We start from the raw sequence: 576,716 nt of genomic DNA, 5'->3' as shown, positions 1-576,716 counted from the left end.
CATATAGTCTGTCTTGGTATTCTAACAACCACCACTCAGAGAGAAAGAAACTTACTGTTTCATGATATATATATATATTTTTTTCATACTTAACACTGTATCTCTTTTCTCAGAGACCATTCTTTTTCTTTTTTTTTTTTTCACTGATGCTTAGAGAATTTTGCAGTCTGAGTAACGAGTATACTCTTGTGACATCTATATATTCCAAGCACTCTCTCTCACTGCTGTCTTGATAAGCCAACCTTCTTCTCTATCCCAGAATAACAGCTTTCAGTTGTGATCCAAACAGGAGGAGGGATGAAAGAATTTCTTTACTTTGAAAGTTTATGACTTGTGAATCCACTGAAGCAACTCCTTTGAATGTCAACAAAGTGCCCTATGATCTATTGCAAATCTAAAATACTATTCAGTCTCTGCATTAGACTGCCAGAAATCCCATTATGCACAGAGTAGATATTCACTATATTGTAGCTTCATTTGCAATACAAAATGAACATTGTTTAAAAATCCTTAAAGACACAATAAAACACATCTATATACTTTCTTACAAATCTGTACTGAAAACTTTGTTTAAAAATAGATATTAATATGTTGAAGTGAGCTTCATCTTATTTCAATTTCATTAATTATCTAGTATTTACCAACAGAAACATACTGAAAAGTAACTGGTTTCTTGATGATGGATATGTTACACAGTCTCTGCTTTTTAAAAGCCGATTGTACTTAGATCCACCGTTTGAAGAGCAAAGAAGGAAACATTAAACAATATAAACCATTTGAGATAGATTGTTAGAATATTGCATTTTTGCTGAGACGTAGGCTAAAGCATAGACACTACTATCATATTTTATCCACAAAATTTATGCATGTGTGGATGACAGCAAAAATGGTTGTGGGAAGAAACATGATTCAGCTTTACAAAATACCACACAAAATTTATAATATGAAAAAGAAGTGAGAAAAAGGAGCTGTAATCTTCATGAAGAAGGGCACAGTTGTCAGATATAACTGAGAGGCTGGGATGAGACGCCAGCTTCTGGAAAGCAGCATGATATATGCATAGAATGAAGAGGTTTATATTTCATGAAAAGCAATGAATGGAAGAATATTCATTCAGTGACTGCTACTAATAAATTAGACTTGTCATCAATGATTCTGTTGTCCTTGAAAAAAAAAATCAACACAATACAATAATTTTTATTGTTCCATATCATGACTGAAACAGGGAACTACTGTAATCAGTCAGGAGACAGCATAGCGAAGTTATGGTTTAGATACCTTCATTTGATGTGGAAGATTGATCACCAAGTTTTCCATTTGAATTAGTACCAGCAAGGCTGGTATGTTGCACATTCATAAAGGATAGCCTAAACACTGAGATATTTTTAACAAAGAATTATATCCAGGAATTTTGACTACGACTCTGAGAAACAAGGTTAATACCCAGATATTTAGTCTGTACTGAATTATCTCTGTGTTTTCTATATTGAAACCTTGTTTAAATGGATGCTTGTGTGAGTTTCAGATCCTAACTGTGAACATGAACCAAAGTGAAGGTCATGGTTAAGTCATATGTCATAGAGAGTCCTTAAGAAGCCATATTATTCCTGGTAGAAAGCATCTTCTCTGATGAAGTAGTTCTTCAGAAAGTTCAGGGATTTTGTGTGCTTTTCCTGGTAAGCCAAATGTAATTTTAACTATAACTGTAGGCCTCTATAGGTCTTCCAATTAAAAAAGGGTGGTACTACATATGCAGCCACAGCAGAACTTCCCTGACCGACAAGGTGTTGTCAAACAGCTGCCTAACAATGCTTTCTTTCATCTCCACTACTGAGGTTTTATAAGTCACATGTTGGCACACGACATGCATCAAAATAGTTCATCACCAGTCATGCTGTACCTTTCCAACAGCTTCAGATGTTGCTCTCCTGTCCTGTACCCATGACAAGGCTCCTCAGGTCTCCACTGCACTGCCATTGGCTACAGCTCAGTCACTCCCTGATCAAGCCAAGGTCATGATGCTTTCATTATAGGTCTCTTGAAGAAAACAATTATTGATGCTTGAGGAATACCAGTAGCATTCAATTGTTAAATGGACTAATAGCAAGGACTGAATGCTTTGCTAAGATTGAAGCACACAACAAAGTAAACAACACTCTCCACTTCTAAACGAGCCACTCATTTAATTGTGGCCTGCAATCAAGTTAGTTAAGTGCAATTAGCCCCTGATGAATCATCTTGGCTGTTCCTAATCACATTCAGCATAACCCAATCAGAAAAGAAAATTATTGGCACTTAGTCCTGAATTTATTCTAGCTTTCAAGCTTCCAAAATTTTGTCAAAACTGAAACTTTATCAAGTGTTAATGTAGGTCAAAATCAATGTCATAGGAGCTAATACAATTGCTTGTCAGAACTAATGAAGTTTATGTACATATTATCTGCCTGAGTAGCATATATTTCACGTAAAATTAATAATTCACAGTAGCATTGTTTGCCAGAAATTAAAGAAAAAATATTTTTAATTATTTTTTTTTACTTTTCCTTGTTTTGTTTCTTTTTTCCCTTTGGCGTTTGGTGAATTTGTGTCAAAAAGAAAAAAAAGTTAACCATCAATGATGCAGTATATAAAAATGAGTTGTTGAAAATAATTTTTTGTGTTCATTTTCCATATCTACTAAATAAGTTTTATTCAAATGATATTTGACATTTAAATAGCTAGCTTGTTATAGTTTGGCTCATGTTTGCCACAACAAAAAGAAGACTATTTAACTTTTTCATTATTTTCCTGACAAATTTTTCTACAATGATGACATTACAAAGAAATTTAAACATAAAAGCATTTTTGTTATTTCATGGAATCAGGTGATTGAAGAGCCAGTGAAGGGGGCGTCTGTTGGACCTGATATTTACAAGCAAGGAAGAACTTGTTGGTGATGTGAAGGCTGTGCTGCAGCAACCATGAGAGGAGGAAACAAAGCATAAAGCATGGTCATGAGCCCTGAATTTCAGCAAAGCTGACTATGGCTTCTCAAGGACCTTCTTGGAAGTATCCCATGGAGTACAATCTTAGGGAAGACAGCTGTTTTGTGTTTCAAGGTGACCTCCTCCAAGATCAGTAACAGTCCATCTGGAGGTGAGGAGGTCTAGCAAACCTGGCACAATGTCTGGATGAATTAATAAGCTTTTGAAAAAAGGAATGGGCATAAAAAGGAAATATACAAGAGACAGAAGCAGTGACAGTCTTGGATACCATCAGATCTTGGCTTGTACAGGTACATCAGTAGCAAAAGGAAGATTAAGGGAAGTGTGGGTCTACTGTTGAATGTGTTAGGGACCCTGATGACTAAGGACATGGGGAAAGCCAAGGTACAGAATGCCTTCTTTGTTCCATCTTAAACAGTAAATCCAAACTTCAGGAATCCTAGACTCTTGAGACTACTGCCATAGTTCAGAGCAAGGAAGACAACACTGATAGAGAAGAATCAGGGTTGGGAATATTTACACAAAGTGGATGCACAGAAGTTGATAGAATCTGATGGTTTACATTCACAAGTGCCAAGGGAACAAGGCTACTCTCAAGTACCTTCAGAAGGTCATAGTGATTGAAGGACAGTCCTGATGATTAGAAGAAGACAAATGTCACTATCATCTTCCAGAAGGTAAAGAAGGAAAATCTGGGAAGGTACAGGCCAATAAGTCTCAAAGGGGAAAGTGACAGAGACATTTACACACATAAAAAGGACAAGAAGATGGCTAAAACTAGTCACTATGGACTTAACAAAGGGAACTTACTGACACTTTGTGGATGAGGGGAGATCAGTGCATACTCCTTATCCCAACTTTACATAAAGCTTTTGACTCTGTTTCACATAATGTCCGCATCTACAAGTTGTGTAAGTTCTGGATAAACATAAGTGAGATAATCTGAAATCTGACTGAGGTGCTGGGCTCAAAGGGTTGTGATCATGATGTTCATTTAGAGGCCAGTCACTAGTGCTGTTCTCCAGTGTCAATATAGGGCTAACACAGGTCAACATCCTCATTAGTAACTAGGATGATGACAAGGTCATAGTGATGAAGACCAAGGTCTGGCTGGCTAGGGAGACAAAAACTATAACTTCTTGAGGGATCTGCAGATCTGGTCATTTCAATGTGCAGGACAGACATATGAATTTGTGGCATTTATGTTACTATATCATTGTTTGCGGATATATTAACAATTTTTTTTCTAGACACCTTTATTCTGTGTAAAATTAATATGTTTATGCATTTTTCCCCTTGTTCTCTCTAATATACTGAGTTGATAATTATCTTTTTGCATATTCTGTAATGAAGAATATACAATAGAACAGTAAGGCGTGTCAGGAGAGTGTTATTAAAATATTCATCTGCTTTAGGCAAAAGGTAAAGTGTTAGGAAAAAAAAATCATTAAAATGAGACATAGAAGTTAATGTGCTATATTGATCACAGTGCTACAAATGAGAAATTTTGGTGAAGAAATTAAAAATAAAGTACTAATCCAAATATTTCTGGTAATAATCATGAGTAAATCCATACCATCCAATATTACTTCGAAAGGATCAATTAAAGCAATTATGCAATCACTCGATTGTAACTTCCCTGCTGGTCAGTTGATAATGTAATGAATGTTTTCAATATGCCTTTTATGCTAAGGGAATTTAAGTGATTGGAATATAAGGTTGATTATACTGTTATAATAAAACCCCATAAAGTTCAATTTTATCACATTTACTTGCACAGAGTTTCTTTTAACTATGTGCTGTAGCCCTAATAATTACTTCTTCTAGTACAGCCTTATGAAACTCCCTGAGATGGGTGTAGACCAGATTTTTTAACAAAAAATGCATTTCCCATAAGTGCCAGGAAAATAAAATGCAATCGACTTTGGGGTTCATTGCTGCTTTTGAGTAACATAAACAGCTATTATTAGCAGTTTGGAATCAGTAGATTCTATCTGTGTGAAATCTGGTTTAGGAAACATATAATGTAATATCTATTTAATCTCAAATAAACTGGTATGAGCATTTACTCTTTATTATTGAGTAAAACACAAAGAAATAAATAAAAACAAATAAAATTTGTATTTTCTCCTGAATTGAGATTCAATGAACCCTCTAAATATAGTACAGAAAAGCTATCTTATTTCCTCTCACTTCTTATATTCTAAAATTGAAAAAAATGCTAATTTTTTAGCAATTATCTCTAGGAAAATAAAAAAAATTGTCAGCTTCATGTTAATTATTCTAAATTTAAATGTGGTCACTGCAATCTGTTGTGTCTAATGTGTTATATTAGATGCAAATAGTTTTGTAAATACTTATGTAATCTACATTTAATAAGGAATGTGTCATATGATTTGCCCTGTTTGGTTTTTGGCATGATAGTGTCTTGTTGTAGACTGAAAATGAATCATAGAATCATAGAATCATAGAATGGTTAGGGTTGGAAAGGACCTTAACATCATCTAGTTTCAACCCCCCTGCCATGGGCAGGCACACCTCACACTAAACCATATCACCCAAGGCTTCATCCAACCTGGCCTTGAACACTGCCAGGGATGAAGCATTCATAGCCTCCCTGGGCAACCCATTCCAGTGCCTCACCACCCCTATAGGACAGAATTTCTTCCTTATATCCAGTCTAAACCTCTGCTGTTTAAGTTTCAACCCGTTACCCCTTGTCCTATCACTACAGTCCCTAATGAAGTGTCCCCCCCCAGCATCCCTATAGGCCCCCTTCAGATACTGGAAGGCTGCTATGAGGTTTCCACGCAGCCTTCTCTTCCCCAGGCTAAACAGCCCCAGCTTTCTCAGCCTGTTTTCATATGGGAGGCACTTCAGCCCCCGATGATGTTTTAAATTTCAATGAAGACTAAAAAACATCTAAAACTGAAATAGGCTTTACAAATTTATGAAGTATAGAAGTGTTTTTCACCACTCCCATTGCATTTTCTTTTTTCAAGTTCAAAGAGTTCTCTTGAAAATTAATACAGCAGGAAAAACAGGAAATTAAGGTGGCAGAAATAGTTTACTGAACTTGATAGAAATTAAACAATCTCTGAAAAATACAGATTATCTCTGATAATTGTCCACCATGAACAGCTTTTCAGTAGTGTGGGTGACAAAGTATATCATACAGGATTCACAACTGAAACCCATATTTCAGTTTAATTTTATGAGAGTTACAAAAGAGCTTTAAACATACAGATTTCTCAGGGAATTCATGGAGAGTAACTGCATAGTTGCAGTTAAAGTGTCTGCCAGATGAATGCCTCACTGCCCAGTCAAATGAACATTATATTAAACAGAAGAATTGTGCATTGTATTATTTGGGAGGAAAGTTAACATCTTTCTCAAGAGATACAAGATCTCATTAAGTCATAGATCATTCATTTCTATAGTTGTCTTTTAAAATATTTATAAGTACTTAAAGCAGAGAGAAATCATGGATGTGGTATCAAAGAATCAAGAAAGATAATGGCCTCAGATGATGGCTTCAGATGACATGGGCATATTTCAGTTTATTGGCTGTCATCTTTATACTCCTTAGGGTCTCATAATTTCTTCTAGAAAAGAGGACATTTATGCAAGATCATTGTTTCTCCTAAAAATTAGAGGAGAAGAAAAAAGTAGTTTTATTCAGTTATCTCAAAGACAAATACAGCAACAGCTAAGTGCTGTTCCTGGGAGCGCAGAACCTCTGTACCAGGAAGCCATGGTGCAGAGGGGCTGGGGAGCAGTTCTGCAGGAAGAGGCCTGGGTTGGTGGTAGACAGCTAACCAAACACAAGCCCATGGTGTGTGCTAGTACTAAAAGTACCCAACAGTTTTGGGGTGCATGGCACAACCTGTAGATCAAAGGCAGGGATTATCCTTGGGTATCTCACAGGTGCCACATGCGAGACCACATCTAGAAACTACAGTGAGTTTTGGGCTCCAACATAGGAAAGACACAGACAAAATGGAGGGACTTCAGGGGAGGACCCCTAAAACACTGGGACTGGAGTATTAGGCCCATGGGAGAGGCTGGGGCAGCTGGCCTGCGTGAGCTTGGAAAACAGATGGATCTGGGGGCACCTAACATCTCCCCAGGACCTACAAGGGGTCATCTAAGAGTTGGATAGGGGCTCCTGACAGTGTGCAGATGCAAGGGTGAGGGTCAGCTGGTGCAAGCTGAAAAAAGACATGTTCAGGCTGTGTATAAGGAAAAGTTTTAACTTTGAGGATAATCAAGCATTAGCGCAGATTGCCCTGATATGTTGTAGAATACCCATATTTCAGACAATGCCTTTTTATTTAAAATGTGCATTTTCCTCTGTAGACAATCAATTCTGTGTACATTATGCCTAGTTTTCCTTTATAGTATGTCAATTTATAAAATCAACATAAATATATTTGCAGTATTTTGTATACCCATTCTGGCAAGATTTGTGAAGAAAAATTTCGTTTGGAACAGCAACTTAATTCCATCCAGTAAAAGTTAAATTTTTTCCTTGTAGGCATTCTCAAATAATTTTGTGGTGGCATGAATTAGTGTTACTGAAACTAAATTAAGGTATGTACAAAAAGTAGTGCTAGTTTAGAGGTACTAGATTTTATTTTATTTGTACTTTGATAAAACACTTTGTGAGGCAATAGAATGCAGCCTTGCCATAGAACAGTATAATCTTCTTTCCAGTTTAATCTTATTATAACTTCTGTTGTGTAAAATTGTTCACTGGTTTACAAGCTTAAGTTGCAAAGTTCTAGTTCATATTCAAATGGAGACAATGCAGCTGAATTTCAGCTGTAAGTGTAAAAGCATGTTTATATTCTGAATTTTATGCATTCTTGTTATTGAGTGGTGCATTTCATTTTACAGCTCTAAGCTTTTTGATGTCCTTATGGCTAATAATATGCCTTACAGGCACATATTTAAATATTCAAAGTGTTTTCAAAATTATGAATTAAGGAGACTGTCTGGTAAGTGCCTTTTTACTGTCGAATTCCATGCATTGAGTTTCTTCTTCTCGTGCCTGGTGTTAACATGAAAACCAATGAAATTCTGGCAGCCATCCTGCATTCTGAAATGGACAGATGCTGCCAGCTGAGGCAGATGTTAACACCTCTTTGATGTGGGGTATTTTTCTTTTCCATACTCTGTGGCATATCATTTTAGTCATGTTAATTTGCATGAAAATGCAACACTACATTTCAACAGACAAAATAAGTGTCCAGCACAAAATGGTAGCAGACAAATATTTGGACATTAAAGAACTGTATCTGAAAGGAAAAGAATCCATTTGATCCATTAATAATGAGAACCTGCTTTTTGATCCTTTCTGCTCCTGTTACATCAGAGAAAATAATGAGATAAAACATCTTGTTGTGAAATGTGTCAGGTGTTTCCAAAAAAAGCAAGTAAAACACTTATAAACATAATCTTAAAACCAAAAATGTTGGCAAGATCTAAAAAAGATTCAGTATCAAAACTCCATAGCTCAGAACAACAGTTCCCAGTGCCTTCTGCCTCCTATCCTTCAAATCCCATAGATGAAAAGCTCATAAAAACTAAAAACACTCACATATTAAAATAAAAAAAAAAACAAACCCAACCAACAAACCCAAACAGACATTGTAGGTCTCTCATATTTATACTAAAAATAATATTTTGTTTATTAGGAAAGGAAAATAATTCAGGATTTACCAAGCAATATAGTATTTTATGAGCTGTAGCAAGTTGTGACTTGTGAGGCATAACTGATAAAAAAGTTTCATAAACATTCACTGAGATAGCAACTGCAGACTTCAAATCTGTTTACATGTTTTGATTCTTCATCAGACCAGGCACACCCATTTGTTCACTGGACTAGTAAAAGCTGACTATTGATCTTGAAACCATGGATCATCAGTACATTGATACAACACACCTGAAGTTCAGATCCAGAAAAGTACAGCTAAGGGCAACAGAACTACAGCTAAGTAATAACTTCACTACTTAACTGGAAATTTTACTGTAGTAGTGTTCATATATCAAAATTTTATATGAAATTTCAAAATCAAACTCTATTGGCTTGTATAATTTTGAAGTTATCAGTTCGTAGAATCATTGGCTGGAAAGGACCTTAAGATCATCTAGCTCCAACTCCCTTGCCATGGACAGGAACACCTCATACTAGATCGTGTCGCCCAAGGTCCTGTACAACTTGGCATCGAACACTGCCAGGGATGGAGCTAGAAAAAAAAGTTATTTTCTCTTTTTTATTTATTTAGTTGGTTGTTGGGTTTTTTTGTTGTTGTTGTTGGTTTTGGTTTGTTGTTTTGTTGGAGTTTTTTTTGTGTGGTTGATTGTTTAGTTTTTTTGGATTTTTGTGGTTTTTTTTGTCTTAATATAAAATAAAGCAAAATATCAGGCTATTGTGATTTTTCCTGGATGGGAAGCCTGGTCATTGACCATATTTGCTCGTATGGTAACATCCCTCTCACTAGTAAGACATATAAAAAAATTATTTTGATTACATCTGTATTGTCTCAGTGACATATACACAAATTTAAAGTTACATGGAACATTTTTGTCTATACTTTACCAGTCTTAAGCTCCTTAAGGATATGGTAATATTTGGTACAATGCAGAATAGCTTAATGAAAAGAGCTTCTGAAAATTATTTTGACATAAGGAGCTATATGACCTCAGCAGCATAACACCGTATGCATCGTATTGACCTGCCCTTTGTCTTATATCTGTATACCAGGCTGATGCGTAAGAAAGATTGGTACCAAAACCCAAGAAGAATAAACAGAAAAAAAATAATGAACTCCATAACAATCTTATGATTGTAAATCAAAGTTAGTGACTACACTGAAGCATCTTAGGTATGCTCACATGGTCTGTTTCATTCGGTTGAATTCTCCATGTCACTGACTTCTAGTTAAGCAATACCAACAAACAGCTATGGACAAAGAGAAAGAGGCTGTCAGCAGCTTAAGATACCAGCACTATAGTCTTTTTCCGTCAATACAAACTGGCATCAGAACTGATTTCTGTTGAACTACAAAAGTAGTGCTTCATGCAAAAAACATGCACGTTTGTGAGATGTCTTCTTTTTCCAGAGAATGTTACACAGTTCTGTTGTGTTTATTTCATTAAAGGTACAGTTTTAAAATGCCCAGTGGGTGTAAGATTAGTGTAAAAATTTCTCTCTGCAACACCAATGTGTCTGTTTTCACGCTCCAATTGTCTGTCAGATTTCCCTTATGACTGGTAGAAAAATGTCTGCCAATACTGGACATTCCTCAAAGGAAATGGTTCATATAAAAAATTGAATAACCAAGAGAATAGGTAGTGTGAATAACAACACTGAAAATGAAAGCAATACATCTATATACCTCAAAAAGAAAATATAAGGAAAGGAAATATAAGGGAGAAAAACGCATTGCATAAAAGTTAGTCCACCTGAAATTGCTAACTAACCTCACAAATCCTATGAGATACTCAGAAGCTGTAAATGCTAGGAAGCTGTAAGTACAAAATGTAAAAAAAAAAAAAAAAAGAAAAAAGAAAAAATTGGAAATTTTCCAGTTAGGGTTATATAAATAATAACATTTCTTTTATATGTCTGTCAAATAATATCTAAAAAATAATTCAACCCATTGCATTGTATGAAGCCTGTAAACAACAGCTGCATGTTATAGAGAGGTAAATTAAGGACAAATATGAACTAAAGGCTTAAGGTGCATTATGCATAAGAGCATAATTAAGCTAGAATTTTTATTAGTTTATTTTTAGGAATTTATCATTATACCTTGAATAGAGATACTTATTTCTTATACTTAATCTTATATGCTAAAAATCAGAGATACCAAGCCATAGAAGGCTAGAAGATGAGCTTTAGATCATGACTGAAAAGTTGCCCTCATGTGGCTGTACATCTGTAATCGACATTTTCATGGTGGCTGCAAAGTTTTCAAATAATAGGTAGCATCTCTTTTGATCAGCTGTTCTTTCTTTAAGTTGGACATGGCTGAATCCTTTGAATGTTTGGTCATGTACCAATACCAAGGAGAAGGCATTTTGGTGTTTGTTTTGTTCTGTTCTGTTTTTCACAGAAATTTTAAATAGGCCCTAGGAATGAAACAACGTTTTTGTCAGTAAAAAGCCTATAATAACTGTTCAATAAAAAAAAAATCATTATTTGAATTGAACTGTAACCAAAATGCTAGTTGATATCTGGTAATGTAGGGCCCTGTCTTGTTTGGATGAATGGTGTTACTTGCCAGAATTAGAAGTTTAAAGTTTCCTTAAGTATGGTGTTAGATCCAGGATTGGGGTAGGATTCAGGAATTAGACTTTAGCAAAAGCAGATTTAAAAGGGTGACTTACAGCTTGGTGACAGAGTAAAATGCTTTAACTCCAACAGGTTTGTATCTAAGAAGGAAGGGAAGATATTCAGAAGAGGTAAAATCACTGCCTTAAAGTTTCAGAAGATGTAGCCTGACAACCATATAGCAAAGATAGTGTCACAGTTTTAGTCTTCCAAATCTAAATAGGAGTGTAGATAGTGACTTGCTGAGCAAAATGCTTAGCTGTTACTCAACTTGTCTGTATTCACAGTTTTAAATAAAATGGGCCAGGCCTCCTTTCTGATTATAAGTCCAACTGATATATTGTAGCCAGTGTTTGTAAAACTAAACTTGCTTCCTCCATAATAGCATGGTCTCATTTATATTGCTGACTGAGAACAGCTGTTGGTGTGTGCAAGAAGTCAGCTAATTTAGACTGTTCTTTTAGCTTACAAATGTTAAACTGAATTAGATAGATTCTCTACCAGAAGTGGATGGTGGGCTTCAAGACAGAATGAAAAAGGTGCAAAATGTGCTTGCAATCTGCAATGAGAAGTTTTCAAATATCTTGACTTCATGATTTTTCCATGAGTCATCTAAACTGGCTGCCTGTTAAGCATAGATCAATATGATGAACTGTATCAAATGGAGTGGCAATTCTGTCACAAAAAAAGCAGCCACTGGTTTCATACTGTATGACACATTCTATGGATGTGTTCATCAAGATCTGGGAATTCATACTGAATAGATTTGGGAAGGGTACAGAAAACAGCTCCAAGAATACATGGAATAAATATTTAAAACTGAAATACTTGACAGCATGAAAGGCAACCCAAGAATGAAGCCAGCCCTAAATTGCTGGAGGTGTCTATTCTGTTCTCTCCACAATAATGGATTTTGTATTCCTGCTGTTATCCTCACACTTCAAATTGCAGCCTTCAAGAGACTGGTGCTCCTCTATTCTTAGACAGTGTCTGAATAGTATCAGAACTTTGCAATTAGATGTGATTCAAGCAAATAGGTTTTCAGAGAGTTGGCAAAGTGCTCCTAATCTGATTTCAGGAAAGCTATGGAGTGACTGCACAGGAAAACTAAAATTTATTCCCTTATCCTTGGAGCTTACTCTGTTAGTATCTTAGAATGAGCAACCGGATTATTTTTTTGGATACTGTTGTTCATATTTTTACTTGTCTTACTGAGAATTATGAGTACCTAAAGCAATGTAAAACATGGTATCCTTTACTAACAAGTTGCATCTAGGGAAAATAAATTAGAAGCCTGCTTGGCAACAATTAAGTAAATAATTTACCATTTGCATTGGACAGTTAACTATCTGTCCAAATTGCTAGTCAAGCCAAAATCTGTGTCTGGCTAGAACTGAAGGCATTGTTTGGCAAGCTGCAACCAGTCTTCTCTTAAACATCTGAGTTTATGACTTATGACTTACTATTTAAGATACAGAAATGACACTGACTAGCAAATGACAGTAATGTACCACACATAAACCCAAAACATTGGAGTCTTTCTCTAGGTAATGTTATTATTTTATAGAGACTAATCAACATGTAAAAAATTAGTTTCAAAAAGTGTGGTACCTATAATAATTAACTCCACACAGGCACCATAATGTCTTTTAAATCTTCTAATTTTTCAATCCAGGAAAATTTCCAGAGACCAAAATATTCTCTTAATTTTCTTAAGTGAAATTAATATAAAAATAATCAGAAAATGTCTTCAATGACAAATCAGCCAACAATTCTGATTGTATACTTGAAAAAAGTACTTGCTCTTTTATACCAACTGTTCTTTGGCTTTAGCCTTAATTTTTTTAAATCTGTTCTCCTTCCACAGACTTTGTGCCTAAACATAACATTACATTTTCTAAATTGTAAATTTGTGCAATTCCTAAATGTCTAAATCCTAATTGTCTAAATCCTAATTGCCAAATTTCCTTTAGACTGTCGGTAAAATACACTCTAGGTTAAAAGTATGGTGTGAGCTATCCTAGAGAGTTTTCTGTCATTTCCATTAGAAATGAGGAACAAGGATTAAACAGATTTTTATCAGTCATTAGGCTATATCTTAAGTTATTTTGTTAACAAGAAACAAACAAGCAACTGTCCAAAGAACAAAAAAACCCTCAAACATCAAGGAAATTATTTTCTTGCACTTAGATGTTCATTAATTTAAACTGTAAAACACTGAAAACATACAGAGTTATCACTTTCAGTCTTGTGCTTATTTACCAGCTTCTATGAATATATGAAGTCTTTAAAGTAATTGTTCATTATGGAATACTGGGATCATGGTATGTTGAACATTCTGGACTCTGGCTAACTATGGCAATCCAGTCCACAAGAGTTTTATATCACTGAAAAATGTTTAAATATATATATATATATATATAAAACCTAATGAAAATTTAGATGCACTATTTGTTTATATTATATTAGCATCCCAGGGTCCCAGTTAAAGACTTGAGCTATAATGTAATAAATTCTATATGAAAAAATCAAGGCAACAGCACCTATCCCAGAGACCTTTCCCACTAGCACACTAGTTGACTGCTGCCTCTGTAAGAAACCTCACAAAAAAAATGAGAATAAAAGAAAATCTTTAGAGATTTTTCTTTACCACAGCAATTAAAACTGCAACACTTATATATATGGTCAATACTATTAATAATAATATTTTTCAACCTGAAAAATCTTATGCATCTTATAATGCTGAGAAGGAACAACTTGTGCACAAATGAAGCTGTGTTTGGATTATGATCCAGTTTTGAAAAGTACAAGGCCTGAAACCATCGTTTACATGGAACCACTGGGCATGTGGAGTTGAGCATCAGTTCACATTATTCTCATTGCAACATCAAGATCTTATTACAGGCATGAGCAGGTATAACTGATTATTTTCTTCTCTCTTCTGTCTACTATTATTTCTCCAGTAAAGGATTGAGCAGAATTCTTATTGGCAAACAGGGGGTGGGTCAAAAATAAGGGCAAACCAGTCATCACAGTCAAAGCTTATTCCTGTAAGAGAAAAAGAAATCAAATTTTCTTAAATAAACCTTATTTGAAATAGCTAAAATTTATATTTAAATGTCCTCATTTTTCAATGTTTGTATGCAATTTAAAATGGCATTATTAAAGCACTGAACCTTTCGTGTTTGTGGTTTTAAGTTTTTAATTTAAATACAAGAATTATAAATTGAACAAGTTTGAAACTGTATCTGGGATTAAAAATCAAAACCAAAAACGATCTTCTAGAAAAATTACTTTAAAAATCCACACCTTTAATCTTCTATAAAAACTAGGAAAAAGCTTAACAGCTATGACTACATAATTAATTATTCTGGGCTATACTTAAAGGTATTGCTAAACTTGTAAACAAATTTTCTTCTAATATCTTAGCAAAAATTCTTCTTGAAAGAAACTCATGCTATGATAGTACACTTCAAATAAAGGTATAAAGAAACGCTTGTCTTTTCAAGTACTAGATATAAACCATGATAGATCAAAAGGAAATATTTCATTACTTTAAGTGAAATTCACAGGCAATAAGGATATTTATTAATGACATGCCTTCTACGGCCTTTTCATGCATTTTTTCTATCTCATACGTAGTACTATCTAAATATTAAAAGTATTAAAAATGTGTGAAAACACATATATTTATTTTAAAATGCATTATAAAAGATAAGAGCATAAAGCTTTTATGTGAATTTCAACTGCAGGTCAAGACCCAAGGTCTGATGAGGGCCACATGTTACAGCATGCATAGTTCTATTTTTTCCATACAGATTACTAACTGATGTTGAGGCATTTGGTGTTGAAAGATATTCTACAATGATTTGTCAATTTAGTTAATAGCAAGTAACTTACTCACTACACATCAGTGTTGTGTAGTGAGTTGCTTAAGACAGCAGGTGGTTGCTTAAGACAGCAACCATCCGAATCACATGACAGAGAAGACATTAGGCTAATCACAGAAGGTAGGCATCTGATACTATAAAATAATAGTTTTCTGATCACTAGAATTCAAAAAAGTAGAAAAAAAAATGCCGAACAAAGAAAGTGAAATGTAAAATAAGTGCTACCAGGCTCTGTGCTTAACCATCATCCTAGCGTAACTCAAAGATGACTATTCTCAACCAAATTCACCTTTCAGACCAGCCGAGTCACAAAAATAAACTATATACACTGCTGGAATAGTGTATTGGTAAAGTCCTGTCAGTTTTCCATGAAAACTTTTATCCTGGTTTCAGCTGTAACAGTTAATTTTCTTCATAGCAGCTGGTGCAGTGCTGTGTTTTTGCTTTAGTCTGAGAATAATGCTAATAACACACCAATGTTTTAGTTGTTGCTCAGTAGTACTTACCCTCATCAAAGACTTTTCAGTCTCTCATGCTCTGTCAGTGAGGAGGAGCACAAGAACTCTGGAGGAAGCAGAGAAAGGACACCTGATCCAAACTAGCCAAAAGGGTATTCCATGCAACAGCACATCATGCCCAGCATAGAAACTGGGAGGAGCTGCCCAAAAGGCCCAGATCACTGCTCAGCCTGGGCTGTGTATTGGTCATCAGGTGGTGAGAAATTGTGTTGTGCATCACTTGGGTTTGTTATTTGTTTTGCCTTTGCCCTTTTAGTTTTATATTCTCTCCCCTTGTTATTTTCCTTATTATTATTGGTAGTAATAGTAGTATTATTGTATTGTATTTTAGTTATTAAACTGTTCTTATCTCAGTTCATGGCATTTACATTCTTCCAGTTCTTCTCCGTATTCCATCCAGAGAGAGGGAAAGGTGGGATGTGAGCAAACGGCTGTGGGGTTCTGAGTTACCGGCTGGGTTTAAACCAAAACAATTTTATACATCAAATCACCCCACAAATGTTTAATGACATCTGGTGCATCTATTAAAACATTAACAGTGATTTTGATTTTCGTAGAATAAAGGAATATGTATATGGTTTTCACAATCAGTATAAGTTATACTGAAGTGTTCTGAATAAGGAGTTCAGTTTTTAAATGACATATACAGTATATTTTCTTAGCTGATTACTTGTTATATCTGAACCACCTTTCAAGATTGTTTCAGGATTGACTGATGATCAAAAAATTACAGTGATCTAGCTGGCAAGATGAATAACTGTAACTGTTATACCAAGCAGAGCTGAAAAAAAAATAACTTTCTACTAAAAAGTATTGAGCAAGTACCATGTGCCTTCATATTTGTGGTGTGGTCAATATATTAAAATACAAAAACACTATCAGATGTCTCCCTTACTGTTTTAACAACTGCTTTACATACCAGTTCAAATTTTCTGGAAACCCATGAAATGACACAATAGATGTGATTTTGTGTATTCTTTTGAGCTAGCGTTTCTCTATAGTGGATTGAAGGGAATAAATTAAACAGTGCTGACTGTTTCCCCACACAACTTTCTCAGCAAACAATGGAACCTCATGACTGATGGTAACAAAAGCTTCTGATGCATCTGCAAATTTACTATGAATTTCGTGGGACTAGGAAACCATTAAATAATTAGCCAATGAAACCAATTAAATCTCCATGTTACATCCATATTTTAAAGCCAATTGGGAACAGAAAAAAGATATCAAAATATACCAGGTAATAAACTATCTTAATATTTGTTTCTTAATAAGGGGAGAAGTGATGGGGGCATTTGGGGGGGAGAGAGGAGAGAGAGGAGTAAGATAAAATGTCATGGCAGTGAAATAACCCATATTGAGATACTTTCTAATGCAAAATCTTGACAGTGCAATAATGTCTTTGTGAGAAGTTGGGTTCTCTGGTCCATTAGTTAGGAAGACATCAATGATCAACCTACAGGCTTAATTGTCCCCTTTTGGTTTTACTTGTCATCCTGGATTTACTTTACAAAGGCTATCACAGATGTAACAGCCTGAAAAGATGAACTCAGCACACCACTCACAATTTAGCTTACGATCCACCCAGAAGCTAATAGAAATAAGTGGATAAAGATTCACTCCTTTAGTACGTAGAACATGCATGTCAAAGGGTAAACTTCAATATTAGTAGATTTAAACTGTTTTAAAGGAAGGCAAAGATCACACACCAAAATTTATTTATCTTAAGACATAGCTGTTTGAATTTACCATACATTGTGGGTCACATTTCCTCTGTATTAAACTCTATCAAAAGAAGTGTTTAAAGCCATTACTTGAAAAAACAGTCTAAATATTTTTGACAGGGTTAAAAAATGTTAAATAACTAAAATGCATTTCACATGATATAGACTTCAAATAATAACGTATAACTTTTACTCTGAGGTCAGGTTATCCAGTGGATAGTTCAAAAGAGGAAAGAGTCTGAGCGAACTGGGACTATTCATCCTAGAGGAGGGAAGGCTCAGGGGAATTTTATCCATTTGTATACCTTTTTTTTTTTGTTGGTTGGTTGTTTGGTGTTTTGTTTTTTTTTTGGTTTTGTTTTTTTTTTAATACTGTCAAAATGTTCAAACACTAGAATAGGTTGCTATCTTTGGAGAGTATAAAAACCTGACTGGATAAGGTGTGGCTGTAGGTAGTCCTGGGCTACCTGTTCTAGCTGACCCCATCCCAGGCATCACAGAAATGCCTTATTGCTCCAGCCATTCTGTGTGACTTTATGAAAGCCACCCATCTACCAGTCCATCACTGCTCCTAATTCTGGAGTGGAAGCCACAGGATGATGTATTGTAAAAGAACAGACTGCTAGATGAAAACAGAGCTTTGTAAAGGTGGGGGTTGTAGGTACTTAGAGGTGTTTAACTACCTTTGTTGGGGATCTTATCACACTCTTGTATCTTTGAGATTTTTGCTCTTTAACGCATTCTTAGCAAAGGCTCCCTAATATGAAATAAAATAAATTATTCAGTTCAAGTGTTTTATACTATAAGGTAATACTGTTTTTAAATGTAATAGAAATATTTTGCATTGACTCTCTTTTTTTTTAAATTTGTAGGAATTGAAAAAAGTTAGGACACAATTTTATTATAGTTTTCTTTCTAATATTAACAGGCAGTTTCTTCAAATACCATTTCTTCCTCTCTTCCTCTTCTTCAAGGGTCAACTAATTTTCCTCGCTTAGTTTCCTTTTATTTTTCACAAGTTAACAAAAAAAAGTTTTGTTTTTCAGACTCTAGAGAAGTCACATCCTTTAAAGGAAGCATTCAAATTAGACAGCTGCTAAATTGGGGCAATTATATGCTTTGTTACTTACTGATTTGAGTAACTAAAGATAGGGTAATATTTTACACTGTGAGTGAAAATACTAAACATTCAACCTATTTCTGCTACTTCATTTAGTAATAATGAATTTTCACAACCAGAATAATTAATTCTATTAATTGATTAACATTATAATTTTCAATGTCAGAACAAAGCAAATACCACAAATTAATCAAAGACTACTGATAAAACTTTCATTGTTGCATAGTGGAAATAATTCACTAATATTGAATGCACGTACACTGAGATAATTTTTATTCGTTAGAGGAGAGCTAAGGACACACTTCACTAAAATTTTCCTTGAGATTTCAAAGAAAATTCCTCTTCTCTCTTTCTTTCTTTCTTTCTTTCTTTCTTTCTTTCTTTCTTTCTTTCTTTCTTTCTTTCTTTCTTTCTTTCTTTCTTTCTTTCTTTCTTTCTTTCTTTCTTTCTTTCTTTCTTTCTTTCTTTCTTTCTTTCTTTCTTTCTTTCTTTCTTTCTTTCTTTTTCTTTCTTTCTTTCTTTCTTTCTTTCTTCCTCCCTTTCTTTCTTTCTTTCTTCCTCCCTTTCTTTCTTCCTCCCTTTCTTTCTTCCTCCCTTTCTTTCTTCCTCCCTTCCTTCCTTCCTTCCTTCCTTCCTTCCTTCCTTCCTTCCTTCCTCCCTCCCCCCCCTCCCTCCCTCCCTCCCTCCTTCCCTCCCTCCCTCCCTCCCTCCCTTCAATTTTTTTTTTTTTTTCCAAGATTAGTGATGCTTCTCATTTCTTTTTTTTAGACTTAAAAGATAGCTGGAGGTTTTCAAGGTTGCAGTGTACTAGACCACAAGGTGTTATGTTCAAATACACTATAGTCTAAATTCTATTTGTTTCATTTTGCACAAATGGCTATGTATCATTAAAAAGAATATATATATATATATAACTCATAAACATACAAGTTCCTTAACTCTGAGAGCAAAATGAATAAAAGCCAAACCTATGTTTGGATGTATGAAAAAAAAATAATTCAAAAGACATATTTTGTCTATTTTCTGTGGCAAATGTTGGACCTGTTCCTGGAATCACTTATGAATGAAATCAATTATATGAGAAAACTCATGGTAAGTCATCTTCTGTAAGTGACATAATTCAAGTTTGTTCTGAGACTGAGTCATACAAGCCTCTCTGACTCTTGAGACTGTTCAAAGGTTTGCTGTACACAGGTTGATATGCAGGAAAAGGACAACAAATTAAACACAAGCTGTGACCCATCTCCCAGCATATGAGCAGCTCCTATCAGAGTACACATCTGTTGTTAAACTGATCTCCTTACCTAAGGGAAATCATGAGCTATTTGTGTTCTGTACTGTCGATGGTTTATATTTTATGATGTTTAAAGGTATAAAAAGTTCCTGATAGCATTTCTTAGTAAATTGCCTTATTAAACTGAGAATGTCAAAAATTGTTTCACTTGCAACTTAAATTTAGTTTCAAGGCAAACAAATATTAATTATATACTAACTAAAGTACTTACAATTTTTAAGTGTCACAGATCTCTGATTTGGCTACAGAACACTTCAGCATGGTCATATTAACTAGAATACAGAGACAAAAAGTTATAAATGGGATTACAAGAGATGAGACTGGTGAAAGTGATGGATTACAGACATTTTCAATCACTGCCCCTGACACCCCAGGGTTGCAAAATGTCATATTTTTTTAATGAAAGGTACTCTTTTACAGACAAAAAAAGCAGATGAAAACCAGTGAAGAAAATGTGGCAATGAGTCATCTGGGATGAGGCAAATGGTTATAAGAAATTGCTATTTAACTTAAAGAGAAAAATCACACTGCTGCCTGTACTTTAGCTGTGTTAAACAGAAGACTTCTTTTTAAACCCAGAATTTGACTAATGCTAAATTTCCAGAGACTTTCTTTCAATGATTCTATCTCATTTGTGTGTCTTTTTTTTAAAGTCTGATGGACACCTGAAGGAATATAAGATCCCAAACTGGCAATACAGGAATAAAGGGAAACTGGATGCTGAACACTAATCTGCAAGTAGTTAATGTTAAGAAATCAGATCAAGAACAGAAGGGGAAGAGCAGTGTCAAATGAGAAACTCTGGCCATAAAATCCTAGGAATGCAAGATCCTTATATTCAGAAGTCGGTTTCACCCAAAGACAGAGAGAATGCATTTCAAGAAAAGTCACATAAGGAAAAAGTTGGATAAATGGGTAATATAAAAATAAACAACTCATTAATATAAAATGCTTGCTTTGAAGGACGTTAGGAGTTTGCTTTCAATTTCAGCATTGCAGTGCAATGTTCCAGTTTTGAAAGAGCTGAAAAGAGAATTCATAGTACACATTGCTTCTTCACTTGAAGAACAGGATGTCATCACTTATTCTCTGTTTATGCTGAAGTTGTTAACATTATGGTGTTCATGATGAATAACATTTATGAACATTGCTGGATAATTACTTGTACTTTATCCCAGGAATGTTTTACTTTTAATAATTAAAATGATTTTTAATGCTTATTGGCATGTTCTAAAAGCAGTGTGAATTATTGTGTCTAAAATAGCAGTAGGCATGCAGTTAAATTGTCTCTCAGTGAACACTTTCTATTAGTAAACAATAGGCTTTGTCAGAACATAAAGATTTACATTTTCGATGTTGATTTTTGACATTATATCTTAGTAATATGACCACAATTTTCATCCTAATTGCCTCTGATGGTATCATTATAAAGACACATTTTAAGTAATAGATATTGGGTTCAGTTCATTTGCCTACATATGGGTACCTGAAGTCACACAAGTTACCTACATGAAATATGTTCAGAGCTGGTGGGAGACCTTTTCTGGAGCAGAAAAGCCTATGTTCATGTTTGGTAGAGAGAGTCTTTTCAATGAAGTCTGAAGAACAGTTGATCTGACCAAATATAGATGTTTATTTCAGGAAGAAACATGGACTTTCATAACTACACCATCATGGAGCTTGTATCCTAATGTATAAACACTTGTTTTATTAAAACTAATATCTGAGTGACTAAATCCAGAGCTGAATATAATCCTTTATTTTTGAACAGAACACAGGAGAATATTTACCAGACAATTCATATGATTCATAGGAGCCACAGGAAGCGCCTTTGCAAGTTTTTGCACAGAAGATGTTGAGACAGGCTTATGTGCACAAATATTTCTTTGTCTGATCCATGAAGGATGGTACACATTGACAGTAATGGTATTTGTTACTTTGGGGAAAAAAAATAAAAATACAAAATGGAGAAGGAGAGAGAGAGAGATAGGGGGGAAAAAACACACACCAAAACAGTAAGAGAAAAAAAAAAAAGTAAACAAAATTAAAAGGGGAAGAGAAAGGAAAGCTCTCCCCAGCAGCCAGCATGGAAGAAATACAACAGGTTTCCTTGTTGGACTACTCTCCTTTCTAGCAAATGGTTGCCCAGAAAGCTCTCTCTTTGATAACTGTAAGGTTTCCATCAGAACCTGCCTAAACTCCCTAATGTTTCTTTCTGCTTATTAGTACAGATTGGAGTATACTATGACAGAGACTGGGAGGGGCAGAGTTTTGGATGCTGACTGATGTATAAGCTTTGTACATGCCTATTATCGCATAAAATGGCAAATTGTGGGGTATTTAAAAATGGAGGGTAAAGATGACATGATTCTCAAGACAGTGGTAATCACTTTATCCAATGCCAACCTAACATAACAATATCAGGGTTTGTGAGTGGAGGGCAATAACAATATTAACAGAAGATGAACAGCATGAGAAAATGGGAAAACTACAGAGGCCTTGGAAAAGTCACACTGGTTTGCATGAAAGATTACAAAGCCTGGAGGAAAAGCAAGCTGCAGAGTTGCACATGGGAAGCCCTGAGCATTATACAGCTTCAGACATTTTCACTTTGGGAAGACAAAAAAAACAAAAACCCAAATAAACAAAAAAAAAAAACAAAAAGAAAGGACTAACTGTCTGAACTCAAAAGACTGACCAAGGAAATCACTCACCTCTTATGAGTGAGATAACTTCCTCTTCTTCCATCCTAAGATGTGATGCTTAGTTTTTCATAAATTGATTCATGAGCTGAAGTTCAGCTGTTACTTTCCGAAGTCTATAGCAAAAGCAGATCTTTCCTGCTCTTTGGTTTGGAACAAAGATGATGAAAGACACCCTATGAAGAGGAATGGTAATTGCCAGGGGTTTTAATTTTTTTTTTTTGTATGCTGACCGCAAGGAGCTTACAAACATAAGAAATTTATTTACTTTTAGGGGTAGGCAGGGGTTGAGTGAGGCTTGTCAATAATTCTATGATATCTAAAGCATGTTAAGTGTATATATCAATATATAACATTTATATATTGATATATAACAATACATCTATGTATTGATATAGACGTCCAGAGGGAGCAGGTTGGTTTTTTTTTTTGTTTGAGGAACACTTCAACAGTCTAAAAAGTTTTGAAACCATCATTCAGAAATATTTTTACATAAAGAAAATAAGAGAAGTAAAATACTTTAATAGACACAGACAGATACACCAGCTATGTGTCAAATCCCTACTATCTGTTGGAGTACAGATAAAAAAAAATCATTATAAGAATTACACTGATGGGCACTGAATTTGTCATTTTTCATAAAAAATGAGGAACAATTTTGATGCATTCTGTTAATCCTGAGCTATTGCTTGGGTTCTTGAGTTTTGTTGTCTGTTTTGTTTTAGTTTTTTTTGTTAAATTTATGGCAGATAAACTTTTGCAAAATCAGGCTCAATAATGAGCACATGCAACAACATAAAAATTGCTAGCTAAAAAAAGTGTCTGACTCTTCCTGTTTTTCATACAGAGATTAATAGGATATTTACTGCATTAGTAGAGTGTGCTAGAAACATACCTTCCACAGTTCTCCTCAGAAGAAAATGAGCAGTCTCACGCAGCTGGTGTGCAATTGAAGTAAAGAATTTCAGCACAAGGAACTGAGAGTGCACTACTAGACTTAGCCCTTGATCCATGTATGGAGGCATAGTAATGGAAGGCTGGTCCATAGTAATGGATGTCCTTCCATAGTAATGGAAGGACCTCTCCAAGCTTCAGGTATGCATGTATGATAAACATATATAATGCTTTTCCAAGCATTTGTGAGTCATATTTTTTCACATTCCACCTAGATCAGCTGGTGATGAGGTTCATATGCCAGTACCTAGGATTAACTGAATAATATAGTCAGGAACTCGAGTGCAAATATGACAGGTGGGAAAGCTAATAGAGAAGGATAAAGTAGAGTTTTATTTCTGAGGATAGTTAGTAACATATTTCAGGGAGATATTGCTTGAACTCAGGAAAATAAAGAGAATTTAACGCCTGTAGAAGAAGAGCCTGTCACCCTATAGAACAACTCAAATTTCCTTTTGCTACATTCCCAGTCCAAGAATCACCCTTACCACAGTTTCCAAAGGACAGATCAATTTCACTATTATGAATCCCCTACAAAGCACTGAGAAAATTAAGGAGCATGGATAAAAGTTGTTTATGTGTAAGTAATGACAGTTTCTTTCAAAACTATCAAAAATTCACAGAGATATAAATCCTTATTATGCATAGCTACAAGACGTATGGGCTTCTTTGTCTCTGATCAGGTTGCAAGGATCATTCTCTTGGAAGGAAAGGAGAATTAAAAATATTTATTTTTAACTGTGCCTTCTGTTCATAGGCAGTGTGCTGATTCTGTCTGTAACATTTCAAATGACTGAATTATTTATCAGGAGTTATAGCCTGCTTATGACCTAAAAGCATAAACTTGATAAAGTTTAAATTTTAAGGACAAAATTGAATAAACTCAGCTGTTTAGAGCACTGTATTTTTTTAAATCAGCTGAGGTGTACTGATTTACACCTCAAATTTGACCTTCTGTCTTTGGAACGGAGCTGACACAAAGTGTAACTCCTGAAAAGGAGAAGCATGATTTTCTGATAAAATAATATTCTGATATCATTAAAGCTGAAAAAGAAATATGCTACAATTTTACCTCTGTTTCAAAGTCAAGTCACTTAATCTCCTTGGTTGAGATTCACTTCCATTCTGCAACAGATTTATGCACCCTCTGAGGCTGAGCTTGAGGAATTAGTGATGCACAGACTGGAGTGAATTTGCTCTCTTACTTAGTTCCTTGTCTGAAAATCCAGAATAACAGCTTCTTTACCTGGAAGAAATGTAGACGTATTTTAATAATCTTGATCCTTCACACATTGTGGATGTGGAGACTGTATTCATAACATTCTTTGCATAAGACCTGTAGCAGATTTGTTCCAAAACCATGTGGATAATTTCATACAACTGATACATTTATTTAAATGCAAAAAAAAGTAGCATAAAAGAACTCTTAATAAAGTTGGTTTATACCGTGCCTGAGCATCTCTAAGCTTTGTCTATGCATATAAGCATGCTTCTTAGAGCATTTTTTAGCACTACAGTTTTCATATCTGAAAACTTCAGCATTTTGCAGCTAGCAGATGCTGCTCTCATGCACACTTTTCAGGCTGAAGTGATACAATTCAGTGCGTTTCTCTGTTCATGCTGAAGCATTGCTTGAACTATTCTGACTCAATGAACTTTAAATATTCCTTGTCTTCTCTGAGAACAATTCAAGGCCATCAGATAATGTGGCAGTCATCCATTTTGCATCAAAGCGTGTAGCTCAGTAGTAGAGATGGAACACTCCTAACACTCTTTAGAAGTACTAGCATCCTACTGCTGATATTTATCTAGAATGAATGCGCTGACTTTATTTATTCATTATTCACTCTTTTTCCTTCTAACTGAAATCAGTCTGGGGTGGGATGTGTGGGGAGAAAAATAAAAAGAAAACAGTCTTTCCTTGGTAAGTCTTATTTAATCACTGACAGACTTTGACACAAGCTGCTGAGGTATGAAGGCTGATATTTTCTATTTGATATTAAAGGCATTTTTCTTTATCCCTGTTAAGAATCCTTCTAAATTCTAAACTCTTGACTTGACACTTCCTATGGAAATTAATTTTGCTATCTCATTTTTCATACAACAAACATATTTGTTCTGTAATTGCTAATTTTTGAGTTACTCCTTTGCTCTCACATTTTGGAAGATTTCCTATCTTCTAAAACTAGAACCCTCATAACCAGTCTTTATTTTATTATTTTTCTGAATTCATTGACTCAGGGCAAAATTTGCTTTGACTGTTCCCTCCATGGGAAGCCTGTTCCTGTGTTTAACTACTCCTACCTCAAAGATTTATTTTTAAGTCCAATCAAAAATTTCCTTTTTGAAAGTTGTGCACTTTGCTTTCTCTTCTGTTGCTGTACATACTTGAGTGGAGTCTGGCACTGTATTTTCTAGAACCAACCATTTGATAAATGAAAAATACAGTTAAATTCCACTTTTCTTTCCCACACTAAGCAAGCTCATTTACCTCAGTTGATCTCATATCAGTAACACTGCTGTGGATAGATGTATATAATTGAGAAGTAGTTACAGAAACAGCCTACTATGCATGTGTACACACATGCACATGCACACACACACAAGCACAAACACTTTTAGTGAATCACAGCTCTGTAGCATGAATTTTCAATGACCATAAAATAAAAATGTATATAAGATCTGGTCATTGAACACGAGTGTATTGAAATACACTGGGGCTACCCAAAAATAACTTCTGTTAAACCCTAACAAGATAAAGTATTTTTAAAAAGTATTAAGACACTTCTGAGTAAAATGAGTTGGGCTATCAAGGAATTATATCTTGATGGATGATAAGGTCATGGAGCCATATAGAAATAGTATCGTAAAACTATATCTTGAAGGGTGTAGAATAAGAGAGGGAATCTAGTTTAGGGAAATCTCTCAACCATTTTATAGAGATTGATTAACGACCAAGTATATAATATTTTGAAGTTTCACACAAATGATAAAACAGATTAAATTGTCTTTAGATTGTTTATATGAGATTGCAGCATAAACCATTGCGTGGGCACTGCTGCTTCAAGACAGGGCAAGCAGAACTGGTAACCATAGTTTCCAGCAATTTGACCTGTGTAAGAGTTATTTCAAAGGAAATACACCCCTGTGACTTGTTTTCCACCCATTATTACACCACTGGCACGTGGTTCTAATCTTTGTGCAACTGTCATGTAGTTCAGTTTCCTCTACTCCATGTTTACGCCCTGCAATGTCTCAAGTCTGTCAATCTTTCTCTTGTCATATAGGGCCAGAAAGTAAACCCAGTATTCAAAAAGTGGTCTAACATCTCCTAGGCAGAGGGAAATATTAGCTTCCCTTGATCTCCTGGCTACACTTCTGCTAATGCAGCCCAGCTAACCTTCACTGTAGCAACAGTGCTATGCTGGATCATGTTGAACTTGTCATTCTCTAGGAAACTAAGTTTCTCTTCAGCAAAGCATTAGTTCTTGTCTGGCTTCATAAAGCTTCTGTTTGTTCATTTCTCCAGCTTCTAGGGGTCCCTCTGAATAGCAGTCCTGGTACCAAGCATATTAAACCTTTGTACCAGTCTGCCCAGTTTAATTAAACGTTATGCTATTCAGTGCAAAGGGGCAACATATAATATTATAGCCATTGCTTCCTAGTCTGTAAGACAATTTAAAAAAAAATAAATGGACTTTTATTTTACCTTGATTATAGCTAGGACTGATGACTAGTTGTAGGTAGTTCATGCTATTTTATTCTTCTAATAATATTTTCTAGATATAAAATTATTTTACAATACTTATTGTGTGTATATTACTAGATCCAAAGGGGAGTAACCTAAATAACAACAGAAAAATACTTTTACAATTAAGGTACTAGTCATCCTTTTTATAAGATTTTTTTTTCAGGGTAATATTATGCATGGGAATAAGGAGTCAAGCTTTACATAGTTTGAACATGAGCAAAAGCAAATGCTCATAATCAGTCATACAATGCTACGTACATTTCCTATATCTCCAGCTCAGTCTTTTGTTGCCTCTCAAAAGGGATCAATTTACATTTCAGATAGTAGGCTTTCCTTGTTTCCCACGTTTCCTGAAAGAGGCAGCAAATTTTCCAACTGAATTAATAAAGTGACAAAGAAACAAATTCCATTCTATCACTTTCTAATCCAGTGAGTCAATGATCATTCCTGCCATGTGAAACATTTGCAGATATCTTTATTGTTAAGGCATGTTCTACTATAAAATAGTTTACTTTGGAAGGATACAGTTAGTTTTGGATACCAAATACTGGAGTCTTCCGTGGTTCCTACAGGTTTTGTACTACAGTTTTAATCCAAAAAGCAAGCAAACAGACAAGAGAAAATGGCTAAGGCTGTGTGTTCACAATTAGCTGGCACCTTCATTTAGATACACACAGAGAGTTCAAAGCCTCACACCAGGCTTAGGACTTGGACAGAATGAATTCCGAAACTGCCAACCTTCCTAACATTTGTTCAGCTTTATTGATATACTTGACCTTGGATGGATTCTTAATTAGGCATTAATTAGATCTAATCTGAGCAGCATAAAATGACACTGTATTGAAATTATAAGCAACAGGCTCCATCTTCTAAGGCTCCAAATTCTGTCAATACAAGTTAAGGGGAACAGATTTTAAGAGCAGAAAAATCTGGGGGTTAAGGGGGTAGGTAAAGCATCCAGTGAAAGTATGCTACAGGTTTGTTGTATTTTTAAAATAATCTTGTCATCTCATGTGTGACTTTAATGTTGCCATTCTAAAAGATCTTTCAAAAACTCCTTTTTGGTTTTGGTATTTTTGTTTGTTTGTTTGTTTTGTTGGTTTTTTTTTGTTTTGTTTTTGTTTTAAGACAGCTACTCACTTTCTTGTGACCCTAATGTATGTTAGAGTTTCAGTATCACGCTGCTTGCTGCAACTGGGACACAGGAGGATGAGGTAACAGTCTTGAGAGATGCTCTTCTTTGGCAACACTGAATTTGAGATCTCTCAACTTCCTTTTCACTGTGCCAGAAAACAGTGTCTGTGTTATACTACTACATTTTTCTCTGATTTTACATGGATGCAGCAACTACTAGATAATACAAAAGTTATTAGGGAAAAGACATGTCATCTTGGAGAAGTGTTCATTTTATGTAGTCAGAATAAACTCTTCTGCCACAGTCCTTTATGAATCCAGATGAGTGATAGAAATATGTGCAAAAGATACAATGTACACTATGCAATATTATGTAGTATACATAATATATTGATATGCAATAAATAACATATAATGTATTATATATAATCTTAAATGTGGAATATAATCTTAAGATATCGTATATAATGTAATTTCATATCAGAACATATTTTTGAGACATGTCTGTTTTTCTCTAAAAAAGGAGAAAGGATATTTTCTTTCGCATTTCAAAGTACTGCTCAGTCTTATTACCAGCCCTGAGCTAAACATCTTGTGCAGTTCACAGAAAAAGAGAATTTTTAGGTTTTTTTTACCTCATGCTTTTATAGGCTTCATTCCCACTTATTCGCCCCTCACACAAACAGGATGTATTCTGTACACTGAAGGCAAAGGAGAAGTGATCACAGTGCTGCTGGCAACCAAAGCTACTTAAAATATTAAGACAGAAGCCAGAGAATAACTGGACTCTGGACTGCACGTATACAGATATATGTATATCTGTATCCACCTTCACAATGTTCTTCTGCAAGGCAAAGGAAATGCCATGTTATTTGATTAGATATCTTTCTAAACCCCTATTTTAAAACCAGACTACTGATTCAATAGTAATCAGTATGATATGAATAATATCAAGGTTAGAAAGCCCCTTGAGAAGTAATTTACCCTCATAAGTACTTTTGTCTTTGACCAGACAAATGGCTGGCTTTTGCATTAAAGAACAGTTTCAGATTTCTTAAAGAACTATATAAAATATTGTTTTATTAAAAAAATCATTAAATCCTAATTTCTTTGCCTCAGTGGTTTCTTCTGGCAATAGAAACTGCTGATTAATTATGCATTTAGGAAAAAAGAAACCACTTCTTTTATCTATTTCTGAGCAAGGCTATCCTCAAGTAAATTGCACTGCAGGAATCAAGATCTGAGTCTCCTTTGCTTTCTAACTTCTTCATATTCTGCACTGGATTTTCACTACACACAAAAGATGCAATGCAGTGGGAAAGTAAGCCCCAGTCCAACAATGACAAAAGCATAAATTACAGCCTCAGTCAGAAATGGAAACAAAGATAAAAGAAGTCTTTGTGGGGTAAAATCCAAAGGCAGCAGCACCATTTATTATTATCTCTAACAATCTAAATGCAGTGGGGAATCTTATGGGCATGTTACACTACTCACCCTACTACAAGAATCCCCTTTGATACCAACCCTGTTTTCCCATTTATTTCCTGTGGCCTAAAAACATTACCTTTACCTTGTGTGAAAATGATACCACTGACCTCATTTTGCTCAGTGAAATCAGTGATCTACCCTCCCAACCTTCTTTCAACATAAAAGAGCATTTTGACAGACATAGCTTCATGTCATAAACACATTATAGCTCCCAAGCCACAGAAGCCACTATTTCTAATCTATCTTCTAGGCATGTCCATGTAGGAAAATAATAATAATAAAATAATAATAATAATAAAAGTCACTACTATACTACACAGGAATATTTCCAGTTCATTTTTTTGGTTGGACATTAGTGTAAGAAAGCCACAAGATATATGGAAAAGAAAGCTTCTGTTTAAATGGTCCAGAAATAAAGCTAGGTTAAACATTAAAGCGTGTGATATATTTTGAAAATGCATGAATAATTTGAATGTCAGAAAGGGTGAGGGGAGAGGAATAAGAAGATTTGACGTAGGCTGAAACAACCTGTCAGCCCATCAAGGCATAGCTGTTTATATTATTTTTTTCTTCTGTTTTCCCAAGCCCAGAAGCATTTAATTAACACCCTGTGTAAAAGACATTGTTTGAAGTCATAGCGCTAATAAAATCAATGGCAAAGCTGTCAGCGACTTTCAGAGATAGGGTTTCACTAATGGCTCCTTTAGAAGTTGTTCTAAATCAGATTTTTCTTCATTTCAAGCAGTAAAGTGATAAGCAGCAGAGAGCGTTGTGCATAAGAAGGTCCGACTGAGTGAAGGATGTGGCTGGTCACCCACTTGTCTGACCCAGACCTGCACCTGTCTTCTCCTTAAATTATGTTTAGGTGACCCTGCACCACTTTGTTTGTTACCCCATACTGGTGTAAGTGCGATAGCAATGAGGTACCAGTTGCTGGGTGTATGAGTGGATCTGAGGACAGAAACAGTCAGGTAGTGGTGCAGGTGCTCTGGGGTGGTGGTGTCATCAGCTTGAGGCTGTGGGGTGTCAGGGCCACCAAGCAGAGTGGGTGAGAGATTCAGTCTCAGCAGCTAGGTAAAAATGGTGTGTGCCCTGAAAATCAGCTACAGTGGGACCAGGTGAGCAGAGTGAGAGGGGGGCTGAGTGCCAGGTGCCTGGTGCTGGCTGCTGGGATGGTAAGTAAACCTAGTAATGAGGTACTCACCTAAATCTAGTACTGAGCAGGGGCACCAGGCAGGCAGTGGGTCTATGCCAGTGTTTGGGAGGACCCATGACCTTGAGGTAGATGTGAGACAAGCATCTATTTGTTGATGTGCACCAGGAGGGGTCTAATTGTGAGTCAGGGAGCTCTGGGGCAGGTATGGGGTCCCAGGATTGAGGCAGAGATATCAGGGCAGCACCAGCACTCAGTGCATATATGAATGTGGATGTGCTTGTGACTTTGGAGAGTTGGAGGTGTTGCAATGTGTGTGTGTGCACCCTTGCTCTTGTGTCCTTCAATCCTGACCAGCTAATTAAGAAGCAGTCGACTGTCTGCACTTGTGTTAACGTGGGTACTGCATCTAGGTGCACTTTTCTGTTGAAATATATTTAACTGGACTGCGTGACTGTGGGAGTATTTGTGTGTCTGTGTACATGTCTTTGGAGTACATGCTCAACTTTGCTACTGGTTAAATCTGCAGACAAGAAAGTAGCAGTCACATGCTCCCAGTTTGGGCAGGAGGAAATCCTGGCTCTGGAGCTGCTTGAGGCTCATCTGCTTACAGTATTCCTTTGCACAGAGAAATGGTGAAAAAGATAATGACTAAAATTATGATTTTACTATTCTTTGAAGAATTTCAACATAAGAAAAACATACAACAAAGCATCTGATAAGCAGAGGAGTTAATAAACACTAAAGTGAGCCTTGTTCCCCTATTGGTGTAATCCCTATTTACCTGTCATTTCATATCTGTCTTGGATATTTCATAGCTGCCTTGAATCCATAAGTTTCCTCTTAAATTTCCCCCAGAATTCCCTAAGCTCTTCCACAGTACTTGCCTTTACCTACCATGGCTTTTGTGGTCTCTGCAGTACTTCAGTTATTTTTACATTCCTTTGTGTGTCTTACTTTATTTTTTTTGTCCTATCTGCAGCACAAAATAACTTTTTTAGAAAGTTAAAGAGTGAAGGTGGACCACCTTACTTTTGCTTTCAAGTTTTATGTATTCATATCTGAATTGTACTCTAATGGATAAAGTCGATAGAACTCAAGAATAAATTCACATTCTGTATCTTAACTAAATGTCATCAGTTAAATTCTGTTTTGTAGACAGTTGGATTATCACTCTGCTGTGTCCTTTCCACAACATGTAGGCAGAATTAAAATATATAGAAATGTAAGTGACTCATCTGGAGGATAGGCTTATAAACAAGTAGAGACAATACATGCAGACAATGGTACAAGATGTACCTTTTACTATTTTCTCTAGGTAATGTTTTAAAAAGCTAGCTATTCACTGGCATGGCCTTGTCTCAATTGTATAGCAGAAAAAAAAATCAGGGATCTAACATTAAGAGTACTTCAATCAAGAAACATGACAGGTTTGACATTTAAAATCTGAGGTGACAGTCACAACAAAATACATCTTACAGCTACATCAGTGGATTTATACATTTGCAAGAAATCTGAATTATGTCTTCATGAGCAGGTGGTGTTTTCAATGCAAAACTCTTCCAAAACTGTCACTCACATGAGAAAAAAATATGTACTTTCATAGATGACAGGTTTTATATCAAGTATTACTTGAAAACAGTCAAAGATCTGATAAAACACCATGCAAGAGGTCATATCTAGGTAAACATACCTCCAGATATTTACGATGGCAGACTGTGAAGACTATATTTTATCAGTAGACAGTGAGGGTCTTTTTATTGTTTTGTTTGTGGTTTGGGTTTTTGTTTTTTTTTTGTTACTGTTATTTTTATGTTAGCAATACACTTTTCATTTAAGGAAACAAGAAAAAAGATATCACTGATTTATGTTTCAGGAGTTTTTTTGATCTGTCCGCTTTGGTATACATACTCCCTGTTCTCATAGAACTTAACCAAATAAAAATTAACATTTTTTCGTAATCAATGAGAAATGAGTAAGATGTAAGGCCAACCAGTATGAGGTGTCTAATTCCGTAATGCATGGAACCTGGACACAAATTAAAAATCTAAATACAATTTTTTTTCCCAAAGCCATGCTTAACCATTTGACTAAATCCAGAAGAACTTACATAAGATGTGCACTGTTCCACCAATGAGTAGTATACCTCAGCATGTTGAATTTGTTCTATCCTACTGCCAGCTTGAAATAGAAACTATTCTTCAGAACAAAAAGAAGTGATTCTAAGGACTTCCCAAACATACAGTAACTGAAATGTTATATATTCTTACTTTCTCTTGTGTGTGTTCTCAATGTAAAACTGAGTGAACTAGAGAATTTCAGGAGCTGAAGTAGAAGAGACTTAGAATTTATTTCAATTAAAAATCTGTTAGAAAATATCCAAAACCATAGAAAAGAAGTGGAAAAAAGGACTGAAAATCTAGCTAAATTAATAGTTACATTGAGGAGGATATTACTTAAGAAGGGAACCAATCACAGAATCACAGAAACCCAAGGGTTGGAAGGGACTTCGAAAGATCATCTAGACTAATTGGAAAATATAAATTAAATACTCTAGAAAGATAGGGAAAACATAAGATATTTAAAACCTGGCAAAATGCTTTAAAATGGAAAAGACAAGACTGAAAGTGTGAATGGGAGATAGTAATTGAAGGTGTAAGGCAGTTACCATACCATAACAGCATCAAAAGAGAGAGTATAGTTCCACTGTGGAAGAACTAATCAGATAATATCTCTGATAAAAGAAGTGCCACAGGACATAGCAGGTCAGTAACAATTAGTTGTATTAAGCCTGTCAAGCTGAAGATGATGCCGCAACAGGAAGATATGACTGAAGGATATTAAAAAATGAGATATCCGAGAATTCATATGGGTTTTGAAAAAAAGATATGAGCAGAGAAGGATGGGTGTATGTGAGAAGAAGTCACTTTAGTGTAAGTCTCTCAGCCCAGATGAAATACTATGAGATACTTTGAAACATATTTTGAAAGAAAGAATGACATAGGCTAAGATAAGTGGAGAACAAACACAATTCTATGTGGGTTTTGAAAAAAAAGTTCATGCTAGACTTTAAAAGTTTTTTTCTAGACAAGAATAAAGTAGCATTAGTCCAACATTTTATGTGGCTTTTAATGGGAAATCATAAGTGAAGGCTGTGAATATGGGGATCGGCACAGGAATGTAGAGTGTATTAAAAGCTATTTAGGTTGAGGAACAAGAACAACTATGATTTGTGTTAGAACAATATCAGACTAGAAGAAAATATCTACTGTAAGTTTTCTGTCATCTATTTTGGGACATAACTTGCTTAATATTCCTGTTACTGAGTTAAGATTTACAGTGAGAAGTTAAATTTTCTTGTTGACATAAGTTTGGGAGATATTGAAACAGAAGATGACAGGCCACAATGAACTTAAAAACCTAACATGAATAAAAAAAATGTTTTCATGCCTAAGGCATCTGTTGATTGATTGGTACTCTAAAGAGTAATATTTCATGTGATTGATGCATACCTATCATATTCACATTTACATCATTTACTTAAATGTCTAAAATGTCTTTGAGCTGTAGTCAACGAAAGTTGGGTTAACTGCTGATGTGAATGCTGCCCTTTGCATCAATATTCTTGACATTCGAAGTTGTGGGGAAAATAGAGAGCAGATGTGTGCACCTGTCTTTCTGTGAGTGTTATATTTGATGGACAGTAACTTATCAGCACACCTCCCTGACACTCAGCATTGCAGTGAATGAATGGGCTTTCTCTATGGCCTGCTCCAAAAGCCTTGATGGAAGATGAGAAATCTCCTAAAATAGTATAGCCTGTAAGCTTTGCTTATTTTCCAAGTACATTTGTTTACTCAGCTTTCTCCCGACCTCAAACTATCTTGTGAATCTACTGATACTGAGAATAATTAAGAAAATACAGATTGATTTCACAGCAGATAGATGTCTCTTCTGGTGGCTTTCCTGACACATTTCTAGGCAATAAGTTAAAGTTTATGAACTCTATCAGTAAGATGTTTTTGTTGATCATGTCAGTCAGTTGGAAGTTACTTTGTACGTTTATGGCTCACCAATTATATACTCCTTAGTAGATATGCAAAGTTACCTCTAGCTTTCCAGAATTAGCAGGCTATGGGTATTATTCTACTTCTCTTTTATAAAATCAGATTTTATAAGAATCATGAGCAGATATATTTATTTTTCTAAAGTATTATATGCATATTATCTGAAATAGGTGATAAAACATTATCTCTGTTCTGTATTTTTCATTATTATAAAGTCATGTCTATTCATTCTGTTATAGTGAAAATGTGATTTTTGGAGTTGTGCTTCTACCTAATTATAGTTCTAAAAGGTATTGTAGATTAAATACATGACTGAATTACTTAAAAGGACGGGGATGGTGGTCATGAGGGAAGTATCTACACAGAGCAGTTTAATACAAAGCCATTGTTGAAGACAGAATACAGGGCTAGGTGAAACTTTTTGCCTCATTCTTATGTTTTTATATTGTCATTTACTATGCTTTCACCTGTTTTTAAACACATTATTTCAGAAAACTTCTGCTACAAAGTGTTGCATGTCTTTGTATACAATAGCAATTTACTAGTGAGTACAGACCAATGTGCTCCCAAAATCCACTGCCTACTAAGAAAGCTGATAATGATCCTTATGAATAAAACCTGTTTATTTTTAAATACATGGGCTGCCATGTTATCCCTTCAAAGACAAGAAAATGAAATAAGTTTGAGTCACTCTCACATTCAATTTTAAATTTTGCATTCAAACTATTTATATTGGGTACTTCAATGAACCTGAATCCTAAAATTTTCCCACACTCACCTCAAGACAAGAATATGGAAAAAAAAATTATAGACATGGTTTGTTTTGGTTTTTTTCTGTTTCAGAGGCAGTAGACCTTTCATATTGTGCTTTTTAAAATCTTCTTGAGAACATGTACGTTAAAAAAAGCGGAAGAATCAAGCAGATATAACTGACACCAAAACTCACAAATAGTTTTGAAATCTTAGTGCAAGTAAATCTCACTCAATATCAATTTTCATTACCAATCCAGAGGTCTGTTGCGTTTTTCAAAATGGTACCTTGAGGTTCATAAACCTTTTAATATCCATGATCCCATCTTAGAGTTTTCTTTTTTCCTAGGAAATGTGTTTACTTTTGAAATATTAAAGAAAGAAGGCCTATCAACCCCTGCTCCCAAATATTTTAATAGGTTTATCTTTATTCTGTCATTTCAGAATAGGACAATACACAGTGTTTAACATCCTCCCAACACTGGCAACTCCTGTAAAGCACTAGAAGGAGACAAGCAGCATTTCAGGACTACATACCATGTTGAGACATAAGCCTAGCTAAAAGTATAGGCACATGTTTCCTGGGTATTTGCTATAACATATGTGTGTATGTGTATACATGAGAAAAATAAGAGCAAAGGTAATTTGTAATCTGAAAATAATTTAATAATTAGAAACTTAGTATTATAAAAATAACTTCATACATAAATGCACTTTTTTCCATGATCCACTTTCTCATATCTTCTAAAAAAAAGTTAATAATAATAATTGATATGATAATGTTTACTTAATTCCTTTATTTCCTAATAATTTTAGAACACCATGTCCACCCTTCCTACTGTTGCATAGTTTTTGACAAAACCAAGATAGCAATAAAACTGTGATTACATAGCTAAATTACTTGTCTCTAGCACCCAGACAACATACTTTATAATGACTGACTGCTTCACTGGTATCTGTTTGTGGAATGCAAGTAGAACTCTGTGGTTCAGAAGAAAATCTTTGCCATAGAAAAATACATAATCTGATTTACTGAAGAAATGTCTTAAAAAAAAAGACATTGTAACTTCTCAAAGGAATATATATATTTATTTGATGCATATGAGGTATCAGATGCTTTCAGTAACAAAAATGGGATTGAGTAGTGTGCACAAAACAGCCTAAAGCTACATTATTGTACTGTTGTCATTAACACCATCTGTTTTAATCCTAGATGTTCATTAATGTGGCAGCAGACCAGCTAGTCTGTTATAGCTGCCATGAAGAGGGTATAGTGTCTGATATAATTAATTACATCTCTTTCATTTTCTCACATATTCACAGCAAAAAGACTAATGATGTCCTGTTTTCCAGAGTTATCATCTACAGTTTTGTCAATGATAGATTGCATCTAAATGCTATTATCAAATAGCACAGGAATGAATAACAACTTAATTGCAGAGATATTATATCCAAAAGTTACACATTTTTTAAAAGGTGGGGGTAGATATGCCTTTTGAGACCTGGCTCATTAATTACAAGAAGACCCTAATAAACAAAGGTGTAAAGTCTGCATCAGTTATTCTGACAGGAATGAAAGTTTGGGAACACAGCAAGCAGAGACTATTTCTCCATACCAATGAGCTAATGTAAGGATCAAAATCTTGTTTAATGGAAAAATTTATATTGTGGGAGTATTAGTCTTTTAATAAAAGCAAGATCTTCAGACTCTTGCTTCTAAGGGATGTACAAATTGCCTGTTTAAAATGTCAAGCTAAAATATATTGTTAAAGGTCTCACCTGAATCTAATTGTTTACATGTTATAGAGCCAATATTAAATCTTAACTTTTTAATTTTTTTTCTATGCTCATATGAATTTCATATTCTTTTCATTTCCCACAGATTCATCTTGAATAGACTTCTCAAATGGAGTTCTGTGTTTTCATAAAGCAGACATAATAACTCTCGCTCTCCTAGTAAAACTATTCTTGGTATCAGATAGGAAGGTAGGACATGAATGAAAGATGATTCTTTGCCTTTCAATAGCTTGTTAATATAACAGTAGATAGAGAATACATCTGATGACAGATTAAAAATACTGGGTTTAGAAGTTTTTCTATACTCTTAAACAGTAGTCATACTAATTTTTAAGTATTACCCGCAGTTTCTGTGTTACTGCAGTAGAATATTGTGATGAAGCTAGGATATGAGAGGTAAGAGCTCCCTAAGAAATATTAACATTTAAATCAGAATTCTTAACCAAATGCTACAGAATCATCATTAGCATAATAAAGAGACAAGATTATGGAATCTGACAACAAAAATATACTTGATTTAATGACCTAATTATTCATTCAAATGCCTTTCATTTATTTATTTTAAATTGCTCTATTTTGGATTAAAATTAGACAAGATTCTGATGAACTGAATTAAATTTTATCCCAGTTTTTAACTGTTTCTATAGTTTAAACTGTAACTCAAGTAGGTATGAGCAGGCAAAAAGAGATCCTATTTTGTGGCATGATAGTTTAAGAATCAAACTGTAGGAAACATGGAATGACAAGAAAAAAAAACCCAACCAAAACCAACAAACCAGCACTTGCAAAAGAATATTACTTAAAGCTCACTTAATTCTAATTTAATTAGAGTCAATGATTTCTTAATTCTTGAGATTCCTTTAAGTGAGAATTGGGTTCAGAGGATTTTGATGTAAGTTTTCTAGTGCATAACAGCTGAATGCTAGACCAGAAATACTGTAGTCAGGCTGAGGGTTTCCTAAATCTGGGCCTTGATGACTGTCCATTTCTTATTTAACGATGACATAAAATTTAAGTTTACCTCTGTCTCTCCCTCCTGCATATCTTCTCTTTAAAAAAAAAATGGCTAAAAGCACTACAGACCCTCAGGTAATGCCATACAGACCATTGGAACCCTGGGACTAACCAACATCTTTTCATTTTTCAGTCACAGCAGTAGGGGCCCACAGACATTGTCTTCTCTTGAGAGTTTAAAACCACTTCTTCACAGCAGTGTTTTCTCCTTATTACACTAATTTCTATGGTAAGATGTCAGTCATCTCTCCCCCAACCACACCCCCCCAAAAAAAAAGCTCAGGCATTGCAAGAGTAAAAGTTTCAGGATGCAAGACGAAGCCCTTTAACTGGTTCAGAGTCAGAAGACTGTGATTCCCAGCACTTCAGCCTCTCTGAATCTTCTCAGGATAACCACAGAACCACACAAGAAAGAGACAAAAGATTTGACCAAAGACTAGCAAAAGACACTTCAGATAACTTTGAACAATCTTTCTGACCCTGTGCAAGCTCAGGCCAGTCTTATTACATGAGATGTTCCTGACTCATGGCTATTAGAACTGTTAGAAATATTAGAACATTATCTGAAACACTTGAAGTATTTCAGATTCTGTAGTCCAGAAGACTTATCCATAATGGCTTCAGCTAGAATAATCTTTTCTCATTACATCATACCTATTTAAAAGATGATTCCGACTGTGTTTTTCTACCTTTCACTAAGAATATCAGGCTCTAGAAAGTGTGCTTTTGTTTTCAGCCATGTACCGTACTTGTGTCCCTGCTAGAGGGTCCTTTCTATTGCAGTTGAACAACTACAATGTTTTTCTGTTCTCCTTCATCCAATGTGAAAAGAGCCTTCTCATGCATCTCACAGCTGGATCAATCCACACTTGATACTTTTTCACATATTTAGTATGTTAAAAATACCACACCTGTTACCTAATCCTCAACATTCCCAAGGCAGTTCCAATATTACTTCTACATATTGTCTGTCTACATAGTATTACAAACTTTCATTTAAAAAAACAAGGAAAACACAAGAAATATGTCTACTGTTTAAATTATTTCAAAAAAGCACCATTCAATAAGGAGAGATAAGTTTATGATTTAACTTACTGATCTGAAATGTTGTGTTTTGTTTTTCTTTTTAAACCTGGCCTTTATTATAGGCTTAAATCATCATAGCAACTACAATATTACCAACATACTGAAAAATGCATTCTGAAGACCTTCAAGCATTAAAAAATTGTTTCACATTTATCAATAAATTGAGTCAAATTCTTCAATATCTATAAGGAAAATGATAGTATGATCTTACCTTGTGTCGTGGTTTAAACCAAGTCCCCCAACTCCCTGAGAGTTAGGAAGGAAAATCCAAAGAATGTAGCCCTTATGGATTGAGATAAGAACGGTTTAATAGCTAAGGCATAACACAATAATAATGAAACAGCCAATAACAAGCAAAAAGAATACAACACCCCACCAGTCACCGATCCATAATTCACTCCACCCTGCCCGGCCGAGCACCGCGTGCTCCCTCCTCCATTTTTCCTCTAGAGCTCCCCCCTCCAGCCCTCTCTTTCCCAGTATCCATCCTGGGCATCACGTGCTATGGTATGGAATACCTCATTGGCTAGCCTGGGTCAGGTATCCTGTCTCTCCTTCCTCCCGGTCTCCCCTCCTCCACCTGGCTGGAAAAAACCTTGAACAAAAACACCCTCAAAACATGCTCAAACCATTACGTTATCCACCCCTTATTCCATACCATTAACGTCATGCTCAGATCCAACATTTTCAATACACCATCACTCTTAAGTCCACCCCCGATCATGAAACATCTCTACGTTGTATCTCTGGAATGATGGCCTGAAGTATCTGGGCCCACCAGGCTCAAAATCATTCACTATCCCCTTCAACAGTTCTAAAGCTTGCTGCTGGGGACTCCATACAGCTGCCTTCCACTTCCAATGCTTCCAAAGCACTGGAGGGGCCCAGTGGATTAGATACCTGGCCATACTGTCCCACATGCCCTGCCACTCATGACTGTCCAGCCTTGGGGACAGTCTACTGGTGCTTCTATGTACTTGTCTAACCTTAGACAAGACCCAAACCTGACTCTGCTTAACTTTTGCGACTGGGGCTGATGTAGCTGCCCTGCTTGCCAGTTCTCTCACCACCAGCTTCTCTTCTCCTGAGTCCGGATCTTCCTTCTCTGCCTTGCTGGGAAATGCTGCGTGGTCTCCTGCCTCCTGCTGGGACTCGGCGGATGACTTCTGGGGAATATTCTCGGCCGTGGCGGCGTTCGGAACAGCGGCAGGACTCGGTTCCTCCACTGCCTTGCTGGGAAGTGCTGCGTGGTCTCCTGCATCCTGCTGGGGGTCGTCGGGAGACTTCCGGGGGACACTCTCGGCCGTCGGAGGGTCGGGAATGGCTGCGGGACTCACGTCCCCCGCTGCCTGATCCCGCTGCTCAGCTACCGCCCTGCTCCGCTCCTCCCCCGCCTGTTCCCGCTGCTCTGCCACAGCCGTTTGGCTCCCCGTGCCGCTCTCCCTGGCAGCCTCAGCTGCCAGCAGCTCCCGGGGCCGCTCCTTCCCGGCTTCACGCAGCCTCACACAGACGACGATGAGGATAAGGACAAGGACAGCGAAGAGCAGCGGGACAGCCTGGTACAAGTCCAAGTCCAGGGCCACGTCCATCCCCTCCTGCTGCCGGAGCCCAACTATATTACAAGCTTCCGACACAAAGTACACTGAAACAAAAGCTTTAGCCCAAGCTCCATGTTCGACAAACACAAACACATCCAACCCATACACAAAGTACCTGGCAAAATCCCGAAACCGCGAGATCCAGAGAAAAACCTCTAAGAGCCAATAAATCAGCATTGTGACAAGAGACCATAAATCTGCTCAGATCTGTTCTTATCTCAAACCCTCGGGCCCCACGTTGGGCGCCAAAAATGTCGTGGTTTAAACCAAGTCCCCCAACTCCCTGAGAGTTAGGAAGGAAAATCCAAAGAATGTAGCCCCCACAGATTGAGATAAGAACGGTTTAATAGCTAAGGCATAACACAATAATAATGATACAGCCAATAACAAGCAAAAAGAATACAACACCCCACCAGTCACCGATCCATAATTCACTCCACCCTGCCCGGCCGAGCACCGCGTGCTCCCTCCTCCATTTTTCCTCTAGAGCTCCCCCCTCCAGCCCTCTCTTTCCCAGTATCCATCCTGGGCATCACGTGCTATGGTATGGAATACCTCATTGGCTAGCCTGGGTCAGGTGTCCTGTCTCTCCTTCCTCCCGGCCTCCCCTCCTCCACCTGGCCGGAAAAAACCTTGAGCAAAAACACCCTCAAAACATGCTCAAACCATGACACCTTGATAACTCTTATTTTTAGAAGGTACTATGGTTGTGTACAAATGTGGTTTAAGAAACTTCAAAGTCAAAGTACATGTATATTTATAGCGATCTCTTATTAGCATATGGTAAGTCCTGAAAACTCAAGTTTAGTTGATACAGCTCTAAAGAACATAAGGAACTAGTCATAATCCCTCACCTGCTATGGTTTGTTGAACCAGTAAGTAGTCATACTAAGACACTGAGAAATCATTCAGCTATTAGTTGGGTACCTTTACTGTTTTGCATCATAAAAACATGTAACAATAAAATGAACCTAGTTTCACAATGAATTGTCCTTAGTAAAATAATGTAACCTTTTCTTTGTTTTTATTGTTTGTTTTTTTTTTTTACAAGGAAGGCCATCTTTTGGTATTTTTTTTTGTTGGAGTTCACTATTTCTTTTTTTTTACTGTAAAATTATCCTTTTTCAAAAAAAATTAACTTCATAAGGGTGTTTTTTTATTGTTTGCTTCTATTGCAGTAGGTAATGGAAATATTTTTGCTATATTTTGTTATCAAGAAAAAAACCAATCCATTAAATTGTTTATAAGTCTTTAAAGAAGGGGGAAAAAAATCTTACTAGAGTGTTACCTGGAAAATTTTTCTTTTTCTCATCAGTTCCTGTGTTACTACATGAGTTCTACAATTTAAATATAATTATAGAAGAGCAGTGTGTGTCTGTTAAACAAGATAAGCTACATTAGTAAAGTCTGTATTAGGCACCACTAAATGCTATAACATGACCAGATAAATCAACATCTAGCTATTTTCACAGTAACTTTAAACAATAGTTGCACAATAAACTTTTTCTGTCCAGACTCTGACAGTTGTTTTAGAGCAGTTATTCAATAAGTCTGACAGCATGTTCAGTCTTTTGGGTCAAGAAATCAAGGTTCTTTTTCAGCAAAGTGAAAACCAAACACATTTGCTGCTTTTGTATTACTATATATCTATTGCATATAAACAGTTATTTACAACAATATGATGTCCAGAATTCAAAATTATGGCTTTTTCTGTCATTCAGTCTTTATCCATTTCTATGGATCTCATGTGGTCTTCTGATTTCAGGTTCTTTGTGGTGCTGATCATGCATTGCTTATCTGTGGCCCCAGGAGAAAATTCTGAATGGTCACAGACCTTCTTTACAGTGTTACGATTGGTTTACATCTTATTCTAGCTTTTAGAAAATGCTAAAGTCACCTATCGTTTCAGACTGACAAATCCTTGTCAGTGTTCAGTGTTTATGCAATGGCTAAATTTTCTAGAAAGTATATTGTCACACCATGTTCTCATGGCTGATGAAATAAATCACAGCCTACAGAAAGCCAGGAGAAAGAACATAAAATTTACAGGATAAATTATCGTCTCTCTCTCTCTGCCTTTTTCTGCATGATAGCCAAACTATAGCTATCAATAATAGCTACATTAGAGTGCTCAGTTAATTACAGACATATTGAAGTCTCATACCAACACTTAAACACTTTAAGATAACAGAAGTGAAAGTCCTGCAATTAGCACTAAGGCAGGTAGAGAGGCAATGATAGCTAAAGTGTAGCTGAGGGAGGCTGACCATTACCTAGTTCAATTTTCTGATGTAATGGTCAGTTTAGGAACATTTATTAATATTAATGAAGTTAGCATAAATGTTAGTAAATACTGTGGTTGAAAACTAAATGATTAAAGACTGCTGGAAGTCTAACATGTAAGTGGTATTTATTTATGCATATCTGTGTATGAGCATGACAGAAGAAATAGAGTACAGAAGCCAAATATATGGTGTCATAGCCATTTTTGAAACAGTTGCAACTAGCTAACTGAAGAAAGTTGTTGAACTGTCATTAGATACAAATCTGGAATACAAAGCAGATAATTACTGCATTATAATTATAGACCAATACCTACAATGTTTCATCCCTTGTTCATCTTGCTTTTGATTTTCTACCATACCCTGAGGTCTATTTATTTCAACAGACGTTTTTCTAATCTGACAGATTTTTTTGTCAACTGCCAAAAAAAAGATAATGAAATTATGCCCTACATAATTTTATTTCTGCAAATGTTACCTTTTTCAAAAAGTTCCTACATTTTTAGTAGGACTATAATGCATACTACCTTGACAGCACGATGTCATTAAACCGCAAATTGTGATCCTGTTGAACTTCGCAGTGAAAAACATCAAAAGTTTTGGGGTTTGTTTTCTTTTGTTTGTTTTCTTTTTTTTCCCCAAGTCTACCAACCATTAACTTTCCACAATGTCTAGTTACATTATTTTAATGAAAACTTTGAAGACAAAGTCCACACAATAGCAGTTTAATTTAAGACTAATTCCTGGCACTAAAATTTATTCAATTTTTTAAGCTTAGCTAAAGTGTAAACAACAAAAATTTTATCTTTTAATAGGAATTTTCAGGAATCATTAGTAACAGATAGTATTACCAACTGAAACAGTTCTGAGTTCCCACACTAGACTACTAGACATCCAGATTGCCACTTGAACACAAATTCACATGCTAGCTTAAATTGATAAATATATTCATCCAAAGATCAGAGGTTTTGTTTCTCAGGAATTTTGTTTTCCAGAGTTCATTTTGGAATTAGTAAATCAAATTTTGCTTCACTTAACCTTTTATACATACTTATGATGATATATTTACTGGGTATCAATTGGTAGAAGCCTGTAATGACTTATTATAACTAAATGTTTTGACTTCTCTCTTCGTGTTTCAATAATAAGGAAAGCATTTGATACCAGGAGCTAAATACCACGTGTTTATGCCCTAAATTAAGTCATATAAAACTGAAAAATGTTATCATGGTTAAGCTGAAGGACTTTGATCTGTGGAGGTGTAACAGAACGTATTGATAAACTCTTGTTTATGTCTTATATTTTTTTCTGATTAAATACGTCCAACATATGTAAGCTGTGAGGCTCTTAATAGCGCAAGGTGTGATTCTCTTCCAGTAAAAAATCACAAAACCTTCGCACTTGTGACAAAATACTCTATCATTTAAAAATCTCCACTGAATTTGAAACAATTGTTTAATCTGAAATTAGTTACTAAAACTGAAATAAAATCTTGAAAATATGTAATAGGACAAATTATCTATGAGTTTACCTGCAACTAGAATACGCATCATAAGACCCACAAGAATATCCATATTTTTTCCAAAATAAATCCCCATACATGTAAAAAAACCCCAAATTTCATTATAAAATTATTCATTAGTGACAAGAAAATAAAATTCAGTTTCATATTTTCATCTTTTGCTGTAAACTATGAGAACAATATGAAGTGAAAGTATCATTATCAGTTTCATTTAATACATGATCATAAAAATATGATTTCTTATGATGTCTTTTTTTCTAACACATTCTAAGATATTCAATAAGGATGAAAATTCCCTTGTTGAAAGTCAGATAAAGAAAATATATTTTCTTTATTTTCTGTTTACAATGAAAGTTAATGATGCATATCCCACCTCCCAGTGTTTGTTGCATAAACACTTCTATAGTAATTTGCAATAAATTTTCAAGCCTCATGCCCCGTTTACACTAAATCTCCCAGTACAGAATAAAAAAAGACATAAACAATGTTTTATTACTGGGAAAGACAATTTCCCATTTAATGTAAACAAAAGTGATGTGTATTTATATATGGAATCATATAAAAGATGTTAATGAAAATAGAAAAAAAAAGAAAATTATTAATATTCTTATCTTCCAAATAAATGTCAATGCAAGTATTTTTCAGAACAACATTCACATTGCTAAAACTAATATTCAAAACAAAAAAAGAAGATGGAAGAGTCTGGTGCTTGTGAGTTATACTCACCACAAGTGAACTTTAGGGCAGACTGTTTTCCCACTATCTTTAGCATGTTGAAGAAGCTCGCACTGATACTTCTCAAGAGACACCATTCTCTGGACCCTGAGAGCTTGTGACAATGTTTGGACAACTCTATACTGATTTTCTAAACCATTAGGTAATAAAAATACTAGATATAGATCAGTACTTTTATTGTGCAGAAACATAACAATGCATATCAAAATGCCCTCTGGAATGGAGGGTCCAAGAGTTCTTACATAACCCAGAGTCAGCTGCATCTGGAAAAAAAAAAAATAAAAAAAATAAAAGAACGAGAAAAACAAACAAATAAACCTCCCTTAGCTGGTAAAGGTTGAGCTTTAATGCTCAAAGTTCTAAAAAAAAAAAAAAAAATGAGAGCTTTTGTATAAAAGAAACATGAAGGTTCTGTGTAAATGCTTTTGCTGCTAATCACTTGAGATGGCCTATGAGCCTGGCTAATTAACCCCTACATGTTTAACAAGTTCTGGAGGGTTTTTTTGTGGGGATCCTTTTGGGGTTTGGGTGTTTTTTTAGTTGTATCTTTTAACTGTAAATTAGACAATGTAATAACATGACTTTCTAGAGTTTATTTAGTGCAGAAAAAAAGCCTTTCTTTGCCATCATATCATCCTTGTCCTGAAGTTCAAGCAATAGAAAATAACACCTGAAATTTAAGAACAACAAAATCTTTGATCATGGAATTAAAGAATATAAATTTTTTAGAAAAGATAACACTATAAGTTAAAACACAGCAATCAACAGTTAAACTTTTCTTTCCTTTTTTTTAATTTGTACAAATAGTTCATTAGCTAGAGCAAAGGGATTCGCCTGGCAAAATGGGTATTTACATTGCAACTATAGATGAAGTCTGTGATAATATCCAGAACAGCCTATTTCAGAAGACACAAGGAAAGGTTGATGTGTTTTATATGTATAAAATGTCATGTATGTACATAAAAACTTTATCACGTACCCTATTTAGTGTATTTATCTGGAAAAAAAACCCACTTGGGTGTGCTAAGAGAAATTGTATCTTGTTTTGCCACTGTTGTCAGAAGTAGAATGAAGTGACAAATAAGTGACACAGAAGACTAACAGTGATGCAATTAGACTTAATACAGAAGATATACGTATATAACATGGAAATCAATGGAAGGAATTATAGATCTCTGTGGTGGGAATAAAATGCATCAGAACTACTGCCTACAGCTTGTCATAGCACAGTCCTTGACTGCAGTAACAGGGGAATGTTTTTCCCTGTGAGTTTATGGCCACTAGCCTGGATTTGTGACAGGATCCTGAGATGGCCTGAGCTTTGAGGAGGCTGTGCCAGGTGTCTCCCCACAGAACACCATAAGGGGTTTAAAATAAGGAAAACTAGGTTTATTAGGGTAAGAATGAGTACCACATAAAAAAATCTCAAAACAAGTAGGTGAAGCAAACCAGAAAATAACAATAATAATAATTAAAAATGCCCTATACACAGCTCTTGCTGTGTCTATAAGGGCAGTTATTTTTCTCACACCCCACTCTGGTCCCAGTGCATTCCCTTAGCCTGGAGCCCTGCCTGTCTGCTGCCACCCTTGCATGGGCCACAATATTTCTCTCTCTGTGGCAGCACCCAAGAAAGCTACATCAAGGAAGGGGAAATCTCCCTTCCTCCACAGTGTCCACCTGAGCTGCCTGGTCCTTAGAGTGAGCATAGAGTTATCAGGAACAAAGAAGCTGATAACAAAATGTGGTTAATTTCTAGGTCTGTTGCCATTACCACGTGAGACTATTAATGCACAAGTAAAGGACAACTAGTTACAAATTCAAGATAAATAATTGATACTAAGGAATTTAATATGATATGCCATCCTTTATAAAAAAGAAACTTTTTAATGCTTTTAGCAACTGACAGCTTTGTGTACTAAAGTAGTAAATTTGACTGTAAATTGTTCAGGATATATAACTTTTGTAATATTTAGCATGTGAAGCTGTTGGGTTTTTTTGCTTGCATGTGTGTTAAAAATTCATATTAGGAAAAGAAATTTCATGATTCATGTAAACAGGTTTATTTGTATAAAAATTCTTCCTGACCCTCTGTATTGATACTGATTTGAAATTGCTGCTTGCAGAGGAAGTAAATTATATAACATAGATAACTTGTCAAATCATATCCTATAAATGTTACCAAGCAGCCTTGTTACAAACTGATAAATCAATAAATAATTTTCAAAGAAAACCTAGGTTCTCTTTACTTATGGTAAAGAAACTAGTGAATAAAACACAAAATAAAATATCAACTCCCAAATGTTTCTTCTTGCAGAAAACAGAAATTTGATTACCTCTGAGATGCAAAAAAAAAAAACCTAAAGTTGCCTTTTAAAAATAATTAAATAATGCATTTAAACTATAACAATTTTTATATTAATAAACAGTAGAAAATATAAAAACCTAAAGATGCCTCATTAAACATTTCACTTCTTAAACCATAAATAATACATTAGTATGAAAGAAAGAGGGGAAAAAAATAGATAAAGCTGTTGGCTGCACTGCACCTGCTGCCTGTAACCTGGGAACATTCTAAATTCTCTAGGACTCATTGTCTTGCACATAATAACAATTCTGATTTATAATGAAAATAACTCATCTAAGATCAGAGAAAGCGTGGAAGGTTAAAGTACCTCTGTATTTATCCAACATAGGTTTGATCAAACCTTCTAATGAAGATCTGAAAGCAAACAAAAATAAGCTTCCCCATGGTATTTTATTTCCCATTATCATGTCAATGGGAACTGAAAGCTGAAAACAAGCCAAAGTGAAGAAATAATATAAAACAATAAATACAGATTTAAATATTTTTCATATTTTGTGTTTTGAGCAAAGTTTTGTTAATGTAAAACTAGATAAGATTGTTGCTTGCCCTTTTAATGCGAATCAGGAGGGTACCTGTAAGAAGTACCCTTCTGTATAAGAACAAAGAATAAGAACAAAGATTTATCTCTGTTAACCAGATCATAAAGTCTATGATTCTATGATTCTATGACTTAGCAATACTGTGTGAACTGGAGCAATTTTTTAGGTAATGTTTCAACTGACTTTTTTCATTGAACTACCTCTCTGGGCAACTGTGTACAGCAGGTAACTTATGGATGTCAGGATTCATTCATGCTCCCTGATATCTCACTGCATGCCAAAATATGTCTGCAACTGTACCCCAACATAGGACTATAGCTATTCCATGCCACCCCTAACCACTTGTGGTGGCATCTTTGCTCTTGACCTATGCGGTCAAGATAAAATGAGAATCCACTGCATTAAACTTGGTGAGATCAAGAGAAGTATTTAAAGAGTAACTTACCTGGTAAGGTGTCCTGGCTCATGGATTTACCGTGCCTTTTGGCATTATCCATCTGTTACTTAGTTACATAAAACCCACGCTTAATTCATACTCAAGCTCTTCATTTTTCTTTTTCTGTGATTTATGTGTGCTTTGTGAAGATAGGTATCTTTTCTGACAGTGGATGTTCTGCATTTGTCTGCATACCCAATATTTTCTGGTAACCTCCAGCTAATTTGCCAGTGCTGGGCTCAGGAGCAAAATTTGTTTATTTATATTTCCTTTATATTTTTGTTTTATCCTAGAGATGCTGTATAACTAAGGAAATCTTTATTTTTTACTAACTTAACAAAATTACTACAGATTCCAACAGCAACATATACCCACAACACCATGTTCAAACAAGTTCTTTCAGCTGTCACGACAGCAGTATTTTGGCATGACCAATCACTAAAAACCTCCAATGGAAGAAGGCTCAGAGAAGATGGACACAATGTGCTTCTGATACTCAGGGAAGAGTATAGGGAGTGACCACAGCTGTTGTAAAAAAGCTGTACTTTACAGAAAAGAGACCAGAGCATAGCCTTTGTTTTAGACAAACAGTTGAGCTGATCAACTATGTAAATGGATTTACCTGCAAGAAGATGTGCATGTCTTTCTGATCCACTCAGACCAGCATGGGGAAAGTGCTCAAACTAATAGAGTATAACAACTGAGCAACCGACAGAATAAACTTTGAAAACATCAATGGGCTTGAGCTGGCCTGGACCCATGTACTCCTTCCCAGTACCTGAGGGTGCCCAGTGTCATGACAGTGAATGTATAGGAACTAATGATGGGAATCATGTTTGTAATGTGATCCAGCTGTATATAGCAATTGATATTTTGTGCTTGTATTGTGACTTCGGTACTTTGCTGCATACTCTGCTAAATAAAAATACCATTTAACATCCAATATCTTAAAATAAGTAAATTTTGTATTAAAACATTAAACCTTCCTCACTAGATTGTTGAAAAGAGCCTAGTGAGAGAGTATTAGATTCTGACACAGGGGTGAAATAGCTGACAGATTTGTTAGTTGCAGAGTAAGAGATCTAATTACAGGAGTGATCTTCTCCTGAGGTTGCTGAGAGTTAGTTTGCTTTGAGAAGATCATAAGATGCACTTGGTTGTCAATAAGTTATATGATATTCTCAATGATCTCCTGGCAAAACTCCCTATATGAGGATCTTAGCTTTAAAATTCTGGATTCTGTTATGTCCCATCAGCTTAAATTAAACTCTATCTTTATTTCCATTTCTCAGTTTCACAGTTTTCTAAAAACTATTGGCCTGATCTTGCTCATCTTCTTTATCTTCTTTTTGCCAGCATTCACAGCTACATATCTGTAACTATGTTAATGTTTGTAAAAAGGTATTTTTTTCTGACTTTTGTTTGGTTTGGGTTTTATTTTTCAGATTTTCTATGTGATTAATTTTTGCATTCTCAGAATAGTGATTCTCCCATCCGAGACTCACTTTTTGAATCAACAACAGTAATAATGATTTTATTGACTTTGATGTTGAAGAGTCTGGCTCAATTTCCTATTCACAAGGAGTATTAATGTCTTGGCAGCAGTGATTAGGCCAGCTTTGCATCTCAGAGCCAGTACATTATTACTCAGCGATAATCACACTAAGCCAGAATTTCTGCCTTGCCAGTTAGAAAGCACAGTACAGGATCTGAGCCGAGGTGGACAGTACCCAAAAATGCCACCTGTTGGATTCACTATTTTTTGGCTTTTCTACAAACTCTACCTAACACAAATTGGAACACACTGGCTGATTCCTCCACTGCCATTGTTCTATCTTTACATATTCCCACCTCAGGGAATAGGACAAGACTATAAGTTTATCTGTGTCAGCTTTGTTCTATCTTTCAATGAGATAAATCCTGCAGGAAAAGGAAAGGAGCAGATTACACATATTACATTATGGAGTTATATGATGTCAAAGATTTTTAGGTTTTTCAATATGTTGGAGGGTTTATTCCCACCCCCACCTCTTAAAATTCCAAAATACTAGAAGCCTATTATTTATAGTGAAAAGGCAATTTATGGTAATAAAGTCTGCTTAGTTAATTTTATTCAAAAGTTTCATTTTATTCCTGAGAAGATTCTTCTTTATTCTTAGAAATTGGTTTGGAACCCACCTAATTGTACATAGCACACAGAGGTATGGCTATTATGACCTGGTTTAGTTCCTTTTCATCTGTTGATGACCACAGATTTTTTGTGGTTGCAATATTTATAACTTAACAAAAAAAAAAAAAAGAGACATGATCAGCACAAGGTCACGTAAAATAATTCAACAGCTAATCTATCTGCAGCTAAGTAGAATGCAAACAATTAATCCTAGTGAAGCTAAGCATGCTATCAGAGCAACCTCATTTAACAAGGATATTTCTATTACCATATTACATCACCTACTCTGAAAGATGTATGAAACAAAAAAATCAGACAGTTCCTCCAAAACTGGATCAACAATAAATCATAACAATGGTTTATAAGAATCAGGCTTCATGGACATATTTTTTTAAATATGGATTTCAGAAACTCTTTTATGTGTCTTCTTAAAGAACTTCTATGTTTTTTATAGGTACTTTTGCGAAGAAGTAACCCCTATGCAGGGTTTGGGGCATCAGACCACATGTGGATAGATAAATAATAAACACACTTCCTATGTTCCAGGATACATGCGCATAACAAAGTAATTTAATTGTCTGGAGACACCTGAAAGTGTGGGTTTCAAAGCAGGTTGAAGCAAACGGAACTGGATTTATAATCCAGGAACTAGAGTCACAAATAAAAAAAAATCTGCCACCACCACCACCATGAATACTTGGGAACTGCTACAGATCCAGACATGCTGTTGGACAGTAATACTGTGTATTATATATTTCTAATGGCTCTCTTGGAAAACAGACAGTTTCTACATCTACTAACTTAATTTGGACAGAACTTGACAATGATGATGCACAGAAAAACAGATAATCCTGAGGTCTTTTTCCCTAAGCGATAATAGATTGTTTCGCATGGACCTTAAAGTCCATGCTTTTCATTCTGCCAGTTTGGATCCCATTTCATATTAACTGTAAGCTGAGGAGGTGATTATTTGGCCCTGGCTCTAGACCTGGTGATGATAATAGGTATTTTCAGCATGCATTCTCTGCTTGGTTTGTGTAGTACTCTGTCCAGTGTCACTTCTCAGAGACCTGTAACTGACTGTGAAAGAACATATGTACACATGTATTCTTCATAATGAGAAGTTTTGGGTTTTGGTTTTTTTTTAATAGTTGTAGTAAAAAAATTGAAGACCCATCTTGATAATCTATTAAATCTTGTTAATATACATAGTCAAAAAATGTAAAAAATGCACGATATTATCTCACAGCAGCGTACAAAAAAATAGATGAGTTCTTGTCTGTGCTTTACAGAAACATGGAGAAGCAGTGCAAAAGGAAAGGAAGTATATTACTTATACACAAAATACTTCTCTGCACTCCAACAAATTACATATGCTCTCACTGTCTCTGAACATGACAGCATGAAAATAAGGCCTTTTGAATAAATGTCATTGAAGTCAGTGTCAATTAGTGTTTGAAGTTAATGAGTAAAACCATCTGATTGATTGTAATTGAGGAGATAGGAGTAACGAAGACATTCTTCTAAAAGGGCATATATTCACCCCTGGCTAGCAAAACTTTAGAATTAACAGAAGTCAGAGGCAGAGAGAGAAAGGACTTGATATGAAATGAGAATGGGGGAATGTAGACTGTGGTCTGCAGTTTGGGGACTAAAGGAAAATAGATACATTAGATAATAAGTAAACAAATATTTTTCTTTCTAACAATGACCTAAGATTGAAACAGAAAATAAATCATTTATTCATGAAGAAGAGGATACTAAATAATTTTAATGTCAAATTTAATTTGTTTGTGAAACAAGTGGCAAATAATCCTGAGGGCTACATCCAAGGAGCATCTAAAGTCTGCAGCAACCAAACTGATGGAAAAAAAAAAAAAAAAAAAAAAAGTGTTATCATGCCTTGGTCACTCCTTGAGGGAATCTGTTCAATGAAAAGATGCTACTAAAATGCTATGCATGTAAAATTCTGCACTTCTTGCAGTGGAAATGACCTTTCACATATATTTCCTGTTGAGGAAAAAACGCTTGATTTAATAGAGGAACACTGTAGTAACAAGACACAATTAGAACTTGGGTTGTATTTGGTATAACTGTGATTTGCTTGCAAAACAAATTTGAAAATAAAGCATGTATTCAGGAACTCTAATGACGATGGCAGTCTTATTATTTAGGTACTGTAAAGTCATCCACCCAGAGAGCAGAATCTATATCAAGTAAATTTGATTATTTTGTTTCCTTCTTCTTTAGAGCAAAGATTTTTCTCTGCTATATAGAATTTTCTTCAGTTTCAAAGTTACTATTCCATAACCAGACAAAATTAGAACATGAACAGTAAGAAGTAATCTTGGTGCTTTGGTCAATAGTATGACAAAAATCCATTGTATCTAAGTCTATCTAATTGCATAATTTGTGCTCTGTATTAGAGATTATGATTGTCATTCATATATTAAAATTTCTTCAATTACCATGTGTCCTATAAGCCAAGATGCTTAGTCTCAGTTAAGAACTTCCATATCCCCTCTCATTCAGTTTTACTGCATCCTGATTTGCATAATAGTCAAGAGACTTATCTCTTAGTTTTATATTCAAAATATTGTTAAGGGCAAAAAAGAAAACATATCTTATAGAGAAAGCCAAATACTTCTTGTCAATAACAGTAACAGTTAAAATCATTATGCAGACAGGTTTATGTATATCCTTTTTTCTGTTATTATTGCAAAGCTATATTACATCTTAACTTACTATGTATTTTTCATGTACATCACAACTTTTTCTTTGCATTCTCTGCCCTTCAGGGATTTTTATCACCCCATGTTTATAGTTCTCTGCAGTGCACATAAAAATATATAAAAATATATCTGGTAAGAAGGCTGAGATACTTTCTTTAAATTCAGGTCACTTGAAGGAGCAATTAGTAGATGAAAACATGACAATATATTTTACATTCTCTCAGGACATTATGAAAAGTTGCACTGCATCTTAAATGCAAAGCTGATATAACCTTTAGAGTGACCTTTCTCTGTTGTTTAATAAAAAGCAACTGTAGCTTGATACAAAACAACATTAGCATACAAGTAATAATAAGCAGTATAATGAGTATTTAGTTACATAAGCTACATTAATATCTTGCAAGAAGATGCAATTTATATTAAAATTTCATGACAGCTCCAAAAAACAATGCCACTACTGCAAAATCCAGGCACAAGGAAGAAGAAACATTTTAGGGTTTATGTTTGTAGTATTGCATACTGACATACATCAAAAATTAATTTTATACAGAACGTGTTAAGGGTGACAGAAAAGTTTACAAAGGCACCACAAGTTTAGCTAATACTTAACCTATTTATACAGATTTACTTTCTGTTGCTTCCATTTCTAATATTCTTTCCAGTCTTCTTTATTCAAATGCATGCTATAGAACAGAGGGGAAAAATATCAACACAAAGCACGACATTTTTTCTCTGACTACTGAAACAGGAAGTCCTATAGCTTTAATTCCCTCTGTTCTGACTCTATAAATCTTAGAAGCAAATTATTACAAGTTTTGTATCCAGATGACAAAAGTCCCCTTTTAAATGATATATGACACCTGGTTTCAGAGCTAATTAAAGCTGACCAGTTGAACAACCTTTCATCTTCAAGTTCATTTGCTAATGTTTTGGACAAAAGACTATCTGTTGATAATAGAATTTATCAGAATAAGAACTAATAATACTTGTTAGAGGTGTTACAATAAAGAAAATTTCTTCCAGCTTTCATTTTCTGAACATATGTTACTATGTGAAGACACTGCTCCTTAAAAGCATTAAAAGCTTTTAATGCGGTTAGCAGCTGTTGATCAACTGACTGCATTATCTGCATTCTAGCAGGACAATGAGTAGAAAAATAGAAACTAGACCTTTTTAAATTTCATTAGAGACAACTTGAACCACTTACACTCCTTGGGCTTACTTCCTCCTGTATTTTTGTGCCACTTGGCTCAGAACATTTTTAGGAGAAGAGGCCATCTTGGTATCAAGACAGAAGTTATTCAAGGTGAAATTGTCACTGAGCAGATGGAAATTCAACCCTTGTGACACAGGGCACAGGAACTGTTTATTTAAGATAATGGGCTTGAAAGAGCTGTTATAAACTGGACAGAAGACAGTAAAAAATTGAAAGTAAAGTGGAAATTATCCTTGAATCCACGTTGCTGTAGATCAGAAGAAAGTGATGGCATTTTGGAGAAAACCTGTGATCAACAAAAGGAAGGGCACAACAGGAAAGTCAGGAGAAAGAATTTAGAAAGAAGACGGAATCTTGTACACACACATGAAGCAAATTTTGATGAAAATGGCATCAGTTGTTTTCAGACTGCAAATGGATCCATCTTTTTCCAACCTAGTTGATTCTATGATTCTATGACCTTTCATCCAAAACAAACCAGGTTTAATTGCACAATTCTTTTCCCACAGATGGCCTCTATTAATTTCATATTCATAGTTCCTCTTGTTTGGTTCAGGGACAAAATCTACTCTGACATATGATCCATAATCTTAAAAAACTATCAGGCATAGTTGTACATTGCTGTATCTCTTCTGGACAAATATACACATTACTTACTTTTAATAGCTTATTCATCATTACTTCTCCCCCAAAAAAATCAGTCTATTCACATATGGTTGAATGTGAAAATTCCCTCTTTGTTTATTTAATTGAGCTGTTATTTGTCTGTCCTTATCTAACTGCTTTTCTGACATGCCTTATTGCTACACCTGGTTTATGCTGAACTCTGATAGTAAGGTTTCACATAGTTATTACTCATTGACAATACTTAAGACCTCCACTTCTGCCTCTAGCTTGATTTTGACTTTAAGCTGCCTACTCAATCTTTTTTGACTTCATCATTTGTAGGGTGGATGAGGTTAACAGAAAAATAGAACAAAACAGAATATTCCAATGAGATTTACAATGATGATCTACTCCAACTGCCTCGCCAATTCATTGCTGATGAAAAGTTAAAGTTTATTATTAAGGGCATTATTCAAATGCCTCTTAAACACTGTCAGGCTTGGGGCATTGACCACATCTATTGAAAGCCTCTTCTAATGTCTGACCATCTTCTCAGTAAAGAATTTTTTCCTAATGTGAAGCTGGAACCTCCACCATGTGCTCTGCTACTGCTGGCTCCCAGGAAGAAGAGAGCAGCACGTCCCTCTCCACTTCCCTCCTTAGGAAGTTGTGGAGAGCACTGACAATTCTACAGATACATTTCCTTATCAACTGGCTGTATGGGTGGAAATTTTCATTTTATGTCAACTTACATGCTGAAAAGTGTTTCTGAGCAACTCTGAGACTGATGCACACAATTTATGAGAGATTCTGACTTGTAAATAAATGCAGTGACAAGCAACTGCTTTGAGTGATAATGGGTCCAGAGACAGAGATGAGAGAACCTTGTTTTCATGGACACTATCATACTATTATTTTTTGCAATTTAAGATTAATTTAATCATAGATTAGCTAACAAAACATTGCTGTGGAAAATTGTTACTAATGCAACTATGTGGCAGAACAGAATGCCATATCAGCTTATCATCAGATTATTTATATCTCATTTATATCCTTAAAGTGGCCTTATTGTCTGTCACAGACTGCATCAGATTACATAAGCTCATACTTATATAACTGGAGATAGAAAATGAATTTTCCTCCATACATAATTGCAGAAGGGTTTGAGAAGTTTCAACATTGCTCTAAATCTCATATACTATCCACTGCCTTTGTAGTGGTAATAGGTGGCTAGAAACCCTATAATAATATACAGCAGTCTGTAATATTCCATGCACACACAAAAAAAAACATGTCAGCAAAAGGTGTTAATGACAAGACTATAGTGTAAACTGCTGGCTCATTTACTGTAACATACATTTACACTGTTTAGAGAGGAAAGTCACAGGTGCATTAATTTAATTACTGATCAGTCATTTTTGCATTGCTTCAGTCAACAATGGCATTGTCCTTTCAAGGAACTTTCAGAATGATTTAAAGCTAGTGTCCCCATGCTGAGAATCAAATTAAAGCTGAAGAAAATGGAAACTTGCATAGAAGAGAAAATTAGTCTATGTGTAGCAACATCCCATATCTTGTCCCATACTCCATCTGTTCCTCCCTTTACTGGACTCCTGAGGTGATTGAAACTAAAAAGTTTTATGTTAAGTCCTTCTTTCATACCTGCTTTTTAGCTTTAATAGTTAACAGAGCTGCACCATATCCTGTTAAGGTGTGACAGGATTACTGAATGTGCAAAATTCCTGTAAAAATACTGCAGAGACATAGCAAAATATAGTCTTTATATAATATCACTAAATTCTGCCTTATGGTCATTGTGTGTGCACTTGTAATGGTAAAATATTCAAAGAAAATAAGCTTGCAAATACATGTGTGAGGTAAAAAAACTGCTGAACTTTTTGTCACTGTGTTGTTGAAATCTAGTTTGTTCTTGAGTGCAAGTCAAAGCAGATTAACCGCCATACAGGAGTAAATTTTTGAGAGTTATATTCATAACTGGCTTTAGAAATTATGTTGAAAACATAAACAGGGTTTTTTTATTCCTAAAATAAAATATGCACTAGGTGTAATTGCTTTATATGTACTACAAGGGTAGAAATATGCTTGGCGTAATTATGGAAATGGAAAAATTGAACAAAGTGTGTGAATGTTTACATGATAGATTTATTTATTTATTTATTTATTTAACTTTTGGGCCCTTTTAAACTCAAAAACAATGAAAAGCCTTGTTATGACCTTGTGTAGATTTTAGAGATCATTTTAAAAAGTGCTTTACATAAGTAAATAATTAATGAATCAAATTTACTGCGCTTTCTCAGAGGAATGCTGAAAATTCACCTCTGAGTAAGTGAAGTGTTTTAAATGCTGCTCTGTTTATAATTTCTTTACAGATTTAAGACCAGTGAATAAGGCACCATGACACATAATAGCCATTTGTCTAACTGCCAATATTTGAGGCTGGAAATGTACAATAATTTTATTAAGGAAAAATACATTTTAAAGATGAGAATCAGCCTTAAAACTTAATACATTTAGAGGCAGAAATTTTTTTTTTTTTTTTTGCAAACTGATGTAATCTAAACTTTCCTAATCTTAAAATTTAATGTGTTTCTTTTAGGTTGGTTTATGCCTCACTGATAGCTGTTAGTAATAACTTAGAAACTGTCCTTAAGCGTTCAGCTTGTATGTTGCTAAATTGACCTATGACTGTCTGAAGAGAAGTTGCAGCTCTAGGGACACCGAACATAAAGTTAACCTACTTTAGGGTTCTAAATGTCTTTTCAGAATGTCTTATTTTCTGTAAATTTTGACAACTTTGTAAACTTTGACAACTAGATATGGAATTTCAAGGCAAATAATTGGGGAGTTTCAGAGGTGTGTAGTTTATTTAAACAGATTTTCCTTTAAAAGGTTTACATAGAAGGGATGCTTTGCTTTTCGTAAAGGAAGCTTTTGTCCAGAACATCACAAGAAGGCCTATGTTAATTATAGATAGTAAAAATGTCAATTAAAGGAAAAATCATTGGAACCAAACCTTTTTGAGAGCAAAAGCTAGTCTGAGTGAAATTAATGCTTTAACAAAGATTAGAAAATTTCTGCAATTCTTAAAATATTTTTGTAAATATTTTAAACTCCTTTAAAAATATTTTCACAATTATGCAATAAGAATGTTCTAGTTTTGTTAAATCTTTTTGTCTAGTTGTCATTGAAAATATTGAAGAGGAAAAAAGTAAATTCAGGCTGAAATTGAAACGGTCATTTTAAAAATCTCAGAATTTAAAATATTTGCCCAGTGAGTTCTAATTTTAATAACAACTTAGCTAGCTATAAGTTGTATAAGGTAAACAATCTTATGGTGACACCAATTTCATCATCTTATCCTTTAAATGTGATCCATCAAGTTGTTGTTTGTTTGCTTGCTTGCTTGTTTCTATCAGATTTTAAGCTTATTTTCACTACATTTCAAATATATTTCCCCTAACTTTACTCTCAGTTCTAATTCCTGGATTTCTACCTATTTTTGCCACATCTACTTTGCAGCAAAATTACTCCTATGAAATGCTTTTAAATGCTTTTTATTATATAGTCTTGTGGGGAAAAATATATATATATACACACACCACAGAATACTGTGATGTATATGTACTGAATATCTATGTGTGTGTGTGTCCATCCCCCAGAATGATTCAACAGCCCTATGGCCTTTTAAACTCATCAGCTCAGACCTGTAACGCTGAGGTAATTTTTTTGAAAGCTAAAAGAGACTTATAGGCAAAAATGTGTAAGTAGTTTACAGTCAAATCTCCTTCTCAAAAGCTATTCAACCACTTGATTTCTCCTTTTCTTTCTTTTATCTATTCCGTGTCAACATTGATTGAAGCTTGTATTTTTTCAAAAGCAAATAATATAACGAGGCTTAAATTTTTTAAATTCACTACTCATTTTATTCGTTATTTTCTCATCAGTAGATCTAGAAAGTAATTTTCAGGCCTGATAATTTATATTGTTTCTATTCATGTGTCCTGGGTTCAGCAGTAGCAGTAATTTTTTTCTCCTTCATGGTAGCTGGTGCAGTGCTGTGTTTTGACTTTCGGGCTGGGAACAGTTGCTGATAGCAAGTATGGTTTGAGTTACTGCTCAAATGTTTGGTTTGTCCAAGGCCTTTTCAGAGACTCGTGCTCTGCCAGGGAAGGAGGGGAAACTGGGAGGAAGCAGAGATAGGTCACCCAGTCCAAGCTGGCCAAGAATGTATTCCATACCAGAGCACGTCATGCTCAGGGAGGTAACTGGGAGCTGGCCGGAAGGGGCTGGAGCTAGCTCTCTTCTGGGTTGGGCTCGTTTCGGCGTGTGGTATCATATTCTATCTCCTTGTTTATTTCCTCTAACATTGTTTTTATTAGTGGTAGCAGTAGTGATTTGTGTTATACCTTAGTTACTGGACTGTTTTTATCTCAACCCATGGTAGTTGCATTCCTTCGGTTCTCCTCCCCATCCCTCCGGAAACGGGGGGGGGGGGGGGGGGGGGAGGGGGGGGAGGAGTGTGGTGTGTGTGTGGTGCTGCGGGAGACTGAGGTGGGGTTTTAAATCACAGCATCATGCCAGTTAGCATTTTTACTTTTAACTTTTTTTATGCAATGTGAGCAGGTAAAAGCAGTACTGTGCACTTTCAAAAATCATACTTTTTCTTAATTTTTCCCATTATGAACATTAACAACATCTAATAGCAATTAATTGTAAATGAATCTCAGAATCTCTTGGTTTAAAATGAATCTGTAGAATACAAATGTGTAACTTTTTGACTTCTGTTTTAAATGAAAAGGTCAGTTGTTTTGTTCTTATTCCCTGCATAGAATTGGAGACGTGCACAAAGCACTGGGTAACTTAACAGAACAAGTGCAGCAGCACAATGTGACATTACAGTGTAGCTTGTTGCAGGCCTTTCATTTCAACAAGAGCCAGCTGTTTGATTATTCATGTTCTTCAGACTCAAAAGCCAGAAGGCATTATATTCTGACTGTTTAGCACTACCTGGAGAGTAATTACAGATAGGTGGATTTTTTCTGAGGATAATATAACAGTTAAGTATTATATCCTGCTTTTATTAAGCATGAACAGAAGGAGTTAATAATGGACTTTAAAGACTGATATGTGAAGCAGAAAATAAAATTTAGAGACACAATGCAAGTGCCAATGCACTTAAAGTTTGGTACATCTAAGGAAACAGATAGTAACAATTGATATGAATTCATAAGCACTCCATTTTCTTCATGTTATTCAAAGTTTTGTCCTATGAGAAGTTGAAGGTCAAGTCATTTATTTGTCACCTCCAGAATTCCTAATATTTTTCACCTATGTGAAATATTTAATTAACTCTCAAGTGCTTTGTTATCTAATTCAGTCTCATGGTATACCTATGATTTAGACAAATCTTATTTTGAAGATGAGCGATCTAAGGAAGGACAGAGCTTGATGTAAGAAAACACATGAGATAATGAGAAGAAAAGTGTGAGAATCACAGAAATTATAGAGTCATATTTCATAACACATTCAGTGAATGCATTATGGTTTTTAATATATTCTCCTGTTCCACCCATTGCCTCCTATCTTACAGTAAGAAGTTGTATAGAAACTATAAATAAACTAACAGAAAGAAAAAAAGGAATAGAGTTATCCTAATTGTGTATTATATTCCCAAGTTTCAACATATAGATATATATAGTATGCATGATATGCCTAGCCACATACATCTACAACAAAAATCGTACATTTACTAAAGATAAACATGTCTTTAAAATGAGAATACAATAAAAAAATACAAAACAGAAGTAACGTTCTCCCATGCAGCTTGCAGACCAAAGCTGCATGAGGATTCAGTGCTCTACTACCCAAAAGCTTAGAGAAGTCACTATAGTTTAAAACAAGAAGAGCAAGGGTGTTAATTGGTCCCAAAGTTTGTGCTCATATGATTTAATCCACAAAATACTTTCTATTTGTGGACATTAATTGTGGAATCACAGAGTTAAAATTTAGATTATTCTTTTTTGTTTGTTTTTATGTCTCCTTCAGGTCAGAGTCCTGTGCTCATATCTATTAGAGGTGTATTTGTATCTGTTTGTAGGATTGGATAAGACTTCGATATAATGAACAAAGAAAACAGAGAAGCCACTCCTGCTGCCTTCCCATAGTTCCTTACAAGTTGCAAAAAGTTATCTGCATCAGGGAATGAAAGCAGGAAGGCAAGCAGACACAACACATTTTCACTTGAAACCTGCAGTGATAATCTGGGATTTCAGTTAGTACATTCTCTCCTGACACCCAGGAAAAAAGGACTAACCATTGCATAGGCACTCCAGGAATAAATATACCTGAGTTGCTCTTACAAGCAAAAAAACAGAAGCAAATATGGACTTTGATCTAAAAAAGAACTCCTCTCAACACAATAAACCTTGACACTGTCTTGCCTCTACAGTATTGATATGCACCTTATGCCATTACAAAGTGTAATGAAATTCACATCTGAGCATTTTTTATTAGGAACTGGTTGTTGAACTTTATCTTAAAAGCTTGTTATTGTAAACATTAGAACCTTGACCTTACAGACTACTAGATATAAAAAAATCTTTCTATTTTGACCCTATGTGTCAGTGATGTTTTCCTGCTTACCATAGTCAGCAAATGAGACAGCTTGCTGTTATCTCTACATTTTTCCTTAAAATAAGCATTAGTACATTGAAGATCAGCTTGGAAAGGGAGATTTTAAAAGTTTAATGGAATGGTGTAAGAAGTCCGTATCTTCCAGGTAGAATCATGTGTACCTGGGAGTTTTTCTGGACACTGGTGCAATATCATCCTTACTAGAAAACAGTGAGAAAATTCCCTGCCACAAGTTTGCCCTGTGCTAGCTAGCAGTTTTCTAAACAATTCTCAAGAATGATTTGGACATTACAGAAAGAACTAAGAGAACAGTTATTTAACAGAGAGCATGCTTGCAGCCATGATGTTCCTGAGACTGAGATAGCTATGCCAAAAGGAGATCGTGCCCAGCAATGTTCCCAAACATATTCAATTTCTTAGAGCAGATGTGGCAGGTAATCCAAATGGAGGATTTGTGATGTCAATATCCCTACAGGCATACGGCTTATGCAGAGCAAAAATCCAGTTTGATAGATTATGCCTCTTTTCATCCAATGACAATTAAGACTTCATGAAATGATCCTGGTCAGCAAGATAGGTGAACTCATGTACCATCACACTAAACTAAATTATGGCACTCTGTACCTACAGGGTTTTCTAAGACTTCTAGACAATCTTGATATGAGCCAAGACTCTGTTACTTACATGCTACTATAAATCTGACATATTTGCCACTCAGTATTCCACATAATTAAAGTGCATGTCAAATACAGGAGTTATAGTTTGGCATGAAGCATAAATTCATAGAAATGAAGCTACTAATATTTGGCAACTCTCAATTGATACTGCCATTCTGAACTTCAGCCACTGAAATCTTTTACTTCCTTTTACTGACAGAAATTAGTAACCTGGAAATTATATGGAAGCCCTTCTTGTCAGCAGGCCAGACCCACTGTAATTGTTCCTGAAGTTCTCTAAACCTTTCTGTCCCAGAGCTTCTGGGTCTTGTTTTCCACAGTCAAGAGAATAAATTTGAACCCTGTTCAAATTGTTCGTTGCCTGCCATACATAAATTTGGCACATCTCTAGCAGCCCTCTCTAAAAAACACTTATAAGACTTCTAATTTAATTCAGATTTCCTCTTTCCTCTTTCAGCTACATAAAACATTACCTCTTTCTGCACAGGTATTTCTTACAATATCTATCAGAAATTACTTGGGACTACTATAGTTTAAGGATTGGTGGATTTCTGAAAGTTTGTAATATATATGGAAAATAAGAAAACCAAGAACATTTTCTGACTGCTGTACAACACTTTATAAGCAAGCATCAGAACATGCCATAAAATTCAATCTATTTTTCCCTATTCAAAAAATTGTATTTTTAGCATTTAACTAATGTCAGTTTATCTGTTTTAAAGACCTAGTAAGGTTTTTGCACAGGATAATATTGATTATTATGGAGTGGCAATATGCACTATCAATTCATAGTTTCTTGCATATTTTCAAAGAAATCGAGTTATCTCTTTTGTTTTATTGTTCTATTCACATCTATTCCTTGTTGTGCACATTATAAGAACCCTTAGCCTAAAACTAAACCACATAAAATTTAGTCACTGTGTGCTGGTTTAATAATAATATGCCATTACAGTGGTGTGCTCACTCTAATGAATACATGGTTCAGAGAATACTACACTGTTGGTATATGTATGTTAGTTCAGAATACAAAAAAATATTACAGCCTAGCTGTGCTTTGCAAACATCTTGGGGGAACTTTTCCACCTCTTCACATGTGTTTTACAACTAGAGATCCTATCATCCTCTAAGAGCCCTTCTCTCAACATTAAGAAGAACTCTGCATTCGGTAGGTTGATTGTGTCCAAAAAAAAGTTCATATTGACACTATTCATTGATTTTAAAGGGAGTGTAGGGTTAACAGTCTGAAGCGCGTTCAGTGTAAATACCTGGAATTATTCAAAAAATCTTATCTACCACATGGACACATTTTTTTGTCTTATATATGCTCTAGTTTGTTCAGACAGTGCAACATTGAATTCTCTTCAGCTATACTCCTGCTCTCTCAGCATTTTTCTTTAATTTTACTCCTGTACATTTGCAACACCATGGCAGTAACAACTGAAGTTTGTAGTCACTGGGAGCTTTTAGGCTTTAAACTAATTGTGAATAGCTGTAAATTTTAAGTTTGAAACTGTGTTGCCAGCATTTCTAAAACAGGGGTATGTAACACAATGAAGAAAACTAAGCAAATGTATGTACTGCATATATTCCATGAAAGCATTAAAAACTAGGCTGACCCATAATCACAAAACCAGAAAGGACAACAAGGTAAAACAAACCTCATAGAAATTTACCTGACTGACCCAGTACTTAACCAGATACTAAATCATGTACTTTCACTCTCTACAACTACCTGAAAGGATGATAGAGAGAGAAGGTGATTGGTCTCTTTCCCCAAATAAGAAGTGATAGGACAAGAGGTAACGCCCTCAAGTTGTGCCAGGGGAAGTTTAGATTGGATATTAGGAAAAATTTCTTCACCAAAGAAGTGACCAGCCATTGGAATAAGCTGCCCGGGGAAGTGGTGGAATCACTATCCCTGGAAATGTTAAAAAAAAATATAGATGAGGCCCTTAGTGACAAAATTTAGTGATGGACTTGGCAGTCATGGTTTAAAGGTTGAACTTGATGATCTTCAAGGTCTTTTCCAACCTAGATGATTCTGTGATTCTATGATTCTACTAGCTAATCATATTTTTCAGTTAAGCATTCTGATTTGAGCAAAACCAAGGTTCACAAAGTATTTTAACTCAACACTTTCTAATAATTTTGCCCCAGCTGAATTCTAGGTCTAAGTTCTAGAAATAAGAGTGAAGTTGGACAGCTTATATGTAGACAAGAATATTACAGATTGAGTCATAATGCCTTGTAAATCATATAAAATTCAAATTCAAAAGATGCTATGAGATTTGCTACATACTCGAAATTATTATTGATCACAGTAAAAATCAACGTGGTGTCAATAAAATGCTTATATATTGACATATTTTTTCAAATGATATTTCATTTATATAAAAAGGTAAGTTTTTCTTAGTTTCTGCTGCATCTAAGGTATCATTTACTGAGGTTGGTGACTAGTTACTAAATCAGAAATACTAGTGTTTATTGGCAACAGGACAAACAAAATGGTCATATTGTCCTGGTTGCATCAAGCACTGTGTAACTAGTCTGTTGAGGGAGGTGATTGTCCCGCTCTACACTGCACTGGTGCAGCCCCACCTCAAGTACTGTGTGCAGTTTTAGGCACCCCAATATAAAGACATCAAATTATTAGTGTGTCCAAGACGGTGAAAGATCTCGAGGGCTAAACTTAAGTGGAGCTTCTGAGGTCACCTGGTTTGATCAGTTTGGAGAAGAGAAAGCTGAGAGGAAACCTCACCACAGTTTACAATTTCCTCAAGAGGGGCAGTAGAGGAGGAAGTGCTGATCTTCTCTGTCTGGTGAGCAGCAAAGGAAACATAATGAAGTTCAGTCAGGGAAAGTTCAGACTGGATATTAGGAAAATGTTCTTCACTAAAATGGTGGTCAATCAATCACTGGAGCAGGCTCTTCAGGGAAATGTCAGAACCTGTCAGAGTTCAAGGAGCACCTAGAAGGTGCTTTTATTCCTATGGTTTACTTTTAAATAGTCCTGCAAATAGCAGGGATTGGACTCAATGGTTTAGTGTGAGGTGTCCCTGCCCATGGCAGGGGGATTGGAACTAGGTGATTGTAAGGTCCTTTCCAACCCTAACTATTCTATGATTCTACAATTCTATAACCCTGATGGTTCCTTTCCAGCTTGAGATATTTTGATTCTATTATTTGCACATGTATTGACTCCAAAAAAGGATATAATAAAAGGATTTTCTAGGGAAAGAGTATGAATCAAAATAATGAAATAGATAATGTAGGAAATAAAGTAAGAGATATTATTTTAAACATAGAAAAAGGGATTTTTGATTTAAAGAACTATCACAAAGGAGATACAAAAAAAACCACAACTTGAAAAAAAACAACAGCAAAAACACCCAAGAAATATTTGGAAAGAATACAAACTGAGCTGAAAAATAAAATGAAGCTCATCAAGGGAGAAAAATATCAAATAGAAATTAAAGTGAAAATGGAAATAGGATAAAAGACAATGAAAACATAAGTCAAAAAAGGCGCTCAAAGACACTAAGCTTTAAGGATAAAACAAGGAAAATTCTTCCATAGTTCATTAGATGTGGTTAATGAATCATAGAATCACAGAATAGTTAGGGTTGGAAAGGACCTTAAGATCATCTAGTTCCAACCCCCCTGCCATGGTCACACTAAACCATGTAACCGAAGACATGATAAGAAATAAAACAAAATTAAATGGCGAAAACAATGGGTGTATTCCACACTGGAATGGGTTTACCCTTGAGATCCCAAAAGGATCTTTGCAGTGACCTATGAAATTTACTGTATTTTTATAAGATAGTGAATAATGTCCTGATGAATTTTACAGATTATAAACATTTTTCCAAGAAACTAAAAAAGAAAGGTGGCTGTCAAATGTTGCAGGAGGAGCTCATTGTATTCAGTGCTAAAAAATGTCAGAGATAATTCAGTGCTCATAAATTTTATGTAAAGCACATATTAAGATATCACACTAACTAAAGATAGGATAGCCTTTGAATTAGCGATTGCCATTCTCAAAACTCAAACTAATTTCCAATAGGCAACTATCATGTCAGAAATTTAGTGAAAGAGTATAGAATAAAACTAAACAAGTAAACAAAAAATATTGTCATATAAATACATGACACTATGCTGAATAACATGCTAATTAGCTATCTTAGAAAATACTAACAGATTTAAATAAAGTACTGAGAAGGATGGAAATATGGAATTATTTCTATATGAAGTGGCATTTAAACAAGTGGATTTCTCAGCTTGAAAAGACAGAACCCACGAAAGATAAGATGGAGATCTGTAAAGTCATGAATGGTTAGAAGTAAATAAATAAAAATGGTTACTTCCTTTTTCTTATAATATGGAAAAGGAGGAAAATACAGAAATTATCTGGGTAACTGTCTAAAATAAATTATTAGAAGAATTGAAGTACTTAACCACAATATTAATGTCATTATCACAATATATGATCACTAAAAAAAGTGGGTTCAAAAAGTGGATGAGCAAATACAGTTTTGTTGGTAATTCTTACACTGGTCTAGACATACCTTCCACCTCAGAAAATTTCTAAATATGAAGCCTGAAGCTGAGAGAATATACATGATGAAATCTCTTAACAACCATATTATATTATTTACTTATTTTCCCTAAATATCTAGTGAAGATTTTACATACCTTTGGTTTGAGCAGAAAAACAATTTTTAAATTCTAAGAAAATGAGAAAATTGCAGGAAATAAAAAAAAAGTGTCGGAAGAAGATGGAGTAAAATGAGGAAAAATAAAATTTGCAATCCTAATAAATTTCATATCACTTCTTAGTGTTTTTGAACAATAGGCAGTAGGCCATGGTAGATTTTTTTTAATAAAATTTGTTTTCATTCTTCAGAAATACTAGTTATATAGATAATGAAAATAAGATCAACATTCTTTAGACTTAGATGTAGACTTCTTATATAAAACAATAAAAACTGAAAAAATAATACAGAGAAATCTCATTTTAGCCAGCTTACATGTCCATGAACATAAGGTTGAGCCACTATTGCAAACAGTTAAGCACATAAAAATTAGGCTTTTAAACACATAATGTAATTTTGCATGCACTGAACCATAAAAGCCAAAGGACTTGTGTCAGTTAAAACATGCATTTACAACAGCTTGACCTTCACATTTTGGCTTATAAAATGGTGAGCTGAACAGTGCATTTGTCATTTAAAGGTTAATTAAAAAAAAAACACCCCCCCAGCAACAAAACAAACAAAAACCCAACAACAAATTATTAAAAACAATCATCCACTAGATTTTTCACTGTCATTTACATAAGCATTTTATTTAATCTGCTTAATTTAGTAGCCATATGTCATATGGGTTTCTGCAGCCGAAGTTGATACAATCAGATAACACCAGCCTCAATGGTAAACATCTCTTGGAAAATAAGATTTTATTGGTACAGTTAATAAACAAGGTGCCATCAATAAACCCCAAATACACTCTAATCTAAGCGAGACATATGCATTTATGATTTTGTTTCCAAAAACTGTGGGTCATGTTCCTCTGGATGAAGCATAAAACCTACCAGATGGTATGGGGCTGCATAAGAAGGAGTAGGTTAATTACTTCTGTTCATAATGACAAAATTTGATCATTATAGTAAGCAAAATAGATTTTTGAGTTTTTCAGACTCACTTGTTAGTTTACAAAGGGAGGCATGCAACACAGCTTGTGAAATGCTGCTCAAAGGATCTGCAATTAGAGCAGAATATTTTACTTGAATACAAATATAAAGTCCCCCTGAATACACATACCTTTCTTTAATTATTCCCCCTTTTCCCCTGCCTCTGCTTCCTGGGTACTTATAAGAAACAGAACATTTACACTCTGGATATTATACCAGGTACACTTTTCTTGAGACTTGCATTCTTTTATATTAATAGTGGTAAAATTAAAATTCCATAGCACAGCAAAGAAAAAAGTAAACCAAGGCAGCACATGAATGTGACAGTGAAACAAAGAAAAAATGGCACTTAAACAATTTATCCATTTCCTTTGATTACAACTGAGAGGAAACTGGCGTCTCTGTCCGAGACATTGCTATAGGAGGAACAGTCAGGATACCTCCAACATTTATATTTAATGGCTACATAGGTGGGAAACTTTGGGCTGATTTACGTTCTCACAGTTAGCAATCTAGGCTCCTCTGAAATGCTCCTGAGTACTTTGCCTTGTCTCTGTTTTGCCACATGCCACATATTTCAGATGGCTTTAAGTGCTTCAGCTGAACAGAAGCCCTTCATGAGGATAAACTGTGTTCACAGTAGATATTCTCTCCTATATAATTCTCTGGAGTCCAGTGTATATACTGACTAGATCCCCATCCAGTGTAACGGGAGTTTAGGTTTGTGTTAGGTTTGTGTTAGGTTGTGTGCATACCTACATACACACATCTTAAAAGATGTATATGGCAGAAGTAGACAGTACGTACATGATATGTACTTCTTGTACCCCAAGAAACTACTGCTGATGTATGTTTGGACAGCTGGTACTTTGATCAGCTCTTCCTAGTACAAAAACTGGCAAATCAGTATTTCCTTAACCATGCTATGGAAAATCCAAGACAATGTCTAGAGTGGATTTTTTCATTTTTAGGTGTTGAAGTGTAGAAGTCTAGACAAGTTCTAGTACTTCGATAATGCTGCTGAGTACTAAGAAAAACTCATGAGCAATTATACTAAAAAAATTTTTAGACCTGACTTGGTGCAATAAGGGACTGGTTCTCTAAGTCTGCTAACTTCTGAAAATAAAAAAAATTGAGTTGTTTTAGGCACAGCTCCTTAGCTTCTACTTTTTCACATCTTTGCTGTTATATCTTCCTTTAATTTATAGTTTTTATAAAACACAAACTAATATTTCTGAAATCCATATGAACTGTAGGGTAAAGCTCATGTGAGCATATGTCCTGGTTTGAGCAGTAGCAGTAATTTTTCTCCTTCTTGGTAGCTGGTGCAGTGCTGTGTTTTGACTTTTGGGCTGAGAACGGTTGCTGATAGCAAGTATGTTTTGAGTTACTGCTCAAATGTTTGGTTTGTCCAAGGCCTTTTCTGAGCTCATGCCCTGCAGGGAGGAGGGGAGGCCGGGAGGAAGCAGAGACAGGACACCTGACCCAGGCTAGCCAATGAGGTATTCCATACCATAGCATGTCATACCCAGGATGTAACCGGGAAAGACCCGGAAGGGCTGGAGCTCTGAGGGGATGGAGGAGGTATTGGTCGGTGCTTGGTCGGGCAGGGTGGGGTGAGTTATGGGTCGGTGGCTGGTGAGATATTGTATTCTCTTCACTTTGTTATTGGCTTTATAATTACTATTTGTAGTAGTAATGGCAGTAATGATTTGTGTTCTGCCTTAGCTATTAAACCATTCTTCTCTCAACCTGTGGGGGCTACATTCTTTGGATTCTCCTTCCTAACTCTCCAGGAGTTGGGGGAGCAAGGGGGGGAGTGAGTGAACGAGCTGTGTGTGCAGTTTGGTTTCAAACCACGACAGCGTAGAAATCAGAAACTTATCAAAATATATCTAAATTATTATTTTTCCACATTGGACTGAAGTCTTTCATCTTTCCACTGGTATTAACTATTGTTTGAGGGTAAATTGAAACTGAACTTATTTCATTAAGACTGTACTTTTGTTTTACTGTAAAAATTGAAAAGATTATTCTTTTTTAGATCCAGTCATCTTAAACAGAACATAGGTAATATTTCGGAAAACCCATAACCCTTAATTCTTTGCAAAAAGAATTGTAAAAATAGTAAAAACTATTTTCTTAACAGTTCTTAACTTCTCACTTAGCATAAACTGAACAGTTACTGAAAAAAAAAAAAAAAATTCTCTTCTTCCTCTTAAAAAAAAAATCCCCCAAAACAAGCAAACAAAGAAAAAAAAACCCACAAAGAAAAATCAAACACCCTGAAAACAGAAGAACTTAAGCTTAAGCTATAAAAAAATTTTTCTTCCTATGAAATTTTCAGGGTTTTTATTTTCTTTTAAAAAATAGCATTCTATTTAACAGTGTGGTTTCAGAATGTTTGAACCAGATAAAATATTTCTGAAAATCAGATCTTTCTGGTCAAAACACAGATTTTTATAGTTTAACTGGAAAAAAAATTTGATTAGCTCTGAGTTTCAAGTTTTCTTAGTAATGGAAAAATGAAGGGTATACCTCACTAAGATCATGCTCTTCAGAAGCAAGGAACCTGAGGAATTAGCAAGAATAGAAAGTAATAAACTCTCCTTTTTTGTTACTATCATAGGCACCTATGACTGGAATAATTGGCTACAGAGCTGGCACTGAAGAATGTGATTTTTACATACCGCTTCAAAAACTGTCTGCTAAGTTACCAACTCCCCCACTCTCCAGTAGAGGTTATAGTAGGGTTACATAACATTATAAAACTTTGTAAGTTACTTTTTATGGCAACATGCTTCACACTTTTGACACCCATGGGAAGACCATCAACACAACTTGAATATGCAGTTTGAATAAACTTGGAGGATGATGCTCTTGATTGTGTGAATGGGTTGTTTTTGTTTGTTTCATAATATGAATTGTCTGTGTCTGCAGTAGATTGTTCTCAGCTAATTCGTCGCAGCTGTTACTAAATTACAGGCTCTGCTTTCCAAAGTCACTTAGGGAAAGGAAAACCAGCACTATTTAATCACTAATCTAACTATGTAATGATCTGAATGAAAAGAGGAAAAACGTTTGCTATTTCTAGTTGTACAACACAGAATCTTTGCCAAGGGTTCATGACTGAATGGTTGTCTATTTACTGATAAAAGTAAAATATAACTTTTTAATTTCTTTTAAAATAATATGGCAAGAAATATAGTTTGTTTAATTAACTGACTTGTCACTAGCCAAATATTATTTAAGAGTAGCCAGTGGTAGATAAAATAGTAGTAGTTGAAGATGTGAAAGTCTGATTTTAATTACTGGATTCAGTGTGGACACTAGTATACAAAGATGAATAAAATTCACCTGAGTGCTTCCAAATGTTTCAAGCCTCATTGGACATGTTGTTTGCAATATCTAATTGTAAACAATAGATTTAATAATCTAATTAATAGTGTAATCTATGTAATAGATGATTTTAAGAAGAGTCTCCAGAATAGACATTATCAGTCTAATACTCCAAAGAGTATATTACTGGTTATATGACCAGTAATATATAATTATATATATAAAATATATAATTATTACAATAATTATATATTATATATTTATGTATAGTATACATATAATTATTATGTATAATTATATGTATTATTATATATAATATATATAATTATAATCCACAGAAATATGACTGCATTCTTATTCCACCTGAATCAGATTATTTTGCATTCAGAAGACATTTGCTCCATGTTATCTACAGATAATACCAAAAATCATCATGTCTACTGGTTTGACAAGTATTTTCTCTGCTAAGAAGATGAGGGATGTTATAAATTACCTATGTGTATTAGGTCAAATTATTTAGAAAAATGTCATTCTGGACTCAGTTCTTACTGAAGTGATATTTAATAATGTTGCTCTATAGTCTTCAACTAGTTATGTTGCGAAACATTCCAAATAGGGGAACTGGGAACAGAAATCTGTAGAGCTTTAAATAGGATCAGAATACATAATTCTAGGTAATTTTAATCTCAGAAAAGTATAAATACATGGTTTTAAAAAAGCGTTATTGAGCAATTTTCAGAGGAAATAAGTTTCCAGTACCTAGTTTTATGACCACATTCCTTATCTTTCTTCCTTTTAATATGTTAATCCCTAATGAACATGGAAATACTTTCTTTTTTGTAAAGACAGAAGTGAGAGAGAAAATGAGAGAAAATTTTTATGTTGTTGTGTTGAATACACTTCTATATGACATTTGTTTTCTTCCTGCAACTTATTATATGACAAAACATACACAAAGATTAAAGCCAGTGTGGATTCAAGGCTACCTGATCACTTTTCTAGTCAAGCAATGCAAATATAAATTTTCAAGATATTGAAAAGTACAAGAAAGAAAGAAAAATATTTCAGAGCTATTTGACTGGCCTGGCCATAATTGAAGTATGCAGTTTCATAAGCTTTCAGACATATTTGTTCTTTGGCTACTTCACACTTTTTTTTAAAAAAAGAATTCTGTTCATGAAGAATGGTTATATTTTTTAATATATATATATACTTCTGAAATACACATACTTCATTTTCAGCCAGGCTAGTTTCTAAAATAACCTTGGATGATTTTTGAGTAAAACTGATGCCAAATTAATTGTTCTTAGAGCTCTGCTTGAGCAAGTAATTATTTCTCCATAAATACAATACATTCTGTTAATATTTCTATGGAAACTGGTTTTTTTTCTTTTTAAATCCTGTTACTGAGCAGATTTTTAGTCTCTTTCAGCTTCATGTCATCTGCAAATTAGCTAAATATACCATCAATCCAAACATTAATGAAAATACATGTATATCAGCCCCAAGATGGATCCCTGCAGAGCCTTTCCTGTTATAGTCTTTCTTTCTGGCAATAAACCACGGATAACATCTAGCAAGTCATGCAACCACCTGCAAGTAGCTTTGCCTGTTCCATGCTTCCCAGATAATTAAAATAAAATATAAAATAAAAATAAAAAATGTGTTTGCATAATTTTAAAGCCTTGTTAAGGTAAAGATACCTTAGATTTTTGTCTTCTTTACAGGATCATAATATTTTTAGATGAAAGTTAGAGTCATTTGACAAAGTAAATTAATGCTCCCTCTTTTATTTTTTGTCAACTTTTTGTCTTCCATGTTATAAATTATATATATATATATTTATTTTCTCATATTTGTCAATATATCTCTAGTTTTTCTCCACTTTTCATTATTCATAAACATCATGATTTTTATAAAGGAATTTTTAAAAGAAATAATGATTTGGGTGTTGCATACAAGTCAATTTTGAAATGGCCTATCAGGAGATCAACATGTATAAATATTTGAAAAATTTATTTTAAGTGAACTTTGCCTTTAGCAGAGGTCCTGAAAACTCTTCTGGAAATTAATTTCGTACAGGAAATATTGAATAAGCATTGCAACATGTATTCTGAAAGGAGTTTAAAAATTAGTTTTGAATTCCTAATATTCTGCGTAACATTCAAAGGTATCACATTATTGCAAAATGTCTTTTGATTCTATTTAATCATTGATGCTAAGCAAAGATTCAGTGTTTCCAATTAGTATTCTCCTTGCAGAAAAAAAAAGACTAGCGAAGCATGGAAAAAAAGTCACTTAGTATTTCAACAGAACTTACACTTGGTCTTACAGTTCCGTCTCATATAATTTTGCATTTAATAAGCATTTCATGTATCAGCATAGTTGTTTTTTTAGAATTAACAAGTATATATTTTAATAATCATTTAAAAGTCATATTGCTTGTATTGTAGATGTTATCATGCCGTTAACTTTTATTTTTCTGGGACATCATCTAACTACCTTGCTGCTTTATTGCTAGTTAAAAGAAAGTTTTATTTGGATTTGGCTCACAATGAATAAGACTATAAAACAGAATTTGACTCACAATGAATAAGACTATAAAAGGTAGATATTTCAGAGACAAGTAAAAATAATTTTAAATTATTTCTGGGTTAAATGTTTTCTTTATATTAGTATGATATACCAGATCTAAATGGTATACTGTTCATCTTGCATCTTGACTTCTAAAGACTGTAAAGTTTGCTAGTCTGCTAATTTCTACAGTATAGTTTCGGAAATTGTTTCCTCCTCATATAGAAAAATATGAAAATTAATAACAAAATTAACAGTAACTAAAGCATTAGTTAATATTCTGTTTTATGAATATGTTCATTACATTTTTGATAATGGGGCATACTACAAAATTATGTCTCATGTATGTACTACCTGAAGGTTGTTAATAGACTAAAATATGTGTAATGAACAGTGTATGGCTAAAAAGACATTCAGAATCTTTTTTTTTATCATTCCAAGAAGTTCATATTTGTACTCAAGTATGAAATGTTTAGTAAAGGTATATATTTTAATTTCCAAATTAAGTTTTTAGCAGCAGCTAATGAGATTTACGTGCACATGGATCAGAAGCATGTTAGTCCTTTCTGCTTTAGGAAAATCAGGCAAATCTTCGCAAGGCAAGGTGTCTCAATGTATGCATAAGGTATATTTGAGGCATATGAGTTTATTAAGTAAAAAGGATAAAGTACAGAAAATGGTTACCACTTAGAGCTGTCTGCCCTATGATTTACTTTTCCAAATAGCTTGGCAAACCATATGTCCTGCCTGAAAGAGCATAGCTTCCAACACAGTTGTAAGAGAAGATTCATATCATTATATCTTCTGAATTAATAGCAAAGACAAACTGTAAACATATGTCAATGTTTTGTGTCAGAACCTTCATTTTGCCCTTTTCCAGTCTGAAAAACTCCCCTAGTTGGTGGATTGGAATACTGAAGAAATCCACTCTGAGTGTAAAAACTACAAGCCAGTGATGCAGTTTCATAACATAAAGGATATTTAACCTATCCACTACTATCCTGTATGCACTAACATTAAAATTATCTTTCTCACAGTCAAAATGCTGATTAACTGAAAATTTAGATGATTTATATCTCCTGTAAATAATTCTGAAATGATTGCTTGGGTTGCACAGAAATATTCAATTTAGACTAATATTACATCTGCCCATGTTTGCTCTTTCATCTTCTGGCACTATTAAGTACTGTTAAGCCTAAACAAATATCTGATCATTTAACTAAAAAGTTGTATTGAAATGCATTTGATACATAAAAGAATAAATTAGGTCTGTACAAACAATTCAAGTTCTGAGAAGTCACATCTGGAACGGCTGATCTCTGACCTTATTCAAGTAGTGATTAAAAATTTAGTGACTATTTGTAGACATTACAAATTTTTAAAAACTTCTAGTTTTTTTGATGCAGTAGCAAATGTTAAATGCCAACAGATGGTTCATTTTAAAAGGTTATACATAAAATGAGCAACTTTCATAATGAAACTGGTTTTACCTTCAAAAATTAATATCATTCAATCTAATTTTCTGATCATCCAGAATTTCTCCATTCTCCTCTCTATTTCTTCAGATTTCAAAATAATAATTAAAAAAATCAACCTTTTCTGAAAGAAAAAAAAACATTTCTAATGGGTCTTAAAATTGTATTTATCAATTGTCTTTTAGGTGATGAAGTAAAAGAGAGATACATGCTAAGGATTATTTTAGGGTTTTTTCTTTCTGAATAATTGATGACATAAAAAGAATGTATTTTTACTCGATTTGATGCTTAACAGAGACATTGGAAGTTAAATTCAATATAGGTAAGTTGGGAGTAAGACAGAACACAGAACCTCAAAATTAATGGTATTACAGTTTTTTTTTTTCAGGAGGTGTTTATAAAAGAATTTGCACACTTTAATTTGTAATAAGTTAAGAAAGGAGTTTTGCCACACTGTTCAAAGAAATAGGCAGAGGAATATTTGCAGGCTATTAATGCATTAACACTTTTTAAGTCTTAGATGCATTTCCTTCAAGAAGAGGTTGCAACAAAACATCATATTGCACGTCGTCACAATTCCAATAAAACATACTGCAACTCATCATAGCTTACAGAGTAGTTTATACACAAGAACATACATTTTCAAATTCTTATTTTTTCTCAACACTACCCATCTCTACTTAGCCTATCCTACACTCTTGTCAGGTAAAGGATAGATTATTACAGTTATGAATAATCTTAAAATAAATTCTAAATTCAAGGTACATGACTCCAATACTTGTTACTTTAAAGTTATGCTTTAAATGAAAATATTTCATGCTGGAAAACACCAGAAGCTGTAAAAAAATATACCTTTCCAGTTAGGATACAATTTAAAAATTACATTTTAAAGGTATGCATTTAGGGAATTTCCATATCCACTAGACGGTGACCCTTTTTTATTTTATTGATGTTTTATTGAAAATTTTATTGTTTTATCTCCCTCAAACCTATCTATGTATTTTTTTAATTAGAGAAAATAAATACTGAAATCATCAAATCAAATCAGCATGGAAGAGAAATGAGAGAGTTATTTCTGTATTTATTTCACCAAGGACTGCAGCAAATTTATTTGGTATGACTAATACTAGTCATTCAAATGTTCCAGTAACAGGAAAATAATAACTGATTAGGACTCCATCTTACTATAGTTATCTCTTAATAAGAAATCAAGAAAAGTTAAAAAAAGAGAGGAATGAAAATAGGATGAGTTGCATAACACATTCATAGTCTCCATTTATGCTTAATGAGACCCATTCACAATTACGCTATGGACAGAGAAAAGTAAAAAGATACATATTTCTCCCCTTTATCTATTTGTCCTCTTACTTTTATCATTGTGAAATAGCTTTTCCTTAAATTATTTTAAAGCAGATTCTGGTCATAGCTAGGGTGGTAACCCATCTTCTCTTGAGCCATGTAAGTGATCAGCTGAAGGAAGACTGAGTAACATCAGTCAACCCTGACAAAATGTGGCAGTAGCTGTAAGCCTTAGTGTATTTTTAAGTGCAAACTGCAGGAATGTGAAAAGAACAAGTTTATGATTGACCATTGCACTTTAAGGGCAAATTAAATCTCTATAAAATATTGATAGTTTATTTGATTATGTTTCAGTGAGACAAATGATTAAGGACAAAATCAACAATAACAGAAAAAATGCTCTGAAACCTGACATGCTGAGTCAGCTAACAGGTTATGAAATGCTGTCAGCCCACTAGCGCATTCCAGCACAGCTGATAAACTCACTTAAATCACAGAACATCTTTTCTCTGTTGGTCACAATAGCAAAAATTCATACGACTCCACACGACCAACAAACTCAATTTTTCAGAAAATATATAGTTGTTATAAAGAGGGCCATGGAAATGCACAGCAATATTTATCTTGGGTTCTGCTGTTTCCCTTTCACAAATATATCTGTGCAGATTTGTTCTAAAATTAAACATGTAGTTTCAGATTCTCATTTTACATTATGCTAAATTCCTAGGGGGTTTTTATTATTATTTTAATTTAACATAGCCACACACTATATCCCTAAAACACAAAATTACACTTATATTATATATATTCTAGATATGCTCCCACAAAATGGCTTACCTCCTGCAAAAGACTGGATGAAATTTGAATTTATGTTCTTCGGCAGTTTTGCACACCAGTTTCCCCAGTATACTTTCCTACTAATTCTTGTACAAATTGTTACTGAATTTCTTGACCACATAAATCTTTTGAAGGATTCTTAATTTTTAAAAGTGAAGAAATATGTTACTTTGTTTTCTTCTGAAAGCCTGGTGCAAGTCCTTCAATAAGGAATGAAAATTATTATTGCACAATAAAAATTAATTAAATTTAAAAAAATCTTTTGACTTTGGATACTGTATTATGGAAAAATGTTTTATAGCACCTTGCATTAATATACCAGGTTTTTAAACACCGCATTTATGTCCCCATTTTTACTTGGCACATTTATTTAAACTGTAATCTTACTTTTCATCTTCTCTCGTTTAAGGTGCTGTCTTCTGTAAAACATGTTCTTTGTTTTCCTGAATACATTAAGATCCATTTCCAGCTTCATTAATACTTGGAAATAGTTTTAAAAAAAAAAGTAGAAAGAAAAAAAATGATAATGATAGAACTTTTGTCACTGAGAAACAAGATTTCTGCCAATCTTCAAATGTAATTTAGCTTCTTTTTAAAGTTTATTTTAAAAATACCTTGGTGTAACACCTTGGCTTTGTCAGCAGATGTACAGGAAGGACTAGATTTACAAGCTTTTAGGCAGTTCATTTGTTGTTTATTTTAGATACTTTGGATTGCAGCCTCTCAGCACTCATGCATGACCTTTCTGCAAAGCTGCTGTTTTTCCCAGAGTTGATTTAATTGCAGAGATGAACTTTAACTTCTGAAGAGTAATAATCCACTCACTTGATGCATATGCAGTTATCTTTTCTTGTACTCTACCAGAAAAGTATCCTATTAAAGTTCAAAACTGGCTGGTTTCTGATCTGAAAGAATGTAAAATGTTGTTTATTACAATGCTGTCTTCCTTTTTACTCCTAAGAAGCATCCAGTTATGGATGTCATCCAGCTCTTTCCTATACATGCACACACAAAACAGAAAATTTAAAAATTAAACAGAGATGCCTTGGTATGTGATAAGGTCACTTTTCCATTATCTTCCACTTTGGTAAATAAACACAAATATCTCAAAACCCAATAAAAAGGATGTTCTTCACCAGGGTGAAGGAAGAGAGAGAGATAGTGTGAGGTTCTTTTTGGATCTCAGTAAGAGAAAACTTACAAACAGTGTTACAGAATAGCTGTTTAAACAAGATGATAGAACAAAAAGAATATAAATACCAAATTTTACATCCCTTCAGATGCTGGACACGCCACTTTCATGCAGCATTGTATAGATCATGGATGGATTTTTGCTCAGCTTTCTGCATAGATTCTGTCTGTGGAGAAGTTCCCCCAGCAGAGAACACAAGACACCTCTTTTAAGTGAGTACATGTGTTTTAAAATACTCAACAGTTAAAATCCATAATACACCAATAAATGGATCAGGAAAACAGAATAATATCTGTGGGATATTTGACAATGTAGACATAATGCCAGCTCCAGACAGTAAGTACAGATGTCTAGAGGACGTTTAATCATACATAGTGGAAACTTTTTAATTTAATTGACTGGCTTGAAGTACAAGAACATAAGTTGCTGAGTATTAGGGGTTTTATCCAATAAGTTGATCCAGTGCTAAGAGTTTGATCAACAGATTCAAGTATTTTAACAGGAAGGAGTACCACTTTAAATAATTGTGTGATTATTCTGTGACTCACATCCATACCATCACTGGTTCTCCTCCAAATGTTGCTATAGCATTTAATTTAAAATAAAGTATGAGTAATTTTGGAAAAGCTATACTTCATTGCATCTCTACAGCACCTTGGAAGTCAGATATTTAGGTATGATGTAGCCACTTAAACACTGGTGTCTTCTGCTGTTCTATGTATGGAGACATCCACATGGGCTGACAGATACAGCTGGCAGATACAGAGGACCTATAGGCAGCCTCTGCTATTCTGTAGAGGGCAGTTGCTGGACTTCCAGGGCACCCCACTAAATATAAAGTGGTATTATGTGATTATGTTTAGAATGCATCTTCATTTTAGAATCCAATTTAAACTTAAGGGGAATCTTCCTGTTTGCCTCCATTATGTTTTGAGGAACCTTAGTGAATGAAGTGATGAAAACAACTCTTGGGAGATACACTTTCTGAGACAACACCTGGCACATAAACAATTTTTAAAAGTATTCTGACAACTTAATATGGAGTTTATTTATGTATTTTAATTATCAACCTTTATTTATTTTGCACATAGAAGTACTATAACTAAAGCTAACAGAATAAAGTTTGAATTCTTGACTGAAAGCATTAAGGTAGACATACGTACTTGGAAAATACTGTTGGTTTTTGTTTCAGTGAATAATTTCTGATTCATGTCACAGGTGAAAAGCATTGTCAAATGCCCATTAATCTACAGAAAGAACATTATTATCATTCTACTAGCATTCAAGTTTTGTCTTAGTCATCTGTTGACTTTGTGTAATAATCTTTCAGCAAGCTAAAAGCAAAATAACAATATATGCTCCTGGAATTCCAGTTACATTATGTATAAAGTATTGCTATGAGCAAAACCCAAATATCTGACTTCTAGTATCATGTAAATCTTAACAATCCAATCAATTAATCTTTGTTAGTCCAGATTTCGATATTACAAAAAAGAAAAAAGTAAAATTACGCAATACTATTACAGAAAACCAAAATATAATAATTACAATAATTATAATAATAATACAGTTAAAATTATTCCATATTATGTTCACTCCTTTCAATATCACTTTGTACTCTAAGACTGACAGCACCAATCTTTCTCAAGCAGGCAGGGGTACTAGAGGGGCCCTACCTGGGTATAGGTAACAGTAGCAGCAGGTCATCTGTGCTCCCAGTTCTTCACTTTCACTGCAAAGAGAGCAATGGTGATATATTTCTTCTTCCTTCCCTCTTTTGTCCTTTTTTTTGGTTTACTGGGTTCTCTTTACTAACAAAATTCCACATAGTGATCTTTCTTTGTTGATCTGCAGCTTCACTGTACACACGAATGTACTGTGTATGGTGCATTTTATGTTAGACACTTACTCTTTGTTGTCTTTATTATGTTCAAGCTTGTTTTGTTCAGCTTATAGACTTTCATTTCTTTAACCCTGACACATCTCCCGTGTCAGCCTGTGTCTCTCCCTATTGCTATGTGATGCACTGCATCCTGTTTCACTCTACACTGTATCATTGTAATAAACATCTCAGTTGCAGAGAAGTACTTGATACCATCTGTATAAAAACTACAGTTATTTCATATAAATATAAAGAAAAAATAAAACAAATGGTAGTCATAGCTACCCATTTTTTTTTACGAAAATATGCTGTTACAGGTAAACCAAATAAAATTAAAGCTCCAGGAACATCAATGAAAGTTCAGGCAAATCAAGCCTGACAAGCATCATTCCTGAGACATTGAAAATTTTGTTACTAGCTTATTAGTAGCAATGGCAATACAGTATTATTTGGCTAAAATTTATACAAGTAAATTGAGAACTCAGGCTCTGAGATCTTGAGTATTTCATCTGTTGACTGTGAACTGTTTTCTAGTGAATTTTTAAATTTATTTTCAATGTAGTATTAATTTCTAGGTCTATATATGCATATATATTCTTGTTAAAAAATTAATTATTTGATTTTAGGTGTTTTGTCTTGGAACATACTGCATTGCGTAGCAAGAGTCACTTCAAAGGAGTTACAGGTGTAATTTCTGCCATAGAAAAATGTAAATATGTAAAATGAAATAGAAATACAATCTGACCTTTTACTTGGAAGGTAATTAATCTTAAAGTACTTTAAAAAAATCTCTAACATTAAAACTCTTTTTCAAGCTTGCAGTATATTTCTTTTGGCCTTCTTACATGGGCAGTTGTCATTTTACATAACTAAACTTTCTCTATGAACAAAGTAAGCATCAGATGGCCTTGAAAAAAGAATTTTGGACCTCTGTGACAAGTCAGCCATAAGAGGGACAGTAAAAGTAAACTGTGAGGAGAAGACTCAGTGTGCCAACTTTAAAATGTGAAAGGCAGCTGTAGCTAGTGGGTCTGAATATGTGTTTTTCACAAAATTGAGGCAGAATATTTTTTATTACTACAACCAAATTTATATTTTGGCAAAGGAATAAGATGGACTGGGATTTAGAAAAAAAAACATTGGTAAGCCTTTTCTTTAAAAATACTTTATGTTTTCTGCACAGTTCTTTCATACATTTTAAAAAATACATATATGTGATGTGGTGTACTTATATATAAATATAAGCTGAGAGGAAGATTCTCTTAAAATGACATTATTATTTGTAGTAAACATTAATGAAATCTTAACCTTTAAATAGCTGATTCATTTTACAATGAGCAGATCATTCACAGGAGTCACAAGAGTATCCTGTGGGACCCAGAGGCAACTTCTGTCCAAGTGTTATGAACCTTGCATATGACAACATGCTCATGAGGAGGCTAGCTTTAAACTAGTTCTGAATGGGGATGGACTCTAGGACTCAGAACACTAGGAATCATGATTCTCTTCCTACGATGATACAGTTAACCATGGAACTAGAACTGCAGTTTATTCTGCAAGGATGAGCAAACCCTCTCTTGTGTAATAATGAATGCAGTCAAATTTCAAAAGATTCTCCCTCCAAGGAAAGTTCCTAAAAATATTCCTTCTCTATTGAAATACATTAATATAAAATATTCCCAAACCTCCTTTTTAGAAGTAATCTAACTTGATATAATTTTATTTCTTTCCTTTGCAGTACCAAAACTATAAAAGGTTTGAATCTACTCATATGGTGCGTGAGGTGGTACAGGAACAAGACAGCAGCTCTGTGCAGTGCAGGGTACAGGAATACCATAATCAAAATCCTTTAGTATTGAAACCGTAAGCCTACAAACAATGAGAGATATCATGTATCATGGCGATCAGTTCCAGTTGTTAATTCTCATATTCAATCTCTATTCACAGTTAAATAATTTATTCTATTAAAAGAGGAAGAAGAGGTGGGTTAAGATTACTTGAATCTAAAAGACTACAAAGAAAAACTGATGGATGGATGGAAGGAAGGGAGGGAGGGAGGAACGGAGGGAGAGAGGGAGGGAGGAAAGGAGAAATGTAGTTTTGAAATATAGCAGCTGTCTGATGAAGAAGATAGTAGCACAAGGAACCTTCAATATATCATTTCATGAGCTTCACCTTATGATCTTAAAGTCCTTTCCAACCCTAACTATTCTATGATTCTATGATTCCAATAGTCTTAAAACTTGCATTAGTCTACGCATCTGCAGTGAAAGGACCAACAGAAGTTATAACCTGTAAACCTAAATACCATCTTGCACAAGGCAGTTCTTTCACTGCCTATGATCAAAGAGAGTTCTCTATGGCTACATATGCAGATGCACAGACACACATGGATTTCTTCACCAGCTCTCCTCACGTGCTTGATCTGTCCAGCAGCTGGTACCCTAAACCCTGGTGTCTGCTGTTGTAGGTGCTCAGATCTCCCATCCCACTCGCTGGGAAGCTCATATTTAAGTTCACAAACATGTCATGCCTGTGCACCTCCACATGCAGAACAGAAATCCAGCTCACAAGGAAAAAGCATTAGGAATAGAGTGTATTATTAAGACAGGACAGTTTGCAGTGACTCATGTGAATGTAGGGCTGTCAGAAAAACATACAGACAGCATTTTACACATGACCAGCCAGTCTACTCTGTCCCCTTAATTTTCCCAGGTTCATTCTTACCCTATTGTCCCCCCCCTCTTTCTCCACTCCTGTGTCTTAGAAAATCACCCCCTTGCCTTCTTACTTCTTTCTCCAGTGTACCAGTCTTTTCCTGAATTTAGCACTTGTACCCTCACCTAGATAATCTCAACCATGTGTTGTATTACTGATATGATTACTCAGGCACTGGTGGCTCTGCAAGACACTGCTTTCCAAAAGATCCTTAATTTTCTCCAAATATCTGTGGAGTTTGGCTTTCTTTCTCATAATTTCCCTTAACTATCTGTGAAATTTACCAGTTCCTAAAAGCATTATCTATAATTTTGTTATCTGCTCTATTATTTGTCATGCACAGCAATTTTGCATGTTCTGCCCAGACACTCATGGCTGTACAGGTAGCCAAACTTCAGGACAGGCTTGAAGTTTGTTCACCTGCAGAACTTCACACAGGAAACAAAATGAGTTCTTAATAATAACTCTTGGAAGATATGTTTTCAGTTTACCCCCATCTCTTACATTCTGGACTAATGATACAGCATGAAAAAGAAACAAAATAAGAATATCCAGTCCCAGTTTGTTCACCAGTTCTGTAGTCCCTTTATTTTCAGATTTCCTGAACTTTTCTTGTAGATGGTACATAAGGACATAATGTGTTGACGCTCAGTGGTTAGATAAATAATTTTGATGTATGTGCAGAGAAATGTTATGTAACGTACAATCAATATTGTGTCTTCTGTATTTCTCTGTTGTCTTTTGAAACTAATGATTAACTATGGATGTGGACACATATTTATATTGATATATATATGAGACTTCTAAGAGTTTATAAGACTTTAAATGAGACTGTTTTCAACAGCTTCTTATCTGATGGGTGTAATATTGAAAAAGAATAATCCATGTTCATGGTGTCTTGCCTTTGAAGTTTCCTGACTGATTGAAAAGAGAGTAATTCTACTGCTGGCTTCTTTGCAGTGACAGCTGGGTGAAGTAATTGTAAACACTGAAGATAGCTTTCCATATGGCAAGAATTCCTAACTGTTCATTTGGTAATCAGCAGTGTATGCTCATTAGGACCCCGAGCTGCATAACCTTATTGAATGTGATTGTCTGCTTAGAAATTCTGTTGTGTTGAATTTATCTGCAATATGTTACCCATAAAAAGGGTCCAAATCCTGGTTCTTGGATTCAGACATAGATTTTGATCATCAAAGGTGGAATATTTATGTATCTGGATCTTCTTCCACACCACATACACTCCTGCTTCCGCATTTGCTTTCAGAGATGGGATGAAAAAAGAATTGTACAGATGCAAGCAAAAATTAATTTGTTTCGGTCAAGCTCATCTGCAGTCAATAATGAAGTAGTCTTTCCACCATTTCCGTTGCTTTCTGCTTCACTGAATCCCTCCAGCATGGGATTACTAGTGGCAAATTTATCAACTGAAACTCCACATTTCCCAGCTTCTTTCAGCCTATCAATCATATACCTGTATTTAGACTGAATCAAGTCGTAGTTTTTAATTTTTTAATATTTCATAACAAATAATTATTGAAGTGATAGGAATATCTATTCTCTAAGGAGATTAAAATATTTCAGCAGAATGAACCTTCATAGCACTGCAATATAATTTGCTACTCTCTTAAACTAGGTTAAAATATTAAATAAAAGTATCCATTTAAAAAATGTAATAATTTTAATAATAAAAAAATAATAATTCAGAAGCAAGATGTTAAAATTTTGGAAATGCAACTGAAAATTACTTACTTGATGTTTTTAAATAACTATAATCTCTTTTAAAATAAATAGAATTATTTATTATGATTGACATCTTAAATTTTCAGAAAAATAGCAGTACACCCATATGAATTGGATTTTTTCCAAAAATTAAATAGAAAATGCTTTCTTAATATATAATATCTAGAATTTTTAATACTACATTATCAAATTAGAAATTTCACCAATCCTACAATCTGCAACCAAATCCTTCCTCTTTTGTCTCCAGTAAAAGAATAAAAAGCTGTATGAAAATTCTACTATCTTTTCATGAAGGCTCACAATAAAGAACAAAGACCAGAAGGTTATTTTTCAAATTACATTCAACACACTGTAGAAGGCTTTCAAACATAACAGACTTAATTAGCATGTATTTAATTGCATTCAATGCCACATTCTATACTTAAAATCATAATTTCATCAGTTCCTTGTTTCATTGGCAGTAGAATGTTTCGGACATTAAGGAGATTGAAGAAAAGCTACTTAAATATTCTGCTTTATGAAGAATAATTATGCAGCAGAAGTCATATCTTCTATTTCAGCCTTTTTGCTCTTTATTAATCAAAGACCCATGGGATCTTTTTACTAGATCTGACATTATTATTCTTAGAACCATAGAAAGACTTTGTTTGGAGGGATCTTTGAAGGTCACCTAATCCAAATTAATGCTCAAACCAGGGTCAATTTCAAAAATCAGATCAAGCTGCTGAAGGCTTTGTGTGTCTGAGTTCTAAAAACCTCCAGGGCCAGAGTATTCACAGCCTAACTGGGAAAACTGTTTTCAACATTCAAAGCTTATTTCATTAATTTTCCTATTTGTTTATTCAAAACTTTAAAGCTAACAGTTAATATTTGTCCTTGTTAGTGAAAATAGTACGAAACTGTGAGAAATTGTAAGCATAAGGCTGACAGGCCACATAAATACCAGACTAAGGAGACTTTAAGCATAATAATCACCTGATATCTGCAATGTTAGTGGAAAAAAAGCAGGTATTTATTTCCAGCATTCAGCTGGTCTCATCTCAGATCAGCCAGGTATCTCTAAAAAGCCCTGGCAGTTCCTATCTTTAACTTTGATTGCAACAAAAAGGCTGAAAATTACTAAATTAGAGATTTGGACACATTGTACTCTCTAAAATAAGACAGCGCAAATCTTAATCTTGGTACTTCAGAGCATTTTATAGAATGTTTCTGTACACCAAGTTTTACCTAATCCTTAAAATTAGTCAGCAGACTGAGCCTCATTTTGAAACTTAAAGCATTCTTGGCACTTAGGTATTGGCTTCCAGTATGATCAGAAAATCTGTTTAAGCTTTGTCATAATTCACAGATGTTTAAATCCTCAAGCCAATTTCTTTTTTAATCCTTTAAATGTGTTTGAATTAGACTAAATACTGTATGTGTAGAGATCTCTGAATGCAATACAAGAAAAAGGGTCAGGTTCATTTCAGTTGTGAGACCTCACTTGGAATATTGTGTGCAGTTCTGGTGTCCTCAACATAAAAAGGACATGGAACTGTTGGAACAAGTCCAGAGGAGGGCCATGAGGATGATCCAGGGCCTGGAGCACCTCCCATATGAAGAGAGGCTGAGAAAGTTGGGGCTGTTCAGCCTGGAGAAGAGAATGCTGCGTGGAGACCTCATAGCAGCCATCCAGTACCTGAAGGGGGCCTACAGGGATGCTGGAGAGGGACTATTCATTAGGGACTGTAGTGATAGGACAAGGGGTAACGGGTTGAAACTTAAACAGCAGAGGTTTAGACTGGATCTAAGGAAGAAATTCTTTCCTGTTAGGGTGGTGAGGTAGTGGAACGGGTTGCCCAGGGAGGTAGTGAATGCTCCATCCCTGGCAGTATTCAAGGGCAGGTTGGATGAAGCCTTGGGTAATATGGTTTAGTGTAAGATGTCCCTGCCCATGGGATGGGGGGTTGGAACTAGATGATCTTAAGGTCCTTTCCAACCCTAACTATTCTATGATTCTATAATTCTAACTTATAGAAGAAAGGATATTGCCACATTTAGTGAAATGTAAATATAGTGTATATAAATACTGTATTGCTTAAAAATTAGAATGCATGGGTTTTTTTTTGCTTAAGTAGGGTTTTATTAATATCTCAGTGAGGTCTATAAAAAATCTCGTCTAGAAACAGATTTTTTTACCTCTACTAATGATCATAACTTACTAAATGAACCTGGCATAAAACACTGAAGGAGAGGTCATGTGCAACTATATCTCACCAATAAAGGCACCTTCTACAAGGACTAATGAGGCACTGCTATGGATCTTGATCTCTGCCCTGAAAGCTGTTTTAATATTCTGCATTAGATGTTCAGAAAGTAATCCATGAACATGCAATTAATTGGGAATTAATTAATCATATACAAACACAGGTATGGTTCACTACATATAAACAGCTGTAAAAGATAAAAGATGTGACCTCAGGTGCCATGAAGACAAGTATCCAGTCAATATCATCTCCAGTACTTATCCATTTGGAAAACCCCCAACCCAGGGTTACAATGTGTCAAATTCTACAAGAATTTCTACAAGAAATATTGTTATGAAACCCAGAACCATTTAATTGTTACCATTTAATTTATTGTACTTTTTAATAACTCCTAAACTTCAATTGTACTGTCTCTATTTCAGCCTACCATCCACTGGGCCTTGTACAACATACCAGCAAAACACAATGTTTCGAATAATTGCAGTTTACCAGTTCCTACCTGCTGGAGTTGCCATTAAGCAAAATGCAGTAGCATTCTCCATAGGCATTTAATTTCTGTGTTGATGTTTTCAGCAAGTATAATGCTGGTGCCAGAACAGGTTCAGAATGGGTTACTTAACAAACAAGCTAACTATTTTTAACCCAAAGCTCTGTGTTAGTCTCTAAAAACCAAACACTCTCCAATCCTCTGCATTGCTCTGACTGATCCATAATGGAAGATATGCAAATTCAGAAGATGGACAGTGTTGTCTGTGTAGGACTATGTCAATGGTTTGTATAATAGTCCTTGATTTCTGATAGGAATCTAGTATCATTGCCAAGAAGGAGTCTTAGAAATATACACTTGAAATTACCTAGATGCAACTGAAAACAAAACTGACTGAAAAAAAAGAGAGGACTATTCCTTTCTTTCTCCTCCTTTTTGAATATTGCTTTAAGATGCTTTAGCTAGAAAGCCTGCTTTCTCTGTTTTCTTTCTGTAATGTCATTATTTACTGGCACAGCTCTTGACTCTGTAGATGATATTGGTGCATTAGCAGGAGTCACCTTAGGGTAAGCAGGGAGAACATCTTTACTTCATATCTTATGAGTTCACCAATTAAAATGACAATTCCATTGAAAAATCAATACACAGCAAGAAACTTCGGAAATTGTCAGGTGAGCTCAGGAAAACAGACCATTCCACAGTCACAGACTTATCAGAAAAAAGCTTCTGTACAGTAAATTTCAATTACATCTCCGAGAGCACACTTATCTGCACATCCAGTTCTCTGTGTTCCTCCTTTACGTGTCCTCATTAATTAAATAGTCAACATGAATGATCACAAGAAAAATTACTCTTTCAGTACTTTTGCCAGTTTTTCCTCTTCATTTGACTTCTAAACTGTGTAATTTGGAGACTAAAAAATACTAATGCTGCATAAATGTACCACTGTTGGCCTTTTTTAGGACCAAATGTATTTTCAGACTGCATGTAAAGAAAGTTCAATGTGTGGCATATAATTAGAACAAATAAATAATTTAAAAAGTTTACTGTGACATATAATAGAGCAATTCATAGGGCAAGTCATGAGTAGTTTGCTTATGAATGAGAATGACTATAACTGCCAGGTTTTAGGACATGAAGATACTGCAGTAGTGTGATTCCACAATATGAAATTAGTATACATAATTTAAAATCATACAGGTAGGAACTGCACCGAAACCAAAACCACATGAGCAACACAAAGGACTTCCTACCACTCCAGCTGATAACCCAGAATCATCAGCGGACCAACTGAAGTGCTTTTATGCCAGTGCACATAGCAGGGGTAACAAGCAAGAGGTGTTGAGGTATGCACATGTCTCCTAGGACTGGATTGTTGTAATGGAAGGATGCAGCTTTTCAGGAAAGACAATTCGGAGAAACAAGGAGGGTGTGTCACCCTCTATATAAGTGACTAGCTGGGTTGCACAGACCTCCACCATGGAAAAGATGAGGAGTCAAAAGAGAACTTATGGGTCAGAATTAAAGGAAGAACAGGGACCAGGGACATTATAGGAGGGATCTGCTACCTGCCACCCAACCAGGAAAACCAATAGGACAAGGCCCGTTACTGACAGGGTTTCAGTCTCCCATTCATGAGGGACCTCAACCATCCTGATGTCTGTTGGAGGGACAACACTGCAGGGCACAAACAATCCAGGAAATTTCTGGAATGCATTTATGATAACTTTCTTCTCCAAGTGCTAAAGGAACCAATGAGGAGGGAGGATATGCTGAACCTTGTCTTCACCAACAGAGAGTGGATGGTGGGGAATGTGAAGCTGGAGGGCAGCAGTGATCACAAAATGGAGGAGGGTTCTCCTGGCTTCAGCAGTAGCAGTAATTTTTCTCCTTCTTAGTAGTGGTGCAGTGCTGTGTTTTTGACTTTCAGCCTGGGAACACCAATGGTTTTAGTTGGTGCTTAGTAATGTTTAGTCTGACCAAGGACTTTTCTGAGCCTCATGCTCTGCCAGGGAGGAGGGGAAGTTGTAAGGAAGCAAAGACAGAACACCTGACCCAAACTAACCAAAGAGGTATTCCATACCACAGCATGTCATGCCCAGGATGTAGAACTGGGGGCAGTTACCCAGAAGGGCTAGATCACTGCTTGGTCGGGCTAGGTATCAGTTGGCTGGTGGTGGGCAGCTGTATTCTCCTTCCGTTGTTATTTCCCTTAACGTTATTGTTATTGGTGGTAGCAGTAGTGGTTTTGTGTTATATCTTAGTTACTGGACTGTTCATATCTCAACCCATGGTAGTTACATTCTTTCAATTCTCCTCCCATCCCTCCTGGAGCAGGGAGAGGAAGGGTGGTGGGAGTGAGTGAATGGCTGCATGGTTTCTGGGTTTAAATCATGACAAGAGCAAAGAGAAGATCTTCTATAGGCACACTGGGGATAAAACGGAGATGAAGGAAATATGGGTCCCCTCGAGAAGGAAATGCTAGGGGATTCAATGTCTTTTATTCCTTGGTCTTCGCTGACAAGAGCTCCAGACACACTGCCCAAGTCACAGAAGGTAAGGGCAGGGACTTGGAGAATGAAGAACTGCCTGCCATAGGAGATGATCAGTTTGAGATCATTGAAGGAACCTGGAGGTGCACAAGTCTATGGTTCCGTAGTTGCCAAGCTGTTATCCATCATATTTGAGATGTTGTTTCAGTCTGGTGAAGTTCCTGATGACATAAAAGGGGAACTATAACCACCATTTTTAAAAAGGGCAAAAAGGGAGAGCCAGGGAGTTACGGGATTATCAGTCTCACCTACATGTCCAGCAGGATCATGGAACAGATTCTCCTAGAAACCATGCAAAGGCATAAGGACAATAATGGGGTGATTAGTGACAGCCAAATGGCTTCATTCAGAGCAAATTGTGACTGATATTTTGGTGACCTTCTACTACGGGGTCACAGTGTTGGTGGACAATGGAAGAGTGACTGATGTCTTCTACCTGGATTTTTGCAAGGCATTGGACACTGTCCCACAGGATATCCTTTCTTCTAAATTGAAGAGACATCAATTTGATGGATGGACCACTCTGTGGATAAGGAATTGGCTGTATGGCTGCATGCAGAGTTGTTGTCAACAGCTTGATGTCCAAGTGGAGACCAGTGATGAGTGGTGTTCTTCAGGGGCCAGTGTTGGGACCAGCACTGTTCACCATCTTTGTTGGTGACATGCACAATGGGATTGAGTGCACCTCAGCAGTCTGCTGATGCCACCAAACTTTGTGGTGCAGTTGATAGTTTGTAGGGAAGGGATGCATTCTGAGGGAATTTGACATGCGGGGAGGTGATCCAATGCCAGCTTTATGAAGTTCAAATGGCCAAGTGCAAGGTCCTATATATGGGTTGGGGCAATCCCAAACACAAATACAGTATGGGTGGAGAATGGGTAGAGAGTAGACCTGAGGAGAAGGACTTGGGGTTTTGGCTGACAAGAAGCCCAGTATGACCCAGCAATGTGTGCCCACAGCCCAGAAAGACAATGGTATGTGGGGCTGCATCAAAAGCAGAGTGGCCAGCAGGTTGAGTGAAGTGATTCTACCCATCTACTCTGCTCTTGTGAGGCTCCACCTGAGTTCTGTGTTCAGCTCTGGGGCTCCACCACAAGAAGAACATGGAACTGCTGGAGTGAATCCAGAGAAGGGCCATAAAGACAGTCAGAGAGTTGGAGCACCTGTCCTCTGCATACAGGCTAAAAGAGTTGGTCTTGTTCATCCTGAAGAAAAGAAGGCTCCAGGGAGACCTTAGAGCAGCCATCCAGCACCTACAGGGGGCCTACAAGAAATCTGGAAAGGGATTTTTTCCAAGGGCATGTAGTGATAGTTCAAGGGGGGATTAATTTAAACAGAAAGAGGGTGGATTTAGATTAGATATAAGGAAGAAATTCTTCCCTGTGAGGGTAATGAGGTGCTGGAAAAGATTGCTCAGAGAAGCTGTGTGGGCCCATCTCTGCAAATGGTCAAGGCCAGGTTGGACAAGGCTTTGAGCAAGCTGATCTAGTGTGAAGTGTCCCTGCTCATGGCAGGGGGACTGGAACTAGATGATCTCTAAGGTTCCTTCCAACCCTAAATATCCTGTGATCTTATTATTCTCTACCCCTCTATATCAAATTACCCTTCAGCAGGGAATACACTGGTGGGATAAACTCCTTTTTATAGTGCTTTTCTCTGACTTCAAATAGCTGACTAGTTTTACTGCTGTGTATTTCTTGATAATGTGTATTTCTTCACATTATTTTCTGTTTTGTTAGTCACCTGGAGGAACATATTTTACAAAATAATGTATATTTTGTATACCCTGTTTAAGTACTTTAGTATGCTACTTACAGAAAAACAAAAAAAAAAGGTTTCAGTATCTTATTGATACTGAAAATACATCATTATGAAAACACAAACAGATTTTCCAGCCAAAAGTATGCCTCCAAAACAGCTGGTTTTGTGCAGGTGATTTGTATCATAATACATTACACCAACAGAAATATTTTTTATATTCACTAATGAAAATAATTAAGGTTATCCTAAATCTTCAAAAGTTCAGTAATTCATAAGTTTTTTAAAAAATAAAAACAGAACAAATAAAATGTGTTTCCTGAGCTTTTTTCATCTTCACTTGTAGTTTGTATATATAGTAGACTTCATTGTGTCTTATTTTATTGACTATAAATATATTAATATATGGTAACATATTTGTAACTATATCTTATATACCTTATATATTAATTTTTTAAACTACTACTTCTACCTTTCTATATCTGTCAGTATGTTCTTCAATATATTGTCTATTTTTTTATTTTCAATCATATTTACAGAATACTTTTATTGCTTTATCAAGTCTAGTCTTTCCTCCATGTGGGTCCTTCACTGGTTTTAGTAGTATTGTGTCATGTTCTAATGTATTCATAGCTAATGTCCTGTCTCCATTTATATTACCTTCATTACAGGCTGTGATCTTAAATCAGTTCTGAATAGTAAAATAATAGTATAATTTGTAGAATTTTATCTAAAGGAAGCAGACAGATGTTTAAATTTAAATGGTATATGCTATATATAAATATATATAGAAATCATTAACACATTATGCAGACTTCCTGTGGCATATCTCCTTTAAAATAAGGTTTGTAAATGGAGGAATAATTCTAATATTATTTAATAACTACCTTTCAAGCAGCATATCATAACACTTCCTATCCTGAATATGTGCAAAACCAGAAAGAGAGTGATAACATGTATTTATAAAAACTAATGAATTTATATCAGTATTTTTGCAATATTTTTTCATGAATACAGTCTCATGCTAATTTCTGTCATAGTATTATGTATCATTTTTAGTTAAAGCTTTATTCATAAAATTGATCATTAAATTAATTTAAATTTCATTATGATAAAATGCTTTTATTATTCTTACAGTTAAGAATATAAATGAACAGTCACAGAGGGCTGACATGATGTCCCAGGTGCTGGGTATGGCATGGGAGGCCTGGGACAGCAACAACAGCCAGGGCTGTTGGTGCCTTTAATAATGAATGAAATAGGACATTTAACATGCAGATTTTCAATGATTTTACCATGCAAAATAGACACTGATCTCTTCAAAACATTCTTTACTAGGGGTCCCCTAGCCTTTGCTAGGTTTATAAACAAAGGTAGGCACAGCCCTATAGCTGGACACTTAAATTCAGGTATCTATAAGCCAGCTTGACATCTAGGCTACCATAACAAGCTCTACTCAACAGAATCAGTGGTATTAGAGAGCCAGCCAGCTTATTTCAAAGTACGCACTTTTCATCTGCCTTTGGATTCTTGGACAAAACTTTTACTGAATGTTATGAGAGATAAAAGATCTCTTCCACTTGTAGATACCTATATTAAGGACTTAAATTAGGTTTCTGAATTTTCAGAAAAGTCTTCTCTTTAGTTAATTTTACTGGTAAAAAAAATTGAGTGCCTGCAGACTTCTAGCTTATAAGTAGTTAAGCAGAACATTTCTATGGCACTTCAGATGCCTCATCTTCCATATGTTGACTTTCAGGCTTCAGTCCTATGGTTCCAAGATCTTGTGCCTTCTATCACTGCGATGGTCAATTCTACTTGTTTACATGTACTACTGGTCTAAATAAGTAGATGTCAAACAATTTGCTGTATGCTGGTAAAAAAATATTAGTTACAATAAATAAATAAATAAATAAATAAATAAATATATTATGCTTTTAAAAAATGCCCATTAAATTTAAAAAACAGGTGGCAGGTCTGATTCCTGTCTCATTCAAACTTCCTAGGAAGATGCTGAATTAGTTTAATTTCTCTCAGTTTTTCCTATGCGTAAATACTTTTTTCCAGGACCAGGAAACATACAAAAGCATAACCCAATAGATCATACTTTATTCTTCTCATTCTTCTAGTGACTTTTTAAAAAAGACTGCTTGACTGACTGAAAGTTAATTCCGTCTTTCACTGTTACAGGTGAGACTACATGTATATAAATATATCTTATCCTCCTTGCATAAGGTACTGCCTTTTAACCTACAAAAGCTATCACATCAAAAACCTTTACTCAACAATCTTGCCTTTAAACATATCATTGCCTTTGAAGTTCACTGAAACTTGCAGCCTATCATGAAATCTTTCTTACTATTTTCAGGTTTGATTAAGTGTGAGTATCAAAGGAAAGCTGGATATGATTCACCATAAGGGGCCTATACAATGTTAATTAATAATTCCTGTCATCTTTCTATTCCTGTAGCTATTGAAGAAAATATGGCCCCCAAAGTATAATACTTGCTATTGTGATTACTGTTAGGCAATTTTAAAAATTTATTTGTGAAAGAGTTTGTTAATAACATTTAGAAAACCCTCAAACAAACAACATATTCCTTATATTTTCATGAGACAACATAAAAAAATTTTGAGCTTCTAACTTTTTAAAGGTTACTAGCAGACTTCTCAGAAAATAGGTGTCTTAACAAGGGCAAGAACTGTTTCATTGAAGATTACAGTATTTATTTGCTCAGAGGTGTACTCTGACTTACAGTCTATGTGCTTTGTGAATTCAGATTGCACAATTACAGCTAGCTGACTGGTACTGTTTGCTCTCTGGAGGAAAAAAAATACATGAGTCCATCACCACGTATTCCTTGCCTGTTCTTTATATATATATATATATATTTATATTTATATATATTTATATATATATATATATATATATAAATAATGTCTGTTGAACTACTTTTTATTAATGTTACTATACAGTGTTACCTGTTACTATGTTGCTTATTGTTATATTATTATTATTCTTGCTTAATCATAAGGTATGATTTAAATTTTGTTATTTTTTTATCAAAACTTTTGCTTACTACTTTCCTTTACAGAAGTTAAAATGTTCTAACTTAAACCAAGTAGAAATTTACTTTATAAGTCATATGCTATTTTTTATTTTCTTCCAGAACTTCCATGATGAATGACAGCCTTATACTAAACACTTTATTGAAAATCAGATAAATTAGGTCTACTCTTTTCCCTTTGTCAATAAAATAACAAGACTCAATTTTTGCTCAATAAAAAAAAAAGATTGCTTAACATTGTACCATCTAACTTAAATTTCATGTTAGCACAATTTCTACTTATTTTTCTTAAATATTAAATAATATGATCAGCTGATTCCCCATTTTTGCCTCCATACCAGACTCTGGAATACTGTGACAATAGTTTTGGGTAAAGTGAATTTCCAACTTGTACTCTGCATTAATCGCAGATTAAATTAACCTGTCTCTTTTTCTTACATGCTATATTCACCATACCCAGATTTGTACAGAAAGCAAACACTAATATATAGGCTGGGCAAGAGCTACTAAAAGCTTTAAACTAATGAACCTACATGCAAGACTTTTCTCTTTAATTTCCTATTGCAACACTTATTTTGTTTCTCCAGTCACACCACAATTCCTGATGACCAGACAGTGATTTCATGAACTGTACTTTTACAAAGCTTTGAATTCTGGAAGGTAGTTTCTCTCCAATTTGAATACTTTTGCATACTTCAATAATTTATGTTCCATCAGTCACTCAGAGCTGATTTTCCTTTTCATAGTGTCCTGGGTTCAGCAGTAGCAGTCATTTTTTCTCCTTCTTAGTAGCTGATGCAGTGCTGTGGTTTTGACTTTCAGCCTGCGAAAAGCGCTGATAACACCAATGTTTTTAATTACTGCTCACATGTTTAGTCTGACCAAGGGCTTTCTGAGTTTCATGGTCTGCCAGAGAGGAAGGGAAGCCAGGAGGAAGCAGAGGCAGAACAGATGACTCAAACTAGCCAAAGAAGTATTCCATACCACAGCACATTATGCCTAGGATGTGAAAGGAGAGTTACCCAGAAGGGCTAGTTCACTGTTCGGGCAGGCTGGGTATCGGTTCGTGGGTGGTGAGTGGTTGTATTCTCTTCCCTTGTTATTTCCTTTATCACTATTATTATTGGTGGTAGCAGTAGTGTTTTCTGTTACAGCTTAATTACTGGACTGTTCTTATCTCAACCCATGAGAGTTACATTCTTTAGATTCTCCTCCCCATTCCTCCGGGAGTGGGGGGTAAAGGAAGGGGGGGAGTGGGTGAGAGGGCTGCCTGGGTCTGAGTTAGTGACTGCACTTAAAACACGACACATAGTTCCCTTTTCACTATTGAATGGGATACAATATTTTGAACAGCTGGGGAATACTTTAATGGATTTTTAGTGTTTAGAAAGGTTGGAGATCAGGCCTGAAATGTATAGATCTGTTTTCATATTATGTTAGACGTATTTTGTACTGTTACTTATTGAATATGCTTTTCTTCTTCAATATGATGTTATAAGACTTCAGTTAATAGCAAATTAACACAGTAAAATCTCAAAAAAAAATCACAATGTGTACTCAGCTCTACATCAGCCTAAAATATTGTTGCAAAACACACTTAGATACAAAACGAAACTCTTGTTCACAACTTTGCCAAAAGCCCTTTGCCAAAAAAGCTTAGTACAGTAGACAGAACAAAGTATGACAGGCACTTAAATTCATTCCTCTCATAATTAATTATAAAGCCCTAAGATGAATCAAAGATTCCTTATAAACAAAATCCCAAAGTCTGAGTAGGAAACAAAAGACACTTTTCTAGGCAAAATATGCTAAACATATATTTGCGTAAATATATATAAATGGTATCATACATGATTCTTTCATAGCAGGCAGACATGAAAGAAAACAATACTGCAATAAAAAACACACACAACTGACGACAGCATAATACATTTGGACAAATATTAGCCCTTAAAGAATATTATCACTGAAACTTGTTGGAAAAAATACAGCTTTCTTTTTTCTTCTATATGCTTATTTTCTATGGACAAAGCTTGAATTGTTTCACAACTCTTTTAACAAGATAGATCAGTGATTTGGTTTTTATTTTCAGTTTAGAAAAGCAAACTGTTGCTAGTCAGCAGTGACTTTGGTACTAATTAATTAACAAGTGTGTAAAATGTTACAGTTTCACCTTTAGAGTAAAGGACCACAGGACAGGCAGGCAGGCAGGCAGGCAGAAAGCAAGGAAGCAAAAAAACTATACAGCAAGCAATCAAAAAAAGAAGGAAAGAAGAGGAGAGGAGAGGAGAGGAGAGGAGAGGAGAGGAGAGGAGAGGAGAGGAGAGGAGAGGAGAGGAGAGGAAGAGGAGAGGAGAGGAGAGGAGAGGAGAGGAGAGGAGAGGAGAGGAGAGGAGAGGGAAAGGAAAGGAAAGGGAAAGGGAAAGGAAAGAAAGGGAAGGGAAAGGAAAGGGAAAGGAAAGGGAAAGGAAAGGGAAAGGAAAGGGAAAGGAAAGGGAAAGGAAAGGGAAAGGAAAGGGAAAGGAAAGGGAAAGGAAATGGAAAGGGAAAGGAAAGGGAAAGGAAAGGGAAAGGAAAGGGAAAGGAAAGGGAAAGGAAAGGGAAAGGAAAGGGAAAGGAAAGGGAAAGGAAAGGGAAAGGAAAGGGAAAGGAAAGGGAAAGGAAAGGGAAAGGAAAGGGAAAGGGAAAGGGAAAGGGAAAGGAAAGGGAAAGGAAAGGGAAAGGAAAGGGAAAGGAAAGGGAAAGGAAAGGGAAAGGAAAGGGAAAGGAAAGGGAAAGGAAAGGGAAAGGAAAGTGAAATGAAAGGGAAAGGAAAGGGAAAGGAAAGTGAATGGAAAGGGAAAGGAAAGGGAAAGGAAAGGGAAAGGAAAGGAAAGGAAAGGAAAGGAAAGGAAAGGAGAAAAGAAAAGAAAAAAGAAAAGGAAAGAAAAGAAAAGAAAAGAAAAGAAAAGAAAAGAAAAGAAAAGAAAAGAAAAGAAAAGAAAAGAAAAGAAAAGAAAAGAAAAGAAAAGAAAAGAAAAGAAAAGAAAAGAAAAGAAAAGAAAAGAAAAGAAAAGAAAAGAAAAGAAAAGAAAAGAGAGAAAAGAAAAGAAAAAAGAAAGTAAAAGAAAAGAAAATAAAGGAGGAGAGGAGAGGAGAGGAGAGGAGAGGAAAGGCAAAGAAAGAAAGGAAAGGGAAAGAAAGAAAGGAAAGAAACAGGGAAAAGAAGAAAAGAAAAAAGAGGGAAAAGAGAAAGAGGGAAAAGACAAAGAGGGAAAGGAAGAAAAGAAAGAAAGAGGGAAAAGAGAAAGAAGGGAAGGAAGGAAGGAAGGAAGGAAGGAAGGAAGGAAGGAAGGAAGGAAGGAAGGAAGGAAGGAAGGAAGGAAGGAAGGAAGGAAGGAAGGAAGGAAGGAAGGAAGGAAGGCAGGAAGGAAGGACGGAAGGAAGGCAGGAAAAGAAAGAAGGAAGGAAGGAAGGAAGGAAGGAAGGAAGGGAAAGAAAGAAGGAAAGTGTCGTGGTTTAAACTAAATCTGCACAGTTCCCCCTTTGTTTCCCCTCCCCCCCTCACCTTCCCACTCCCGGAGGGATGGGAAGGAGAGCCAGAGGAATACAACTCCCACGGATTGAGGTAAAATCAGTCCAGCAATCAAGGTATAACAGAAATCACTAACGGTACCAATAATAAATCAATGTTAGAGGAGACAAACAGGGAGAGAGAATACGATACCACCCGCCACCAGGAGGCCAGCCAGCAAGAGAGAGCGCTCCCCCCCTCCCCTCCTGGCCAGCTTCCAGTTGCCTCCCGGAGCCCAGTCCGGAGTGTTAACCCCTTCCCTTCCAGCCAGCTTCCAGTCCCCTCCCCGAGCAGGACGTGCTGTGGTATGGAATACCTCCCCGACTAGCCCAGACCAGGCGCCCTATCTCTCCCTCCTCCTTGGCAGAGCATGAGCTACTGCTGAACCCATGACAGAAAGAAGAAGAGAAAGAGAGAAAGAGAGAAAATAAATACAGAAATACAGAAATACAGAAAGAGAGAGAGAGAGAGAGAGAGAGAGAGAGAAAGAAAGAAAGAAAGAAAGAAAGAAATAAAGAAAGAAAGTAAGAAAGAAAGAAAGAAAGAAAGAAAGAAAGCAAGAAAGAAAGAAAGAAAGAAAGAAAGAAAGAAAGAAAGAAAGAAAGAAAGAAAGAAAGAAAGAAAGAAAGAAAGAAAGAAAGAAAGAAAGAAAGAAAGAAAGAAAGAAAGAAAGAAAGAAAGCGTCATGCCAGTCAATAATTTCTTTTCAGTACCTATATTTTTTGTCACTACTCTAGCTCAGTAAAGAATGCTGATAGCATGTTTAGCAGAAGCATACTATATGTAAAATATTATACATCAACTCTCTTACAGTAAGTGAATGCTCAGTTAATTCAGTATCAGTATCTGGAGTGAAGGCATATTAAAGATCTACATCTTCACTACATTTTATTCTATCACATCTGAATAACCCCACTAAAGTCTGCAGACTACTCCTTAGATCTCTAGAGACTAATTTACAACGATTTAGTAATATTCAGCATACAGTTGCTGGAATCCTGGTGTGTTAATGCTGCTCATCTTTTCTGACCATGTTTTAGAAGGAAAGAGATGTCCACAGCTGGGGTGATGAGTTAGGTACATGAAAACAGATGGAAAGTTTGAACATTGAGGGTTATTTTTCCAACAATAGCTAACTTCAGTCCCACAGGAGGCATCTGCATCTGCTGTGCTGAGATAGAAGAAGTGAAGAATGCAGTGATGGATAGGGACACTGTCAGGAATATGCTACTGCAAAATAACCTCTTTTTTATTTTTTCTTACTTTTTTTCTCCTTTTTTATTTTATAGGGTGACATATATCTCTCAGTATAACTGCGTCTTCTCTAGTAGCTAGGTCTGCATGATATTCTGTGAATAAAGTATGAGATATACAAGGTAAATATTAATCTTTGATCACATGAACAGTTCCTGTGTCTTGATGTAAATGCTAGAAAGTAGCTTTTATTGCTTGCCTTGATAAAGTGGTAGTATAGTACAAATATTTCATAATCTGCTGAGCTCCCATAAATCAACTTGAAATTAGCTTACTGTCAAGTTGATAAATCTTATTATACCATTATAGATTGAAGGTGATTTAACAGGTATTTTGCAGTGTGTAATTTATAACATATTAGAGAGAGATAAGAAAACAAGTGTTCCAAACCAATAATTATTTTCACATTAATTTATAAATTCTGCTATATGTTAAAGCTTTGAATAGTGTTTTGAATAAAGCTTTTAGGTACAATTTATGAATAATGATAGTTCTAGTGCGTAAACTCTGAAGTCACTTTAGTTAGGTATAACTCCAATGCACCTTATCCTTTCGTGGTTTATATAACCAGTCTTTCCTAAGACTGGAAACAGGTTACTGTTTCCAGTAAGGGTTGCATGTTTAGTTTCCTGTTGGCTTTTACTGTCCCTGATAATCTTAAACAATGGAAGTACATGTGTGGGAAAACATTCAGACTATTTTCTGGAATCATCCATATTGGAGAATATAGATGGTAATTTTCTGCAATTACCATATATCTGGTCTCCTTTAATTGCAAAATAAACTGAATACTATATGATGGGGTAATATATACACATGATTATAATTGGGTTCATGAAATTCAAGAAGCATTAGTGCTAGTGCAGAAGTGATGCATGACTCTTCATTTAGTGGTATCCTGGTTTCAGCTGGAAGAGAGTTAATTTTCTTACTGGTAGCTGGTGCAGTGCTGTGCTTTGGCTTTAGTCTGAGGAAAATGCTGATAACACACCAGTGTTTTAGTTGCTGCTAAGTAATGCTTACTCCTATCAAGGATTTTTCAGTCTCTCATGCTATGTTAGTGAGGAGGGGCACAAGAAATCTGGAGGAAGCAGAGACAGGACACTTGATCCAAACTAGCCAAAGGGGTATTCCATACAGTTATGTTATGGAATAACATGCCCAGTATAGAAACTGGGGGGAATTACCAGGAAGAGAGGGATTGCTGCTGGGTCAGCTGGTGGTAAACAATTGTATTACACATCACTTGCATTTTCTGAATTTTCTTCTTTTTTGTTGTTGTTGCTGTTGCTCCCTATTATTGGTATTCTTTCAATTATCACTATATTTTACTTTATTTTAGTGATTGGATTATTCTTATCTCAACCTGTAGGGTTTATATTCTTCTGATTTTCCTCCCCATCCTGCCTGGGAAGTGGAAGTGGAGTACGAGCAAGTGACTGTGTGGTACTTACTTAGTGTCTGGATGGGTTTAAACCACAAGTGTAAAGGAGGTCACCCAGTGCATCATGGTTACTCAGAAAGTACATTATTACTGTTGCTAGTAACAGGCCACAGTTTTAAATTTTGCTGACTTTGCTGTATGCTAAATGATGTGATGTTTTAGCCTTGGTCAGTCAACTTGCTAAAAAAATGGCTGTGTGACCTAAAATTTGGTATCAGGTATCTCTTGTTATGATACACAGTTGAGGTGTGATATTATAATTCAAGTCTTGAAAATATGGGCACAAGCTGGATAAAACCCTCACTAGTTGTCAGTTTCTGGTCTCTGAAGGCCAGCCTTTAGAGCTAAGACTGGTTTAAAAATTACAGAGAAAGTGAGTAGTAGTCAAGTGAGAAAAAAAATAACAGAGCAACACCATGAGGCATCTGCCAGTTTATTTTTAAATTTAAAATTTAGGCTAAAGAATACATGGATTACTCATGATAATGTGATCCTCTGGAACTACTAAATTGCACATTGCTTAGAATAATGAACATCAGATTCAGGCATTTTCCAACACTTTTCTCCTATCATATTTAAATAAGACATATATGTTCTGTGTTGTATTTTAATAAGGTAAAGTCATCATGATAAAATATTCACTTTCTGTCTTTGTAAGATGTATGATAAATTAGATAAATATAAGGGAAACAGTGGCTACCTTTCAAGTGACTTCCATGTATACTGCTGAAACCTAATGGAAAATTTACGGAACTAGTATTCACTTTAATTAAATATTGCACCACAAATTACATTTCTTGCTTTACTATGATTTCCTGGACTTTTTTTTTTGCTTTAATTTATATCTTCTTCTGTTAGAGGTTAAGAATATTATCATTAATATTGAAATAAATAAATCCAAATACAGCAGAAGAATATTTGAAATATCCCCCTTCATTAAAAACAGCTTCAAATCTGAAAACTCTACAGATAAGACAATGGGAAGAAAAAAGCCTCATAACTTCAGCCAGCTTGCAAAGCTAGAGATATCACAGCTATAACTGATTTATAATGATGAGAAAATAAGTTTATGTGATGTTTATTAAGTGGAAAATATATATATACCTGATTTTTTTTTTCCCATTGATATAATTTTAGAGGCTATGTGACCTAAATTATTACTGAGTATGTAAACATACATCTGTATTTCTAATGTGAGAAATAAAGCTGTTTGGACATATACCAGGTTTGATGAAGAATAAATTGAGTTAATATATAATAAGGTTGCTTGACTTTATTTTAAATTTATTTTGGCAGGGAAAATAAACATTAAGCCTCCTTTAATTTCTTACTAGCAAATGTACTTTACAGTGGCACAGAATCTTGTGGCTGGTTTCTCTTCCCATTATTGCCCGAGCATTTAGCGGAATATGAAGTCAGTTTTTCACTGTAAAAGGTCATAAATGAAATGGAATGCAGCAATGCTGACAAAAAAAGTGTTTTGCAGATCTATCTGAGGCCATTTAAGGGCTGTTTGCTTTTGGATGAAGGATTATCTATTAAATCTGAAAGATGTTGCAAGCTGAATAAATACCATCTCATAAGGTCAGTGCTCCTTATCGCTATGCAATAGAAGGAACAAGAATGTTCTAGGTAGGCTGGCGATGCATCATAAATCTAAATCATACTGAAAAGATTAGAAGGCACTGAGGTGATATGGCACTAACAGGAATGGCATTTTTCACCATTTTTTTTCAGCAAGGATACAGTTAAAAAAATAAAAATAAAAAGGATGCTTAAGTCTTTTATTAAAAAAAATAAAATAAAGGCAACCTGCACTCACCTAGAGAGGGGACAAAAAGGCAATATGTGATAAATATAATCAAAGCAAATCACTGGGTGACAAGGTATAGGGATGAACTTGGCCATCCCAAGGTAAAGGTTGGACGTGATGATCTTAAATGTCTTTTCCAACCTATTTGATTCTACAATTCCATGATTCTATGACTGTATAAGGCTAGTGCATATGATACCCCCAAGTCATTTCAGTGGAGTAAGATTTAAAAAAGCATCAGCGGATCTTGTGTCATAAAGAATTTTTAAAGCCATGTCCCTATGTTATGCATGTAGGGAAAAATAAAATCTAGAATGAAGGATGAAGATATGGGTTTGCAAGTTAATATTAAATAAATATATTTTTATAATCCTGAACAAGAAGGAAGCATTTAAAAGTGTCATGGTTTTAAATGATCTAAATAAGACCTGGAAATTGTAACCTGCAACATGTTTGCATTAGTTATAGGAAGTGTGTCACCATCACACTTCTAAATTAAGTCTGGATTCTGAGTTTCTTTTAAATGATGTTTGAGTTTTTGTACATCTGTTGATTGAAAGTCAGAAATACTCTCCTACCTTCTTTATTTGACTGTGGCGTAGAGTTGCAACACTGTGAGTATACTTGAGCTGTTAAGATTTGTGCATTCATCAGTACTTCATGTGAGGAACTAATATACATGCCATTCTGATTCATAATGATATATGATTTATAATGATAAATTATTTTTTTTAGAGAGAACAAAATTCAGTGCATGATTGCAAGTAATTTGAATCAATATATTCTTAGCTTTGTCTGGTTTGTGACTTCAGAAGAAAATTCTGAGTCGCATTATGGATAGAAAGTATTAATTCTCATTTCACTGATTTATTGTCACTGAAATGAGAGTCATTCTTATCCTATAGCAGATCTTCAACAACTGGTGCACTATACTGTGGAAGAAATTTACTCCTATGTACCAGCCTATACTACTGCTATTGTGGTCAGTGCTATAAATAATACATGATAGCAATGATAAATATTTGAACTGAACTACAGGTAATTTGCATACCTGTAAAAACCTGAGCTTCTAAGGAGCTTTGAAAGTCAAATCTTTGTGGGTGCTGAGGGGCAAAAGTACCCAACTGATAAAGTCAGCAAGAAATAAGGTTTTTCATAATATAACACTTTATTGAAGAAAAATGTATGATTAATTAACCTTCAAAAATAGATCAATAGTGCCAGGTTATTATCCATTTACACTGTTTTTTTGTTTGCTTTCTTTATCAAGAGGCTATGTGCAGTGGGAAAATTAATGGTAAATAGAAAATTTATTTTTCCTCACTTTGTGCCAAGAGGGTTTTAAATTAGATAATTGTGATAGATTAGACAGCTGCCACCAAATCTAACCTCTTCAATTGTGCTCTTTGAATCCATTATGGTGTATGACATCAGTGCCCTTACTAGATTAGTTTTTAAGTGCAAGGCAATAAAACATAACATTCACACATTATTATACAAACTCTTAAACATAGTCAAAAAACTTCTATTGTTTGCACTTCAAATAATATCATGGAAAACATTTCATGTGTTCCACTGAATTTGTGACCATTTGTTTTTACTAAATTAAAACCAGGATATTATAGCTCATGAAGGATTTTCTCCTGAATTCTGTTCTTAAATATTTTAATCTTCTCATCACTGCCAGATTGCAGAATCATAGAAAACCAGAATGCATGGTTATAAGTTTGCTTTCATTTTGCCCGTTACTTACATATTTACTTTTCAAAATTATTTTTACTTTTTATTTCTATTTCAATTTGTAGGTTCGTATGTAAAAATGTCAAATTCAGAATCCTTTTCTGATTATAATTGAATAATTATTCAGTGAGAATGGTGGGATGATTACCAATTTCTTCCAGTGACATCAGAGCTATTAATCTTTCCTTCATGTCTGTCATTGACAGTGCTTTAGGGTACAGTTCAGCTCTCTGTTGAGTGTATTAATATGTATGCTGGTTTTTGTCACCTCACTTATTTCACAGTTTTCAAGATAACAACCTGCTCTTCCTAAAAATATGGAGAACTCCTTTGTTCAGTATGAGATGGTACTGTAGTATTAAGAAGCACAATTTAAGGACTATTCTGTATTTTTTCTTCAATACAATTTCTCTTAAAGTTTCTGTAACACACTTTTTGGGTGCATTGTCCCCTGTTTTTGATATCTTGTTTCCCCTTTGTAAGCATAAATTTAATGATATCCCTTGACAGTAGAGATGCCACTGTCACTTACATGCACAAAAACATTAAATCATGCTTGACACACTGTATGCTACATAATATCTAAACTATATAATAACATTTTTTTTTTCTGATATTGCTACTTCCTGTTACTTTCTGCTTTAAGTTACATGACTTAACCCTAGGCACCAGTAGATACTGGGGATTGGGCAGGAGTGGCTTGAAACACCTATGCAGAAGAAGGATCTTGTGATCCTGGTGTACACCAACTTGACCATGAGCTAGCAATGAACCCTTGCACCAAAAGCAGCTACCAGCCTCCTGGCTGCATTAGGCAGAGTTGGGGGAGAGCAGCTCAAAGGAGGGGGTCCTCCCCCTCTGCTCAGCCCATGAGTGTTGGGTCCAGGAATGGAAGACTTCCCAGTATGAAATAAATGTGGATTTACTGGAGTAAGCCCAGTAAAAGAATATTAACTCACTGCACAAAAGGAGGTTACTGCAAAAGCAGATTATTGTATAATTAAGAACAGTCACCAACTATAAAGCTGTAGCAACCTAAAGCTGTATGTGTCTCAGTGACATTCTTTGGGATAGTCAGAGATATTCTCAGCTGTATCTGTGCTCTTCTTAGAGCCTGCACTTCTCTTGCAGGCTAACAATTTCAGGCCAAGATCAACCTGTGTACTGAAACTGTTTAAAATGGTTCTTTAGCAGATATTACCTTCAATAGGTTCAATAACACACTTCTCAGGACCCCAGTTTTAAACTACAGATGTTAAATGTTCTCAGTGGGTTTCCCATAGAACCACAGAGCTGAGAAAGTAGTCTGTTATCTTATGAATGAAACCAAATGAGCTTTTCGGATTTTAGAAACTGGTGAGTGCATTTCCTGAAGACCTTTATGCTGTAAGGATGCTCTTAGAAAATCTGGTAAATGACTTAAGTGGTGAGCTATTGTACATGTCTTCTGTCAAAATGATGAAAGCCACAAACAAAAAAATAGGTATGTGATGGGGCACAGAAGGAAGGGAAGAGGGGGAAGAAGAGACATACTGCTCTCCTTGTCTCAAACTGTAACTTTGAATAGACAATGTGGTGGCATTTATGGTGGCAGGGAGAGAAAGAGTATACAAAAGTAACATTATGTCAACTAGTAATTAATTTCCAACAAAATACTGGAGATGAGAATAGTCTGACTTGATGTGTGGCCAGCATTTTCAAACTTCTGCATTTAAAGATTCATGAATATATTGAAATTAAGAGAAATTAAGAGAAATTAAGGAAGTGTGCTGATTTCTAAGAGTGAACACCTGCCCATCAAACTGACTGTTGCTCTACTAATAGATACCTCCACTTACTAAATATAGCGATTGTTCTTTTTCTTTTCTTGTTCTTTTTCTTTTCCCCAGGTGCAGTTGTAGGAGATTATATTCTAGATTTATTCCAAAATCACACTTTAATATAAGGACCCTAAGGCAGCTATTTTCACACTTTAATATTCGTACCCTAAGACAGCTATTTCATTTCTTAGTATGAAAGCTAACCTGTTGTAATACAGCGCAATGTCTTAAGCATATCCTCTGTGGGTAAAAATCAGTATCTCAGTAATTAAAGCCAGATCAGTTTTACCTAAATAGCATTTAAATAATTTTCTGACATATTTTTTTCACCAAAGTCTGTGATAACTGTGTCAACTGTGTCCTGGTTTCAGCTATAATTTTTCTCCTTCCTAGTAGCTGGTGCATTGCTGTGTTTTGGCTTTAGTCTGAGAGCAATGCTGATAACACACTGATGTTTTAATTGTTGCTCAATAGCTCTTACCCTTATCAAGGACTTTCCAGTCTCATGCTCTGCAAGTGGAGGAGCACAAGAAGCCAAGAGGGAGCAGAGACAGGACAACTGACCCAAACTAGCCAAAAGGATATTCCATACCACAGCAGATCATGTCCAGTATAGGAACTTAGGGGAATTACCCAGAAGGGGCAGATTGCTGCTTGGGTCAGACTTTGTATCAGTCGGTGGGTGGTGAGCAATTGCATTGTGTATCACCTGTGTTTATTGTTTGGGCTTTGTTTTTTTTTCCCTTACCCTTTTAGTTTTCTATTCTCTCCCCTTTTTATTTCCCTTAGTAGCAGTAGTAGTAGTAGTTTTATATTATACTTTAGTATTGGACTGTTCTTATCTGAGCCCTTGGGGTTTATGTTCTTTCAATTCTCCTCCCCATCCTGCCAAGAATTAGGGACCAGGGGGTGTGAGTAAATGACTGCATGGTTCTGAGTTACTGGCTGGGCTTAAACTATGACAAACTGCTTTTTGCTCTGCTGCATTTAGACTTCTTCAGATAAAAGATGTTTTCTTGGGTCGCCTGAGAGCTCTTCAGAGACCCAAATTTCACATATGATCAAAATCATACAGTTTGAAAAGACCATAGATTTGACTCAATTTGATTGAAGGTTTAAATGTGGTCTTGAACATATAATGAGGAAAATTAAGCATTTGCTAAATATTGCAAAACCTCCTTGCACACAACTTTGTTGCCTCCAGTGTAAATGAGGCATGTTCTTTCTTCCAGTTTCAACACAGAAACAAAAGCAATGCAAAGATGAGAGCTTTGTATTATGTATATGTCATTTGAGATATTTGCAAAACGCAAAGAAAAAAGATCTAGTTCACATACAAAAATGCTTCAAGAGAGGTTCTTTTCTGTACTCATCTTACAAGATCAGTTCATATTCTTAATATTTTTAAAAAATGGCTGTTAGAGATGCCCTAAAAGGATTCAGTCAAAAGAAGCATCCCCCCCACTCCTAGCCCTGCTTCTTTCCATAATGTTAAAGCAGGAAAAACAGTGATGTAAAATTCAGATATTACATACACACAGCTGTAAGTTTTCTTCCTTCTGAGGATTTATGTTCAAAGAATTAAATATTCCTAGTTACTGATTTGGCCCTAGATCTTTGTCATTTGTCTAATTAGAGTCATGCCTTCTCCAGAAACCAACCTCATTTTGCTATTTTGATAGTTTCTAATCTATATTACTAAGTATCTTTGTCTACTCTGTATTTATTATTTGGACTTTTATGATGATTAAAAAAATCTGAAGTCAGAGAAAATATAGAAATATACTTAACTTGGATTGAAAGCTGAGTAGGATAACTCATCTCAGTAAACTAGTATACACTGGTTTCTTTTCTAAAAAGAAATAAATAAGAATGTGGATGCGAAAAAATTCTTGCTTGCATATTATTATATTGTACCTGATACAAGATAACACCATAATATATCCTTTGAGATATAATAATCATTTAAAGAGATTTGCTGGTTTATTTATTAATCACAATAAAATAAAGATCTGCAATTTTTGGGTTATAGGAAAAAACATATTCCATACAATTGACAGCTTGCATTCAAACAAGCGGAAGAATATATTTATAGAACACTTCCTTTGAATACCTCCTTTGAATTAACACTTGGACAGGACTTTGAAAAGAAAAATCAATCCAGTTACATAATTAGTTCTTCCTGGGAGGTCTGTATGGAGAGAATAGATGTCAGCAAGATTTCAGACAAAGTAGGATAACTTTGGTGATTTCAGCCTTAATCTCCTACAAATAAAGTCACAGATGGGAGAAACATATAACAGACACACTTAAAGAGTCCTTGTGGTAACAGAATATTTTAATAGAAATATATTAAAATAGCAGAAGTAATTCATGAAAAAAGACAGAATTGTGAGCACATTCTACTCCTCAGTGCCTGTTTGTGAGACACGCTAGGCTGTCAGGTAGTATTGGGAGTTTTCACAATCCACAGTTACAGTCTTCCCTTGTTTATTCTGTGAAGATTTCACCTCATGATTTGACAGAATTTTCACCAAAAAAAAATAAATGAGTAGTGATTTAAAGCAAATATTTCCGCAGACATTTGCTCACTATGATCACAGTACATTATTTTTTAATTAATTTACAAAGAAGCACAACAGAAGTTCTGTTCCTTTCTCTCTTCATCCTTTGTTTTAGTTTTTCTTTCTTTGTGAATTGAGTAGTTGTTACAGTATTTAGTCTAAACTGGTGTGTACCCAAGATGACCACTTGTTGTCCCAAAGAGAGACTCTTTATTTGAAAAGGGGTTTGTTTATCTATTTGTTTGTTTATACTCAATATGTTTAACCATTACTGGTTTTATATATTATTCTTACTTGAATAACTTCCATGCTAGTTATTTTTAGAGTGCAACATTATAAACATATAATAAGGTGTGTTGGCTTGGAATGAGCGCAATATGATGGAACAGTCATTGAAACTACAGTTGTTAAAGAAAAATACTGCATGTAGAGCTTAATATGATTATGTGCTATAATGAATATGTACATCTACATTTATGCACTGTCAAAAACTTTCTACTGATATCTGAAATCTTTATTTTCCTTCATAAAAAAAAAAAAAACAAACAAAAAAGCCAGTGTAAAGCAGAACCACAACAAACAGAAATCAGAGCTAATATGCAAAAAGTATCAGTGCTATATCAGGAAAATAAAAAATAATGAGAAACATTATCAAAAGAAATTAGATTAAATACAGGTACAAAAAAGCTAGAAAACCTTCATTCCCTTACAATAAAAAGTCAGTCCAAGTAAAACAAATACAAAGCAAAAAGTATTACTGTTCCTCTATATTTGCCTTTAAACTATTCAGTCTTCATTTTGTCCTTCATTCACACTGTTCACATATATCTTTCTCCTTCAAATCACTCAAGAAATTAAAATAACAAGGGAAATAATCCATATGTGCTTGTGTATCTAAACTATGACTAATACTGACAGTACACTGTTTAAGTGTGCCTTGCCACTGCAGACTTAAATGTAGACCAGCTGCACAGATCTTTAAGATGTCTTTTACCAAAATAACTGTTAACTCCCTCATAGTTTTTCTTACTTTAAGAAGACTGACATTGAAAATAATGTTGTAGTATGCAGTAAAAAAATAAGAAATCAGAAGCTGTTCAAAATATTCTCTATTATATGCTATGCTGCTTTAAGGATTTTCACACATGGGTTATATTCTGCTTGTCAAATTGGTCTGGCAATAAATAAAGGTTGTAACAGAAATGGAAGCTACCTAAACCAACATTCCTCAAACTTTTCTTTCTTCTGTTAGATTTTTCCTAGCATATTAGGAGAGGGTCCAGAGAAAGGCCACAAAAATGATCAGAGAGCTGGAGCACGTTTCCAGTGACAAAGGCTGAGAGTTGGGGTTGTTCATTCTGGAGGAGAAAAGGTTTTGGAGAGACTTCATTGTGGACTTTCAGTTCTTTAAAGGGGCCTATAGGAAAGATGGGGAAAGACTCATTAGCCCGACCTCTTGAGATAGAATGGGGGGTAATGGTTTTAAACTAAAAGAGGGCAGATTCAGGCTGGATGTGAGGAAAAAAATTCTTTATAATGAGAGTGGTAAAATACGGGAACAGGTTGCCCAGAGAGATGGTAGATGCACCAGCCCTGGAGACATTTAAGGCTAGGCTGGATGTGGTTCTGGGCAACCTGATCTAGATGAAGGTGTCCCTGCTCATTTCAGGGGGGTTGGGCTAGATGACCTTTGAGGGTCCCTTCACACTGTTCTACAGTGCCATTATTCTATGATTCTATGTATATATTTACACTATTCATACAGCTGCAGAATATTGTATACACATATAATCTATCTTTCCTTAAAATCATTGCATAGTCAGTGCTGAATTTTCAGACTCAAACATTGCTCATCAGTTTCTATTCATTACCCATTCTTCCAGGACCCAGTCAAGACCTTTGCAACACACTTCCCATCTCCACTGGTTAATTCTGCCCATGTTTAGCCAGATGTGTGTTCAACACATCTTCTCCTTTCTTTCCTCATTCCCTCTTCCAAATTTAAAACAAAGGACCAAAATGTTATTATATAGGATATGCAGGATACTATTTTAAACATCCTTTCCTGAATAGGCAAATTTTCAAAGAAACAATCTACTTTGGTGCAAAATTACTGCTGGAAGAATACTATTTATTTTGCTTCAGTTAAAGTTGTTATTCTATGATGAATTGTATGATTTTCTGGAAGTTTTAAGAAACCCAATTTCCTAGGCTTCAAAGGCAGTTTGAGGCATTCAAATTATTCAGAAAAACAGACCTAATGTATATATCGACATGAAAGAATACCGTATTTTGAAATGGAAAACTATTTGGAAGAACAAGTCAATTCCACTGTTTACATGTTGAGAAATTTCTGTGAAAGTGTGAACCCTTAAACACAATTAATATTAAAAGAAAAGGGAAAAAGCAATGCCACTGCCCCACTCTGGCCTCCAAAGAATACCACCTGAAAAATAAGGAACAATATCTGTTGACCAGAGAAAATCCACATGCTTACTAGAGGTGTATTCAATCTCAGCACCTGTTCAGATTTAATGCTGAATGAATTGTAATCATCTAGGGAAAATTATAAAACACAACTAGGGTAAATTATAAATAAGAAAAATGTAAAAAAAAAGCCATGAACAGTGCTCTCTATCTGAGAATAAACATTTTCCCCAAAGGTCTGACAGATATCTGTTGTAGCACAATAATTAGGTCTGCTGGGAATACTTACTCCTGTAGGAAGAGACCTGGTCAGCTGTGCTGTGGGATACTTCTGCTGATTCCAGGCTCAGTAGCTAATTCTTCTGCCTAAATTACTACTACATCTTTGGCAAGAAGCACTCTCTCTTGATGACAATGTTATGATAACTTTCTTTCTTAAGCTATTTATCACATACAGAAGCTTAGTTGAAACCTTCGGTTTATATGCGCTTGGATAACTGAGTAAAAAATCAGTTGTAAACATACCTCCTTCTCACAGAGAGAAGTCATGTCAACCAGCACAGTACATAACTACAGGTTATGCAGATGGAGTCCCTTGAGATCCTTTGGGCGTTAGCACATTAACTCCATTTTTTTCCTCCCAGGGACTCCAGTGCTTCTATTTCTTTGTTAAAAATAACCCTTATATTGCTGATCCTTCCATTCTTGATGGTCCTTGCATTCATGTTGCTCCTGTGTCACATGTCACCTTTCTTGGGCACCTCATTCTCACTCTTCTCATTTGAGCTTCTGTCACTTTGAAAATAACTTCAGAGGTTGTCAGAATAAAAATTATTATGCATATAGTTATGCAATCATAAAGAGAGAAAACAGACTGGGTATTCACCATTTGCTTCAGATTTTGTTTATATGCCTCATTAGTAGGAATATGGTGGCGAGTCAGTCCTATTAGCACATCATCATTTTGTTTTAATCTTATTAATAAAGCCTAGAGTCTTCCTTGTTTTCTATCTGGGTAGAATTCAATACTGTATTCTCTTTAGGAGGCAAGATCTTCCCTGGTAGCTGGATGAATTTTATGAAGAAGGCAAGCACTCATTTCTCTATATTAATTCAGTATCCTGCATGTCTGGAGGCACTCATGGGGATATGTGTGAGGGATAACTGGCCAAATTTATTTGTCTATGGGAAACATGAATGCTTGCCTAATCAAAATTAATTGGCATTTTGAATAAGGAGTATAATGGTTAAGCCCATTTCCATTTATATTTAGTTTTAAATCATTCTGTGTAACATGATCTGAAAGTTTAGTAGTAAAAGAAGTTTGCATAGGCATGCAAAATTCAAAGATCAGCATTTGACAGTTTTCTTAAGTGGTATCCTACCAATACATAATACGTAACTACTGTTAAGTGAGCTTAATCTGATGAGGCATTTATCACTCATATAATTTCATTTAAGTATTTTAAAAGTCATGGCAAGAGACTTTAAATCTATGATTGAGCTACCAGTTTTAACACAATTTTAATGTGCATAAAGGACAGTTAAAATTTACAATTACTTTAAATTCAATTAGCCATAGTTGAGAAAACTGGATTTGGCTACAAAGACAGCATTTCAAATGTTCTGCCAAAGTTAAGAAGTATGTGAAATGAGGTTGATCCTGTCATGCAAGGTTTTTTTTTCTTAAAATTCTCAGTATATTCTGTGTCTACCTTGGATATCATGCACAGCCAAGCTTAATTTTAACAATGCTGTTGATTTATTCAGAATCAAAAAAAATTTACTGTGCTATTATTTGCAGCACAAACACACACTAACTTATCTTTAGACAATCAGAGATTGGTTTTAAGGATTGGATCAGGTCTTTCTCTCTGTATTTTACAATGTGTTCTGTAATTTCAACAATATCAATAAATATCTCTGTAAGAGTTTATAGTATCAGCCAAGTTATTACATTATATCAATGGCATATACCATTTTTTTTAAATTGTAATGTATTTTAAAATATGTAATTAACATTAATTTTAATTTACAGTTGTGGATAAGCTGCTAAAAAATTTGATGGAATACGTGTATTTGGTTTAGTAGATTTTCAAAAGGAAGAACCAATAGCTGCTGTAACCCATCTTGAAATAACACGTTTCCCTATATAGTAATAATAATGTTAACAAATATGAGGGCATAAGCAGCTTTTATGTATGGTGGTTTTGTTTAGTTCTTTATTTGGTTTGGTTTGGGTTTTTTTTTCCTTCCTGCACCGTAGCACATGGCAGAGCTGCTGAAGAGTAAAAATAAATGTTGTCATATTCATATATGAAATAAGACTAATTCTAAAAATAATGTGTTGCTTATGAAAAACACGAAAAGACTAATGAGTTAATTGTGATTATTGTATAACTGATGTATTCTCTCAACTCAGACTGACATAATTTTTCAAAGAAATATTAGTTTTATCTGTCAGTTTCACCATCATGTCAGTTTCACCACCAGTGAGTAGGCGCTGACCTCCTCTATTTTGTCCAAGGCAAACACACACCATGTTGTTTAATTCTTTAAGAAAAACATATTAACTTTATAATACTGCAGTGAAGCCAGAGTGGTTTTGCCTGCAAGAAGCTCTGGATGTGATAACATTTTGATCTGTATTATATAATTGAATATGTTTGTTATGGTAGTGAAACCATTATACTGAAAGATAGTGCTTTAATTAAATCTCAAACTCTTTTCTGCTTGGTTCATTAAGTACATTCTGAACTTTAATAATTAGAATCTAAGAATAAAAGTTTGGCTGTTTGGTTTTATTTTTCTTTTCCTTTTATTTCTTCTTTTTAATCCTTTGATTGTGTCATCCAGGCCTATGTTGGCAGATTCATCTGACATGACATTATATGATGCTGAAGAATCATGCCAGAGAGGCCTTGTTTACATGTATGCATTACTGTACATAACATACATGCAAGAGCAAAAACCTCTAGTGGTGTATAATTTAGATCTCCACTGGAAAGCAAGCCTTTCTTCACCTCAGCTGCTTTTAACAGAAAGTAGATGCTACAGAACAGAAGATGAATAAAAGAAGCAGCTATTTCAGTACAGACAGGTTGTTGAGCAGGGTTCTTGCATCAGGGACTGTGGGATTTGTTGGGGACTGTGACAGAAAGTATTCGTTTTATCTTAATGACTTTCCTATTTTCAGAAAGTTTTATAGTTAGGGATATATTGCATTTATTCAGTAAATTCTCTGTTTCATATGTGTAAAACAGTGAAGAATGTCATGCAGTATAAATGATTTAGTGCATACAATCTCAAAGACATTGCATGAACAGTCCCAGAATAATGGAAAAAAAGAGAAGCAGTTATTGAGTATTCTCTCAAGAGAACTCTCTTCAACATTGTAATGAAGTGTAATGACAAGCTTTTTGCAGAGATTAGACTTTATTATTCTCTCATATACAATAAAATATGTTATGTTAAAATTTAGTCTTAAAAAGGGAATCCAATAGTAGCTTGGTGCTCTTTACGTAATATATTAGAATGCAACATTTAAAACCTGACATTTTAAGAAAGAAAAGACTCTGAATTTAAGGAAAAATAGGGAAAAATGCATTTTTGTCTTATTAATAAAGAAAATTATGTAGTTTTGTGAGATATTTCAGTCTAGATATCTGAAGAAGCTTAGTTGCAGAATAGGAAGCAGATAGAACAATTTGTGGAATACAGGCCTGCCCAATATGTATGAAACAGAAATATTTTTTTATAGACAATAGATCTACTGCAGATAAACTGGCAAAAGCATGTGTCTGATGAACCCTGTGATCTATGTTTCAGAGCAACAATCAGTGTTTTAAGCTATAATTTAGGTAAAGTGACAAGAGAAACTGAACTTGACTTTGAGTGTGATTAGTTGTGCAATACTTTATACTATGATGATTAAAATAACAATGTGTATTTAAATTTATGTTGTCACTTTCATTTCTTTGAAGCTGTCAAGTAAAGTCTTTGATTAAAGAATATGTGGAGACACAGTCTTCAAACAAAAATACATAAGCAAAGCACTCTTGCCCTCCTGTGTATTCTTTCAATTCTTTCTGTGAATATGAATCATATGGACAAGTTTATTCTCTCCTTAGGCAGGGTTTTTGATAATGCATCTCCACTGGGACTATGTATGTGTATAGTAGTTTTCTTAGAGAAGATGGAAGGTGAAAATATCTTGGCAGATTGCTTAATATTTACTCAGAAAACTTGCCCAGATTCAGTCCTCAGTTTTGAAGAATATTCAGTGCATACTCTTTGCTTTAACTGATGTACAATTTTGCAGGGGAGTACATACATATAAATACATTTAATGTCAATGACACATGAATACTGGTTATATTTAATGGAATAATTATACACATCTTAAGAAGCAATGTTTTTCTCCACTTCCCTTATGTGTTTTATTTTCCAGTTTTCTACTATTCATACTTTATAATACAGACTGTAACTTGATAGAATTGAATGAATAAGAAAATTTATCTGAATTTAGAAGGAGGTTTGGGGGATTGATTTTGAAGGGGTTTTTTGGGTGTGGGTGCTTCTTTCTGTGATCTTTCTAATTCACACACACGGTAGATTAGGCCTAAATAATCCACTTCAATAAACCCACATAAATGCAATTAGATTAATATGAATGCTTCTAAATTACATTATTAGATTACAAGTGCAATATAAACCATGGCAGCAGAGGAAGAAAGAAGTAAGAAAAGCAGCACAGGGAGAAAAGAATGGTAATTTCTGTTTTTTCTCCCAGAGACAATGTGCCTTAATGTGTTTGAGAAAACCGGCTGGTAACTCTGACATCTTTAGCTGTATATATAGTTGTATACATAGTTTGATTGCAGTCTGAACTGTTTTATACTTTTCATTCTTACACTATATGCAGAAACTAAATTTGAAAGTCAGATGCAGGTGACACTAGAAAGTAAATCAAAATGTCTAATTAAAATTTCAGGAAAACTCCATGGAATAAAAGCCAGGTCCTTGGCTCAGTTTGGTTTTCACTTTTTTAAAAGTCAGGATAAAAGGTTCTCCAATCATTTCTAGAGGCACAGAAAAAAACTCAATTTTAGCATGTAAAGCATTTTGTGTGTGTGTGTGTTTGTTTGGTTCTTTTTGCTAGAGCCACAAACAAGACCAAAATAGTTAGATATCTCCTCAGTAAAACATTAGAGACACACTCCCCTCTTCAAGGTCTTCTCAAATTAAACAAATAACATCCCTGATCTCCATGTGAATGAATGAATTATTAAAGATGAAACTCATTATGGTTCTATTAATGTGTCCTTAAATTTAGCATGTCATCTATCTACCATCTATGGTTAAACAGGATGCAGACAGAGGTAAGTGAATGTCACTATACTTCATGCTGGTGTCCAGACAAAACCTTTCCCGGGGTTAATGTCTGGAACTGCAAAAACTTTTTCATGCTTCTTCAAACAGATTTCTTGAGGCCCTTAACATTGAAATGCCATAGCTTCCTATTATTAATACTTTCTGGACTTCAAAAGTTATTTAGACATTTAGGAAAGCCAGCAAGAAAAGAATGGCATCAGTCATTTCTTGTCTCAAAATAGAGTTGTAGAAGGAACAACTAACTCCCAGCTTTTATATAACTGTCACAGAGCAATAGCTTACTGTACAAAGCAGACCGAATTTTATCTGCCCTACATTCTTTTCCATATGGGAAGTTTTAGCTATTTCAGGATGAAACAGATACAACCTTCATCCATTTTGTAGAAACTAGGTTATTTTGCCAGAAATAGACTAAGGATAGATTGAGTTTAAGAGATAGCAGAGGCGATGAGCAGAGTCCACCCCTTACAGTGCTGTTTTTGAGAAGGTACACACACCTGATTTCATTTTCATTTTCAATGTTAAACTCATTTCTCTCAAAGAAGTTGAGGCTTTTCATTCTTTTTGAGAAGAGTGTTCTCAATTCTTATAATTCCTTCCCCAGAACAGTGCTATTTTGCTATTTTATGAGTTTCTACAAAACCAGATATTTTTCATAATAAGGGCAGATTTCAGTTATAAAGTACGAAAATCCAAATTTAAATGTCTTAGAAAGAGTTGTAGCCAACATAGTAAGTTGTAGCCAACTGAAAACAGTGAGCAGCATGGAAGAGCTCTTTTTCTTATCCTGAATAAGGTGCTTATGTTTGAGCAAATGAACAGCTCAAGATTAACTATATTAATTAACATTCTAACATTTACAATGGGAGCTGGTGTCTGGACACTTGTATTTACATGCCTACAGCCTGAAGCTTCAAATACAATTGTGGAAGAAATGGAGAAAATGGACTAAAAAGTCTATTTCAGATGTTCCTGAAATATATGTTTTTGAAGCCTGACAAATAGAAAAGGAAACTTGCCTTTGGTCTTCTTTATTTGAGAAGTGATCTGATTATGATTTTTTTGTAAAGGGGCATAAAAATGGAAGATCTTGCTGCTCAGTGCAAATTTTTCTTGACTTACAGAAATACCGATTTTTAATAAGAAAGCTGGGCTGATGTAACATATATTCCTGTCTTCCAATCTTTTCCTTCAGCTCTGAATATAAAGCTAAGTAAACATACCAATTTTCCTCAATGATTTTTTTCTTTAGACTTGTTAATTTTTTGTTTACATTTCTTTCCGAAATCATAAAACCTGAAATCACATTCATGATGTAGTTTAAAAGTAGAATTAAAAAATTTAACTATCTTCTAAATTTCTTTGGCTTGGCTAGATTAGAACTTACTTACTTTCTTTGGTAATCAAGCTTTAAAATAAACTAATTAATTTGTTTGGATTTTGAATTTACATAGTTGTACTCTGCAACTAAGTACTTTATGGGCAAAAATAAATCTTGATCTTAAAGAAATGGGTAAGTTCCATGATTTTCTTTCAGAGGCAATGAAGCAGAAACTCTATCGTAATTTTTCTCTTACTCTTCTGGAAAGTGTTCTATCTGCCGCTCCATCCAGTCTTCAGAGGGCAAATTGAAGACAGAAATAGGGATATTGCAGAATCAGGACTGTGGAGAATGATGTTTGGTGTCTAAAACTGGATTTCATTGAAGTCAGATAATTTTCTGATGGCCTAAATCAGACACTACTTTCATACATTACTTTGCAAAGCTCACTTTTGTAAAATAACTAAGCACAATAAAGCTTTGTCTGCACACCAGCAATGTGATGACCATCCAGTAAAGAAAGATCAAGACTAATGTTTGAACAGTGACTTTATATTCATCATCTTGATATTATAATTACAAAAGAACAGTCCAATATCAATATTCATAATGCATTATGTTCACTTATTAAGGAGTGGTTGATTGAATGAAATACAACTTTAGAATCTCATTTGACTCTCTCTTCTATAAGTCTGAACAGACCACCTGAGTGGAAGTGAAGTTTATTCTGGTTTATAAAATGTAGTATCCTGTTGTCACTTTTCATTTTAGAACATCAGTATTGTGAATTTCAGTGAAATGCAACGCCCCTCCAGCCCTGCTACCCTGTACTGGAGACTTGTGGAAGACACTGTATTCAAGATGCTGGACAGACCATGTCTGCCCTGCTGGTGATTCTACTTAGGTGTTGAGAAACCTGTATGCAATTAATATGAACTGCAACTTGCAACACCTTTGGGAAATGTAACGTGTAGAAAGAAGTGGAACATACTAATCCTGCCTGGGAATCTGTTGCACATTTAAGAGCTATTGACCCAGCTAAGCTGAGCTAGCACAGGCCTGTAGTGCACTGTGCTGCATGTCCAGAGTGGTCTTCAGTCCTGTGCTGTGCTGCTGACATCCCTCAGCTGAAGGATGAGCTCAGCCACCACATAAGGAGCGAAGTCGATGGGCAGTTCCCGTTTGGTACCAGTGATTATGCCACCTGCATGGCCTTGCTTTTGTATAACAGTCCAGTAACAAATTTTCATGAGAACATCCTATAGGACACAGAGTTTCCTTGTAAGTATATTAGAAAGTAGCACAAAGGATCGAAAGGAAGAGGTTCTGTCTGCAGTCAGGATCTGCTCTGCTCTGCCCGGTGTGCTGGGGGAAAATTCAGTCAGGATCTGTCTGATTATGCATGAACATGAGTGGCCAGCATCTGACAGGGTATAGGATTTATTCACTACCTATGATTTCTTTCTTATTTTGACTTAAAGCAGTCATCTTATTTAGCTATTTGATTTTAGGCTTTTCTTATTGAAATCCAGAAAAAGCCCTGCTTTGGCTCACTTCATAACTCCCAAGTGCAGAACACCCTTACCAATATTTCTAGCTCAATTCCACAACAAAAGTCTTGGAACATAATGCAATATAAAAACAGATGTTAGAAACATTAAACTAGATTAAGACAGAAAATAAGTTTTTTTCATGATTGTGCCCTCTATTCTGACCTGGAAGTGTTTCAAGGCAGTTTTAAATCCTTTCCAGAAAGCAAATTACTATAATAACAGGGAGCCTTAAGTTGCTGTAGCATTTTAGTCTGTAAATAAGTGACATTTTCTTTTTATCTTATTTCCCTGAAGTGCATATAATGCCTCTATGAAATTCTGACTGTACAATTTTAGTTATTACCAATTTGCCTTGCCAAGTGTCAGTGTTAGTTGTACTGTCTGGTGACACAGATCTGGTTACAAAAGTAGCACAACTGTAATTATTTTATCCAGAGGCATCTCCTGTTTATAAAAAGTTTATAATCATCATTACTTTTGTCATTCAGCTGTGACACAAAAACGTTGCTGCATAATAAGGTCACAAAGTAAAATTAAGGTACTGCCCCACTTATATGCTGATTGTTAACACTTAATTGTTTGGAACGTATTGTGCATTATATGTGTAGTATCAATGTTAGAGGCAGAATGAGTAATGATCTTGTAATTAAGTCCTAATTTTCATGGATGTTGAGCTATATCCTAGAAGTAAATGACAAAATGACTAGTGCTCAACACTGCTTGATACACGGTAGCTTATAATTATTTATATGTAATGCTCAGCAAGAGTTCTGAAGCTTTTCATACCATATAAACACACCTAGAAATTGTCTGTTTCATGATGGAAATGAACAAAAATTGCTGTTTTGCTACTGATGTGACTTAAAAACTGGATGGTGGATCATAACATTTCCACTGGATGATACCTGTAATTTGGAAACCCAAGAGTGCTTTCAGGCCCTTACAATCCCATGCATACCCCAACTGTGTTTCAGTATAACATCAGGACACAATTATTGTCAGATGACAGCTATTCACTACACTTTCAGTTATCACAGAAGGAGAAGCTAAGCATGTAGACAGGGATAAGACAGTCAGTACTCCATCTTCACATCCTAGAAAATAAGTCTGCATGCAGTCTCTTCCACAAGAGGATTAATTCTTCTTTGGACCTTGTTCGACTCTTGTTGGTATGGCTTGACCTGTTGTCATGCTATTAAAAGCAGCACAAAACAGACAGCAGTTGCTTTGGGCTACCTTTAAAGTACCTTAGAAGGTGAAGAAGAAAGGAGCTGCTCAATTGCAGAGCACAGTAATATTTATTGAAGGATCAGGTAAATATACAATCTTTTATTTGTTCTTAATTTTTTTCTTAACTTTGCTAGATTGTATGGTTCAGTGTTATATTGTTTTATAGATTATATAATTCAAATTGTTTAAAAAATATATATCCAATTTCTTATCTTCCCAACCTTACTTTTCCACTATTTCTTTTTTTTGTGTGTGTGTGTTTTTGCTCTCCTTTTTTTATATTTCCCCAGTGGGAACTGTGTTGAATCTATAGCTGAACTAACCATGACAGTGATAACTGTAAACTAGTGTCAGATTATAGTATTATATAATGAATATGAATCATAAGTTCTGAAGGTCTTTGATTTGATATATATAGATGAAACAGAGTAAAAAAAAAAAACAAAACAAAAACTAAAAAACAAAAAACCACCCCCAAAACCAACCAACAAACAAACAAACAAAAAACAAACGAGAAAACCCATGAAAACAGGATTTTAAGCAGTACTATGCAAGCATCACTTGAAAGAAAGTTTCTGTTTTGAAAATATCAAACTTAAATGATATCTTCTGCTAAAAATAATTAAAATGACATTTTTATAAGAATTGATGTTTCTGTATTTTTTTGTTGTTTGTTTTTTTTTTTTCTAATAAGGGCCTACAATGTATTCTGTGTCAAACAGCAATCTATATATGAGATATATGTTAAAACTACCCACTGTCTCGGTCATCTATGGCTTAAGACTTTCTAGAGTCTGCATCTTTATATTAGATAGCTCTCAGTGGGCTGTTCTTCCATGAATTTGCCTAACAGCTTTTAAAGCCAATTTAAATTATCAGTTTTCATATTATCCTGTAGCAACATGTGCCATAATAAAATTCTACATTGTGTCATGGAGTACTGCAATATGAGAGTAAGGTACTGTTTTGAGACTGCAATATAACAGAATTACCATAGATGTGAGATGGAGGGGGCTGATCCCTGCTATTAAAGCAGAATCTTAGTGCTGAGGCCAAGGCACAGAACAAGCTGCAGAGCTGCAGCCTCCGTTCTGTGAGAGCAAGAGCATCTGTTACGTTACGCACTCAGAGCTCAGTCAGAGAAGTCCTGGACGGTCAAAACTGATGCAGGCATGCACTCCCCTGAGTACAAGAGCTGAAAGTCACAGTCAACTTATCTCCAATAAGTTTGTATATTTGTATTTAGGATTATCTAAAGATAAATTCAAACAAACAAGCAAAACCACCACATCTGGTTATTTCTGGTTATTTCTCAAACCCCATATCTATGATCTGTAGAGCAGATATTTTGTTTCCCAACATTTTAAGTTTAGGGTTTTTTTATTAATCTGAAGGAAAACCTGTGAACAAAGGCTTCTAAATTATTTTCAGCCATAATTAATTACAGGTAAAAAGGAAAATAAAATTGGTCTATCTTGCAACACACAGATCTCCATAGCATGAGGTGTGCTAATTGCCTGTAAGCTTTAGTTTTCATAGTAGGGTGTCCTAGATGTTTGTTTATCCATTCTAGATTTATGTTACTATAGAAATCCAAGTAGGTGTTTCACTAGCTTCTTTTTTTCATCCTTTGTTAGTCATCTATAACTACTGGTATCAAGCAATAGCTCCTTCTTAATTTTGCTGGAAAATCTCACAGGAATGTGCTTTATGAAGAACATTAAAAACAAAATAATTAGCACCTCGATGAATAGAATCCAAATAACAGAATTGGAAAAAATATAGTTCATTGAAGTTGCCTCTACTGGCAGATAAACATACAGATATTTCAAAATTTTTAAGACATTTTTGTAATTTAGAAATCATATGCAAGGGTTAGGTCAGGATTTAGTGTTCAAAGCAAAAAAAAGAAGATTTTATGTGTTGCTACTACTTAAGAACAAAACGTTGGATGTGTCTATTCAAAGTTTTGTGTCAGAAAACACTATTGTTTCAAAGTCTAAGATTATGAATCCCCTTCCCAAGTTTTTGTATTTCAAGATACATCTGCATAATGCTTCATAAACTGACCAGTGCTTGACTCTAAGTCAAATGTTTGCTCATCTGAAAGACATATATCCATATTAACTGTGCTGTGCCTCTGTTTATAACCCATTTGAGTGTTTTAGACTTTTAATTTGAAAAATATGATATGCTAATTCATGGATTTTGGTTTAAAGCTGTTCAAGATTTGGAAAAATTTTGAAGTGGTCGTAATCTATAACAGATAATGTAGATGCAGATATGCGGGCGTGTTTTTGAGTACAGGCGTTACATCAATTTTCCTTCCACCAAAAATCAGGTAAAACCAGAAAATGACTGTACATAAAATGAACTTAATTTATAATGGACTTGCCTAGACATGGGAACTTCAATTTTAAAGTTACCAAAAACATGTTCTTAAAAAATTAATTTAATCAAGAAAAATAACATAAGGATGCAAGAGTCCTATATCCAGACAGCGAATAAACAGAAAAGTTTAGGTGTGACTTCACTGCTGAGGCAAGATGCTAGAGATTCTAAGTATACCTGATAGAAACCTTTAATCATCGTGTTTTCTTTTTGTTCTCAAGTACCAGTATCAGTGAAACAAGATAGGGTTTTAGTCCTCTCTTCAGTTTTGTTGCCTCAGTTCTACTTCTTTGAAGGCTCAGGGCAGGAATGCTCTTTTTCATGTTGCACTAAGTGCTTACATAACAGTTTGTTGTTGCTAGGAGTTACGATTTGCATTTTGTATTTCCTAATGATCTTTGTAATTCAAGTAATACAACGTTTCATTAAATGTAAACATCATGTAAAACACTTTAGACATTCAACTAGAACAAAGTGTTTCACTGCTTTGAGCAACAAGGTGATATAAAAGAACAGAAGGATTGTAAAAGGCTGCTCAGATCATTAGAAGAATTAACTGATATTACATGTATTGAAAGACATGAAGACACTAAGTCCATAAAGCAAAAGTAATCTAAATTCATTCATGGCATGTGAAGAGACTTCCAGAAAATCAGTTGACTTAACAAAATAATTCTTCATGAATAATTGATCCTGTGCTATTTTTTTTTTGTTTGACTAAATAGGCACTATCCTGATTTTGTTGCACAAGATTGACTCTGAACATTACTGTACTGTGCAAAGTACAACACACCTGTAAAACTAATTTTCTTTTCTGGTACTTCATATGGTGAATCAATTGAATATATTGAACTTACTCTTCAAGGAAGAGTCATAGAGGAACTGAATTAAAGAAAATGCCTCTAAATTTTACAGTAATCTAAGCTAATTGTATTCTTAGTGTGTGAAAAGTAATCCATAAATGACATTGTCAGGACCACGATCACCGGAGAAATCAGAGGAGCTGAGAATAAAGAAAGCAACTCCTCACAATTCAGATGTTTTTCATTTCATGAGACAATAGATAACATCCTTATATTATTTGCATGAAGGTTTTTATATATAAAACCGTCTTTCCCTAAGCCTAGCATTTTGCAATTATTTGCTACATCAATTTCATGTAGATGAGCTAAAGAGGAATTTGACCAATACAATTAAGTGAGAAGTTGTATGTTTATGGAAATGAAGTTCTCAGCAGAAGGAACTGGTGGCAGTATGTCTGGGTAACAAGGCCAAGAGGGGTGTTCTTCCAGTCTAGCAGAGAAGGTTTGGAAGGTGGGAAACAGGAAAGGGAGAGATGTTTCCATGAGTGGAACATCAATGGATATGTGCCAGGCACTCCCTGACGTTATATAAGTATGCACTGTTACTTCTGTTACAGAAATTACACTTAAAACAGCAAAGACAGAAATGTGTATTTGAAAGAGAAGAGGGCCTTGCTGTGTTGATAACTATAAACCAGGCTGTAAACGTTAGCCATAGCAGAACATGGATAGATGATATAGAAATTAACTTTTCTAAAGTCATTATTTCACATTTATATATATGCATGCCTACACACAAAATATACAGTCACAACATAGAATAAATTATTATAACTTTCATAATAATAATAATACTCCCACAATTTCTTAGCTATGAGTTAAGTTCAGTGATGGACCAAAGTAAAATAATTTGCTTAAGGCTCTATAAAAAATTTTGATGTGGGGATAGACAGTTCTTTAAATGCTAATTATATCCAAAACAATGTTCATTTGATTTTCCCAAGATTATGACTTTACATGTATACTTTACATTCCCAACTTCATTTTGATTTAAAATAAGAAAGTATAAAACTGACATCAATGTTTTCCAAAAGGGACATGCTGCTTGGAAACTTTTTGTTCTGATATACAACCATAATACTTTAAGAATAAATGTGTAACTTTTAATGCATTTTTGCCTGGATTTCACTAATTTTCAGAATTCCAGGTGTATTTGTTCAAAACTTCTATATGAAATGAAATTGAGCTACATTTTTAGTTCAAAAAGAACAGCCGCTCTTTTGTGACTTTTTTCTGTTGAAAAATTAATTTCTAGAGATTGCATTTTTTATGCTGAGTTATGTGGCTTTTTCTTTTCTTTTTTTTTAAACTTTTCCTCCATCTTTTCTTTTTTTTTCTTTTTTTTTTTTGATAATAAGATAATAATGTTCACTTCAGGCATTCACTGGGTCATAAGAATCAAAGTTACTTGCCAGGGGCTATAGTAGATGCAGATGAGTATTTTTCCTACAGACAGAAAGCAAGAAAGCTTGGGGGGAATTAAAACATCAGGATGTAGCATCTGAAAAGTGTTGTCTATATATAATCTGATTGTGCGCAACTGTCAACATAAAACTAACTTTTATTATATATAACTTTTATTATATATATGGCTTTATTTACAGACTATTTCATATTATGTTCAGTCATTTCCAACTTCTCCTCGCTTTCCATATATATGTATATTCTATTGTGAATGAAACACATCTGAATTCTTGGATAATGTACTTTGCTATTTAGTTTTCAACACTTTCTTTAGTAACAGAAATGTATGAATGATATCAGAAATACTCTTAATAGCTTCATTAATGAAGCAGATATGTCTATACAGTCACTATATAATCCAAGGTATATTGTTCACAGTTTGAATTTATTTTCTTCATGTCAGTGTCTCATCAGCCACTTTTCTTCCTCAAAAAGCTTGTTTGCTTTTCTGTCTGTTTTCTTAATTGCATGTTACAACTCTTATGGAAATATCAAATTAATCTAAAGCAACAGTTTAAATCCAAAATATCTGCATATGGTTACAGTTTAGGAGCAGTTAGAACCTTTGTGTATGCTTCTGAATAAAGGCCACAAATAAGGACTGCATGCTACAGTCCTTTAAATTCATGAATAGCTGCTGCTTCTGATAACATTGTTTTCTTCAGTCTATGTCACAGTTTATATTATTTCCTCTACGGCAAGTGATGCAATTCCTAAGGGAGACAAAAATCTTTCATTTATTAGGTGAGAAGGAAAGAGAGGAAGTAGGATGGATCTTCAACTTCCTTCATTGCTCAGTTGATCAGTAGGATTTGGCTGCCACTCAGCAATTTCAAGACTGTTAGAGCAAGAGCAATAGCAGCTTTCCCTAGCCAGAGAGTATTTCTGATCCATAGCCAGTTTATAACATGGTTTTCTGCAAGCAAACCTCAGTGCAAATACCAGTGTAGACAGAATCATATTTCCATGACATTTCATTTGATATTCTAATAAGGTATTGCCACAGAATGGACTCAGTCAGAGATCAATATGATCAGACCAAAAGCTATTTATTGCAAAGCATTAACTCCTTATATACTATTGCTTACATACACTTAGAGTGATTTGGCATATTATGATTGGATACATGTCTTGAAGACCCTTAGTGACTAACATATAATTGGTTAAGCACAGGTGTGAGAACTTGACCTCAAAAGCTTGCCAGCAGTCCATAATTCTCATAACTTGGTGAATTCCAGCTTCTTCTTATATTGCTTGCTTAAGCTTCCTCGGAACTCTCATGGCCTTGCTGTATCTTTCAGGGTTATTCAGAGTTCATGTACCAAATATCCATTCTCCTGTGAGAACACTGTCTCCACAAGGAATTTTTTTTTTCTCATTTTTTTTTTATAAGAGCAGATATTTATTATGTTTGGGTTTTTTTAATTGCTTATTTTAGTGATTTGGAGAGTTTGACAAAAAATTACCATTTAATCATAGAGAACAAAAAGGAACACTGCTAGAAATAATACCAATAGTTAGCATGGGGTTTTAATTTCTTTTTATTTTCAAGAATAAAATAAAACTTTGTCTGATTTATTGCTATAAAAGCTTTTAAAATAAAAGTAACTTAAATTGGGATCTGAAGAAGCATTTTGAATTTTATCAGCTGAACCAAAATAGTTCAACCAAATTGAATTGGTCAGCTTTTAATAACAATTAGATCATTGGGTGAAAGATGCTGCTAGTAAAAAAAAATATGCTCCAAGAAATTAAATTAGGTAAGAGGGAAACAACTAGTCCAGAATCGTGAAATAGGCATGATTAGCAGAACAGAAATAGGATAGAATATGAACCACATAGTAAAAACCTTGAAGGGTTCTGCTGCTTGGAAATGATAGAAACATTAGGTAACACATCATACAGGGAAGGTTTAAAGAGCAAGAGAAATAGTTGAATGTTAGCCATCAAAGATAACAAAGGTAATATAAATGAAGTTGAAATTGCTTAGGTCAAATAGTAAGGTAAGGTGAGATGCTAAATAATGTATTTTGGAAGTAGGGCTGAAAATCTGATTCCAAAAAGGCTGATTTTGAAATGGATAGCTGTTTACCTAAGGGAATAAAAATAAACTTGTTATTAAAGAGACTTTAATTTACATTCTAGATAAAAAATACTATTGATAATAAGAGGCTTAATATTATTTGTATATATGATAATTAACAAATATTTTCATCAGATAGCCACAGAACTATTAAGAGATGATATAATTTAAGTCTATTTCTGCTTTGATCAATAGTAAGAGCATAGAAAAAATGGAAATTGTAACAAGTTTACTTAATTTAAACTAAATGAAACATACCAAAGCCCTGTTTTTGGAAAAGATTATGCAAATTAAACATTCAAGAAGCTGAATACTGATGTGATTTCTTAAAATCACAGACTAACAGATTAGCTGTAACTTGTAATTCCTCCTAAAAAATATAAATGAAACAAAACCCCCATATGCTTTCTTTCATGGATAGTTTCAATAGAAGTTGGAATAATTGTTTAAACTTCAGAAATTGTGAAGTAAATGGTCTATTAGAAATGAAAATAGACATAGATCATAAAGGAAAATATTTTAGAGTTCAATATAGTGACCTGGATCAAAGTTACCAGAAGCCATACATAGTCAGACCTCTCAAAGACACTAAAACAAAGAGGTTCTTCTGTTACATAGATAAAAGAAGAGCAAGCAAAAAAAAAAAAAAAAAAAAAACAGAACAAGAAAGTAGAATAAAATGCCATTAAAAATAGTCTAAAGGCAATTACAAATCTTAGTGAGTTTTATCTGTTTTCAAAAGAGGATGATAATATTAGGTATAGGAGCAGGGGCATAAGGGCTAAAGGGAATGTTTATTGTCCCATTGAAGTTAAAATCAAAACTTTTCAGTCTGGGAAATGTTCTTGCCATAAGTCTGAAATAACTGTTACATGAAACTGCAGTTGTTAAAAACAAACTAACAAACAAAAATTTATATATGTGTATGGTTTGTATGTGTGTATGTATATGGTTTGTATGTACGTAAATCCATACATATAAAAAGAGAGAATAAGTTGGAAAGACAAACCTCAGCCTGGCAGTCAGAGTCTCAGGAAATAATCTTGGAAAGAAAATTTCCCTTTAAAACTGAAGGTAAAACTGAAATGGTGGAGAATATAGAACTGAGTAACAGAATATCTTAGTTAAACTCTAAGTTCTCAAGATGAAGAAGGGGAAAAAGACAAAAATATTACTCTAATCTAGAACCTGTTGCTTTTTTTCTCTGCCAAGAGAAAAATAAAGATGCAACTTTAAAAGAATTAATATCATCTCAGATTGCAGTCCTTGTAAGATGTTTAACCATTTGATATTATGCTAATATAAACACAGAAACAAAAAAATCAGTGGCTCTAACCATAATCTAATGTACAGTATGCATCTCAACCCTCACTATTTTTCATAGAAATTAAACAGAATTCTCACTGGCTGGTAGGTTTTTGGTTTGTTTGGGGTTTTTTTAGGTTTTTTTTAGTGTTTTTTTTTTCTCTACTAGTAATTCAGCCACAGTACTGTTGAATAAACTGTTGCTTTACATTTTAAAAAGTCATATTTGATTTTGTCCTGGGTTCAGCAGTAGCAGTCATTTTTCTCCTTCTTAGTAGCTGGTGCAGTGTTGTTTTTGACTCAGCCTGAGAACAACGCTGATAACAACGTTTTCAGCTGTTGCTGTTGCTCAGTAATGCTTACTCTGACCAAGGACTTTCTGAGTTTCATGCTTGCCAGGAAGGTGGGGAAGATAGGAGGAAGCAGAGACAGGACAACTGACCCAAACTAGCCAAAGACGTATTCCATACCGCAGCACGTCATGCTCACTATATAAACTGGGGCCAGTTACCTGGAAGGGCTATGTCCTGGGTTCAGCAGTCATTTGGAAGCCAGAAGGAAGTAGAGACAGGACACCTGACCCAAACTAACCAAAGAGGTATTCCATGCCACAGCATGTCCTGCCCAGTATATAAACTGGGGGCAGTTACCCGGAAGGGCTAGATCACAGCTCAGGTTGGGCTGGGTATCAGTCAGTGGGTGATGAGGTGTTGTATTCTCTTCCCTTGTTATTTCCCTTATCATTATTATTATTGGTGGTAGCAGTAGTGGTTTTGTGTTATACCTTAGTTACTGGGCTGTTGTTATGTCAATCCGTGGGAGTTACATTCTTTCAAGTCTCCTCTCCATTCCTCCAGGAGCAGGGGGAGGACAGCTGGGGAGTGAGCGAGTGGGCTGTATGGTTCTGAGTTATTGTCTGGGCTTAAACCACAACATTATTATTATTGTTGTTATTACTATTATTATTACTATTGTTGTTGTTGAATAAAAGAATAGTAAGGAAAAGGAAAATAACAAAGAGAGTGAAATAAAACCCAAAAAAGACAGGAGATGAAATTAAACCAATTCCTCACCACCCACTGATGCTCAGCCAGGCCCCAAGCAATACACACACACCTCCTCCTTCCCAGCAAGCTTCCACGTAGTTTTATTGCTGAGCATGATGCCATATGATATGGAATATCCCTTGGGTCAGTTGGGATCAGCTGTCCTGCCTGTGTCGGCCTCCTAACTCCTTGCATACTCCCACCCTACTTGCTAGTGTAGTAGGGTGAGGATCAGAAAACACCTTGGCTCTGTGTAAGCACTGCTCAGCAGTAACAAAAACATCCCTGTATTATCAGTACTTCTTCCAGCATAAATCCAAAACATAGCCCCATACTAGCTACTATGAATAAAATTAACTCTATCCCAGACAAAATAAGCACACCCCTGCGCTACACTGTGTTCAAAGCAAACTAATATAGATTATACATTGCCTAGTGTACTTGCAATCTACAGGTGTCACAGGCTTGTGGTTTAATTATGTTCAGGTTGGCTGGCCTGTAACCCCCACCACAAAGCCCTCACATTTGGCCCACAAGACTTTAACCAGTCTATGATACACTCCACAAAGGAGATCCAAACATCTGTGCCAGTCCTGGTGCTAAATTCTACCTATTCCTACCTTTCTGAGAAACCTATGTATTTCCATCTGTATATGAAGCTCTGTCTTCTGCTTGTTTTCTACACTGCTGGAATTGTGTGTAAGACTTTGGTTTTAGTTTTTATGATCACATTCATGTTTTATGAGTTTTATTGTCATTACACTGCCCCAAGGACTTGCCACCTGTTCCCTGACTTATCTGCAAGCTGTTATTACCATTCCCTCCTAAACTTAATTTAAAACTTTCTTCACTTGGTTAGAAAATTGCTGGGAAAGGTGCGCTTGCTCTTTTTTTTTTTTTTCCTGTAATAGCTGAGCCTTGTATCTTGTTAGCAGTTCTTTTTCCTCAAAGACAGAAGCATGATAAAAATATCTGAAGTCCTGCCTTTAGCACCAGCAACAGCCAGTTGATAACCTTTAGGATGCACTCTCTTCTAACCAAGCATTGTCTGTTCACCTGTAGGATCAAGACCTTCTGGGCTCTCCTACCCATCATACTTGACTCCAGGAATGTGTCATCATTTTTTACTTCTTCCAGGTCTTCCTTGACAATGTTACTGTTAGTGTGAATGAACAGCAAGGGCTGGCTCTAAAGGCCAGCTAACTTTCAGCAACAACATCCTGAATTTTCCCCTCTGAAAGCATTAAATCTCCCAGGACAGTCTGGCTAGATGAACCATTGGTGTCTCCACCCTTTGCAAAACAGAATCTCCAACTATTGTGGCCTAGTGGTTCCCTTCAGTCCATGCCAAATTGTCTTGGAGGCCTGACTTAATAGGGTTTGCTCCACTTAATCGGATATTAGATCATTGTACTGATGCTGAGGGTGGTGGAGTTTTTTTTGGTTTTGACACAAGCTTTCAGTTTCACCCATCTTCAAAATCTTGATCTGTCATTAAGCATAGCCTTTAGCTGTTCCTCCTTCTTTTCATCATGTGACTTAAAGCTTTTGACTCTACAAAGTGTCTGTGAAAACACTGTTAATCTCATGTTCGGGTTCCTGATATCATATAGACTGCTCAGTTCTTCTTCCTGTACCTCCCACTGCTACCCCAGAGCAGGAGGGGCAACAGGCATCCCTGCAGTCCAAGGCATGTGTGGCAGCACCCACCCTCTGCAGGTCTTCTGAGTCAAAGACTCCAACTTGCAACAGGTACATTCTCCAGCTAGAAGAAAGATGGAGAAATGACCACAGCCCTTCATCACCTTGATCACAGAGTCCTGAACTTCTAGACCTGCTTTACATCCCCTCCCGTGGCAGCAGGTGATGTTTATATTAGCTGCACTCCTGCATATCAGCTAAACAGGTGGTTTCCAATTAGGAAAAAAGATTCTACAATCTTATAGTTTTCCTATATTCTTCAGGTCATCTATGAAACATTTCAAGTAGATTGTGTGTGTCTATCTGTACAACAACAACCTTGGGGTTTGACTTCTGGTGAGATAGAAAGTCAGGTGAACAGAAAGAAAAATATATTTCTGCTGTCCTTTGCCAGGAACACTGGCAGTATCAGGAGATCATGAAACTTTGACTTTTCATACTCCTACAGGTTTTTCAGTCTTTCCAACAGGTAGTTTCAAAACAAGATATTAGTGCTTATGCAAAAAAGAGTTTCTGATAACAACAAAAAAGGAAAAGCAAAATAAAATAAAAAAAAAAAGAATAGCCAGAATCTAGCTGTTAAAGCCTTTAGCAGTTCAGTCCTTAAAGGGTCAGAAGAGTGAAAAGTTGTGAGGTGAAAGACCTGACCACATATATCACAGCAGCAAGAGTCAGCAGAGAAAGCAGGTTAATAGTCAATTCCAATACTCTCATTACTGCAGTTAGTTTCTTTAGACTTCTGATATTTGATCTACACTATATCCAGTTTTGGGTGATCAAACATTTAAACTGTCATTCATAGTTCATTATGTATTAACCCGTACACACACATTCTGATTTCAGAAACTCCCAATGTCCCAAAACAGGAAAAGTGCTATAGTAATTTTAAATTGCTATACTGCATAAGCCCATAATTCTGCTCACTTTCAAACTCAAATACTTATAAAAATTTGTGAACTGCTCCAATAATTTTGCCTCCAAATCATGTGCATCTTGAGCTCCAACCTTTCTGAAGTAAATTACATTTTCAGTGTTGAAGAATATAGTTTGACTTTTTCCAAGTACAGAACTCAGAGGCAGAAGAGCAAGAAAGAAATGTGAAATATGGATTGGTTGTAGGTCAATCAGAAGTCAGAGATATAAGCCAGTGAAGTTTATATTTGTGTCAGGTAGAAAGATGGTTCTCAGCACAGTTCTCTTTGGATAACAGAATTTTGAAATACCATAAATCACAACATGAAAATTAAATGCTTATGACATCATAAGAACTCTGAAATACTCTTCAAGTTCCCACTTACTATATTCTCAATGCACAGTAAGCTAATAAGAATCTATTCTTGTATCCCTAAAGATTAAATAATTCATTTTTACTTAATTTAATTTATGCCCAGCTAGCACAAACTTCTGACTACTAATTCAAAGACTGAGAAAAATAACAATTCAAAAAACATTTAGGTAAATACCTTTCCTTGCTGTGGGTCACACAAAGTCATGAGTGGTACCCGTCTTTTTGTGGCTCACCCTCAGCTACATATCCTCAGGTGTATTTTTTAGCATGAAAATGCCATATAGCTTTCATTCATACCATACACTTTTTGCAGTGCTGTCCCCAAAATTAATAAGCTTTTCTGAATAGACTTTGGGTAAAGGACTACTAAATTGATTTACATTATATGAAACCACAATTTCTACATATGAAAACAAATAAGCTTTTGTGAATAAACTTTGGCTGCAACTGTATTTAATTAAGTAGTTAAAAACAAGCATAGTAACAAAACCTCCCACTGAATACATTTGCATTATATGAAGCCTTAAGTTAAACATATAAATAGATCAAAATATGTTTCCTTTATTTTTAACACAATAGGAATGTATTTCTAAAAAAAGGTCATAAATGTTAATTTATAAGTAATTTTAAAGTTCATTCATTTTAGCTATGCAATTCAGTTATCAAAATAGTGAACAACAACCCAAGAAATGATCCTATTGATGTGGTATGACTCTTTGATCAAAGAACCATAAACCAGGCATGACTTATAAATCTGCAGTTTGTACCCTTATCCAGTAATGGCCTTGCCATCGTTGTGCAGGGCTCAACAGAAGGTCCTAGTAAGACAAGCAGAAATAGTCTCTTTCATGCCTCCCCCTAATGTAATCTGCCATTACCACGAAAAAAAAAAAGCAAACAGATTTTTTCTCATAATTCCAGTCATGTTTTACAAACTGCTGTGAGAAATGAAGTCATTAATTCCATTCCTTCCCTCCTCCTTAATTACTCAGTAGGCAGAAAGCAAAGTGGAAAAAAGGAGAATGAGAAGAAAGATTGGTGTTTGAAACACTTGTATAACTGAATCACAGAAGGAGTTTTATGGAGTCTCTCTTATGTGAAGTAATTTAACACTCCTTACGAACTAGCCTTTTAAATTATTTTACAGTGACGTGACTGGAGCTTTATTCATTACTATCGTCATTGATAAGCACTGAACTGAAAACAACAAGCAGTTGCAAAACAAGATGGCAATTTTAATAGTCATTGAAAATCAGTTTTCTGCTATTTCTCATTTTAGATACGTCATCTGAAAAAGGCAGATCTCATCTGAATTCATGCTTATGTGTTAGAGAAAAAAAGTGTAGGTAAGGAGCAAAGTTTTTAATCATTACTAGATGTTAAGTGGTAATTTGTATTATCTAATGTTAGAATTAGTTCTAATACATGGACTTTTTTTTAAGGATACAATGTTAAACTGACATAGTTAATTATGAACCATTTTTCCCTCTTTTAAAGATAATTTGTTGTTTAAGTAGGATGAAAATTCCAAATCTGAGAGTAGGAGAAGTGGCTTTATTATAGCTAAAACTATTGTTATAAAATAAAATGCTATTCACATGCCTCTCTTCAGGATTTGTTGATCTAGGCCAAAAAATATTTGAGGTCACTTCTAAAATGTCTAGCACTATTGGAGATAGTTGTCCAAACAAAGTATAGGCAAATCTTACAGCTGCTAATCCTGAGAATGCCACCAAATGAAGGCTGACATAAATGTATGATAGCAACAGAAAGGAATCCAGGAGTACTTGACATTCACTGCTCAGGTACATAATTATCTACCAAAGAATTGTTTCAGACATGGTTACTTTTACACAGATTCACATCTGTGTAAATGAAACAAGCAAATAGAAGCTCAGTACTATAGACATAAAGGCTAGCAGCCAAACTAGGGAGATAAACAGAAGGTTTACTCCTCTGTTGCTGCCTACATTTAATTTTAAAACAGTCATACTAATAGATGACCAAGTTTTGTCGATATACCTCATAACATCTGTTCTTTCAAAGCACTTTTTTTAATTGAGTAATTAATAATTAAGTGAATCTTAACTTATTGCTTACTATTCCCTATGAAACCTTTATATTCTTCTCAACATCTTTCCTTATATATTTATGGTTTCAGTTTGATTCAGTAGCAGTAGTAGTTCTCATATTCTAATTGGCCCTTTACACATGAATGGATCATTCTGTCTTCTGTGGTAACATAGTGTAAAATATGCTATTAAATCCAACCTGATGACAATTGGGGTTTTTTAATACAACAGCTTAGAAAAGACCTTTTTTTCTTTTTTTTTTTTTTTATAAATAGGGTACAAAGCAACCATAGCATTTAATAGGTTTAGGAAATTTAATTGCTTGCTCATTGAACAGTGCACATTGTCCACGGACTATTCATGCATCTGTTTTATTCTGGGAAATTAAAAAAAAAACAAAAAACCACCAAAAAAAACAGCACAAACAAAAAAAAAACCAAAAAACAAACAAAAAAGCAACCTCTTTCAAATTATATGAAGACTAAAGGAAAAAGGTGTTTGTTTAGTTTATCAGTAAGAGGGTTCAGTTGAACTTTCATGATCTACAATGTCCTGGGTTCAGCAGTAGCAGTCATTTTTTCTCAATCTTCATAGCTGGTGCAGTGCTGTAATTTTGACTTTTGGCCTGGAAACAGCACTGATAACATTGATGTTTTTAGTTGTTGCTCAGCAGTGTTTACTCTGACCAAGGACTTTGTGAGTCTCATGCTCTGCCAGGGAGGAGGGGAAGATAAGAGGAAGCAGAGACAGGACACCTGACCCAAACTAGCCAAAGAGCTATTCCATACTACAGCATGTCATGCCCAGGATGTAACTTGAGAGTTACCAGGAAGAGCTGGATCACTGCTCATGTTGGGCTGGGTATCAAGGGATGGTATTTTATTCCCTTGTTATTTCCCTTAATGTTATTATTATTGGTGGTACTAGTAGTGGTTTGTGTTACACCTTAGTTACTGGACTGTTCTTATCTCAATCCATGGGAGTTGCATTCTTTCGATTCTCCCCCCCATCCCTCCAGGAACAGGATGAGGGGAGGAAAAAGTTGAGGGAGTGAGTGAGTGGGCTGCATGGGTTACTGGCTACACTTAAACCACGACATACAAGTATGCATCCTTTAATAAAAATGATCCAGCAGACAAATGTTTTGTAAAATCTAGTAGCAGGAAACTAAAAGTATACAGAAGAAATAAGGAAACGTGTTTACCTATAGATATGACTTGTATTTCTTTATCTGAAGTCTTTAAATCTTATGGGGAGATTTATATCAAAGGCATGTTGTTGCTCACAAAGAAGTTATGGACTTGCCACAGGCAGCACTGGATATATTTCTGTGGTTTTTTTGTATTCAAGAAAACAGAAAGACCATTGCAATTGTCTGCTCTGACCTTGAAGCATCAATCTTGTTATTGGAAGGAGATTACAGAAAACTGTCCTTGATATTAGAAGATAAAAAAAAAATGTGTAGACATGTCACTGTGTAACAAAGGGACCTTCTGTGGAAAAAAATAAAACCCCAATGAATCATGTAGTTTTACTTTGTATATGTCTTAGATAGCTGCGTCAGATACCTGATAGGTCTCTCCCTTCTATATTCTGATGATACTTGTCTGTCTTGCTGTTCTTAATAAATCTTTTATAGTTTTCTTTTTTTTTCCTTGGCTCCAGAAATGTTCAGCAGAATGTGTGTCTAGAAGTAATCTTTTCATTTCAACTGTCATTGCTGAAAACATAAATCAGGAAATAAACTGTCAGCATGCAAGTTATAATCTAGTACATATCCTGGTTTTCATATGCTTCTCCTAAATGTGGCAGTACTTGTCAGAGATCAGAAATAAGGCAATGCTAGGCTGACCTTAGAATCATAGAGTCATAGAATAGTTAGGCTTGGAAAGGACCTTAAAATCATCTAGCTCCAACCCCCCTGCCATGGGCAGGGACACCTCACAATAAACCATATCACAAAAAGCTGCATCCAACCTGGCCTTGAACACTGCCAGGGATGGAGCATTCACTACCTCCCTGGGCAACCCACTCCAGTTCCTCACCACCCTAAACAGTAATGAATTTCTTCCTTATACCAAATCTAAACCTCCCCTGTTTAAGTTTTAACCCTTTACTCCTTGTCCTATCACTACAGTCCCTAATGAATAGTCCCTCCCCAGCATCCTTACAGGCCCCCTTCAGATATTAGAAGGCTGCTATGAGGTCTCCACGCAGCATTCTCTTCTCCAGGCTGAACAGCCCCAACTTTCTCAGAATCTCTTCATATGGGAGGTGGTCCAGTCCCCTGATCATCCTCATGGACTTCCTCTGGACTTGTTCTAGCAGTTCCATGTCCTTTTTATGTTGAGGACACCAGAACTGCATACAATGCCCAAAGTGAGGTCTCACGAGAGCAGAGTAGAGGGGCAAGATCACCTCCTTAGACCTGCTGATCACACTTCTTGTGATGCAGCCCAGAATAAGGTTGGCTTTCTTGGCTGCAAGCACACACTGGCGGCTCATGTTCATTTTCTCATCAACCAACATCCCCAAGTCCTTCTACACAGGGCTGCCCTGAATTTCCTTTTTACTCAACCTGTAGCTGTGCCTGGGATTGCTCCGACCCAGGTGTAGGACCTTGCACTTGTCATGCTTAAACTTCATGTGGTTGGCATCAGCCCACCTCATAAGCATGTCGAGATCCCTCTGAATGGCATTCCTTCCCTCCAGCGTATCAACCGAACCACACAGCTTGGTGTCATTGGCAAACTTGCTGACGGTGCACTCAATCCCACTGTCCATGTCACCAGCAAAGATGTTGAACAAGACCAGTCCCAACACCGAACCCTGAGGAACACCACTTGTTAGTGCTTTCCAGCCGAACATTGAGCCGTTGACCACAACTGTTTGCGTGAGGCCATCCAGCCATTTCTTTATTCACTGAGTGGTCCACCTGTCAAATTGATGTCTCTCCAATTTAGAGACAAGGATGTCATGTGGGACAGTGTCAAACGCTTTGCACAAGTCCAAGTAGATGATGTCAACTGCTCCACCCCGTCCATCAGTTCCGTAGCCTTGTCATAAAGGCCACCAAATTGGTCAGTGTTAGTTAGGTTAGTGAAGCCTTGCTGGCTGTCACCAAGCACCTTGTTGTTTTTCATGTGCCTTAGCGTGCCTTCCAGGAGAATCTTCTCCAAGATTTTGCCAGGCACAGAGGTGAGACTGACTGGTCTGTAATTCCCTGGGTCATCCATTTCCCCCTTCTTGAAAATGGGGATTATATTTCCCTTTTTCCAGTTGTCAGGAACTTCACCTGACTGCCATAATTTTTCAAATAGGATGGACAGTGTCTTAGCAACTTCATTCGCCAGCTCCTTCAGGACCCGTGGATGGATTTCATCAGGTCCCATGGACTTGTGTACATTCAGGTTTTTAAGATGGTCTCGAACCAGATCCTCTCCTGCAGTGGGCCCAAGGTCCAGGTTTTCACAGTCTCTGCATCTGCCTTTCAAGACTTGGGTGGTGTGGTCAGAGCATTGCCAGTGAAGACTGAGGCAAAGAAGCCATTCAGAACCCCAGCCTTCTCCAAATCCTGTGTATCCAGTTCTCCCAGAAGCTTCCGGAGGTGGCCTACATTGTCCCTAGTCTGTTTTTTAGCCACTACATACCTATAAAATCCCTTCCTGTTATCTTTAACATCCCTACCCAAGTTTAGCTTCAACCGGGCCCTAGCTTTCCTAACCTGGTCCCTAACTTCCTGGACAACATTGCTGTATTCATCCCAGGCCGCCTATCCTTTCTTCCACCTTTTATAAGCCTCTTTTTTCCTGTGAATTTTTCTCAGCAGACCTCGGGTTACTTGAATCTTTGTGACCTCTTCTATACCAGGAAATAAGGAAGAGTACTGATATTTCAACCCTGAACGGCCATGTCTTCTCCCTTTACATTTGGTCTTACAGTTTGTGAAAAAAAAAGAGAACAGGCAATGCAGTAAGTTCTGGGGTTTATTTATTTGGGTTTTTCTCTATGACAGAATATGAGAATATTCTGTTTGTGTATATAAAAAAAAAATGTATGAGCTTATATGTCAGTGAGGAAGATGAAAGTCTGGAAGACACATAGGGGTAGAGCCCAAGAGGAAGAGAAAATGGGCTGAAAGAAGAATGATTAAAAGAAAAATTTTATTAAAAAACCCATTACTGAGGATTAAAACATAACATTTCTCTTCTCCACTCCTTCATTACAAAGCATGTGGCTGTGACCAAAACAGTCATGTAATATTTAACTGATGTCAATATTTTAGTTATTTATTTTTTATTTATTAACTGGTGACTAGTAATATTGTGAGTTTCCTAGTTTGCCTCATTTTTAAGAAACAAATGGACTTTGTTAAGGCCTGTTATTTCAGACACTGTCTGATTAAGTGACATATTTGCAAGACTATTGAATAAAAACTAATGCATATTTCCATATGATTCTGAAGCTTCTAAGAAATGTTGGCCTTAGACTGGAACTAGCCCTGAGCATTTCTTTACCATTTTATAGGTATTTTCTTTCTTACAGAGTAAGTTTATTTCAAGGAATTGATTGATAATAGAAGCTGTGATACGAGTGTAAGAGTTGCCCTCCAAATATAGTATGGTATGGAAAACTAAAATTTACTCCATAACTTATACAGAAGGTAGTCTGATACAAAAATAATTATAATACTGTAGTGTTACTACTCCATTCAGCTAAATGCAGGTATAGACTCACATAGCTCATCAAATGTAGATATATACTTCAGGATCTATGAATAGGTCTCTGGTATACACCTCCTGTTTTCTAGTGTACTGAGTATAATGAACTCTGAGGTACCTAGTTCATGTATGCACATCTACATTTAGTTGATTAAACTGGAGCTCATTCCTTCTTAATGAGTAACTGAAATATCATCTTCCTCATATTTGCTGGTTTTGCACTTTTTGGAAAGTTTGACATTATGTTTGGATCTAGCTCTGTATGAGCTCTGTATGCATGACTAAATATGTAAACTTGTTTTATGTAAACTATGTAAACTCACTTCTTTAAGTTTCTTCAATATTTACTGCTGCTGGTAGCATGCTGAACCTTCTAGAAATGTCTATCTGTATGTTTCAAGGTAAAAATCTTCATATTGACTTATACTGGTAAAAACAATGCATATAAATACATAGGTACAGACATTTGCTTTAAAACCTGGTTACTTAAGTAACTACTAAACACTGTTGTTACACAAGTCAATGAATGATTCTCTTCACCATTTAGCTGGGGTCGCTTTTCATCATAGTATAGATATACAATTTGTTAGATTTCTGTCACGCATGCAATGGAAAAAAAACAAACCAGCTAAAAGACAGCAAAAGACAGCTACAAAATCCAAAATCTGATTACTAAAGAATAAAAAGTTATTTCAGTAGAAGCACTGCAAAATAAGGCTAGTAATATGGCTGTATTATACACATATGACAAAGCTTATTATGTAAATTGTGTCCAGGATTCTTTTACAAGGGACAGACAAGAAATGCAGATCAAAATGGCTATGAAACTCAATTTTGGCATCAAGACTGTGTCTTTTAAGTGAACCTCCCCCCTGTCTTCAGTTATTGTGCATTGGTCCAGATTGTGAAGGGTTCCCAGAGGACATGAACAGAATTCTTTCCAGTAAACTAGAAGGTACAATTTGGGAGAACTTGAGCTGCAAATGGGCATTCAGTGCATGCAGCAGATTGTATCTTGTCTAAAGTTAAAAACCCCCATATCCTTAAATGTATATACTATTGGCCTCATGTCTTCACCATAGAATCATAGGATCATAGAATAATTAGGGTTGGAAAGAACCTTAAGATTGTCTATTTCCAACCCCCCTGCCATGGGCAGAGACACCTCACACTAAACCATATCGCCCAAGGCTGAACTGCTTTAATCTACACAGCCACTTATATTTGTCCAGTCTCTTTGACAGAAACTGACAAAAGTGTTATGTGCTTTAGATGACACAAATATTCACCCATTCATTCTTTCACCATCTGCATATTTTTGCTACTAATAAATGAATGGATAACATTTTTATTTATATTTAATATGTGTACTTCTACTAAAAAGTACAAAAAATGTTTGAGTAAAAGCACTAATGCCACACTGTAAAGAATGAGGATTTACACAAAGAGCTGCACAAACTTATCAAAAGCATAACATGAGCTGGGAGTGCATATATGTCTCTGCCTGTGTATCAGGATGATTTACTACATATCTCATCTGATTGTCTGATTCAGGAGATATATAAGTGAATTAGCGTGATAATTAGCATGATTACTAGTATGTCAAGCTACTAAGTTCTATACAAAAACATAAAGCATAAGTCTATCAAAAGTTAAAGCATGTTATTAATGCCACTGTCCAGCTGCCTCTGTCCTGGTTTCAGTTGGGATCATAGAATCACAGAATTATAGAATCATGGAATAGTAAGGGTTGGAAAGGACCTTAAGATCATCTAGCTCCAACCTGTCTCCCATGGGCAGGGACACCTCACAATAAACCATGTCACCCAAGGCTTCATCCAACCTGGCCTTGAACACTGCCAGGGTTGGAGCATTCACTACCTCCCTGGGCAACCCATTTCAGTTCCTCACCACCCTAAACAGTAATGAGCTTCCTCCTTACATCTAATTTAAACCTCCCCTGTTTAAGTTTTAACCCTTTACCCCTTGTCCTACCACTAGAGTCCCTAATGAATAGTCACTCACCAGCATCCTTACAGGCCCCCTTCAGATATTAGAAGGCTGCTATGAGGACTCCACACAGCCTTGTGTTCTCCAGGCTGAACAGCCCCAACTTTCTCAGCCTCTCTTCATATAGGAGGTGCTCCAGTCCCCTGATCATCCTCGTGGCCTTCCTCTGGACTTGTTCCAACAGTTCCATGTCCTTTTTATGTTGAGGACACCAGAACTGCACACAATATTCCAGTGAGGTGTGTGTCTGGGATTGCCCTGACCTAGGTGTAGGACCTTGCACTTGGCATGGTTAAACTTCAGGAGGTTGGCATCAGCCCACCTCACAAGTGTGTCAAGGTTCCACTGAATGGCATCCCTTCCCTCCAGTGCATCAACTGAACTATACAGCTTGGTGTCATCAGCAGCCTTGCTGAGGGCAAACTCAATCCCACTAGTCTTATCACTGACAAAGATGTTGAACAAGACCAGTCCCAACACCGATCCCTGAAGGATACCACTCATTACAGGTCTCCAGCTGGACACTGAGCCATTGACCACAACTCTTTGTGTGCAGCCATCCAGCTAGTTCTTTATTCACCAAGTGGTCCAACTAACAAATTGGTGACTCTCTCATTTAGACTCAAGTATGTCATGCAGGATTGCCAGGTAGATGACATCAACTTTTCTTCCCCCATCTATCAGCTCCATTCAGGATAAAGTTCTTTTTCTTCCTAGTAGCTAGTACAGGGCTCTGTTTTGTCTTTAGTCTGTGAACAAAGCTGAGAACATGTGTACATTTTAGTTGCCACCAAGTAGTGCTTACCCTGATCAAAAACTTTTCAGTTTCTCATGCTCTGCCAAGGAGGAGGGGCACAAGAAGCCAAGAGGGAGAAAAGACAGAACACATGACTCAAAGTAGCCGAAGTGGTATTCCGTACTGCAACACAACTGCTCAGTATATAAACCTGGGGGGGGGGGGGGGGGGGGCGGGGGCGGGAGGGGGACAAGAAGAAGGTTAGCCAGAATTGGAATTAGAAGATTTCCCAGACTTTTATCCTATTAGCTTCTCTTAACATTTCTCTTCGAATTAAAGCAACAAGAGGTTCTGTTACCATAACAAGAAGGAGAGGGGATAGGAGACACGCTCCAATCAAAAGGACTTGGTTCAACACCATTAGTAAGTACTGAAAGCAGTGAGTGATTGTATTGTACCTTTGTCCATGAAGTTAATTCCTTGACAAAGCAAAAAGCATGTAATCTGTGAGAAAAAAAGCAGAGACAAGAAAAATGTTTTCTTTCTGTTTTCACTTCAGAGATGGACTTTAAAAAAGCCAGGCCCTTTGCTTTGTGTAAAGCTTAGACTTTTTTCTTGATCCAAGACTGTAAGATTTCTGTTTTACAGATGCTTTTCCTAATTTTTATGAAAAGCATCTATATACTTTTCTTATACTAACATTTACCTATTTCTATTTACTCTACTATTTACTTTTACTATTTGTTTTTCTTATACTAACATCAATGTGAAACAGGCAGAGTCAGAAACTAAGATCCACTTTCTTGAACCCCTCTTCCCTCCAGGGCTTTATACCAGGGTACTCTACCAAGCAGATCCCTGAAGATGCCAAAGTCTGCTCTCCCCAGGTCCTAGGCAGCGAGCTTTCTGTGCCCCTCCTTGCTGCCCTAAGGATCTCAAATGCTACTATTTCACTGTCACTGCAGCTAAGGCTGTCCTCCAGCTTCACATTCTTCACCAGACCCTCCTTCTTAAGGAGAACTTGTTGGTTTCTCTATCACTTAGAGAAGAAATTTATCATCAGCACATTCCAGAAACCTCATGGATTCCTTATGCCCTGCAGGGCTGTGCCTCCAGCAGATATTATGGTGGTTAAAGTCAGCCATGAGGACCTGGATTTGTGAATGTGAGGCTGCTCCTATCCAGCTATAGAAGGCCTTATCTGTTTGGTCTTCTTGGTCAGGTGGCCTGCAGCATATTCCACTGTAATGTCAGATATCCCTGCCTTCCCTTTAATTCTGACCCAAAAGCTCTCAGTCAGCTCCTCATCCATCCCCAGGCAGAGTTCCATACAATCCATCTGGTCACTGACCAAGAGGATGATACCCCCTCTTCATGTACCCTGCTTGTCTTTCCTGAAGGGCACGTATCCTTCTAGTCCAACACTCCAGTCATAGGAGCCCTCCCACCACCTCTCCATGACATCAGTAAGATCATAATTTAATAATAATAAACATTGAAAATACTTTCATTTTTTCAGTCTCTACTTATTTGTAAAAAAAAGGTGTCAAGATATAACAAGACTGTGCTGTACATAATTATAAGGAATACATGTTGTCAGGTACTGAAGCTCTTCTCTATATATTATATTTTATTGCTTAAATCCATTCTTGTATTTCAGATTTTCTGAGGGTTTGATTTCAGATGGTAGTACCTTTACTGACATGATGTTTAAGTTATATGAATGAAAAAAACCCACAAAAAACAACTCAGAAAATATCATTAAGTTTGTGACTTTTTTTCCATAGTCTTAGGTTCCATATTTGTATACATGTAGGTAATAATTAATTTAGATATGTTTCTGGAAAACTCCTCTGAGACAAATGATAAAATCATCTAGAAGATGTCAGCTGGAGGTGCAAGTGATGTGAAGAGGAAACACTGACTCAAATCCCTCAAGAATATAAGCATTTTGATGAAATAGAACTAGATTTTATTAGAAATATTGAAATCCAACAAAGTAGGCATACGATTGTAATATACTGAAGGGTTTCCTGGACAAATTCTTGATATACATTAACAGAAGATACTGATAAATGATTTAATGCAATTTGATACATTGGCTATTACTGCAATTTTTTGTTGAAGAAGTGTTCACAGAAAATGAAATATTGATTGATGTACCCCATACACAAGGGCATACAACTATAGTCAGTATCACTGGTATGTGAGCTAATACCAGAACAAATCATTAGTTTACAGGAATATATTTTATTCAATAAGTAGTTTCTGAACTGGTGCTGCAATGTTTTTTAGTCAGTAGCCATATCTATCTCAAAAGCATTTTAAAGCCTTTTCTAAGCAGAGGGCTATAGATTTTTAAGTGTCTGAAGGAGTAAACTTGCATCTATCTACCAGTCATACAAAAATGCCAGTTTTGGCAAAGCTTGTTTTCAAAATGTTGTTTACAGATGTCAAAAAGAGTAAGAAAATGTGGGTGTAGTTGTGAAAATCCAGGAAATCATATAAAACATACATTTATCTGTATTGTTGTATGTCAAGACATGAGTTTATCTTAGCAATTAAAGGCAAATACACAGTTTATTGTGCTAGAAAGTGAGAATAACATATATACTTAGCCAATACTGAGGAAATAAATATTTTAAAATACCTTTCGAAGAAGATACATGTATTGCAAGACACTAAATCAATAATCGTTGCTAGAGGTGCAAAAATATTCAACTGATGAACATGTTTTTCCCTAAAAGAAGTATGTTTCTCTTGTGATTTACTGTATATTTTTTAGCTGTTGGGCTTTTTAATCAGAAACTTCAAGTAAAAAGGGGAAGAAAAATAGTTTTGATGGTGTCTGTTTCTAGTGAAGGTTTTCACAGAAGATATTTACTATTGCCTACTCATCTCAAGTGTTTTTAAGCACTTGAATAATGAGATCTCAACAGCTTTCACATTTCCTTTAATAGGCTTAAACAGACTCAGATCCACTGTTTTCTTGCTGTCTTTATAAATGAGGTGAAAGCAACAGAAAATGTCCTGTGCCGAAGGGGTACCTGAAGACCTCCCTCTTCACTTTGTAATCAAATCATTATTCTATTTCAGGAATCCTGACTATCAACAGAGCTAAGGTGCTCAATGCCCTCCTTGCAAACATTGTTTTTATACACCAGAAAAAAAAAAGCGAAGTAATTTTGCCACACTAAATGAATTTCAAAAGCAAATAAGTAGACTGCAGATGGCTGTTACTATAAAACCAGTAAATCATAAAATAGCTACAGTTACCTCTACTGTCCCAAGTGACATTACAGTCTTACCTTGGGCTTTCCACTAAGAATAAGGGCATAGTTAATATGAATAAATGTGAAATTTCATAGCAAATAATTGCTTGAGGGAGGGTGTCTGTACAGTGATTGATAGATATGGATAAAATATTTAACCAGAGCTATGCAGTTTTAATAAAAAACAGCTGATACGGGATGTTCCCTCAGTGATGTGATTAATGGAGACGCAGCAGTAAACTTTCCAAGTGGTGCACAGGGACTCAGGCTTTGTGACGCTTATTAATGCTGGTGACAGCTGAGCAGCTAGATCATTGTGTACCATTTTGAAATGTAATTTTGCTTCAGTAATGGTTTACACATTATTTGAAACTGTTTTAAGAATTAAGCACTTGAATGGGAAGATTTTATGCAAATTTGTTGTTTCAGAACAGTAGCTGAAATTTTCAAGCTTGCATAACAGTAATTGTTGTGGTTTAAACCAAAATCTGCACAGCTTGTGCACTCACTCCCCCCCTTGCTCCCCCAAGTCCTGGAGAGTTAGGAAGGAGAATCCAAAGAATGTAGCCCCCATGGATTGAGATAAGAACGGTTTAATTTCTAAGGCACAACCCAAATCACCACTGCCATTACTACTACAAATAATAATGATAAAGCCAATAGCAAGTGAAAAGAATACAACACCCCACCAGCCACTGACCCATAACTCACTCCACCCTGCCCGGCCGAGCACCACGTGCTCCCTCCATTTTCCTACAGAGCTCCACCCCTCCAGCTCTCTCCCCAGTTGCATCCTGGGCATCACATGCTATGGTATGGAATACCTCATTGACTAGCCTGGGTCAGGTGTCCTGTCTCTCCTTCCTCCCGGCCTCCCCTCCTCCCCAGCAGAACACGTGCTCAGAAAAAGCCTTGAATAAAAACACCCTCAAAACATACTTGCTATCAGCAACTGTTCCCAGCCCAGAACTCAAAACACAGCACTGAACCAGCTACAGGAAGGAGAAAAATGACTGCTACGGCTGAACCCATGACAGTAATTATTTTCCTAAATTCATTTTCTGGCCCTAAAAAAAAAAAAGTCAAGACTTCTGAACAACGTTGTCGTAGTTGTCATAAAGTCATTACAAACTGTATTCACAACAGAGTTACAGGCAAATATTTTCCTTCCACCTAACTTCTGGATTTACAGGAAAATGTTCAACCTGAATGAGGATGTGAGAAATATAAAATACACAGAATGAAGATCATCATGAGATATCCTCCCCTGCACCCTCCCCTCCCACGCCCTCTCTTACTCCTTTTCAATATAGTGCTTTGGAGCATTTCTATTTTGAACAGACCACTTGATGAGCATCCAGATGGAAAAAAGACAGTTAATCAGTGAAAAGCTTTTTTAACTTCATGCAGTGTGCGTGGTTGTATCAATACCAACCGGATGCCAACTGTTCATGAAGGGATAGTGGTCCATATAACTCGCAACCTGAGCAGTCACAGCCCTGCTCTCGTGAGACCTCACCTGAAGTAGTGTGTGCAGTTCTGGTGTCCTCAACATAAAAAGGACATGGAACTGTTAGAATAAGTCCAGAGGAGGGCCACGAGGATGATCAGGGGACTGGAGCACCTCCCATATGAAGACAGGCTGAGAAAGTTGGGGCTGTTCAGCCTGGAGAAGACAAGGCTGCGTGGAGACCTCATAGCAGCCTTCCAATATCTGAAGGGGACTACAGGGATGCTGGTGAGGGACTCTTCATTAGGGACTGTAGTTATAGGACAAGGGTAACGTGTTGAAACTTAATCAGCAGAGGTTTAGACTGGATATAAGGAAGAAATTCTTTACTGTTAGGGTGGTGAGGAACTGGAGTGGGTTGCCCAGGGAGGTAGTGAATGCTCCATCCCTGGCGGTATTCAAGGCCAGGTTGGATGCAGCTTTTTGTGATATGGTTTATTGTGAGGTGTCCCTGCCCATGGCAGGGGGGTTGGAACTAGATGATCTTAAGGTTCTTTCCAACCCTAAGTATTCTATGATTCTATGATTCTATGCTGTGCTGCTCACATTCCTTACCTGCAAAACACACTTGGCCATTGCCTTGTAACAGAGATGCCTGCAGGCAAGTTCCACCTGTTATGAGTGATTGCAACACCTGTGTGTCCTTGCCTTTATCTAGCAGTGCAGCAATAAGTTCTTAGGTGAACATCCTTTCTATTTGACAGTCAAAATGATGAGCAGAGCTGTCCATTTCAAGAAGTAACATCTCAAAAGACCAAAATGTCAAGTTACCTTTCCACAAGTCCACTGCACCCTGGCTGGAAGCCCTTAAATACTGCACAAATTGGGGTTGCCAGCATCTGAAGGGATGTGGTTTTATCAATACTATCCTTATTCTTTACGACATTAGCTCTAGTAAGTGACCTTTTATGGAATCGGAGAATCATAGAATCATGGAATCACAGAATCATGGGATCACAGAATCATAAAATGATGATTGGCTTGGGTTAGAAGTACCCTTAAAGGTCATCCAGTGCACACCTCCACCCCCATCCCTTGCTATAAGTAGGGCATCTTCAACTAGATTAGGGTGTTTCAAGCCCTGTCCAACCTGACCTTGATGGTTTCCAGGGATGGGGCATATACCACATCTCTGGCAACCTGTTCCAGTGTTTCACTACCCTCATCGTAAAAAATTACTTCCTTATATCTAGTCTGAAACTACCCTTTTTTTTTGTCCTGTCACAAGAGGCCCTACTAAAAAGTCTGTCCCCCTCTTTCTTATAAGCCCCTTTTAAGAACTGAAAGGCTGCAATATGGTCTCCCTGGAGTCTTCTCCAGGCTGAAAAAAAATAACAATTCTCTCAGCCTTTCCTCATAGGAGAATTGATCTATCACTCTGATGGTTTTTCTGACCTTCTGCTGGACCCGCTCCATCAGGTCCATGTCTTTTACTGAGATGCAGAATCTGAATTCCTTTCTTGCTAGGATCAGGATCATAACAATCCAGAACCTCCACAAAACAATGAACGATGTTTTGTTTGACAAATGCACTTACTACAAGTGAAAGAAAAAGATCAGTTGGCTGGTGGAGTTGTATTTGGGAAATGTCTGGCAGTCAAGCTAGATTTCTTGCTAATAGAACTTCTCCAACAATGGACCTTCAGTTCATTCATGTTGCACACAAAGAAATGAACTGGTTCTTCTTATTTACAAAATTTCAGATCCTTTCTGCAGCTGAGAATGCCAGGAAAGCTAGAACCACTAAAATATTGAGAACAAATATCCTGACAGTATTATTTTTTAAGAAAAATGAGCAAAAATAAACAAATTGGAAACTACTCAAATATATTTGTCAGCTTAAAAAAGTGTTAAAAATATTTCCTCCTTTTTTTTTTTTTAGTTTGCATCTATTTGATGATTTGGTTAATCCATGTTAGAAGGTAATTTAAGATGATGACATCAACATGTTTCAAACAAATACTATGTTATAAATACAGAATGTCATAAAGGATATTTTAAATATTAATAGTCACAGTCACAACTCCTGTTTGATTGGTTTGAAGGTACTGCGTGTGCATGCACGCACACACACAGAGCAAAGTTGTTCTTTTCCTATATAATTATTTTAAAGTTATCATTATTTGATATATTTGTTCAGTTCCAATGCTTTTCCTAGTTACTTAACTGCTACCAAATGTTAACACAAACCGTAGCTGTTTAAATACTAGATAACCTTTTACTAAATTATTTTGTACTGGGGAAAAAAATAATAATCTGTGAAACTGCAGAGCAATATAACTTCCCTTACTGTTCAGGCTGCATATTGAAATTATTTTCAGCTTCTGGTTGTCTACACATGGCCAAGAGGGTGCACTGCAATTTAATACTTTAAACCAAGTATGTTTAATCTGTCTGTTTTTTACATAGTTACCCCTGTTGCTGTGATACAAAGGCTAGTTTCTTCATGCTTAAATTTGCTTTACAGACTTTTGATTATAGAAAAAAAAGGCATTTGTAATCATAGTCTTTCTGTTTCTCTTCATTCCATTCTCTAATTAATTTTCTTTCTTTTTAAATCTTGTTGGCTGCTTTCAAGTGCATCTCATGGAGAGATAAGAACTCAAAGATAATTGAAATCCTCCTCATTTCTCTTCAGTAGAAAAAACTGTATAAATGTTGCACATGTGAGAAAGCTGTGCTCAGTGCTTGCACTTTCTACTATGCAAAACAAGGAGAGAAACCTTGACTTTTGTGGGAAGCATTTAGGACATATGGGGAAGGTTTGGATTTAAAATGCTGAGAGCATGGAAGTTGTAATCTTCTTCCTGCTCCTCAGCTGGATGATCTGCCTAGCACCCAACCTCCTGAGGCTATCAGTCTCCCAGGCAGTCACAGCCTGCTTTCAGATAATGGTGGGTGGTGTTACTATTGCCTCTAAAATGATTCCATCCTTGACTGATCAGTCTGTGTTTTGGATGCAGTTGTAATAATTCATCTCATTTCTTTCTTGACGCTTGCTCATCCCTGATTTCTAGTCCCTGCTCTGGCTTCACTTTCCTACACTTGTTTATTCTCTGCTTGCTCTGCCTTTAGAGGCCTAATTTGCAGTAAATACAACCTCCCTGGTTTCCTCTATGTTGATTAGTTCCTGATCCTGCATGTCTCTTGCAACTTATGTTTTGCTTAATAACCCTGAGCACATATATCATCATATTGCAGGCAGAAAAAAATCAAATAAATTCAAGTTGAAAAAGCCTAGTAACTGCCACTTATGGTACCATACTTAGATATGAAGATGTTATTATGAGCAGTCAGAAAGTTAATACAAATACTCATATAATGTATATGTGTATATACATATATCAATCTTAAATGTATTACTGATAGGTATCTGTCTATATCTATATGCATCTTTCTACCTATCTATCTACTCTTTTAACACCGCAAGGTAAATTGAATGTCAAAAAAACTTGAGAAATGTTGGAAGACGCATATTGTTATGGTTTAACACCAGCCAGCAACTAAGTACCATTCACTCACCCCCTTTCCCCTTCCCCAGGGAGATGGGGATGAGAATCAAAATAACGTAGAACCAGCAGGTTGAGATAAGAACAGTTTAATAAACAAAGTGCAGTATAATACTAGTTCTAATAATAACGATAAGGGAAATAACAAGGAGAGAGATGTAAAACCAAAAGGGGAAACAAAAAAAAATAAACAGCAGTGACGCAAAATAAATTTGTTCACCACCTGCTGGCTGACACCCAACCCAACCCAAGGGTTTGATTTCAGAAAGATCAGACAATTATTAGGAAACACATTAGCAGATCTTCCAAGGTAGTGTTATTAACATAGTGCTGTTACTGCAAACATGAACTCTACCTTATCTTTCACGAGTGACAAGTTGCATGTTTTATTGGGGAAATGTAAAATATTTTTTGAAGGATCGTGTGTTTCAAAATAACAAAAACATTCATTGTATACATATAATGTGAAAGTAAACTCAATTATCTAGTTCATGGACTAGTAAAGACAGCGATGTCTTATTACAACAATTTCCAATCTGAAGCACATAAGTACAACAATTTCCAATCTGAAGCACATAAGTACACATTAACATTTTTACATTTTATTGATCAGTATCTCTGTGAAGCAAAACTCCAAAGACTTTTGTAAACTTGTAATTTTCTGTATGTTTTTAGTATTGTGAAAGAGTAGGTTAAATATTCTCATGGTTATTATGTGGTGTGTTCTTCATAATTTAGCATTTTTTTTCCCACACTTTCTTATTTTCATAGTATTGGAACTAAATGAGCACATAAAAAAATTATTTTGCATTATTTTTGGACTTTTGTGTTCAACCAAGCATACACGTGGTGTCTGCATAATGTAATTCACCAAAACTTGTTTTGGGATGTTCACTGGTGTCTTTTTGGACCAACCCTAAGTAGTTTGTTAAGCCTAGGGAAGGTGTCACCTAAAACACCCAATGCTCATGTTAGGATAGAGGTGGATACCAAAGTTTCTTTAAATGTGGCATCTGATGTTTCATAGTATTCTATGGCCTTGTATGAAACACCAGTAATTCTACTGAACTTTAAGGGGGGAAAAAAAGGGGAAGAAAGCCTTCAGTTCACCATATAGAAATATTTTGTAAATGATATCTATTTCACATAATAGAATGTATGATAAGTCCGGTCATATAATAGATTATACAGTAAGTAAATAGGACAGTTCTTGGTTTTTCTTAATTTTCTTAAAATTGTTTTTTAACTATTCATTCATAAGGATGAAAAAAATCAACTCAACATGAAGCCATCAAAATCAGAAAAAGAGCTCAAAGAAGATGAATTGTAGTATGAAGTATTTCTGCAGATTAATATATATTTCCAATATTGAATGTGTTCAATTCCCTTTAGAGGTGAGAAAAATCTCATGAGCATTTCTGTTTTGTCTGAACTTATGAAATACTGAAAATAAGACAAAAAATTACTTAGCTGTCATATGAAAAACAAATTGGTGATATATCATCCAGTAAGAAATTAATTTAATTTGCAAATCCCCTGAAAGTTTTCTAGATAGTAAGGAGCTTACAATGAACAATAATTTATTTAGATATTGTTGACAGATCATTGTGTCATATGCTGTGATCTGAATGATAGGAAAAGTAACTAACTGTAATGGTAGCCCTACCATCTTTACTGGATCACTGACTTTTTCTGAGACTGATGAAAGCTATTATATTAAGGAGGTTAATATGAATATTATTAAGAGAAGTCATTGCAACTGATTCTGCTCTCCCATTCAGCAGTTTTTTACTGGTTTCAGACTGATATTTTTTAAATATACCTGTTGAAAGCGCTTCAGGCCTATCTTATATATTTAGCTAAAAGTAAAATAAAAATTGAGAAGGTATTATATTTTCAAGACATAAAGACACAAATTTATAGCAAAATACAGAACATTTGAATTGAAAACATTGAAATGACATTGTAGAAAACTGAAACAATAACACTGAATAAGAATTAAAAGGTCAGCAACTGCAATTTCCATACACTTGTTTCATTAAAAGTTAATATTCTCTGTGTTACAGTATCTTTTCCACCACAATAGCCTGCAGTTGCTATTGCAATTTGCTTATAAAATGTAATAGAAAAATAAAGTACGATTTCTTAGTTTTCACACTGAAAGTGAAGAGCATTAAAACTGTATTGGTTCTTATCACTATAAAATATTGAAGCAAAACAAATGCAATGGGTTGAAAGTGAAGAGAATGACATTTCTTGATAACAGAAGAAAGGAATTATGCAGATATTGAGTTTATACAAGTTTTTAATGACAGTGTCTTCTGGAATGTCATTCCTTGTAAAGCTTGTTCAATGACACCTGCAGTACATTCAAGCATGTGGGAATCTTCACAGGTAGACAGAGTATACTTTCTGCTTCAACATGTTTCTTTTTACTTCTTTTTTTTCAATGAACTGTGTTGCTGTATTTTATGCTAGTACATGTTCTGTTTTGTGTAACATGATAGAAAACTTCGGAAGATTTTGCTGATCTTTGTCACAGTCTGTTTGGATGAAATTCCCCTTCTGTGGGATCAGTATTGGGGTTCAAGGTTTATAACAACAAGGTATATTGCCAAGCATGGGTATATTTGTAACACAGCTAAGGAAAGCATAAGAAGATAGTCTGAGCTTAAGGGCTGCTCCCACACAAAACTAGGGGGCCCTTAGCAATTCTCTTTTTAAAGCAATTCTCACAGATTACTTTTCTTTTTTTTTTTTTTTTTTTTTTTGTCCAGAGCTGTCTCATTCAAGGCTACACAACTGCGGAATATCAGACCTATACTTGAACACACGCAGCTAAACCTCAGGACTTGGAAGGGTTAGGAAGGAGCCCTCAGTATCCTGGCATCAATCACATTGGATATTCTAAATACTGATCAAAAAATGGTAAAATTAATCACATAATTAAGAACTCATAAAACTTAAGAAATCCAAGGTTTTACCTGATAAAAGTGGATTATTCTATTTAGTAAAGACAGGTGAGGGATTAAAATATAACAATCTATACAGCTGGTCAGTTTGCTGTGCTTTCTGTCTTTAGACAGCGTAGGCAATGTTAAGGAATTATGTAGGCATAATAATAATGGGTTCAGCTAACTGCATTTTCCAACTAACCACACAGAAGCCCTAATTATTTCTATTTTCTGTTGTTCTTCTATATCTTCAATTACATAGGTATGCCAGACTAAATCCCAGAATCTTCACAAGAGCAACCTCTTAGTAGTTTTGTTTTCTTTCTTTTTTTAACGACTATTAAAAGGGTAAGGAAAAGCACTTTATGAAAAAGCAAGCAAAAGCACCTACTCAAAGAAATGAAAAAAGTTGCCCATTTGTATTCTTGAAAATGCATTGTTCTCTCAGCTGTTTCAGGTATGTTTCATGCAGATGAAAGATATTTATCCACTTGGTTATATGTGTGATTTGTTTTTTTTGAAAGCCTGTAAGGTAGCAATTAAAAACTAAAGTAGAACACACTGTCACAAAATGTGTTGGATTAGACTGTGTGACATATTGCTCTAGGAAACTGGAAACCAAGAATGTACTGCTGCCTATGTTATGCAGCTACGCTCTGAGCTGGAATAGAAGCGATTATAGCAGTAATGTTAAAGACTGCATTCTCTAGCCTTTCCACCCATGCTATTAGTCCAGGCTAAAGTGATGGCAATAGTGATTGCTTCTTTGCTGGATATTGCTCATAAATATTTTCTGTTCTCCTTTCTTTGGACTTCAGCCTGTTCCAGTAAAGTTGCCTAAAGCGCCATCAAGACTTTGCAGAAAGATCTCAGTATTCAGTTTGGTTTTATCATAAGCAAAATCCTTTCCACAAACAATGAACACTGCAGTATTCATTGCCAGTGGCACAAAACAAAGTCTATTTTTGTTTCAGCCTGAGGTGCCTTTCCATGGCAGATCAACCTTCATCATTTTCTTTTCTGTAATGTGTTCTGTCTTGCTGTTTCATTCAGTTATGTGACAAACCCATCTCTTGACATAACTGATGGAACTGGTTGCGACGTCTCACATCACCTGCTATAATACCTGACTGAAAGAGAGTTTGTACTGATATAAACCATCTCAGGCTTACCCAGGAGTAGATTTAAAGAGGAAAGCATATTTCCCCCATTTACAAGCTTTGTAGAATACTTTGTGGTCAGTGCCTGTTAGCAGCAATACTTTAAATAACAAGAATGTTCAGAGGTAGACAGAGAATTTCTCATATTATATTCAGTTCATTAATTAACAAAGAGTGCTAGGTGAGATGCCCTGATGTGAACGCTACATTCAAAAGACAAGATTTTAGAGATATCCCAGCCTTCATGGAAATTAGATAAATTACTGCAGAGCAATTTCTTTTATTGAAGGCTAGTTCTCAGTGGGATTTTGAAATGTCAGCAGTACAGAAACAAATACATATGGCAAACCAATTTTCTTTAGTAGCTAATTTCCTTACACAGCATTGGTATAACTGTGAGCCTGATGAAACTCTGAGGTTAAATGCAACAAAAATATATACAAATTTCTCAGAGAAATAAATATTTTTTTTCCATTTGCTACTGCTGCTTATACAAAATTATTTTATTTAAGAGAAATATGGTACCACTGCTATTAGGATTTTTCTTTCTTCTTGTAATAAACTGCAGTTTTAACACCAATAAATTTTTCTTCCCAGTTTTCCAAGAATAAAGTAATAACTTACTTAAATATTTATATTTTGTTAATCATTGGGTAATAACAACATTTCCCCTGTAAACTAGAGTACAAAAGTGACCTATAATGCCAAGGATAAGCTGTGGAGACTAAGGTGAGAAGACAGTTTATTAATAGCTTTGGTTGTGGAAAGAGATATGATCTGAAAGTTATTGTTCTATTATATGAAAATGTAAAAAATAGAATACAGAAAAAAGCACCATTTTGTACACACAGCATAAACAAGCCCTCAGGTGTATTCATCATGTTTACTTCTATGCATATGCAGAATAATATGCATATCTTAGCCAGACATGACTGCCTAAGAGACCTCATGGACAGGCTGAACGGGGAAAGGAACCTGTTGTATACAATGTTCCTTTAGCAAAACGTTTTGTTAAGACAGGAACAAAATATCCTGGTGATCATAATCTGTGTAAACTCCTAAAAGTCTGCTCAATGCAAATTACATCTAGTCAGGGTGTCCTGTGACAGATTTGGATTATGAAATTGTTACGCTGCATTACACTATAACCTTGATCAGTTGATAGGAAGGAGCATGCCTACATGCTGAGTATTGAAAGCACTCATTCAAATTACCTGCATTGCAGCTGAGCCACTATTAAACTCCTGAAATCCTACAGCATTTACTGTTACCTCCCAGCCATGTAGAAAGCTAGTTGTCACAAGATAATATAATTAATTTCTCCTGCATTATGCTGGAGACAGACAATTACTGTCAGTGCCCTCAGTACTGCAGTTTTTAGTATCTTCCATAACAAAAGATACAGGCTTGGGATTTTTTTTTTCTATCTTTCCACTCTAGGGGAGGAAAACAGTGAGAGCTTCATCAGCCTTTTTGCTTTCTGGCCATGAACCTTGAAGAACTCACTCATTTTAACAGCCTTAATATCTTTGCAGCGCTATAAATAAGGATCTGTTTTCATAAGGTAGGTGGCATTTCAGGAGCAGATACAAAAGAGGGAAGAAAAAAGAGAGAGAAAGTAAACAATGAGAGTTCAAACTGGGCAATTGCCAGCCTAACCTTTTTGACTTGAGGCTGTCAGATTGCTATAAATTATCAATCCATTGAAGAAGAGAATTATTTTTCATATGCACCAAGGTTATTTAGACAAATAAATTCCTAGCAACACAGGTGACCTTATTTTGCCAGTTTATTGTTACTTAAAGGGGCCAGATGTGGACGATCATCCGCTGACAGTTGTTCCTCTGCATTAACTGATGTTTCAGAATTAAATTTGCAGGTTAGGTAGCTGGCTAAGATTTTTGTATTTTTTTCCCCATAGCAAAAGCCTACTTGCTTTGTCTGTAAGCTGAAATCCCTTGCCTTTTGTTCACAAGTAAAATAAATGTCCCTCACAAACACTTCCATTCCTGCATTCCTGTACTACTTTACATTCCTGCACAGTATAAGGATTGATGTGTTATGCTTGCTCATTTTGTGTTCGTGTTTCAACCTTGTTCCCATGGGATTCGCTGCTTGTTTTCCAGTAGTGATGCCCCTTACAGCAGCAGGGCTTCAGTTTTGCTTCAGGCTAACATTACAGCCCTGCAAATGTCAAATGGTGTTTCAGTGAAGCCTGCTGGCTCATTTGCTTGGATTTTCCCCCTCCAGGTTCTTTTTAGCTTTCTCTTCTTCTCCCCTCCTCCCTCAAGAGTCTGATGCTTGGCGTATTTCCCAACTGCATTAGTCATGCTAGAAATGGAACCATGTATCCTCAACTGAGCTGGTTCCACAATCTGCCCAAGAGCTCCTATGAGGCCAACAGACCATGTGGCTTTGATAATTTTTCTAGGAATACACTGTTTATGGATGAGGAAGCAGTAATTGTGTATTTCAAGTGCTCTTTCTGAACTTGCAATAGCAATAACTGCAAAGATTTTTTGGTATAAATGGGAAACTTAAGTTTATTGTTCAAATGTGGTTAATTTTCTGGACTTAAAAAAGCTTTAATAATCCAGAACCTCCTATGTTTAAATTCAAGCTGATTTGTACTTAGGTGTCAACATATTTATTATTCCTCAGGAGAGACCCTCTATCTTAGATATGCTATAGAGATAGCTATCCTATATCTACCTGTATTAAAGCTAGTGAGAAATCTGGAAAACAAACCAACAAAAAAACAAACTCAAAACAATCTTCCAATAATTTTCTATTTGTCATCTCTTCATCAGGAAGAAAAACAAACAAAAAAATCGGGAATTTAATGTTCATAAAAAAAAAAAAAAAACAAACCAACAAAAAAATCTTTTGTCAATAAACCCCTTTTGGTATTTGCAGCAGGAGGGCCAGGAGATGCCCTTGGATGGATAAGGAACTGCTGAGAAAAATTCAAAGGAAAAAAGAGGCTTATAAAAGGTGGAAGAAAGGACAGGCACCCTGGGATTAATATAGGGATGTTGTTCGGGAAGCTAGGGACCGGGTTAGGAAAGCTAAGGCCCAGTTGAAGCTAAACTTGGATAGGGATATTAAAGATAACAGGAAGGGATTTTATAGGTATGTAGTGGCTAAAAAACAGACTAGGGACAATGTAGGCCACCTCCAGAAGCTTCTGGGAGAACTGGATACACAGGATTTGGAGAAGGCTGGGGTTCTGAATGGCTTCTTTGCCTCAGTATTCACAGGCAAAGGCTCTGACCACACCACCCAAGTCTTGAAACGCAGATGTAGGGACTGTGAGAATGAAGACGCTGGGCCCACTGTAGGAGAAGATCAGGTTTGAGACTATCTTAAGAACCTGAATGTACACAAGTCCATGGGACCTGATGAAATCCATCCGCGGGTCCTGAAGGAGCTGGCGAATGAAGTTGCAAAGCCACTGGCCATCATATTTGAAAAATCATGGCAGTCAGGTGAAGTTCCTGACAACTGGAAAAAGGGAAATATAATCCCCATTTTCAAGAAGGGGAAAATGGATGACCCAGGGAATTACAGACCAGTCAGTCTCACCTCTGTGCCTGGCAAAATCTTGGAGCAGATTCTCCTGGAAGGCATGCTAGGGCACATGAAAAACAACAAGGTGCTTGGTGACAGCCAGCATGGCTTCACTAACCTAACTAACACTGACCAATTTGGTGGCCTTTATGACAAGGCTACGGAACTGATGGACGGGGTGGAGCAGTTGACATCATCTACTTGGACTTGTGCAAAGCGTTCGACACTGTCCCACATGACATCCTTGTCTCTAAATTGGAGACATCCGTTTGATAGGTGGATCACTCAATGGATAAAGAACTGGCTGGATGGCCTCAAACAAACAGTTATGATCAACAGCTCAATGTCCAGCTGGAGATCAGTAACGAGTGGTGTCCCTCAGAGATCGGTGTTGGGACTGGTCTTGTTCAACATCTTTGCTGGTGACATGGACAGTGGGATTGAGTGCACCCTCAACAAGTTTGCCAATGACACCAAGCTGTGTGGTTCGGTTGATATGCTGGAGGGAAGGAGTGCCATTCAGAGGGATCTTGACATGCTTGTGAGGGCTGATGCCAACCTCATGAAGTTTAAGCATGACAAGTGCAAGGTCCTACACCTGGGTCAGAGCAATCCCAGGCACAGCTACAGGTTGAGTAAAAAGGAAATTCAGGGCAGCCCTGTGTAGAAGGACTTGGGGATGTTGGTTGATGAGAAAATGAACATGAGCCGCCAGTGTGTGCTTGCAGCCAAGAAAGCCAACCGTATCCTGGGCTGCAGCAAAAGGAGCGTGACCAGCAGGTCAAAGGAGGTGATCCTGCCCCTCTACTCTACTCTTGTGAGACCTCACTTGGAGTATTGTGTGCAGTTCTGGTGTCCTCAACATAAAAAGGACATGGAACTGTTGGAACAAGTCCAGAGGAGGGCCATGAGGATGATCCAGGGCCTGGAGCACCTCCCATATGAAGAGAGGCTGAGAAAGTTGGGGCTGTTCAGCCTGGAGAAGAGAATGCTGCGTGGAGACCTCATAGCAGCCTTCCAGTATCTGAAGGGGGCCTATAGGGATGCTGGGGAGGGACTATTCGTTAGGGACTGTAGTGATAGGACAAGGAGTAAAGGTTTAAAACTTAAACAGGGGAGGTTTAGATTGGGTATAAGGAAGAAATTCTTTACTGTTAGGGTGGTGAGGTACTGGAATGGGTTGCCCAGGCAGTTAGTGAATGCTCCATCCCTGGTGGTGTTCAAGACCAGGTTGGATGAAGCCTTTTGTGATATGGTTTATTTTGAGGTGTCACTGCCCATGGCAGGGGGGTTGGAACTAGATGATCTTAAGGTTCTTTCCAAGCCTAACTATTCTATGATTCTATGATTTCCCCCCATATTTCTCCAACTAAATGCATTAGCTTGTAAAATTCATCAGACACAGATAGCAATATGCAGACATCTGATTTACCAACCTGCATTAAACTTTACTAAACTTCCATAATTTTTGTAAACAAATTAGAAATAATTCCACAAGATTAAAATTCATTTACACAAAACAGTGGTGATAATTGGAAAAATAGATGGAAAAAGAAAACTCCTCCATGAACATGCTTTGATCATATCTATTGTATTCTTAATCCCAGACCAAAACCCTAGTTCATGGGCTGACAACATATTTTCTGTGACACTTCCTACCACACGGCAGTGAGGTGCTTCTGCTTCTGGCTCCACGTCCTGCTCCATCTCCTGCTCGTGACTGGTCAATTAGAGTAAATGTACCAACAGTCAGTAACTCAAAGGCACTAGTACTTTTTTAATCAGGAAATTAGTTTATTTAGATACAAACTGCCCTGTTTACAAATGCTTGGTCAGATACCACATTCGGGTAATTCTCTGTGGTACATAGTTCCTGACTTATCGGGTGCATAGCCCGCTACCCTAGGTATTCACTTGATGTTTTGCTTTAATGTGAAGTTACAAGAATCCATATATCCATTTCAAAAACAGGCGTTTACAGAGGATGCTACCAAAAATCTCAACCTTGAGGCTGACCTGCTGGAGCTGACAGCAACACTAGCAACCATCTGCCATGTGTGTTTACTGTCAGATGCAGCTGTGTTAAACAGCTCAGGGCCTAAGCTTGGGGAGGAGTTGGCAGCTCTGTTGCTGTAGAGTAAGAACGCAGGACCTTATTCTTAGAAGTTTTGAGTTTTACTTCCCAAAATCACTCTCCAGAGTCTCTAGTTTAAAGCCAGAATTTCTAAGCAATAGGCTAAAGAAAAAAATTCTCATATGTTCTAAGAGATCCGAGTTCTCTTCTTGTAATAACTTCTGTGAACTCTTTAATTATGATGCAAAGAGTTTTTCCTTCCATTGTATTAGCTAGAAGCAAGCTAAAAAGTAGGAGTGTTCTGAATGTAAAACTTTAAGATTTCCCATCTCTATTTGCAGCAAAGGACACTGTATGAGTAGCTGTGAGATCACACAGTTTAGAATATGAGACCTGGGTTTTGGGCTGGAACTCTACATGGGGCAAGTCACAGAGATGACAGTCTTTGCTTAGCAAAGATGGAATGCTCAATATCTTTAAATGTTATATAAATTATTATTTACAAATTCTGTACTACCTGGAAAACTCATTTGCAATGAAGAAAAGAAAAAGGAAGAACTGGGTGGAGATATAAAGACAGGGTGCAGCCTTGGCTGCAGTAAACATAATATGGTGGACGTCAGGATCCTGAGAGGAGGCAAAAAAACAAAACACAAGATGAGGGGAGGAGGCTTTGACCTGCTCAGTGACCTTCTTGGATGACTTTCATGAGACAGCACTGGGGAGTAATTTTTCCCAATAATCTTATTGTTTCTTCTCATCAAAAGAAACATTTATATAAGAGCAATAATATGAAAATGGTATTTGGTTTACGTAATTCTTCTCTTTCTCAGTGTATGTTAATGAAATATTTAATATATTATAGCAGAATTCACCTTCAATAGGTTTCTTCCTCAGTAGAAACTACATGCCATGCAAGGGATTAGCTTTTAATTTAGTGCTTTATGAACTGTTCTATCAGGTGCAGAATTTTTATTTCCAGGTCTAAATTTCTTAGGATAATGTGGTTGAAGGCCAGAAGGGAACAAACATTTAGTCTATTATCAGTTCATTTTGGGTAATAAATTTATTGAAATAATTCATGTGTGACATAATTCTGATATGCTCAGTGAAGGCTTTCTACTATACGTCTCCTATACTGAAAGCCTAAGTGGTATCAGAGACTTGATAATTGTTGTTTAATATTTTCCAATAGTCAAAGATGCTTCTGAGCCAGATTACAAAGTCACTGTGTGAAATAGACTACAAAGTCATGGCACAAAATTCTTCCTAATCTATAACAAAGAACTGTAATGCCCTAAAGTGTCAGGTTTGAAAGACTCGTTTGGGTTTTTTTTTTCAGTTTGCTATGTTTGAGGATGTTGTTTTATTTTGCTTTTGACATGAGTTTTGGCTTGTTTCAGTTAAATTCTGATTTTGTTTCATACTTTTTTTTTCATATTTGAGTATAATTTCCTTTACAAGAGAGAACTTCTGGAATATACGAAAGAAGAGTGGGCATAATTTAGCTTGCTCCATGAAATATTTCATAGCTTATGATTAGATAATAGTGCTAAGAGCCACAGTTAAGCTCTGTTCCACTCACCTCCTCACGCCTGATTTCCTGTACTGTCACTCTCTTTTATAATAAGCATTAAAAAAATTATAAACACAGAAGATGAATAATTAATAAACTAAATACCAAGTACTAAAGACTAGATGGAAGTACTTCATGAACTGTGAAAAAAACCTCATAATTTTAGTGACTGCAAATTCATGTATTAATTTTTTTTTCCTCTAAAGAGAATGTTTCTAAGTCACTGAAACTACATCTCAGCTTAAAATATATCACAGGAAAATTATTAAGCAGTTACTTGTTGTCATTTGCATAGCATATACACATTCTCTGTGAAATTCATCACACTGTTAAAGCAGCAGTGGAAAGCCAAAAGGAGTTATCTGTTTGAGATGCTTTTTTTCTGTAAACAGTTAGCCATGCAGAGGTAATCTTTCTGGAAAACAGTTGGTCTTAAACAATTAGCTAAATAGTGATTCCCTGTAAAGTCTTGAGGGATTGGACTTGGATGAATATTTCTGCTAAAGACTTATCAAAAAACCTGTATTTCCTTTTTTTTTGCTTCTGACTTGAGTTTTAGTGTGAAGTAGGAAGAAGAGCTATTTAAGAAAAAATCTTTTAAAACACTGTGTAGAAGAAATGGTGTCATTGGTTTAGAGATATTTTTTTTGAAAAAAAACCCCTCTGATTAATTTTCTTGTTCTCCAAGTAAAATTGAAAGCATGACTACATTCTTGTACATGATTTGTGAAACTAAACTGAGAATCTGAATAAAAACATTCAGAAACATTTAAAAGAGATGTTAGCCATTTATTTCTTTCATATGCTAACAGTTTTTATGTGGCCAAAGGAAAGTTTCAAAATTTAGTCAAAATAAAAACAAATCATCCATCACTGAGGAAAAAGGTGTCCTCTCTACAAGTGTGTGTTTCCTGTCCCTCTCTCAGCATTTATTGATGTTTAAGCCATAAGAAGCAGAAAATGGTAAAGATTTTAAAGAAAAAAGCCTCCTTTTTTTCCCCTGTTTAATAGATCATAAGAGAAATCTGATTAATCAAATCATTCTGAATATACATGTCAGAAATGTCTATCAAACATATCTATATTTACTGTTAATGCAAAAGTATGTGTTAAACAGAAGTATGGAATATTGAAAGCACACCAAAAGAACAAAACCATTTCTTCTATATTCTAGTAAAGCAAAACATCTGAAGAAAGGTGAAGGGTCTTGCCCATGACTGTATGCAAGCTCAAGACTAGAATATGAGAGCACAAAACTACAGAATGATGCCTTCCATCCCGCCTTCAAAGCTAAACCAGTTATTCTTATGCAAACCATGGGAGAACGAGCCTATGCAGTTCATGCTGTGAAATATACAGGACTGATTCGTGTCAGGAATTTAGGCGTCCTTGTCGCCATTGCACTTTGTGTGAAACCAGCCCTCCTTTGTGACCGTGATTATCATAAGTGCTCCTGTCAATAAGGAGAAAAAAAGGGGATAATCTCTCCTAATCAATCGCTTTGTTTTTCAAAGGGGGCTTCCGTTTAACGGTTTGACTGGCCTAAGGAGGTTAGATAACCAAGAGATACATTTTGTTACAGGATGTTGCAAACTTGGGTACTAGGCAAATAACCATATAAGGTATAGAAGGAAATGTTAAGACTACGGTTAAGCTTGTAAGCATTTTTCTGTTAATACATTACTAAGAAAATTCAGCAACGTCTTCACCGGAGAAAGACCCCAGCAAACAAGAAAAGAACAATGGAAAGGAGCCATGTCGACATTCTGGTAAAGAAGACAACAGGATTGGCTAAAACCCAAGACTGAGAAGTATAAGAGACTGTACTCCAAAGATCCCGGTGTGCGTTGCTGGTGGAGCGGAGACTCCCCTGCGCACCCAGCGCTGTTTGCTTATTGCCTCTCTTAAATTTCTAATCAATTGTAAATAAAATCAAGTGGGACAAAACCCGGTTTATGGTAAATTTTTATAACAATGTTCAACTCACATCTGTAGTTTCCAAATATAATCTTTGATTAATTTAAATTTAAACTTTAAGTGTACAGAAGGCTTTAAAAAATAAATCTGTTAAAATTGATAGTAAGTTGCAGCAAGTAAGGTTTCGACAACAAAGAATATGTTCAGCCAAATGGAAGAGACATCAAATTATTCTTTTCTCCCAAGTAAAGTATGTGTAATTTACATTTCTCAGTAGAAATGTCTTTATACTTTTTTAATAAAAGTTTCTTAATAAAAAGTACTTTCTAAAGATTTGCATTTATGAAAATTAGAAAATACTTTTAATGGCAATTATTCTAGAAAAAAATATCTAGTCATAAGCTGAACACTTATTTCGAGTCTTCTAAGACCAAATGGAAATTCTTGATATAATTTGCTATAACATGAAGGGTAGAAGAAGCTTTGATATAATGTAATTATTTTAAATCTATTAACTAAACAATTTAGAAATATCTTTTCTGAATGGTGTTACCCAGATATAACTTTTTTTCTGAGTCAGTAATTAATTTTTAATCCTTTTTTATAATTTTTTAATGTTTCTAAAAAAAATAAGTCTTAAAATATTTCCATTAAGTAGTTATGATGTGATGGAAATGAGACAAAAGAAAATAGCAAACACTGCTATCTTCAATGTCTAAATTTAGCATGTAAAGAAACATTTTTGTTCCAGGCTACTGTCAATTAACTTCAAATTTTAGAAAGAAAATACGGTATGCTGTAATAATATCATGAGGGCCTTATCTATAGTATTTGCACTTTGTTATTTCAAATTATGCTCATAGAGTTATGCATGCAGGAAGAAAGAAGGAATATAAAAAATGCAGTCATAGTTACTTCATGTTCATACGGTGATGAGATTAATTAATACCACAGGGCTGAAGAATTCTCTGGTCAGGCTCAGGTCAGCTCCTGCATAGGCTTCCCCCTTTGATGTTTAAAGAGTCTGCACAAAGGAAACAAAAGGAGTCTCCCAATTTTTGAGTGAAATGTTCAGTCTAGTGACTGCAGATCCCAGCATTGCTGTGTTACTCATGCTCCCACTTCAATCTTTAGTCCTGTCAAATGCCTACAATCTGCTTCCTTTCGATCTCTTATATACTGTCTTAGCTTGCAGCTTCATGCAGCTGTTCATTTGCAGCTTTCACTGCACTCTGGCTTTCCTGTCTACACCCTCTAGTTCAAACCACTCATGCTGCACCTTAAATGCTGCCTTCTGATTCTCCTAGAACCCATTGTAATGGATGGGAACCTAGCTGAGAGTTGATTCTCTCTTATGACTGAGACATATAACAAAGTATGGTTTTTGTCAAAGTGTGTTTATGTTCATCGTATCTGTTTATAGGCAAGAGGCAGGAAAACCTAGGTGTGCAGTTCATACTTGGCTGCACTGAGGTAGTATGTTTTTGTATATACATTATATATATAGATGCCATATTTTTATAATATTATATATTTATATTTTATATAAAATAATACTTCTAAATAAAAATAAATTACTGGTGCTTACATTTATAGAAAATTATATATTCTGAAGAAGAAAGGGGTTTATCATCATTTTTCCCTCCATTTCAGATGTTCTTAATTGTTCACTTATATTTATGCTACCTTCACATACCTTTACATAAAATTATGCTTTGTTTACCAATGAAGAATGGTGGGTTTTGTAGTAGACAAGGCTGGCGGAGCTTTTATTCCAGAAAAATAACTATTAGCTTGTCACAAGTTGTAAACTCCTTAAAATCATTAGGAATTGTAATTTTATTCTGTCTTTCTAAAATCACTTTTCCTGAAATGAAGAAAATATTACTGTAGAATCTGTCCAAAGTGTGCTATTTAGGATTGAAATATATACTATAGAACAAAGTCTATAAAAATTGGATGTATCTATTTGTGAGCTGGTGTTTTTTATGTCTGCATCATTGATATATATGGAAAAACCCCGGCATCACAAAAAAAAAAAAAAAAAAAATCTAATCAGAAGCTTTCATACAATGGAACTTATGAAGAAGAGAATCACATATTACATTTTTTTATTTTGTTAATAAGCTCTTTATTTTTTTTTTTTGTAAAAGCAAAGAATGTATGTTCTAAAATTCTGTGGTATAATACGTCTTTAAAAATAAAGACAGGCATAAACTGCTGATGTAAAACACAAACCTAATATAAAAATATCAACCTGAAGGTTTATAATTTAAGACTTACAAGTAATCAGCTCTAGGCCATATAGATCTTTCTCTTTTTAATACATTAATTTATTTTACATATGAACTGAACATCTCAAGATACTAGTCTTTAAGTCTGTGACTCATTCATGTTTAGTAAATCTAGAATGTTTTATCTTTAAGTTTACTTTTGTATAGTCTTCCACATTATTCTGCTACTGAGTCTTACACACATACTTTCCACATGACTTAACAGATAGATAGAATTTTTCTTTTCCTGTACAAAATATGGAATATACAGGATAAAGGATGATGTGATGCAGAAACTTTATTAGTTTTTATTTAGTATAATCCAGCTTAACAATGGCTTACATGTAAGTAATGAAACAGTCAAAAATACCAGTTTACAATATCATGTCACACCCAACACCTACAGCTATACTTTAAATGTTCATACATGCACCTCATTAAATGAAAGTCAAAACCAAAAAGAATTGTATTTTACAAATCAAGAAGCATAACTATCATTGTCATGTTCTAGGCTGCCAGAAAGTTTAGTTTTAAATGATCAGCCATATACAAAAAGCACAATAAAACTAAGAGAAAAAAAACAATAGTATTTAGACCATTTTATAATTTCTAGACAGCAGCATCCCTGATATCAAACATCATAAAACCGTGGAAGTAGTTTAGCTCTCTCTGTTCTTTCTTTAGATTTATCCTACATTTTATTGTCATTGATACTTCACGAGAATTACAAATAAAGCTTGTTAATACACACACTCAGAGTGGAATAGATTGCTATATAGTAACAGATGCATGCATATTTTGAAATAAAATTATTTCATGTAATCTCACTGGGAGCTGAATTAATAACTTTCAATTTCTATTTCATACAGTATATATAGTATTTCCTTGGATTTTAAAAAACAAGTTTTAACTCTGGATATACTGCAAACAAGAGGTTCCTCTTGGGTGATTCCTCACAGAGCCTTATGCTCCTTCAAAAAGAGTATGTCAATGTGCGTCAAAGGGAAACTCTTCCTCCTTGCAATACTGGTTTTCTGGGCTGCTGTTGCCAGGGTAAAATAGTGTAAAAAAAATACTATATGTGCTAATTTATTACTGTTTTTCCTTTTATATTTATTATTTAACACTTCTTGTCATGTACAGGAGCTTAGAACTGTTGAGGGAAAGTGATTTCAATGGTCAAAACCAAACTGGTCAATTTCTAACCCCTTTTAAAAATGGGTAGAAATTAGATGGCCAGCCACCTATGTGTCTTTCACCTCTTGCAAGCAGTCAATTAATTCTAAAAGTTATTGCATTTATATTACATGATGAGGGACAAAAAATTAATAAAGGACTCAGGAGGGTTTGAGATGAAAACATTATGAGTAGTATTCAGAAAATGAAAAGCTGGTTCATGTCAATATTTTACTTTGACAACAGCTGCGGATTTGTCTTTATTGATTGATATATACAGATATTAATATGGCTGAAATTAAAAGATATTGAAGGAAAAGTGCAATATTTAGTGTCATTCAAATGGAATTCAGTTGCCAATTTCTAAAGAGCAATCTTCACAATCTTCTTTAAATTTTCAGGCTTTAGAAACATTTATTTTTATGACACAGTTTTATTGAATTCTAGGTATTTGGGGAACCAAAGTTCTTCCTGTGTCGGTACTCAGACCTTCACAAGCAAAACATCTGTATTTTCATCAACACCCTGTGGGGTATGGATTTAAACCAGTGACCTACAATGTAAGGATGAACTCAGCATGGATACAGTACCTGTGCTAACGGTGCTGTTGTGAAGACTGCACAAGTACGTATTTGTGTGATCAATGTATTCATGACAGCTTCAAGTGAGATTAGTGGTGTGGCGTTCTTAGTCTTAGACATTTTTCAGTTGATACAAGCTATCTCCAAGGATAGCTTGGGTGTCAGAGCAAAGCCACAACTGAAGGAAGGCCACCTCATGTACATTCCATAAGTACATGATCTTGTACTTATGGAAAGGCAACTTAACAAGGTCTCTAATTTCTTGGACTAATATTCTAACAAGATTGTAAATTCCATTATCTTTCCTCATAATATTTCAAAATAAGAGGCTACTGTTTGAACTCTAAGGGAATATTGAGATATATGTATCTGTGGTTCAAACCATAAATTTCAGTCTCAGGTTGTAAATATTTAGCTACATAATTATCATTGCTGAGAAGTTAGTACTTTTCTCCTTTCATTCTTGTTTAACTCTCAGCAAGCATTGAAGGAGGAATTTATGTGGTATCTACCATCTCAGCCACATGAAATTCCAACAGCAAAACTCTTCAAAGCTCTTTTGGGGTGACATTTACTAGTTATTAGTTTTATTTAGTTATTTCATTATTTAGTTATTAGGTGTCTGTGTATCCAAGGTTCCCATTTCACAGTCTTACTACATTGCAAAGATATTGTTAGTAATAAAGAACAAATAGTTTAATGGTAACAGAGATGCATTAATTTCTTTACAACTGAGAGGAAAAATTACGAATGGTGAAGAAAAATATATTTTAGTTTAATACCAATTTTTATTTTATTTACAACAAAATGTTGAAAATTAATTAATATAGCTTTTAACTGGTCAAGAAACTTTGCAAGAAATAAATAACAATAGAAATAGGGAGAAGGTAACAGATCCAGTTTTAGAACTGCCATTCAGCATTCAATCCTGAAGCAAACCTAAAACATAACAGGAGTATATTCTACTGTATATGAGAGGGAGTTTTACAGAGTGAAAAGGTAGCACATATGATAAATGATCCATGAGAGCAACATGAATCCAAGAAGCTGTGAACCTCATGCCTCTAAAAATTATACAGAAAACAGAAAAAGCTCAAACATTCACAAAACAGGTGTGCCTTCCAGGCTGACAACTGCTCAAATAGCACACCAGTGCTGAGCTACTGTCACATTGAGCAACAAATTCAAACTGATCAGAGACTGCTTTATTTACAGTGAAGTTACTGAGTAGCTGGCAATAGCTACCAGCGCAGCTGTGCAGTCTGGCAAAGTAGCACTCCGCTATGCCCTTGCTTGTCTGGAAGTCAAGGCACATCAGTACTCGCTGAATGTGAAAGGTTCACCCAAAGTGAAGGATTTATAATGTAGCGTAAGTAAGAATAATATCAAATAATATTTTAACAAGTGCAGTGATGCTCATAAATCAATAAACAAAGTAACAAATGGAAATAAGAAACTTTAAAACCAGCTGATCTTTCTTCCCAAACAGCTATTTCATACATAGAAAAGCTAATCTTTTGATCAGTAGTTCCTAACATAACTTACAAAACAGCCAACACCTTCCCCAACACTACACAGGAAAAACAAAAAAAAAAAACCCAAAAAACCAATCCAACCAACCAACAAACCAAACACACCCAAACTTGAAAGTCAAAGGCAGTAATATCTCATATGTTGTGGGAATACAGGTGGCCTGCCGGAAACCTCAGGCAGTCGAAGATGTGAGGGACACAACCAGAACAGCCACAAAACATCACAGATGCGAATAAAAAACATTGGTATGCAACATATCCTGTGTGAAATATACAGGAATGATTCGTGTCAGGAACTTAGGCGTCCTTGTCGCCACTGTACTTTGTGTGAAACCAGCTCTCCTTTGTGACCGTGATTACCATAAGTGCTCCTGTCAATACAAATGATGAAAGGGAAGGAGAAACAAAGGGGAAATCTCTCCTAATCAGTCGCTTTGTTTTTCAGAGGAGCTTCCGTTTAACTGTTTGACCGGCTTAAGGAGATTAGATAACCAAGAGATACATTTTGTTACAGGATGTTGCAAACTTGGGTACTAGGCAAAATAACCATATAAGGTATAGAACAAAATGTTAAGACTGCAGTTAAGCTTGTAAGCATTTTTCTGTTAATACATTATCAAGAAAGTTCTACAACGTCTTCACCGGAGAAAGACCCCAGCAAACAAGAAAAGAACAATGGAAAGGAGCCATGTCGACATTCTGGTAAAGAAGACAACAGGATTGGCTAAAACCCAAGACCGAGAAGTATAAGAGACTATACTCCAAAGATCCCGGTGTGTGTCCTTGGTGGAGTGGAGACTCCCCAGCGCTGCTTGCTTATTGCCTCTCGATATTAATCAATTGTAATAAAATTAATTGAATCAGATCATGGCTAAAACGAAATTTTTATAACATCCTGTATGGGAGGACATAGGCTGATTAGTGGGGATGGTGTGAATTGTAGTGTTGGAACTGATCAAAGCTTAGCTAGTATGAAAACAAGGATAACAGTTGAATATTTAAAATCTAAAAATAGCTTGTCTAAAAATAGCTTGTGTGATTTTGCATAAATATGGCAAGAAACTCAGTAAAAGTGATTCAGTTTGCACATGCACGCTGTCTCTGACTCATACTTATCTGTAAATGGCGCCCTGAACAGGGAAACAGGGACTCTTCACTCACCAAGTACCCCCAGTGAGCCAAACGGGAGAACAACGACGCATCCCACCCTTTCCTGCAGGTATTTTGTATGGGCATAAGAAAGCTGCCGGGGTAGTATAATGGAGCAGACTGCAACTAAATGGCAGCAATTACAACACCAAATGTTGATGCAGATTACAAAGGAGCAAGGGTATTGTGTGGCCCCCCAGAGAGTGACTCTTGGTGCTATGGATAGAACGCACTTGTTCTTGGTACCCTTCCACAGATTCTTATGAAATACGGAATTGAAAGCCTGTGGGACAGCAGTTACAAACTGTACAATCCAATGACCATGATATTAATCCTGATTAATTATCTGCTGCATTCTTTTGGCTGCGTTGTGCTCTCTTCAGCCACGGAGAGTGGATGATAACCTTTCACAAACTGACTCAATTACAGTACTCTCAGGTCACCTGAAACCTGTCGGAGGAAATGTTTTAATTGCACTTGATAACGCTGATATGGCTGATACAGATGAAACTCCAGAACACATTCCTGAGGAGCCTGTGCACGTTCATCAGACTGCTGTTGCTGCTTCTGTGGTTCTGATGCCTGATAATTCTGATGCTGACCTGGATAGTCCTTTTGACCTGGGGCCTATTGATCCAGAAAAGAAGCCTGACTTATATCCCCCAGCTCCTAATGATAAATGGGCAGCTGTAAAATGAGTAGCAAGACAGGCGGGAGATGCAGATACATTGTGTGCTTTCCCTGTGGTGTATGTGCTGGATCAAGACCCGAGGTGGGAAGGTCTCTCATATGCTCTTATCAGGGATATCAGGCGGACCATGACGGACCGTGGACTTGGGACCCCATATACAACTCATTTGATACAGTCTCTCTGTGATACTCATGTATCAGAAGTTGGCAAATACAAACGTGTATGTTTCTATCAACCCTTGGAGATCTTTTGAGATACTGCTGGAGCTGCATTCTCGGTCAGTCTCAGGGTACATTCTGTACCTCTTTTTTTTTTTTTTTCAGCCCTACAAAGACCCATGCTGTGAATCTTTACATGGAAGAAACTGGAATTTATGTAATCATGGTTTCATTTTTGCTGTTTAGACAACCTGCGTCTGAATGAGTGTGCATTTTGGTCAATGTAAAAGCCTGAGCCTCATGCGATGTGGGGAAGGCAGAACCTCATACCACCCAGGTCAATGTTGCCTCTGCAGGGATGCTCACTAAGTTTGAGCCTGCCACCTTGCACTGTGATGATGCTTCTCGGAGCTGGTTTCCTGATTATCTTCACAGTGTCCTTGTGCCACGTTCTGTACATGGGACTGTGTAGTGGGGATAATGATTGCCTGTCTGGGTTTTGTGTTTCAAATATTGTAGCTGTGTGGAGTGTGCTTGTGTGATCGCTTGTGTGTGTGTGTCGAGCACAGATGGTGTTCTGTGTATTTTTTGTTTTCAAGTTCCCGTAAAAGTTCTTAACGGGTAGCAGATTAACATTCCAGGCAAGAAAGGGTTAAAGTGCAGTTGCCGCAGGTATTTATGGCTGCTGCCGAGCAGGCCAGCCTCTGTAGCAGAGCAGAGTAGGGTGATCAACTTGAAAGAGAAACAAAAAAAAAGGCTCTCTTGATCTATTGAAGTATTGAGGCAGTTTGTAGAGACATCACAAACAAAGACTAAAGAGCACCTGCAACATGCTGGGCACATGAGAGGAGCCCTGCTTAGTTTGTTTAAGGTAACCTGGGGATGAATCCAAGGCTTGGAGGAACAGATAGATCGTTTGAAACAAGAGCTGCTAACGGGAAAAGTGAGAGGGGTAGCGCGACCACAAACTTTATCAGCTGCCACCCAAGCAGCATCAGGGTGGCAGAAGGAGAACTAAAAAACAAACCGAGATGAGGCAGATGTGAAAAAGGAAGGAGCCAGAGCAGCTCCTGTGTTTCCAACCTGCCTGGCCCTTTAACCGCTGGTAATGACACAGCAAGCTCCTCGACTGTTAACATTGTGCAGTTTGTTTCTGCAGCTGCTTCGCATTCCTTTTTCATCAGAATGCTTCTGCTTTAAGGAAACACTTTAACCTGTCTTCTTCTCCAGAACTGGTAACCTGGGAGAGGGAGTATATTTGTGTCCTCCTACCTACGGGTCAGTGGCAGCTCCCTGCAAAGTTTGTCAAGCTTTACCAATAGCTGGACAGATAGTGGAAGGACTCGATGCCTCAGCTACAGGAGCTGACCATGAATACCCTGAGCAGAATGACATAGAGGAAGAGAAAAATGAATGACTGCAAAACATCACTTGGGAGCAACTGAAAAGTAACAACTTGAATATGTGTGCTTGTAACGTAGCTATTATTAGAGGCTGTGATTTTGTGTATAAAACCACCTGTATTTACTAGCCAGTTGCTAATAAGAAACTACACCTTGTATTGTATGGATTTGTCACTTGTAAAAGAGATGTTAGAGCATGCAGATTTGCAGCAGCTGCTAGAAAATGGTAAGGCAAAAGCTAGAAAGGTTCTAATAAAATGGTAGTGTTATAAAGCAGGTAATGGAACAAATTAAGAGGGTGGGAGAACTCCACTGGTAGGAAATTTCTTTGGCTGGTCCCCCACTGCCATCAGCATCTTCAACATGCTGCTGCACCCTGTAGTAGTTACCTTGCTAATGTAAATCTCTGTGTGCTTTGTCATAGTAGTGACTTGTTACTGAATGAAGCAGGTGAAACTCTGCATTGACAGTGAGGTGCCAAGGACCAGAGTTGGCCAAATGCCTGCTACCACAGTCAAGGGCAAGACGGGGCTGGCCTCTGTGTTCGTCACCAAGAAAAACCTTTAGCTCCACTGCTGGCTGCAACCCAGCCATGCCAGACCTTGATGTGAGGGGTGGCCTCCCCTGTTATCAGAGAGCCATCCAGGAGAGAAGGGCAGGCCCAGCAGCCTGTGGTTGGCATGAGACATGATCTAGCCCAAATCCCCTGCTCAAGCAGGGTCATCTAAAGGAGTTATCAATAGTAGATATATAAAACAAAAAAAGGGAATGCGAGGATTTTCTCCACATGGTGGATGATTCCTTGCCCAAACCACCTGTTCTATAGAAAGACCTACATGATAATGAGTGGAAGGGACCAGTGCCATTGCTGATGTGGGGTCAAGGATATGGCTGTGTACAGCTATCAACAGAACAATACTGGCTGCCAGCAAAATGTGTAAAGCCCCAGAACTCAACAATATAAAGAAAGGACAATGACAGAAATCTTTGTAATATCTGTTCTATTATGTGTGACCATGGGTAATGGACAAATACACTGGGCACAGTTATTAAATCCCCCATTTTTCTGACCTGTTACGTGGTGGGACAGGGAAACACCAATTTTAAATGAAGAAACGACATGTCTTGGTGGAAAATGGATTCCACTCAGTCCTAGTGATTTAAGTGACAATGTAATGTTGAAAAACACTACATTTTATAGATACTCCTCCGATTTGCATTAACAAATATAGCACAAATCGGACTCTCGAATGGTGTGCAGGATTCACTGGTATGCTACAGGTTATAGAAATTCAGGTGACTTCAAATCAGACTAATTTTACTGAAATAATGCTGCCTGGAGTGGTGGGTGGTTATGTTAATTATACAGGACAGCCCTCCTTGCCTGTTTGTTCCCTGAAAGTATATAAGTCATTATACCAAGTTCAATGGAAACCCTGTCTGGGGGAGAAACCCCAAATGACTAATTGGGCAGTAGGAGAGGTAATTTACTGGGGCCTTAATGGCACTCTTCATAGTTTAATCTGGCATAATGGGGGTCTGTCTGGCTCCATATTACAATTATTTGCCGCTCACAATCGTTCAGACATTAAAACTAACATGTGATGATTGGACTTACCTTTTATTAATATTACAAGAGCTGATTTGTTTAGAATACAGGCCAGTACTAAGATAACACACCATATTCATTCCTGGAATCAATCACACATGTGTACTACACATCCATATGTGCTGGGGATTGCCGTGGGCTTAACTATTAATTCAGGAAACTTAACCTATGAAATAAAAGCAAAAAAAATTATTTTTAAGACATGTATTCCTCCTATTGATGTCACAGAAAATGCTAGTATCATACCTTTTAAGTGAAGAGCTTCTGCATGGCTACCAGTGAATCTCACCCAAGAATGGAAAAGTTAAGGAGGTTTAGATCACTTTGTTTGATTGTTACAAACAGATATTCAAGACAGAAAACATAGAATTAAGCGTTTTACAGGTTGTCTTTTATTTGCTATAATATCAGCTTTTGTAATATTAGCTGCTGCATCTACTGCTATTGCATCATTAACAAAATCAGTACAAATGGCTCACACTGTTAGCCAGGCTTTGCAAAGTGTCACTAATGAACTTAGTATTAGAAACACAATTGATTAACAGACAATGATTCATTTAGATGCTTTAGAATATGCAATATTATGGTTAGGAGATAAACAAGAAGCTTTGCATATACATGTATCTCTACAATGTGATTGGGAATTCCACAAGCAGGATATGTGTGTTACCTCGTTACCTTGGAATCAGTCTATACACGGATGGGATATAGTTAAAAAACATACTCAATGGGCATTTGGTACTAATCTGCATAACAGAATCAATGCTTTCAAACATCAGTTGCAAAAGCAATTGAAAAACCTACAAAGAATGCAAACAACATCAGTTCTAGACACCTTAAGAAATGATCTTTCATGGATAAATCCAAAAAATTGGTTTTCTGGGTTGAACTTATGAACTTGGGTATTTCTAGGTATTGGATTATTGTTTACAATAATTTTCATAGTACTTTTGGGAATAACTATTAAAGTAATACGAGCCATCAAAATTAAGCACAAGCAAATTATGTTTATGATATTAGAAAAAGGGTATTGTGGGAATACAGGTGGCCTGCCAGAAGCCTCAGACAGTCGAATATGTGAGGGACACAACCAGAACAGCCATAAAACATCACAGATGCGAATAAAAAACATTGGTATGCAGCATATCCTGTATGGGAGGACACAAGCTGATTAGTGGGGATGGTGTGAATTGTAGTGTTGGAACTGATCAAAGCTTAGCTAGTATGAAAACAAGGATAACAATTGCATAGTTAAGATCTAAAAATACCTTGTCTAAAAATAGCTTGTGTGATTTTGCATAAATATGGCAAGAAACTCAGTAAAAGTGATTCAGTTTGTATACACATGCTGTCTCCATCTCATACTTCACTACAATATGTTGTGGCTTTATTCATTTATACCACTGATTTAGTCTTTCAACTAAATGCTGTACCAGCACGCTTACTAAAATATATCACAATCCTTTGTTTAGGGTCTATTTTGATCTATTTTGATGGATATTAGCAGCCATGGCCACTATCTACAGAAATTGTTACAACTTCTCCTGATCTTACTATATGGTAATCGGTTCAGATGCAAATTTGAGACCCAGATTGCCTTATGACAGAAACAACCCTTGCTTATTGGATTTAGCAGTACAGAGGTTTTGGGTCCCACCGATAATGAGCAGCAGAACTGTCAATATTGACACAACCAGAAATAGTATTATATATTGGTATTATGCATTCTGTGTCTTGACTTACTTGGCTTGCTTAAATTAACTTCTCTTTACATGCTCAGTATATTACATAAAGAGGACTCTGCATGAATGGTGGTTAATCTCCAATAATATGGCCAGCAAGTCAGTTTGATCTTCACTCAGAAAACAAGATTGAGTACTACTAAAACCCCTACTCTGTCTCTGAAATAGGTAGAAAAGGCAGCATTGGAAAATCTCAGCAAATTGAAAGGTAAGGACACTGTATGAGTCTGAACAAAAAGTTGGTCTGCTTTTCTCCTGATTTTATAACTCTTTGAATTGCCACAATGGCTGCAGTATTCTAGTCTATACGTATTTGCAACAAAAGAAACGTATTCTACTCTGTTATTTCACAGCATGTGTTTCCTACAGGTCTTGTTGCAAGTACTTCAGAGGAAAGATAAAATGAACACTAAAAAAAAAAAAAAAGGCAAAATCAAACCAAACAAACCCCAAACAACTCACAATGTATTATTTTAGTTCTTAGAGAAAGCAGATGAAAAACTGAAGATAGTTTGGTTGCAGATAATCGAATGCTGCTCAGCAGCACTGAAGCTGTGAAATACCAGACATTTAGTTGTACAGCTCTGCACAGAATGAAGAGGCAAAACCAGAGCATCATGAATTTCTTCAACCAAAGGATCTTGCAATATATTAAATTAACATTTAGTAATGTAACTTTCTTGTGGGAGGTGTATGTAGGAAGGCAGATTGAGCACTGTGTGGAGAAAGAACCTCATGGTACACTTACCCCTCTTACTGGCCAGAGAAATTGACCTGCAATTGAAAATAGCAGTTTCCTTCCTGACCAGTAATTCAGGTGACTCTGTCCAGCAGGTATGTACCCATCAATTACATCTCCAGCAAGCATGGGCAGGTACCATAGAGACTTTTAAAGACCTGTAAGGATGCAGTGATATAAATTACCCATTATTTTCTAATCTACATATTTCTGATATTTCACAATGTGTAAATGTTTTTAGGACACTTGATGAGTTTTGCCAATTCACAACTTCTGTAAGAATCACAAAATTTCCATCTCAAAACTGTGCACTCCATAACAACAACACTATATAGGGCCTTATTCAAATAATTTCACAAAGAAACCAGATATATCCTGCTGTATTCCTATTTGTACTTTCCTTTGAAGATTCTTAGCTGGTGTCAGCTGAGGTATGTTGAATTATGAAGTAAAAGAAAGAATGAACCAATAACTGGAGAGATAAAATGGGTTGTGACCTATTTGAATGTATTTCTCCATCATAAACCTAGTATGTAGCAGTGAGCAATTCAGACAAGCTTAGAATCATCATAGCAAAAAAAAAAAAGATGAATTTGTAAAGCAGTTAAAGCTAGATACTAAAAAAAAACAACAAAAAAACCACGATAAACCAAACCAGAAAAAAACCTAAACCTGTAAATTTCCAAGGCTTACTATCTTTTCAGTGGAGATACACTGGTTTCCTCTGTTGCAGATTAAAATTCACCATACTTCAGCTCCTCTCTGATGTAAGTATGTGAAGGTAAACATAATAGCCTGTAAACCATTCAGGTATTCTAATAATAGCAGGAACAGCATCTTAAAAGTACCTGAGATAATCAGGATATTATGTAACTGGAAATTAAAGTGGTAATATGTTCAGTTTCACTGGACCACAGAATCACAGGATGGTTGAGGTTGGAAGGGACTTCTGGAGATAATCTCGTCCTACTTTCCTGCTCAAGCAAGGACATACAGAACCAGTTCCACAGGACCACGTTCACAAGGCTTTTGAATATCTCCAAAGATGGAGGCCCCACAACCTCTGGGAAACGTGTGCCTATGGTCAGTCACCCTCACAGCTCCTGATGTTCAGGGGGAACCTCCAGGGTTTCAGGTTGATCCTATGGTCTTTGTCCTGTTTCTGGACACCACTGAAAAGAATCTGTCTCTGTCACCTTTGCACCTTCCCTTCAGGTATTCATTTGATAAGATTCCCCCTGAACTTTCTCTCCTCCCCTCCAGGCTAAATAGTCCCAGCAACCTGGAGCTTCAATCAACAAAACTAGGACATGGACGTATAATCATTGAAGAAAGTCATATGTATTATTCCTATTATTGATAATAAAGAAGTAAAATCTTCAAAAAAAGAAGCTCACTTTTGCTGGGACAGAGAAAATCCTACCTGTGATGGAATAGACAAATGGAAATATATTTGGTTTTGAGACCTGAGAGGTGAATACCAGTGTCATTTCTCCTCAATACTCTGACACAGACCATATGAAACAACAGTACTCATGGAACCCTATAATGAACGTCCTATGTGAATACTATTATACACAACGTAAAAGTTATTTAAAGCCTGTTGTAAACAATTAAATCTGAGACCTTGAACTAGCTCTTTGTTCAGGTAAGCTAAGGAGAATTTGGTATCAAGCTTCACTTCAAAGTGACAGAAGTAGAAATCTGAAAAGATATGAGTTTATTACAACAGCTGACAACATCCTGTTACAGAAGAGTTGTATTCTGCCCAGTACAATATCATCAATAACACATGGGTCCAATGGTTTCTATTGACAATTTACAGGATATAACAGAGAAGTACCATTTAAGTTGTGTTTCTAAGAACAGTTTGAGTTCATTGACTTTCCTAGTCAACACATGTGTTTCAAAAAGTCTTACCTTCATGTTTTGTCTCTTTAAATGCAAAGGTCTTTAAACGGAAGTAAAATAAAAACCCAAATTCTTTAAAAGTCAGAGTAAACATGCTGCTAGTCCTCATACCTTTCTTTATCAATATCAGTGTTAGATTTCTTTTTTATTTCCTAAGTAATTTGCAGTGGAAAATAACCCTCCACTTTGTCACTCTGTGTGTACATGCGTATTAATGCAGTACCCCCAAAGATATCTAATCACAACAGTGTAGAAAATTGCACTTGATATTTGAGAACTGTTTTCATTCAGATTAAATTATCCCTTCAATTCTCTTGAGGAAAATAATCACAGTGAAGCCTAACCCCTGAGTGATTATTTGAGTTTAAACCACAGGTACACCAAATCTTTTTATTCTGCCTGCTGAGAGATCTTTGAACATTCCCATATCCATTTCTGTAGCAGAAATTAGTTTACAATAGCAGCTTTGGACAAAATATGCATAAAGTCTTCAAAGAAGTAAAAAAAATCTGCATTTTATTTTATAGTGTTGTTTTTTTTTTAAAAAAATCGCTGTCTTATAAACTTACATGATTAGAAATATAAGACATTTATGTAATTTAGCTATAACATTAGAAATTGTCTCCACAGTACAGTTCTAAAGAGATAATACACTGTTATTTTTCCTCTTTCATTGTCCATCTTGAAAAAGTGTGGCTCTTGCATCACTTTAAGGAAGAGTTTGGATTTTGATTTATCCTGAATCTATTGCAGAGAAGACATGCACAGTTAATTTATCCTTAACTTATTTCTGTAATGATAATTACATTTATAGCAGCATTAGATTGTTCCTCCAGTTTCTGTAGACTTGGAAAAAAACTTTAGAAGGAAAGAAAAAAAAACCAACAAAAAAGCCTCTCTAGAAAATTAAGAAACAAGTGAACAACATGCCCACAGTGCAATCTTTGTCTTATATTTCAATATATAAAATATTGCTTAAATGTACAAGATAGATACAAGTTTATTTGGCATTTGTTTCTGGTTCATATGAAAAAGATTACATGAGAACATTTTATCTTTTTTTGCTCCCATCCCTCCCCCCCCCCAGCTTGAAACCTTCAGGTAAAAAAAAAATATTCTTCCCCCTTTCATTATTCTTGAGCTCTAAAAGAAATTGTCAGCCTTTGCCTCCAGGTCTGTAAGGTTCATTTTTCCTTCTTCATCAGCCTACAACTGAAATGATGCATTGCTCCGAGACAGTAAGCAACACCCGTAACCAACTATCTTAGTCCAATTAATTATTATTATATTTTCAGTGGAAATCTATTATTTGTTTTTTACATTAAGAAGAAACAAAAAATGGATTATGTTCTTAAATGAAAATTACACATATGCAGTTAAATAAGGTCAGTATTTCCTACAGTTCTTTAATTCAAATCATCTCCATGCTGCAGAATAAGGTTAAACCTAAGGTAAGTACATTTTTACAATCCACAGACTGAACAGTAGTTCTAATGCATACTCAGAAAAGATGTTTGTAGCAAATAAAATTCCAGCTGCCCATGGCCATTGCTTCTTTCCTTTATACTTCATGTTTATTATTCTGAATATCACAGGTAGAAATTATCTACTGATATTGTCATCACAGTATTTCGTTAAATATAGGAACAGAATATAAATTTATGCTAAAGTACTAGAAGTATAAAGATAAATAAGTAGAAATGTTGACCTACTTGTGGGGCTTCACAGAAAAATTAGGTCATTTTTACCAACAAGGATCATGATCATGCATAAATTAAAGAGGAAGTCTCACGCAGAGCAGCCAGACTATGGTTTGTTTGCCACAAGATTTAATCTTCTAGTTTCAAGACTCCACTGGGCACAACCACATGTCAGGGAAACATGGGCTGATGCTTCTTCTGTCCATTGTCTTCAGCTCTTAGCACAGTGAAAGTCACTGCACATTGCAGAAACATAAATCAGATGGAAAGGGAGAACCAAAAAATACCTGTTGTGCTGATCTGTAATCTGGACTTCTCTGCATTCCTACGTTCATGAATGTGTAAATGTTTCCATATCCAAATGAAGATCTCCACAGTAAGACATTTCTTTCCCAGCATTTGCCTTTTTTTTTTTTTTCCTCACAGGCCAAGGATTTTTCTCTATTGCACTCACAAGTATTGCTGACTTTTAACTTCACCAACTTTAAATCTCTGCAAAAGCTGTTTCTTAAATCTGCGGCAGTAAAGTGAGTATGTGTTATTTGAGAGAGGTTATATACACAGAAAGAAAAAAACAACCAATCTCAGAGTATATAAGTAGCATGCTGGTTTTGGACAAAGTATTAGTTCTTGTAATATGGCCACTAAGACAGAGAAACAGAAGCAGCTGAAACTGCATTGGGATGCAATTATTCTAATAATATTATGCCAAAATATTTCATTGATAACTGTATATTGTAAATACCCTAGGATTTTGATCTTCATAGGAAGCTGGCACAGAGAATATTTGCTTTATATATTAGAGTGTCAATTTCTGTAACCACAGAAATTTGGTGAGTGAAATTAAAAGTATTAGTATTTTTTCTTATTTGTAACAAATGATAGTGTCAATTTATTCATTAACATATGAAAAGTGAAAAAGATCTTTTCACTTTCCCTCTGATGAATGCAATTTACATGATCACTTTTTTTTCCTCTGCAGCATATTCTAAATTCGAATCGAGTAAAAGATAATGTTACCCTTGTTATAAAAACTTCGTCTTAGCCATGATCTGATTCAATTAATTTTATAACAATTGATTAATATCGAGAGGCAATAAGCAAGAAGCACTGGGTGCGCTGGGGAGTCTCCGCTCCACCAAGGACACACACCGGGATCTTTGGAGTATAGTCTCTCATACTTCTCAGTCTTGGGTTTTAGCCAATCCTGTTGTCTTCTTTACCAGAATGTCAACGTGGCTCCTTTCCATTGTTCTTTTCTTGTTACTGGAGTCTTTGTCCGGTGAAGACACTGCTGAACTTTCTTGATAACATATTAACAGAAGAACGCTTACAAGCTTAACCGCAGTCTTAACATTTTGTTCTATAACATTTTGTTCTATACCTTATATAGTTATTTTGTCTGGTACCCAAGTTTTACAACATCCTGTAACAAGATGTATCTCTTGGTTATCTAACCTCCTTAAGGCATTCAAGCAGTTAAACAAAGCACCCTTTGAGAAACAAAGTGGTTGATTTCCTTTGTTTCTCCTTCTCTTTCATCATTGTATTGACAGGAGCACTTATCATAATCATGATCATTCCTATACATCCCACACATGGCACAATGGTCACAAAGAGGGGCTGGTTTCACACAAAATGCAATGGCGACAAGGACTCCTAAGTTCCTGACAGGAATCATTCCTGTATACTTCACACCCTCGAAGCAAAGATCACTATCATTACAGTGCCCTTCTCCTCCATCTCAAAACTAAAACAAAACAAAATCCAACCTTCAACACTACCAGTTTAATTCTGGCCATATTCCATCTTATGGAAGTAGCAGTAGTGCTCTACAACATTGTTTGAACAGAAAAAGGGTCATTTCTAATGCTTTTTCTAAATGTCATGTGTTTAGTTTGATCCTACTGTCTATTCTTGTGATACAGTGAAAAAGAGAAAAACTCTTAAACCCCTTCCAACCCAAACCATTCTATGATTCTGTGATTCTATACTAAGAAAAAAAAAATGTAAACAGCTATGCAGACATGAGATCAATTAATACAGTATTATTCTGAAGTCATTTAAACACAGAGGAAACAGACAAGTTTGTCACTAGCTAACTGTAAATTATTTTTCTACTTGCTTATTTACACTTAAAAAGACACTGAAACCAGCTGGAAATATTTGGCAAGTATTGGTTATTATATTGGTTACCATTCTGGGTGCACAGATTGTGAATGTACTGTGGCTATTTTTATCCTATGCCTGTTTCCTGTATTTTTAATTTTCCCTGAGAGGGGCACAGGTGATGGCAATCTGATGAAGGGTTTTTTTTTTTTTGCTGCAAAGGAACTTAATGAATATCAGCTCTGGTTGCAGAACTTCTGTTTCAGCCAAGCATACCTTGATGTTAATTACAGTATGCAATTTACATTCTGATTGCTTGCTTTTTGTAGGGAAAAAAAATTGTATTAGTTAGACTTACTCTTTCTTTATGATTCTTTTTATAATACAAATGGTAATGAAGAGTTTTGAAAAAAATTGATGTAAACAGATTTCCTAATAATTTTTTTTCTTGTGTCAAACACAGTGATGATGAAATTGTTTACAGCAATCAAATTAGTCTTGATAGAATAAACTAAGACTGTATTTTTCCTAATTAGTCTACAAGTCCATGGAGATCTACCTTTAATTTAATTGACAGAAAGTTACCATCTCAATTCAGATTTCTAATGCCAGGCATTGTCAAATTTTAAAACCCCTATATAGATAAGAAAATCCTAAATTAAAAACTATCCATTCAGTTGCAATGACATCAGTGACATCAACAAAAAGCAAAATGTAAGCTCTATTAAAACTCTGTATGATTTTCTTGTGGGGAAAAAAAAATACCAGAAGACTGTTAAACTCCTTGAGAAAGTAAAGATGATTTACATAATCAAACTGTCTGGGTTAGACAAAACATCGTATTTTATTGTTTTTTTTTTTTAAATTATACTTTTCTCCCTCACCTATCCCTCTTACCCTTCCCTCCCTCCTTTTCCCCCGCCCTCCCCAAGAGGCCTGCAGATAAAAGCAGGAAAAAAAGAAAGAAAACACAAAAATACAAACAAGTATACAAAAATACAAATAGGTGAATGCTAAGGTAGGTTTAATTAAAATCCGTTGTCTTTTGTGAATGACACTAGTGGCTTCCAGAAATATGCAGAAATGAATTAAAATCATTCATAATGGAGGAAAAGTAAACAAAAACCCTAACAAGACTAAAGCAAATGAATCTTTTGCATATATAGTGTAGGTGATCTGCATAAGAATGAGTTGGTAAAATCACATTTAAAGGAATTGGTTTCCTTCTCAGATTAAAAATAAAATAGGAAAACAATATTTAGCTTGTCTTGGACTGCTTTCTAAGCTGTACACAGAGCTACCATACACCTCCAGGATGCAATTTGTTGTCTTTCAGAAACAGAAGTGATTCATTAAAAATGTGCATAATTTAGGAGGCTATACATACAACATGTGAAGTCTTTCTGCTTTGTTGAGTATATTGCAGTTTGCTACAGATACATATTATTCTCTTTTTCACAAGGAATCATAGAAGCAAGTGTCCTGTCTTCAGTGGGTGGGGTTTTGTTGCACACGCATCAGCATGCTGTCATAAGCAGATGGAGCTGAGGACAGATTTTTGGCTTGTTCTCTTCGCTTTTCCATTTTCTGCTGATTTTATACCACAGCTTATGGAAAGGGAAAATCCCCAAATAACTGTTCTGCCTTCATACAGTTTAACTTTGTATTCAAGTCACAGGCAAAGCTGAAGGTATGGTAGACCAAGCTATGGCTCCAGTTTTGAATACAGCACCTTGCAGAGTTTAGAAACACTTGAGTTGTAAAAGAAGCTCTAGATCCTGGGTCTCACTGAGTCCTGAACTCCCATCCCACCCTATGGAAGGAAGACATGACTGATGTAATATCTGGTATAATCCTGTCTTTCTGAGGAGTGACATTGCCTAGATCTTAATGAATTTGATACAGACATTAAATACTCAGTCTAAGACAGAACTATAGTCAAGGACACTAGCTTGCTTTGATGGATTAACCTTTCCCTGATGTGTAGACCTGTACTGAAGATTAGGTGGTTTTTTTTTTTTATTTTTATGATTCTATTGACTGTGGTGAAACACTGGAACAGGTTTCCCAGAGAAGCTGTGGATGCCCCATCCCTGCAAGTGTTCATCAGGTTGGATGGGGCTTTGAGCAATCTGTTTCAGTGAAAGGTGTTCCTGCCTGTGGCAGGGGGTTTGGGCTGAATGATCTTTAAAGGTCCTTTCCAATCCAAATCATTCTATGATTGTGTGATTCTATGAGTTCATTTTAATTTCTCATAAAGGAAAATATTCTGGACAACTCTGAATGTTGCTATATTGAACAGCTTTCAGATGATGTATTTACTTAATGGAAGCTGAACTGAAGCCATTAATGGATTTTAGATACATATCTAGAGTTTATATGGACTTATATAATGTACTTAAAATTACTCAACATCTTTTCTTCTGTAATGTTTGTTTTATTGATTGACACAATCTAAAAGCACAAAATAAAACAACTGGACAACTTGCTACAATATAACTGTTGGCATTTTCCCAGAATAGGAAATAAGTTTAGAGTAAGTTTTGAAATTACACAGGGCTTTGAACAAGTTTCATGCCATGCTCTTTTGCAAGACCAGTGCTTAAGTATCTACCAGACATAGTTCAGGTCTTCTAATTTTTCTCAATGATTACTTGTGGTAATCTCAATACAAAAAGACTTAGAATAAGTAATTTGCTATTTGAAACTGGGATTTTGAATAAATGGCAATGTGTGATAAGGAATAGCATTAATGAAAAAATTGCTCAAATAATAGAGCAAGAAATGAAAAATGTGACATCTGTTTACCTTCACTACTTTTAAATGCAACTAAGATGAGAACTGCAACTTTCCAAAGAATAATTTTTAGTTTAAATTTTATTCTGTACTTACTCAGCTACACAGACAATAAAGCTGCCCTAAATAAACAAATACTTTCAGTGATCCTGAAAAATGGCACATGGACTTGTCATCGAAAAGACAATTTGTGAATTCTCATGTGCAAATCTCTATTATGGATCAAATCCAATTTTATTTCACTCTACCATTAGCATGACTGTTAGACCTGAAAAGTGACAATTTCCTTTCCCAGCCTTTCCCCAAACTTAAGCCTGATCAGCATTTAAAATGTGTAACACAGTATTTCACAGTAAATACTGTGATTTACCTTCCCCGTACAGTAGATAAGAATCCAAAATGTAACATTCGAGCCTTCAAGCTTCCTGTCCGACCTGCCGTCGTTAACAGAAATGAGAATATAACTGCTATTGCCAACACGGCACCAGGCTCTTTTGTTAGTTTACTTTCTGATTCCATTTTAACTGCTATGAAATTACTTCAAAATGTCACCAATTTCTATCATACCAGACTAAGAAATATTTACTATTTAGTAAGAGCAATTTTATTCCTTGAACACTTTTTTTAATTATACTTTTTTAACTCTTTCATTACCAAAAGACTACATGTGCTTTGGCTAGATATTGTAACACTATTTCTTTCAATCATTTTTAAAAGGTTCTGCTATTTGTTTATGATTTATGGTATATATATATATATATATATATATAAATAATCTGTCAAGAACTGTTTTATTCTTTCCAGTTTGCAACTTTTGCACAGCTAGCCCTTCTGAGCTGAAATCTTGCACCCTCTGGGTTTTACAGCTATTCCAGTGAAAAGCTGAAGAATATACTGGTTTAAGTTGCATGTCTGGGCTAGTTTAAAACCTTGCATTTTGATGGGGAACCTGCTCCAAATTATTCCACACAGATTCTGGCAAATTTATCTTTAAAAATAGTTACAAATCTATCACTTAACAAGATGACACAGGCTTCTTGGCATTTCAGCAATTTAATACTTCAGTTTCAATTCCCAGCTTCAGGTGCTCATGCAGTGTTGCAAACTTTATTACTTGATTGTGTCAGAGGTTTTAGTCAGTAATTTTCTCTACTGCTTGTTCTTGAAAATCATTTAAGCTTTTTTTCATTTCTGCTTTCAAAAGACTGCATCTGACAATTTCTTTGTAAGTTATTTCTCTTTATGTATCTGAAAGATTTTCTGTGTATGTTTGACTAAGAAAAGAAATGCAGCCCTTAGGTTTCTTTCTGAAAGAGTTTCAGCTCATAAAAGGTCTGTTAACATAAACTTCAGGTGTGTGAGTGAGTAGTTTAATATAGCAGTGAACAGAATAACTCTGAGATTCCACTAACAGAATGTGGCCAGTTAATTAGCATTTTCAAAAACTCCCCTCCAATTCTGTTTAGTTGGTTTTGATTTTTTTAAACACTCTAGTATTCTTCTAAATAGTACTTTTTAAAAAATAGTACTTTTTTTTCTATGTATCATACATCTCAGTAATTTTCCATTGCTACTGTTACAAAGCCATCAAACTTAACATTACTTAAAAATAATTCTAAAAGGTTTATATATTTCATTTTGTGATTTTGTGCCCCCCTTGTCTCAAATGTCATTTACTTATTAATTTGTATCTTTCTAGATTTGTCAGACTAATGAATTTTAGGTTTTGGACAAGTATTATTCAAGGTCTGCTTAACTGAAATGAAATTAAATGTAGCACAGTACCATGATCCTAAATCATGTATTTTGTAAGTACATCTGTTTTCACTTATGCTGCTGTTTCACAGTTCTTAAACTTTGTTCATAGAATGTAGCATAAAGTCTCACTTCTTATCATTCAGTAGTTGGAAACCAATTGGAAAATTAAAACAACAAGAATCAAATTTTTTTTTATTTTTTTATAAAAGTAAGCTCATTGATAGTTTTGCAGCATTATAACAATCTGTACAAATGCATATGTGTATGCATATGTATGTGTATATGTATATTTATATGTACACGTATATGTACATGCATGTATATATGTAATTATATATAACTATTATAGTTATTTGTAAAATAAATACAACAGAAGGTAATAACATCTCTGCAGCGCACAGATATCTTATGTCTAGCACTATTTTTTAAAACACCTCCCCCACCAATCAAAACAAAGCAAATACACCAGTGTTACCACTGAGCAGGATTCACAGTTCAAGTATGAAATATATATAGCTTCCCAGGCCTTCTGTAGCTTGCAACATAAATTATTTTAGAATTTTCAGCAGAAAGAGTACAGGAAAAGCTAAAATCCTCCATATATTTCTAGAGAAGTCTCACACATCACAATCTTACTGTGTAAAGAAAAGGAGTAGGTTCCTATCTTTATGAAAATCAATACCAGACAACCTACTCATTATGAGTCAAGTAATTCACTTTGGAAGTTTTCATCAGTTGTTCAAGCAACCAGAAGAACAAAAACCCAAAAATTAAAAAACCAACCAAACAAACCAAACCAAATTTAAAAAAAAAAAACAAAAAACAAACAACAAACAAACTCTTTGTTTTGGTTTCAGTTCGAGTGAAGTTAGTTTTCTCCTTAGTAGCTGGTACAGTTCTGTGTTCTGGGTTTAGTGTGGGAACAGTGCTGATAACACACTTGGAAGCATATCAGGGCAGCTAACCTGAACTAGCCAAAGGGATGCTCCATAACAATGAATGTTATATTTAGTATAGAAATTGTGGGGAGTTGGCTGGGAGGGGCTGATAACTGCTTGAGGACAGTTTGGGAATCAGTCAGTGGGTGGTGAGCAATTGTATTGTGCACCACTTTTCCTTCTTGGGTTTTATTACTCCCTCTTATATTTGTTAAAATAATGATGGCATTATTATTACTATTACTATTGATGTTGCTATTACTGTACTTCAATTATTGTTCTTATCTAAACCTTTTTTCTCCTCCCCATTCCACTGTGAGAGTGGTGTTGGTGAGGGAAGTCAGCAAGGGGCTGCATCATACTTAGTTGTCAGCTGGGGCTAAACCACAACACCCCTAGATCTTCCTCTATGATCTAATATAATCCCATGTGACATTTTGTCTCACTAGATTCTTACTAATGAGATAAATCACATTTCAGAGCTTCAAAAGAATCAGTTGAATACTTACTATTAATTTTTAATAAGTCATTGGTCAGTAGGAAACTTCTGCTGAGTTGGTAGACAGCTAATGCTGCAGTATTTGAAAACGCTTAGGGAAAACTTATTATTTGTTCATTATAATAGTAATTTTGGGCAAAATAAGGAATACCTTACAGATGAAAGATGAATGAAAAAATTAAAGAACATCTATGAAATTTTTTCAGTGAACATAGTTCATTAAAAGAATATTCTTTATTTTGGTAATGTTTTTACCAAAATTAGACATTTTTAGGTAATATGGATAGATAATAATTGGTAATAAGGATCTTCCTGGCTTAAAAATATAGATCTTATTTCAGATTCTACAGATTCTGAAAAAAAAATATCTTATGACATTATATATTAAAGTTTAATCACCACAACAAAATAGGACATGGAACTCTTTCTTGCTCTCTGACTATGCTTTTCTGCAGTGGATAACGGATAAAGTCCTTGGTTTCATAGGACGCATACAGACTGACATTTACAAGGCTTCATAGACAGCTTAGCTACTGGAATACCATAGTTGTATATCTTCCTCTTACAAAACCTAGGTATTTTTTTTCACTGCAAGAAATTATTTTTCTTTTGGTTTGTGGATTTTGGTTTGTTTTTTTTTTTTAAATATTGTTTCATAAAATGTGCTTTGACGTTGCATCTTTAGAGGCCTATCAGATTAAGCTTATTAAAATAACACACATCCCTTAAAATGACACTGATAAAGACAATAGTTATGCTATTAAGTTTTAAAATGAACTCCTGAGAATTAATTTTGTGTAGGTAGTTTTTATAATGTGATTATATTTTACTAAAAGCTATAGCTTGGAAGACAGTGCTTTTTGGGAAGTGTAACTAGCATTGGAAATACTTTTCTTTATAGGGACTTAGAATTCTTTATTTCCTTCCATGCAGATGCATGAGGTAAAAAGATATGTTAACAGCATGAGAAACTGCCATGTCATGCCTTAGCTCTCAAAAGCTTTTAAGTTGTCACACAAGGTAATGTAACTCACTGTAAAATTAAACTGGTGCTTAATTTGTCAAGAATTAATTTTCAAAAAAACATAAATGCTACCAAGTAATATATAATTATAACTACTAAAAATTTTTAGTAACATTAAAAATATGTCAAATTTGTCAATTATGTACACTATTTTCACGTGGCTAAGTTGATAGAAAATACAATGAGAACATCATGATATAAATGTGTGGCTTATTTCAATCCATTTAGCATGATTTTTCTTGTCAGAGCTAAATTATTTTATGGCTCCTTGATTATATTATTTAATATACTTTCAAACAGCAAAATATACGAGAAGCTTATAAAGCAAAAACTGATTGAAGTAAAAGGTAATTTTCAATAAATTCAGTTTCAACATGAAACAGTTTAGAAGGTTGCATGGAGACCTCATAGCAGCCTTCCAGTATCTGAAGGGGGTCTACAGGGATGCTGGTGAGGGACTATTCATTAGGAACTGTAGTGACAGGACAAGAGGTAATGGGTTAAAACTTAAACAGGAAAAGTTTAGATTGGATATAAGGAGGAAGTTCTTTACTGTTAGGGTGGTGAGCCCAGTGAGGCTTTGAATGTGTGATATGGTTTAGTGTGAGGTGTCCCTGCCCATGGCAGGGGGGGTTGGAACTAGATGATCTTAAGGTCTTTTCCAACCCTAACTATTATATGATTCTATGGTTCTATGATAGAATAAGACACAAAGCAATATTGTGTGAGATTTAGAGTGTGCTTCTTATGTGTGTCAGGTACCTACAGATTTTATTTTAAATTAAAAATCTATAAGGAGTTGGATGGGTTGCTATGGCTTTTCTGATTTTTTTTCTTGGGACATAATTCTATCTCCCTTGTTCACAAGGTCCAGACCAAGTACTTGCAGCCATGTTGCTAACTCCTTTAATTTCCAAAAGCTGAAATAAGCATGCCTGTAAATTATTCTCTTCACGCAGGGGTACAACCTTCAAAGTTCTTTCAGAGCTCCAAACTGTTTGGTGTGATATGTGGAATCAAACCACCACGCATAGTTAAATAAAGCCTATGTAAGTTTTTTCAGCAGCTGTGATATCATTTATTGTATATTTGTTTTTGAGAGCAACATTTTCACTCTTTTTGCCATTTATCTGAAGGGAAGCTGATATCCAGCCATCTAGCCACCCACTATCCAGTCATCATCTGCACCATCACATTATTCTAATTTATTTTTTAATGAGAAGGAAAGAAAACAAGAAAAATAGAAAATCTTTGTTATTTTCTTCCCAGCAGAAACTATTCTGTCTTCCAGTAGCTGCTCAGTGTAATATGAATCTTCCAGAAACTTGTTTTTACCCTTGTGTTGCCAATACACCCAGGTATTGGGTGTAAAATTTGAAACCAATTTCTGTTTGACTGAAAATAAGAAAATACTTGCTTTGTCTTAGTTCATATCTCTTTGCATCATCCAAGTGTTGCATACAATTTTTATTATAACAATTATCAATAAGTAGAATTGAAATACAATAATAAGCTGGTTTATCATTGATGATAACTGCATTTTAAAAGCTAGACTAATTGCTTAGGTGAAATTGAGTAGGAAGTCATTTAGTTTCAAATAAAGTATATAGCAAGAAAGCATACAAATATTAGGATTGGTTAGTAATTGCTTGTTACTACTTGCCTACATTTTGAAATATGATTTCTTTTTCTTCTAAATTTGAGCAAATTCAGACAGACTGGAGATGTCTAATTTTCAGCACTAAGTATTTTATCATAATGTAACCATCCACAAGAGGTTAAAACAGCAAAACCAGAATGAGTATAAACTCCTATATTCAGGTCATTAGAAATAAAGTCTCCTGACATGAAATATTTTCAAACATGCCATCAATTTTTGCTCACATCTTCATGTGAGACATGTTGCTTGCCAGTATGTGGCAAGCCAGATTCTTAGGGGCTGTAAATGACGCAATGTTTCTATGAGATGATGTAACTAATGAATTTCATCAGGTTTCGGGGCTTTTTTTTAAATTTATTTATTTAAATTAGGCAACAATAATAAGCCACTACTTCTTATTAAGAGATATTCCATGATTTCTGAAAAAAATATATTTGCCCATTCATTTATTGAAAAAAAGATATTTGAAAGTATGTCCAAACTTAATCACCCAAATAAATGGTCAAATATATTTAGAACATATTAAAAAACTTATTTTAGTCCAGCAGAATGGATAAGTTGCTTGAGGTGCAAGAAAAAAAACTCTGCACATCTGTGGTATGATGTCAGCTATGCCACAACTTAGCAGTGGTGAGTTATGTTATTATGATAACAGTTCAGTACAAAAGTTTATCATAGGATTCCAGTATCAGTGTTTTGCAAGAAATTGGTCTAGAATATGGTGAAAGACAAATTCCTTCACTGTAACACTGAATGTTATATATTGACGAACTACACCTAGTGCAGCATTTTTCTAGTTAAGTAATGTAATTAAAATAATTCAACAAATACACTACTTGGATTTTCCTTTGAAGTAAAGTACTTTTCTGAAACAAAAAATTATTAGAAGTCTTGTCATGTATTGCTACATTGTGCTACCAGGGATATATAGCAGTTTTAAATTAGTGATTATAGTAAAATATGAAAAAATTAATAAAAACAAAGCTCTCACTTTTTTGAAATGCAGATTAGCAGAATGTTATAGTATGCAATCCAAGATAGATTAAGTAGGAAAAAAGGACTAAAATAGTTTCAGACAACTAGGATTAATTTGAAAATATATATTTCAACCAGTTTAAAATTTAATTCTTAGAAGTGTGTTGAAGAACAGTCATTCACTTTTCAGCTGTTATATAATAAAGAGTAAACTTAGGATAACACTCTGAAAACATGTTTGATCAGTTTGGAAAAAGAGGCCAAAACATTTAAATTTATACATTCTTTACATAAAAACCAGTAAACTGCAAAAGGACAAATCTAATACAAAAACACAATGAAACAGCGAAGGACATTGAAGGTAAAAAATGAGAAGCTACCTACAGAAATGAGAAATGGGTCAGAGATTCCAGGAAATGAAGGTAAGAAAGCCAAGAAAAAATTAGTAGTCTTCATTTTGGAATGACTCAAGGGCTGTCTAGAGTAGTATACTGAGTATAGAAAATGTCAGCATAAAGAAAAATATTTTTGCTTAATTTTTCTCTTTATGACATTTTTTAATACTCAAATGTAATTAAGAAACAGTTGCTAGTTTTTTATCTAATGCAGGGAAACTAGAATAGAAAGAGATTTTATAGTTTCCAGATATAAAATAAATTAAAAAAAAAGAAAATAGGAAAAGTAATGAGCACTTTTGTAACTACTACACTCACATTGAGCTGACACTGAACTATCCAGAAAGAAATGTCAGACAGGCTGAGATGGATGACAGCCCAAAGAAAGTAGATGTCAGATGTGAGATTATATGAAAGAAACTTTCAGTACAGAGAAAGTCAGGGCAAAGTTTTAGTCAGTCGATCTAAAGATGAAAGAGAGAAAGGATGTAAAAATAGCACAGAAGAAAATGGATGGGAAGTGTATGTTTGTTGTTGTTGTTCTTTTTGCTTGTTGTTTTTAATTTAAAGCTCATCTTTAGAAACTGTGAACATGCTTGCACTGAGGAAAAAAATCTCAGGTATGTCTTCAAAAATCCAAGGTCAAAGAAGTGAGTTTTTTTTTTTTTATTACCATTTAAAGGAGTCCTAAGAGTTGGAAAGAAGAGAGAATTTTCTGTTTTCACTATCATTGCATTACTGCATTTGATTTTTCTAATATTTATTTTTACATTTTTAGGAAAAAACACAGAAACATGCTGCCATGAAAAAAGAATCTTTAAGACAGATATATCAACTCTCCTTCCTGTAACAAGAGGGGGGAGGGAGAGGTATTTTTATGTAGTTGAAATTACATGTCTCTACTAACTTTGGCTATCAAGATTAATACTACTGGTAGAAATCAGTTTCTGTGATTTCTTTTCTTTTTTTTTTAATCATTATTTGAAGGGAAGAGAAAGATTGTAAAATAATTTTGAATGGGAGAGGGGAGAAGAATTAAAAGGTTGGCTTATTCTACAACAAAGGTTGATGAAAATGTGAATAGAATTTATTATAAGATTGTTAGAAATCAGCCAGACTATTTGATCCTACAGGGGTTTTTGAACTACTATTTACTATGTTCCTGCATTTAAGATATCCTCTTGCAACCAAATAGAAGTTGGGAAAAAATAAAAAAAACAAGACAAAACACAAAGAAGTCCACCAAAACAATCCAGTAGAATGGAAGAAATGAAAATTAAGTATTTTTATTATATCTTCCTCTAAGAGCTGTCCTTAAATTCTGGCAACCCTTATTTAGCAGAATACTCCCCCTTGATGCCAAGTCACAGGGAAAAGTAATATTACTGTTAAAAGGAACTTTCAACTGGTTCCAAATGAAAATATGTGGTGTTTGGAAAGCAAATTAATGATGACCCAAAAGATCACTTTTCTGCTAACAGTCTCAAAGAGGATAATTACCCAATCCATCACCTCTACAATGAACTCCAACATGAAGGTGCTGAAAAATTAAATTTAGTTTGATTGAACATTTCTGAACTATGAACAAAACCCAGTGTATGGTTTTATTCCTGCTTTATATAGCAAACATATCTAGGCAGCTTCGAGTAACATTTATTCAATCACCACACATCTGTTTTAAACTTTTTAGTAACAAAACTGGTCTTGAATCCCTCCCCAAATATTTTCAAAGACTGAAAACAGGGAATCCAACACAGTACTTCATGCTTCCTCAAATTTTTGTAATTGACAAAAATGGATAAAATCCAGTGATTCATTGCAAAATTAACTTTAATTCAAAGCATACCTTCTATATGGGAGTATCTTTGAACAACAAAAACATGTTACAGTTTCCATTTCACTATCCCAGTAGAAATTTTGAGATGGGGTGGATAAAATGTATGTAATTTTTCACAGCAAGTTTCTACACAGTTCAGTAACAAGTCTATAGTAAATCACTTGGCACTCAAAATGTACCTCTACTTGCCCAGTAATGTCTCATTTCTCATTCTTACCTGGATGATAACTCCAGGCTGAAATTCAATATGCTTTTTAGAACTGAACTCTGTGAGCAGAATAGAAATTACTTAGAATATATTAAACCCCATAACTGTTAGGGTGCTTGGTTCTAAACATGTCTCCACTCACTGTTGCTATACATGTTAACTAGCAAGAAGAGACAAAAAAGTAGCTTTTCAATATATTGATAGATAAATTAGCATATAACGAACATGATACTCCTCCTGAGGTGCTACAAGAAAGCCCTAGTTTGTTATACAAATGATGAATACAAGAAAGTATCAAAAAATGATTTTTTTTGAAACATCAGATACTACAAATAAGAATGTTTTATCTGTGATTTTTGCAGTGCATTTGTACAATTTCAAAGAGCTTCTAGTTTCCCAGGAAATAATAGGATGGCTCCTTCACCACAATAGATTTATTTTCGTGCGATTATTTCTTTCATTACTGATGCAGATTGATTTTGTCTGATTATCTTCTCTGTAGTTGTTAAGAATCTTATGTAACTCGTCATTTATTTTTAATTTAGGGGATAAACTAAAATACCTCTTGCTTATAAAATATTTTTTTTTATAAAACTGTTCTATTTCAACTTTTACACTACATTTGCTCATAATGTAGGAAGAAGAAGAAAGGAAGTGATACAAGCATGAGTAACTGATGATATGTTAAAAAAACATGCAAAATGACTGGTTGGAAATATGATGTTCCAGGCCAGCCTTGGTTGTAATGATCATGAGATGGTCAATTTTGAGATCCTCAGGGCAGTGAGAAGAGTGTGCAGCAAGCTCACTGCCCAGGACTTCAAGAGAGACACTGGCCTCTTCAGGAACCTACTTAGTAAGGTTCCATGGGATATAGCCCTAGAGGGCAGGGGAGCCCAAGACTGTTGCCTGATATTCAAGGATCACCAGCTACAAACTCAGGAGTGTTGCATCCAGCTACAAGGAAGTGCAGCAGGAGGGCCAGGAGACCTCCTTGGGTGGATAAGGAGCTGCTCAGGAAACCTTGAGGGAAAAAAAAAAAACAACTTATAAAAGGTAGAAGCACGGACAGGTGGCCTGGGAAGAATACAGGGATGTAGTCCAGGAAGCTAGGGACCAGGTTAGGAAAGCTAAGGCCCAATTAGAATTAAACTAGGCTAGGGATGTTAAGGATAACAGGAAGGGATTCTATAGGTACGTAGAGAATACAGGACAGACTAGGAAAAATGTACGCCCCCTGCAGAAGTGATCAGGAGAACTGGCTACAGAGGATTTGAAAAAGGCTGAGGTTCTGAATGCCTTCTTTGCATCAGTCTTCACTGGTAAAGGCTCTGACCACACCACTCAAGTCTTGGAAGGCAGATGCAAGGACTTAAAGAATGAAGACCTTGGGCCCACTGTACAAGAGGTTCAAGACCATCTTAAGAACTTGAACGTACACAAGTCCATGGACCCTGATGAAATCCATCCGCGTGTCCTGAAGGAGCTGGCAAATAAAGTTGCTAAGCCACTGTTCATCCTACTTGAAAAATCAGGGCAGTCAGATTAAGTTCCAGATCAGTTTTCCAGATGACTGGAAAAAGGGTAGTACCGCCCCCATTTTCAAGAAGGGGAGAATGGATGACCCGGGGAATTACAGATCAGTCAGTCTCACCTCTGTGCCTGGTAAAATCTTGGAGCAGATTCTCCTGGAAGGCATGCTAGGGCACATGAAAAACAACAAGGTGCTTGATGACAGCCAGCTTCACTAAGGGGAAATCCTGCCTGACCAGTTTGGTGGCCTTCCATGATGGGGCTACAGAACTGATGGACAGGGGTGGAGCAGTTGATGTCATCTACCTGGACTTGTGCAAAGCATTCGACACTGTCCCACACAACATCCTTGTCTCTAAATTGGAGAGACATTAATTTGATAGGTGGACCACTCCTCCTAACGTATGTCCTCGTATTGCTACTCAGGCCATCCTTATATAGTCACTAGGCATACATACATATTCATGAGGCTACACATGAATTACATCATTTTCCAGAAAGTTTACGGCATGCATACAAAAATGTGATGATGGTCTTTGAGGGTCATTTATTTCTCTCAACAATCTTCATAACTTCTGTGAGTCTTTGAAGCACCAGCTTAATTAATATTACAGACATAGCAATCATCCTGTCCTTCTACTTATCAGTTAGTTTAACTGCTCCCATCCTGGACATCTGCTCATCCCCAGTACTCCCCAGTAGATGTTTACACCAACTTAATGGGTTCATTAACACCACAAACATAGCAATCATCCTGTGCTTCTACTTATCTGTTAGCTTAACTGAGCTCATCCTGGACATCTGCAAGTCCCAGATACTCTCCATCCCCAGGTCCTGTTTCTCTATTCTGCTTTTCTTACACTTTTTGTACTAAGGTCCTAAGGACCTAAAACTATATCAACTGCCTTCAAGCACTGCAGTTATTTTCCATTACAAAGCCGTCAAACTTAACCTTACTTGGAACTGATTACATTGTGCTTTTGTGCCTCCTTGTCTCACTCACCACTGCCCTCTTTGCCGACTCTGATGAGAGTTTGGGAGCAACTGAAAAGTAACAACTTGAATATGTGTGCTTGTAAAGTAGCTATCATAAGAGGCTGTGATTTTGTGTATAAACCAACTGTATTTACTAACCAGTTGCTAATAAGAAACTGTACCTTGTATTGTGTGAATTTGTCACTTGTAAAAGTGATGTTAGAGCATGCAAATTTGCAGCAGCCGTCAGAAAATGCTAAAGCAAAAGCTAGAAAGATTCTAATATGATGGTAGTGTTATAAAGCAGGTATTGATATATGAATATTGATATATGAATCAAAAAAGGGGGAGTTCAGGGTTAACCCCACAAGAATGTATAACAAAAGTTTATATTTTGAATTTTTAAATTGCTGGATGAAGGTTGGACCTCCTATACAGTGCCATTTTGGGGGTTCTAAGAATCCTGAACAGGGGAAAGCTCATGTTAAAGTATGCAATCTTGAATCTCATGAATGGGAAGGCCTGTTCCCTTTAATAACTTGGAGACGAGGGTATGCCTGTGTTTCCACAGATAAAGGACCTTGTTGGGTTCCTGTATGATGCGTTCATCCTGCCTTCTGTCTCTTCATCACAAGAGGACTGATCCTACTGTGGCTTCTCATCCAGACAAAAAGAACATGTGTAGAACATTAGCCAATGGGACAGGACAAAACACCCTGTGCCTGTTGGTTGCCACACATAGGAGCCCTTTCAGACTGCAGTTGGAAACAAAGGCAGCCTCGAAACCTGTGGACACCTGGGATGGCTGGGGGATATAACAACACAGCAGAAAGAAATTAATCAAGCCCTTAAGCAGGTGTTGATGGTGAATATACAAAACAAAGAAGGAGGAGATGTGGGGAGTGAAGGTTATAAGATTTGCATGAAAAAGAGTTTGGGAATGATCTCTGAGGCCTTGGTGCTTGACAAGCCCTGGGGTGAGAAGCTGGAACTTTGAAGGACAGGGAAGGTAAACAAGCAAGCCTTGGGAGGATGGGCCAGGAAGTAGCTGTGGCAAGAATCTCAGTTGGAGGCCAGAGGATGTGGGGGTTATGAGAGGGTCTGCAACAATGTGATTGGACTTTTTACCTGAAGAGATTTACAGGGGCCAATGGAATTGAACTTTTTATGTATGTGCAGGTTGGGAAAGTACCGAATAAGGGGATAAAAAAGGGCTTGGTGATAATAAATGAGGATTTCGGTCTCCTCATCAATTTGAGTCATAAAATGCCACACCCAAGTAAGTTGTGAATGTTCCATCCCTGGCAGTGTTCAAGTCCAGACTGGACAGAGACTTAGGTGGTGTGGTTTAGTGGGGGGTGTCCCTGCCCATGTCAGGGGGGTTGGAACTAGATAATCTTAAAGTCCTTTCCAACCCTAACTATTCTATGATTTTATGAAAATATTAAAATTTAAGGATGTGATTCTTCAAGTGTTCACTAGGGGAGAATAAACCACCATGCAAACTTAAATAATAATAATTTAGTTAGATCATACTCCCCCAAAAGTTGAAAAGGTTACCTAGAAATATCATTCAGATATCTAGCCATCAAAATGAAACATAAGAATCTGAAATAAAACTAGCCAGCATCTAAAATAAGAAAAAATAAACCAAAAAAAATGCCATTGAAAGCAAAAAGTCTAAGAAAATATTTAGGGACACTGGTTTCCTACATATTATACTGTTTTAGTTACAAGTTCTGGCAAAATAATGTAATGGAATAATACCAGTCAATGAAAATAGTAATTCTTAGGTCCTTTTTTGTTCAGTTTAAAGGCATTTAATGTGATTCATAGCACATATTTTAGTTCAGAAAGATATTTGTACTTGAATATTTCTCTTAAATGCATTTGTTTCAATTAGAATTTCACTTGAACTAAAGTAGGAAATAAAGAAAGGAACAATAGTTCAGATTTACATACTAACATATTTAGAAACAAATGTTACAGGGTTTGATTTTGGTTTGGGTGGGGTTTTTTATTTGGGTTTTGGGGGACTTTTTTGTTGTTTGGTTTGCAGTTCTTTGTTGTTTTTTTTTTTCATGCTTTAGTTTGTGTTTCCATAGAAAGAAACATTACTCATGTAGTGGAAACTAGCTATACCAGTAAAATTTTAAATTCCCCAATTTGGCACTAGTTGTGTAAAATCAGTAAATTTCAAAAGCCTTCTATAGCAAGCCACTCTGTGCTTGTAGAAGAGTTGATATGCTGAAGCCATGTCACTTTTAACAGTGAATCTTGACAACCACACCACCAATAGATTGTGACTCTTACGTGCTCTGTAGGGAAGATAGTCTTTTTCTTGAAGCAAAAGGAGGATGACAGCAGTCAGTGTTTGGAGGAGGAAGAAAGCGGTGTTACTGCTAATTTTATGGTGTATCAGGTGTTCTTTCCATAAAGAAAATAAGTTAATCTTTTTTTTCTCTAATCCTTCCTTCTATGACTTGACTTAACCATTTTAAGGTAAAAAAACACAACAAATACAGCATTCCCAAATACAGCTTGTTAACATGTGTTGAGAATATGTTTTCTTTTATTGTGCAGAAAATTTACTGGTTGTAAAGCTGAGCAAACATTTGATTTATTAAAGAAATGGTCGAACCACTGAAAACAGTTCTGGTCAAAACAAATGTACTTTCAAAAGCTTGAAGAAACAAGCAAACTAATCTTTACGTGGCCTATTTACTCATACTATCTTAATGTCACATATGACTGCTGAACTGAAGCATTTTTTCCACACTGAAAGCTATGAAAACTTTTCTCTCTTCCTTTTTTCTCTTGTAAAATTAATTATTTCTATGAGAAAAAATACTAATTCAAATTCAGAGGTGTCATTTGGATGTCACACTGTCTCAACATTTTTAGAATGTTTCCTTGAACAATGTTGTACTGAGGTTTTTATTGTTTTAATTTTAACTGAACCTATTTTAGGTAAACTTCGTCTATGTTCAAAAATACTTTCTATCCCTCTTAAAATGCATTTTTTTCCATATTTACTTATATGAAAGAAAGAATAGATAAATAAGCAAATTCCCAGATATAAGCTGAAACATATTTCATGGCCAATACTTCCATGTCACCTCCAGATGTATCCAAGATTGATCTATATTCCAGCTTCTTAGGACAGTGTCACTAGGGAATTGCATACAATATTTGGAGCATACACTACTTCAGGGCATGAAGGTTCTAAAAATAAAAGCTGACACTATTGTAGTGTGCTTAAATATGATTGACAAGAACACTGAAGTCATAAAGAATGAGGCAAAATTGTTATGACACTAGGCAAGCTGCTTAAACAATGACTAAGAAGGAAGAGGAGGTTGTGTTTGTGTTTTGGGTTTTTTTTCTCCCATGTGCTCCAAAAGCAATAGTTGTGAAATGTATGTTCTTAGCCCCACTTTTATTTTTTCCCTTGGAAAAAAAACAGACATTCCATTTGACTGTTTGCATTTAAGGAATCCATATTTCTTTCTTGCTTTCTTGAAATGGTAAAATATGTGAAACTTTATTCTTAATTGACAAGTATATCACTTTTCTGTAACATTCATTGAGACAAGAATTTCGCTTTCTGATGCTTCTACTTATATTCTAGTGAATTCCTAATGAATCCTAAGAAAATGAGCAAGCAATACAAGTTTTATTACCAGACATAATCCTGTCCAGGGTAAAACCAAAACCGTCTTTACACCATTGTTTAGAATCTCCCTGAATTGCTAGCTTGCAATAACAAATACCTGCTTCAAAGAGAAAATATTATGGGGTTTTGAATTTATGTTTTTTTTTTTCTTTTTTTTTCTCTGTTTGGCCTTAATACACAGTACCTTCTGTCTGTTTCTTATTACACCTTAAGATAATAACATAAGTTAAAATAAGTGTGGAAGTTATATCAGGCTAAGACAATAAAGCTTATCTTTCAATGGCATTTGTAGAAAAATGGTAGTTGTGTTTGTGGCATTTAGAGAAAAAAAACAGCAACTTTTTTATAGTACTTTCTGTCTGGTAATTATAAAAAGTCTTTATTCATATTTACATTTTAAAACATGCATGTGTTAATGTGCAGCAGAAGACTTTGGGGAAAGCTGAACAGGAAAGGAATTGAAATTCAATTGCTTTCATCATTTAGTAAAAATAAAACTTTTAATCAGCGTACTTTCTTCTTCAAGTTTTTATATTCCATGTTCTCATCTGTTGCTAGTCCCATAGCTACAGACAACTAAAAAGTCCATTTAAAACTATCTGCTCATAATCTGATACTACCAGAGCAGGTAGCACCTGTTGATTCCCAGGGTATGGCAATAAGCATAGTTGCAGGATGAAACAGCTGGCACCACTATTTAACACAATCAGGATTTACATTTAAAATGTGCTCAGTATTACATTAGGTTTCAGTAACTATTTTTCACATGTGTCCATCTGTTTTTGCAGTAGTGATTTTGTGGTTCCCTTGATAGCTTGAAAAAAAAAAAAACAAAAAAAAAGGTCCCTAATGAAAAAAAAAAAGGTCATATTGGATATTGCACAGAAAAACTCTTTACTGAACACCAAGCAACACAATTGTTACTTGCTCACTTCCCTGGTGGGCAGGGAGAGGATCCAAAAGGTAAAAGTGCAAAAGCTCAGGGGTTGAGATAAAGACAGTTTTATAAATTAATAAAAACTGGGCATTAAAGCAAAACAAAATAATTCATTCATCACAACCCATTGGCAGGCAGGTGTTCAGCCATCTCCAGGAAAGCTGGGATCCATCACACATAACAGTTATTTGAGAAGACAAACACTATCATAGAATCATAGAATGGTTAGGCTTGGAAGGGACCTTAAAGATCATCTAGTTCCAATTCCCTCTGCCATGGGCAGGGACACATTCCTCTAGACGAGGCTTCTCAAAGCTCCATTCCACCTGGCCTTGAACACTTCTGGGGCTGGAGCTGCCACAGTTTCTCAGGGAACCCTGATCCAGTGTTTCACCACCATCACATTAAAGGACTTCTTTATATCTAATCTGATTTAGATTAGATATACTGATTTAGTACCTTCTTTCAGTTTCAGGCCACTCCCCCCTTCTGTACCAATATATGCCATTGTGAAAAATCCCTCTTCAGATTTCTTGTAGGCTCCCTTTAGGGTCTTCTCCAGGGTGAACAAGCCCAGCTTTCTCAGTCTGTCTTCATATGAGAGGTGCTCCAGCCTCTGCTGGTCTTTGTGGACCTTCTCTGGACTGGCTCCAATAGCTTCATGTCTTTCTTTTATTGGGAGCCCCATAGATGAACTGCAGGTGGTGTCTCATAACAGTGGAGCAGATGGGGAGAATCATCTCCCTTGACCTGCTGGCCACAGTCCTTTTGATGTAGCCCAGTTTACAGTTGTCTTTTTGGGCTTCAAGTGCACATTGCCATGTCACTGTCTCTGTCACCAACAAATATGTTAAAGGCTGCTGGTTCCAATATTGACCTCTGAGGAATGCCAAACATGCTCCCTTCTTCCTTTTCCCTCCGTTATTCCTAAGCACAACATCATATGGGATATCTCCTTGGTCATCTGAGGTCAGTTGTCCCAGATGTCTCCTATCCCAGTTTCTTGTGCATCCCTCAGCCTATGCACTGTTGGGGCAGCATGAGAAGCAGAAAATGCCTGCTTCTCATGTGTGTATAATGTTCTCAAGTGTGTATCAACTGATGATACACACTGTTTTGAATTTCACCACAAATTCAAAGCATAGAACAATACAAGCTACAATGCAGAAACACAACTCTATCCCAGCCCAAACAAGTACACCTAAGAACAAACACAATCTTCTTTTCAAATTTTCTATTGGCATTTTTATGCACTATGACACTATGATTCAATGTCAATTACAAACTGCCTCAAGTATCACAAAGGCTACCATGGACATTTTAGAAAAAGGTTTAACTACATGTTAAGCACCTAAGTTGAAAACCAGTGTCTGAAATTTAACCATTTATAACATCTGACCATAGAAAAAGCATCAGCCACAAAAGACAGAAATGGTTCAGTATTATTTATAAATTACACCCTTCCTAGAATGCATAGATCATTTGGATATGCTCTTGGGAAGAAGAGGACATGAATATGAGTCACCTCAGATAGAAGAATGCATCTTCACTTACTGGAAAGAATTGCAGTGATTTAGCCATTAGACAGCAACAAAAAAAAAAATTGCTAATTGGCACACCAGCACCTCAAAAGAAAAAATACTTGGCATTTTTCTCAAAGGCAAGTCATAAGAACCAACTCTTAAGAGTAGTATTGCAAAACAAAGGAAACCCTGACCCTAACAATCTAAGAAGATGGTGTCAAAGGAAGATTTACATTTCTTAAACATTTCAGCACAGATAGCTCTGATTCTGTTTGGATAGGGTTGGGTTTGGTTTGGTTTTGCTTTGTTTTTTTCCCTACAGTAACTTATACACCATATTTATAGAGCTAACAAATTTAACTCTAGTTGTATCTTATAAGTGCCAATAAAATGCAAATGCTGAGCAGCAATTTTAATAGCAAATCAAATTAGTAGAAAACCTCCCTATCACAATATATGGGTCAGCGTGCTATAATACCTCATGAATTGAAATATGACAAAGCCATTACACTTTTAACAAAGGTTCTTGGAACTTTGCATAAAAATCTGAAATTTCTGAACTCATTCAAGCAGTTTTACAGAGTAAAAAGAGTAATTTCCTATATTGCTTCAAATTACCCCATGCAAGAACTTTAAATATTTGTACTAATGCTGACAGCAAAACAGATAGCTACTGTGCTCTTTGGCAGGCGGGAAATGTGAAAAGTTCTATCAGGGCATTGCATTTCTGTTCGGAATGAGGTACCCTGAGGACGGCTAACCAGTAACAAAGTCTTGCAACTGCAGACAGTTTGTGTTTTGAGATAATGGTGGTGGTGCTGCAGACTGGCACAATACAACCATTCCATGGGAGTTATTTTCTGGTAGCTCTGGTTTGATCCTATGGCCTGAGTGCTCTTTAGCACTTGAATGACTAAATAGTACTCTTTAGTGCATTATTTAATTTGATTTCAGTCATGACCAGTGGAGACAATTAAGGGATTTACTTTGAAAACATAATTGTGATCTAAAATAAAATTTTAACATAGATTCACAAGACCTTTCATTAATCCCCCCTCTTGTAATACTAAAACCTTCTTGTTTTTTTGTGTAATTGAATTTCTAATGTCTTTATCAGAATTTGAAAGCCTGTGACTCAGGTTAAAGTTCAGCTATAATAAAAATCAAAATAAAGTATTATATAATAAAAATTTAGAAAAAAAAATTTGCCCTTTAAAACAGTAGGAAAAAAAGTGCTTAATTCTTGGGTTGAGCTTCTAAAATTTACTTTTATAATAAAAATTGGCCAAATCAAAAAACAATAGCTCAAAACATGGCAGCACTGAACAATCGTCACAATGCCTTTTTTTATTATATGCTCTTCCTATCCCATTTTCAACGCTTCCTGCACCAAACACAATTATTATTTGCACAGAAGCAATACTTAGCAGCTTTAATTCTAGTTCACATGCTGTTACCAAGCTAGTTGTTAAACAAACAGGAGAATCTTAGTGAATGAACCATCAAGTATTTGGTTATATTAAAAGTTGTACATTCATGCTATAAGAAGTTTCCTGAAATTCTGAAACTTATAGATAAGCAGAAAATGCCCCTGAGGATTAACAAAATCATGTGAAAAGTTGCCTCATATGTCTAATTTAGCTTATGGAATCTAAAGTTTATAATGACTCTCAAACGGAATTGCAGTTGTATATGATAAAATATATAAATGTATGAGAAGTAAATCTGCTTCAGGCATCCATGACTGCTCCATTGCTGCGACATTGTCTTCCATTTACTATGCTTACAACGAATAATTTTCTTTGCTTATTATATGTGATTTGGAGAAAACTCCAGGAACAAACTCGCCAACAGAGTTTCAAGTTGACAAGCAGGTATTCTTTATTGCGGCTCTGGGAGACACGGGGGATAGCTCCTCCTAACGTGTATCCCAGTATTGCTCTACAGGCCATCCTTATATGGTCACTGGCCATATTAAATAATTTTCCAGAAAGTTTCCCTCATTCATGCAAAAATGTGATGGTGGTCTTTAAGGGTCGTTTACTTTTCCCAGCTTAATTAACATTACAGACATAGCATTCATCCTGTCCTACTTATCAGTTAGTTTAAGTGCTCTCATCCTGGCCATCAGCTAGTCCCAGATACTCCCCATCCCCAGGTCCTGTTTTTCCATTCTGCTTTTCTCACACCTTTTGTACTAAGGTTCTGAGGACCTCAAACTATGTCAGCTACCTTCAGGCACCACAGTTATTTTCCATTACAAAGCCGTCAAACTTATCATTACTTAGAACTGATTACATTTTGTGCTTTTGTGCCTCCTTGTATCATATAACACTTAGAAAAATAGGAAATGAAACATGAGATTATTTTTATGAGAAATTTTTATGAGAAGTCAAATGATAGTTGGCAGTAGGAAAACTATTCGCATACTCCTAAAAATAAGAAAAATATATTTTTGGCTAAAGCTGAGTTGTAGTATTTGTCCTCATAAGCCATAAACAGACAATTTCTCCTTCCAATTTGTTTTTAGTCTAAAAGTAGGGGAGGGTAACAATTAAAGAAATTTTCACCAGCCTTTCAAGAGTTGCATTCTGTTGGCCAGAAGTCTAGACTAGAACACAATAGAAAAAAACTGTGACAAATACTTCATATTCCAGCTGCATTGTAATCTTCACTCTTGGGAGATTTATTTTTGATGGGTCTTATACTGACATTTGGCAATGAAAAACATTCAGTTTCCAGTTGTATACAGTGCTCTGCTTTGATTTATTTGCAAGTGTGATTTTAAAACAAGCAAATAGAAGTGTCCATTTGGATTTAAAATTTCCTTTTATTTTTGTAATATTAAACTGATTTACACTAGAACAGAAAAGAAGGGACTATTTCAGTTGGAAGGGACCCACAACAATCATCTAGTCTAACTGCCTGGTAAATTCAGTGCTGACCAAGTTAAAGCATGTTACCAAGGGTGCTGTCCAAGCACCTCCTAAACTCTGTCAGGCTTAGGATGTTGACCACCTCTCTTGGAAGCCTGTTCCAGTATTTGATCACCCTCTCAGTAAAGAAATGTCCAGCCTAAACCTCACCTAGCATTACTTTTAACCATACCCAGATGTCCTATAGCTGGATCCCACGGAGAACATATCAGCACCTGCCTCTCCAATCCCCTCCTCAGGAAGCTGTACAGAGCAATGAGGTTTCACCTCAACCTTGTTTTTTCCAAAGTAGACAAGCCCAAAGTCAGTCTTCACAAGGCACTGCATCAAGCCCTTTCACCAGCTTTGTTGTCGTTTTCTGGGTGCATTTAAGTTCCTTCATACCCTTCTTAAGTTACAGGGCCCAGGACTGCACACAGTGTTCAGGGTGAGACCACACCAATGATGGTGAATGGGATAATCACCTCTTTGAGTGGCTGATTATGCTGTGTTTGATACATCCCAGGATGCTGTTTGCACTCTTTATTGCCGGGACCCAGGGCAGACTCCTACTCATCCTGCTGTCAAACAGCACCCCCAGGTCCCTTTCTGCAGGGCTGCTCTCCAGCCACCCAGTTTATGCCTATGTGAACTATTACTCTATCTGAGGTGCAAAATCCAGCATTTAGACTTGTTAAGTTCCATCCCATTATTATGAATGCAACTCCAATTTGAGAATTCCATAACAGTTCTGAGAGCAAAGAAGGTATTTATTTTCTATTTTAAGCTTATTCATTGCCAATTGATACTCATTTGTTGTTATTACTTGTTTAAATAGCTCACATACTTTCCCGGTGTTTATCTTTTCTGCTTTTCCAGTCCCCCAGTATATATAGATTGAACAGTCATATTAGACTTAGACCTTAATTTTCCAAGTTTAATGAAGCAAAGGTTTTATTTCTTCCAGCAAGATAAACTCTCCATTATCCTTCTTATTCTGTAAGCCTTCTGTGCACTGATTCTAGTTGAAATGCAGGTCTCCTGACATAGGTGACCTTGTACACTTTTCCCTTTCTGAATTGTTTGCTGCAAATCATCACTGAATCGTTTGCTTTAGGATATCGTTAATATTGTGGGTTAATTATAAACCTCACCCCTTTAGTCAGTTATTTCATTAATTAGTTCTTTATTTTCTTCCCTCCCCCCCCCCCCATTTTAATCTGAAATCTTTTGCAAAATATTTGGTTTTGTTAACTGTTTAACTAATTGCATTTTTCAAAACTACTTTGTTCAGCTCTTCCTGATACTCACCTAAACAATACCTAAAAATGGAAATGTATCAAACTTTGTCGTAATGACTATTTGATAAAAGAATGCGCCACAACACTGTGGAATAACTGGAACTTGTTATTTATTAATGGCATTTGTTCTTTAATATATGTGTGTGAAACCCTAAAATTAATTCCTGATAGCATTTATATCTCTGGTAAATTCATACCAAACCTGACCCATGGGGATTTGTAAGAGCTTTCTACTACTTAGGTTTGATTTGTACAAAGAGAATCTTTGGAAATCTGTGCCAGGAAGCAAAGATAGACTTTCCCAAGGATCCTGGATTTCTTCAGCACAGCACATGCACAAACCTCAGCATGTTGTCGAAACGAGCACAGTGACAACAAAACTAAACCAGGCTGTGCAGATCTTTTCACATTACGTTATCTTCAGTGAGGAACTGAACTGTGAAGAATGCAGTGAGGTACAAGTAGGTCACTTCTAAATAGTTTTTGTTCTTAGTAGTCTATTATTATTCTCATATTCTTCTTACCCGGGATAAGCTACTAATTTTCAGCATTCCAAAACATTTACTTCAGTCTTGTATTGGGTTTATACGGCAAAGGCTTGGTAGTATGATAATGAAATTCAGAAAGGGTAAAAATCACTTCACATCAGCTGTGAGAGAGAAGAGTGAGAAAAAGTGAGAGAAACAGCCCTGCAGAAACTCACTATACCCTGTGGAAATAACCTTTTCTGGAGCAGTTCCTGGATCCCATGGGAAGTACCTACTTCCCATGGAGAACTTCATGAAGGACTGTGTCCCATGGAATACAGAACACTGTAAGGAGGAAGGTGTGGCACTGGTGAAGTGTTATGAGCTGACAGCCAAAAGAAGGAAGGAAGGAAGGAAGGAAGGAAGGAAGGAAGGAAGGAAGGAAGGAAGGAAGGAAGGAAGGAAGGAAGGAAGGAAGGAAGGAAGGAAGGAAGGAAGGAAGGAAGGAAGGAAGGAAGGAAGGAAGGAAGGAAGGAAGGAAGGAAGGAAGGAAGGAAGGAAGGAAGGAAGGAAGGAAGGAAGGAAGGAAGGTTACAGAAGGAAGGTTACAGAAGGAAAGGAGGGAGGACCCTGGGAACTACCAAACTGTCAGCATCACACCTGTACCTAGGAAGATCCTGGAGTAGATCCTCCTAGAAGCTATGCTAAAGCACATGAAGGACATGGAGGTGATAGTCAGCATGACTTCATCAAGAGCAAGTCTTGTTTGACCAAATGTAGAGGTCAGTGACAAAATGTCCAGATGGAGATCAGTGATGAGTGGTACCCCACAAGGGTCCACAGGGCACATCTACTGCTTAATATCTTCATCAATGATGTAGACGGAGGGGTTGAGTGAACCCTCAGCAAATTTGCAAATGACACCAAGCTCGGTGGTGTCACTGACATGTCTGAGGGATAGGATGCCATTTAGAGGGACACGGGTAAGCTCAAGAAGTGGGCCCATGTGAACCTTATAAGGTTCAACAAAGCCAAGTGCAAGGTCATGCATCTGAATATCAACACAGGCTGGGGATGAAGGGATTGACAGCAGCCCTGCGGAGAAAGACTGGTGGATGAAAATCTGGGTGTGACCAGAAACATGTGCTCACAGCCCAGAGAGCCAACTGTGTCCTTGGGCTGCACAAAGAAAACAGGTCAAAGGAGGTGATTCTTCCCCCCTTCTCCACTCTGATGAGACCCTATCTGGAGTACTGTGTTCAGCTCTGGAGTTCTCAGCACAAGAAAGGCGTGGACCTGTTGAAGCAGCTCTAGAGAAGTGCCACAAAAATGGTGAGAGAGATGAAACAGCTCTCCTATAAGGAGAAGCTGAAAGATTTGAGTTTGTTCAGCCTGGAGAAGAGAAGGTTCCAGGGAGATCTTATGAAGCCTTTCAATACAAGTGGTGTTAATTTTAAACTATGATAGTTTTGGACTAGATACAGTGAAGAAATTTTTTATGGTGAAGGTGATGAAACATTGGAACAGACTGCCCAGACAGGTAGTAGATGCGCCATCCCTGGAAACATTCAAGGTCAGGTTAGATGCGGCTCTGGACAACCTGATCCAATTGATGATGCCCCTGCTTATTACAGGGGGAATTGAACTATACGAACTTTAAGATAATTTCCAACTCAAACTATTCAATAATTCTATGATTCTATGATATTTGAACTAAATTTCATTAAAAAGAAAAGGTCAGCTGAACTAGAAGAATCCTGACAGTGACAAATTTAGTTACTGACCTGTATGTGCTTACTGTTACAGGACACTTGCAACATGTATTTTAGCAATGTAAAACTTCCATTCTTCATCAGATTTATAAAACAAGCTGTCGGCAAAAATAAAACCTTAAATTTTCCACTTAAGGACAGGATACTAAGCTAACTTAATGGGGTTTAGATGAAACACAATACTTGGATCAGATTAGAAGGTAACAACACTGCATGTAGTTGTAATATTGGAGACCTAGTGCCTTTTCAATATATTTAATTATGAAATTCTGTTCACTTCAGATGAGAATTTGTATTCAGACATCAACACCAAAAGTAAATCTGTGATCTTCAAAGCCTACCTTCTATGTGTGCTGAGTACAGAGAGTTTCCCAAATTTATGTTTTTTGAAAGATATCTGATCTCACTTTAAATTCCAGTTCTTGGCTTATCCACCCACTACTATGGTAAGTGTTCCAATGTTTAATTATCTTCACTGTTAGGAATTCACATTTTATTTAAAAGTTAATTTTATCTAACTTAAAATTCAAGACATTGGAACATGTCACCACTTTATCTGCAAGACAGAAAAACAGCTGTGGTCGCTTATACATAGTGCACAGTGACCAAGTTATGTTTCCCATACCTTGACAAAAAAGAAAGTCTTTAAGTCTCACAGCTAAAGAATGCCTTCTTTTGGAGCTTAAATACTCTGTTTCTTTTTCTGACTGTCTTCTGTATTTCTTGTTGATCTTTAATCATCTGAATTCTATGATTCTATGATTCTAATTGGATTTTCTTTTAAGTTATTCTCAGATAGATTACATTAACCTTTATATCAGCTACAACACTGCACATATGTACAATTTGCGTGAAAATGGCATTATGAACACCCTCAAATACTCTGAGTCATTGCTAACCTGAACAGAAGTTCTCTGTTCTAAAAACTTTGCTTATATTCTTTCCACCAAAGATGTTATTATATCAAGATTCTTCTACTAAAATATATTTGACTGAACCATTGTGATTTATCAGAATAGTTTGGATTACTCTGTAAAATTTATACGTACTTTTTTATTTACTAGCCTATAAATGTGTGTCACATGAAAATTTTATTGCAAAAGCATTTTATAAACTGAAAAGCAGTAAAAGCACTGGGAAAGATAAAAAAAAACCAATGTTACTACCAACAGCTGTATTTGGAGATCTGTGAATGAGCCTATTTTTCATCTAAGTACTGATTAACCCAATTTTATATACACATATATGAAATTAATATGTATTTCTAATTAAATGCATTCTATGTCACTAGACTTTATTACACATAATTATAAACTATCCAGAAAAAAAATAAACTGAAAACAAGTGTACTTGTTTAGGTTTAATTTTCATTAACTGTTTCTGAAAAGCATTAATTGTAATCTTTAATTTCTAATTATTTGTTAATAAAAATTTCCTGTTCATTTATCCTGATGTTAAGCTAATCAATCTGGAGTTGCTATGGACAACTTTTTTCTGTCATCTGTGCTCTTACTTCTTCTCTTCCAAACAGTAGCATATAGAATAGTCTATCATACTGTGAATGACTTGTATTTGCTATCCTTAATTCTCTTTTGTCTTCTCTATAACCTTATCAGGAACACTTCACACATTTTGCTGTATGAAAGTGAAGGTGTAGCTATGGATGGTGTAAGGTTACATTAAATGAGGTAGTAGTTTTGAAAAAAGTAACAACAAATTAGAGAATCATAACTAGAAGCATATATATGATCATTGAAAGAAACTTCAGGAAATCTTGCAATCTAACTTTCTGTTTGAAGCAAGACTGTCACCAATATCTTCACCTCTTCAGCCAGGACAAAATCTGGCCAAGAATACACTTTTTTAGTCAAGTCCTTGTATCCAGGGTTTTCTAGACAAGACTAGAAAACTTTAAATAGTTTAAATCTTTCTGAGATTGTTCATTAGCCCCAAAGTGGAAGAGTCCAGTCAATTTTAAATCACATTAACATACTGCTCATCTATCCCAATTTCTGAGATTATAAAAACTTTACTTGAAATGAGGAATATTACTGTGTCTGCCATGACCCCTTCATTAGATAAGCAATTTCTTCCACACAGATTCTTTCTAGCACAGTCCTTATAAATAGGAAGTCCTTAACACCTCCATGACTTAAATAACTGCAGCATTTTAACCCTACTTTAACCTTATACTTCCTTCTGAATTAATGGGTATCAAATTCAGGAGGAGGTAGTACTTTCTTCAGGTTATTGCTTAATATTTTTTAGTCAGAAAAGAACAGATGGAAGCTAAAATCTTGGCCATTCTGAAGTCAAAAAGACTTAATTTCAATTTAGAGATATAAGAATAAGAGGTAAACGTGTTGTTCTCTTAAAAAAAAAAAAAAACGAAAAGTACAATGACTATTATTATTTACCATATTGTGACCTGTGTGAATTTACTCAACAGCCTAATGAAGGAAGAGATGGAAGATAAAAGCTCACTCTAACAAAAACAAAATGAAGAAAAGAGATCTTACTTTTCCACTGAACCACCAGCCAATCTCCAGCATATGAGAAATACTTGAAGCAATAGGATAGGTTCTACTCAGGAATGCATAAAAAGCATATTCACCTTGAAGAGAATAAACCAAAAAATCATCATTCTACTACACTTATGGCTTGCTTCTTGGAAGCATTAGCTTTTATTTCACTGTTATTTAAGCATTTCACTGCAGGGGAACAATTCTTAATAGTGTCATTAGGAAGTATTGCACAAACAATTTTCCATACTACATTTTCAATCTTGAATATGTAATGATGAAATTGCAATGTCCAGCACCATGCAGCAAAAGTCATAAATGATGTTGTAAAGCTAGATGGCAATTAGTATCTTAAAAGGTTGACATTTATAGAGCAAATAAAAGGATTTCTGTTAACAGAAGCAACTTGATTTAAAGGAGACTTTGGTGCACATGGGATTTACAGAAATTGCCATTCTATTTTGATATCCTGCTAGAACAATTTTCATAAGGATGTATCTCAGATGCTCTTGTTAGAATAGCTTTTAATCAAGCTCTGTGATTTCTATAAATATCTGAAACTTTCATCTCTACGGTTGAAAAAAAAAATATTACAGCAGTATGTCTTTTCATAGTGACATTAGGCCAAGAATCTTCTGCCACAGATAAGGAGGTTCTCTGTCCGCAGGAACCTTACCAATCTTGAGGTATTGACCTATGTGAACCTCATGAAGTTTAACTAGGCCAAGTGCAAGGTCCTGAACTTGGGTCTGGATGATCCCAGTATAAATACATGCTGAGTGATGAATGGATTGAGAACAGCCCTGTGAAGCAGTACATAGGGCTAGTGGTGGATGACAAATTTCATATGATCTGTCAATATGCATTTGCAGGCAAGAAAGCTAATCATATCCTGAGCTACATAAAAAGGATCATGGCCAGCAGGTCAAGGGAGGTGATTTTCCTCTTCTACTTACTCTGGTGAGACCTCACCCTTGAGTACAGCCTTCACCTGTGTGGTCCTCAGTACAAGAAAGACATGGACATGTTAGAGGTGGGCCATGGCAATGGTCAGAGGACTGGGACACCTTTACCCTGAAAAAAAAGGTTGAGAGTTGAGAGTTAAGATTGTTCAGCCTGGAGGAGAAAAAGTTCCATCAAGAGAAAGATAGGGAGAGCTTTCCTACAAACGCATGTAGCGACAGGACAAGGGTCAACGGCTTTAAACTGAAAGAGGATAGGTTTAGATTGGAAATGAGGAAGAAGTTATTTATGATGCAGGTGTTGAAAGACTGGAATAGGTTTCCCAGTTGTGGAATCTGTGGATGATTCCACACTGGAAGTGTTCAAAGTCAGATTTTGATGGGTCTTTGAGAAACTTGTCTAATGAAAGATGTTCCTACCCACAGCAGGGGAGTTGGATTTAGATGATCTTTAAATATCCCTTCCAACCGATACCACTCTATGAGTCTGATTCCATGAAAACTTATTTGTGCAATTTATCTTAGTGTAAAGACAATCTGCACACTTACAGAAAGTACTGTGTAGAGAGCAAAATGCTCTGGGGACTTACAGAAAAGCTTTAGTTCATTTGGATCAAGGGTGTATGAACTTACATGTCTTAAGAAAATCCTGCAACTTACATAAGCGGACAGGGATTTTTGTTGTAAAAGAAGAGCAACCTTTCTAATGACTGCACTGGAAACTTACAGCCGAGTAAAAATGACTGCTTCAGATGAAAGACAAAAAAATGACATCAGAAAAGATTTATAAAGGAAGAGTATTAATGAAATAGAGCATAAGGGCAAAAAAAGACTCAGATTCTTATAAAGGGTGATGGCAGAGTAAGAAGACAACAGAAAGAATAAGTGAGAAAGTCTAGAAAATTATGCTTTATTGCATCTACTTTCATTTCATTGGAGAGATAATGGTAAAGGGAGAGAGCAAGGGAATAAGGCAAAAAATGAACCTCTAAGTTACAAAGGAGATAAAAAGAGTCACATTTTCTCTCACTTTGTCAGAATATACATAACACTAATCCATAATAGATTAAAGGGTATTTCCACATAGTCTGCTGTGGCACAGACAGTGCCTATTAGTCTTTTTGCAGTCATTTGGACAATTCCATGTCTAGTGAGTGACACACGTATTGGTTGCTTTTGTAAACTGTCCACAGGGTTTATTCAACAAATAGCAAATTTAGTGTAATAATAAGAACTCTGTGTGCTCAATCCAAAGCCTAACAAAATCAATAAGAGCAATTCAAACAGGAGTGTTCACAGTACTTTTCTAAAGTACTTTTTGAAAAAGGCAGTAGCTGACAGACTCCTTAGCCTGACAGGATTATTATCTCTGAAGAAAATCTTGATAAGTCAATTCCCAAATAGTACCATGAAAGATATTTCTAACTTGAAGGGGGGTTGTGTGTGCTGGTATTGGTTGGCTATCTTCCTTTGGAACTTTACACTTTATAAAATGAAAAATAATTTTAAAAGGATAATATTAAACCCATGAAATGTTAACATTAAGGGATGTTAAGAATGCCTGCAAAAAAAAATCTTTTAAATTTATGCTTTTCATTTTTTTTAAGCTTATATTGCAATTTTCCTATGTTCTTATTTAAGGTACAAATGAAAAGTAATTTTAATAAATAAAGTAATATTTTTAAAATACAGTCTTATGTGTGCTGAATACTCCTAATAAACAAGAGTGTTATAGTCTTCAGTCCTATTAAAAAAAAATAATCTGTAAATTCTGCTGGGTATGTGATTGAAAAAATCAATCTCCAGACACAGAATGGAGCACAGAGGAACAATGGTAGATTGGGGAGCTCCAATCATTCCGTGCTTTGGCTTATTCTTGTGCACAATGACAGTAGCCCAAGGGATCCTGTGGTGGACTGAAATCCAGGGGCAGATACTGGAAGGTCTCTGAGCCTTGGTGCTGGAGGGATCTGTACTGCACCTATATATATACATATGTATATATTCCCACTAACAGATCTTCATCCTCATCAGAGAACAAGATGAAGCTGTCAGTGCTGTTCACGTTTGAGTGCTGAGTGTGCTTTTTTGTGTTGTTCTGTTCAGTTGGCTGTGTCTATATACGCATATATTTGTATCGTATGTATGTGTGCCTACTGGGAATACCCTCTCACCTGGACTGCTGAGAGGCCCTAGGGAAATAGAGTTGTGGTATCCTTGCCTTCACTGGGCTACCAGATTTGGCAACTCCTTGGTACATTCCTGAAGAGCAATTTACAAAAGCTGATACAGGGGATGTTCAGGTTTTATGACAAGCTGCATTAATAAAATAATAATAATAAAATTCTAAATAAGCTTTCAGAAATTCTTCTTTGTACATATATCTAGTCTGTTGGTAGAGTACTTAATTGTATTTAATAAAGTGCATCTGAAGTGGCCTGAAATATAAAGGGTCTAGATAACAAAATACAATATTGATTAGGCTTTTTAAGGTAGAAAACTAAATTTTAGCACTGAAATAGTAATTATAATTCTAACAAAATATGACAAAACTTCTTAAAAGTTAGATGTGGAAGGATACTAATTGTGATGACATTATTGGTGAAAAAAAAGGTATGTAAAGTAATACTAATGCATTTAAAAAAAATAAATGTAATTTAGAATTATTATGCTTAGTAATGTTCCATTCTCATGGACTTTAATAGGATGGCATTGCTTATTTTTGAAATTCAAAATCATTACTTATCAGTCATGAAGTCTGTTTTAAGCAGTAGTTTTAGAAACACCAGGGAAAAAAACAAGAAAGGAAAGACAAATGCAACATTAATATTTGTAATTTTCTTTCCTTTGTGAAAGGAAGTTGGACTGGTTTGGTGACTGTCTGGAGATTCTTTCTCAGTATGATCCTAAGCTTAGTCTATACTTCTCCTTTGTTGCAGAAGATTTTGTATGTTGTTAGACAGACGTGACAACAGGAAAGACTTTTTTACCAAGAGGGTGACTGAACACTAGAACAGATAACACACGTGGAATGTTGAGTCTCCATTCCTGGAGATATTCAACAGCCTTGTAGGCCTGGTCCTGGGCAACAGGATCTAGTTGGCTGTGCTTGAGCAAGTGTGTTGGAACAGATGATGTATGGAGGTTCCTTCCAACCTCAACCACACAAAAGCAAAATGTTTTTTGCCTGTGCATAACATGCTGTTTTATCTGGCACCTTATAGCAAATGTATGTAGGACAGGATCGTCCTGGATTCAGTGGAATTCATAAGCTAACACTTCCCACCTCAAAACCCTCCTCCTTAAGTGAAAAAAAAAAAAAAAATCAAAACTAGACCGTGGTTCTTTACAATAGAAGTATAGTGAGGTGAGGTTTGTGTGTGTGTGTTTTTGTTTTTAAAACAAAATTATGGTTTTATTTTAAAATGGTAGAGGGATATGATATGAATAATCATGCAATTAACTTGAAAAGACATGATGCTTAAAAACTCCTTTATTTTTTTCTATATCATCTGGTGCAAGAAAAGACAGTAGCACTCCACAAACATACTTTTATGTCCTTTGACCTGCACAGCTTTACCGGAAACCATTGTTTATGGAAATATAGTGCATCTGAAGGAAAACAGGAGTCATTAAGAGAAAAAGGAAGCTATAGCCTATTTTCCAGATTCCTGTGTCCTGTGTGGCCACCAGAGGAATATCACTACATGTAGTATTCAGACAATACCTTGTTTCTAATTGTAGATTTGTTACTGAGGTCTGGAGTTACATCTTCAGTTTCAGTATATAACCTGTTCATGCCTAGTTTCTGTATCAGAACATCATAAAGATGTTCATCAGGCCTCCCCAGTAACATTTTTATTTCCAGAGAAGGGAAACTTCAGATAGACAAAGTGGAAGAAAGCCATAGTGTGAGAAGTGCCTGCTTCTCAGGCTCTTGTGTTTATCACACATTAGCTGCAACAGTGTAAACACTTTTATAGAAAACAAACAAACAAACAAACAAACAAAAACCCAAAACTTTCTCATTTTCCTAGGAAAAAATGTAGCTTTTTTCTTTTAGAGGGAAGAGATCCTTTTACCCTTGACTTCTTCTTCCATACACACCTTAACAGTGTGTAAGGGCAACTCCTGGTGTCCCACACTTTGCCCATTTGTCCATTGGAGAGAGAAGGAGCTCTAGCCTTGGTCTCATAGTGTTGACAGTATCATCAAACACGACCTGTATATATATCACAGTAGCATTTTAGCATGCATTTTTAGCTGATATGTGACTTATTTCTTGCTTATTCCTTATTTCCATTATTTGAAACAGCATTGACTTCAGAGAGAGTATCATGTATTTTAACATTGTAACAGAGCTCAGAATTAAATCTACCTAGGTCAACCCACTGAACTGCAAATAAATATACAATATAGTAAACTGAATTTTTACTATGGTAAACAATCCTATTCTCAGTAAACAAAAAGATCTAAACCAAGAAGACTCTTCCGTCTTTAATTTACATTACAGTTTGTCGTGGTTTAAAACCAAATCCACACAGTTTGTTCACTCACTCCCCCCCTTGCTCCCCCAACTCACGGAGAGTTAGGAAGGAGAATCCAAAGAATGTAGCCCCCACGGATTGAGATAAGCACAGTTTAATTGCTAAGGCACAACACAAATCACTAATGCCATTACTACTACAAATAATAATGATAAAGCCAATAACAAGCCACCGACCCATAACTCACCCCACCCTGCCCGACCGAGCACCGACCGATACCCCCTCCGTCCCCCCAGAGCTCCAGCCCTTCCAGGTCTCTCCCAATTACATCCTGGGTATGACATGCTATGGTATGGAATACCTCTTTGGCTAGCCTGGGTCAGGTGTTCCTGTCTCTCCTTCCTCCCAGCCTCCCCTCCTGCCTGCTGAGGATGAGCTCAGAAAAAAGGCCTTGAACAAACCAAACACCTGAGCAGCAGCTCAAAACTTGCTCGCTATCAGCAACCGTTCTCAGCCCGAAAGTCAAAACACAGCACTGCACCAGCTACCAAGAAGGAGAAAAATGACTGCTACTGCTCAAACCAGGACACAGTTAGTCAGAGATTTTATTGTAAATATTTTGCCAAATGCTTACAGAAACTACTTCTCAAACATTTTACAACAGCATCTACTAAAAAAAAAGGACATTAGAGGTATAAATTCAAGACTTCATGTTAAAATTTAAACATGCACTCTTTATTATTCCAAATTTAACACAGCTGTTTGTCATCTTGGGAGGAGTTTATAAAAAAAAAAAAAATGAAAAAGCTCCTTGAATTCAGTATTAAGAAAACACAGATACATTACATTATAAACATGGATATTCAATTTTTATTACCTTTCTTCTTCAAAGCTATTGGTGAATTAAGTGATCAATAAAGCTCTAGAAATCTGTTGTAATAGATAGGTTAAAACTTTAAATACAGAAAATACATGCAAATTCTGTATCTCCTTCTTCCTATATATGAGATAGTTGTTAATTTTAGCTGAGCTGTGCTTTTGCTTTCAATGTTTTCTATTTTCAGATTTCTATTATTCCATTTTAATTATTCAGGATAACATTCATACATCCATGTGTATATAAAACACAAGTATCAAATACAAGAAATGCCATAATGAAGAACTGTTAGAGCTATGAAATTTTGCCCAGGATTTGAGGGATTATTAGTTGTAATTGACACTTTCATGCATGTGTACCCATAAATCCACTGTAGATCATAAAACATTGGAGCTTCATTCAGATTTCAAACTTCCAGCTTAATGAATATTAATAAAATAATAAAACAATAAAACAGTTGCCTTCCTCAGTGTCCACACTCCTAAGTAATATCAATAAATTTGACTTTTCTAGCATATTGAAGAAAATGATCTCATTTTTTGAACAGGAGTCATATTATACTGGTGTCCTTCCAAATCTAACTGCATAATAAATGCAAGAGTCTGATAGGCCAATATCAAAATAGGGAATTCTGAGGACAAAGAAAGTCATGGGGAAATTCAAGAATCATCTGGAATATTAAACTATATGACCCCGAATTCAATCTGATATTCTAATCCAGGAACAACTCCTTCACTTGAAAAAGACCCTTTAAAACTGTTCCTCATGTATCTTAATGAAAACTGGATTTAATTGACTTCTGAGGAGATTATGTCAGTCAGTTACAATTTATAGTTTAAAAGCACAATGAATAACAGGCAGTATACTAATGCCATTGTTGCTATTGCAGCTAATATGTCCTCAGCACATGCAATGCATGATTCTGGAATGGCAGCATATTTCCAAATGTTTTTGTTATTTCTCTTATTTCTGCTAACTTGGAAATAAGGAAATAGGAATAGTATGGAGTGATTATGTTGCAGTATCATCTTCTGGATAAGATGTGGGGGAAAATCTAGTCCATCAGGTAGCATGTACTAGGCTGGTTGTTGCATACCTTCACTATAAACTTTCTGTCTTTCTCAGTAATAGATTTCTCAAAAAAGACCACATGGAGTGTGTCTACTTGCTTGCTCCACAGAGAGTTCTGTAGATGAATTTGGTTTGTAGTTCTTTTATTACTACCTTTCAGTCTGAGATCTGTAATGGATGGGTACCCACCTAAGAGCTGATCCCCATTTGAGAGACATAAGAAAGTACATATCTGTCAAAGTGTATTCAATAAGGTATATGTATTTATGTTCCTTGTGACTATTTGTTGGAAAGAGGCAGGAAAACATAAGGGTGCAGTTTTAATGATGCTGGGGAGCCTGGCCAATGCTCTTGGTGTGGACAATAGTGAGATATGAGAAACTGCATGGCCACACAAGTAAACAGTTAGTGAGCTGGCATAAAGCTGGCTGTTTTTCTAAGGGTATAAAAGCAGGACCGTTCTGTAGCTGAATCCGAAGCCTCACTTATAGGTGGATGCACGGTGTAGGAATTTTCCCAATTACCTGAGACTCCTGTCATCAGCTCCAATGGGGCTTCCCAACTGGAAGTGTGGGGCTGCATGATGATTCAGTGGTAACTGGTGGTGTACTTCTTCTTAATCACTATTCTTTCTGTGCAGTAATGATTTGATGTATTGCTGATTTTCCTCTGTGCTATACATGTATATTTATCTGATTTGCTTCATTGTGCTCATTTTATGTATATATATATACATACACACACATATATGTTTATATATATGTATACACCTGATTCATTAGTGGGCTTGTTTGCTTTGGTGTGCTTGTTTAATAAACTGTGCATGTTATATGGCTCTTGTGTGGTCATTTTGTTGAATACCCTGCCTGTTGGTAGAACAAGATCGCTTGGTCATCTATCTGCTGTATTTTCTGGCTATGTATTGATATATTGTACACCATATATAAGAATTCGTGTTGAAAAAATTAAAAAACTTAATCCTTCATTCAAATTCAATTCAGCCACTAATTTAGTATACTGTGGTGCTAAAACCCACAACAAAGTAAAATTATGTATTAAAACCCTATAATTCAAGATCAAAGTATTTTTTTACCTAAGCAGAGGGAAATACTTACATATATGTGTACACATATATACACATATATATACACATATACATAGGTATATATGAATATATATGTGTAAATATATATGTATATGTGCATATATATAATATATTATATGTATATTATATGTATGTGTATATATATACACACACACATGGACACAGATACACACACATTTTTGGTGGAGAAAGTAATGCTTCTGCAGTATTGCTAGTAGGATCAAGATACATCAAATAATTTTTCCATTTCTGTAACTTCTGTAAAACCCCATCAGTGGTCAGAAAACAATATTTTACACTATGGGTTATAGCAGCATGCTACTACTTGTGTCTGAGACTTCAAATAGCACATATTAATTTTATAATGTCTCAAGGGAAAATCTTGTCAACGCAGGCAGTCAGTAGAGTACTCACAAGTCCATTCTCACCAAGAGTCAGCTATGGACAAACAAGACAATTTGAATATTATCATAGTGTTTCTAATACTGTATTTCACAACAACTGAAATTAAAATTATTCAGATAAAGCATCTGCTAAGACATTTAAATAATCCTTTGTTGATAACCATACAGACATTTCATGTCAAAATTACGTACTACCTGTTGCAAATGTGTTGTCATGGTTTAAACCAAATCCACACAGTTTGTTCACTTACTCCCCCCCTTGCTCCCCCAACTCACGGAGAGTTAGGAAGGAGAATCCAAAGAATGTAGCCCCCACGGGTTGAGATAAGAACGGTTTAATTGCTAAGGCACAACACAAACCACTAATGCCATTACTACTACAAATAATAATGATACAGCCAATAACAAGCGAAAAGAATACAACACCCCACCAACCACCGACCCATAACTCACTCCACCCTGCCCGACCAAGCATTGCGTGCTCCCTCCTCCATTTTCCTCCAGAGCTCCACCCCTCCTCCTCTCCCAGTTGCCTCCTGGGCATCACGTGCTATGGTATGGAATACCTCTTTGGCTAGCCTGGGTCAGGTGTCCTGTCTCTCCTTCCTCCCGGACTCCCCTCCTCCCTGGCAGAGCACGCGCTCAGAAAAAGCCCTGAACAAAAACACCCTCAAAACATGCTCGCCACCAAGCAACCACTCCCAGCCCAGAAGTCAAAACACAGCACCGCACCAACTACAATAAGGAGAAAAAATGACTGTTACTGCTCAACCCATGACATGTGTGAAAGTCATCTTGATTTTATGGTGAAAAGCTGTGCTCCCGTTCAGTATTACCAAGCATATCAACAAACAGACTATATAGTCTAGTCAATAAAACATTGGAATAGCATTATTTTTATTTCTTGTGCACTTTTACAGTCAAATGTACAAACTGAATTCTTTTAATTATTCCCAGATAGTAGCTTCTGAGGAGCTGCAAACTGTCTTATGAGAATGAAAATAAGAAACAAAAATTAGGGTGAGTTTTTTGGCTGGATAAAAAAAAAAAAAAAAAGATAAATTAGCAACAATTATTAAAAAAACCCAAAACAAACTAAAAACAAAAAACAAACTCCCCCCTGCCCCCCCCCCCCAAAAAAAACAAAAGCATATTGCAAGGTCATTTGATGCTAAACTGTAAAGAGACTTCCTGTAGCTGAGCAGCATCATTAATACCACAAGCATCATGTCTATGGTTAACAACGGAGTTAAAGGGAGAAGAAATATGGATCATATTATTAGAAATATGGATCGTTGTTGTGGTTTAAGCCCAAGCGTAACTCAGAACCATGCAGCCACGCTCTCACTCCCTTCTCCTGGAGGGATAGGGAGGAGAATCAAAAGAATGTAACCCCTACAGTTTGAGATAAGAACAGTCCAGTAACTAAGCTATAACAAAAACCCACTACTGCTACCACTAATAATCATAGAATCATAGAATAGTTAGGATTGGAAAGGACCTCAAGATCATCTAGTTCCAACCCCCCTGCCATGGGCATAATAATGATAAGGGAAATAAGGGAAGAGAATGCAATACCACCTTTGATACCCAGCCTGACACAAGCAGTGAACTAGCTCTTCTGGGTAACTCTCAGTTATATCCTGGGCATGATGTGCTGTGGTATGGAATACCTCTTTGGCTAGTTTGGGTCAAGTGTCCTGTCTCTGCTTCTTCCCAGCTTCCCCTCCTCCCTGGCAGAGCATGAGATTCACAAAGTCCTTGGTCAGAGTAAACATTGCTTAGCAACAATTAAAAACATTGGTGTTATCAATGCTGTTCCCAGGCTGAAAGTCAAAATTACAGCACTGCACCAGCTACTAAGAAGGAGAAAAAATGACTGCTACTGCTGAACCCAAGACAATCATGTTATCACATTATGGATCACATTATTATACTTTGAAAACAAGGTTTTTTTTTTTTCAATTTATTGTTACCTATTCCAATGCCTTGTTTCATCACTGATCAAAAGTGATTATGAAACATTTAAAAAAGACACCAAGGCTTTTATATATTACATACTTATTCCTTTAAAAAAAAATAAACCAACAAACAAACAAAAACCTAACAAAAAAAGCCATGTTTCACTTCAGGCTTCACTTTCACTAAAAACCATGCTTCACTTCTCACTTCAGGCTAAGATTTACAATACAGATATTGAGTATCTTTAGGTACTTACTTTCTCATGGTTTTGTTATCATGTCAGAGATTTTAAAATTGTTTACCATAGTCTTAATTTCTGTAATCCTCTCTGATTGTTCTTTATTTTAGAGCTCTCCAAGTAGATTATTTTAAAAGGGAAAAAATAACAACACATCTCACTTTAGGCCACTGGCTCCTCCCCCTCCCAACCCCCATTTGAATTTTATCAGATATCCACTTTCCCAATATAAACTACTTGAAAGGATATTAATCTTGTACCCATTTTATAACAGCTATAGTATTCATTGGCAAAGACTGCTTATAAGAAATCCCTTCAAAAAATTACTGTTTTAAAAGTGTTTGGTCAATATCTTGTGTCTTACCATATGAAGTTGTTTTTGTTATCACATTCAAGCACATTCAACTTTAAATGGATAAATGGTCACTTTCCATAGAGGCATGCTTTAATACACTACTGCCTTTAAAACAGTCTAGAACATTTTAAAATAGCATATCTACCAGGAGTGCCCTGATGTTAGATAGAAAGGCCAAATTTATACCACTACAATGAAACTTATTCTAAATGGGTGAATCTGATTCTGTTTTCCTCCAAAGAATGTTCAGGCAATAGCTAATCAGATATAATTTCCACATAACATAACACCTCATTAGTTTAGAAGTTTATATTCTTGTGATGAGAACACTATTAATTCTCCACGCCAGATATTTATGTGGGGTTTGTTTGTTGAGTTTTTTTTGTTTGTTTGTTTGTTTAATATTTTTCTGAAAGGTTATTTTCAATTTTTGAGTAAAGTATAAAATCAGCAAATAATGTGTCTATGCAGAAATTTATTAATGCTATTGTTGATTAGGATTACTTTTATTTTGAACTTCTGAAGTTGAGATCTCTTTTTAAGATGCTTAAGCATTGTTTTTATATAAGTAAAAAGAAAAACAATTACTCTAGAAATCTAAACATTTTTTGCTCTTTGAATTAGATTTTTGCTACAGTGATGTGTACTGCTAGCTGTAATAAATAGATTCTTAGTTTTAGGTAATTTCTTACTGTACTATTATCTGTAATCGCAATGACTTTTTTAATGCTGTTTCTGTTTTTATATCTGAGACTATCTCATCAAACAAAAGATAATTATTTGTAATAGAGTATGTAGAGATAATGACTCCAGATCTGTCTCAGCTTAGTTAAATAGGAAGTGCTTCCCAAATTTGGAAGTTAGGCAAAGCTCATATGACTGCTACATAGCCAAGATTTTAACTATTGTCCAAAGATTTACAATTAAAAAACCCAAGAAAACAAAGCCCATATAATAAATCAGTATCTGCTGAACTCTGAATTTCTGCCAGGATGACTTGCTCAAATTAGAAAATTGACTTGTAAAAATTACCGATAAGCAGAACATAAACATTTTTGTTGTGATGTAATAGTAATATTGTTGCCATGTTCTCATAATAATAATAAATCTCTTTTGAATGCTGTGTGTTAAATTGGAGACATGAATTAAAAAAACAAAACAAAACAAAAAACAGTAGCATATCCATATTTCCATTCTTATTTCTCTTAAACTTGCTTTCTGTCACTTTATCAAATGCTCTGCTTCCTAATCTTTTTCTCATTACATTCTTTCTTTATCTTTGCTTTGCAAGAGTTTACTGCATGAAAGAAAAAAAAACAAAAAGAAACCCAAAACATTGGCTCAGCTTTGAAATTACAACCAGTATGTTATAAGAAATAAAAGACTGACTGATTGTTTCAGCTATGTAGATATACTGAAGTAATTCTGTCGAGAAATCAGAAAGGTCACACGTGCTTCATAGTTGGTAAAATTGCACATGTCACTGGGCTTATCTAAATTTGATTGCAACTCGATGTGTTTTGTCACCAGAGTTAACAATTTTTCTGTCAGAGTATGGGATTGATTGCTTGGAAAACAGACTGAACAGTCACAAAAAAACTCTTTAGAAACCTGAGAGTATAACTTTTGCTGTAAGGGTGGAACTGAAGCTTAGGATTTCTTCCCCACTCTCCGTGAATAAAACTGGTTTACTATAAATCTAAGATAAACAGATAATGCAATGAGAATATAAGTTATTTTTATTCCTTTGCAGATCTGTCCCTAAAAATGTAGGACATTATATTTGTTCCAATTCTCTAAAATTACAGTCCATCCAAATTAATCAGCTAAACAATTCACAGTGATTCCATATTTGTCACCTAGTGTAAGCCAGAAATGGGTTTATTTATTCAAGTACTAGAAGTGAAAATAGCTATTAGATTTTCTTCTTATGAAACTGGCCTCTTGAATGAAGAATTACCAATGGTTGGCTAAATATTGAGGGGAATTGATAGATCCATGATTCATTATCTATTTCATCTCATACTAATTCTCTTGGCAGCTAAACTTTTGGTAAACCAAAATTTTAGAAGATTAGTTGCTACTACTTTCTGTGAAGCCTTAGTAAACATACTGTATACAATAGAGGTTGACATGGTGTATAATTAATATTACTTTTTCTGCTTTCTCTCTCTCATGATGATGGTAAAAAGATCAAAATTGAGAAGTCTACAGAGGCAAGAAAGTCCTGCTTTGATGTGGAAAATAATCCAGGGAGGATAAGAAATGGGCAATGGAATGGAAAGAGGCTGCTATAAAGATCAAAAGAAACAGGTCCCAAAGAGAAGCAGATGAGCAGTAATTGGATGTTTCCTTATGAAGGGTCTGAATAATGGTAGCAGAAATATAAATTTACCTTAGAGCTGTTTCCTTGTAGCTTGATGTGCATACAAACACATTTTTATGTGTGCATAGCTATTTCAGAAAATCTTAACATAATTTGTGCCATACTGTATAACTATTACACTAAAAAAAAAAGGACACTGGATAGGTATAATGCTACACAGGTATCATGTATTGCTTTAAAGGGTGGCAACTGTACTAAAATCTTACTAGATACTAGTTCATAATTATTCATAATTCTCTTTCATATATGAAGACTATAAAAATAGCAAGGGTTATTACTGAAAATTAATAGTAACTCATGCACAAAAGCTAGTGAAATATAAAATTTGGATAGATTACTTTAATAGTTAAAATTGAGTAGAGCTCTGTTGAGATCAATATTTTTGCAGAAGTCCAGCTTGGGAAAGCTTCGTTGACCAGGATGTAATATAATTATGTACTATAGAAACGTTCTTAACAATGGGAAAGTTTCATTTATATTTGTAATTATCTCTTCTGCATATTTAAAGACAGATGGATAAAATCAGCTTATTGGATAGTAGAATTACTTTCAGGGCCTAATGTTTTTCTTTAAATACTTGCATGTTTCCTTCTCTCTACTTCAGATATAAAATACTATATTTAACAAACTGTATCATACCATAATATCTACTATCATAAATATTACAGTCCATGTCGTAATGCTTTTGATAATTCTGGGAAAGAAAATGCTTAGGGACATAGCTTAGTTTCTGTTGCATACGTTAGCTAAATTGAATATTAAGGAGTTCCCAAAAAGCAATTCAAATTTAATCAATGTACTATCATGCCTAGTTCCATCATTCCTATGAAATACTGCAGTTATGAACGATAGTTTTTCCCACATCACTCAAAATAACTGTGTTCTGTTCTTTAAAGTTTTCTTTCAGTGAGAAGGTTGTCCATTCTATGACTTTGACTTTGTTCTGAGTTCAGAAGTGGCAGTCATTTTTTCTCCTTCTTAGTAGCTGGTGCGGTGCTGTGGTTTTGACTTTCAGCCTGGAAACAGCACTGATAACATCAATGTTTCTAGTTCCTGCTCAGTAATGTTTAGTCTGACCAAGAACTTTCTGAGTCTCATGCTCTGCCAGGTAGGAGGGGAAGCCGGGAGGAAACAGACACGGGACACCTGACCCAAACTAACCAAAGAGGTATTCCATACCACAGCATGTCATGCCCACTATACAAACTAGAGGCAGTTACCCGGAAGGGCTAGATCACTGCTCGGTTGGGCTAAGTATTAGTCGGCAGGTGGTGAATGGTTGCATTCTCTTCCCTTGTTATTACCCTTATCATTATTATTATTGGTAGTAGCAGTAGTGGTTTTGTGTTATACTTTCGTTACTGAACTGTTCTTATCTCAATCCGTGGGAGTTATATTCTTTCGATTCTCCTCCCTATCTCTCTGGGAGCAGGGGGAAGGAAGTTTGGGGAGTGAGTGAGAACCTCGTGGTTCTGGGTTACCGTCTTCAGCTTAAACCACGACAGTACTTCGTGGTGCCCATCATAGGGCATGAAGGGTTGAGATAACAACAGATCTGACTGGAGTTTGTCTAATCGTATTTGTGATAAGCATTTATTGTTTTGAACTGATAGTCACTCATCACAATGCTGATTTATTGGCTCTCAAAGATGTTGCTCTTGATCTCCCAGTTTCTGTATGTCATACCTACTTACAGCCAGTATTTGCTGTGTGTTTATCAGCTGGGGGGGCTTTGACTAAGGTTCTTGTTTCACTGTACTTTATGGTAATGACTTGCAATCACAGAATCCCAGAATCCCAAGGGTTGGAAGGGACCTCAAAAGATCATCTAGTCCAACCCCCCTGCAAGAGCAGGGAAACCTAGAGTACATCACACAGGAACTTGTCCAGGAGGGCTTTGAATATCTCCAATGTAGGAGACTCCACAACCCCCCTGGGCAACCTGTTCCAGTGCTGTCACTCTTACAGTAAAGAATTTCTTCCTGATGTTAACATAGAATCTCCTATGCTCCAGTTTACACCCATTGCCCCTTGTCCTACCACTGGATATCACTGAAAAAAGACTAGCTCCATCATCCTGACACCCACCCTTTGCATATTTGTAAACACTGATGATACAATAAAGTCATTGATCATGAAACTGATCTGGCTCGTCTTCCCAATGTGGTCACCACCTCTATATTTTGGGAGGTATATAATAGAAGTGTTTAGCAATTACACATCTTTTTTCCGCTCCTTGGGTGGTCAAACTGTGAAGGTCACATTTCCTTACCTTCCCAGCTCCCCCACCAAACCGTTTACAGCATTTGAGAGTCCTGAAGATTTTGAATGACCTTTAGATACCCTTGAGACCTGCTTGCTGATTGTAATGGGTATCACCATGTTGGCACACATACAGAGTGTGTTTTACCCACAGCCATTTTGTCTGATCTCGAAAGTTAATCAGAGTTGCGTTTGGGTCTTGTCTAGGGCTAGATGATGATATAGGAGGACCAAGAGATTTTCCCTGCTACTGGACAGCTATGAGTGACAGGGTGTGTGGGATAGCATGGGCAAGTATGTAGGCCAGTGGGCCCCTCCAGTGCTTTGGAACTTCACCACTGAACGATTGCAAAATCCAGAAAAATTTTTAAAACACTTAAAAGAGGTGTGTTGTTATCCTGGACATACCAGAGAGGGACAAATCATGACAATGTGCTGGGCCTTCGCCTATGTTTACAGAGCCCTGTTCAACACTATCCAACACCTTTAAAGGGAAAAAAATGTCTCTGGATCTGATGGCAAAGCAACAGACAACGCAGCTGCTCAAAATCCAAACATCAAAGCTACCCAAATCACAACAACAGATACTGGCAGCCTATGAAGGGTTCGAGCTGCTTCAGAAGTGATTGGCACTAAAGCACAGTTCCTCCTGGCACCCTGGCTGCCCATACTGGGCTGGATTTTCAAAGGCAGGGTCTCCTCTACACATCATGCAACCAATGCTACATGGAGTAAGTGGGCTGCACTAATTGCACAATGAGCTCAAACAGGAAATCCCAGTCATCCAGAAATTCTAGAAGTCATCATGGACTGGACAGAGGGCAAAGATTTTGGAATGTCACCAGAGGAGGAGGTGATGTGTGTTAAAGAGACTCTACTATATAATAAACTGTCAGAAAGTAAAAAGCAGTATGCCTTGTTTACTGATGGGTCCTGCTGTACTGGGGGAAAGCATCAGAGATGGAAGGCACCTGTATGGAGTCCTTGACGACAAGTTACAGAAACTGCTGAAGGAGAGGGTGAATCCAGTCAATTTGCCAGTGAGAGCCCTCCAGCTGGCCTGTACATTGCTGAATGAGAAAAGTGGCCAGTACTTTATCTCTATACTGACTCATGGATGGTGGCAAATGCCCTGTGGGGGTAGTTGCAGCAATGGAATCAGAGCAACTGGCAACACAGAGGTAAACACATCTGAGCTGCTGCACTGTGGCAAGATCTTGCTGCCTGGGTGCAGAACCTGGTGGTGAAGGTACATCATGTAGGTGTTCATGTACCCAAGAGTAGGGTCCCTGAAGAACACCAGAACAACCAACAAGTGAATAAAGCTGCTAAGATCGAAGTGACTCCGTCGTGGTTTAAGCCCAGCCAATAATTCAGAACCATGTAGCTGCTCACTCCGCCCCCTTCCTTCCCCGGGCTCCTGGAAGGATGGGGAGGAGAATCAAAAGAATGTAACTCTCACGGATTGAGATAAGAACAGTCCAGTAACAAAGGTATAACACAAAACCACTACTGCTACTACCAATGATAATAATGATAAGGGAAATAACAAGGGAAGAGAATACAGCTGCTCACCATCTGCCAACTGATACCCAGCCCAACCCAACCAGTGATCTAACTGTTCTGGGTAACTGCCCCCAGTTCTACACCCTGGGCGTGTTGTGCTGTGGTATGGAATACCTCTTTGGTTAGTTTGGGTCAGGTGTCCTGTGTCTGCTTCCTCCCAGCTTCCGCTTCTACCTGGCAGAGCATGAGACTCAGAAAGTCCTTGGTCAATTAATGGGAGTCACATTCTTTCGATTCTCCTTCCCATCCCTCCAGGAGTGGGGGGATGGAAAGGGGAGAATGAGCGAGCGGCTGTGTGGTTCTGAGTTACTGGCTGGGCTTAAACCATGACAGACTTACACGCAGTTCTGCAAGATATCTTATGAGCTTACCTATGAAGCATTTGAATCTGTTGTGGGCTTCACCAAACGTATTCCATCTATATTACTAACTTGTGTTTTTTCCTCACAATGTAAGTTTAAGGGAGTTTATTTGTAATAAGCATAATTTTCAAGTAACTTTGAAAAAATTAGCTGCTGGAATTTAAAAAGTTATTCTGACATAGTGAATCATATCATATTTGTAGGATGATAAAAAAACCTAAAAAAGTATAAATTAACTGCAAAATCAAAGCATGAAAAAACCCTCAAAAGTTAGATGAGAATTAGCATTATGAAAGAAGTTTAAGGACTTTGTATAATCTCCATCTAGTATCTGGGGAAGTAAAAGTAGAATATTTTGCAGTTTGATCAGTAACCTAAAAAAAAGATCCTACATGCTGCAATAACTTAATATTCTCATCTATTTCAACTGAAGAAACAGTACCTTGCATGCAAAGGTAATACTGGTGTATTCTTTCCTCCAAATAAGTGGTTAAAAAAAAAAAAGAAATTAAGCTAAAATAATTATTTATCAAGTATTATTTGCAGAATTCAATTAAACATTGAAAATCAAAAGCATGATCCACAGAGTGACTTCAACCAAAAGCCTTTAACCAACTGAAAAAGGACTTTTTTTTTCTGTTACAAGCTATTGAAATTACTTAGTTTAATGTACAGCCTAACTGGTAGATACTTCATCAAGTGCAACTTAATATAGCTATTATTTCCTGGAATTTATTGAATTCTTGCATCATCATTGAACCGAAAAACAAAATTGTGGAAATAAACATCTGGAAAGTATAAGAACTGAAATGGGAATACAGGCTTGGACCTTCTCAATTCCTATTGACAGACTATAGTAGTAGCAACTTTTTCCCAATCAAAAAATATGCAGAAGTAACAGCATAACATTTGTTTGGACTAATATAATGTATTTGATTTAAACAATGATTTCTGAAAAAAAATATCTATTTTGTTGACACTATCGGAATTTAAGATGTTGGCACCTCAGGATATCATGTCAATTTTTCCACTGAGCTACATACTTTACTGCTGGTTTTTGCCATAATCCTGATCCTGCCTGGCCTTGTCTGTACAGGTGTGTAGAGTATATTATTTTATGCCATTCAATATTTTATTAGCATTCACAGAGTAGCCTGGGAGTAATTTCAAATGCCTGTGCAATAACATTGTCAGCTAGTAGATTAAATCTTGTAAGTTTCTGAGCTTAGACTATTTCGTATTGCCTTGAAGCAGCTATTGGTGCAGTGCTGTGTTGTTATGGTGTTTAACACCTTCAGGAAGTTAAACAAACTTGTTCAGTGCTAATTTAAGGATACCTGGAATTGATATCTCTAGTTACAGAGGTATTACTGTTCAATTTTAAAGATTTTTAATTGTTTGACAAATGCAACTTCCCAACTTGTTTAGAATTGTTTAATAAAAAGAATGTAGTCCCTAGAAACCAATTCTGCTGTCTGTGGCTATGGAAGTTCAGCCTGATATCATTAGCTGATTTGCATGGGCATCCAGGCAGAGAGTTTCTCATGAATATCTGCAATTGTAATTGAGATTACATTTTTATTTTGCAGAGAGATTTCTGGGTACATCTAGAGGAACTAGAAAATGTGTCAGAAGATAGCCTGCTAACATGGCCTTGCCATTTTTCACCTTCCTTTCTATTCACACATGTGAAGTTTTGTTACCGACAGCAAAGTCACATCTTTACAGATGAAAGAGTGTGACTAAGGAGGTGAATAGCAGAAAAAAAAGCAGATCTGAGATACACTTGTGTCTTGTGCTACCGTGACTAGGATGCATCTCTGGATCTTAGAGGACCACTTAGCTGAGAGGACCATCTGGGTCCCAACTTAGACAACATTTAAGAATCTGGGGGATACCAGAAGAGGTTGCTGAAGTCTGACATTATGTGAATTATCAGTTCTGCTTAGAGATCTTTCGTGTGACAGAAGGACAAGAGCGGAAGATCTAACTCTCATATAGTGTTGCACAAACTTGACTGTTTCCCGGCACTCATTGTGACTGCAGTTTGTCTTCATTACACTACACATTGTAACGGTGCTCACAAAGTCAGACAACTTTAAATTCTGTAACAGAACTAGGGAGAAAAAGTAGCTATATATGAGAATTTGTTTTGTGCTTGATCTGCTCAAAATATGTTGCTCCCTCAAAAAAACTGAATAAAATAAACAACCCTTATAGTTGTTCCCAAATATTATGAACTGCATGTTTGCCATATCCTGAACTCAAATATATTTAAGTTTTTGAGAAGCAATATTCAGTGCAAGAGCTACAATAATACAACCATAAAATATATGCTACCCCACCCCTTTTTTTGTCATTGAATTCTCCTTTGTTATTTTTCTCTCTTATTTATTTTGTTGAACTTACTCATACACTTTAAAAAAAACTTAACTTCAATAAACAGATTCTGAGTCAAGAAATATATATGAAGTATAACTCTTTCTAATTAATATTAAAAAAAAACCCAAAACCTTCACTTCATTTAGGCAGTCCACCTATCTGTCTGTTGAATTTATGTCTATAGTTTAGTTTTTTTGCTTAGTATTCTTGCAAGGAATGTCATTTGTTTACTTGCTATAGCTACAATAATAGTCAGGGAAGTTTCTGTGGTGTCTTACCTTTTTTTTTTTATATCAGGCTTGAATTTTACCAGTTTGCAGTAAAGAAATACTTTTTTAAAAAGAAAGTATGCTGATCTGATGCTGAAGAAATTTATGAAGAGGCAACTAATCAAGATTTGGTAACTGTAGTTAATATGACTATAATTTCATTTGGCAACCATTATGGAAATTGCTAAATGCATTCTTGTACATTCAGCCCACTAACAAATATATGAGCTTGACTTTAATAAAAATTAATAAGTTTAATTAAATGTCAGAATAAAAATGGGTATTTTCAATCTTTGCTTCACAAATCAAATTTCCATATACTTATTTACTACTAACATTGGCTCTTAAATTGTATTACAGATCACTGTATTGATCTGGTTTACCATTTATTACTTAGCCCAAAGCCTTTTTTTTCAGTGAAGTGAGTGCAGTCCTGTCAGGAATTAGTTATACTAACATTCCAGGTGGAGGGGAAAATACTAGTGCTGTAATGTATTGATCTACTCACAAAGTACTCACAAAGACTGATCTACTCACAAAGTACCACCTTCATAATTTTACATTTCTTGGCAACATATTCAGTCTCTTGAGACTGGACAAGACACTTCTTGATGATTCTTCCTTTTTTCTTTCTCTTTTTTACTGCAGGGGCAAAATAATACTATCTTTCTGTGAACTTTTCTCAGTTCATATTATATTTTTTTTAGGATAAGCCTGATTTTTTATTCAGCATTTGTAGATTAGTCCAAGTGTCTTCCTTTTTCTGTATTTAAAAATTGTAAGTTGGAGAAAAAGCCTTTTCCTTTTCCTTTTTCCTTCTTTTTCCTTTTCCTTTTCCTTCTTTTTCTTTTACTTTTTTCCTTTGCCTTTCCTTTTCCTTTTTTCCTTTTCCTTTTCCATTTTCCTTTTCCTTTTCTTTTTCTTTTTATTCCTTTCTCTTTTTTCTTTTTGCCTTTTTTTTCTGTTCCTCTTTTTCTCTTTCTTTTTCATTTCACCTTCTTTTCCCCTTTCATTTTCCTTTTCTTTTTCTTTCTTCTGCATAATAAAGTGCAGAAATTGTTTCAAAAGTTAGCACCTGCTCAAGCATGGACATAATTGGTAGCTGGGGTGAAAGAAGAGAGAAGTCTGGAGAAGGTCATTTACTGATATTACATCATGAAGCATAAATGCTTCTGAATCACCTGACATGCACTTAATATGTCCCTAATTATATGATTAGTAAAAGCTTGTAAAAAAGGAAAAAAAGGTAAAAAGAAGGCCAGGGAACTGTTCATATGTGTTCAAAAGTTCTCATTTATTGAATTACATGGCAAAATCAGGAAGTATGAATATTATTTTGCTACACAAAACAAATCTTATTTTAGTACACAAAACAAAATAAAATATTCAAGACTATTTTATATTTATTTTCTTTTCTTACACACTGGAGGGAAGGGATGCCATCCAGAGGGACCTGGATAAGCTTGAGAGATGGGCCAAAGATAATGCCATGAAGTTTAATAAACCAAAATGCACCAGGGTCAGGGCAATCCCAGGCAAAGCTACAGATTGGACAGAGAAGTGATTCAGAGCAGCCCTGTGGAGGACATGGATCTGTTGGAGCAAGTCCAGAAGAGGGCCATGAGGATGATCAGGGGACTGAAGCACCTCCTGTATAAAGACAGGATGGAAAAATTGGGACTGTTAAGCCTGGAAAAGGCTGTGTGAAGGCCTCATAGCAACCTTCAAGTATCTGAAGGGAACCTACAAGGGTGTTGGAGAGAGACTCTTCATCAGCAATTATAGTGATAGGACAAGAAGCAATGGATTAAAACTTAAACAGGGAAGATTTAGGTGAGAGTGACAAGGCTGGAGCAGGTTGCTCAAGGAAGTGGTAAATACTCCATCCCTGGCAGTGTTCAAGGCCAGGCTGGGCAGAGCCCTGAGCAACCTGGTGTAGTGGGAGGTGCCCCTGCCCATGGCAGGAGGGTTCGAACTAGATTATTTTATGATCCATTCCGACCCTAGCCATTCTATGATTCCATGATTCTTCTCTTACAGATGATTTAGTATTTGAACAGAACTGATTTCCAGTGATTTTATTTCACTAATTTAACACCAGCAGTTGATTTCACTACTTATTGCATTTCACTCATGAACTCTGCAGAACAAATGAGCCTGTTGAAGTCTAAGTAGGGTTTTTTTACCTCAGGTTGGATTTTTTTGGTCATAGACTTTTTCCTGCAACTGTTATAGAGCTGTTTCTTTTTTATTTAATTCTAAAGATGTCAACTGAAATAAAAATTTCTGTGATATTGTTGATCTCACTTGGCAATTACTAAAATCACAGTAAATGTTTAATTTGATATTTATAGTAATCACAATGCTGCATAGCAGGCAAAATAACAGCATTCTTTTAAATCTGATTTCAGACTATAACTGAAAACTGTTTGGTCTTTTAGTTGATTTTGTTTTGTTTTGTTGTCTTATTTTTTTCCTAATAAAGTCAATGAACAGTAAAGAATTTTATTTTCACCTAGCATCCTTGATAGATGGGTTTCAAACTAGTGGTGTTACGCACAGCATGAGTATCAGAGCAACCTTTAAGAAAAGTATTGCCCAATAAGCATAAAATTTAATGTAGGTTCCTAGATACTGCAGATAGAAGAGATATAGAGAAATAGGAATGGAGGGCTAAATCCTGGTATCTCTAAAGGCAAGGTATTATTGAGACTACACAACAGAGATCTCACTAGCATTTGATTTATTTATGTGTGCATGTGTGTGTGCACATGCATTATAGTGCTATATCTGGAACAGGTCTTTGTTTCCAAAATTATTCTGCATTCTCCCTCCCCCTATTTAGTGTTACACCAGCAGAAATAAAAAATAATAATAAAAAGAAAACAATAAACCCCAACAGTCTATATCTTCTGGCAAGTAAAATTTTTATTTTCATAGAATACTATAAACAGTTTCTGGCTTCTATATGAAATGGTAGCAATGAACAAGAGAAAATTGAATAAACAATCATATTTTTGTCTACTTGTTCTTAAGATATTCTTTCCCTTCCTACTAGATTTAAAAATGCAGTCTTTTACATACAGCAAATAGAAGTATCTTGAATATAAGGTATCAGCACAAAGGCAAGAAAATGCATCAAAATAAACACAACAGAAACAGTCCTCCTAAGCTTGGAAATTATCCTAAACTTGCTGTTGCTACTGCCCAGTCCACCATGGCTGAAAAATATTTCTAACAAAAATATTTAAAGTCTGCTTTATGAATGAAGATCAGTAGTTTATACTTTCCCAAAGTCAAATTCAATTCCAAACTTACTCCTGGTTCTCATCTCATGTCTAAGAAAACCAACAGCTATATATACTGAAATTTTTGCCAGCAGTATATGTTAATTAATAATAAAGCAAACTGTCAGCTTAGACTATGCAGAGATTAAAAAAAGAAAGATAAGGATAGTAAAGATAAAAAAAATAATTTATTAAAGTGGAGTCTGGTTATATTTCAGTGCTTATATCATTTGATATAATTCAGTAAATTTTGGCACAATTCTGGGTTTTTAATATTTTTTCTTCATCAAAGTGTGAGTGAAGAGCTACATGACAGCAGTGTTGACATAGGAAAAAGCTACTATAATATGTCTGCAAATATATTTAGGATGGAAATTAAAGGAATATTGTAAAAGTAATAAAATATTTAAAAGTCAAACTAGTTTAAAAATATTTGAAAAGTTTATGGATAAATTATGATGATATAATGATATATGATTTTAAGGGATTGGACTGGCTGATCCAAGAGGTATAATGTTCAAAGGACCTAACATTACAAGACTTTGCAGTTAGAAGTGGTACTTCCATTATCAAAATTCTTAGGGATAAAAGTACTGTATTATTGCTTTAGTTTAACAAGACACTTGAAAATGAATTAAAATATATGTAAATAATGCTAGTAATAGTATTATTTTTGTGCTTATTCTTGCAACAGAAAAAGGGCTGCTGACTCTTTAATAGGTAATAAGCTATAAATATTTTTTGGTGTTCAAAAACTCTGTATGATACATTAGTTAGAGAAGCTGCCTTTAGAAGTGTTACTTCATCGCTAGAATCATTAGTAGAGAATTTATGCAGAGAAGAAAAACAATAAAAAGAAAATATAATACAGAAATCTTTAAATTTTGGTACTTTTTTACCTATCCTGTTTTGGATTAACATGATATAAAAAGTTCTAATCAAAAAAGAATACTTCGTACTAACTTCAGAAAGACAGCACAATATGAAAAAAATATCAGCAATAATATACCATATTAAAATCTGTGCTTCTAGCTTTGACTTTGTTTGTGATGTCTTTAAACACAATAAGCAGTGAGTATTTGATTTTCAGGACTTACATTCCTTTCACAATAAAAACAGTGATTAACTTGAAATTATTTTGTGTAGTGAGGCTGAAATGGATTGTCTGCATGAATCAATAACAGCTTTTTTCATCAAATACAAGTTTTAAAGATCAAGGTAAGCCTCCTCTCTCTTCTTTAGACCTGAGCACTGCTTGCTGTTGTATCTTGAAGAAAAGATTCTAAACATTCTAACGTGTTTATCTCTGGATAGCATAGTTTGGTCCTGGAAAATTATTCCATGTGAAAAAAAAAATCAACACAAAAAATCTAGTTAGTAGAATTTAGTGAGATACCATACTTTTTATAGCATCCTGAAAGACTATAGGCACCAGTCACTTTCTGGCTATGTGGCTTCCCAAGAGGTAGCCTGCAGACTGACTGGATGTCCTGTACTGTGCTAGGTCATGCTCTGGCACTGTACTCTAGAAGGGCTGACAATGGGCTGCCTTATCAGGAGACAGGGACATATAAAAAATAATTAATTTAAGATGAAATTTATTGACTTAGATACATTTACTGTTGCTTTGGCTTTTACACTACAGAATCTCAAAGTTGGATGCAATGGTTTTGGCCTTTAAAAAAAAAATCGGTGAAATTGAATTTCTGATCAGGCTCTTAGCTGTCCTGTCACTGACGGGTAAGTTCTAGAGTACAGCTTGTCGAAGTAATCTAATGGATTACTTTCTGATAGTGAATTGTCAGATATATCTCCTTACCTTTCCACACAGCCTATTCTGCTGAAAAAAATTAATTCCCAAATAAATTTTCCAAATTTTATTATTAGGCACTAGAATATAAGGGGGTATGGTCAATGGAGAAATGGTAATTAATTCTAACTACGAAACAAAGCTTCATTTTTCATTCGGCTTAGTGGAGAATTTTAGTAAAATTTTGGGGTTTCTATCTACTGATTGCAGTTGGCTTGCATCACCTTTATTTTAAGATTTCTTCTAGTAAAAGACAATTAGAACACAGAAAGTAGGGCTAGATCTACAAAGATATTTAGGTCCCATTTAAATGTACTGAAGTTAAAGGGTGTACTGATATATAAAATAATATTTAATGAACTTTTTTTCTGAAGAAAATTTGACTGCTCTGTTAAATTTGAAGTATGAAATAATGACCAAACAACATGGACAGAGACAGAAAAAGAAACCATGGAAAATATTTTCAATTGTCCAAAGAAGGACATTGGATAATAAATGCATTTTGTTAATAATCATAGAAATATAATTATTGATAAAACATCTCCATGCTCTTATAATGCTATGTATATAAACATTTTTAAATGTCATTCTTTATTTTACATATTTACATGTATATTACATGTCATATGCATACTATAAAATAGGATGTTCACACTGTCTTTTTTGAAGGAATTGATAAAACCCCATTGCATTTTGCCAAGTACTTGTAATAGCTTTTTAATTAAACTCCTAAAAGGCTTGGTTTATATTTATGCTTTCCAGCTCAGACAGAAAAGCTGAACTGTGTCTTGACTAAGACAGGCACATGTGAAGTCATTTTGTAAATGTCTGAAGCATATTCATCTTCTTCTGTGACTACCAAGGAATGTCACACTTATTTCTGCCTGTACACCAGTGTGTGCACATACATGAAATATTAACCTTCTGTAGTCTTTTCCTTCCCCCACTTTTAACTTATAACTCACAAGAATACTCTCTGTGATAAGATGTCAAGTCCTGTTCCTTCCTATTCTTCTGTGATACATTCCCATTCTTCTGCATCCATAAATTATTTTTTTCAGTATTAACACAGCAGTTAACCTGAATACAGAGTCTCTTCTTCATTCAGTAAATAGCATGACAGAAGAAGACAATAGACAAAGCCTGTTATGAAGGCTAGATGTGCAGCTAGAATAGATTATCATGTTTTGAACATAATTTGTGGGCTCCTTTTTTAGTTTGCATTGGATAATGCAGAATTTTACAGATGAAATATGAAGTAGCAATAAAAACACCATCAATATAATCTGTTACTAAATTCAGTGGGAAAAAGTCCTTGTTACATCAACAGGATGAGTCCTACTGATATACCTTCATAAATTTTTGGGGCACAACTTTGGTGGTCCAACCTCACATGGTATTTCTTATTTCCCACCTCTGCCCATTTTTACTCAGACACTTCACTTTTCATCTTCCTTCATCTTTTCTATTAAATGGAGAAGTGTGATCGTTATTTCTACATCTTCCAGGTCCTTAATCCTCTACATTGTGTAGCATGACTGAAGTCTCCCATCAGTCACAGTTGCCTTCATTCCTAGTCTACCTGTATGCAATTCCTATTAGACTCTGATGTGAGTTTAGTTACTCAGTTAAGAACTTAATCCAAACCATCTCATATCCTAATCTTTTATTCCAAAATATTTTATGCACTGCTATGTACCATGAGATGCCCTGAAGTCTAAGTCAATTATATACACTGCTTTGCTATTGTCAGGTCTCACTGTCACTTCCCCGTGAAAATTAATCAAGTTAGTGATGCATGACCATCATCTTATTAATCAAACCTGACATGCTAACAATCCATGCCCATACTCTACCTGGAAAAACAGGTTTTGGAAGTTTTAAAACCCTGCTAAAAAACAAAAATTCTGAACCTTATTTCTTGCCATCAACCTAGAATCTTTTTGTTCACCTAATAGTAGCAGTGGTGTATAAAGCTACCATATCTCAGAAGTAATACCTCAGCCACAGAAATAAGTTTTCCCATTTCAGAATAATTAAAAGTGTTACAATAATTCCTAATAATTTTTCAGTTTTCATCTGTGGTGAGATTTTTTTTTGTTAATTCTTCCTCTGGGAAAAAAAAAACTGTTTTCTTCAGATGTTCTAATAAGAAACATGATAGAGATTTTAAGACACCTTAGTTTTTTACAGTATAGCATTCACCATATAGAAGTCCTAAAAAAGTTCTCTTTTTTTCATATAAGGACTCAAAGGAAAAGGAAAAATATTATTTCCTAGAAAGCTGTTTCCCACCTGTGCTTTGGAGAAATCAGTGGTACTGTCAATGCTCATGTTTAACATATAGCAAGGTATCAGTGCACCTGAAACATGATAATCTCACTACATATTTTAAAGATGTCCATTAACATTGCATTAATTAATAGTAATAGTTGTTAGTAAAAAGAAAGTACTTCAGTGTTTCTTATATTTGTCTCAAAAAATTATATTTTATATAGAGGTACTTGGGCACATGCTAAGAATAATTTGTCCTATTAAAATTTCAGTTAAAATAGCACTACTTCTTTTTGGTAGGAGATTTACTCACCTTAACTGGACTCAAACCTTTTTCGTGAACCAAAATATTTTGCTGTGGTATCTATGTCCTGTCTGTATGTCAGCTCGGGTAACTGGCCTAAAAGACAGAGTGATTGGAAGAAGCCAGGTACCTGTTCAGTCTGTAGCTACATGTCTATACTCAGGTAACAGCAGCAATTTGAAAGACTTTTGTAGTAGCACAAAGCCAGGAACCTATATTCTTCTTCTAAAGCCATTAGCCCTAAAAGCCTGATGGATCCTCTAGATGTTAATCAACCCAGAATAAAGTACGTCAGTCTTTCCAGGGAAGACAGCAAGTCTGCAGGCATCCTCTCTGGAAGAATGTTATCTAAGGTAGCTGCCACATTAGTATGTATAGCCACTAGAGATGTTCATGTAACATTCTCTGTTTTCAGCTATCTCTAAGGGTTTTAAAAAAGACAAAACTGATGACCTGTTGAGCTTGTGTTTGCATGCAACCACTGAAGAGAAAAAGAGATAGAATAATTAGAAAGTCTTTCAGAAAACAGAAGACTAAATGAAGTTCTAGTAAATACGCCTCACAGAAGATAAACAAAAATTAAGAGGGAAGACTTATTTTTCATTTAAAGACAGGAGTCTTTTGTAATACTAGCTGAGGAGTTATAGAAAAGTGGCATAAGGAAGTAGTTTTATTCTCTAAGAACACAACAATGGTTCTCTGATAAGATATATGTATGTCTGTGTGCATTTGGGGGGGTGGGAGGGGTGTATAATTTTTTTTGCAAATTTCTATAGAGGAAATAGAATTATCCTTTGTCAGATCAGAATTTGGACTGGCTATTACATCTTAAATTCTGCCTATATAGCAACGAATACAAATTCAAAATTGGAATTTTCAACATCCAGTAATAAAAAAAAACAGTTTTAAATAAAAATAATCTCTTTCCCTAGTCCTTGGCTTTAAACTGTACATGACTTTTAAGCATATTATGATTTGTAATGTAGTCTTAATACTTTAATTATTTAGTGCTTTTTCCAATTATTTACACCTTTATCCAGTCAGCTGCATATCTTCTAGCTCTTCTTCATAACCTGTGCTCCTCCTTGTAACCCTTATCTTTCACACATAAGGAAGCAAAACCAGTTGGAATGATTATTTTACCCATATAATGTGATGATGGGCATTAGACATTTGAATGTAGTAAACTACTTTTTGAGCCGTTCCTAGGCTACAGTGGGTGTTATTCTCTTTGTACCTTTTTAAGGTTTTGATTTTATCTAAGCAGTAAATATTTGCTTTTTGAAATGTCTGTTGGAGCAGAAGGTAGTTTCGTTGGGGTAGAGAAGCGAGTCTTTGTGCTTGCTTTCTGTCATAAGCTTTTCTTGGTAGAGATCACCCTTGAATTAGTGTAGACCCTGATGGAAGCAGTGCCAGAACCTTTAGCTGAGACAATACTGCTTTGCAGCATTGCAGCTGGGTTCTGATTAGCATGGGGGTGCCTATAAAGCACTTTGTGACTGTCCTGGGTTCAGCAGTAGCATCAGTTACTAGAAATCTTAGAAATAATTCCACTCTCCCAACAGACCCAGAATACGATCTGTTGTTTTGGCTAATAATTTCCTAAGCAGGTTCACCTGGTTTTATATTGATTCTGAATGAAAGACTGCTATTGTTGACATGGTCTAGTGTGAGGTCTGTAGTGATTAATTCAAATCTAGGATGTCTAAGTAGTCTTCCCCAATATAATCATGCAAGATAGTAAAAATGTAATTGTTGTAATTATCTGTTATTTCTAACTTTTTAAATTGTCATCAGCTTTTTAGGGAGATCTTTGGTAGTGTCGTGGTTTAAACCAAGTCCCCCAACTCCCGGAGAGTTAGGAAGGAGAATCCAAAGAATGTAGCCCCCACGGATTGAGATAAGAACAGTTTAATTGCTAAGGCATAACACAAAACCCCTACTGCCATTTACTACTACAAATAATAATGATACAGCAAACAGCAAGTGAAAAGAATACAACACCCCACCAGCCACCGACCCATAACTCACTCCACCCTGCCCGGCCGAGCACCATGTGCTCCCTCCTCCATTTGTCTCCAGAGCTCTACACCCTGCCTTCTCCTTCCCAGTATGCATCCTGGGCATCACGTGCTATGGTATGGAATACCTCATTGACTAGCCTGGGTCAGGTGTCCTGTCCCTCCTTCCTCCCGGACTCCCCTCCTCCACCTGGCTGAAAAAAAAACCTTGAACAAAAACACCCTCAAAACATGCTCAAACCATGACAGGTAGGACCAGTGTTATTATAGGTTTTGAAATCATGGAGGTAAATCTACTTAAAAGTAGTTCTAACTCTGGATATTCCTGTCATTCAAATTGGCACAAGTAAACATTTTCTTAACCAGAAAAAAAGTGCCAATTCCACACTAAGAGTTCTGCACCTGTATGGCTGAGCTAAGAGGCTTAGCATATCCGTTAAAGCAAAATGCCACTCTTTGTGGGATGAAGTTATCTCGTGTTTGCCTCTCTCAGTGACATCCGTCTCAAAAAGATCATGTGAGAAGTATTTAACATAGAATTCAAATGAAAATTTTGGGTTTAAGAAATCTGAACCACTCTCTTTTTCAAATGATAACTTTAATCACTTGTGAGGCCTGGGTAGGAAGCACTTAAAAATTTAATGCATTTTGACAATATTATGAATGATTGTATAAAATAAGCTACTGGCATTTTGACAAATCAGTATTACAGGAAGCCTGAAGGCAAAGAGGCATGCCAAGATTATGGGAGGAAGCAAATTGCCAAGACTGATGTAAATGCGTTATGGATTGTTTCTAGATAGTTTCTTAGCTATTATGAATATTAAAACTATACAATAACTGTCTTTCAAGTCACTAAGCTGTAAGGTTATTAAATTCTATTTTAAAGCATATTAACCACCATTTCTATTAATTTTCTCTCATCCTATTAGACATTACAGTGATGTTGCTCTTCCATCCCACAAAGTGATAGTGCCATACCCTCATGAGAAGGAAAATGCCATGTCCATTTCAAATGTGCCAGACATTCCAACTACTTTATAGCCAGGAAAAAAAAAATAATGAAATTCATAGGCTCAGGAAGTCTGCCCAAGTACCATATATATATATGTATTATTTTTTTTAAAGGAAAGCTGGCAAAATTTTTTTATGATACCTACCTCACTCCATTCAGCCTTTATTAGTCACCTTAAAATAAGCCCAACATTTTTTAAATAAACTCTTCCTTCAATATTAATACTGCTTATGAATAACCTGAAGACAAAGACATCTCACTGCTTTTCTAAATTTATTAATCTCTATTTTATTTATTTTGATGCTTTTTATAAAAAAATCACTAGAAAAAGGGTAGAAAGTTAAGTGAGTCAGGGTTTGCTTATACGCCATCAAGGGCTACCAGTTTGCTGCATAGGAAAGAATGTGTGACATTAACTAAAAGACAGGCACCAGCTTTTTTTCCTGCCCCTACACATAAAAAGAACTCCAGGACACACTGTGCCTAGCCAAGAGTTAAAAATAAGAACACTTCTGTTCTCAGTTCAACAGACAGCAAAGCCCAGCAATAGAAACAGTGTTGAGAGTAGAGTTAGACACATTTAAGATTCATATTACCTATTTGGCTTGGATCTTTTTGACTTGAATTACATTTTGCTGTACCGGAATAAAAACTTTGAAGGAAATAAGAAAATGTTTGTCTTTTCAATAGGGGGCGTGGTACAGGAAGGAAACAATAGAGCAGAACAAAAATAAAATCTATTTAAAATATTATTTAAAGTTCACTTAAAAAAGAATTGCCATAATTCCACAATTCTGCCTTGTTACATTAACATATTTATTAATGTAATTACTTTTAATCTATAAATATTAGCTTCTGAACTCCTTATAGGAAGACTCTGTCTCATTTTATGTTCAGGAATTATCTTGTATTTTGAGATATATAAGCACTACTATAATCATTGACACATAAACTATTGCTGTAAACCAAGCTAATGTAAGCTTCATTTCCAATTCTTCTATGTATATTAAGAACTCTGTCTTTAAAAATTTGAATTAATTACAACTAGCAAAATTATCAGTGACTAAATAACTGCAAAATCTCATAATTAAAGTGACCCATTTTGAATTTAATGTATATAAAAATAGTTTAAGAAGACTTAACTGTAATTTTTCTTTTACACTTACATATTCAGAATTCCAGGGTTCAGGATTCAGGGCACAGACTGTCTTCTTTCATGCACAATCTAGTGCTACTGTAAAGCTACCATAAATATCAGTGACAGCAGAGCTCCACCTAACACATATGCACCTTCTCGCTGTAAAAATCTCATTCACTCTTCTGCATTTTTTTTCCTGCAACAGTATGCCTTATTTATTCAGGATCTATTATTTACTTCTACACAAACAATAATCAATGTTACAACCATCTTGCCAGGGACTACAGAGAAAAGAAGCTTCAGGTCCTCAAATGGAAGATGTCAGATTATTTGGAGGTTCATTCTGGCATACAACCTCTACTTGCTTTTCCACACCTGAAAAAGGTTCTCATTGTAAATTAATTTTCAAACTTGAAAAGGATCTTTGTTTAGGTATAAGCATCAAAAAAGAAAGATCTGTGGAAACTCACAACTTTTGGATCAGGTCAGATGGGAATGACTGCAAGAGATACAAACTCTGCCCAGGAATAGTACAAGAAATTGTAGTGAGCAAGTGGGAAGTAGCTATCCTGCAAACTGTGATAAAGGGAGGACCTGTGATGTTCATATAGACTGTGCAAGCTCTAGAAACCTGAGCTGTGTATGGTCAATTCTATCCTGTTTATTCCATATCTCTATGTCAGACTATAGTATACTACGGATCTCATTATAACCTGATATGTATACTGGGGATATTAGCTATCCTTGTTTCCTTATTATAACAGTGCAGACACAAATATATTGAAGTTATTGAAAATGGTAGTTTTACATACCTCTTCACCTTTAGTTTATTAATTTAGGAGTGAGACTTCTAAACCCTTAAATAATAATCTGCTATACATTCACTACAGCTGGATATCTGAACCATAGCTGTCCCAAAAATGCACTTACAAGCAGCATGAGAAAATAAAAGTCTTCCATGGACCACTGAGGTGTTAAGGAACACATTATTTTACTAAAATTCCCTTAACTTCCCTCATTTATGAAATGCTCATCTTTTAACATCATCTCTATGTAATGTATTGGATTTACTTTTTTCTTTCCCATAATGTTCCTTGCTTGTCAGTAACCTTCTAAAACCTTGTCTAGTTCATTCCCAAACAACTGTGTACATTACAAGAATTGTTTTCCATCTCAAGACCTTTATGAAACAGGAATTCACTGCAGAACATATTTAGATAAGAGATAAATACATATATCTTGTCAATTGATAATAACAATTGTTGTACTTTTCAATTACTGATAACTATTCTTAATGCTATGAATGAAATTAGCAAATGGAACAAGTTGTTGGTTTTATCAGTGGGAGGTGGTGCAATATGTGCTAGTCGTAGATTAGCAAAACTGAAGAGTTGTGAATACTTTTTCACATCTGTCAAAGCTCAGCTGTACCAGAAACATATATGCATTATTTTCTTAATTTAATTGATTTTTTTTTATAAGATACAAGAATTCTTTTAGAGAGCAGATCTATTATCCATAGGGAATGCATGTGTTTCATGCTGCTGTTTCACGCGGTCTTCTTTAGACCTTTTTAATTTTGGAACATAGTATCCGCTAATCTTCTAGCTTCCTTTAAGAAAGAGAAAAAGATTTTCCAGGAGTTTCAGTCTATTGTAAGACACTTCTCACAAAGCCAAAGAAAGGAATAGTAATGATGCTAGTTAATAATTTTCAGCTAATCTCATTGAGCAGCCTAGAGATACACACCTCCAACTTCATTCAGAAAATAAGAAATTACTATAAGAAAGTCAAATGATAACATATACACTGATTTTGCATTCTGACTTTTTGGAGATAACTTTATGGAGTTATCAAAGTAAATGAAGAATATTTAGGAATTCTGCTGAAGCTATATGGTGAAGAAAATGTACAAACATATACTTTTCTAGGGTTTTTTTCCTTCAATACTAAAATTTTCCTTCAATCCTAGACTCCCTAAGAGCTGTTGTTTTAATTTTGGATCTTTTTATTTTTTTAAACTGTTTTCCGCCCTTATTTTGATAAATCTGTTGTTACTAGTGACTAATTCTGCTCTTACTAAAGTTAATTAGAGAAATTATTTAGACTGGTAAAAACTGAGTTGAGTCAGCTGTAAATAGGCAAAAAATTACATGCAAATATGGAATGAATCATGTTTAAGTAAGGTACTGTGTATTTTTCAGCTTCTATTGCCACAGAGACCCTGGGTTTTACTCATATACTTTTCTAATTAGGAGATTTGAACTATGACATGAAAGAGTTCTTAGTAAGCATAGACTAATCTGAACCTAGATTACTGCAAAAAGAATTGAGAACTCTATTCTTAGGCTTTAACAAGTTAAAACATAGAATACCTTTTGAATGCATGAAAAATCCATGAGATTAATAAATAACTTGAAACAACGTTATTATCTTGTTCAGAGAGTTACATGCTCTTGTCTGAGAGTAATCATTGGGATATGGAAGTATGAAGGGAGTGTTATTTGTCAGAAATTGAGATCCCTCAAGGGTATTTGTGAAGTTGCTGATGTGAAGATAGATCTTTAGGCTAGAAAATTAGCAAGAGCAAAATAACCTCCCAATACTTATCTAAAAATATATCGTAACTAAATAGCAAATATACTCTTCCTTACTACTTGTAAATGAAATTCTTATTTGTCTACTAAATAGCCATCTAAAATATTTTTATAAGTCCCTTTTGGTGGGAGAAAGGGGGTGAAGGTAAAAGGAAACTATCACTGTAACTTGGAAACAAGTATTTTAAATAACACAAATTTTAAAATTAATTAAATTTAGCTCTTCTTTAGAGATACACAATATATTCATATGTGTTTGTACACAGAGGAGAAGTATTTCTGTTGTGCCTGAGATGAGTAGCTATTGCTGTTTTAAGTAGCATCTGGAATATTGTTTGGAACTGCTTATTTAGGTCATTCTGCCTTGATAAGAAAATGCTATTTCTGTATTCCTATTTTCATGAACTGCATGCTGAACAACAACTTTCCTTCTCTACTTCAATGTCAACTAAACAAAACAGCTGGAAGAGCTGTTTTGCAGTTTTAAGTTTAAGTGCTATGCGCTGAAACTTAGAATTATTAAGCAATTTGCAACTGCTAAACTGAGACATCTCTGTCTAATCATGTCATACATCAACTCAGTCTACCCTCTACCAGAATAACTATATGACAAATGACTAAGTTCTACTTTTGAAAATGTTTCCAAGTTAATTAAGAAAAAAAAAATAAATATTGAAATCTCTGAAGAAGATTCAGGAACACAAATATATAACACTTTTTTCTGCCTCGTTTGGTCTTTTTTTTGGGTTTTGTGGGAGGTTTTTGTTGTTGTTGGGTGGGGTTTTTTTTCTTATATAGTCATATGTGTTAATGCAACTCATTTAAAACAAAACAAAAAAAAAAAAACCCAAAAAAACCAAAAAAAAGCCCTAAACATTTAAAGTGTGCAAACCAGCTGTCTGGTGTAGTCAATATAATCAGAGGTGAACAGGGAATAATTCACCTCACCCTATGTTCACATTTAGAAGACCTGCAGTTTTAAATGCTGTAAAGTGTTATTGGCATCTACATGGAACTTAGATTTAACAAGAGTGCTATCTTATATTGGCAGCTAAAGCCACTGAATCCCAAATGATTTCGTCATTTAAGTCATCCTATGAGCTCCACTAGATGTATAAGTGGATAGCTGATAACAGCTCTGAAATAATTTATAATCTAGCTATGTAACTGGGTAACTGATTCTAGAAACCTTGGCACCTTCTGTACATGTTGAGAGCAGACACACTGTAAACATCCATGTAGGATCCAGATCATACATTAAGACACCTACATTTAAATGCCTACCTGTGGACCTTCATTATATGTCTATGTGGATAGGTGTTACTGTTGTGACTGCCTCTAGCAAGGGACACATTGTCTTCTTTTTGAATAAATTTAAAATTACAAGAGTAGCTATGTTCTTCATTTCCTACATCTAACTGATTGGCAGCTGAATTTGGAATTGCATGAAAGGTAACAAAATTCTAAGACCAAGTTAATAACATTTATCATTCTGCACATTTTGTAGGGATTTCTAGATCTTTCTGAAGTAGTTCTCTCTAGAACTTTCTAAAATAACACAAATGAATTTAGAAGTTGTTCAGACAAAAATACTAAAGCTGCTTTGAAAGCAGAATGCTCCCAACTTACAGGAATTGCTGAATTGCAGTTTAGAACAACTGCTTTAAATTATTCTTCTAAATGTTAATAGATGTGCTCTGTTATTTCAAAATCACAGTCATCAGCCACCCACCCTTAAAAATGAGAGAATAAGAGGAAAGCTGGTGCACTTCTACCTGATTATTTCTGTGTTTATCTCTTAAAGCTTAAAGGATATGCAAATATGTCCTGCAATGTAGTACCTGGGCTTAAATTCTTAGGAGAGATTCAGAGTAGTCATTCAGCATTCTAACAGTTAGCATAAATCCAAAAAAGAAAAGAAAAAAAGAAAGACTTCTTAGAGGTCAAAGAGCACATCAAAGAATCCCCATAGATCCCCAAGTTAATTTATTTTTTGATCTACTGAAAATGCATTGGCCATTCTTTTTATAGTGTTGAAGAATCAGAACAAACATATGAGAAATCTAAGCAGATTTTTCTGAAACAAGTTGTCTATCTATGATCTCAATTTATTTTTAAGAATAGTTTTCAGCTATGATATCAGTGCTACATATAAAGTGATAATTAAAAGAAATTTATGTTGGATCTCACCAGGCAGAACTTACTAAAGAATGAGAAAATTACGTTTCACTTCTTCCCCCAAGGACTGAAATTGCCTCAATGGTAAATGTTGTTTATGTTATAATCAAGACAGAATCTGTGCAAAATGAGCCTAGACAGAATATTTTAAACATAAATAAAACCTGTTCCTAGATTTATATTAAAGAAACTAAAAGTTAGGAAATCCTCAAAGAAAAGTTACAGAGGAAATAAAGCAAGAAAAATATCAGTTGATTATGGAATATGCATACAACTGTGTTTAGCTACATTTCAGAGTAACTTGGAATCACAGAACAGTTAGGGTTGGAAAGGACCTTAAGATCATGAAGTTCCAACCCTCCTGCCATGGGCAGGGACACCTCACTCTAAACCATGTCACCCAAGGCCTTGAACACTGCCAGGGATGGAGCATACATAGCTACCCAGGGCAATCCATTCTAGTACCTCACCACCCTCACAGTAAAGAATTTCTTCCTTATATCCAATCTAAAATTCCCCTGTTTAAGTTTGAACCTGTTATCCCTTGTCCTGTCACTACAGTTCCTAATGAATAGTCCCTCCCCAGCATCCCTGTAGGCCCCCTTCAGATACTGGAAGGCTGCTATGAGGTCTCCATGCAGCCTTCTCTTCTCCAGGCTGAACAGCCCCAACTTTCTCAATCTGTCTTCATATGGAACGTGCTCCAATCCTTTGATCATCCTCGCGGCCCTCCTCTGGGCTTGTTCCAACAGTTCCATGTCCTTTTTATGTTGAGGACACCAGAACTGCACACAATACTCCAAGTGATGTCTCACAAGAGCAGAGTAGACGGGCAGGATCACCTCCTTCGACCTGCTGGTCACGCTCTGCTGGTTGGGTTTCTGGGTTGTGAGAGCAACTAAAATTAAAAATACATACATAAAAAATTACATGCATACATACATAATACATACATAAAAACTTACCTGAATTTAGCATCGATTGATTTTAAATTTATAGAACTGAGGTGTGTCTTGCATCTACTATAAAAACATATTTTGGAATAAAATATTAAACCATCAAATATTTATTAAAGTATTTTTAAAAAATCACTGTTACTAGCTCAGCTTTGAAGAAAATGTGAGGTGCCAGCAATAATCCAGAAATAAATGTATTATGCAAGTAAAAGAAATTTTTAGGAATATTTCCACTATACTGAAATATAAAAATGAGGAAGATAAAGGTGGGGTTTTGGTTTTGTTTTTTTTAAATATATATAGTTCTCTGTCTGAGAGAATCATGATATCCTGTAGTGTGGAGTTCATTTTGTTTTGTTTTGTTGTGGTGTGTTTTGTGGTTGGTAGTCTTTTCTTGAGAAAATAGACCTAAAGGCAGGCCACTCACTGTTCTACCTATTTTGTATCTAATGTCATTTCAGCACAGTATGTTCATTGTATCTGATGTTAAACTGCTCTGTCACGTTTCAGTCATTTAAGATTGCAAATAATCAGTGAGTAGACCAAAGAAATATTTTTGTTGCAATGATTTGTCTCAGTAAATGACTTTGAGAAATAACATTTGCAATAGTAATGGAATAAGTCAAAGGGAAGGGCAAAGCAAGGCAGCGCAGGAGAATATGTAGCAGGCTGTTGAAAAGGAAAACTGAAAAGCACTAAAAGGCACAGTGCCATATACCACTATCTGTGATGGTGTCTCTTGTTCCTTTCTAGTACCAAATGGCCACTGATATTTGGACCTCAGAAGATAAAATAGTTGAAAACATTTTATCTAAGGACAAGCAAATTGTCAAGTGATAGTGGAAAGCATCTTGTTTCCCACAGGCCAGCAGTGTCTTGCTTTTCAGAGTATTTAAAAGGAAAAGATGTAGAGAAGAGTGAGTGCCATAAATGTCTGTGCTACGTAAATGAATAGATTAAGGAGATCACACACTATTTCTGATAATTACCTTGATAAAAAAATCTGTATTATGGTTTATAAAACAAAATGTTTTCCACAATACAATAAAATTGTAGTCAATTACCAAATCTTAGCAAATTTCTAAAAGGATCAGATAGTCTTAAAATAACCCCCCCCCACAAAACAATAAAAAAATAGTTTTATGAATCTTTCTGTTTATATACAGACACACACATGCACTTATTTTAAAGTTAAGAGAAAGAAGCCAGTATGGGGCATACTTTCATTCTTTGACATAAAATCCATGTATTGTGTCCTTGTTTCATATTTTCCAAAGGATAAATCATTCTTTAGAAGTTCTGCCATGTACCCAGTTTTCCTTGGAAAAGTTCTGGTGATGAAACTTTCCCATGAATAATAGATCTGATGAAGAGCCTTTATACTAATACTGAAAGTAAGGCTGCAGTTGTTTTGCATTCACCAGCTGTATTCACTTTCAGTGGTAAACTAAAATTGCCTGTTACATGAATAATGATGATAAGTGAGCCTGAGAGCTCAGCCAAGTCAGACAGTGAATTTCCTCACATATAGGAAATGCTTTTTCATTTCCATAAATCACAACCATATATGTTTATGAAAATCTGTTTATTTCTAAATTAAGTCTAAGACATTGATAACTTAACTGAAACCATTTGCACCATAACAGCGTCTGGAAGCTTTGAAGTGACCTCTTTAATCTTAAGAAAGGTACTGGATGTTTGGCGTAGGCCATCAGACAGCAAGGTATTACATTATTTTTTATCTAGCATTTCCTGACTCCAAACCAGATCTGACTCAAATATTGTAATTATTTAAAGTATTCACTATGTTTCTTCTGAAAAAAAACAAAACCAAAACAAAACCAAAACCAAAAAGACACAAATACACCTCCACCAGCTCTGTTTAAACTCTTCTTGATTAGAATCATACAATCATACAACAAGGGAACTCTGGAAGACATCTAGTCTAACATTCTGCACAAACCTTAAAATACTGGAAGAACTTGCTCAGGGCCCTGTCTTGTTCTGAATTTCTTCAAGGAGAGAGATTACACAGTCCCTCTGGGCAGCCTATTCCAATTGTTAATCGCTCTCACCTAATCATTTTTTTTCCTCCTGATCTGTAGGAATTTTCCATCATATGGTTAGCCATATGATAGAAAGGTGGCCATTTTGGCATGCAGGGCCACCTGGAGCTCAGCACATGAATCTTATTTGCCGCCCCCTGTTAAATAGTTTTAGAAAGCAATCTACCTTTAGCCGACTGTTCTCAAAACAAAGAAAACCGAGTTCTCTAGCCCTCTCATCATATACACAAGAGCTTCAACCCTGTAGGCATCTTGGTGGCCCTCCATTGGACTTACTCCAGTTTGTCAACACCTCTCTTGTATGGGGAGAGCAAAGCTGCAGCCAATATTTGATATGTTACCTTGCCAATGCTGAATAATCACTCTCTCCAGCTAGCTACACTTTTTAAGTCCAGTGTAGTTTGCCTCCACCGTATTGGCACCCTGTTGATTCACATTCACCAGGACTCCAGGTCCCCTTCTGAAGAGCAGTTTCACTGCCATGCCCCACCCTGTACTCTTCCAAGAGTTCCATTCCAGGTTCAGGACTTCTTATCAGGCCTTTTCCAGTTTGCTTGCTCTCTTTTAAAATAGCTATCTCCAGCTTCAAGATTGACACCATTTCTCTCAAAACAGCTAACTCTTAGATTCTGGGTGGAGACTCCCAAATAGTCTAGCTACAACCTCTTTTTCCTGGTGATCCTATTTCAGTAGTGTCTTTTACTGGTGGCAGATCTTTGCTTTGCATGGTTGTTTGCCCTACTGCCAGCATTTGAGTAAAGCTTCAATATCTCTTAGTTTTCTTAATTTACTACAGTGTTTGCTATCTGATACCATTTATCACTGGGACGCTGATGTGTAGGATGATTCAGGCTAATGCTCATTCAAAAAACTTCAACTTAGACTGGAAAGAAATTTGTATTACTCTCTCTTTTCAAAGCTTCAAACTGCCAGATCATTTGAGAACTACTCAGACAAAAGTGTTCAAATGAAGTTTATATAGGAACTTCTATTACCTAATTAAGCTTCATCTCTACCTCAGTTATGATTTTTTTTTTGTGAGTTTCATGTTTGTTATCTGTTTTGTTATCTGAAACAGGCTCTGACATCTAACTAATCAGAGAACCTGTGTTGTGTCTTTTCACCTTCCATCCATTACCCAGAAATTTGAGGTTCTGGAGGTTTTGCTTCTATGTTTCCTTTCAGTTGCCATTATTGTAAATTTGGAGTATTCTTAATTACTCAGGGAGCTTTACAAAGTGTGATGGAAAGCATACTTTCTTTACGAGATGCCTAGAGGGCTGTCTTAGCCAAGGAATGCATATTGAGGGTGCTTGACACTGTCTCATGTGGTTTATAATTTCTTTTATGTGATTTTCCCTACTTAACTCTGTTTTAGAGGCATGAAGCAGATAAGAATTTCAAAGACTGTTACAAGGACTAGTAGAATACGGGGGAAAGGAAATTATATTCTCTTATGCTTTTTCACTCTTTTTTTATCCTATTTCATTAATCATGTAAAAAAGAAAAAAACCTAACAAAATAATAAGGAACCTTTGGTAGTAGGGATTATGCTTTTAGAACATAAAAAAATGAGCTTGTATCCATAACCTCAGTGCACTACTGCCATGTTCCTGGAAGCTGGAGTTTCACAGGGCTTTAAAGTTGGAATAGTTTTATAAGCCAGCCAGACTACTCTCACCAAGTTTAATACTATCTATTTAATGTTTAGAATTTACATATACACCTCCTTTGTTTTAAATTAGCTTTATTTTAAATGTAAATGTTTTAATTGATTTGTATAATCAAAGTATCAGTTAGCTGTGTTCTCTAGTATTCTCAATTTTTAATCCTATTCACAGAGAACACACTGGGTATATGGCCTACAGCCAGCCTGCAAGGGACTGGGACACCCAATTAAGATACTTACAGTGATGCAGGAACTTACAGGTACATTTGGTATCTATCCTTCCTTATGAATGACAGCCTAAAAAACACTGCCCCTGGAATCTCAGGAGCACTTCATCCACTTTTAAGGGTCCCTTTCTTCCTGATCAGAGAACTTTAAATGTCAGTGCAAGAAAGCCAGTTATATTCTAGGAAGTTGATCGTCTACCCATCCACACTTAAAACCCAATTACAGTCTTGAATAAAATGATCACCTGAGTGCTTGGCAAGACCAAGAAAGAACAAGGCACATGCAGACTTTTCAGCAAAAGGATTCAAAATCATAGAATCAGAATCATAGAATAGTTAGGGTTGGAAAGGACCTTAAAATCATCTAGCTCCAAATCATATTCATCTCTGCCTGCTTTTTCTCTCACCTAGAGGGTGAGATAGGAATACTAGGATGAAAGTCCACCCTTCCTTCAGGTGCTGAGGGTTCACATCTCTGGGATTTATTACTCATGGTCTACGTCCATATCATGTGCATGCATTTATGTCATTTGACTCGTAGTAGTAACTGCAAACACTGAGTTAAGGAACAACCTTTACAACATTACAAAAGTACAGTCTTTATTGAATTTATTAACATAAAGAAATGCTTAAAATTAGAATATTCAGCCAATAGGAAGCACCAATAGGAAGAGGGAGCCCAGATATCTCCTGAATTTTGTTTTCTACTCTGCTTGTGAAGTACGTGTATTTAGGAAGGCAAAGCCTACTCAATTAGTTAAATAACTAAAGCATCCATAAACACCTAAAAATATAGATGGGTTTTTCATTCTTCCCCTTTAAAACACAGCTATAAAAAGAAAAAAGGGCTGCTGTTTAACTTTTATCTAATAATTAAGCTGTTACAACATTTACTTTGGGAATAGAATATCTGTATTAAAAAATTCTTTCTCCTATGAATTTGTCTATACATATATTTGATGTGAAATTTAAAATGAGTAGTCAAAACAACAGAAACACTGTAAAAGAATTATAATATTGCAGGCAGAAATTTAGATTCCCATGAATTCCCAGGTTATGAATAATTAAAAAGGATTTATTTTAAGGAATTGCTAACTTGGATTTAAATTACACTTCACACCTCTGAATGTCTCTGTGGGCTTCAATCTTTTGGCTAGAATGAGAAAAAAAAAAGGCAGAAATCATATATGCAGAACCATCCTTTCTGAAAGCCATTTCTGAATACAACTTCAGGATTTATGAACACTGAAGCTTTGTTTCTTGTTTAATGTCTCCTGCCCATGAATTTGTTCAGTCCATTTTAATAACTGGCTTGTTATGAAAATAAACATAGATATGCAAACAGAAATCATTGTGACAAAGTGTTAACAATACTTGTTCCCATATTTGGGAAATTTTATGTTAAACTGGATAACAAAAGGGAAAATTCATTTGCTTTCTGTCATTACTAGAAATTTTATGAGCTGATAGACTATTTTTTTTTTAGATTCTATTTGGTACTTGACAAAAGTCTGTTACAACTACTGCCAGGGGACTACAAAAACAACCCTAAAATAGTGGGTTTGCATAAATAATTTTATAATTAAATTATATATTTAAACTCATATTTTTCCCAAATAGCCAGAATTCAGCTTTATTTGGTTACTAAAAAGATTAATATTTTCATTAATTACTTCTACTTCATGCAGAATTTAAAATGACATTTTTGTTTTAGCAACACTGAAATCTAATGTTATTACAGCTATTATTACAGTTTAAGTATGTGGTATGTTAAATTAGTTTTACTTTTATGAGGTAAATTGGTATTTGTAATTAAGCATTTGGTTAACAGCAGCCTCATTAGTTGTATTCATATCATGAATTTATAAGTTTTAGTCATAAAAAGGTGATGAATTAATTAAAATAAGGAAGTAATTATGAAGTGTCCGAACCAGTGCTTCCCTGGTTGTCAGTGTGAAGGATACCTTTAACTACCTTAGTTTTTCTTAATTTTTTTAAATAAAATACCAGGTTGGAAGGGAACTCAAGGATCATATGGTCCAACCTACACAGGTAAAGTATGACCCCAACTATATGTCCTATAACCCTGTCCAGCCAAATCTTAAAACTGTCCAATGTGAGGAAGTCCACCACTTCCCTGGGGAGATTATTCCAGTGGCTGTTTGTTCTCATTGTGAAAAAGTTTTCTCTTGTGTCCAGCTGGAATCTTTCCTGGAGTAATTTCTACCTTACCCCTTGTCTTTTCCTTGTGAGTCCTTATTAAAAGGGAGTTTCCATCTACTTTGGAACCACCTTTTAATTATTGGAACATGGTGATGAGGTCTCTCCTGAGCCTTCTTTGCTCAAGGTTGAACAAACCCATTTTTTTCAGCCATTCCTCATGAGGCAGGCTTCCCAGCCCTTTGCTCATGTTTTTGGCCCTATCCAGTCTATTTACATCTTTTTCTGTGAAGCAGGGAAAAATTTTGACCACAAAATGGTTTGCATTTCATATATTAGATTACACAGTCACCATCTTATTGCAAGTTTACCTGCATTGCTTTGTCCACTTTGATTTTAAAACACTCAAACAATTATTTTTCTTTAATTTCCCTTGAGAAACCATTGCATGGTCTAATAGAGCTGAGTGTTAGCAATGGTTTCCTCATTCAGTCTTAATTTGACTTTCTCAATTTGTCTGCTTACACTCAATTATACTTCCACATATCAACTTTAAAAACTTGTTTCTTATTTACAACCTATGAATAAGCTGAAATAACTTTATAAACTGTGTTTCATTGGTCATCATTTAGCTGGAGCAGATACTGTAAAATCTTTTCTTAACTTACTTTCCTAAACCAATGAAACAGCTAAGTTCCATATTTGTTGGCTTTTTTAACTCTCAAAAGAGAGGTGTTGTGGTTTAAGGCCACCCATAAATCACAACCATGCAGCCCTCACTCACTCCCCTCCCTTTCCTCCTCCTGCTCCCGGAGGGATGAGGAAGAGCATCGAAAGAATGTAACTCCCACGGATTGAGATAAGAAGAGTCCAGTAACTAAGGTATAACACAAGACCACTACTGCTACCACCAATAATAATAATGATAAGGGAAATAACAAGGGAAGAGATTCCAACTGCTCACCACCCACTGACTGATAGCTAGCCCAACTGAGCAGTGATCTAGCCCTTCCAGGTAACTGCCCCCAGTTAAACACCCTGGGCATGACATGCTGTGGTATGGAATATCTCTCTGGGTCAGGTGTCCTGTCTCTGTTTCCTCCTGGCTTCCCTCCTACCTGGCACAGCATGAGACTCACAAAGTCCTTGGTCAGAGTAAACATTACTGAGCAACAACTAAAAGCATCAGTGTTATCAGTGCTGTTCCCAAGCCAAAAGTCAAAACCACAGCACTGCACCAGCTACTAAGAAGGAGAAAAATGACTGCTACTGCTGAACCCAGGACAAGAATCAAATGCTGAAAATACCAAAAATTTAAGTTCTGGGGGTTTAATTTCAAAACTTTCTATTAAAAAAAAAAAAGTACCACTTCTGAAGAAATAATTTGTTGTGTTGTATTCTAGTGGCCTTCTTGATCACATATCAGAGCTTTCTTTATTATTTTTTGAAAGTGTTAGAAAATGCATTACCTATAATTTTTCTACAATAAGTTATGCTTATCTTGGTGTTTATTATCCTCTTGAAATCATCATATCAACTTAATATGGTCTGGATCTTTAATTAAATATATATATAAATATATAGATATTTGCTTACTTTAACTTGTGGGAAGATTGATTCAATTCTAATAGTTCTGAAAAATTACATCAAACTCAATTTTTAGACAACTTCAAAGCCATCCATGTTGAGAAAATCGATTCATGTTCTTCTGAATGTACTTTAATTTTCCTTCTTTTTATCAGAGACACATTGTTATCATACTGATTGAAGGGTATTTGATTTCCCCTTCTTACCATGTGCCATACCTGACTGTTATCCTCAAGTGAGTATCACAAACACACAGACCGTCTGTAGCTTATAACTGAAGTTGTCATCACTCTCTCTTTGTCCCAGAGGAGGTAATATCTCATGCAAAGACATGTTTTTTCATGGACTGAATGGATTTTCCATTTCACCATATTACACAGCAGTTAGTGAGGCGGGTGAAACCCCCAGGTTCAGGTGGGTCAGATGTGGAAGTTGTAGGAGAATTCTCCTCAGGAGCCCAGGTGCTGTCTGTCAGGTGAAGCTTCTCCAGAGCAAGCAGACAGCAAGGTGCTCTCAAGCAGCAAGACCCTTTTGGAATCTGTCGCAATCTGAGATGTTGCAGAGTAGCAGGGATTTTCTCAGGGAATATGATGTATGACATGAAACATATGGGAAATGCAAGACACTTCTAAGTGGCATCTGAAGAACCTGCATCTTGTAGAATATTTCACATGGTATTAGATAGCATAGACAGCTAAATAGATACTTCATTCTATCTGAACTTACTTGTCTTAATCAGAAGTTGACTTTCATTCTAGGGGAACAATTTACTTACCTAAAAATGAGGTTGTCTGTTTTAACTATTTCAGTTTCAGAGACTCATCTCTAGCTGCTGATCCAAAGCAATGCAGATGTAGGATCACATCTGTCAGCACAGTGCAGCTGCTTGAATAACTTAGGCTACCTTAAAAAGTAGAGATGCCTAGGTATCCTGGTTAATCAATGGAGAGCAACACTAACAAGCTAGTCAATGAAGAGACAAAAATCCTTTAAGGCACATTTCATATCCATTTTAGGTTGTGACATGTGGATGAAATTAATTATGTGCTAGAAGTACCTATTTCTCTCATAACTATAAAGACATTCTAATAAATGAATTAGTTATACATATGTCACAGTAGATGTCTCTATTTGACACAGGAATTTCAAGTGTCTCTATATGACAGATTTTAGAAATATGTAAACTTGCTCATCAAGCTGTGCATTAGGCGGTTAAAATCTGTGAATTAAATAGTAAGCACAATCTAATAAAGTTAAGATACACTAGTTAAGTGTCAGTAATATATTAACACAGCTTCTGTTTGAGATCTGCAGGTGTACAGCCAGTTCAGAGACGTAAGCACTAATCAAACTTAGATCTAGTGTAAATCTAATGCAAACTTGTATTATTAATTCAAGTATGTCTAGGAAAGATCTAATGCTTTTGCTATTGCTTAAAAACATACACAGTGTTACAAAAGTGGTTACTGCTCAGATTTATGGGTAGAATTTGATTGCTTAATTATAAATTTCTTGCATCATTTGTGATATGTGCTATGAGATCTCCCTGGTTCAAAAGGCATAGCACAGGAGGCTTGCTGCAATTTTGATTTTTATACCAATTGCTTGAAGTTAGCTGATATGATAACAGGTATTTTTTCAAAAAGCACCAGTTGCTGATGTTCAGACTAATGGTTTATGTGGTTTATGTGCTTAAGTGCTCAAGAGTTCTATCTGCTGCGTGTAAGTTGTAGTAATGTATTCCTTCGTTTGTGCACATAAAAAATTGAGCTGTCACAGCTACGCATGTTAAGTGAGAAAATATTGGTTCAGACTATTCGACGTGCACTGGAGTCTTTTCTTAAACAGCTATTACTTCTAATCTTGTCTGTGTAACCTATGGCTGAAAAAAAAAAGTCATTATGATTAAGTAAGTCAAAGTAAATAGTATGGACTAATACAATTAAATTTAAAAAAGCATATTTAAGAACAATTAGTCTAGTCATTCAGCAAAATATTCATATATATCTTGTAAAGGCAAATTTTAAGGCTGGTGAAGAATTAGTACAGTGATAGCTTTAATGTCAGTTATTTTTAGTGAAGATAAACAAAGAGGTGACACTAATGTGAAGTTGGCATGCTTCAGGAAAACAAAGAAACTCTCAAGTAAAGATTATGATGTTAATACATTATTACCTATGATCTTCCAGACACTTCTACAAACGTAATACAGGTTATAAGGGAAATAAAAATCATTCTGGAGCAGCAGGCAGAGGCTAGACAGGATATCTTGCATCCAAAATAGCAACACATACCTCTGTTTAGGAGTCTGAATCCTGTTCTTCAGACAAAATTTAGGTCAAGATTAAGATGCAGATTTAGGTGTAAATGAGGCAATTGTATGAAACTTAATAAGGATGTAAGTTCAACTATAAATGTGAATAATATGAATAAACTATAAATTAAGCTGCCATTACATTCTTAGCAAGTCAAGTCTTGATTTAGTTACCTGAGCACAAGCATCCTGTACCTTTTAAGGTGCCTTTTTTCTGGCTTACTGGTGCCATTCAAGAATGGCTTACATGTTCTGACACACATTACTTCTCTATCACAGAGAAGTAATGCACATCTATAATGCAGATGCTGTGCATATACTGGGAATCTCACAGGATGCTGTATGTATCTGGTTTGGCAAGCAAATCAAATAACGAGGTTAATTATTTATGGAGTCTGGACAGTAGCTCAACTGACAAAGGAAAATTGTTGATCATTTGAAGTCTCATAATCTAGAATAGCACAATAAAATCTCTGTCCTACTTGTTAGGCTCATATAACTGCTTTGGAAACTGTAGTGATGAAATTGCATTGGATGTGTTAGGGCTGGAGGTGGAAGACTATACCCTTGACCAGAGTTTAAGCCAACATGGAAAACTACTCTACATGACCTGAGAAACTGCTGGATGTGACAGATGTCCATGTAACAAGTGTCGAAACTTATAGTTTTGGGTTGTGCAGCACATAAGGTATGGAGCTACAGAAGGGATTCTAATGAAGGGACACAAAGATTATTTAGGGACTGGACAATCCTGCAAAGAAAGGCTGAAACTGCTTCACTTGAAGAACAAAAGGTTCATAGGGAATCTTATCTGTATATATATAAATTCCTGAATGGAGGTGTTATGGTTTAACCCCAACCAACAACTGTGCTCCACACAGCCACTCACTCACTGTAACAGGATGGAGGGAAGAAAATTATATGTGTAAAAGTGTGAAAACTCAAGGGTTGAGATAAGAATATTTAAAAAATTTGATGATGATGATGTTAATAATAATAATAATAATGATGATGATGAAAAGGAAAATAATAATAATAATGACAGAAAACTAAAACCCAAGAAAGACAAGTGATGCGAATATGAAAACAATTGTTCACTACCAACTGACCAATGCCCAGCCAATCCCTGAGCAGCAGCACCTTGGCCAAACTTTGTTGTAGTTTTATTGAGCATGATGCCATATGTTATGGGATATTCCTTGGGTCAGTTGGGGTCAGCTGTCCCAGATGTGTCTTCTCCCAACTTTTTTGTGCACTCCCAGTCTGCTCACTGATGGAGTGATGTGGGGAACAGAAAATGCCTTGACTCTGTAAGTACTGCAAGTGCTGCTCAGCAACAATGAAAATATCCTTATGTTATCAAGACTGTTTCCAGCACAAATCCATAACATAGCTCCATACTAGCTACTACAAAGAAAATTAACTATCCCAGCCAAAACCAGCACAGGAGGGCATGAAGAAGGTGAAGCCAGGCTCTTCAGTGGTGCCCACTGATGGGACCAGAGGCAACGGACACAAAATGACACAGTGGAGGGTCACTTTAAACATCAGGAAATATTTTTTTTACTGTAAAGGTAACTGAGCACTCTGAGACTGAACAACTTGCTCAAAGAAGTTACGGAGTCTCCATCCCAGATGATATTCAAAAACCATCTTGACATGGCATTGGACAACCAACAGATGACCCTGTTTGAACAGGAGGTTGCATCAAATAAAATTCAGATGTCTCTTCCAACTTCAACCATTCTGTAACTCCAAGATAGCACCATCAGCATTTATCTGTCACTTCATAACTTGATGTCTATGTTCAAGCAAAGAGTGTATCTACAGCACCTCTTTTAGTAGCTGAATCCACTCATTTTTTTTTTGCTGTTTCTTACATTTCTGGGACGTATGCATTCTACTTCTTATGCCAATTAAGATGTCTAAACTTGTTTTTTCTTTCCAGTATTCTCTTATCCACTTCACTTGCAGGATAGCAATAAGTCACCCTTACTTTACTTCTCCTTGTTTTTCTTTTAAAGAAATGCACCAGTCTCTAATCTCTTTACTTAACACTTCCCATACTCTTCATCCCACATATCAGTGATGTTTTGTCCTCTGACTTTTGTACTATTTTCCAATAGTGCATTTTTCTACACTATCATCTTCAATTAAGGCTCCTTGTGGTTACCTCGAAAGTTATCATCAGCATCTTGATTTGGCTCTTATACTTTGGATAAGCAAATCAAGCAATTATTCACCTCCTACTGGAAACCAAACACATTGAGGGCACAAAGGAAACGCTGCATTCTTGGTGAAGTAACAGCAGTCTAGTAGGACAGGGACTTCAGGGAAAATCTCAGATCCTACTGCTTCGGCTTGGAATTTTAAGAAAGCTCAGTTACTGCACTATAAAGAGCTGCTAGCAACATGATCAGAATTAAAATTTTAAAAGCCAGTCCTTAATGATATCTTTTCTCACAAGCAAGATAAATGATCCGTTCTTGAGAGCTAGTTCATTCCTCTGCAAAGCTTCCTACCCTGCCCCAAGCCATGGCAGAGCTACGTTCTTTATATGTATTTTCCTTGTGCCTAACTTGTTTGCTCATTTTATTTGCTCATTTTGTTCTTAGAAGTAGTTCAACCCCTTTTCCCTGCACTTTACTAGATTTAACCTAAGGAGATATCAAACATGGAAAAGCACATTCTAAATAATTAAATATTGATGCAATATTATATGTAGCTGAAAATAGTCTTCTAAAGTGAAATCTTGCATTGTAAGGACAGTCCTGTAATTCTAACAATAAAATTTGCTAGAGAGTATACAGATTTTATTTTCTATGGGTAGATTGTACAAAAAGTAAGACATTTTTCAGATTTACCATGTATATGGTTATAATCTTTTCTTTTACATGAGCACACATGTAATTGTCACTTCCTAAACACAACTTTAATAGTAGAAATTAAGGTTGATCAGTTGAGGCATGGGAGAAAGTCAGTCCAAGTCATGCTAAGTATATCTGTAGAAGTCCCTTAAATACTTAAAATTTAAAGAAGACCATATCAGTTGGACTATACCAAAGAATAAAATTACTGAGGCCTCATGTGACAGTTTTCCACTAAAAATGTTATTATTTACTCAGTTCAAATATTGCATTATCCCAGCAGAAAAAAAAAATATATTTCTCATAGCTTTTAAGTAATTATCAGATGTATATTCTAAATCTAACACCCAAAATCTACCCATATCATCTGTAATTGCACTGGGAATGGTATTACTAGCAGGTAAGTGTAAAGGCTGTCTTGCCAAATGAAAAGTTATTTTAGAATTTTGTAAGACAAGGTTTTTAGGAGAGTTTTATGACCAGAAAAAAAAAAAAAAAAAAAAAAACAAACCCACACAAACAAGTAGCCAACAAGCAAACAAACTGTGTGATGTGAATGCCAACAAATGTTGTCAAAGACAGCAGGACAGTCAGCAGATCTGCTATAGAATTGTTCCTCAGCAAGATTAACGAAGCAGCAGAAGATCAGAAACAGTGTTGTTGTTACAAAGGCCAGACAAAAGGAAACCCACATTGTATCCAGAAGTAAAACCTTGTTTCAGAAAATAAAATTACATTAGTTTATTTTCTCTTAGATGCCAATCTTCATTCATTAAGATATAGAAATAAAATTGTGCTCAGTCCAGCTAGTTTGTTATGTCAACACTGTACCCTGAACACTTGAAAATAAGTCCACCTCCAGACAACAATGAGGTTTTAGATAGCTCACTGAACTTAAGGAACACATTTTCTTTTGCAGTTCCTCTGTGGACATGCTAACAAATGTCAGAAACCTAAAATTAAGCTTACCTGCTTATTTGTAACTCAAATAAAAAAATAATTTAAACCTGCAAGCTATATAAAGACTGCATGATGAAAAGGAACACATTTTCTGTCATAGTGCATAAAAAAATACGATTTTTTTCTTTCCTTGTACTGGTGTTGGCTGGGATAGAGTTAATTTTATTCACAGTGGTTTATTCACAGTGTTGATAACAAAGGGATGTTTTAGGATGTTTTAGGTATTGCTGAGCAGTGTTTACACAGTCTTACCTGCCTATCACACCACCTTGTCAGTGAGGATGCTGGAGATGCACAAGATGTTAGGAGAGCACACAGATGAAACAGTTTTCCAGAGTTACGGTGGTTTGTTTATCCAAGTATCTGTTTTTCATGATGGAGCACTGCTTTCCTGGAGGTGGCTCGATGCCTGCCCGCTGATGGGAAGGAATGAGTGAAACTCTCATTCTGCTTTGCTTGTGTATATGGCTTTTACTTTATCAGTTAAACTGTCTCTATCTCAGATCTCACTTTCACTGTACTGATTCTCTCCCCAGTCCTACTGGTGGGGAGTAAGCAACAGATTTGGCTGAGCTGCTGGTTGGGGTTAAAACACAACAGCCCTTTTCGGGGCCCAATGTGGATCTTGAGGTGTTAAAGATAAAAACAGACTGTTTGATTGGAGGATCCTACTCTGAATTTATAGTTGTTGTAGCTGTTTAGGTACTAATTGTCAGGCTCTTGTGTTTGCCACGGGGATTTCTTACCTTACTGTATATTGGATATATTTCCATTTTGGGATTACTGTATGAATTCTGAATGCTTTCATAATCACACTTGTAATGTTTCAGTTTAATTTATATGCCTATGTAGAGAAATCTACATCTATGCAAGTCATTCTAATCTCTCTTGTCATGTTCTCAGTGGCACTATTTTAATTGTTCTTATTATATAAGGGATATTCAAGAGAAATGTGATAATAGTCAGAAGACATTTTACAGCTCTTATCAGTGCAGCACTCTGGTAGAAGTCAGTTGGTCAGGAGCTGGAAAAAAAATCCATTTTTGTTTGTCCATTCAGCTCTACAAAAACCTGAAATCTGTTTTCTGAATGCTTGAGAAAAAACAAGGTGCTGTTCCGATAGTGACTGTTGGTGCTGGGGAGGAGTAAGGTGTCTTATCTATAGATGAGTCATCTACACAGAGATGTGAGCTTCTTCTGCTCTCTGCATTATGATATCACCACCCATGGCTACCACTAAAGGCACCAACTCCTGCACTCAGTCATTTTACATGCAATTGCTGTAGCTGATGCCTAAGTAAACCAATATCCTTTCAATGTTGTGAGACTTGGAAAACATGACTGGCTGTATAAAACAGACAGCTGAAGGCATTGAATAAAAATACTATTAACTGATTATACTACACTTTATTACCAGTATAAAGTAAACACCATCCACAGACGAAGCTGTACGACAAATTCAATTACTAGCTAATTGTGACATAACCACAGGGAAGTATGATTCTCAAACACTTATTTAACCTATAAAAATTGTTATGGTTCAGCAAAGGACATGATATATGCATTACAGGGTTTCTGTAAACATTTTCTTTAAAATTAGCCTGTGTTAAAGTGGTCTGCAACTTAATTGTTTGACACAGAATGCATCATTATCACCTGCTTTCATGAGTTTTAGAAAGAAACTCAATAATGAGAAAAATAACAGCAAGTGAAGCTTAAGCATCTTATTTATCAATAAGAAGCTTAAACAAGACTTCAAGGAGTATTGTGTGACTACAGCTCAATTTTAATCATAAACCTTTCTCTGAATGTGGAAGCATATATAAAACATTCCAAGCACATTTAGAGCAATGTTTATTGATATTTTGAGGTATCTATCCTATGCCTCAAGTTTAACAGATGTTAGCTCAATTAATCCAGGATTTTGGCAGATTCCATTGTAGAAGTATTTAGCATCAGTGACTGAATTTATTATTCCATTATAATCTGTGAAAGAACAATGAATGGTAATGTCATAATATCTGAGATATATGAAAGTTGGCACTGAAAAATGACATGATGAATGCTGCTTACCTCCCATAGTCCTACAGATTTGTTTTTCAGAGATTTTGTAGTATCTATATTGCATCTAACAGCTTCATGAGGAATGGATTTTTGCAGCACTTATGATATTCTTGTCCAGAGCAACACACACAATTTCTCAGTGCCAAAATTTTCAAGGACTTTTACAAAGAAAGAGAGTTTTAGATGTGGCCACAGAAATTTTTCCCAGCATAGAGGAATGTTGTCAGAATATGTAGAAATGTGACAAGGAAAGCCAAGGCCCATGTAGAATTATATCTGGCTAAGGATGTCAAGAACAACAAGAAGGTCTTCTTCACCTTCTACTCACCTAGCATACCATTCTGGGCTCCCCAGTACAAGAAAGACATGGAGCTCCTAGAGCAATTTCAACAAAGAACTACTAGAACGATTAAGAGTTTGGAATGTCTCTCATAAAAGGCTGAGGAAGTTGGGCCTGTTCAGCCTAGAGAAGAGAAGGCTCAAGGGAGATATGGTCAAAGTGCATATGTATCTAAAGGGAGGATGGGGCCAGGCCCTTTTTGGTGGTGCCAGACAACAGGACAAAAGGCAACAGGCATAAACTAAAATACAGAAAGATCCACCTGAACTTGAGGAACGAATTATTTACTGAGAGGGAGACTGAGCACTGGAAAAAGTTACCCAAAGAAGTTGTGTAGTCTCCTTCCTTGGAGATATTCAAGAGCCATCTAGACACAATCTTGAGTAATGTACTCTAAGTGACCTAGCTTTAGCAGGGAGGTTAGACTAGATGACCTCTGGTAGTCACTTAAAGACTGAACCATTCTGAGATACTTTGAAATATTTGGATTTGGAAACAGATTTTGCAGAGACTAACAATGTCATAAAACAATAAAAAATATTCCTATCCAAAACTATTAATGCTTTTCTCAAAGAAAAAAACACAAAGTCAAATGTATTTAAAAAAAATCCCCATAAAAGGATCTCTGCTGGTTTTAAGACAGCTACAAAAACTTTGTCACTTTAAAAAAAGGCAGACTTCAGTTGCTGAAGTTGCTTCACGCGAAGACCTGCATCTTAAAATAAAAATTAAAACTAATTCTAGACATGGGACACTATTAAATTTCAAACCTTTAGACTGCTGATGATTGAAAATAAAACCAAAATCACAAAACCATAACAAACTGCCTCAGGTCACTGAAACAGAGAAAATTGCATAGCTAACAGAAAATAAATGAATGGAAATAATTAAATACTAACTGTATATGTTACACCTGTTATTAGCTGTTACAAATAAATTGCACCATGAACTGTAAAAGAAGACCTCTTAAACACATGCTGAACCACTAGATCTGAAATTTTCTCCAGAGCTGGGTGAAGTAAGGGTCAAAGGTATGTGATTGTTCAATGGTAACACTAAAGAAAAAAAGCTATCCTCTGCTCCCTTTAAAACAATGTTACTTTTTTTTTATTTTACAAAAAAATACCAACAAAATTTCAATTTTGTAAGAGTCTTTTCCTCAGAAGCCATTGCTGCATGGAACTATACCTGTTCAGAAATCTCTCACCTGGAAGATTCAGTTGAATATGGTGAAAATACAGAGCACTATCTACTACTAAAGGTAGAAGACTAGAAAAGTATTCCTTCTGGAACAATACAAAGAGGCAGAACAGTGCTTTAATTATAAATTTATTTGATATAAAGTTCCAATGAAAAATTCCAAGTATATCAAGTCAGAAAGCAGATGTCTCTGTTGTGTTATGCAGAATATGTTACTTTCTGTATATCACCTCAATTATACAAAACGAAGATAAAATATTAAGCTAGTACAGAAGATGTAAAAAGCAAGGAAACTCTCACAGCAGTCAATGTAGTAAAATATAATTTAAAGGAACCACTATTCAACTACCAGTAATAAAATTCTATAAATAAGATTATTTTGAAATAATCAATGCCAGAAAGACTATTCTCATAAATAGTAAGAGTAATTATCCAAGTAGCTACTGTGGAACAGATTACCCTTTATAAATCCTTAGTGTTTTTTAACATGCATTATCTTGCTTTTCTTCACATATTTAGAGATTCTAGGCTGGAGATAATGCTTTTCAGCACAGCATATCCTATGATTGATGAGATTATACAATAAATGTTTCAAAGCCTCCAGTAGAGTTATTTCATGTGTTCTCCTCTGCATGAAGAATTGTTTCCTATTTGATTTCAGAAAATACATAACAGTAATGCAGATGTAAATTTTCTCACTATATTTTTACATAAAATATTCTATTTCTTCACAAATGAAGTACTGTAAATATAGAAGACTGCACTTAGATAACACTTCTGGGCATTTAGCCCCCTCCACAAAAAAGAACTCAGAAATATAATTCAAAATAAGTTGCTACAATTAAATAGGTAATTTAATACTTAATAATAAATTTATTTCAGGTATTTTATTTTCCTGTCAGTCAAGTTTTGTACTTAACAGTCAGCATATTTTTCAGAATTTGGTCCAGCCTATTTTAAACACCTCAGATATTTGCCTTCCTTCCCTAAGGAAATGTTATGATAATCTTGTCAACAGATGGGTTATGCTTATGACTACCAAGTAATAATGCTTGCAGGTATAACATGATACTCTTTTTTTGAGACTTGAAACAATCTCCACAGAAAGATAATTGAAGTGGTAACAATCCTCTGAAATTTAGTCTTTGATGGCTAGGCAAGTAAAGAAACTGAGAATGGAAACTCAAGACATTTATTGTGACTGCGTTACAGTTTAAGACCAACCATAGTGCAGTCATGCTTATTCATACTTCTTCTGCATCCAGCATTCAACAAACTTGAACAATTGAGAGACAAATATCAGATTAACGATATAAATTTACCTTATTTACCTTACCTTTATATTTAATTTATAGGCTATGTGAAATATCATATGCAGTACCCTATTTATGAAAGAGTTGCTTCATAATCATGCAAAGATTTTGAACAAATATAAAACTACATAAGACTTTTTGTATGTCACAAATTACATGGCATAAGAAGAAGGCCCTAACCAGCAGTTTTCTTTTCAAATACTGATAGGGGAAATAAGCCTGTTTGGCTGCATGCACATGTAAGTTTATTCATTAATATAAGACTTTGTCAGGTACGATCCCTGGGCACTAAATAACAGGCATTCTCATTTGAACAGCTAACAGTGACAGGAAATGTATTTTATACATGTTCATTTGTATGAATTGCTAATGGATGCTGTATCATAGAACCACAGAACCATAGAATAGTTAGGGTTGGAAAAGACCTTAAGATCATCTAGTTCCAACCCCCCTGCCACGGACAGGGACACCTCACACTAAACCATATCACCCAAGGTTCTGTCCAGTCTGGCCTTGAACACTGCCAGGGATGGAGCATTCACAGCTTTCTTGGGCAACCCATTCCGGTGCCTCACCAGCCTCAGAGTAAAGAATTTCTTCCTTATAACCAATCTAAACTTCCCCTGTTTAAGTTTGAACCCGTTACCCCTTGTCCTATCACTACAGTCCCTAATGAAGAGTCCCTCTCCAGCATCCTTGTAGGCCCCCTTCAGATATTGGAAGGCTGCTATGAGGTCTCCCTGCAGCCTTCTCTTCTCCAGGCTGAACAGCCCCAACTTTCTCAGCCTATATCTTTGTAAGATCTTGTGAAAATTTTGTACTGGTTTTTGGGTTTTCACAAAGTAGAATAATTAGAAGTGACAGTTTTCTGGCAGTTATGCTGTTAGCTTTTTTGCATGTTTGTCGAAGTAAACCTCCAGATCATTTCATCTACAGCCTGTGGTCTTTAGAAACTAAAAACCTGACAACTGCTTGACACCTGAGACATCTCCATCTACCTGAGAGATGCCAAATCCTCTTTTATTAACACTAGCATGAAAAATGTTATGTTTACTGATGAGACATTTCCAAATCCATAGGAGCATTCTTCCATTTGTGTAGTGGCATCATTTAGGTAAGGAGGGTTACCACACAGGAGGAAGCAAGGAACAGAGGATGGCCATGGGGCCAGTAAGGCCATGCCTCCTCTTGGGCAGAGCTCTGTCCTGCAGCTCTCAGCAAGGGAACAGAGCTGGGATGTGAATGATCATCAGAGCTATTCCAGAGCCCTGTAACTGCCTAGGAAAACTGTGGTGATGGGACAGTTGAGGTTCAGTCTTGCACTAGGGTGGCAGAAAAGCTGGGAAATGGGGTTATACCTTAACAGAGAAATGCAATATGAAAGCATGAGGTTTTGTTCCAGTAAAGGTTGTGATCAGTGGTTTATGGATTGAAATCAAAGGATGCACCAGTACAGTGAAATACTGGAAGGCCCCTACAAAAAAAAAGAGAAGGAAGTTGTTTTTTGACAACCAGTATAAACCTCACAATTACAGGGCCTTGCACTCACAAGATATTTTAACCACTTTGACATTTACTGGGTGAATAAAACGTTTGGGTGCAAGCAAGGTGGTAGATATTTGGAGTGTGCTGGTTGCAGCTTCTTGATACAGGAATTGAGATGACTAAGAAAAGATTCCTGCTGGCTAGGACTAGTCATTAAAACCCTTAGCTACAGAACTATCAACTACAGGATGCTGGTTGAATTTAAGACCATGAAAGAAATGAGAAGGGCAAATAGAAGTACAATCCCCAACTTCAGGAGAGCTGAAATTCATTTTTCCAGGGAACCAGTTGTTAGAAACCCATGGGCAGCTGCCTGCAGGGTGAAAGGACACAAAAACCATGCCTGATCTTCCTGGGCAGCTTTCTCAGAACACAGAAAGGGAATACCCTTGTCTGTGGAAGTTGATCAGGAGTAGCAGAAAGTAGGCTGAACAGGGAACTCTTGACTGAGATAAGATGTGAGAAAGGAACACATAGCAGGTAGAATCTGGGATGGGTCAGCTGAGAGGAACACAAAGACTTTCCTAAGGTGTGCAGGGATGAAGTTAGGTTTGGTATGCAATGTAAGAAAATGCAAGAAGGTAAATTGGCAAACACATCGGAGGAAAAGGAATACTAAAGTAACTGGGCTAAAGCTCAGTAGGATGGGGGACACAGTGATAAAAGATACACAATTTTTTTATATATTTTTTTTAAGACAACCGCAGAAAAGCCCAGTGAAGTCATAGTCTAAAAGGGACCTATGGAAATCTTGGAATATAAATCATGACTAGAGAACACATTGAGTAATCTGATCTAACACTGAATTTAATTGTGTTTCAAACAAGGCTAGACAGACAACCTGCACAATTAGAATTAACATTCTAATACAAAAAGGTAAGTTTCTTATCGTAAAATATAAAGGGGTGAATGAAAAGGTTCCTAGTCTAATACAAACTTATTTTCTGAGAAAATAAATTAACACATCTGCTGGTTCACAATCGTATAACAGGGTTTATCCTTTCTCAGATCTTAACTAACATTAATGGCAGGTCCTCAACACAGCAAGGTTATTTTTATTTTTAAATACAGAGTTGTGGTGAAAGCAGCTGTATTCCCTAAGCTATTTGAATAGTCTCTGTTCTGTACATGGTATTTTGAAAGCAAAGACAGTTTATAAATTAATGTCAAGGTTACTGAACCCTTCAACAGTGTAAGATGCCCTCTGAATTCCAATTACTTTTCTTTCACAAACTTATTCCACAGTTGTTAGTATGGGGTCAGTATAGCAAAGTTCACTTGAATCACAGTAAGATGAAGTTTACCTTTGTTTATCTTCATCATTCATGAGTTGTATAGATTCATTTGGCTGTAATCTAATACGTTTGTGAGAAGGGAGTGCTGCTACATTACTTGAAAAGTTCCAACTCTCAGGTTAAGACTGAGATATATCTCAATGAATTAAGACAGAAGCCTTACTTATAAACCAAAGCCTACTAAGGCAAATGTATTTAGAAATGTTTACATGATAATAACTTTAGTTTTTTAACTTGCATATAATTAAATACATTATTGTAATGATCCCAACCCCCCTTCAACAAGATGAGCATGGTTAGTGTGAGGACATTCTGTCCTTTTTGTCTATACGATTGGTATTTCTATTAAAAGATCTCAGAAGCTGGGAAAAAAATAAGCAAACAATCCAAAACCCAACACTGCAACAATACAAACCAAAACACTCTCTGCATTTGATTTGTGCTAAGGAGTCCTGTTTGTCTGGAAAAATTTTTCAGTGAAGGTCCTCATCTGGAAAGCGGTTTCAAGATGTACTACTCAAAGGATAGACACATTGAACTGAATCTCTTTTAACTGTGTTTGATGGTATTCAGACTTCTGAGAGGAAGTCTTTCAGAAGTTAATTAGATCCTCCCTGGAAAAGCATAGGTCTTTCAGGTAAAGAAGGAAGACACTGAGTTTCACCTAAAGGCTGGAATAGTTGCTCAGTTCTCACAGTATGTATGTGAAACCTATGAGGAGCTTGCTCTTCCACAAGAGGGGAGAATGTGCTTTGCCCTGAGCAATGCATATCTTCTGTTAACTTTTTTCGTATACTAACCAGCATAATGAGAAGAGCAAGTCATTAAATTTAATGTTAACTTATTGGGCACTTCAGCTCTGCTGCTGAGAACAATATAACATACCACTCACAGTGCACAAGTCCTGCTATTAAAATGCTAATTAACACTTTTATTTATAAGGAACAAGGCTATTTGATTATAATCCCATTTTCCCTGCTCTCTTCAGCAATATGGATGGACCAGAGTAACAACAACCCATCCCAGTTGCCTGAGGAATAATCTTATTTCATTTTCTCTGTACAGATCTGATATACAACACAAGGAAGACATTAGCCAAATTATGCAGAAGCAACTTTTATTTCTTTCTTTGCTTCCTCTCCAGAGTGCACCCTTCCAGACCAAGATTAAGTAAACAGTAACTCATAATGCTCAATTATACAGCAATTAAATAGAATATGTATGTTTCTTCATCTGCTTAGAGTTAAAAGAAGAAAATGAGAGGCAAAATGCATATCTATGTGCATACGTATAAATATACATACTATATAAATCATAAACACACACATTATATGAAGATAATTATATACATGTCTATACAAAAGTGCCAGTATAATATATTTATTCCAAATTTGTTTATCAGGTATTTATAAGATGTAGAATTATTTCTGTCAATTTATACAGGCAGTTAACAACATGTGGGATGGAATTCCTCACAGATTTTTCCCATTCTTCTTTAAAAATATAGTAAGAGTAAATAAAGAATAGGGGGGTTTTATGCAGATGCATATGCATTTTAGCCACACAAGAGTGTATCTTTCATACAGAAACTAAAAAAAAAACATATGATAACATTGCTCTGTAAGATTTTCCAATAATCAGGGACTTGTTCTTCATGTCAGAATATGAGGAATGCTTACACAAAGCAAAAAGAAGTATCATAGAAGAAATATGAGCTATCTGCACAGCCAAGCTATCAAGTGTGTTTGGGACAGTTGTGTTTGTGAACCAGAAAAACTGAAAACACAACTCTATTTTTTTGCAATCCAAGATGGCTTGTGCGTCACCAGCTCTTTTATTATTACAACATTTACTTTTTAAAGCTTTATGTAAATGGACGCAGCGCAGTGTGTCTGTATCAAATCTTTGATATGCGTCAATACAAACTTTTATACTGAGCCACTGAGAACAGAGAAAGATTGATTTTTTTACATTCTTATCTTTCATCACAGATGTTTCAGACATGCAGTATGGGTTTATAAACTCTATGTGTTATAATAAAATGGCATGTCTTATACTTTTCTCATGTACTGTAAACAACTGTCTTGCTAAATATGTTTTGTCCTTCTTCAAGACAGGACACTGCCTCCATTTTAAAGCATATGGAGAAATAGAATTTTTGCTTGATCTCCAATGAAATGAACACAACTACCACATAACAGACAACATTTGTCATTGTTTTCCTTTTACATCACTGTTACTGTTTTTTTTATCTTGTATATTCAAGACTAAGTTATTTATGTCTGAGGCCACAGGCACAGATTTCCTTATTCATTTAGTTCTATCAGAGTAGGAGATAAACTCCCACCGGAAAAATAAGAAAGTGGGAGAAAAGTGTGGCTGATTTTTACAGTTTTCTCACTAATCTCATTAACCAGTCATAGCCTTTTTGTTCATATGAGGTCTTTGGAACATTTGATTTCCTTATGTGTGGCCTTGAATAGGTTAAAAGACTGAGCCACTGAAAAAAAGCCCACAACTTCAGCAGATATTATCTCCTGTACCTTCTCAGTGAATCATCTATATTCAAGGGAAATGACACCCACAGTCATATTCAGACAAAATTCATATTGATATATATATATGTGCATACAGTATTAGGATAATTAGGATTCATAAGGAACTGATATATTTCCTTACCAAGAGGGGGAACTTATATTTTCCAACAGAAATAACAAACATTTGTTTTTTTGTAGGGTTTTTTTTAAATCTGAATATTTTCATGGGTTTTTTTTTAAATACAGGTTAGTTAATAATCCTTGAATTAGAAAGGCCAAGTTTCATATATTTTCAGCACTGTCAGAGATTAAATTTGTGTAACTTAGAATACTTAAGCATAATAACTGATATTTTGACATGTTGTTGTTAAATGTCCTTCTTTCTTGTTCAATCTATGGCCATCATTATATAAGGATGGGAAATACATGTGGGTAGAAGACCTAACAGATTTTAACTATTTTTGGTTAAAAAAAAAAAAAAAGAATTTGGGATATAATCTGTGTAGTTTTCTTAGAAAAAAAAAGTATTTGGCACATATAATATCACATTGAAATTATTCTACCTCTTAACCACAAAGCTGCCTTTAATCCATGCCTCTGATCATTCTCTTTAGCAAATAACATTTACTTTGAATGCAAATAGGAAGTAAATTCTGTTCTATTGAGATAGAAATTAAAATTAATTAAGATTAATTAATAAAGCTGTCTACAAGCACAGATGTATCTAGCTATGTAAAATTCAGCTCAATTTGAAATATCTGCAGAACTTCACTGATTTCAGAGATACAGGAGTGTCCTTTTTACTGGGAGTTGTGGATACCAAAGAAGATAAATATTTTTATTGGTTGCTATTTTGTGCCCTTTAATACCTTCAGCTTCTCATAAATTTTCCTCAGTAAATGACTCCCAGATGTGGCTCAGAGAGCCACAACTAAATAAAATTATATGAAAAGAAATGCTCAGTTTGAAACTTCAGTAAGATCTCTAGTGAAATAATCTTCACTTCTTGACTGAAATGTCAAGAAAGAATAGTGGTGAGCAATTACAAACAAACAGCTGAATGAATTTCCATGAGAATAGTATACACATATGTGTATACCAAATAGGCTGAACCTGAAGGTGCAGAGGGAGTCTGCTGCTATCTTTCAAAGTGTTGAGGTTTTGTCTGGTTTTGAAAGGTCACAGCTGTAAGAGTAGATTCTTGGTGATTGCAGGTAGACAAATGTTGTACTTATCTTCTGAAAATGATGAGAAGATCAGACTGGAGAACTACAGGTTGGACAGCCTAACTTCAGTCCCTGAGAAAGTTATGGAGAAAATCCTCTCGGAGAACATTTCTGAGCATATTAAGGAGAAGGTGACTGTGAAAAGCATAGATGTACCAGGGCTAAATCACACCTAGCCAGACTGACTGCCTTGCATTATGGAATGACTGGATCTGTAGACAAAGAGAGCACCACAGATGTTATTTACCTTGACTTTAGCGACATTTGAGTCTCTAGTTACAAGTGGAGTTGCTCAGAAATCTATCCTGTGACTTGTGTTACCTTTATGAATGATCTGGAAGAAGAAATGCACTGCATGCATGCTAACCCTGTGGATAACATCACATTAGGAGACAGAGTTTGTACATTAAAGGTTTGGGTTGATTTTAAGAGACACCAGGCAAATTAGAGGAATAAGCTAACAGATACCTTGGAAAATTCAGTAAGAATGTAAGTGAAGTTGTGAACTGGGGATGAACTTGTAGTGGAACAAGGCTATATAGTAACTGACTGGTGAGCAGCTATGAGGTCAGGGTGTCAGCAGCATGGCCTGGTATTAAAGAAAGCCGACAGCGTCGTAGGTGTTATCAACAGGAACACCATACAGCAGTGGAAGTGATTATTCCCCGTTACACATCACATATTAGACTGCATCTGAAACACAGTATCCAGTTCTCTCAGATGCAAGACAGATGCTGACAAAGCATTAGCTAGCTCAGTTGAGAATCATTCAGAGGCTCCCCATGAAGAGAGGCTGAGGGAGATGCAGAAGACACAGCTTTGGGACCAACAAACAGCAGCCCCTCAGCATTTGTAAATAGGTTATTAAGAAGGATTTTGCTCTTTACTGAGAACTGTGGTGAAAGAATGAGTGATAAGTCATGCATTAAAACACAGGTGATTTGTCTGGATATAAGAAGGAAAAAAAACCATCACTGTGAAGATAATGGAACACTGGAACATCCCAGACTCTAAATGCTGTACATTCTCCATTCTTGAAGGTTTTCAGGACTCAGCTGGAGAAAGCCCTGAGCAACTTGATCTCATTTTATAACTTGATCTATAGCTGCCCTGGTTTGGGTGGGCTAGAGACTTTCTGAGGTCCCTTCCAAATGGACTTGTCCTATGATATTTGAATTGCTGAGGTGAGTAGCTTGAGACAGGATGCCTTCAAAACCTGAGGGGGGGAGATCAGCATCCAGGAGCCTCAACTCAGAGCAGCAAGAGCCACTGAGGACGCCTCAAGTCCTCGACAGGACTTGTCCAGAAGCCGGCAGCTCAGCTGATGTGAGCAGCTGACTCACAGGGGGAGGAGCCAGGAGGAGTGGCAGCAGATTTAAACCGGGCATCATCAACCATTCCCAGTCAATTGCTGAGGTGAGTAGATTGAAAGAGGATGCCTTCAATACAAGAGTGGGGGGAAACCAGCGTCCAAGAGCCTTAACTCAGAGCAGCAACAGCCACCGAGGGAGCCTCAAGCCCTTGACAGGACTTGCCAAGGAGCCGGCAGCTCAGCTGACACAAGCAGGTGACTCACAGGAAGCGGAGCCAGAAAGAGCAGCACCAGCCCTGACTGGTTAAAAGCCTACCCCAGGGAGCGTGAGCTCCTAGGGCGGATCCAGGCAGTTTGCGCGGCATTTGCACTGGCAGGCGGCCGGGATGGTGAACACTCGTCATATGACCAGGGACCGGTCTGGGATCTCTGCTCTGCCTGTCCCAGTGGTGGCCAGCATAGGCACCCAGACAGAGCCGGTAAGAGGGGAGGCTGCAGGGCAGAGCTCGGAGTGCAGAGAGAGCCTGCACTGGTCTTGTGAGGGGAGGGTGCACAATGGGCAGGGCTGCACTCAGAGCTCCCTGGTGGAGGTGCTCCTGCACCAGGTGGCAGAGCTGCGGGATGCTGTTAATAGGCTGCAAGAAGTCAGGGAAGCTGAGAGGAAGCAGGAATGCTTGCTCCAGGCTCAAACAGCACAGGGGCCTCAAGCTTCTCCTCTAGCTCATGGAAGAAAGAAGGAGGCTGGTAACACAAGAAGCTGGGAAACAGCAACAAAAAAAAAGAAAAAAACAACCAACCAACAAACAAACCAAACCACAACAATAAAAGGCAGGAAGCGGATAACTAAAAACAAGGGGCTTCTTCCTAAATCTGTTGTCCCCACCCAGAACTGCTTTGCTGTCCTGCAGGGGGCTAATGAGGAAACACAAACCATGAACAACAGGCTGATGCAGTGCTAAAGAAGATCTCTACTGGTGCTGCCAGGAAAAAGTGGCAGGTCATAGTAGTAGGGGACTCTACTTTGAAAGCCACAGAGGCACCCGTCTGTCAGCCTGACCCAGTCTCGAGGAGGTGTGTTGCCTACTGGGGGCACAAACCAGGGATGTTGCAGAAAGGCTGCCTGTTCTAGTAAGTCCTGCTATTCCCCACTTCTATTGATCTAGTGGGGGCTAGTGATATAGATAGCAGTAGCCTGGAGAACATGAAGAAGGACTACAGAGCTCTGGGAGAGGTGGTTAGTGGCTCTGGAGCTCAGATAGTCTTTTTATCAATTCTCCATGATAAAGGGGAGGAACTTAAAAAGCCTAGGGGGATTGGCCAGATTAAAAAATAGTTAGAACAGTGGTGCCATAGTAAGGGGTTTGGATATTTAGAACATGGGATCATGTTTTGGAGGCCATGTCTACTGGAGGAGTTGGCTTTCTCGGCTGCAAGCACATACTGCCCGCTCATGTGCATTTTCTCATTGAACAACACACTAAAGTCCTCTGCAGAGCTGCTCTGAGTCTCTTCCTTGCCCAACCTGTAGCTGTGCCTGGGATTGCTGCAACCCAGGTGTAGGACCTTGCACTTGTCATGATTAAACTTCATGAGGTTGGCATCAGCCCACCTCACAAGTGTGTCAAGGTCCCTCTGGATGGCATTCCTTCCCTCCAATGTATCAACTGAACCACACAGCTTGGTGTCATTGGCAAACTTGCTGAGGGCACACTCAATCCCACTGTCCGTGTCACTAACAAAGATGTTGAACAAGACCGGTCCCAACACCGATCCCTGAGGGACACCACTTGTTACTGGTCTCCAGGCAGACATTGAGCCATCAACCACAACTCTTTGCATGTGCCAGTTCTTTATCCACTGAGTGATCCACCTATCAAACTGATGTCTCTCCAATTTAGAGACAATGATGTTGTGTGGTACAGTGTTGAACGCTTTGCACAAGTCCAGGTAGATGACATCAACTGCTCTACATCTGTCTGTCAATTCCATAGCCCCATCATAGAAGGCTGCCAAATTGGTCAGGCAGGATTTCCCCTTAGTGAAGCCATGCTGGCTGTCACCAAGCACCTTGTTGTTTTTCATGTGCCTTACCATGCCTTCTAGGAGAACCTGCTCGCAGATTTTGCCAGGCACAGAGGTGAGACTGACTGGTCTGTAATTCCCCGGGTCATCCATTTTCCCCTTCTTGAAAATGGGGGTTATATTTCCTTTTTTTCAGTTGTTGGGACCTTCACCTGTCTGCCATGACTTTTCAAATATGATGGCCAGTGGCTTAGCAACTTCTTTCTCCAGCTCCTTCAGGACCCGCGGATGGATTTCATCAGGTCCCCATGGACTTGTACACATTCAGGTTTTTAAGAAGATCTCGACCCAGATCCTCTCCTACAGTGGGCCCAAGGTCTTCATTCTCAAAGTCCTTGCGTTTGCCTTCCAAGACTTGGGTTGTGTGGTCAGAGCATTGCCAGTGAAGACTGAGGCAAAGAAGGCATTCAGAACCTCAGCCTTTTCCAAATCCAGGGTAGCCAGTTCTCCTGATCGCTTCTGCAGGGGGCGTACATTTTTCCCAGTTTGTCTTGTATTCACTACATACCTATAGAATCCCTTCCTGTTATCCTTAACATCCTTAGACAAGTTTAATTCTAACTGGGCCTTAGCTTTCCTAACCCGGTCCCTAGCTTCCCGAACAACATCCCTATATTCATCCCAGGCTGCCTGTCCTTGCTTCTACCTTTTATAAGCCTCTTTTTTCCTGTGAATTTTACTCAGCAGCTCCTTATCCATCCAAGGAGGTCTCCTGGCCCTCCTGCTGCACTTCCTTCTAGTTGGGTGCAACACTCCTGAGCTTGCAGGAGGTGATCCTTGAATATCAGGCAATAGTCTTGCCCCCCCGTGCCCTCTAGGGCTATATCCCATGGAACCTTGCTAAGCAGGTTCCTGAAGAGGCCAAAGTCTGCTCTCTTGAAGTCCAGGGCAGTGAGCTTGCTATACACTCTTCTCACTATCCTGAGGATCTCTAATTCAACCATCTTGTGATCGTTGCAACCAAGGCTGCCCTGGAGCATCACATTTCCAACGAGCCCTTCCCTGTTGGTGAGCACGAGGTGAAGCATGGTACCTCTCCTTGTCGGCTCCTCTATTACTTGCAGAAGGAAGTTGTCTTCCACACAACCGAGGAACCTCCTGGATTGCTTGTACAGGGCTGCACTGTCGCTCCAACAGATGTCAGGGTGGTTGAAATCTGCCATGAGAACAAGGGCCTGCGAAGATGGGGCTGTTCCTATTTGTCTGTAGAGTTCTTCATCCACAGGTTCCTCTTGATCAGGCAGTCTGTAACAGATCCCCACAGTAATGTCTCCCATAGCTGTTCTCCCTTTAACCCTGACCCACAAACTCTCTGTTAATTGATCACCTGTCCCCAGAGAGAGTTCCATACTCTCCAGCCTATCCCTGACATAAAGGGTAACTCCCCCTCCCCTCCTACTGGGCCTGTCTTTTCTAAAAAGCCTGTAACCTTCCATTCCAACACTCCAGTCAAAGGAGCCATCTCACCATGTTTCTGTGATGCCTGTTATATCATACCCCCATAGATGTGCACACATCTCTAATTCCTCTTGTTTGTTCCCTATGCCACGGGTATTTGTATAAAGGCATCTGAGCCGAGCTCCAAATGAAGCTGGCTCCTTGGCTGGAAGAGCTGGAATACCACTTCATTGCTCAGAGCATTTATTATAGGTGCTGGCAACTGATTGGGTGTGTTGGGATGGAATGATGTCCCACTCCCCCAACGCATCTAGTTTAAAGCATCCTTGACCAGCCTGGCAAGCCTCCTACCAAAACCACTCTTCTTCTTCTTTATCAGAGCATCTCTATCAACCCCCCGCAGACTTGGTCTACAAACTTGGGTCCCATGCTCAAGACACCCATACCCTTGACTATGACACCACCCTGTTAACCATTTATTAGCCTGTCCAATCCTCCTAGCTTTTTTAAGGTCCTCCCCTGTATCCTGGAGAATTGACGAAAAGACAATCTGAGCTCCAGAGCCACTAACCACCTCTCCCAGGGCTCTGTTGTCCTTATGTTCCCCAGGCTGCTACTATGTATATCCCTAGCACCCACATGTATAACTAGAAGTGGGTAATAGTCCATGGGACTTGGAGCAGGCAACCTCTCTGCAACATCCCTGATCCATGCCCCAGGTAGGCAACACTCCTCCCTTGACACCGGGTCAGGCCGACAGATGAGTGTCTCTGTGGCTTTCAAAGTAGAGTCCCCTACTACTATGACCCACCACTTTTTCCTAGCAGCACCAGTAGAGATCTTCTTCACCAGTGCACTAGCCAGCTGTTTCTGGTGCAAGTGTATTTCATCATTAGCCCCTGCAGGACATCAAAGCAGTTCTGTGTGGGGACAACAGATTTAGGAAGAAGCCCCTTCCTTTTAATTGTTCTCTTCCTCCTTTTCTTTTTTTCTTTTTTTTTTCTTTTTTTTTTTTTGTGTTACTAATTCCCAGCTTCCCAAGTTAACGTCCTCTTCTTTCCTCCATAACCTAGAGGGGACGCTTGAGGCCACTGCACAGTTTGGGCTGGAGCAAGCAGTCCTGCTTCCTCTCAACTTCCCTGACATCTTGCAACCTATTAAGAGCATTCTGCAGCTCAGCTCCACCAGGGAGCTCCGAGTGCATCCCTGCCCATTCTGCACCTTTTCCTCACAAGACCAGTGCAGGCACTCCCGACACTCTGAGATCTCTACTTCAGCCTCCCCGTCATCATTTTGCCCATGCAAACTACCTTGTTGCTCTCCCTGGGGCAGGTTTTTAACCAGTCAAGGTTGGTGCTGTTCCTCCTGGCTCTGCCTCCTCTGAGTCAGATGCTCACGTCTTCTGAGCTGCCTGCTCCTTGGCAAGTCCTATCGGGGACTTGACGCTCTTTCGGTGGGTGTTGCTGCTCTGAGTTGAGGCTCCTGCACGCTGAGCTTCCCCCCGCTCTGGTGTTGAAGGCGTTTTCTCTCAATCTACTCACCTCAGTAATTCAGTGCTTCTTAAAATTTGTTTAAAGCTAAGGAGGTTATTACAGGATATGTAGGCTAAATTTTTGAGGCTTAGAGTTCTAAATATACCATTTTTTTCCTAGGTCCCACTTTCTGTATACATGCCTGTATTAGGTAGAGGCTTTCAGCTGTCTTTTGCTTCTTGCAAATTAGCATTTTTTAAATTATATTATTTAAGACTATAAATAATATTAAGAACATAATTATTGTTGCTTTATGAAAAGTATTAAGTTGTTCTACAACCATGAAACCTGCTTTTTGGCATCAGTGTATCTTTTACCAACTAACTTCTCTCCCCTTTTTCTCTCTGAGACAATTTAAATTCCCATTTCACTAGGATATTTCCTTTGGATGAGACAGAATTAGATCAGTAGCTGAGCATTATTTATGTGCTTCTGTTTCTTAGACTAGAAAATAAGTAGTATTATGCTGATTCAGTGAGGACATGAGGACTCAGTGAAGATAGTATTTTGGGTTTCTGTCCCCTGATGAGAAACCATATCTAACTGGGGCAGGAAGTCAGGAGGCTGGGGATGTGGCCAAAGTTTGTCTCAAAAAGAAGATAGATATTTGCCAAATTTTTTTTCTGCGGGAAAAAAAATGAAAAAAATCTAGAGAACCTAATACCAGGCAAATGCAATCCCTTAAGAAAATTAGATTTTATATATATACTGTGTGCAGTTCTGGTGCCCTCAATATAAAAAGGACATGGAAATGTTGGAACAAGTCCAGAGGAGGGCCACAAGGATGATCAGCAGCTGGAGCACCTCCCATATGAAGACAGGCTGAGAGAGCTGGGGCTGTTCAGCCTGGAGAAGAGAAGGCTGCATGGAGACCTCATAGCAGCCTTCCAGTATTTGAAGGGGACCTACAGGGATGCTGGTGAGGGACTATTCATTAAGGATTGTAGTGATAGGACAAGGGGTAACGGGTTCAAACTTAAACAGCAGAGGTTTAGACTGGATATAAGGAAGAAATTCTTTTCTGTTAGGGTGGTGAGGTACTGGAATGGGTTGCCCAGGGTGGTTGTGAATGCTCCATCCCTGGCAGTGTTCAAGGCCAGGCTGGACAAAGACTTGGGTGGCATGGTTTAGTGTGAGGTGTCCCTGCCCATGGCAGGGGGGTTGGAACTAGATGATCTTAAGGTCTTTTCCAACCCTAACTATTCTATGATTCTATGATTATATATATATATACATATATGTATATATACAGACAGACACACACCTAACTTTTGGTTGGTTTGTCAGAGTTTTGTGTTTGGTTTTGTTTTGTTGTTTTTTTTATTATTATATGTGTGTTAAAATTCTTTCTGAAGTACACTCTGCTATCAGGAAAAAAAAAAAAATTCTAGAAACATATTGTCGTGGTTTAAACCAAGTCCCCCAACTCCCGGAGAGTTAGGAAGGAAAATCCAAAGAATGTAGCCCCCACGGATTGAGATAAGAACGGTTTAATAGCTAAGGCATAACACAAATCACTACTGCCATTACTACTACAAATAATAATGATAAAGCCAATAACAAGCGAAAAGAATACAACACCCCACCAGCCACCAACCCATAACTCACTCCACCCTGCCCGGCCGAGCACCACGTGCTCCCTCCTCCATTTTCCTCCAGAGCTCCACCCTTCCAGCTCTCTCTCTCCCAGTATGCATCCTGGGCATCACGTGCTATGGTATGGAATACCTCATTGGCTAGCCTGGGTCAGGTGTCCTGTCTCTCCTTCCTCCCGGACTCTCCTCCTCCCCGGCAGAGCATGTGCTCAGAAAAGACCTTGAACAAAAACACCCTCAAAACATGCTCGCTATCAAGCAACTGTTCCCAGCCCAGAAGTCAAAAACACAGCACTGCACCAGCTACAAGAAGGAGAAAAATGACTGCTACTGCTCAACCCATGACACATATGAGGTCAAGGTCAGAATTTTGGCCAGAAATTAATATCCCTTTCGATTTCACATTTTGTGTCAGGAATAATAAAATCCTAGAGTTGTTCAAGCGCAAATAGCCATATAGGAGTTGGAATGTCTAGGACATACTGTAAATTTAGGTGCTGAACCCTACTGTTTGTAGAAATATTACTTTGTTACTCTGCCAGAAATATCTTGATAGTGAATCCCTTACATGCACTTGCACCACTGGAAACAGCTAATGGAAAATTACTGAATTTTTCTGAAATATATGCATCTATGGTCTTTTTTAGTGCACTAGTGATTAGAACTTGAGTAGCCAGCCAGCATGAATATCAGCAACTTTGCAGATATAAGCAAGGAAAGAAGAAATGTTGGTTTGTTACTCTGTCTTTGTAGTTTTCAGTTACTTTAAGCTATGGCTTTAAAAAAAAGAAACAAACCAGGGCATGAATGTAGGGCAGGCTCTTCATTGCCTCTTCTGAGTCTATAACAAATCATGATGTGTTAGCTATAGAGTATTTTTTTATTCACGGATACATTAAAATTGGTTGCTGTATGTGTGACCCATGAATAAACAATGTTTCTTTTAGAAGATTCACCACAGGTTTTGACATCATTACTTTTCTCTACTAAAATGCAGGCAGAACAGTGTTGCAGGCAGAACAGTGTTACAGGCAGATCAGAGTGTTGCAGCCAGCCCATTCACTTGAAAAACTGTTTTGTATGTTTTTCAGTTGCAGAATGATCTGTTGGTTCAATTATGAGTTAATCATAGCCCCTGTACCCTGCAACAAAATCTCTGGTTTTGATAAGCTAGTGTGAGTGGTACACAATCAAAATAGCATAGAATTGACAGAGACTTCTATAGTTTTCAGAACTCTCCAGAAATAATGATGGAAAAATGTGTCAGAAATTCTTATCATGTCTCCTATCTGCTGGAAAAAGCAGTTGTTATGAACATAACCTACACAGTTTCCATGTTGTCTTTATTCTTATTGAGGTGGGACATATCTGTGTTTTTTTTAGGTGTAGTAAATGTGGTACAGAATATATGTGGGTATCTCCAAATAGAGAACATTAAGTTCCTTTGAAAAAGTAAACTTACCCACCTTTAAATGTCTAAATTTTAGATGTCTAAATTTTAAACTTTAACAGGTGATTTCTACATTAGGCAGATGACCAAAATAGTTACATGAGTCATGCCCTAAAATATCCAGTTTCTCTCCATTCCCTCTGATGAAATACTAAGCTTACTTTATCAGGTAGATGTAGACTCACTGTAGACTTCTGGCCATGATTCAGTTGCCAATATACAGGAATCTAAGGCCATTTTTTGTAAAATTAAAATTTGTAAAATTAATTTATTCTACATTGCCTCCAGCTGACCTCCAAACTCTACCCTCTTTCCTAATATGTTTGCATTTTGGATGGGCAGATATTACACAGAACCTAGAAGAAACCCATTTTCTTTATGGGGAAACACCAAGGAGCTTGGTAGACCCTGAAGTGCCTAAAATACCCCTGGTAGAAAGAGTCTGGGCAAGGAATTACCCCCATGAAGTTAAATGAGAGAAATTCTTGGCAAGATTTATTTAAACTAGAAGATTTTGCTGATGGCATTATTATGGAATTGGAATTACTGGAATTAAAATTATTATTATGGTTATCTGCAAGTTCCTAGCAGACACATGGTAAAAGCACTCTGCCAGGCTACAATCTCTTATTGTGGAAAGAGGGAAGACATTTTGAAGAGTTTTATGATCTCCTCTCTTATGAATCCTTTTAGGGTTATAAGAAGCTTGTAGGTACACTTGATGCGTGGATAGACTCCACAACTACTTAAAGTTGTAAAGTAGGTATGCTTTTATTCAGCGCTGAGGTGCATGGGGATAGCTCCTCCAAAACATGCACACCTCAGGGTTGTTCTCCCTTTACATTTATTCTCTTAAGGTATACATAGACGTGAGGTTGTTCAATTCGCCTATACATATTTAGTATCTATCCCCGCTTCGTATTATAATGAGAAGGTCCTTTGCACCTGCGCAGTGCCCCTTCTGGTCATGGGCAGGGGTCTCAGGATGAAGTAATGAGTCTTCCTCTTGTGGGTAGGGGTCTTCAAGATGAAGTAAATGAGTCTTCCTCTTCTTAAACTTTACACCTTTTAACCTTCAGACATGGCCTTAGGGTTTGGTCGGTGCCCAGTCTGCTTCTCCCCCATTTCCCAGTAGGACCAAACATCTGTGTTTTTGTCATGGTGGTCGCCCAGTCTGCCTCTCCCCGGCTTATCAGCAGGACCAATCTTCTGCTTTTGTCAGTAGAACTAGCATCTGCTTCTCCCCCTCCAGCAGATGGCAAGATGGCAATGGCAGGTACTTAGGACAGACAATACTTTTGTTTCAGCAAAGGAATTTCTTTAACCCCCTTGTACAATTTCTCTGTATTACCCTCCTGTACATTGGTTATCCGTGTATCACACTTACATAAGAAACATAATTCAGTACTGGTATTTCATTCTCTGCCAGCACCTCTAGTCAGCTCCTTGCTGTGAAGAAAACAACAAGCAGGCAGGTAATAGGTATTTTTGAGATACAGATATTTCTGACAGCTGTTCTTTACCATTTTTATTTTTCTGACTTGGGAAGGGGGGCTTTTTTGAAAACTTTTGCTACTTCTCTTGTTGGTTTTTTTTTTTTGTTTGTTTGTTTGTTTTGGGGTTTTTTTGTTGTTTGTTTCACTAAGTATGGATTGTTGTTTTGGGGGGGTTCTTTTATATTTTGTTGGGCTTTTTTTTTCTGTCAATTTGTTAGTGAGCTTGTATGAGGTTTTATAGAATTATAGAATCAACAAGGTTGGAAAAGACATGTAATATTAAAGTCCAGCTTTTACCCCAGTACTGCCAAGTCCACCACCAAACCGGGTCACTAATGGCCTATCTATACATTTTCTGAAGACTTCCAGGGACGATGATTCCACCACTTACCTGGGCAGGCTGTGCCAATGCCTGAACACACTTTCAGTGAGGAAATTTTTCATAATATCCAATCTAAACCTCAGCCTGTGCAGCTTGAGGCTGTTACCTCTTGTCCTATCACTGCCTACTAGGGAAAAAAGACCAGCCACCTCCTTTCAGGTAGTTGTAGAGAGCAATAATCACCCCAGTTCTCTCAGCCCTTCCTCATAAGAGGAACAATTTTACTTATTTAGACATGACTTCAGGGGTGGAATATTTTATTTCCCCCACAGCACATGTTTGTTGCATTTGTTTGGAGGTTTTGGGGAATTTTATTTTTTTGGTTGTTTTGTTTGTTCTTGTTTTGGTTTGGTTTTGGTTTTTAATTTTTTTGGGGGAGGTGGCATTTTTCTTTTTTCTTTCTTTTTTTTTTTTTTTCTTTAGGCAAGGGATTTTTTATTGCTGAAGGTTGCTGGGTGCAGATTTCTTCCCCCGTCCCCCCCAGCAGTTAGCTGTGGGGAGTTGTTTCTTTATCTACTCATTTCAGTGTTTGTGTATTGTTTCCTCAGATATTAGGCTATGAACACAGGGGAAGCTTTTAGCAGCTTTTCAGAAAAGCCACCCATGTAATGCTCCCTACCACCAAAACCTTGCTACCCGATACACACCCGATACAACATTCTGTTGTTTTTCCAGTGACTCAACACTTTTCCTATGCAGCAATTCCTGTGGCATTTATTCCTGATTGTATTTTTCTCCCCAGATTTTTCTTTAAGCAGGTGGTGTGAGGGTTAAATGTGGGGGTTGGGGTTTTTTTTTATTGTTTGGTGGGTTTTTGTTTGTTGGTTGGTTTGTTTTGGTGTTTGGGTTTGTTTTTTTTTTTTGGTTTTTTTTTTTTTTTTTACATACACCCATCTCAGTTCGTTGGGTTATGAAAATGGCTCTTGGGTGAAAAGGTTCTATCAGCCTCCTGCCCATCTCCAGAGTTGACACTAATTTCACCTGTGAACAGTACCTAATTTACTGTGTCTATAACACGGGAAGGGGAGGCAGATACCTTTTAATCAGTCAGAGTGTGGGGATGGAGTGTTCCCACAATACAATGTGCTGCCGTCTATGCAACAAAGCATGTCCAGCTCCAGAGAACACTACCTTAAGTTATCAGAACAAGAAAACAAAGCAAGCTTCCTGGATCAAGCAAGAGCAAAACACGTGTTTCACCGTTCGGCTGCGGAACCCCTTACCCCAGTCCATTGCAAATTACTGCTGCCGCTGTCTTTACATCAAGTCAGAGAGTAATGAGATAAACATGGGATGAGGCGGGACAGAGTGTCCATTCTTCCCAAGCGCTCCATAGTTTGCTGCTCTGCAGGCAGTGACTGTGTGCCAGACAGACAGCCCTCGGGTCTCCCCTGGCCGTGCTAATTCATAAGGTCAGGCTGCAAAAGCAGCGGTCGGGCCCTCACAGCAGCGGGTAGCCCCCCCCAGCCGCCTCAGGCGCTGCAGAAGGATCGGCCTGCTGCCAGGCTGTGGTGGCGGGGACGGGGTCGTGAAAGCGCAGCTCGGAAGCCCGCAGTATGGGGGAGAGAGGCTTGCCTTGGAGCCGCCGGGCCGGTTCGCTGCCCAACTACTTGCGAGGATGAGACGCAGCCCACTGGTAACAATCGGGCACAACTGCCGGTGGGGCAGCTCAAATAAAGAGGGGCCGTTGTCAGGGCAATTCAAACTGTGAAGGTGGCATTAGCTGGTCAGTAATTAGTCTTTAAGATAATGAGATAAACTAGAAGTTCAACCCGTGCAATTCTTTGTTGATAGGGAGTAGTATTGTGCTGTTTCAAAAATGATCATCAGCAGATTTGATGAGCAAGAAAGATCTGCTTGGTCCTTTCACGGTGTTTACTTAGGAGAAGCTCTAAGGGGCTTGCTGCAGATTGCAGTGTAGCATCTACATTTCTTAGTTCTTTTCATAGAAATGCATAGTTTTAGGCTCTAATCATAGGATTGTAGAATGGTTTGAGTTGGAAGGGACCTTACAGAACATCTAGTTCCAACCCCCCTGCTGTGGGCAGGGACACCTTTCACTAGACCATGTTACTCAAAGCCCCATCCAATGTGGCCTTTAACACTTCTGTGGATGATTAGTAGTTGTATTTGTAGAAAACGGCAGTTGTCAGACGCTTGTTTCTCAGAGTTTCAGTATGATATCTGAACCAAGATAAACCAAAGTTTCATTAGGTATGATGGTCTTTATGTGACAAGAATCCTAAATGTATGAGATATTATATATTATTATATAAGAATCACAAATGTATCATATGAGCCTTTTTTTTTTTTGCTCCTGTTGTACTTCAGAATACCACCTGAAAATTATGTCAGCCCATACATTTTCTCCAATTCATCATACATTGGAAAAAGGCCTTTTTTCCCTTCTTTTCCCTTTTTTACATTTTTCCAACTTTTCTTTGAAAACTAGAAACAGTATGTGTAGAGATTGAGATGCCCAATCAAAGCTATTGAACCAGAACTGGAATTTAAGAGGGAAGAAGCTTGGAAACTAACTACATGTGAGAGATGGCATTATCATGAGTTTCAGATAAAAAAAGCCAACCTGGCGTGCTCTTCTTAAATAAAAAGGTGTGCTGGTGTGATTGCACCTATTCATGCAGGTGCATGTAGCCAAAAATAGCAAAGTGGAAGAATATTTCATTGGAACTGAATAAATACTCTGGTGACAATGTTATTCACTTCTTTACAGTGCTGCTAACTGCATAACAGTTATCACATATAAAAAGCAGTGGTTTCTACTCGTGAAAGGGAGGAAGAGAATTCTACCTATTCTACTGAAGCAGATACTCAGGGGAGACCACCTGAAAGGATGAGAAAAAGAATGCATGGGAGAAGCTTTTTATGTGAAATTATTTGAACTTCAAAGAGATCTGATACTCCTTCATTCCTCCCGTCTTCCATGAGTTTTTGTTTTGTTGTGGTTTATTTTCTTTTTCTCAGATTTATACAAAGTAGAGATTTTTTTTTCCTCAGATAATTTTACTTATTAACAGTTCTCCAATCTCTGTCTATACCTTAATAATCTTGCTCTAGGTTTTAGTGTCTTTGAATAGTCATCAGTGAAACAAAAGCAATCTTTGGAGACACATAATTTTCTGTGCTATCAAAATCCATTTCTCATTTTTTACATAGGCTAAAAAGTTCTGAAAACAATTTGATATCCTGGTGCATTGAATCTTAAAAGATATCACTGCAGAGTAATGGGGAAAAATACTTTGTGGCATTTTTAACTTCCTTGATAGTACATATTAGCATAAGAGGTAAAAATGTTTCCCTAAGTGATTAGAAGATATTAGGTCTTAAACCTACCCTTTGTCAAAAGTGATGGTAGAACTACAGATGCTGAAAAGTTTTCTTCCTCTAAAAGGAGATTTATGAATGTTTTAAGTAGAATGGATTTTATAATACACACACAAAAAAGAGTGATCTTCATGTGTATTTTTCACTCTACTGCTTTTCAACACTAGTGCCTAAAATAAGTGGTCATTGCTGTGCATTCTGAAGAACTTCTAAGAAGGAAATTGAAGTAGGTAAGCATCTGTACTAGGGAGAGATATTTTGATGTGTGGTGAGGTGATTTTAAAAATACAAAAAAAAAATAGGGACCTTGACTCATTTGTGAAGTGGGTTGATGCCAGCCTTATGAAGTTTTAACCATGACAAGGGCAAGGTCCTGCACCTGAGTCCCAGCAATTCCAGTCACAGCTACATGTTGGGCAGAGAAGACATTGAGAGCAGCCCTGCAGAGAAGGAATTAGGGGTGTTGGTCAATGAGAAACTGAACATGAGCAAGCTTCAGTGTGCGCTTGCAGCCCAGAAAGCCAACTGTATCCTGGGCTGCATCAAAAGGAGTGTGACCAGCAGGTCGAAGGAGGTGATCCTGCCCCTCTACTCTGCTCTTGTGAGACCTCACTTGGAGTATTGTGTGCAGTTCTGGTGTCCTCAACATAAAAAGGACATGGAACTGTTAGAACAATTCCAGAGGAGGGACACGAGTATGATCAGGGGACTGGAGCACCTTTCATATGAAGACGGGCTGAGAAAGTTGGGGCTGTTGAGCCTGGAGAAGAGAAGGCTGCGTGGAGACCTCATAGCAGCCTTCCAGTATCTGAAGGGGGTCTACAGGGATGCTGGGGAGGGACTGTTCATTAGGGACTGTAGTGATAGGACAAGGGGTAACGGGTTCAAACTTAAACAGGGGAAGTTTGGATATAAGGAAGAAGTTCTTTACTGTGAGGGTAGTGAGGCACTAGAACAGGTAAGTTGTGAATGTTCCATTCCTGGCAGTGTTGAGTCAAGGTTGGACAGAGCCTTGGGTGACATGGTTTAGTGTGGGGTGTCCCTGCCCATGGCAGGGGGCTTGGAACTAGATGATCTTAAGGTCCTTTCCAACCCTAACTATTCTATGATTCTATAATAATATGCAAAATATATCATTATATATGCTTTTTTACTTCCGAAGTAATCACTGTAGCTATTAGATGACCAAAGAGTTATTAGAACAAGTATTAGCAAGAAAATGTCACTCATAATAAACACTAATAAATTAAAGCCATTTTGTTCAGTGGGATAGATGTGTGGCTCTGTAGTCTGGAAGTCTTACAAAACTAACTTGTAAGAGGTTTGTTTCATAAATTTTCATTGTAAGCCAAAGTAGGTAGAAGTGGATTACTTTTCTTCAAACAATACATGAATTCATAATCAGTCAGTATTTACCCAGTTGTGAAGATGAAGACCTGAGGTAAAAGGCAAATTCAGAATATTATTGGAAACAGAGCTGTTCCAGTCCACCTTGTTATTAGTTAATCTGGCTAAAATGTCCTGCTCTTTAAAGAATGGTATTTAGGATCATACAAGCCAGAATTTTATTTTGGTATGTGCTATAATTTTCTTGGAGTTCTAACTAGACTTATTATTTTACAGCACTGAGCATAATTAAACTGATAAAGCCAGAGAAGTAATATGATCACTATGAAATATTTCATATAACACTGATGAATCTGTCTATATTTTAAGGTTTCAATAATTTTATTCACTAACACACTGGTCTTCATGGTAATGAAACAACAGGGAGAGCAAGTGCATGCTCAGAAAGAAGCTCAATCATTAATTAATTATTTTTTGTTATTAAATTAGAGAGCTTATACTGGAAGTATATGTAAAAATTAAAAAAAAAAAAATCAAACCCAAGTGGTTTAGAACTCCAAAAAAGATAAAGCAAGATAACATAAACTAGTTGACTCTTTCTTTTAATTTAGAGATATCTTTTGCAGAAGCTCAAGTGCCATCACTTCAGGACATTCCAAAAAATTAATACTACTTTGAGAACCAGATTTGCAAACCATTGTGACAGAAATCACAATTGGCTGTTGTGAAATGAGGGAAGTGGAGAAAGTAGAAAACAAGAAAACCATATGGTATTTTGTGATAAAGTGTAGAGGGAGGACTAAGAGACATTCAGCTAAAGTTTCGTATTATATCATCGTAATAGCTGCTACCAAGCAATCTGCTTTTCAGAAGAATTGAATAAAAGACTATATGGGACAAATCTGGTGCACCTTTTTACAATATGAGAAAAAAACCCCACATCTGTTAATTGGAGTGGATCACTGGATGTCATTGGTATCACTGAATACTTAATAAAATCATCTAAGGTGAACCTGGGAAATACAAGGAGGCTTCAATAACTAGTGTTCTCATTCTCGTACCACAAAGCATTCTACACATGTATCTTCCCAGGTGATCAGGAAAGATTTAAGTGCAGCCTGTGAGACTTTCTGTCCCATCTTTCATTCAGTTTTGTCAGACAGGTAAATAACTGCATAAACATTACAGATATTTTTGTTAAAAGAGTGTTCCTGGCAGTGTAAAGCCAAATCAAATAAAATGTTATTGTTTTCTACGTTCAAATATCCTAAACTGAAGTACACAGAAAAGTTTCACCAGATTTAGTTGGTTGTACCAAATCCAGAGTGATAACTTTTCTTCTATTTTTCATCTTACAAGCACAGAAAACCTGGTTTGTGCTTGAGTATTTTGTATTTTCCTGCCTTCTTTAAAACATTAAAAACTGACCATAGATGCAGATTGGAGAAATTCAAGATTCCCTGGAATATTTTAAATAATAAATATTTCTTATCATTACTGTATATATAGCAATAATAATAGATGATTTCACTATTTCTGCCTGTTATTATGTTAGCCACTTCTAAGACCCTTAAAAAGAAGAGACTGTGCATCTACATGACATTACATTATTTCTCATCCTCGGCTCTTTAGAGATAGATAGGAATCGTTAAGGTTTTCACAAACACTGGAGTGAGCTGTCTCTATTCAGGAAAAGACTAAGAAAAGATTTAAATTACTACAACTACTGGGAATCTAATTGTGCACATTTCTGCACAATAACAGATTGGGCACCCAGAGAGCCTTCAGTAGGAGCCTTTGCTTTCTGGTTCTGGCCAGCTTGAGAGGACTGACTTCACATCTTTCAGGTGGTTTCATGGGAAAATAATTCTTCTTTATATCTGCTCCTCTAAGTAATGCTTCTAAGGCTATGAATTTGAGAGCTATTGAAGGCAGTAAAAGTGTAAGATAAAATATAGAAATATTTCATGAGACATGGTCTAAAAACTGAAGTCTTCATATTGCTCATAGATGGCCTAATAAGGAAAGTAAAAGTAGGATTTTTCTTCTTTGCTACCTTTCTGCATTCCTAGGTGCAATGCTTCACTTTCAACTGAAGAAGAAAGTTTTCTGCTTCTTTTTCTATACTAAAGATCTCTTCTGAGGAAGGAAAAGAGGGAGAAAGGAAGGCAGGAAGGGAAGAAAAAATGGAGGAAGGAAGGGAGGAAGGGAAGGAAAAAGGGAGGGAGGAATAAGGCCAGGAAGGAAGGAAGGGAGGAAGGGAAAAGAAAAAGGAATGGAGGAATAAGGCCAGGAAGGAAGGAAGGAAGGAAGGAAGGAAGGAAGGAAGGAAGGAAAGAAAGAAAGAAGGGATGGAGGGAGGGAAAGGAGGTTTGTACTAATCAGTCTCCAAATTCAGAAAATATTTAGTAATCCTTGCACCATACAGATGAAAATCTCAGAATATTCTGGGCAGGATCTATATCAAAAGGAGGTTTTCTCATTTTTCTGTGGAAAGATGCTAATGTCTTACTAACAGCTGCTGAAGAAAGAAACGTACATCTTCATTTAGTAGATTTTTTCCATTTAAATCATCATGGAGAGTGATGAAGATAAAACTTACATCTAGCTACTAAACCAAAATATGCGTATGAGTGTAGAAGTATGCACGTCCTGTGCAAGAAATGTATAATAAAAATGTGAACAAATGTCATAGATGCTCTTCATAAAAATAAGTATGGAAAAATGGAAAAAATGGGAACTTTTGTCTTGTATTAAGTAGAAATTAAATAAAAGGTGTTTTGCATTACTGATGCCTTAGTTTTCATGAAAAACAACACTTGTTCCATTAGTTGCTTTTCTAGAAGGACACAGACACTAAAGATATTGGCAAACTATTGATAACACTTATACAACTGTGTGACATAGTTACATACTTGATAAATTAGTGATAATGTAACAAGTGATAACACCTCTTACATTTTAATAAGATAGATGACTAATACAGAGCAGCAGGGTGAAGCTTGAAAAATAAACTTGGAAACCACCTCTGGAATATAAATACCTACATGACAAATTACTCAAAGCAACAGTGACTGCAATATCATGTTCTTGAAATGAGGGGAAATGTGAAACGATTGTGTCAGAAAATTAAGCATGAAGTTTTCTGTTCATTTGTATGTACAACTACTCATGTGCGACTACTCAGCACATGGGACCAAAAAAGAAATCCACCATGAAAGTATTCTTCAGATTTGCCAATAAATTTAACCAGATGTTTAAGAAATCCAGTATGATAGTTTTGTGATAATCAGGATTTTTTTTAAAAATGTGTATGTGTACATATACAAAAACACATACGTTCTTGCATGTGTATATAGACACATATATTCATTGTTCAGTTGGAAATACTGTTACTAAAAATACACATATTCTCAGTTTAGACTGTGAAATTACTATTTAGGACTTTTATGTTTTATTATTTCTCTAAGTCCCTGTTAAAATACATATTTAATTTGATCCTACTTTTGTAATGCTTTTTCAGTGGTATAGAATTGATTTAGCATTCCAGCTTTTTGTTGCATAAATAGAATGTGAGATACATCCTTAACACACTTACCAGAGATTAGCTTATTCAGCCTAAAGCTACTATGACTTTCCTTCCTGACTCCTCTTTCAGATGCAAGCTGCTCACTACTCATTGTAGAGGTCACAGAGTTTAAGAGTCAGGAGCTATACATAAAGTTACAAAAAAATGGAAATCACACTGGGACACAACTTGCCCTTGACAATTTAGATCAGTTAGAGGCCAAAAGCAGCCTTTATCTTCAGCTCTGCTGTTGAATGCAGTTTCATCACAATCAGTAATCATGTTTACTGATTTTTTTATGAAAGACATTAGGATTGTTAAATAAGATCTTTATACCAGGCATGGCTTAAAATTCTTAATTTTGTATTGTACTGCTGTTTCAAAAAGTCTGAATTACTTAAAATCTAAACAAAAACATCCCAAACCAAACAAACCACATATGGTTTTAGCATTTTCTATTGACAATTGCAGCATTTCTGTTTCACTTTGGGTTTTGCAGTGAATCCATTTTCAAAAGACCAATTTTTTACCACTAACTATAGACAATATAGTTATCTTGCTCAGCATTATATTTTCCAGCCCAGAAAAATTATCTGATTTAAATCAAGTTATATGGGGCATCACAGTAACAAATTTAATTCTTTTTATTAGACTCTAAGTATATATAATGAGTTAGAATTACAGCAGCTTTGTCACATCAGCCATAGAATGTGCTAAGATGGTGTTAGTATGACAGAAACAAACATCTCCTTTTTTACTTAGAAAACTAAATATGTTGGAGGGAAAAAAGTACCAATGGAATTAAAAGAAAAACAAAGGTTAAGGCAGTTAATGACCAAACTGAAAAAAATAAAAAAAAAAAAAAAGAAAAAGAAAATAAAGTGTTCAAAGGAAGGCATTTACCATTAGAAAATGAGCTGCTAAAGCTGAGATTCCCTGGAACTGTTCAAGCCAAACTGGTTTGTCATTAGAAAGTAAACTGTTTTCAGGTACAAGAAATCTAAGTACAGTGAGGCAGATGTTAACAGAAACTGACTTTCCTTGCTATTATTGATCATGGTAACAAGTGTGAATATTGCTGTTCAGGCTGATACAAAGTGGGTGAAAAGCAGGCACTAAGTCTTAATGCAGTCAGCAGATGAGATAGCCCCTATTCCTTGAGGTGTTTTAGTATGTACTGGCTGATTCTACTGTAAATTCAGCTTTCACAGAGAGTAAAATGTACAAGAACATTTCTAATGTTTATATCTATTTTTCTGTCATTTTCTCATAGATTAAATCAAACCTGTTGCCTATTGAATGAGGTAATTTTTGTCCGTTTGGTACCACATTACATTAAAGTCAACAAACACATTACAGCAATTTTATGCTGTAGTACTAAATGTGTCAGAGTTTCACAGCCAAACTCCCAATGTTAATTGGACAAATTTTGTTTCAAGTCTTAACATGGCATATGAAAGGCTCTGTCCTGAAGCATTTTTTCCTGAGCATCAAAGTAATGTTTGTATGGTTATACATATTATCCTAATGGAGCCTAAAATTTCTTCCTTCTATATCCTTTTATCTTTTCAACTTATTTTTATTCACGGTAATTAAATCTTAATGTAAATAACAGGTTTTGGGTAATCTTACACCTATATAGACACATGCTCGTGTCTTCACATGGAGAAAAAAAATGGGGGGAAATGATTTTTTACAGCTGTCATGTAAGTATTCTATTTATATTATGTTTAAATTTTAACGTTGTCCAGATTATTAATTTAATCTCAATCTACAACTGTTATAAAAATTTACCGCAAACCGGGTTTTGTCCAATTGATTTTATTCACAATTGATTAGAAATTTAAGAGAGGCAATAAGCAAACAGCGCTGGGTGCGCAGGGGAGTCTCCGCTCCACCAGCAACGCACACCGGGATCTTTGGAGTACAGTCTCTTATACTTCTCAGTCTTGGGTTTTAGCCAATCCTGTTGTCTTCTTTACCAGAATGTCGACATGGCTCCTTTCCATTGTTCTTTTCTTGTTTGCTGGGGTCTTTCTTCGGTGAAGACGTTGCTGAATTTTCTTAGTAATGTATTAACAGAAAAATGCTTACAAGCTTAACCGTAGTCTTAACATTTTCTTCTATACCTTATATGGTTATTTGCCTAGTACCCAAGTTTGCAACATCCTGTAACGAAATGTATCTCTTGGTTATCTAGCCTCCTTAGGCCAGTCAAACCGTTAAACGGAAGCCCCCTTTGAAAAACAAAGGGATTGATTAGGAGAGAGTATCCCCTTTGTTTCTCCTTATTGACAGGAGTACTTATGATAATCACGGTCACAAAGGAGGGCTAGTTTCACACAAAGTGCAATGGCGACAAAGACGCCTAAATTCCTGACACGAATCATTCCTGTATATTTCACACAACTAGCATTTGCTCCAAAAGACCCAGTGAACAAAAATAATAATGAAAACAATCTGACTGACGAGGAATTTAATAAGATTTTTTCAGCCTATTTAATGAATTTTCTTCATATTCATAAAGTTATTTATATACATAATCTTCTAGTGGCATGTTTCTAAGTATTTATTTCCAGTTCATGTCGGTATGAGTCCATCTAAAAATTATTGGAACTCCCATTATTCACTATTTCAGTGAGAAATCACATTAAATTATTTATGATAATGTAGCTTAGGCTTCTTCCCAGAGTAGAAGAGGTTGATGTAAATTTGGTATTATTTAATTTCATTTTTTTATGTTTGGTATATACCAAATTTGGTATATACTAATATTTGTTATGTTTGCAAATACATAATGGTCATGGATTCGACCCTCACCTGTCCATACCGACAAGTGAGAGTAAGCTGCAGATCCAACTTTGCATGTGGGCAGACCAGCGCATGGGTAGCTCGAGACTCAGGAGTTGACAGTCCTGGTGGGACACTCCCTGATTGCCTAAGCACCCCTTTCAAACCAGATTTGCATATCTCACTCGAATCTTCATCACCGTGCTTGTAGTAAGCCTGGTTAAAGCCCTTCCCAAAATCTTCATTCAGGAAGCCAAGCCATCAATCAATGGTCATTGGAATCAAAAAAAGAAAAACACAATGCCAACACTACTTCAAGTCCCTAAGCTCTAGCAAGTACTGAGTGCTTAAATATATCTCCGTATGTCAAGTTCCCTTATTGGCTAGGCCTAGGTTTTACCTGATATTTGAGTTGTCCAAAGTGGAGGCATGAATACAGGAATAGAAATGCTTTTTCTCTGTTCTCAGATAAGCAGCCATAATACTGTTCCAGCCTGTACATCAGTTTCATTGTACACTAAAACAAGATGGAACTATGTTTATCATTTCTAGTTGACCTAGAGCACATGATGAGTGAACATACACCACTATGAGCTTATACATGCAGCTGGGTCCTTGGCTTTGATTCTCTGCACTTAGTCTCCTCTGTCCTGAATTCATCTGGTATAAAACAAGGGTAACAGGGCTGCCTGTCTTACACATGAGGATTATTTCAGAAATTAATAGATCCCTATAGTGGTAATCTATGTAAACATATAGACTGGTGGACTCTTGTTAGTCATTCTTCAGTTACAGTCTCTTTAGTCTATTATATAATTGCTAAATGGAAGAAATCTTATCAGAAACAGGAACCTTTTTTTTTTGACTTTCATAATTAAAAAAAAACTGTTATACTGTAGGTGCCCTCCAGCCTTATTATGGAGCCTGCATTATGGAATGCACCTTATGCAGAAGACTTGGACAAGACTCTCAAAATAGTCTCCTAAAACACTTTTAGTGACAAAATGAGTAAATACAATCTTCATGAATGGACAGTGAGATGAAATGGCAATTTTCTGAACTGCCTAAAAATGGCACAAAATCCAGATCAGTGGCACAAAGACCAGCTGGAGGCCAGTCACTAGTAGTGTACTGCAGGGACTGGTATTAAGACCAATAAAGTATAAAAATCTCCCTTAATGACCTGGACAATAAGACACAGTGCAGCCTCAGCAAAATTGTGTAGGATACAAAATTGAGAGGAGTGGCTGATAGGCCACTAAGTCATGCTGTCATCCAGAGGGACCTCTATAGACTGGAGAAATGGACTGACAGGAAACTCATGAAGTCCAGCAAAGGAAAGCATCGGTGCATGCTTGGGGCTGACCATTTGGAAAGCAGCTCTGCTGGAAAGTCCTTGCAAGTCCTGATGAATAACGTGCTGACCATAAGCCAGAAATGTGCTCTCATGACAAAGATGGCAAATGGCCTCTTGAGCTGCAGGAGGTAAAGCACTGCCAGCAGGTCAAGGCAGAGGATCCTTCCTCTCTGTTCAGCCTTGGTGACAAATATTGGGTCCAGTGCTGGAAGTCACAGACAAACTGGATCCCAGAAAAAAGCAATGAGGATAATGAAAGGACTGGATCATCTAACACAGGAAGGGAGGATGAGAGGGGTGGAGCTGCTCATTGTGGAGAAGAGAATGCTCAGAGGGGAACCTTAACAAGTATACTTGTGCATAAACAGAAAGAAGAAGATGGAGTTAGAATCTTCTCAGTGAGGTCCAATGACAGGACAAGAGGGCACAAACTGAAACATAAGAAGTTCCGTGAGAAAAAGCTCTATTATTGTGAGGGTGGTCAAGCACTGGAATCGGTTATCCAGAGAGGTTTTAGACTCTGCATCCTAGAAAGTATTCAAGATCTGGGTGGACATTGATCTTGAGAAACCTGCTGTAACAGGCTTCTCTAACAACCTGCTCTGGGCAGGCAGGTTGGACTAGATGAGCTCCAGGATTGTTCCCTAACCTCAACCATGGTGTTTCTGTGACCATATTTTCCCCTCAAATATGTTTGCCATTCTGTTCATTTACACAAGTCTCGTAAAATCCCCTTGAATTCATTGTGGTCGTACACATAATTCATAAAGAAGTTTTTTTTCTTTCTATATTTTCCCCCAGTTGGTAGTTCCCTGTGAAGTTTTATCTGGATATTTTTCTATGCAGTATGTGTATATGATGCTTCAATGCAAAAAGAAAGAACAACACCTCCCCCCCAAAACAAACAAATTAAAAAAAAGCACAACACTTTAAAATCATCTATTCTTATGACATCTTTCAAAACTTCATGGCCATAAGCATTTGGTTCATTATCAAACATCTGAGCTTTTAGTGTTGATCTGTAGTTTACATTACTCTATGTTAAACAATTATTCCATCAGGGTTACATGTGCTGTGGAAAAAAACCCCTGCCATATACAAGCATAATGAAGCTTAGCAGTTTGAAAAAGTGGAATTAAATGTGAAAAGAGATTGCTTTTTCACATACAGAAGTAAATGATATAAAATCAACTGTTATAGATAGTTCCCATAGGTATCTAGTTTACAATTTGCTAATGAATTTTTCTTAAAACAAGTCCTATGCAGAGCAAAAGAAAAATGGGTTTTAACAACTTAAATGGAATAGGAAGAATGGGGAAAATATAATGAGGCATCATATATTAACACTAAAGGAACATTTTTATGCTGTTGCACCTCTTTTATGAACAGTGTGTTTCTCTGTCCATCAGTCCACTTTGATTAGAAAAGCTGAAGCAGTTGTTAATTGCATGTGAAATGAATCTAAGCATTCAGTTTTGGTAACAAGGGCAAAGCAGCATCACACATTAATGCTTTCAAGAAGAAATGGAAGTTATGGACCTTGATGCAGAAGAGGATGCCTTAGAAGTTCTGACTGTATTTATTTCTAGATTCTGATCCCCACAAGAAACATAGAAAGCTTGAACTCTGGTTACAGATAGAACAGTGCAAAAAGAAAACAATATTTACCTGATCTCACAAATCCATTCCTTAGCCAATTTTACATTCATTGATAGCTTTTTAACTATGTGGATTTTAGTTATAGAGTTTCCTGTTTAATCTATGTACATGTGTGTGTATAAACAAGCTTACACACATACGTACACTCCTATGTATGTCAGTTAATATGGTATGTGTTATATATATACTTACGAATGCATATATATTATTTATACCTGATTATGTACCTATACAGATATTTTTAGCTTTTAATACATTTAATAACTGAATGAAAATGTTATTAATATCATTATTCCAATAAAAAGGGAAAATGCAATGCAAAAACGTATTTTCTTGTAAGTAGGATAAAATGTATCTTTGAAATAGGAATAATCATAATAATGAATCTTTCATTTGTTCTTTTAACTGTGTCATTGTTTAATTTTTTACCTTTGTCAATTTTTATGTCTGAGTATAACATGATGCAATATAGGAAAAATTAATAATTTTTTAATTAACTTATTTTTATTTAATTGTGAAATAGGAGATTATTGTTTATTTGCTTTTATATTCATTTTAGTTTGGGAAGAAAAATGTGATAGTGCATATACATGTCCTGGGTTCAGCAGCTGGTGCAGCGCTGTGTTTTGACTTTCAGGCTGGGAACGGTTGCTGATAGCAAGTATGTTTTGAGTTACTGCTCAAATGTTTGGTTTGTCCAAGGCCTTTTCTGAGTCTCATGCTCTGCCAGGGAGGAGGGGAGGCCGAGAGGAAGGAGAAACAGGACACCTGACCCAGGCTAGCCAAAGAGGTATTCCATACCATAGCATGTCATACCCAGGATGTAACCGGGAGAAACCCGGAAGGGCTGGAGCTCTGGGGGGATGGAGGAGGTAGCGGTCGGTGCTTGATCGGGCAGGGTGGGGTGAGTTATGGGTCGGTGGCTGGTGAGGTATTGTATTCTCTTCACTTCTTATTTCCTTTCTCATTATTATTAGTAGTAGCAGTAGTGGTTTATGTTATATCTTAGTTATTAAACTGTGCTTATCTCAACCCGTGGGAGCTACATTCTTTGGATTCTCCTTCCTAACTCTCCGGGAGTTGGGGGAGCAAGAGGGGAGTGAGTGCATGAGCTCTGTGCGGATTGGTTTTAAACCATGATAATACATTTTGTTCATGATCTGTCAAAAAGATATGATGACCCCAACTGTAAATGAGTAAAGGCAAAAAAAAAATTATCAAGGGTTTTTTTCACTAGTGTTTTTCACTTATGAATTTTGAATAAACATATGACTAAATAATTTTTTATATCAAACTGTAGTAATGTCAGACAAATGCATCCTTAGCAACACACGGTCCAAATAAATAAAATGAGAATTCAGTCCCAGAAGCTGAGTTTGGTTATAGTATTGTGGTTTGAAATGGATATCACGCTGAACCAACTTCATCTTATTTAACCCCACATGAAACAAATCTGTGCTTCTATTAGCTGTTTGAGATTCTGTTAGTGCTCTTGACTTTACTCAGAGCTGACAGTATCCTAGCGAAGTAATTATTCTCACTCTGCTGACAGAACAGAACCAACTGACTGGGGAGAGATGCTGCTGCTGAGGCGCAGCATTGCTCATGCAGCAGGAGTGGGGATGAAAGGCACCAGACAACATCACAGAAGTCACTCAGCCACCAGGTCAAGATAAAAAAAGAATAACTGTTTCCAGAAATTCCACCTTTACCTGAAGAATAAAAGAACAGCCAGAGATAACTTTCAGGAAGGATGACAAAAAACTGCAGGAAATGAAGACTGTAGAACATCTGAAGTTGAACTAGGAAGAAAAGGAAGATGAATATGTGTTTGAACCAAGTGATAATCTACTGCCTCAGGGTGTCAGGCTTGTAAACTGCAAAATAAAATTGTTAGGTATGTATATATGCTATTTTTAAGACAATATGAAAGAAAGGTTAGAGTGAGGAAGACATTATATATTGTAATGGATAATCATAATCCTAGGAAATATACGCCGGCATGTGTAAAACATGAAGTATAATCTATAAAAGGTATTACAGAGAAAAAAAAATGATGAGCTTTTTTAATATATAATATATAAAGGATTTATTTATCCACATTACATTAAAGTGTTGTGGTATTGCCATACATAAAATCTACCGTTAAATCAATAGGTATTGATATTTTCTAGTTAGGAAACATTGAACTGAAACCATATATTGAATAATCAGTATAGTAATTTTTATCGCTTGCAGCATCATGAATTAATAAAATCCCTGTAAACTATTAAAAACAAACTAAAGAAACTTAAGAATGACAGGCAGAAAAAATATTCTAAAACATAACTAGTTACATGGAATTTTACACAAAAAGTTGTAATATTACAATAATGACTGTGAAAGGAAGTGTCATGTCCTGCACCTGGGGAGGAATAGCCACTTGCTCCAGAACAGGCCAGAAGCTTAACTACACAGAAAGGACCTCTGTAGAGAAAGACCTGGGGTTCCTGGTGGACAACAAATTGAACATGAGGCAGTGTCGTGGTTTAAACCAAGTCTGCACAGCTCATCAACTCACTCCCCACCTTGCTCCTCCAACTCCCGGAGAGTTAGGAAGGAGAATCCAAAGAATGTAGCTCCCACGGGTTGAGATAAGCACAGTTTAATAACTAAGATATAACATAAACCACTACTGCTACTACTAATAATAATGAGAAAGGAAATAAGAAGTGAAGAGAATACAACACCTCACCAGCCACCGACCCATAACTCACCCCACCCTGCCCGACCAAGCACCGACCGCTACCTCCTCCATCCCCCCAGAGCTCCAGCCCTTCCGGGTTTCTCCCGGTTACATCCTGGGTATGACATGCTATGGTATGGAATACCTCTTTGGCTAGCCTGGGTCAGGTGTCCTGTTTCTCCTTCCTCTCGGCCTCCCCTCCTCCCTGGCAGAGCATGAGACTCAGAAAAGGCCTTGGACAAAACCAAACATTTGAGCAGTAACTCAAAACATACTTGCTATCAGCAACCGTTCCCAGCCTGAAAGTCAAAACACAGCACTGCACCAGCTACCAAGAAGGAGAAAAAATGGCTGCTACTGCTCAAACCAGGACAGGCTGCACTGTGTCTTCCTGGCAAAGGTGGCCAGCAGCCTCCTGGGCTACAGTAGCCAATGTGTTCTCAGCAGGTCAACGAAAGTCATCCTTGCCCTCTGCCCAGTCCCAGGGAGACGCGTCTGGGCTGATGGGTCTAGTGCAGGGCTCTCCAGTACAAGAAAGGCATGGCCAAACTGAAGGGAATCCAGCTAAGGACTACAGGGTTGATTAAGGGCCTGGAGCACACAACATAACAGAAAAGGCTGAGAGATGGGGCTGTTCAGCCAGGAGAAGAAAAGACTCAGGGATATCTTATCAATATGTACAGATACCTGACAGGAGGAAATGAAAATTTGTACATCCCTATTACGTGTTTGATTACCTTTGGGATGCAGCTGGAAAAGTATCACATATATAGTTTCCTCTAAAAATGGATATACTTAGCTTGTACCAAAACTGCTCTGCAAATTGAGCCTGTGGGAGTTGCAGATGGATTTATGCCAAAACCAAACTGTGGTTCCAATTAAAATAATCATGTAGATGCAGCTTCATTTTGTTCAGTTTATAGTATGATCCAGGGTGAATGTCAGTGTTCAATGGTTATTGGAAAATGCAGAACATGAAGCTCATGTTGTCACAGAAAATTTGTCACTGCCAGAAAATTGCATCAGTATGGAACAATCCAAAATCGTCAGAACTTCTTGAGAGAAATCTTGATTGAAAATAGCAACCATGACACTTTCATGAAACAAAATCAGACAAAATTTCACTCCTCATATGGGAATACAGAACTGGAGCATATGTGTACCCTGTGTGATGAAGAGTGCTACAAAGACAGCTAAGCTGTCAAAAAGGTAGGGGTAAATACCAAAAGTATCCTGCTGAGAATGAGCTAAGTTTGAGTGAAACCCCCCTTACGAATCACTGCAACATTACCACTGATTAACTGGCTAATTAGCTGAGAAAACATGTGACTTGCAGAATTAAAGTCAGTCCCTAGCCAAACAATAGGAAATCAAGTTCCTTCCTCATATTCAGCCCTCCACAGCCCATAGCTGTACCTGGCAGCAGTAGCATATTCCCTAACTCCACAAAGAATGGATACTGCTGCTCCCACATACCACACTTTACTGGGGTATACATTACTGCATCATCCATATTTACCCAGGAGATATGGGTGATGTCAGGTGCAAAGACGGGCTGGGGATATCAGTCTGATAAAACACAGGAAGCAATTCTGCTGCCACAGCAAGTTCACCACCATAGAATCATAGAACATTTAAGGCTGGAAAGGACCTTCAGATCATCTAGTTCCAACCCCACTCCCATGGGCTGGGACACCTCACACTAAGCCATGTCACCCAAGGTGCTGTCCAGCTTGGACTTCAACACTGCCAGGGATGGAGCATTCACAGCTACCCAGGGCAACCAATTGCCATGCCTCACCACTCTAACAGTAAAGAATTTCTTCCTTGTATCCAATCTAAACTTCCCCTGTTTAAGTTTTAACCTCTTACTCCTTGTCCTATCACTAAAGTCCCTAATGAATAGTCACTCACTGGCATCCCATAGGCGACCTTCAGATACTGGAAGGCTGCTATGAGGTCTCCACACAGCATTCTCTTCTCCAGGCTAAACAGCCCCAACTTTCTCAGCCTGTCTTCATATGGGAGATGCTCCAGTCCCCTGATCATCCTCATGGCCCTCCTCTGGACTTATTCTAACAGTTCCATGTCCTTTTTATGTTGAGGACACCAGAACTGCACACAATACTCCAAATGAGGTCTCATAAGAGCAGGGTAGAGGGGCAGGATCACCTCCTTCGACCTGCTGGTCACGCTCCTTTTGCTGCAGCCCAGGATACGGTTGGCTTTCTGGGCTGTGAGCACACTGAAGCTGGCTCATGTTCAGTTTCTCATTGACCAACACCCCCAAGTCTTTCTCCAGAGGGCTGTTCTGAATATTTTTTCTTCCCAGCCTGTGGCTGTGCCTGGGATTGCTCTGACCCAGGTGTAGGACCTTGCACTTGGCATGGCTAAACTTCATCAGGTTGGCATCTGTTCACCTCACAAGCATGTCAAGGTCCCTCATTAATCAGTTATCAAAGGCAATGCAGTATAGACATGCCAGTGATGATGTTGAACTCCTTCTGGAGTTGCGAGTGCAGCATATGCTGACCCCTGCTGATGGTTCATTACAGCCAGGCACTGTGCACAAATCATCTTTAAATGAGTTCATACACCTTTACCCATACCCTGACTATTGTGTCTTATAGTTGAAACTATAAATGTTTCAACTGGCAACAACCATCTTTTATTATACTATTATAATCCTGGACACTTAGGAGCTCCAACAATGACAATTAGAAGTTAATACAGACTCTTTTATTCCAACTTTTCTTCTGACAGGCCTGAGTTTCACCCTCATATTAAAGAACAAAGTGGAATTACAGCAGTAGGGAGCAAGCAGCAGTTACTCTTTATTCTACTGCCAATTTCGGTAGCGTATCTGTTAGATGTACGTTATTCCTCCCATCCTTATATCATGGTCCTGATCAGGAAGCATGAAATGCTGCAGAGGCATAAAGAATTTACTAACAGTAGGGACAAAAGTCATTATTACTCCCACATCTCCATTATCTTCCAAAATAAGTAATAACATCAGAAGAGAGTATATTTGTATTTTTCTTCTCCTATGCTTTAATTTCACCTTTCCCTCCTTTCTTTTTCATTCCTAAAACTGGCCTTTGAACGAATATTTCAACCTTTAAAAAGATTAATATATTATGTATTCATTTTTATCCTATAATTATTTCATATTCCTCATCATTCTGACACAATGAATATTTATTTCTTAAAGGCTATTTTCCTTTCATAGAGTATTCAGTTCACAGAATGACAGTGCTCAAGGCATTCCTGATGAGTGCCAGATGCTACAAAATCAAGAAGATGCCCTGGATTTTTTCGGGACTCTGTATTCTAGGCAGCAGCTGATCTCTGTTTTAATAACCTTCCAGGATTTAGTCTAAGCCTCAAATCACTTCTCAATAAGGGTGCTTATACAAAACCTCAGCAGTCACTTTGGTGTTTCAGGTTAGAGTATAAGAAACCTTATGTGCAAATCCATGTACAATTCTTACTGCCATTCACTGACTTTCTTTCCTTGGCATGATTATCACTAAACAAAAATGTCTAAACCATTTTCTGGTTCCACCTCCCAGACCAAAACAATCTGTTTCAAGCAAAAAAGCTAGCTGAATGCCACAGGAGTCATTTGACAGGAGCAGAATTGCCTGATTTGGATCTCTGCCTGTCTCAAGACACTTAATCTCATTGTTTGAATTTACTAGGCAGTATTGTTAGGAATGGCCTTTCAGAAGGAATGTCATTGTGCTGGAATTAGAGAACTCAAAATACATCTTAAAGATGCTGATATTTTTAATACAGATGTAAGGGTTTTCACAGAATGTCTATTATAGGAAGTGTTTGTACTATCATATACCTAAAATAAGAAAATTAGATGATACTGTGTTTTTCAGTTTATTTATATACATATGTAAACTATTTTATTTTCATATAATAATTTTGACATAGATTTTGTTCTCTCTATTGATGCAGCAATTGTTACAGCTATAATTTTTATTTTATAGCAGTTTTTTACAGTTTAGCTCTCCTGAAATGATCATCAGTAATAAAAAGTATCCTTAAAGAAAATTCTATCCTCTTTTGGAAAATATTGTGCTGAGATAGTACTTGTGTGTTGACCTGTGGCTAAACTGGTCAACTGATAACTGATAACTGTGGTTTAGGTTTGCTTATTCCTTTCCCTCCACTCCATAAACCTGACAGCTGTACTTGGAGGTTGATGTCAGTTCCCATCAACTATTTGTGGAGCACCAGAGTTCTGACAGCTTCCAAATTGTTCACACTGCAGGACTCAGGATTTGGTTGGGGACATTCTGAAAAGCCAAATTGCATGATAAGTAGTCTCTCCTATCCTAACTTCAATATCTTTAAATCATCTTCTTGCCCAGCAGGACCATTATGAAAACCTATTACTCTTTCTGTGAAAGCACCTTCCTGCTCACTGTGTGCACTCAACCTGAACTGCTCTTGTATCATTTTGTTTTACATTTTGTTATCCCTTTTCCTTTTCTCCTCTGTGGTGTATAAAATAATCATCCTCCTTGACAATATCTATATCCTTTAAACACTTTATGTTTCCATTATAGCATAGAGTATTACATTTTGTCCCTTGGGCAATATCAACAAAGGTTGTGTTGAGTTTCTAATCAGAGATTACCCTTGACACTTGAAAGAAACACAGAACAGGAAAATGTTTGCTCCCACAGCTCAGTGTTGTAAGGGGGTGGTCTATTCACCAAATTATGTTCTGGATGTGAGGGTATTTGTTTGTTTTTCCTCTTAATTTTCCTTTAGGATCAAAATCTTGTGCATTCCCCCTTGCCTTGTTCTTCCACATGTATATTCATGGGATCATAGAATGGTTTGGGTTGGAAGGGACCTTAAAGAACTAGTTCCAAACCCCTGCCACTGGGCAGCCTCATCCAACCTGTCCTTGACTACTTCCAGGGATGGGACAGCCACATCTTCTCTGAGCTACCTGTGCCAGTGCCTCACCACCCTCACAGTAAAGAACTTCTTTCTTATATCTAATATAAATCTCCCCTGTTTCAGTTTAAAGCCATCCCCCTTGTCCTACATGGCCTTGTAAAAAGACCTTCTCCACCTTTCCTGGAGGCCCCCTTTAGGTACTAGAAGGCTGCTTTAAGGTCTCCCCTGACTCTTCTCCAAGCTGAACAAGCCCGACTCTCTCAGCCTGTCTCCTTAGGAGAGTTGCTCCAGCCCCCTGAGCATCTTTGTGGCCCTCCTGTGAACTTGCTTGAGTAAATGCACTAGAACTCAATCTAAATAAAAAACCTAAACCAACTGTAATTGCAATCTTAGTCAATACATTTTATAATGTTTTACTTTCCTTCTCTGCATATTGCTTAGTATCAAAATACAGGATCCAGTTATGATCACCTACTTAAGACAAAATGAGCACCCATAAAATGCATTGAACAAAATAGCAACTCAAAATATATTTTGTCTTTAAAAAGTATTACCTGAAATGTCTGTTAGCATTATATAGTACTGTAACTAATTCCAAGTACTATTAGATGCTATTTATACTACCAATAACTAAATAATAGAGTGACAACCAAGAAAAATTGTTGCTCACTGTACAGGTAGAATAAGATTTTGTTACTGCTGTGGGAAACTTATAAAGCAAATAGAAGAGGCAAAAGAAGAGAGGACAACCAGACACAAACGAATGACAGGCAATAATATATTATTTTTCTGAGTCTTCTGTCTTCTAGGCTTAATTAACAGGAAATGAACTAAATAACAGAAAAAATATCACACATTTTTAAGCTGAAACTACTTTTTCTTTACTGAGTAGTATTCTAAATGTAGACTATTGAAGAATAACAGAAATATAGATTGACTTAGAATGTTTAAACAGTTTGTATGGTGTCTGTTGTACATAGAAATAAAGTTAAGGACTACTATTTTGTATTGTTAGGAATGGCCTTTCAAAAGGAAACTTGTGTTGAAATTATGGCTTGTATTCAGTGCTAGGACTGCTAATTTTTATTTGGCATTTATCTACAAACTGTGATACGCATTTTTAAGTTTACAAAACAAGTGCCTGCATATCATGGTGCAATCAGGTGTGCAGTCACAGATGTCTGGTGCCATTTCAGATGATGAAAGTAATATGAGACTTCAAAATGTGACATATATTGCAGACTTTATAGGTTAGGATTCTGTATACTCATAATTGTCCTATGTCCTTTTTAGTGTGAACTTTATCAGATAAGTCATAGTATCACAGAATCATAGAATGGTTTGGGTTGGAAGGGACCTCCAAAGATCATCTGGTCCAACCCTGATGATGTAGCCAGGGACATTTTTCACTAGATCAGGCTGCTCAAAACCCCATCCAGCCTGGCCTTGAACACTTCCAATGATGAGACATCCACAACTTCTCTTGGCAACCTGTTCCAGTGTTTCACCAGCCTCATCATAAGAAATTTATTCCTTTTGTCCAATCTAAACCTATCTTCTTTCAGTTTAGAAAAATTGCCCCTTGTCATATTTCTACAGGTCTTTGTGTAAAGTCTCTCTCCATCTTTAAGTCCGCTTTCTATATTGAAGGGCCGCAATAAGGTCTTCCCAGAGCCTTCTCTGCTCCAGGCTGAACAACGGCAACTCTCTCAGCCTTCATTCATAGGAGAGCTGTTTTAGCCCTCTGCTCATTTTTACAAGGCCATGCTGTGGCAGGACAAGAGGGCATGACTTTAAATTAGAAAAATGTAGATTTAGATTAGATATTAGGAAGAAATTCTTTACTATGAGGGTGGTGGGACACTGGCACAAGCTATGCAGAGAAGTTGTGGCTACCTCAACCCTGGAAGTGTTCAAGGCCAGATCGGACTGGCTTTGAGAAATCTGGACTAGTGGAAGGTGTCCCTTCTTATGGTAGGGGCTTGGAGCTAGATGATCTTTATGGTCCTTTCCAGCCCAAACCATTCTATGATTCTATACTTGTATGATTTTCATGGCCCTTTTTTGTGGCCCTTTGAACCACATCTGAAAGATCCATGTCTTTCTTGTCCTGGAGGCTCTGGAACTGAAGTACTCTAGACAAGGTCTCACAAGAGCGAAGTAAAAGGGGAGAATCACAGTTGGAGATTGCTCAGGCTCAGGTGCAGGGCATTGCACTTGGTCTTGTTGAACTTCATGATTTTGATTTTTTTGGGTTTTTTTAACATCCATTAATTGATTAGTCTGCTGACTAGCTGCTGTGATTATAATTTTGTGAGTAGCATGATAAAGTACTGAGATATATCTGCCTAGTAATTCACATGAATTTCATTAAGAAAAAAATTACATATTTCAATTTATATTCTCAGTAAGGACTTTATTCAAAAAGTAAGGGACTTCTAAAGATTGAACATAAAAAAAAACCCAAAACAAACCACAGACAAAAACCCCTCACAACCCAAAGAACTTATTGTCTCATTTATGAAAAGAAAAACAAGCTGAAAATACAACCCCTATCATTAACAATAGATATGTCTATAATGATCTGCACTACTAAACTTGCCAAGCAAACTTCCTCTGCATCCTATAAAATCTGTTACCTTCAATGATTTCCTAAAAGTCTACATGGAATACTAGTAAGCAAATTTTTAATAGCTGAAATGACTTTTCCACACTTTTCTTTTTTACTGAGTAGTATTCTAAATGAAGGCTATTTAACACCAGATATAGATCAGCCTAAAATGTTTAAACAATTTTCATGGTGTCTGTTGTACACAGGAATAAAGTTGAGGACTACTATTCTGCCTTTTAGAAGTCTGCTGACATTGAGGTTAATGTAATTTCTTGGTTAAGACCAGAAGAGAAAGGTACATAGAGACTGCAGGGTGACATTGAATTGCTATTCATTTCAAAAGCTTTCATTGCACTACACAAATGTGGTGATGTATCCCCAAGAATTACCCCACATGTAGTTTAATACTGAACAAATCAATATCAGGCATTGCAGTCTCATATAAAACTTTACTACTGAAATTGCACATATTTCAAAGTTTGGACATTTCAAATAAATTTATAAAAGGGAGTCTGCTTTTTTTAATTATTTTTTTTCTTTTTTTGATTCAACAACACTAACAGAAGCTGTACAACTTTTAGAATTATAAAATTATTTGGGTTGCAGAAAGACCTGTAAAGTCATCAAATCTAACTGTTAATCTAGCACTGCCAAATTCAGTCCTAAACCAAGTCCCTAAATTCCGCATTTACATGTCTTTTAAATACCTCCAGGGATGGTGACTTAAACACTTCCTGGGCAGCCTGTTCCAGTGCTTGACAACCATTTCAGGGAAGAACTTTTTCCTCATATCCAAACTAAACCTTCCCTGGCCCAACTTGAGGCTGTTTGCTCTTGTCATATCAATTGTTACTTCAGAAAAGTGACTGACACTCACCTTGCTTTGACCTTCTTTCACATAGTTGTAGAGAACAATAAGGTATCCCCTGAACCTCCTTTTCTCCAGATCAAATAACTCCAGTTCCCTCAGCTATTCCCGAGACTAGTTCTCTAGACCCTTCGGCTTCATGCCCCTTCTCTCCAGCACCTCAACATCTTTCTTGTAGTGAGGGGTCCAGAATTGAACAGAATTAAAGGTGTGGTCTCACCAGTGTCAAGTGCAGGGGGACAGTCAGTTCTCTAGTCCTCCTGGACACACTGTTTCTTTTACAAGCCAGGATGTGGATGGCCTTATTGGCCACCAGGGCACTTTGCCTTGTTGAAACTCGACACTGGCCTCAGCCTGTCAATCCGGCCTGTCCAGATACCTCTGCAGAGCCTTCCTATCATCCAGCCAATCAATACGTGAAGACAACTTGGTGTTGTCTGCAAAATTCCAGAGAGTGCACTCAATACCTTAGTCCAGATCACTGATATTAAATAGAAATGGCCCCTATACAGAACCCTGGGGAGCACCAATTGTGATCAGCCACCAACTGTGTTTAATCCCATTTACCACCATTCTTTTGCCTCAGCCATCCAGCCAGTTTTTTTACCCAGCAAAGAGTATGCTATGAACAGCCATTTTCCATTCCATCTTCCAGCATTCCATTCCTGGGAGAATCGTGTGGGAAGTGGTGTCAAATCCTTCACTAAAATCCAGGTAAGCAACATCCACAGCCTTTTCCCCATGCACTAAGTGGGTCACCTTTTCATAGAAGGATGTCAGGTTAGTTGAGCAGGACCTGCCTTTCATAAACCCATGCTGACTGGGCCTGGTCACCTCATTGTCCTACACATGTTGCATGATGGCACTCACGATGATCTACTCCATGACCCAGCCTACCAACAAGGTCAGCCTGACAGGGTTTAGTCTGCCAGACCCTCCTTTCAGCCCCTCTTGTAGGCTGGCGTCACATTTGCTAACTTCCAGTCAACTGGCACCTCCCCAGTTAGCCAGAACTGCTGATAGACAATTGAAAGTGGCTTGGTGAGCACTTCTGCCAGCTCCTTCAGTACCCTTGGGTGGATCCCATCCAGACCATGTGTGTTTGTAAATGGTTTAGCAGGTCACTGACCATCTCCCCTTGGCTTATGGGAGTTTCATTCTGCTTCCTGTCCCTGTCTTCTACCTCAGGGGGCTGGGTAAACCAAGAACAATTGATCTTATTGCTAAAGAGTAAGACAAAGAGGGTATTAAGTACCTCAACCTTTCCCTTGCACTTTTTCACTATCTTCCACACACAACCCCTGCCATCCAATAATGGATGTAGATTCTCTTTAGCCCTCCTTTTGTTGCTAATGTATTTATAGGAACTTTTTTAACTGTCTGTTAAGGCAGTAGCCAGATTAAGTTGTATTTGGGCTTTGACACTTTTTTCCTCCATAATTGCACCTTGTGGTCTTTCTGAGTTGCCTGCCCCTGTTCCTAAGGTCATAAACTCTCTTTCTTCTTCCTCCCAACCACCCCTGCCCAAGTTCTGCCTGGCCAGCCTTATTCCCTGCCAACTCATCTTTTGGCACATAGGGACTACTTGCTGCTGCACTTAAGACCATCTTCATCCCAGTTTGTAGATGTAGGAGTAATTTGTAGTTCTATGGAGTTTTTTAGGATCTGTTGAATTTCTAATTTTACTTGGGAATAAGCATACAAGGTAATGTTATACCACCTCCTGATGTATTTTGTGCTTCATAACCTTTCCTTATTAAAATCCATTATTAAAATGCTTTTTGAAGCATTATTCTCAAACTCTTTGGTTTACAGTAAATGTGATCTGCACATTTAATGAACAGAGGGAAACCTAGAACTTTTCTTCATGAATAATGTTCTGGACACACACTGTATCTGTGAATTAGTATTCAAGAGAAGAAAACAGTTTTTACCCTCATAGTACAATGAACGAGCAATAGGTATGCCTAAACATAGTTGACAAGTGCCATTTTAGATGATGCAAGCTGTCTAAGGCAAGCCTATGACTGTCAGGTAAGACGGGACTGTGGGACATGGGCATCTTTCTGAAACAGCAGCTCAGGGCCAAGGAGAATACCACAGTGTTTTAACTGTAGCTGTATATATATATATATGCATATATATATATCTGAATTCATCTCCTAGACTGTTTGTCTGTGGTTTAGAGGCAGTAAGTTTCTTTTTCGTTTGAACAGTGAGGGTAAGGGTGACTTGAAAAAATTATAGGTACATTATATTTCTACTCCCCTTCTCATGGGCCTTTGACAGGAGCTAGCTGTAAACAGGTATAAATGAGTTTTTAATGTTCCTGTTGGCAACACCTGACCCTTCAGATGGCTTTCAAATAATCTCTGTAGGGCTATTGCTTGAAAGGGAGTGTTGTCATAGCCTGATAGCAACTTGTGATTTATGAATTTCTCTGAGTGGGATTTACAAGGAAATTTGGTATCATTAAGAAGCAGCTGGTTTTACTATGTCTGACCCAGGTCACAGTGGCTTCAGAGTGTTAATGGTTGTTTGCTTGTCTCAAGTAAATTGCTTGTGAATGACTTTGTGAGGCAAAATTGCTTAAAATAGACACTGGTGATAGCAAGCTGCAAGCTGTTAGTATGTTTGCTGACCACAAAATCATAGAAGGTGTTTTATAGAATTTCTGAATGAAAACAGAAAAACAAATAAAAAAGGTAAAGCTATGCACTATATATTTTTTCTTTCTTATATGCATTTTATAGGGAAAAAATATGCTACTAATAGGTATAACAGCTGGTAGGAGGCAATGCTTTATGCTTACTGTTTACCTTGTTTTGGGCATGGTCTCCTTTATTCTTCAGTTATGGAGATTTCAAGCCAAAGCTTTTTTTGTGATTTTAATAGTATTTATTCTGCCACGGAGAATTAAAATGGTTTTGTATTAGTTTGATTTTTTTGTTGTTGTTTTTTGCTTCTACATCTTTGCAGCAGCTGCAAAGAAGCAAGAAAGCTGGTGGTTGTATATACTATAGTTCTTTTCTACCTCTACTTCAGTAGGAGGTTAGTACAGGATTTAAACACTAATTGAATGAAATGTAAATTTTCCAAATGGTAGGTAAATAAATGTGAGCAATAGGTTATAAAGGTATGGTGAAAAGAGAATGTAAAAGAATATACTTCCTTGTCTGTATTTAATTACTTTTCTAAAGAATATTCTGGCCCTATGAAGCCTCATTTATTTCACAAGGAGATCACGCATTTTTAGCCTAACATCACAATGTGCTTTGATTGTGTTTTTCCTTTATTGTTCAAAATATTAGTGTTTCCAGTGATTTAATCTAAAATAAAGCATCACTGAAGAGATTATTTCTGTGAGGAACAGCAGTTTTTTAAAAATTGTGTGGTTTTAGTTTCCATGCTATTTTCCCAAATGATTTGGTGTATCAATTGTTACCAACCAAGGCAGAGTCACAGATCCATCCATTCCTGATTCACAGGTCTGTTCTGGAGGCACAATATTAGAAAGCCTTGTCCAGATGTTAATAATCACACTCCTGTGACTTTTTCTGTTGATACTTGATTGTGAATTCTTAAATATCTTAGGAAACATGCCATCAGTGAATGCATAGCCCAGATAATTTATACAGTCAGTCCCTCATTTTCCTGTTAATAAGTCTGTTTTCAGAGAATGCTTTAAAATACCTCCAGCCTAGAGTTTACTTGCTTGTTTGTTTGTTTGTATTCAGGCAAACTGGGCACAGTGTAAAATAATCTGTTTAAATAATAGATGTTTTGATTAGTTGTAAATTCTTATACTTTAGCATTCCTATATTACCCACAAAAACATGTGCAATACTCAGTAGCTATGGATAAAATAATTTCACCTATCTATTTTTGGCTACAACTGCATAATGACATGAGCAAATTGAATACATGATAGTCAAAATCATTCTTTGTTGCTGAATTTTTTTCTAAACAGGCATTCAGCAAATAAATCATATAGATAATAACTATATTTTTAAAAAGTAGGGTTATGATTGTGACAGCTCTCCAACAGGTAGAGTTTCTGCTGTTTTATCTCAGTGAGAGTTTTTTTCTGCTCAAGGATTTTCACTGGTAAAAATAATGCAAGGGATAGTTCTTACAAAGGCAATATTTCAAGATAATTAACTCATTTCATATCAGTTGGATTCACAAGGAAAAATGCTTTTAAGGTTGAAAAGTAGTTTGCTCTTAAATAGGCATTTGTACAAACTATTTATTATTAAGAAACAGGTCAAGAACATTAACATTCTTCTGTGTATGCTTTGCTTTAAACACAAATAATGAATTAAATTAAATGGAATGTGTAGTATACCAATAATTAGTGTATGAATGAATGGAAAATCATCACCTTAGATATATAGTGCAGATATAAACATTTATAGTTCAATTAAGAAAGCTCATAATTAACAAAAGCTTGATAATGTTCAGAGAGAATCACCTTCAAAAGATCCAAAATTTAGGAGGTTTAGATGCAGAATATATAATATATTTCACCTAAAATTTTTTCTTCTGAAATGAATGCAATGGTTTCTTAAGGTAATAAAGAAAAATTAATTTAAAAAATCAGTACTTAGATATTCAAAGTATTGAAGAGATCTTAATAAATAACAGGAGGCAATAATATGTCAGGCTGTCCAAGTATGTTTTATTAGTGTCTCATTATTTATGAATCTTTTTCTTTATGTGTATATCATGACAATTCAGTATCACACAATATCTTGTATCTCCATTGCAGAAGGCAGGTTGATAGCTGACTGCTGCTGTCACATAACTGCACACCATAAAGATGTTAATATAAAAAAGCACTTAGTTGTAAGGTTTTTTAGTTGGTTGGTTGGTTGGTTTGATTTTTTTTCTTTTTAATTAACTGCACAAGAATTTAGTCTTTTGCTGGGTCATGGGCAATTAAGAGATACTATATAAGAACCTTAATTTTACTGATGCAAGACTGTGAAGCAAAAGAGTACTCAATGTCTTTTTGATCAAAAAGTAGATTTCTGCCTTCTGAGCCAACTTCTCCATCTGCTTGTACCTTGAATTAATTCAAAATCCTTTGTTTATGAAAGCACAAGCTGTTGCTATTGGAAGGGTGGCATTGTCATATATTAATTATTACAAGTTCACTGAAGATTCAAGCAGGAGGAAAAAGATGGCGTGGAATGTCAAAATTTCTTCATTATTATCATAATCGTATTTTATAAACTAAACCAGATCTTAATAAGCTTCAAATGTGTTAGGATAAATAATACAGGATAATATAATGTATGCATATAAGATTTTGCTTCCCATGGAAATATAGTAGCTAAAAATTGGAAAGGCACTAGTGGTGAAGCAATAGATTCCTTCTTTTATTAGCATTGTATACATTAGTATTTAAACTTTTACATTATTATTTTACATACAATTTGTTGACTGTCATACAAACAGGAATTACCTTCTATATGCATATCAAAATCAAGTTTGTATTTTCAGAGTGGGAAGGTTGGCCTAATGATATCTTGGGTACAGTATACAGTCTTTAATTTTTTTGCTATCATGTTCCTGTCAGTTATGACACATAAGTCTTACTGTATCATCCTACAGATTATAATACCTCATGTCCATTTCCCTGTATCCAGAACTTTTACTCAAAATGCCTCGAGTTTCATAGCTTTCATGAAGGTTGCAAAATTGGTTACTTGACTAAATAAGAAGGAAGGTTGACTGAACAGTGATAGAATTTCAGAGGGGCTAAAGACATTTTCCTTTTTTTAATTTCTTAGCTTCAGAAATCCTGAGGTGTCTTTTAATGATTTTAGTCTAATTCAACACTAAACTGTGCAACATGTTTTACATGGGCACAGTTGTTTTATCTAACTGCTTGTCACAGTTTTAATTTACCGCACAGTTCTATGGCAGTCCTTGCATCTGCTCCTCCCTGTTTGCCATATTGTTCATTCTCAACCAGTTTAGGCCCAGAAAGTTATGAAAAATAGGAGGCAGTGATGCTTTATGAATAATATTAATCTTCATTTATTTTTGCTCCTGACTATAACACTTAATAGAAATATTTTTGCAAGGACCAGCTACATTTACATCCAGAGAGCAATTAATGGTTTCAGTAGCTCCTAATGTCAGTACTCTGTAACACAGAACTGGAGCTATCACCCCCAAGGAATATCTTATGAGAAACACTAGCAAAAATACCAGCAAAAAGAAGGTCATTCCAAGACTCAGAAAGAAGGAGCTTTAGTTCTGACATTATCCTCACAGAACCCAGGAAGGGAACATGTTAGCAAACACAAGCAATGTCACTAAGTTTTGAAAGGAGATCCTAGATTAGACAGTTGCCTGCCGTTAAATGCAAGAATAAAACAGAGAAAGTTCATCTGACTAAGTTTTAGTTGACTGAAAGTCTAGGGTGGTGGTCCAGCCTTCCTGGGTTGTTAGAGAGCATAGGTGGGTTCTGATAGGCCTCTCTTATGTACAAGTAAGTCTTGAATCCTATTTACCTTAGTTATCTGCCTTAAGGAGGAATCATTTCCCCATATTTACACATGGAGCTTAGATCAGTAGCTCAGTCTAAACACTTAACAACCAAAGTTTGGCAAAAGTCAAGGAAGAAGATAGAAAAACAGGACTTAGGATAAAATTATTCCTTGGTTTTGAGTTTCCTCAGAAGCAGATATTGTGAGGGCATTTAAATATAAAAAAAAAAAACCCAAGATAAGCCAAATTATTTTGTTAATATGTAATTGAATTTATATGCATTTCTCTCAAATACTCTTTGAAATATGCAATTGTCATGTTTATGTCTTAGCATCAAAAACTCCATTTATTCATAAAATTGTAAGTTTCATTATATGGTAAATAAGTTTACACACTGCACTATATTTGAAAACTATAAAAAGCTAGACAATGGCTGAAAAGGGGATGGGTTTAGGAGCATGAAGCTAATGAATTATATAAATCTACTGTATATGCAAACTTTGTGTTCTTCCAAGACCATGACTACTAACTTGTTTTTTGCTGGATTCTCAGATTTCCTGTGTAAGTTCATAATTTCAAACGTTCCCTCTCACTGGTAGATTCTAATAGGCAGTATTCTGCATCTGCATGCCTTTGCATCTTGAAGTCTTTCTAAAATGTACTATGTCCCCTATTAACAAATATGACTTTCCATTGATTCTCATGGACACTAAATCATATGCTACTAATTCCTCTTATATTTTTCTAGATGCTGAAGTGTCTGCACCTACGTAGATGCCTAGAAGTATCCTGGTGCTACTTGCTTAACTGAATGTTAAGAAAAAAGATTTGTGTTTGCTTTTATGGTGTGAAATACACAAGTTTTAGAAATCAGAAACTGGAAATTTAATAGCTTTGGGGGGTTGTATTTGACCTGATAGAGAGCTAATTATAGAAATGAAACAAAAGATTTATTTGTTACCTGAGCTGGTTCTTTTCACCAAACGTAAACCAAGTCTTTCTCAAGGAAAAGATGAACAACACTTTATGCACATATGAGGGGAAAAAAACAACAAACCAAAGCATAACAAAAAAAAAACACACAAAAAAAGCCTCCACAAACAAGCAAAAGAAACAACAACAAACAAAACAGAGCAAAGAGGTTGTGCTTCATTAGTAATCCTGGTAATCCTAGCAGGTTTTGTCACAGTGGAAATCTGAAAAACATAGGTCCTTATTATGACATTTAAAAGATCAGCCTTGGTAATTTAATTGTCTTCAGGCCTTCAGCTCTGTGAATGCAGGAAAACAATATGCTTGATTTATACAGCAAAATGTAGCTTTCTGCACTGGAGATGAATACGTAAGAACCACATACCTTACAGTTCTATGCAGTTCTATAACTACAGTTCTATAACTGTTCTATACAGAGAAATGAGGATCCTCTTATTGTAATATAGACTTCTAACATGTCAGATGATGTGTTTTCAACTGTGAAATTCCAGCATAATTTTAAATGTTACAGATAATAAAATAATGCATAATTTGTGTGAAATTTCTAGGGTTCTAGGGTGCACAGATCTCAAAAGGATAGATTTCAAGATACATGTCAATTATGAAATTACAGCTGAAAGACCATGGGTGCTATAGAAGAGCCTGAACAGCAAATATTTCTTTTATTTACTACATCATTAGCATCATCAGCATAATGGGAGAAATTAAATGTAGAGTTTTGAAATGTGTGAGTGTAAAGTCCTATAAAGAAAATAGTACTATGATTTCAATTTTACAACAGTCTCATGAGCTTGATTAAGAATACTTGGGGCTTTGAAAAAGCCTTGACATAGATTTGAATCAGTAGTAGTCACTCTGAATTTCACTTTGCCTTTACACTTCTGCCTAGTTTTTATACCTCCAGATGATTTTGCATATATTCTTTAAGAAGAAAACTGTGAGTTTAAAAACAAATTCTTCTGGAATCGTGAAGAAAGATATGGTCCTCTTAAATGGGGTGTTGCTGTAATTTTCCTGTCAAAACATGAATTTATGATTATTCATGAATTCCCCACTCATTTTGTGCCAATGCAAATATCCTGAGTTTTTAGATGCCATATTTTTCCCTAATTAAAATTTCATGATCTCATATGTTTGTAAAAATAAATTCCTAATTGTTTTATCTGGACACAGACATATTTGAACCATACTTAGATCTAAAGTTGAGTATGTGAAATGGCTGGTAAATGTTGCAGGCATTAGAAAAGCCTATTAAATGAACCTTCAGTTTCATTACACAGTTGCAGCTAACTTGAGGAAGGTTCAACTTGGAAAGCCAACCATGTCCTCCAAAGCTAGCTTTATTCCTTTTTTATTTTTTTCTTTTTTCTTTGGCACAGACTGCTATTGTAAAAATCCCCCTGTTGAAAACTCAAGCATTACTTAAGAAAAACCCCCAAAACTCAAACAAAGACAGGCAAACAAACAAAAACCCCACAACAAAAAGCAATTGTTTTCAGGGTCGTCTTTTGCTTATGTCATCCCCAGCGGGGTTAAAAACATAGTGCCAAAGTTATATCAGAATCTTAAGATCTGGAAATGAGCAGCTGTCATAGAAGCTCCTTCACCTGTCATTGATACTAGAGTTCCCAGTATCATTGGACTGTAAACTCAATGGAAACTGCTGGTTTATTTCACTAAAGAATTTTTCACGGGAGGGTTCAGAATGAGTGTTTCTCACACAAAGAACCAGAAGTAGAAAAATCCCAAACCCTACTGATCCCACTTTTTGTGGGGTTTTTTTTTGTTTTGTTTGGGGTTTTTTTTGTGTTTTTTTTTTTGTTTTTGTTTTTTTTAAATCTGATTATATTGATCTGTGTGTTACAGAATTACATGTAGTAAACCTGATGGGAGGCTTGTCATATTTATTGGCCTCTGCAGAAAAAGTCTGATTTAAAAGCCTTCAGATTTCTAGAAAAAGGCATCAGGTTTTCACTTATCATTATTATTAATGGTGGTAGCAGTAGTGTTTTGTGTTATACCTTAGTTACTGGATTATTCTCATCTCAAGCCGTGGGAATTATATTCTTTTGATTATCCTCCAGATCCCTCTGGGAGTGGGGGGGGGAAGAACAGAGGGAGCAAATGAGCAGGTACATGGTTCTGGTTTGCTGGCTGGGCTTAAGCCACTGCAAATGTTTATGGTATTTGTATTGTGACAAAACCATCCTTGCTCAGTTAGCAAGAGATTTGCAAATGTGCATGCTATATAGACACCTGTACGCATTTTATTTACATTCTTTTAACAAATAAAATTACATTCCTCTAGGTGTTTGTGTTCACTTAGTATTTTACAGGTACTCTTCATCTATTTTTAATCCTGTAAGATTGGACTTGAGCTTTGCAACATAAGCAGTATAGGAAGCAATATATATCTCTGCTTCCCCAGGACAGAAGGAATGTAAAATCGCTTATATGGTGTTTGTGTGGATTTGGTGGAGAAAGGTGGTTTTCCTCATATTCCTTAAATACGATAGTTTTTGTTTTGTTGTGAAATACAAGTCTTTATATTCACTTTTTTATTTGCATTTGTAGTTGATGTTTCACCATTTCCATGCCTTATTGCACCCAACACCTTCCCTTTTAGTGAGACTGGTTGCGACTCTTCTGTAACTAATGACACCATCTGGCCATTATGGTGTAGACTGTACTGTGATTCTTTAGGTCATAAATTTGGTAACTAAAAATTCAGAAATTTAGTCATAAGCTTACAAGCTTATCTTTCCTGAAAGATTCAGAAAAGCACTTGATGCTTTGCACTTTTTTCTCCTGGTTGGTTGGTTGGATTATTTGCATGGTTGGTTTTTGGAGGTGTGTTTTTTTTGTTTGGTTGGTTGGGTTTTTTTTGTTAATGATTATGTTAAGAATTAACATTAACCACCTAGATTTTATGGAATTACTGACAATGTAAGAGAACAGCTCCAAGAGCTTTCTCTGCAAAAACATTTCAAGTGTTGACTGTAAATATAGAAAGTACCTTAAAGTATTTAATTTTTTTTTAACAAAAAAAATATAGGAATGATGTAATCATTTGGTCTTGTGATGTTGCTGTATAATTTCTTTCCAAGTAATTGCTTATGATCTACCTCTTAATTATAATTGTATTTTTCCATATGCTATGCAAATTTATAATAACAATTTACAGAAAGATGGTTTCAGAGTTATTGATGTAAACATGTATAGGTAATGACTTAGCAATTTTAAACCTTGGTATACCCATTTGGTCCTATTTGCATTTTTTGCAATAGCAGTATCTCTGTTCAAGGAGATTACTTACTGCACACAAGATGATTGTAGCTACATTATTATGTATATCAAGACACATACCAAAGATTACTGTGTATTAGCAGGTGCCACTATAACTGTAATTTTCATTAATATAATAGAAAGACTGAATTTTAGCCATGATTTATACCAAAGTGTTGAGTGTAAACATTTTCATCATGAAATAAAAAACTTTATATGTAATGTCTTGGGTGTTTTCTTAGTTTTAACTAAACCAGTCTGGAACTGAATCTCTAAAAATGAGTATGTTTTGGGTTGCAATACCTTTTTGAGCATATTTCTTGATTAAAAACACTTTATGTATACTCCGTGCTTTATTAAACATCTTTCCCCATGAAGAAAATGAAAAAAAAAGTGTTTTAAATACATTTCCAAAGTGTTTGTTTTCCAGATTATTGAACCATGTGCTGGTTTTTCTTTTGGATTAGTAATTTTTAGTTTTGTGAGGTTTTGTATCTCCGCATAAGTTACTGATGCTCAAGTGATGTAAACAGAAGAAGGAGGAAACATTTGAGAGACAAAACAAAAGAATTGCCTTGCTGGAGCAGAAAAATGTTTGTTTTCATAAACCACATATGCATACAGGCACAAGCATATATCGATGTTTTAGAGAAACACATTTACCTGCCTCATATCATCGTCATCCAAGAATTCAAGTGAATTACAGCCAGTATGGATTAGAAATATAGATTCCTGAGACGGTCTAAGTTCACAGATAATGAGTAAGTGTTCCTCTGGGTTCTCTAAGAGAAAAGTATAAATCAAGCTGTCATTATTTGTGCAGATAGTAGATCTACATATATAAAAGGTTTTAAAATAAATGAACAATTACCCTCAAAAGCTGAAGCAAGGTAGTGTAAAAACTCCTAGTGAACAGAGAAATCATCACATCATGGCTTGACTTCGCGAACGAAGGTTTGGGAAGGGCTTAACCACGCTTACTACAAGTGCACTGATGATTAAAAAGGCCAATATGGGATAGGCAAATCCAGTTGCAAAAAGCACAGTGAAAGGTCTTGGGTGGTATAGGCGGGGCACAATTCTTCTGATGTTGTCTTTTCTCCTTGAGACAATGGCGTTATGGAGCGACCAATGTCCTGAACTGCCTGCATGCAGGGTTGGGTCTGGGACTTCCAGTGCGCCTTATCACCTGCCATTTAATCAATCACTTGTTGCTACAGGGCTTTGCAAGTGTGGGTAAACCCTTCTGGCCTGCTCAGTGGATTTTTTAGGTGAGGCATAGCATGCACAGAACTGGTCCTACCCTTTACACCTGAGGTTTATCTGCCAGGGCCTAGCAAGCTTGGAGTGTGACGGCAAAGTCCTCAGGTTGTAGGTTTAATTAGAGTATCCTTCTCTTACATGGATGGCCTTACAGAGCTAAACAAGCTCCATCTGCCCGGGTTTGAAGTTAGAGCTGTCCTTCTCCTAGGATGGTTGCCCAAAGGCTAGTGAGCCCATCCTGCCCATGGACACATTTTGTCTGACCCTTCAGTTGACACCTGTCTGGCATGGGAGACCCTACCGGAGGCATATGCCACCACCAGCATAGCTCCCAACCTCACAAGGGAACGCAAGTTCTTTCCCCATGACAAGGGGGTGTCCATGAAAGAGGAACAGGGAAATAATAATTTTAGAAATATGCTAAAAAAAACCTAAATTCCTAGAATACTTAATGCATGCTTTAGACAGCATATTACACATTGGAATATCAGGTATATTTATTCCCTTATTTTTGTGGAAAAGGACAAAGTAAATCTCTATAATAAGAAAAAGAAACTATGATGAAAGTAATGGGCACATTAAAGATAGTGTCATTTCTAGTATGACTTAATAATCATACTGTTAGCTCACCCCTTTGGGCTGAATTTTATTTTTCATATTCTTCATAATTTTCTTGTTTTGGTAATGCACCTGATGATGTGCAACTTAAGATTCCTATATTTTACACTGATTTATCAATTAATTTTACTACATTATTCAGTGGAATTTGACTCAGATATTTTCTGATTGCACCTTTGCACAGAGAGTCAGCTCTTCCCTCTTTTTTGGATATTTCAGGTGGTACTAATGGATATTTTCCTCTCCAGAAAATAGGGAAAAGGATCTGGCAGTTGTACCTGGATATTATTATTCAAAATCTTAGCAAAATAGTAATTTATTTGTTTTACAGACAATCAAGCTGACTTACCAGCATTTATAACATGAAAAAAGTCACTGGTATGGGACAAATTTAGGGAGATGCAACTGCAAGGACAGAACCACATCACTCAGTCACATGACTTTTTTAGCTGGGTGGGTACAGTGGCTGGAAAGCAATTTCTATTCAAAGTTTTCTTCTGTTCTACTGCATAGCATGCATGCACACACACACATACACACACGCACACACACACTCAAACCATCTGAGCCCCCACCCCCCAATGCAGTTCAGATGGCATCATAGGCCCAACAGAAGCAGGATGAGCTTGCCATACCAGAAGCCAGCTGATGGTTAGCCCTGATGCGCGGCATCTCCACAGTGGACTCCACATGCAGCAGTCTTGTCCTCTCTGCAAGTGTGCTCCCTGTGAGAGGCTATTGTATTCATTATTCATTGCCTTCTGAAATGGTGATCATAAGTCACTCAGGGCTTCACTGGTCATGTCTCTCCAGGCTAATTTTGTTGAGCTTTTTTTCCTGTTTCTAAAACTAATAAGCAGTTGTTGCTTGCATTGCACTACCTTCTGGTCTCAAAATGTGTTAGAAGTATGAAAAACTAAGAGTTCATCTGCATTTCTTCATTTATTTTTGCACATGTCTAAAGCACTTTTGGGCAACGCCAATTATCTATGCTTTGTTTTTCTAGAAGATGCCAGAATCATCTAATGATTTAGAACTTGGAAGACATGGTTGTGATGTCATGTGCCTAAGAGATGCTTTCTTGTATGATTTTTTACCTCCATATCACCATATAATTCCAAATGAAGAAAAAGATGTCCCACTTTCTTTGATGATCCACATTTAAATTACTCTATCTGTTGGGCTTTTTGAAAACCTCCTAAGAAAACGAAGACCCAAACACTCTTTACAGCTGGAAATTATGTTTATTGCTTTCTTTTCTGGCCTTTCATTTATATGCTATTTTACCTGTAAGAGAGGTTTTCAATATTGTTTAAAATTAGCTCATAATCATAGAATCATAGAATAGTTAGGGTTGGAAAGGACCTTAAGATCATCTAGTTCCAACCCCCCTGCCATGGGCAGGGACACCTCACACTAAACCATGTCACCCAAGGCTCTGTCCAGCCTGGACTTCAACACCACCAGGGATGGAGCATTCAAAACTTCCTTGGGCATCCAATTCCAGTGCCTCACCACCCACCCTAACAGTAAAGAATTTCTTCCTTAGATCCAATCTAAACTTCCCCTGTTTAAATTTTAACCCATTACCCCTTGTCCTGTCACTACAGTCCCTAATGAAGAGTCTCCCCTCAGGATCCCTGTAGACCCCTACAGATACTGGAAGGCTGCTATGAGGTCTCCACGCAGCCTTCTCTTCTCCAGGCTGAACAGCTCCAACTTTCTCAGCCTGTCTTCATATGGGAGGTGCCCCAGTCCCCTGATCATCCTTGTGGCCCTCTTCTGGACTTGTTCTAACAGTTCCATGTCCTTTTCACGTTGAGGACACCAGAACTGCACACAATACTCCAAGTGAGGTCTCACGAGAGCAGAGTAGAGTGGCAGGATCTGCTTTCATCGCACACTTTCACATATTTTATAATACAGTTGTAGTAACAGGTGTCTTTGGCAATAAGTTTTTTTTTAGTTATGTAGAAGCCTTGTGGAGGAAGCCCTTATATGAAAACACAAGTAGAATAAATGTTTTTAGCTATGTATTGTTAGTGTAGTTCCTGGTGTCTAGGTTTGAAAGTAGTATATCTTAATATTGTATCATCCGGTCCAGATACTGTGAAAACTAAGAATCTTTAAAGGACAGCATCTTTTTATTTTTTTTAAAAAAAGAGACAAAAGTATTAAGTGATATGGTTAGACAACTCATCAAAAAGAGACAAAACAAAAAGAGATGTACTTGGATGTATAGAAGACAAAAAAAAATAAAAATATGCAAACAGCAACATGTGTACAAAATGTCTATCTTAAGACACTGCAATATAATTAAAATAGCAAATGAGGTAGTTATAAATGGACTAACTTATATTCCAGTTCCTTAGTTTAATGAAGGCAGAACGGATATCAGCACAGGCCAGTTTGCTCTTTTTGATGAAAAATTACATGCTGCTGAAGCTAGATTCTAAACAGAATCAAAATTCAGTGAACAGTCCAGTGTCTGTCCCCCTGCATACCAGTGACTAAATGAAGAAATAAAAAAATAGGTAAAAATTCAAAATATGAACTTCTTCCAATCCTTAGTTCAACTTCATTCCAGACATGTAGGTCTATATGGTAAATGGCATGCAGATCTGCACAAGTTAGGGTCATGCACAGAGCCATATATATGTATTTCACTCCAGTTATTTTTGGGGCCAAGACACAATACAATCATGCTTTCAGTAAGGTTTATTAGGCAAAATCTCACAAGATGCCACTTATATGTAATTAAAGGAATTTTGGTTGCCCTGAAACACAACTAGAAGCAGTTTGTGCTTGCCCACAACATGGCTTACACATACCATATTTTTTATCAATTTTTTGTTTCATATATCTATATTTACGTATTGTTATAAAAAAATCAGTAGCTCCATAGGCTATATCTATAAAATTTAGTGTGTCTTTGAGAGCTGCCAAGAAACAGATTCTACCATTCCTGGTCATATATCTATCTTTATATGGACCTTTTATTCTAGGACCATCACACTGGCCCAAGAAAGGCAATCTACATGTCTTATAGCAGTATTCTGCCTGTAAGTGCTAGTGAGGCATCCAGTTTACATTTTTTTGTTTGAGGACATTTGCTACCTCCTTCTATACCAAATGTGTGCACACATTTTTAACTGTAGGCAAAATTGAGCTAATTGACCTTGTTTCAGATACTTTGAGATACAGCAGTGATGACCAAAAAATTTGCGACCTGTCCTCATTTGTAAACTGCCTGCTATTCAGATATGTAAACAAGGATTGTAAAACATGAAATAAAGCCTTTGGTTATTTGGTTTTAATTCAGCCAGTGCAAGCCTATATGCACAAAAAAAAAAAAAAGCCCAAACCCAAACCCTAAGTAAGCTTTGTGGAAAAAACCTTTTTAACTGTGAAATTTCAGACTGAAAAGCTATCTTTAGGATTCAGCTTTGAATAGAGGAGCCAGCTATGATTTATATACAAATGTTCTGGTAATTGGAATGTTAACGGGTATACTACAAAGGCATGAAATGACAATTTAATGGTCTTTTTACTACTCTTTTGCTACATTTTAATGCAAAGATAGTATTTGTGAAAACAGAACAAAACTAAATGTTTCTAAAGTACTTTCAAAAAATTAAGCTTGCATTTAAAGTATGAATTTAACAGACAGTTAGGGAAAAATCCAATTAAAACCATAGAAATCTATAAATTAGTTACCTGTCTTCTTCCAGTATCAAAAGTATACCATAAAATGCACATCCTGAGCAGAATGCCTCAAGTGCAAATTCCCCATTACAGGAAACTAAGCGGAGACCAAGGGATTCATCTGACCAGATTAAGATATCTACAATACAAGATTCTCCTATTTGGACTTGACACCCAAGTAATTTAAGTGAGGTTTTAAACAGATAATTCTGAATTACATGAATTTTAATTCTGAATGTTAGGTTAAGAAATCTTTAATAGTTAGTCTATACACTCATTAAAGCATTGATACTGCAAATGAGTTAATGTAAGTAAATAATGTATTTTAGTTCACATATTGACACAGCGTTCTTCAGATGTTGTCATATTCAAGTAGTGAATTGTGGTACCTAAATATCAAGGGGGGGTTGTAGGTATTTATTACATTGATTTTTGTCTCTGCTACTATTTTTTCTGTTTATAAACCATCCCTCATTGCAGAAGTTTAGAAAGCAAACAACCGTAAGAGTTGCCCATTTTAAATAATTCTCCCTTTGTAGTTATACAGATGAGGAAAATTTAGGCAAGTTAAACAGAAACATATTAGGACACTACCAGTACTATTAGATCATCCCTTTGCTCTTCCTCATACTTAAAAGAAAAAGAAAATCAACAAGAAAAATACCATTATATCAAGACATCTTCTAAAAAAAGTTAATAAAATTAAACTTTATAGTTATATAGTTAATTATAATTATATATAACATGTTATTATACATTAGTTTAGAGGGAAGGAGTTTAGCAGGGGCTGCACTTGCTTTTCTTGGTTTTGTTGCAATTATTTTGGGGTTTTTGGTATCTGTGTTTTGTTTTTGTTCGGTTTGGGTTTTTTCCCCCCTCCTTATTAAAGTGCCTTTATTTCACAACAGATAACTTTTCACACATTTACCCTTCTCTTTAACTCCCCCATCCCACTGGGTTGGATTTGAGTAAGCAGCTGTGTGATGCTTAGCTGCTGACTGGGATGAAACAACAACACCACCATATCCTTAAGGCACTTTCATTTAAAACACTATCAAAAAGAAGTCACAAAGTAAATTCCAGACAGTATAAAGAATAAACTTTTTTTTCCTCAGGGTGGAAAAATTGAAGTAGTCAGTATATTAATTGCCTGCTACCATCTGTGCTACCTTATTGCTTTCGCAAGATACATTGTTTGAGAGGTTGTATATCTCAAGTTGCTAAACCTTTTAACAATATTTGCCTTCTTATTACTGACTCAAATGCAGCCCAAAATGGTACTGAATAGAAGCTGTCACCATCTGACACCTATTCAATCAAGCTTAGATTAATCATCATCATCATCTCTGTCACTGGATCTCATTCTCTTTATATTTCCATCACACATACCATGAACTGAAAAATATGTTCACCTTGTGTTCCTTATTGAAATATTTGGGATTTTTCATTCTGATTTTTAGATGGAAAGACAACAGCCTACTTCAGCTTAGCAATTAGAGTGAGTTTGCTTTAGTATTGGGATAAAACCACTTTAAGCTGAAATGTCAATTAGCCTGAAATAATTTTGGTTCAGTACAACGTGCATGTTTATAATTAGAAATGCTTTTCGATTCCTCGGTGTTGTGGAGAAATATCAACTCTGTGGAATTAATGATTGGTTTGATGCAGAAAATTAATTATTTTTTACTTTTATATTGGAATACTAAATTTATCTACTTGATAACACATTTGTAGACTATTATACGTCTCCATTTTTCTCCATAGCAACTTTTTACACATGCTAAAAACCAGACAACCTTTACACAGCGTGCAAGTACCATAAAGTCTTCACTGTAGACAGGATGGATGCAATCATATTGCTAAATCAGAGTTAGACAATGTAATCCATTCATTCAACTATGTTGCTTCAAGGCTGCTCACACTACATGTATGTTGCCGTTACCCTCCTGGTGGTTTTCCAGTTGCAGTTCACTTACCTTGGGGATGTCAGGTATTTTAGCGTATCTCAAGTCATAGCAGCTGTGTGACTACAAACTGAATGGGACCACAGATCTTTCTACACAGGCTGTAATAGAGGCTGACTTCCATAGCTCACATATGCATGTCTACATAAGGTAGGCGTGAAGCCATGTATCAGTATGATCTGAATCCTACCTTAAATGCAGCCATCGCACACACACAAAAATGTTTTCTTATTTTGACACAGACTTCCATACCCCTTAAAAGAAATATTTTTCTTACTTCTGAATTCTTTCAATTAAAAATACTATTTGTTATTTTTTTCCCAATAAATTTGTATTTCATTATTTTTAAGTTTTCTATTTCCTTAGGAAAAAAACCTCCAACGCTTTTTTTCTTTTTAAAGCTCTATGGTTTTGAGGTTTTAATTTTATTGTTTTCAGATTAAAATTCCTCACAAAAGAATAAGAATATTGGTGGAGCAGGGAAGTTTCTTTCAACTGGAAAGCTTTGTGAACATAATTTGAGACTGAAAATCAAACTCTGTTATTCCAGCCAAGTACATCATTACAAGCAATTAAGATTTCAAAGGGTCACTTTGTGTTTCAGGGAAGCCAGTGCTTCTTTGTTTTCTGTAATACATGGCCATATTTGTTGTCATCTGATTTCTACCACTATCTTTCTAGAACTGAGGACAGAGTTTTGTCTTTGGTAGCTGGTAGTATCTGGTTTCTCATTTCTTAATTACATTGTCTTCAAAAGGCTGAAAAGAAGAAATAACAATAATCAAAGCAGTAATATTTATATTAATAATAAATGTGCCATTATCAGTGATAATAACGATAAATAATGTTTCTGTTGATTAAGTTGATGTTAAATTTACTCAAAACAACACAGAAGTAAACATGCAGAGGAGGGCAGTTATATTTCTCCATATTGTTCTCCTTATACTGGAATAAAATAGAAGATCCTGTTGCAGACTTGCACTTTAACAATTTGCTAAGGCAGTGGTACAGACAATACTCCCAAGAGAGTGACATGAGAGAAGATGGGTCTAAAAATTCTTAGAATCCATTTTGTTTAAAAGCATAACCTAATCTAAATTTGGTACATAAAGCCTTATGTCTTATATTTTGCAATCTGGTTCTCCAAACAGCCAAGGATGAGTTATATTCCAAAAATCAGATTTTTAGAAGATATTAAGCTAAAACTTCCAGTATGAAATTCAGATTACACTATCATATTTCTTCAAAGATCTTCAGTGCCTTTTTACTCTAGACATTCCCAAATACAAACATTACCCTTTAATCATGCCCCAAAATCTGATAACACTTATTTTCTCATGAAAATAAGGATGTTTATGATTAGTAAAGCACTATGCTGAGGCCTGGGCTTCAAATTAAGGATAAGAATCTGAGACTCATTTCCCATATTTTGTAAGAGTGCTACAAATTCAATTACAACCCAGAAGACAGCTTTGGTGATTTCTGTGTATGTGAAAACATTTTATATCATTGAACAATATCTCTATCTTGTCCATCTTTTCTGAGTAGCAGCAGATACTGAGTGAGGCTTTCCATGAGCAAGGCAAAGCATTGCAATGACTATTCTGAAACTTGGAATTGCTAGTTTGGTGCTTCAGGGACTTCACATTGAGCTACGTGTCATTGCTAGTAGGTCTGTGCCAGCACTCCAGCAGCTTTGTGAATGCTATCTAACAGCAACAGCAAAGTCTGCCAGGAGCTGTGACAAGCCAAACTATATTTCTGTAAGTAGCCCTAGCTCCTAAATAATGGATTTAGGAACTCTACAGATCCCCATCACTCTAAATAAAAAGATATGTACATTTTTGCTCCCTTACGGTTTTCCTGTACTGTCCTACTTACACTGTTCTAGATGATCTCTACAGTGTTTCTTTCCACCTTTAGGGGAGAAAGAAATGTACCACATATTCCTATTATTCTAAAGAGAAAATGGTGCTGTCTCTAATTATGTTCATAGTGAAATAGGTCAATGGTTCAGAAATTTATTTTTAAAAGGGTTGTATATCACATCCTAACACAATTAATCAATATCTTTTTTTTTTTTTCTAGACAGCTGCTTGCAGGAAACATAATTTTTTTGTGTATATCTTTATCTAATTAAAATGCATCCTAGCTTATTGGTATGGAATTCGACACATCCTTCAGTATTAATTAATTACTTGGTGGTTTTATTCCTCTTTTAATCCTCATGCACAATGTGTGAAGATTTATGTAAATATGTAACTTATCTTGTGCCATTTTTTTTTACTGTGACAAGGTGAAAAATTACTTTTGCTATATTGGGTTCAGTTTTCATGCTTGATGGATTGGGTTTGTCTAACAGAAGCTATATCTAGCATTGCCCTTCTCAAGGCAAAAGAGTCAGACTTTTGCCCTTGAGAATGATTTTCAGTATAAGAAAACCTTTTTTCAACTAACAGAAATAGAGTTTTGGCAGAAAGCATTCAAATAATATATTAGTTGATTGGTGAGGAAAAGAAATAAAAACTACTGCAATGAACAGATGATAAATAAGGACTCAAGTGTCAGAGCTGAGTTTTCAGAACAGAAGAATGACAGTAAATGGAAATACTTTTAAAAATTTTACATAACATGAGAAAAAGAATGGAATAAAAACACATTCTGAAATCAACATCACAGAAATACAGACAAATGTAGAGGCAGTGGTAAAGAGGATTCCCACTACAAAAAATACTGAAAATATCCATTAAAAAATTCAGGATTAAAAAAACAAATACAAATTCAAATTCAAGCACATTTAGTTACAAATAAATAAAGAAGTGTCTTGTTTGATCACATTTCAAAGGAATATTGAAATTATCTTGCAAAAAGAAGTAACTAGAGGGCCTAGGAAACTACGGATTAAACAATTCTGCTGTTAATGCTATTTTTTTTAATGTAAATGTTTGGAAAACAAAGAGGAAGGACAGGACCTTTAATAACTTGGAGATGAGGGTATGCGTGTGTTTCCACAGATAAAGGACCTTGTTGGGTTCCCGTACGATGCGTTCATCCTCCCTTCTGTCTCTTCATCACAAGAGGACTGACCTTACCGTGGCTTCTCATCCAGACAAAAGAGAACATGTGTAGAACATCAGCCAATGGGACAGGACAAAACACCCTGTGCCTGTTGGTTGCCACACATAGGAGCCCTTTCAGACTGCTGTTGGAAGCAAAGGCAGCCTCAAAACCTGCGGACACGTGGGATGGCTGGGGGATATAACAACACAGCAGAAAGAAATTAATCAAGCCCTTAAGCAGGTGTTGATGGTGAATATACAAAACAAAGAAGGAGGAGATGTGGGGAGTGAAGGTTATAAGATTTGCATGAAAAAGAGTTTGGGAATGATCTCTGAGGCCTTGGTGCTTGACAAGCCCTGAGGCAAGAAGCTGGAACTTTGAAGGACAGGGAAGGTAAACAAGCAAGCCTTGGGAGGATGGGCCAGGAAGTAGCTGTGGCAAGAATCTCAGTTGGAGGCCAGAGGATGTGGGGGTTATGAGAGGGTCTGCAACAATGTGATTGGACTTTTTACCTGGAGAGATTTACAGGGGCCAATGGAATTGAACTTTTTATGTATGTGCAGGTTGGGAAAGTACCGAATAAGGGGATAAAAAAGGGCTTGGTGGTAATCAATGAGGATTTCAGTCTCCTTATCAACTTGAGTCATAAAATGCCACACCCAAGTAAGTTGTGTATGTTCCATCCCTGGCGGTGTTCAAGTCCAGACTGGACAGAGGCTTAGGTGGCATGGTTTAGTGGGAGATGTCCCTGCTCATGGCAGGGAGATTGAAACTAGATGATCTTAAGGTCCTTTCCAACCCTAACTATTCTATGATTCTATGACACTTTATTAAATATTTACCTTTCGTAACCTTTCTGTTACAGAGGATTTTGTAAGCATTTTCTGGTTCATATCTAATCTGTAAAGATGCAGACTTTATGCCGTTGGTTTCATTTTCTTTTCTATCTTGACATTCAATTAAATCCCTGATGAAAGACAAAAAAATGATGAAGTAAAATGACTATCCAAAGAGAAAGAAGTTTCCTCAACTAGCTGACAAATACAAACCAAAATACTATTAACAACAGCGATGATTGGAAAAGCCCCATGAGAAATTAGCAATGTTCTTTCTTAGAGGTGATAGCACTATCAAGGCACCTTCTAAAATAAATGAATTAGAAAAGGCTTGAATCTGTTTCACAGAAGATTGCTAATAACAATGAAAATGAGCAATAGTGTTATCTGTGATAACACTAATCAAAAAGATTAGAAAAAGGCAAAAGTTATTTTGTTTGTTTTGATTAAAAATATTCTAAGAAGGCCGTGATTGTTATTTGGTTTTTATTTTTTTTTTTTAAAGGAGTATAAAATTGACTAAAATGTGTCGGAATGGCTGACTGGGATGCAGTGATCCCATCGAGATGCCTTGTTTGCGTCCTACTTCTTGTCAGTTTCAGTGTTGTCCTATGAACAGAAATGAGGTATCTATATTATAGTTCAGCATGATTTATAATTACCCTAAAAAGCTTCTTTAATCATCACATTGTTAAATGTGTAATTACTATCTGTTGAGAAAGCATTGTCTTCTTCTATTGTCTTCTATTTGCCTTTCTTCTATCACATTGACTGTTCTTCAATCAAAGAGTCTATTCTTATTCATTAAGTCTAACAATAATTTCTTTGGCTCTGTGTTAGGAAGATAATTTTCACCTTTTTAACGCCTAAAATAACTAATTATTTTAAGTATACCCTTGATCAGTATGTAAATATTGCTTATTTTCAGCCTGATCTAGAGTTAATGTTTATGTCTTTCTGTATTTTTTTGTCTGTTTGCTGCTTTTGTATTCTGTTGCTTTGGCTTTTTTTTTTTTTTTTTTCAATTAATTCTGGTGTTGGGTTTTTTTTTCTTTTTAAGATACTCTTAATGCAAATAATGGCATTAGAATAATAACTGTGGTAGAAGGTAAAGTTACCTTATAATGATGCTCTAGTTTATTTTTTCATCTTTTTGGTAATAGGGTATATTGTCTTACTTTAAATTTATACACTTCTGCAAGTGCAGTGAAATCATGACAGTGATTATGTGTATAGAAAAAGCCCCTTATGGATACTCTATTTTGGCTTTCTAAAAATATAATTCTTCTACCTCTCCACAGTTTCTACTGTTATATGATTTCAAAGAAACAGAATAATATTTTGTGCAGCAGTGAAAACACAGTAAAACTTCATCAGAAAATCAGTTAGCTTTGGAATCCATAGAATTATAGAATGGTTTGGGTTGAAAGGACTTTAAATCATACCATCTAGTCCACCTGCTGTGCCATGGGCAAGGAGACCTTCCACTAAACCAGGTCGCTCAAAGTCCCATCCAACCTGGCCTTGAACACTGCCAGGGATGGGGCAGCCATAATTTTCATAGTCAACCTGTTGCAGTGCATCACCACCCTCAAAGTAAAGAATCAAAGAATTCATATGTAAAACATAGGATTAATGGTACAATGCATTCAGAACTGTAATTCTGGTGAAGCAACATGGAGTGCATACAAATGCAGTCAGTACTGAACTGAACTAAACCTGTTTAAAGCAGTTAAAAAAAAGTTATTTTTCATATTAGCATAAGCAGGAATTAAAATATTATTTTAGCTATTCCAGTGGATATTATTTTATAATAATACTAGTAACAATCATGATAATAATAGTAAGAATAATAATAATAACTATTATTGTTATTATTAAGGGATAAAATATAATATTTATAAATAACAGTTACATATGTATAGTGTATAAATATAATAATATTTATAAATAATGAATAAAATCTGAACATTCCAGAGATTTTTAAAATTGTTCAAAAAAAATTTCTTTAAAATTAACAAAATAAAAAAAAAGCAAATACAAATGGGACAGGTACTTGCTCTTTGTTCTATTTCCTTAATGCTTCACAATGCAGTCATTAGGAAGACAAATAGTAGCAAGTACAGAAGTCATGTAACAGGTCCAGAATACAATTACAGAGGTCAGAGAGGGAAATACTGCAGCAGTTTAAATAGACACATGCTGCACATATACAACACATTTAGTAAGCTTTAAGCAGTGGCACACATTACCTTGGTGGTATATAAAGGCAAAAGTGAAATCAGCTTAGTCAAAGCACAGTACTACTGGCAAAGTTCTGTCTTCAGTGGCTGAAGAGTACCATGGTGGTTCATTCTCTCTGTTTCTCCCTCTGCCTTCCAGCAGAGACTTTAATCCTGCAATTGTTGCTATATATAGCTGATTGCTGGTTCTCTTTAGTCACCTTATATGCTTCACTTCTTGCACTAATCAGCATGTCTATCTTCTGTTAATGCTTCATCTGACAATTTTGACTAGCTGCTCTGTATTGCATAGTGCTCTGAATCAATGCTAGCATCCAGTTCTGTCGGTAATAACTTCATGCAGTTCTGTCGGTAATAACTTCATGAACATAGCAACTGCTGCTCTATTTATCTACTTAATAGTTTCATATACACATGATCAGCACAATTACTGTAATTACTGGTTATTCTTGGATTGTGGCACAGAAAGATGAAAGCAATAGGAGAAAGTTGTAGTATCAGACCATGTGAGAGTATTGTCTCCTTTGTCCTTCACTAGGTAACTATCCACTGTCTTTGCTATGTGGAATAACATGGCGAGTAGCTGATTCTTCTGTAGTTTCATTCACTTTTGATAGAATAGTTAGGATTGGAAAGGACCTTAAGATCATTTAGTTCCAACCCCCCTGCCATAGACAGGGACACCTCACACTAAAAATAATGTTACCTCAAAATAAGACTTTATGAAGCCTTATCTTAAAGAGAACAGTATGAGTCTGTATTAGCATGTAGTTTGGATTAGAAGTAAAATTCCTCAATTCCACGGTTTTCACCCTTATTAGACTCAGGCAACAAAAATACTCCATAAAGACAACTATATGCAGCAACCAATGATATCAAGATGTTCTTTTTCTAAAATGCAGAAATAGAATTTCTTCCCAGTCTCTGTAAGGGTTACATTTTTATCACGATTTGTTTAATTTTTTTGCTACGAGTAAGACTTTTCTCTGCAGAGAGCAGGCAGAAGCCAAAATTTGCTCATTTCACATAGAGCCTGAATAAAGAGATCACGGCTTTTAAGCTATAGTATTGTTGTACTTTGATCCCCTTTTTGATGAATCAAGGACTGGAGATTTGATACATCATAATTTATATCAGTTCATGCCATCATCTATTTTCGTTTTAAAAACATGAGAGGGTTTCTGAACAGCAGAGGTCTCTGGTGGGTTTTGTGTCATTATCGTTAACTCCAAGTCATTTCAAAATTTCAAATAGCCCTAAATACCCAAGTTTAAGCTGAATAAAGATCCACCAATGGTGTTGACAAGATTTCTACTAACCCTTATGGGAACTCATATGAACAGCTGGGTATCCATTGATTGCCTGAAAATAATGACTCCGTGCTATTCAAAATGCCCTGATGTAAGCCAGTTGAACACAGCTGGGTATCATATCTCTCATCCTTTCTTAGTTAACACTAGATACCACAAATGATGCAGCTGACAGGCCCTCCACTGCTTGTGACTGCATTTGAATTTTACGCTTATAAATAAAACTTTTCATACCAATGGATTTCTGCCTGTTAGGACACAACTTTCACAGTTCTGCTTTTTAAGAGTTTTTTTTGCTTCTTCTTAGTGTTCAATCTGGAATACACAAATGAGGAATTGTATCACACTTGTAAATCCCAGTCTATCTGGAGCCCAAAGGAAGGGGATAGTGGTGTCACATTGCAGTCAGTTCCTCACAGAATTATACTTTTGTAGGAGAAACTAAAATCCAATAATTTGTGTTGCTGTGTCTCTGCTCTAAGATCACATATAGAGTACATAATTTCAGTTCATATATTTGCATGTATTTTGAAATTAATTAAAGCTATAATCCTGTACTTAGTAAGTTTATGCTTTTTTGAACATGCATGCTATCCTGTACATTACTGCCTACATGCATATGTGTGGCTTTCATAATCATTATTGCAGTTTGCTTTTATGAAAAATAAATAAGCAAACAAAAAAATAAATAAGTATTTCTTTCCTGACCAACAAAAAAGTGCTGTGACATCAAAATAAAGATATGTGCTTCTAATTGGAAAAAATATCTGCTACTGAGATTTTGCTAATACAGCACTACAGTCTTCAGTTTCTTCCTGAAACCCACAAAATGCAAGGTGACAAAATGTTTGTTTCAGAGCTGTAAAAACATCCCAGACAAAATCATAAATTCTCTAGGGTAAAACGTTTGTCATACTATGAATGCTTTGGTGTAATATTTTCGATTAAGGACTAAGTACTCTTTAAATTTTTCAGTGCTGAAAGATCTCTTTTACAACTACTGTGAATGATTAGACAGAGTAACAATAGAAAGTATCTAAGTACAGTTATTTTCTCTTTTTTATCTTTATGTTTTCTGAAGTTATAAATGTCTTGTCAAGAATGAATTACTGTTGACAAGAACTGTACACTGTATTACCACTGCACCACATGGCTCAAAAAATAACAATGCATCACCAGTCATCTTTGCTTAGAAGGCTTTTTGGCATATAGAATAAGTCAAGTTCTTTTTGTAAAAATTCTTTTTTTTGGTAGCTATTAATGTATTAAACATTTTTTTATATTATTTCCAGATGAAAAAGATATACTGATATGATATTTCAATTTACTGACCTGCTATTCTCCATCAGAATGTGTTTTCTTTAAATTTATACTAAGTAGCCGATCACAACCTTACTGAGACTTTATACATGAATAAACACAAAAACCCACATAACAGAAATCAAAGAGCATGTGCATGTGTGCTTCCCAGCCCATTCTATTAAACTAAGAAATCAGGAGAACAATCTCTAATTTTCCATTAAGAAAAATGTCTCTTTCAAAATTTAAAATTCTTAGCAGTAATGTAGAAAATAAAATTCTGTAATTTCCTGGAGACTGGGGTTCACGATAGATATAGTCAATATGAACTTGTTAAAATAAAAATCTTGGTTCCTCTTAATGTATTCTATTTGGCTCTAAATTACCCAGTTTCACCAGAGAAACTGATTTATAGTAAAATTAGTTAAATTATTTAAATGACACTAAAGTGCTTTCAGGTTTCAATCTATTTGGGGTATAAATAAAATTAATGTAAGTAAATTTTTAATATTTTAAAAAACTCAGTTCTAAAACCTCAAAAGTAAGAAAAAAAATATCACTTTTAGATTCCTTCCAGGTGAAGTTCTGCAGATCTCCATTCCCACAGACAACTTCAAAAGCACTGACCCTCTTCCTGACATTATCCTATCTTCAAGTTCAGATAGCATCATAGAATCATAGAATAGTGTGTGTTGGAAAGGACCTTCAAATTGTTGAGTTCCAACCCTCAGCCATGGGCAGGGATGCCTCACGCTAGACCATATCACCCAAGGCTCTGTCCAACCTGGCCTTGAACACTGCTGCAGATGGAACATTTACCACTTTTTTGAGAAAAATAAGATACAGGGCCACAAACAGAAGCTGTTCCTGCCTCTATTTTACTACTGGTGCCAGGAGAAGCCTGTTTCCCACAGCAAAAAGAAGATTAAACTTTATACCCTTCAGCACTCCACAGTCTCTATACACACTGTATACCCAAGATCCCTGTTAGCCAAGATGCTGTCAATTAAATGAGACCAGAAAGCATTGCTGAAGTCAAATTAAGTAGGGGTCTGGGTATTTGTGTTGGTCCTCATCTCATTCTACCTTTATCTTTTGGAGATTCTAATGTTTAATAGGGAATTAAAGAGGATGATGTGGAGAAAGATTAACAAGGTGACCAATGTCCCCTGCATCTTAGCCATGCATCCAGTCCTCATATCGTAGAGGCCCATCTGATGTTTATAAATCCAAACTGACTGATGTCAATCATCTTTTTACCCTGAATATCTTTTACACTTTGTTAGAAGATAGAGTGTGATAAAGTGACTTTAGTGGGCACCTGGCATCCAACTAGGGTTAACCGGCCACATATAGTCAGTCTTTAGTTTTTGATATGTATTTTGAATGTTTTCCAGATGCATAAGATTAACAGAATATGCCAATGTGTTGCTAACACCAGAATCAATATCAGAAGCTGTGTGCTTTTGATTAGAAATGATCTCATGGGTATCCATGATTATCCCCCCCTAGAAATGTGCTGCATCTACAGTTCCTGTTAATGCTAGCTATCTTCTTTCTTTCCTTGTGGATATGCAGGTTACTGTTGCTGAACTTTCCATTTGCTGGCATGTATCTTCTACCTATCTTGAATTTTTCTGCCATCTGTTGTTTTTTCTTCCAGTAACATGCATGATTTATTTCCATTTGTTTTTATTTTAATTCTTCCATAATTGAATTCATGCTTGGTTTACCTGTTGCTTTATTTATATCCTTCCTAATCAGTTAGATCCATGGAAATTCCAGGGACTTTTTTGTCAATAAATAATTATTTTCTTAACCCCTTTTTCTTAACACTTAGATTGTTTCTTGACTACCTAGCTCTGGATTTTATGTATATTTTAGCACCATTGGTAATAGACAGCATGTGTAAAGATGAACTATTTTTCATAATTATTGATTCATCTTGGCTTCTGTACAGCTGTTTGCCCAAATGTTGCTGAATGAAGCATGCACTCTAAGTAAAAATGAAGTTTAAAAAGATAAAGGATAAAGTATGAATATGTGGCCTTTTGTTCATATCTCAGAATTTAGGGCTATAAATATAAATTGTAATTAATGCATAATTAAATATGTGTATTTATAATTTTATATAATAGTTTATATAGAATTAATAATATTGTAAAAGTGGACTTATTTAACCGGTTTCAGACCAAATAATCATGTTTAAAATCAACTAAATAGTTAAGTGTTCCACACTTTAATATCTAAATAAATGTCCTAAACGGAGCTTTGGTAAGTGAATGGGATAGTATTGACTGAAGTAAAAGAGCTGAAGTCCCCAGAAGCAGAAAATAAAATAATCCTCCTGCACCTTGTATGAGAACATATATTTGTTGGTTTTGGTTGTTGGGTTTTTTTTTGTTTGTGTTTGGGTTGGTTTTTTTTTTTTTTTTTCCTAAGGAAAGATTCTTTGATGCTCAGGGATTAGGAGGTTTTGGTAAAAATAGTAAGTACCTGATTTGTACTTTTGGATTCCTTTCAGTCCCCACTTCTGTGCAAAACTCTAGAAACAACAGGAGGTGTGCAAAAGGCCGTGCTCACAACATACTCAGTTTAGGATTTGTGTTCTTTTTGCAACATATGAGGACTCAGACTCGCTAACATCTGAGGGTCACCTAAAATACTGACTCCTGTCTTGTGAGATGGTACTCCAGGTCTTTGCTGTGCTCACTGAAATTTCTTTGTGCCTGGTGGGTGCCTACCCACCAAGGGATCATATTGGCAGAGATGCTGCCTGGATTCAGGTATGTGTTCAGACATTTTCTTGACCTGTGCCTTATGAAATTACTTTTCAGGGTTACTAACATTCCCCTGTAATTAAAGGACAGACATTGTTAAGATACTGATTCTGTGTTACACACTGGAAGTACTCTAGCTGCCAGCATCTTTTAATTGACTTTATAGTGAATCTAACCAACCATCTTCAGTATTTTGAGGCAAAAAAAATAATTTTAAGTGTTATATTTCTTCATTGCTTTGTTCTAAATACAACCTTACCAACTTACAGTTGGTGGTCAAAAGTTTCCCTTTATTTTACAAAGGAAATATTCAAGGACATTGGTATATACCAGCCCAAATTTAGCTGTGGGGGAGACATCCAGTGATGTTGTTTACATTCAGAATGTATTCCCAAAGCCTGCATGTGTGGTTAAGGACTATTTAAACTTTCTTTGAGATATGTTAGAATCTAATTCATATAGAGTAAGAAAACTTAATACAGGCCAATAAAGCAGTGAAAATTATTTTTTAGTTATATCATCCTAGTTAAAAAGAAACACAGACAACTAGAAATCTCTCTCTACTTTAAAAAGTAAAAAAATATTTTAGTTGGTTTAATATTAGAGTTCTGTATACTTACTGTAGTTTAAGATGCAATCTATGCAAATATAAGACATTGACATAGTATTTAGCAATTTTTTATATTATTTCATTATAAAATTATTTTACTGTTCGAGTGTACACTAAAATCTTATCAAAACTCTCTGGGTAATTGCAATCTGTTGACTGCTATAAATAATTTAGCAGTTTCTTTGACTAATTTAATTTGTTAAAAAATATGGTCTACCCACAATTACTTTAAAGAAATATTCTTATGATTTAAAATTAAAAAGCTTTTAATTCAAGACTTCTATATGATCTATTAAAAAATGAATTCTTAAAATCAAATCTTCTTGTTAATGCACATTTGATTTATGCAGGCAGAATAACTTCAGTTAAGTATTTTTTTTCAGCATGCTAAAAATATCATGGGTCCTCTTGAAATCAATTTTCCAAGTACTTTACCTCTTATGAAGGCAAGATTATTCTCTTACTTTTTGCATGATAAAATTAAATTTAATTTATTTGAGTAGGAGATTCTCTTTGTTATTATGGAAACATATATAACCTCTTAGATTTCCTGTCTCAATGGGAAAGCAGTACAGTAGAAATATTCCTGTTGCAGCATTTGGCACTTCTCCTGCAACAACAACAGGTGTTTAATTACTCATTTTAAACAGCCCATTGAAATTTCCCCAGCATAGGTGAGTGGGTCATATATAAAGAATTCATTAGAAAGATGCTGTTAGGAAAAGTGGCATATATTGTTTTTCTTTTTCTTGAATTACTGCATTATACTTACTGAAGAATGCAAAAAAAAGGAAGAAAAGCATGAACAAAACTATTTAAAATCTAGAAACAAATAATTGAAAATATTCACTTTCTGCTATATGTTAAACAGGAAAATTTGTTATTCATTAAATTCTGAATTTTTCATTAGAAGTCAACTGATCTAGATAGATCTATATACATATAAATGAAATAGTTATTTTTAGATGAAATTGATCTTTTCTTGAAAAACATGTCTTGTGATGACCATATAGAAACTTTCAGGATGGCACAGGAGTAGTCGATTTGGCTCAGAAGCAGTACAGAGTAGATATTATCGAATTATTAAATGCAGATTCCATGAACTATCAGAATAACCTCAGCAAAATAAAGAATAATACTATCTTGATGAATCATTAATATTAACAAAAAGGAAAATTTAAAAAATAACTAAGCAATTTTGAATACAACATAGTAAACACACTGTGTTTTCAAATAGCATAGAATGGGCTTTAAACCTTGGAGTACTTTGTGGAATCACTGCCTACCTGTATTGAACTTCAGTCTGGTGTCACATTAGAAGTGTTGTACTCCCCAACTAACTGGGTAAGTAGTCTTATAACTATGCAATATGCTTTTCCTCTTCAGAGACTCCAAATGAAAGATTAGAATCTTCTTGATGTTTGATGGCTGAAATTGCATTTATAATACTGTCATATATGCAGTAGGTACCTATTCAGCAAATTTATGTTGGTATACTGATCATCTATTTTTTGACATCAGGCAAAGAAAGAAAAAAATCATGTGTCCTATTCGAAGAAACATTTACTGTACCTTGTTTTCTCTCCTAAAAGGTAGAACTTGAGAATTTAAAAACACATCTATAGTGTCAACTTCTATTATCTATTCTATTATCTATTATTCTATTATAGTAGAGGAATCATTCATATCTCAAATTCTTCTTGTTGAACAATAGTCTCAAAAAGATTTTGTAACTGTTCAAATCTTATTGACTTTTTAGTTACTGCAGGGGTGGATCTCAAGCTCAAGTTTCAGAAAGCAGGCAAGACCTACAGAAGCCATAGGTCATAGCAACAAGAAGCTAGTAAAGGGATTTTTTGTTTGTTTGGTTGTTTTTTTTTTGTTGTTGTTATTTGTTTGCTTTGGTTTTGGTTTTGTTTTTTGGTTTGTTTTGGTTTTTTTTTGTAACAACCATCAGACGAAGGACTGAGAAAAAAACCCACTCAAAACATGACAGCAAAAGGCATTTTTCATAGCTTAGAACTATAATAATAGAGTAGAGGATATTTTTGCCTTTGATTTTATTAATTTTTTCTCTCTATCATACTTTTAGTACCTAGACACTTCAAAATTAGGTTGAACTTATATGTGGAAAGAACTCATGCACACAGTAAAGTTTGAATCGAAGTCTAGTAACCCTCTTGTAAAATCAACTGCTTTGAAACAAATGAAAAAGTAGGAAAATAGTGGTCATATCCTTGTCAAAATATCTACTGGTAAAAAGGGGTGCACTCTATATCTAGACCCAAGAATTCACTATACGCCTAATTAAATCTTTTACACTCTAGTACAATGCACATTTTTTTTTATTATTGCAGCTTCAGCAATATTGTCTAAACTAAATAGATATTGGGGTGCTTAGATGAATAAAGACATTACAAAAAAATTTCAGTGCTATATGACTTCAAAAAGATGTGGTCAGAGCTCTAAGTGAATAAGAATTTCTTCTCAATATTCAAGCTGTCATGAAATAAGGGCTGATTATCAATTAGCCACAGTTAGCCACATGAAGACTTACCCTGACTAAGGAGTAGCTTTAATAATCCTTTCTTATGGCATAAAGGAAGTTACTCCTGCTATTGCAGAGAGTGCTGTACTAAGGGAGAGACAGTGTTTGACACACTGCTTCTATCTGAAAAATGGTCAAACTACACAAATGTGAAGTTGTGAACAGTAACCGTGGATGGATTTTTAGCAAAGAATGGCCATGTTCCCAAGTCAGCAAGTGCCTACGTGGAGCTTGACATGAACAAGGATGAAGAAAGCCGTGGGTAAAGAAGCAAAAGTAACAGTGCAAGCAAGAGAAGAAGAAACTGGAATGTGCTAAGACACAACAGTGAACTGTTAGCAAGTTTTAAAGCCTAGGTTCCCATATGCTTAATTTAACCAATTGTACACTAGTTGTTGTGTGCTACATTGCATATATATCCAATCTTAATACTTCAAGCCATTGAATATGTATCCACTAATACAGCAACTTATTGTATATGTATCCAAGTATAATACACCAAGTATCCAATTGTAATACAGCAAGCTATTGTAAACAGATGCAGACAACAGTATAAAAAGGATAGATGCCTTGTAATAAATGGCTTTGGTCTGATCACATTCATCTCTGAGTCAATTTTTCTGTGGCAAATAGCACCCAATGTGGGGCACCCCTTTATATTTTCATACTGAAATTGAAGTGTGTGACACTGAAGAAAATGGAACGCGGTGCTGCAGGGGCATCAGCTGGATTCGATCCGGCTGGACCGGGATCAGGAAGTAGACGCCTCAGAGGCAGACGCCTCGGATCAGAGCCTTGAGCCCAGAAGACGCTGTACAGTACAATAAGATGAGCAGCCAACCTGTCTGGAGGAGGACTGGGATGGGTAACCAATTAAGGAAAGAAGAAACAGCCATCTTTAAGCTCTTTCAGCATACCCTCTCTGTAAGAGGGATACAATATGACAATAATCTGTTAAAAAGACTATTGCTTGGAGTAAAGAAAAAGAGCTGATCCAGGGAGTTAATGAAGCTTTTGAGCTTGGGACTTGGAAAAAAATTACTAAGGAAGAAGCCTCCATTTTATGAATGTTTTCAGTCTTTCTTAAGGTGAAGGGAGCAACCTTTAAAGAGACAGACTTAAATTTAATGTTGAAATGGTCAAAGACCCATTACCCAGAGACTGATGAGTCTACTGTATTTGAGATCTCTTTGTGGAATGGGGCAGGAGTTAAATTGTGGAATGCAGCCACAAAAGGCAATGACACTGTGAAAAGTTTGTTAGTCATTTAGAGAACTATTTTAGAGATGTTAAAGTAAAAAAATGAGATTGTGGAGCCCAGTGCCACCCCTGCCCCTTGTCATGTCGTCCCTCCCCCCCAAACCTCTGCCGATTGCCACAATGGCTGCTGTCGTGGTTTAAAACCAAGTCTGCACAGCTCGTTCACTCTCTACCCCCCATGATCCCCCAACTCCCGGAGAGTTAGGAAGGAGAATCCAAAGAATGTAGCCCCCACAGGTTGAGATAAGAACGGTTTAATAACTAAGGCATAACACAAATCACTCCTGCTACTACTACTACAAATAATAATGATAAAGCAAACAACAAGTGAAGAGAATACAACACCTCACCAGCCACCAAGCCATAACTCACCCCACCCTGCCCGACCGAGCACCGACCGATACCTCCTCCACCCCCCAGAGCTCCAGCCCTTCCGGGTCTCTCCCGGTTACATCCTGGGTATGACGTGCTATGGTATGGAATACCTCTTTGGCTAGCCTGGGTCAGGTGTTCCTGTCTCTCCTTCCTCCCGGCCTCCCCTCCTGCCTGCTGAGGATGAGCTCAGAAAAGGCCTTGAACAAACCAAACATTTGAGCAGTAACTCAAAACATACTTCCTATCAGCAACCGTTCCCAGCCCAAAAGTCAAAACAGCACTGCACCAGCTACCAAGAAGGAGAAAAATGACTGCTACTGCTCAAACCAGGACAGCTGCGAAGACTGAGGACAGAGATGAAGATGATCCTTTTGACTCAGGACCTATTGACCCTGAGAAGGAGCCTGTGCACATTCATCGGACTGCTGCTGTTGCTGCAGACCCGGGTTCTGACACCTGATAATTCTGATGCTGACCTGGATAGTCCTCTTGACCTGGAGCCTATTCATCCAGAAAAAAAGTCTGATTTATATCTCCCAGATCCTTATGATAAATGGGCAGTTGTAAATGGAAAATCAAGACGGGTGGGGGATGTGGATGTATTGTGTTCTTTCCCTGTGGTGTATGTGCTGGATCAAGACCTGCGGTGAGAAGGTCTCTCATATGCTCTTATCGGGGATATCAGGCAGATCGTGGACTTGGGACCCCATATAAAACTCCTTTGTTACAGTCTCTCTGTGATACTCATGTACTAGAAGCTGGTAAATATAAGTATGTCCATGTTTCTGTCGATCTTTGGAGACCTTTATAGATATTGCTGGCCACTTCTTCCAATGTAGACTGACCACCTATGTCGGAATGAGTGTGCATTTTGGTTAGTATAAAAACCAAGCTTCATTCAATGTTGGGGAGGCAGAGCTTCTGCTGGGACACCTGCTAAAGTTGAGCCTGCCACCTCACACTGCAATGATACTTCTCGGAGCTGGTTTCTGATAGTCTTCACAGGGTCCTTGTGCACATTCTTTATGTGGACCAGGTATTGGAAGTAATGATTGTCTGGATTTTGTGTTTCAAATATTGTAGATGTGTGGAGTGTGCTTGTGGGATTCCATATGTGTGTGTGTGTCTGTGTGTCTGTGTGTGTGTGTGATGAGGGCAGATGGTGTTCTGTATATTTTTTGTTGTCGGGTTTGAGTGAAAGTTTTTAACAGGTAGCAGTTTAACCTTTCGGGCAAGAAAGGGTTAATGCAAAAGTGCAGCTGCCAGTAGGTATTTGTTGCTCTTCTGAGCACAGCGGCTGCCAAGCAGGCTGGCATTTGTAGCTGTGCAAAGCAGGGTGAGTGACTTTGAAAATTAAAAATAGGGTAATGATGTTGGGCGCCATTTGCCACAGAAAAATGGACTCAGAGATCAATGTGATCAGACCAAAGCCATTTATTACAAGGCATCTATCCTTTTTATACTGTTGTCTGCATCTGTTTAAAATAGCTTGCTGTATTACAATTGGATACTTGGTGTATTATACTTGGATACATATACAATAAGTTGCTGTATTAGTGGATACATATTCAATGGCTTGAAGTATTAAGATTGGATATATATGCAATGTAGCACACAACAACTAGTGTACAATTGGTTAAATTAAGCATATGGGAACCTAGGCTTTAAAACTTGCTAACAGTTCACTGTTGTGTCTTAGCACATTCCAGTTTCTTCTTCTCTTGCTTGCACTGTTACTTTTGCTTCTTTACCCACGGCTTTCTTCATCCTTGTTCATGTCAAGCTCCACGTAGGCACTTGCTGACTTGGGAACATGGCCATTCTTTGCTAAAAATCCATCCACATCCCCCCCTTTTTCTTGTTTTACTAAAAGTTTTTTACAGTTTGGCATGTCTGCTCTATCACTGCTTGACTTGTGTAACATAACCACCCACTAATCCAGGCAGCATTATTTCAGTAAGATTAGTCTGATTTGAAGTCACTTGAACCTTTATAACATGTGGCATACTAGTGAATTCTACATACCATATAAAAGATCTGAATAATTGGGGATTTAACAAATACACCCAAGTATACTTGTCCATTACACATGGTCACACATAATAGAGCCAAAGAAATTTCTTACCAGTGGAGTTCTCTCATTGTCTTAATTTGTTCCATTACCTGCTTTATAACACTACCATCATATTAGAATCTTTCTAGCTTTTTCCTTAACATTTTCTAGCAGCTGCTACAAATTTGCAGGCTCTAACATCTCTTTTTCAAGTGACAAATCCATACAATACAAGGTGTAGATTCTTATTAACAAGTGGCTAGTAAATACACGTGGTTTTATACACAAAATCACAGCCTCTAATAATTTACAAGCATACATATTCAAGTTGTTACTTTTCAGTTGCCCCCAAGTGATGTTTTGCAATCATTAATTTTCTCTTCCTCTATCTCATTTTGCTTGGGGTATTCACAGTTAGCTCCTGTAGCTGAGGCATCGGGCTCTACCACTCATCTGTCCAGCTCATGGCAAGGCTTGACACACTTTGCAGGCAGCCGCCACTGACCTGTAGGTAGGAGGACAAAAATATACTCCCTCCCCCAGACTATCAGTTCTTGAGAAGTAGACAGGTTAAAGTGGTTCCTTAAAGCAGAAGCATTCTGATGCAAAAGGAATGTGAAGCAGCTGCAGAAGTAAACTTCATATTTCTAACAGTCAAGGAGTTTGCTGAATCTAACAACATGCTTAAATCTAAAACTGACCATGGTGGTTTTGGTTACAACAGAGTGTTTTCTTTATGCACAGCAGTAAGGGCTGGTGGATGAAGGAGGAAGGGAAAATGTTTGGAGTGATGGTGTTTGTCTTTCCAAGTAATCATCATATGTGATGGAGCCCTCCTTTCCTGGAAATAGCTAAACTCTTGCCTACCCATGGGAAGCAGTGAATTAATTTCTTGCTGTACCTTGCTTGTGTGCACAGCTTTTGCTTTACCTATGAAACTGTCTTTATCTTAACCCATGAGTTTTCTCACCTTTACTCTTCTGATTCTCTCCCCAGTCCCACTGGAGGAGAGTGAATAGGGGCTGGGTAGGGTTCAGCTGCTGGCCACAGTTAAACCACAATATTGACTATAAATGTCTGGAGAAAGATCTTGTGACACTGTTCATGAGGAAATGCTACATGAAAGTTAATTTGGAATAACCAATGAAATTACGATTTAAAACAAATGAAAATAAACCAAATCATTTGCGCAGACTGCTTCTTTGAGCTTTTGAGAACTGATATAAAGATAAAAGACATAGTAATAGTTTAGAAAGCCTTCACCAGGACAAAATCGTTGTACACAAGCTTTGCCTCATTTTAATTTCTGGCAGTCAGATCCTGGCAAGTAGCTTCCTTAAGAAGTCCTTTGATTTTTTGCATCTTCTGGTCAGTGACACCAACACATAAATGCATACTTTAAACACTTTTGCTCTGAGAAAATGAAAGGGTGCATTTTGTTTCATGTATTCATCCAGCCTGTGAAGGAAAGCCTTGATTCTGTAAGCATGAGTTGCAAGTTGACTGCTTGACTTGGCTAAAAACTAGCTGTGATACTAGACAGAGAGTGCAAACCAAAGAAACCTCATCTTGAAGGAAGAGTTCATACAGATGGAAAAGAGTGGCGAGAAAGCAAGTGGAATGTGTTCCTAAACCTGCAGTGTAGGGCAAGGATGGGAGTGAGAGGCAGTTTATGCCTTTCTATAGCTTTGCATATTTTATCTGGTGTATGTTGAAACTCATTCACATTTTTCCAATAATTATGCATTCTGAGTTCTGAATGTCAAAGTTGCACATGAGAATTTGCCTGGTGTTCATAACAAGAATTTTCCTTACTGCTGCAAAACCCAGTAATAATGCTCAAATGCCTTACAATGCAGAAAAGCATATTCCTAAATACCATGTAGTACTAGACAAAATGTCCCTTAAATAGATACTGACAAAGAATCATTTTTCTTTATGGAATATCCCCAGAGCAGTGACAAATCAACATGAATACCAGATTTTTTCCCTTTTTGGCTTGAGCAAAATCATACTGAGAGCAGAATAGCAGACATTCATATACAAGTTAATAATAATTTAATGTAAAAACTTTCCTTATGTACCAGCTGGTATTGATACTGAAGGCAGATAATTCCTCTTCTCAATACAATCAATCTGAAAAAAAAATATCAGAATTACCTGTACAGGAACAACAGTGCAGCCTAAATAGTAAAATGGAGGACATATTTAACTTTTTGTTTAACCATCTAAATCTGCAGATGGTTTATATGTGTGAACATTTTATTTTGTTTTAAAAGTATAATGTCATTTCCTGTCTGAACATTCACACATCTCTCAATTCTTCCCTTATGAGTAAGATGAGAATATTAAGACTGCTGTGATGCTTGAGGCTTTTCTTTAAGAGAGGATGTCAACCTGGCAGTTCATCTGACTCCTCTGAAAAGTGGTGACTGACTGTCTTCAAGTTACCCTTCCATTTTTTAATTCTCCATGGATCAGTAATATCATAGAGAATGACACCCTTTCTGAGCAATCACTTCTAATGAGTAAAGTCCACAAATCCTCTGAGAAGACAAATTTCAAGGGATTTTCTTTGTTTTGTTTGTTGCTCGTACTTGGGCTACATATACATGCATACATACTGTAGCATATTTTGTTTCTTCTTTCTCTTTGCTTGAATTCATTTTGATAGAAGGGTAAACCAGTTGGAAAAATAATAAGAGAAATAAAAATAAGTCAGTTAGTCCAAAACTATGTTCCTACTTTTGCAAAAAATCCATGCTATTGCATCAGCCTGATTAAAGCCTTGCTAAGTCACTCATAACTCGTTTGCATCACACTGTACTGGATGCTTGCTTGCTTATATTAATGGCCTGTAGCTCCACTGCCTCCCTTTATGAGCTTTTCAACCTCTAAAAATACTCCTTTCACAGCCAGCCTGAATTACTCTCAGAGTAATCTACAAAAAAATACTTTTCCAATTGCATCATTTATCTACTGCTGTAAATTTACACAGTGCTTTCAAGGGAGACATAATCTTCCATCTTAGTTCCTTATACACAAGGGCTTGGTCTGCACTTACAAGATGTTACTCCTATAACTATGTCAGCTAATGCAATTTTTTTAACCATAACAACTACAGTAATAAAAAATCTTGTATGGTAACATTCATCCTAGTAAAACCATGTTTGAAGCAGCATTTGTCTAAACACACAAACTTGAACCCCTGGATGCCTAACTGTTATCAAAACAAATGAACTAGGTGTCTTCATACCTTACAAGGCAGGACTTATGTTGCAATAAATTTACAGTGACTGTTGGTCCTGAACATCAAGGGGATTTTCTGCTAAAACTGTATCCCTGGAAATATATGAGAAAACAGCCTCTCAGAAGTCTAAGATCATAAATGCCAAGTAGGAGAAGAAAATATGCAATGACAAATACAAAAAGTTAGAAAAAACTTCTGTTTGGCTTTCAATTATCTTTTGATTAATAATATATAAATCCTACTAACAAGATCCATTGTAATTTAATAAAGGTGGGATTATTTGCATATTTATCTTCATACTCCCCAGTTTAGCTACTTCAAAACCAGAACATTCTTTTTTAAACAATGTGAAACAAACTTCTGTTTATCGCATGTATGTTTGATTCCTAGTTATATAGATTGAAAACTTAAATAAATATTTTGTCAATAATCTTTGAGAATATTGTTAAAATTTCTGTTAAACAGAAAATAAACTCCAATTAATAGTTCAAAAAATAACTTTCTTTTCAATATAAGGTGTTCAATAAGTATGGCTTCAGTAATTTCCTCAGTGATATTGTAGTAATCTAGCTATTCTAAATTATTTTATGCAGTTGTTTTCTCTATCTGAAGTCAATGAATTAGATGTATATTTAACAGCTACAGTATCCCAATAGGAAGTGTCAGCTGTACTGCTGAAGCAGGAACAAATGTCTTGGGACAAAAACTGCTGAAAGTAGATTCACTGTTGTAGAAAATATAGTGTCCTATAGCTATATTGCAAGGTTCAGGCTTGTAACTCTTTCTTAATCATGGAGGATATTAAATGTTTATTTTCCATGACTGAGTTTTTCCCACCTCCAATTTCCCCGTGCTTAATGGAGAAGCATAAGTGACCTGCAATCATTCTTTCCTTCAGGTCTTTAGAATAGGATACCATAGTGGGCAAAAAGTGTTTACTAAAATCACAGTTCTGCATTAAGCAGATGATATTTTAAAAATATTTTTAAAATAATTAAAAAAAAAAGTGTAAGCATTTGGTCAATTGCTGAGGTGAGTAGCTTGAGAGAGGACGCCTTCAATACAAGAGTGGGAGGAAACCAGCGTCCAAGAGCCTTAACTCAGAGTAGCAACAGCCACCGAGGGAGCCTCAAGCCCTTGACAGGACTTGCCAAGCAGCCGGCAGCTCAGCTGACAAGAGCAGTTGAATCACAGGGGGCGGAGCCAGAAAGAGCAGCACCAGCCCTGACTGGTTAAAAGCCTACCCCAGGGAGCGTGAGCTCCTAGGGCGGATCCAGGCAGCTTGCGCGGCATTTTGCACTAGCAGGCGGCCGGGATGGTGAACACTCGTCATATGACCAGGGACCGGTCTGGGATCTCTGCTCTGCCTGTCCCAGTGGTAGCCAGCGTAGGCACCCAGACAGAGCCGGTAAGAGGGGAGGCTGCAGGACAGAGCTCAGAGTGTAGAGGGTGCCTGTACTAGTCTTGTGAGGGGAGGGTGCACAATGGGCAGGGCTGCCCTCGGAGCTCCCTGGTGGAGGTGCTCCTGCACCAGGTGGCAGACCTGAGGGATGCTGTTAATAGGCTGCAAGAAGTCAGGGAAGCTGAGAGGAAGCAGGAATGCTTACGCCAGGCTCAAACTGTGCAGGAGCCTCAAGCTTCCCCTGTAGTTCATGGAGGAACGAAGAGGAGGTTAACCTGGGAAGCTGGGAATTAGTAACAAAAAAAAAATCCAAAACAACAAAAAGAATGAGGAAGAGAACAATTAAAAGCCAGGGGCTTCTTCCTAAATCTGTTTTCCCCACCCGGAACTGCTTTGCTGTTCTGCAGGGGGCTAATGATGAAACACACTTGCACCAGAAACAGCTGGTTAGTGCCCTGGTAAAGATCTCTACTGGTGCTGCCAGGAAAAAACAGCGGGGCATAGTAGTAGGGGACTCTACTTTGAAAGCCACGGAGGCACCTATCTGTCGGCCTGACCCTGTCGCAAGGGAGGTGTGTTGCCTACCTGGGGCACGGATCAGGGATGTTGCAAAGAGGTTGCCTGCTCTAGTAAGTCCCACGGACTATTACCCACTTCTAGTGATACATGTGGGTGCTAGGGATATAGATAGTAACAGCCTGGGGAACATCAAGAAGGACAACAGAGCCCTGGGAGAGGTCATTAGTGCTCTGGAGCTCAGATAGTCTTTTTGTCAATTCTCCAGGATACAGGAGAGGACCTTAAAAAAGCTAGGAGGATTGAACATGTTAATAAATGGTTAAAAGGGTGGTGTCATAATCAGGGGTATGGGTGTCTTGAGCATGGGACCCAAGTTTGTAGGCCAGGTCTACTGGAGGCTGGTGGAGCTATAATAAATGCTTGGAGCAATGAAGTGATATTCCAGCCATTCCAGCCAAGGAGCCGGCATCATTTGGAGCAAGGCTCAGGTGCCTCTGTACAAATGCCCATAGCATGGGGAACAAACAAGAGGAATTAGAGATATGTGCATGTCTATGGAGGTATAATATAATAAGCATCACAGAAACATGGTGAGATGGCTCCTGTGACTGGAGTGTTGGAATGGAAGGTTACAAGTTCTTTAGAAAAGACAGGCCCAGTAGGAGAGGAGGGGGAGTTGCTATTTATGTCAGGGATAGGCTGGAGAGTATGGAACTCTCTCTGGGGACAGGTGATCAGTTAACAGAGAGTTTGTGGGTCAGCGTAAAAGGGAGAACAGCTATGGGAGACATTACTGTGGGGATCTGTTACAGACTGCCTGATCAAGAGGAACCTGTGGATGAAGCGCTCTGCAGACAAATAGGAACAGCCCCATTCTCGCAGGCCCTTATCTTCATGGGGGACTTCAACCACCCTGATATATGTTGGAGTGACAGTGCAGCCCTGTACAAGCAGTCGAGGAGGTTCCTCGGTTGTGTGAAAGACAACTTCCTTCTGCAAGTAACAGAGAAGCTGACAAGGGAAGGGCTCGTTGGAAATGTGATGCTGCAGAGCAGCATTTGTTGCAGTGACCATGAGATGATCAAATTTGAGATCCTCAGGACAGTGTGAAGAGCGTATAGCAAGGTCACTGCCCTGGACTTCAAGAGAGCAGACTTCGGCCTCTTCAGGAACCTGCTTAGCAAGGTTCCATGGGATATAGCCCTAGAGGGCAGGGGGGGGCAAGACTGTTGCCTGATATTCAAGGATCACCTGCTACAAGCTCAGGAGTGTTGCATCCCAACTAGAAGGAAGTGCAGCACGAGGGCCAAGAGACCTCCTTGGATGGAAAAGGAGCTGCTGAGAAAAATTCAAAGGAAAAAAGAGGCTTATAAAAGGTGGAAGCAAGGACAGGTGGCCTGGGATGAATACAGGGATGTTGTCCAGGAAGCTAGGGACCAAGTTAGGGAAGCTAAGGCCCAGTTGGAGCTAAATTTGGCAAGGGATGTTAAAGATAATAGGAAGGGATTCTATAGGTATGTAGTGGATAAAAAACAGACTAGGGATAACGTAGTCCCCCTCCGAAAGCTATCAGGATAACTGGCTACAGAGGATTTGGAGAAGGCTGAAGTTCTGAATGACTTCTTTGCCTCGGTCTTCACTGGAAAAGGCTTTGACCACACCAACCAAGCCTTGAAAGGCAAATGCAGGGACTGTGAGAATGAAAACCTTGGGCCCACTGTACGAGAGTATCTGGTTTGAGATCTTCTTAAAAACCTGAATGTACACAAGTCTATGGTCCTTGAGGAAATCCATCCGCGGGTCCTGAAGGAGCTGGCGGATGAAGTTGCAAAGCCACTGGCCATCATATTTGAAAAGTCATGGCAGACAGGTGAAGGTCCCAGCAACTGAGAAAGAAAATATAACTCCCATTTTCAAGAAGGGGAAAATGGATGACCCAGGGAATTACAGACCAGTCAGTCTCACCTCTGTGCCTGGCAAAATCTTGGAGCAGATTCTCCTGGAAGGCATGGAAAGGCACATGAAAAACAACAAGGTGCTTGGTGACAGCCAGCATGGCTTTAGTAGGGGGAAATCCTGCCTGACCAATTAGGCGGCCTTCTACGATGGGGCTATGGAACTGATGGATGGGGGTAGAGCAGTTGTCATCTACCTGGACTTGTGCAAAGTGTTTGACATTGTTCTGCATGACATCCTTGTCTCTAAATTGGAGAGACATCAATTTGATGGATGGACCACTCAATGGATAAATTGGCAGGATGGCCACACACAAAGAGTTGTGATCAATGTCTCAATGTGCACCTGGAGACCAGTAACGAGTGGTGTCCCTCAGGGATCAGTGTTGGGACCGGTCTTGTTTAATATCTTTGTCGCTGACATGGACAATGGAATTGAGTGTGCCCTCAGCAAGTTTGCCGATGACACCAAGCTGCGTGGTTCTGTTGATATGCTGGAGGGAAGTGATGCCATCCAGAGGGACCTTGACACATTTGTGAGGTGGGCTGATGCCAACCTCATGAAGTTTAACCATGACAAGGGCAAGGTACTACACCTGGGTTGGAGCAATCCCAGGCACAGCTACAGGCTGGGCAAAAAGTAAATTCATGGTAGTCCTGTGGAGAAGGACTTGGGGGTGTTAGTCAATGAGAAAATGAACATGAGCCAGCTTCAGTGTGCGCTCACAGCCCAGAAAGTCAACCATATTCTGGGATGCACCAAAAGAAGCGTGACCAGCAGGTCGAAAGAGGTGATCCTGCCCCTCTACTCTGCTCTTGTGAGACCTCACTTGGAGTACTGTGTGCAGTTCTGGTGTCCTCAACATAAAAAGGACATGGAAATGTTGGAACAAGTCCAGAGGAAGGCCATGAGGATGATCAGGGGACTGGAGCACCTCCCGTATGAAGGCAGGCTGAGAAAGTTGGGGCTGTTCAGCCTGGAGAAGAGAAGGCTGCGTGGAGACCTCATAGCAGCCTTCCAGTATCTGTAAGGGGCCTATACGGATGTTGATGAGGGACTCTTCATTAGGGACAATAGCGATAGGATAAGATGTAATGGGTTAAAATTTAAACAGGGAAGGTTTAGATCGTGTATAAGGACGAAGTTCTTTCCTGTGAGGGTGGTGAGGTACTGGAATGGGTTAGCTAGGGAGGTTGTGAATGCTCCATCCCTGGTGGTGTTGAAGTCCAGGTTGGACAAAGCTTTGGGTGGCATGGTTTAGCGTGAGGTGTCCCTGCCCATAGCAGGGGTGTTGGAACTTGACGATCTAAAGTTCCTAAGGATCTTTTCAACCCTAACTGTTCTGTGATTCTATGATTTTGAGTTTTTTAAACGCTGTTCTTTTCCAAACCCTGAAAACATTAATTCTTTTAAATATTCTGGTGGTCAAGGAAAGCTCAAGGCAAACAATTTTACACCACTTTTGGACCTAAGAAGGTGCTGTTCCTCGAAAGTCATGCATTAGACTGTCAGCTTGATTGATCTGGTATGCTTTCTGAATGTACTTTTGAATTAATAAAAATGAAATATCTCTGACTTACTCTATATTGGCAATGAGGTTTTCCAGTAGCATCAGCTGCCTTTCTGTGTGCCACTTACACTGTTTTAATGGGTGTTTTTCGTGCAGCTATAGTTTGGTGGAGTGGGGTGATTATTTCTGATTTTTTTTGTTTCATTTGCAGTTTATATGATTGTAGAAGAAAGAGCATAGTATTTGCATTGTTTCTATAATGATAAGAAGCTATTCATTCTTATGTTATGCATTTCAGAAGGGTGCCCTTTAAAGAAAACTCAAAGATGGTGGAAAAGGTCAGTCTTTCAAAATGTAAATGTAGGTGCAAGTCTCATGTTGTTAGCCATCAGTCATATTGATTTCAGAAAGTGTTCAGTTACAGTGTTCTGATTTAATAAATTTGACTTTGATGGACAGTTGAGATTGATTTGATGTAGTTATTTACCACATACAAGTCAGAAAACAAGCATGTTTATTTGCTCTTGGTATAACAGGTTTTTTATGTGAGTTGGTGCAATCATACTGCCACCTTCAAGTCTTCTGCTTGTTGCCTTGGCAGCTAAAAATGATATCTAAAAATACCTAGGGCTTCATCTTAAAATTATCAAATATTATCAGCACCATCTCTAGGTGTGTAAGGTGGAAAAACTAATTAATTTCATATGGTAGCCTTAATAAATAAATCTTGTTAAGGGAGCACAGATATGCATGAAGAGAAATTTGGTATAAAGAGGAAATTCTATTGGAGACAATATGACAGAACACCATCTACCTTGTGTTAGATTACAGTTAAATAGAGTAAAACATATAATTAATATCTCACCTTTCCACCCACATCCTTAATATTTCTTAATTTTACCCTTTTCCTTTTCTCGCAATCCTTTTGATTTTCACCAATTTCTCTGAGGCTCTGTTTATGATTAAAGGACAGAAGCATGTCCTCTGACAGCAGAAATAATCTGATTAATGTTGACATTTACCTTGAGATGACTTTCAGATACTTCCAATACATGAGGCAGTCCACTTGCACACAGTTTTTTTCCACAGTGGCTTAATCCCCCTACAGTGACGAGACTTCCTGAGGTAAGTGTATGTTAGGTGATGTCCCCTTCTTTTCCACATCTTCTGTTGCATCTGTGTGTTCTGAGGATGAAAGCTTTTGATCTTGCATCAAAATCCTATCCTTTCAAAAAGTGAACTCAGTTTTCTTACTCAGAGAGAGCTGTCTCTCAAATACGTAAGTGGTGAAACATTTATGATAATTCAGTCTTGAGGTACAGAAAACAAACCACAGTGCCCCATAGAAACACACAATTTGTCATTTTAACTGGAGAAAATATCCTAAATCTCTTAAATCATTAATTTTGGGGTAGTAGCTTAAGTCACGATATTTAGGGGAGAATATTGTATCACTAACCATTTATATTTTCAAAGCTACATTTTTTTTTATAATTTTCTTAATGAAATCAAGAAAAGAGGTATAAATGTAAAACAGAATTATTTTATTTCATTAAGAATTTTTAAAAGTTCAATAAAGACAAAAATATGCTCAATATCCCATGATGGGAATCATGGAAAAGTGGTTTAGGCACATCAGGCTTCAGACACTATTTTCCTGTTTCTTCTGAGTAGTCCATGATGCTAACCAGTGCTACCTGCAGGATTTTTATCATCAAAGGCAGCCTCCTAAACACCTTGCTATATTCTGCCAATGGGAAGTAACAATCTGTTCAGTCTCTGCAGTAGAAATAGACCACTGCTGAAAAATAAATGATTGCAAGAGAAATACACAGCAGGAGGAAGCACCTAGAGATTTCACTCAGCAAGAAAGTGCTGGTGAGAAACAAGTTGTATTGCATTAACCATCCTAATTTTGGGATACTTTCTGGTATCTAATTTTTTACTTTCTGGTGAAAAAAAAACCCTTTAAAATATAGTCTTTGATTGCAAAGTCAAATAAATGTGACAAATTCAAACTAATTTAAATTAATTTTACATGTTTTATTAGTTGCTGTCTTTTAATCTTGGTGGGCAGCTCAGCACTGCCCAGCTGCTGGCTTGCTCCCTCCTGGTGGAGGAAGAATGGGGGAGGAGACTAGATGGGTAAAACTGTTAACACTTGCAGGTAGAGATAAAAAAAAGTTGAATAGGTAAATAAAAGCTATGTACCCAAACAAAGCAAAATATGAAATTAATTCACTGCTTCCCATGGGCAGACAGATGTTCAGCCATCCCCAGGAAAGTCAGTCTTCATCCCATGCAACAGTTACTTGGGAAGACAAAATGCCATCACTCCAAGCATCCCTGTCCTTTCTCCTTCCTTCCCCAGCTCCTCTTGAGGAGCACAATGCTGTACAGCATGGGATATCTCTTTGGTCGGTTAAGGTCAGCTGTCCTATCTGCGTTGTTCTTACTTCACCCTACCCCTTCCCAATGGCCCGCTGACACAGCAGCAAGGGAAGCAGAAAAGGCTTTGATGCTGTGCAAGGATTATTCAGAATAACTAAATCAGTCCTATTTTACCAATTATTTTGCTGCCAGAAATCCAAAACATAGCACCATGTAAACTATTATGAAGAAATTTGACACTATCCAGGCCAAAAGCAGTAGATTAGGGTTTTTTGAAAAGGTGCATGTTGGTCTTCTGCTAAACTGGCACATGTAAAGATGTTTTAAACCATCCATCACTATGTTAAGCACTAGGAAATATAGTTAGACTATTCTCTTTAAAAAAAAGGAAACAAAACCAAAACATAAAAGCAAAAACCAAAACATAAAAGCAAAAACCAAACCAAAACGAACACACACACACACCAAAAGAGAAGACAAGAAATTTCTTTTTTTGTTTCAATACCAGTCTTAGAGACTTACACCAAGATCTTATAAGTATTTGGTATTTTGTTGATTTTAACCAACATGCTTTGGGTAGCCTCCTAGTAACTAATTGTTAAAGCAATCTTCTGAAACCAGACATCAGTTTTTTTTTTATATCTAATCAACAGTATTACCATGCTAAAGGTAAAAAGAAAAAAAAAATTGTTATAGGAGTACCCAGAACTGTGGAGGGTAGAATATTGATGCTTTTATTTGATGCAGTGACCATGAGATGATCAAATTTGAGATCCTCAGGACAGTGTGAAGAGCGTATAGCAAGGTCACTGCCCTGGACTTCAAGAGAGCAGACTTTGGCCTCTTCAGGAACCTGCTTAGCAAGGTTCCATGGGATATAGCCCTAGAGGGCAGGGGGGGGGCAAGACTGTTGCCTGATATTCAAGGATCACCTGCTACAAGCTCAGGAGTGTTGCATCCCAACTAGAAGGAAGTGCAGCACGAGGGCCAGGAGACATACTTGGATGGATAAGGAGCTGCTGAGAAAAATTCAAAGGAAAAAAGAGGCTTATAAAAGGTGGAAGCAAGGACAGGTGGCCTGGGATGAATACAGGGATGTTGTCCAGGAAGCTAGGGACCAAGTTAGGGAAGCTAAGGCCCAGTTGGAGCTAAATTTGGCAAGGGATGTTAAAGATAATAGGAAGGGATTTTATAGGTATGTAGCGACTGAAAAACAGACTAAGGAGAATTTAGGCCTTCTCTGGAAGCTATCAGGATAACTGGCTACACAGGACTTGGAGAAGGCTGAGGCTCTGAATGACTTCTTTGCCTCGGTCTTCACTGGAAAAGGCTCTGACCTCACCACCCAAGTCTTGGAAGGCAGGCACAGGGACTGTGAAAACCTGGACCTTGGGCCCACTGTACGAGAGGATCTGGTTCGAGACCATCTTAAAAACCTGAATGTACACAAGTCTATGGGCCCTGAGGAAATCCATCCACGGGTCCTGAAAGAGGTGGCGGATGAAGTTGCAAAGCCACTGGCCATCATATTTGAAAAATCATGGCACACAGGTGAAGTTCCCAGCGACTGGAAAAAGGGAAATATAAACCCCATTTTCAAGAAGGGGAAAATGGATGACCCAGGGAATTACAGACCAGTCAGTCTCACCTCTGTGCCTGGCAAAATCTTGGAGCAGATTCTCCTGGAAGGCATGGAAAGGCACATGAAAAACAACAAGGTGCTTGGTGACAGCCAGCATGGCTTTAGTAGGGGGAAATCCTGCCTGACCAATTAGGCGGCCTTCTACGATGGGGCTATGGAACTGATGGATGGGGGTAGAGCAGTTGTCATCTACCTGGACTTGTGCAAAGCATTCGACACTGTCCCACATGACATCCTTGTCTCTAAACTGGAATGTCATCAATTTGATAGGTGGACCACTTGGTGGATAAAGGACTGGCTGGATGGTCTCACTCAAAGAGTTGTGGTCAACAGTTCAATGTTTGGCTGGAGATCAGTAACGAGTGGTGTCCCTCAGGGATCGGTGTTGGGACTGGTCTTGTTTAATATCTTTGTCGCTGACATAGACAATGGAATTGAGTGTGCCCTCAGAAAGTTTGTTGATGACACCAAACTGTATGGTTCCGTTGATACGCTGGAGGGAAGGAATGCCATCCAGAGGGACCTTGACACGCTTGTGAGGTGGGCTGATGCCAACCTCATGAAGTTTAACCATGCCAAGTGCACGGTGCTACACCTAGGTCAGAGCAATCCCAGGCACAGCCACAGGCTGGGCAAAAAGGAAATTCATGGTAGTCCTGTGGAGAAGGACTTTGGTGTGTTAGTCAATGAGAAAATGAACATGAGCCAGCAGTGTGCGCTTACAGCCCAGAAAGTCAACCATATTCTGGGATGCACCAAAAGAAGCATGACCAGCAGGTCGGAAGAGGTGATCCTGCCCCTCTACTCTGCTCTTGTGAGACCTAACTTGGTGTATTGTGTGCAGTTCTGGTGTCCTCAACATAAAAAGGACATGGAAATGTTGGAACAAGTCCAGAGGAGGGCCACGAGGATGATCAGGGGACTGGAGCACCTCCCATATGAAGACAGGCTGAAAAAGTTGAGGCTGTTCAGCCTGGAGAAGAGAAGGCTGCATGGAGACCTCATAGCAGCCTTCCAGTACCTGAAGGGGGCCTACAGGGATGCTGGGGAGGGACTATTCATTAGGGACCATAGTGATAGGACAAGGGGTAACGGGTTGAAACTTAAACAGCAGAGGTTTAGACTGGATATAAGGAAGAAATTCTTTCCTGTTAGGGTGGTGAGGTACTGGAATGGGTTGCCCAGGGAGGTGGTGAATGCTCCATCCCTGGCAGTGTTCAAGACCAGGATGGATGAAGCCTTTGGTATATGGTTTAGTGTGAGGTGTCCCTGCCCATAGCAGGGGGGTTGGAACTATATGATCTTGAGGTCCTTTCCAACTCTAACTATTCTATGATTCTATAAGATGATTTTTTCCTCTCATTCCATTAATATCCATGTATTTTTTTAAAGTGAGTAATGATAGAATGAACATAATAGTGAATGGCAATATTATGGAAACAAACCACCACTGTCACCCCTACTGAAAAATTTTGCTAGAAACACAAATGCTGTAATTTTACCTATGGCAAAATGCAACCCATCTATTTATATAGCTATTAAGGGGAAATAAACAAACAAAACAAACAACATAACCCGTCTAACACCAAAATTACCTTTAGCATTGTATGTGAAGTGCCAGGCACTCATACATATTGGTTATTTTTACAAGTCTTTTATGAGGCAGTAGGGTAAACTTTCATTTCGGAGCTTGTGTTCAGCTTCTGTCATAAGAGAAGGAAGCTTAACTAGTGGTCTGATTTATGTAGAACTGGTAGTTTTGATCTTTTCCCTCTCCCACACTGACTTCAGGTCAAGGACAACTTTGATTTATAGTAAAAAAAAACCCTAACATTGATAAACAAAAATGCAAGATTAAATTGTGCAATAAGCAGTAGAATCACCTACAGTATACAAATTAAATCCATTTAAAGTCTTCCAGCAATAATTATAACAGTATGAAAATAGCAGCATTTTTTTAACAACTTGCTGTACAAGAAGCCAAAATATATATAGATGTAAATAATATGGAGTTGATACAGAAATAATTTGATGCTGTGAAACTTACTTTTATATGTTCAGTCTACATGCTGCCTTCCTCCAACAAAGCTGTCAATACTGCAAACACATTTCCCTGTCATGAAAGGCAGTATTATCATGACAATTTTAGCTGGCCTATTTGAGATGCCTAGTTTAAGAGACAAATTCAGCTTTGAAAATGTACTCTTCTTCTTCCTGCCAAAGGAGTTTAACTAGCCATTCAAATTTCAGACATCTGTATTGTAGAAAAGTCTATTTGATTGGATCTCATGCTCTTCTCAAAGATCATTGGTGGAGGAGAACATAAAAGGAAAGGAAAGGAGGAAAAGGTGGAAATTCATATCAAAGGGTCTTTCTGCTTTGAAATCAATACTTTCTTAAAAGAAAAAAGGTAATTTACATTTCTGATACTTATTTTGGAGTGACAAACACAAAATATGACCACTAAATTTGAAGAGAGAGATGTGATTTGGATTAATTAAAATTAAAAACCACTGTTTAATGGCAGTGTTACTTTCACATAAAGTGGACAATTCACAGCATGAATCAGATAAATAACTTTAGCTAATCAAGCTAATTAATATGCATTAGTCATGATGATCACCTCGATTTGATATATCTGGCTTTCATTAACGGTTTTGATGCTGCTACCTTGTCAATCAAGTGACTATATTTAAGAAACTAGGAATTAGTTTAAAAAAAAGAAGCATAGAATAGCAGGTTAAAAATAAGTAAAAGGAGGAAAATTATACGTTTAGATAACAGCTGTGTTTTTTTTTCAGGAATGAGTTTTGTGAAGCCCATTATTCAGTATATTCAGTGATAAAGAGAAACAGCAGAAGGGAAATTTTTAATGAAATACATCAACGATGTGAGATTAGATGTCATCCACATGAAGAAGGAGCAGCACACCCTCAGAGGAGCAACTGGATGACCATAGGGTATGAAGAACTGGAAACAGGATGACAAAATACGGACCAGCCAGTCACAGATTTTTCTATAAAATATGAGTCCAATACTCTTGCAGCATGAATAAAAAAAACTAGACAATGATGAGAGAGAGAGAGGAAAGATCTTAGATAACTGTTAACAAGCTGCTGCCATGAAGTGGCAAATTTAATCATAGGATGAGCATACAATAATATCAAGAGACAAATTGCCGTAATATTAATTATATAAGAAGGCAGTGGTGAAGCTGCCACTTTAAACCTATGGCTATTTTAATTCCCTCATACCCCAAGAAGTCTGAAATTCTGTCCTGCTTTTAACTGAGATAAAGTTAACTTTCTTCCTTGTTGTTGGTACAATAGTGTGTTTTGGATTTAGTATGAGAAAAAAAAAACCCTCAGGTAGAGATAAGAACTTTTTAATAGTTAAAAGAAAGTACAATATACTACTAATAATAATGAAAAGGGAGATAAAAAAAGGAGATAAAACTAGAGATAAAGAGATAAAAGAGCCAAAACTAAAACAAAGCCCAACAAATTACAGTGATGCACAATACAACTGCATACCACCTGCTGATATCCAGCCTGTTTCCATGCAGCCATTGGTCGCTTCCAGCCAGCTCTCTCCAGTTTATATACTGAACATGAGGTTCTATGGTATGGAATACCTCTTTGGCTAGCTCAGGTCAGCTTTCCTGGCTATTCTCCCTCCCACCTTCTTGTATACCTTCTTGAGCACCTTCTCACTGGCAGAGCATGAGAGACTGAAAAGTCCTTGACTTAGCACAAGTGCTACTTAGCAAGGAATAAAGCATCAGTGTGTTATCAGTATTGTTCTCAGACTAAAGCCAAAACACAGCACTCCACCAGGTACCAGGAAGAAAAAAATTCTATGCTGTTGGAAACCAGGATGGGATGTGTAGCATTAGTTGTCATCTGAACACTGCAGCGGAGAAATCAAATAAAAGTAGTCAGTGAAGAAAGAGAGAGAGAATCCAATGGAACTTCAGTTTTTCATTTTAGAAAAAATAGTGAAGAGCTAACATATATACTCTCATCTGAAATATTATGAATGAGTAAAACTAAGTGAAATTAAAATTGGAATACATGTGAAAGATTCATTCAGGATCCATGGCAGGGGGGTTGGAACTAGATGATCTTAAGATCCTTTCCAACCCTAAATATTCTGTGATTCTGGAAACGAAGATGCACATTTTAATTTATGTATTGTTTTTACTATTGGTGCATTCTTACTGCAGTTAATAAGACAGAACTAAGTTATCAGTAGCCCATGAAGGAAAAGTGCTTATTGTCTTTAATCACGTCCCCATTGCTCATTGCAGCTCTGGGGGAAGCTGTGTCAGTGGCAGGGAAGAGAAGTGGGTATGTAGACAGTTTACATGCAAAGTGGATAGCTAAAGGTAAGCCAGGAAGCTAATCAAACATCTTTAAAGCCTGCATTTATCTGATTGTGTCGACATTCAAAAAAAAGAGTTTGGCAGGTGAAAATTAGGGAGAATAGCTAGCTGTCCGAAGAAAATTGCTTTTTCAATTCTCTGTAAATTGTTCTCCTCTAGAACAGTATTAGAAGCAGACATTCAAGCTGAATATAAAAGAGGTTTGTTGTTTTGTTTTGTTTTAAAAAAGGGCAAAAAAGTGTGTAGAAAAAAGTCTTTATATGCTATTATTGTATACTACTGAATCTTTGATATCACATGAAAACCACTACAGAAATAAGATATATACACTGACTAATACAATATCACTTGTACAAGTGTAAGCAGTATGATATGTAGGTCTTTTCTTTAAAATAAATATCTTCTTGTATTACTATATTTCTACTTGTAGTCTTATTTACACAATCTAGGTAAGTATTCATTGACAACCTTAACTGCACAAAGGTGTTTCCATGAAGTTTGTGAGATACATACCTGTCAACATTATTATACCTCATCTTCAGCCACATAAATCAGCAAAGATTCAGTAAATAAATGGAGCTGTAAGATTTTATTTCAACTGACTATCTAACTTCATGACATGCCCAGACTCAGAATACTCTTATAGCAAGGGCTTGAGACACTTTTTTATTTTCTTAGTTCTAGGATACCAGGTAAAGGTATTTAAAAAAAATAAAGACAAAATAAAAATTGAGATAACATAGAAACTGTACTGTAATCAGTCAGTAGTTCAGAAGTCAGTGATGTAGCTGTGTATTTGGCAGCCTTTTTGAATCTTTAGCTGAAATGGACATACAGCTTGATTATTCTGGGGAGGATTTCTGGCAGAAGACAAAGCCCTTCCAATTGCCATTTCATCCACCAAAATAATCATATATTTGGAAACAGTTAAAGAGGTCTGGCTATGCATTCGGCTGAGTCAGAGTTAAAATGACAGACAAGAAAGAGAAGAAAATTCAAAGTCATTGACTCCCATCTGTAAAAAACACAAGTCCCACACTAGCATAAATAAATAAATTTGAAGCAATCCTTGATCATCTGTCTAATAGGGATGAAGAAAAAGTTAAGCCATTGTTTGGATGTTTTTTGTTGTTTTTTTTCTCAGTCTTCAATTACGACAATAGACCTTGGGCTGTCTGAACCTCTCAGTTGGAGGATGATCACATGTGTGGGAACAGTGATTTTGCTTTTGCGGATACAGAAACTGTAAGAAACCAAAGGGACCAGCTTAATGTTCACAAGTTCATGATGGGGCCTGATGGGATTTATGCAGTTGAAATGCTGGATTTTACACCTGGGGCAGAGTGAAGCTGGGCACAAGCATAAACTGAGACAAGAGGCTGGTGAGTAGATCTGTAGAAGGGAATCTGGGGTTCCTAGTTGATGGCAGGCTCAATATGTGTCAGTGTGCCCTGGCAGCCAGGGGAGTGAACTGCATCCCTGGGATCTATCAATAACCAGCTGCTCAAAAGAGGTGACTATCCCTCTATATTCAATATTGGTGAAGCCTTACCTGGAACACTGGGCCCCACAATTAGGAAGTATGAGAACACTGGGCTTTTCTAGTTTGGAGACAAGGAGACTGAGGAGCAACTTCATTCCTCTCTACAGATTCTGAGGAGGTGAGTTGGAGAGGGAGATATTGAGCTCTTCTCCCTGGGATCCAGTGATAGAATGTCTGGGAATGTCTCAAAGCTGTGCCAGGGAAGCTTTACACTGAACATTAGGGAGCATTTCTTTACTGAGAGGATGGTTGAACAGTGAAACAGGCTTCCTAGAGAGGTGGTCAATGCCCCAACCTGTCAGTGTTTAAAAGGAATTTGGACAATGCCCTTAATAACATGCTTTAACTTTCGGTCAGTCCTGAACTGGTCAGGCAGTTGGACTAGATGATCATTGTAGATCCTTTCCAGCTGAAATACTCTGTTCTGTTCTGTGTTGTGCTGTGCTCTGATATATAGAAAGATAGATAGATAGACAGATAGATAGATAGATAGATAGATGATAGATAAAAAATCCACAATCTCTTGAGAAGCATATTATATACAATGCATCACAATACAAACACAGAAACGGGTTATTTGGATTGTTACACATCTATTGGCATACAAACTTTGTCAGATGTAAACTGCTTTGGATTGCCTAAATAAAATTTCTACAGTGACAGATAAGAAACACTGTGAAGTTATTTACTTGAGGTAAAGATGCAGTGGACGTAAAAGTTTCAATATTAAGGTCAATATTCATAAAAATGTTAATATGATGTTTTTTAAAATGGTATTTTTATGGTAGTTTTTAAGTAGTACATATGGAATTTCAATACCTTCACTGAGTTAATAGTATTGTAATTATTCAAATGTTACAAAATGTCATGATTATCTATTCAATGCGAGCTTGTTTTTGCTTTTATCTCACAAAGGTAGCAATAGTGCTTTAGTTTATAGTTTTTGTTGGTGGTGGTGGTGTGTTTTTTTTTTTCTCTCCTTAAATTGCTAATACACGCTAAGGTTCTTGATATGGCAAGAGAAGCTCTAAAAGGAGATTTCTGTTAAAGCAGCTGACTTATGCCCTGAAAAATCTGACGAATTCTATGATTCTATGATTCCATACTTATGCAGGTATATGTGTATGTATTTCCGTATGTATCTGTATGTATCTTTGTCTTTGGAAGACAATTCCACAACTCTTAAATGATATCAGGTAAATCCCTTGAACAGAATTCATTACACACTTGAAAACTGTGTACTTTATATTCTTAATCAGATCCTGAGTTCTTGTTTGCAGATTGTCTTGTTTGACAACTGCAAATCACAGCTGAAGTTAAAGGAAGCAGTGGTTTGAGAACAAAGTGTTGTTTAATACCAAGAACATTAAAATTTTAGCCTCCAAAACTCATTCAACAGCCTGAATCTCAATCTTTTTGAGTGTCAGGTGTCTAAATAAAACTGGACAAACACATCCCTTAAAATAATTGCTGCAAAAGAATTTCTAAATATTTGTGAACTATGTAAGTACAGTGAATGAACAATATCATAACAAAATTCAAAAAGTAATTAATTTTGTTTCCAGAGCATAAAAAAGACTTACTGATACAACAAATTATGAAAAGATATCACAACATCAAATAACCCATCACTTCATAATCTTGCTTATATTGTGCCCTGATAAGGCAGGAGTACTGGAAGTAAAAAGTACTGCAAGACATCTATTATAATTAAAAAATGTCTTATAACTCAAACCTGGAAGTTTTACCTTTTTGAGTAACTAGAATTAATCTAGTCATAATTTCATCTAGTAATCTAATCTGGTAATTCAGCCCTATTTTCATATAGGTAGAAAAAATATTACATACATGAAAATAACAGCCTTTGAAACCAGAAGGAATGCTATGCAAGAAAAGCTAACTGTTCCACTTGCGTACTTGGAAAAGCAATAGTTTCTTTCTTTCTTTTCAGTCTGGGCACCATCAAACTGGACTGTGGGATCCCTGAGTTGAAGAAATTTATTAAACCAGGGAAGGTTTTGTTAGTCTTTGCCTGCTGCTCCAGATGAAAAGTCATCGCTGTACCATTCAAGCACACATTTTGGACTGTTCTTTTTGTATTCCCTCAGATAATACTTAGATTCTAGTTTGATTAAGATTATTCTCCTTTCACCATATTCTACTAAATAAAGTATGATGAAAATAACTATTTAAGAATGTGAAACTTAGTTTGCTGCCCTCTTCTAGTTTAGTTTAGAGGGCTTTTTTGGGCTGCAGCCTGCAAGTTACAGAGAAATAAAATAAAAGTTGTTATTGACTGGGGTGAAAGGTGTAGCCTATTTGAATTTAATTTTTTTTATTTAATTTTTGAATTTACTGTCCATAGGAATAGAGGTAATTTTGAAATAGGTTTAAGATTTAGGAAATTAGTAGATGAAAAGTAATATTTATTAGAAATATTGTAAACTAAAATGAGGGCAAATATATCCTCTGACTCATGTTAGTTTGGTTACAAATAAGACTACCAGGAGCTACTATACTTTGAAAAATAATAAGTAGATTCTTCCCTCTGGTCCCAGCAACAAGAATAACCATTGGATATATACTTGCTGAAGAATCAGACTGGTTGTCTGGTAGCAGTTTGAGAGAAAGTATTTTCTCTGCCAAGTATTTGAGCTCTTCCCAAGACAGGTAAGGTTAACATTAAAGTTGTGATGGGTTTCAGGATAGGCTTATTATTCAGAACAGTTGTAATTGAGCAGCAAGGTTTGTTCAAAGATCTGGTAAAACCCCTAAAAGCTTGGAAAAATTTTACAAATATCCTAAAATTATGTACAAATATCCTAAAATTATGTACAATATTGAGACACAAAGACTGAAGAGCTATATATATATAGTTTTTTTCTTTAACTTTGTACAGTGCATATTCAGAAGGTGAGGATAAGGGCTGCTGCCAGAAATGATTGCTGGAAGTTTATGAGAAATTCAGAGACAGGTTTGATTTCAAGGATAATTTTGCAGCTAGTTCTTTTCAAAGGGAGTTAAGAAAAGTAAGAACTGAAAATTAGATGATTATTGGTTCCTTAAAGATCCACTGTGGGTGTTAAGAAAAAGGTGTGGACAGTAAGAAAATGGTGTAATCAAGAGCAATGATTTAAGACAGAAGTAGGTAGGTTTCCCTGAATTATAAGCACAATTTAGAAGGAAGAATATGGGAAGACATGGTGTGCTTTCTTACACTGTCCAGTCTTAGCCAGTCTTGTCAAAAGGGAAGCCATATTGTAAATAGTTAATAGTGGAAGTCATATAGTAAATACAAATACAGTAAATATAGTAATGACTTTTAAAGTTTTTAATTAGATAAGTGACATATCAAAATGTAGCTGTTATCTGTATGTAGCTTAATCCAGTTGAGTGCTAGGACACCACTCTTCTACCACCTGATCCATGTGTATTCTTGTAAACCTGCTTGGAAACAGCAGCCACAACTATCAGTATTGTAGTTTACTAATTTTACACAGCAATTGTCTACTAAAGCATTCACTGAAATATTCCCTCCATTACATTCCTATTCATATGTACCAGGATGAAATTCAATGCCATTCATGCTGGATAAGCCTGAACACAGAACTAAAAACCTGGTATTACGTGGCATGAGGGATGGAGTGCTCCTTCAGTAAAGTCACTTTGGGGGATTTCTAGCCCTTAATGGAACACCAAGCTTTCAACTGCCAAATGTAGGGCCTCCAGAGAAAGAGACAAGAAAACACTATTTTTTCTTCTTTTTTCCTTTTATTTTTTTCCTTTTTCTTTTTTCTTCGTCCCACCACCCCCAGCAGTCACTGTGCAAACCTGAAGCTAGAGACCAGAATGATCAGAACAGTCCAATTACACATCATAATATTTAACTGCTGCATTTATGTGAGCAGTTGCTCTGCAGAATGGAAAGTGTTGAGTTGCAAGATAAATTATTTTCTTATTTATCTTCTAGTTTTTGGTTTTCTCTGCTTTTTTGTTTCATGGAGGAAAGTACTTATGCTCACACTGAAGAATAAGTAAATGTCAATAGAGCAACATGGATTTTTGGTTTTCAACAAATCTGGCAGCAACACAGGGCCGGGACAAAGAATAGCCCTCTGATTCATGTTTAAGCTCTCCTACTCCTTGTATTACACAGGATTCTCTCTGTGGATTCCTGGTAAAGAATCTTTTCTGGAACATGATATTCCTTTACACCTGTGTCAGAAGAGACAGCTCACAATTGGTGGATTTTCAAGCAGCTCTGACTGTCTCGATCTGAATCCACATTTTAATTATGACCCAGTCTTTAGCTGTTTTCTCCTATGGTCACCTTTTAGGACCTTTCTGAGGTTTGGTTTATTAGTTTTGTTTTTTCCTCTTTGTTTGGCTGGTTTTGATACTTTCATGTTGACTTAGCTTGCTTTATATTCTATATTAAAAAACATAAGTCTTCTGCAGTCTTTTGTCTGCATTTCAACTCTATTTTGTGTTTTACTGTGTTTTCAGCAATAGAAACTAATTAAATGCTTTTTTTGCTTGTTTTTCTCTACCTTTCTTTTTCCTATTTCAGTATCTTACAGTTTTTGTCAATATTAAAAAAAAGCACATGTGAACGTACACAAATCAGATCAAATGTCTTACTGCAGCACTTGGTTGAATATCAGCTAATTGGAAAAATTGCTCAGCTGGAATACACTGTGAGACAGAAAAATAAATAACAGATGTGTGCACTTTATTACTTCAGGAAAACTCAGTCAGCTCGGTACTTGTACCAGAGTACCTGTGTCTTTTATAACTCAGAGCTGATGTCAAAGTAATTTACTTCATATTTAATCCCAGAAATATTTAGTGAAGAGTTGTGAATGAAGTCTAAGATTTCTTCTTGGATATCTCAGTCAAATGACTCACAATTATTGCTCTTACTGCTAGAGAGTAACATTCCACTCAAGATAAGTGCAATTAATGAGGTGAATGACACCTTGCATCAGACATATGGAAGGCTGAATTCGCCCTAACTGAAAACAGCAAATAGGAAGAAAAAATGGTAATGAAAAGCAGTGCTGAAACTATCCAACCTCACAAATTGCTCAAATATTTTTCTCTTATGTTGCTAAAACCCTGCTGCTATCATACTTAATCAGAGGAGCAAGGCTGTTAGGTGAGAACTAGTCACTATTAAATATAGAACTGCAGGGTTTTTTTTTTTTTAATTTTTGTGATTTTCTAAGAATTCAAGGAATTTTAGTAAGAGTTTAAATGACTGAAGTGTCAAATTAAAGCAGTTAATTGTACTTCTGAACCCTGGAAAATTTTGATATATTATTCTGGTAACATGAAGGTTCCTAGTGTTGAGACAGATATCACAATGTATACATATATCCATGTAACATGTCCATTGTGTTCTAACTCCCAAATACTTCCCACCTCAGAAATAATTCACATAAAAGTTCAGGAAAGATAGAACATTCTAAATTGCGGTATCATTGTTTGCAGACAGTATCAAATTGTTTTATGCTGATTTGAGATTAACTACTGGAATATTTGTAGGCTAGGCTTACTCTAAAAATTAGCTGATTTTACCTCAAACTAGTTCACTGACATAAGATTTTGAAGCTTCCATACCCTCCAGAATGATTGCTAGTTTTCAGTTTTGTACTAGATTGAAAAGTTATTCTGGGACACTAAAACACAGGGGTAAGAGCAGTTATTATTGTGTTTATTGAAGCTGGGTTTGGACTATTTCATTGTACAGGTCTAACTATCCACTCTAAAATTTAGATTATGGCTTTTTCTAAAGCAGAATGAATTAAGCAAAATGGGCTTTCATAACTTGCCGCAGAAAGGACTCAATCAGAGACCAATATGATCAGACAAAAAGCCATTTATTGCAAAGCATTAACTCCTTATATACTATTGCTTACACACACCTACAGCAATTTGGCATATCATGATTGGATACTTGTCTTGAAGACCCTTAGTGACTAACATACAATTGGTTAAGCACAGGTGTGAGAACTTGACCTCCAACGCTTGCCAACAGTCCACAGTTTTCATCACTCAGTGAATTACAGCTTCTTCTTATCTTGCTTGCTTAGGCTTCCTCAGGCCTCCCATGGCCTTGCTGTATCCCTCAGAGTTATTCAGAGCTCATGTACCAAATCTCCATTCTCCTGTGAGAACACTGTCTCCACAATAACTGTTTGTGTTTTGAGACTCTTAACCTGATGCTTTGTATCTTCAGACAAGACCACCCCTCCCCACTTAAAAAAAAAAAAAAGAGAGAGAAAAAAAAAAAGGGAAAAATAGAAGGGGAAAAATGGGGAGAGGGTGGGGAAAAAGGGTGGAGGACCACTATAAGTTAGATGTTCTTAGTTGGGGTGGAACAGTTGATGGAAATAAATAGAGTAATACTGCAACAACATTTGTCTGGGGACAACAGTAAAGTTTCATTAAATTTTTTTGATAAAACAAAATGTTTCAACTTTTTTAGTCCCAACTGTGGTACACAAAGTATCTTGTTCTCAGGGGACACCAGGATTAGTCCTGACGTAGTAAGAGGTTAAGCAGAGGCTGTGCATTTTCCTGTCTGTTAGAGGAAAAAGAAAAAAGCATAAGGAGGAAGGCTTAATGAGTACCTGTATTCCAAGTAGGAGAGAGGCAATGGTTATAGTTATAATTTCTTGTCACAAAAAAAATAGAAGTCTTATCTAGCAGTGGCACAAAGTTTGAGAGCATCATTACACCTCACAGATAACCCTGTCCAATGAATAAATACAATTAAAAAAAAATATATAATGAACCGTAAAAGAAAAGATATAGCAAAAATGACTGATTTGTTTGTTTATACAGAAAGCCTTTTGGCATTTCCCCCCCCCCCCCCATGTGTATTACTTTCAGAATCTATAGCTAAAGCAGTACACTGTAAGAGAAAAAAGAAAAAAATCCTCAGGTGGTCTCAAATTATTCTCGTTCATAAAAAGAGCTCCAGTTCCCAGCTAAATGTAACCCTCACAGTCATTAAGTAATAACCAATGGACTCAGAGAACAGCTTTGAGAATGTTGAAATTCATGGGGTTCTTTATTAATTTTGAAAGGAGCTAAATCCATTACTGGGAATTTGTTAATCAAACATAGATAAATCTAATGTACATGGCTCATTAGAGAGTTTCCACTAATGGAAGCCAGAGCTGTTCAAGCTAAGGGCCCTGGCAGTAGAAAACACATGAAAAGCATTATGGTTATAACTGTTTTAATAATTTTCTATACCAGTCTCCCTAGAAGCATTACATCCTAGTTTTGCTGCCCAGAAAGATGCAGAAGTGTTCAGGGCAGCATGTAGATGAGCTCTTTTGTTTAATCTCTGGAGCACCTTACGTTGGCAATACCCCTGCTAAACCTTGGGAAAGAATTGCATTTTCCCAAATCTGTATGGGATTCAGAGAAAGGAGAGCATTGCTACTTGGCCTTGCCAGCAGATCAGTACCCTTGAGGCATAATTGAAACTCAGTCTATGTAACATTTATTTCCAGTGTTGATCATCCTAAAATTGAGATTGCTTTGGAATGTTTTCCCCTACCTTCAGATACTTGTAATACTGCTGTTAAATCCTCAGCTAGAATTCTAGTTCCAGGAGAAAAATAGACAAGTGAAGGTTTATGACTTACTAAGGCTAAGGGTTGAAATAGTTCATATGAGTGTGTTCTTGGGGTGTATACTACTCTCCAGTGAGTCTAAAGGGAGGACAATGTTACTGCTGCAGATAAAAAGATCTGTAGGTCTGTCCTGGGTTCAGCAGTAACAGTCATTTTTTCTCCTTCTTAGTAGCTGGTGCAGTGCTGAGACTTTCAGCCTGAGAACAATGCTGATAACACCAGTGTTTTTAGTTGTTGCAAAGTCATGTTTACTCTGACCAAGGACTTTCTGAGTCTTATGCTCTGCCAGGAAGGGAAAGCTGGGAGGAAGCAGAGACAGGACACTTGACCCTAACTAACCAAAGAGGTATTCCATACCATAGCACATCATGCCCAGTATATAAACTGGGGGCAGTTACCTGGAAGGGCTGGATCACTAGGGTGGGGCTGGGTATCAGTTTTCAGGTGGTTAGCGGTTGTGTTCTCTTCCCTTGTTATTTCCCTTTTCATTATTATTGGTGGCAGCAGTATTTTTGTGTTATACCTTAGTTACTGGACTGTTCTTGTCTCAACCCATTACATTCTTTTGTATATTCTTTTAACAACATAGTTACATTCTTTTGATTCACCTCCTCATCCCTCCATGAGCGGGGGGAGGAAGAGGAGGAGTGAGCGAGAAATGCAACTTGTGTTTGTTTGGTTGTTGTTTTGGTTGGTTGGCTGGTTGGTTAACAACCATGTGTTGAATTCATGATCCTGGCAAGTTCTTTCCAAGGTATGACCAGGTGATAATCCCAATTGCATTGACCTAGTAAGTTAATTCAATGCTAAACATTAATTGTATTTTTTTAAGCTATCCCAATGTTCATTTCATATAAATGCAAAATAATAGAAGTAAACTTTGTATTTTTTTTAGTGTAACTCAGTACCAGATGGGGAATAACAAAAATAAACCAAGGGAACACTAAAAGAGAGATGACTAATATTTGCAATTTCTTCTGAAACTTGAATTTCTAAATAGTTCCAGATGATTTCCACCAAAAACTGCCTATCTTTTCTCATTTTTTTTTTAATTTTAGATTTTTTTGCTGTTTTTCAGGAAAAGCTTAATTGACCTTCTCATTTAATTAAAACAGTTTTTATTTTTTTCAGTCTCAAAGGGAACAGTTTGGAGGGAAGATCATGAATAAATTAACTGGAAGAAATCTCTTTTCCATAACTTTGTGTGTTTTGCCCACCTGTACATTTGTGAGATTTTTTGTTTCCTCAAATGCTGCTGCGGGCTGGCTACCCATGTTATTTTACTCTCCCTTCCTAGTTGGCATAAAGACAGTTTGGTTGTAGGATTAGTGGAGGACCTTTGCTTCTTGTGTTGCCTGACAGGAAAAGAGTAAAACTGACAAGCGCCCCCATGATAGGGTAGTTTGTATCAATTTTTCAAAATAAAAAGTCAGTACTTCTGAGCAGACATTCCAATCACTTTTTCCAAGGAAATGAATATTTCCTCCAAATTATCAAAAAACTTCTCACAAAAAATTTAACAAAATAAAGTGTATTTATATATCAATGTATTAAGGATAAAATTCCATTTAAGACTATTCAAATGTAAAAGGATCAGAATAGAACTTACAGTAACATTCATATTCAATAAAATTAGGTAAAAGAAAGCAGTATTGTAGTAAAAAAATAAAAAAGAGTAACTTTCCAGTTTACACAATGTACATACTAAAGGTTTATGTACATTGTGTGTCATACATAGGAAGCCCTGTTTCAGACTATTTCTATAGTGATGTCACTGCTGGACCAGTATTTTATGAAGACATCTATAAGCTGATTTTAAACTACCTGGCTTGGGCTTGGAAAACAATATAAGACAGGCTAAAAAGCTCTCCTGAGAAGGTGGAAATGCGTCAGTGTTTTGTCTGCACCGACTTCCGCTGTCTTGTTGATGTATTACTTGTGTCACTTGGGCATGTGCTGTAACTTGCACAAAAGTATGCCAGTAATACGGTTGTACTGATTTTCTCTTCAGCAATTTCTTTTTATATGAATAAGTCAGAGATCAAAATGAAAACTTTGATAACTTTACTTTGTGAAATTTATACACAGTACACAGTATACAGAGTAGATACGCTTCAATGGACTGATTTTAGAGAAACCAGTTGTGATTGTTACAATGTTAAGTGAAACTTTCAGAAAACAGATCACAAATAAAAATAATAAAAATATTATGAGGGTAAAGAAAGGAGAATCTTTATAAAACAAGCATGCAAATGACTAACAGGAGAAATTTTCAGGACGTTATTGGATCTACCTTTGGGATTTCCTTAGAAAGAAATGCTTCAGGCTCTCATCTATGCTGAATTGCTGGACTGTGCTGCAGGAAAATTGGATATTGATTCTAGCTGTCAATGGATATACCACCTATCATCCATTTCCTGGCAATGTGAAATGCATAAAGTCTGAATTAGTTTTGGAACTACATTTAAGTAGTTACATTTTAATTACATATTGCCTGCCACTAAGAAAATTAATCCCATTAGAAACTGAAAAGTGTAAGAATTTTTAACGGGTAAGTGACTGTAACATTAAGAATGGCAACTGAATTTTGCCTACTGCTGTTTTTCAGATATGCATGTATTTGTAACACTTTCTGATCCAAAAGTCTTTGATCTCATTTGTTAACAGCCATCTGTAGAAAAAAAAAGTCAATAGTAATAGCTAAAATCAATTTGAGCTTGATTGCTTTTCTTGAAAAGTTATTACAAGATCAATGTCTACTTCCATCTACAGTAACTATTGTTTTCAGAGTTGTTAATGTTACCTTATAAATCTTTCATTATGTTCCAACAGCTGAAGCAAGACTTTGTGCTCAACTTGATGATATTATTCTGTTTGTCTTCCTTAAATATGATTTTCCCTAATTTCGTCCAAGTGAATAAAGGAAAAGATCAAAGCCAAACAGAGCTGTTAGAAGAAACAAAGTTCTGCAGAACTAGCTAAGAATGCTGTTAAGTTATACTCATGTATTGAATATTTTGCTGGTATTAGCATAGCCTCATCTTTTTTGGTCTTGACTAAACCTACATCTGCACATTTTTCTACATATGAGGAACTGAGAGAGTAGAAGTCTAACACTTCAGAGTGTTGGTTTTTTTTTTTTTTTTTTTGCAAAGGTGTATATCATACTGAATATAAAGGCAGAGATAATTAGCTGTCCTTTGAAAAAAAAACAGATTTTCTTTATTTGTATAGGACTGATAAATTCTAAAGTTGTTTCCTTGTTTATTGTTACAGTATTTCGTTGCCTGAATGGACTAAGGGCTTCATTTTTCTTTTCTTATTAAGTTAGAATAGGTCCACAGAAACAATGGAATTATATGGATCTAGTACCTAATATAGATTAAAAAAAAGCAAAGTAAAATAAAATAAAATAAAATAAGTTATCTATTGTAAAACTTTTCTACTTTTCTTCTTTCTTTTTTTTTGTATTTCTGAGTAAATGAACTTGCTGATGTGAATTTAGAGTGTTAACATAACTGTACTATTCCTTGCAAAACTTGTGCCTCAAATTTTGTTTGAGGTAGTTAATTGGGAACTAGTAATTGAGTAAATCCTCCTAATCACTTTGATGCATCACCGAAACAACAGTCCATTAAATTATTTGATCCATGAGTAACCTTCTCAAGACAGTCATTTTCTGTTATCCCCACAGAACATACACAGTATCACAGTTTACTCGCTTTTTTCTTGAAGTAACAGTAGCTCAAAACCAAAGCTTCCAGATGAGAAAGCAGAGTGCCGTACCTTGTATCAGAAATGTGCTTTCCAATGGATGCATCTCCATTAAGAAATCAAACAAAATCAAGATAAAATTAGACAAATTAAACAAACAAACAAAACAAAACAAACAAAAACCAACCCCACAACCAAATAAAAAAAAAATTATGGTAAAATTCAAATACTAGTGATTTGAGCAGTCATGAATGAAGGACTTTCTTGCTGTCTCCATCCAGCCAAAACCTATTCATGTTGCACTCTGCTCAAGGACATCTAATAAGTTTTCTCCTCATGACAGTTGATGAAGCCAGCTAAACAGGGGCTGTGAAGTTTATATAACCAAGCAGCATTCTTTAGATACTAGCAGCAGCTGGTCATTAGGTATCTTCTCATTTCCAAAATTTCTTTTTTTTTTTGGTGATGGTCTTATTAATAAAATTCAGACTTCAAATAAGAATTACTGTAAAACATGTTATCAGTATTTTTGCTTTTTTAATAGGTCAAAAGATCACAATCTCAGCAGTTACTATAATTAATACTTTAAATAATTCCATTACCTTTGTCCTTGGAGGAATTAAAGTTTGTATTGATGATTTACCAGAAAATGAGATCCTATTTTGTAGCAATCTTCCTACTACTGGAGCCCTGCAGGAAGAACCTAATATAATATCTTATTATATATGATAAAGATGAAAGATTCCCAGATGTCAAGCATTTTGTCATTGTCTTGCTAGCAGTGCAAGAAGCCCTGGTGACAGTGTACAGTTTTATGGACACCTTTGTGTTTTCCCTTAAGGCTTGTTTGACTGGTGAGAGAAAGAGGGTCGGGTTGAGCTGTTCAAAGGAAAATGTAATAAAATGTTGCCACAGTCTTTGAGATCTTGAATCTTTGAGTAAACTTCCCAAGTGGAAGTCAGGTGAGGGAAAAAGAAAATCCAAAGAGAATTAATTAGAAGTTGGTTGTCAAGAAATTCACTCAATGATCTTCCATTGCTTCCTAACAACTTTGTGTTTTGTCACAGAAGTGCATGCACAGAAAGAGAAAGGATTACAACATTGCAGAGCGTATGTGTAGATGTGGCACTTAGGGAGGTGGTTTTGTGGTGGACTTGACAATGGTAGGTTTATGGTTGGATTCTATCTGAAAGTTGTCTTACAACTGAAATAATTCTGTTATTATCTGTTTCTGTGACTATTCATTTTTGTAAGCAGATCCACAGAAGGGTCCTTCACCCACTCATGTCCCTTGTCCTCTTACTCCTAGCTATTTTAATCCACTTGGTCATATTCTGATTAACTGTATATTCCAGAAGCCTTGTATTCAACACTGACATTGATTACATCCATCAGATATCAATGTCAGGTTCACTGGATATGTATTTTGTATTCTGTTCATTATTTTCAAGCGTTTTTTGAGGCTTAACAATTTTTTGACAGTTTTGATAAGAAGCAGTTCTTGTATTTTAAACTGTTCTTATTAATTCTGTTTATGAACAGAATTCATGAATAAGCACTTCATAACAATTTAGTCACACTTTGATGTCTATCCTAAAAATGTGGAAATAATAATTAATAATGATTCCCAAATGTAATAATTCAAATGTTTTATGCTGGTAGATACTGTTGACTAAGAGATGATGAATTTCAAAGCTATGAAGGGTGTTTTCTGACTAAAACATACACAAATTGAAGAGAGAGAACATCATTTTTGTTATTTTAGGTAGGTAGCTTACTTACACGTTGGTGTATATTCCTAATTTGTTACCCCACAGTTCCACAGTTGAGTGTGGAAACTCAGTCTCAGGTTTCCCAAACTCATATTTTGTACATATTGTTTACTATAATTTTTCCTTTGATGGAACACTGAATGGAAAAATGTCTTGTTTTTACAAATGGAGCCTTGTAGACATTTTGTTGTCCTCAAAAAAAAAAATCAATATGTCAAAATCTTAACTCAAAAAATAAAACAAACAAAAACCACCAGCTCCTTTTTTTTTTTTTTAAGTTATGCATTACTTCAGTGCAGTAACCTGTTGTGTTTTAATAATGACATCTCATGATGTTAGGACAAAAAAGTAAGCAACAGAGAAAGAACTACTTTTTTTTTTAAAGTCACATATGTGACTTTCTTTAGATTTCTATAATATGACATTTAATTAATTAATAATTATTGATTTGCATATATTTTTCTGTTAAGGATTTACATAACCTCTTAATACCATTTCTGTTATTAGACTAATATATGCATTCTTGAATATATTGGCAATTCAAAATAAATCTATTTCTGTTGTGCATAAACAAGCAAATGCTCTTCAAAAGAGGTGAACTGGATATGGACATCTCATACCCATTGCAAATAATGACCAAGCTCCTGAGTGATTATCTTGTACCTCTTCTTTCTCCAGCTCTGTGAATAGTACTATGTAGTTCATATTCTTTTACAGCCATGATAGATTTGGTTTTGTTAAGATTTAGGTAGTTTTGAACGTGCTTCCTCAGAGAAAATTCACAAGCTACTAAAAAGTACCAGTATAGTAAAAGCTAAATCTCTTGGAGATTTTAGAGATGTTGATAGTGACTAAATATGTATTTGGTCCAACTATGTAGTATATCATGCACTTAAAAACATTGTAGATGCAAATTTATTATTTTTAGCTGATTTCTATATGCAAATGTTTGACACTTTGAAGCAGAGTTTCCTGAGTAAAGGAGATAAATAAATACATAAATAAATAAAAAGAAATAAAAAGAAAAAAATATCTTGAAAACTTCATAACTTGCTACTTATGGTTCACTGTTTTATTTTCTTTCCTGTTCACATTACAGATCCTGTGATCTGAATGCTGATTTACCTTCAGCATATTACTTTGCAGGAAATGGTATGTAATTAATATTCAAGTCATTCTCTGAACGGGTTGCTTCTATAAAGGATAAATATCTTAAAATTAGTTTAAAAAAATACAACATGCTTTCTTATGTATCATGTTTTTTTTGAAATATTTTAAATTTAAAAGAGTAAAATAAATTCCACACTAAATCGATAACAAAATTGTACTTAGAAAATAAATGATACTGTGTTAATATAAAAACAATACACTCCACAATAATTTACATATACTATTGATCATCTGAGTACACTTCACTTGGTATTCTATGAGATAGCTTTGAATACAACAGAGCAGAATAGAACAGAACAGAATAGAACGTCCTCCACCTTGTTATAATTCAGCTTTTTGATATCACTACTCATTTATGAAGGAGCAAAGTCAAATAAAAAAAAAAATAGATGTTTTCCCAGCATTTGTAAAATTGTGGATCCTTTAAAACTCCATTGCTTCAAGGACATCTGGGCTTTGATGACATGATGGTTTAAGATTTAGGAAGTTTCTGGCATACTGTGCTCATCCCTAAGCAGAAATTACTGAGTCACGGGCTACATAGGATGAGCTCTGGGGCTCTCTGAGAGGCTGCATATGTCATTCTGGCTTTTGTGGCTTTCTAAACTAGTGGAGCCAGGAAAAGTTATTCAGCTAAGCAGAAGATTATTACTCAGAAATTGAACAAAGTTCTCAATTATTCAGATTCAGTCCAGGTGATTGAAAACTTTATTTAGCATATTCATTTGTGGAGGTGAGACGGTTCTATCTGAAACAGCCTTTTGTGTGTGCCTGTGCCTACCTACACAGTTTATTGAAGATAGATGAAACAAATTAAAAGAGTGGCTCAAAGTGCCTATTGGTGTTGACAGATGTGAATTTTAAGCAATGTTCTTCAAAATTAAGATATTAAAATAGATCAAACTGGAGAAAAGTCTACAGAAAAGCTAAGTAAATTTTCCCACAAGTGGATATCCCAATTAAAAACATCAGACCTCATTGTAATTGTGCAGGCTACAGTTAGGGCTTCTCTGCCTATACAGGAATACTAGCTAAATGACTCAATTTTTGCTATGTAGGTGGAAACAACAGTTTCTAGAGGAAACATATCTCTCTGCAGGATATCCTTCAGATTTACAACTTCTAAGTCCATTTCTACTGTCTTTGTGCTGAAAGACACAATTAGAATTCCTGTGCAGTAAAATATTTCTCAGGATGCTTGACAGAGAAAGAACCATCTACTTCAGTCACAAAATCGTAAATAAATAACTAGGCCCTGTATTTGCATACGTTTGTAGATATTCAATTTGACTTTTAGATACCTTGTTGAGATGTTCAATATTAATAGATACTCAATACAAAGATTAAGCTTTGACTTGCAGGAAAATATCATCTTATAGAAAGTAATTTCTCACAGCATTCTATAAACAAGGTGTCAAATAAACTTAAAGACCATCTAATGTCCTGAATTTATATACTTTCTAATCCTGAAAGAATACATTCATTCCTATTCAAAAGCTTATAGTCCATTACACTAGGAAGGGTACTTGCAAGTACAATGAAATGGTGTCAGTTTCAGCTCTCTTTAACCTCTTTTTTTTTCCTCCAGACTGTTCATCCAAAAGGAAGGTTCCCTTGCTATTCCCTGGTTTCCACTGGGATGGCTACGTAGTGCAATTGAATTCAGCTCCTTTTCTCTGTTCTGGAAAATATTCCCTTCTGGGGCCTAAATATACTGAGAACAGCAGTGTGGGAGGACTGCTATTTCCACTGTAGGCCCTTTAGGGTAAATTAAGGCCACACAATAAAATAGCAACATCCCTCAAATAGAGTTATTTTGGAATACCTATATATATATATATGTTGGTTTTTTTTTCTGGAAAATAGATGTGGCTGTACTGGAAGAGGAGTAACATTCCTTTTTTAGAGAAGCCGTATGCCTTTTAGTTACCAACTTGATGTATGAGCAATTGTTTCCTAAACAATTCAGAAAGTGACTCAATAGTTTCTTTTTTTTTTTTTTTAAGGTATGCAGTGTACTGCAGAACTACAAAGACATATTTTAACAATTCCTGTAAGCCTGTTTTTCCTTAAAAGCAGTGTTAAATAACTTGATATTCCACTTAAAAAGTTATTAAGGTTTTAATAAGAAATGGTGTCCCCTTATCTGAGTGGATCCAGATATTAAAAAAAAAGTACATTCTACATTGTTTATTAAGTCTTTTACTTTCCCTTCCTCCTCTGTTCAGCAAAAAGAGTACATAATTTTATATATGAAACATTGCATTTTCCTAGGTCAATTTCATGTCCTTGAATACCTTTGAAAATGAATTTATCAATATCCTTAAATGACTAACTCTTAATTAGGCCTATCAGTTCCTGAAAGAACAACCCTAGCTATAACTTGTCTCCGTGAGGATAGGCAGTCATATTCAAAATCCATTTTAAACCAATTTGTAAAACCATGGAAATATTGCAACATTATCATAGAAGACTGTTTTTAAGACAAAGCTCTCAAACATTTTCACAGTGTTGTTTTTCTCACTAAAGTTCCATGTGGTGGACTAGAGTTACTTAAATGGGGAAAAACAATGTATTAGGAAAGTAATTAGAGGGAGTCACCTACTATGAGAAATAGCAGCATGCATCATGAAGGCTTTTGAGTGGGGCACCATATGCTTCAGAACTTGTGGTCAAGTGAAGAAAAATGTTTTCTACAACAGCAAAAATCAATGAATTGAAAGACAGATGCATTACAAAAAGAATCCTCTAAGGATTTTCCTGAAGGACAAATGCCAGATAATTCACAAAGTACTGCACTGCTGACTGATTCTAACTCTAAGTCATTTAGAGTGTCAGGAATGAGTGCCAAAGCAAAAGCCTGAGATAGGCAAAAAAATTAGTAATCAAATTTTTGTAACTGTTCACCCGGTTAAGTTCATCAACCTAAATTAAGAGCAATACAATTTATATTCATAGAATCATAGAGTATTTTGGTTTGGAAAGGAGCGTAAGATCATCTAGTTCCAACTCCGATGCCATGGGCAGGGATGCCTCTCCCTAGATCATGTCACCCAAGGCTCTGCCCAACCTGGCCTTGAACATTGCTAAGAATGGAGTTTTTGCCACTTCTTTTGGTGACCTGTTCCAGGGTCTTGCCACCTTCACAGTTAAGAACTTCTTCCTTATATCTAACCTCAACTTCCCGTGTTTTAGTTTGAACCCATTACCCCTTGTTCTATTGCTACAGTCCCTTAGAAATAAAGCATATGTACAGACTGCTCCTACACAGTGCTGTTGAATTGCAACTGCTATTTGTCCCTAGTGGGGTGGACCTGCAAGGTGTAAAGTACTCTATCTGATAAAAATAAGTGAACAAGAAATAGGTAATATTTACCTCTGTAACCTGATAATGTATTTCCCAAATGCTTAGGAAAATGCTTAGCCTCCATCTATAATATTTTTTCTAATAGAAACAGAAAGAACAATTTTCTGTTCAAAAATATGTCAGCAGTTCAGTAAACAATCCTCCTCTTCAAGTTGGACTTATAGGCTGAGCTTCGCATGCTTGAATAGTTTTCTTTTTACAAGTGAGTTGGTTTCTTTTTCTACCGTTTTGATTTTAGGGACATAATAAACTAAACTAAAAAAAAAAATCATTCAAAATACGTGCATTGAGAAAAGTTTATCTATCTGTTTTTTTTTTTAATATTGAATTCACAATGTTGGGTTTTTTTTTGTTTACCAGAGGACTTCAAGTTGCCTGAACTTATTTCTAGTTAAGGTATTTTCATCATGTATTAACATAGACAGGAAAGAAAACATGCTTCTGGCACAAACAAAAAAACTCATGGGGATTTAAAGGCTACCTGGACATTCAATTTATAATTACTGAAAAAGATAAACATATCTGACCACAGGAAAAAAAAAAAAAACAACCAACAAACCTACCAAACAAACAAACAAACAAAAGCCCAACAAGAAACAAAGAAAAGAAAACAGTAACAACAAACAGAATCTTATTTTTTTCACTGTAGTATTCTGGATGCTGAATGACATAACTGAATTTTGGAAAGAAGTGATTGTCACCAAAAAAACATCCAAGGGTCAGGTGCTGGAGATGTATGAAATCACCAATGATGCAGATCTTTTCAGCATGCAAAGACAGTTACACACACTGGAACCAACTCTCCAGCTTGATTTACATGGACTTGGTCAAAATCATTTAAGATACAAAACCAGTTTTGATGTGCCAGTTGTGATAACCGGTAAGATCTCAGGCAATTAAACTGCAAAGCTCTATCAAAGCCACTGGTGATTCTTATTTTTTTAAATTATTGACAACAATAAGATGGCTTTTTGAATGGCTTTTTGCTTCACTGGTGCAAGTAGAGCACTTAGACAAAGAGGATGTAAACTTCCCATTTTTATTTCTGTTTTAAGAACTGAATTGGAAAACATTTATCTTTGGATCTATTCCTTTTTTTTTTTTTTTCCAGTCAGCTGCATTTCTTTGACTAAAAATATTTAAGTGTGATTGTTTTATTGTCCAGAATCTGACATCTTTTTACATGTTTAAGATTTTGCAGTGAGTATCGTCCTCAGAAACATACATTTCCTCTTATAATTTTACATCCCTGTAATGGAGAGCTTGAGAGACAACATTTTTATTTTTCTTTTAAATATTTTCTCTGCATTATCTGTCCTGAAGTTAGAGTAAGAACAGCACCAATTTTATCTTTCAGTTCTTTAGCATCAGATGTTTATCTTGAAACAACCTTCGACTATGCTCAAGACCAGTCACATCCAATCATCAGCTTTTATCAAACGTACCAGTTTCAACACATCAGACATGGACCTTGATTTCAGAGGTGATGCTCAAAACACTACAAGACTTCAAATAAACAGCAAACATGCTGCAACAGCATGTGAATGAGAAAGCTAGCTCCCTTGCCAAAGACTCATGAATACTTCAGAGAACAGAAAGCGTAGATTGTTGGGTTTTTTTTTTTTTTCCCTAGGCAATCTCAAGCATAAGTCTTTTAATAAAATGTCAGTTTTGAAAATACATTTCTCTCATTCCATAATGGCATAGGAAAAAATAAACTGAATTTCCTTGAGGGTGGATAAGCCAGTTGCCATGCACCGGGTTACAATGAAGAAACTTCATTTTTAATTCATCAGATACCTTCATCCAAGCAAATTTTCTTTTCGCAAATTCAGTAAATATATTGATTCATATTCAGTGCAGGAGCAATTCATATTTTAATATTAGTTCATACAGTTTGTACTCATCAACAGTGTTGGAATACATTTACCAGAGATGCCCCTGAAAAGAAAAACAAGTTTGCTGTACAGCTTTTTGGGCACACAGGTTACCTTTCTAAAGACTGCACTCTCTTTCAGTTGTATATTTTCTGACAGGAGAAAGAGGAAAGGGGGATATGTTTTCCACATTTTGGTTTATGTGAATTCTGTTTTCATTGTTCAATGAGTAGCATCAGAATTTTATTTTGTAAAATTTATTTGGCATTATAATCTAACCTGTTTAAGTGAGGGATGGCTTTCCAATAAGAATTGGCTGTGCCCACACTTGCTAGCACATACAAGTAGGGAGCTTGTAAAGCAAAGTCCAGTAGGCCATTGTATTTTTAACATTTCAGTGCAGACATCCATGTGGGAGTGGGTTTTTTCCTTTTGAATAAAAAATGAGCAATGGAAGTCTATTCTGAAATTGAAACCCTAACAAAGAATTTTAATCATTCGGGTTCTTTAGTAATCTAACATTACATTAGATTATTCTAGTCTCTCTTACGTCCACCTCACTCCCCAGTTATTGAGAACTTTTTTGCAAAATATAAGAAAAATGCTTTGAACTAAAAGTTCAACTCCATATAATGTTTCAAGTAAAAAAAAAGAACTATTAAGAAAATTGGACTAAGAACGTTCCTCAAAATATTTAAATCTGATTTTAAGCTCCAAACCACAATGTCTTAGATTAGATTTACAGACCAAAGCTCAGCTGAAAAATATTGCCACAGTCTAAAATTTGTGTTTTACTTCATTCTAAGTTTTCACCTGCAAAGTTCTAACTCTACCAAAGGCTCTGCTGTAGAAAATATATAAGGCTTTCTTTTTTTCATCTATGAAAGTATTGTTAAGTACCTATTCTAATTTTATCTGCAGAGACTGTTTAATGAAAATGTTATGGATGTGAGTATGGATCCACGCTGACATTGAAGAAATGAAAATAGTCCTAGCAGTGCTGAAGAGATAGGCAATAAAAGGCAGATGAAATTCAACACAAAAAAATGTAAAAGCAGTGCATACAAGTTACGATATTATTAATTTCATGCATATAATCGTATACAATAATAATAATTTCCAACATGACCATCACTGCTCATGAATGATATCCCAAAGTTATTAAAGAAAAATCTGTGAAGAAACATCAGCTTGTCATTTAAATGCTTAATAGAAGAGGCAGAGAGAGTAAATGAATGACAGAAACTATTAAGAAACTAGCAGAGATATTGAAAAAACACTGAGAAACTATATGCTCCGGCTTCAATTTGAGTACTTTAGTTCTCATCCCCTGTGTCACTAAATATGTAAGACAACTGGATCAAGTAGAAAAAGAATAATTAAAGGTAGAGACAGTAAGGGAAAAACTGAATTGAAAAGCATTCTTCAGCATTCAGAGAGAGAGAAGATATGATAAATGTAAGACCATGTATGTCATGAAGAAACTGAACACTAACAATCCCTTACTTTCTCCTCAAGTACAGGAAAAAAAAATCTTTAAAGACATTGGGAGGCTGAATATTCAAAAGATGATTCCCTTCATACAACAGAGTTAAATTGTGTATTGCATGCTGAAGTCATTACAGACTTCTGGAATTCATAGCTCTGGTGTTCAAAAAGCTGTTGACTGCACAATGTAAAATTTCAAGCCACCCAGAGATACTGGATGGAAGTATCAATGCAAATACAAATATCATTGGTTTGAGAGGTCCCAGGTAAGATAATACCCTGAAAAACAAACAAAAAATAAAAGATTTTGATTTCTCTCCCCCATGTTCTTTCTTAGGTCTTAACTATTGGACAATGTTGTTGGAATGACAGTCTTGGGCTAGATTAACCTTCTGTCTAATCCTGTACTGCCACTCTTACATATTATTGAAATTAAAACCAAGCTTACTTAACTTTTTTGGTTTGCATTTGATAGGAAAAAAAAAAAAAAGATGCACTTCTGTATTCTGCTTAATTTTATAAGTGGTTTTCTTCAAAGGTTGCTAAAAGGAAAAATATGAGTAAAAGATAAATAATACATTTTTTTCTTAATAAGCTTTCCATTCAAATCTTACTCTGCAAGCTGTAGAAAGCAGTTTGTGAAACATGCTAAAATCTATATGTTAAGCTTTGGTTTTGACTGTCTGCATAAAGGACCCAGACAAGTGAAAAAGGCAATCTGATCCTCAGATTTGGGTTGGGTTCGGGTTGGTGCGTGAGGGTTGCTGTCATTCATAGGTGTATTCACATGTAGTAGGACAAAGAATAAAAAAGAACTTGTTTTTTTTTTTTGTGGTCTGCAAAATATCCTCCTTTATCTACTGGAAAACGAGGGCGTTTCCTTAAGCTTTTAAAAGTAGTTTATTTTTCACACAGAACAATAAAAAATAAAAATAAGAAGTGGATGTACAGGTATGCACTACAGTCCACCCACAATGTCTGTAGGTATTTCCTCAGCAAATTAAGTGCAGACCCTTTGCCTACATATGTTTTGGGGGTGAGACTGAAACCTGTTAGATGCATTGGAAATATTAACCTCATTGATATCTGTTCAGTAAAATCTGGTCTGGCAAGCTACATAGAAGAACAGAAGGCATAAGTTATGAAGAAGACTGTATTACATAATGGAGGGAGATGGCTTTTGTTCATTTTGGGTGTTTGGAAAATAGAAGGCTTTTTTGACAGACATAAAATATGACAGTGTTCAAAGTATAATCAAAAGGCATATTTCAAAATCTCTGATAAATGTAGGTTTAGTGTACATATGTTTCAAAAAATAATTTAATAATTAAAATGTTATTCATCATATAGAAATTCCAGATTCATTTTTTTCTTTTCTGTCACTAGGTTATAGTCTATATCAGGCAGCTATCAGATAAATACTATAATAGCTGTGCCATGGTGATTTTAGAGAAGGGTTACTTCCAAGCACTGCAGCAAAAATCTGTTTCATTTTGCTATAACAGTAGAAAGACATTGTTTTAGAATGAGTCCAGGCACAATTCTGAAATTTAAGCATTAGAGTGTTCACTGAAGGGTGTCATAACTTCACAACTGTGTTACAATGATTACTTAATATTGCTTAATATTACACTAGATGAGGGAATCACTCATTTTTCTGGACCAATGAATATTTAATTATGCTATGCAAAGAGGAAAAAATTATAAACCAGGACACTGGGAGGCACACAGTCCTTGAGAAATTATCTGTACTGTTTTCTTGAATTGTATGTTCACTCTCAGAAGACAACTGAATACAAACTTTCCGTAACTTGAGCTAATGCTCTAACCACACAAAGCTATATTAAGGGGAAACTGGTAGCATGAGTACCAGATGAACTGTTCCTTAGTTAGATATGTTCTGGGAATGCTCATCAGTCCCCATATCTACTGCTGGCAGAATGAACACATCTAACTGAGAGGCAGAGACAGGCCTTTTGTATATGGGGAAGAGTCAAGCTATTCTGCACTGATCATGGCTGTGACCCAGACAACATGCAACTTCCCCCGTACTAGTATCCAAACACTCTAAAAGTTAGTTTGCAGGTAAGTTTGCATATTGAGAATCTAGATGTTGGACTTGTGAAGTTACAGGTTCAGCTAGCTAGGCTATAAGTCCATATATCTCCTAGATTTTCATCTTCTAATATACATACTCATTTTGCAAAATATAAAATAATCCCTGAATTGTGAAGCAGAAGAAAATATAAGGTACTCAGCCAGTGGGTTTTTCTTCCTTTGTAACATCTGAAGTTTTATTGAATTAATCTCTTGCAGCTGTAACCCAAACAGACCTCAAAGAACGCACAAATGGGCAAAGTTGCAAAAACTATGATTAATATACTCAGTTTACTATCTGTTTATATTTATATTATATAGGGAGTTTACTATCCATGGAAAGATAGAAATCACACATGAATAACCAAATCAGTGGATTGCTAAGGTTGGAAGGGGCCTCTGGAGGTCAACTTGTCCAACCCCACTGCTCAAGCAGGGACACTTAGAGCCACTTGCCCAGGATCACATCCAGATGGCTTTTTAATGTCTTTGAGGAGGGAAACTGCACAGCCTCTCTGGACAACCCGTGCCAGTGCTCTTTCACTGTCAGAGTAAAGTGGTCCCTAATGTTCAGAGGGAACCTCCTGTGTTTAAGCTGGTCCTGTCACTGAGCACCACTGAAAAGAGCCTGGCTGCATCTTCTTTACATCCTACCTTCAGATCCTACCTTCTTTACACCTTACTTAGCTTCCCAGACTAAACAGTCCCAGCCTTCTCAAGCATCTTCAGTCTCTTCAGCATCTTTGCGGTCCTTTTCTGGAGTCTCTCCTGTTTGCCCATATCTCTCTTGTACTAAGAAGCCCAAGACTGGATACAGCGCTCCACACAAACCACACAGTTGTAATTTTTCTGTTCTGTCTCTGTCCTCTTATTATTACTACAGTTTTCATTAAATCTAGGAACAATAAAAAGTAGATCCTTTATTAGCTAATATCAAAACACAGCTGTATCCAGTGAAGTTCTCTAGACTACAGGATTAAAAGAGGAATGCTTTCCATCTAAGCTAGTCACTAGCAGTCTATACCATGTTTCCATCAAGATTAATACAATATTCATTTTCAAACAGCAATTTTGTTCAGTTGTTGGTACTGTTTTGCCTTGTTCTGTATTTTGTTTTGTATACAATTAACTAATGTGGTATTATAAAAGACTAAAATAAACAAAGTATTTTGCTATGATATTCTGATACCCATTGTCAGGTCATATACAATGTAAAGAAAAAACCTGTAATTTACAGTATTTATTTCTTAACAAAGTTTCATAAAAACATAGGTTCCCTTTCAGGATTTTTGGTAATTATTTGACTGAATGGGTGAATGGCTTAACTATCACCCATGCTAGTTTCTATCATCATGAATATTTTTGGACTATGAAAGTGTCAGAGACATAATAATAGCACCTACAATATGTAATTACATACTTAATCCTGTTTTAGAAAAAAAAAGGAAGTCTTATTTATATATATAAGATATATATATACCTTATTTATATACCTAGTTTGGCAAATAGAGCAAGTTTGCTTCAAATGAACTAATATTTATATATGTGAGGAGTATATGATCTAATCTAAAGCTAATCAAAATCATGCAGTCAAGGAATACCAGTCTTTCTGAGGTTTTGTTTTGTTCTCTTTTGGTTTGTATTTTGTTTTGGTTTGGTTTGGATTTTAATTTGGTTTGTTGTGTTTTGTTTTGTGTTCTTCCAAAACCAGAGTGTAAATGCACAAAACTGTATCTTAGTCTCTGCAAGATTTTCTCCAGTGGAGTCAAACGGTTCTGAAACAAAAAAAAATAAACAGCAGGTGGTGTAAAATTTATGGCCACATTTTAGAGCTCTGTCTAACCATAAAATAGCAAAGTCTAATAGCTGACCAAAATGTATTTTATTTTTACAGATTTTTTTTTAGGCTAACAAAAATCTCGTAGGATACAATAACATCTTAACTATATAGGCATCTTGACTGATTTTCTTAATATTTTATATTATTATCTTGATGCATCTCTGAATTGAAAATGATTCAGCCAAAATTTGTTTAGAAAGACATAATAGTAGGCTTCTATAGTCATTTATAATCCCAAGACAAACACAGGCATTTATTACTTTGAAAGGTAAAATTGAACATAACTGATTACTACTGTCAGAGGACAATTGACTTAATGTAAAATTCTAGTTGAAATAACAGATTACCATATGACTCAAATATTTACAAAGATTGGCTACATTCTTACAGCTGAATCATATTGAAGATATCACTGCTTAATCATGAAAAAGAACTAAAAACAGCCATTCAGGTCCATCAAGTAAATAGATTGCACATCAATTTCAATAGTAACTACTTTCAGGCCTTTTGAAAACTGTATTTTAGGGGAGGATTTCTTCTTCCTAATTAGTGAATAGAAAAACAACATTGTGTGCAACATCCATCAACTCATTCAGTGTTCAATGAATTATCAATGCATAAATATAAAAATAACAAAATATCATACCTACATTTTCCAAGTGAAGTACTTGTAGTGTTCATTCCATTAAATTGAGAGAATATATGAAATTGGAGATCTGCTTTTTTTTTTTTCTTTTAGTAAAGTGCTGATGAAGCATATGGACGGGAATGTATGACAAGATTATTTGAAAAGTGCTAACCTACATAAAATCCCTATATCTGATATACAGTACTGCATTTGGGTTAAATTTTCATCTATATGTACACATCCTTCTAGCTTGTCCAAATAACCTGAATTCAAACATAGCATAGTACGCTACATCAGAATTTCTGAAATTATTTTTAAAAAAACAAACAACCCAATCCAAAGCCAACAAAACAAAACACCAAACTAAAAAAGGACATTTTGCTTTGCTTACTTTTATGTATGAGTGGAACATTTGTTTCATGTCATGTTTATACATTGCAATCACCATTTTGATGTTCTTTATTTGATTAATGTTTCTTAAATGTATAGGCATATGCAGGCTCAGTGGATATGAGAAGTAACATTATTATGACATCATTTGGCATATCAGGTTAAGGACACTATCCTGTATCAGTCTAAAGCATGGGTGATTTTTCAAGTGGAGAAACTTTCTTATATTTCAACTGTTTGTCAAAACAGTTGTCAAAAGAATTCTTTCTGTTATTTTGGTATGTATTAATTAATAATGACAACCATAATGGAATAATACTGTAGTATTATTGTGTTTATTATGAGAGTATCAAGGATAGTTATCGTGTTACATGAACTGGCAAATGTAATTCTAGAATTTAAATCTTAAAGATTTTTCATATGGAACATATCTACACCCCAGTTTTCAAGAGAATGTGATTTTTTGCAAAAATGGCCAAAATGTTGAGGATCTTCCATCCAGGGTTCATAGTGTAACCCAAGTTATTACTACAGGTAACAGAAGAATTAACTGAAGTAACACACGTAGCCATTGACTGAAAAATGTTGCTTCCACATGTATTTCAGGATCTGACAGAGCTGCTTTAGAACTTGGACTTAATTCACTTCATAGCATCACCCTTACTTTTTGAATTTAATTCTAAGGTTTTAGGCCTATCTTGGTCTTAAGTTCAAGCTCTTCCCCTGGTCAGCCTATACCCTAGGAATGGTCAAGGGGCATGCATACATTCGGCTTCATCATTGGCACTAATATAATGGTAGTATTTATTACCTGGTTTGTGGTTTATTAAAAAAAAAAATTAAATAGAATTTCTCTGGAAAGTTTATAGCACAGAATGTTTGTGAGAGGACAAATAAATTCATGAAAATTCCACAGTGCAAAATCTTGAGTTTGATGATGATGTTAAAATAATTTCATTTAAAAATAGGGTATAAAAAACCACAGCAATTTGTTGTGAAAACATGATATAAATGAGGTCCATCTCCATACAAATTACAGAAAAAAGGAACTGGCAAATCACAGACAAGAAAAAAAAATATTCCTTAGAAAACTAAGAAGTATTTTTTTATAATATATCTGATAATTATAACATAGATTCTGAATAAAATATGTATTCCCCAAAATTAAAAATCAAAAATTAAATAAAGAGTAAAATTTATTTAAGACATTAATAAAAATATTTCTTTACTCCTGTATTCAGCAAATATAATCCTGCTGAAATTGGCTATGAAACTTCATAGAGAGTAATCTACAATTATTTAACATATATAGTACATAGATGACTTCCTGAAGAATATTAGGACACAGAGACTCAGATTTTAACCAAGATGAGATTTGTTTGTGATTTGGTTGGGATTTTTTTCTTTTACTTTTACATCATAATTTTGAAAATATTTGTGTGGTTTATGATTACAAGATTAATGCAATTGAATAAGGATAAGTCTCATATTTAAATAATTAATCTATTTTTCTTTCAAAAAGCCTGAATAATTTTAAAATTCACATTTAGAAACTGCACTATTTGTTATTTTTGTGAGAGAGATTAGCAGAAAATGGATAATTTCTGCAGTTGTTCACTGGGCATAATTTAGGTTTTCACTTGGAACTGGTACATTTGTCACCTATCACAAACATCTTTCTAGAAGATTAGATTTACAAAATCTGTAAAATTTATTAAATGTATATACAAAACTTGTAAAATATTTATTTCAGTGATCATAGAATCATAGAATAGTTAGGATTGGAAAGGACCTCAAGATCATCTAGTTCCAACCTGCCTGCCATGGGCAGGGACACTTCACACTAAACCATATACCAAAGGCTTCATCCAACCTGGTCTTGAACACTGCCAGGGATGGAGCATTCACAACTTCCCTGGGCAAACTCCAGTGCCTCACGACCCTAAACAGTAAAGAATTTCTTCATTATATACAGTCTAAACTTCTCCTGTTTAAGTTTTAACCCGTTACCCCTTGTCCTATCACTACAGTCCCTAATGAATAGTCCCTCCCCAGCATCCCTGTAGGCCCCCTTCAGGTACTGGAAGGCTGCTATGAGGTCTCCACGCAGCCTTCTCTTCTCCAGGCTGAACAAACCCAACTTTCTCAGCCTGTCTTCATATGAAAGGTGCTCCAGTCCCCTGATCATCCTCGTGGACCTCCTCTGGACTTGTTCTAACAGTTCCATGTCCTTTTTATGTTGAGGACCTTATTAAAAAAAACAAAATTTAATTTTAAAATATTTTTTCAAAACTATCATTAGGTAAACATAAGGTAAAAAATATTCTATCTGAAATGTAGAATATATCCATATGAAAGAAACAGATCATTATAGACATGGAATGGCTTTAAAATCTTCCTTAATTCCATGAATAAAAATATGTGGTTAAAAGAAGTATTTAATTGACTTATAATATTTATTATCCACACATTCTGTTTGTTTCTAAGTAAATTTGAACACCAATCTTTTGTTTTATATTGGAACAGTAGCTGTCATGAACATGGATAGATTGTTAGACATTATTTCCAGGAGATAATAGGTTCATAGAATTTATCTTTACATAATAGACTGAAGCAGATCAGACTAGATTAGTCCCTGCAATGTTTCATGAAAACAACATAAACCCTAATGATAGACAACAAGAAAACTACTGAGGTGTTCTGTGACTTATTAAATACCTTTAAGCAGACAGCATTTCTCCTAAGACTGCAAGCATGTTGCAGGATTAAGGACTAAATCCTGATATTTGCCTAATTGTTTATATGAAAGAGACAACAGTGAACCTTGATCTGTGAGTTTAGTACCTGGTATGACTTTGGGAAGTTATTTTGGTCTATCCTGAATGATTAGACTACTTTGTAGCTTTCATCATTTTGTCCAATATATATATTTTTACCCCTTTTAGATACATACTATTTTGTTAGGTGAAAGCTTGAAAATATCTCTCACATTCCAAATAAGCACCTTATCCAATAGGCTCTCAAGGTCTTTCACCACTCTACTGCAGTTTCATATATTTTATGCCCATAACAGAATCTATTATGTCACTTTATAAGGTGTCACCGGATGGGTAACCTCTAACAACCACTCAAATTTTAAACCAGCCCTTTTTTGGGGATATCATTGGAGTTTCTAGGAAGGGTCCAAGCCCATGTATATCCCACCCTGAGTAAATAGGTAAGCACCTTCACTTGGAGGTACATCTGCAGAAAGAACTCCAAATCTTGGGTGACTGGTCCAACCGATAATAAAAATAAGTAAAACCATCACTGTGCCCAATTTCATACAGGGGTTTCTCTGCACATGCATGAAATGACTTTTATTTTATTTTCACAATTATTTCCAGACTTTATCCTGTAGGCAAGAAAAATTTAGGGATCACTTGAGAGTCATGATAGAGCTGAAGCAAGGTATGGTACTGGCCAACTTTGAAGTCTGAGTCATGTGAATAAATAGATCTTTAATCCCATAAGCAATCACACTGGAATACACAGTGTATCAGGATGTTATTTAGAAGTGAGCAGAAGCTCTGATTTCTACAATTTTCTTGTGTTGTGGAGAAAGCAATAGTTCCCATGAAATGAAAATGTGTTATATGTTCCTAGTCAAACAATTGCAGAACAGTGACACATCAAGTAATGTAAAGAAACCTAGTAACAAAGAATGTTTACTTTCTCTATATATAATTGTAACATAACTTTAAGACATTCAGCAATTTTTGATTTGGGGGAAATTACAAAATGTTGCCCATTAGAAGAGCTACCTTTATTACTATCTCTAAACAGTCTTGAAAATGCGGCTTAGAATATTATATGTAAAAAAATTAAGTGCATTTGTTTTTTTTTTTCTGATAATGGGTAAATACACATGACAGGTGTAGATGTGAGCATGAATATATAATATATAATGTCTGCATTGTATGTTAATACATGCATAAATGTATCTGAGCTCTACATGAATGTTTTTACTCATTAATGAGATGGGACCAAACATTCAAGTAATTCTTGTGAAGCTAAATGTCTTAGGAGTGATGAAAATATTCTAACATGCTTCTGAATATTTCTGATTAAGCCAAAGGGTTGAAAGTAATCTTTAGTTAAGTTCCATCATTCAGTTTTTTATTTCATTCCTTCTTTCTTTCTTGCAGAGTAGCTCTTTATTTAATTTACTCATGAAGAGTATAAGTAGTCATATTTTGCAAACCGTACCATATCAGATCAGATTTCTATAAAAACACAGCTCCACAGAGATAATTGGAAAAGAAAAATCACCATAATATGTGAATAATTGAACTGCAGAATGAGAATGTTTTTATTAACTCTGTAATTTAGTCAGTCACCTGAAATGTGAATTATGTATACCAGTGGTCATATGATTGCTATGCAATGACATAAGTAACTGATAAAGTCACTACAGTGCTGTGAGTGGGAAATGGTTGCTGCATTTTCCATTTAGTAATTATTTTACACTATTGGAAACAGTCATTTAAATTGAAATTATATTAAGAAACATAACAAGTTTTAAAAATTGCCAGTTAGGCATTTCTTTATTAATACAGAAAAACATTCCAACTCGAATTGCATTAACTCATCTGTGTGCTCATTAAACTACTCCATCATTAATATACAGCAAAGAATTGCTGATTACTTAATATGCAAAAATGAGTTCTATAAAGTTCTGAATTTTTTTCTTCAGAGTCACGTACTAAATCTGTGAATTTTAATTAATTATTTTGTATACAAAACTGCTTTTGTTCTTTCATTTACCCTTAGGTAAACTAAATGCTTAAGACAGGCACATACCTTGCATGGCCTACCTGATTTCCAGAGAAGTTTTTCTTTTTTCTTCACAACTACTCGACTTCAACAAAGCTAACAGTGATTGAAGCATACCTAAGAAAGAGAGGGGAGCATCTTTATTTTTTTTCAGGCTAAGGGGGAAAAAAAATCCCAAACTACTGAATTGAGGCTTTCTGCTTTTACTGGTAGTTGTAAGGCTGCTTTGGTCCTGTGTCCCAAAGTCCAACCAGCAGTGGGGCTAAATATGAGTTCCCAGTAAATAATGTGCATATAGGGAATAGCATTTACAGTAATTGTCTGCACACACATGCTTGCACATATGTGCAGACCTACAGAAAGCCATATGGATTAGCACAGATGGAGGGCATAGCCTTTACACAGACCTGCTTCTCTCCTTTCCAGCTGATCAGGATTAACATCCTTTAGTAGAACATGCTCATATTTATACACAATGTGGATTCTCCAGCTTTGGACACCTGGTCTTCCGAGATGCTACCCCTGAATCCCAGCCTGCCAAGTTTCTGGCACCAGGGACATGGGAACCCCTGAGGCTGCAGCTCCACTCCAGCTGTTGCATGTACTTGTTCTGTTCCCACATATACAAACACAAACAACTCTCTCTAGAATCTGCCCCAGACCTGCAGTCTCGCCAGCAGCTGACACAGGCTCACAGTTTCTCAGGTAGCAGATCATCCTACTGTCTCTGAAGTATGTGACTTGCAGAGCCTTGGTTACTACATCACTTTGCCTCCACACCTAAGGTCTCCCCTGTATCTGTATCCCAGACATCTTACATTACCTACTGACTACTCCTGCTTGACATTTGTTTATGTTTGATGTAGACACCGCCAGGCAGAAGGAGTGGCTGACCCTTGCTCACACCCCACCAGCCCCTTAAAGACAAAGATACTTTCCCCTTTGTTTTCCCACTCTTATTCCTCCTTTAATTGCCTTTGGTCCCTTACCTAAATATCTCATAATGATCCTTGCATATTCCCACAAACCCCTTAGAATCATGTCAGTATAAGCTTTACACAATGCCCAAATCCTTTTTCCCAACCTTCCCTAATATTCCCTCTACCTTGTTAGGCAATAATCTGAAGTGTCCAAGGCATTTTGGGGAGAATTTCCCCTGTGTGTTAGCAATTACAGGTCTTAAAACGTATAGTATGGGTCATGATGAAAGAGTTTTAATCTGTAAGAACATACCTACCTCATGAGTAAAAAAAATCATTTTGATATTTATACCATGCCATTTCTTACTTGACAGTAAATTCCATGCAATAATATTTTAAAGTATCTCATGGGGTTTTGATCAGTCATGGAATTTTATATAATATTGTGTAATTGGAGTAAGAACATAGGTCTAGATCCACAATAGAATAGCACTATCCTGCTGTGTGATCACATTCAGGAAAGTTATCTTACTACAGATAATGTCAGATAGCACAACAGAAGTAATAAGCTGTTTTTTTCTTCCAGGAATCAAAGGAGATAGAAAAAATATTTTCTGTAATATCATAAGAAAATATTCCAAGTCTAACACACAGCTAATTAAACAAGCAAAAGGAATTAAAGAAATGCACCCTATTCAATTGTCCTTATTCAAATGTGTGAAATACATCTATGAGATGAAGAATATGCTAATTCCTTGAAACAAATGGAAGATTTAAAAACAAACACAAATTGAAAATGAAAACACAAACTCTGCTGTTGGTAGCAGAGGTGTAAATATGCAAACCTTCACTGAAACCAAATATGTTATAGAGAATTTATATAAGCAAGCTTAAGACAGAATGCACATGAAAACTTTGCAAAGCTAGTAAAGACCTAAAGTGTTTTAAACCTCATGGGAAACTGAAGAGTTGAAGCATTAAGATCAAACTGGAAATTGGAAAATTGTAATTTTAGTTTTCAAAATACTAAAAAAAAACCCACACTAAAGTCTTTTCCACCACTGCCCTTATTTTTGCATCTTCTAAATGAAGTATTTTAATGGAATGCCAAGGCTTCCTGATTTGATGAAGAAGTTATCAGAAAGCGAGCTTGGTCAAGCTGCATTAAAGAACACAGACAGGAGAGTAACATTAGATTTCAGACACGAAATGAAGATAAATGGCTTGGTGTATTTGAGAAGGAGCTTCCCATGGGATGTGAATGTGAAAAGCACATGATAAACATAGCCGTGGCGTGTGGTCAATATGAAAAATAATTGAAAATAAATCTTTGAGGTAGGTTTCTTAAACACATATTATATAGGCCATGTGACATCAGACCAACTAGAAATAGAGAATTCTAAGGAAAGTGAATTGCCTAAGTTACCCCTTTCAAAAGAGATTAAAAATCATAATGCCATACTTGCATTTAAGTGAATATTCAATCAACTACAGTGATGCAATGGATATGACTGGGAAAAAAAATCCACTACTGTTTTTGGGTTTATCCACTGGCTTGCATAAAATACTAGTAATATAACAGGCTCTGCAACAGCTGCCATTTGCAGAAAACACATTCTTTCTTACAGTCAGAGTGTGCATATTTATAGGAATATATGTATGTGTCTTTTCACCTGTGTCTGTTGTAAGTTATAGGGTGAGAGTAGGAAAGTAAAGAGCGAATTTGTATTTCTATTAGAATCTTCAAACAGTTTTGGTTTTGTTGTCTTGGTTCATTGTGGTTTTTCTTGATTTCAGTAAGGCATTTGATACTGTCTCCCGCAGCATTCTCATAGATAAGCTAAGGAAGTGTGGGCTTGATGATCAGGTAGTGAGGTGGATCAAGAACTGGTTGAAAGGAAGAAGGCAGAGAGTTGTGGTCAATGGGGCAGAATCTAGCTGGAGGTCTGTGACTAGTGGAGTCCCTCAGGGGTCGGTGCTGGGACCAGTGCTATTTAATATTTTCATCAACGACCTGGATGAGGGAACTGAGTGTACCCTCAGCAAGTTCACTGGTGACACTAAACTGGGAGGTGTGGCTGACACACCAGAAGGCTGTGTTGCCATTCAGCGAGACCTGGACAGGCTGGAGAGTGGGGCAGGGAGAAACTTGATGAAATTCAACAAGGGCAAGTGTAGAGTCTTGCATCTGGGGAAGAACAACCCCATGTACCAGTACAGGTTGGGGGTTGACCTGCTGGAAAGGAGTGAAGGGGAAAGGGACCTGGGGGTCCTGGTGGATAGGAGGATGACCATGAGCCAGCAATGTGCCCTTGTGGCCAAGAAGGCAAATGGCATCCTAGGGTGCATTAGAAAGGGTGTGGTTAGTAGGGCAAGAGAGGTTCTCCTCCCCCTCTACTCTGCCTTGGTGAGGCCACATCTGGAATATTGTGTCCAGTTCTGGGCCCCTCAGTTCAAGAAGGACAGGGAATTGCTTGAAAGAGTCCAGAGCAGAGCCACAAAGATGATTAAGGGAGTGGAACACCTCCCTTATGAGGAGAGGCTGAGGGAGCTGGGTCTCTTTAGCTTGGAGGAGACTGAGGGGTGACCTCATCAGTGCTTACAAATATGTAAAGGGTGGGTGTCAGGATGATGGAGCTAGGCTTTTTTTCAGTGATATCCAGTGATAGGACAAGGGGCAATGGGTGTAAACTGGAGCATAGGAGGTTCCATGTGAACATCAGGAAGAACTTCTTTACTGTGAGAGTGACAGAGCACTGGAACAGGTTGCCTAGGGGGGTTGTGGAGTCTCCTGTGTTGAAGATATTCAAGGCCAACCTGGACAAGTTCCTGTGTGATGTACTCTAGGTTACCCTGCTCTTGCAGGGGGGTTGGACTAGATGATCTTTCAAGGTCCCTTCCAACCCTTGGGATTCTGTGATTGTTTTGTTGAGTTTTTTTAAGAATATGCTTTGGAATTTAAGACCCTGTAAGCAGATGATGCAAAACACGAATTACAATTATGTGTAAAATTCTACACTATTCAGTTCAACTTGAAAGATGTGAAAGCTGTTGGAAACATTTTTTAGAACTTAATGTTTCTAGTTTCTACCCGTAAATCATAGAGAGCCTCCTGTAATTTCTAAATTATTCTTCCTTTATTAATGCAGATTATTTTCTATCAGTTTAACCCATGACAGAGTATATGCACACTGTTTAGCAAGTTCTTGTGATTATATTACAATGATTTCACTATTCTATACAGGAGCAAGTATCTCGAGTGCAGGTTTGTAAAAGCAATGTAATGAATTTCAGAATGGTTTTCTTTGAAGAGTAATTTTAATTAAGTGCATATAAATATGTATCTATGTTGTCTTGCACAGTATCAGAGACAATGTTGTTTCATAGAACAGGTAAATTGATGTATGGTGGGGTTCTTTTTCCCATAATGTCTTAGGGTGTTTGTTTTTCTGAATTTCAGTTTTTTAATTTTTTTTTTTATTTTCCAGTTTGGGCTGTGTCACCAGGAAAGGTCTGTCAGATAATCCTATCAGCTATTTCTTTTGTGATACATATAAGTTTCTGAAAATGGAAAGTGTTGGTACAAGTGATCCTTGAATAGCTATGGTAAGTTATGGTTCACAAACTATGCCATTGCCAAAAAAAAAAAAAAAAGATTTGGATTGTATTTGGATTCCAAAAGAAATATTTTAAAAGCTGTTTAGAAAAGATGAACCTCAGCGATGTTATGTTTTTATTATAGATACATGTGATATCTTTTTATGTTTTTTAAACTCTTCCCACTTTTTTCTCACTCTTTTTTTTTTAATTTCCATTTTATTTTCTATATATATATTTTTTTTGACCAGTACATTTATTTTCTGTTTTTTCTTCTAAAATACCCCTCAGAAAAAAGTAAACCAGAATGCTCCTCAATCTCGGGGATGTGTACAGGAATGTCCTCAAAACCAGAAATATTTTCTGCTATATGAACTATTTGGCAAATGTCATGGTTTAAGCCCAGCTGTAAATCAGACCATGCAGTCTATGTCTTACTCTCCTCTCTTCCTCCCCCCACCCCCACTCCTGGAGGGATGGGAGGAGAATCAAAAGAATGTAACTCCCACAGGTTGAGATAAGAACAGTCCAGTAACTAAGGTATAACACAAATCACTACTGCTATCACCAATAATAATAGTGATAAGGGAAATAACAAGGGAAGAGAACACAGCCGCCCACCACCTGAGGACTGACACCCAGCCCAACTGAGCAGTGATCTCTCTCTTCTGGGTAACTGCCCCCAGTTCTACAACCTGGCCATGATGTGCTGTGGTATGGAATACCTCTTTGGCCAGTATGGGTCAGGTGTCCTGTCTCTGCTTCTTCCCAGATTCCTCTCCTCCCTGTCAGAGCATAAGACTCAGAAAGTCCTTGGCCAGAGTAAACATGACTTAACAACAACTAAAAACATTGGTGCTATCAGCACCATTCCTAGGCTGAAAGTAAAAACCACAGCACTGCACCAGCTACTAAGAAGGAGAAAAATGACTGCTACTGCTGAACCCAGGACAACAGAATACATTAATAATAGAAACTTTGTGACTCCAGTGACTTTTATAAGCCAAAGAATATGATGCATTATTCAGCTGACAAAAAAATACACAACCAATTTACCATTCATTCTAACCATCTATGCTTTTAGTGCCTCATTTCCAGTCCTGTGTTTCTCTGCAGAATTAACCCCTTTTGACCATTTGCCATGAGATTTCTGTGCACAACTAAGTTTTCCTACATAAAGAACAATGTCTTAAAATCTTAACTCTATTTTGGTTAAGCTGGTCTAGGCTAGGCTAACTCTTCACCAGAGCTAGATTTTTGACTACTTGATCGGTTCCGATGTAAATTACATTTCCACATGCAAGCATTTTTAGTGCAGAGACTGACATTTGAAATTTAATTTTCCGTACTCTTAACTCCATACTTTTACTTTCATCTTAAGCCACTATCAATTGACAGCATTTACAGTCTGATATTTGGCAGTAAACTGATGCACCAAGCTCAACAACTGACTATTTCCAGTTTGACAATTTGTGTTCAAATTACTGTTTGGCAGCATCTCTGGCAGATTAATAACTGCAGTTAAGCATGACAATATTAATTCTGTAACCTGCAACTGACATACTGTATCAAAGAACTGATATTTTCTTTAATCACTGGAGTGTCTAGGGAATAAGACTGTAGTTTATTTTTCAAACCTTCATTCTTACATAGCTCGTCCTGTCCAGTTTAGAGTTGATTCAAAGTTGATGTCACAGCAAGGTTTCTACTAACTCCTACATTAGTTATATTTGTTTCTTATGAAATATATATATAATGACAGGTCTAAAAAAATAATGAAAGTTTTTAAAGGCATATTTACAGCTCTCTAACCTCTACTTAATTATGTACTATGAACTTCCACCCCCTGCCTTCTCAGATTCCGATACTAAAGTTTTCCATGTAAAAATTAATTAAAACTTGTGCCTGATAATAATTGAGGAAATTAGACCAGAGGGAAAGGGGATTGCTTTCTTGTTCTCAATGTTAGTATGAAATATATCATCAGTTTGGGGCTAACCATTGATGTCTTTGCTGTGTCTTCCTATTTTATAAGCAGTATTGTTAAATTTGCACAGGAATAATATAAAGTTGTGATTAACCCTCAAAAAGCCTCAATAATCTGTTCCTAGGCATAGCAAAGGAGAAAAATCTAATGCTAGGCGTTATTAGAAGAGAAAAAAAAAATAAAAAGAGTATGACAGTATTTTTCTATGTGTCTACTTCTTTAAGAATGTGTTCAGTTTTGGTTATCCTATCACAGAAAGAATTCAGAGTTAATAAAATTAAAAGAAGAACAAAAATAACTAATATACAATGATTTCTGTATGTAGAAAGACTAAAACTCTTAGACAGGAATAAAGATAGCTGGGGAAGATGAATAAATATGAGGAGATGATGAAAGAATTAAATTGAATATTGCTCAAAATCAAAAATAAATACTATAGGAAATTTGCCTTAGCCCAAAATATAAGTATGCTAGTTAAGCATAACTAATAGCGTTACGTAAGAATTTTGTAACATTGTGGTGGCATAGCCAGATGCAATTTCACAAAAGTGAACACTGTGAAGATGGATGGTTTTGCATATGAAAGGCATTCCAGTAACAGAAGTTGCCAGACAGACAAAAAGATAAATGCATACTTGACCACCTTGACCTCAGCAGCTAACAGCCTCCAAGGACCACAGCCAACAGTGCTAATCGTAGTCACTAGACTGTGACTCAACTCATGAGTTTTCTCACTTTAATGCTTCCAATTTTCTACCCATCCCACTGCAGTGGGAGTGAGTGAGAGCTGGGTGGCACTGAACTACCCACTGGGATTTAACAAGAATCTCCCAATTCAGATGGTATTTCTTATAGTATTTGTCAGTGACACAGTATAAAATGTAAAGCTTACCTTCTGTTTTTATTTTCTATGCAGTGAGCTGAAAAATATGTCCAAATCTGCATTTGGACATGTAGATGTGATAACAGACATAATTTAATATCTTGTTAAACCAAATGAAGCACATGCAGCTACTTCATGTTTTTATACTGTATAAATCACTGCCGAAGAGTTTAGAAAACGTCTTTTGAATACATTGGTATTGGTATGCTGAAACTCATATATTTCAGTTTTCTGACCATTTCTAATTGGAATACTCCTTATGTATTTTCACAAGAAACCACATACTAGTATTGTCTGCATCAATGTTTGAAACTCAGCTGCAGAAATGGTATTGCAAAATATATTTTTTTGGTCTACAAAATTTCTTTCCCTTTTTTTTTCTAGGTTGTACCCTGTCATCATTTCACAAATTAAACTTTTGTTTTTTGTGGAAATTTTGGAAGTATGACAATTCAAGTAAAAGAGGCTTACTCCAAAGCATGGACACCCCCCACCCCCGTACCTTTCTGAAATACTTGGCACCTGAAAGGAGTGACAAAAAAACTGAACTTGAGAGAGAGACCTGTGTGACATATAACATGGAAGAATAATTTCACAGATTTCTTCTGTAGAGTAGTGAAAGATCATCTTCTAGGAGGGACAATGATATCCAGTAGTTCAAATGTATAGGAATGTCATCTATTTTTTTCCTGTATGTACTTGGGGTACAGATCAAGAAATAGCTTCCACCGGAGGCTGAGAGCTCTAATCCTGTCAATGTGGAGGGCGATCTTCAATGACCAGTCATTCTAGGGTATGAGAAAAGCAAGCAAGCTTTAAGCCTCTAGGGTCATGTCCAAGGAGAAGTTCTCCCTGCTTTTATGATACAATACTGCAACATACATAAGTCTCTCTGGTCATATTCCATCATGGGAAAGAAGGACATAGTGAAACACTACCATTACATGTTTAAGGAAAAACCAAAATCTATAAATTTTAACTTTCTGAAATTAATCATCAGAGTGAACAACTGGTTTTAAATTGCTGAGAAGTAAAATGTTCTATTTGACAAGCGTAATTAAGACAAATGTCACTGATTAGCTCAGTTTTAGGAAAATGATTTATGAAGTTTACACTCTTAAATGAATTAATGTATTTTAAAAAAATGACTGAAATTCATGAAAAATGGAAAATCATACCATCATAGGTTAGAAAAGCAATGTGTTTTAATAATATATAAAGCAAGAATTCAAAGACATTTATTTTTTCTGTACTAATTTAAATTATTTTTGAGAAATATACAATGATTTTTCATGAGTCATTATCTGACATGCTAATATTCACATCAATACGTTAGTTAGCCTGAGTTCTAGTGGCAAAAGTACATTGCTGGAGTCAAGAAGAAAACTGAATGAACTATGTCATATCCTTCTATATTATACTGTTGCTTCTACATCCACAAAACAGCATAATATGATCTGCCTAGCTCTGTAGAGGCCTTAGAGACATGGATGAAATGTCTAGACTGCACTTGTCATATATTGCAACAATTTTTGATAATGTCTTTACCCAAAGGTGTCAGGTGAAAAAGATCTGGCTTACAACGTATACAGTCAAAATTACCTGCTAATAGTAATGCATTGCAACTAACTACAGACTTTGGTGTGGTTGTGTTTTTTTTTTTTTAAATCTGTGAGGATTTTATAAATATACACATGTATGTGTATATGTTTATTTATACTCCCATATATATGTTATACATACTTACACTGCGCATTTTATCACTGTGGTCATAATTCTGACATGAGGAAAGGAAGGAACAAATTTCCTTCACAAAATCCTTTGCAAATTTTTTTTTCACCGACCTATCTCGTAAATAAAATTCACAACAAATAGATTTTTTTTTCAGTCACATCCTGTTCTGTGGGAATATATTCAATTGAAAAATAAACTAACTTATGAAAAAAATATGAATGAAGATATGTGCCAATAGATCCAAACTCAACAGTGGATACAAATTTGTCTCTCCTATACATTTCCAATGGATTTTCTCCTCTCCTTTCCTCTCCTCTCCCCTCCCCTCTGTTCCCCTCCATTCCCCTCCCCTCTCGCCTCTCCTCTTCTCTCTTTCCCGTTTCCTAGGGCAATCAAATTATTTCACTCTTCAGATATACGCATAAAGGTTTTGATTTTCTAATTCATTTTACTTTGTTCAATATTTAATTTCAAAAAGTGTCACCAAAAGATGAGTTTAACTTTGACTTAATTTTTGGGAAAATGTTTTTGACAAAATAATAATACCAAGTTCATTTAGCTTTATTTAACTTCTGCATTTAATAATTCCACTGCTCATTTCTAAATTCACAGTACAGTCTCTTTTTATATTAGTGACAATATTTTAATGATCAAAATATCTTTGGCCCACAGAATTATGCTCGCATTGTGTTCTATGTCTAGAATGTAGTCTGACAAATGAGTGATTACAAGACAAAAAAGCTATTAGTATTTTTTTTAGAAACCTCAGGGATATGTTGAAAAAAGATTGAACTGAGTAATATTTTCTCCGTATTTCTCCATCATTTTAGATAGGAAAGTGTGAACTGGACAACTGCTTTTCAAAGGATTGTCAGAAGCCATATTTTAAAGTGACAAGTCTCATTTGTAAACAAACCCTCAGGATTCTCCTTGACATTCCCATATTTTGAGGATTCAGCCTACTGTAGAGATTCCCTGTCATCAAATATTTCTCAGCAGATTCTCCATTGTACTGAAAGCTATTCTCAGAAATAGGATGAACACTTGAGGGGAACTGCAGAGGCTGCCTTGACTAAATGAATTGCTGAATTGGAAACAGGTGTGAAATGAAGCAATTTTAGTGATGTCTTCAACTTGGATAGATTTTTGAACCACTGAGTATTGTTAATCTTGAAGGTTTCTGGAATATTAAACCTCTAAACCAGACCTATTGTATTATCAGGATTTAACTTGTATTTACCCTGTTGATTTAGGAAATATGCACTTGACGTACTTGGAACTGTGAAGGCTGCTGTCCCCCTAAACCTCACTTTTTCAGCTGGAGACACCTTTTTTTTGTTTAGCATATTATATAGTCATCATGTTCTGACATGCTTTAAATGTAATTGCAATCTGATGATCTCATCATCTTGATTTATTTAGACAGTAGTGAGTTACCCCAGAATTTCAGGCTAAATAGTCTATATTCCACTAATTTGGAAAATTTTGAAGCCCTAGTTCTCGTAGAGTTTTGTTCTCTCTTTACCTTTAGGCTCATAAAACAGAATTTGTTGTGGTTCTATATTGTGTAAATCATTTTAATGCTCTTTAGTTTTAATTTCACTACATGGCACATCTATTTCTTTTTTTTTCCCTGAGATTAAGGGTCATGATTACTTTCAATTGTTTTCTTAATGTGAGATCTTGTCTACCCCATCAGGTGTCAAAAACCTTCCTGTCTGCTGTCCCTTTAGCAAAAGATTTATACCTTTTATGTACTAGTGGTTCCTTATGCAGAAATTAATCTTCTACTCAGTCCATTTTCCTCCAAAAATAGCCCATAGGTTTGGGATGAAAACCTCTCTTGGAAAGTGAAAATTATTATTTTAATTCCCTTCAGGCAGAGAGAACCCTGGTCACAAAGCTCCTAGCTGTTTCTTTAAGCACTGTGTAATTCCATAAAGGATAGTTACTATCTCCTCCAGAAATAAAATAAAAAATAAACAAGCAAACTAAATCAAGGAAAAGCAAAACAAACTATGACAAAGCAATTATTGATGCTCAGTTGTTGGGCACATATCTGCTGGGACTTTTAGAGGACTTAACATTTCTCTGCTGCTTTTTGATCATAATTCAGCTTTATGAATAGCATGCTGGAAGCAGCAAGGTCTGATTGGGTACACTAGCTTTGAAACTGCATCTCGGTTACAAAATGTTAGCTAGGAAAAATCTGTAGACTGTTCATTATTTTTCTTTTTATCTATCTCCAGATCTCTCTCTCTTATTTCTGTATTATTCCTCTTTTTCAATCTCTACTATCTCCCCAGACTTTGAAGCAGAAGTTATCTATGCTTGTCTGAGTTAGCTACTTAATCTGTGGCCTAAGTAATCATACATATTTATTATATCCCCAAAATGGGCTATTTTTAAGGTTTAATGCAACCATTGGTAGCTACTGTGCATCAGTAGTTGCTTATGGTCAGAAAATGCTCATGTGAAACAGTGAAGCATGAACTGAGTTACACATCTCAATATAAGGCAGTCATCAAGTGTCTTTGGTTTTGTTGTTGATGTTGCTATTGGTCGTAACCACTTTTTGTAGTCAGGCACCAGATGTTTTCTATGTTTACATCGAAGGATCTGATTGTGAACTTTATGTCATGGCCTTTCACAATTCATGTTTTCTTTAAACATCAGCTCACGAGAATCTTATTCTAGACAGACAGTTTGGAAAAAACACTCCAAGTAAACTATTTCATTATAATTTGTAATTAACGTAAGAAGGCTTTTAAGCAATAGCAGAATGTGTATTGCAAATACTGTGTTCACAGATTTTCCCATGAGAATGAGTAGCTGGACCAAAAAAAAAAAATAGAAATTCTAACCTAATTTATGTATGATATATTTAAAATGTTACAATTCTATATTTTCTTTACCAGGGCTTATTTTATAACACTTATTAAGGAGTATATACTACCATGAATGGAGATAATAAAAGAGCATGAAAAACTGAAAAGCATTGTCATTTCCAAGGGTATTGGCCAAAGCTTTTACAGAATCTAATGTAAATCCTTGCATTAGAACTGAAAATTCATTGCCATCTCCAGACTGACTTTTTCTTATTTTTAGTTTTGAATTTGAGTGTTGAACACTTATGTTAAAGATATGTGTATCGTTTTTGTTTGCTTGTTGCTAAAATTGGGATCATAGAACCACAGAATGGTTTGGGTTGGAAAGAACCTTGAAGATGACCTAGTTCCAACCCCCCTGCCATGGGCAGGGACACCTTTCAGGGGGAGGGACACTTTGCACTAGAACAGATTGCCCAAAACCCCATCCGACCGGGCTTACGTTTTTTTACATATTTAAATATTTAATAAATATGATCCAGCTCATATTTACATATTTAAAATTAAATTATAATAATGCAGGCTCACAAACATGGAGATTGGACAACTGATTAGCTTTTTTCACTTTTGCACATTTCAGGAGTAGATATAGAATATTTTCTAGGGCAAGTCTAACTTAATCTGCAATAGATCACATCTGTTGCCCCATCTCATCAGGTGAGCTGATCTTTTACCACACTCTGCATGGTTTGTGGAAGAAATCACAGACCCTCCAGAGATTGAAAAAAAACAAAACAACAATTAATTTTCTTGTAAATTCCCTAATACTGTGCCAGGGGGAACAAAAGTCCTGGCAGGTTCCTAGTCTTATAAAAGATTCGAAGTAGAATGAGAAAAGGAGGAAAGAAAGAAAGAAAATAAGGAAACAAAGAAGGGAGGGAGGGAGGGAGGAAGGAAGGGAGGAAGGAAGAAAACAGAAACAGGCTCACCACTCCATGGATCCAGCAACATCTTCTCAGTCAGTGCACAGAAATTCTTTCTGTTGTGTCCTTTCAGTTGTTGTCCTTGGAGCCCTTGTAGTCCTTGCACTTCTTTCTGAAGCAGAAAATGATAATCAAATAAAAATGCATTGTTTTTTTCTGACAGAGTTTATAGACAGCTGCAGCTTTTGAGTTCTAATTTCTATTTGACTGTCTTTTTATAAACATTTTTAAATATCTTAAAAACAAGCTAGTGTTTTTTCCAGCTAGAAACTTGAAGATTAGCTCTGACTTGAAGAAAAATCTTGTTCGATGTCTCTTTAATATACGATAGTTATATTTTTTTTTTTGTTACAAAATGAAACAGAACAGAAAGATAGCAAACAAGCTCCTGTAGGCTGTAAACAAGAATAGAAATATTTCTGTTAAAATGTTTTCAGAATGTTTTACGATGTGCATTGTATGTTGCTATTACACATTGCCTTAAAAGTGAAGTCAGACTTTGTACAACTATTTTTACTAAAAGTCACCTTATGAAATTCCTACTGCAAGTTGGTGACAGGTAGAATTAAGTTCTGGGTTTGGATCATTGACGACACAAAACTGCTACAGTGCTATTCACTAATCATCAGCAGATTATTTTATATTTATGCTTTTATTTAAAATAATTTAGAAATAGAGACAAACCCCACATTTGGTGTACTAAACACAAAGCCCATATGTAACATAACATTTATGCTCTGTTTGTGATCTGTCAGGATGCAGTCTCTTTTTCATTTAGATGCCATGTCTTTTCTTTCTATCATTCTGAAATAAGATTTTGAGACTTTTTATTTTCCCCTCCTTGTAAATTGATACATGATGTAACAATTCATTCTCACAAGTGACAGTGAACAGTGAGTGAATACCCAGAAGAAACGTTCTTGGGGAAAAAAAAAAAAAAAGGAAAAAAAAAAAGTTTAATCTGAGCATCAGGAACATAATGTATCAAGAAAAACAAAAAAAAAATATATAAAAGTTTTACATATATAACTGAAGATATATGTGAGGTTACGGTAAGCTTAGCTAGTCTGTATATGTGATATATTGAGATTGGGGTCTAAGTTACGTGGCAGAAGTTTGCCTTGTTCAATGTTTTAGTTCTGATGGGTATCACAAGCTTCTATTACAACAGGTATTTCCAACTAATTTATCTTATAACCTGTAAAAGTTAATTGGCTGGAGATCCGTTCTCTGCCTTGTCCCACTGTCCACCTATCCCAACCCCCCTTTATATGAGTTTCCTTCTTGTCAAAGCTTTCTGCCTGGATAACTTGTCTTCTTTATATTTTCCCTCTGCAGTCTGCTTCTCCTTGCTTTCCTCATTTCTGTATGAGACCAACACAATGTGAACAATATTAAAATTTACAGAAAATTACAGTGTAATTCTAATAATTTCAAACAGAATATTAGTAAAAGACATAATTTCAAGCTTTTGAACACTTTTCTGTGTATACTCAAGAAGCTCTGCTGGATTTAACAACTTCTAATCATACAGCAAATAACATAATAACAAGTACACAAACAGATATACAAAGCCTTTATTGCTGCATGCATCTAACTTGGCAGGATAAGCAACGACTCACAGCCTTCAGTTACAGTGTTTATTTCTATGTTAAGGACAAACATGTTTTATAAGCAAATATTGACAACTGTATAAAATGTATTTATTGATTCGGAGAAAACACCAAGAACAAACTTGCCAACAAACTTTTCAAGCTGAAAAGCAGGTATTCTTTATTACAGTGCCAGAAGATACGGGGGATAACTCCTCCTAACGTGTGTCTCTCTATTGCTACACAAGCCATCCTTATATAGTCCCTGGGCACACATACATATTCATGAGGCTACGTATGGATTACATTATTTTCCAGAAATTTCCCTGCATGTGTACAAAAATGTAATGGTGGTCTCTGAGGGTCGTTTACTTCTCCCAACAGTCTTCATCACTTCTGGCAGCCTTTGAAGCATGCACAGTAGATGCTTATACCAGTTTAATTGGTTTGTTAGCGCCGGAGACATAATAATCCTCCTATCCTCCTACTTATCAGTTAGTTTAACTGTAGCCCATCCTGGACACCTGCCATTCCCAGATACTACTTATCCCTGTGGCCTGTTTTTCTAGACTGTTCTTCTTAAAACTACGTCAACTGTAACCATTTATCTTGTGCCAGTATGTTCTCTAGCTGTACTCTATTTTTTTCTCTATGTATCATGCACCTCAGTAATTTTTCATTGCTACTGTTACAAAGCCATCAAACTTAACATTGCTTAAAACTAATTTTAAATGTTTATATATTCCATTTTGTGGTTTTGTGTCCCCCTTGTTTCAATATACCTGAAGCTTATAAAAGGTTGCCTTCTGAGGTGCTGAATGATGTAATTCACTTGTGTTATAATGTAGTTGATTCAGGTGGAGAATACCTCCTTCCTTCATCCTATTAATTAGATCAACTTTCTAGTACACTGAGGAAACAATCTTTCTTTGAAATTAAAATTAGCCATGACATAATGATGGAACACTGAAACATTTTGGAGGGATCAGCTTTCTAAATCTCAAAATTAAATATAATGGTTTGTGTTGCTCAGATATTTTTTCTAAAAAAATAATTTTTTTTAAAAAAATCTGTCCTTTTTATTTATATTTACCATATTAAGTAATAGCTTTGGTACTTTTTTCCTCTCTTTAATTTATCATTTTGCACAAAGAATTTGAATCTTGGAGGAAAAAGACGATATTTATATCTTCTGGTACCTTGCAGATAGTGATCAATAGCAGTTTTCAAACAAAATTTCTTTAAGTACAGTGAAAAAAAGGTTTGCATCTTAGCCTTGCTACTCATACATAATTTTCAGTGTCCTGCCTTCATAAACATAAATAGAAAATTGCTCAAATTTCATATTGAGAAGCAAACTTACCTAACACACACTACCTGTAAGGCCCTTATGATCACTATATTTATGTAAACAAGCCTCTAAAAGCATTTGAATTTTGAAGACCGGGGAAACTATAACAAGTGTTCCAAGTACTCTGTGGGATTAGACTAATAGCTTCAAACTCACATGTCCTGGTAAAGTGCAGTAGCTACTAAAACATTTGGATAAGATCTGCTCTGACTGAATTCAATTTTGCTTAAACAGAATATTGGTTGACTTATTGGTTAACGTATACATTGATATACCTGTATTTCATTGATTAAAGCAGACATTTAGGATCTTAGCTATTAGAACTAAAGGTCCTGTTGAAAGAAAACAAATTTCCCACAGGCATGGGTGCATATTCTTTGGGCATGATTCAAGACTCAGACAATTTTGCCTGAGAGGTACATGGTTTTGAGCAATTTATTGTCACTATCAGTGCTTTATTAACTGCATGAAAGTATCTAGAAAAACATAGTTACCTAAGGGACACTTACTAGTTGAAGTGGTGTAAGGAACAACTAAATGACATACATAGACACACAACTACTTTTGGGAGTGTGAGCAAGAACAACCAGTATGGTATGACAGTATAGGTATACACAGGAGTGCAACTAATTTCTTGGTCCCTGAACTAACGTCAGAGAAAGATCATCCTTCTTTGTTTCAGCTGTGCATTCAGTATCACAGAATCATGGAATAGTTAGAGTTGGAAAGGACCTCAAGATCATCTAGTTCCAACCCCCCTGCCATGGGCAGAGAAACCTCACCCTAAACCATATCACCCAAGGCTTCATCCAACCTGGCCTTGAACACCGCCAGGGATGGAGCATTCACAACTTCCCTGGGCAAACTCCAGTGCCTCACCACCCTAAACAGTAAAGAACTTCTTCCTTATATACAGTCTAAACTTCTCCTGTTTAAGTTTTAACCCATTACCCCTTGTCCTATCACTACAGTCCCTAACGAATACTCCCTCACCAGCATCCCTATAGGTCCCCTTCAGATACTGGAAGGCTGCTATGAGGTCTCCATGCAGCCTTCTCTTCTCCAGGCTAAACAGACCCAACTTTCTCAGCCTGTCTTCATACGGGAGGTGCTCCAGTCCCCTGATCATCCTCGTGGCCCTCCTCTGGACTTGTTCCAACATTTCCATGTCCTTTTTATGTTGAGGACACCAGCATTGTACACAGTACTCCAAATGAGCTCTCACAGGAGCAAAATAGAGGGGCAGGATCACCTCCTTTGACCTGCTGGTCACGCTCCTTTTGATGCAGCCCAGGATATGGTTAGCTTTCTGGGCTGCAAGTGCACACTGAAGCTGGCTCATTTTCATTTTCTCATCAACCAACACCCCCAAGTCCTCTGCAGGGCTGCTCTGAATCTCTTCTCTGCCCAACCTGTAGCTGTGCCTGGGATTGCTCCGACCCAGGTGTAGGACCTTGCACTTGTCATGGTTAAGCTTCATAAAGATGGCCTCAGCCCACCTCACAAGCATGTCAAGGTCCCTCTGGATAGCATTCTTTCCCTCCAGCATATTAACCAAACCACGCAGCTTGGTGTCATTATGTCCTAGTGATTTTCTGCTTTTCCTAAAAATGCAAAAGGAATTAACTGATTAAAATTGTAGAAGGATAGTGAGAAAATGATACCCAGAATAATATCTTTATTGTTTTTAAACTGAGAGTGAAACATGGACTACTGCATTTGCATAATGTATACTTGCATCCTAGCATGTCCTTGATATTAAAAAAAAAAAAGTTAGTTTATGATTTGAAAACTAAAGACATCAAAGCAAGCCAAAATCAATGCAGACAAACTGTGGTTAAAATTGCAATCTGGAACCTTTAAAAAATTGCTTTCCCAATCACTTATGTTACATGTAAGAAATAAGCTTGATACCTTGCATGCTGATCAACTGGCAAGCACTGGATTGACAGAACAGGTGACCACCAATTTCTGCAGTTCAAAAATCAACTCTGGAAAATTGAAAATAACAAGGAAAATTTTTAGCTCATAATAGAGAATAAATATCTTCCAATGTTGCAAGAAAACACAAGGAAAGATCAGTAAAAATGGTAAAGTGTAGCCTTCATCTAGAAGAATCCTCTTACAGTTTTTTTTTACAGTCAAAATATCAAGTTTGCAAAGAAAAGTATGTTCTCAATTTTGTTTTGCTTTATCTGTCGTCCTATTGATTTTTTTTTCATTCAGAATCCTTGTTTTAGACATTTAATAATAAATGCTCAATTTTCACATCTGTTAGACATCTTTTAAAGTAACTTAATTTTTCTAAGTAAACAAAGTAAGACCTCTGGAAATAAAATGCACATGCTTATTTTCATTCTCAAATTTTATTGGTAAAAGTTTACTTTGTAACCTCCTATGGAATGTGTGCATTACTACTTCTTTTTTTTTTAAGGATTAAGAAACAGAAAATTAGTACAATTTAACATGTGCTGTACTAAAATTCTCAAAGAATTAAAGTGTAACTTCACAAGGCAAATTTTTAGTCCCCAAAACACAGTTCTAATTAATTGCATACCCCGAAATTCCTTAAATGTAAAGGTTAAAGCCCAATCACATAAATGTGTATGGTGTCAGACTCCATACAAATGGCTTCTGGAAAAGGTAATACTCCTACAATGTTTAAGAAGAACAGAGGTAATATTTTTAACAGAAAGTGTGTTTCATGTGGCCCGGGGGAACAGTGTACATTACACAACAGTAGATTTTCCAGTATGATAGAGCTTCTCTCTTTTATCTTTGTTTGCTACATATTGATCTACAAAGTATCTCTTACCTAAGCACCTCTGCCAATCAAAAAGGGAGATTCTAGGACACAAAAGGAATAACCAGCCATGCATAATTTAAAGTCATATATATATATACATATATATATGACATATGTAACATCTTCCATTAGAATTTACTTGCTCCATCACCCCAAATTCATAAGCTTCACCTTTGTTCTAAACATTAGTGTGCAATGCTCTACCTGAGCTAAAATTCAGTCCCAAGGACAGTGAATTAGCTATTCTTAGCTGAGCAAAAAGATTGCTTGCATATAACATTGCAGTGTTGTTTTTTTTTTTTTTTTTTTTTCCTGTGGTGGAAGAGTAATTAAATGATAATAGAGTAAAACTGCTACAGGAAAATTTCCTTGCATATTAGTTTCTGAAATGCAAATTACAGTTGTAATTGAAAACAGTACAACCAGCCAAATACTGAAACTGTTCTCCTTCTTACATTGATTCAGATTACACATCCCCTCACCCCCAAAAAAAACAGATTTTGCTTCTTCCTTTGTTACTTATGTTGCATGAATTCCTGGCACTGAGAGTAACGACAGGCATTAGATGAGAGGCTACAAAGTCAAGTGGAATCCTGTGAACATGAATCTCCTGACACCCTGACAACACTTAGAAGTCCTGTCTCTCCTGAATCCTGACAGGAAGATTAATGGTAAAAAGTTCAGTCATGGCATTAGTTTGTTTCAAAGACCTTATGCATGCACACAAACACACACATTTAACTTGCACCCCGGAAATGTCACATTTGTTTCCTAGCAAAGTTCTGTAAACAGCACAATTTTGTACTCATTATGTATTCAGGCAAATTGTGGGAAATAGAAATCTTATTCACAGTCTTTTTCCCTTTAACTTTAGTTGCTCTTTTACGTAGCATATATTTATGCCTCATAGTGAAACAATTTTGGTAACAGGACAAAATTTTTGGTATATTCACATGTATATGAAATGCTTTAAAAAAAAACATGAAGAGATCACATTAAAAACTGTTGAATTCCTTACCTTTGGAATTCATTTGATATGTCATATAAACATTAATAATGTATAAAGGGATTTAAATAAAAATAGTAGTTTTCTAAATCAGCAAGAGAAGAATAGAGAAGTGAGTTTTTTCTTCTCGATTTGCTTATTTTTTTCTATCTACTTTTCTTTTTCTGTTTTACCCCGAAATCATAATTCTGGAATACTGGTAAAATAAAACCTTGGGATTAAAAAAAAGATCCAGTATCCTACAGGTGAACAAATGATACTGAAAGCACATTGTTCCATCTGGAAGATAGTGCCTCAAAATCACATTGCTGGTTTTCTCGTAAAACCTCCCTCATACAAGAAAGATATACGTGATTCTGATTGTCAGTTTTATACTCAAGTGATATGAATGATCCTACTTTTAGCCACTGCAGTCTTTGAGAATTCATTAAAACTAATTAAAGTAACCAGTAGTTTCTAAGCTGATATCAGGAAAGTACTTCGCATATGTAAAAGGTACACACTTCATCTGTAATTAGGTCAGCACTCAGAGATCTGCCTCTTCCTCTATCAAGTATATTCTGGAAAGGTTTTTTTAAGTAAATGACAAGTATCCACTTAAAAAAAAACAAAAACAAACCCACAAAAAAACCAAAAAACAAATAAAAAAACCCCAACTAACCAACAACAAAACATAAAACCAGGAGAACTGGTGAAGTGAAGGAAGAAATAAAGCATTTCAGTACTTTCAGAAGAAGTGTGGAACTGGAAGTTTGGACTTGAAAGTTTGATTTCTCTCTAGACTCTTGCAGAAATCTCAGGCATACTTCAAGGCCATTGAGAAATCCTCAGGAGCTGAGGGAAATCTCAAGAGCCAAATTGAACTCAGCACCATCTTTACATCCTAAATTGCATGAGTCCCACAGAAAACTTCTAATAGGGAACATCTCTCAGCACAGTATGCATATTACCAGGAATATGCACCAGTATTAATGGTTTCTATTACACATGTATGCTACCCATAGCTGTAATTAGTTTCATTGATTATTTCTCTAGCAGTCGCCTGTGTCCCTGTGATTTTATCTACATATAGATTATATAAATAAACAAAAGATTACTGCAACAATTCAGAAAAAAAAAAAAAAAAACAAAGGAGTTTGTCAAAGACCTTGCTCTTGTTCAAAAAATTCCTAACAAAGAGTGACTGGATTTTTTTCGTCTCTAAGTACTTTTCTTACTGCAAAGTGCTCTGAGGGTAGGAGAAAACCCCAGATGCTTGAACCTGTCTTGATTTCAGCTGGGAGAAAGTTAATTTTCTTCCTAATAGCTAGTACGGTTTTGGCTTTGGTCTGAGAATAATGCAGATAGCAAAGTGATATTTTACTTGCTGGTAGGTAGTGCTTTCCATGAGCTATTAAGGGATATCAAGGATTTCTCAGATTCACACACTCTGCCAGTGAGGAGGGGCACAAGAAGCCAGGAGGAAGCATAGCAAGGATAGCTAACCTTGTTAGCCAAAGGAATATTCCATACCATAGATTGTCTTGCTCAGTATGTAAACTGAGGGGAGTTGGCAGGAAGGGTCCAATTACTGCTTAGAGACAGGCTGGGCAGTGGTTAGTGGGTGGGGAGTAGTTGTATTGTGCAGTGCTTGTGTTTCCTGAATTTTATTTCTTCTCTTTTTTTTTTTTTTTTTTTTTTGGTCCCTTATTATTGATGTTGTTGCTGCTGCTGCTGTTATTTCTATTATTATATTTTATTTAATTTCAGTTATTAAACTGTTCTTATCTCAACCCACAGGTTTTACTTATTGCTGATTCTCCTCTCCATCCAATTGGGGTGGGGAGGTGGAAGCAAGTGAGTGTCTGCCTGGTATTTAATTGCCAGCTGGGGCTAAACCATGACAAAAACTTGTAGACTGGCTGCAAAGCAGTGGGCATATTGTGCCCAATCCTGATGTTTTAGCATTAGAAGAGGGCGTTTATGGAGAGTGCAGGCCACAATCCCAAGTCAGCAAGAGCCTACGTGGAGCTTGACATGAACCGAGGATGAAGAAAGCTGTGGGTAAAGAAGCAAAAGTAGCAATGTAAGCAAGATAAGAAGAAACTGGGATGTGTAAGACATACTAGTGAACTGTTAGCAAGTTTTGGAGACTAGACTCTCATACGCTTAATGTAACCAATTGTATCTTAGTTGCTGTGTGCTACACTGTATATGTATCCACTAATACAGCAAGCTACTGATTATGTATCCAATCTTAATTCAGCCAGTTATTGTGTACCTATCAAAGTATAATACAGTGAGCTATTGTAAGCAGATGCAGAGACTAACATGGAAATTCTAGCTTAGCCAACAGCTATGTATAGATAGGCAGGTGGACAAACCAATGTAACCAATGAAAGAGTGTTTAGTAGTGCATGGGCTATCAGTAACTATATAAATATAGGCGATCATGATGAAAAAAGTGAACAAGATGTGTAACTCATGTTGAGTCATCCTCTTGATTCTGGTTGTTCTCTCTGACAGAAACTTACTTCTTAAAAAACAAAAAACAGATATGCAGATGTTTGGTTTTTGTCTCTCTCCCTCTACCCTTGCCCCCAGCCTTATCTTGTCTTTAAAGATTTCAGGCATTTGCCTATTATTTTGTTAGCAGTTTTTCAAGTTTGCCTTTTGTCAGTATGCTGATGAGTTAAACAATATGCTTTACAGAAATCCTACTTTATTCATTTTTCTCTGCCTATTAGCAAAGCAAAGGAAACTACTCTTTCTGACAGTCATAGATTTAGGTCTTCTCATGGCTTCAGCTAGTAGCTCTGTGGCCTTCATCCTTAAAAGACAGTCAACAATTCTAAGTATGTATGAAGAGATATTGGAGTAGAAATCAGTTGCCAGTATCATTTTACATATATCTTTTCAAAGTTCTTCCAGGACTGTAGTGGACAGCTAGTATTTTACTTCTTCCTCTCAACAGGCAGAAGTAGAATCAGCACTGCAAGTTCTAGCAAGTTTGCTAGGGAGATGTATACCCAGCATTTGTTATATGCCTTACTATTATCCTAAGTGCATAACTAACAGGGTTTCCCCTCTGTTTCTAGTCACTTTTCTACACTGTAAACACCTTCTAGGTAGGGAACCATGAGAAGCAAAATGCTTAGCACACAGGGATCTCTAACTATTAGCTCAGCTTGCAGCCTTGAATACATGAGAAAAAAATAGGTCTTCACTATGAGCTATTGTCTAAGGAAGCCATATTCAGAGTACTATGTTATTACTCATTAACAGAAAAAAAAAACTTATATACATACAGTTTAATGAACTATATGATCCTGTTTGCTCTTGTCATGGGTTGAGCAGTAGCAGTCATTTTTTCTCCTTGTGGTTGGTGTAGTGCTGTGTTTTGACTTCTGGGTGGGAACAGTTGCTTGATAGCGAGCATGTTTTGAGGGTGTTCATGTTCAAGGCTTTTTCTGAGCACGTGCTCTGCCGGGGAGGAAGGGAGGCCGGGAGGAAGAAGAGACAGGACACCTGACCCGGGCTAGCCAATGAGGTATTCCATACCATAGCACGTGTTGCCCAGGAGGCAACTGGGGAGAGAGCTGGAAGGGTGGAGCTCTGGGGAGAAATGGAGGAGGGAGCACGCGGTGCTCGGCTGGGCAGGGTGGAGTGAGTTATGGGTCGGTGGCTGGTGGGGTGTTGTATTCTTTTCGCTTGTTATTGGCTTTATCATTATTATTTGTAGTAGTAATGGCAGTAGTGATTTGTGTTATACCTTAGCAATTAAACCGTTCTTATCTCAATCCATGGGGGCTACATTCTTTGGATTCTCCTTCCTAATTCTGGGACTTGGGGGAGAAAGGGGAGGAGTGAGTGAACGAGCTGTGCGGATTTTGTTTAAACCACAACAGCTCTCTGAGTTTGTCCATGGTCCCACTGTTAGCCCAAAAAATGACACCATCCAGACTTTCTGAGATTTTTAGCCTCTGTGGTGGGTTGCCCACCAAGCCACTTTTACTGCCAATTAACAAAATAGTAGGTTAATGAGGGATAAAAACCAAACTAAAAATACCTTCTCCCTGTCTTCTTCCCATGCTCAATTTCATTCTTGATTTTTACTTCCCCCTTGCCAAGCAGCACAGGGGCACAGGGAATGGGGGTTATGTTCAGTTCATTACACTTGATCCTTGCTGCTTCTTTCTCAAAACCATCCCCTAATGGGATCCCTCCAACAGGCTGAAGTCCTTTTAAAACTGCTTGAATGTGGATTCTTCCCACAGGATGAAGTTCCCCCAAAACTGCTTCATTGTGGGTCCTTTCCATGGTGAACCATCATTCAGTAATTGACTGCTCCATCATGGGTGCCACACAGGACACGTTTCCTACCAGAAAACCTGCTTCTGCATGGGCTCCTCTCTATAGGCTGCAGCTCCTGCCAAGGAGCTTGCTCCATCATGGAATCTCTGGGCTGCAGCTTCCTTCACAACATATCTACCTGCTCTATTGTGGGGTCCCCCATGGGGTGCAGTGTGAATGTCTATTCTGATGTGGTCCTCTGTGGGTTTCAAGGGGACAGACTTTATCACCATGGCCTTCTCCACAGGCTGCAAAGGAATCTCTGTTCTGGCACCTTTAACACCTCTTCCTCCTTCTACTACACTGACCTGGGTTTCTGCAAGGGTGTTTCTCTCACTTTTCTCACTTTCCCACTTGCTCTTCAGCATCTTTTACGTTTTCTTAAATCGTCACAGAGATGCCACCAGTGTTTGCTGATGACCAAATCGATGTCAGTTTTGGTCAGCAGTAGGTCTGTCTGGTGAAACTGACTCTCTGACATAGGGACAGCTCCTGATCTCTCCTCACAGAAACAGCCCCTGCAGCCTCACCACTATCAAAAGCATGTTACATAAACCTTATACAGCCCCATGTCCAACAGAGGTTTGGTACTGCTATTTTGCAATACTAGAGCTACATAACAATAGTTTCAATTCTTTTAAGAATGACCTATTTTAGCCACGTATCAGTAAGTTAAATAATAATAATAAAAAATCAGCAACACCTTAGCCTGAAGTTAATAAACTTTGGTAGTGGTGGTGATTTTGGGGTTTTGAATATTAGTTGGTTTTGGGTATTTTTGTAATATCTAGTGAAGTTCCAAGTTGAGAACATGTTTTGACATTAGCAAGTCACAGAGTTCATACTGATTTTCTGGTCTTCTGTCTTTCCTGCCCCCTTGACTAAATGAAATAAAATATCATTTTCAACCTTGGTCTCTTGGTTGCAAGTTTTCAGCTATTCTGTACTAGAAATACTTCACATGTCTGGATTCTTCATTATCTTTGTTAAAGATCATTTTTACCTCGCATTCTTGGTTGTTCCAGCATCTTTAGTACAAAGACAGTCTACTAGCAGAATACACACAGAATACAGTATAATTCTGTCTGACCTGAAAGATATATAGGCCACAGCAAGCTATGAAGCTAAGCATCAAGATGCCCCATCTTGATGGGCACCTTAGACAACTGCTGGTGAAGCAGCACCAGTCCATGCAGAAGATTCAGCCACTGCAACCCCTAGGAGCTACCCTTTGCAGAGCTGTCAGCTACCACCAGCTCCATTGTCATGGAAACTGGTAAACTGAACAAACAGTGCCTGAATGAAATATTTTGATTTGCTTGTTATTTTGTGTGTTTGTTTGTTTTTTCTGCTAAAGCTTTTATATCTTTCCATGCTCATGATTTTCCCCCTTGAATTCCCAATCTACTAATGATCCTATCTCAGTGATGTCTCCCTGCAGTTTTACCTTTTTTAACCTTTCTATAGATCTTCTGATGCCTATTTCTCACAAATGCAATTTTCTCAGCTGTCTAAGCCAAGGTTACACAGTTGTGTGTTTCAAATCTCAGCTTTGGGCCCTTAGTAAGCAGGGAAGGGAGCAGAAGGGTTTTGAGCATGTACTAGCACATCTTATTCTGCTAGCATCCAAGCCTCCTTAGCATCTCCTTGTGAAGTTACACAACCCAACCACACTAGTACTGGTAAAAGGTTAGCCCATGCATCTCCAGTTTGTAGCAGGCAAGCAGAGGAGTTGAAACAGAGCAAAATCGAAAAATATTAAAAAACCTTTGTTTTTTTTTTTTTAGATAACATAAAGAAATATTTATTTTTAGTATGTAAAGCAATTATATTAAGCAATTTACTCTGTGATTAGAAGTACACATCCCTATGGTAACTAATTGCTACCGTCTACTTGATTGATAAGTGGTTTATTATCATAGATATTTTTTAGTTTTAACCAATATTCGGAAATATAATTATTGCATACAGACCTCTAATCACTTATGAATTTGTACAGATACAATTTGAAAACAAGGCCCTAAGAGTTTTTCCTCATTTTAAATGGAGTTAATATAACAAATCTGAAAAACTGTTTTTCTGGATTTGTACTGTTGATTTCTGTAATAATAAAACTAATTGCCTGTAATTCAGTAAAGCATAATTACACCCAGCTTGGTTTAAAAAAAAGATATGGATATTTCAGAATTAGATAGCATGAAGTAATGTATGAATAATTCAGAAAAAAATATGATTAATAAGACAAATTTGTGGAGTTAGTTTGAACAAATATTCTGAGTTATGGGCACATCGTGTGGGATTCACTTGCTGAGAATTCACTTGCTGAGGGGAGTAGCTTGAGAGAGGACGCCTGTAACACTGGAGCGGAGCCGGGGGAGATCAGCTTCCAGGAGCTTCACCACAGAGCAACAAGAGCCACCGAGGAGGGAGCCTCAAGTCCCCGACAGGACTTGCTCAGGAGCCAGCAGCTCAGCTACCACAAGGAGGTGACTCACTGGGAGCGAAGACAGGAGGAGTGGCACCAACTGTGAGTGGTTAAAAACCTATCCAGGGAGGGTGATGACCAGGAGCGCGGCAAACAGAGTGGGTCAAGGCAGTTTGCGCTGCAGTTCGCGCAGGCAGGCGAGCGGGATGTTGAGCACTCGCCGTATGACCAGGGTCTGGTCTAGGAGCTCTGCCTTGGTTGCCCCAATGGTGGCCAGTGTAGGAAACCAGACAGAGCCGGTAAGAGGGGAGGCTGCGGTGCAGAGCTCAGAGTGTGGAGAGTGCCTGCACTGGTCTGGTGAGGGAAAGGTGCAGAATGGGAAGGGCTGCGCTCACTGCTCTCTGATGGAGGTCCTCCTCCAGCAGGTGGCTGAGCTATGGGATGCTGTCAGTAAGCCGCAAGATGTCAGGGAAGCTGAGAGGAAGCAGGACTGCTTGCTCCAGGCCCAAACAGCACAGGGGCCTCATGCTTCCCCTCTAACTCATGGAGGAAAGAAGGAGGCTGTTGATCAGGGAAGCTGGGAATTAGTAACAAAAAAAAAAAAAAAAAACAACAAAAGGAGGAAGAGAGCAAATAAAAGCAAGGGGTTTCCTCCTAAATCTGCTGTACCCACCCAGAACTGCTTTGCTGTCCTACAGGGGGCTGATGAGGAAATGCACTTGCATCAGAAACAGTCGGCTGGTGCACTGGTACAGAAGATCTCTGCTGGTGCCACCAGGAAAAAGCGGTGGGTTGTAGTAGTAGGGGACTCTGCCTTGAAAGGGACAGAAGCGCTCATCTGTTGGCCTGACCCGGTCGCAAGGGAGGTGTGTTGCATACCTGGGGCACAGATCAGGGATGTTGTGGAAAGGCTGCCTGCTCTAGTAAGTCCCACGGATTATTACCCGCTTCTAGTGATACATGTTGGTGCTAGGGATATAGATAGTAGTAGCCTGAGGAGTATAAAGAAGGACTACAGAGCCCTGGGAGAGGTGGTCAGGGGCTCTGCAGCTCAGAGAGTCTTTTCGACAATTCTCCAAGACACAGGGGAGGACCTTAAAAAAGCTAGGAGGATTGGACAGGCTAATAAATGGTTAAAAGGGTGGTGTCATAGTCAAGGGTTTGGGTGTCTTGGACATGGGGCCCACATTTGTAGGCAAGGTCTACTGGGGTCTGGTGGAACTGCTCTGATAAAGAAAGGGAAGAGTGGCTTTGCTGGGAGGCTTGCCAGACTTGTCAAGGATGCTTTAAACTAGTTGTGTTGGGGGAGGGGGACATCATTCCATCCCAACACACCTGATCAGTTGCCAGCACCTATAATAAATGCTTGGAGCAATGTAGTGATATTCTAGCCGCTCCAGCCAGTGAGCCGCCTTCATTTGGAGCTCGGATCAGATGCCTCTATACAAATGCCCGTAGCATGGGGAATAAACAAGAGGAATTAGAGATGTGGGCACGTCTACCGGGCTATGATATAATAGGCATCACAGAAACATGGTGGGATGGCTCCTTTGCCTGGAGTGTTGGAATGGAAGGTTACAGGCTTTTTAAAAAAGATAGGCCCAGTAGGAGAGGAGGGGGAGTTGCCCTGTATGTTAGGGATAGGCTGGAAAGTATGGAACTCTGTCTGGGGACAGGTGATCAGTTAACAGAAAGTGTGTGGGTCAGGGTTAAGGGGAAATTGGTGATGGGACACATTACTGTGGGGATCTGTTACAGACCGCCTGATCAAGAGGACTCTGTGGATGAAGAACTCTACAGACAGATAGGAACAGCCTCACACTCGCAGGCCCTTGTTCTCATGGGGGACTTCAACCACCCTGACATCTGTTGGGGCAACGGTATGGCCTGGCACAAGCAATCCAGGAGGTTCCTCGATTGTGTGGAAGACAACTTCCTTCTGCAAGCAATAGAGGAGCCGACGAAGAGAGGTGCCCTGCTTGACCTCATGCTCACCAATAGTGAAGGGCTCGTTGGAAATGTGACTCTCCAGGGAAGTCTTGGATGCAGTGATCACGAGATGGTCGAATTTGAGGTCCTCAAGACAGTGAGAAGAGCATTCAGCAAGCTCACTGCCCAGGACTTCAAGAGAGCAGACTTTGGCCTCTTCAGGAACCTGCTTAGCAAGGTTCCATGGGATATAGCCCTAGAGGGCAGGGGGGGGCAAGACTGTTGCCTGATATTCAAGGATCACCTGCTACAAGCTCAGGAGTGTTGCATCCCAACTAGAAGGAAGTGCAGCACGAGGGCCAGGAGACCTACTTGGATGGATAAGGAGCTGCTGAGAAAAATTCAAAGGAAAAAAGAGGCTTATAAAAGGTGGAAGCAAGGACAGGTGGCCTGGGATGAATACAGGGATGTTGTCTGGGTAGTTAGGGACCAAGCCAGGAAAGCTAAGGCCCAATTGGAGCTAAACTTGGCAAGGGATGTTAAAGATAATAGGAAGGGATTTTATAGGTATGTAGTGGCTAAAAAACAGACTAAGGACAATGTAGGCCCCATCCAGAAGCTTTTGGGAGAACTGGCTACACAGGACTTGGAGAAGGCTGAGGTTCTGAATGTCTTCTTTGCCTCGGTCTTCACTGGAAAAGGTTCTGACCACACCACCCAAGTCTTGGAAGGCGGGCGCAGGGACTGTGAAAACCTAGACCTTGGGCCCACTGTAGGAGAGGATCTGGTTCGAGACTATATTAAGAACCTGAATGTACACAAGTCCATGGGACCTGATGAAATCCATCCGCGGCTCCTGAAAGAGCTGGTGGATGAAGTTGCAAAGCCACTGCACATCATATTTGAAAAATCATGGCACACAGGTGAAGTTCTTGATGACTGGAAAAAGGGAAATATTACCCCCATTTTCAAAAAGGAGAAAATGGATGACTCGGAGGATTACAGACCAGTCAGTCTCACCTCTGTGCCTGGCAAAATCACGGAGCAGATTCTCCTGGAAGGCATGCTAAGGCACATGAAAAACAACACGGTGCTTGATGACAGCCAGCATGGCTTTAGTAGGGGGAAATCCTGCCTGACCAATTTGGTGGCCTTCTATGACAGGGCTACAGAACTGATGAACAGGGGTGGAGCACTTGACGTCATCTACCTGGACTTGTGCAAAGCATTCGACACTGTCCCACATGACATCCTTGTCTCTAAATTGAAGAGACATCAGTTTGATAGGTGGACCACTTGGTGGATAAAGGACTGGCTGGATGGTCTCACTCAAAGAGTTGTGGTCAACAGTCCAATGTTTGGCTGGAGATCAGTAACAAGTGGTGTCCCTCAGGGATCAGTGTTGGGACCGGTCTTGTTTAATATCTTTGTTGCTGACATGGACAATGGAATTGAGTGTGCCCTCAGCAAGTTTGCCGATGACACCAAGCTGCGTGGTTCTGTTGATATGCTGGAGGGAAGTGATGCCATCCAGAGGGACCTTGACACATTTGTGAGGTGGGCTGATGCCAACCTCATGAAGTTTAACCATGACAAGGGCAAGGTACTACACCTGGGTTGGAGCAATCCCAGGCACAGCTACAGGCTGGGCAAAAAGGAAATTCATGGTAGTCCTGTGGAGAAGGACTTGGGGGTGTTAGTCAATGAGAAAATGAACATGAGCCAGCTTCAGTGTGCGCTCACAGCCCAGAAAGTCAACCATATTCTGGGATGCACCAAAAGAAGCGTGACCAGCAGGTCGAAAGAGGTGATCCTGCCCCTCTACTCTGCTCTTGTGAGACCTCACTTGGAGTACTGTGTGCAGTTCTGGTGTCCTCAACATAAAAAGGACATGGAAATGTTGGAACAAGTCCAGAGGAGGTCCACAAGGATGATCAGGGGACTGGAGCACCTTTCATATGAAGACAGGCTGAGAAAGTTGGGTCTGTTCAGCCTGGAGAAGAGAAGGCTGCGTGGAGACCTCATAGCAGCCTTCCAGTACCTGAAGGGGGCCTACAGGGATGCTGCTGAGGGACTGTTCATTAGGGACTGTAGTGATAGGACAAGGGGTAACGGGTTGAAACTTAAACAGCAGAGGTTTAGACTGGATATAAGGAAGAAATTCTTTCCTGTTAGGGTGGTGAGGTACTGGAATGGGTTGCCCAGGGAGGTGGTGAATGCTCCATCCCTGGCAGTGTTCAAGACCAGGATGGATGAAGCCTTTGGTATATGGTTTAGTGTGAGGTGTCCCTGCCCATGGCAGGTGTGTTGGAACTAGATGATCTTGAGGTCCTTTCCAACCCTAACTATTCTATGATTCTATGATTCATCTTATCTCACTTTAGCTGTCTAAAAAATAGTAATTTAAGATGGTATTTAAGAGTATCTGCATCCCTGATGAAGTGTAACCACCCGCACAATAGACAAGGGAAAATACTGCTCGGGTCTCTTCTTCAGCCAGAACAGTATTATTTGCCATCTGAAAACACCAAAGCTATAAAAGTATTCTGTCAATACCTGGCAGTAGATATTAAATAGCATTTTCAAGAGCTTTTGCTATTTTCTTAAAGAACTGAAAAAGAACCACTTGGCTGATCTATACTGATCTATATTTATATTAATTAGTTCTGTATTTGATAAGTGTATACTATCACAATTACAATTCAGTTTAAGAATCATGTTAGAACCTAAATTTGAAACTTGTAACTGATATTGGTGATAATCATCTAGACTCGAAAGAAGCAGTTATTTTAAAAGGAGCCTTTGCTTTGACATAAATCTGCTCTAGATGGGATATACAGTATAAGATAATTTGCCATATAAATTGTAAAACTCAATTGTTTAAGCACATTTTAACACTCTATTTTTTCCTATTGATTTAAAGAAACAATTAAATATTCTTTTCAAGTTCTAAAGGAAACAATTGAAAAATGTAACTGAAAAAGGTGGGTTTAATTTTATTTTCTTAATAAAGTAGAATGCCACTAGAATTGTTTTAAAGACAATTTTAAAATTTGAAATCCATAGATGTTTTACTGAATTAGTTTCTAAGGATGTTAAAAAGATGGTAGAGGATATGTAAATATGCTAAGACAATGGAACTATAATAAATGTAATATTAGGGGCAGGTAAAGTAGGAACAATATACAAAATAAATGGATTAGCTGCAGTATTTTGTCTGGAAGTTTTGACTTTAGACATATATCATAGAATGATAGAATGGCTAAGGTTGATCATCTTGTTCCAACCTCCTTGCCATGGGCAGGGACACCTTCCACTACACCAGGTTTCTCAAAAGCTCATTTGACCTGGCACTGAACCCTTACAGGGATGGGGCATCCGCAGATTCTCTGGGCTACCTGTGCCACTGCCTCACCACCCTCATAGTAAAGGACTTCTTCCTTATATCTAATCTCAGTCTCCCTTCTATGAGTTTCAAGCCATTACCCCTTGTCCTATCAATGTACAAAAGTCCCTCTGCAGATTTCTGGTAGGCCCCCTTTAGGTACTGTAAGGCTGCTATATGGTCTCCTCAGAGCCTTCTCTTCTCCAGGTTGAGCAATCCCAGCTCTCAGCTTCTCTTCATAGGAGAGGTGCTCCAGTCCTCTGATCATCTTCGTGGGCCTCTTCTGGACCTATTCCAACAGGTTCATATCCTTCTTATGCTGGGAGCCCTAGAGATGGATGCAGGAATCCAGATAGGGTCTCATGAGAGTGGAGTAGAGGGTGAATCACCTCTTAACCTATTACTCGGGCTTCTTTTGATACAGCCCAGGATGTGATTGGCTCACTACTAAGTCATGTTGAGCTTCTTGTCAACCAACATCCCAAAGTCTTTCTCCGCAAAGCTGCTATCAATACACTCTCCATCTGGCCTGTAGTGCTTGGGATTGCCCTGACCCATGTGCAGGATCTTGTACTTGGCCTTGTTGAATTTCATAAGGTTTGCATGGGCCTACCTCTTGAGACTTTTAAGGTCCCTCTGGATGGCATCCTTCCCTCCAGTGTGACGCTGGCACCACACAGTTTGGTGTCATTAGCTTGCTAATGGTGAACTCAATCCCACTGTTCACGTCACTGACGAAGGTTTTAAACGGTGCTGGTCCCAGTATTGACCTCTGAGAGATGCCACTTGTCACTGGTTTCCGCACAGACATTGATCCATTCACCCCAACTCCTCGAGTGTGACCATCCAGCCAATTCCTTATTCACAAAGTGGTCCATCCATCAAACCCACGTTTCTCTAGTTTGAAGACAAGGATGTCATGTGGGACAGTGTCGAACACTTCACACAAGTTCAGGTAGATATAGGTCTTTATTTTTTCTTACTGACAAGAACTATAAAGATGTAAGATTTAAATCACCTACTCATCCCCACAATACATTTCAAATTCAGGTACTCTAGGTTTGAACATTTTTTTACACTTTGAGTCATTAAAAAAAATGCAGTTGAAAGAAAAGCATGTTTTGTTTCAAATTTTGATAAGAACATCTGGAATGGTGATTTGCACTTCTTATAGGAAAAATATAATTCTCCAGGTTTGTAGTTACATATACCTGATCATAAATTCATTCTGTCTGAAATTTTCCTAGTTTTCTTTGCCTAGATGTTCAGCTGTTTAGAAAGTCTAAGCAAAAGTAGGTCTGTAAATTTTGAATGTAGAGAGAAAGAAAACAGGTTATTACCTTTGCAGAGAAGGAGGGGGAGGAAAGAAGCCTGTAACCTTTTTACAAACAGCCCAAGAGCTGAAGTGGATGAGAACTGCAAGCTGAAATCTGGCATGGAAATAGCTCTCATTTAAAAGAAGTACCTTTGCTTTCAGAGAAAATTGGTTTTGACTTTACCAAGCTATGAACTTTTAAGTATTGAATACAAGTACTGGCTAAAGTAATGATGCTTTATGCATTCTCTCTTCTTTTGCTTTCCTCAGTTCCTAAAATTTTCCTTCCATATGAAAATTAGAACTATACAATATCTTTAAAGTAAATAGTGAAGTATCATATATTGCAAGTTGGTAGTGTCTCCTGTTTATTTCATAATTATGAAACTGTTGAAACCACTTTTGATCTTTTTGGTTGTTTTGTTGTTTGTTTTGTTATAACTCTTATAAATTACACACTTTTCACTGTCTTTGCCTTCATTGAGGAATCAGAGTTCTTTATTTGAAACGGGTTTTAGTTCAAAAACTCGTCAGTTCTATATCACATATATCTATTTGCAAGAGTGTGATCATTCACAAAATTGGAACTCATATCACTATTACATACTCCTGACTGCAAGCCATCTTTCCACAACAGGCTTTTATTTCTCTCACATAATCTTAAATTGGATTCCAATTATCCTTCTAAATCAATATACCCATTGCAGCAAACTCTAGCAGCCTTGGTTAACTCTCAGTCATTAAGAATAAAGCACTCCTGTTAAGTGATTTCATAACTGATAATAGTCTTGCCATGCTAGAGTGAGATAGGCTGGATTCAAATTGCAGTTTCAGATGGCTGAAAAAGTGACCTTTCCTGTTCATTATTTGTTCTATCAATCAGGACTCTTTTATCTGAATCAGGTAAGAGAAGACAGCACTTACTTAAAGGTTCCCATGCATGAGAAACTTCATATTTAAAGTGTCAATGCCATTCCACCTTGAGAATCCAACATTGTTTCATACAGACTGGACCTATCTTTTTACTCCTAAATAGATTTACCACTTCTCAAGAACTTTGACAAATTTTCTCTCCATTGGTTACTTCATTTGAAAGCTTTCAGCATAGTTTTTTGTGAATACAACATTATTTTAGTTGTTGTATCCACTCATCCATATTTTGCACATTTCATAAAGTATTTGCTCCTTTTCTTATAATGTGTATTTTCGTTGTGTAAACACATACTTTAACTGATTTTAATTGTTCAGGATAATATTCAGGAATACGCAACTGAAGACATTCAAAAAATAGAAAGTAAATTAGGTGGATTATACCGCAGTCCAGAAGTTAGAATCATAATTTCTGTCAGTACATGAGATTTTCTTAATTAAATCTTTAATATTAAGATGTCACTTTAATTTTTATCTTCAAAAACCTTAAAAAAACTTATATCCAATTTCATGGCAAAATGTAGGTGACAGGATACTTTTGCAAAGGTTCAAATGCCAGTACAGTCTGAGGCTGAAATTCAAGAGTCTTTGGGTCAACTGCTGAGGTGAGTAGCTTAAGAGAGGATGCCTTCAGCACCGGACTGGGGGGAGATCAGCATCCAGGAGCCTCAACTCAGTGAAGCAAGAGCTGCCAAGGGAACCTCAAGTCCTTGATAGGGCTTGCCCAGGAGCCGGCAGGTCAGCTGACATGAGCAGCTGACTCACAGGGGGTGGAGCCAAGAACTGGCTGCTCAGCTGACATGAGCAGCTGATTTACGGGAGTGGAGCCAGGATGAGCGGCGGAAGATTGAAATCGGGCATCATCGACCATTCCTGGTCAATTGCTGAGGTGAGTAGCTTGAGAGAGGATGCATTAGACGCCGGAGCGGGGGGAGATCAGGGTCCAAGAGCCTTAACTCAGAGCGGCAACAGCCACTGAAAGAAGCCTTAAGTCCTCGACAGGACTTGCCAAGGAGCCGACAGCTCAGCTGACGTGAGCAGCTGACCCACAGGGAGCGGAGCCAGGAGAAGAGGCCCCAGCCCTGACTGGTTAAAAACCTGTGAGGGAAAGGTGCAGAATGGGCAGGGATGTACTTGGTGCTCCCAGGTGAAGGTCTTCCTGCAGCAGGTGGCAGAGCTGTGGGATGCTGTTAATAGGCTGCAAGATATCAGGGAAGCTGAGAGGAAGCAGGACTGCTTGCTCCAGGCCCAGATTGTGCAGAGGCCTCAAGTTTCCCCTCTCACTCATGGAGGAAAGAAGGAGGCCATTAAACTGGGAAGCTAGGAATTAGTAACAAAAAAAAAACACCTACAAAAAAGGGAGAAGAGGACAACTAAAATCAAGGGGCTTCCTCCTAAATCTGTTGCCCCCACACAGAACCACTTTGCAGTTCTGCTGGGGGCTGGTAAGGAAACACACACCAGAAGCAGCCAGCTGGTGCACTGGTAAAGAAGATCTAAACTGGTGCCACAAGAAAAAAGCGGTGGGTTGTAGTAGTAGGGGACTCTGCCTTGAAAGGGACAGAAGCGCTCATCTGTTGGCCTGACCCGGTCGCAAGGGAGGTGTGTTGCCTACCTGGGGCATGGATCAGGAGTGTTGCAGAGAGGCTGCCTGCTCTAGTAAGTCCCATGGACTATTACCCACTTTTAGTGATACATGTGGGTGCTAGAGATAGAGATAGTAGTAGCCTGAGGAGTATAAAGAAGGACTACAGAGCCCTGGGAGAGGTGGTCAGGGGCTCTGCAGCTCAGAGAGTCTTTTCGACAATTCTCCAAGACACAGGGGAGGACCTTAAAAAAGCTAGGAGGATTGGACAGGCTAATAAATGGTTAACAGGGTGGTGTTATATTCAGGGGTTTGGGTGTCTTGAGCATGGGACCCAAGTTTGTAGACCAGGTCTACTGGGGGCTGGTGGAGCTGCTCTGATAAAGAAGGGGAAGAGTGGTTTTGGTAGGAGGCTTTGCCAGGCTGGTCAAGGATGCTGTAAACTGGATGTGTTGGGGGAGGGGGACATCATTCCATCCCAACACATCTGATCAGTTGCCAGCACCTATAATAAATGCTTGGAGCAATGTAGTGATATTCTAGCCGCTCCAGCCAGTGAGCCGGCTTCATTTAGAGCGCGGCTCAGATGCCTCTATACAGACACCTGTAGCATAGGGAACAAACAAGAGGAATTAGAGATATGTGTATGTCTATGGGGATATAATAAAATAGGCATCACAGAAACATGGTGAGATGGCTCCTGTGACTGGAGTGTTGGAATGGAAAGTTACAGGCTTTTTAGAAAAGACAGGCCAGACAGGTGGGGAGGGGGAGTTGCTATTTATGTTAGGGATAGGCTGGAGAGTATGGAACTCTGTCTGGGGACAGGTGATCTGTTAACAGAGAGTTTGTGGGTCAGGGTTAAAGGGAGAACACCTATGGGAGACATTACTGTGGGGATCTGTTACAGACCGCCTGATCAAGAGGACTCTGTGGATGAAGAACTCTACAGACAGATAGGAACAGCCTCACACTCGCAGGCCCTTGTTCTCATGGGGGACTTCAACCACCCTGACATCTGTTGGGGCAACGGTATGGCCTGGCACAAGCAATCCAGGAGGTTCCTCGATTGTGTGGAAGACAACTTCCTTCTGCAAGTAATAGAGGAGCTGACAAGAAGAGGTGCCCTGCTTGACCTCATGCTCACCAACAGGGAGCTCGTTGGAAATGTGACTCTCCAGGGAAGTCTTGGATGCAGTGATCACAAGATGGTCGAATTCGAGGTCCTCAGGACAGTGTGAAGAGCGTATAGCAAGGTCACTGCCCAGGACTTCAAGAGAGCAGACTTTGGCCTCTTCAGGAACCTACTTAATAAGGTTCCATGGGATGTAGCCCTAGAACAGGAAGGGATTTTATAGGTATGTAGTGGATAAAAAACAGAGTAGGGATAACATACTCCCCTTCAGAAGGTATCAGGAGAACTGGCTACCCTGGTTTTGAAGAAGGCTGAGGTTCTGAATGTCTTCTTTGCCTCGGTCTTCACTGGAAAAGGCTCTGACCACACCACCCAAGTCTTGGAAGGCAGACACAGGGACTGTGAGAATTAAGACCTTGGACCCACTGTAGGAGAGGATCTGGTTCGAGATCTTCTTAAAAACCTGAACGTACACAAGTCCATGGGACCTGATGAAATCCATCCGTGGGTCCTGAAGGAGCTGGCGAATGAAGTTGCTAAGACACTGTCCGTCATATTTGAAAAGTCTTGTCAGTCGGCTGGAGTTCTTGATGACTGGAAAAAGGGAAATATAACCCCTATTTTTGAGAAGGGGAAAATGGAAGACTCAGGGAATTACAGACCAGTCAGTGTCACCTCTGTGCCTGGCAAAATCATGGAACAGATTCTCCTGGAAGGCATGCTACAGCACATGAAAAACAACAAGGTGCTTGGTAACAGCCAGCATGGCTTCACTGAGGGGAAATCCTGCCTGACCAATTTGGCGGTCTTCTATGATGGGGATACAGAACTGATGGACAGGGGTACAGCAGTTAACATCATCTGCCTGGTCTTATGCAAAGCATTTGACACTGTTCTGCATGACATCCTTGTCTCTAAATTGGAGAGACATCAATTTGATAGGTGGACCACTCAGTGGATAATGAACTGGCTGGATGTCCACATGCAGATCTGTGGTCAATGGCTCAATGTCCAGCTGGAGACTGGTAACGAGTGGTGTCCCTCAGGGATCAGTGTTGGGACCGGTCTTGTTGAACATCTTTTTCGGTGACGTCGACAATGGAATTGAGTGTGCCCTCAACAATTTGCCAATGACACCAGGCTGCGTGGTTCTGTTGATATGCTGGAGGGAAGTGATGCCATCCAGAGTGACCTTGACACGTTTGTGAGGTGGGCTAACCTGATGAAATTTAACCATAACAATTGCAAGGTCCTACAGCTGGGTCAGAGCAATCCCAGGCACAGCTACAGGTTGGGCAGAGAAGAGATTCAGAGCAACCCTGCAGAGAAAGAATTGGGGGGTGTTGGTTGATGAGAAAATGAACATGAGCTGGTTTCAATGTGCACTTGCAGCCCAGAAAGCCAACCGTATCCTGGGCTGCATCAAAAGGAGCATGACCAGCAGGTCAAAGGAGGTGATTCTGCCCCTCTACTCTGCTCTCGTGAGACCTCACCTGAAGTATTGTGTGCAGTTCTGGTGTCCTCAACATAAAAAGGACATAGAACTGTTGGAACAAGTCCAAAGGAGAGCCACGAGGATGATCAGGGGACTGGAGCACCTCCTATATGAAAACAGGCTGAGAAAGTTGGGTCTGTTTAGCCTGGAGAAGAGAAGGCTGCGTGGAGACCTCATAGCAGCCTTCCAGTATCTGAAGGGGGCTATAGGGGTGCTAGGGATGGAGTATTCATTAGGGACTGTAGTGATAGGAGAAGGTGTAATGGGTTAAAACAGAAACAGGGAAGGTTTAGCTGGGATATAAGGAGGAATTTCTTTCCTGTTAGGGTGGTGAGGCACTGGAATGGGTTTGCCCAGGGAGGTTGTGAATGCTCCATCCCTGGTGGTGTTCAACGCCAGATTGGACAAAGCTTTTGTTGATATGGTTTAGTGTTGGGTGTCCCTGCCCATGGCAGGGGGCTTGGAACTAGATGATCTTAAGGTCCTTTACAACCCTAAATGTTCTATGATTCTATGAGTCTTTCAGATAAGCAATTAACTTTGGACCACTTAAATTTTCTCCCAGTTTTCTTTCTAAGGTGCTTGTTCAAGATGTGTTTATTCAACTGCAAGACAATTAGTGTAGCTAATAACTGGTTAGATAGCTTTTCTTTTAAAGGCATATGTACAGATAGTAAAAAAATAAATGGTAGTTAAACATCGCGTTTGTCATTGTTTTAGACCAGTAGGATGCGAGTTTGTTTTTCCTCAATTCAGTATATAATACTGAGGTAGAGAAAAGCCTTCAGTTCCACTCCTGCTTGGATCCTCATCTGATTAAAACAATGAACAGCTTATGTTTTTTAGGATGTTCAAGTCCTTACCAGTCCAAAAGGAAAGCAAGGAACAACACAATGAACTAAGAAATATTTGTTTTCCCTTGCTATGAAGCATCAAGTTTCACACATGTTTTGTATTAACGTTGATTACATTTTTTTAACTAATGTTATTTGACATAAAAATCTGACAAATATCTTCTTGGTATGGAGAATTACCACTGCAGCTTCACTGACTGCTTCTCTCAACACGTTTTTTATTATCCTCTTTTACTGTAATAATATGTTAAAACCTATATCTGCAAAAGCATGTAGGTGCTTAGTTCACTTTGCAGGGTAAGAGAGACACCTAAATACCTAATATCTAATACCTTAAGGATCTGATCCAATGTTTGTTTCTTTTCGCTTACTCTTATGCTGCATTTTATGCTGTGATTCTTATTTACATGGCAAAATGCAGACACAACTGGTATAAAAATGAAGTTAGATTTTTACGTTCTAAATTTACATAATAGCTTCTATTCTGACATAAATAAATGTAGTTTACTGATTTAAGCGAATTGGTTATAAAAGGCAGTACCTTTATAAGACTATCATAGTTAGAAACAAATTTACTGTATTCGAGAAATTAACAACTTTTTGACTCTTAAAAATAAACTTGTTAAGTTATCGCTGTGCACTCACATTATTCATTACTTTCACATATATATAAATACCTAGTTTAATACCACATCTTTCATAATCATCAAAGTTCTGAAGTTGACTTACAGACTTCTGAAAAAACTCTCTGTACCTATTTTCATCATTTTTCCTCTTTGTTAAGAATGTAGTCTGTAAAGTACAGACAGTAAGACTGAAAATAACATAGATTTATGCTGCTGATGCATTAAATTTGAGTACAGAAAAAAAAAGTAATTTTGGATACAGCTTCATTTAGAAATTGTTATTTTTGTTTTCTTTCCAGCATCATTTAACACTAGGAAATCAGTCCTATGTCTCATTGGTGTACTAAAAAGTGTGCTTGAAATAGCTCTGGCTACAGCTAGCTTTTGTCCTACTTGATCCAAAGACACATCTAATAGCATATACCCTCTAGTACTTACTCATTTTAGGAGAAGTGAATTAAAGGCTGTTGTCACTACATTTAATACATAAGAGGGACAGAGTGTTTTTATTTCTATCTGTGGTATATGAGGAGTTAAAATGCACTCCCTCATGATAAAACCTTGTGCTCAGTTCTCTCTATTCTATAAGAAACACCATCCTTAAAAAAAAAAGTTTGCCAGGCATCAGTATGGAACAGAATACTTTCAGTCTCTGTTGCTGATGGATTTCATGTTACATTAAAGCACTCATTAACATAAAAACCAAATTAAAAAGAAGAACTAGAAGAATCAAAATCCTCTTTTCATGTAATTATCCTGGATAGTAATGCTTTTTTTGTGAACAGCAAAATAAGCATGCTAGACAAAATGGAATAGCTCAGTCTGGTGGAATTTACAAATGTCCATACATGTTTATGTATGGTTTAGAATACAATTATATAAGATGGTATTCAAGACAAGCAAATATTTTGTATTTCTTGGGGACACCAGAGTATAGAGGGGTCTTTGGTCTCCCCCAGAGAAGTTACGAAATCTGCCTCTTCCTGTAGAATTCTTTTTTTCATTTATCCAAGTCCTCTGCTGTCTTGTGCAGTTATATCAGCTGGGCTTTTAGTACAAGCATTGTTAATATAGGAAGAAAGGAGAGGCAAGGTATTCTGGAAGAAATATAAGAAAAGGAGGTATAGAAAGAGGAGAATGTATGATGTCTGAAACATAGGGAAAAACTTAAAGGATGAGAGGGAGCTATCCTTTGAAGTATACATTTGTGGCATGATCAAAAGCTCCCTGTAGGCAATGGAAAGATTCCTATTGACTTCACTGGACTTTGAATTCACCACAGACTGAAGGAAAACAATGAACCTTCCTTCCTTTTCCCATCAGCTCCTTAGTTATGTTCTTTTCAGAGTCAGACACATTAAAGAAAAAAGATAGAGTCAGGAATGAAATTAGAAATCTTTGTTTTCATTTGAAAAAATGAATAAAAATTTGTTTTAAAAATGCAAAGTGCAACTTTTTATCAGTGAATTTAATGGGGCTAAACATTCTAGGTACTATTTCAGCTGTCTAAATATTAATAATTTACTAGATTTTTTTTTCTGAAACAAAGTAAACAACTTTTATGCATGTCTAAGTCTGTACAGCTTTTTATACCACAGCTTTTCAAAACAATAAAACACTTAAGTTTTTTACTATGTATTGGCTCATTCTTCCTTCTCAGGCAATTCTACTAAGATAGAAGTACACTCATTGACTTTAATGTCCTAGTGAAACTAAATGTTTTAGCTTAATTTTAATGACAAAGAGTGTAAGCCTCAGATAACCACCCTCATTTATTTCTCAGCCCACTTGTTCAAATAATTTGGGGAAATTTTCTGAACAACGCCTTTTAAAGATAACTAACAGCCATAATGTTATTGTATTCTTTTTAAATCTGTAGTGTCTCATTATCTTTTAAAGTTTGAAAGACACTTTTAGTAGAAATAACAAAGGTTTTGAAAACTGCAAAGTAACTTGGTGCCATAACTGAGCCATGAGATAATTTTGGTTATATTAGCTCAGATGCAGACAAGACTTAATGGCAGTGTATTCCCATTCCTCCTACTCACAGTCTTAAAAGCCTTATCAGAGCACTAAAATCATGACCATAATTAGGCTTCTGGAACTGTAAGACCTAAAGTCCAAGTAATAATTTTTGAAGAATTGATATTGTAGTTGTTTTCTTTCTCTTTTCGATTTTTTTTTTTTTTCATTTTCTTCAAACTTGTTTTGCTGGTTGGTTGGTTGGGTTTTTTTTAGCAGACTTTAACATTATGAAAGCTCTGTCCAGGTTAATACAACTTCAAAACAACTAGGGGTGGCAGTATTCCAAAGTTATCCAACTTAATCTCACCTGTGTACATCAACAAGGTCTTGGAGAAACAAGCACAGTGAATAGATTACTTCATATACACATTAGGGGTGAGGGAAAAACAGATTACAGATCCACATAGTACCTCCCCTTACAGTTTACCTGTTATATATCCCACAGTTGCAGCAGGACACTTGCATGGCCTTCATCATTATGATTATGTCATCATTTGAAAGAGGCCTTAGATTTGTTTATTTTTTAATAATTAAACTTTATTTTGGAGCTTTTTCACTGGTAAGAAAATAATTCCTTAATGAAACACAATCCCTGATACCAAAAGAAAGCCTGTACCAAGACTTTTGTCTTATATGGATTGTTTGGCTTTAATTTCTTTTCTATTCTGTCCCTTTTCAAAATACCTCAAATTCTGAAGCCATTACATAGTAGCAAGAAGAATAGGGATAGGGTTTAACTTTCCAGCCTGTATTTTTTCTGAAGCTTCAGGTTTGAAAATGTCTGCTTTTTTTGTACACTGTTTTTTCATAACTAAATGCAAAATAACAAATGCTCTCCCTCATTCCCCCCGCCCCCCCCCCCCCCCCCCCCCTTAACTTGTATCCTAAGGAAACATGACCCAGTGATCAAGTTGCTTTCAGCTGCTGAGTGTCTTCTGCTGTTCTCAGTACTTCATTGGCTCATTGACTGTTTTGACTAGATATGACAGCTGGTTAAAGGTTTGTCTGTGTGTTTCTCAAGGTATTTTGTAAAAAGTGAATATATGTAGTTGCAGGGAGAAATCAGAAACTGGTTCCACAGAATGAAAATCCTAGTCCTGAACTTGTACCCTGGTGGGCACCAGATAATTAACATGAAAAAATATGCTTTAAGTATCTCAGTCATAAGGAAAAAAGCTTCACTCAGATCTCTTTTTTTGTTTGGTTTTTTTTTTTTTTTTGGTTGGTTGGTCAGTCATTTTTTGTGGGTTGTTTTTTTTTTGTTTGTTTTCTTTTCTAGAGCAGGGAGTGCAAGGGGAAGTAAAATAAATGTAGCAAACATCACTTGGGTTTCAGATGCATGAAGCATCAGATACAGCAGCTGTCAGTCCATGTCAGGGCTGGGCAACTGAGCTGCAGTTAGCTGCCTGACAAGAGTCAATCAGGAGACCAAGAAACAGCCTGTTGGCCTGACTGGTGGTTTATTCTTGGTGTGTCAAATTCATCACTTGTTTCTTTTTTCTGTGTGCATCTTGATGGCAGTTGCCCTTCTAGATGTGCAAGACCCCTATTTCTGTCATAGTTTTTTATTTCTTTCACCTCATTTTTGCAAACTTCATCCATAGTTTCTGAATCATGACTCTGCTCTTTGCCCTTACTCTAGTTCTCCCTGTCTTGCCCTGGTTGGTATCTTCTTATTCTTTGTTCCAGGAATGGGGACAGTTATTCCAACAATGCTGTCTTTTGCTTCAGTTCAGTAAGCTTTTGTAACTAGGATCCTGCAACTTTTCCCATACATTTTGTGTAACTGCTGGCTTGACACAATCCTTGGTCACTATCTCACCTCATGTGTGACACTTGGCTTACACTCCCTTTCTTAATTCCAGTCTGGCTATAATAGCCTGGAAGGGTGGCCTACTCTCTATCCATTTCTGCTTAACAGAGGGCTTCTCTTTTTGGCCAGAAGTAATGTTATCAGAAACCTGAAGGGTAAGAAAAACAAGATGACAAGAAGGTGAACTGTTGTAGCTTGGTACTAGAGGTATTTGAGTTATATAAAGGCCATGTCCTGAGGAAATGACCTACTAATATAGAGAAGATAACATCATAAATGTTAATGACTGAATAGGTTGCTCACAGAATATATTTAATGTTTACATATATTTACTGATTTAGTTTAGAGCTATTTACTGATTTAGCTGATGATTTGGATAAAGCAATATAAAATTAATATGTAATTACAAAGGTAATAAACTTATATGACACAATTATAAAACCAGGCTTTGTAATTTCAAGTTAATATCATGTTGTTTTTTCTCTTTTTTTTTTCTCAGGATATATATAATCTGCTTGAGTGGCAAGAAACTGCCTCTCAGAAACACATAGTTTGGTAAATTGCTGTGAGTGAAGAGTACCCTCTTAGGATATCAGGTACTCTCTATATCAGTGTTCAAACTAAATTAGAAAGTCAGCTTTATTCTTGATACTGACCCTTTTCTTATCATAAATCAAGAATGTCACAGATTAGAAAAAGTGTTTTATAAGGGCCTTTCAGGGGGTTTTATTTGGGTTTTGGTTTTTTGGTTTGCCTTTTTTTTTTGTTTTGTTGGTTGGTTTATTTACTTAAATTAGTACTCTACTATTTTTATATTAGAAAACTTATTTTTAATTTAATAATATAGTTGTTAAGCGCAATTAATGGTAATATGAAGTGATCCAATAATTTGATAGCTTATTGCTATACTTCTCTTGTTTAATTTTGTTGGGTTTTTTTTTCACTTTGGGATTTTATACATTTATAACTTTGTTCAGACTGTATTCTTACTATATGCAACAAGAAGGGAAAAAAAAGACATGGAAAATTAGATACATGGTTACTTAACAGTAAGCAAAAATATTTTTCTATTAATTTAAATAATTATAATTTAGTTAAAACATTAAGGGCATTTCTAATACATAAATTGAGAATATATTGGTTAATTTAGATTTAATTGATTTAATATATAATTAATTATACACACACATATCTTACAATATATGGATATAATATACACATCTCCTCAAAGATGGAAAATTTTGCCCTCTGCAGTAGAACACAAAATTTTCTAATTCAGATGGGCTCTGTTTATATGGTAATCAATCATGCTCAAGCAAAGACCAAGTACCTGCTTAACATTTACCTTTTAGTGTATACATATAAAAGTCACTGTACAGCTGATATTTTTTCCTTTAAGTCCAAATTCTAGTCAGATATTTTAATAACAATATTTATTCAAATATAAAAATATTTGTCATTAGCATAAATGTGGAACAGTTCCACTGATTACAATACATAATAAATATAAGATTTCTCATGTTTTCAACATCTTATTTATCTCATATATGGTTATAGGATATCCATGTTTAACATGGTTTGTGTAGTGTGTAAGGAAATTGTTTTCATTTATATGATTAGGTATGCCTTAGTGTACTTACTCAACATAGTTTCATATTGAACTGCAATGAAGGCGTAGACAAGAAAATACATAAGAAAATTAAAAATATTTCCCACATAAAAAAGCACAGCAGCAAAAAGCTAGACAAAAACTTGAACTTCATTACTAAGAAGAACTGTGTTGGACTAGAATTAGCTGCTGTTTCTGACTATTTGTTATTGGCAAAGCCAAGGAATTGGAAACTAACCCTTCCCATTTGATAAATGCAGTTAACCATTAAACAAAACCAGCTACAAAATTATTGAGAGAAAGACTAAAATTTGTTAAACCTTGTCTACTCTTCCTTAGGTGTATATACTAAAAGTATTATATTTATTAACTGCAATCACACTCTGTGAAGCCACTATATTTTCCCTTTGATGACACTGGGTGTCATTCCTTTCAGAAGGACAGCTCTTTGATGAGGGACAGGCAAGAGCGGTTCATCTGTAGACAGCGCTTCCACCTTGTCCTCCACCAGACTAACTAAATAGTGTTCTTTCTTTTTCTGCTCGGATTTCAATAAACTTATTCTGATACACCCCAGTATAAGATATAAAGGTAACAAGGTCATTAAAATACATGACTGTGTTTCTGCGTTCAGCATTGGTGTGGCCTCATCTTGAGCACTCTGTGCAATTTTGGGCCTCACAATTTGAGAAGGCTGTGAGGATCCTTCGGTATGTCCAGAGGAGGGCAACAAAGCTGTAAGGAATGTCCTATGAGAAGCTGCTGAGGACTCGGAGATTTTCTAGTTTGGAGAGGAGGCAGCTGATGGGTGACTTTATCACTCTCTACAGCTTCCTGAGCAGGGGAATTTGAGGGGGAGGTGTTGATCATTCTCCCTGGGATCTGGTGATCAAACACATGGGCATGGTTTAAAGCTGCACCAGGGGAAGATTAGTCTGAACATTAGGAAGCATTTCTTTACTGAGAGAGTTGTCAAATACTGGAACACATTTCCTAGAGAAGTGGTCAATGCCCCAAGCCTATCAATGCTTAAGAGTCATTTGGACAATATTCTTAATAATCTACTTTAACATTTGGTCATCTCTGCACTGGTCAGGCAGTTGGACTAGGTGATCTTTGTAGGTCCCTTCCAATGGAAACATTATTTCATTCTATTCCATTCTGTCCTGTTCTGTTCTGCTTTGTTCTGCTTTGTTCTACTTTTTTCTGCTTTATTCTGTTCTTTTCCATTCCATCCTGTCCTGTGTTGTCCTGTCCTGTCCTGCTCCATTCCATTCCGCTATGTTCTCTCTGTCCAAAGACAGAATCTTTTTCATCCATTCATGTTCACTGTTCAGTTAGAGCACTTGCCAGACTTTAGTGTTGACTTCCTAGACTTTTACAATGCCATAATCTATGTATTCTGAATGGAGAATTCTGTCAGCAAATTATTTGTCAGGCTATTTCTAGCATTTATTTATTCAATTTGTTTTATCTTAGTTGATCTTAAAGAGCAATTCTATCTTGCAAAAACATTGTGTCTAAAACATTCCCACCATTCTCTTTCTAAACCACTAAAAGCTTGCATGAAACTTGCCTAGGTAGGTCTTATCCAGGAAAAGAGGAAAATCGACTATGTTTCTTCCTTATTATTTTCTTGTTCTCATGATTTCTTTTATCTTTTATTCCATAGCTTTTATTTTCTAGTAGCTAAAATGGATGGTATGAAGGAACAAAAAGTGTCATAATTACAGTTTACTTGGAAAACCGTGACAGTTCAGTTTAATAAAATTTAATTGCTTCAGTAACAAATTTTCCAGGGAGACTTATGCAGAGACTGACACCCACACACTAAGGGCTCCATAAGAGAATCCACTAGAAATTCTAGTAGATTCAACTACAGAAAAAGAAGTAAAAAATGGAAAGCAATTTCTGTGTTCATCTTCTGAAAAGAGCACTTTCAAATGCTCTAATATTTAATAATATGTTTCAGATGTTTTCTCATAAAAATATTATTTCATTTCTTAGTTAACCCTTTTCTGTGCTTTTTCTCCTAGTAAAGGATGGATTACAGAACATTTGACTTTCTTTCTGTAAAGCAACAATGTCATGTAATCAGGTTTTATGGTCCTATTTTTTTTAGCTAGCATAATCTGTGGAAAATTAATTCCTTTCATTGCATTGTACTAACACCATCTAATCTCAGAAATTATGCATTTATATGTATTTAGTAGTATAACCATTCTATGGTACATCAGCGGCAGAGACTCATGCTGCAGAGAATGTAATCTTTGCAAATACATCACTGGCAGTGCAAGTGACAGATGTAGACAGTGCAAAAGCTCCTGGGGTTTGTGATGCCACAGCTAATTTCTTTTCCCATTTTGTTTTACTTTTCACAGCAACTTTCTTTTCTACCTTTTTCACTGCTTTCCCTAATTTCATCAAGTTACATACAAAATTTAATCTGCATGCTAGTTTTAGAGATTGTGTTACTAGAAGACAGTGCTTTTCTAATAGACAGAATATTACGTGATACTTAATTAAACATTGCTTTATCAAGGCACTCATATAACTGAATTGTTTCTTTCAGAGTGTTTCATGAATTAAAATTTTTACCCATAGAGAGCCAGACTTGAATGCGCATTGTCAAAACCAAATACACACATGAGATATTTACATTTGTAATATACATTCACTTGACATCTCCAAGAGAGAATGCTGAAGTTTAAATATGTTTGCTAATTTTTTTTATGCAAAAAATATTTATTGCCAATTTGCTTTCTTTTGTGAAATAAATACAGCTGGACTGATACTTGGTTGTTTCCTCTAACTACACTTCGGATTTAACACTGCCTGTTTAGTTATTAGCTATTTAGTTTTCTTCTCTTTGCATGCAGTATAAATGAGCTCCTTCAGAAAGCAAATTATTCTAAAACATGTTTCTGATCAGTGCAACAAGGATCCTTGCCAGTGTCTAATTTTTAGGTAACTGATGTTAAATGAAATTAATCATCCTCAAGTGTTACATGTTCAAAAACATGCATGGTTTTAATGTTCTTATAATGTTTCTAATATAATGTCACTAGCCCAGCCCAAATACGAACAACCTCAAGTATTACCCACTGTGACTTTGAAGCTGCAAAAAATTTATGTTTTCCTTTTTTTCTTGGTAGCATTCATGACTGGCAACTTAATACAAAAATATTCTATTCTTAAAAGCCAATTTATAACAGTAAAAATAAATACTGTGATGTACTTTCACAAGAAGTTCAAATTTTCTTTGCTATGAAATTTTATCACATTATTTAATGCAGGCATGCCTGAATAGATAGTGTTGTTGCACTTCCTATAAGTTGTTGCTAATGATCAGGGCTAAATAGTAATATTTATCATGTTTCATCTTTGTAATACCATATTTCTGTCAGAACTCCAGTCATCCAGAGAAGTTCTCAAATTTCAATATATAATCAATTGCATTTATTTTATTGTGCTTAATTCAATTATTTTGTGCCAAGAACAGCAACAAATATTTATACTGAAGTGAACAAAACATAAGTTGCAGACTTTGTAAAACTTCAGAATTCAACATATTCTGCTAAGAACCAATCTGAAGCTTTAGAAGACTCTTCAGAGGTTGTGGATCATGATGATAGTTAGACTATCAGAGTCATGAAACAAAAAAAGTAACAGAAGGTTTTGAAATAGTTCTATCCTAAAGAACCAATGATAATTGAATGTAAGATGATAAATAATCACTGGGAAATCTTGTCATGAAAAATATATCTTTCAATCCTAAAAAGGGTCCTAGAAAATTGTCTGTTCCTATCACAGAGTATCCTAGAATGGATTTATCAAAAAAACCCACTGGGAGACATAGGAATCATTGTGAAGTGATATAGCTCTAAATAGCTACAAAGTTATTAGAAGATACTGTGTATGTCGGCCTAGCACTCCATGCTATATCAAGCTACCACGCCAACTGGGTTAGATGCTATCAAACTGACAATTAATAGAATTACAGTCTGGGAATGGAAGATACTAGCTATTAGAAATCAATGCTGTTATCTTCCCTGCAGAAAACTTTAAGGTCTAAGTAATTACTGGGGAAAATAAATAAGTAAATAAACTGCAGGCTTCTTATCTTGTTGTAAAACCTGGACATTTATAAGAAGGAAAAAACAGACAACCTAATATACCTTCATTTTGAACAAGACTATAATCAGGAAGCAAAAATGATTGCTAAATCTGATCTACAAAAATTTATGATTACAGTGAAACACATCTAGTGTGTTTTTACTGGCTAAGGCATGTGGTTATAATGAAATAAAAAAGATCAGAAAGCATTTCTTGGATACAAGAGATTCCCTTCCCCTTGGAAGGGAAAAATGAAGCATGACACCTTCCAGGACTTCTAGTAAAATCTTAATATGAATTTCCAGCATCAAGAAATAATGTCTGTCACAGAAAGAGGCATTCAGAATTGCCAATGACCTCTACACTTATGGAAACACATGCAAGCAAGCACAGTATATTGTAATTTTCAGTGAGGAAGCCTGGACCAAATGCAGTATTTGTTGTAGACCTATATTGTAGCCAAACTGTGAAAGTATAACACTTAGCCCATAAGGTAAAGCTTAGACAAAATGGAATGTCATGGAAATGGGCCAATATTAATTTTAAATCTTTTTATTATTTAGAAAAGAAGTATTCCAGTTAGAATAGTTGCAGAAAAAACCCAAATATATAGAAAATAAAAAGTATGCTTGTCTGCCTGGTGTCCTGTAGGGCAGCATACTTCTGGAGAGGACATTGCCTGGCTTGTGCTGTTCCTGGCCTTGCCTTCCAACTCATCTTTAAGGAACAGCATCACTCTTGCTGTCATTTGGCATGCTCTTTTAATGAATTCAGTGTCTATCCTGTGCAGCACTCTAGCCACATCTCTCTAATCCCACTGAGACCATAGCTCTCCACCATTCTGTTTCCCATATTGATTCATTTGTATAGTGACGAAAAGGACCCCAGTTGTTCTGCTGTCACATAAAGAGTGTGAAGGCCACTTTAATATGCCCCCATATCTTCCTTTCTCTTAAGTCACCACCCTCATCAAGGATCATTAAAATATATGCTGTTAAGAACAGGAAGCTTGCTGTCAAAGATGGTCTCTTCTCAATTTGTTACATGAACTCATGTTTTTCCAATAGTTCTTATTTCTCAAGGAGTATCTCCTGGTTATAAAAGCTAAAGAACTGACTTCAGCACAAGATTTACAGCCAAGGGTTGGCTGCAGAATGTGCCTTTATGAATGTTTTCCGTTTCATCAGCAGTCCGGGAAAATGTCACCTAGGTTCCTATTTCTTTCCCCTTTACCTTTCACCAAGAGCTCTGTTCACTTGCTGCTGTGGTAAAATTTTAGAAATATGACATTTCTACATTTTTCAGATTTAAGGTCTTCTTTCAGAGTGTGGAGTTCTTCTATCACCTTCCAAAAGTCACTGTTTCCACTGGACACAATTAGAATTTCAATTTGTAATAGAATTTGCAGCTATGTGGGTCTTCATCTACATAAACAGGTATATTTGTATTGCTAAACTTTCTTCTCTCTGCCAATTGAAAAAGATAACATACATTAGCAGAAAGGACATAAATGAAGCTGGACTATATGACACGGGATATAAGCAATCTGTTCTTAAATAATTATCCCAAATCATTAAGCAATGTTACAGCTACAACTGAAAGGAATTACATTTGTACTAAGGTCTTTTACTATATTAAAAATTAGTCTATTTTGTTTCTTTTTTTTTTACAAAAAAAAGACCTTGAAAGGTGCTTAACTTGTAGTACAAATGAGCTTTATGTAGTACCGTGTGATGCTGTGACCAATTCATTTTGTCTTCACTGTGAACCACAACACAGTCTCAGACCACCAGTTCCCAGAAAGCTCCTTCCTACCTAGGGATAAATGGAGATATACAAAATGAACAAAACAAACGAACAAAAAAAAAAAAAAAAAAAAGAACAAACCAGTAAAGGGAAGCAACACTATAAAAATGCATCTATTACATTCAACACTTCGTATGTCTGTTGTATGCACTAGTTTTACATGATAATTAATGCAGGCATTATTAACATTTCACTGCCTTTTCTTGATTCAGAGTAAAGAGCAAACAGATTAGTTTTATGTAAAGAAGATAAAGAGAATTTGAATGTTTGATTTATACAGTAAATTTTCAGATTTAAGAAATCTGTAATCTGCAGGACTGTAGACAAACTGCAATGAACAAATAAAACAAATCTGCTGAGGCTTTACACTGAACATGTCTGATCTTTAGATTGAGAATGATGCTACAATGTTTACATTTAAATAGAGTCAGGTATGTCACAGGTCAAGGTCTTTATTAAATTTTAAAATGTGCCTTCGAATACAGAACAAAAACAAACAAAAAAAGGCCCTCCACACCCCCACCCTTAAATTTCACAAAACCTAATGTATCTCTGATCTAGAAATTAAATAATTAATAGAATTCCATAACTGTATATAATAAGAAATGCTCTATAGACAAATTTTAAACATATTGTAATATGTTTTCAGTGAACAGTGTTAGATTAGATGATTTCTCAGAGTCCTTTATGACTTTTTTCTGTTTTAATTACATTTCAGTTCTGTGCTGTATTCTGCAGATATACATGAATTTACACCCTAAATCCAGGAATCAGAAAAACTTTAAATTTAACAATATGCATTAATATATTTATATTCCAGATTACAAATAACTACTTATATCAAAAAGAAAGTACAAGCTCTTATATCCTATTTATAATAGGTCTGATTCAATAAAAAGACTTGATTCTTTCTTAAAACTGGAATCTTGTACTGATTGAAAATTTTCACCTTGATCATCCAATGCCTAAGTTACTTAGTATTTACACTCATAAATAACGTTATCTTCACATGAAAAATACTGATTATTAGTAATATTTTTGTTTCTCCTTCTATCAAATTTAGTAGAAATTCAGCAAAATATAAGCAAGACATTTAAGTTCAAATAATAGCCATGATTCAGTTATTAGCCTAAAAGAAGATATTGCACTGTTGTCTAATTACAACAAAACATTTACACACTACCACTAGACATATTTTCTTGAGTTTGGTTCAGCAACATGATCACTATGTATTTGCTATCTTATAAGAAAAGACTAAAGGAGAGAGAGAGACAAAAGAGCAACCAAGAATTACTGCAACTCTGTACACTTTGTCAGTCATTTCTTTCAATTATGGTTTCACTTTGGACTATAACTACTCTCTAAACTAGATGGACCAAGGCCTGTAATAACGTGTTGGTATAGTACTTCAGAAAATCTAGTCTCTTTTGTTAAAATGTTACTTGAGTTCTGAACTTCAAGAAAGATTTGATACAAGTGATCACCAAATTAATAAACAAACAGCAGCATGAAATTAACTTCTGTTAATTGTACATTTATATGATTTTTTATGTATTACCTTTCATCTTAAACAAATGCAGTTCAAGCTACAATCTAGATCAATTAGACCCACAAAGTCATAGTCATTTATTAGTATGAGTGGCTGTTAAAGTACCGAATATACAAATATACCTAAGAGCTGTGTGACTTCTAAATTTCTAATGTTTTCTATTAAATACATTTAAGCACTGCATTGTGACTGCACTGTCATATCTCAGTTGCAGTATTGCAGTGCATATTTAGATGAAGTTATATTGCCAAAAGATATTCTTCTTTAAGGCTACCTTCAGAGCCTGTTAATGTCATTACCTGTTTTTTATTTCTTCAGCAAGTAAAGGCCTAGGTCACAGCAAGTTTTACTCTTAATTTTCAGAATTCTGTAGATGTTTTGTATATAGTTAGTACCACAGAGGAAGCACATCTGAAATCTGTCAAAATAACACATCAATATGAACATGTATTATATACCAAGTTGCAGCTCCATTTATACTGCCCTGAAGAACTTTTCCATTGGGGGCTTTATGGAAAATAGAAGGGGGAAATGGAAGTCTTTAAAGAGCCTATGAAGACACTTTACATCCACCAGAAAAGTTAATTAAGCCACAAAACAGAATTTAATAAAAGAAAAAATAGAATTTGAAAACAAAATAAAACCAACAAACTAACCAAATAAACAAATAAACTAAATCCCAAAATACAAGCAGCTGGGGAAGAAATAAGAAACTAGATAGTATGCCCAAAGAGGGGGAAAAGAAGTTTATGCTTTCTTACAGAAAAGACTTCACTAGCTTTAAGTAGACCATAACCATGATGCAGATTTGGGTAAAGACAATTCTCAGCTATGCATCCTCTAACATGAAGAGTCAAAAATAAACCTAGAATTTTGCCTTAAAACTTTCACCATATGAGCATTTCAGCTTCTCTACAGAACATCAAAATATATACAGCTGTATTAGAGAATATTCAGTCCTCAAAAGAAAAAACAAAGCAAAAAAAAACCCTGATGTTGTTAGCGTTAAATTTTAATTATCACAAGGCTTACTTTTTAATTATTACAGTTTATTTTTTTCTTGTTATGCATATGATTACCTATGTTATTGAGTAATTGGTCTTTGAAATGGATTATGAATTTAAGTTTTTGGCAAGGTGCCAGGCAATGAAATAGATATTTTCCTTTCTTCCAAACAGAATTAAGCAAATGTGTGTTGACAGACTGTGAAGACCTTAACAATTACGCAACAGATTTAACTCCCAGACTGAACTGCACTGACTTGTTTGTTCAGACTGTGAGTCCACAACTAATATATAAAATAAAAATTTATCAAAGGCACCTTTTTCAAAGTTCAGTCTGACATCAGTCACCAGAAGTGGTCACATACTTTTTCTGTGAGTTACGTCCTAAGGGTACAAGGCACACTTGATCATTCCACAAAACCTGGAATTTAATTTTGTTTGTAGTGATTTTCCATAAAGCTTTTGAGACTTAAGGTTCCCTGATTTTTCCTCACTTTTATCATTCAGTTAAATACAGACAGATCTGTTTAAAGGCTGCACATAATGTAATCATATTTCAGTCAAGACTACTCCATCTGAAAGCTAATTTTCCAGTTACAGTTAGGAAAAGATCTAATGTTCAAATCCATCCACTAAAGTAGAGGCTGCCACATCAAAGTAATAATTAACATTATATTTTCCTGTTTTGACAAAAAAACGTTACACTTCAGTATAGATGTTTCTATGAAATAAATTTCTCAGCAGAATAGAGACTGATGGACTTTTAATCCTGTTTGTAGTGTGCAGTTTGCAAAACTTTCCCAGGAGATCCCAAACGTTACTGGTTAATGGCACAGAGTGTACTAACTCTGAGCTGATTACATTCTGGTTTAGTTACCAGTTAGAGAAACCAATTACAGCTTCAAATTGTGTCAACAGAGTTTGATCTAATTTGATCCTGGTTAATCATTTACATGTGCAAATTCTGCTTATAGAACAAATTGAAGTTGTGTTAAAGAATATACAATATAAACTCCTGACTACATATGACTATAAAAATATAATAAAATGTATTACTTAAAATGCCTTTATTGAATTGTAACAGAGGCCCCTGCATGCTTGGAGAACCACACAGCTTACTCCAGTAGCTAGCATCCTGTAATCTGCTGAGTCTTCTGTACTCAACTGTTTTGTAAGAGATAGTAAAGCACCGCATAAGCCTTTCCTTTTCTTATCTGAACAGATCTAGGACTATAGATTCAAAATTAGTATTTAAAAAGCTTACTGTAGTACTTGAAAGAACTAGGAACTGTATGGGTACCCATCTGCTAACTGTGTGAGCTATTTTGCAACTTCTTATTTTCACATTTTTAAGAGCATTATGTTATGAATGGCCTAACAACATTTTTAAATTCTCAATAGCTGGAGACATTCACAAAGACTTCTTGTTTGGAGAACTATATAAAAGATCAAAAGCCCACATAATTTTGTTTCTCTTGGGTATCAAATTTAGATACCAACACTCACACAGAACAAAACAGAAAGAAAAAAAGGAAAAAAAAAAAGGAAAAAATATCAATTGCAGCAGCAATGGAATCACAATGTAGAGACAGAATATGAAAGCTGTGAAGTCAGGATTGTGGAGTGTGGAAGGGACGGAATGTGTGTGTTATAAAGAAAACAGAAAGGAAGACAGTGGATAAAATACATCTTGCCGAAAGCTTATAGGAGGTGGACATTTCTGGAGGTAAGACTGTGATAAAGTACAGTGATCATAAAAACAGAGGAAAAAAGAACGAGTAAAAAACCATAGAACTAGTATTAAAAAAAAAACAAACCTTGATGTCAGATGAAGGTCATGCCTAAGGTTATCTCAGAAAGGGCTAAATAACAGTTGGAGAAAAGAGTCTTCCCCTTATGATGGAATCTGAGTTAGATTAGAAGGAATCTAGCTACTTTATTAATAGGGTGACTTAAGTTACCTCATTTATCAACCTAAGGGTCCTAGATATGAATATTATCAATTTCATTTTAGTGGAAAGCATCTTTTTAATGAAGACTGAAAGCTGTCAATGTTCACCATTGACCACTCATTCATAATACCTTAATTTATTTTTCCATTAATCCTATCATGTTTATTATGTATTTCTGCAGTTCTCAAAGTATTTTGCTGCAAAAGAATAGACATTAAAAGTAGCTATAACTTCTACCAAATTTAGACGGTTCAGACTATGATGAGCAGTAAATATTTGTCAGTATTTGTCAGTCAGCAATATTGAGTAAATAAATAGTATGGCATACTAGAGCTCCATGAATAAACTCTTACACAGCTGCTACAGTTGTAAGGGGAAGAAGAATGATTTTGCTAAATACCGTTGTGCACACTTTAATTTTATAATAACTTATTTTGAAGGTAGATAATGAACTGAACATTCTGTTATACTACAAATACTTGGAATAAATATGCTATAAAGCAATGAACAGCAAGATAAAATCTCAGTGCACTTTTCAAAGAATTATTTAAGCCTGCAAATTTGCGCTTTACTGATGAATCAGTTATTAACTAGGCACAGTACTTCTGCATGACATAGGCACTGTATAGTGGCTTGTAGCATAATTGGCACATATATTTAATGAATTCTTGATGTTCAGCCTTTGCTAATCAGCATTTTCTGCGTTTCATCATTCTAATAGCAATTTATCCCTTCCCCAAGATTTTTTTTAATGCTTGTGACATTCTAATAGGATGAAGGATATTGAAGTGAGATACAGACACCACCCCACACACCCTCCCCCCCGAAAAAATTGAAAAAAAAAACAAACACAAAATCTCAGTCTCTTTTCCAAGGCTTGATCTAAACTCCGTTGTATTTCATGGAAATCTCCTATGAGCTTGAAAAGATTTGATTTTATTCCAGTATCAAGTTGAATCTTAGTTACATGACTAACACAAGTACTCTCTGAACCATTTAAATGCGTTTCATCATCCTGCTCACTTACTCACAGGAGAGAGTGATTTGCCCTATTCCACATATAGTAGCAAAACTATCTTTCTGAGCTGACTCTAGAGGCTGAGAAGCGAAGACTATCGACCAATGAATCTCTTGTGTTGTAGTACCAATGCTAAGTGTCTCTAAAGACCACATGACTGTTTCCACTTCTTTCAAGGACTTTGCATGTTGTGTTTTTATTGCCACCAGTGAGAAAAAGATCATGAACTCATTTGTCACAACCATAATACTTAATAAGGAAAGGCAAGTTATTAAAGGATGGATCTGATTGTGTTTTATTCTAGTCCTCTTAAATTCATAAGAACACAATGAGATATTTTTGCATGAAAATTTGTGGTGTACATGTGTCTGATAATGCGATTTGTCCTGTCCAAATACAACACAATATGGCAAGCAGAGAACCTTCATACTCATATAGAGTTTTGTGCTTGTTCTGGCTGGGGTAAGATTAATATTTTTTATAATAGCTGGTATGAAGCTATGTTTTGCAATTATGCTGGAAACAGTGTTGATAATAAAGGGATGTTTTCATTACTGCTAATTAGTGTTTACACAGAGTTAAGGCCTTTTCTACTTCTCATACCACTCCACCAGCTGGGGGTACACAAGGCCTTGGGAGGATACACAGCTGGAGGAGACACAGCCGGGACAGCTGACCCCAACTGACCAAACAGATACTCCATACCACCTATGTTAATCACATAAAGCTGGGAAAAGAAGATGGAAGTGGGGCATGTTTGGTGTTGATGGAGTATGTTTTCCAAAGAATCCATTAAGCATGATGGAGCCTTGCTTTCCTGGAGATGGTGGAACACCTGTCTGCTGATGGAGTGGTGAACAAATTCCTTCTTTTACTTTTCTTGCATATACAGCTTTCACTTTGCCTGTTAAGCTGTCTTTATCTCAACCCATGAGTTTTCTCAGTTCTACTCTTCCTATTGTCTCCCCCATCCCACCCTTAGGGGGTAAGCGAGCAAGCAGCTCTGTGGGGCTTGGTTACCAGCTGGGATTAAACTGCACCAGTTTAAAAGGATGCTGTAAGAAAAAGCAGTGCAACAAGGTGACTCCTAGTAAGAAGCAACTTGATGTAGTGGAAGGTGTCAATGCCCATGACAAAGGGGTTGGATCTACATGATCTATAAGGTCCTTTTCAACCTAAATCATTCTATGATTTTATGATGATTCTATGAAGTCACATTGAAAACACAAGTGCAAATGTACACAGCAGAAATTAAACCCTGTTTACAATTTAGCACTGACAGAAACCAGCAGGAAACAGCCTGCATCTGTACAAGCGAGACAGCTTCTCACCTGGCTCTGTGCCACCTGCTTTCTGGAAATTACTAACTCTGGGAGTTGTATCTCCAGGATCCTGCCAGTGGCCTTATTTCCCGATTCAAGGGAGCACAAGCTTGATTCTGTGAGGAGCAAGCTGTAGCTGCTCTCAGATATTGTATTCTACCTTGAAAATATTTTGGATCATTTCCTGAGCATAAATGCAGCTTTAGCATCCTGGACTGCATAGTCTTAAATAAGTGGATGAATTTAGTCTATAATGAAACTTTCAGGAGATCCCAGATACCTAGTTAGTACTAATGAGATAAATTTTACAGATTTCTTTAAATAGAAAGAGACAATATCCTTGTATATTTTAGTATCATATAATTTTCATTACTGATAGTTGGAAGAATTTTGCTACAAAGTGAAGACTGAATTTATCTAACTTGACTTATCTAACTATCCTGTGCCAGCTACAGGATTGTAATATGAGTTTTGGTCTCCACACAAATGATGGTATTTACTTCAAGTTAATGGAACAGCATGTCTGTGTTTTCTATGCTTAGTCCATCTATGCTACAGTGCTTGGATCATATTATCATATGAGTTACTGAAACTGTATAAAAACAGAATGAGTGAAAACACTGCAAAATATTCCACAACATACAGAGTGAGAAGGTTTGATATAGTGTCCTATGTGTTATTACTCTGTCAGCAACCTTTACCACTAACAATGACATTAGTTCAACTCTAAAGGATCCCTTAAAATGAATAGGGGATTTCAGTATATGAATTGAAGTAATAATAAAGACCTAATATACAGCAGAGCCAAATGCTCAGTTACAATGCTTTACACCTATTTTTAAAAGAGACCAGTAAGAATTAATGGTTAGAATTATAGGCATCTTGATTTATTTGGCTCAGTTTCCTCTAAGTATCTCTAGACAGTTTTCAGAATATAAAGCAGTTAAGAGTAACAGCTTGCAAGTATTAAAGATTTTGTACTGCTTTCTGTCTCCTAGAGAGAATGCTGAGCCTAGTTTCTATGCCAACATATTATTGAATTGCATACTGTACATGAAATGATTTATTAACGGATATATTTTCTGAAAGATTGGTCATGTAAATTTTTGTCTCAATATATTGTAGGATAAAGATTTATCTAGTACATCTGAAACCTTAAGTTTTAGAAGTAAATGTTTGTCGTGGTTTAATCCCAATCCGCACAGCTCGTTCATTCACTCCCCCCCTTGCTCCCTCAACTCCCGGAGAGTTAGGAAGGAAAATCCAAAGAATGTAGTTCCACAGGTTGAGATAAGAACAGGTTAATAACGAAGGTATAACACAAATCACTACTGCTACTACTACTACAAATAATAATGATAAAGCAAACAAGTGAAGAGAATACAACATCTCATCAGCCACCGACACATAACTCACCACACCCTGCCTGACTGAGCACCGACCGATACCTCCTCCATCCCCCCAGAGCTCCAGCCCTTCTGGGTCTCTCCCGGTTACATCCTGGGCATGACGTGCTATGGTATGGAATACCTCTTTGGCTAGCCTGGGTCAGGTGTCCTGTCTCTCCTTCCTCCCGGCTTCCCCTCCTTCCCTGGCAGAGCATGAGGCTCAGAAAAGGCCCTGGACAAACCAAACATTTGAGCAGTAACTCAAAACATACTTGCTATCAGCAACCGTTCCCAGCCCAAAAGTCAAAACACAGCACTGCACCAGCTACCATGAAGGAGAAAAATGACGTCTATTGCTCAAACCAGGGCAATGTTGAATTTTCAATTATAGCAACTCTTTCATATTTTGAATGATTTCAACAAAATACAAATCTGCATACTTTGCAAAGTGGTTCTCTCAAGTATGTATGTAATTTACTTATATATGTAATCAATATATGCAAAGTCTGATGGAACAACTAATCCTGGAAACCATTTCCAAGCAGATGAACAATGAGAAAATTATCAGGAATAGTCAGCATGAATTCACCAAGGGGAAGTCATGCTTGACCAAACTGATAAACTTCTATGATGAAATGACTGGCTTAGAACTACTGGAGAGAGTCCAGCAAAGGGCCACAAAGGTGATTAAAGGACTGGAACATCTCTCCTATGAGGAAAGGCTGAGAGAGCTGGGACAGTGCTGCCAGAAGAAAAGAAGACTCAAGGGTAATTTCGTCAGTGTATATAAATACCTGAAGGGAGGGTGCAAAAAAAGACAGAGGCAGGCTCTTTTCAGTGATGCCCACAACCTGAAACTTAATAGGGTCTGTCTAAATAGCAGAAAATGCTTTTTTACTGCAAGAGTGACCAAGCATTGACACAGGTTGCCTAGAGATGCTGTGAAGTCTCCATTTTTAGAGTTATTGAAAATCCATCTAGACATGTTCTTGGTCAACTGGCTCTAGGAAGCACTCTTGAGCAAGTGGTTTGGACTATATGATATCCAGAGGTCCCTACCTCAACCTGTTGTGTGATTCTGTAACTTACTCACTGTCTGCATGACTAGTGAAATATGCATTTTTACAGAAAATTAAAATCATAGAATAGTTAGGGTTGGAAAGGACCTTAAGATCATCTAGTTCCAATCCCCCTGCCATGGGCAGGGACACCTCGCACTAAACCATATCACCCAAGGCTTCATCCAACCTGGCTGTTCACTTTTACAAAGATGAAGACAAATATGACTATTTGAAGAGAACTAGAGAAGTGGTTAAGTTCACCTTTGTAGGACAGACACATTTAGTTTGCAGAGTAGCACTTAAAACTCTATATACTATGTTTATTTCATTTACTCCAGTGCTGGGTAGCTGGAGGAGAATTAAAACTCCCCCTACATAGCAAGAAAACTAGACCTGGCTTTCAGAATCTCCTCAAAGATCAAGTACCACAGCCCCTGAGCATGCTAGTGACCCTTGCCTGGATTTGCTTCAGTAGGTCAATATCCTTTTTGAACTGGGGAGCTCAACTCTAGTTTTCCAAGTGCCAAATGGAGGTAAGCAATCACTTCCCTGGACTTTCTGGCATTACTCAGGCTGGTACACCTCAGGATGCTCAGGTTGATTTCTCCCACGCAAAAACACATTGTAGATTCATGTTTAACATGTCCACTGGAATCCCAGGTCCTTTTCTGCAAAGGAAACAACAGGTAATAAACAGCTAGCTTGACTTCAAAGCATTAACTACAACCCTTTGAAGTCTGCAGTCTCTTAAATTTTTTATCCTCACCATAATCCTTTCCAAACCACTTATCAGTAATTTTTTTTTAAACATAATATGGGATACACTTTCATGGTGATTTTACACCCTTGACAAAATTACTCTTAACTTCGGTAGGGCTACTTGTATTATTAGGCACTGTTCATTATGAACAACAAATAGAAATTAAAAACTTAATAGATCTGTGCAAAGTTATGCAGATATTCACAACGATGTGTGAGCAGCAAGACTCAGAGGAAGAAGGCAGAAGTTGCATTCACATTTTCATCACTGTTTACCACAGTGACCTTCATAGCAATTTAGATGGCTGAAGTCAAGGTAGGCTCATCCTGCTCTCACCTGAAGCTGATGAGAATTATGATAACAAAATAGGCATTCTTTGAGCAGTGAGTCTGAGCTATGTATATGAAGCTTATATACCTCATTGTACTACATCTACACTAGGGCTAGATCAAGAAGTATGCCTTGCTGACTTTATGTATTTGGATAATGCAGTCAGTCATCTGAATACCTTTGCACTACCTGAATAATATAAACCATTGCAGCAATCATTAGAGGAATCCCTCAAGGACACATTATCATGCTTTTTCTTTGGCTGACTCTTGTGATTATTCCAGAGAAAGAGAAGGAAATGTATCCCTTGACACCTGAATATTGTCAGATGGCAATACATAGAACAGCATTCTCAGCATACCCTGTGGATAAGACCACTACTCAAGCAATCTCAGGATGATAATATGGGTTTGTATCCTCATTCCTGTTCCGAGTGCTCTTAAACTAGACAAAGGACATGGAAATTTGCCATGCACAAAAAGAGTAAATGAGCCTTAAATACAGCCCTTTGTCTCTTTGATGAATCCATGTCTCCCTTTGATGTTGATAACAATTACTTGCATACATGAAGATAGTACCCCAATACCTGGGGAAATTTTAGCTAGGCTTTGTGAATAGGCATTGTGAATGCAAAAGATAACTAAAAAAACCTGAATCTAAGAACAGTGTAACATGGAGTTGCCAACAACATTATATGTGACTTTGTCCTGGTTTGAGTGATAGAAGTCATTTTTCTCCTTCATGGTAGCTGGTGCAGTGCTGTGTTTTGACTTTTGGGCTGGGAACGGTTGCTGATAGCAAGTATGTTTTGAGTTACTGCTCAAATGTTTGGTTTGTCCAGGGCCTTTTCTGAGCCTCATGCTCTGCCAGGGAAGGAGGGGAAGCCGGGAGGAAGGAGAGACAGGACACCTGACCCAGGCTAGCCAAAGAGGTATTCCATACCATAGCACGTCATGCCCAGGATGTAACCGGGAGAGACCCAGAAGGGCTGGAGCTCTGGGGGGATGGAGGAGGTATCGGTCGGTGCTCAGTCAGGCAGGGTGGGGTGAGTTATGGGTTGGTGGCTGGTGAGGTGTTGTATTCTCTTCACTTGTTATTGGATTTATCATTGTTATTTGTAGTAGTAGTAGCAGTAGTGATTTGTGTTATACCTTAGTTTTCAAACCGTTCTTATCTCAACCCGTGGGAACTACATTATTTGGATTTTCCTTCCTAACTCTCTGGGACTTGAGGGAGCAAGGTGGGGGGGAGTGAGTGCACGAGCTGTGCGGACTGGTTTTAAACCACGATGGACTTTATAATTAAATGGATTTCTGCTTCGATATTTTGTTCCTCCCTCCTCATCCCTCTTCTCCATTCCCCTTACATTCCACTCCACTTCCACTTCCCTTCCCTACTTTCTTTCCCTTCCCAACTGTGTTGTGTTAATAAATGTGGCCATAGGATGAAAATTACAATGGAAAGATTTCTTTTTAGTACACACCAAACAAAAGAAGCCAGCAATCACAGTTCATTAAATATTGATGTGATCTTTCCAGACCTTGTATGTCATTTTGTTACTACTGATAGAGTGAAAGAAACTTATAGTAGAAAAAAAGTTTCCATTAGAAGTTTCAACTGAAAGGTTTGTTGACAATGAAGATACACAGAAAGGATAGAAAGATTGCAGGTTACAGATACAGCATGAAATTAGTGACTAAATTGACATATACATATTTTAAAAGTGAATTTTATATAAGCAACAAGGCAATTGATTGTACAATTCTTAAAAATACATTCCTGGTTTATTTGGTAAATTTAATGAATGTACTTCACTAGTTATATATATATAGATATATGAAATGTGTATATTTTTTGTTTTACTAAGGGAACTGAAACAAATACTATGATGCTAGGAAAATCTAGTGTGCTTTGCACATGTCTGGCATTGTATAAACTGTAGGATTGTGTCAGGTCTGAAAAGTTTGTCTTTTTCCATTATTAGCACTACTAAATGACTATACTTAGGGCATGAGACTGCATTCACCCTCTTATTTCTCCAATTCCATTTCCAAAACATTGACAAGATAAGGACATTTAACAGAATTGTCAAGTTACAAGAATCACCACTTGAATCTCTATAAATCTTTTTTTGCTCTGGCTCAGGAATTAGTATGGAGTTAGAAACTTTGAAATATGAAGAGCTGTCTTGACAAGATAATTCGTGATTATCTTTTTCACTTCATAAATTTCACTTTCTCAGTTTGGGTAGCAATGTTCTTCTGGAAGGTAGGAACTTCACCTGAAGAGTAGTGGGGAATGGAGTTAAATACAGTTGGCAGCTGGTCACAACTGATGTTCCCTGGGGCTCAGTATTGAAGCCAGTTCTGTTTAATATCTTTATCACTGGTCTGGATGAGGGGATCAAGTGCACCTTCAGTAGCTTTGCAGATGGCACCAAGTTGTCGAGAGTGTTGATATGCTTGAGGTTAGGAAGACTTTACAGAGGGATCTGGATAGTCTGGACTGATAGACCAAGGCCAGTTGTATGAGTTTCAACACAGCTAAGTTCTGGGTGCTGCATTTGAACCACAACAACCCCATGCAGCATTACAGGCTGGGGGAAGAGTGGCTATAAAGGTGCCTGGCAGAAAAGGATGTGGGGATGCTGAATGACGGTCAGCTGAACATGAGTCAGCATGTGCCCAGGTTGCCAAGAAGGCCAAGAGCATCTTGGCTTGCAAGAGAAATAGTGTGTCCAGCAGGACTGAGGAAGTGATTGTCCCCTTGTACTCAACACTGGTAAGTCTGCACCTCAAACACTTCTGGGCTCCTCACTACAAGAAAGATATTGAGGTACTGGAATTAATTCAAAGAAGGGAAATTAAGCTGATGAAGGATCTAGAGAGTAAGTCCTATGAGGACTGGCTGAGGGAACTGGAGCTGTTTAGCCTGGAGAAAAAGAGGTTCAGGGGAGACCTTTTTGTTCTCTACATCTATCTGAAAAGAGGTTGTAGTGAGGTAGATGTTGGTCTTTTCTCCTGAGTAACAAGTGATAGAAAGAAAGGAAATGTCTCAAGTCACACCAGGGTGGTTTAAATTGGACTAAGTCTTAAGTCAATGGACAATAAGTTTAGAAAGACTTACTCATTTTTCAGATAACCCATAAAACCCCAAAAGAATCATCACATTTAAATACAATTATGGTTAGGAATTTCTTCATTAATTTCAAAACCCACATTTAGAATCTGTAGTGTGTTCACATCACAAATTCAGACACCTAAATTAATCATCTCATTCAGATAGCTTGCCGTGCTAAGTTTCTGCTGTAACCAGTGAAGAAAGAGATCAATCTTCTGTACTGGTTTCTGACAGAGACTAATTTAGGCTACTGCTACATTCAGAGTCTAAACTGCATATTGAAAACACTCATCCATTTCTCTTTAAAATAAAAATTTCACAAACACATAGCTTTACTTCAGTTTGAAACACAGGCATGGAGTGTTGCACAAATCATACAAGAGCTCCTGGATTTGTAGTTCCTCCAGGATTCAGTCTCCAGAGTGGAAACATATTTTCCTAAATCTGAGAAGTCAGCATTATCTATTCAGAATGCTTTATAGCCAACTGTAAATTGACTGAGAATAACTCAGGGTGAATGCTTGGCTATTATAAAAGTGGTGTAATTCTTTTACTTTGGAGGTTACTCAGCTGAGCATGTGATGGTAAGAGGGTAATAAGAACATGAAATGTAATGTGGTAATTTATAGACTTTTGTATTGTAAGAAAATAAAATAAACACCAAAGATGATTCTTCAGATAGAGGATAAAAAATATTCTCCATCATGTCATTTATTAGAAACATAACTCTCTAAAATTAGGTTTTAATCTGCTTTACTGCATACCTACATGAAACACAGCTGACATAGTTCTGAAAAATAGTACAGCACAAAGACCTGGAAAAAGACCTCTAAGAGGTTTGATGGGAATAGCAGAACATGCTTCTTCAGAGCAAAAGGTAATCATATATTATCATAAATAACACAAAAATTTGAAGCATAATGATCAGGTTATTCCAAAATTCTCTTCCAGTTAACATATCCCCTAATTTATTTTATTAAAAACACTCATATAACCTATTATTGTTGCAATAAAAGAAATTATTTCAAAAATCCCCTTTGAAATTGACAAAGACTGTGCTGCGGAATGCAATATTTTTATAGAGATATCCATTCTCAGTGCAAACAATCATTTATCTGTGGTGCAGCATGATGACCCGCATGTTTTTTATGATTCAGAGCCAGTAACACAATATCCCTGTTAACATGATTAATTAGCTCAAACACTATAGAGCTTAGATTTAACTATCCTGCTGCTTGCTGCAGAGCTGAATCAGCCAGGGCTAGTTAAAGAGGTCTTCGCTTCCCTCTGTTGCACAGCATTGGCACAACCTGTGACTCTCTGCTATGATGATATAATGTTAATTCCAAGCCACTATCTAATTACCTTTCACACATAACTTTTTTCTTTCACAATGGAGGGCATTGCAATGTAAGAATTGGTCATGAACTTTGCAGTGTTGTAATTTTTCAGTAAGAAATGCTTGTTAGTTAAAGGATACCCCCCCTACATATTACCTCAAAGGCATATCCTTTGATATTTTTTCTTCAACTAAACCACTGAAAAAAACAGTTCAAATTTTTCAGCATATAATTTTGGAAATTATTGAGTGAAAAATTGCTATTTCCTTTGTAAACATAGTTAATTTCCTATCACTCCAGATGAACAACTGAGCTTTCAATGGTTTTGATGATGATAATAATAGTTTTCTCTCAACACTCTTTTCAAACAGACAGCAGAAGTAGATAGGCAGACCTTTGGGAAGGAGGTGCTCCAGTTCTCAGAAGCAGATATTTCCCTGCAACCAGTGGAGGACTATGCTAGAGCAGATATCCACAGTGCAGCCCACCGGGGACCCTACGCCAGAGAAGCCTGATATTGCCTGAAGGAACTGTGGTCCACAAAGAACCCATGGTGGAGTAGGCTTATCCTGAAGGACTGCCGCCTATGAATTGGACTTAAAATGGAGCAGGAAAAAAGTGTGAGGAGGAAAGAGCAGCAAAAACAGAATTATGACTTGACTGCAGTTCCCTGTTCCCCCTGTGCTGATCTCTATCAGGGCAAGGAATAGAGGAGTTGGGAATGAAAGAGTGATGTTGAGGCTGGGGAAAGGGAAGAGATTTGGATACATTTTGTGCTATTAATCGTTTACAGGCAGAATAGAATAACTGTAGAACAGTTACAGTATCTGATGTGTTCTCCCAATCATTGTCATTAAGAAACAGCGAAAGTAATATTTATTTATTTGTGGGTTTAATTTTTGTTTTGTTTCAGAACTGAATTTGTGCAAGCAGACTGAGAAAAAAATGTGAAATGAGGAAAAAAGTAAATAAATAATTATGCAAATATCATGCTTACAATTTTCCAGCTTTAGGCAGAATGTTCAATGCAGTTTTGCAAAACTGAGCTTTTAGAAGTAAAGACTTGGTGAGTCCTGCACTGTCAAGAGATCAAGTCAGTCAAGAATACCCAGATGAGAAGAAATAGTTTGTGAGGTTTTAGTACTGTAATACACAAAATCCTAACCATATTCTGAAGGCAAACAACAAAGTCTGAGTCTGTTCATGTCTTACTAATGGATACTATGGATCTCTTTGTTAAAACCTAGAGATCTCAGTAGAATAGGAAACATGTCACCACATACTTCCCCAGACATTTAATTGGATCTTGAAGAATATAAGAATAACAATAAGCTAACAATCATATTCTAAACAGAAGCAGATTTTTTTTATCAGGCTTGAAACATAAAAATATATTTTTATAGCATATATTTGGAATGCTTGTGTTAATGAAACTTTTTGGGTTAAGCAGCAAAATTCATGCAAATGAAACTTTTTCATGAGCTGAAAGAGCTTTTTGCTATGCTGAAAGAATATGTGACTGTCATATCATTCCCTTCATCACAAAAGCATGCTAAAAACTGGAGTCACAACATGTGACCATGGTCAGTGTGACAGACTGTGAAACACATCCATGTTGAGCACAGCATGCTGAAAATGTGATTTTTTGGAGCTACATTTCGCTGTAGGATTCCCTTAAATATTAGTTCTCTGATACTGAACAAAATTCATGATCAGCTTAGCTGTAGACTGGCTCTGATTAGGAGACCCCAAGCAGTTATCACCTCTCTTTTCTGTCATTGTCCTGTGAACAAAAAGAAAGTGGAACATCATTTTGTGATTTGCTGGGAGACTTCTGAAATCCAGGAAAGTAATTTTTTTCATTTAAAAAGGCAGAAAAGAATGAGAAAACACATGGGGCAGCTTTCAATCAGTAGTAGGTTGGAACTGCATTATGACTTAAACTAAAGCAAATACCAAAAAGGAGAAGAAGCTGTTAACATTCTGAGCTGACATTTTCACCTTTCCTGGCAGCAAAATTGAGTCCTGATTCATTAAAGAGAACATGATAAGACTTGCAAACTTTTAATAGGTCTCATGATATCATAGTTAAAATCCCTAAACCCATATTTTTTCATTAGAAGTATTGATTCTGCCTTGTAAACAGAAAATATAATCCGTGTAAAACATAACAAAGAATGAAATAAACTACAATAAGTGTATCAAATTTCTGTTTCAGTCAGAAATAAAGTACATACTATTTAGAAATAGTTTTAGAATACTAAAAATACTCAATAACTTACAGTGGCACAAGACTAGACATAAACTGGATCCATATTTTCTTTAGTGTATTTTGGTTTCATTATGTAATTAATTTTAATGGTTAATTTATTTTAGCGGTCTAAATGGTTGTAAAACCGGAACAAAAGTGATGTGAGTGCTATTAGGCTGTTTCATGGCTAAAGTGTTGTTAATTGTCAAGAGCTCTATAGTCACCTCTTGCATTGCACACCCTTTTCTGCATGAGTGTTATTCAAGTATGGAAAACAAATTATCTGTTCTGTCCTTAAGTCACAATCAGACAGATACTAAGTATGGGATAGCCTGGACTACAGCTTGTCTTTGGGTTTCTGGTGCTTCAGATGCTGGCCCTCCAAGCACTTAACGTACAAAGTTATTTTCTGTTTTATAAGTCTTTTACCTCTTTTAGATTGTGGATGAATTGATGCTGATCTCCGAAAGTGAGAGACCCTAAGAGTGTTGTATTTTTAGGACATATCGGGACCTTTAGCTGTTAACACTAGAACAGAAAATTACTATTCAAAATATTACTAAATTGCTAAACATTACTACATTGCTAAAATTACTAAAATTACTGTTACTTAGTATCACAGTTAGCTACTATTCCCATGCCTTTTTTTTTTGCAGATGCACACCCAAAGCATTGTTATATACAGAGAAAAAATAGCTCTTTTTAACCCTTACTGACCCTTCAGATGTAAAAACAAAGGGTGGTTTAAAAAAAAAGTAAGATAAGAGAATGGAAGATACTTTTGATCTCATAGTGATGAAAGAGTGACATTTGAACTCATCTCTTAAATGTTACCTTTATAAGGAACAGGGAAATTTGGTGGGAAAATCAAGAGATAATAATAGAAATTATGAATTTGAAAAAAAGTTTTATAATTAATAGATATATAATGTAAGATATACTTTTTAATGTGATAAAGATATTTAGAAAACAGTAGACTTTGTTCCAGTTTAAAATAAGGATCTAAATGATCTGAGTGATAGTGCCAGACCTAATGATAAATGAAGTGCTCAGGCAGAAAGAACCAGTTGAACAGGCTTTTAGTAAGTTAAATTTAGTAAAAGAAATTCCATGCAGTTCCTTGTATGCCAAAATAAATGTTTTCAGGGGACCTACATATGTAATTTCATTTAAACATAAAAATAAGCAAAATATAATGGCAGAAATTGAGGAATAAAAATATTTATTACCTTATTCTCCAGAGATGTTTAGTAACTGAATTATAAGGCACTTAAATCAAGGGCTTTTATCCCACTAGTCTGAATCAAGCTTTTATTACTTAAAGCGAATAAATGAAGGAATGAAAAATCCTTTTCCTGCATGTCACCTGCAGAGCAGAGGCTGAGAGAAGAAAACCTATTGAACAACAAGATTAAAACATTACGGTTAAGAAAAACGAACAGAACAAAACAAAACAAAAAAAACAAAATGAACTTTCCCAAAACATAAAAAAAATCCACAACCAACCAAAACAAAACACAAACATTAATAAAAACCCACAAACACCTGCCTGTCATTATGATTGCCTGCATCTGCTTCCATCTGTTGCAAAGCTCAAATCCTAAAAGTTTCCCTTTCAGGACATATTTCCTAGATATGTCTGTTAGTGTATGAAATAGACAACTATCTATTTGTTCTGAGAGGTTAATGAGAATATGCAAGTGAGGGTAGGACACTATGTATTACTCACACATATTTGAATAATTTGGATGGTCTACACATTCCGTCTCATGCCTTCTACTAAAGTAGGATTGTAAAAAGTGTGAAGGGTCATAAGATTAGTCAAAACATAGATTTAATGAAGGATACAACTGAAAGAACTAAACTTCTTCAAACAAGAAAACAGATTAGTGGCATCCATGGAGGTATGCATCCCAGAAAATTGATAGCAATTGTTCAATTTTTATTCCTGTACTGGAAATGAGGAAATAACAAGTATCAACATAAGGTAATTTTAAAACATGTGAATGAAAGCTACTTTTCATCCAGTATGTAGCTGAGCTGTGGGACCCTTGCTGTGAGAACCTGTGAACAGTAAACAGGCATAAATTTGAATAAGGACAGAAAAAAGTCATGGTCATTTATCTAGGTCAGGAAATTCTTGAGGTATAAATTACTAAAGGTTAAGAGAATACAGAGGGAAGCTACCTTGCTCGCTTTAAATTTTCCCTGAGCTTTTACTGTTAGCTGCTATTGAAGACAAGATATTCAGTGGATCATTGGTCCATTGAGAATTTCCCTTTCCTAGCTTAGTTAACTTCAATGTAGATTCACTCATAGTTTGGATAAACTTCAGGTCAGCTCCACAGCCTGTGAATAATAACTTTCTTAGTAATGATTAATTTTATATTAATGTGGACACATTAATATTGAATTCATTCTGCATAATTGGTAAATGTAAATTGCTTCCAACTTTGTTAATGTATTTAAGGTTATGCAGGATGTAATTGGCAGAAACAAGTAAGGATGCTATATGCTGTAAAATACACATTTTGCAGTAGTAGCATTTGAAAACTGACAATTTTGTACCAGTATACTGCAGTAAGCGGTTCTGGCAGATACAAGGAATGCTTTCATGCTGCTGATGTCCTCGTGAAGTATGCCAGACATCTGGTGTCAGTCTTTTGACCAGCTTTTCATGGTAAAAGATTCTGCTCTTTTTACATTTGTGAATTAAGGCCATTTAAATTTCCTTTAATGAGTAAATGTTCTAAAGGAAGTTATATTTAAATTCCAGGTACATTGACAAACATTTTTAAAATATGTCATGTTAGGGGTGGACTACGAACTAAGACTGTGGAGGAAGAGGAATGATCATAAAAACACAAAACTGACCACTTGATCTCAAATATTTTGAGGTACAGTGAAAGTTATATAAAATGTAATCTTTTTTTTATTGAAGGTAGATCAGGGCAGGATAACCTAAATAATTTTATTAGCCACTTTCCTACAAAGAATAAATATGTAAGATTTCAGAACTTATATGAACTACTGTGGGTTGACTTCAGCCAGCCACCCAGACAGCCACTCATTCAGTCATTCACTTTCACTTACTCACTCTCCTTGCTCCCTCAATGGGAAAGGGAAGGGGAAAAAAAGTGAAAAATCCCCTCATTATCTGAGATAAGACAGACTACCAAGTGAAGGAAAGTGGGGAAAAATATGGTGCAAAGGCAATCACTCAACATTTCTCACAAGAAGATCAGTGACCAGACAGTCTGAGCAATGGCTAACTTGGAAGACAGTCCTGCCTCCCCCTGTTGGTGAGCATGGCATTATATGGCAATACCCTTTGGCCAGCTCAGGTCAGCTGTCTTGGGTCAGCTGTCTTCTCTGTGTTGCCTCCCAACTTCTTACATACTCACTGTGGGAGAAGCAAATCTAGCAAAAGTTACTTCTGTCTGTAAATGAAATAGCAATGGAAGCGCAAAATCCCTTTGTCTGATTTCCCAGCCCTTAGCTATCTATGCTAAAAAAATTAAATTATCACTGGAACCTCTATATAAACTAATAATAGTCTGTCCATACACTGTATACCTATTGGGTTCTGGGACAGTCTTCAGAAGGATGATTATGAGACATACACACACACAAAAATCTACCTGCTTTTGAGAAGGGTTCTGTGAATTACAACAAAGGCTATACAATGTATTAGTTTCAACAGCTAGGGAATAATAAACAACTGGAAAGTTTCTTCCACAGCCCTATTCTCTGCTGTTACAAATAAATGTATGTTAGGTAACATGTGTTAACTAACATGTAAATTGCTGTATAAATCAAAATATCAAAAATTCCAGTGCCTACATCAATCTTTTCTGCTGAAAATGGGGTTTTTCTTAACAAAAAGAATGCTAAATAATTTTTCTTAAAAAAAACTGCATATTTTTTTGATTATCCAAGTTGTGACAGTGATTATTTCCTCCTGTCTAGCCTCTCACTGTACTAACATCACTAAAGTCTTCACTTTATAATGCAATTTATTATTTTTTTTTTCTGAAAACAGCAACCGGAGTGTTCACATTACTTAGTATAACAACCAATTTTTTTCTGGCTGCAAACACAAGTTCTGCCAATAGCACATATAATATTATAGTTATAAAGGAGGACCTTCACATTTTAATACCTTGCAATACCTTATTTAAGTCAGCTTGTTTTGCTCCATTTTTACCTGAGTTTGTGTTCCTTAGTTCAGAGAGATAGCTTTCATATTGCAGTGATGTAATAATACCATCACTACTAGATGTGATGAAATGGATCTATTCCCTTTAATTTAATTTACATTTAAAAAGTTATGAAGATGTGTTTCTGCTTAAAACATCCAACAAACCACTAAGTGTTAAGATACAAGAAAAAGTAATTAAAACTTCTGATTAAAACTCCTTCCATTCCACTGCAAAATATCCAAATTTATTTAAAATTAGTTCTGTCAGAAATGTTGTTACTATTTGTGATTGGTAAAAGTTCATTGATCCGGTTTAAATAAATGTTAAATGAAGCTGTTTCTTAACATAATCCAGAACCTCAGAAGATCTGCTCATTTGATGGTCCACTGTCTGTCAAAGTTGCAAAGGTATTAAGACTGAAGTAAACCATCTTCTGCTCTGTTAATTACAAAGCACTGTCAGTTACAATAAGCAGTAGCATGGAGATTTTGTTTGCTAAATGCAGATGTATTTTATCTGAACTAAATCTATTTGAATATTTCTGTTTGCTATTTTGTGACTTGTAACCGCTGCAATCACATATGCATATCAAAACTTCTAATTTTTCCTAAAAATAAATAAAAAAATAAAAAATTTGTACACCAATGCCTGACTTTATTTTTTATAATCTCATGCAAAATACAACAGTATTTCTACTATAAAAGATGCTACATCATTTCTTCATTCTAGACCAACAACTTGAAGTCTTCAGTGAAAAAAATGATGGCAAATCCTCACAATATGTCCAAAAATTGAATGCAATTATATGAAATCGTGTCCCTTTCTTATGCCAGAAAGCAATATTATGTGATCAGGTGGTATGCATCAGTTCACCTTGCTTGTAAATGTATCTCCAACGTGGAGCTAAGTTTGTTCTACTACTTTAATAAAATTGCTTTGGACCAGAAAGATTTGGAACAAAGTGTGCTTTAGCTTACTTCATCATGCAAATGCAATTTGAGATATCCTTTTTTTTTTGCTTAAATTTTGTTAAATCTTTTTAATAGAAAGTATGAAGGTCATTTGTAGGAAAAACTTATAGAACACAATTTCTTCCTTTCTAAATTTACATCCCACCATGCAAGGCCTTTCCTGACCTTGCTCCATCTTTAATTCCCTCCTCTTAATTTCTTGCAAAAGTAAGGCAGGGCAAGGTGGACAGAAAGGAGAGGGAATGTTTTAAGGCAGACAGGCAGGAAGGCAGGGAAAAAATACAGTATAGTGGTAGAATAACCAACCTGGAATTAAACCGAATCCTTATTACTGCTATGTCTAAGAAACAGAATTTATAGAAGACTTTGCTTATAAAAATAGCTGATTACAGATGTTGCACACAAAACAAACCTAAAGCACATAAAGTCCTGCAGACTTTATTAATGGCATTTTGCTTAACTGAACGGGAGAGATCACTTCAAAAAATAAAATTGAATGATGTATCTAAAATGATATTTCAAAATTATGTTTGGTTTGTTTGTTTTGGGTTCTTTGGGTTTTTTTGTCTTCTGTATTTTCTAATCCTCACATATTTCCTTAATATTGCAGGCAAAATCCTGTGATCCTACACAGTGTAGATAGGCATATTTACACCTTAACATGGACAAGAAGGATGTGTTTCTTTGATCACCATTTAAATCTAGCATGACCTGTAACCAGCTCTTCAGAGTAACAGGATGTTAGAGCATAATTTCATCCTTTGTCTAAATCTTATAATTACACTAAGCAAGACACAAAATGAAGGTAGGATTATATGGACTACTTTCAGTATTATATTATCAAATGTTATTTAATCATACAAAAAATAAATGAATGTATGTCTAGACAAACATGCATATACACATATGCATGCAAATATAATGTTTGTATGTATCTTGATCCTGTGTCTATCTTTTCCTTAATACCTGGTCTATGTTTTCTCCCCATGTTTATTCTTCAGTGATAAAGTTCTTCTGTCTGTGAATTAGGTTTGAGTTTTTTATTGTATCTCTTTATCTTTAAGTAGCTCATTAAAGAAATTCTGCAATTTCTCTGTAATTGCATATTGTAAAATAAGTAGGTTTGTATTCTCGTTAATTTGTAGTAAATATTATACAACCCTTTTTTGTATAAAATGTTTTTATGAAATTGTATTTTCTACCTTGACAAATTTTCTTAACACTACTCTCTTTTGCACTGTGTATGTTTTGACTTTTTCATATTCCTCAGCAAGAAACAATTACTTCTTTGCTGATGGCCAATGATATACATTGTGCATGGATTCAGAACAAGGTTTTTCACAGCTTTCTACAATTCACCTTTTTTTTACTTTTCTTTCAGGAATTTGAGTATGTCCCTGATCCAGATTAGAGGCAACAACCTGTTGCAGATGCTAAATCTAGATGCAGGGAGTATGTCTGTCTTTTCTAGCTCTGCAGTTACCTGGGCCAGTACTGAAGCTACACTTTAGAAACCCAGTACATAAAGCTTCTCCACAGAGTATTTTCTCTTCCATTTTTTTCACTGTGAGGACGCAAAATTCATTTGACATCTGCTTTTCTTTGGAGAACATCAGCACAGATATAAGAGTTAAGAGAATTATTTTAACAAATACTTTCTAACAGATTGTTTACCTCAAACCATTTAATGTCAAATACACTGTGGTGGTAAATTAGAACAGGACCCAGTAATCAAAATTTAAGATAAATTTTATTAACATGCAGGACCTCAGTTAAGGCCAGTGTGACATGCTGAATTTTAACTTTTAGTATAAAAGGTCTTAGAGCTTTTACATGTTTCAAATTTGGATCTATATCATAGCTGGATCTTCCTTACTAAAATCTTAAGAAGGGGAACTTTCAGGTATGTCCTATATAGGCTTCTCTTATATCTGAATCTGTTATGCAGCAACAAAAATGAGATTAACAACCCTTTCTGAGAGAACAGAAGATATTTTATTTTTTATCTAAATATCTTTATTGCTAAATAAAAGCTAAAACCTAAGAAAGGTTTATTTTAGACCATTTCACCAGGCCTAAGTGCACTTGCTTCTACTATCTTGTGTCCCTAAAGAGGAAAACTTTAGATTTGATTAAACATTAAACATCTCAATAAAAATTTTGATCAAGTAGCTAGTATGCCTATGAGGTTTTTCAAGTCACTAGACCATGTGGTTGTATTCATGAGATAACTGATGAAGGTTCTAAGTTAAGAAGAATATGTCAGGACTCAGAGGAAAAAACAGAACTTCATCACAAATAAAAAAGCAAGTGGAGTTACTTTACTAACATCAGGATTACAGCCTCTAAACAGAAATTGTAGGGATGTAGAAAGGGCTGCATGAAAACCAGGATAAAGCAATAGGGGTTGATTTCATATTCGCATTCTGCATAAATGTGGCCCTAACCCATCTTAACATGTCATTCCTTTTCCCAGTGTTACAAGCAAAAAAAAAAAAAAACAAACAAAGGAAATGAAAAAATCCTTTATAATAGTACAATTTTAACTTTCTGTCAGCACACTGTAAACCCAGAGATTAGGAAATAAGAAAAAAAAAATTTATTTTTCAGTGGTTTCTCAGGTTTTGTTCCAATATTGTTATGGTAGTAGTTATTGCACCATGTATTCTTTCCTTTTTTTATGTTATACTTTTCATAAGTCAAACAAATTATCAACAGTCAAAACTCTAGAGGCTTGAATATTACATTTATTAAAGGGGCATGGAATAGAGACTTTGCTGGAGCTTTCTATTTTTTTTTCACTTGCTGTTTTTAAGCTACAGTTGCACAAACATACTACATTTTGTGTTCCCTGGTCAAACAAACTAAAAGCATGACAGGTTGCCATGGAAACAACATCAGAGCAAGCCTGTGATGTTAAAATAAAGCAATAGTTACAAAATCAGCAGTTCTTGAATCATAGAAATAGATGAAATGCTGTAGAATCCCCTTTACTTGAGAAAGGGCACGTATTTAAAGATCAGTCAGTGAGGTGCTCATCATACTGTGATTCATGCTGTGGCAGACAGGTCCCTTCAGGCTCTCCTACAAAGCTTCCAAGCACAGGCCAAAATTTGTTTGTAAACTGTACAAAGGTTAGACTGAAAAGAAAGAAATGCATTTCAAGTTACTGAGTCTGTGTGGTGGAGCCAGTTAATCAACAAGGAACAGAAAGTTCACAACCCCCGAGTCATGACTGAAAACACAAAAGAGTTGGGCATAAAAAGAGAGAAAAGGAACAGTGAGACAAAATAGAACAGGAGAATAAAATTTAATACACCTATGGGAACTTCCCAGAAAAGAAAATGAAGCAAGACTACTGGTCATATATCTAATAGCATTACCTCTTTAGAAAATACTGGGTAGAAATGATGGGGATGTCTTCTCCATATAAGAAATGCCTAAGAACCATAAATAAGGAGTCTAGGGTAAACGAAGCCTAGCACAGAAAAGCAGCTGAAGAAAAATGGAAGGGGGAAGAGGAAGGGGAAAAAGGAAAAGTAAGAATTACTTTTTCTACAGTCTTTAAAAGGAAGTATCATCACAATTATTAATTAGTTCTCATCTCTTCTAAGTACAAGTTGATCCACTCTTGCCATAAACCATGCTGATACTAATTATGAAAGACAGAAAAAGGATCAGAACACTGCAGAAGACCTGAGACTGTGTTCAGTAAAGTATTACTAATTACTATGAAAATAAACTTTAGAAAATATTCATGTCTATTATATTTGACATAACACATAGGCATTTAGGTCTTGGATATACTGCTGACAGCTGCCTGTAAGTTTGTTTATAGCTCAGTATGTAACCACCAAAGTGTCTTCCATGCTTGAATATCTCTACATGATTTATTAAGTATTAACTTACTAATTTTAGTCTATTCCCCAACAAAAAATGTTCTGTGATATTAGGTGTGTGGCTGTGTCAGGCTCTCTATGCGCCAAGATGTGTGCACTCACTGTGGCAGGCTGACACGCCTATATTTCATTCTTTTTGGCTTTTATGTACCCAAAGTCCATATGTGAGTGGTTTCAGATGTTCCTTGGATGACATGCTGTGATTATTTTTGACATGAAAATGTTTTGTATATGTTATTTCTGAAAACAGATACTTTCACTTACAAAGGAAGTAATAAACTTCTGTAAGCTAAAATGAAGGTTTGCATTGACTAGATTACTATATTGATAACACCTCTTTGCTGTTTCCCCAGTTTTTGCTTTAAAATATGTAGTCAAAATCTTAATATGAATTTAATAGCATCATAAATTCTGTTTAGATGGTAAAAGACATGAAAGAAGAAATTTAGTCCCTATTTGGATAATGCCATTTATAATCCTCCCAAATATGAAAAAGAATCTATCTTAGCAATGAATTGTGAATTTATCTGATTTTTTTAAACTTTTGGAATATCTTTAAATACTTCTGACTACTGCAAAATATTTTATATCAATCAAGACTACTGCAGAAATTTAGATCCTACTGCATCAGATAAACAATAAAGGTGACAAGAAGCAGGATCTGTCACACTTTCCAAAATCAAAGGAATGCAAAGTAATTTCACTGCGCAACATTCTTTATGTTAGTCAAACAACTATCTCCTTTCAGTATTAAAACTGTGTAATAATATTTTAAATAGTTAAATTGTATTTCTCATTAGTTTTATATATTTAAGTTTTTATTTCAGCATTGACAAAAAAAAAACCTTCATGAATTTAAGATGCAGAAGAACTATAGATCTGGATTTTTTTTTTCTACTTTTAATGTCAGTAACTTTCTTTCTACAGTAGACCATGTAGGTCTTTGTTTCAGAAATGTCTAGGTCTACTGATTCTTTATCCAGTTTCAAAATTTTGGTGTAAATGAAATTAATAAGATACATGGCACATAATCTATAATACTTGGGATAAGGCAACATTCTTAGACATCTTAGAGAAGAGGAGCACAGACTGCTTCTTTCTGTTACTGAACTAGGTGTCAGCTTTCTTGGATCTAAATCAATGAGAAATGCCCTAGATGACTGGGACAGAAAAGAAAGTTTCCTGAAGAAAGCTGCTTCAGTCTGCACATCAGTCTGAAAAAGGAAATTTTGGAAGAAATGCAATGATTTTCTGCCTTGTGAATATACTCAAGCAAACCTTCCATCTTAAAGCTCCGGGTTTCAAGTAGAAGCTTCCATTCTTCTAGGGAAGGCAAAATACCTGTAGGCAAGACTGCCACACTGGTATTAGGCCTTATACCTGGATAATCATGCACTCCTTTGTAGTCCTATTCTTTTCAGTGGGATAACAGACAGAATGAAACTCTTCTCAGATAAAAATAAAACTACCAGCATTAAAGTTTACACAAGTTTGACACAGTATTTACAGAAGTTAGTAAGAATGAACATGATTTCAACTAACAACACTTTTGACACTTGCTACTATTTCACTACTCTCTGAGAAATAGAAATGGCCATGGTAAAAAAGTAAAAAATAAAATCTTACTGTAATTGACACACTAATACGGTATAAATAAATTTGTAGCTATATAATTCATTTTATAGGCATATATCTATATACCAGAATAAGTAATTTTGCATACAGGCATATAGTTTTATGTCAATATTAAAACTTCCAGGCCTAATTAATTTAATATCTTTAGGTTGCAAGCTTTTGAGATTTCTTAGTCAAAGATGTTTGAGATGCAACAAATTTACGCATGTTTTACAGTAACAGATGTAGTGTTCATATGACAGTAATAGTGAAGTGATACTACAAATATAGAAAACCTCTGAGGGGTTTCTTATATTCTGAGACTCTGAAAAGACAGTTTTTACCTTTGAGAAGGAAAAAAAAAAGAAAAAGAGTACATAAGATCTATATGGCCAGAAACACCTCTTCACTATGATTTTTTCTTCAAATAATAATTAATTGAAATGATTATTTGGCAAAGTCCCTAATTAGCCATATTTTTAAAGTTTGTGAAATAAAGTATTATCCAAAAAAAAAATCATTAAGGGAGAATGTATTAATTTATTATATTTTTAATATATAGTCTTAAATGAAAGCATTTGTTTCCACTTTAGTAAAAATTTTATTTTTAGAAACAATTTGTTAAACATAGGTAGAACTTTAAGCATCTCATCATCAAGAATTTGATTAGTCACCTTTAAAGCTTCAATAAGAAGAGAGGTACTTGTGATTCCTGTGGAGATCTCATATATTATTACAGTTTCTCATTAAAATACCTTCATTTAATATACAATTTTAAAAGTGTTCCTAAAAGCATCTATGTTGGTTTATTTATTTTTAAGTTTGCACTGTTATTTAATAATTCAGCTTGATAATATTAGCACAATTCCCTGACTATCTTGGTTGTGTTGCCTACCAAGATACCAGATTCTTAACTGTAAAGTGGAAGATTTCTTTTAAACATTGAATATTTTTATTATAGATATATATATTGGCTAAGGATCTAGTTATGCAATTTCATCAGTCTGGAAACTTTATGTCATCCACTGAGATTGAAACCATTAAAAGAAAACTTTTAAGTACTGGAAAACAGGTTATTGAAATGCATGCTTTCACACTATAGCTCAGATGTGGCACTGCAAAGTGGAATCATGTCTGTTGTAGGCTGTGATCAGTAGACAAGCAGATTTTATGATAGATTTTATAGCTGTAGATTACCTATTGTGGCATACAAATTATAAACAGATTTTAGATCAGTCTCAAGCAATAGTGGTAAGTCTCCCTTTAATGATAATATAGCAGTGCTTATGTACATAATATTGCAGTACAAAGTTTATAAGCAATCATATTTGCTCACCTATAAAATAATCTGCCAACTTCATTATGCAAAAATGGGAAACTGCATATCTTAGCTAGATTAGCTACTGTCTTTTATACCAAAATCTGAGGCAGCTCCATCTATGTTGTTAAGTTACCACAAACTTTGTGGCTATTCTGCATCATGAGAGACCCCTGCATAAAGTTATCTGGTCTTTCTACAGAAGACTCCTGTTTTCTTCAATTTGATATTACATCCATTCTGTTAACATGCCTATTCACTGATAACCTGTTCATGTTTGGATCACGTTTTTTCTAGTTAGCTTGTTTGTCTGTGAACTACTGAAATTATCAGTCCTTTAAGACATGTTGCAAGACATGGACTGATGTTTTTCCAAATATGGCTCAATACAGCCTTAATTTTTGGATACATTCTTACTTTACAGTCTTACTTTAACATTTCTGAATTTCTCAGGAGACTTTGAAACACATGTTATGTAACAATAGTAAAAAAAAAAAAAAAAGAAAAGAAACATACGGAGTTTTGTATGTATGTATAGTTACATCAAGTTTTGTATATGTATGTGTTTCAAATTACTTGTTATTAACACCTTTATATCTATCTACTTACAGCAATGTTGCTGGTACTTAACAAACTGGGTTTTTTCTGAACATATTTTATTCTCTTCAGCAATGCTCTTGAACATCATTTGAATAGTCTTTCAGGTTTAAACACATTAGAATCTAGTATTTGTTTTCACACCTACAATATTCTTATTAATCCACAAGTTATGGACCTCTATGCAATGTTAAGGAATTTAACACTGCACCCAAAGTGTATAGCAATGTGGCCTAACATAACTGCTGTCAGGCCTAAGAAGCTTTCAATCACTTTGTGCCAGACAAGTATTTCAATAACCTGATCTAATACCCAGTTAGGGCTTTGAAATGCCTTATTTCAGTAAATCAGTTTACAGAGTGACACCAGAAAGAGTTTCATTACAGCAACTACAGAGGTGACGTGCTGCTTGTGGAAAAGATGGAATGAATCTGAACCTTAACACAGTACAAGATTTTGACAATGAGGACAAAGGGACGTCAAGAGGCAACAATAATAATTTATTTACAAAATTTGCTTCCTCCCTTCTAGTACTGTATCTGCATACATGTTCCTCTGACTGCATCCTGGCCTGTCCATTGCATTTAGGTTGCTTTGTAGTTATAACAGCAAAAGTAGGACTTGGGAATAGATCTTAAAGTTTGACACATCCCAGAGAAATCTCACCTTTGAGAAAACCTGTGGAGCAAAAGGCACTTGGTCTCAGGATGACAAGAGACACAGAAAAGAGAATTTTAGGCACTGGCTAGAGGCAAAAATTTTGCACTTCTAATACCCACTGTTCCAAGAACTCTGTACATAAAGGAAACTACTATCTTTCTGTAATTAATATTCATACAGCTACTTTCAAAAATATTACTGTAAAATATTTTTAATACTTTTTTAAAAACATCTGATTTTGAATTACAATTCTCAAACTGAAAAAACATCTAGAACAAAATAAGGAATATCATAGAATTATAGAACAGTTAGGGTTGGAAAGGACCTTAAGATCATCTAGTTCCAACCCCCTTGCCATGGGCAGGCATGCCTCACCCTAGTCCATGTCACCCAATGCTATGTTCAGCCTGGCCTTGAACACTCCCAAGGACGGAGCATTTACCACTTCCTTGGGAAATCTGGTCCAATGCCTCACCATCCTCATGGTGAAGAACTTCTTCATTACATTAAACCTGAATTTTCCCTGTTTATGTTTAAACCCATTACACCTTGTACAGTCATCTTGACTACAGTCACTGATGAAGAATCACCCTTATTATCCTCATGGCCATCCTCTGGACTTGTTCCAGCAGCCCCATATCCTTCTTATATTGAGAACACCAGAACTGTGTGCAATACTCCAAGTGGGACATCATGAGAGCATAGTAGAGGGGCAGAATCACCTCCTTCAGCATGATTTTGATGCACCCCAGGATATGGCTGGCCTTCTGGACTGCAAGAGCACGGTGAAGCCAGCTCATGTTAAGTTTCTCATCAATCAAGACCCTCAAGTACTTCTCCACAGGGCTGCTCTGAATACCTTCGCTGCCCAAACTGTAGCCGTGCCTGGGATTGCCCTGACACATGTGTAGGACCTTGCACTTGGCTTGGTTTTACTCCATGAGGTTGGCATTGGCCCGACTCTCTAGTGTGTCAAGATCCCTCTGGATGGCATCCCTTCCCTCCAGCGTATCAACCAAACTACACAGCTTGGTGTCATTGGCAAACTTGCTGAGGTGCAATCAATCCCATTGTACATGTCACCAACAAAGATGTTGAACAAGACTGGTCCCAACACTGACACCTGAGGGATGTCACTTATTACCGGTCTCCAGCCGGACATTGAGCCATTGACCACAACTCTTTGTGTGCGGCCATCCTGCCAATTCTTTATCCACTGCGTGGTCCATCCATCAAATTGATGACTCTTCAATTTAGAGACGAGGATTTCGTGTGCGACAGTGTCAAACACTTTGCACAAGTCCAGGTAGACAATATCAACCATTTTACCCTTATCCATCAATTCCATAGCCCCATTATAGAAGGGCACCAAATTGGTCAGAGAGGATTTCCCTTTAGTGAAGCCATGTTGGCTGTTACCAACCGTCGTGTTGTTTTTCATGCCTTTGCATGATTTCCAGGAGAATCTGCTCCAAGATTTTGTTCAGCACAGAGGTGAGACTGACTGGTATGTAGTTCCATGGGTCTTCCATTTTCCCCATTTTGAGGATAGAGGTTATATTCCCTTTTACCAGTAGTCAACAGGAATTTCACTACTACTCACTGCACTAAATTTAGAAATCAGAATGAAGTCCGTAATACACACTACTTAAAAAAAAAGAAATCTATAATATTTGAATCATCAGTGGCCAGACTATTTTATTTAGTAACCTGGAAGATGAAAGTTCATTTTGCAAGTTACCTCCCTTGAGTTACAGATTTCCCAGAAGTGAGGCAGGTGTTTAAAATTTTGTGATTAATCCCATTACCTATATCAGAGCCCAGTCTGTGGAGACAGCTCTACAAAACACACCACAGGTGACCAGTGTAATTACAGCCAAGTCTGACTTTTTATTTTCAAGTCTCTAGCCTTTTACAAATTCCTTGAGGGTGTATAGCTTAGCTGTAAAGGTGTAAATCTTCTTTGTTTGGGAAACTCTACTGGAAAGCAACCAAAACAAATGCCTTAGAAAACTTTATAGACAAATGCTACTCTGTTTTATCCTTCTAATTTCAATAGATACTAAAGACATTCATTTCAAGCCTAAAACCTTTTTGGAGTCTCAGCAGTAAATCAGTCCACTCTTTCTGCAGCTGATATATTTCTTAAACCACATTACTTTCTTTTGTGCATTCTTTTTTTTTTTTTTTTATTCCTTTCATTTCTTTCCAGAATGAGTCCCTTCATTTGTTTCAGGGTTGTTATGTTCTGAGCCTAAAGCCTTTGCTGCTGTGTTTAACCTGCAATCACTGTGACATTTCTTCCTGGAGAAAGGAAATGGTTGTTGGATCTGCACTGCGTTTGGATCTAAACAAACACTAAGAAGCAGTTTAATGAAAGACTTAAGCTTTTATTTCAATAATCTGTGCATGGATAGCTTACAATGTTTACTACATCCATTCTATATTGACATTTTTGCTCCAAGCAAACTCCAGCAATAATAATTTGTGTTTGGATTGTATTGTAGGCTCTTTGAGTGCTGGATCACCTGAACTAAAACTTTGTTCCTTGGTTTTGCTTGAATACATAGTTGTTTCTGCTTTATAGCTGCATAAATATTTTGGTTTTTTGTTTGTGTTTTTGTTTTTTTTTTTTTTCTTGGACCCAGATTTCCTAGAAAAGGTTTATAAACACATCAAGTAAACCACAAATTTTATTCCAGGACATGTTTGCCTAAGTTCTTGTGTGTGCTCAAATCCTTACTTCTCTCAAAGACCAAATTTATCTTTCAACAAAAGTACAGAAATATCAGTGATGCTTAGTGATTAATATACACTGACTTCTGTATTCTGCTTTTATTAGCCATTCCACAGCATTCCTGAACCCCTGTTTTTACTCAGAGCATTATTCCTTTTTTCATTTTTGCTTTGTTCGCTTTTATTCTCCAATGAAATGCTGTAGCAGATAATACAGATTTAGTTTCTCATGTAGTGAAATTAAGTCTTTAATCTTTTAAAGGAATTGATTTGCCCAAAGACAAATATTTTAAATACATGGGATTACCAGGGAACTAAAGAGACTTACTCTTACCACTGCCTTCTGTGTTTCTGGTCCAACTTGGTTTTTTTTTGCCTTTACAGATGATGTGAGAATGGGATGATTTCTCTAGGATTTTGGGATTCTGCCTACCTCTGTTGAGACAGGAAATCCAGCTGTCTGCTTGCTGCTCAGAAAACCCAGATGAACAATCAGTACATAAGTGCAGTTCATGTTCTGAGTCTTTGAGCTACCCAGAACATACTCTGTACACACTGACCATCTGTTCCCTCATTCCATGGTCAGATTTGCAGTGGACATCAAGGGTAGGGTTAGGGTTTTATTATAAGACGAAAAGTGAGCCCTTTGCACTGGTCAAGTTCAATACATAATCTTCAGTAATTTTCAATTTCTGGAATACCTCTTCTGACTAAATAGTTTCCTGAATAAAAACTTCTGGTAACAAAATAATATAAACACAAAATCAAGTATTAGGAGCATAGTACAGAAATAAACTGCCTAAAATATAAATTCAGAGCTTATGACTGCAATAAGCACGGAATACTCACTCAGAATGTTGTAAAGATTTTCTAACATGCTTTTACTTTACCTACCACACTAAAACATTATAATGTTGGTATGTTGGGAAGGTGCTAGAACTCTGTAGCAGCCGCTTACCTCTTGATAGCTTAAATCACGAACTACAATAAGATAATATTGTACCATAAACAGATAATTCTGCTTAACAGAGCTTACACTATTTACTACAGTGTAGTAATCATTAAAAGTCCCAGTTCTAGCGATAGTATTGTAAATAGCATTGTAAAGGAGTGTAACACACACCTGTTATATTCTGGAAAGCATCTGGAACTTGAGAAAACTGAGCTCAAAACAACCAACCTACAAAACTGAAAGATCAGCCCCAAACCCTCCCTCTTCCTCAAAATCCACATAAAATCAAAGTTCACAATTACTATGAGCCTTATTTCTGCATGACTATTTCTTCATCTTCTTCTCAAATTCTCCATCTGTTTTGTCTAAATCACTGAAAAAGCACAAAATCTGCTGTAAGCATTCCCTGAACCATTTCTACTTAATATGTTGAAAACTGTTTGGAATTTGTTCAAGTTAAGTGCACCTGTAACTGTCTTTTTAACAGTTTTGCTTCTGTTCCTTTTGTAATAGTACCTGACAGTTGAAGAATACCATCAACGTGCTGTAATTCAACATTCTTCCCTATCACTTTACTATTTGATATTTTTTTAAAAGCAAATACTTAGCAACAGAGTTTTTTATCTTAAGATGAAAAGAATAAGTAGAACAGCACCACCATGACTTGTTACTGAATTTAACCAAAAGAAGTAAATGTACTGTAACAATGTACATACAGAGTAGGAAACTTTCTAAGACCTTTGTTCAAACATACTTAATAAGTGATCAAATTCTTAGGAGACAAAATTGCATTTTATACTCTTACGATGCTGACCATAAACATTACTTAGTTGCTAATACTAAACACCTTAAATAATATACAGTTAGCATAAATTGTCTGAGAAACATGATTTTCATTGAAGATGTATGATCTAGGAAATCACCACACCTTCCACCATTTATAAACTCAGATATAATTTTGCTTTGATCAAATCATAGAATCATAGAATAGTTAGGGCTGGAAAGGACCTTAAGATCATCTAGTTCCAAACCCCTTGCCATGGGCAGGGACACCTCACACTAAAGCACACCACACAAGGCTCTCCGAAGCATACATGATCTGAGCACCTGGTAGGCAACACACCTCTCTTGAGACCAGGTCAGGCCGACAGACGGGTGCCTCTGTGCCTTTCAAAGTAGAGTCCCCTACTACTATCACCCTCCACTTTTTCCTGGCAGCACCAGTATTTATCATCTTTAGCAGTGCATCAGCCGATTGTTCCTGGTGCAAGTTTGTTTCCTCGTTAGCCCCCTGCAGGACAGAAAAGCAGTTCTGTGTGGGGAAAACAGATTTAGGAGGAAGCCCCTTGCTTTTAATTGCCCTCTTCCTCTTTTTTTTTTTTTTCTGTAATTAATTAACTAATGTTAACAGCATCCTTCTTTCCTCCATGAGCTACAGGCTCCTGCAGTTTAGGCCTGGAGCAAGGATTCCTACTTCCTCTCACCTTCCCTGACAACTTGCAGCCTATTAACAGCATCCCACAGCTCAGCCCCTGCTGCAGGAGTACTTCCACCAGGGAGCTCCCAGTGCAGCCCTGCCAATTGTACACCCTCCCCTCACAAGACCAATGCAGGCACTCTCTATACTCCGAGCTCTGCCCTGCAGCCTCCCGTCTCGTCGGCTCTGTCTGCGTGCATACGCTGGCCACCGTCGAGGCAGCCAGGGCAGAGCTGCCAGACCGGACCCTGGCCATAAGGTGAGTGCTCGCCACCCCACTTACATGCCCGCACAAACTGGCTTGCTGCCCTCCCTGAGGCAGGTCTTCAACCAGTCAGGCCTGGTGCCGATTCTCCTGGCTCCGCCCCCTGTGAGTCAGCTGCTCGCATCAGCTGAGCTGCCGGCTCCTTGGCAAGTCCTGTCGGGGACTTGAGGTTCCGTTGGTGGGTGTTGCTGCTGTGGATGCTGAGCTTCCCCACTCTCAGGTGTTGAAGGCATCCTCTCTCGAGCTAGTCACCTCAGCAACTGAATTCAAATCTGAAGTAAAAAATTTAAAAACCCCACCAAACCAAACCAAAACACTTACTTTATCTAGTGGGTATTTAAATCTAAATTTTCTTAATCAGTTTTGTGCAGTCATAAGAAAACATAAGTTCATATTCTTGATGTATAAATTTCAATCCTTCTTGTATAATAGAGCTACCTAAATAGGGTAATATTTATAAAAAGTATTTTGTTTCCTTTCTTTATTTTTGTCTGTTAGTTACTTAGCCGATTTTATTTATTTTTTTTTCTGAATCATAGAATAGTTAGGGTTCGAAAGGACCTTAAGCTCATCTAGTTCCAAATCCCTTGCCATGGGCAGGGACACCTCCCACTACACCATGTCACCCAAGGCTCTGTCCAACCTGGCCTTCAGTACCACCGGGGTGGAGCACCCACAACTTCTTTGGGAAATCCATTCCAGTGCCTCACCATCCTCATAGTAAAGAACTTCTTCCTTATATCCAATCTAAAGTTCCCCTGTTTGAGTTTTAACCCATTACACCTTCTCCTATCATTACAGTCCCTGATGAACCATTGCTCCCCAGCATCCTTGTAGCCTCCCTGCAGATACTGGAAGGCTGCTATGAGGTCTCCACGCAGCCTTCTCTTCTCCAGGCTGAACAGACCCAACTTTCTCAGCCTATCCTCATGCAGGACATGCTCCAGGCCCCTGATCATCCTCGTAGCCCTCCTCTGGACTTGTTCCAACAGTTCCATGTCTTTTTAATGTTGAGGACACCAGAACTGCACACACTACTTCAGGTGAGGTCTCACGAGAGCAGAGTAGAGGGGCAGGATCACCTCCTTCAAACTGATGGTCACTCTTTTGATACAGCCCAGGATACAGTTGGCTTTCTGGGCTGTGAGTGCGCACTGCCAGCTCATGTTCATTTTCTCATCAACCAACACGCTCAAGTCCTTCTCCACAGGGCTGCTCTGAATCTCTTCTTCGCCCAACCTGTAACTGTGACCCAGGTGTAAGTCTTGTAAGAAAAGCAAAAAATCTTCAACAGGAGTCTGCTTCTTTTGCCTCTGGCAGACAGGTGTGCAAATCTGGTTTTTGTCCTGTATTATAACCATTCAACATGCCTTACTGAGACAAAATGTGTGGCAGATGCTCTTGATAGAATGTTAAGTACTTTGCTTGATTTTTTAAAGTTTATTTCAATACATAACTAATATGGTCGTAAAATATGTGTGTTCAATCTCGCACTTAATCATTTTGAGCACAATCAGTATTTTCTCTCTGAGTTTAATAGAAGCCAGTGTAAATAAGTAGGAAACCTCTAATAAAAAGCAGTAATCAACATTTTGCTCTAATCTTCATACATACCACCCTCAAGCTCACTGCACCATTCATGACCTCAGGGACATAATATATTCACCAAAACTAAAATTCCCACTCTCAGCATTAATCTGTGCCCACAATGCTAAATAACAGCTTCCCACACTAATGACTTCCATACCCCAAAAATTACTCTTTTTAGCTGCAAACTGTTACTTCTGTGGGTAGTGCATTTTTTACTTTATTGCCTTGATTTAACTGAGCTGGAAACTAAGCCCCACACAGCTGCTCACTCACTTCTCCCCCAAGATGGGATGGTGAAGAGAATTGAAAGAGTAAAAGTGAGAAAACTGGTGGGTTGGGATAAAGATATTTTAATAAGTAAAGCCTAAAAACAAGCAGATCAAATCAAGGAATTCATTCACTTCTTCCCAGAAGTAGCAGGCAGTTGCTCAGCCATCTCCAGGAAAACAGGGCTCCAGCACATGTAATGGTTACTTGAAAAGACAATCATCAACCCAAAAGTTCCCCCTTTTTCTTCCCCAGCTTCAAGTCCTAGTATGACACCATTTATTTTCGTGCAATGCATATGTATAAACACCTCTGCTTTATTTGCTGAAAAAGAAAACAGATGTTAGGGGAAAGGCACACAGAGTACCAGGATCCTTTAATTCTCAAAGCTGGAATGCATTTGGCTTTCTTTTTTTTTTTTTCCTGACTGCAAAGACAACACTATGGTAGTCCAAAAAGCCCTCGATATGTTATGTGAAAATATTTCTATTATCTTCCTCAAGACCTGACATGCCTTATTACTATCTTATAAATGTTATCGTGTCTAAATAACTTTTTTTTCTATTGTTATTTCTTATTTAGTCCATAGTAGCCTCTGTTTTGTAACAGTTAATCTCCCTCTCACCTCTGCTCTTCATAACAAGTTAGCTGTTAGTTCTGTGTTAACAATCGTAAGGATGGTAGTTTGTCAGTTTATAAATTCATTGTATATTCCTCTTCTTTAAGAATTATAGTTGCTATAGTTGTATGTTGTTTTGCAAACATTTGCTAACATATTCTAGAAGTTGTATCTATGATTCATAGACATCCCTAAGGCCAGAGCACTTACTGCCATCCCATTATAGCCTGTTCACATAAACGCTCCTCTCTTGTTCCAGTCTTCAGAGAAATCTCAGGAATAACTACACACATTGTCAAATAAATAGATAATTTGAGTGGAGAAAGAAATCTCTATAAATACAATAAGCATTTTATGGCAAGTGTTTAGTGTCATTTAAAGCTTATTTACATTTTAGTTACTTCAAATAATTAGTGATATTTAAACTTTAAGGACTTTATTTCTCTTGGAATTCCTTGCAAATTATACATTAATATTTTACTGGATAAATACAATTTTAACAGCAAGTGGTTTCCCTTTTCCTACATTCATGTGAACACAAGATATAGAAATAGCTTTATATTTCAGTACAGAATTGTCTAGTGTCAAACAGTAAAAATTGTGGGATCTGTTGTCATTCTTGTCTGTGGATGTATCTATGTATAACTGAGTCGGAGGAAAAATTAGTCTGGGAACTGACAACATCAAATTTTGTGCTTAAATTCCTTAGCTCTGGTCAATATCTTTATATGATCAGAGAAGATCCTCTCTTCCCCCTCTCCAGTCTAGGGAAATAAACCTTCACACAGCAGTGTTGGTGCTGCACAGGAAGTTTCCCTTAGCTCCTCTCTGCTTCATACATAGATAACACAGATAACTTCACAGATAACTGCTTTACACAGATAATGTTTGTAACAAAATCTTGGCATTACAGTGGCACAACACATGGCAATTATCAGTATATATGAGCTAGCTGGCATCAGATTACTCCTTAAATTGAGAACATACCATTTTCACATTATCTCTACTACAGTTCAATATTTACCCATCACTCTGATCAACCTTTTTATTTAGTGACAAATGCAAGACACCATGTGGTCTTGTAATACGATATTGCCATTGCTAGTAACAGGCTTTGTACTGAATGTGCAAAGTCTTAGGACTGAATTTTATCAGGTTTTCTCTCTTTGAACTTTATTTGACCTCCATGCAGCCTTGATTTGATTTTAAGAGCAATTTCTCCGTTTGACCAGGCTCGTTTGTTTTACTTTTTTTTATGTGGTACAGACATACAGATGGCAGTAATAAGCAGCTATTCTATTTGGAATGTGACATTTATGTTTCTGAACACACTGATGCAGTGTAGACAAAAACATGCCTGGTACGATAGCAAGGGTGTTGAAAAAAGCGGAGACAAAGAGTGAAGCACAGATGAGTACCTGCATGGCAGGATTAGAGATGGGGCACAGGCTTAGACCTGCAGACCATGAACTGTGATCAAATCAGTAACTGTCAGTTAAAGAAATGCAGACTCGGAGGTGGGCAAAACTCAGTTTCGGGTAGCAAGGGAAATGAAGGAATAGTATCTTATATACATAAAAGACACCTTATATAGTGCATTTGGATATAACAAGCAGATGCAGAGATGTGGAAAATGCATATAACTGTGTTAAAAAAAAAAGACATTAAAAGACTCTGAAAGTATTTCCGGTAGTGAGGAAAAGCTCACATAAACATCATACTCCTCCCAGTGAAGGACTCCAGACACCTGCATCTCTCTCTAACATGCTCCACATCCCACCCCACCACCAGAATGAAACATTAGAAGCCAGAGGAACATGGAAAGGATTAACATAAAACCAGGAAAAGGGACAGAAACTAAGTATTGTGTGTCTTATGCTTTTAATTATACTATTAATATTACTGAGACTTTTTCTGTATAGCAGTATTCTAACTTTGCTATTATTTCTTCTGTAAAAAATAGATTTATACTAGTAATGATGCTTGAACTAGACTGTTAAGGTTTCAGTTGTTTTAAAAATAAATGGCTTTATATACATATATATGTATATATGTATACATATATATATGTACATACATGCTATGTATGTAGATATGCATATACATGTGCATATAAGGTGTGCTTCCTCACTGCCTACAAAAATATTTTGAGTAAAACACAAATTCACAGAGAAATTGTACATACAAGATTTTCTCTTAGAAAAGGTATTTTGTGCAGCTTTTCTTTTGATGCACAGATTGCGGTACACATCACATCTTACATTTCTACCAGTATATCTAGGGAATAGGCTTGAAAAGAAAGACCTGCTATGTAATGTTCCTGCAGTAAAATGTCAGGTTCACAGCAATCTGATGTAGCACTTACATTTTGTCCAAGATACTCCATCTGTTTCGTATTTCCATAGGCTGATTGGCATTTGTGTGCTTATAGCATCTGTTCCATGAACATGCGTAGGTTAGCGTATTTACCTTTACCATGGGAGGTATTATCTGTGTGATACTCCTTTCTAGGATATTCTTCCTTAAGTGCTTTATGTTTGATTGATCAAATAGACTTTCTAGCATGAAATATTATGGCTGGAGCAAAATACTCAGTGCTCGATGACCAGCCTTCGTGGCTTCCAGGTTCTTGTATACTACCTATAGAAAAGCCAGTTTGCCACATTCTTTTCACACCATTAGGGGCATCAGTTCGTACATTTTCCTGGAAATACTTGAAGTGATACATAGTGGTATTGTATTTGTCTTTTTCACAGAGATAACACATTGTCTATTTACTTATTCATAACTAACAGATCCAAGTTTTTTACATAACTGACATTTTTCAGTTCTTCACTCTGTAGTTTACAGTGAAGTCTCAGAAAATCAGTTCATACATCTTATAAGCAATAGCTTAGTCTAATAAGTATGGGTTTATATACAACTGGATCTAGAGTGTTCATATAGAATCATAGAATAGTTAGGGTTGAAAAGGACCTTAAGATAATCTAGTTCCAACCCCCCTGCCATGGGCAGGGACACCTCACGCTAAACCGTGTCACCCAAGGCTCTGTCAAACCTAGACCTTGAGCACCGCCAGGGATGGAGCATTCACAACTTCCTTGGACAACCGATTCCAGTGCCTCACCACCCTAAAAAGTAAAGAATCTCTTCCTTATATACAATCTGAACTTCCCCTGTTTAAATTTAAACCCATTACCCCTTGTCCTGTCACTACAGTCCCTAATGAATATTCCATCCCCAGCATCCCTATAGCCCTCTTTCAGATACTGGAAGGCTGCTATGAGTCCACACAGACTTCTCCAGGTTGAACAGCCCCAACCTTCCCAGTTTATCTTCATACAGGAGGTGCTCCAGTCCCCTGATCATCCTCGTGGCTCTCCTCTGGACTTGTTCCAACAGTTCCATGTTCCTTTTGTGTTGAGGACACCAGAACTGTACACAATACTTCAATTGAGGTCTCAGGAGAGCAGAGTAGAGGGGCAGGATCATTTCCTTCATGCTCTGTCATGCTCCTTTTGATGCAGCTGTCCTGGGTTCAGCAGTAGGAGTCATGTTTCCTCCTTCTTGGTAGCTGGTGCAGTGCTGTGTTTTGACTTTCGGGCCAGGAACAGTGCTGATAGCAAGTATGTTTTGAGTTACTGCTCAAATGTTTACTCTGGCCAAGGACTTTCTGAGCCTCATGCTCTGCCAGGGAGGAGGGGAGGCCGGGAGGAAGCAGAGACAGGACACCTGACCCAGGCTAGCCAAAGAGGTATTCCATATCATAGCACGTCATACCCAGGATGTGCCTGGGAGAGACCCGGAAGGGCTAGTGCTCTGGGGGTTGATGGAGGTATCGGTCGGTGCTTGGTTGGGCAGGGTGGGGTGAGTTATGGGTCGGTGGCTGGTGAGGTGTTGTATTCTCTTCACTTGTTATTTCCTTTATTATTATTAGTAGTAGTAGTAGTATTACTGGTGGTAGCAGTAGTGATTTGTGTTATACCTTAGTTATTAAACTATTCTTATTTCAACCTGTGGGAGCTACATTTGGATTCTCCTTCCTAACTCTCTGGGAGTTGGGGGAGCAAGGGGGGGAGTGAGTGCACGAGCTGTGCGGTTTGGTTTAAACCACAACAGCAGCAGTTGGTTTCCTGAGCTTGCAAGAGCACGCTGAAGCCGGCTTATGTTAAGTTTCTCATTGACCAACACCCTGAAGTCCTTCACAGGGCTGCTTTGAATCTCTTCTCTGCCCAACCTGTAGCTGTGCCTGGGCTTGCCCCAAACCAGGTGTAGGACTTTGCACTTGTCATGGTTAAACTTCATGAGGTTGGCATCACCCCACCTCAGAAGCGTGTCAAGGTCCCTCTGGGTGGCATCCCTTCCCTCCAGCATTATCAACAGAACCACACAGCCTCGTGTCATCAGCAAACTTGCTGAGAGTGCACTCAATCCCACTGTACATGTCACTGACAAAGATGTTGAACAAGACCGGTCCCAACACTGAGCCCTGAGGGACACCACTCGTTACTGGTCTCCAGCCGGACATTGAGCCATTGACCACAACTCTTTGTGTACAGCCATCCAGCCAGTTCTTTATCCACTGAGTGGTCCACCTATCAAATTGATGTCTCTTCAATTTAGAGACAAGGATGTCATGCAGAACAATGTCAAATGCTTTGCACAAGTCCAGGTAGATGATGTCAACTGCTCTACCCCTGTCCATCAGTTCTGTAGCCCCATCATAGAAGGCCACCAAATTGGTCAGGCAGAATTTCCCCTTAGTGAAGCCATGCTGGCTGTCACCAAGCACCTTGTTGTTTTTCATGTGCCCTAGCATGCCTTCCAAGAGAATCTGCTCCCAGATTTTGCCAGGCACAGAGGTGAGACTGACTCGTCTGTAATTCCCTGTGTCATCCATTTTCTCCTTCTTGAAAATGGGGGTTATATTTCCCTTTTTCCAGTTGTCGGGGACTTCAGATGACTGACATGACTTTTCAAATATGATGGGCAGTGGCTTAGCAACTTCATCCACCAGCTCTTTCAGGAGCCGCGGATGGATTTCATCAGGTCCCATGGACTTGTGTGCATCCAGGTTCTTAAGATTGTCTCGAACCAGATCCTCATGTACAGTGGGCCCAAGGTCTAGGTTTTCACAGTCCCTGCGCCCGCCTTCCAAGACTTGGGTGGTGTGGTCAGAGCCTTTTCCAGTGAAGACCGAGGCAAAGAAGTCATTCAGAACCTCAGCCTTCTTCAAATCCAGGGTAGCCAGTTCTCCCGATAGCTTCCTGAGGGGGGTCTGCTTTGTCCCTAGTCAGTCTTTGATTCGCTACATACCATAGAATCCCTTCCTGTTATCCTTAACATCCCTTGCCAAGTTTAATTCTAACTGTGCCTTAGCTTTCCTAACCTGGTCCCTAGCTTCCCAGACAACATCCCTGTATTCTTCCCAGGCCACCTGTCCTTGCTTCCACCTTTATAAGCCTCTTTTTTTCCTTTGAATTTTTCTCAGCAGCTCCTTATCCATCCAAGTAGGTCTCCTGGCCCTCGTGCTGCACTTCCTTCTAGTTGGGATGCAACACTCCTTGAATATCAGGCAACAGTCTTGCCCCCCTCTGCCCTCTAGGGCTATATCCCATGGAACCTTGCTAAGCAGGTTCCTGAAGACTGTCCTCTTGAAGTCCAGGGCAGTGAGCTTGCTGCACTCTCTTCTCACTGCCCTGAGAACCTCAAACTCGATCATCTAATGATCGCTGCAACCAAGGCTGCCCTGGAGCATCACACTGGTGAGCACGAGGTCAGGCATGGCACCTCTCCCTGTCAGCTCCTCTATTACTGCAGAAGGAAATTGTCTTCCACACAGTCAAGAAACCTTCTCTATTGCTTCCCTGCTTTCCAGCTTCCCTGCTGGAAAGGAGTGAAGGGGAAAGGGACCTGGGGGTCCTGGTGGATAGGAGGATGACCATGAGCCAGCAATGTGCCCTTGTGGCCAAGAAGGCAAATGGCATCCTAGGGTGCATTAGAAAGGGTGTGGTTAGTAGGGCAAGAGAGGTTCTCCTCCCCCTCTACTCTGCCTTGGTGAGGCCACATCTGGAATACTGCATCCAGTTCTGGGCCCTCAGTTCAAGAAAGGCAGGGAATTGCTTGAAAGAGTCCAGAGCAGAGCCACAAAGATGATTAAGGGAGTGGAACACCTCCCTTGTGAGGAGAGGCTGAGGGAGCTGGGTCTCTTTAGCTTGGAGGAGACTGAGGGGTGACCTCATCAGTGTTTACAAATATGTAAAGGGTGGGTGTCAGGATGATGGAGCTAGGCTTTTTTCAGTGATATCCAGTGATAGGACAAGGGGCAATGGGTATAAACTGGAGCATAGGAGGTTCCATGTTAACATCAGGAAGAACTTCTTTACTGTAAGAGTGACAGAGCACTGGAACAGGTTGCCCAGGGAGGTTGTGGAGTCTCCTACATTGGAGATATTCAAGGCCAACCTGGACAAGTTCCTGTGTGATGTACTCTAGGTTACCCTGCTCTTGCAGGGGGGTTGGACTAGATGATCTTTTGAGGTCCCTTCCAACCCTCGGGATTCTGTGATTCTGTGATTCTGTGCTTGTACCGGGCTGTACTGTCGCTTCAACAGATATCAGGGTGGTTGCAGTCCCCCATGAGGACTGTTCCTATCTGTCTACAGAGTGCTTCATCCACAGATTCCTCTTGGTCATGCGGTCTGTAACAGATCCCCACAGTAATGTCTCCCCTAGCTGTTCTCCCTTTTACCCTGACACACAAACTCTCTGTTTATGTTTTGCATAAATAGCAACTCCCCCTCCCCACCTGCCAGGCCTGTCTTTTCTAAAGATCCTGTAACCTTCCATGCCAACACTCCAGCCATAGGAGCCATCCCACCATGTTTCTGTGATGCCTGTATCTCAACATACCAATAATCGTTTCTCTATTCACTAAAATTCTTCCTAATTTATTTTCTGAATACCATGATATACCTACAAAGGAAGTTTTAATTACTTTTGGCTAATAATTTGCAATCAACAGTAATGGCATTTGGAAATTTTGGGGGAAAAGGGTTATCCTTTTAGGAATGGTTTTATCCTATTTTAGTATTACTGTAGGGATATTGGATCTCACTGGAGTATTGCAACTTCACTGGAATGAAGGGGATTGAATTCATAACCAGCCTATTTTACTGTCCTCTCTAATACTGATTTATTTAATCTCAAGATTCATTTGATGTTTCCTTAATATTAATAAGAGCACATTTGAAAATATAATTAATGGAAAGTATCTTTTTTGCTTACATATACCTGCACTTAACTGGAAAACCCTATTCACTAAAATGGTACTAAATGTATAAAATTATATAACTATGTACTGTTGGTACACTAAACAAGCTACTAAATCTCCTTTCTTTAGCAAAATCACAGAACATAATGTAATATGTCACATCTTTGTCAATTATTCCACTGACCCACAGAGGACTAATTAATACAGAAGGAATTTACTTATAAGAAGTATTATATTTGCAAGTTATGGACTTTGAAAACACCTGTCTGCATGATCTATTAATAAAAGAAAGCAGGACTGTTGGAGGAATGCTTTTTGAAAATTACATGTAAGCAGCTTCCACTGGTATTAACTTACAGTTAATCTCAGAATGATTTTTTACTGTGAAAAGAAATGGATACAACCAAATCTGGTGGTATAAATATCATATGATAAGCATATATCATTCTTCATAAATACTGTTTAGAAAAATAAAGTCAAATATCTGCAGGATCATACTCTTCAGCGTATATAGTGTACATGCACATATACATGTACATATACCTATTTCCTGTGTAAAGGTTTCTAGGCACAAAACTCTGTGTCTTTAGTCTGAAAATGGGATTATGAACTGGCACCGAAACTTTACAAGATAATATATCAGTCGTAGGCTTATTCCAAGAATCTGTAATAGAAAACAGTAATTTCAACAGTGGATGCTGATTTTAATTTTCTATCAAGATTTTTTCAATTTCCTTTTCTTTTTTTCCTTTTTTTCTTTTTTAATTTTTCCTATATTTAAAAGAAAAATCAGTGATGGCCCATAGGCACTTATTCAGTATATTTATAGAACAAAAGCAGGACAGATGTAATAAAAGTGGAAATGAACACTGTAAAAACATGCGACTAACATACTGATTAAAAGTACCATATTACAGGCTGCTAAAATGTAAAAGAAAATTCTAAATATTACTTTTTGAAAAAAAACTGACTTCTGAAGTTGTCAGGGCTGAACTCTAAGCAAAGATGTTAAGGTGATAATAACACATGGGACTGGTGAACTCTGCTCCTCTTGATTTATAACACAGTATCCATTTATCATTAAATGACTGTGCATGCTGCCTTTGTTCCATTCATTCTTTCTGCTTTGTTAGCCAAATGCCAGGTTCATTTTAAAATCCTTCAGTGTCTTATAAAAGCTTGAATCTCATTTGCATAATTTCTCCAGGTGCTTTCTTCATCCTCAATCTCAATAATGGTAAATTTGATTGTGGTATGTGACATTACTTACCTGTAAAAGTTCGAGAATCCAAAAGCCTCAAAACACAGCTTCATATTCAAAAAGCTGTCATTTGGACAGCTGAAATATGTCACTTCTAGAACAAGTTTACTCTCATTTAACTTAAGACATATACCACAGCCTTTTGTTTATTTCAGAATGAAGATGTTCAAAAAGGCTACTACTGTGGAATAGCTAATGCATCATAATTTGTTATCCCAGGGTAACTTGCTTATGTCCATAACCCCACTTAGCTGTTCTACAAATCTAAGTCGCAGCTATCTACTTATCATTCTAATGTGAGTAAGATTCTATAGCCTTTGAGATATATTTAAGTACTTTTGTATAATACTTCATTCTCTGAACAAACTCATTGGTTTCACTTAAAAGGCTTTCAAAGACTTCAATGAGCTGTGAAATTAAGCTCTACCCTTGTACTCTTTCCAATCTGAATTTCATCATGGACATTTGTACAGCTGCTTTTTTTGTATGAATGTTAGTGCAAGAGCTTTTAATTCACCTGAATCCCTGATATTCACACATGAATAACCATATTCATAATCCCACCATATAAACATGAAATTACTAGAAGAGTTTGACAAAGCAAAGTTGAATAAAGGTTGTGCAGGATAGACAGCCTTTATGATTAAACTGAGCCTTAGGCCTCACTAAGGTCTCATTTTTCACCGTTTGTCTGTTGCTGGTGGTTTTTTTTAACTAGGATAGAATCTTCATGCCATATGTACAATTGAACGTCATGTCTTTGTCCTTACAAGTACCCAATACTGATAGTGGAAATATTACTGAGATCAGTAAAGCTGTATTAGTTTACAGCAGTTTAAGATTTTTTGCCTTTAGGCTGGGGAGAGGAATAATATTTGAACTTGTTTAACCTAAATACTGGAAAATCAACAAAGAAACAAATAAAAGATTTGGTTGTTGAATGCCTTATTTTAGGACAGTATTACGATTTTCAGGGACCCCAGCTCTGATTTTCAATGATTGTCAGTATCAATGCTGTTTGAAGGCCACGGACTGACACTGCGGCACTTTCTGGTTTCTAGGCAGTAGATATGCAGAGAAGAGCAAGAACAGCTTCTTTTAAGAAATACCAGAATCTAACTCAGTGACACTACGAATGGAAACACTTGGGAGAGAGAAAAGAGGAGTATGTTGTGTTAGTGACCCAACATTCCTTTGTATTCTCCAAAATCCATTATTCTATGCAAAGTTTGCATGTACTTTGTAGTCACTGAGGATGGTGAGTTACTGCTTACAGCCAGAGAGTCTTATAATTTGAATAAACAGCAATACGCATGAGGTGACCCAGTATGATAAGATAAAAATTCTTCTTAGTCTGTATATTAGAAAACCTTTGAGCAATTTCAGATAATGAGAAAATAATTACAGATCACAACTGATCTTCCATGAGGAAGATGAACAGGGAGAAAAAAGGGCCACCTTCTTTAATAATAAAGTAATAACTATAAACTTTGAAGAGATCTGGAATGGGTTGCCCAGGGGGGTTGTGGATTCTCCTATGTTGGAAATATTCAAGGCCCGCCTGAACAAGTTCCTATGTGATGTATTCTAGGTTACCCTGCTCTTGCAGGGGGGTTGGACTAGATGATCTTTCGAGGTCCCTTCCAACCCTTGGGATTCTGTGATTCTGTGATCAGAGACGGTGTTGCTTGTTGAGTGATGTGTCCTGCTTAAGATCAGAAGTTCTTCATGAGGATGAACAAACTAAAATCTAAGATACAAGCACTTGCATTTGAAAATCTCAGAAATAGCAAGTTTGTCCTGTTTCAGATCTATCTTACTCTTTATAACTTTTTAACACATTTGCCTGAACAGAGATTGGGTTAAGGGCTGAAGACTGGTAAAAAATGTATGTAAGTTTCTTTCTTTCAGTTTCTTTTTTTTTTTTTTTTTGCCCAGGGAGGTTGTGAGTGCTCCATCCCTGGCAGTGTTCAAGGCCAGGTTGCACAAAGCCTTGCATGACATGGTTTAGTGTGAGGTGTCCCTGCCTATGGAAAGGGGGTTGATCTTGAGGTCCTTTCCAACTCTAACTGTTCTGTGATTCTATGATTCAGATAATTTTTGACTCATTTGAGCCAAAGTCCTCTAACCACAAACTGTAAAAGTTTTTGGAACAAGGTTAGTAGAGATAATATTAATCCTGACAGAACTGGATAGTTCTTATAGCCATAGAACATTTTCTTATGGGAACGTGATGATCTAGCATCATCACAATCTTTAACAAAGTTAAATATGAACAGAACATACTTTTGCAGTATGTGAGCATTATGATACATTTTATTTGTATCTTACGCTAGCTGGACAGTACATATTTTTTTCTAATTTTTTTTTAGAAAAACAACATATTTGAAAAACATTACAGGCAAACAATGGATGAAACATTTAATATGGTATAAAATAGAACACTGGAAAGCTTTGTGCTGAACATTCGGTTTATTAGTATTATCAATAAATAATACTGGGTCATTAATATTTTTTCCCATTGCAGTGTTTAAAAAAGACTTTTTTATCACTTGAAACATCAATTTATTATAAACTAAAGAAACATGGTCTGAAATTATGAGAAAATTACTTATCTATTGCTCACACACCAGTTCCTGCAGTCTGAGGAGCCAAATTGTCATCACAATCCTTTGCTGCCTTTCATTCCTGAGCACAGATTTGAAGGGGTGATTTTCAAATGTCTGTCCATCTGCCTATTTATACATGAATGTTATAAGATATATGAAGTCATTTTTTTACAAACATTAATTGTAATTAAATGCTCTCAGAACACCAGGAAATAATACATGTATGTAATTTGTCCTGAAATACTGGCTGGCTTTTCATAGCAGAATGTGTGGCTACAGTAGGTATTAGCAACACTACCACACTGACACCTGCACAAAGCAGCAGACTCACTTTAATGTAATTTAATAAGATGTCTTTTGTTATTAAACCAAAAATTGTACATTGCCAGCTGAGGTGGAAAATAGGTCCCAGAGGTTGTTCTCCCTTATTCCATCTGCAGTTATTTTTAGAGGGCTTTAATATTTAAAAGTCTATTACTAATTTCAGTGTTGCTTGCAAAAACCTGCTTTGTAGTTCTATTGCCAAATTATCCCTTGAAGGCAAGTGCTGTAAATAATTTCTCATTTCTGTTCCTAGACACTTGCCAAGGTCATTATCTGGCTTTCCCACAATCCCTCTATTCTGACTTTGATTGTGAGTGGTAACTAAGAAACAATTATGATATGCAATCACAAGCTGTGGCAGTTTTACCAAAAGCTGAAGATGATCCCTGAGCACTCTGGTGAAGCCAGTGGCTCAGCTGTTCTTGCTTCCTTAATACTTCATTTGTCTTTTGATTTGGTCAGCCAACAGAGCAGCAAGAAGAGCAAACGTAAAACGGCCACTACAAAGCAGACATAACAGCTAGAGAGAAAGGAGGCTGTAGAAAAAGCTGGCTGGATCTGATTATAGAATTCCAGCATTTAACTTCTAACCAGCAATAATCTGTTCTTGTGTTCTTATACCATGTCCTTATCTCTCAAACTGTCAAGTCGGACATAATTCTTAAAAACATAAGTAATTATTCTATGACAAGTTTTTCTTTAATAAAGTTCGAGGATCAAAAGGATTGCAGTGTAAAGTTGTCCTTGGTTTATACAACCTTATGGTAAAAAGCCACACCAGACTGCAGTATCACAGATTACCCATTTGTGAAAGCCATGGTTCTAAATGCATAAAGGTAAGAAAAAAAAACCGCAAAGTATACATGCAAATGAATACACAGATTTTTAAAAAAGTAATCATCTTAAGTGTACATGTGCAGATCAAATCCTTAGGTTTAAGAACCACATAAACAGATAAGACTGCAGTTACTCAAGTTCATATGGTAAGGATATTGCTGCATCTCCAGCAGAATACAGCTTCCAGATCCACATCCTGGCATCCCTCAACCCCTCTGACTTTGAGTAATACTGTTTTTCTAACCTCTTTTGTCCTCTAAGGATTGACAAGCTGAAAAATAAAATGCTTTACAAACTCCTGGCATTTTAGGGTGAAAGCTGGTCCCATTATATAGAAAAGAATGTTTGCTCCATTTTAACTGTTCAAGTAGAAATGGGTAACAAATAGGGAAAAAAAAAAGGAAGGACAGAGAGAAGAAGAAAAGAAGGAAAAGAGATAGAATGAAAGAGGGAAGGAAAGAGATACCAGGCTTCTGACTTTGAAACAATTCTGACAAGAAATGCCTGAGATTCTTTTGCTTTCTTTAGTGAATAAATTCCATATGTAGTATTTTAGTCATGGTCTACTCTAAATTCCAAAGTTGGATCTCTAATATTAAATAGGCAATATTCCTAGGAACTGGAACTTGATTGCATTTACTGTTAAAATTTTAAGGTAGGGTCTCACATTGTTTTTTGCCTGGTCCAATCAGAATGCTTCTAAAAAGCTTCTGCACACAGTCAGGTATGCAACAAGGTACAGGGAGCTTTCCAATTCTGAGCAAGCATTCTGCATAAAACCATATTCTTTTAGGAGATGAGACAGAGTAATAATATAAAAGCAATTTCTCTGTCTCTTCATGTGAGTGTTAGAGAATAATCCTAGCATTTTTTAAATTTATTTGGATATACAAAATAACAACATATTATTTGAAAAAAAAAAAGCAGAATGAAACTTTATTTCTTAAATTAAGTATTCTATAGAGTGAGATTGCATTGAATCCTAATTTTTGTGATTTTGAGAATTTCATTCTGGAAAATCAACCCAAAAATCCTCCACCCCCCTTCTTTATTTTAATCCAGCAGAACAAAACCAGACATCATCAGCAAAATTTTTAATTTGCATTCGCTCATGATTCAAACTGGAGTATCACAGTAAACACTTCTGTGTTAAGAGCCATAATTTATACAAGGGAAGAAAAATATTTTGTACTTCTGTGCTTTTATTTTAGTGTTTTGACCTCAATTAAAATTGCTTTAGTAAAAGTATATGCAAACAGTTTCCTCCTACAATTGGAGAATTAGTTCTTTGTGAGTTTAAATTATCACATTTTCCACATGATATTTCTTATACATTATAAACATATATATTATGTTTATCTTTTGATATCTGTATAGGAAACATACACACATCAACATAGATCACGATCTGGGTTCATTTGTTTATTTTAATTTTTATTTTTATATGAGAACACAATGTTTAACTGAAAAATACAATTTTGAATTACTGGAACAGTAAACTAACTCAGCAAATACTTTTAAATGGAGTTACATGTACCTTAAAAAGGAGGGATGGAAACAGTCCACATACATATATACAAGGAAATCTTTTCTGTTTCAGTATAACACTGAACTCTTATCTCAACTTACATTCCATTGCAACTTCTTGTTCCACCCCTTCTTTACAAATTCATATGTTCCTTCACCATAAGAAGAAACCCCAAAAGCAAAAAAAAACTAACAAAACAAAACTAAAGGCCAAATCCCTGAAACGTAGTCAAACAAATAAACAAAAAAAGTCCCACACACCTCTAACAATTAATTCTACAGCCGCATTTAAAGAAAGCTGTGTCGTTGATTAAATCTGTGTATGCTGTATTTTAATTTGATTTGTCACTCAACATTTCATTGCCCTTTTAGCCCTTCTACTTAGCATGTAAGTACTGATGAAATTACATTACAAACGAAATGAGGATATTTTATTGATCAATTAGAAATCTCAAGGTTCAGAGTAGGTCTATCCTTCAAAGATTTGCCAGAGTGCTTGTAGCAGATAGAATTCTTAATAAACTAAAATTGTACTCCTAATTTAGAGCAGCTACTGCTTACAAGCTATACCAGGTCCAAGTCCGCAGCCTTGATGTAAGTTGTACTGACATAAACTCCTCTCCAGCCACATGCTCTACTATGTACTATGTACTCTTTGATGCACCGAGACCTGCCACCTCTCTTTGCTGAGAGAACCTCTCTCTAAAGAGGCTTAGCTGGCATAGCTAAATAGTGTCGAACACAAATACAATTTGGGATTCTTTCTCAGTTTCAAAAAAGGAGAGTTTAAGTCAGACACTTAACTTTTATACAGCAAAATTCAGATAAGTTTTGCCCTTTATTTTCTGTTAAGCTAAAAAAAAAAATACAGGATTTCATCAGTCTTTTTCTCTTCTGGCCTTGTCTTATTGCATTTCTTATCCTTCTCTCCTACTTCATAGATATCTTTTGCATTTTCTGCATAAGTTCTTTGCAACTTGTCAAAAATAATAGCCTTTTGGTAGAAAAAGGAAAAAAAAACAAAAAAGCTTTTGACGAAAATTCACTTCCTTATCACTGGTAACCCAAAATATGAATCTGACATTTCATATCTTACTTTTAGTAGAAAAGGAGTCAAACCAATGCTCTTAAAAACACTCTGCTTCCCCCAATACTTCTTTAAAGGTTTAGTATTCAAATTTAATATTTTTTGTGTTAATTTTATAGAAACTGTGTCTTTTATCTTTTTTTTTTTTTAAGGAAATCCAAAAGTCTTTATCTAGCCTTTCGCTGACCTTAATTGATGATTGACTGTGTTCTCAGTAAATTTAAAGCAATGTCTCTTGTTAACGAGAAGCTCAAATAATTTATGCTCAGGTAATCATAAGATTGTTTCACATGCTCATTTGATTCCCCAAAGAAGAAGTAGAATATAGTGCAACAGTCTTTCCTGTAGGCTGGAGGAAATACAATAATCTGTCAATCATTGCACACTCACTCACTAAATCGTGCCTTATGCCAAATAAGATTTTTAGACAACTAAAGAAACAACCTTCTGTGTGTGAGAGCACCTTGTCATATTTCAACTGAATCATTCTACCTTTTTCAGAGATAAACTTTTTTATATTTTTGTCAGCAGTGGCATGTGAGTTAATATATTCCCTTCCTCACAGAAACTATTGAAATGGTGCCTTCTCAACAAACAAGCTTTCCTCTATTTTTCCATTGCTAACAATTCAGCAAACTTTCAGGTGCCTCAGAGGTTTATCAGGATGAAAAAATCAGTGTTCCTTCAATTCTATTAACTCCATAGTGACATTACAACTTTTCTAAGCTGTGCCAGTGATTGTGTTGTGCCTGCATCTCAGCTACAATAGTTAGCCATTAATTTCTGGTGTCCATAATTAGTTTTGAAGTTTATACTTTGTCAACTTTTCCTTGTGCAAGAATAAGAGACCAAATGAGTAACAAAGACTGTGGTCTTTGAAATAAACTTGAGGAATTACCTTTTTCTAAGCCAAGAAAAAAAATTCTATTGACAGAGGTCAATACATTGTTCATGTTTTCGTTTACATAGAAACACTTCCTACTATTGTTGCCGAAATGCATATTCATATTTATTTTGGAAACAGCAGCCCCAGTCCCATCTGGATTTAAAATATAAATAATGCTCTAAAACTTTACAATACCAAATTATAGCAAATATTTCACTGCTGATGGAAGTTAAATTCAACTGGTATTACTATCATGGACATATTACTTTGGTCTATGAAATTTAAAGTGGTGTCATCTGCTATCCAAGCAATGTTCTTAAATGTTTTTGTTTCTTCCTTTCTCTTGTCTCCTGTGCCATATAGACATTGTGGCCTACTCATAAAACTTAGTAAGGAGTTGGTATTTTCAAAGGCACACCTAGTAATTTTATTAAATCTTTATTTTTTAGACAAGCTGCTAGCATATCCAGGCACTGCAGCAAGTAGTAAAACCAAGCTCTGACAAGTGACTAATCCAAAGTCTTGTCAGATTTGATCTAAAACAGGTACAATGGTTGGATTCAATGTTATTAAGGGTCTTTTCCAACCTAAGTGATTCAATGATTCAATGATAATAAGGAAGATATTTTCTTAAGTTCTCTTCAAATATTTATTGAACCATAAATAGAAAAATGTTTTTATTCACTACACCTCAGGGGCAGGTCAGTTGTCTATGCTATATCCCATTCTCCTTCTGCCGTGATCTGTGAAGCAGTCTGATGGCAAATTCTGGTAGTTCAAAAAAACCCTCCTTACTCGTTATCATGCAAATCATGTCATAACTGGCCTTCAGTGTCATGAAGATAAATTTAACCTGTTAATAACAATAACATGTTGTTCCACACTTACCAGTGATGGCATATAGAAGTTTATTAAAACATAAGAAAACTTTTATCAGAACATGCTGACTAAAAGACTGCTTTATTTTCTCTAAGCTTTTCTCTTTCAGGAAGTCATATGAGCCAAGGGAGTTTTGGGTTACTTCTTTATGTTTTGATTTTATTTTTGTGATATTCCCCAGCACTGTGAGATTTTTCACACAGCTGTACCTCTACTTCAGAGCATGGACCGCAGTGATTATAACTGTCTTGGTTTCTTAACAACTTTGGTTTACATTGATCCGTAACCAGCAGCTGGCATGACTATGCAGACTTGTAAAAGTCCGCAGCATGCCTGCATCCATTTTTACTTACTCAGCCCATCAATCTGAAAATAGATTCCCACATGGAAGGAGGCGAATCGTAGATAATACAATTTTGTTTTTCAAAATGTAAATATATCTAATCAAGAATTAAGTATTTTTTTTGGGTTTTTGTTTGTTTTTTTTTTTTTTTTTAGAATTTTATAGCATGGCCAGATTTGGAAATATATATTTTTTGTTTGTATAAAAGAAGATTTTAATAGATTTACATATGTATATATGTAAAGTAAAAATTTATATATATATATACATACACATGGTATCAATCTTATTCAAATAAATTATCTTATATTTTTTTCTAAAAATACAATTTTATAACTCAGTCAGTTTCTTAATTTGGTGTAGATTTTGCTGTCTTTAGTTCCCTGTGCAAGGCTGCTATAAACTAGACAGAAAGGGCTAGCTTCTGGAAATTGACTAAGAAAATAGTATATATTTATAAAGCTGTGATTTTTTTTCATCAGTGCACATCAGCCTTTCCAAATGTGAGTGAACACATTAACTACTTTTACATTGTAAGTCATGTACAAAAAACTTAATGTACCTAACAGGCACAAAAATGCCTCATGCAACTTGGAAAACTGAGGGTGTGAAGAGGTCTGAGAAAGATTTCTAGGTTCACTCTATGTCATCGTTTAAACCCAGCTGGCAACCCAGATCCATGCAGCCAGACGCTCACTCTCCCCCTTCCTCCCCCTGCTTCCAGAGGGATGGTGGGAGTATCAAAAGAATGTAACTCCCATGGGTTGAGATAAGAACAGTACAGTAACTAAGGTATAACACAAAACCACTACTGCTGCCATCAATAATAATAATGATAAGGGAAATAACAAGGGAAGAGAATACAACCACTCACCACCCACCAACCGATAGATACCCAGCCCTACCCAAGCAGTGATCTAACGCTTCTGGGTGAATTCCCCCAGTTTATATAGTGGGCATGATGTGCTGTGGTATGGAATACCTCTTTGGTTAGTTTGGGTCAGGTGTCCTGTCTCTGCTTCCTCCTGGCTTCCCCTCCTCCCTGGCAGAGCATGAGACTCAGAAAAGTCCTTGGTCAAAGTAAACATTACTTAGCAACAACTAAAAACATCGGTGTTATCAGCATTGTTCTCGGGCTGAAAGTCAAAAACACAGCACTGCACCAGCTACCAAGAAGGAGAAAAATGACTGCTACTGCTGAACCCAGGACAGTATAGTAGCCCTGGAAGAACATGAATGCTCTCACACTGTATGGTACTGAGCTGCTTGGCTGGATTGCATCTACAGATCCTGGAGCATAAAGAGGCACTGCCTGCTTCCCTTCCTCCCACAGCAAGGGATCTGAATGGACTAAAAGTCCCCATACCAGCCAAAAGGATGCAATTAAAAATCTTGTGAGCTGGATGTAGCTCAAGTGTCACAGTCTGGCCTCCTTTATGCAGCATGAAAGAGCACAGCAACTGTGTAAGTGTAATTGCTTTACGAGGCTTCCTGGTGAGATTTTTCCAAACTGTATAGAATAAGCAGATGTCTTAACAAATGCTCTCTATCATAATCTATGTTTTCAAACAGAAGAGCATCCAAAAGAGTCACACAGAGTAAAATATCTAGCTGTTGTTGAATCCTCTAAAGTGTTTACAATCCTGATGCAAAGTCTGTTTTGTGTAAGTTAGAATTTCCTTAATACACTGTATCAGACCTGGCAGACAGGAAGCTCAGGTATAAAGGCTTTTCTTTCTGCTGAAAATGTTGTGCATGTGCTAACTTTTTTGTGTTTAAATCATAAGCTTCCCTGTAATAGAGTTGACACGATGCGTTAAAATATTGCAGCCTAGGAAATATCTTTATGTGTGCCCTGCGTGCACCTTCATAATTTAAGGAACATAACTGCATTATCATTCTTTGTCATGTAATAAAATTATATAATTTTAACACACAATAATCCACTTCTTATCATACTTCATATGACACTGCTGTTAAAAGACAAGAACTTTTACTCTAGTGTCAACTAGAACAATATTCGGAAGGAGAAAATAGAGATTACCTGAAGAACCCCTAATTTCTTATGAATAATGAATGCATTTTAAGCTTCTGCTTTTATATAAACCCCAGTATTTACAGTGGTCTTTTAGGTTTGAAAAGACCTTTAAGATCACCAAGTCCAACTATTAACCTAACACTACCAAGTCCACCACTAAACCATGTTCATATGTGCCGCATCTACACATCTTTTAAATAACTCTGGGGATGGTGACTCCAGCACTTCCCTGGGCAGTGTGTTCCAATGCTTGACAACCCTTTCAGGAAAGAAATATTGTCTAATATGCAATCTAAACCTCCCCTGGTCCAACTTGAGGCCATATCTTCCTATCACTTGTTATCTGGGAAAAGTGACTGACACTGAACTTGCTACAATTTCCTTTCAAGTGCGTGTATCAGGTATCTCTCAGAGGAGTGACAAGGTCTCCCCTGAGCATCCTTTTCTCCAGGCTGAACAATCACAGTTCCCTCAGCCTCTTCTCACAGGATTTGTTCTCTAGAGGACTTGTTCTCTAGACTCTTCACTAGCTTCATTGCCCTTCTTTGGACTCATTCCGGCACTACAATATCTTTCTTGTAGTGAAGGGCCCAAAACTGAATAGTATTAAAAGTGCAGACTCACCAGTGTCTAGTACAGGGGGAAAATCACTTCCCTAGTCTTTCTGGTCACACTATTACTGATAAAAGCCAGGATGCTATTTGCCTTCTTGGCTACCTGGGCACATGCTGGCTCATATTCAGATAACTGTCATTCAGCACCCCCAGGTCCTTTTGCTTGAGGCAGCTTTCCAGTGAAACGAGGAGGACACAAAATCACAAAATGGAATATATAAACATTTAGAATTAGTTTTAAGCAATGTTAAGTTTGATGGCTTTGTAACAGTAGCAATGGAAAATTACTGAGGTGCATGATACACAGAAAAAAATTAGAGTACAGCTAGAGAACATACTGAGAATTCTTGTACAAGATAAATCGTTATAGTTGACATAGTTTTAAGAAAAGCAGTCTAGAAGAACAGGCCACAGGGATAAAGAGTATCTGGAAATGGCAGGTGTCCAGGATGGGCTACAGTTAAACTAACTGATAAGGAGGAGGATAGGAGGATTATTATGTCTCTGGTGCTAACAAACCAATTAAACTGGTATAAGCATCTACTGTGTGTGCTTCAAAGGCTGTCAGAAGTGATGAAGATTGTTGGAAGAAGTAAACAGCCCTCAGAGACCACCACCACATTTTTGTACGCATGCAGGGAACTTTCTGGAAAATAACATAATCCACACATAGCCTCATGAATATGTATGTATGCCCAGGGACTATATCAGGAAGGCTTGTGTAGCAACAGAGAGACACACATTAGGAGGAGCTATCCCCTATGTCTCCCAGCGCTGCAGTAAAGAATACCTGCTTGTCAGCTTGAAAACTTTGTTGGCAAGTTTGTTCCTGGAGTTTTCTCCGAATCACCAGTCACTCTTCCACCAGCCTGTAGCGTTGCATGGGGTTGTTGTGTTCCAAGTACCGGACCTGGCACCTGTTGAATTTCATACAATTGGCTTTGGCCTATTGATTCAGCCTGTCCAGATCCCTCTGTAGATACTCCATACTGTAAAGAAGACCAACAGTCCTGCCCAGCCTCAGGTAATTTATAAATTTATTTCTTTGTGTTTCAATCAATTCATGTTTTATGCGATTTCACAAAAGAAAGTAATTGAATCTCATACATTACAACTACATATGTCTGCATATTCAAGATATTTTGTAAGATCAATGGCTCTTTAATTGCTCTGCTTTATTTTATAGAAAATAATGCTATTTTATAAGACATTAATTGTTAATGAAATAGGTTTTAGAACTACTACAAAAAATAGTGGAGTATGGAATGCATGCTATTAAAGACATAATAGTAATCTTTGGAATTTCTATTTCATAGCCTTTGTTTCTCACTTTCTTTGTCCAAAAAAACCCACCAATATCTTTGCTTATGTTTCAGCAATAGATGGTTCACAGAGATAGAGAAAGCTGGACCCAGAAAATTTTCTACATTACTGTCACTGCTTAAGAAGTATTTTTGGGGAGAGTTATTTTTTTAAATACTCATATTGCTTCAAGTAGTAATAGCATCAGCTGTAGTAGCATTCATTTTGTTGTTGTTATATCAGTATTGATGTACAAAAAAGTCTGCATTTCAAGCTAATAACAACCTGCTTTTGGTTGGTAGTGAAATCTGGCTTCCTATGCCAACTATTGGAATATTGATATTTGCATCTCAAAATTATGTATTTAACTTTTTTAAGTAACTTTTTGACAGCATGATCCCAGTGTAATTTAGTTTATTTAATTTTTTTTTTTTTAAGAAAATCATTACTATTTAGAAATTATAATTATCTGTAGGCTTCCAAATTGATTTGCTAAGCTGAGGAACGGCTAGTTATAGCCATTCCTTATATAGATAGTATACATATTATATATATAAGCTATATTTTATTACCTGTTAAGATAATAAAATTCTGAAATTAACAGTGGAGTCCCATTACCAGGGCTGAATCATAGATAAATATATATGTGACTACATATATATATGCACATATATATATATACTTGTGTGTGTATATGTATGTATATATAAAAACATATATACATGTACAATGTTAAAAATAAAAAAAATAAAAAGAAATGCAAATATATATAAAAATAAAATATAAAGATATCTTTACATTAAGAATTTGACAGGTTTTTTCATCTTATCTATAATTTTATGTATTGTTTATTATGTATGCATATACAGTGGATAACCTATGTGAATTCTAAGGATATAAAGAATATAAAAATCTCTCCAGTTCTGTCATAGCTCATTTGCACTGAAAGTGAGGTAATCCCAGTAAGTGATGTGCAGATTTGTGCCGCTATTCTTATGAAAAGTTTCCCTCTAGCAGAGTTTTTGATGTTTTTTCCATTCTTTGCCTGAGAAAAATCTCTTAGAATTCATTGAGTTCAGTGTTATATATCCCATGTATAAGGAACACTTTTTTACCTTAGTAAGCTTGTTAGAAAAGATTACAAACTTTATTTTAATGTTTAACTTAAACATATTATTTATTATATGATTTTGTCCATTAATAAAAGTGATATATGAGTAGAAAATTCACTCTGCTTTGGCTACAAGATATCTACAGAAAAAAAAAGGAGTATCATCTTTGGAGAAATTACATACTCTAGCATTAATTCAGTATTCTAAAGGCAAAACACTGCTGCAAAAGCTGTTTTAAAAGTTTCTGATGGCAATTCATAAACTGGCTGTAAAAAAGGCTACGCAATGGTTACTAGAGATTTGGGATATCCATGGTATTTGGAAGATTAGAAGCATGAGTTGTTTTTTCCCATGACTGAAATGCATAACAGACTGTGTGTATACCAACAGAAAGTGAAGCTCTGCAATGGTTGTATCAAAATTAATATTCACTGAAAGGGACAGGAGCTATGGGCAAAAAATATTTCCTGATTGTGTATGCAATGACTGTATCAAGTTGTATTTGCACAGACAGATAGATTGAGAATGCTGTCATCCTTGATTCCTAAATTCCCAAGTTTTGAACTCTGACATTCTTTCAACATAATTTTTCAATATAACGTGCAATGTATAATGTATATATGCAGAAAAGGCAGTTCTGACAGTAACATGTTCTCACTTTATCTGCTTTTAGCTATTTGTTTTCTCAGAAAATTAATCAAACCCAAAAGTATTTCATAATTTGCAAATGAATTCAATTGACTTTCTTCTGAGTGATAATTCTTTCTTTTTATTACTTTTAAAACAGTTATCTGTGCCAGCTTATTTTACTTTGATTTACATTAATTTATTACCTTATTCTGATTATCAGAAAGGAACAGGAAATCAAATACATAAGGAGGTTCAATTAATCTCTCTCTATTCTGTTTTCCAAGATATGGTAAAAGGTGATGCTTTCAAAGGATCTTTTATGTTACGAAGGTGATCTGTAGTATCAGGATAAAATTGCATTAAAATAGTAACTAAAATCCAACCTCTTAGAAGTATAAGTCAGAATTAACATTAAATTTGTATTCCACCAGCACATTTTAACATGCCATTATATTTCAGCAAGCAGATGGTGCAGTGTTTAGTTCTCAGCTGTTGGAAATGTTGATGGACTCATCATCTTTGTCGCAGTTTATGTTGTACTTTTTAAAGAATAACACTTTACACTAATTGACAGAGTTTACACAACTCAACAATGTACCCAATGCTCAGCACAGAGTGCGGCATTATATGAGGATAATGTTTCACTAATTCCAGTTAGTAACTTCAGTTTTCTGATAGTCTGAGAAACTTCAGGTCATTAGTCATTTCATGGATTTAATTTACCTGAACTTTGACTGTTTATAACTAAATGTCTGAGATCAGTTTTATTTTTTGTGACAGTCAACTGTGTTTATTGTCCAGGCAGTTTGAGGAGTTTGCCTTACTTAAGGGAATTCTGGATGTTTGTATACATATGAGTATGAACATATTGTAGCTGCAGAAAAAAATGCTTTTCTGTATCTTTAATCAGTGTGATTTTAGAACCTATAAGCAAGTAAATTACAAAAGAACTGTTTAGTTGTTTAGTAACCCAACTTTTGAGACACTGAGTCCCATATTTTGTCTTCCTTTGCTAGACATGTCCATGACATCTCAGACTTGCATCTCTTATTATAAAAAGTAAGTTATTGTATTGCTGTAAGTACAGGATAAAACCACTTCCACTTGAAGATCCTTCTCAGTGACAAAATAGATCTTACTTTCTCTAAAATGCGTACTGTCTGATGAGAACATTTCAGTATAAAAGAGGTTTCAATCACTTGTTTAGTCATAGCTACAGCCTATTTTAAAAATTATTTGCTGATTTTGTGTACAAGATTTTTGGCAACAAGACAGCAGTGTTTAAACAGTGAACTATAAAATATAAAATTACACTAAACTAAATAAGAAGAATAGAGATAAAATAAGATTATATTACTGCTTCATAATGCCTTATTATCTACTGACTCCAAAAGAGATGATGTAGGTTACAAACAATATCTAAATCTTTCTAAATTAAGGGTAATTTTTGAAATGACTGACTATTAATTTATCAGAAATGCAACACTGAAGGTACTTATTCAGGCACTTCAATAGATGCTGTCTATATTTGCTCAGTATATGACAATTTATATAAGATTGGTTGTCTGGGATTTGTTTAGATACATTCACATAACTGTATAATAAATGAGGTTTACCACATAGAAAAATTGTCTTTACAGAATAGAAGAGGCTGAATATTAACCCTTCAGCATGTAACGTCTAGAACTGTATTAAGACAAGATCTGAAGCTCTTATATTATTCATCTTCTGTAACCTAAGAAATTTATTGTGTAGGATGACTGTGAGTTTTGAAAAACAAAACAACCCAAACAAACAAACAAAGCACAACCAAATCTCTACCCCTTCCCCTCCCCACAAAAAAAAAAATACAACTTTTTCAGGTGAAGGCATTGTATTTGTGAACACAGTGAAAATACCCACTGATAAACATAATTGTTCTCAGCTACTTGAATAATGTTTTTATTAAAAAGGTATTTGATGTGTTAAAACTAAATAGACTAGAAAAGGGAAGATCAGTGAGCAGAAATAGAGGAGAAGACATGTTGAGAAAGAAAACTGAAAAGAGCAGGTTAAAAAAAAAAACGACAGCTCTGAGAGGCAGGCTGACACAAAACTGTTTACATCAATTTTAAAAATGAAAGGAAAAAAATTTCTGTCTCAACAAGACTGCTAGAGAGAACTGTATTCTGAAAACTAGATCTTTTGCTGAAGTCACTGTGCAGGTTAAACTGCTATCAATTGCAAGAAAAGTACATACAATTTGAAAAACTGAATTAGAACTTCAAGATCAGTTACCTATTAATTGAGAAATACAATTTACTAAATAAAATTGATTATCATTTTGGATTTCCTTTTGCTTTTACCATTTTACTGCAAAACAAATTTCCATTGTACCTTTCTAGTTACCCCCCAAAAATCCTGACAATATCACTAAAAATGTCCCTAACTTCTTTACCATACCCTTTTAATTTGAGATTAGTGTTTTGAAAGATTTCACTGCATGTCTACAGAAAATGCACTGGAGTCTGAGATATCCAAACAATGTGTTCAGGTGTTAAAGGTGTCCAATAAAATAATATTACAAGTAGAGATAAAAGTAGTGAAAGAAATTAAATAGAAGTCTTTCATTGCTTTGTTTGTATTAGCAAGATTAATGTATGCATGTCTATAGGAAACAACAGGAAACCAATACAGTTTTAGAGTTGGTTGTTTTGTTTTTTTTTTTCTCATAGAATCATAGAAGCAGAGAGTAGTTAGGGTTAGAAAGGACCTCAGGATCATTATTTTCCAACCCCTCTGCCATGAGTAGGGATACCACACATTAAACCATGTCACTCAAGGCTCTGTTCAACCTGGCTTTGAACACAGTCAAGGATGGAGCATTCATAACTTCCTTGGGCAACCCATTCCAGTGCCTCACCACCCTCACAGTAAAGAACTTCTTCCTTATACTGAGTTTAAATTTCCCCTGTTGAAGTTTGAATCCCTTACCTCTTGTTCTATCACTACAGTTCCTAATGAAGAGGCCCTCCCCAGCATCCCTGTAGGCCCCCTTCAGATACTGGAAGGCACCTATGTTCTCATACTTTTTCAGAGCCTAGATTACCACTGTTTTGTTTTATTTTTTTCTGACTAAGGGCTCTCCAGTGTAATTCAACAAGGTGCTCAATGTCACCATGCTTTTAACTTAGAGGGAATCGATAGTATCTAGAAGACAATATACTAAACATGCTTCAAAGTAATTATTAGTAATGATTCATTTTTCACAGCATAAATCAGTTTCAGATGTGGAGCCCATTCTGTGTGATGATAAAATTAAAAAAGATGCTTTGGTTGGTAATTTAATGTGCAGAAGCTCTGCATGGACCCTTTGTACAGCTGATCTGTCACATATATTTTCAATCTTTTCTCTGATAAATAACCATATACCTTAAAACCTCACCAGCTGTCATGGTTTGAGCATGTTTTAAGGGTGTTTTTGTTCAAGGTTTTTTTTGCAGCCAGGTGGAGGAGGGGAGGCCGGGAGGAAGGAGAGATGGGACACCTGACCCGGGCTAGCCAATGAGGTATTCCATACCATAGCACGTGATGCCCAGGATGCATACCGGGAAAGGGAGAGCTGGAGGGGTGGAGCTGGAGAGGAAAATGGAGGAGGGAGCACGCAGTGCTCGGCCGGGCAGGGTGGAGTGAGTTATGGGTCGGTGGCTGGTGGGGTGTTGTATTCTTTTTACTTATTCTTTGCTGTATCATTATTATTTGTAGTAGTAAATAGCAGTAGGGGTTTTGTGTTATGCCTTAGCAATTAAACTGTTCTTATCTCAATCCGTGGGGGCTACATTCTTTGGATTCTCCTTCCTAACTCTCCGGGAGTTGGGGGACTTGGTTTAAACCACGACATTTTTGGCGCCCAACGTGGGACCCGAGGGTTTGAGATAAGAACAGATCTGAGTGGATTTATGGTCTCTTGTCACAAGGCTGATTTATTGGCTCTTAGAGGTTTTTCTCTGGATATCGTGGTTTTGGGATTTTGCCGGGTACTTTGTGTACCAACAAAAGTGGGAAAACAGTTAGATTTTAGTGATTTGCGAAGAGATAACTATGGGAAAATAGAGAAGTAAAGGGATAAGAACTGGTCACATGCAAATTGGTGCTTGCTTGATAAGCTTGCCTGGACTTGCCCTACACCTAGTATCACACTCTGTCCTATCTTTGTGTTAAATTCCCTTATAACTCTTTTCCCTGTTGGGGGACATCTATTCCATGGGTGCGAATGCATAGGGATCTAAATGTCAACAGCTGGAGTCAGACCATGGTGTGGAGAGCCTATGTGTCTGTGGTGCCAATGTCTGGAGTGAGTGAGAGTATGATCACTAGCAAAGCTGAAGCTGCACTAGTTCGTAAAGGTGACCTAGGAGCTGGCCATGTCTCTAAGGGTAAGACCACAGGGAAGTTGGCTACTGGTGATCAGGAGAGTCCTGGACAGCTTTGAGTGTGCAAGTGTGCTGGAGGGATCCACACTATACAAGTGTATATAAATATGTCACTTGGGTGGTTCTCCAGCCTTATCAACCATAGAGAGGAGCAAGTTGAGGCTGTGGGTGCTGCCTGTGTTCATGTGAGACCTCTCCGTGTTTGTGTTATTTGTGTAGTCAGTCATGTAGATATTTGGTATATATGTATGTTCTTCAGCTTCAATACTGTCTGGAACTGGGGCACGGAGCTAAACAGCCTTACCTTTTGCACATACCTCCATAAGTTTTAAGTTCATATCTTGTGAGTAGGTGAAACAAATCAAGATCTTCAATGTTGACAAAGAAAGTGCTTATTACTGACAAAAAAAAAAAGAAAAATCAGAAAAAAAACCTTGAAGGTGCGTGATCACTGAAAGTTAAAGGATAAGGAAAGAGAAGTGGGGGGGGATAAAAATAATTTTTAAAGCTCATGCCATAAATAAGATCTTATAAGAAGTCACAAGTGAATGGGGTTTCTTTGTTTGTTTTGTTAAAGTACAAATTATCTATTCCTATTTGTAACAATGAGCAGTTATTCAAATGAGTATCAATGACATCCATGAGTTTTGTCTTCTTAGATGCCAACTGGAACTACTCAGATTTGCCCAATTCAAGCTCGTAAATATAGCAAGAGGTAAAGCAGAACACTTTTCCTAGCATAAAGACAGAGCTTATCTCCTTTAATGCTGTTTGGAAGTTGAAATTGATTACATTTATGGAATTTTTCCCCATTTTATAAGTCATAATTTAGCCCCTAAAGTACATTACAGTTTTCATAGCTTCATATTCTTCTGGTTTGACATGTCAGGCCCTGACAGTACAACATTTTGGACATTCATCTATCTTATTTCAGTGATCTGCAATGTGTGTGTGAAACATAAATCTGCACATTCACAAACTTTTCCATGCAGTGTTGCTCAGCCCATTTCTATTTAATTATTGTTCAGAGTTTCATCAGGGAAACCATACTCTGAAGCACAAATAATCAATCAAACATGACATATTTCTTCCGTACATTTGGTGTACTGAAGACTGAATAATAATTATGAGAATTAGAGGTATAATTCAACTAGTAAATATTGGCATAATTATAATTGAGATGTATAATTTGACTAATACAGATATTCTAGTATAGCAAATATATTTTGAGTTTGGCTTTATTCAAAGCAAAGCACATAGGCAGGGGTAGGATGGGGTGAAGGATGAAAATGAAACTTTTTACATGGCTTGATGTAAAATTGGAGAAATGTTATCTTTTATTGGCATAAAATGAATTAAATTACATGATCTGAGGAAAAAAAGAAAGTCAAATCAAAAGGTCAAAATGAAATAAAAGTCTTTCAGTGTTAACTGAAGCATTTCCATTCATTAAAGCCAAAATCATCTTCAGTGTTTATGCATACTTCTTTTATTGTTTCTGCTGCAAGATAAATGTTTCTGAAATTACAGAGATGTAGAATGTAAAAAGAGAAATCACTTCACATTCAATTCTAATAATATTCTGTTAGGGTTTCCTTGAGTTTATGCTGGGGAAAGAGGACTAACTTAACATTGCCAAAATGGTACGTTGTGCAAACCAATGCTCCCAAGATGATTCCAACCATGCTATGATTCTCATAGATACAGGAGATTTTTGTCAACATACTTGCCTGGCTTCTCAGTACTCATTGGTATGTATTTAGCCACACTATTCCACTTTGTTGGTATTGTTCTACTTCTTCCTTGCATGAGTGGTAAGTAAAGAGAATTAACAATTTCAAACACTGCAGGGATCATCCATGCTGCTTTATCATTAGATCACTCCCTGGTTGGTTGAACTGTTTGTGTTAATTCTAATACTGGAGACATTTAAAACCAGGCTGGATGTGGTTCCGGGCAACTGATCTAGGTGAAGATGTCCCGCTCATTGCAGGCGGTTGGACTAGATGACCTTTGAAGGATTCTTCTAACTCAAACTATTCTATGATTCCATGAGGTTAGTGTAGATGTTAGCCAAGCTGATGTCACATCTCTTGGATCTAGAAATGGGACTTTGACATGAAGGACTTGTCTTTTATATTTCTATTTTATTTCAGGACTGCTAGTCCAGCCATGTTTCTTTGCAGGGCAGGGGGATGGTGGTGGTGATTCTTCATTAGTATAAATGCTTTTAGGAAAATCATTCTTTCAAAGCAATAGAAAGATGATTGTCAGTGCTCAGACTTTTCTAGATAATTAAGGCAATGAAGCTTTCATGTCAAATTTTGCAAGTGATCCATTAAAGATTCTGTGTAGAAACTACACTGTGTGATTTCAACAGCATATAAATATCCATTCTTATGAATTTGTGTGTGCATGTCATTGCTTGCCCAGAAGTCCAAATGTTTGTTTTGACTTTCTTCTCAATGAGAATGCAAACAGTAACCTATTCTCTTATGAAAACCACACTACTTTTAGGCTAAAACCCAGTAAAAGTTGGTCTCAGTCACTAAAGCTGCTCTGCCACTATGAAAGTGACCTCTTCTGTTGCTATATTAATAAGGTTATTTTTTGTAATCACTTGGAATGTCTTAGTGTAATCTTTGTCTTTGGGATTCCTCCCACATCAAAAATCAATTGTTATACAAGGACTTTTTTACTTCTTTTCCTTTCCTTTTTTGACAGCTAAATGAAGAAATTGATTACAAATTTTGTTTTAGGTATTCCAGGAGTATGTGAGTTGGTACTACTAGTACAGGTTAAGGTGATGCCTGTTATCCCCCTCCTAGTCAGAAAGCTGGATTTGAACAACAAGGACATGCAGACAAATAATTCCATCAGAGTAGTAATGAGGAAATTAATCCATTTGCTTCAGAATAGCTTCTGTTACAAATTGGCTACAACTTCAACCCTGACGAATTCAGAAATAAATTAGATAAATGCATCTAAAACAGTCATCACAACAAGCACATTCAGTTAAAAAAAGGGAAAAACACAAGAAAATATGCAGAACAATCCCTGTTCAGAATAGCTGAGAAGTTAGGTCACAAAGGTAATTCAGCCATGCAATTGCTTCTGAGAGCACAGCTGTAGTTAAAATGTGTTTAAAATTAAGGTATTAATAATGTTAACCTTCTACATGAGGTATAAAGAACACAGCTTACAGAGGAGCAACTATTTTGCTTGTTTATATTCAGCTTTATAACTCATATATATATGTTTATCTTAATATTGTCTAGCTCCACAATACCAGTGATCAGAAGTTAACAAGTTCTGCAGGTCGGGCCCTGTTTTGCAAACAGTTGAATAGCAACAACTGCTCTCTGCACAAAGATTTTGCTATTCATAAGCATATAGCAACAAACCTGCTCAGAAACAACCTATGCTTTTTGAGACATAAACCTGAGAGCAGTGGTGATGAAAAGATCAGACCTTTCTGAACTTGTATAATTTAGAAAAAATCGGTCTGTAGTGTATGATCTGTAGGGACTGTAAATGATTTCCCTTTACTTAGTGTCATTGTATGAATGCACAAATCCATAATGCTGATAATAGATATCATTAAAAAAAATCATCAGTTACAGATGTTCAGATAGAAGAAATTCAATTAATTAAGGTTGCCTCAGAAGTAAAGCAACTTATTAGTAGAACGGACTAATTTACAAACTATAAATTTTGGAAGCTTATAGCAGTTCATTTAAGATTTAGAAGCCCAAATTTAACCTCTATTTTTAAAATACTTTAAAGCCTGGATAAGCAAGCTGTGTCCTTTATCAAAACAGAAAAAAAACCCTGACTTTGAGTTCGGGTCTTAGGATGTAAAGCAAACCATCACAGAAATGTAATATTTATTTTTATTTTTAAGCATGTTAAATGAACAATATAGTTTTGTAGCATGGTATGAAATAGATAGAGAAAAAAAAAACCCACAAAAATAACTGATGGATTGGCTAACTAGTATTCCAAATTCGTTCCTTCATAGAAAGTCATATCATATTATCTACATAACATGTTATCAATATAATGTCTTATCCATGTATTCTCCTAGTCTGCCAGTTTAGGAAAATGCCAGGAGTTTTTTCTCTGTCTTTATGACCTTACGTTTTTATGGATTTGAAGAAGTACAAGACAACAACTGGGTTACAGTTATATTTAAATTGTCAGGAGAATAGATTAAGCTTATAGTATTTTCTGTTCTCATTGCAGACATTGTCATAAAAATCTAGAATTCAGTTTCTAATGCCTTATGTATTTTAGCAAACAAAATTGTAAAATGTACTTTTGAGACCTTCCCAATGTTTGTTTTCTGATTTATAGGTACCTGTTGTAGTTCTCTGCAGAGAGCTTTCATAATGTGTAAGAGAAATGTCAGAATGTTCAGCCTATGTACATGTAGTGCTATTTAAAAATGTATGTATTATAAGCAGTTATATCTGAGGTTATCTTCTAAGTAAGTGGGCTACCACATCACTTAACATGATGATAATTGTCATTTGAGGTTTTGACTCAATAGAGCTCTTAAGTAAAGATCCCTGATCTAAAACATCTCACATTGTACAGTAATGGCACAGATTCTCAATAATTAAAAGAATTAATCTTAAAATATTATTAGTGAATTTAGTACATTTCTTTATTAAAACAAAAGAAAAAAAAAAGCCCTACAGCTGTGTATAGTACTCCAGGTGGGGTTTCATGAGAGCAGAGTAGAGGGGGAGAATCCACCTGCTGGCCACTCTGCTTTCCCTGCAATGCAGCCTGGGATGCTGTTGGCTTTCTGGGCTGCAAGAGCATACTGCCAGGTCATGTTGAGCTTCTTGACAATCAGCACCCCCAAATCCTTCTCCTCAGGGCTGCTCCCAATCCAGTATTTGTGTATTTACATCATGTGAATCCCAGCTATACTTACTGGCCTGTCAACCTCCACTGAATTTTGTTACACAGGATATATGCAACGTAAGAGCTTGACTGGAATCGTAGAGAATTTTATCCCTCAAATTCTTTTCTTCCTTGCTTCTGATGTTAACATTAGAATAATACTTTATTTTTTCTTCTTCCTTGCACTCCTCTTTTTGTGTTACATATCAGATTTTATTTGCTTTGGAGTTATTTCTTCCTTAGGTTTGTTTTGGGAGTTTTTTGTTGTTTTGTTTGTTTGTTTTTCAATTATATCAGCACCATTTAAAGTGAAAGCTGTGCCTGGAAATAGAGGTTTTGTTCAAAACACTAAGCAGGTTTAAGAGGACTTACTTTTCTAGTTCAGTGTGAGCTGTCATCACAGTATAACTGTCAGTAGAAATTTTGCCTGTATTTCTCCCTATTAAAAACTAATAATAAAAATATTAATAATAGAGACAACTTTTAAATGCATTAGTAACATATAATTTTAAATACACTTGTAACATAATACCTGCAGCCAGACATTTTTATATGAAAATTCCCACAGTGTCTCAGTTTTAATTCTGTTCTTAGTCATGCTGTACTTCAGCATGTTTCCTAATCCTCAGGATGACAGCAAGGTTAAAGATTTTGATAGTTAAAATGTGACTAACATTTTGCTGTAGTTTCCAACTAGAATATTCTAGCTGCCAGCAACTATTATAGCATAAAAGGAAAAATTGGCTGAGGGTTTTTAGTTACCCTATGAACCATTTTCCTTTTTACAGTATTTAAATTATAATTTTTAGAAATAGAAAATAAGTTAGTTTTGAAATTCTATCATGTCAGCAAGATGAACTGTGTAGAATGCAATTTATGAATCAATGCAACCTCTCAATTTTAGAGAAACCATAATTTTTCTGCAGATTTTTAGCTGAAGTGTACTGTATTACAGATACTTCCTGGAGCTCGAACTTCTTTGTTTTTTAAGCATTAGATTTCCCAGGATGAAAAATAATGTATTTTTAGCCAACTTCATTAAGTGCAATGGCATAGTAATGCTACATGGCAAGCTAGGTTAATCAGCTGTATCTGTTCTCAGGGAGTGTCAGCAGGCAGAAAACTCAATCCCTTATTTAAGAATGGCAGTTTGTATTGAGACCACATAATGAACTTCCAGCTTCAGCATCTCTCCAGTTTTAGTAGTCTATCTGGAATAATATATGCAGAAGTGAAAAAAAGGACTCTGTGTTTGAAGTTCTAAAACATTGGAATTTCCCTATGTCGTGGTTTAAACCAAGTCCCCCAACTCCCGGAGAGTTAGGAAGGAGAATCCAAAGAATGTAGCCCCCACGGATTGAGATAAGAACGGTTTAATTGCTAAGGCATAACACAAAACCCCTACTGCCATTTACTACTACAAATAATAATGATACAGCAAACAGCAAGTGAAAAGAATACAACACCCCACCAGCCACCAACCCATAACTCACTCCACCCTGCCCGGCTGAGCACCGCGTGCTACCTCCTCCATTTTCCTCCACCGCTCCCCCCCTCCAGCCCTCTCTTTCCCAGTATGCATCCTGGGCATCACGTGCTATGGTATGGAATACCTCTTTGGCTAGCCTGGGTCAGGTGTCCTGTCTCTCCTTCCTCCCGGCCTCCCCTCCTCCACCTGGCTGGAAAAAACCTTGAACAAAAACACCCTCAAAACATGCTCAAACCATGACACCCTATATGTCAAATTTTCCTCTTCAAGAATATAACAAATTGATTGTTTTCCTGAGTGTGCTTCCTAGAAAACTTCAGGCATTTAACCAGATACTTTAACATCTACATTATGTACAATTGTCTGGACAAGTACCTTGGCATTATGATTATTTTGATAATTTCACTATTTATCTTTGGTGTAATGAATCATATGCACCTGTAAAAAAAACCAATATATTTTTACCGGTTTTTGATTGCTTTAGTTAAGCCTCGATTGATAGTGAGAAATTTTACTCATTATTACACTAACCTAAATGAAACTTCTGCAATGCAGAAATATATTTATCTTATCATGACCTTTGTGTCCATCCCTTCCATTTGATGTGATTGCACAGAGAGGAGTGTTAGATCCATGTTGTCAAGGGGAGATAAACAGGCAGGATCACTCTGCAGTGGTGTACTCATTTATAAAACAACTGTATAACCACATTAACACAGAACACACTGTGATAACTTTTGTTTCAGGATGGAAGGTAGCTTGTAAAATCTTGTCTAAGCTGCCATGTAGATCCCAAATGATCTCAAATAACAACATAGTTAGTATAGTCTATGAAGTCCAGAGCTCTATTAGATTTGTCTTTGAACTGACACCTACTTTTGGGTATCTTGCAAGACCTCTAATGAAACAAGGGGAACACAAAATCACAAAATGGAATTTATAAACCTTTAGAATTAGTTTTAAGCAATGTTGAGTTCAATGTCTTTGTAACAGTAGCAGTGGAATATTACTGAGGTGCATAATACATAGAAAAAATAGAGTACAGATAGAGAACATACTGGCACAAGATAAATCGTTATAGTTGATGTGGTCTTAAGAAAAACAGTCTAGAAAAACAGGACGCAGGGATAAGGAGTATCTGGGAATAGCAGGTGTCCGGGATAGGCTATGGGTAAACTAACTGATAAGTAGGAGGATTATTATGTCTCTGGTGCTAACAAACCAATTAAACTGGTATAAGCATCTACTGTGCGTGCTTCAAAGGCTGCCAGAAGTGATGAAGATTGTTGGAAGAAGTAAACAGCTCTCAAGAGACCACCACCACAATTCTGTACGCATGCGGAGAGCTTTCTGGAAAATAACATAATCCACACATAGCCTCATGAATATGTATGTGTGCCCAGGGACTATATAAGGATGGCTTGTGTAGCAATAGGGAGACACACTTTAGGAGGAGCTATCCCCCGTGTCTCCCGGTGCCGCAATAGAGAATACCTGCTTGTCAGCTTGAAAACTTTGTTGGCAAGTTTGTTCCTGGAGTTTTCTCCGAATCACTAAGCTCTAGAGTGTGATGTTGCTGCATGAATACAGGGATTTCACCACAAGAGTGGTAAATGAAGTGAGCATTAGCAGAGGTAACCCACAGAACATCCATGATTTTCTGTAGGAGCAGAAAGAGGCCAGACATGTGATTTCATTTAGGAAAGGGGATTCCACCCTACTGACAGAGGCAATTTCTCTGCTCGTTACAACAATGTCACCCACTTTACAAAGACACAAGTTCACATTTGCATGTCTAGATTCAGAGCTGAATTTCACCCTGTAATTTCCAACATTTATATTGTAGATGGTCAATTTCTTAGATCTAACAATTATTTCTTTGATTCAGACATTTTGTAATACCTTAGAATACAGTCCCAAAGTAACTTTTAATAGAAAAAGACATGACTTAAAATACTGTAAGTTTTTCAAGTCCTGTTCAAACTCCATAGTAAATGGTTCAGGAATGCCTGAGTCATATTTCAGTCAGACACTTATAATCACTTCTTGCTCTTGGGGGCTTGATTGAAAACCTCCTGAAATCAACTGATAGAGTCATTTGCTTCATCAGCTTTTGGATAAGGCTCTGACTGTCTTTGAAAAAATATCATAAATCATCTCATTTTATATTAAAAATTTAAAAAAATATTTTTCTTTTAAAATTGACTCTATAGCCTTCATTTGATTAATTATTAACCACTTCATGCTGGTTGGAAAAATGCATACTCAATGGATTTAATTATTTAATAATTAAAAAGGAATGGGGCAAGTAAATATTTTAAATTTTTAAAATTATTTAGCATTAAATCTCACATAAAACATCAGCATTATTTAAAGGTATTTATATTGTTTATTTGTAATTCTTTAATTGTGTCTATTCTTTCACAATGACATTCAAAATCCATTTTTATTGTATCTCAAAGTTGTTGAACATGAACAAAAAAGGCAGAATGTAAGATAGTATTATAGATATGATACAAGAGCAGTACTCTATATGTGATTTTTGTATAAAGCAGGTGCTTTTTCAGTTAAAAACATCTTTAAATCTTTAGAAGGCAAGTAATTTTATTATTTTGGAAGATATAAAAAGACTGGTTATTTCCAACTGGGAAGCAAAATAGTTTCCTTCTCCCTGTGCATGTTTGCTTTCCTGCCCCTCATCAAGGAAAACCATCGTAAAAGAAGTTTCATTAGAGGTGACAGGAGAAGCTGTGCTGGCCAGCACAGGAATGCCTGTACACAGGGACTCACCAGCCCCAACTCATACCCCAGCAACCCCTTCTGTCCCCGTACCACAGAGCATCTCAGCTGGTACATATGGGTGGGTCTGGCCAACCCTTGGGTCTCCTGGGGGACTCATGTGGCATCAGGGAGAGGGAGGCTCTGCTGCTTTGGGGTCTTCTGGGGCTCCCCCCACCACTGTCAGGATACATGGGGATCAGCCTTTTACTCCATAGCCCAATAGCTACTGTTTTTCTCCCTGTTATAAAGAAATTAGCAGAGGGTAATTTAATCAGACCAGCACTTATTGAACAATTTCTATAGTTTACTACAAGAAAAACCTTATTAAATTAAAGGATTTGAATTATTTATCAAGACAAGACAGCCATGAAAAAAATTCTTAACTGCACAGCTAGCTATAAGAGCCTTGATTTGTTACTTACAGGCGCAGCAAATAGGCAGAAAAGCAGACGAATATGATTTATTAAACAACTAGAGACAAACTAGGGAGTGTCTTTCCTAACTCCTTAGCAGAAACGACCTCATTCCTGTCTTTTCTAAGTCTGCTTAGATTTCTTACATCTGTCTGTTTTCTTCCACTTCCTCTTTTCTTCTTGCTTCTCTGCTACTTGAAAGGAAATTATTAATATAATTCTAATTGTGTGTAGAATTTTTTTCCAGTGTCTCCTCTATATAAACCAATAGGTATAAGGTATTTATGAATTGTTATATTGCTTTCTGAAGATTACAGTGACTTTGGTTCAAAAAAGCTGCTCTGTATTCTTCTGTTCAATGTCATTTTAGAGTTTACTAGTGCTGCAGGCAAATGACTAATCAATAAACTGGGCACTGACTTGGAGTTAAGGTTAACTAAATAAGGCAAGGAAAACTATTACAGAGAGCACCATTAGGAATAGGTTGCAGAAGCAGGTAGATGGGAAAATTTAATTGAAAAATGTTCAAAATTCTCAGATAACTGGAGAGGAGATCTGGGGAGCAGATCACTGCAAGTCAACATGCCTTAGTAACCTTGTCAGTAATAAAACATAAGGCTGAAATTCCCCAGATAATAACATCAGTTTTGGGTGTAAATGTAACAAAACTGGGACCAATGCAGAAAGTCATTGGGTAAGATGTTTATCTGGAAGGAGACAGAAGCAAGGACAGGAAGAAAATAGGATGGGAAAAGTAGGGTTGAGAAATGAAAAAAGAAAAAAAGCATAATGAGGTATATGAACCATGAGAGGTATATGGTGTTACCAAAGTCAGGTGTTGAGTGAGCCTGCATTTGGTAATGCTTTTTGTGGTCTGGAGGGTAGAAGGGAAGGGATGAAGTTGCTTTCCCCAGACACAAGGTGCTCCTAGACAGACAGAACATGCTGTTATCACTGCTCAGGTGATCATTCCTGACCAGATGTCAGTCTGCAAGCACTCACCCTTTGTAAAATAGCTCACATATCTTAAGTGTACAGATTGTTAAACATAGAACAAGTATATTCTTATTTTAGGAGAGGTCCTCCATTTTTTTTTCTAATATTCTTTCTTATATTAGGGTTGGCTGCTGCATTAGCACTTAAAGTAGCATACATCATATAGTAACTAGTATTTCTTTCAGTAGCAGTTTATAATTAATGAAAGATAAGTTATGTTAGCCAAATGCAAATGTTTGGACTGGAAAACACTGGAATTTTGATATGCCAAATTTTTCATGTGAGAAGGCAAATAAAATTTTGACAAAATAACAAATGGATAGCATCAACACCTCACAAAAAAACCTCAAAATATTCTCACTAGTTTTGCAGCTTCATTGATTAAGTCTGCCTCTGTGATAACTTCATACTATCAAGCATTTAAAAATACTAAAGAATAGAACATATTATGGAGACATTTCTTTTAAATAGTATATTCTGAAGCTTAAATTAAATTAGTCACAAAAAAAAGAAAAAAAAAGATGAGTCAAGCTGTTACTGATAGTGACTTTTCTGCAGTCTATCCTGTAACAAATCTTTAACCTTGACAAAGATCCATTTAGATTAACCTCTGGAGAAACTGGTATCATATGCAGCATCTTTAGCCTCAGGTTAATGGGATAAATAAATGAGGCAAGTATGCTGAATAATGAGGTGAATTTTAACATCTTATGTAATAATCAGATCTAACCAATTGTCAAGACTCTCAACAGGCTTTGTCTGTCTTAGGACTTGCTATTCTTAGCACAAAATGTAGTTGGGAATGCAAATTACTATAGTAAGATGACAGGATAGCTCAGAAATAGAACATAGCGTATATTTCATGTACTTACAGAAAATGCAAGCCTAAAATCTGCAACTACTCTTCATACACCTGTACCTACCAAAATGAATTGCACAACACCGTGGTCCAGCCTGCCACCTAACAGCTCCAATTAATTGACCTATGTAATTCTGGATCTTTAGTCTGTTTGCTGAAGGTAGAGAAGCATCATGGATCCAGAAAGAGAATAGATATACACAAGTGTGCTTTCATTTTTTGATTAATGTATTCACATACAAACAAGGACTTCTGAGTTGCAACCGCTGTTTCCAAATCTGTTTGTTAATTTTATTTCTTCTCTTTGTCTTTCATTTGTTTTTTACATACTGAAGACTGCATAAGATAATGATATGTCAGTCCTAGCAAGAAAGACTAGGTACATACTATAGCTAGCTCAGAACATTAACTTCTGATTGCTTTATTAACATTCCTTCCTCATTGTTTCATTCTGGCTCTTTCAGTCTTGAAATTCTTTCTCACAGAAATTACTTACAGGTAGTTCATATTCTTATACTCTTATTAAGACAGGGAAGATTCTGAACATGGGTAGTAATATCTACCCTCGGTTCACAGAATGAGTCCTCCTGAAACAGACCAGAAGTACAACTAGGAGGAATACTATCTGCCCAGGTGGCCAAGAAGGCCAATAGCATTCTGGCTTGCATCAGAAATAGTGTGTCCAGCAGCACTAGGGAAGTAGTTGTCCCCCTGTATACAACACTGTACCTCAAATACTATGATTGGTTCTGGGCCCCTTCCTACAAAAAAGACATTGAGGTGTGCAGAGAAAGGCAACAAAGCTGGTAAAGGCCATACAGAACAACTCCTGTGAGAAGCAGCTGAAGGAATTTGGGTTGTTCAACCTGGAGAAAGGATTCTCAGGGGACACCTTATTGTTCTATAGAGCCCCTTGAAAGGAAGTTGCAGTGAGGTGGGGATCAGTCTCTTCTCTCAAGTAACAAGTGAAAAGTGCTCAAGTTGCACTGTGGAGATTTATATTGGATATTAGGATTTTTTTTCCCCAAAAAGCCTTGTCAGGCATTGGAACAGGTTGCCCATAGAAGTGGCGTATTCACCTTCGCTGAAGGTATTTAGGAGCTGCAAATGTAGTGCACAGGGACATGATTTACTGATGGACTTGGCAGTGCTAGGCTAGTGGTTGGATTTGATGAACTTAAAGGTCTTTTCCTACTAAACTGATTTTACAATTCTATATCACAGCTGATGAAAGGCCCCGAAGCGTCATTAGTTGCATAGTTTCTCAGTGGAAAAGAAAGAGAAGTTTTTTTACCAGGTAATTGATTAAGTGTGAATGCAAGGCACCATTCTATCAAATACAGTAAATGTACCTCCAAAGTATGACAGTAACCTCTTATGCTTCTTCCTTATCACCTTGAGCATCTGAAAGAGTGTGATGTCTGGGATTAGAGCACAGAATCCCAGCCCTCAGCTCAGGCTCCACTCTGCTTACAGCATGTGAAATGAATGTATGCACAGGGATTTCAGCAACTGAAGCAAAGATTTCAGGGGTTTGAAAATGCCTGATCATGCCTGAAATTTCCATGTCTTTCTCCTCATGTCCTGCTTCTTTAGTGCCAAATTGAAACCATTGTCTAATATCCAGTATTCTTAAACTCATACTGATTAATATATGGCACCTTAAGACAAGATTTAAACAGAAAATCTAGTTTTCCTTCGTGTATGTGCACTGTTATACATTATATCCTCTTTATCTGTCTTCCTTGGGCAAGGAGAACAATTAGTCATAATTTATGAAATCATAGAATCATAGAACAGTTAGGGTTGGAAAGGACCTTAAGATCATCTAGTTCCAACCCCCCTGCCATGGGCAGGGACACCTCACACTAGACCATGGCACCTAAGGCTCTGTCCAACATGGCCTTCAACACTGCCAGGAATGGAGCATTCACAATGCCCTTGGGAAACCCATTCCAGTGCCTCACCACCCTTACAATACAGAACTTCCTCCTTATATGCAATCTAAACTTCCCCTCTTTAGGTTTTAATCCGTTACCCCTCCTCCTATCACTACAGTTAATAATGAAGAGTCCCTCACCAGCATCCCTATAGGCCCCTTCAGATACTGGAAGGCTGCTATGAGGTCTTCACACAGCCTTCTCTTCTCCAGGCTAAACAGACCCAACTTTCTCAGCCTGCCTTCATACAGGAGATGCTCCAGTCCCCTGATCATCCTCATGGCCCTCCTCTGGACTTGTTCCAACAGTTCCATGTCCTTTTTATGTGGCGGACACCAGAACTGCACACAATACGCCAAGTGAGGTCTCACGAGAGCAGAGTAGAGGGGCAGGATCACCTCCTTTGACCTGCTCGTCACGCTCCTTTTGATGCAGCCCAGGATACAATTGGCTTTCTGGGCTGTGAGTGCACACTGCCGGTTTATGTTAAGTTTCTCATTGACCAACACCCCCAAATCCTTCTCCACAGGGCTGCTTTGAATCTCTTCTCTGCCCAACCTGTAGCTGTGCCTGGGATTGCTCCGACCCAGGTGAAGGACCTTGCACTTGGTATGGTTAAACTTCATGAGGTTAGCATTGGCCCACCTTACAAGTGTGTCAAGGTCCCTCTGGATGGCATCCCTTCCCTCCATTGTTATCAACAGAACCACACAGCCTGGTGTCATTGGCAAACTTGCTGAGAGTGCACTCAATCCCACTGTACATGTCACTGACAAAGATGCTGAACAAGTCCGGTTCCAACACTGATCCCTGAGGGACACCGCATGTTACTGATCTCCAGCTGGACACTGAGCCATTGACCACAACTTTGCGTGTGGCCATCCAGCCAGTTCATTATCCACCAAGTGGTCAAATGCTTTGCACAAGTCCAGGCAGATTATGTCAACTGCTCTAGTAAAACTGGTCAGGCAGGATTTCCCCTTACTGAAGCCATGTTGGCTGTCACCAAGCACCTTGTTTTTTTTCATGTGCCATAACACACTTTCCAGGAGAATCTGCTCCAAGATTTTGCCAGGCACAGAGGTGAGACTGACTGGTCCGTGGTTCCCCGTGTCATCCATTTTCCCCTTCTTGAGAATGGGGGTTATATTTCCCTTTTTCCCATTGTTGGGAGCTTCATCTGACTGCCATGATTTTTCAAATATGATGGACAGTGGCTTAGCAACTTAATTTGCCAGATCTTTCAGAACCCACAGGTGGACTTCATCAGGTCCCATGGACTTGTGCACGTTCAGGTTCTTAAGATGGTCTTGAACCAGCTCCTATTTTTCCCTTTCTTTAAGTGTCTAAATGTAATTCCTTTCATCCTTCCTGTTAGGTCATGCTTTCTGTATCTCCTATCATTCTAGTATTTCTGCTCAGTTCTCCCTGGTGCACTTGTGTATATGCATGTGCATATCTGTGATTTTTCTTGTCTCTTATTTTCTGCACTGAACATTATACTGTATTAAATTACAAGTAAAATAGAACAATTTCTCCCATAAATTTTATATAATTCACCTAGTTGTTATATCCTAAGCAAATGTTTTTTGCAAGAGTATCCTGTTAATTCCTAATAATGTGTGATTCTAGATTTTATTTTCTGCAGCTGTTCTCTACTTGGGATAGCTCTGCAACTAATTTGCATTGTACAAGTAACCTTTGTTCCACTATAATAACTTTTACTTTTTATTGCTAAATATCATCATAGGAATTTTAAGATTTGCACTTGATTTACAAAAAAGTGGGTTTTTTTCAATAAATACAATTATTGCGTTATAAACTTTAATCTATTCAATGGTATAGCAGTTTCAGATTTCCTGAATTTTATGAGTTTTGTTTTGAGCTATAACAAATATATTTTTATTTTAATTCTTACACATGGAGAATATTCAGGAAAAGCTTCTCTATGAAATGAAAATCATGTATGTGTGATTCTATTTCTTTCTCATAATTTTGTCCTTTAAAGTATATTCTGAACCTGCCTGTTGGAGAGCCCCATGTTTTATACTTACTCTGAGGAAAAAAACATTAGACATAATGATTAAAAAAAGGTTTGTGAGAATTTCTCTGCCTAAAGATTTAAAATTTAGAATAACAATTTCGTTTATTTTTGAAAGAAATAATAGATATAGCAAACTACACAGAGTCAATTTCTGTTGGAATTGCACTGAAATCGAGTGTTTGCTACACTATGAGGTGTTAAAAAGTAGTTTTATATGTGCTTTAGTTGGATTTGGGGACTAGCCAAAACAAATCTTTCAGAATCTATGGTTGTTTAAAGTAATATTCTTACAATATGAGGAAACTGCTCATTCAAGGCTACATATAAGGTTCAAATCTCTTATTTAAGGTTCTGTTTACTAATTCAGAAGCTATATAGAAAGAGAACTGAGTCGCATTCTACTTTGTTGACCCCTCCTATTATCATTAGACTTGAAGATCCTTAGATTTAGAATTCACAAGTATTTATTTCACCTAAGTTTAATAATATCAGACAACAATCAAAATAATTGATTTATTTGTCATTCTTCTATAGATAATGCAAAGATATATGGAGTCTCGGAAGGCAGTTAATACAAATTCTTTGAGGTAGGTAGGCTACCAAATAAGCACTAATAAGCATCTAGTTCACTGAGGTGTCTTCAAGAATCTGGCCTGACCTCCAGATACTATGCAAGAAGGTGCCCAGAAGTTCTGTGTCACAGCCTGACGTTCACAGGTATCTCACACTCAGAAAGTCACTCTAGGTGTCTGCATATGGGCATCTGAATAAAACTCATATTTTAGGATGGGGTGATCATCTCTGCAATGACTAGAGGTGAATAACTTAAAGTTTATTTTTGAGTGACTAAATTTTGGGGCAATTAACTTTATCATAAGGAACTGTTAGCATGCTAAATATGCATAAATAAACATAAAGAACGATGGAATAATTTGTAGTATAAACCTTTTATTAACTCCAGAAATTGTATCATATAATATAATAATATAATCATAATTTTCATCAGAATTTACCATTCTGTCATTGATTTAAAAACTAAGGGGGGGGGGGAGGAGGGAGGTAAAATTTAAGTTTTAGTCTACTCCAGGCGAAGGTAAGTTTTAATGTACATAATTGATTTGCAGAATGGATATCTGTATGAATGTCCTGGTTTGAGCTGTAGCAGTCGTTTTTTCTCCTTCTTGTAGCTGGTGCAGTGCTGTGTTTTGACTTCTGGGCTGGGAACGGTTGCTGATAGCAAGTATGTTTTGAGTTACTGCTCAAATGTTTGGTTTGTCCAGGGCCTTTTCTGAGCCTCATGCTCTGCCAGGGAAGGAGGGGAAGCCGGGAGGAAGGAGAGACAGGACACCTGACCCAGGCTAGCCAAAGAGGTATTCCATACCATAGCATGTCATACCCAGGATGTGCCTGGGAGAGACCCAGAAGAGCATGAGCTCTGGGGGGAATGGAGGAGGTATCAGTCTGTGCTCGGTCGGGCAGGGTGGGGTGAGTTATGGGTCGGTGGCTGGTGAGGTGTTGTATTCTCTTCACTTGTTATTGGCTTTATCATTATTGTTAGTAGTAGGAGTAGCAGGAGTGATTTATGTTATACCTTAGCCATTAAACCATTCTTATCTCGACCCGTGGGGGCTACATTCTTTGGATTCTCCTTCCTAACTCTCTGGGAGTTGGGGAAGCAAGGGGGGGAGTGAATGAACAAGCTGTGTGGCTGGGTTTAAGCAACGACAATGAAGAATAAAAATTTTGCTATCGAAGTCCTGGCAAAGAGAAACTGAAATCACATTTCCAGCATTCTTTCATGTTAGCACCTGAAATATATATATATGCATTTATATATGTATACGTATGTATGTGTATGTGTATGTATATGTAGTGATTTCTCTTTGGAATATATAGATTTCTATGGTTTTGTTGGGGTTAGGTGAATTAACAGTTTCAAAACAATTTTGTGCTTTCATTCCCACCTCAAAACTCCAAGAGAAAAATCACCAGTTTTACTTAATTTCCTGTTAAGTACTTTTGGTATACCACAAAGAGAAAAACATTAGTCAATCCAGATATACTCTTAAAGACATCCTTATGTATTGAATTTGAGTTCACAATACTCAGAAGACTTGCAACCCAACCTCTTATCTCTTTTTTCCATGTCCTTTGTCACAAGCTGAAACAAAACCCATAATACAAAAGGTTAAGAAAGAAATCAAACAAGAAATGCAGTCATAAATATGACAGAATCAGCAAAGACTACCTTTTACTACTTTTCTAAAAAGCCTTTGGAGAAAATTGCTGAAAGCTTTCAGGAGATGACAGTAAAAATGAGGCTAGGATACCCCCTAAAGGAAGCTAACAGAAACTTTTTTTTCTTTTAATTTTCTTTTTCTTGATAGGGAAAGTCAGATTAATTTAGTACACATGACAAATAAAAGGAAAAATTGAAACATTTTTATATGAATAGTCAAAGAGAAAAATACTTTTAACTAGGATTTTAGAATACCCTGCTGATTATTTTAATGGGAGGACAACACAGGTGAACATCTGAACCTGTCTGAATTTGAAGAACATGGGGTGAGATTTAGCCAGTGATAAACTAAATCCTAATATCCTAATATTAGGATACCTTCAGTATCACTAGTCTGATTTCATTTGTAAAGCTAAAGAATTTAATCATTGTTTTAGAGAGATAGACTATTTGTATAGCAGGCATATTGAACTGTTGTTACCTTGCAATTTTACCTCCTGAGTCAGGAAACTTAATTCTGTTTTACTCCTGGCTTTCATGAGTAATCAAGGACTACAAAACAGTTGTTCATAGATGCAGCAGGAACTACAGAAAAGGGATATGCTGTATTACATACAGTCAAATTACATGTCTAGCTATCTCCACAACATGTCTATGGTTGCTTCATCCAGTTCTTTTTTTTCTTTTTCCAAATTATTCTGCATTTATAACTTATTTTGTGTGAGGCGTCCCTGCCCATGGCGGGGAGGTTGGAACTAGATGATCTTAAGGTCCTTTCCTACCTTAACTATTCAATGATTCTATGATTCTAACTTCAAGCCTAAACTGGAAATACATGATGTGAAAATAGGCAGGACATAAAGAATGCAAATTCATGAGGCAGGGGAGTTTTAATAAAGAAAAGGCAAGTATATTAATGTGCAATTTTTAATTTACTACTGCGGGAAAGGGTCTGCACCAATTAACTCTTCCACCGATAGTGGTGTACCCTAGGAATTTCAATAGTACCTACTGGACTTACCTATTTCAAACAATATTTTGTCATCTGCTTGTGTGTTGCACCACAGCCAGACTGTGACAGGTACTGAAAGACACAAGTGAATTTCACAAATGGACTAATAGCATTAGTTCTTCAGAAAAGTTTCTACTGAACTTAGAAAAAAAATAGTAAAACCACCAAGTTAAATTTCCTGCTGTCTCGTTTGTAGTTTGCTCTTTTATAAAGAATGGAATGGATTATATAAATCCAGTCCTTTATATAAGGGACAAAGTTTGTTTTATTTAGCAGCAGCTTAGATTTAAAGCAATACAAGAAGTGAAGTAAATTAAATTGATGTTTACATATAATTACATAATACATTGAAAAAAGTCAGTGCTATATGTAGCTATGACTTGAACTGATGAGTATAAAAAATGAAGTTCAATTACAAATGTAGCAATTAGACCAATCATAAGAAGTTGTTGACATGTGCATATTGTTAAGAATACTTCATTAGCTGGAAAAAAATGGTTTTTAAACAGCAGTAACCGAGTGAAACTGAACCCCCTCCAATGAATTAATGCACTGACAACCAGAAACGTATTCAGTACACAGCAGAAAATAATTTCCCTGGATAAACCTATGTATTCCTTTTATTTGCATAATAAGAGACTTTCATTTTCTGCATTGTTTTTTACCATTAAGGAAATATTTTGAGATGTGTGCCGTTTTCATCCAAAGACTAGTGTACAAAAAAAAAATGGATTGTGTGATTGTGTGAGTGGTTCAGTTTGCTGTTTTTTTGAGAGATTTATGTGGCTACTTAGAGAAGATACACATAATAGTAAATGAGAGACTATGAATCATGAACATCAACACGGCTCTTCCCTCTTCTCTCTTGTGTGAGTACTGAGCAAAAGAAAGAGCAAAAAAAAATGTTAACAAATTTAATATATACAAATTATTCTATAAAAGAGCTAAATGTTACTGTGTTTTTTCAAAGCTTTTATTTTCAGTTGTACTTTCAGAAAATAAGCAAAGAATATTATCTATAATCACTTTCTGAAATGAAAAGCAAAAACAACAAAAAGAATTAGCTTTATTCCTTCTGGGTTTATTGGAAAATAGAGCAATTTTTACACCAGGTTATCACAGTCATAGAATAGAACAGAATCCATAGAACAGTCATAGCTGTGCAGGTCCCAGTCTGTGCTGCACTCCCAGATCCTGTTTTCCCACGTGCAAGACCTTACATTTGTCTTTGTTGAACTTCATCAGATTTTTGTTAGCCTACCCTTACAGCCTATCTAGGTCTTTCTACAATGTCTTCTTTCTTCAGGGAGCTGTCTGTTGTTATCAGTATGCTTTAAAAATAAGGTTTTGTGCTGAAGAACAGTTTAATAGCCTGAAATGAGTATCAAGCTAAAGCAAACTGATGTGTCATGGGTTCAGCAGTAGCAGTTATTTTTTCTCCTTCTTGGTAGCTGGTGCGGTGCTGTGTTTTGACTTTCGGGCTGGGAGCAGTTGCTGGTGGCACGTACGCTTTGAGTTACTGCTCAAATGTTTGGTTTTGTCCAAGGCCTTTTCTGAGCTCATGCTCTGCCAGGGAGGAGGGGAGGCCGGGAGGAGGGAGAGATAGGGCGGCTGGCCTGGGCTAGTCAGGGAGGTATTCCATACCACAGTACATCATGCTTGGGGAGGTAACTGGAAGTTGGCTGGAAGGGGGGGGGGGGTTAGCTCTCTTCCGGGTGGGCTCGTTTTGGTGGGTGGTATTGTATTCTCTCTCCTTGTTTATTTCCTCTATCATTGATTTATTAGTGGTAGCAGTAGTGATTTGTGTTATACCATAATTGCTGGATTGGTTTTTATCTCAATCCGTGGGAGTTATATTCCTCTGGTTCTCCTCCCCATCCCTCCGGGAGTGGCGAGGTGGGAGGGGAAAAAGGGGTGTGTGGTACTGCGGGAGATTTAGGTGGGGTTTTAAACCACGACATGATGTCATACTGGAAATCAATTTATCATTCACTTTTTCTTTCTCGGAGGAATCCAGATCTTAGCCTACTCATGCTGAAAAAGATCTTCTATATATGGATTGTTTTAAGTGGAAGTTTAGTGCCCTGGAAGTTAGCAACTTTAAGTTTAATCAGTGTCTTTTATAAAAGGCTTCTTAAAAAACAAAGTACAATTAAGTTTAAAAAAAATAGAAAAGAAACAATCTGTAGGTGATACCAAAATCAGGAATTGCTGGAACAATTTTTGATGTTTTCTTTCTTTTTTTTCTTGCATCTAGATAGCAAATAGAAAAATACAGTAGTTGGAATTACATCAGTTAGTAGTTCATACTTGTATTGTCAGATACTGTCTCTGTTGAGTCAAGTTTTCGTCTCATGATATATAGTTAAGCAGCTAGATATCATGACTGTGAAAATCTAACTAACTCTGCTGCATACAGAAATTATTAAGCCTTAACCTTTAATAATTTAATAAGCTGAGTTTCAACACTTGCATTCTAAGGGAAAAAGTATATACTTTGCTGAAGAAAGAGGAATGCTTCATGGAGTATAAGTATTCTAGAGTTTTAAGAGGCAACTTCCAATCCAATGTGATCAAAATTATTCCCTCATTGCCCCTGTTGCTAAGTGGATGTGCTATGTCAGCCAGTTCTACTGTTTCTTACCTTCTCTTTAATTCTATGTCATTGGCTGTCCAACTCTTATATCTGAAAAAAATTGCAGTGATACTATTACTACATGGGATTTCTCAGGGAAAATCAAGATTGAAACTGTCATAGAATGGTAACTTACAAGGATGTCTTTCTTAATGTATCAGCAGGGGAAGTACAAGTAGTGTAACTGATACAGATTTCTCTACTTAATTGTCTCTAAAACAGCTGAACACTGAACACTAATTAATGGTAGGAAGAAAATAAGGTTTTTATATTGCTAATAGGAACAATGTTGAAAGAATGTGAATCTCATAAATTTGAACTATGTAATTTTAATTTGGTTTTCCACCTGACTAGGGAGGTAACTGCTTTAGTAACCACAGTTGTAGACCATGATAAATAACTCATTAGAAGAATGCCTGACTTCAGTAAGAAACACAATTGTTACAGATTAAATGTAGTGTAGAGAACTACTTCTAAGAAGAAAAGGAAAATTCACTTTAAGATAACAATCAGAGCTCCTTCTACAGAACTCAATATTGAATCCAAAAAACAAATAAAAGGTCAACCTAAATAAACAAGATCAGATAATTAATTTAATAGCACCACAAAAAAACCACATAGCATATTTTTTTTAGCTTTTATGTTCAGGAACAGTGCCGTTAGGTGTTGTAAATGCTCCTGAATTACATGAAGTTATGTCTGCCTTTAGTTAGTTACAGCAATCTATGATAACCATCACATGACATTACTATTTCATTGACTCTCTGATTGCATTTTTTTCTCATGTTTACCTAATAATCATAAAATAGATTTATTACATTTATCACCACTGTAGCACCCAGAAATTTTACACACCAATTGATATAGTAATTAATCATAATCCAATTTAGCTAATTGATACTGAAAAGTCTCAGTAGTAATGCTATTCAAATTGTTACACACAAATTCTCTAGATCTACCTTTTCCTCTGCTGTTAAGCTTCCAGTGCCCATCTGGGTAGCAAGTTGAGTGGGAACAGCTCTCCTTAGCAGCGCATGGGTTGACTGACTCTTTACCCCTGGTCCCTGGCATCCTGTGGTCTTAGGCCAAAAGGCCTATGAGGTTGATAGTGGGAGTTTCTTCCTCCTCAGTCTTAGGGTTGCATTGGTTATTTCCATACATTTTCCAGTGCTCTGCTCGGATATGCTCTCTCCACTAATTACAAATTTCATAATATATTGATATTTCTGCTCTGCTATCTTTAAACTCAGTTTTTCCTGACTCACAAGATTGCCTTCCTTTAATAAACAGTAATTGACCTTTCTGATTCATGGTCTACAGTTTGGATTTTCTGCTATCATCATGTGTCTGTACTTCTCTACACCACACCTATATACAGGGGTCATAGTGAACTCTGCACTGAATAACGGGTTTTTGTGATCTGTTACTTACAAAAGGTAACTACAACCATGAAATAGCACAAAGTTAAACAAAATTTAGATACTGTCACCTGAAAATTAGTGTCAGAGCTAAAACAACCTAAAAATCAGATTAGGCCAAGACCTGTTCAAACAAGTCCTGCTTTATTAGGATGATCCAAAGCCTGTGGCTTTTCAGTAGTAATGGCAAAAACCAAAAAGAGCAGAGAACCAACCTCCAAGTCACAGCAAAACATCTGTCATGTTTTCACATGAAAACAGAACCGCATTTTTTTAATGACAAATGGAACTGGTTTAGAAAAATTTTGTCGTGGTTATGTATGTAATCCGAGGCAGGTGCTTTCCCACTCCTTGTCTCCCATTCATCCAGAACAAGACAGAGTAGGCACAGTTTCCTGTCCCAGACTCTGCACTGTGGTTTGAAACAAAAAAAAAAACCCCACAACATTGCATGTTGAGGTGGTAAATACTGAAGTCTAATTTGGACAGGTTGCCAGGAGGTTAAGCAGCACAGTGAGTTGCTTTACCCCTCAGGTGCAGTTTAAGAGTACTCTCAGCCATGGTTTATTCACAAAGCTGGATAAACATCTCACAGAGAAGTATTATCTGACTATTGCAGAACAATAATACACTAACTTTATGTCTCTCTATACTGACAATCAAATGAGTCTTTCAAACTTACTTATATAAAATATTCATACCCACAGAAATAATAAGTAGCAGTGAATCAGTAACAATTTTAGTCCAACAAAAAGTTTTTGTAATATTTTTAAACAGGTTATACAATAATATCACTGTTTTACTCAAAATTCTTTGTTTCCCTTAAGAAGGAACAAAAACAAATGCAGAATGCAAATTGCTCAGCATACAATTTTTTTAGTTTATTTTCATAATCTCTTATAAAGGAAATTTTGGGTTAAATATTAAAAATTTCCCGAGGTTTGTTTTGGGTTTTTTTGGTTAGTTGGTTGTTTTGGCATTTTTGTTGGGGGGGGCTTGGGCAGGGTGGGGTGGTGGTAGGTTTTTTTGGTTGTTTATTAAAACAACCCAGTGGAACTTCAGACTTAATAGCATCGGGCCATTTTATTATGTAGTACTGTCCAATGTACTAGATGCCAAAAGAAATAACCTAATTGCTTCAGACTTCTCGTCTCCAATATATTTCCTTCCTTAATTGTTCTTTAAATAAATGACACCATGTTCTGTGTAACAGAAAGTATCCATAGAGCCTGTGTTGAAATAACAAAATATCTATGAAAATAAAGTGCAGTACTAATAGCTGATTTAAAAAACAGAACATGCATCTTTTCTTGCATTACTTATTACTGCAGCTGAAGGTGGCTAGTATTACCATGTAATCATAACACCACGGATACATGTTCTGAGGTACTAGAACAAATAACATTAAGGTACTTGTGGAACAGGTTAACAAGAAGAGATGACAGAAGAATTAACCAAAGATTAAAATTCTTTTGACTGTATACTTCAGATTGTCTGTGGTGTGTTAAACTGCCAGCAGAGTTTGTTTTTGTAGCTATGTAGATGACTGTACTCAAGAAACGAATTTGAACTTGATAATAAAATACTGCACAATGGCAGGGAGACTTTGCAGTCTAAATTTAAGCACCTGCTTTTATTATTAGGCTCATTCTCTGGACACATTTTTTTTTCTTCCCTCTTATCTAAATGAGGAACATTAGCTTCTAATTTTAGGAGCCCAGAATTGCTTTTAAATTAGATGTTGAAAGCAGCCAGTACTTATGAACAACTCACGTACTAAATTTTGCATCAGGATGTGCTTAACATTTGCTGTTATAGTTGTTGTGGTTTAAACCCAGATGGTAACAGTATCATACAGCTGCTCACTCACACCCCTTCTTTCCTCTCCACCCAGGCAAGATGTGGAGGAGAACTGGAAGAATGCAAAAACTGCAAGTTGCGAGAAGAACAGTTTAATACCTAAAACAAAGTACAATATAATACCACTGCTACTACTAATAAAGCGAATAGCAAGAAGAGAGAGTGTAAAAGTAAAGGGGGAAAGGGAAAAAAAAACTCAGCAAAACCAATAAACACAAGTGATACACAATAGAGTTGCTCACCACCTGCTGAACAATACCCAGCCCAACCCACACATCAATCTGTCCCTTCCAGGTAACTCACCCCATTTTCTATACTGGGCATGACATGCTGTGGTATGGAATACCCCTTTGGCTACCTTCGGTTAGGTGTCCTGTCTCTGTTTCCTCCTTGCTTCTTGTGTCCCTTCTCACTGGCAGACCATGAGAGACTGAAAAGTCCTTGATAAGGGTAAGTGCAACTGAGCAACAACTAAAACACTGTTGTGTTATCAGCATTTTTCTTAGAATAAAGCCAAAACAGCACTGCACCCGCTACTAGGAAGCAAAATAACTATCCAAGCTAAAACCAGAGTAACAGTGAGGCATCAAATTTGACTTATTTGCCCTTTCTCAGGATGGTGTTATTGTCCATGCTAGGAAGGACTCACAACAATTATGACTTTTCTTACAACATAGAAAAATGATTCAGTAGTGCTTTCTGGAAAATATTTTATTTCACTTAAAGTATTCCTTATCCTATTTTTGCAAAATCTTTTTATCTTTCCAAAGAAAAAACTGCACACAGTGATGTAGTATTCAATTAGTAATTTTATTCATCTTGGATGCAAATGTTAAAAACACTGGGCTGCAAGAATCTGGGACTAGGGACAGTGTAGGGACATATGCATCTGCCTTTGTCCTCAGATACGTTTATCCCTATTTGACAAAGTATTATAGTGGGTGACTGGAAAACACAGGAAAGAGATACATATTTATACTTTTCCAGCAGGTTTTTTAATTCATCTTTCAGAATTCCAGTCAGTAGATGGTGCTTTTTGTGCTAAACTGTTTTTGGTTTTCTGTTCACTTAAGAGGATTTCTGACACACTAGGTAAAAAAAGGAAAAACTGATCATATGAAGACCATACTTTTGTGTTACCACTTTTCATGTCTTACACTATATATTTAACTCAATATTTTAGCAGTTTGAGAATACTGATTGATGCATGTTCAAATTAAATTAATATTTTAAACAGATTCCACAAGTCAGTCTAATAAATGTAGTTGAAAATGGTAATTGAAGGGTCCTAAATCTGAAATTGGAGGAATAAAAGCAGTTGTATTATCAGCTTTAGCAGTGGAAAGCTCTTTCATATGCCAATAAGTACAGACATCTTAGTCAATATTAAATCTTGTGAATTAACCCAACTTGTTAAATGAGGAAGTACTTTAAATGGGAGGAGTGACTTGAATAAGGTCAATGACAGTTCTCATTAACTACTAGAAGAAAGATATTTAACACTGTATACTTGACACTCTAAGACTTTAATTTATTTCTTTTTCTGGTCTTTGATTCTTAGCTTCATTTGATTTCATCATTATGTCATTTATGTTGTATCTTAATACTGATGGAAATAATTATAAGAAAATATATTATTTTTTTTGTCAGTGCAACATTAGGAAATTATCTGTGTTAGTAAATCAATGAAAACAACGTAAGAATACATTAGAAATGGAAGACCTACTTGAAACACAAACCCTATGTTTATTCCATAATGCTTATTCATAATCAAATCACTTCATTGTTTGTATCTCAAGCAAATAAGAATGGCTGAAACCCACAGAGATTTTGAATGAATAACCATAGGTTTTTAAATTATTATTATTATTATTGAAATACGAACAAAAGAAAACTTTTAAAATATTTTACTATTTGCTCTTTGCTTGGAGGCCCTTGGACTTTTATTACTTCCATGTTACTGCTTGCAATACATTCCTTAGAATTCATTTTTACATATTGACTCCTAATATTCATTGGAAATAAGTTTCTGAAATTGCAGTCACAATGATCTATGATTCTGTAGGGTTAAATTTTATAGTAGAGATTTTAGGTTGGAATTTAAAGCAGCGTTAGGATGCAAAACAAAATTTAGATTAAACAGTAGGAAGAAATTCTTTACAATGAGGGAGGTTAGACACTGGCAAAGGTTGTCTAGAGAAGTTGTGGATGTCTCATCCCTACAAATGTTCAAGACTGCTCTGGACAGGGCTTTGAGCAACCTGGTCTAATGGAAGGTGTCCCTGTCCACGGCAGGGGGCTTGAGACAAGGTTAACTTTAAGGTCCCTTCCAATCCAAACTGTTCTATGATTCTATGATACTATGATAAACATTCTGGCAAGATCCACCATGGTAATGAGATTCTACTTTAAAATTTATAATCAATTTAAATCCTATGTAGGCAGTTCATTCCAACAACTTAAACAGAGTTTGATTAATTAATTTTCCTCAGACACATCAATGAAGGCATCATGAATAACATTTAATTCTCAATTAAACTAGGTGATTTGCTACAGTGTGCCGGTTACCTCTTGTAAAGGTATTCATGGGCTTGCCTAGGTTTATTAGTTTGAATATTCCCTGGCAAGCTTATAAGGAAATTTAAAAAAAAAAAACAAAAACAAAAACCCAAGACTTTTCTCTCTATGACAACAGGAAAATACTGAAAATAATATGTATCTTCAGACATACCAGAGAAGACGTATTAGTTTCTGAAACAATTTGAAAAATCCAAGAGCACAAAACAAAAATTTAAATTTATTCTATTGTTTCTTAAACGACTGAAATGTGCACAGAATTTATATACTTTAAACAGATAATTTAAGTAAAATTTAACTTTTTTAGGTTCAAATAAGTAAATTAATTAATTAATTATTTGGGCTTTGCAATGGAAGCACTAAGAGAAAATATAAAAGCCTGTGGAAGTGCACATATATCAGTTCAGGTAATTACAGAGCAAGAAGTGTCACAAAAAATAGCATACCTGAGCATAAATTACTGAATATCTTATTTCTGTACAAAATTACACTAGTTTCCAGTGTATTTCTATAGCTTTATATTTGTGTTACAGATCTAGTAATTAAGAACTTATTGATAAAAGACACTGTACCTAGGCTTAAGTAAGTCAGTGGACTTAAGAGCATTTATAATGTTGTACAAGAGTGTTACAAGACTGAAAATTCCCACTAAATTATGATTCATGTGCTTTTCAATGAGAAAAATTGGGATCAGGTAGGGTCTTTAGGAGAAAAAATCTAACAAAAATCAGTGTTTGCACAGAAAAATAGAGAAGTCCAAATAAAAAATTAGGCTTAATTTTTAGACATAAGGACTGGGAAATAAATTATTGTCAGAAATGGAAAACTTTTTTTCCTGATTTCATTGTAGTTAAGAAGGTTGTCTTTTATAAAGACACTAGCTGTAGCTACCTCCTGAATCTATACTGTATGGTCGATGAATACAGAGGCAAGCTGTCATGCATTAGAATAAGAATCTGAACATCAAGATGCTGCTATCATTACCTCCTGAGCCCCATTAAAGATAGGCAGGATTGGCAGGGCAGGTAACTTCAGAGGCTTGGTTCATTCTGGGAGTAGCTCTTGCACTTAAACTATAGCACAGTTGCAAAATACCTGTATTAAGGCCTGTCTTTTGCCACTATGCACACTAGCAGAACCTTTTGTCATCCTATTACCTGATAATTACTAACCTCACACAAATATCTGGTTATAGAAGCTGTGATATTCAAGACAAAGCAGTGATTGAAGCCTGATATCAAAGAATATACCAAGATGCTAAACAACAATCAAATGTATTGCTTATATATGGTTTAATCTGAAGCTCAGATTGAGCTTTTTTTTTAGCCAAAATTAAATCAAGGAGTTTTATTAAGAGATACAGTCCCTAAGTTCTTAAATACCTCACCAAAAGCCTAATTCTTCAAGTAATCTTGTGGAAGACACTGAGTGAAATGAGAGGGTTAGCTTGATTTAGTTCAAAAGGTGCACTGTACTGAACCTCCTGGTAAAAGCTAGAAAGCAAATGTTTGTAATGGAAATTGATTTAGTGTTTAAATGCCAAACATTCAATAAAAATGCTAGAACTATTATTGCTACTAGAAGATACACTGCTGAGGCAATTATATTGTAATACAGTGTATTTATAATGTAAATTAAACAGATTTTAATATATTCCTGTTACTTTCTCCAGCTGGGAGGATTTCCCATTAATATCTGCAAAGCCATACCATTGATATACTTGAAAACCACCTTGAAAGTCATTCTTCATCAAGAAAAGAGGATCTTCATCATAGCTACTGTCCTGAAGCTGAACGCACTGACTCACAGGCAGAACTCTTGTTATTGCCTTATGATTGTCTGATTCTCTGCTCTCCACATGTCTTTATCACCTTGCTCAACTTAATGTAGAGTTTACACTGTCTTTGTTAGTGTAGATTTTTCTTCAGCTTCTGTAGAACATCAACCACAGTGGGTTTAAGTATTTACTTTCTGGATTGCAAGGTTAATCAGCTAAAGCCAAGAGAAATGTGAAAGGTGTCCAAGAAAAATAAGTTTATTTTTGACTGACATAAAATTTGCTAGTCAAAGGTCTGCTTCCATAGATGAAATATTTTATGAGTTTGAAAATTGAAAAAGGTGAAAAACCACTGATCTAGCAAAATGGCATTCTATTCAATTACTTTGATTCATAGTCTTCTGCAAGACTGGGAAGCAGTATGGGAACAGACTTTGTGCAGGAAAGCTTTACACTATATGCAGCAGATTCCTTCTATATGGGATGCTCGACTACACTAAGACATAGTTAATATATGCTATGACATTTTCAAACTGGAAGCCCACTTCCTAGGAATCCTAACTCTGTCCCTTAATATTGTGCTGATAGGCACTAATATAATAGTGGAAATAGTCTTCATTAAAAGCATCTTTATATGATGAGGTAGGTATCAATACTTGCTGGAAATTCAAACTCTATTCACATGGAGATTGTGAGAATAAACAAAACATAAACATTACCTAAAATGTTGCTTTCTATGTCCTACATGGAAGTTTCAATGAAAGTTTGAATAGAGAAGCACAAATATCAAGCACAAGACCCTTTTATATATTTATTTATTTATTTTAACCTGGCCCCTGTTACCCTTTCAAATTGGGGAACCCTGGTTGTATTGTACCATTTTAAGGAGACTGAAAAAGAAATGCACTAGAAGGATTTTATTATTTTATAATCCCAGAAATTAGGCAATTGTGAATTATAGAATCATAAATAGAATGGTTTGGGTTGGAAAGGGCTGTAAGATCATCCACTCCCAATCCCCCTGCCTTGGGCACGGATACCTTACACTAAACCATGTCACCCAAGGCTCTGTCCAACCTGACCTCAAACACTGCCAGGGATGGAGCATTTACCACGCTCACAGTAAAGAATTCCTTCCTTATATCTAACCTAAACTTCCTCTGTTTAAGTTTGAATGCATTACTTCTTGTTTTATTGCCACAGCTCCTGATGAAGAGCTCATCTCTAACATGCTTGTAGGTTCCCTTCAGATACTGGAAGGCTGCTATGAGGTCTCCACTCAGCCTTCTCTTCTCCAGGCTGAACAGCTCCAACTTTCTCAGCCTGTCTTCATACGGGAGGTGCTCCAGCTGCTGATGGCCCTCCTCTGGACTTGTTCCAACAGTTCCATATCCTTTTTATGTTGAGGACACCAGATCTGTACACAATACTTCAGGTGAGGTCTCACGAGAGCAGAGTAGAGAGGCAGGATCACCTCCTTTGACCTGCTGGTTGCTCTCATCTTGATGCAGCCCAGGATACAGTTGGCTTTCTGGGCTGCAAGCATGCACTGCCGGATCATGTTAGTTTTCTCATCAGCAAACGCCCTCAATTCCTCCTCTACAGGGCTACTCTGAATCACTTCTGTGATTTTGCTTATTTTCCTTGCACTAATACTAATACCATTTGCAGAAAGCATTTTACTTTTTTTTTTTCTGATTCAGTTTTCTGAGCAATTTGCTTCTACAAATTGCTTCACTTGCTTGGTGTTACTTCTAGCACTATGAAGAATAGAAGACCAGGACAGTCTAGATTTAGGTTTGAACTGTGACAGAACAGGCAAAATGAATCTTTTTGATGTAAGTACTCACAAGTACTTCAGACCTTCTCTGTTATTCAAAACCACTGAGGAGTTACAGCCATTTACTTATTTTATTCTTGTATTTGAGTTTCTTAAGGTACAGTGCACACTTCAGACCTAGCAGCCATTTTTAACAGACCTAGCAGCCATTTCAGCGATTTCATTGCATTTGGCAACTTAAAAACCTCTTCTTTCCTCTGTTGTGTATTCAGGGTTACAGCATTTACTGTGCTTTCTTCACATCAAACAAAGCAGAAAGGTAGCTCCAGTCATTCTTCAGCTATGGCCATCTGGATAAAGAGTGACTGTGATCATTGTAACATACTTGATCTACTCTCCACCCTTGTGACACATGGGGCTATTTGACAATGATGCATGCCTGAGCTTATAGTACTGGGTTCACTGAAGGGTTAGTTGCTGTTGTCTTTAGTAAACAGTTGCCAGATCTGCCTAAAACAATCACAAATTATTGCAGCTTTGCTGCACAGTAACTGAATATGCCATATGGCAGTAGTGTGGAAATGATCCAGACATACTAAAGAGTTATTTCTTTTTTTTAGCTTCCTCCTTACCCTAATAAAACTTTTTTTTTTTCACTGATTTTTGTTGCTATATAAATATAGTGGAAAAAACTTAATATGTTTTATAAATTATATCTGCTGTAAAGCAAAGGTTCTATTAGTAACTGAAGCAGTACGAAAACTACTTTCCCTTGGAATTTCTGACTGCAATCCCTTATGGGCCTGAAATAACTCCAGCACTGCACTACAGCATAATTCTTATTCATCTTATCCCACTACATTTTTTTTTTAATTTATGTTTCTTTTTTTTTTTTTTGCCTTAAAATCATCAGCATATTTCTGCCTCAGTGTCTTAGAATCATGTGAGCTTAATGTGAAGACACTTCAGGAGGTGAAAAGTTTCTTTCTTTTGTCATTTAGCTCTGTTTAGCATGATATTAAGCCCAGTGGGTTTTTCTGCATTTGTTCTGTTCAATCAGATAGTCAGATAAGCTTTTTAAACATGCAAGTGATGCCTTTAGATGTTTGGCCACACACAGGAATGCTTTTGGAAGTTGTCTGGAAACTGCAATTTGGAATCGATGCAAACCCCCAGCTGCAGATACCAAATATCTTTTCTTAGGTTCTTTCTGCTGCTTTTATTCAAAGTGATTGTCATCAAATGTTAATTTCCACATTCAGTGACCTATTTTCATTTTATTTAAATGTACCTGGAATAGGTACAGGTTTTAAATAATAGTTTTCCCTTACAGAACAGAATGCTTCATTCATATAACTCAAATATTTTATGCAGTGTCTCACAAAATTTCTTTTACAGTAGCTAAACCCATGATTGCTTATATCAATTGAAAATTCACACTGATAATAAACTATAAATGGGTATTTAATGAAAAAAGCAGATTAGAACTCCATAACTGTTTTGAAGCTTGATAGGAGAAATTCATACCACCTTCATTTGATCTGCTGTGCTAGAAATCTAGCTGCCTTTGTTAAAGTTTAAAAAGAAATAGAAGTAAAATCAGGTCATTTAATCTAGGAAGTTATTTTTTTCCAGTAAGTGTTTTATATCATGTTTATTCAGCAAACATTTCTAAAATAATAGAAATTTTTGGTTTACAATATTTCTAAAAATCAGGAATTAAAATTCATTGCCTGGATTGCCCATCAGAAGAAAGATCTTGCAAGCTAAAAACATGTCAGAACTTTCTAGTTTGGGTTTTGGGGGGGGGGGGGGGGTTAGGTTTTGGGCTTTTTTTTATTTGATCACTCTGTTCACTGACCAACTGAAAAACCCCATGCTGGAGCAGTTCATGAACAACTGCAGCCCTTGGGAAGGACTAACACTGGAGAAGTTCATGGGGGACTTCCCAGGAAGTTCATGGAGGTCTCCTGTGAGAGGGACACTACACTGTCACAGGGGAAGAGTGTGAGGAGTCCTCCTCTGAGGAGGAAGAAGTGGCAGAGACATGTGATGAACTGCTCACACCCCCCATTCCTTTCACTTCTGAGCTGTTCAGGGGTATCAGGTAGAGAGTCCAGGAGTAAAGTTTAGCCCAGGAAGAAAAGGAAGGGCAGGGGCAAGTTTTTTTTTTTTTTAAATATTTGTTCTTATTTCTCATTATCCTACTCTGATTTGATTGGTAATAAATTAAACTAAGCTCCCCAAGTCAAGTCTGTTTTGCCCATGATGGTAATGGGTGAATGATCCCTCCTGTCCTTATTTTACTCCAAAAGCCTTTAGTTATATTTTCTCTCCCTTGTCCAGCTGAGGAGGGGAGTGATAGAGCAGCTTTGGTGGGCACCTGACATCCAGCCAGGGTCAATCCAACATGGTTGGATTTGATACTTTTTTAAGTAAAACAGATAGTGAACCAACTGTCTTTGTTCCTTTATGTGAAGCTTTGAGCTAGACTGCTATAACCCAGAGAAGGTTATTGTGATAATTCTGATCACAGTGATGCAGAAAAATGAGCTCTTGATACTTTGGGATCTAACAGAATTCTTTTTCTATTACCAATGGGTCCTACACTTTAGAAAAGTTAACTTATCACCATATGCTGAAATACAACAGTGCAAAATATTCCCTTCTTTTCTTTTTGAAATTGATTTTTCTCCATTAAAAAAGAAAAAAGTGGAGGTTTTTGTTTGCTTTTTTTTAGATTATGTTTTTAGCAACAGTACCAGCTTGATACATTCAGATTGAGCTGATATTTCAAATCTTCTTTTACGATAGACGTGTATCAAAACTTTCTTTTTTTCCTCTATTGAAGTCAGCTATATCTGGCTTTTAATTCAGAATCTAAAACCTGAAATAATTTGAAGGGAGCCAGGGTAGAACAAATCATGGAATATATTTTGAGAATAAATTTGGTAACATCGCCCAAAATAAAATGCATTCACATAAAAATGTTGGTTGCTCAGTATTATTCATTTTTACATAGGTGGCTTTACCCAAAATGCACTGAAGTGAGTAAAAGGCTTCTTACTGAACTTTCTGGGGTTTAGATCAAGCCATGAAGCTGTTTCACCTGCAGACTTTATAGTACCTGCCAAGGGAAGGCATTATTCATCATAACTTCTCTTAAAAATAATAAAAATAGGAACCTCATCCAGACTCACAAAGCTATTCATAGTATAATGAATAATTTAGAGTCTATTTCATACGGAAGTTTCTTGGATTTAGCTATGATTCTTATTGGAATTCTGTTTCATATTTGTAAAATAAGTGTATAGAGTCTAATCTGTCTTTACAACGACAATTTTATTTACACATTTTAATCAAAGAAAGTCAATTAAGAATGAGCTTTGTGTACAGTGTGGTCCTGTACCCATTCATACTGTTTAAATAATGTTGCTCTTATCAATTATTTAAAACAACTCATAGAAATATGCACTGAAGATTTATTATTACTTATTTTCCAACAATTTTTTTGTGTGTGCATGACCATACATCATCTATACTGGTTCCTCACAGCTTTAATTCTCAGATCTCATGCTTCCATTCAGCTGGACTCTTCTTACAGTAGTTATTGTAGGATTGTGAAGTCTTCTAAGCCCATGATTTAGAGGAAATAAAATTGGTATTTCAGGGTTGTTCTATTTTTTTTTCTGAAGACTGGGCAAATTTTGTATAGAATTATATAGTGACATGCAGATGGTTTTTCAAAGTTGTTTTCACCAGCACATGGGCCTCAGCACACCGTATGAGGACCATGGTTAGCTCTGTTGGACTGAAAATACATTTTTTGGTCTATTTACCCATTGATTCATAAAGGAAGTAGGCAAGTATCCCTACACTGAAGATAAATAGGTATTATGGCGTACTCCACATCTTCAAAGCCCAAAAATTTTATAATACTATGTCATCAAAGGCCCGACTTTATTACCAGTAAATGTCATAATACATGATGCTGATTCTGTTCTACGAGAGATAAGCAAAGCTATAAATACCTAAGATTTTATAAAATTTTTACGTATTTCTTCAAGGAATCCTGGGGCTCTGGTAGAGTTCCTTAGGTCTTGCTGCTATTATTTGATAAATCAGGCCAAGTCTTTATTTTCTCAAGTGATCTGCAAAAATATTTTTCTATTAGCTTATTACTTCCATTTTGAACAGTCAACTCTCATTTCACATCCTTTCCTATTTATGAGGAATTTCCAAAATTTCTTAATGGAGCTCTTATACTCTTATTTATGATCCAGATAAGTAACACAGTTTTTGTTGTAAGAGCTGTCATCCATCAGTTCAACATTTGTAATCTGCTACGGACATACAGTTTTTTTGGGGCCTCTACTGTTATGTAAATAATAATGCATCAAAATTACTTTGAAAAAATATTTAGGAAGTCACATAACAAATACAGATTCACATGGTTTTGAGTATATGTGCACAGAAGACTTGGACTTCAAATATTTGAGAGGGGCATATGTAGAACAGACATGTTTATCGTATTTTGCAGAAAGTTTATATAACTTTCTTCATGTTCTCTTTAATTTCAGGACAGATCAGTACACACTCCTGTACTGAAATTCTTTTTAATGTGGCCATCTTCTCTATCAGAAGATATAGATGTTTCATTTTAAGTTTTTGCTTTTCCTGCTTCATTGTAGCAGAACTGAATGAAAGCAGAGACACCATTTCTGCAGAATGTAATTTGCAAGTTTACCAAATTATATTTTTGTCTCTGTAGACAGTCTCAGAAAACGCTCACCATTCCCCAGCAGCAAAGCTCTATCTTTCGGGAGGTAGAAAAAGTTCCAAACTGAATGTAAAGATAAGCAGAAGTAAAGCCTGTGCAAACACATCAGCACTGTCACAGTGTGTAAGAACAAACCTCACATTTTGTAGCATACTGAAGGCTACCTCACCCTTCCTTTACAGAAAATATTAATCTGTCTCAGTATTTAATCTGAACTGCAGCACATCTCCAGATGCTAGCACTGCTTTAGAGAAAACTTGAGTGAGTGACTCCAAAAGGAAAGAATAATGTAATTTATTATGAACACTTCCTTTACTGAGTAGATGTAATTTTACAAGCTTTATTTTCTAGTTACGGAGTAGAACCACATGCTTAATTTATAAAATCAGTAATTACTATGTACTATGGCATGTGAAAATTCAATATTAGCTTCAATAAATGATAATCACTACATTAATATTCTACTCAAACAGAAAAATATCTTGAGAATTGGTAGTGTGGTTGGGAGCACTGCAGGAGATAAGGCACTCACGGAGCTGATGACATTGAACAGGCTATTTCTACTTTAATAGGGCTCATATTTAGGCCTTGAGAAGCCTGTATGCTATTAATATAGTATATAACATATCTTTGACAAAGGTAAACTGTATGTTAGTCAAAGGGTAGAAGGTAGCAATCCTGACCTAGAGACCATTGCATATCATCGAAGTGCAGCAATAAGTTCTTGTGAGAACATCCTTTATGAATATAGTTATTTTCTTGTGAGGGAATTAGATAATTCTTGAAGCTACAAAAGGAAAAGTTCCTCTCCATGGCCAGGATGTGCTCTGTACTCCACAGTGAGCTGGGAAAAATCCAAACAGACCCTGCCTGATGCTGCACAAACACAGGTGCCCATAGAGACATAAGGTCTACTTATTAACTGTACTCCTCCTCTTCTGTATTATTAAAGCAGTTATTTTATAGTAATTTATTGTTGGGACTTTTCTTACTGAGTTGCAGAAAAAGCCCTGCCCAACCTCACCTCACCTTACCCCCATATGCAGACCTGGGACCACAGATATGCGGCATGTTGCGCTTCATCCAACCTGGCCTTGAACACTGCCAGGGATGGAGCACTCACAACCTCCCTGGGCAACCCCTTCCAGTGCCTCACCACCCTAACAGTAAAGAATTTCTTCCTTAGATCCAATCTAAACCTCTGCTGTTTAAGTTTCAACCCGTTACCCCCACGATGGTCGGAGATGGGAAATGAACACAAGAAGCCTTGTTACCAGGGTGTGCCTACTTACTAGGACAGCCGCTTTTGCAAAACCCTTTAATAAAATGGCTGCTTCGCTGTTGTGTCTAAACTGAGCCTTTGCAAGAAGAGTTTTCAAGTTTCTGACACCCTGCAGCTGCAGAACACCTTCAAGGTCTGGCCTTGGCACCAGGGTCCCCTTGGGCAGTGACCTCTGGCTTAAGCCGTGCCCACCTGTAGCACCCCCCCCCTCCCCCCCTCAGTCCCTGCCTCTTGACTTCTTTAGGAGCCCCTTCTCCTGCCTTATCCTCGCCCGCTGTCTGTACTGCACAACCCTCTAGACGTAGCTGCCTTTCTGGAAAGGGGAGCCCCGCCCTCGTGCTCTGCCCCTGCAGCTTTACGGGCCATATCCCAGAGCCCCACCACAGGTACCCAGAGAGTCACTACGTCTTGATTGCTGCTTTTGTTGGGCGAAGTATCAGGAAGTTGGTGGTCAGTAATTGATTTGTTCAGCAGTTGCATTTTCTGCGATTTGTTTGTTTTGTTTTTTTTTTTTTCTTATTATTATCATTATTGTTATTGTTGGTATTCTTTCTGTTATCCCTATATTTTACTTTATTTTTATTATTAAAGTGTTTTTATCTGAACCCAGGGTTTTCACATTCATTTATTTCTTCTCCCCCTCCTGCCTGTGTTTTAATGTTTAGGTTGGAGGATAGTGAGCAAATACCCGCATGGTACAGTGTTACCAGCTGTGTTTAAACTATTACATATATATTTTCTTTATTTTAATGGCAAGTCTTATAGTTGCTTGTTCTACCTTTAGACTAAGTGATCTATTAGTATCTTGCTTATCTCTGTAGTTCCAAACAAATTCCTTGGTTGCTAACCCTAAAAGGTTCTTGTCTCACAGTCCTGGTATAGGACAATTATTCTAATAGGTATCATGGAAACTAAAATGTATATATTTCAGAGAATAATTCTTTCACTGGGAATGGATTTTATGAAGATTTCTTAACTTCAGGAGTTTCTGAAGGTTCTGTGATGGGAATTTATGACTTGTGATGATAATGTTGGCTTCTTGTATTTAAAGAGAATTGAAGACTGCCTCTAGTAGTAGAATATGCTGCCAGTTGCTGTGTTTGAAAATGATCAGTCTCAGAATAATTGTCATAAGAATTCAAATTTTATCTAAGACCTGAACATCTTAAAATATTCATATGGCAATAACATTGATTAAGCTTGCATAAATAAAACAAAAATTGTATTTATTGGGGCCAGTGTGAATAAGTGGAATTATAAATAAAAATCATCATCACGTGCTTTTTCATTAAAGGAAATGCCTGCTATAATAGTATTTTTAGTGCATTGATTGCATTTAAGTTTTGATATCTAATTCAGACCTATATGAAAACAGTGGAGAAGATCTTATCTAAAATAAGGATGTACTTTCATAAAATAGTAAGAAAAGATGTAAAAATTTTTGAGACTTTTAAGATGATAATAACTGCTTTGGATAATCATTAAACAACAGTTTTTGTAATGCAACATAGTATGGCATAGTCTGAGAAAATTATTTTGTACTAGAATATTCCACATAATGTGTGAATTTTAACTGAAAAAAAATACTTGTATCAACATATGTCAATAGGAAAATAAATAAAGAATATCAATTACTTTGTCTAAAGCAAAGAGATATAACTTCTAAATTCATGGTTAGTTTAAGAAACAGAAAAGAAAATACAAGACTTCTGCTTCAGTCAAAAGGGAGGCTCTTTTCAGCACTTTCATGAATCAAATGAGAGTTAATAAGCTCAGAAGAGTTAGACTTAGTCCAAGGGTGCAAACAAAGTCTACGTTACACAGCTGTGCAGCATGCTCTTCCAGCAGCCATGAGGCTGATGGACTATTCATTTAATTATCTTGTGCCATAAACTAAACTAAACAAAACTTTCTTAGCAGAATTCCTCTTTCTCATTTCAAAATGATGTTTTGACTTTTGAGGTTTTTTAAGGCTCTTTTTGCTACTTTATTTTCTGCTGTGCCTATTGATTTTTCTAGCTTTGACAGCAGCTTTACATGCCTTTTCTTTCTGCACAATTCTTCTTAATTACATTCAGACCACAAGACAAATTCTTATCTTCATTATAAAAAAATTCAGTAAGTCCACTAGAGTTAACAGAAATTGATTAGATTCACAGTCTGATTATGAATAAAAAGTAGACCTACTGGCTTTTTGTATCCCAGTTTTTAAGCGAGGGAAGAGCACAATGGCCTAAATTATTTTCCAATAGAACTACACTAACTTCTGCTGAGTTCTAATAGAAGAAAACAGCATTTTCTTTAAAATCTTTTATTGAAAAGAATTGGGGGTGGGGGTTGGGGTGTTGTAGGTTTGGTTTGGATTATTTTTCCTGAAACAGTTAAAATCAGTGGATACAGATTTTAAAGCCTAAGAATTTTGGAGGTATGTTGGTAATTACTGTCATAAATCTGCCAGTAACTCTTAAGACACTTTCCTAAGTGCCTTATGTGGGCATGTGCACAAAATTTAGTACCCCAAGCTTTGGTTCCCTATCAAACTAATTAGAGGGACCTACAGAATGTATCACATTGCCCTCCTTTACACCAGTTTTTTTTCCTATTGGAAACCAACTCATACAAGTCAAAGGTGTGAGGGTCCATTCTGAAACACAGCCAGGAGTCACTTAGGATAAGAATTTGCATCCAAAACCTGGACTTGACTGCCATGACTTTTCAAATATGGTAATGAAGTCAATGTATGCAATATTCCCAGAATTCTGTTACTTCCTAGCAATAAGAAAGATAATAAAGATTTTAGAGTAAATAATCAGTAGTTATAGTGAGACTATCATTGCTGTATTTCAAAATGATTGTATTGCATACACTTGATGATTACACAGAAAAAAAAAAGTCCCTTAAAAATTTAGATAATGTTTTTCTGTCTCACATTATTACTGATCTTAAAAACACTTATAAGTTATTATTTCCTAGAATTCCACTTTCAGCATGAAGGCAGTTCTCTGGGTTTAATAAATATGAAATAATTGAAACTATAGGATTTAGCTTTAGGGAACTTCAGTACAAAGAACTAATGAACCAATTGTTTCATTCAGTGTCAGCGGAACATCTGAATCAACATTTAGAAAACTATTGCAAGTTACAACCTATTTAGAACAATTGTCATTATTTTATTATAATTTAGTCTGGAGGTACTTTTCTATGGAAAAGATTTTCTCCTTGCTTTACAGCTGGTAGTCATCATAAGCTTTTACACCAGGTATATTCTTCTGCTCATGAGCATAAACACCCTTTTCCTTAGGAACACAGAATCATAGAATGGTCATGTTATGGTTAGAAGGAACCTTAAAGATCTTCTAGTTCCAAACCCTCTGCCACTGGCAGGGACACCTCCCACTAAACCAGGTTGCTCAAAGCCTCATCCAACTTCATCTTGAATGTTTCCAAGGATGGATCATTTGCAGTTTCTCAGTTCCAGCGCCTTGCCACCCTCACAGTAAAGAATATTAATATCCAATTTAAATCTACCCTTTTGCAATTTAAAGCCATTACCCCTTGTCCTATCACTACCTACTACTTCAGTCTTGCAAGATCACATTTGATTTATGAGAATAGAATCATATAATAGTTAGGGTTGGAAAGGACCCCAAGATCATCTAGTTCCAACCTCCCTGCCATGGGCAGGGACACCTCACACTAAACCAAGCCACGCAGGGCTTTGTCCAACCTGGCTTTGAACACTGCCAGGGATGGAACATTCATAACCTCCCTGGGCAACCCATTCCAGTACCTCACCATCCTAACAGTAAATAATTTCTTCCTTATATTCAACCTAAACCTCTGCTGTTTAAGTTTTAACCTGTTACCCCTTGTCCTGTCACTACAGTCCCTAATGAATAGTCCCTCCCCAGCATCCCTGTAGGCCCCCTTCAGATACTGGAAGGCTGCTATGAGGTCTCCATGCAGCCTTCTCTTCTCCAGGCTGAACAGTCCCAACTTTCTCAGCCTGTCTTCATACGGGAGGTGCTCCAGGCCCCTGATCACTTGCTGAGGTTAGTACCTCGAGAGAGGACGCCTTCACCACAGGAGCAGGGGGAGATCAGCACCTAGGAGTCTTAACTCAGACCGGGGAGAGCCACCGAGGGAGCCTCAAATCCTCGACAAGATTTGCCCAGAAGCCAGCAGCTCAGCTGACACGAGCAGCTGACCCACAGGGGGCGGAGCCAGGAGAATCGCCATTAGCCGTGAGTGGTTAAATAGTGAGTGGTTAAAAAGTGTCCCAGGGAGCGCGAGCGACCTGGAACGTGATAAACGGGCGGGTCGGAGCAGTTTGCGCAGCAGTTCAGTGATGATGTTGAGCAGCACTCACCTTATGGCCAGGGTCCAGTCTGGCAGCTCTGCCCTGGCTGCCCTGACGGTGGTCAGCGTAGGCACCCAGACAGAGCCGATGAGAGGGGAGGCTGCAGGGCAGAGCTTGGGGTGCAGAGAGAGCCTGAACAGGTCTGGTGAGGGGAGGGTGCAGAATGGGCAGGGCTTCACTCGGAGTTCCCTGGTAGAGGTGCTCCTGCACCAGGTGGCAGAGCTCAGGATGCTGTTTATAGGCTGCAAGATGTCAGGGAAGCTGAGAGTGTGAAGAAAATGACTTTTGATTCGTGTCAGTTATTTAGGTGTAAAAAAAATAATAATAATATCTGCGTACGCAAGATTGTAACCGCAGGCATGTGATATTCAAACAAGGACGGGTAGATATCTTGAAACTAGGCAAAGGTTCAAGGGGGGAAGGTAGCTTGCCAGAATGTGTCAAGTAGCTACCTTGAAACTAGGTAAAGGTTCAAGGGGAGAAGGTAGCTCGCCAGGATGTGTCAAGTAGATATGTCAAAACTAAAACCAAAGTCAGAAGGAAGATAGCTTATCTTCATCCCCATGACCACGGGGACAGCCTCCGGCAGCAAGCTCCACATGCGAAGATAAGAACAAGAAGGACACCTACATCGGAGGAAAAAGGATATAAAAGGACAGAACCTGCGGGAGGGGGTGTGCGCTGCTGGTGGAGTGGAGACTCCCCTGCGCACCCAGCGCTGCTTGCTTATTGTCTCTCTTAACTTCCTAATCAGTTGTGAATAAAATCAGTTTGGACAAAACCCGGTTTGTGGTAAATTTTTATAACAAGAGGAAGCAGGACTGCTTGCTCCAGGCCCAAACAGCGCAGGGGCCTCATGCTTCCCCTCTAACTCATGGAGGAAAGAAGGAGGCTGTTGACCAGGGAAGTTGGGAATTAGTAACAAAAAAAAAAACAAAAAAAAAACAACAAAAGGAGGAAGAGAGCAAATAAAAGCAAGGGGCTTCCTCCTAAATCTGCTGTACCCACCAAGAACCACTTTGCTGTCCTGCAGGGGGCTGATGAGGAAATGCACTTGCATCAGAAACAGTCGGCTGGTGCACTGGTACAGAAGATCTCTGCTGGTGCCGCCAGGAAAAAGCGGTAGGTTGTAGTAGTAGGGGACTCTGCCTTGAAAGGGACAGAAGCGCTCATCTGTTGGCCTGACCCGGTCTCAAGGGAGATGTGTTGCCTGCCTGGGGCACGGATCAGGGATATTGCGGAGAGGCTGCCTGCTCTAGTAAGTCCCATGGACTATTACCTGCTTCTAGTGATACAGGTGGGTGCTAGGGATATAGCTGGAGTGTTGGAATGGAAGGTTACAGGCTTTTTAGAAAAGATAGGCCCAGTAGGAGAGGAGGGGGAGTTGCCCTTTGTGTTAGGGATAGGCTGGAGAGTATGGAACTCTGTCTGGGGACAGGTGATCAGTTAACAGAAAGTTTGTGGGTCAGGGTTAAGGGGAAAACAGTGATGGGACACATTACTGTGGGGATCTGTTACAGACTGCCTGATCAAGAGGAACCTGTGGATGAAGAACTCTACAGACAAATAGGAAAAACCTCACACTCGCAGGCCCTTGATCTCATGGGGGACTTCAACCACTCTGATATCTGTTGGAGCGACAGTATGGCCTGGCACAAGCAATACAGGAGGTTTCTCGATTGTGTTCCTACAAGTTCCTACTGCAAGTAATAGAGGAGCCGACGAGGAGAGGTACCATGCTTGACCTCGTGCTCACCAACAGGGAAGGGCTCGTTGGAAATGTGACTCTCCAGGGAAGTCTTGGATGCAATGATCACGAGATGGTCAAATTCAAGGTCCTCGGGACAGCGAGAAGAGCGTGCAGTAAGCTCAATGCCCTGGACTTCAAGAGAGCAGACTGGGCTCTTCAAGAACCTGCTTAGTAAGGTTCCATGGGATTTAGCCTTAGAAGGCAGGGGGGCCTAAGACTCTTGGTTAATATTCAAGGATCACCTGCTACAAGCTCAGGAGTGTTGCATCCCAACTAGAAGGAAGTGCAGCAGGAGGACCAGGAACCCCCTTGGATGGATAAGGAGCTGCTGAGAAAAATTCACAGGAAAAAAGAGGCTTATAAAAGGTAGAAGCAAGGACAGGTGGCCTGGGATGAATACAGGGATGTTGTCCAGGTAGTTAGGGACCAGGTTAGGAAAGCTAAGGCCCAATTGGAGCTAAACTTGGCAAGGGATGTTAAAGACAACAGGAAGGGATTTTATAGGTATGTAGCGGCTAAAAAACAGACCAAGGACAATGTAGCCCCCCTCCGGAAGCTTTCGGGAGAACTGGCTACCCTGGATTTGGAGAAGCCTGAGGTTCTGAATGGCTTCTTTGCCACGGTCTTCACTGACAAAGTCTCTGACCATACCACCCAATGCTTGGAAGGCAGATGCAGTGACTGTGAGAATGATGACCCTAGGCCCACTGTACATGAGGATCTGGTTCGCGACCATCTTAAGAACCTGAATGTGTAAAAGTCCATGGGACCTGACGAAATCCATCCGCGGGTCCTGAAGGGGCTGTCAAATGAAGTGGCTAAGCCATTGGCCATCATATTTGAAAAATCATGGCACACAGGTGAAGTTTCCGACAACTGGAAAAAGTGAAATATAACCCCATTTTCAAGAAGGGGAAAATGGATCACACAGGGAATTACAGACGAGTCAGTTTCACCTCTGTGCCTGGCAAAATCTGGGAGCAGATTTTCCTGGAAGTCATGCTAAGGCACATGAAAAACAACAAGGTGCTTGGTGACAACCAGCATGGCTTCGCTAAGGGGAAATCCTGACTGACCAATTTGGTGGCCTTCTATGACGGGGCTACAGAACTGATGGACGGGGTAGAGCAGTTGACATCATCTACCTGGATTTGTGTAAAGCATTCGACACTGTCCCACATGACATCCTTGTCTCTAAATTAGAGAGACATCAGTTTGATAGGTGGACCACTTGGTGGATAAAGAACTGGATGGATGGTCGCAGTCAAATATTTGTGGTCAATGGTTCAATGTCCTGCTGGAGACCAGTAACGAGTGGTGTCCCTCAGGGATCGGTGTTGGGACCGGCCTTGTTCAACATCTTTGCTGGTGACATGGACAGTGGGATTGAGTGCACCCTTAGGAAGTTTGACGATGGCACCAGCTCTGTGGTTCGGTTGATACACTGGAGGGAAGGAATGCCATCCAGAGGGACCTTGACACGCTTGTGAGGTGGGCTGAGTTTAACCATGCCAAGTGCAAGGTCCTTCACCTGGGTCACAATCCCAGGCACAGCTACAGATTGGGCAAAAAGGAAATTCAAAGCAACCCTGTGGAGAAGGACTTGGGGGTGTTAGTCAATGAGAAAATGAACATGAGCCAGCAGTGTGCATTCACAGCCCAGAAAGCCAACTGTATCCTGGGCTGTATCAAAAGAAGTGTGACCAGCAGGTCAAAGGAGGTGATCCTGCCCCTCTACTCTGCTCTTGTGAAACCTCACTTGGAGTATTGTGTGCAGTTCTGGTGCCCTCAACATTAAAAGGACATGTAAGTGTTGGAACAAGTCCAGAGGGGGACCATGAGGATGATCAGGGGACTGGAGCACCTCACATATGAAGACAGGCTGAGAAAGTTGGGGTTGTTCAGGCTGGAGAAGAGAAGGCTGCGTGGAGACCTCATAGAAGCCTTGCAGTATCTGAAAGGGACTATAGGGATGCTGGTGAGGGACTATTCATTAGGGACTGTAGTGACAGGACAAGGGTTAACAGGTTAAAACTTAAACAGCAGAGGTTTAGATTGGATATAAGGAAGAAGTTCTTTACTGTTAGGGTGGTGACGTACTGGAATGGGTTGTAGGTGTAGGACCTTGCACTTGTCATGAGGTTGGCATCAGCCAATAACCTCTTGAGGGGGAAAAAAAAAGTTTGTGGGGATAATCTGTAAATTCTTGTATTATTTTCACATTATAATCTCTGAGATGGTTTAAGTCTCTGTGTTGGAACACCTGCATTGTAATATTTAATTCTTTTAATGTTGTATAAAAGTGACTTTTTTTTTTTTTGTAATCCAGATATGCAGTAGCATTACAGAGGATGTTTTTCTTAGGTTGCCTTTTATCAACCACCATAGTGGTTGATAAGTAACCTAAAGACATATGGATGGAACTGACCAAAAACTTGACTGAATTGGAGAGACAGCATTCCATCATTCTCCCAGGCTAAATAACACCGGAAGTTTCCACAGTATCAAGTCTTTAATGCTTCCTCAGTTTTGCACTTGAACATTTTTATTTAGATTGTTAAATATGCATTTCACTGCAGTTCCCTTTAAGTTAGTCATTAATAAGTGTCCTGGGTTCAGCAGTAGCAGTCTTTTTTTCCTCCTTCTTAGTAGCTGATGCGGTGCTGTATTTTTGGCTTAGACAGCCTGGGAACTGCCAGTTCTGGGTTGCCAGCTGGGCTTAAACCATGACAGCAAGTCATCGTTAAAATTTGGAAACAAAAAAAATTGATGACTTTTCACATAGCTCTAACAACTTAGGCCATACAAAAACCCCTGGGAAGTATACTAAGAACCAGGCAATTTTAATTCTTCATTGTTGTTTTTTTTTATCAAATTTCAAAGTGTTTCAGAAAGTATATGAAGGTTTCTGGTAAAATTGTCTTAGAAAATTATATAGCATGAGACAGTGACAAAAACCTGCTGTCTGCAGTATTTTGACAGAATGTTTCATAGGTGAACAGAGACAGGTAAAAGGAAATAGATTGCTTTCTGATGAAGAGAGGCTGATACTTAGTAAAGAACTTCAGATTGACAGTGCAATTTCTATAGAGATGTTTCTTAGTAAATCTCTGTAAAAAGTACTGTTCTGACAAAAGATTTTGAGATCTCTGCTTTTTTTCTAAATGGAAAAATATTTAGAATATCTTGTTCAGGGTTCTTCTTTCACATAACTGTGTATCACAAAAAGCTGATCATCTGTTATATTTAGTAGTGGGACTTTATATTTCCCAAAATCTAATTCAGTTTCCAGACCAAAAATTCACACTGAAAGGGAACAGTGAAACAATTGCTTCAGGCTAAATTAGATTTGTTAACTCTACTGAACAGAACAAGAATATAGATGATGTCTCATAATCGGTTGCAGAGTCCAGCAGATTCAGTAACGTCATTTAAAAATAAAATATTGCCAAATTCACTAACATTGGTTTACGTATAAAATGTTAATGTAGATTTCGATTTGAATACATAAAGTACCAAATTTTTGTTTTGGATTGTTGTTTGTCTGGGGTACTTTTTTGTAAGAGACGGAGAGACATTCCATTTTGAAATAAAAATGTTACTTTTGGTAACATCTCTATTGGATTTTCCAGCCTTTAGCCAGCACTGTTTCTTTTCAAATGTTCATCCTGTCATTTCAACATCTGTATGATAACTGCTTTTACAGCTATAGGGACAGCTTTTAAAGTGACTTGAATTCATGGATTATACAATTTAGGAGTGTACTTGTGGAGAAAAACTCCCTTAAACAGTCAACAGGGAACTGAATCAGCCACCAGAGTATACGCAGCCAATAGACCTCAGTATGAGCTGTTGCTGGTTAACTTGGCTTATCGCATGCTAAATTATCTCGTTAATACACAGTGTTTTGTTTCATACTCTCTGACATTTTGACCTGTGTTAATAAACTGAATTTGGGAGTAGGCTCATTGGAGTGTGGGAATGAGTTCCTTTATAGCAGAATGATGTGGTCTAAATTGACAGGCTGAAATAACTGTTCTGTACCTGGCAATCTTTTCTCTGATGTACTATTGACTGTCTATACTAATAAATCTATGAGTATACTTGTGTACCTCAACTGCAGTGATATCATCTTGACAACTTGCTCTATTCCCATTTATCATTATCAAGTGTCATGCTTTGTAATCACCTAAGGCAAATTCACATTGTTGAGCTCAATACGTGATTATTCAGCAGATGTGCCTTATATTTTGTATGGCTCATGCTGACGTTGTAGATTTTAGTGAATCACAGAGCTTAAAGGGAATCCAGGCTCATCTAGATAACACTCATTCTAATGCACAAGCATCTGTGAGGGTGAATGAAGGGGAAGGGGGCACATCACTGATCCAGCACACAGAAAAGAGGTTGAGTTATGTGAATGGTAGAAAAGGTAAAGTTAAGAACAGATATAAATTTACATAGACTGAAAGCCTGAACAGCATTTTTGGCAGGGATACAGCAGTTCTTTCAGATAATTAACTGGAAGTGTAGAAAACCCACAGTACCTTTCAAGAATAGGCATGTTTTAAACATTAATCTGTTATTCATATCAGAGTGATGTCTCTTGAAGTTGAGTGTAAAATATGAATTCACTCTTCTAAACAAGATAATATGGTTTCATTGAGGGACAAACTCAATAAAGCAAAAGAAAACAGCTCTGGGCTCATGACCATAGCCAGAGGCGTGAGTGATTAGTATTTGTTACAGGTTTATATACTTTCACTGTTGCATTAGTCACATGCATATTCATAATTCCTGCATATAGGCAGGGAACAGTATAACTAAATCCAGGAACTTATTATCATAAGTTTCCTCCTTTTGGCATCTGTGCACTGCTGTCCAGTGATTGTGGGCAGGGTTCTTGAGGATGAAGTAAGCAGTCTTCCTCATGTGAGTAGGGGTCTTCAAGATGAAGTAAGCAGTCTTCCTCACAGTGTACTTTTCACCTTTGGCACAGTTGGACACCCCAGTAATCACACAACTCGTTAAAACCAGACATATCTGTAATTATTCTGATAACTAGCAAAGATTTAAAACTGTGACCTTCCTGCAAAATTTATACCAGGATGGGCAGACAAGGAGTATCCCAAGCTAGCAGATGTTTGGGAGGCTTTGTCTCTAAACTAACTGATAAGTAGAAGGATGGTGTGTAATAACTCATTCATGTTTAGTGGGGTCACTAAATCTTGTTATCTCACCACAGACAACACAAACATTGTTCTTTAAAGCTAAAGATACTTTAGAAGACAAGTGTGAAACAATTAACTCTTGTTTAGTGGGGCCACTAAATTCCACAGACAAACAACATAAACATTGTTTTCTTTCTACAACCTAAGTTAAGCTAAAAAGTACTTTATATTTTCCAGGCACTAGCTTTTCTTATATCAAGCACACAACTCCCCCCTTTTCTTTACCTTTACAGATTCTTCTACTAAGTGACTCCCCTTGCTCAAGAGTTCTGATTTTAAACTTTTTTTAAACTTGTCTGATCTTGTGTCTTTATCAAGCTTTGTTTTTGTTACTGTAAAATTGTAGTTATATCCATATAACCACACCTATGATTTGTGGAAGCCAATACATTTATGTGTTTATCACATTGAGCAAAAGGTAAATTTAAAAAGCTGCTTTCTATTGTATTTGGTTTGCCTATATGAAAAGATATCATTTGATAGAAAACAAGATTGTTATGGATGGACACTAAATATTTTTCCTTATTTAATCTATGCTGTACAAACATATATATATGTATATACTGGATGAACAGCACATAGCACACAGAATCATAGAATGGTTAGAGTTGGAAGAGACCTTAAAGATCATGTAGCTCCAACACCCCTGCCTGGGCAGAAATGCCTTCCACTAGATGAGATTCCTCAAAGCCCCATCCAGCCTGGACTTGACAACTTCCAGGGATGGGGCCACTGCAACTTCTGTTACAGTATTTCATCACCCTCACAGTGAAGATTTTTTTCCTAATATCTAGTCTAAATCTACCCTTGTCCTTGTAAAATGTCGCTCCAGCTTTCTTGTAGGCCTCCTTTAAGGACTTGGAAGGCTAAAATAAGGTCTCCCTGAAGCTTTCTCTTCTCCAGGCTAAATAAGCCCAACTCTCCCAGCCCGTCTTCATAGGAGAGATACTCCAGCCCTCTGATCATATCTGTGGCCCTCCTCTGGACTTGTTCCAACAGGTCTACATCTGTGTGCTTTCAAAAAGAGTTCATGACAAAGACAAGTTATAAGGTCTTTAGAGAAGGCATTTTGTATTTCTTGCATTTTCATTTTACTCAAAATGCCAGTTTCTCAGGTGAATTCCTGTTTACATCAACTCTGCATATTTTTGACCCAAGAAAATCAGATTTCCATTGAATTCAGTTTTGAAAGGCAAGTGCAAAAATGAGGGAATAATTTTCCTGAAAAGGAACTTGAAATTGAGTATTTGAAGGTGCAATTTGTGAGAGAAAAACTGATTGCTATTTTCTAATTTTTGAACCTTAAAGCAAAAGATGTGTTTATCAACTGTTTAGCAGCTACATTCTAGTGCAAAAATATCTTTTGTCATTTTGTCAAATGAAAACATTTGGTGAGGACATATTTATTTTGAAAAAAAATCCCATGTAAATCTTGGAACTTTTTCAAGGTTTCTCTCACTTACCAGTGCAGTTCCCAGGCGCTGTAATGTTTTCAGACTGCTGAAGTATTTCTGAGTTTTCTTGAAATCTGTGCAGCTAAGAAGAGTGCCTGAAGGTGTTGGACACCAGGATTTCCCTAAGATACCAAGCTATGTAATAAGCTGTGAAATAAGAAGTAGAGGTCACTTGCCACAATGGTAAGGGCCCTACCAATTATTTTTTTAAAAGCCCAGAGGATTTTATTATATATATGTGAAAATTTGGAAAACTCTTTCCAAAGGAAATATGTTTTGTACTGATGATAACTTCCTTCCCCCGCCCAGCCTGCCCTGCCAATATATCTGAGGCATTCCTGATATGTCTGAGAGTCTTAAAAACCAAAACAAACAAAAACTCTCTAAGTTACTAACTTAAGGATTGAATAGCAGTAAGAGAAAGTGAAAATCAATATCTCTTATAAAAAATGAAGCAAATGTTTCATCTATAAAACATTATGCACGATGAAACATAAATGGATGGTTGGTGAATAATGACAATTAGTCTCTACTAAAAAATTTCCTAATATAGAGTTAATTTCACGTACATCTTTACAAGGCATCGCTAAAAATGTGTCCCTTTCACCATTTAAATAATATAATAAAAAAACCCCTTTTCGAGCTCTTGGTTGTTGGTTTCCATGCAAGACGAGAATCACATTTTCACACATTTTTTTTTTCATTTATATTTCATCTGGGGTGTCTGATGCTCACAAGACTCAATCTGGTATTTAATTATGCTCATATAACCTTTATTATACTGACTTGGTGAATCTCCTTTAATTGTAAAGGTGACAATGGAGCTTTTCACTCTCTTAAACTCTGAAGTACTCATTAAGGGCATAAGCTTTTTGAAGCAAACATTCTGCTCTTTATTACTGAACTTTATCTCAGAAACTTGTCAGGCTAAAGAGTAGTAAAAGAGAAGCAGGAAAATTTTAAATTTCATATAGAGTAATACATGCACAACTTTAAGGAAAATCAAGCTATGGAACAAGTTTCTAGAAAGTTTATAGTTACTCAGGGTAGACTAGCAATCTGTGGAAAGGACATTAAACTCATCAGTTTGTTCTGATCTTATTTAGTCTTTTTCTTATATGTCAATTATAAAATCCGAAAGACAGCTGACTAGTTAATTCAGCAATTATTAATACAACATGGATTTATTTCTTACTGAGAGAATGAAGACACAGAAGACTAAGAATATAGTTGATGGCAGACATTGAATGTAACAGCCTAGGTTCCTAAGTTACTTTTTGGTTACGTCATACCTCCCCTTCCCAAAAACTCCAGACAAGAAAAATAAACCAAAAAAAACCACCAAAAAACAAAAAATCCACCCAAACTCCAACCCCCCCCCCCCAAAAACAAACAAAAAACCAAAAAAACCACAAAACAAACAAAAAAACAACACCCCCAAAACCACAATTAAAAAACCAAAACTAAGCAAATAAACAAACGAAAATGCAAACAAAGCAAAACAAGAACAAAAAACAAACAAAAAAACCCCAGTACTTCGGGTAATTACCATACTAAGTGGTTCAGTCCCTGTCAGGGCTGCACGCTTTGCTGGTTGATATCTTTCCTTAACTTTTTATCCATCCTGTCCTCTGATTTTTTATGAGCTTTCACATCCATTCTTCACATAGTACCACTACTTCTTCTCTTTAGGGACTGGGCTGTTTTTTTTTTTCCAAAGATGGTGCATGTATTCAGTTTATCATCCTGAACTCACTTTTCTTTCTTGTGTTGATATTAATTGCTGAGAAACCTCATCCTGAACTGAGAAAATATCTAGAAGTTTCTCTAAGTTTTCTCTTTCTAACCACTTGCTAATTATCCAAACTTAAACTTTTTGAGCAAAATGGGGTACTAATTCTGTTTTTGCTTGTTTCTGTGTTTATCTTAATTCCTGCCAATTACTAACTTGTTTGCCATTCCTTCTAGTAACCATACCGATGAGTAAGAAGCGTTTGTCAATTCTTGCCTTTTTTTATTCAAAACTGAGCCCAGATCTCAGATGTTACTTTGTTTTCTCACATGTTGGTAGAGGAAAGTCATAGGCAGTGGGCAGTGAACAGTGTCCAACTCCTCTGTCTGCTATCCATACAGTATTTGTAGTAAAACCTTTCGTTTTCTACTGTAATTCCCTGATTTAATGTAAGGATCGACTGATCTTGCAAGCTAGGTGTCTGTCCTGAGTTTTTTCATTCACTGTTTACATCGGTGAAGAAGGTGTGATTGTACCACAGTTCTGCTCTACCAGTCACACAGTCTCAGTGTTCCCTGGCCAACACCAGGGCTGAACACCTTTACACATGGTGTGAAAGTTTGATCCAGACAAGTAAGTTTTTGATCCACAGACAATTACTTGTAGTGTTTCCATTTCCATTTATACCAGTTATACAAATAGTTCTGACCAGCCACAGAGTTTTCAGTCAACCCATGGGAAGAGTGCAATTAAATTACTTGGGTTTTACTGTTGCTACCACTATGAATAGACTATAGAACAACCTCATCTCATAGAGCTCAGATTCTGCAGGGTCCTTCCTCTCACTGTTTTCTCAGTATAATGCAGTACCTTTGCATGCTTGTCAAATTTTGTGAAAATCAAATTGAAGTGTTGAGGGGCTTGGGGACAAAGTGCTTACAGGAACCATAGTAAGGCCCTCTTATACTTCTAAAAATGTCTTTTTAAGGCAGCTGGAGATACTTGGGAAAGCATGTTGTGATACAGACTTCTTTATTGATTTTTTCCCACATTTTCAAAAGTCTAATAGCTAAATCTTATTTAGATTCTGTATCTACACCTTGAATTTTTGTACTTTACAAAATCCATTGTAAACCTAATTTTACAACTATTAAAATATTGCTATTAAAATTTTCATGCTAGTCTGTCAACCAGCATGCTAATTTTTATCTTAACACTATGTTCTTCGACTAACTGTGCTGCTTTGCTTTAAAATGTAGCATATCTCTGACAGAGAAAAAATAGGGTGCTATAAGATACTGCGCCACTTAATCAGAAGTGACAAAATCTGGATAATGTAATGACATTAAATCTAAACCACTCTTTTTTGGTGAAAAATAAATGGATATTTCTCCAAAGTTGTTTCTTTTTTAGATTGGGGAAGTGACCTACTGTGAAAAACATCCTTTGCTTCATTAGAGTTTCATGCTGTGGTGGATTAGCTTTGGCTGCTAGCAAAACTACCACTCAGAAACCAACACTTCCCCTCCTTGGTGGGCCAGAAGGACAAAATAGGAGAAATGAGAATGTGAATGTCTGTGGGTCTTGATAAATACAGGGAAATTACTTACCAGTTATTGTTGTGGGCAATCCAGTCATGACCTTGGGAAAATTAATTTTTTTTTGTTTATGTATAACCACTTAAATGAATACAAAATTGGTAGAGAAAAAAAAGCTGTAGATGTCTGGAAAGCCAACAAGACTTAAATTAGAAGCCACATAGAATCATAGAATAGTGAGGGTTGGAAAGGACCTTAAGATCATCTAGTTCCAACCCCCCTGCCATGGGCAGGGACACCTCACACTGATCCATATCACCCAAGGCTTCATCCAGCCTGGCTTTGAACACTGCCAGGGATGGAGCATTCACAACCTCCCTGGGCAGCACATTCCAATACCTCACCACCCTAACAGTAAAGACTGTCTTCCTTAGATCCAATCTAAACCTCTGCTGTTTAAGTTTTAACCCGTTACCCCTTGTCCTATCACTACAGTCTTTAATGAATAGTCCCTCACCAACATCCCTGTAGATGGCCCCCTTCAGGGGCCCCCTACTGGAAGGCTGCTATGAGGTCTCCATGTAGCCTCTTCTTCAGTCTAAACAGCCCCAGCTTTCTCAGCCTGTCTTCTGACAACTGTACAAGGAACTTAAGCACCTCAAGAAGGTAACACAGTGCACTAGCCTACATATAGTCTGCCTATTCCCTGAAAGTCCAGAGAAATGTAAATATTCTTTACTGATTTCAGATAGGTGTTTTATGAGGTATCTGGGACTAATGTCTTCATGGCACAGTGACCAGAGCACACAAAGGAAATGAAGCACATCAAGGGCTTTTAGCCACACTGTTTCCAGCACTCCCTGCTTTGAACTCTTGTTTTTCGATAACCTTCTTGTGCATACTAGCTGTAAATCCTGTCCTTATGAAGATGAATCTCTGGGTAAGAAGGAAAATAAGACATCAAAAGAAATTACATAAATATAGTGATTCAGGTCCTTCTTTGGATGGAAAATATGCATTTTAAATACATTTATATTACTGTATAAAATATTTCTACAAGCATAAAGGCTGGTAGAAAGAGCATCCTTCTTATAATAACAGGCTGAGCAGGCTGGGACTATTCAACCTGGAGAGAAAACTTGGGGAGAATCGTATCCATGTATATAAATACCTAATGAAGTGTAGAAAAGAAATGGTAGCCAGTCTCTTCAGTTTTGCCCATTGATAGAACAAGAGGCAGTGTGCATAAATTCAAATGCAGGAGGCTCCCTCCAAACACAAGAAAACACTTTACTAACCTCTTGCTATTGACATAGTTTAAAAAGCCCTTCTTATTATCTGGCACAACACTGGCCAGTTTCAGCTCTAAGTGAACTCATACTATTTTTGTGTCTTCTCTTTACATAAGCAATCCACAGCTCTGTAATCTTCCTGCCAAGCCTGACCTTGCTACCAGAGACCACACAATTTCTTTTTTCCCCTGAGCTTCACAAGGACTTTCCTGTCAGCCAAACTGGTTTTCTGTCCCACTTGCTTGACAATACAGTGGAATTGCCTGCTCCTATGCTTCTAAAAGATCATTCTTAAAGACTGGCCAGCACTTGTGGACTTCTAAGCCCTCTTAAGTGTGTTACCAGTATATTAAGTGTGCTTAAGTATTCTCACTGAATAGCTTAAAGTTTGCTCTCCTGAAGCCCAGGGTAGCAACTCTAATGTCCTTTTTTTTCTTTAAATTGAAAATTTTAAACTCAAGCATTTCATGATCACTGTGGCCAAGACAGCCACCTACCATCCCATTCCCACATATTCCTCTCTCTCTACAAATGGCAAGTCCAGGAGGGCATCTCTTTAGCTGGCTCACTGAGTACTTGTGACAAGAATTTATCTCCCACAAACTTCAAGAATTTCTAAAACTGCTTTTCACAGTGGTATGATATTCCCAGTTGATGTCTGGGAAGCCAAAATCTTCCACAAAGACAAGGGCTACTGATCCAGAAATTTCTCCTAATTACCTATAGAATAACTTATAAGTGCTTACATTGTGGCTGGGCAACTGGTAGTAGGCACCCACTACAACATCTCCTTTGTTTTATGTCCCCCTAATACACACCCACAGGCTCTCAACCTCATCATCACTAACTGTAAGTTCTGTGCAATGAAACTGCTTCCTTACGTATAGCATGGCACCTCCACCTTGCCTGCCCTACCTATCCCTTCTAAACGGCCTGTAGCCAGCACTCCAATCATGAGACTCATTCCATTAAGCCTCACTTCTACCAATGATATTGTAGCTCTGGAAGCTGACCAATATTTCGAGTTCATCCTGTTTGTTTCTCATACTGTGTGTGCTGGTATGCAAGCATTTGAGATACTCTCCTAAGCCTTCCATGTTCCCTGGTGCAGTGAAAATATTCTCACTGGCATTGTCACCCTCAGGCAATGCCATGACAATCCTTGATTTACCTGCTGCAATCCTGTTAGTGTTCCCATCTTCCATTGATTCGTACTTAAAGCCCAGATTCTAGTTTAGGTGAGAAAAGACACCTTGAAATCATCTAGTTCAACTTTGTTGTTCAAGCAGGGTCATCTTAAGCTGGGTCGTAAATAGTAGGTTACTGGGACTATGTCCAGTTGTGTTTTGAACACCTCCACAGATGGAAATTGCTGAGCCTCTCTGGGCAACCTGTTTCAATATCTGATCACCCTTAGAGATAGACTGGAGGAGCACTGAGCAATGATTAATGGGTTGAAGTCACCCACTATGAGCACATGTCTTTTATTTTAACTCAATCCAGTGTGTGACACTGGTAGTTTTTCCTTGCAGACCTTGCTTGTGCGTGTCTATAGCTGTTAAATCTTCCTGTCTTTTTTCAGTTGTAGTGCTTGGAGGGTGGAGACTGGAGTCCTGGTGGGTCCCTTGGTCACCAGGGTTCAAGATGCCTCGTTGTCTGTGGTGTCCAGACATGGTTCTGAAACGACTCATCTCTCTCCACCTCAGCTCCTCTAATACTGTTTCCTGCAACTCAGCCACTTAGCCATGGATCATCAACTTATGCACACCTTACGCAGGTACTTACCTTTTCTCTGGGAGAAGGGTGTGAGCACGCATTACAATCATCTATCTATATTAATACTCCTTCCTTACCAGTTCCATCTGGGTAGAAGCATCAGATATCTCAATGTTTCTCTGTAGAAACACTGGGTTTGACTCTAAGGTGAGTGTCCACCATTATGGCAGAGACCTAAAGCACTTCCCTAGGCTGTGGGCCTACGAGCAGTGTGGAGGGCCTTCCCTGCGCACCCTCCCATGTGAACTGCCATGCAACTGCCAGTGAACTGGATTTGTGCTGAAAACAGTGTTGATAATTTAGGGAAGTTTTCGTTATTACTGAGCAGTGCTTACACAGGATCAAGGCCTTTTCTGCTCCTTACCCTACCAGTGAGCAAGCAGGAAGCACACAACAAGATGGGAAGGGACACAGCCGGGACAGCTGAACCCAACTGGCCCAAGGGATATTCCATAACACATGGCATTATTTGAGACAAGAAGGCATAAAATCACAAAATGAAATATAAACCTTTGTAAATAAGTAGAATCAGTTCTAAGTGACATTAAGTTTGATGGCTTTGTAACAGTAACAATGGAAAATAAATGAGGTGCATGTTTCACAGAATAAAAAAAAAGTAAGAGTGCAGCTAGAGACCATACTGTGAATTCTTGTATAAGATAAACCGTTGTACAAAATAAGTGTAAGAAAAACAGGACAGAAAAACAGGACGTGGGGATGAGGAGTATCTGGGACTAGCAGGTGTTCAGGATGGGCTGCAGGTAAACTAACCGATAAGTAGGACAAGATGATTGCTATGTCTGCAGCATTACCAAACCAATTAAGCTGGCATAAACATCTACTGCAAGTGCTTCAAAGGCTGCCAGAAGTGATGAAGATTGTTGGAAGAAGTAAATGACCCTCAGAGACCACCACCACATTTTTGTACGTATGCAAAATATTTTCTGGAAAATTATGTAATTCATACGTAGCCTCATGAATATGCATGTATGTCCAGTGACTATATAAAGACGGATTGTGTAGCAATACCAGGACACACGCTAGGTAGAGCTATCCCCTGTGTCTCCCAGAGGAGCAATAAATATCTGTCTGTCAACTTAAATTTTGTTGGTGAGTTTGTTCCTAGAATTTTCTCCTAATCAGTGCTCAACATATAAAGCTGGAGGGAAGAAGAAGAAGAGGGTGGCAGGGGCATTTGGAGTTGTGGTATTTATCTTCCCAAATATCCATTAAGCATGATGCTTTTCTACGGAATGCTGAACACCCACCTGGCAATGGGAATCAGTGGATGAATTCCTTGTTTTGCTTTGCTTGTGTGTACAACTTTTGCTTTACCTGTTAAACTGTCTTTTTCTCAACCCACAGGCCTTCTCAATTTTAATCCTCTGATTCTCTCCCCATTCCACCATGGGGAAAGTGAGTGGTCGAGTGGTGCTTAATTGCTGGCTGGAGTTACACCACAACAATAACAAAAAAATTATTATATATAGATGATATGTAAACATACAGAAGTCCTGTACGAGCTAAATTTAATAGAGGTCTTATGGGTTTCTCTGAAGATTTTAAAACAGGCATTACATGCTTACAGATAAACATATAATTTCTAAAACTATTGCAGAAACTATTCTGAGACTCACCTTTGTAAAAGACTGTGAACCTGTTTAAATCTTTTGCATTTATATATAGGTTCAGTGGATGATTTGTGTACTGTGGTTAGTCCTAGAAATATAATTTTCTGCTGAAGTAAAGGACAATGATAGAGATGTTGCTGTTAAATTTAAATATACCAATTCTTTCTAAGGGATAATTGCAGCTTCTAACAAAGTACAAATCCAAAACACTGAATGCTGTGAATAAAATCATGAACAAAAGGAACACCTAGGGCAAATTATACTTTTTTTTTTTTTTGAAAAATCAGCATAGCAAATCTATTTCTTCTTTATCAATGATATTCTGGGGTGGCCCTCTCCAGTCTGACAGGGTAAAAGTCGAAGGGTAGATGGTCTAAAGATTAAAGGATATGTATGGAAAACATTTTGGACACACATACAGTATTTGGGAATTATGGAGATGTAGTTCATATTTTCCATCCTGCTTCTGATAATTGTCTCATATCTTGGTCTTAATGTAGTGATGGATAAAACTCCAGTTGTATGAAATGCCAAACTTTGAAATACAAACTGAAGCATGACAGCAGCATTCCTTCAATAGATGATAGTATTTTAAGTTAGGCACTCTGCAAGCAGCTGAAATAAAGGTGACAGCTGTGACCATTCACCTTGTTTCCTTCTTCTCAAAAGCCTCAAACATACATATTCTAAAAAAAGAAGCAGTTCTAGAAACCTGGACCAACCAGAAAGTCCTGGACTTTCTTACTAAATGCCTTGCTTTGATTTAAATTATAATTATAGTATTTATTCATCCTGTTGATCAACTATCATGATATTTCTGGCTACAAAATAACTTTAGTAGGAAGTTCTTCCCCAAAATACTCCAGCATGGAATCTAGGCAGGCTCTTGATGTATGGCTTCAAATGTCTTTACTAAGGACTTAGAGCTGTTGCCTATATGTAAGCCAAATCTTATTGCCAAATGGCTGTTCAGGCTATTTTACTACTATGGATGGAATTGCTTGTACTTCCAATTACAAGCAAGTATTAGGGTTTCCTGGGAAGGGGCTTCCAAGATGCTGACTTACTCCACTTACTCCACAGAGAAATTCAGATGTCTATCCACCCAAGCTGCCTTCCCAATGAAGTTCCAGACAGCAGACAGATATCCATTTTCCCAAAAGAGTTATTTATAATCAAGGAAGGTTATCCAATATTAAATGCATAGGAAAAACTGAAAGCTCTTTACCAAGTTAGTTACTTACAGAGTAAGGCTTTTCTGGAAAGGGATCAGCATACACCTGGACTTTAAATGTTTTGCTGATGCCTTCCCTGCCTCTTCTAGAAGCTACAAAGGCAAATTGAATTTATGATGCTGACTTAACAAAAGTTTAGGAGAGAATCTAACAGGCTTACAAAGCCACAGACCCTTTATTTTCAAGCAGACATTCTAAGAATAGTTATTGATTACCAGTTCCACCAGAAACAAAACAGAAAAGCCCTACCATAAAAATTAAAGCTTCTATGCTCACAAAAAAATTGTCAGTGGACATTATTTTTGTATTATGTACTGGGAATTCAGACACGTAAATGTTTTTGAAAAGACGACTTTTCTTAATAGACACATACGTTCTTTACGTAGCATTAATGAACTTAATAACCTTAAGACAATTAATCAGTAACAGAAATAAAAATCCACAAGAACTTAGCAAACAAAAGAAAAAATTCATTGCTTTGCCCTCGATGTGCTTAACTCCTGAAGTATGACTTAATCATCCTCACATAAACCTAAATATTGCAGTGGGCCAATGTGCAGTGACAGAATAAAAAGTTAAAGATTTAGAAACAAAAAATGAGAACTCATTTTTATTCACAAAAATATGTTTAAACATTTTCTGGTTTGACTGTGTGCAAATTTAAGATGGGTGTTGTGGAATTATAAATATATCTTTACTTACTCTCTAGATGATAAAAGTTTCAAACTATTCTAAGCCTAAAAACCTCCGTAGTATTTTCCTTTTTCATGTCAGCTTTTAAAAGAAATAGACAAACTGTTTAAAATTGCATGTTTCCTATTTATTTTCAAATTAAAATCTGTTCTTCATACGCTGTTCCATCTTGACTTTCATTTTTAAACAAAGATTACATTACAAAGCCAAGAGTATTTTTACAATTTTTCTTTAAAGTGCTTGTTTCAGTTTGATCTTAAATGCCATATAATTTCATTAAATGATTTATAAAGTAGCTATAAATAAAACAATTATTTAAATCTGAAAAGAGAGACTGCTCCTAAATTTGCATTTGCAATTACATTTGTTCACTTACAAAATGTAGACATGTGAAAGTATTTTGGCATCTAGAAAACCATGTGTTCTGGGTTCAGCTGTAACAGTTATTTTTCTCCTTTTTAGTACCTGGTGCAATGCTGTGTTTTCAACTTTAGTCTGAGAACAATGCTGATAACACACCAATGTTTTAGTTGTTACTAAGTAGTGCTTACCCTGATCAAAGACTTTACAGTTTCATGCTCTGC

This window comes from Melopsittacus undulatus, chromosome 2, assembly GCF_012275295.1.
Source record: "Melopsittacus undulatus isolate bMelUnd1 chromosome 2, bMelUnd1.mat.Z, whole genome shotgun sequence".
NCBI lineage: Eukaryota > Metazoa > Chordata > Aves > Psittaciformes > Psittaculidae > Melopsittacus > Melopsittacus undulatus.
Note: the sequence above shows the minus strand (reverse complement) of the source record.